Source organism: Chrysemys picta, chromosome 15 (genome assembly GCF_011386835.1).
Source record: "Chrysemys picta bellii isolate R12L10 chromosome 15, ASM1138683v2, whole genome shotgun sequence".
Lineage (NCBI taxonomy): Eukaryota > Metazoa > Chordata > Testudines > Emydidae > Chrysemys > Chrysemys picta.
Genome location: NC_088805.1, coordinates 28,739,110 through 29,310,172, shown reverse-complemented (window position 1 = coordinate 29,310,172; position 571,063 = coordinate 28,739,110). Strand labels below are relative to the sequence as shown.

The 571,063-nt window shown below is 44.6% G+C and overlaps 14 protein-coding genes, 1 long non-coding RNA gene and 1 pseudogene across 68 annotated transcripts in view; 7 read left to right on the top strand and 9 right to left on the bottom strand.

Moving 5' to 3' along the window:
* The window catches only part of HECTD4 (HECT domain E3 ubiquitin protein ligase 4), a 109,532-nt gene extending 17,771 nt beyond the window's left edge, over window positions 1-91,761 (top strand). Inside the window, exons 2-76 of one of the 7 annotated variants that reach the window (XM_065568796.1) lie at window positions 4,290-4,807; window positions 7,251-7,340; window positions 7,737-7,867; window positions 10,401-10,509; window positions 11,863-12,001; window positions 12,923-13,093; window positions 15,028-15,220; window positions 19,395-19,556; window positions 19,659-19,772; window positions 21,638-21,778; window positions 22,164-22,396; window positions 22,911-23,056; window positions 25,358-25,428; window positions 29,486-29,591; window positions 30,342-30,462; window positions 31,576-31,698; window positions 32,913-33,037; window positions 34,309-34,462; window positions 35,344-35,444; window positions 36,494-36,692; window positions 38,167-38,286; window positions 39,570-39,674; window positions 40,703-40,866; window positions 41,555-41,788; window positions 42,108-42,300; window positions 42,469-42,573; window positions 43,008-43,096; window positions 43,627-43,802; window positions 44,892-45,027; window positions 45,177-45,318; window positions 45,444-45,610; window positions 46,624-46,770; window positions 47,546-47,730; window positions 48,561-48,714; window positions 49,840-50,120; window positions 50,527-50,716; window positions 52,644-52,725; window positions 53,465-53,667; window positions 53,821-53,956; window positions 54,595-54,777; window positions 54,874-55,044; window positions 55,440-55,609; window positions 56,079-56,194; window positions 58,848-58,951; window positions 59,239-59,400; window positions 59,514-59,662; window positions 59,965-60,044; window positions 60,170-60,333; window positions 60,926-61,163; window positions 61,631-61,767; window positions 61,932-62,058; window positions 64,511-64,648; window positions 65,095-65,231; window positions 65,388-65,548; window positions 66,561-66,742; window positions 68,783-68,988; window positions 69,377-69,507; window positions 69,777-69,982; window positions 71,299-71,478; window positions 73,156-74,459; window positions 75,857-76,064; window positions 76,949-77,172; window positions 77,257-77,408; window positions 77,681-77,787; window positions 78,750-78,873; window positions 79,718-79,908; window positions 80,315-80,461; window positions 81,863-81,982; window positions 82,129-82,284; window positions 84,078-84,181; window positions 85,096-85,317; window positions 86,770-86,936; window positions 87,359-87,554; window positions 88,312-88,534; window positions 89,244-91,761. In XM_065568796.1, coding sequence (XP_065424868.1) covers window positions 4,290-4,807; window positions 7,251-7,340; window positions 7,737-7,867; window positions 10,401-10,509; window positions 11,863-12,001; window positions 12,923-13,093; window positions 15,028-15,220; window positions 19,395-19,556; window positions 19,659-19,772; window positions 21,638-21,778; window positions 22,164-22,396; window positions 22,911-23,056; window positions 25,358-25,428; window positions 29,486-29,591; window positions 30,342-30,462; window positions 31,576-31,698; window positions 32,913-33,037; window positions 34,309-34,462; window positions 35,344-35,444; window positions 36,494-36,692; window positions 38,167-38,286; window positions 39,570-39,674; window positions 40,703-40,866; window positions 41,555-41,788; window positions 42,108-42,300; window positions 42,469-42,573; window positions 43,008-43,096; window positions 43,627-43,802; window positions 44,892-45,027; window positions 45,177-45,318; window positions 45,444-45,610; window positions 46,624-46,770; window positions 47,546-47,730; window positions 48,561-48,714; window positions 49,840-50,120; window positions 50,527-50,716; window positions 52,644-52,725; window positions 53,465-53,667; window positions 53,821-53,956; window positions 54,595-54,777; window positions 54,874-55,044; window positions 55,440-55,609; window positions 56,079-56,194; window positions 58,848-58,951; window positions 59,239-59,400; window positions 59,514-59,662; window positions 59,965-60,044; window positions 60,170-60,333; window positions 60,926-61,163; window positions 61,631-61,767; window positions 61,932-62,058; window positions 64,511-64,648; window positions 65,095-65,231; window positions 65,388-65,548; window positions 66,561-66,742; window positions 68,783-68,988; window positions 69,377-69,507; window positions 69,777-69,982; window positions 71,299-71,478; window positions 73,156-74,459; window positions 75,857-76,064; window positions 76,949-77,172; window positions 77,257-77,408; window positions 77,681-77,787; window positions 78,750-78,873; window positions 79,718-79,908; window positions 80,315-80,461; window positions 81,863-81,982; window positions 82,129-82,284; window positions 84,078-84,181; window positions 85,096-85,317; window positions 86,770-86,936; window positions 87,359-87,554; window positions 88,312-88,534; window positions 89,244-89,380 — 13,080 coding nt within the window. In that variant the 3' untranslated portion in view covers window positions 89,381-91,761. Of the gene's footprint in view, window positions 1-4,289; window positions 4,808-7,250; window positions 7,341-7,736; window positions 7,868-10,400; window positions 10,510-11,862; window positions 12,002-12,922; window positions 13,094-15,027; window positions 15,221-19,394; window positions 19,557-19,658; window positions 19,773-21,637; window positions 21,779-22,163; window positions 22,397-22,910; window positions 23,057-25,357; window positions 25,429-29,485; window positions 29,592-30,341; window positions 30,463-31,575; window positions 31,705-32,912; window positions 33,038-34,308; window positions 34,463-35,343; window positions 35,445-36,493; window positions 36,693-38,166; window positions 38,287-39,569; window positions 39,675-40,702; window positions 40,867-41,554; window positions 41,789-42,107; window positions 42,301-42,468; window positions 42,574-43,007; window positions 43,097-43,626; window positions 43,803-44,891; window positions 45,028-45,176; window positions 45,319-45,443; window positions 45,611-46,623; window positions 46,771-47,545; window positions 47,731-48,560; window positions 48,715-49,839; window positions 50,121-50,526; window positions 50,717-52,643; window positions 52,726-53,464; window positions 53,668-53,820; window positions 53,957-54,594; window positions 54,778-54,873; window positions 55,045-55,439; window positions 55,610-56,078; window positions 56,195-58,847; window positions 58,952-59,238; window positions 59,401-59,513; window positions 59,663-59,964; window positions 60,045-60,169; window positions 60,334-60,925; window positions 61,164-61,630; window positions 61,768-61,931; window positions 62,059-64,510; window positions 64,649-65,094; window positions 65,232-65,387; window positions 65,549-66,560; window positions 66,743-68,782; window positions 68,989-69,376; window positions 69,508-69,776; window positions 69,983-71,298; window positions 71,479-73,155; window positions 74,460-75,856; window positions 76,065-76,948; window positions 77,173-77,256; window positions 77,409-77,680; window positions 77,881-78,749; window positions 78,874-79,717; window positions 79,909-80,314; window positions 80,462-81,862; window positions 81,983-82,128; window positions 82,285-84,077; window positions 84,182-85,095; window positions 85,318-86,769; window positions 86,937-87,358; window positions 87,555-88,311; window positions 88,535-89,243 lie in introns of those variants that run through there. The other 6 variants (XM_065568794.1, XM_065568795.1, XM_065568793.1 and 3 more) reach the window with 6 other exon arrangements.
* A 3,693-nt stretch (window positions 91,762-95,454) lies between these two features.
* On the bottom strand, window positions 95,455-114,305 carry TRAFD1 (TRAF-type zinc finger domain containing 1). 4 transcript variants are annotated; one of them, XM_065568800.1, is made up of 13 exons: window positions 114,167-114,305; window positions 113,482-113,573; window positions 112,877-112,977; window positions 111,335-111,470; window positions 111,209-111,262; window positions 109,670-110,084; window positions 105,009-105,275; window positions 104,031-104,104; window positions 103,146-103,373; window positions 100,293-100,422; window positions 98,844-99,156; window positions 96,861-96,933; window positions 95,455-96,450 (listed from the first exon to the last, which is right to left on the bottom strand). In XM_065568800.1, the coding sequence occupies exons 3-13, from the start codon at window positions 112,924-112,926 to the stop codon at window positions 96,406-96,408; spliced, it is 1,785 nt and encodes a 594-aa protein (XP_065424872.1). In that variant the 5' UTR covers window positions 112,927-112,977; window positions 113,482-113,573; window positions 114,167-114,305; the 3' UTR covers window positions 95,455-96,405. The 4 variants fall into 4 exon arrangements, with proteins under 4 accessions (XP_065424872.1, XP_065424870.1, XP_065424871.1 ...); XM_065568798.1 differs by having other exon boundaries at window positions 112,877-112,939; XM_065568799.1 differs by having other exon boundaries at window positions 112,877-112,939; window positions 113,482-113,641; window positions 114,167-114,249.
* On the bottom strand, window positions 106,930-109,067 carry LOC101950222 (N-acyl-phosphatidylethanolamine-hydrolyzing phospholipase D-like; annotated as a pseudogene).
* Window positions 114,306-120,849: 6,544 nt separating the features above from the next.
* On the top strand, window positions 120,850-167,082 carry NAA25 (N-alpha-acetyltransferase 25, NatB auxiliary subunit). Of its 3 annotated transcripts, none has more exons than XM_065568787.1 (24): window positions 120,850-120,868; window positions 126,588-126,673; window positions 127,492-127,630; window positions 129,717-129,835; window positions 133,195-133,269; window positions 134,130-134,237; window positions 135,691-135,769; window positions 136,911-137,022; window positions 138,408-138,497; window positions 139,312-139,481; window positions 141,491-141,603; window positions 143,425-143,632; window positions 144,172-144,261; window positions 145,837-146,017; window positions 147,319-147,418; window positions 152,267-152,418; window positions 153,163-153,288; window positions 153,615-153,858; window positions 154,073-154,196; window positions 154,585-154,650; window positions 158,308-158,405; window positions 158,949-159,059; window positions 160,132-160,278; window positions 163,832-167,082. In XM_065568787.1, exons 2-24 carry the CDS (start codon window positions 126,614-126,616, stop codon window positions 163,952-163,954), a joined length of 2,835 nt encoding a protein of 944 aa, XP_065424859.1. In that variant the 5' UTR covers window positions 120,850-120,868; window positions 126,588-126,613; the 3' UTR covers window positions 163,955-167,082. The 3 variants fall into 3 exon arrangements, with proteins under 3 accessions (XP_065424859.1, XP_005298645.2, XP_065424858.1); XM_005298588.4 differs by lacking the exon at window positions 120,850-120,868 and adding an exon at window positions 121,026-121,185; XM_065568786.1 differs by lacking the exon at window positions 120,850-120,868 and adding an exon at window positions 124,288-124,367.
* Window positions 167,083-169,693: 2,611 nt separating this feature from the next.
* Window positions 169,694-174,844, top strand: ERP29 (endoplasmic reticulum protein 29). The gene is made up of 3 exons (XM_005298590.4): window positions 169,694-169,952; window positions 172,809-172,947; window positions 174,214-174,844. Exons 1-3 carry the CDS (start codon window positions 169,824-169,826, stop codon window positions 174,714-174,716), a joined length of 771 nt encoding a protein of 256 aa, XP_005298647.1. The 5' UTR covers window positions 169,694-169,823; the 3' UTR covers window positions 174,717-174,844.
* A 3,036-nt stretch (window positions 174,845-177,880) lies between these two features.
* Window positions 177,881-212,508, top strand: TMEM116 (transmembrane protein 116). 9 transcript variants are annotated; one of them, XM_065568791.1, is made up of 11 exons: window positions 177,881-178,069; window positions 184,424-184,470; window positions 184,704-184,767; window positions 188,619-188,750; window positions 195,670-195,774; window positions 205,953-206,002; window positions 206,840-206,923; window positions 207,011-207,149; window positions 208,402-208,546; window positions 208,683-208,756; window positions 211,870-212,508. In XM_065568791.1, exons 1-11 carry the CDS (start codon window positions 178,067-178,069, stop codon window positions 212,068-212,070), a joined length of 1,044 nt encoding a protein of 347 aa, XP_065424863.1. In that variant the 5' UTR covers window positions 177,881-178,066; the 3' UTR covers window positions 212,071-212,508. The 9 variants fall into 9 exon arrangements, with proteins under 9 accessions (XP_065424863.1, XP_023957246.2, XP_042708378.2 ...); XM_024101478.3 differs by lacking the exon at window positions 177,881-178,069 and adding an exon at window positions 179,485-179,507; XM_042852444.2 differs by lacking the exon at window positions 177,881-178,069 and adding an exon at window positions 183,130-183,231.
* A 7,633-nt stretch (window positions 212,509-220,141) lies between these two features.
* LOC101941774 (disintegrin and metalloproteinase domain-containing protein 20-like) lies at window positions 220,142-222,514 on the bottom strand. The gene has a single exon (XM_005298747.3). The coding sequence runs from the start codon at window positions 222,512-222,514 to the stop codon at window positions 220,262-220,264; it is 2,253 nt and encodes a 750-aa protein (XP_005298804.2). The 3' UTR covers window positions 220,142-220,261.
* LOC101942032 (disintegrin and metalloproteinase domain-containing protein 9-like) lies at window positions 220,750-227,617 on the bottom strand. The gene has a single exon (XM_065568784.1). It carries the CDS (start codon window positions 227,497-227,499, stop codon window positions 225,304-225,306), a length of 2,196 nt encoding a protein of 731 aa, XP_065424856.1. The 5' UTR covers window positions 227,500-227,617; the 3' UTR covers window positions 220,750-225,303.
* A 6,437-nt stretch (window positions 227,618-234,054) lies between these two features.
* MAPKAPK5 (MAPK activated protein kinase 5) lies at window positions 234,055-262,176 on the bottom strand. 3 transcript variants are annotated; one of them, XM_005298592.5, is made up of 14 exons: window positions 261,492-262,176; window positions 256,724-256,797; window positions 254,609-254,684; window positions 253,059-253,156; window positions 251,744-251,852; window positions 248,521-248,610; window positions 247,217-247,312; window positions 245,687-245,767; window positions 242,238-242,425; window positions 239,446-239,566; window positions 238,599-238,729; window positions 235,618-235,733; window positions 234,635-234,739; window positions 234,055-234,248 (listed from the first exon to the last, which is right to left on the bottom strand). In XM_005298592.5, exons 1-14 carry the CDS (start codon window positions 261,525-261,527, stop codon window positions 234,154-234,156), a joined length of 1,416 nt encoding a protein of 471 aa, XP_005298649.1. In that variant the 5' UTR covers window positions 261,528-262,176; the 3' UTR covers window positions 234,055-234,153. The 3 variants fall into 3 exon arrangements, with proteins under 3 accessions (XP_005298649.1, XP_005298648.1, XP_065424857.1); XM_005298591.5 differs by having other exon boundaries at window positions 235,612-235,733; window positions 261,492-261,964; XM_065568785.1 differs by lacking the exon at window positions 253,059-253,156 and having other exon boundaries at window positions 261,492-262,074.
* Window positions 262,177-263,775: 1,599 nt separating this feature from the next.
* Window positions 263,776-283,560, bottom strand: ALDH2 (aldehyde dehydrogenase 2 family member). The gene is made up of 13 exons (XM_005298594.4): window positions 283,370-283,560; window positions 277,426-277,530; window positions 274,984-275,124; window positions 273,853-273,932; window positions 272,391-272,502; window positions 270,791-270,919; window positions 270,084-270,197; window positions 269,050-269,152; window positions 268,074-268,258; window positions 267,511-267,675; window positions 266,500-266,657; window positions 265,423-265,537; window positions 263,776-264,481 (listed from the first exon to the last, which is right to left on the bottom strand). Exons 1-13 carry the CDS (start codon window positions 283,526-283,528, stop codon window positions 264,449-264,451), a joined length of 1,599 nt encoding a protein of 532 aa, XP_005298651.2. The 5' UTR covers window positions 283,529-283,560; the 3' UTR covers window positions 263,776-264,448.
* Window positions 283,561-286,713: 3,153 nt separating this feature from the next.
* ACAD10 (acyl-CoA dehydrogenase family member 10) lies at window positions 286,714-320,457 on the bottom strand. Of its 14 annotated transcripts, none has more exons than XM_042852448.2 (22): window positions 320,318-320,457; window positions 317,288-317,485; window positions 316,054-316,202; window positions 314,804-314,998; window positions 314,133-314,240; window positions 312,094-312,252; window positions 311,177-311,336; window positions 308,208-308,349; window positions 306,236-306,304; window positions 304,665-304,846; window positions 303,596-303,746; window positions 301,585-301,730; window positions 300,050-300,223; window positions 297,792-298,180; window positions 296,404-296,544; window positions 293,269-293,406; window positions 292,523-292,613; window positions 291,282-291,440; window positions 289,879-290,051; window positions 288,503-288,646; window positions 287,994-288,071; window positions 286,714-287,580 (listed from the first exon to the last, which is right to left on the bottom strand). In XM_042852448.2, exons 2-22 carry the CDS (start codon window positions 317,472-317,474, stop codon window positions 287,446-287,448), a joined length of 3,270 nt encoding a protein of 1,089 aa, XP_042708382.2. In that variant the 5' UTR covers window positions 317,475-317,485; window positions 320,318-320,457; the 3' UTR covers window positions 286,714-287,445. The 14 variants fall into 14 exon arrangements, with proteins under 14 accessions (XP_042708382.2, XP_042708380.2, XP_042708381.2 ...); XM_042852446.2 differs by having other exon boundaries at window positions 320,229-320,345; XM_042852447.2 differs by lacking the exon at window positions 320,318-320,457 and adding an exon at window positions 317,778-317,893.
* Window positions 320,413-341,404, top strand: BRAP (BRCA1 associated protein). Its single transcript, XM_008163606.4, has 12 exons — window positions 320,413-320,546; window positions 321,737-321,898; window positions 322,746-322,950; window positions 323,870-324,059; window positions 325,721-325,834; window positions 326,707-326,855; window positions 329,659-329,734; window positions 330,322-330,460; window positions 330,972-331,081; window positions 332,496-332,585; window positions 334,572-334,675; window positions 338,030-341,404. The coding sequence occupies exons 1-12, from the start codon at window positions 320,465-320,467 to the stop codon at window positions 338,388-338,390; spliced, it is 1,782 nt and encodes a 593-aa protein (XP_008161828.1). The 5' UTR covers window positions 320,413-320,464; the 3' UTR covers window positions 338,391-341,404.
* A 6,723-nt stretch (window positions 341,405-348,127) lies between these two features.
* Window positions 348,128-440,413, top strand: ATXN2 (ataxin 2). 18 transcript variants are annotated; one of them, XM_065568762.1, is made up of 26 exons: window positions 348,128-348,182; window positions 382,065-382,101; window positions 384,288-384,347; window positions 385,129-385,200; window positions 385,512-385,662; window positions 393,108-393,122; window positions 395,404-395,528; window positions 396,601-396,692; window positions 402,426-402,623; window positions 403,161-403,339; window positions 405,046-405,255; window positions 406,711-406,893; window positions 408,539-408,736; window positions 409,877-409,984; window positions 411,891-411,961; window positions 413,608-413,915; window positions 414,487-414,550; window positions 415,883-416,035; window positions 419,904-419,970; window positions 421,657-421,841; window positions 422,494-422,626; window positions 427,151-427,204; window positions 434,562-434,707; window positions 435,543-435,770; window positions 439,192-439,360; window positions 440,173-440,413. In XM_065568762.1, the coding sequence occupies exons 1-26, from the start codon at window positions 348,172-348,174 to the stop codon at window positions 440,199-440,201; spliced, it is 3,246 nt and encodes a 1,081-aa protein (XP_065424834.1). In that variant the 5' UTR covers window positions 348,128-348,171; the 3' UTR covers window positions 440,202-440,413. The 18 variants fall into 18 exon arrangements, with proteins under 18 accessions (XP_065424834.1, XP_065424841.1, XP_065424843.1 ...); XM_065568761.1 differs by lacking the exon at window positions 348,128-348,182 and adding an exon at window positions 371,696-372,000 and having other exon boundaries at window positions 406,711-406,770; XM_065568755.1 differs by lacking the exon at window positions 348,128-348,182 and adding an exon at window positions 371,697-372,000 and having other exon boundaries at window positions 419,904-419,964.
* A 2,454-nt stretch (window positions 440,414-442,867) lies between these two features.
* Window positions 442,868-543,817, bottom strand: SH2B3 (SH2B adaptor protein 3). 3 transcript variants are annotated; one of them, XM_005298602.5, is made up of 8 exons: window positions 543,676-543,817; window positions 529,724-530,512; window positions 459,995-460,096; window positions 457,906-457,997; window positions 454,071-454,165; window positions 452,373-452,587; window positions 451,409-451,580; window positions 442,868-447,919 (listed from the first exon to the last, which is right to left on the bottom strand). In XM_005298602.5, the coding sequence occupies exons 2-8, from the start codon at window positions 530,483-530,485 to the stop codon at window positions 447,615-447,617; spliced, it is 1,743 nt and encodes a 580-aa protein (XP_005298659.2). In that variant the 5' UTR covers window positions 530,486-530,512; window positions 543,676-543,817; the 3' UTR covers window positions 442,868-447,614. The 3 variants fall into 3 exon arrangements, with proteins under 3 accessions (XP_005298659.2, XP_065424846.1, XP_065424844.1); XM_065568774.1 differs by lacking the exon at window positions 543,676-543,817 and adding an exon at window positions 542,890-543,029; XM_065568772.1 differs by lacking the exon at window positions 543,676-543,817 and adding an exon at window positions 534,764-537,102.
* A 7,065-nt stretch (window positions 543,818-550,882) lies between these two features.
* LOC122173941 (uncharacterized) lies at window positions 550,883-555,416 on the bottom strand. Its single transcript, XR_006175004.2, has 3 exons — window positions 555,277-555,416; window positions 552,748-553,004; window positions 550,883-550,999 (listed from the first exon to the last, which is right to left on the bottom strand). It is a non-coding gene; the product is annotated as an uncharacterized LOC122173941 (long non-coding RNA).
* A 92-nt stretch (window positions 555,417-555,508) lies between these two features.
* Window positions 555,509-564,116, top strand: PHETA1 (PH domain containing endocytic trafficking adaptor 1). The gene is made up of 2 exons (XM_024101456.3): window positions 555,509-555,645; window positions 559,025-564,116. Exon 2 carries the CDS (start codon window positions 559,036-559,038, stop codon window positions 559,894-559,896), a length of 861 nt encoding a protein of 286 aa, XP_023957224.2. The 5' UTR covers window positions 555,509-555,645; window positions 559,025-559,035; the 3' UTR covers window positions 559,897-564,116.
* Window positions 564,117-571,063: the final 6,947 nt, after the last annotated feature.

The following is a 571,063-nucleotide window of genomic DNA, read 5'->3' as shown; positions in this document are numbered from 1 at the left end:
TTTCACTTGAATAATCTTCTGACTTCCAATCTTTTAAGACTTGGACAGATCCTCAACAGGTATAAATCAGCATAGCTCCAATGATGTGAATTAGCATAGCTCTATTAACATCTGCTGAGAATCTGGACCATGATCGTTCGCATATAGGAATCCGAGGTAGATTATTGAATAATAACGCCAAAATAAACCATTCAAGCAATAATTAAAATTTTTCAAACTCCTGTTCCTCCTCTTGTTTCCTACACAGAGACCTTTTCCTGAAAACGGAGGGGAAGAACCTAGTTTTAGTCTTTGATTAGTTAGATTGGTCAAGTGACCAAGGCTTTTGCCATTTGTAATGACAAGTATAATTTTAATTGTTAGATTGATCTTTATTTCAGCTAAGTAGCGCATCCTGGAGATGTTCAGTTGGCTAGTTTGCCATTTGGATTCTTGATTAGTTGTGGAATGAAATGTTGTTTCAGATGCTGCCCAAAGATTACTGCTTTCATATTCATGCTCAAATACCAAAAATCTGTGTGGCTTTTCCTATGTGGATAAGAAACATGTCTTTGGAGTTTTTCAGGTTTGGCTCCACAGTTATGATTTCTTTGATATTTGTGTGCTATAATCATGTTTCAAAAGAAAATGGTAAACTTGATAAATTGAGGGTAAGTGCTCCTTCAACTTACCCTGTTACGTTGAATCTTGCACTGGAACAGTGAAAAAGCTGACCTATTGCAGAGATGATGAGGGTGATCTCTGTAGTCAGTTACTACTTATGCACCCTTCCCTCACCTGACTGATACACTAACAAAGTATTAATGTTTGTTTTCCCTGTAAAATGCTTATGACTTCCCTGGGTGGTTGCAATGACAAGGGAATGTATCTGAGCCCAGGTTGAAACTTATTTTGTAGCTTTAAATGTTGTCACAGGCCTTATATGCTTATTAAGCATGAGAATAGACTACAAAAAGAAAAGGTACTCAACATTTGCTGAGAAGAAAAAGTATGAAATAATTGTTAAAAAAATATTTAAGGCTGACCTTCTTACTCTAGAAATCAGTGTCTGAAGAACAACCTAGCTTTATTAATAAATGTTCTTCCTATTCCTTATAAGGAGCCATTTAAAATGGGCTAATTCTGAACAATCAAACAGATTTTATAAGCTCAGTAACCTGTGGGCACTGCTAAATCGATATATGTAGCAGTCACCTAAGTGTAGGCACCATAGGATGTCTATTTGGTTAATTATCTCCCAAATCTTTTCAGAATAATCTTTTTCGTTGTTTGTAGATAGTATATTAAAAATGTACCCTTACAAAAGATACACAAATAGCAAAACCAGGAATTTTCTAGAATAATGAAAATACTTAATTATGTTTGTTTTCTGTCTGCAAAACGATATTTAAAATAGGAATTTGATGTTTACTTGGAATTAAAGTTAAAAATACCCAGTCACAAGTGTCAGAATAGTTATGAAGAAATTTCAACTTAAATATTTGATCCTGATCATAAAAATAAATAGCAACAAAACTTGTTCTAATTCTTTGATCTTGCAAAAGCTTGTTTTTGATTTCTTCAGTGGTTTCTTTGTGTAACATGAGTTGATTAACATTTAATAAATTTAAAGCACAAAGTAATGTATGTGTCACACATATGCATGTTGTATCAGGTTTTATTAAAGCAGAAAAATTACAAAATGTATTATCAAAAACATTCTTCTGGGAAGGAAAAAGTTAAACTGTCTTCCAGCAGTTCAGACACAATTAGGACACTTTAGATTAGCGAGTGCATAATTTTTGCTTATTTTTCACAGGTTAGGAATGAAATGGAATTTAAGGCACATGGCTTTCTATTCAACAGCAGTCCAGAGAGCCCTTCCTACTGGCGTCCCAAATGTAACATTTGGGGGGAATTGTACTGTGACAGATTGTTGGACTGGTTGATCTGATGGTCCATGAGGAGATCTTTAGAGCCCTGCAGATCTGCAGATATTCACTTTATATCCACGGATCACGTTTGCAGATAGCGGATCGGATGCGGATACAATTTTTGTATCCGCGCAGGGCTCTCGAGATCTTTCCCCTCATAAAGTTGGTCTTCAGAATTAAAAAGTTGGAGAGCTTTTGCTATACAGTATATGGCTTGGTATCATTGAGCTACCCTACTGATCCCCCTTGTAAAGGTCTACGCTCAGAACTGTTCCCCTGTTGTTAAGGCTATCAGTGCTATATAATTTATTTGTCAGTGTATAACATTTTAACTGACCTAAGACAAGATGTTGAGTTTGGGCTGAAATTGAGCTTTGATTTCAAAGTTCCACTCAATCAGTTTGTCTTCTTTCACTTCCTTTCTTTTCTTCTTCCTCCTTGGTTTTCATTTCATATACATTAATAAGATAACGGAATAGTAATCTGTACTCCGGCATTCTCACTTTGAATCTCATGCTTTAGGTCCTCTAAGCGAGTAACTGTGTTTCAAATTAGATACAGACTTTGTTTATAGTCCAGAAAGGCTGGAGAGCGTTCTGAATCAATAGTTCTATACAGGAACTTATAGCTTAGCTAGGCACAATTAGGTGTTTAAACCTCATCTGGCACACACGTTGAAGACGCTATTATTTTTGTAGAGCAAAAAAGCAAAATATATTTGATCTAAAAAAATCAAACTAAATGATCTAGTGTTTGTCATAGTATCAAAGGAGAAGCCAAATAGCAAGCAGGTAATGATTATCTTTTGTGTTGCCTGTGACATTTGTCTAGCAAGTATTTAAAAAACAGACCAAAAAACAAACAAACAAACAAACAAACAAAAACAATATTTTAGGTGTTTAACCCTTAAGGGGAGCCACCTTTTCTTTGGAAGACCTACTGTTTAAAAATATTATGTTAGTTTTTAGAATTGACCTTTTTAATTGTTCTTCCTCTTTGCTGCTGCTGCTTGTTACTTTCCATTTGAGAATCCATCCTCATGAGTTACAAGTAGAGAGCCCTGTGTGGATACAAAATTTGTATCTGCATCCGATACATGATCTGCAAACATGGTCTGTGGATATAAAGTGGATATCCGCAGATTTGCAGGGCTCTAGTTACAAGCAACACATTTCCTGCATATAAAGTTTATAATGTTTTGTTCCAAAAAGTCAAAAGTATGACAACCTCTAATACAGATGAATAGAATATTCCGCCACAGGAGGCGAGAGAATACACAAAGCCTAGCACTTTAAAAGAACAATTTAATATAAACAGTATTTATTGTAAATGTATTATTTAGTGTAATGTATAGTTTAGTAACTAACATTCTTAGACTGGAAATATTGATCTACAAAATTTACTTGCTAATATTTAACCATTAAAAAAATATATCTTTGCTAATGTAAATTCTGTAAGAATTTCATTTTTTTTTAAACGTACCCTTTTATTAGTAAGGCTAAATCCTGCTCACTATACTCAGGTAAAGTAGTTTCACTGACTTCAGTAGGTTTACTCATGAAAATGATGAATATGACATGTCCTGAAGTGATTTATCTATTCTTGTTCATCACATTTATAAAATTTATCTTTATTTTCCTACTGTATACTCTGTATGCCTATCCTGTAAGTTAAAAAACACAAATATAGAAGGACTGCCTGTCAATATAATCACCCCAGCTCAAGTGACTCTGCTGATCTCAGATGTGGAACTGTGTAATATGGGGAAAAGAGATCTATCGTCTCTCACAGAAATAATGGTTTTCTGGCTTAGTACTTGGAAGAATTCTCCAAACATTGCTTTCCATTAGGGTTACTTGATTTTATTGTTTCCACTTTGTTTCCCATTTTATTTGGAAGTGCCAAGATAAAGACATTTTTCTCCTCATAGAAACATCTGATCATAAGGTGTGTGTTTGATGTGACAGCAGCTATCAGTAAAGAAGAGAACACGATATAACTGCAAACATTTGAAGCAGGTGTAACAGAGTAATGGGATAAAAGTGAGATGAATAGCAGGGAAAAAAACTTCACAGTGGGAGGGAGCTGTGAGGTTAGAAAATTGGGGGAAGCTCTATCACTTGAAATGTTCTAAAACTGGAGAAAGTACTACAAAATGTACTTCAGGGAATAATCGTGCACTTCTTGGGACATGGACTTAAGACTTGAGATGTTTTCTTTGTACAAATATTCTAACACTTTAGATTGGGATTATGTTTCAGTCTAATATTTAGAAGTTATGTTACGTGTATTATGTTGGACTTTGCTTTTTTTAAAGCATTTCTAATAAAAGCAGACATGTTTGCACTAGTAAACGTGACCTTGTTCTCCTCTTAGATTCTAACATTTGAGACTAAGAATCCAACAGAACTAGCTGAGCGTTTGCGTTCTGTATGTGGAAACCAGAGCAACGCCTATGCCCGTCTGCTTGAATACCGTTTAAATGCTTTGCGTGGACTCTGGAATGCCCAGCGCCAGCTAGCCTTGGAAGAACAACACGAACGGGAAAATTCTGGGGATGAAGAAACATTGGCCTTGCTCAAGCGTCAGGGTTTGTTACAGCAACCTGAGCAAGCACCATTTACTTCACGGATGGGACTTCTATTGGTCTTTCCTCTCATTCAGTCTCAAAGTAGAACAGACCCTTCTCTCTGTAACATAACTGCTGAGGTACTATTGAATTGCCTTCGAGATTGCCAGCCTTTGAGTTTGACTAAGGAACCAGCTGACTGTCTTAATGGAATTGAATCTTTGCTCTGCTCCTGGTTGGAGGAAACATCTGCCTCAGGCCAACAGATTCCATATAAACAAAAAGAGAATGCTGCTGCCGCCCTTGTTGCCTTGGCCTGTGCAAGGTAAGAAGAGTCTATATTAGACAGATGTCATGGTTGATGATGGTAGCATGTGTTTGTGCTAAAGAATGGCAGAAATTATAATGTGGTCATGCTGTGGAAAAGCTTTTCATTTTACACTAGCTAGTAGTCTCTTCATATTAAAAATTGGCTGGAAAAGGTGAAACCAATATGCAATATAAATGCTTAGCTCATGTGGAAGAGGAAAGATTTAGGCTAGGACTGACTCTTGTGCATGTGGTTTCCTTTGCTGTGTTGAACCCATCTGTAAGGATGGTTGACACAGGATACGAAACATTCTCTTCATTCTCTTTCTTTTAATAAATGGGGAAACGTTTGTCTGACGTCTCCCTGTGCTCTGTGACCCTGGTCCTGCAGCTTATTTTTCCTCAATGGCTTATATAGAGGTCAATGTACTTCAGTCTGTCATCTGCTGCAGGAGGTCTTTTTCATTCAATTGCCACTTTACATAGAGAAGCCCTCAGAGGAAGTAGATTGTGCTAATTCAGTTTGTCTTGGACAAAAAATGGTGTAGGCTAAGACTTTCAAAATTAACCATTTATTGATTGATTGATTTGTTTGTGTCCTACTTCACTTTAAAGGCTCCTGATTTTTAGAGGACTGGTGTTTAGCACTTTCTGAAAATCATGACCCTCTAATGTACACCAAATCTCTGGAATACTGTTTCCCATTCTGGTGTCTGCAATTCAAAAAGGATGCGATAAATTGGAGAGGTTTCAGAGAAGAGCCACGAGGGTGATTTAAGAGATTGGAAAACGTGTCTGATAGTGATAGACCCCAGAAGCTCAATCTGTTTTGCTTAACCAAGAGAAGGTTTGGGGGTGGGGAGGAAGAGATTTTATTCCAGTCTAGAAGTACCTATATGGGGGAACAAAACTTTGAGAATGGGTTCTTCAGTCTAGCAGACAAAGTTATAACAAGATCAAGTGCTGGGAGTTGAAGCTAGACAAATTCAGACTAGAAATAAAGCACAACTATTTAACAGTTAGTGTTATTAACCATTGGAACACCTTACCAAGGGTTGTGGTGGATTCTACATCAGTGGCAATTTTAAAATCAATATTGAATCTTTTTCTAAAAGATCTGCTGTAGTTGAAACACAAATCAATTCAGGGAATTCCTATGCAGGGTTATACATGAGGTCAGAGTAGATGACCACAGTAGTATCTTCAGGGTTTATAATCTATTAAATGCATTAAGTAAAATGTATGTGACAAATAACATTTGTTTTGTGCACCAGTTGGGGGACAATGGTTGCTATCTGGCATGTCTAAGTTATTATCAAAAGGCATGGATAATGTCTTTGTGAATTTAAATGGTTAAAAGAACCAAAATTAACTAAAGGCATTGAATTGAAAATCATCTTCTTAGCTTGTCTTTTCAAAATTATCTACATAATGCTACCTACAGTGTTATAGTATTTTGAGTTTTGTGTTTATCTACAAAAGCCATGCACTCCTCCATGCATTGGGCACCATTTATAAAGAAAGAAGCCTTTAAAAGAAGACTGCTATTGATCATCCTTTTTCAATCCTGGATGCTTCATTTTCCGAAGGATACAAAAGCAATGGGATGAATATTGTTTTAAAAAACTGATTAAAATTCTTGGGGGGAAATTGAAATTGAGCATTTCAAAGATGGGATGTCAAAGGACTGTCAACCATTAGAGGCTTTTTCCAGGGCGTAGCACTACTAAAGTTTGTACAAAACTAATGTACTGGTAATCTGCTTTCTTAGTTTCTATATGCACCTGCAAGTTAAACATTTTGTAGAAGCTCCTAAGGAGCCCCTTCAGTTGGGAAAGAACCCATTATAAGAAACATTTTGGTGGTGGCCTAAACAATTAAGAGATTTCTACCGGTCAACTTCTCTGACAAACACTTGCAAATGTATACCCCAAGTTCTATTTCTTAGGCTTGGGATTTTTAAATTCCTTTTAAGGATAATCAATTGCGCAAAGCACTTGACTATCCCTTTGAAGCCTTCATTTGCAACACTTATAAACCAAATATAGTCCTTCAAGCTGCATAGATGTCATTATTTTTCTGAAATGATGAATAAAAAGAATCTAAGATGCTCTAAAGGTGATTCCCAGTTGCCCTCCCTTGTATATTGTTTATGGAGCTGCCTGTGGCAGCTCATGCCCAAAATAAGAAGTGGGTTCAGGGCTGGCAGTTAGATAACATCCTTCCCTCTGCCCCCTCTTTGTTTGTGTTACCCCAGAGTTGGGTGGAAATAATCCAGAAGAAGGATGCAAACAGGAAAAGATGTTGGCTCGTTGAGAGAGAAATCATCCTTGAGGTTTTACAAAAAGTTGTCATTGGACATTGTCTTAAATATATGTTGTCCTTTGTTGCCTTGCATACAAATTAGTGTATTTTCCATGAACAAAGACTTCTAACTCTTATTTTAATTATTTTCCTAGGGGATCACTGAAAACTTTTGTTCACACAGTACATCTATTACAGAAACAGACAGACCTGGGATCCCTGCCTGTGGCTGATGTATTATACAGGTGGGTAATAACTTTTCTAATTGTAGTTCTTTTGCATCAACCTTGAAAATGTGTAAATATCAAAGATAAAAGATTAGTCGCAAAATGTGATCCACTGACAAATCCAAGACTTTATAGTTACTAAAATGAAAATTTGGAAGCCCTAGGAAAAATCCGGTTAATTGAGGAAGGATAATGATAAAAGGCTAATTCTCAATATGTGTTAATTTAAAAAAAATTAAATTCCTAAAGTTCCCTTAAAATGGCTTAATTATGAACTGTAACATAGAGATAAAAAATTTCCCATTTGAAAAATATCTTTAATCTTAATTTTCAAGCTGGTTAATTGTTGCTTTTATCATTACTCTGAAAACATTTTCTTTATGTATCTTACTCTGTACTCTTTTTGGTTTAAAGGTTGCTGCTTCTGGAAGGTGGGCCTGGATCTCCCTCCTGTTTGCTTGGGGGAAAACACATGGTATCTTGGGGATTTGAAGATATGTTACCTGCACCTGATGCCAACAGTGGCTCCAGCTCTGAAAACAAAGGTGAAGAGTTTGTTTTATGACTATATTAAAATCACTGAAGAGGATCAGATTTTTTTTGCATTGATTGTACAGAGTATTTTTTCCCCCTGTATCTAAAGCTTTAGAATTTGAGAAGTTCTTTTTCTTTTTGTTGGAAAGAGTATAAAAGCAGTCATGAGGCATAACAAAGAGCACACATGGGGCCATGTTTTTCAGACGATAGCGTACTTGGGCATCTGTAGGAACATGCAGGCACTTGTTATATCTGCAAAACCCCACATTTGCGCAAGAAGATGGCTATGTAGGGACCCAGTTTTTCAACTTGCACATTCAAAAACAGACTAATGGGCATGGACTTAATTTTACAGGCAGCTTGTTATTACTGGGTCATCTTTGTACTAGTACACAATCTTTGTAGTACACAATTGTGTAAACTTGATGGAGATGGGTACATGAGTGAATAGAGCTTCCTTTGGTTGCGCTTTTTTTTTTTTTTTTTTTTTGAGTAGGGGATTGACTGGAAGAAACGAGTCCACTTGTATTAAAATTAATAAAGTTTTAGCTGGCTAAAGGAAAGTTTTAAATCTCCATATTGATGCAGTACAATGGATTGTATCACTTGCTATTGGCTTCAATGCATGGGTACAACTCAGTTTACTGGTAAGGACTGAATGTCATTTTTATCATGGCTAGTGATCTGGGGTGTACGTTGGATTCTATCAAGCAATATGCATAGGAGAACTCATTGATTTCAATGGGAGTTTTGCACAAAGATTAAATTGAGAATAGTTTTTATAATGAAACTTTTGTTTTTTTTGTCTAATGCATTATTGTCATGTTAAGCATCCATTAGTGGGAAGACACTTAACTTTAGGACTGCCAGTGTTTCTGTCCTTTCTCTTCCTTACCCATCCTCCTCTGCTCTGACTTATCTCTTTCTGTGCCTCTCCTGTTCTTCACTCTGTATTTCCCTGCCTGCAGCAATTCCCAATTCTCACCACTTCCCTAATTCTATTGCTACAAAGGTAAGCAATGAAATAGTTATTGTTGGTGTTGAAGTGTCATCAGACTTGAGTTGACATCTCAGTGAGATCACTGGAGATGAAAGGAATTCACACCTCTGAGTCATTGTGTCAGCTTGCCTACAGACTCAGGAAGACAAATGTATTGGTTTACACTCTATGCATATTTGGAAGCTTATGTTTGCAACCATGAGAGCTAGGAAGTTACTTGTTCTGAAAAAAAATGAAAGCTTAGATTCTGTGATCTGAGTATGTAATGTGAACTACCAAAATACCTTAAGTGGGCTGGTTATTTGACATTCCTGCATTAATATTATATCTTGGGTGCCATACATATATCATTGCAGCCAGATTTTTCCATTCTCCCCCCACCCTCCATCTTTTTTTGCTTGCTTGTTAGTTTTCTACTTCTGATGTACATGAGTTAAAAGATTTGGTAGAGATCTCATCCCCCTTGATCAAAGATCTTTCTCTCAACTAACAAAGATCTGAGAAACAAACGGCTAGATGTACGAGCAATGCTGAGATCCACCAGCATTTACTGGCACCAACAATTATATCTTCAATGCACTGGGTTAGATTTTTTTTCACACAGTTACACACAGTATGTTAAGGTTACAGTGGTGGTCTTGAGCAGAAAAGCTTGCCATATTCATAAACCTTGGGTGTTATCTCCCCTTCCAGTATGCTGATGTGTGAGCAACCTCTTCTTGATGCCCTAGGAACAAGAGTTAAATCCTTCTATTCTTTTCAAGCAAAACAAAAGAAAATGGTCTTCTGTTCCATTACAACCTTTTGAAAGTATTTAATTGAAAATTATGTTTAAAATGTATTGTACGGAATAATTTTAGATTCTGGTAGTGAAGGTAAAGCATTTTCATCTGAAATGAGTCCTGTTGATCATGTCCTATTAAATGCAGCATTCTAACTTGCACCATAGTCCGACTTGAATAGTGTGCAGCCAAAAATGATCAGGGGCTCTCTGATTAGGTCCTGAACTCTGAATCAGAACATATGAGGAATTTAAGATTAGAACTTAAACTCTGAGCCATATTGCATAACAGATAAGAAAGCAATACAGAAATAGAGAACTTCTCAAATGTATATCATCCATATCTGAGAAAACAGTTTGTTACCTGATGCCATTTTGCATATTTGAATGAGCAGCTGGGTGCATGTTACACTGTTCTCATTCAAGTTGCTTGGAAGCACTTCACATTTTTTGTGTAATTTATTTCATATTTTAATATATGTACATTAGCAATGTGGGTAAATTGTAAATATACAGTTCTGCATAACTGGATACAGGAATGGTAGAGTGCCTACTAAAATGGGGCATTGGTCCTTGATTGGTCATCATAGAAGTGACTGTAATACAAATAGTAATTTATATATAAATATAAACTTCTGACCAGAGAAGAAGAGGAGCTCTCATTGGTTTTCAGTCACTGTCCTAACAGCAGCAGCGACATGATCATTGTAGCTTTGCTGTTCATAAAAGGTCTCCACTCAATGCTTCCTTCCTATTTCAGATGCAGACTTAGGGCGCTGTCTTGCAGCAGATGGACTTTATCTTTATACAACTAATTCAGTAGGCAGAGGAATAAGCAAATTAGGATCTGGATTACACGGTACTTTACGGTAAGCCACAGTATTGTGATATTTCTGCCTTTGCAGATCTATTATCCTATCTAGATAAATCTTTGTTGTCAGAGGACCTGATATGTATATGAAGCATCTAATATTTTTTTCACTAAATCATTTTTCAGTGATTCAGATTTAGTGATTTGATTTCCCCCCTTCTTATATTGAAAATTACTGCCATTAAATATCTTCCTCGTCTAACATGACCCATATTTTGAGATGTTTTCCTTTATAGACTATTGTAGGCATAAATTTATTCTTCCCTGGGAGCAGTTGATAATGGCAAGTGGGACAGCCTCTGTACCTAGGGAACGAGACTGTCACTGAGGGACACCGGGAAGCTTCCCCCCACATTGGAATCTCTGATATTCATTGGCCAGATGGAGCAAGGGGAGCTGATTGACCAGCATTCGCCAGCTCCCAGGATTTAACCTGAGTCAGGGGCCATGTGGAGCTCTTTTGACTCTGTTCCACTCTGAGCTAGGCATGGGAATCTGGCCTGACTCGTACGGCGAGACTAGCCAGTCATCCGTTTGGGGGGTCAGGAAGGAATTTTTTCTCCCATGAGCCAATTGGCAGAGGACCAAGGAATTTTTCACCTTTCCTCACAGCACCTTTAAGCCACAGTAGGCTGAGTAAGAATACTCAGTGCCTAAATGAGGTACTTGGTTGAGTTATGAATTCATTGCAACTTACGGCCCTTCTCCAGTGCAGTTGAAAGGATAAAATTAATGGTTCCCAGAGGTAAAAAACCTGGTATTTTGTTGGTGGCCTTGGGCTCATGGGAGAGGGTGAGTCCCTCGTGGGTCGAGGTCCTGTTCCTTCTGTACCCTCCATCCCCCTCATGGAGGGGTGGGTGGTTGGACTCGGAACGAGCTGAGCCCTGAGGAGAGCTTACCCCAAGTTACTGTTTGGATGGTGGGGTTTACAGGGCTCCTACATTGGAACCAATGAAATGCCTGGTATAGGAGAGTATTGATGATGGATGGGTAGTGCCACTTTCTTGTGTTTTAAGTTTAATAAAAGCCGTGGCCTGCTGCTTAAAATCCATCCATCTCATTTCACCACCATGTCCACATCAAACCTTGGTAGTTAGGAATGTATATCGCCTATGTTACAAATTTCAGCCCTGTGCAATTCACAATACAAATTATTAGCACCAAGATTGTTCTATCTCTTCATTCTTTCCTTGCTTATGATTCTTGAATCTTCAGAGTCTTCACATGCTTAAAACCAGTGTTACTACGTTAAATAGGAACATGGATTTGTAGCTAGGTTCAAACAAAACTCAAGAAATGTTTGAAAAGGTGCAGCATATTTAAAGGTTGTAATGTCCTGCTTTTTCCCCAGAGGCTTTGTATACTGTCGTAACGAGGAGTTGGAGACTGGATGGGTTGCTTTTGGCAATGGCAAACTTCTTCATCGGCCTGTCTCTTTTGATAATAAGCCTCACTCCCTTTTCCAGGTCATTGACCAGAATACCCTTCAGGTAAAAAAAACCACCAAAACCTTCATGCCTTTATTTCATAATCATAATATAGTAAGGAAATGTTCTTAAATTGTCAAAAATAATAATAATACTGATGTACTTGCAGCAAAATTTCTAATTCAAATTTAATTAGTTCTCTTGTGCTGGGAGTTTGCTTTTTCCCTCCATGAAACATCTTCTGCAGATTCTCACTGGTAGAGTTGCATGTCATGCCTCACAAACCATCTTACAAGTTACATTGTGTTACAGTGTTTGTGCACACACATCACAAATTAATAGTATTTTAAAACAAAGCAAACTGATATTTCTCTTTAAACCAAATAGATTTAGAGCCTACCTATCCCCGATGCCTCCATTTTTCTTAAGTACAAGAATAGTTGGCACCTTCACTTCTCGCTTTAATTGTGCTTTCAGACGAGCAACTATCCCTCCTGACAATGTTTTTCCATTGTGGTTTAAAGAAGTTTCACTGAAGAATAAGGAGTAAGGCTGTTTGTCTGTTTCCAGCCATATACAATATGTTTCCTCAAATTAAGTGTTTGGATTCCTCATTAAATGAGTTTCCTTCCAGAATTTTGAGCAGACGTTTCGGTGAAGTAGGATAAAGCAGAGAACTATATTAATATTTACATTTTGCTAATGGTACTATGTACATTTTTCAGCAATTTGAAACCATGATCTTTTGTCTATTTTTAGATGGATAACTGTCTTGCTAGCATGGAATTTGTTAGTACGTAATACATCTATTTGGTGAACTGTATTTGCCCTCAAATCATAGCAAATTATAACTAGATAAGTGAGCCTAATGAGTCTTGCTCTAGAATAACTAAAAACACGCACTTTTTAAATTAATAGTCTGAAGAACAGCTTCAAAATGTGAACTGGACTCTCCTTCTTTCTTGCTTTCCTACTGATCTCTAGGTATGTCACATACTCCCCATGCCAGTAAATCACTTCCCAGTTGGCAGTACTATGACCACAGTACATCTTTCTTCAGATGGTACCTATTTCTACTGGATCTGGTCTCCTGCAAGCCTGAATGAAAAAACACCAAAGGGACACTCTGTCTTTATGGATATTTTTGAACTTATAGTAAGTATATTTTCAATTAAATTAGCAATTTATTTGTTTATTTGTAGCAGACTTAGTTTAGTGACGTGAATAACACTTCTTAAAATAGTAACATTTAATAAAGTTACTGGACATGTTAATTGTTCATTTGAGCGCTAGTACATAACTTCAGGAATACAGTCAAAACATTACAAGCAGTTGACATAGTGTTTAATAGGATGAAAAGCCATACTATAAAATCTGCACTTCCAAAGGACATTCCAATATTGCAGTCTTGCTTATAACATGTGGTGTTAGTGTGAAATATATTCTAGCATCATTATTACTCTAAGTGCCATGTACTAAGTGGAGACTGCTTACTCTGTATTATTGTTTTAAAACGCAATAAGATCATTTTAATAGAAGTTGTCTATATAAGGCTAAAAAAGTGCACTTTATCAGTCAAGTCTACATTTTATGCTGATTTTTTAAAATTATTTATTTACATTTTGGATCTATACATGACAACGGTTTGGATTCCTTTCCTCTCAACAGCTCCTATACATCCTTGGTTGATACTCCTGAGGTGCAGAAGAAATGTTAAAAATGTAACACTCAGGTTTAAAGCTTGCACATAATTGCTGATATTTATTTAAATGGCACAGTCTCCAGCAGTTTAAACAACTTCAGTTCTATAGAAGCTGAAACCACATCAATTTATTAACTTTTTTGGCATTGGTACAACCCTTAGTATTGTCAGTACCAATAGATTTGTGCAGTGGTATATTGGAAACAGTATAAATGGTAGAATTGATGAGCAAAAATCAGAAAGGTAAGACTGAAAGGCACCTCAGTAGGTCATCTAGTCCAGTCCCCTGCACTTAGGCAGGACTTAGAATTATCTAGATATGATACAGCTGTAGGCAACAGTGCAGGTTCTGACTCCGTAACTTGCGGCAGACTCCCACTGTACTGACCCCCTGAACTACTATTCTCCAATTTGCATGGAATCTTGGGAATGAGTTGAGGACTTAAAAATAAATCTAATTTGGCAAACATATAAAGGGGAAGGGTCTTCCCGTTCTTAAGGTAAGAGATTCTCCAATTCATTTCCTTTGTATATTACTAGAAAAAATGAGTTTCAGTTTCCGAATGACCTCCAGTTGGTCCCTCCAGAATGTGAGCACTCTGGGCGGGTGGTTCTGGCCTTGGCGCTCTGTTAGGAAAGTCTTGTGCAGGGGAAGCACTTTAGAAAAAGCTTTCACTCATTCCTGTAGAGAACTCAGACACTGTCTGACTTTTTGTGGAGTTATTAGTTAAAATACTCAATTTATTAAATGTCTGATCTACACTAAATATGTTTAGCAGCATAGCTATGTTGATTAGGGGTGTGCTTTTTTAAAAAAAAATGACAGCTGTATCTGTGCTTATGCTAATGTAACTTATATCTGTTCTCTGAATACCAGTATATTAGTATAACTATACTGGTAAAATCTTCTTGGGTTAGACACGGCCTAGAACTTTCCCAGAACTGCATTATGTAGGGAAAATCTTCCATCCAGTTTTTCAGCTAATGTGTGACTTAGACTTTTACAAAACTTACTCAGAAAATAAAAATAATTTTTAGTATATTATATTTGTTATAGTTAAAAAATCATCTAAATACTGGGTTTTGTATAGTGTTAACTTCAACTTTATTTCTGGAAATTTATTTATGGCAACTGGACTATTACTGCTGTATTTTCCAAAGTAAGAAATGTCTAAAGATGATCAGTCATGATATGATTTTGGCCATGATATAATAATCTGTATTTCTAGGTATTTCAATCATACCAATCACCCTGGTATCAGACTTCCTTGCATACATCTGGATCTGGTTTTTGCTTCTCTTCTCATTTTGCGAGCACGGAGGAATAAAATCCTCAATCTCTTAGGGACTTAAATATCTAAGGATCTTTTTTTTTTCATTTGCATAGGTAGAAAATGATATATGTATAGCAAATCCTCTACAGGAGCGCATTATACTAATGAGAAAAGAGGGAGAATCTGCAAAGAGTATAAATGAGATGCTTCTGAGTAGGCTTTCAAGGTACAGAGCTTCCCCATCAGCAACACTGGCTGCTTTAACTGGCTCTACAATTTCCAATACATTGAAAGAGGACCAAGCAGGTCAGAAGAGTTCTCTTCTCCTTTACTATAATTTTTCACTTTTGTTTGGAGTGATGCATATTTACAAAATTATTTCTCTAACTGTAGAATTTGAAAATCCTACATACCTGTACATATAGTGTCTTTAAATTTAGGCTCTTTAAACTGCCATCAATATACATTACTGTTACGAATTTCTTAGAATTTATTAAAATTCTTTAAAGTTGTGTGAATTTCTTGTAAAGATGATTGCTTTTGGAATACTTCATGCAAATACATACTTCAGTGCAAGTGCTTAACATTCAAAGTTCTAATAGCAAAATAACAGTTCATATTCATGTAAAATACACTGCTGCAAGGAAAAAAATTGATCATGCAAAAACTGTAGCTGTCGTAAACACAGCGCCCTTTTGTTGCTCGTTTACGGCTCAATTGTGCCACCCTTACTCTGATTGATAGTCCCATTGAAAGCTATAGGACTATTTCAAGAGTTACTCCTGGAGGAATCCTGCACTACTGCATGTTTGCATAATTAACGAGCTGTGCATATTAATTTTTTGTACAGAAAAAAGCTTCTGCCAAAATGTTGCGGCAGTTCTGTCTTTTGCTTACCAGAGGGTACTGTGGCAATAGAACACAGCAGCAGCTCCCAGCTAGTGAGGGAAGAGAAAGAGCCTGCCTTCTTTGCAGCGCCTGTCAGGCCAGGCCAGGTCAGGAGACAGGGGCTATGGGAAGACAGACACTGCGGGAGGACAGACGGGCCAGGGGCTGAATGGGAGTGGAGGCACAGGGCCTTGGCGGGAGGGAGGTGCTGGGCTACATAGGGACAGGAGGTGGCTGAGTGGGGGCACAGAGACACATGGGGAGGGAGTGCAGAGGTAAATAGGGACGGGAGTGGCTGGGTGGGGGTACAGAGACCCATGGTGACAGGGGAGGTGTGCAGGACCACCTGGGGATGGGAGGAGTGGGTGTCTGAGTGGGGGTGGAGGGACACATGGGAGTGCAGGAACACAGGAACAGGAGCAGATGTGTCTGACTGAATGGGAGAGGCTAGGTGTCAGCCAGGGTCTGCATGGGGTATGCTCCCTAACAATACCTCCCCGCCCCTCCTCCCCAAAAACCTCTTCCATACTTTTCCCACCCAGACCCAACAACCCTCCAAGTTCACACCCAGGCTCCTTCCCAGCAATTTACTTCCATCTCCCTCAGCTCCTCCGTTACCCCTGACTTTCCCAAGTCTTTGCACTGCTTCTGAGGGGTGCTGGAAATATGGTTCTGTATTGTAGTTTAAATGAATTACTCAGAGTTCTGTATTAATATGCCTAGTAAGGAATCTATTTGTCAAAAAACATTTACTGAATCTTTTTTGTTGTCTGTATTGTTACAGACAAACTTGCTGAAAGGTATTTTGAAATAAATGACCAAAAATAATTGAAACTGGTGTGATTACATTGTGTTCTTTTGACAAGTAAAATATGCAGAATTTTGAAATATTGTGTGCAGAATTTTTTAATTTTTGTTGCAAATTTTTTAATTTTTTGGTGCAGAATTCCCCCAGGAGTAAAGAGTAAGGTATCACTCAGTATTTGTCACTGGCATAAAATATTAAGAATATGATATTCTCAGTAGACGTAGGAATTGTAGAAAAGTAGGGTAAAAAGCAAATTAATTTGTAGTGCAGATTGATCTTGAATTATTTTTACAGGCCATCTGGATCCCTCTGTCTCAATGTTATTATAAACTCCTTTAATTGGACTAAAAAGAAAAATTCATCAGCCATAACTTATAGAGCTTTCCTAGATTTTGGTGAAACTTATTTCACTGAAGATCTCATAATACTTTGATTTTAGTCAGGTAGCTCCTCTCTTCTATTTAATTCTACATTTCCAAAAGATCAATAGGAAAACTGAATGTCCAAGAATAAAACTAATGGCTAGACTATGGGACTGGTGTGTCAGACAAAACTGACTTGATTACCTTCCCAGAAAATTAATTTTATTGTCAACTCCATGGTTAAGTGATTATTTGTTGTTGTTGTTTATGTCCTTAAAGGACCAAGATATCATCTTTGATATGGGGATGGGGAGATACAGCCTGTGAAGGGATTTGAGGAGAAGCAGAAGGTGGTTGGAGTGGCAACCAAGAGGAATTTAGCAGATGTATTCTGAATTGATTTGAGGAGGATCATATGATTTTCATGGAGACCAAAGATGACGTTGGAGTAGTCATGTGTAAGATTATCAGGATTTAGGCCAGAGTTTTGGTAGGGGGTATAGAAAGGAAAGTTTAGATTCTGGAGATAATGTAAAAAGAAAGCTGACAGGTTTTCATGATAGATTTGATCTGGGGAGAAAATGAAGGAAGAGTAAAAATAACCCCAGGATTGTGAGCCTGTGTCGGGAGGGAGAGGTGGGAGTAATGGAATTGCCAATGAGATGAAGATAGGAGGAAAATGAGAGGCTAGATGCATAAGTGATTTCATAAGGATTTTAAAATGTCGTTAGTAGTACATTGAGGCAATACTTAGAGGCCTTAAAAATCTTCCAAGAAATCCAAAGGATCTTTTCCTTCAGAAGATGTTTCACTGTTAGGCTATAAATAAAGGCTTACAGGGAACCATTGACAAGCATAACAATAGCATGGTGAATTATTTTCTTCTGGCATTATTAATCCTTACTATGAATAGGATACTTCAGAAAATCCTAAATCAATTTCCAGTAAGTGTCCCAAGCTCTCAAAATGAACTTTAACATTTCTGTTGGCAGTAGAAATTGTTAATCATATTCTTAGTTTTTTATGCCAGTGACTGTGTGTGTTGTGAAATTTCATTATACGTGTGTAGACTCGTATTGAGGTGAGGGATACTCCAGTGGTGATACACCATATTGTTTGGGACATTAATAAACAAGTGGTCCAATTCCCATTCAAAGCACTCATCGAGTACTCTTTTCACGCTGGAGCACTGTTGGAATTGCTTTTTGGGCACTATTCTGCAGTACCTCTTCATTATTGATGAAATAGCAAATATGTGTGACATAGTTATTGGTATTCTGATTAATTGTTTATATATTACAGTATTACTGTTCTTTATTACCTTATTGAAACTACTATATTGGTTTCACTTTATTCAAACACCCTGTCTAAACTATTGTACTGATCACTTTCTTTGCATTCTGAGGATTTTTTTAAAGTTCCTTTTCAGGACAAACTTTCTACGTGTATGTCTTGAATAGTTCTCTTCCTTTTTTCAAATATGCATTAAACAACCTGGAACCCTGGGTTTACTGACTAATGGTGAGATTACTGTATGCATATGGATTTTAAAAATCTCGTGGATCCAGTTACATGTTGTTATAAGTTCCTCAGTTAAGAAAATGCTCGCTCTCTAACCAGTGGAATGTACATTTACACCACTGCAAATATTTTCCAAATGTTTTTGCACATCCCCATTAGATTATGACAGGGAGTGGAAAGAGGTATAATGGAGATCTTGTAAAAGCTGTATGTTGCCTAGTAGTGAATAGGAGTGCTTCAGAAAATAAAATATGGGTTCCTCTTGAACAGTATTCAGAGCAATGTTGATCAGCTTTGGCTGGAACTCCACCCTCACCTTCTTGGCTGGAAGTTAGATCACCATGCTTTACTGTATATGGGACCAGGGTAGGGGGATTTCAAGGGATTAAAAAGTGGTAGTGAATGCCTCTTGTCTTAAAACTTCCTTGGGCTTTAAAATGTTGCTCATGATATTTTACCATCTTAGACATCCCTAGGACAGATTTTTGTTTGCTTCTCTGTATATTATACCTTCTATTAGCTTTTAGGTTTCTATTTTTTTCCCGATGTTGTTTGTTGTTTGTTGTTGTCATCATCGTCATTATGGAAACTAGGGCTTATTATTTTTATTCATATTTAAAGATTGTTTTATTCAAATTATATTTTAAAATGCCACTGAAACCATGAATGCCCTCTGAGGAATTATCTCCTAATGAGTGGAGGGGATCTTTAGAGTCCACTGGCCAGCCCCACAAGTAACTTCCAAAGCCTGCAAAAATGTTAGATTTATCAGTATTTCTGATGGATTTATTTAAACTCCAAAACAGATTATATTTAGGACTCCTATCTTGCTTGCTCTCCATATCTTACTAATTGTTTAGAGAAATAATTGTTTGATTCATTGCTTTATTTAACATTTCAGCTGCTAACACTAGTTGTGGGCTACCACTAAAAATGTTACGAAAGACTCCAATGTACACATGTGGAACATATTTGGTGATGTTGGTCCCACCTCCAGGTGGGTCAGGCAGCTCTGCGACACGATCACTGTTTGGTGGGACAAGTGGTTTGTCATCTTTGAAAAGTAAGTTCTTTTTTTTGTTATCCTTACAGCAGATTTCAGAGATTCTCTTCTTTATCATATTTTAAACGTTTGAGAAATTAATTGGAGAATTTTTTTTTGAAGTTCTTGCTTCTAGCTTGGTATACAATATTTCGGATGGGCAGTTCACAAGCCGAGCGGATCTCATTGATGCCGCAGGAAGTTCACTTGGACGTGGTGCTCTAATACCAGGACTTGGTAAGAAATACATTTATTTTTAGGGACATTCAGTATTGGAGATAGTAATCTCTATTTTCTAAATTATTTCTTTCAATTTCCAGTAACTTCCACTTTTTTTTGGTAAAAATTAAATAAAATTACAACTTAGAAGATGTGATGTGAAAATTCTAAAGGAAAGCTTTTTTCCTGGTTTCTTATGCTTTGGTTTGCAAGTTTTGAAGGTGCACTCTGTCTTCTAGAGAGTGAGAAGAGGTATTGACCTTAGGTGGAGAGAACTTGGAAGTTTTTTTTAATATCTGTTGTATTACAGACTCTTAAAAGAAAGTCAGTGTTTAGAAGATTTGAACTTTCCTATCTTCACTTTAAAAAATAAATGTATTAACCAGGAAGATGTTCTGCTTATATTTTCTTATTTCCCTGTGACTTTGGTTTTCACGACTTCACTTGCATTTGCATTCTGGACTTGGATTGCTTCTGCCAGCTCAATAGTCAGAATGATACAAAATAGAATAGGAATAAATTGTTAAACACCGGCTATGCTAGATAGCTGGCGAGGGATAGCTCAGTGGTTTGAGCTTTGGCCTGCTAAACCCAGGGTTGTGAGTTCAATCCTTGAGGGGGCCATTTAGGGATTTGGGGCAAAAATCTGTCAGGGACAGTACTTGGTCCTGCTGTGAAGGCAGGGGACTGGACTCAATGACCTTCCAAGGTCCCTTCCAGTTCTATGTGATAACTATATCTCCATATAATAGATACCAACAGGTTTTAAACAATGCTTAATTAAAATGTTAACTAGGATCTGTATAGGACTCGCGTTAAGGATCAAAGGTATAATTTTTTTAAATGTTCGTTAAAACACTTTGGCCAACATGTTTTGAAACTCTAGCGCAGACAGGGCTAGGAGTATGTTAACATGTTAATCAATCAAGCTGAAGGTTCACCTCAATCCGCTTAACGTCTGTCACAATACAACTAGTCCAGTCTACCCTTGAGTTTTGAAATGTGCTTAAATATCTTCTATCCTAGTCTAGACAAGCCTACAGAAGAATTTTCTGCAATCTCATGCAGTGGGGATACTGCCAAGTTCATACTTTTCCTCTCTCTCCTTTATATAATTTCTAAAGATCCAGCTATGACGCTCTCTTGTTTTTTCGATGTATTGTGCCCACTTGGAAGCTCCTCAGGCCAGAGGTCTGTTTGCCCACCACTCTTCACCAGTTGCACAGCACCATACACGCCACCAGCTCTAAATAACCTGCAAAGTAGTAACAGCAAGGCTATTAAATTAAAAACAAATGCAATTAATTGTGAATAGAGAGAGCTAAAATATTTGAAACTGCTTTAGCTATTTTTCTTGAACAGCAGCATAAGCAAGGGTAAAAATTTTGAGGTCCATGGTAACTTTTAAAAAAAATTGAATGACATAACATTTTCCCCCCTCTCCCTCCATGTCCATCACTAAGTACGGTAATTTTGTCAAGTGTCTGTCGTGCAACATGGTGGTGCCGACCCCTGAGCATAAGATGCTAGCCCCAGCATTTCAGCCAGTTGACTAATTGGTAGCAGGCAATTTGAGTGATAAGGACACAGGAATTCGAAATATAGCACTTAAGGCGTTTATTTGTTGGTGCATGAGGGGTTTGCACTAACCATATTAGGAAATTTGCTTTAAAAGATCGTTATTCTTAACCCTTATATTTATGCAGCTTGATGTGTCACATAATGTAATTGAATTAACTTTAGAAAACACATTAAATCCACATCTGATATAGCAATGTTGGAATTTTTTTCTTGGAAAGCAATTCAAATAGAAAATACTATCAGCAGACAACTTTTTAATAAATAAAAACTATTTTGATTTTTTTTGTATATTCTCTCTTCAGGTGCATGTTATGATACTATGAATAACATGATATGGACGTGCTCTAATGACTATATTGATCAATGGTGTAATCCTGGAAACCAAGCATTCCATTATGTCTGTCAGAGACTGGGAGTTAGTCATATCATCACAGAGCCTAGAGGTGAGCATATAGTCAGCACTTTGTATAAGTGTAAGTAATATATGAGATTAACGTAATCTAAACTCACATAAAGCACTGAACATACTTTCTTCAGAAAGCCACAAGATTAGTTACAGCATATTACAAAATTACTTGATCTTTATTGAAGATAAGAAAAAAGCTTTTTTGTGCATGTTTATTAGTTTTCTGACTTCTGCTTTTAACACGTCTAAAAACTTGAACAGAAATCTCTTGCCTTGCAGATGATGGTTCTGAAGTGCTATTTCACAGAATTTCAGTGATGCTAATGATGGTTTCATCACATATTTTAAAAAGGAATGTAAACTTGATATATGCCCCTCTGTGTTCATAGAGAAAAGTATGGCCATTTATTTTTTTCTTTCAGGAGATGCTATAACCACAAATGAGGTTATCAACCAGTTACTGCACCATGTTGGTGCCATGTGCATACACCAACTAAATCTGCTTGCAGCCAGTAACAATCTCCCAATCACAAATTTTTTGGGCAAACAACATCCAATTGAAGCACACCATCTCAGCAGTATTTGCGACATCATGGAGAAAGCTATGGTGAATGGAGATACTTGCATTATACGCTGCATCCTTGTTGTCTTTCAGGTATAAACAAATCTTAAATATATTTTAAAATAAACTCTGGAAAGGAGACTTTAAGAATGCAGATCAACAAGTAAGCCTTTTTTTAAATGAATCATGACTTTGTATTGAGTAGAGAAGAGCTAATGGACATTAACCTAGAGATAACTTCTTATTTTGCATTTCTAGAATGTGTTATAGTCTAAAATTAGACCCCTATGAGTTCTTATCTATGTTTTACAAATTGGATAAGATCCAGAGAGGTTAAGTTATTTGCTCAAGGTGGTTTGTCTAGTTTTTGTTAAGGCACTGATCACAGACTCAGTAGATCTGGATTCAATTCCTGATTACCACCAACTTTGAGCAACTTTGGAGAAATTATTTAGAGTGTTGGCCATAAAAATCTTTAAAGTTGGCCTAACTCTGCTTCCATTTGAGCTACTATGTTATAGGGGCTTTCCTGTATGAAGCACTTTTCTTGAGTAGAGAAGAAATTTGTTTTTAATATTGCTGTATTTTCTAACTATCGTTTTTGTAGGTGGTTTTTAAATTTTTCTTCAGCCCCCAAACTGAGAGAAACAGAGACATTGTTAGAAGGTCTGGCCTTTTACTTTGGCAGTTATTGATGGCACCAAAGAGCCAGATTTGCCCTGAAATTCAGAAGGAGGTCTGTCTAGCAATCAGGTAAATACCAATGTTACTTTGTCAAAACAAAGTGAAACTAAGATCTTAATGATAGTTATGAAAAATCATAACCTGACTGTAGTTTCTTAGTTTACTGTTGTTTCTTAGTTCACCGAGCCATTCAAGTTAAAAATACAGCTAATCTGAACTTTATTATAAGAATCCAGGATTTTGTGTGTAAACTATGCCTGTGGCAAATTTTAGATAAATATGATCAGATCTTGCAAATTTGGTTGGTTTGGAGGGGAAGAAAAATGCAGGATGTTATATTAAGTGGCGATGGTGATGCAGTATGCAATAACTACATTATGCCTACTTTAAATTGTGTGGTTTATATATGCTCTGAGGTGAAAGAATCTGTGTAAATGATGGTGGTTAGAGCAATGTTTCAGAAAGCAGATTTGAGACTTTTTTGCGGGGGGTGACCAGGGGTGTGGAGACAAGTGGAGTGAGCGGGGTTTGGGGATGCTATAGGTTGAGGATGATTTTGGAAAAGTATGAAATGGGTTGCAAGGATGTCCAGGTGGCTTGGGGTGGCGGGAGACTTGTGTTTAGGGATGAGGAATGTGTGTTGTATAGACGTCCTGGGATGGGGTGAGCCCAATGTCTTTGTGTTGCGGCATCAGCACCTAACAGTAATATCCAAGCAGATGCTTCAGCTCCCCAGCACACTGGGCATTAGTGCTGAAGGAGCAGTGTCACGGAGCCTGAACGGCACTGCTGTCTCATTTGAGCTACAAGCTGTGAAACTTTTCTGTGGTTTGTCATGACAACAGAGTGACCAAGTTGAGGACAATAAAGTGGAAAAAATGCAATTGTGTATCAAGAGAATCCAAAAATGTGCAAAGAATGTTGTCTCAGGTGTCTTAATCACAGATTGTAAATCTGCTTTCAAGTGGGAAATCTTCCAAAGCTTGAGAACAAAATCTTCCAAAGATCAACCTGTGTGCCTTTCTTATAAACCACTAAGTTACAAAATGTAGACAGCCATTTAAATGTACTAGAGAATAGGAGTACCTCTTTGGTTTGAAGGCCGTCTTTTCAGGTTTTATATATGCTGCTGACTGTTTACACAGCGGATATTCATAGAACAGTTAAGTAGTTGTTACAGTATTTGACTAGATTCATTGTTTTTGGTCAGCAAATACATTAAAGCATTGTAGCTTATGTAAGCAAAGGAGCAGATCAGGAAGGATTTCTTCTTATTGTAGTAATAATAAATTCCAAGTTAACTTTGAGGTTCATATTTTCTGACTTAAATTCTGAATTAAATAAATTGTGTTGTAAAGTACTATGAAATATAGGCTCTGCAGGTGGTGATGGCTATTCTAAGGCTACATTTCTTGACTGTGATCAGTCTTGGAGTCAGTGACTGAGTTGGGAAAAAAATGCAGAAATCTTGGCTCTAGTTCACTCTTGTAAAATGAACAGTAGACCACACACTTATGTTTGGTATGAGACACATTTAATAAGGTAAAACATGTCCATATAGTAGCTCCTTTAACACTGTAAGCAATCAGGAGCACACGCCTGTGTACAAGGGTGATCTTTTACCCTTGATATGGTGAATATAATTTATGCAGAGGGGAAAAACTATTAAAGGGGGGGGGGAGACTAATTTTTTTTTTTTTTTGGAGGTGTATCTATAGCAGTGCAGTTCCAACATTACTGTACTTCTGGCTCCCCACTTAGTTTAAAGAAGGATTTCCATAATGGGTCAAAGGTTAATGAGGTTAAAGCTGTTAATAGCAGTAAAAGTTCTTGGCTACTGGCTTTCATTTCCTATAGCTCTTATTTCAGATATTTGATTTGCTGCTTTCTACCTCTCTCCACCACTGTTCTGCTTGGATTTGCAGTAAAGCCGTCATCCTGTGTTTGACATTGGTCTATTTGTTATAGAAATGACTGTGCTGTCATATGTTACAATGAAGACTTTACTGTAGGATTTGTCAGGAGGGAGCAGATGGCTCAGAGAGGGGGAAATCCTCTGCTTATACAACAAAACTTCTTTGATTAGCAGAACTCACAGAGGAAACATTTGCAATTATATGACAGATAAATTAATCTAAATGCTAAGATGTGTTGGACATCTCTCGTTAGTATAAAAATATCTCTTTATAAAAATTCAGGCAACCATATGGAATAATTCTAAGGGTGATAGCTATACAATTGTAAGCTCCAATTTTTAATGTTCTGTTTCCCATGTTTATAATGGAACTATTTACCTTTCACTCATTATAAACAAATGTTAAATTCGACTTTTGATTCTTCCCTCTCCCCACCTTTTTTTTTTCTTCTTAGCTCTGGCTTAAATATCCTATATCCTGGAGAAGTGGAAATTAATAACTTACTTAAGTTGGTCTTGACGGAAGGTGAGTTCTTATTGATACTCTGGAGAATAATTTTTTAAATTTAAAAACTAAGCAGAAAGAGGGCAGTTTTGTCTTTTTTCCTGTTAGTACTTTTTATTTCTGGAATTAAAGAAGTTCAGGAAAAAGGTTGAATGTTAGACTATCATAAACTAGCATCTCCTTGGAAGTTACAGAATGTTTTAAATTCTCAATGCTTTGCCTGGATGTGTGGGGAAGATGAAACACTGTATCAGAGTAATGGCAAGATCTAACTTAAAACTAGAAAGGTTTACAAATCTGTTTTGACATTATTCATAATGTACTTTGTCTAGCTTGAATATTGTACCTAGTAAGTACGCAGCAATTCCTCAGAAAGGGCCCTCGTCATACACACATCTCCATTGTATATCATTTGAAAAATTATTTTATGTATGTGTAGATGAGGGACGATGTGGAACTGTCAAGTGGTGTCGTAAATCTATAGGTGAGGTGAAACAATGAGACTCCAATTGAGTGTCATTTTTTCCGCAGTTCCAGAAACATTGCAACATCACTGACTACAGTTTTTACTGTTTAAGTTAATTTCAGTATCTTAATGTGGTGTTCAAAGCTACCAAACGACAATGTAGTAAAATATGTGTATTAGTTTTACATGGGCAAGTATTTATTTTCCCCAAAAATTATGAAGCTGTTTAGCATGTGGCAAAAATGGTGAATACCAACATTTTGCAATATGCTAACACGAATTGTTTTCACATTGCACATTCTTAATTGTCAAAATCTCTCATAAGTGATTTTAATAGTTCTCTATATTTTCAATTGAAATTTGCTGACCACATCAGTCTCACTGAAGGTTGTGTAGCAGTAGATTATGTGCCCATAGTTCATACTGTGTAGTGGGTAGATATAAATGTATGTGAATTCCTAATATAATGCTTTACCATTGGTAAGATTTTGTACATACAATGTAGCATCTAGTCTGCTTGATAGGTTTTAATTTGTAATTGCCTATGCGTGCAGTACTAGGCTTTGAAATATTCTAGAAATTGGCTTTTAATTCAGTTACACATATGCACAGGTCAGTATTAGAGTTAGAGATGACAGTACACAGCTTCATATTATGAATATGTAAAAGCTATGAGAGAAAGAAGTGACCTAACCAGAAGTAATGAAGACTAAGTCCACAAACAAGTCCTTGCCTCTGCACTAAAGAGGGATGAAGAGCATGTTATAGCTCTTACCAGCCATGTCATCAACAATATGACAAACCCATTTGACCCTGAAGCACATCCAGGGGTACTTATCAAAATATCTACTAAACTGCATGTAACATCAGTGTTACAGGAGCTCTACTGAAAATAGCAGATGTTGATGAAGAACAAATGGAGAGATTTGTGAGAAGTGCACTTGATTCTGAAGAGAGAGACAGCTTCTTCAGCCGCCCAATCAAGAAATCTGGCATCAAAATACTTGCTGACATGGCCAAGAAGAACAAATTTAAGTTTTCCACAGAGCCTTGTCCTTTGCAAGATGCAGTGATGATGTTTCAATGGGAATTGTTCTTAGTCAGCCTTTAAGACCTGTGCCTTTGTCCCGCTGATGGAACAATGAGAAGAACAGACAAAGCTAAATTAGGGTATCAGCTGTAAAATCAATCTGGAATAATTCATGAGCTAAGAGCATGCAACAAAGAAACCACAGTGTACATCCGAGATGCCGTAGCTGTCATACAAATGATGACTGAAGACAAATTCCACACGTTCGATGAATGGGCTGTCGAGGATATGAGGCAGGTCCAAAAGGATTTGACAAAGCTAATTCTGTAATCGAAGTCTGAAGACAAATATGACAACAGTAACTGTGAAAACTGCAGAAAGACAGTGCTGGACAGGATTTAAGGATGGATGCAAGAAATACCAGGCCATTGGTGGATATCCTGTGCCTCAGTGAAAAAAGTTTCTAAAGTTAGCATCCAGTAAGCAGTCACTTGTAAAATTCCTCTGTGAATTTATGGTTCAAAATCTACCTGACAGTGTAGGAGCACACCCAACACAAATACTCCTTGATTGAGTCTTTTCCAATGGTGAAGGAGCAAAGTCCATCACCAGTAGAGGTATTGCGGAAGCCCAGGACTTGCACAGCACTCAAGTGGAAGTGGACAGAAGAATGCTTCTGCATGATGTATATACCAGTATGGCATTTGAGTCTCTTTGTATCAAAGAAACTGTAGTAATTAGGTCACCTGATGCACGTTTTGATCCTTGCTGTTCTCTTCTTTCCAAGAATGGAACATACAGATAATGTGCGGATTGAAACAGGTACCATTACCAGCACAGATGACAAGCGTTGCTTCATACCCGTGCGTGCAATTTGTGATGCATGTACTTCCTGTGTACATATTAACAGGATGACTGTGTCATCCCGATTTGGTGCTCGGGAAAAAAATTATGTTGTCAAAACAAAGGGAACCTACCACTTAAGAGATCTTGCCAAATTGGAAGAGAGTGCTGGACAAGCCACAGTTTTTGCAGCAAGGAAGTTGGTAACAGTGCTGTGGTCAGACAAAAAAAGAAAAGACCCACAGAGACCTGAATTGCTTGTGCCTCAATCTAGCCATCAAAAAGGACAAGTCACTGGCCAAACTCTCACCATGTGAGGACAGTTTTGAAGAGCTTGTCAAAAGAGCATCTTGGCAAACAAAGATTTGGATGTCTTTGCACATAAGTAAACCAGATATTGGATCACCATTGCAACATGGGTGGAAAAATATGGATGATGAACTACTTCCTGTATTCTTCAAGGGCCCAATGGCATCTGAGTTTCTATAAGACCTTATTTGTACCAGTAGGGGTCGCTGCACAGTCAACTGTCTGTAGCCAGGACAGTCTTCCCTGCATAGACCTATGTACATGCCAAGGCAGTAAAGACTATGGTAACCCACTCACTCCCGACAGAGATCATAATGATGAACAAGATGATGATGATGATGATGTTAACTAAAAATGTCACCAGTGCTAAAAAAAAATTATATAGCACACAGGTTAAGAAGAGAGTGTCTGTACATCTGGGTATATTGCTTAGATTATCCACAATACAAAGTTTGTTTTAAAAAGTCATAAGATATATATAGTACATAATCAGGAATAACCCAAATTGAGGTGAATAAATTTAGCAATACAGTTTAAATATTAGAATCCGAATACTCGGGTACATCACTAATTAAAAGTTATACAGAGAGTTGGTTGTAGAAAGCAAATATAAGAATGTGTGTAGATTGTCCCTCAGTAATTGAGCATTTAGGGTAGATTGTGCAGTTGTAAAATACAATCCATGAAGAAAGTATTTCAGTTACTTTCCCCACTGCGCTTCTCATCAGCACTGCAGCTCATCCCTCCTGTTATTGCCGATATCCGGTGATGCGTTCTAGGTAGATGTCGCTTGACCACCTGATGGCGTCCAACACCATTAGTTGCCACATCAGCCGAGCGTAGCGCTGACCGATTCTGCATTCTCTCAACACTCGCTCATTACTGGGGTCCCATGTGCCCAGTGATACCTGTACAAGTTTATTATTAGATTTTGTTTTACCCTTTAGATTGTTGTGATGCATTGAGGTTACAAAGAAATTCAATGTTATGTCTTGAAATAATACATAGAGTCTTTAAATTAATAGAAATGAATGCAAATACTTCGAAGTGGTCATTTTAACGTGTTGATGGTGTCATTAGTTCTCCCCATTTCTGTGGAAACGGCACCAGTTGACAACTGCATATCATACTTCATCTTAAAATAGACACAATAAGCTTTGATATGCATGAGTGTAGAGCGCCTACATTGTCGACCACATTAGTGGTATCTTCCACTCAGCTAAAATCAGTGAGTCGTCTCAAAATTTAAAACAGTACTGCATATGTAGTAAGTCCCAAACTGCTTGTATGTCTTTGGGGAATCACAATAAATTGTAAGCATAGTTACTGTTAGTCTGTAGTGTATGTCCAGCAACATTCCTTATGAATTAATAAAAAATTGTATCTAAAAAAGGCTGTTTTACAATATTTTTCATGTTCTGCCATTGTAGGAGAGAGAAATAGTGGGCTCTCCCAACTTCGTGATGTGATCCTCACTAACTTAGCTGAACAGCTTCAGAACAACAGATTTGGAAGTGAAGATGACGATCATTACAGGTAAAGTGAAATAACACAATTGTCGCTCTTAATTTGTATTGAAGTGCATTTGGCTTGTCAGCATTATTGTAAACTGAGTTACTTTCTGTCTAAACAACTGATTCCCTTTGTTATTGCAGTTTGAGCTAATGCTAGCCTTGTGTACATACTGTACCGTTTGCTAAAAGCACTGAATTCCCCTGAGGGTTTGAGGTATTATGGAACTTTTGGAGATTTCTGTAGAACTACATAAGTGGTTTGGAGGAGATTTTTGTGAATTCCTCGATAGTTAAATGAGAGCAGATGACATTTTATAATCTAACATTGCGCTCCATATTACTGTGTTTTACGTGTCACTCTTCAGCACTAAGACTATCACCCTCAAGAAGCTCTAACGTTTACTTAAAGATTGAAGTTTGGAAGGGTTTTCTTTTTATTAAAAAAGAAGGCTTCACTTGATATGGACTCTCTGGAGGTACAGTGAGCAAAGTGAATGCAGAATGTACTGATATTTTAAACAAGCCAGAGCTATATCTATCTTGTATAATACTGTGGTAAGAGATATTTTATTTTTCAAACATCTTTGATATCAGAGTGCTTTGGTTGAGCATATTAGGGCTTGAGCATCTCTGATGCAGTCATTCAGTCAGTGTAACCTAATTTGTAATATGATTTGTCAAGACTTTTCAGGTGTGTTGAATGTATCGGTCATTAATTTTCTTTAATTATAAATCATCAACATCTCCTCATGTCTTTCCTGCATTTTTAAAGACTAAACGATGAGCTTTTGCACTACATTCTCAAGATTGTTGTTCGAGAATCTTGCATCTTAATCACCAAGTGCCAAATTGTATCTAAAGATGAATTTCAAAGACTTCTTTCAACTGTGCCTGTAAGTAAAATGTATTTGTCGAAAATATTCAATTTGCTTACGTTTTCTTTCTGTTTCTTGATTCCAGCCATCCATTCCCTTTTATGTACAAGTATACAATAACACAGTCTTGAAAAAGAATAGGGGAGGGAGTTTTTAAGTGCATATTGTTGCAAAAATAAAACCTGATTAATATTACTGAATTAAAATGCTCATGAATAGAAAGGGGGGCAGGACACTTTCATTATAAAGAGATCTTGTATAATAGTGTGAAAGCAGGTTTATATATTGATACATTTTCCCTGGTACCTTGCAAACTGTCTCAGTTTTAACATTTATTTTTGTATAAGGTCCTTCGAAGTTTCACAGAGTGATTTATAAAATGGATTAGAATATAGAGAAAACCTTTTAGAGTTGTGTTTAATTATGCATATAGGCAGAGAGGAATACTGTATGCTCAGAGTTGGGAGATGAGTAAAGAGCTGAAATTTTTAGTAGTAAAAATTCACATAGATATTTTTGCACAACCGTTAATGAGTAGGAGAACATGAGGTTGCAGTAATGGGGAAGTAATAAGTGGGATGAGGTTTGGGATCTGTTGTTTTCACATTTACTACAGTACTTTACTATGTTAGTAAAGTTACTAATTCTCATTTCAGTCTTGTTGACCTGCACACCTCGAATCTCATACCAGAGACTGTGCGTCTCCTTTCAGCAAAGATTTCATGGTTGAGCTCTGCAGTGAGGTCTCATGTTAAGACTTCATTACTTTTATTATATACACCGCAAAACATATACACATACACATTTAGTATTGAATTACGACTACGTTTTTGAAACAAATTTAGTGCTTTATGATGCTTCATTCTTTTTAAATGTTCCATCTACTTATTAGTTCACTAACTATTTTGGTCTCCCAGCCTTCAGTATGAATTGGTGAGATTCTGCTGATTTAACAAGAACCATGTAACTCAGCGACAATAATTTGTTCATTAGCAGTAATTTTGTATCTTTCTTGTACTTTTTCCCCCTACTTGTTTCCTTTTTCATACTTTAAAAAAGCACAAGGATTGCCTGTGCCAAGTCTGATTTAAAGAGTTCAGATAATGTAAAATGTGCTTATTTATATTAAAGGCTGCATCTTCATGCTTGCGGTATCTGATGGCTGTACAGAACCACCTTCTGAGTAATACTATTTTGATTAAACCTGATGAAAATGATGACAGTGACAGCTCCTTGCAGGGAGAGACATTGAAGGTACAGGTAAACACCGAGTTTTATTCTAGTACTGCTTTCTACAGCCAGTGTTCTTCTGACAGGTCTTATGTTTCAGGAGTGCAACTTACTGGTAGAATCTGTGTGTGTTGTCAGTTTTTGTTGTGTTGAAGAAGTTATATAGTGGAAGTCAATACTGTCCCATACTTCAGCTAGAATCTGTGATTGTTCTTTGTATAGATTCATTTGACACTATATTGTTAGAGTCTGCCAGCACTTTCCTTCTAAAATTTTGTGTGAAGGTGTTTCATTCTTGGCTGTTAAAGAATGTAAAGTGTCTTCTGGACTTCATGTATTTTTTTAATGTCATATTTAGACTAGCTTTGGAATACAATTTTAGAAAACATTAACTCTAGAGATTTTTATATATAAACTTACTGCTTTCAGAAGATGTTTTGGCCTCCTGTAACTATTGACTTCACTCATAAAATTTTTGCTGTTTTTTAACTAAAAATGGAACGGTGTTTCCCCTGGTCTCTATTAGCATGACTTTGCTAATCTTCAGAGCTTGCTGCAAGGCCCATCTTTTCTCCCTGTCCCACAGGGAGCTGGGGGAAAGGTGAAGTTGGGGGATTATGGTTGTTTCATTGATTTGAGGTTTACTAAATTGTGACTACATTTACACTGCTGCTGGAGTAGTGTTATCAGTAGATAATTCAGTTTTGTCCCAAAGCTCAGGTTGTTTTTGTAACTTATCTCATAATCTTACTAATTGTATTGCTAATGTCATTGGGCTGTTTCTGTCTGTTGCTTTTTATAGGCATTTGTATGCTTGTTATCTAATGCCATTTATGTTTAAGCTTATTGAGTAACTTCTAAATGTTTCCGTACTATTGTCTGTCTTTTTCACTATTCATCCATGTTCTCATTGTTCAGTTTCTCTCTACAGTTATCCTCATACCTTCTAGGACATTCTATCACCACTGCAGTACTCTGGCTGGCTACTTTCCTGTGCTGGATTGAGGATTCCTTCCCTCCCTAGAAACTGCGAGTGCATCCTGTAAAATGCACCTAGTTTCTCCCAGCACTTTAGGGCTTAGCATTACAAATCAAATTTAAGTCTTGGATGAATCCACTACCATAGACTTGCCAGGTCACATTATCATCATTTAATTTGGAAACCCATCATTTTGTTCAGTTGTCAGTTGTTTATTCTCTAGGAATTTAAGTATTATTGTATAACATTTTGTACCTAGGAGCTAAAGACCAGTATTTTGGCTCTTGCTACACAAATCCTGACTGGATGTGATGAAGTTTTAGAAATGCTGCAACAGGTCACTACAGCTCTTATAAACAGTGACATTTCTGACAGAGAGCAGAGGTAAGACAACCTGAATTCATACATTTAGCCTGAAATATATGAGCTGCTGCCCATTGTGTGAACCAGCTTGCTTAGTAAAGGGAAGCTAATACTATCAGAATTCTTACCTCCCTTTATTTTTGTTTTTAATTTAATGATCAAATTATTGAAGGGCTTGGAGCTATTTCTTAATATGAATTATCCTCTGGCATCCCTAAGGCAGTCTTCCTTTGGAGAGCTTTGAATCGGGCTTTCCGTAAATTGATTTCAGTCGTATTAACATAATATACAGATCAGCAGAGACACTCGAAAATCGTAAGCCTCTTTAGCTCTATAGTTAGTCCAATTACTTGGCTAAGTACTATAAACATTATAATAATTGGAAACAACCTTAATTGCCAACATCCTTTTGGAATCCATCCTGCTAGAAATTCTGTAGTTTAGGGTCTTTATCTCCTGAAGATCTCCTTGGCAGCAGCATTTGTATCAGTCACATTCCTTGGTGCTACTCTAATACCCTTCATATATCATCCAAGCAGCTCCCTCTGCCCTCTTCCTTCAGGCAGGAAGTGAAACCTGGGACTGGAAAACAAAAAACTCCCAAAATCTTATTGAGGGTTTTGAAAATGTCTCCATGTTGAAAAAAGAAGAGTTAGGCCTAAAAATAAGTAACTGAAAATATCCAGAATGAAGGAAGGCTTTTCTAGAAAAAAATCCTGTTTCAGACTCTAGGCTTTGAGCTGCATATTCTGTTTGCACCCATAGGGTCTGTATTGTGTTTTTGGAATACGTCCCTTTTTTTTGGACTGCTCTCTTATTGTCATACATACAGATTTGGATTTTTTGTGGGTTTTTTTCCTCATACGTAGTCTTGGAGACTCAGATGCCTTACAGCACTTTTATATTGTAAGGAGTTGTGGACTGGGTCCTGTGTCTACCTTTGTGTTGGTACAATGCATAGCACATTGGGGGCCTTGATCCCAACCAGAGACTCTGGGCAATACAGTAAATTAAGAATTTAATTATCATTCAGCAAACAGTCTTCTAGGACTGTCATTGCTTAACAGAAAAGATTGTGAACCTTATCATATATGTTATGAGATTCTGGAGTGTTCAGTAGACAATAAAATAGACAGATTTTTCTCAATACACTTGCCCATAAAAGTTTACTGCTGCACTTTGAATCATTTACTTACGCAATCTGATTTGGTATTAAACTCTTTTCTTTAAATAAAAATAGTAGTGGGTCTGTGAAAAGAATTGTTAGTGTGTACTTTTGACTCTTGTTGCAGGTTAAAAGGCCTGGAACAAGTTACCAAGGCTACTATGCTTGGTCACCTGCTTCCGGTATTACTGACATCTCTGATGCATCCAAATTTACAGACCCTCACCATGGCCGATGCACTGATGCCTCAGCTGGTACAGCTGGTACTTTATACCAGTCAGGTATGGCCTTTCTACAGTGGATTGAAATATACATATTTTTAAAACAAATTTAAACACATAAATATTTAACTTATCGATGGTGTTCTCATGAAGGATACCAGGGTAAAATATCAAGAGTAAGGAATAATGGTGAAAGGTTAGTTCTCCAAAATGAGCTGTGGTGTTGGTGGGGTTCTTCCACAATACCAACATTGATAAAAATGTAATAAGAACTAGTCACTTGTTGTTGTTTTGAATCAAAGCTGTCCTTGTGTTGTTCACATACAGGGAAACACATTTTAAGGTCTAGGGTGAAAAGACCAAGTCCTGATATGTTCCAGCTAGCAGCAAATTTCTCCAAACTATTAACACATGGAGAATTTTCTAATTTGTGATGGTGTTTACACAGCTACATTAACTAAAATAATTTTTTTCCTTAATTTGTTAGCTCAAGGGTTCTCAAACTTGCATGGTGAGGATCATATCCTACAAGAGATTTTCATATGCCCACTTCCCTTCGCATGGGCAATTTCACAATGTCCCTGTGGCAACTACAGCAGTTGTTTATCTGGAAAAGTAATAATAGGAAAGCATTTAATTTATTTTTAGCTTTTTAAAAAAATATGTGATTTAGCAACTAGAAACAATGAGGCGAGCTGGTGGCATGTTTCCAGCCAGCTCTCTACAAACCATCAGCAAGTGTTCCATGGATCACAGTTCAGGAACTGCTGCTTGGCAACTACTAGTAACAGAAACAGATGCTATCCATTGTGCCCCATCCAGTTTAAGTTACAGCATTAATAACTATGCAGCGTAATATTAACAAGCTTCAGAAACCTACATGGTTCTTACAGTGAAACATGGTGTTTATGTATTGTTAAAGTTGTTTGTGTTTGTTGCAGACGGCCTTGTTGCTTAAAACCCAGTCTCCAGTTTTCTCAGAGGTGGGCAGTTCCCCCAGTGGTACATCAGAGCAGAAGGGCAAGCTGTTCCCTGATGAGAGGTGATTGCCTCTTACTCCCAATATTCACGACTTTTATATTGAAAACACTCATTTTTTAATTATGTTGCTCCTGGTCTGACCATTGCTGAAAAGTGACTCATAGAACAAGGATCTTAAGGGGTCAGCATTACAGTAGTCTGAATCTACAAAGCAATTTTACAGAACAAGACTTTACAAAGTGCATTTAATTTTTTGAAAAGAAATAATTTCCCATAAAGAGTTGAAATATGGGTCTAATGGGAAGCTTAAATGAAGTATAGCATGCGTGTGTGCTCTCTCTAGCTTTGGGAAAGGATTTCTGCATGCTTGAGCCCTAGGTCAATGTGTAGAATCATAGAGAGCTTTATAACAAAATGTGGTTCACTATAGCAGCATAGAGTATATTAAATTCATTGTGATTTTTAAGTAGTAAAGGGCAAGATGTAATTTATCTTTAGTCCTGGTTTTAAATCTTAGGTCACAAATGAAAAGAATATAGCCTCAACGTAAATCCAGTTATCGTGTGCAAGTTTGGTTTAATGTCATATTTAGCTTTTCCTATTTGCACTGGTAGTTTTGAAAGCAGATTTTTTGAGATATGGTAAATGCAGCCACTTCCTTTCCACTCCAGACTTGCACAGACTTGAATGAAATGTTACGTATATATTCTTTTATGGTGATTTTATCTTTTATCAAGCATTATCCCAGGAGGGAAGATGGATTATGTATTAAAATTCAGAGACTGGAACCAGTTTATAGTACAATACATTACTTGTTAGATATAATTTTTCCAGGGATTTCTAGATTTCTAAAACTGTGACATATCCAAGTTTACTGGTTACAGCTTGACATATTTTATTTGTAATTTAAAGCGCTCAGGTTATTTAAGCTGCCATTGTACCCTCCACACAACTGCTTAAAGTGATTAGACAAATATTTTGTTTGCCATTAGTAACCCGAAGAGAATTTTTAGGCTTTTAAAAGCATCTTATGGTGGTGTTTGAATATACAATGCAAAACAATATATGTACATCGTCAGTACTACCTTTTAGCTTTTTCTGTGATTTCAGAATGCTAGAAGAGAAAGAGGAGCCAGGTTTTCTCACTGGCTTGAAAATCCCAGCTCCGTGGGCTGCCGGGAAAACTGTAGAAACCGTGCATCCTGTCAGGGACAACTATAAATTTAAAGAAACTGTACATATTCCAGGAGCTCGCTGTTTATACCTTAGATTTGATAGCAGATGTTCTTCACAGTACGATTATGATAAGGTAAGCAAGGGCCAGTACAGAAACTTCTTTATTATGTGTCTTTCATTAATGTTTCTCATTTTCATCTTTGCTGCTTCTCCTCATCCATGGCACCTTATTACTAGTAATGAGGATGATGTGGGAGGTTTTTACTAACAGCAGCACTAACATACTGTAATTCCACAAGGTCTGATTGTCCCTAGAATCCTAGAATTTAGAGATGAAAAGAAATTTAGGGTAGTAGGCAGCTGTGAATAACTTCTCAGGGGAAATGTCAGTCTCATCTCTTAGCACGTGTAAAACTAGGTTGCATTATAGACTAGAAAATATATGAGGGAGCTATCCTGAAATGGCAGAGAGATTGGACTGGATGATTTAATAGATCTTTTCCATCTCTGATTTTTGTGGGGGATAATTTCTATAATTTTATTAAGAAAAGGTCAAAAAGTATGGGCTAAACATTTACAAAGGACATTTTTGGAACATAACATCCAGTGAATGTCACTGTTGTCTAACAGGAAACTTAGTTGGTAGATCCTTAAAGAATTAGGTTCCGTACAGAACTTTTCTCCTAAGGTGCTGGAATGTGGTGATGGTAATTCAATGGAAGAAATGTAATAACCCTCAGAAAGGTTACCTCCCCTACAAACCCAGACCAACATTCCCTGTTGACATCCATTTCATGACTGCTTAGATTATTCCTCTTTATTGTAAAACATGTTGAGTTCATTCTCCTTTTTTTGGTCATCCAGTTTTCCTTATTTCTTTAACGTTAATTTAGTTGTCTCCTTTGTAGATCAGCACAGTTTGTTCAAACTGGGCAGAACTGGAAAGGATAACTTTCTGATTATAAATGGCTTGTTTACATGGATTAATATGAGTATGTCTTTTCAATTTCAAGAATATAGCTAATGAAATACCACCCTTATTTTCTGTGTACTCTAAGAGCCACTTACACTGCTTAGTAATTGTTGCTGTGTATTATCTAACATTGTAGTTTGAGTCCTGTGAAAGACTTACTGGTTTTGTCACCAGTAACTTTTCAGCACTTTAAAAAAAAAAAAAAAAAAAAAAAAAAACTTTGGGCCTCATCATGTCCCCATTGAAGTCATTTGCAAACTGTTAACTCCCATTAACTTCAAAAGGAGCAGGATCCAGCCCTTTATTTAGAGAGGCAGCATGTTCTTGTGGGTTGAACATGGGACTCTGAGAGCTAGGATTGAATTCCTGATTTCTATTCCAAATTCTGCCACTGACTTCCTGTGTGATGTTGGGCAAGTCACTTAGCCCTCTCTGCCTCAGTTTCCCCATCTGTAAAATGGGGATAATAATACTTACCTGGCTGCCTATCAACCTCACAAGGTTGTTGTGAGGATTTGTTTCTTAATGTTTGTGAAGCGCTTTGAAACTGTAAAGCGCTGTGTAAGTGCTAAGTATTATTATTAGATTTTTTGTTTTTCTTTTACAGTCTAACAGTGTATTTTATGTTTTGAAGTTGGTGATCTATGCTGGTCCTAACACAAACAGTAGGAAGGTTGCTGAGTATGGAGGCAATACACTGGGATATGGCAGCCGTAGTGTCTTAGGAACGGGTTGGCCGAAAGACTTAGTGAAGGTACAGTATTACAAAACAACAATATTTCACATAGAAAAGTCCCTTTTTGAAAACTGCATAGAGATTATTTTTAACTCTTATTTTTAGCAGTGGAGCCCAAATATTTTAGTGTAAGCTTATCTTTGAGAGCACTCGCTAAGATGGTGTTTATGTCCTTGGGGAAGGAACTCTTGTCCCATACAACATTACAGTTGCCCATATTTTATAGGAGCATGGTATTCATTTTGGCAGTAATGGCATTCCACAATCAACATCTTGTAGGGGAATCGGGAAAGAACTGCACTTCCAATCTCTGAGACTTTCAGGACACTACCATTCCCCATGAGTATATATAGCAAAAGTTCCTGCTGACCCTGAGGCTATGCAAATAGTCTCAAGGACCATAGGGGCATAGTTTTAGGACTGCACACAAGCCACTAAAAATATTAAATATAACAATTTCTGCTCTCCTACTCATTTGTCTGGGTTTTTTTTTAAATCAGTTAATATGCATTTTTTGGGAACATATATTTAACAAGAAATAGAAGTCTGAGATTCTCAAAAACCTATAGGAGCTCTATCAAGATTGGTGAACTTAGAATGTGTTCAGTATGTTCTCTCTGACTTATGTAAGATCACTTCCCTTATGTAGTTGTGGTGAAGCATAATCCTGAGTATTGTCCTATACTAAAATTGGATGTGTACTTGATAAAACATATGACATTGTCAAAGAGGAAAGCGAGAGGTGGTTGTTCAGTTAGACAGCAGTGCTTTGACTTTCAACTTGGAAGTTCTAGTCTTGGGAATACTCTGTTCCAGTGGCTCAAATTAGCAATGATAATGTTATTTTGTCAGAAATTACATCGTTTTGTTAGCAGCCCCTGCTGTTTACTTAAGTTATTTTACTAGCTTCCTCTACTTGAAGAGCTTGCCTGTCTGTTTGGCCACAGGAAAGGAGCTGGTGATTATTGCCTGTGCTCTCAAAAAAATAAAGAAAAGGTTTTAGTGGAAATTTGTCTGCCTGGGTTAGCTATCATAGTAGCCATATGGCGACACATTCTTTCCTTTGCCCCACTATAGACAGTAAGCAGCAAAACCTAACCAAGGTGTAATCAGAAATGGATATCTGCATGAAAAGGGGAAAAGCTTAATTAGCATACATAATTGGAAATAAAGAGAATTTTTAAAATAAAGCAACTGTCATTCTTTTTAAAATTAATCCATAAAATAAGCCAGTTTTATAAAAAAAAAAAGGTGTTTGCATTGTTTTAAGTGTCTTTTTTCCCCTCCCTTTAAAATTTAAGGTGGAAGGGGATACAGTCACCTTCTCCTTTGAAATGAGGAGTGGCCGTGAGCACAACACTCCAGACAAAGCTATGTGGGGCTTTGCTTGCACTGTTCGAGCACAGGTACTGTCAATATGACCAGTGTTGTCAGATAAGCTGAACTTAAATTTTTCTCTGATTTACATTATGTACATTATTTTAATTTTAAAAAACAAATGGTGGTTGTATTTATGAAACAGACCTAAATGTTGGGGTTTGGGTTAAAAAAAAACAACAGAACAGCTGTTTGGATGGCCATCACTTTACAGTGGAAGGGAACTACTGCCTTAGATCTCTCACTTCTTCATTGGCTAGATAGGGTTAGGCACACTTTGTAGTATGATTAGGCTTTGGAACAATGGATGACAGTTCTAAGTCCCCTCTGCTTATCTGTTATGAAGCATCAATGGTGCGGACTTGGAGGAGACCACTAGATATCCATCCAGGCTTGCAGGATATGAGTTCAGTGGGAGTGGGGGGGTTGAGTATCTGCTAGTAAGCTGGGCATCAAAGGTATAAATAATGGCTCTAGGACAGACTTGGGAGGAGAGGCAGGAAACTGGGATCAAGTACTATGAAGAAAAATTCATACCACTGTGCCCAGGAGATAAGACAAAAATCTGGTCTAAGAAAAGATAAAATGGAGTTTTCAGAGGTGATGGATTGCCTGCCCTCAGAAAAATAATTTAGTCCTTTTGGGTTATATGGCTTCCAGTTTTCTAAGCACATGAATTTCTTAGTACACCTCTACCCCAATATAACGCTGTCTTCGGGAGCCAAAAAAATCTTACCGCGTTATAGGTGAAACCACGTTATATTGAACTTGCTTTGATCCACCGGAGTGTGCAGCCCTGCCCCCCTGGAGCACTGCTTTACTGCATTATATCTGAATTCGTGTTCTATCGGGTCGCGTTATATCGGGGTAGAGGTGTATTCAAATTCAGTTCTTATACATTCTGATTTGTAGTGTTAAGTAAAAAATAAATAAAATTGCCAGAGTTTGTTTTATTGTGGCACTGTATGATATGCATGCCATATTTTGAAGTAGATTGCTTAGAGAGCCACTTTAAAGTTAATTGGATTGTTGTGGTTTATCCCTGTCAATACTGCAGGAGTCTTCAGAAGATGTGTCAGGAGGATTACCATTCTTGGTTGACCTGGCTTTAGGCCTTTCTGTGTTAGCTTGCTCCATGCTAAGGATATTATATAATGGACCAGAAATTACGAAAGACGAGGAAACATGCCAGGAACTCTTAAGATCTAAACTGTTACAGAGGTAAAAAATCTTGGTTTTAATCTGAATTTAATGTAATTGTGTGCAGTGTAATTGTAGCAGTGTTAGTCCCAGAATATTAGGGACACAGGGCAGACTTTGGGCTCGCCACTCTCCTATAGAATAATGGGTTTGCCCCGGCCTCCTTGATCCATCTTTGACCTCCAAGTTTTATTCACTGGTATTTTTAGTAAAAGTCATGGACAGGTCATGGGCCATGAATTTTTGTTTACTATCCATGACCTGTCCATGACTTCTACTAAAAATACCTGTGACTAAAATGTAGCCTTACTCATAATCCATGAGGTAGACTTTTTCTGCGCTGTGAGGCTTTGGATTCATGTTTTGTTCCAAACTTTGACATGTGACAATTCACTTGGGGTAAAAGGTTTGTCAAAATTTGACTCAATAAAGACTGCTTCGGGCTTCTGCATTATAAGACAGATCCTGTTCTCGTTTACGTCAGTGGCAAAATTTCCATTGGTTTCAATGGGTGTGGTATCCAACCCTTATGAAGCATGAACCTCATACTTTCTTCATGTTCTGAAGTAAAACCATATATACAATATTTTTAGGCAGGGTGTTGCACTATGCCTTTCTCAACCTGAAGAGTAAGAGCTAGAAAGAAACTAAAGGCTCTTTAATAGGTAACTTAAAGTTAATGGGTAACTGTTTATCTTTATTTTCTCAGATGCCAGTGGCAGGTGGAGGCCAATGGGGTAATATCTCCAGCCCTCACTCCAAGTCCTTCTCCACTGCCTCTTACTATAGATGAGGATCGAGAATTCACATATCCTTCTGATGTCCTAGTTCCTCCTGTAGGACATTACTTTGATCTGCCTAGGATCAGGTTGCCTCCAGGAATCATGATAAAACTCAGGGAAATATCTGGACGTGCTCGGCCTCAGTTTAGACCTAGTATAAAGTAAGTAACTGTTTCTTCACCACTATTTTGCTAATTTATGTTTTATTATTATTGAAATTGATACACAAAGTGCTGTCAAATGCACAAGGCAAGCAAACTAAATAAAAATATTCTCCAATCCCTCAGTAGTAGTAAATGTAGGATGATATTTGTAACAATAATATTAAGCACAGAAATATCAGATGGAAATAGATAATTCTCAACTTGGTGTGCATTCAATAGTTCCTAAAGCAAAATTTCTTGAATACTGTGGCTGGTGAACTGTAAATATAAATGATGTTGTATCCTTGCTAATCAGTTTGGTTTCCATCTGTAACAGAGAAGTGATTCAGCCAGATGTAATGGAGGAGATGGTAGTTTCATGTGTTATTAAACATTTGAACTTGGTTGATGCGCTCCAGTCCCTAATAAACTTCCAGTATCAAGAAGAACATGCTGAGGAATATGATTTGCTGTGTAAAATTATGGGAGAGACCTTTAAGAAGCTAAATGCCATGGAAAGACAATTGCAGGTAAGACTGCTAAAGAAATAACTTTTATTACTAACTACTAAGGATATTACTAACATAGAAATGTAAAAAAAAAAAAAACTCAAAATGCACTTGAAGACCCGTTTTCTCTTACTGAAGCTAAGATAAATGGATGCCTATGTATATTCAATATTTTTGTATCTTTACTAGAGTGTAGCTGAATTGGAACAGAGATGGCAGAATGAGGTAGATGATGCCATACATGGGAAGCTGGAAAACAATGTTCCATTCTTTTATGATTATCATTTCAATGAGGTAAGCATTGCATTTATCCCATTCATTTATAGAGATAAGTTTGTTCTCTTATTTTTGCATTTGTAGACTGCAGTATAATTACTCTTTTCTTTCATTTACTGCTAAGTTTTTCAGTGTGTAAGTTTATTAGTACTAAAAAATTATAGTGCATGCTTTCAAGTTGTCTAATGTATATGCTGACAATAGGAATTCATCATAAATGTCGATCACTATTGCTTTTTGGAGTAGTTTTTGTTAGGAATATAAAAAGAGTAAGATCTCCGAAAAATGTATTATGATTTCCCAGTGTCTGTATCTGCATTAAAAAGTTGGCAATTAGATATGAGTGATTAATATTCTTGGTTTGTAACCATGGACATTTTTAATGCATACGTGCAAAAAAAAATTCCATGATCCTACTGAATCGGATACATTTTTATCCTGTTCTTCTCTAGAGCAAAATGAAAGAATTGGAACTTCTATGTTCAATGAAAGAAATTTCCTTTGATGGAAGTGATCTTGAGAATATGGTCCTGTCATTGAGGTTAGTAGTTGGATCTGTTAGCTGAGCGTTCTAGGCCCTGATTCAGCCTAGGTTCTTAAGTATATGCATAACTTTAATCACATGCAGTCTTACTGAGTTAGGTAAGACTACCCACTGGTTTAAAGTTATGCATGTGGTAAACGTCTTTCCAAATCAAGACCTAAGTCTTGTATGAAACTTCTCGGTGATTTTTACCTACCAAACAGAAGCCTTGATTAGATTGTTGTTTTGAAAATAGAATTGAAAGGCCTCTTCAAATTGCTGCTTTGGGAAGATCAAAGTTCATCAAAATTTGAAATGCTGGAGACATAAATACAGTTAACTGTTTATGGATGTTATGTAACGGGGAGGGAGAAAAAAAAAACAATAGGATTATTCTGTTTTCTATTTGAATACATTTCTTAACTCAAAAACAGTAATTAAAGAGATTACAAGAGGGACATCTTTAAAATGTTACCAGTTAAGATATGTTATATCAGGAGGCATAAAGAACAACTAAGTTTACACTGTTTTTTCGTTCACCATTTTAGGGAGAAATTTTTTCAAGAAGTCAATTCTCTGATTCAGAAGCCCTCACATCCCTTGGCTAAAACAAAAACATTAGTAAAGAGCTTGATGAATAGAGCAGAGCTACTGTTGCATGTTACTATTGCAGCACAAGCTGGTATCACAAGAAGTATATCCGGTACCCCTGCTGAGACACCAGGTACCAATTTACAGTGCATCTGATTATTAGACCTGAATGTTTGCTAGTATTATTTGCTATGAATATAAATGACACCTGTAATTAATCATCTGTAATGCCCCTTAAGATCACATTTCTCTACCTATATGTCCTTTTCCATTTAACAAGCAGTGAATTTGTTTTTAGGGCTCTGTTTACTATTTGCCTACCAGTGTCACCATGTTACCAGCATAACTCTGTGAATAGTGTTAACTAATTTCAAAACCAATAAGTAGAATTTGCAACATTAATAACAATTATATTGCAAACATAGTCTGTTTAATCTTTTAAATTTCTCATTTATATAGCTTGATTTTAAAAATAAAATAATTAGGTCTTCTGATTACTATAATCTTGCACACCTCAATCGAATCGCCTCTGATTCCTCTCCTTTCCTATTGATAAATAATTCCAGGTTCTGCAATTTCACATTATAAGTAAATATTTCATTATCAGACTATTATTAGATGGTGTAAAGAGAGAGGATTAAGAAGGTGGTAGCCCGTCTACAATAACCTTTTTTATCAGAGGTTGCCTTAACTGGCTGTAAAAATGAAATGCAGAAACTTTAAGAATTACCCGTTAATTAGATGGTCTTGAAATGTTAAGATAAACATGGATGGAAGACAACTTCTAAGGGAAGTGACCCAGTGTTAATTAACATTTCTGGGTCTATAGAAACTATTTGTTCTTTTTCATCCAAAACTTATTAGGTACACTCTGAATTGCTGATGTAAAATAAAAGTGAAATTACATATTTTCCATTTTCCTTACCTAAAGCTGACTCAATGATACTGCAGTCTCCTAACATGTAAATACTACACACAGTAATAATAAAACACATAATCCAAATAAAACCAGGTACCTTGAAATAAAACTTAAAAATGTATGAGGTTGCCAGCAGAAGAGCCATTTAAGTGGAATTTCAGATTCTTGCGTGGGATTAGGGGAAATGCATTTGGTGTTTTGTGTAGGTTGTTGTTTGTGTTTTAATTTGTTTCCTAATTTGTTTAGAAATTGCTTTACACTGCAAGACCAGCAGTGACAGAACTTTGTTTTATAACATTGCAGCTTGTAAATCAGCATCTGAAACAAAAGTGATCTCTCATGCTGTCCGCCAGCCTGTCTTCCTTCGTAGCATGTCGGCACCTTCTGACCTAGAAATGATTGGAAATGAAGATTTGGAGTTCACTAGATCAAGTCAGAGGTATGCAGATGGTAGTCCACTGAATTGCTGTATGAAACACCTAAAAGTATATTCTGTAGTTCTGTTAATAATGTACCATGTTTTTAGAAGAAAATTTTTCATAGATAAGCCCATTCTTAAATTCTCTAATAAGTGCTGTTTTCCCATAGGCGGCGCCATGTTACTAGTCATAGAAGTAGCTCTTTTACTCTTCTTCAATCTTTGACCGTCGAAGATAGCAGAGATAAACCTACATACAGTGTCTTGTTAGGGCAGCTGTTTGCTTTCATTGGGACAAATCCTGACCAAGCGGTATGTCATGCTAAACATGCTAAATCCTTATATGCTCAAGCACAAATGTAACATCAGCTTTTAATCTAAATTGAAAGGTACAGATGTGAGGCTTATGTAGTAAAACAGAGACATTTCTTTATAAGGTATCCAGTAGCAGTTTTCTGTTAGCTGCTCAGACCAGGTGGCGTCGTGGGAACACAAGGAAACAGGCACTGGTGCATATGAGAGAGCTTCTAACAGCAGCAGTTCGGGTTGGTGGTGTTACACATCTTGTGGGTCCAGTGACTATGGTGCTTCAAGGAGGACCAAGGTAAGTTGTTCCTCAGAACTTTATTAAACTTTTGGTCCTAGATGGTGTGCTTTATGCAAGGAATGGTACTGCATTACACCAACAGCATTAAGGAGATAACTGGCTTTCCATGCCCAGGGCATGAGTTCTCAGACTTTGTTATGACCAGTCCTCTTGTGAGGCATCTTGGAATTCCTTTTAATGTTTCCCACAGTGCTTCAAAAGAATTGGTAGGTCCTATCACCTGTCAGAAGGTACAGGTATCACAGAGTCTTATGAGATACTGCTATTTGAGGACTAGCTGCAAGTGATTTTTAGCAAGTTCATCTCAGTGCATGACTAAAGACAGGGAAAGAAGTAGGAATTGTAACCCCACCACCAAGATACCTGCTGCTGCCTCTCAACCCCTTTAGGCCAATGACCCATTAGTTGAGAACTGCTGACTTAGGAGAATTGAGTGAGCGAAGACTTGGATTTGGTTTGTATTATGTTGTTGCGGCCTAGTGGCTGTGTGCAAAGCTAGGGAGGTAAAATGTTCAGGTGTTAACAATTATATAATACATTTCAACTAATGGCAAGAACACATAAAGCACGAAAGAGATTCTTTTATATTTGTGATTTAAATCTAAACACACACCAAATAAAATGAATTGATAAGATCTGAACTAGTGGGTTTTATGGCATGAGGTAACAAAATCGGATTTAGGCTCTTTTATAAAAACTTTTTAATGTAACTGTAAAAGTAAATTCAAATAGTTTGTTGGGCGTCTGGAACCAGTTTCTCAGTTAGGCAGTGTAGCCAGAATGGTGATTTAAGTCAGTATTTTGCATGCATTTTGGAGAGCAGAACAAGAATGCCGTATTTTGTAGCATTAAGCATTTCTTACATTTTATATAAATCGGGTATAGAATTTTGTCTTCAAATCTTTCATGAATTCTTTCAAATTGTGGCGATTTCCTGTAGCTTTGTTTTGGAAGCTTTTAATTTTACTTGGCACAAAAAGACATGATTTCAAATATATAACTTCCAACAGAATCGAAGAACTCACTTGTGGCGGGATGGTGGAACAAGTCCAAGAAGCCTTTGGAGAGACCATGACCTCGGTGGTTTCATTGTGTGCTCGTTACCCCATTGCTTGTGCAAATAGCATTGGCCTCTTGTGCACTATACCATATACAAGGTAGGAAAGGTTTTGCTTCAAGAAGGAGAGAGAAAAGAATGGTTAGATTCTTTTTATACAGTTGTGCCATATAGTTACGTGTTGCTTCAAAGGGAAGAATTATTATGTAGAGTGGAATGGACTTTGTTGTGGTTTTTTAAAATCATCCTGTAATATCTCCTGGCAGTGTATTCTGGTGGAATAAGCACAGGGGTGAGCATTGGGAGGGCCTGGGTCTTGGCTCTGCCACTGATTTGTTCTATAGCAATGGGCAAGACACTTCAGCTTTCTCGGTTTGCCTAAAGTAAGCATAGTACCTAGCCAACTATCTCTTGGGGTGTTGTGAGGATTAATGAACATTATGAGAGCATTTTGAACATATAAAGTTCTATATAAATATAAAATATTACTGTTGTTAATGGTGAGGCATGAAATAAAGATGATTGATATGTCTTCCATTTTTAGCAGGTGGCATAACTCAAAATGATGCTCTGTAGACTGCATATAGATTTAATAACCCTTTATATAGCACTTAAGCGTCTATTAGGAACAACTTGGCATCAAGACCATGACATTCAGAGATAATGCTGGATGACAAACTTGGAGAATATCCTGTTACATTTTGTCCCTTCTAAGGCTAAAGTAATGGATGAAACATTGAATTGTCCAATGCTACAATGAAAGATGTGATAAATAGATACAGTACATATGCTGAGAAATGTGGGATAGCTTGTGTATGTTGAAAACGATTGAGAAGTTATGCAGTACAACCTTAATTCTTTGTTCTTCCGAACAGGAGTGAAGAGAAGTGCTTGGTACGCAGTGGCCTGGTGCAGCTTATGGACAGGCTCTGTAGTTTAAGCAGCCAGACAGAATCCAGCTCAAATGAAAAGCAGACTAAAAAACAGAAGGTGGCTACTATGGCTTGGGCTGCCTTCCAGGTCCTAGCCAATCGCTGTGTTGAATGGGAAAAAGAAGAGGGTAGGAGCAGTGTTGATATTACATATTGTCTATTTTAAAATTGCTGCTAGACATTGAGTTTGTGTATGAGAGGAAACAGTATAGATATTTTTAAAATCTTGCATTGACCAGACACTGACATTTAGGAATAATTATTTTTATTAAATATAAAATATTTTATTATATATATTAAAAGTTATGAAGTGCTTTGAGATCTATTGATGAAAAGTGCTGTGTAAGAGCTAGGTAGTATTATTTATTATTATTTATTTACAAATAGTGTTGAGATGGGATTTTAAAATGAGTGGGAGGGGTGGTGTGTTTAAATGAAGAGGGGCTTGGGTGACTTAGTGTCAGGTTTAATCAACAGTATATGCAATGGCTCAAATTCTTCTTTGGTGTGACTCCAATGGAATAATTTTGTCATTTCAGTATTTTTTTTAATCTGATAGGCTGTTGGTGAACTTGAAAAAGTTCTGTTGACTCTCATATTCTTATATTTATAGAAAACCAGCATGTACGTTTAGATACCCATCTGAAATTTCTGGAGTCTGGGTTTTCTCTAAATTGTGTCTTTATGTGAAATTAGCAAAATTACTTTGGTGGGAAACTTACTCACTTAAATACTATTCTATTTATGTGGATAATATGTTCAACTACACTGTGTCATAAGACTGAATGTCCTTTTGTTACCTAGCAACTAGATGTTATTGCAGGTTTGACTTTAACTCAGAATGATTTTTTGTAAGCAATTACTGAACTGTAAATGAATGTGTCTAGGTTTTTCCAATATATCGCTTTTTTATCATGTATACGTTTAACAATTGTACATTCTTGCATTACCTTTGAAGGTGGTTCAACAGAGGCTGTTCATTCTGGTCTGGCTCGTCAAGTCTCCAGCCTTCTTACCAATCACCTGGCACGAGCGACAGAATGTTGTGGTAATCAGGCCGCTGGAAATGATGCACTGCAAGACGTACTTAGCCTTCTTAATGACCTGTCAAGGTACTAGAAGTACTTCAATAAAGTCTTTTTTTTTTTTTTTCTGGACTACTGTCCAGCGTTGGAAAGCACTTCATTTCCTCTAATGGAAATAGTAAAGATAATGACACCTCTTTCAATACCATTGCAAAAGCTTGAGGCTACTTTGAAATGTGGCCTGCAGCGTAATTTTAGGATTAATCCCTTGTTGATAGCAGGTGAGGGTGTCTAGACGTCCAGTAGTACTTTCTGAAATTGAAATCTATACTCTGTGTGGCAGAGTCAAGTGACTTGTTTGACAACATTAATGAGCTTATGTGTCACATGCCTGCATATTTTTAAGATATATGCTGTAACGGAGTAATAGTTTATTCATTAAGAATGAAACCACTCAGTATAATGCCATTGTAAACCTGACCCTTCTGTCCTTGGTATAGTTTTTATTAACCTCAATAGGAGTTGTACACTGGGAACAACTGCAAGATTGAATATGAAGACTGCAGTCTCACATACTGTTTTGGGCATCTTACTGTGTCTTTTTGTTGATGAAAAGTGACACACAGCTGCAGTAATACCATAGCTAAAGAACTTTTTTGTATTTGTTCTGGGCTGTGGAGTACGTACTGAAATAATACAGTACTTGTAGGTTACAAAGGAGATTAGTGGAGCGGAATATCACAGACTTCACAGTTGCGCTTATGTTTATAAGCTTTGGTGCCTAGGGAAGCTTTCTTGGATTTTTTGAGCCGGAGGGTTAATGGGACTAAATAGCAGCATTTAAACTGTTTTGCTCTAAAATCTGTCATGAAATCTCAAATAATGGAACTATCTTCAAGAGCTGTTTTATGAGAGATTATATGGGAAACAGGCAAACATTTTTTATGGGAGTTGTATAAGAGGCTCCAGACACCAAAGAGAAATAATGGGGTATCATTCATCTTGCATTTGAAATTGATTACTACTTAACTCTGATGGACCATTTTATGTGTTTAATTTTAAGTACGGGCTTTAATAATATAATCATGTATTGCCATAAAGATCCCTTTACCCGTGGCAGGATGTCATCTTATAGTTTGTATTTGATTACAGGAGTACGATTTAACTTTCCTGTTTTGCAGTCAGAGAGATGACTATGCTCTTTTCTCTCAGGAGTCACATAGGTAAAGCGATCCTGAGCCAGCCAGCCTGTGTGTCCAAACTTCTCTCACTGCTTCTGGACCAACGACCGTCTCCAAAACTCGTCCTTATAATCCTCCAGTTGTGTCGTGCTGCGCTTCCTCTCATGAGTGTAGAAGACTGTGGAAATGTTGAACTGCCCCCATGGAGTTACTCTGTGCCCTCCCTGAACAGTGAACAGGATGACCCCAGTGACCCAGCCTCCAAGATTGCATCACTACTCTTAGCAAAATTGGCAGATTATGTGGTGCCAGGTGCTAACCGTTTCTCATGTCTAAATGTTTGTTCTTATTATGGGTAATAAGTGTGCCACAAGCTTGAGAAATAATGCATTATTGTGCAAGAGGCGTGTGTTGACAAAAGGCACAGTTAGGATAAATGGGTATTAAATGTTCGTGTTCAGAAGGTTAACTTGCCAAAAATTTAACAGCAGGATGAGTTTGAATATCTAGTAGTAGGCATGTTTCTATAACTCTGGCATTCTGACCGTTCAGTGTAGTTCAATTTTCTGAATAGGGTGCTTATTGCAGACACATGAAAGAAAGCTCATATAAATCTAAAGGCAATACATTTAAAGCCAGGAAAGTTTGTTAAGGAAGCTGACTTCAAAACAATCCTTGAAAGTATCTGACTGTTGCTCTTTTTCTTTTCTGCTTGAAGGATGTCAGACAGTTCTGTCTCCAACTGCATCTGAACCAGATACCACTTTGGCAAAAACCAGCCCCAAAAATTCCATAAAAGGAGATAAAGATCCTGGAGAAGAGAGTGAGGCAGTGGATGGTAAACTTTCTATTTTTATTCACAAACGGGAAGATCAGTCATCCCATGAAGTCCTTCAGCCCTTACTGAGGTAACTTTTAACTCAATGGATGATTAGAATTAACAAAGCAATTGGGGGAGTTCCATCTTTATTTCTAGACAGTGCCAGAACTGTAGGAAGATTTTGTGTTGGAGATGATCATAACTGAGCAAAAGCAAAATGCTTCAAATTCTGTTTTCTGTTGCTCCTTGTAAACAGTGGGATTTTTATCCAAAAGTGAGTTTTGGTGATGATGTGCAGCTACATAAATAGAAATGCACACAGCTACATTGAAAGTTAAACCACAGTTCCCCAAACTTGGCCCATTGATGCACAGACACCATCAGCTCAAAAATCAAATTTCCATTTGTACTTTACTTATATATTAGCGGAAGAGAAATCTTTTCTTTTCACCTATTTGTTTTTGTGTATTTGACAGCACCTGGTGTATAGTCAGGTTCATTACTTTGTTGATGGTCAAATGCATTTCAAGTCTAATTCACTAACATAGTGACCTTGTCTGTGCACTAATCTAGGGGAAGTTTAATGTTCATATTCTTCCCCAGGACCTGCAAGAGTGTGTGAACCAGTGACCACAGCGACAAAGCTGAAACTTCAGAGGCAGATATGCAAAGAGGGAGGGAGAGGGTAGAGAAGTCACAGCCTGTTTGGGGAGTGTTGCTCTTTGATCTGCTCAGAAACCACAGCAGGGGAGCAGAAAAACCCTTTCAAATGTGTTTTTAAAAGAATTAAACACAGGACCCACTACTTAAATGGTACTCTGTCAGAAAATTTGAAGATCCTCCTGTTAATCCACAACACAAGGTGATATTACAAATAGTAGAATCACCAGAAGAAAAATTATTTTAAACATCACTCTCAGTAAGGCCCTCCATTAGAATAATTCCATTAGAACTTCAGAAGTGAACCTAGTTTTCAGTCATACCAACTCAGACTGTGATCTCTGTAAAACTCACAAGAGACCCCTCCAAAATAAAAGTAGGGTGCTGGAAGAAGTGATATTGGTAGTTCATTACATGCAGGGCCGGCTCTAGGCACCAGCAAAACAAGCTGGTGCTTGGGGCGGCACATTTTTAGGAGCGGCATGGCCGGCGCCAGAATGCCGCCCCTGCCGCCCCTAAAAATGTGTCCCGGCCGCCCTAGCTCACCTCCACTGCTGCCGCCGCTCACGCACCACGGCGTGCGAAACAGTTGATTCACGCGCTGCTGCTCGCCTTCCCTCCCAGGCTCTCAAACCTGGGAGGGAGGGGGAGATCCCGAGCGGCCGCGGCGCGCGAAACAGCTGATTTGCGCGCCGCTGCTCCCCCTGCCACCCAGGCTTGAGAGCCTGGGGGGAGGAGGCAGGGCTGGGGATTTGGGGAAGAGGCGGAGTTGAGGCGGGGCCGGGGGGGTGGGGTAAGAAAAAAACGGGGCAAAGGGGGGCGGCCAAAATTGATTTTGCTTGGGGCGGCAAAAATCCTAGAGCCGGCCCTGATTACATGACACCCCTGTCTCTGAGTCAGCCTTGAACCACTGCCTCAGTATAATGCTAACAGGCAGTGTTGTTAAACCGTTCCTGCCAGCAGTGCTCTCTTTCAGATGAAATATAAAACCAAGACTCTTAGGCACTCATGGCCACTAAAAAAACTCATGATACTTTTTTTTATAAAAATAGGAGAATTAACTGCAGTAGCATTGCCAAATTGCAATGTGAATAACTACATTCTATATACTTACATTTCTCCTGCAGTTTCAGTACAATGGTAATCTTCCCATCGTGTATCCTCAACTCATTAGAACTGCTGTGATATTAAGCAGCTCAACTGGAGAGAAATCTTTTCACTACAGAGCTGGTTGAGTTCTTCATGTAAATAAAGGCTTTAAAGTGCTTTGAGATCCATTAGAACAAAAGGATAGCTAGTTCACTAATTTTACATAGTAAAGCCACATTTAATAGGTTTTATTCTTACATTTGTAGTAGTTCAGAAGGTCGACCATTCCGACTTGGCACTGGAGCTAACATGGAGAAAGTAGTGAAGATGGATCGGGACATGACTAAAGTAAGGAAGTAATAAAGATAATTGTTTAACATATTAGAACTCATTAGACAGTTAACATTCTCACTACCCCAGTGTTCTTAAACCTTCTGTAAAAGAACCAGAAAACTAAATTTAATTCTCTTCCAAACAGATGAATTATTGGCTAATATTTATATTAAGTGAAATTCAAGAAAACTTGTCCATAAACTTTAGCATTATAATGATGTTATTGATATGCATATGTAAATCCTTGAAAAACAGGTGGTGTGTTACTGCAAAAATATTTCCACTAATGTTTTCTCGAACGTGTTTGTCATGGTTTTGTGTTCTTTCACAAGTATTTAAGGAGACAGAGTTTTACAAAAAGTAAATTTCAAAGATCATGTTAGAATATTTAAGGAAATTGGTTTTAAATTCATACTCATGAGTATTTGTGTCAGAAGTACTCATGCATTCTTCGATCAAAGAACAGAAACACCACAGTTTAGTCTGACCGACTAAACTAATAGTATTGAATCCACTCTTTGATCAAGTCATCGATTAAAAAAATGAAATCAAACAAAAAACTGTCCAATATGAATAATGAATACAGTTTGAGGAAGTGTTGATTTCTTTGTGGTTATACCACAACTGGGGTCAGGGGGAAGCAAAAATTTGTCAGATAAATGATTCCCTTAGCTCTGGCTACCTTGGGTTATGATTGGTCTGAATAGAGCTAATTAAATAGTCACTTTGAATATCTTCCATATTTCTTTTTCAGAGTGGCTGCTGTGAGGTTATTACAGAAGAGGCTGCTGCAGCTCTTCGGAAGGCTACCAAGTGGGCACAATCTGGCCTAATTGTCAGTGTCGGGCCACCTATTGAATCTATCAGTCCAGAGACCACTAGCGGGCTGTCAACTGGTGACAAAAAGAAAACTGCTCAGACCTCCATTTGCAGGGAGAGGAATTCTGAACTTGCCAGGTAGAAACTCACTGTGGAGTCCTCAAAATAACATGAATGTCTTTGTAGGAATGTAGAGAGTAACTATTAGTACCCTAATCTTGCATCACTTGTGTTGGGCAGGGGTAACGATTGAAGGGTTTATTGGGCAAGTGACATTTTTCTTCTCTACAGAACAGATCCTGTGCGCCCATTTATCAGTGGGCATGTAGCAAACAGTATGGCCGCAGAGGTGATTGCTCTGCTTCACAGCTTATTGATGGCACCAGAATCAAATGCAGCTCAAATATGGACAACAACGGCTGAAAAGGTCAGCAACGGAGGATTAGATATCTAAATGGGTGATGCACAGTACAACTTCGAACTGTTGGCATTCTTGAGCCAGTTCCTTCCTTTCCTGATTCCTTGTTTAAAATATATTTTTTTAATTGTCACTATCCAGGTAGATACTATCTGTCCTAATAGCCCTTCTTGGGCCCATCTGCCATTTCAGAGAATGTGGGTGGAGGATGGGGGAAAGAATTTGTCCAAACAGATCTGGAAACAAGGAATTGACTGCTGATAAATGGCAGTGTTACTTTTTTTTATACTTCATAAGACATAAGTCATCCTGCCTTGACAGACCAATCCTCTCTCACCCGGACCCCTAAGGGTCAAAATAATGGTTGGAGGACGAAGTCTTTGCTTCCAGATCGCTTAGCATACATTGTGGCTGGTCAGGCTGTGTGCTGGAGAGAAGATGACACATCATTGCCCTTCTAACAGTTATGTGGGAATCAGGAATGGAACCTGGCTTTGTTACTCACTGATCACAGAACTTATTTTAAAGTATGACCGTACACTTCTTCTTGAAAATTAAAATAGTTCCTCTGGTGTATTTCTAAAAAATTCATCTGTGCCCTAAGTGCCTACACTTTCCTGATCCATATTTCTGCTTTGAATATTTAGGTTCTGTCTCGGGCTCTGATGTACATTCCACAACTTGGGAAATACGCAGAGAGTATCTTGGAGAATGGGAGCAGCAGTGGCAGGAAACTTGCTAAACTTCAAAGAATTGCTCGACAGGCGGTGGCTGCACTGTGTGCTCTTGGTGGCTTTAAAGAGACAATTAAAATAGGTTCTGAAGTACAGGTAATTAACTTCTTTTCCTTTTATACTTCAAATGAGAGGTGATTCTTTTGATCATTTTACAATTTTAAAGTTATACTTCCTTGTTCATTTTTGTAGGTTTTGGGTAGAGGAATAGCAGGAAGCATTGGAGTGGTGGCTTCTATTAATGAACAGGAAGGTATAGCAACTGTCAAATTTCCACCTGCCAGTATAGACTGTAGAAAGACCTCACAAGCATCAGACACATTAACTATTCCATTATCTAGGCTCTGTGTTCCAAGATCTGAGGTAAGGTCATTTTAAAATCCAACATTAAGTGTAATAACAAATTGTAATTATACTGTGATTTAAAACAACAACGACAACAATCTGCAGCATGTAAAAGCCTAATTCGTGTTTGGTTAAAGATGACTTGTGACGTTTACATCATTGTTTTAAACATTTCATAGCAATGTTTATATGTAATTTCTCATCCAAATAACATATTATTCATCCTTCAGCACTTAAGGATGTTCCGTAGCATGTTGTGTTACCTTTCCTTTTGGCTTGTGATTTTTGTCTGGTGCTGTTTTTGTGATGGTACAAAATGAGAATTAACTCCAGGTGATGAAACGCCCTCATGTCTTAGAAACTAACTACTTGAATTTAACTTTTTACCGTGCCCCCACCACCACCACCATCAGGCATTGCCTCTTCATAAACTGTCCATTACTGAGAAGGTAGTACAGGCAGTCCAGTCCATGTTGCTTCCTCAGGAGGGAAGTCTATCTATTCATACCTCACTTCCTGCAACAGGAGATGGCTCAACTCCAGTAATGGCAGTGGTCCGGCTCCTTGGAGAAATAAGAACAAGGTGAGGTTTTGTTCATTATTTATAAATGGCTCTAAGTGTACAAGGTGCTGTACAAAATGTACATGCTCCAGCCAATCGAGGTCATCTTGAGGCTTGTTTTTCCTATGTAAATATTGGCATCTTGCTACATGGAACAATTGTGTGTTTAATAAAGAATTATATTAGTTTCCAAAAGGAAATAAAGTTAACTGACTTTGTTACAATGGCCTCACTGCTAATAAGGACCCCATAGCCAGGAGTGGACTTGGCAACCTGTTGAGCTGGGTGTTTTGTTAACATGAAGTTAGTCAAGTCATTTCTGCAGCAGTCCCAATGAACAACTAAACAGACAGAAGTAGACAAGAATACGCATTTTCTTGAGGCTAGTCCTGAAATTATTTTCACAAGTATTGACATCAAGTTCACCATATAATGTATATTTTTTGTTTTTTTATATATAATATACTTTTTTTTTATTTTTTACATTAAGAGCATGCCTGGTGATGGCCCAGCTATTAGAAGACAGTTTGTTTTGTGAAGAATTCATACAACAATGTCCAGCTGCTGTAGAAGTTCTTAACCTGGTGGCACAAGAGTGCAGCCCTGGTATGTATTTAACATGTCCATACAGTTTTACTGTTGTATTTTGTCAGTGCAGTGAGATAACGGATAAGTAAGGTTAATTTTAAACTTTAGATACTAGGCTGTATCCCACATAAAAGTGAACTATTTAAATACTAAGGAATGGAAGACAGTATTAATAGCACTTACTAATATAATACAATGTGGCTTATTACAGTTGCAGAGATCTCAATAAATTTATGGTGGCTAATAGCTTGACTTCTTAAAATTAGGTTTTAGGTATAAAGGCAGTGGATTTACACCTAGTGTGAATATGGCCGTCGAGTTTCTCCCCCTCCTCATAATACTCTGGTCTCATGGCTGGTTCACTGGTTTTGTGACTTGTTTTTGATAAAGAATATCAGAATTTTCCCAGGAAACCTCTCTTGTACTGATACATACATCAGGGTGCAGGTATACTCAGTTTTAGTCAATAGCAAAGTCAAGCCTGAATGAAATTGCGGGTGATTTACTCAAAACTGTGAGAAGTTATAATTTTATCAGTAATCTGTGATGGTGATTTATTTATAAGCTGTGGTATTTACATGAATATACCCATCCATACTAACGTACAAACTGAGATGAAGGGAAGTCTCTAAATCTTGGATGACTTTTTTTTTTTTTTTAATTTCTCCATAGTTTTTTGAGTGTAAGCTGCTGTTTTTTCTTCATTATTCTCTTTTATTCATTCTTTAGTGTATCAGTGCTCTTCTTGCCTATTTTAAAGACTACTCAGTCACTTTGGTGTTGATTTCTGCCTTTCTCTGTCTTGGGGAGAGAAAGACTTACAACTGTTGTTTAACCGTAATATAAAAGTAGTCAGCATTCAGGTTACTCCACTGCTGTCTTTGGAACTTTTATTCTTACAAATCTGTTGTTTTTAATCTTTCACTTAAAAATATATTGGCTTTGTAGAACTGTGTTATGACATATGATACTTTTCCCAGTAGCGAATATACTCAGTGTGATTAGTTTAAATAAAACACAAAAGAAATAATTCTTCCTGCCTGACAAAATTTGTCTTTTCTCCTTAAGGTTTCCCTTCCCCATGTCACTGACATGGTTCCCCTGCTTCCCAAAGCGGATGCTATCTTGGAGATATTGTTTTCATTGGCTTCTAATGTTCCAAATATAAATGTAATCAGAAATTAAGTTTAAACCTTTGAATCAATTACAGGTGACTTGAATAGGATAGCTTCTTTAACAAGAGTTTTAACCTACACTTTTTATCTGTATAGGGACTAGTGAAAACATGTTGATTTATGTATCAGACAAACCTACAGATAAAGTAACAATAGTTAATAGCCAGGAGAAATTGTTACTTTACACCTTCAGCTTTTCTTACTCATTTCAGTTTTTAAAAGGAATATTATGTAAATTTTAAAAGTATGATTTACTGTTCTGGATTCTAATTTAAATTTCAGTTTTAGAATGTTTGCTTCATTTGTAGTCATTTGAACATTAGGTTAAATCCCCTTTAGCACAACTCTTCTTCAAATGTAGTGTTTTCCTTGATCAGGAATTCCCTGGCTCCCAGAGTTAGGTCTGTGCACAGTATAGTACCTTCAGGGAAATGTTAGCTAGGCCCGGAAGAGCTCAAGCACTATCTGCACTCAGCTTCTAGGGGAGACATGCACTTCATGCCAGTCTTGTTCTTTCAGTGTCAGCTCAACCGCAGGCTAAATAATTTTAATAGGAGAGAAGGTTTATCTGTTCTCGTTCAGCCAAAGCTCCGTGGCCTAGTTTTTTAAATAACTAGTGATTTGGGGCATCTCAGCTTTTGGGCACCCAACTTGACACTTAACGCAGCTTGATTTTTCAGAAAATGTTGAACACCTTCCATATCTGTCTTGGTACCCCAAATCACTAGATACTTATGAACAATGCAGTACTGGACTTAACATTAATAGCAATCTATTCTATTCCTAGTGAGTATCTCCACTGGCCATTTTATTCCAATGGTCAAACTATAACTTAAAGGTTCCCTTTCCTGAAAGTATCCTAAGACGTCAGTGCATTGAAACATCTTGACTACCTAACAGCAAACAGGATAGTTTGATTTGATGGTGTCTTAGTCAGTTTCATTTGCAGCTGTAACAAGCTCATTGATTTTATTTTAAATAAATTTAACACAAACATGTATTGTCATAAGGAAAATTAAACAAATCAAGGACATTCTGAATAACGACGGTGGGGTGTAGGTATGAGGGTGTCTTTCCATAGTATGGATGTTAGGTGCTGTAGTGCTGTGTAGTACTTCTTTACCATTCATGCTAGGTAAAGATGGAGTGACAGCCCTTAATGCAGATCAACTGCTTTTGTTCACCTAAAAATTTCGCTGTTACTTGGAAATAATTTCCATGTAATTTTTAGATTTGTAATTCCTCTCATACATGAGGCTTTCGCTGAAATATAAGCCATTCTCAGGTGTACTTCTTAGGTTTTTCTCAGTTTGGGTTTTTTTGATTTTGGGATGGGGAGGGGGAAGAAGTGAGGGAAAGATTAATTCTGAAATGGACCTGATTGTGACATTTAGAGATTTTTAGCATAGGTGTAATCTTGAGATCTCAAATGACTGTCTCCAACTAAACTCATGTTCCCAGTATTAATGGTGTTGGTTTGGTTTGTATTGTTACAGGGGAGAGGCTTCTCGTTGTAGAAGTGCAATGTGAAAGGTTAAGAATGTTATATCGAGATTGTGCTCGTCCCCCACCTCCGCCACTCCAGGCAGACCGAAGACAGGTAAACATATCAACAAGGTGCTGCTTTTCTGGCTCTTTCTCTAATGGATTCAGTTTCTCATATGGTGGTCGAAGGATGACCGGAGTCAAACCATTACAGTGGTTTAAAGAAAAAGAAAAATTCATCACACTAAAACATTCTTGAATGCAACATATTGGTTACTTAATTATATCCTGGGTCGAGTATGCATTCCATAGCAGATCTTGGACACTGGATTTCAGTAGAATGAAGTCTAGCTTGTGACCTCAAATGCAGTCAGACTAAAACACTCTTTACCTGTTTTACAGCCCAAGGAGATTACTTGGAGCCCTTCTAGAGTGTTCCCACCTGTGCGAGCATGCATGTTCTCATCACATCTTACAGCTGTGACCTTTTTGGCTGACCCTAGTGCAGGCGGGGGACTGCCTCGTGGCACATTTATCTACGCTACCTCCCCAGTTCCAGTACAAGTAAGAAATGACAGTGATGAAGCAAATTTCTGTGTTGTTTTACCTCTCCCCCCCCCCCTTTTTTTTTTTTTTTTAAGATGACCAACACATTTTCTTCATGGCTGTTTCCTTAGGCCCCATCATTTTACTGGGAGATTGAAATAGTTTCCTATGGAGATACAGATGACGACACCGGTCCAATAGTTTCATTTGGGTTTGCCACTGAAGCAGAAAAGCGGGATGGCGCGTGGACAAATCCTGTTGGCACATGTCTCTTTCACAAGTATGTTGCAAATGTGTTCATTAAAAATTACAGCCTGGTGCACTGCATAAACTGAGTATAAGCACCTCTGGACTGGCACCAGGCTTGCTTTTTGTTCCTGAATGGTGCTGAATGGATCATTTCAGTGGAGGGATTAAAGTTTTGAAATATAGTAATTTCTTATCAAAATGAGGAGAGTTCCAGCTGCATTTTAGCAGTATATAGCAACCATCTGAATGCTAACTGATGGTCATTTACAATGATTTTTTACCCTAGAGGGCTGCTGTTTTATGTTTATCTTTCTTCTTCACATTTACTTTTAGTAATGGACGAGCTGTGCATTACAATGGCTCCAGCTTGCTACAGTGGAAGAGTGTTCGACTGGATGTGACCCTTTCTCCTGGTATGTCAGAATTCAGCTTATTTACTTAGCTGAAAGAGCCTGACACTTCTTAAATATAAACAAGGTAATGGATGAAAAACAGAAAAATCCTTGTTTCTTTTTGGTCATGTTTTATTTTCCTCTAGGTGATATAGCAGGAATTGGCTGGGAGAGAACAGAAGGCACTCCTCCCCCCCCAGGACAGCCAGCTAAAGGAAGAGTGTACTTCACGTATTGTGGACAGCGACTTGGGCCTTATCTGGAGGATGTCTCTGGTGGAATGTGGCCGGTGGTGCACATTCAGAAAAAGGCAGGTTTAACAATAAAACACCTACTTTGGGATGTATTTGACTTTCATCAACACTAGTCAATGTTCCTGTGTAGAAACCATAAAATATTTTTAATATCATTTTCACCTTTATTTATTAATTTGGGTTAAAACTTGTATTCTCTTTCTAATGGGCATATACCTTTACCTTTAATGGGAGCTAGTCTCACCCATCAAGACAATAAAGTAGAGCTGGTCTGATGAGGAGAATGAGCTAATCTTTATATACTAATAGGCCTTACTTGATTCTTACTTCACTTTAATTTTAACAATGACCTTGCTGCAAATTGCATTTGTCCAAATGACTGTATCTTGAAAGTACCAGGCTGAACAATTAAAGCTTAAAGATTGTATTGAGCAGGTTTATACTTTTCAGTTGTGTATTATCAGACTTATTTTTTAAACGTTGTGGTCAATAATGCAAGGAAACCATATCACTAGAGGATATGGTAATGACCAGTGGGGATCTCATCCTGTGGCCAAGGTTTAGACTAGGAAGCTCATATCAAAGGGTTAAACTAGTACTTTAAAACAAAAGCTTCTTCTCTTATGCTTTGTTTGAATGTTGTTACAGAATACAAAAGTCCGTGCTAACTTTGGATCTCGCCAGTTTGCCTATGCTGAGGGACAAGCTCACAGGAATGCGGCTGATCTGTGCATTGACCTAGCTGAAGAAATAAGTGCCAACTTTGAAGCACTGCCTTTTGCCATGGCTTCCGACAGTGATAATGATGCTGGTACCAGCATAGCTTCTGATCCTGGAACCCATGGACCTCCTTGTAGAATTGCTGCTGTTGCCACAGCTCAGCAACGTAAAGTGATCGTTAATAACATTTAAATTGCATGTTCAGTTTATTTCAGTAAAACAGTCTAAATCCAATTAAATGTTCTTGAATTGAAATTCTCAGGGTGCTTACCAGATAAAATACAGTAATAGTTACAGCAGCACACTAGACATTGGCAGATAAATGCTCACTTCATTTTAGACAAAGCATTCTAAAAATCAGTTATCTTTCCTTTACATTATATGGAATAAAGCATTCAAATTGTTCTGAGTACCCATAATGAAAAAATATTTTATTAGGGCTCTGAATGTAGTTAGATGCTTCACTTGATTGAATCATTCAATGTGCTACACTATGTCAAAATGCATTAAGTAACTTCCACCAAGTGATTGGAGAGAGACCACAGAATGCAGCATATCTGAAGAACTTCATGAAATGTTTTAGCATGTCTAGTGATGATTGGGAGTTTATTATTTCAATTTGGTTGGTTGCAGAGTATGACAGTGACACTTCTTGTCATTATAAAATGGAACTCAGCTATGAGAACTTCTTCACATCAGGCCCAGATCCACATCCCCCTGCTATTGCAGATGACGAAAGCGATGATGATGATGATGACGACATCCCCCGGGTAAGGAAGATGGGACACCTCACATGTTACAGAGCTGCTCTCTAACTATAAATCTTGTATTTAAAAAATGTGTTATGAACTGATTTTTTTTCTTTGAGAAACTAGTTTCCATTAAATCTCTTGTTCTAAATGCCATTTGTTTTTTGTTTGACTTCTCTTCCCAGGAGGATCACTATGCTCTCTTGGTTAAAGCCTGGGAGACTAAAGTTTTCCCCACAATTAGAAGACGGTTTCGCAATGAAGCTGAGAGGAAGTCTGGTCTAGACCAGATTAAAGGGGCTTTACAGCTAGGTATGACGGTCAAATGTTTATTTCTATGGTCGTAATTGTATGTGGCATATAACAGGTGCAGGAATGAAACTGTGGGAGCTGGATTGGTTTTGTTGCACCTGCTAGAGTCAAGGCTGCAAAATAGTTTGTCTTCTGTTTTTCACATGCTTGTAACTTACAGAAACATTCTTCTTTTGGGTGAATATTTTCTATGCTTGGTTTCTGCTCAAAAGTGAGCTATTTTGTGGGGGGTAGAGGATTGTTGAAAGTTTCTGCAAAATCTTTTCTGTTTTTTAGGTGATGAGCTACGAGTCTATGAGAACAGAAAAACATGTAGTAGTTTGGATTTTAAAAAGCCACCTGAACACACTTTTTAGACACAGCTATATCAATACTGACTGAAAATATGAAACTTGTGGGGAAGCGTTTTTAGAAAGAAGAAAGGTTATAGATTGAAAGGGTTGGTAGCTTTTTAGCATTTAGTAGAGCTTAATGACATTTCTACCCCCTTATGAGATAGTTGGGCAAGGAATAGAAAAAAGGTTCTACATTTTTCATTGCAAAGATCTAACCATTACAACATAAAGATACGGGCTGCTGACATGTTAACCTGGTTCTTCAGGGCTTAACTTGGCTCATTTTGAACACTAAAATTAATGTTATTGTGGGTACCTTAATTTCTCTGTTTTATGACAGAGTTTTTTTTAGTTGTATAATCTTGTATTATCAGAGATTTTTTCATTTACTTTTCTATAGAAGTTCTTTTAATCAAAATTACTTGGTTAAGGACCAAAAGATCTTGACAAAATGCTACATAGTTTTCATGAACTCCTGGTGGTGTATCTGCTTTTGATACTTGACTTTACTTGCTATTCAGGAGCTTTTGGCAAAGTGCATAGCTGTAACCTCTGTCAGACGTATGCTAATTCATTTCATTTTTATGGCTAGAAACCTTAGCTCTAGTGTTAGGGTTTTTTCCCAAGATGTGTCGTCTTCCATGTTAATAAACTAGTGATTTGGACACAGTGGAATGCTGCAGAAAGACTTTTCATTTCAGTACAAGTTTGGCAGCTCAGCCTCACGTGCAATTACTTGCTCAGCAGGAGAGCCAACAGCCTTCTCCTCAGCTTATGTACGGGGGACCAATCAGCCTGAATATTCCATGACACATGTGCTTTGTAAATAAGCCTTTCTCCTCTGTGCTTTAGAAGTCATTTTTTTTATTTCATTGCCACTCACAAGTTAATTGCACTTGGTAGGTCAGAGTTTATATAGCAGCTAGCATGTGAGTGACTGAGTATGTCTTTGTTCCTAGTCACTTGACACTGAGGTTCCTAGTCACTTCTTCATGCAGATTAAAATAAAACATTCCTTTAAAAAAAAAAAAAAGTCATGAACAATTAAGTAGATAAACATTTCTGTTCTGATAAAATCAAAACAAGCTCCTGTGCTGTGGTTTTCCCTTTATAATGCTCTTTCTTAGTTTGTTTCGTGATTATTCTAATCCATTGGCTCATTAATCTTAGTTTAATGTACCCTGGGTGGCAGAGGTTGAGGGCTCTAATGCAGGATATACCAGCTCATTGTTAAGAAAGCCTCACTTCAAATCAGCCTGATTGATAGAATTTAAATAATCAATAAAATCTCATGTACCTGTGATGCTGATGAGGTTGAGCAGTGGTCTTAGTATTTTGGAAAAATCTGTTTATTTCTCACTTCAGCTGGGTGGCAAGAGTAGAGCTCCTGCCACTTCTGTTTTCCTGTCCTCTACTCTTTTACTCTAGGGCCCTTGATAAGCCAAGTGCAACATTTCCAGATATGGAAGCCATTCCAGATCAGCAACCTTCGGCACGTGGCTCGCCAGGGTAAGCCTCCTGGTGGGCTGGGCTAGTTTGTTTACCTGCTGTGTCCGCAGGTTCGGCCAATCGTGGCTCCAACTGGCCGCGGTTCACCGTTCCAGGCCAATGGGGGCTGCGGGAAGCGGCGGCTAGCACATCCCTCGTCCCACACTACTTCCTGCAGCTCCCATTGGCCTGGAACGGTGAACCGCGGCCAGTTGGAGCCACGATCGGCTGAACCTGCGGACACGGCAGGTAAACAAACCGGCCTGGCCCACCCGGGGGCTTACCCTGGCGAGCTGCATGCCAAAGGTTGCCGATCCCTGGCTTATAGTCTGCAGGTAAACATTTAGTTTAACTATGAAATAGTTATCATCAGTAGTAAACAAACTTCTTTCCTGAAACAGATTAGCTCTGTAAATATTCTCCAGAAATCAGTATGATATTGCTTTAGACTTTTTGAGTGCTAGACATAAGGCCAGATTTTGCTATCTCTTATCCGAAGTGATGAGTGAGGTGGCAGAATCTGGCTTGTAATGAGTAGATGAGACTATGTTGTAATGTATTTGTTAGATTGTGTGGTTTGTTACAAGACCAAGGCCAGCGTCTAATCCAGATGCTATTCTGTTTATCAGGAATGGTCGATATAGCCCGACAAACAGTAGAATTCCTTTATGAGGAAAATGGTGGTATCCCAAGAGACCTCTATCTTCCTACCATTGAGGATATCAAAGACGAAGCAAATAAATTCACTATTGATAAAGTTCGGAAAGGTATGTCTATTTCAATCTTTATTTGCCAGTAGGAGTAAAGTTAGGACTGAATACCCTTTGGCCTTGGTGCACACAGGACAAAATCATTATTTGGTTGAATTAATGCTGCAACTTTTTCAGTTCAATAAATGGCTAGAACTGGAGGGGTTAAATCACTGCTTTTGTTTTGCCTTTTTAATAACTTTTTAAAAAAGTGAATCACTTGTCAATATATGTGCTGTGCACAAAGTGAAAATGTTAAACAACCCACCAAAGAGCAGAATTGGGTGTGCTAAGGCGACTACAACCTGTGCATTGTTAATGCAAACAGTCTACGTGCATTCTGAGCCAAAGATTAGTCTATCGGACTCTGGGTGGGAGGAGTCAGCTTGTATATACTGTTAATTTATTCAAGACCTTCTCATTGTAAATGATGTTTTGAAGACATGTTATTCCTTTATCTCCAGGCCTCACGGTGGTGACTCGCTTCCCAGACAGTAACAATGTGGCCAGCAATGCTGTGGGAACGGCTTTACCTAAATTTGCTATTCGTGGGATGCTGAAGACATTTGGGCTCCATGGTGTTGTTCTGGACGTTGATTCGGTGAGTAAAGCTATATTTAAGTTTTTTAATGGGTTTACAGCATTTTTCTCTGATCTACGTGGTAAAACATGCTAGTTCGTGTAAGATGCTGTTTTCTGCTCTTTGAGTACAGATGTGTCCAATGTATTGATGATGGCGTTGTGTTTGACATTTCAGGTAAATGAATTGGTGCAAGTAGAGACTTATCTCAGAAGTGAAGGTGTGTTGGTAAGATACTGGTATCCTATTGACATGTTAGAAAGGCCACCTGCTGGCTATAGGAGGACTGCAACAAATGGATTGGTTACTCTGGATAATACAAACATCCAAATTCACAGGTAAATAAGAAATTAATTTAATGTATTTAGAGTGCATATATCAGTATTTCCATGCTTAATACTTGGATGAACGTACAGTGTTTCATACAGTAAAATGAATTACTTACTGCAGCTTTGCATTAAATAGTAGATTTCAAGTAAACTTCTGAACACCTTCTTAGTACACTCACGAGGTTTAGACCTAAAAAAGAGGTCATTGGATCTCCACATAGTATTGGCTAGATCATCTTTTTATAAAAGGAGTTATGATGATCGTATTAGGGCATTATTAAAACAAGAATGATCTCTAAATTATTCATAAATATTTAGCTCTGGCTAGGGCAAAAACATCTTGTCTAGTATAGTCACTTATTGTGATGGTGGTAATTTCTGTTTATCATCTATGTGCTCAATCCAGTGTGATTCTGAACACTTCAAATTCCTACTGACTTCAGTGGGACCTCAGGGCACTTCACAGGATTGAACTCATAACTTGAAGGACCAAGTTGTAAAAGCAAAGACCACTAGTGGAAGATACCTAATGTATTTGAGGTCCCAACTGAAAGCAAAGGGAATTTTAGGTAGGAAGAATTTATACCTTTACCTTGCCAAAAAGGGCCATCAGATCATTAACTAAAACTGAGGCATTGATCACTTCATCTCTTTCTAGAGATGAGAAGAGTGTTGGTTCACTGCCCTTGTCTCAGAGTTACGAGTAAAGAGAGCTCTGTTCCTGTCATCAGATCCATACATGTGGGCCCCCACAACTATGAAGAGCACCATAGAGGTTTAAAACTTGTGGCCTGCTGGTGCCCAAACACTGGATAAGCAGTAGTGAGAAGTTTAGAGTTTCTCATATAGAACCTACCTATTCAGTCACTAATCATTTCCTTTCCAAAGTGAATAAGGAAGATTTGGCTCTACTTAATAAATTATTGCTGTTTTTAAGTTCGTACGTCTGTTTTGGGTCCAAAAATCAAGCTACTAGGTATAGTTCCTATTTTAATTAACTCTGTTTCTCGCTTTTTTATAGAGAACTTTTGCGATGTGAAGCCTCACTTGCACGGTTGTACTGCCGCATGGCTCTCCTCAATATTTTTGCCCCCAAATCTCCACATATGTTTACTCGTCTATTTCATATTCCTGCTATCCGTGACATCACCCTGGAGCACCTGCAGCTGCTGTCCAACCAACTTCTTGCACCACCCCTTCCTGGTAAAATAATACTTGAAAAATGCAGCAGCTCATTTGCTTTTGATCAGTAGTATAGCAATGTGTGTAAGACTGATTAAGTTTAGGAGTTTCTTGAAACTGACAATTTTCAATTTGTTTCATGAAGCCAAGTGCTATTGTTTTTAAATTAAGTTTTTCAAACTTGCATGAACATATGAAATAAGCAATCTCTTACTAGATTCATGAGCAGGTAGAAATAGGGCTAACCACCATGTAAAAGCAGTTAAGTCAATTCTGGGCTAAACTGAGGTGTGTTCATTGCAAATGTTTATTAATGATCTCGTGAAAAGTAAGCTGTAGGAAAGAATTTTCCCTCCTTTTTCCTCCCCCAAATATTATATTTAATATGTTGCTGTTCTTCTTTTCGTTTGTGGGTACTTGTGAGAAATTGAAAATGTTGTACAGTTTGAATTCAGTATAGGTATATAGCTGCCAGTTGGGTCACTTCATTTTCAAAATTCAACTCCTCTCCAGTTTTACAGAACAGTTCATCCTTTTCTTAACAGAGTCATGAATCTGATAAGTATTAGAGGGGGAGCCGTGTTAGTCTGGATCTGTAAAAAGTGACAGAGTCCTGTGGCACCTTATAAACTAACAGACGTATTGGAGCATAAGCTTTCGTGGGTATTAGTCTATAAGGTGCCACAGGACTCTTTGTCGCTTTTTATGAATCAGATAACTAATTCCTCATGAGTCTAAGAGAATGCATGTGGCCGAATTCTGGGAAAAGATCTTGGGTTAAATTAACTGTGTGTTAGTGGTGGAAATCAACCTGTCGAATGCCATTATGCATGCTAAGAGATTCACGCAACATGGCAGGGCACTTAGGAGGAACTAAAAAGTAGCTAAAAATAGGTTGTTAATACCCAAAGTTAATCTAAAGCACTTGAAGATCTTCCCTCCTCCAAATCATTCTGAGACTGGACTAGCTCTCACAGAGGCTGCATCATGTGTGACTCCTCTGCGGAGTACAGAGTATTTTGAGGAATTGCATGGCTTTGGGATCCTTTTCTAGATTACAAATTTAAATGCCCGTAATTAAGCGCACACCCTCCCTCCATACTTCCTTGCTTCTTCTGCCTTCTTAGCAATATTTTTTTTCCATTTCTGGCCTTGTTTAGCTAATCTGTGAGTAATTTTTATCATGTTAATGTGTATAATTGCACCTCTCTGAGCGGGATTTCTGCAAACAGGCTCTGTAGGAATTGCTTTGTCATGTGCCACCATTCACTGCAGAGCTCCTGCAGTAACTTAGTAGACAGCAGTAGTCTGTAAGGGAGGCAGTGATAGGGAGCCCTCTAAAAATCAGGGCCGCCCAAGGGGGACACAAGTGGGGCCCCCACGAGAAAATAGTATTCTATAGTATTGCAACTTTTTTTTTTATGGAAGGGGCCCCTGAAATTGCTTTGCCTCAGGCCCCCTGAATCCTCTGGGCGGCCCTCTAAAAATAGCTTGTTTGTGGGTGGGAGAAGCTTGAGGACAGGGACACCACTTCTCCCCACTTCATCTCATGGAATGAGCGGGGGGAAAACCTAAAGCACCATGGACTCATTGTACAGCCTCAAAGAACCCCTCAAGCTGGGGCTACTCGGCCCCTTCTGTCTCCCTGGCCATCATGCGGATGGGGACACGCCCCCACCCACATGGGCATGGGGGGAAGCAATGTCTGCGTATCTGACCAGTGGGGTGGGGAGCTAGCTGACTGCTTCCGGGGGGGGCACAGTTGGGTGGCCCCGGAGCCCTTCCACTGCTTTTGTTCCTGGGGGAATCCAGGTAAAGATTGGAATAATGCTGGGACAGAATGAGACCAGGCCTTCGACCCTCCATTCAGTTCTGTGTCAGCAATGTCAGGGACACAGGTTTGGCCCTGGAAGAATTCCTTATACTGCTAAGCCTTGAGAGGACTTGCACTTGGGCAGGAATGCAGATAGAAAGGCTTGTGATCTGAGTGTTTCTTTGACTGACTACTTTAAGTTCAGAGATCTTCCAAAATATGCAGTGTATTGCATTTGTTCTTTACAGATGGAACAATCAGTTCAAGTTCTATTCTTTTGGCCCAGTCCCTACAGCATTGTATCCATTCCCAGAACTGTTCTGCCACAGACCTTTTCTACCAGGGCAGTTCACAGCAAATCAGGGAGTGGCTGACTGTAGCCATCACCCGGACACTACATCAAGGAGAGGAGAGTCTGTTAGAACTAACTAAACAAATCTGTTCCTTCTTGCAGGTAATTGATATTTTTGATGCTTTCTGAATGTTTATAGTACTGTAAAGAAAATGTGAATTTATTAAAATATGTATTAATCTTTTTACTCTAGAGAGATTTTTTTCTTCTTGCCAGAATATTTTTACGTCAGTTATTGCTGTCCTTAAATTCATAATACTGTTAATCATAGTGCAGTGTTTCTGTGCACACACTGCAATGCTGTCTGGTCATACTATACACTTTGTGAACATGTGCAGGGGGATAGCCTGTGTAGTACTGAAATGAATGGTCTCACGTTATCTAACTACTTTGCAATACTATTTTTAGCTGTAAAATAAGGGGCAAGGAAGGGGTTTTGGCTTATTGCTTTGCTTCTCCGAGGCTTTCATTGTTAAATGTCATTTTACAGACTGCACCAGAACAATTCCCCGCTGAAGAGTTCCCTATTTCAGAGTCCAAAGTCAATATGGATGTTAATTTTCCTGGGGCTGCTTTTGTAGTTGTGTCCTGTAAGGAAAGTCAGTCTGGATTCCGCAAAGAGTAAGTTAATAAGGAAGGGGGAGAGCAACCAGTTCTAAAGAGACCCTGTGCAGGCTTGGGTTGTGATCTGCCTCTCTCTAAGACCTCTTTGGGAATTCTGTGTAATGCTTGTGTTAATTTTTCCACAAACCTTTCCAAGGATTTATCTGGGAGAGGTGGGGGATGATAGTGCAGAAGGATATGACGTACCCCTTGATTGTGTCCTTCTTAAGTTTGGGTTTTTATGAATTTTAATTAATTAATAAATTTGTTTTCTGGTTATTTTCTAGTTCCTCCCTGTATAAGGCTCCATGGGCTCGAGTGTTTGTCTATGGTCTTGGTCATAAAATAAAAAGGAACGGTCAGTTAAACCTAACAGAGGCAGTATGTTACCCTCGGGATGCCTCTCCAACCAACACAGGCTTGACACCACCCCCAACAACCAATCAGTATCCTTCAGTGATTATCTCCACTGACAAGGTCCACATCAAATTAGGTAAATGTTTTTAGTATTTTCAAAATGAGGACAGGCTAAATCACCTTATTTCTCAGACTTTCCTGAGGCAGCACCAAACCTACATTCTGTTCATGTGGGTACTATGCTGTGCCAGGTATCAGAAAATACCAGGCAATAGGACTATACCGTCACTAAGTAAACAGGCAAGGTTTGATATTGTCCAGGCAGTTCTAAACTTACACCACTTCACACTGCGATCTCATCAGTTCTCAGAAGTCAGTCAATACTTGGCATTTTCAGGGGGGTCTCCCCTCTGCATGCTGCAGGAATTGGGGCCGGTGACGGAGCAGGCAGGACTTGTTCTGCTAAGTTCAGTCCTGAACCATTGCCCCAGGTTGGTGCTTTGTTATTTGAGATCCCACATTTTAACCTAGTTTTATCTATGTAGATAGTTATATGGCTGGCCCTCATCACTGTACGATCAGGGCCCCTTGAGAATATTGCAGTAGAAATAACATTCCTTCGTCTCTCCAGCCTGGAGGAGAAATAGCTCGATTTGTTTATAATAAGGGGGCGAGGGGGGGGAGGCAAAAGAACAAGTTTTCTTTCAATAAATTCAAAGACTCACCACTCATGGTCACTGTGGTTCCTGTATTCCATTTTGCAGTAGCACTAGTGTCCTGCCAATATTTAGGAAACCATTGGCTACATCAGGGGTGGCCAACCTGTAGCTCCAGAGCCTCATGTGGCTCTTCAGAAGTTAATATGCAGCTCCTTGTATAGGCACCGACTCCGGGGCTGGAGCTACAGGCGCCAACTTTCCAATGTGCCAGGAGGTGCTCACTGCTCAACCCCTGGCTCTGCCACAGGCCCTGCCCCCACCCCTTCCTCTGAGCCTGCCATGCCCTCGTTCCTTCCCTCCCACCCACCCACCGAGCCTCCTGCACACCACGAAACAGCTGATCAGGAGGGAGGGGGAGGCGCTGATCGGCAGGGCTGTCAGTGGGCGGGAGGTGCTGGGATTGGGGAGGGCGGGGGTTGATGGAGGGCTGCTGACGTATTACTGTGGCTCTTTGGCAATGGACATTGGTAAATTCTGGCTCTTTCTCAGGCTCAGGTTGGCCACCCCTGGGCTACAGCATTCACTTAATATTTTCCTTTTCTGTCTTTTCATTTCTGTTTAATGAGAGGATTAGTCGATTTAATGAACTGCCTCACTTAACAAACACTTGAGCTTAGAAAAATGTAAAACAGTGTTTGAACCTGGCCTAAGAAGACATTGCTTTTTCTTGACACAGTTGTTGCCTTCTAGTTTATAGAATTGTAATGAGAATGCCTCTGTCATCTTGTTTAAGGAGTATCCCCCCCTCCTGGAGCTGTCTTAGTTTTGCACTCTCTTCCGCTTGAATTCCCTCTGGCTGTGGCGTTTACGGAACAGCTGTTAACTTGGAAATCAGAGGATGGTGATGTGAAATCAGAAGATGAACTGGATACTATCCCTGCTTCAGTTCTCTTGCAAATGGTGGAACTTTTAGGTGAGAGTACAGCATTTCTTGAGTATTTAATTACCAATGAAACAGCTGATCAACTGCAATGTTCAGAAAGAAAAAATTACAGTATTTAAGCTTTCTTTAGTAATTATGATGGAATTTATGGTTTTTAAACTCTAAAATAGTGTGCATTCGCATGGTTTAATAATGCCAAATTCTAAAATAAACTCAGTACTAAAAAAATCACATGATTTTTCAACTGATATCTATTAAGTACATTGGGTAAAAATTTTCAAGAGCACCTAAGTGCCTGAATCACTTTTGAAAATGAGACTTAGGAGTCACTTAAGCGCTTTTGAAATTTTTACCCCTTATCTCATCAGTGCAAGATGTTACTTAGTAACCAGGACCCTGTGTATTCTCCAGTACTGCAGCCAACTTTTTGCTACAGAAGCCTCCGTTCTGAGCTTTCATTTAAAAAAATCTAGCACTCACGGTTGTGAAAACAATTTTGTAAATCTCAGTAGAGTGTATATAGCGCTAAGTATCAGAGGGGTAGCCGTGTTAGTCTGAATCTGTAAACAGCAACAGAGGGTCCTGTGGCACCTTTGAGACTAACAGAAGTATTGGGAGCATAAGCTTTCGTGGGTAAGAACCTTACTTCCCTCCTAAGTCTCCCGATGGCTTAAAATCATGAATGTGGCAGTTTATACCACTCGTATTTATCTCCTTTTATTAACTATGAAACCTTAAAGATGGGAAATTCTATAAACACTAACTGCTTCTCTACTGATCATTTTAAGAAAACATCCAGGTCATGGGCTTATCCCAACATTAAATCTCTGATTTTGCCATTCAAATTTTTAGTCAATTTCATGGCAGAGGTGCAAGGGGGAAAAACCCAGAGTCATGAACAAATCAGAGAGACGTGGGGTTGTTGGAGCTTGAGCCCACCGCTCCCTCCTCCTGCAGTGGTAGCTCCTGTCCTGCTGGGCTGGACCGGGCCCTGCTTCCCACCCTGTGCACACTAGGTCACAGCGCCACTCAGGTTTGGCACATCCGCCCCTCCATCTCCAGCCGGGTGTACGCACCAAACCGGAGTGGCATCGTGACCCCATGGGCCAGGTCATAATGCCCAGAGCAGGGGGCCAGGCTCACAGGAGTCATCACACTTTATTAAAACTAACAATTACTGTGAACGCTGTGACCTCCATCCAAAATCGTAGCCTTGCCCATAATCACAAATGCTCTCCAATACTTCCCCAAATGCCACAAAGCTCCAGTTATCCCTACCCAGCTGCCAGTACATCTTGCTTCCCCTGACAACTTCCTGTGATGCAGTGATGTGTTGCGAATTGAACAATCCGGAGTATAACAAAAACTGGAAATGTGGAGACATCCCTCACAAGATAAACTGAATGCAGCATTACAGTAAACACAGGCCCATTGATCAGGTTGTATTCTTGCATTTTTTAATTTTAATGAAGGTGCTGCATTTAAAGCCTGCTGAACTTGAGAGATGCAAAATGTAGGTTTGTTTTGCCATAGGACCTTCTAGTATTATGTATTTGTTGGTTGCATGAAGATGTCTCTGTGGGAAGAATATCCCCGTGGGTTTGCTTGATTTTACACCCGTTGAATGGCGTTGTCATAATTAATGTAATAAAGCCAGTCACATTGGAATAAATCTAATTCCCAGGTCTGTCTGTCTTCCATTCATAGGGAACTTTCTCTGGACGACAGACATGGCAGCTTGTGTGAAGGAACTGATATTTCATCTCTTGGGAGAGTTGCTTCGCAAAATTCACAATCTGGAACAGAAAAAGAACCCAGCAGGGTTGTCCTCTTCCATTGCACTTCAGCTAAATCCCTGTCTAGCCATGCTTATGGCTCTTCAGTCAGAACTGCACAAACTATACGATGAAGAAACTCAGAACTGGGTGTCTGGAAATGCCTGTGGTGGCTCTGGTGTGGGAGTGGCTGACCAGGGAAGATTTTCAACCTACTTTCACGCTCTGATGGAAGGCTGTCTAGCTGTAGCAGAAGTGACTCTGCCAATAAACATGAGTGTAACAGCTAGTGTGATGTCATCAACAAATGCCCCAAATCTAAGTGATTCATCTTCCTCCTCCTCATCTTCTCCGGGGCAGACGCCCCAGAGCCCAAGCCTCCTGTCAAAGAGGAAAAAAGTCAAAATGAAGCGGGAAAAGACATCGTCTTCAGGTAAACGGTCTTCATCCCGAGCTGCTGAAACTGACACTGCAATTCTCAATATAGGAGGAAGCAAACCTGAGGATATGTTATGGTTTCATAGAGCACTGACCTTACTTATAATTCTCAGACACCTAACTAAAAAGGATCCACAAGGGCTAGGTGTGACAAATGATGCTGTCGCTGATGCTTGCCAGGCACTAGTGGGTGCAACAGCTCATAGTCGGTTACTTGTGATTTCTGGAATACCAACTCACTTAGAGGAGGGTATTGTCAGAAGTGCAATCCGGAAGGCGTGTAACGCACATGGTGGAGTCTTCAAAGATGAAATCTACATCCCTTTGCAGGAAGAGGACCCCAAAAAAATCAAGGACAAAGCAGGAGGAGGAGAATGTAGGACTGAATTGGAAAAAGCAACTGTATCTAGTAGTGCAGACAGTCTCGATATCAGCAGTTCTAGCAGCGTCACACCTGCCATGAGTGTTAGTGCCTCAGCCTCGACAAGCCAGGCCTCCCTCTGCAGCTCGCAGGGTATCTCTCGGACAATTAGCGATATTTCTGTAGACCAGTTTCAAGCTTCACTGGAGTTGGCTATTCCACCAGGACTGCTAGAGCCACATGTTGTTTCCAGCCAGGAGAGTTTAGATCTTTCACTTTGCAGCACTGGAAGCCTTGGCAGCCTTGGCAGCCTTGGGGAACCACTTGACAATGTAGAAACAGCGTCTGTATCTGATGTTGGATCAATGTACACTGTCACGTCACTGGACAACCAGCCACTGATGTCACGGCCAATCAAGGGTTTTGCAGTAGTGGAGGTAACAGCTTTCAGGCAGTGAAGGATTCATTTGTAGCTCCCCTTTCTTGCAGCAGTCAGGTCAGATTTTGTCCTAAATGAATGATGGAAATTCTAATAACCGTCTTCCCCCAAACTCAAAAACAAAACAAATCTTGTTTCTCACTTCTCTCTACACCATACTGTGGGGGTGACTCACAGGGCCAAAGAGGGTGTTTCCTTTCCATGTGACTGGTGTGGGGGTAAAACTACAACTTGAATAATTCACTTTTGTATGTTGGCTGAAGAGTTGCAGGTACTATAAACAAGCAATAGTTCAGCACAAATTATGTTATCTAACTAGGACACGCATAAAATGCATTCCAATTAGAATTTGATGGGTATGCTTTCTTGTACTAAATTATCTTCAGATTTGCCCCAGGGATCACAATGCAGTGACTCTAAACACTTTCTCTTGCCTTTATCAGAACCTTTAAAATCAACATCCTTTCTGAATGCAACAGTGTAAAGTCACTGCGGGTTTTTAGAGTCTATTACTTTAGTGACTTTAAGAATGTACTTGATTCCATCAGTATTATGGTTTGACATTGAATGGTTTTGAACTTTGTTGCCGAAAGGGTAGCATATGTGGGGTAACATCTGCTTGTTTAAAATTCTCCTTTCCAAAGGACTGCAAATGCTATTGAAAGTCTAGTGCTCCTAAATCCCACATTTGAAAAATCTCCCCCGGGCTTCCAGATGCTTTCGGTAACATCTGCCTCAAGTTTGTTGCAGCTTCAGAATTAGGCTTGTGTTTCAGCTCCTCTTACAGAAGAAAATATAGTTTACTCCAAAGGAATGTATTCAGCTGTCTTAATTTTTAATTGAGCCAAAGCTATTAACATTGAAACAAACAAGCAATAGACTCTGTACAAGGAAATTGGTAACATAATCATGTTGAACCCTACACCTGGTCTGTAGCTACTCCAATAATGATGCATTACTGATATTCACAGCTTCCAAGAAAGTTAGGGAGATGGAACAATAGCTCTGGTTTCAAGGGCCAATTTTATGTAGATATTTTCTAAATACTGCACAGTTGAGGAGAACTGCAGGTGACCCTGAAACCTTCAAGTTGATCTAGAACTAACATTTTCTTATCTCCAGGCTGCTGAGAGTTGCCTCCAAACTTAAGAAATGGAATAGTCATTTCTCAGAGGCCTGTGTAATTAACCCAGGGTATGGTGGTTTCAAAGAACCCACTTCCTAGAGTGGATGTATTGCCAGGTGAATCTGAATTCTGGTATCAGAGGATTAATGTCGCACATGTGTAATGTTAAACCTCTGCAAGAAAAGAGAATGCAAGACTTAACCAATATAAATGACAGATAATTTGTTCCCCATCAGAATTCCTTGTAACTACTTTCGTTATTTATGCAGATAAGGTCACGAGCTAAAATAGAGAAAATCCGAGCCAGTTTATTTAACAGTAGTGATCTGATTGGTTTGTCAAGTCTGGATGGTGAAGATGAACTAATGGAAATGTCAACTGAGGAGATTTTAACTGTATCTACTGTAAATCAGAGTTTATTTGATACGCAAGGGAGCCCAGTCCTAGAAGACTATTTTAATGATAAATCGATAAAAGGTGTGTATCTTTCATATTGGTAAATACCTTGTTTCCAGGTTTTATGCAGTGGTCACATTCTTCTCACTTACGCTGGTGTAAATGCAGAATAATTCATTGACAGACTGACTGACAATGGAAAAAATCGTTCTCGTATAAATTACTTGCCAATAGATTGGGGGGAGGGGATTTGTGACAATTAGAGTATTCAACAATCGCTAAAGCTGATCAGTCAGATAGTAAATACAATATTATTCATGATTAACTTATTTAATAGTCGACAGGAAAAAAAATTGTGATTTTTAACCCATTTACAAATATTAGACCAAACTATTCCTTGACTTGGACGGAGTTACGCTGGGGCAAATCCAGAGTAACTGAGCAGAATTTTACATCAATCAACGGTTAATTTTATTCTAACAATGTGATCAAAACCTCTTGAATCAAATCATAGAAAGATGTAGAAAATTATATCAGTTGGATGGGGCCTAAATTCTAAATGAGGGGGAGAAAAGATTAATCCGGGGCGAGGGGGGGGAGAGAATTGGCCTCAGAGAACAATTAATTCAATTATTGACATAAACACTGTTGTGTACCTATGCAAATTGTGATGTGCACCCCGGGATCTGCTGGATAACTAAATCAATTGTTGATGTCACTCAAAATTACACTAACGTAGTGGATCAAAATAAATGGAAGGCACTGTCTGCAGTACCATCCATTGAACTTTAAAAATGTCATGACTGCTTTGTTTTATTTTCTAAATTATTTGCTGTCTAGTATTTTAGAGCACAAGTTTTTTTTAAATAATATAGTGAATGAATAGAAACACATCTTCCCAGTGTCTTAATTCTAAACTCTCTTTTCATGTTGGATTTGTACTGTATTGCAATTTTTTGTATTAGGTGAGAAATTGGTCCCAGGTGCTCGAGAAGTCCTCTCGGAAATATTTAAGAGCTGTGGTCACTCTGAACAAATGCTGAGCCTGACTCCAGCGAAACCCATTAAAGTTGCTGATATTTATCTGAGCAAAGAGCAAATAAATTCCCAGACTCCTGGAAACCTTCTCCATGTCTTCTTCACAAATGTCCGCCCACCAAAGAAGGTGCTGGAGGACCAACTCACTCAGGTAGCTGTGTGTAAAACACCTCTTTAATTACTCTCCTGGGGTAATTTGAAAATATTGGCTCATCATTCATTTCTCTTTTGGAAGATTTTAAGGAAATACGGTGTGTCCAAGCCTAAGTTTGACAAGAGCAAGTATAACAAGGCAGGCAAAGAGCAACATCCAGTGAAAGTTGTGAGCTCCAAACGTCCGGTTACTAAACCACCTGCAAAAGAAAAGTCTGTGCTCAATAGTGTCAGGTTAGTGCCTTGAACTTTTCTGCAGTCCTAAAACAGCTGGCTTTTCTGCATGGAACTAGCTTTTTCTGGTCAGTGTTCTGACATACTGGTGTGCAGAAGATGATTTTAAAAGAAAATTTTTAAAAAATCAAGAGGCGACCTAAAATAACTCATGGCTTTGAGGGCATACATCATTTATTATGTTAAACAATATTTCATATTTTAGACTAATCCCACACTCAGTCATTTAAGGAAATGTGCGTTCTAACCAAAAAACTGTTTCTGTCCCATAGCAGAACAGCTTTAAGTGAGAAAAAACCTACTGTAAAGCCAAAATCTCCAGAGAAGGGCAAACCTGATGAGAAGGACCCAGAGAAGTCTCCTACAAAGAAACAAGAAGGTTGGGGCTGTCTAGAAATTCTTCTCATTCCTTTATCTCTGAAAACCTGTTATCTATCAAAGGGTAAAGATGTCAAACATGTAAAGTGGCCAGGTATTTCTAGACTAAAAATGAAAGACCACTTGTCTTTTTTTAAATGAGGTTAATTTACACGTTGTTGAAAAGATTAAACTAATGGCAAATGTTGGTCCAATTTCCACTCTCGCTTGTATCAGTGTGAATCTGGAGTCCCTGGGGTAAATGAGGGCAGAACTTGGCACGTGATTATTATAGCTCCAGCGGCGCACTTGGGGCAGGGAACTAGTCTTCCTCTACATCCAAAGAGCTTAGGGTATAAAGGCAATGTGTAATGGAGACAGAATGTGATTGAACAATGGGACTTGCCCTGTGTTTGTGTTCCTCCGTTTTAGTGTGGAATTGGTTTCTTTGTAGTAAGACGTTTGTAATCTATTAAGCTGAAATAAAAGCTTCAGAAATGCAGCGTAGCTGGCATGGCAATCTTGGGTCTGGCACCGCCAGGCAGGGGAATGGAGTGCAAGGCTCTCACTTGATATTCCACTCCCGGGCCAGTAAGACTTGAGAACAAGGGTTCGTTCTGTGGCTCCACCCTTCGGTTTTGGAAACACATGGTCAGGTTATAGGAGAGCTAGCATAGAGCTCCCTCTCAGGTAGAAATGCTCCGTGATGGAATTACAGGGATGGAGTCGTTAATAAGGGAGAAATTAACACTGAATTCAACCCTAGCAACCCTGATGTTTTCAGATTTTCTTCTGGGAAAGGCTGTCTTGGAGTTGTCCCTTGTGGAGAGGACAAGACCAGTGGGAAGCAGGCAGGGAGCTTGAGTTTCGGCTGTCAGTTGAGGGTAGCCAGACAAAAGCAAACACTCTGGAAATAAGCCTGCTTGATATACATTTTTTTCTGGTAAGTTACTAATTGCTTGATACTTGCATCTCTGCTGTCAGTTCCAGAAGAGAAGTATTTGACACTGGATGGATTTCACAGATTTGTTGTTGATCGAGCCAAACAGGACATCCGTAGTGTCTGGAGAGCTATTTTGTCCTGTGGATATGATCTTCATTTTGAAAGGTGCGATACATGTTTTGTAAAAGTGGTATAGAATTCAGTGCTTAATCTGAACGTGTTTGGAATGGATCAGTTCTACTCCAGCTAGTCTGATGCTTCTTAATGCTCAGTACACTTCTGGACATGGCTACAATGCCTCAACATAGAATTGTTAAATAGTTTCTTAGAATGTTACTTAAGGGACTCGATTCATATTCAGCTGCCAGGATGAGTGTTCCTGGCTCCCACATGCTAGCTAGGAGGATCACACCTGAATTGTGGAAACCTGATTTAAACAAAATTAATTCATTTTGTCCCTCTTACTTCCAAAATCCATAATAAACTGATCTGTCAAAAACTGCACTGCCAGCTGTTGCCTGAACTGGCCTTCTCTGGCTTCGTGCCACATCAAACCTGCATTCTGTGCCTCATGGTATTGAAACTGCTTCGGGAGATTTCTCCACTTGTTTTGAAGGAGCCAGTACAGAGTAGAATGTTTAGTCATCATGTTTCTTTCTTCCCTGTTACCATTTCAAAGCAGAGAAGTCCCTTAAATGGATTGATCCTCTTCCCTGGTATTGAGCTGCAAATTGCCTGCCTGCTATATCCCACTCCCTTGTCTGCTTAAGAGCTTAGAGTAGAGAGTGCCCAGGGCAGTAAGTAAGCCTAGTAAGCAGGTAATGAAAGTCAGGCAAGGGGGGATGATAATGATTCGTTCTCCCTCATATCTGAAGCATTCTAATCTCTAGGCTAAAGGAGTTGTACTTAGGGAAAGGGAAAAGGAGAGACCTAAAGCCACCTGGCTTCATGGTTAATACAGTCCAGGGGAGCATTTGCATGTAACAGTTCTAATCCCCTTGTTCTTCAGGTGTGCCTGCATTGACGCGAGACACGCTCAGAAAGCATCCCGGAAGTGGGCTTTGGAAATGGACGTAGCCCTTGTGCAGTACATCAACCGACTCTGCCGCCATCTTGCAATTACCCCGGCACGACTGCACCCACATGAAGTTTACTTGGATCCAGCTGACGCAGCTGATCCCAGAGTCTCTTGTCTGCTGAGTATGCACAGATTGGGGGGTTTCTAGTTATTACTTCATACGCTTGTATTCCTCTTCAGTTCCTGGTTATTGATTGCTTATGGATTCACTGTGAAACACGTAGTGAAGGGCTGTGAATTCAGCACTGGACTGACAGCCCTGGAAACTGAAGTCCTCTGGGTCACCACAGAAAAGGAACAGCATAAGCAATGGCAGTGCGGGCTTCCCCTACACAAAACCTTGTCAGTGTGTCTCTACCCTGGCCTGCAGGGGCTGCTGCTAATGGACATGAGGGTAGTTCGTTCTGCAGGGCCCACACAGTCTGTGGTCACTAGGTCACTATGCCAGAATGGGTGCCGGTGTGATGAGTTTGGGGACTCCTATCCTGTCCTTTACCTCTCTGTTTCTGAACTTTTCCCCCATCTTAGATGTTCCCATTGAAAGTCTACGTCTGCGTTTTGCACTGCTTCAGTCTCTGAACACCATGCTGGAGACCTTCTTCCTACCACTGGTGGAGCTGCGACAGACAGAAATGTACACTAATAGTATTGCTGCGTTATTGCAAGAGGCCAAAGGTCAGTGTCTCTAGGACTGCATGAGTTCTGTGACTGTTTGATGCTTGGGGGAAGTTAGCATGTTCTGGGGATTCTCTAATTGGTAATGGTTGGAGAAAATATTAATCGACACTTACCTCGGAAATCGGAGAACTTTGTGGGGAGATAAAGAGTTGATCACCATACTGACAAAAGCTCCTTGACTTCGCTTCTCAACCAGCTAACCCAGTATGCTGACTGAATGGGGTGACTGTATAAGAACAACGTGAGCACATGAGTAAGAGCTGTTGTTAGTGTTTTCCTGGATTAGAGAGAACCAACCAGAGCAGTGCTATGTTTCAAATGACCTTGCTGAAGTACGAGGAGGCTGCTGTGTCTCACTACAAACATCAATATTTAGATTGTATGGTTGGCGGATGGAGACCGGCTGTTCCGTTTGTGTAGAATACCTAGCACAAGGGACGTTTGTCCTGCTTGGGGATTCCATGTGCTACCGCAATCTAAATAACAATAAGGTATTTCAGTCACAGGAGCATACAATATAGTGAAGGGTTCCAGAACCGGGGAGCCTGCTAACTTCCACAGATGTGATAGGCTTACAAAGATAGACGCCTTCATGAGAATCTCCAGTAATTCTAAAATGAGTAAAAGGTTTAGGCTATCCTAGCCAGATCAATCACTTCATTTACTCTGGAGAAATAGCTGATGCTGGGTCTTTGCTTCTACCCAACCAGAAAAGAGCACTTGCAAACCAAAGGTATGAAAGTTGAGTGTTCGCAGTCTCTGTCTGTGCGTAGCGTATGGATTTGGGGTGCCATGCAACACACTTATTTATATCCTCATCATCACCCTCAGAGCATGCCAGATTTCAGAAAATGATTTAGAAATGTGCTTTTCTATCTTATTTGCACAGCTTATGGTTTGGCTGACAGGAAATACTCCTCTAATATAAGAAATCTGTTGTACAGAAATGTCATGATAAAGTACTTACTTGACATGTGTCTTCCAATAATATTAACTCTGAATACAAAAAGTGTCCAAAGGTTTGTTTGGGTTTGCCAGCTCTTAGACTGAGGCTTACAGAAGATTAAATCAGTCTCAAAATGTTGTTGTTCAGATGATTTCAGGAAGTAAAATGACAGAAGGACCAATAAAAAGCAACAGAGGGTCCTGTGGCACCTTTGAGACTAACAGAAGTACTGGGAGCATAAGCTTTCGTGGGTAAGAACCTCACTTCTTCAGATGCAAGACTTGCATCTGAAGAAGTGAGGTTCTTACCCACGAAAGCTTATGCTCCCAGTACTTCTGTTAGTCTCAAAGGTGCCACAGGACCCTCTGTTGCTTTTTACAGATTCAGACTAACACGGCTCCCCCTCTGAGAGAAGGACCAATGTAGACCTAACCATGTATTTCTTTATTTAGGTTTAATCTTTTATGACACAAAGGTGACTGTAATGAATCGAGTGCTGAATGCCACAGTGCAAAGAACAGCAGATCATGCAGCCCCAGAAATCACACTGGATCCCTTAGAAATCGTGGGAGGTATGTGCATTATTTATTCTCTCTACAATTCATTTTCATTTACTGCCTAGGATTTCAAATTGGTCTTAAAATAACCACGCTCGCTCTCTTATGAACACCAAATACTCAAAGTAGATTCAATTTTTAAAGATGTTTCTTTTAAACAGGGGAGATCCGTTCTTCAGAGAATTCCTACTTCTGCCAGGCAGCTAGGCAGCTAGCCTGTGTGCCATCCTCTCAGCTCTGTGTTAAACTAGCCAGTGGTGGGGATCCCACATATGCCTTTAACATTCGCTTCACTGGAGAGGAGGTTCATGGAACAAGTAAGTTACAGTCTGACAGAATAGTAGTGACACCTGTAGCATTGGGCACGTTGATCAGAATGTACCCAAAGAAGGCAGGGAGAACTAATGCTAGAGAGGACTTGAGCTTGTAGTGTCTACTAGGACCAGGTTCCATAAAAGTTAATGACTGTTTAGACTGAATAAGTAGTACAGGGGCAGATCCCTAGTGACACTACAGTGATGCTCTACTTAAAAGAACGTTTGTTAGGTAAGAACTTTTTTTGTTAAATAACGACTGACTGTGATATGTCTCCTTTTCTCCCAACACTTTGTGTTTGATTTTTGAGTGCAACTTGGCTGGGACAGTGAGAGTACACTGGTCAGTTTCACTTTTTGTTTTTGTCTTTATTAACCCCATGTTACAATAGCTGAGTTGCAGACACTTCAGGGGAAAGGTTTAAATTAAGCCAATTTAAAAAAAAAAAAAAAAAGGTTCATTTTCATAGTTTCCCTTTTTTGGAAGGGGAAAAACAAAAGCCTAAGTTTGGGGTCTAAGCTATCTGATAGTTGTTTGGTTTATCTGAGTAGACATTTATATTACAAATCTTTCTTTGGAGACATGAAATGCGAGTCCCTGGTATGCTTTATTCTTATGCTAGAAAGAAATTGGGAAAACATCATATCTGAGGCCAACTAGTTTTCTGAACATACTGACCTTAGGGAGAGGCTTATCTAAATGACTTCATCACTAAACTTTGGCTTAGAGACACTTTCCCCAGTGCTACATACTGTTGGGTGGCATCTCCAAGAGATACTGGTATAAGAGCCAGGAGAAAGTTTCCTTTTTACTGATTTGTTGCCATCCTCGGGGTACATGCAATTGCAAGGGAGGTTTAAAGAACAAACTATCTGAGAAAAGAAAATCAATTCCTGTTTGCTAGATTGATACAATCTCCGTGTACTGATTCTAATGGGTCGTCTTAGGAGGTTAATGACAGGATATAGCACGGGAGATGGAAAAATGGAAATTCTAGTTCACACTTTCCCCACTACTGACTACTCAGTTCTATCAAACTGCAGGAAGTTATTGGAGGTGCACAGAAATGTCATTAAAGAGCTGTTTGAAGTATCCCCTCAAAGTATTAGATCCAAGTTTTCTTTTTAAGATGCACAGTTATGATGAATAACAATACCTGTAAATAGATTAATGTGATGCATACTTAACTTGGTTTGCTTTAAGATTCTAGCAGTATTGCCTCATTGCATTTAACTATATTGTGAGCACACTGCCTGCATGTTCCGTCACTATGAAAATATGAAGTATCAGAGGGGTAGCCGTGTTAATCTGTATCCACAAAAACGAGGAGTGGGTTTTTTACCCACAAAAGCTTATGCTCAAATAAATCTGTTAGTCTTTAAGGTGCCACCGGACTCCTCGTTGTTTTTATGAAAATACATTCCATCTTAATAAGGTTATGACTTCTCCTTGAAGTCTAAGCAGGTATTGCACCTCTCCAGATAACCTTAAATAAACAACTAGCGGTTGAAGGCAAGACCATTACTTGAGAATGCAGTGGAAAGCAATCCACTGAATGGTCTCTTCTGCAGTTAAACAATGGCAGTGGAGACATGCACATGAACAGGTTAGGGATGGCTGCCATCTTCCCCACTCTTGGTTATCCACCTATACACAATGAAACATGTTTCACCTGTAGAAATTGGAGTTACATGTTGATTTCAGGGGGATAGTACACTGGACAAGAAGGCAACAGGAGCGAGGCCAGAGGCGGGGTGTGGTTTGTTCGAGTGAAAGCATTGCCTCTCTCTTTCAGGTGGTTCGTTTCGTCACTTCCTGTGGCAGGTCTGTAAGGAGTTACAGAGCTCCTCGCTTTCCCTCCTCTTGTTGTGCCCCAGCTCTGCAGTCAATAAGAATAAGGTACGAGATCCCCATGGGGAATTCATAGAAAAGTGCTTTCCTCGTACGAAGGACACTCGCGCTATCGGCGCTCAGTGACTAGGGCAGGATTAGAATGCTCTCAGTTGCTGACAACTGGGGGGGGTTCAAAGCGATGCATGTGGGAGTTAGCCATACAACTCCCATTAATGACTGGAGGGAATGTGTAGGTGAGTTCCCTGCATGGTGTTTAGAAAATGTCCACCAGAAGTAAGGTGCTTGTCTGTCTGCTCCATGCTGTAGTTCGCACCTTAGAACAAAGCTCATCTCCTCCAAAGCACCCTTTAAAGTGTTTGATTTCAAGATTGTCCCTTGTATTTCTTCATGAGAAGTTATTTATGGGCCAGATTCTGCCATTCTTACTCCACAAGTGTCCTCACTGAAATCAGTAGTGCTACTTGTGGAGTAAGACCCAACTCAGTGTGAGTAAGGGTATTGGAATTTGGCCCCTATTTTGTGTGCTAGACATTTTACAGAAACAAGTAAAGCCGTGGGCCCTGTCCCAGAGAGCTCAGTCACTGAGGCATGGTTCCTTTCCTGCAGTGCTGCTGACCTGGGGCAGAGCAGACCGCATAAACATAAACACAGTCCAGGTCTGTATGCAGACTACCGCAGGGCTGTTTAACACCTAGATGCTTTAGACCTTAAACTATTAAAACTAATACAAAAAAACTAGGCCAGCGTTTCCCAAACTTTTAAAAGCAGAGCCCCCTTCAACACCCCAATGTGTTGTTAAGGGCCAACATTTATATATCTTTGGGCCCCATGCTTTGAGAAACTCTGTTCTCGGCAACTAATGTGGCTGAAAACCTCTTACCTGCCAATTCTTACTTCCTGAAAATATTCACCTCTGGCGTTTTCTCTAATCATTAAACGTTTGTGTTTGTTTTATTAAGGGGAAGTATATTCTGACACCGAGTCCTATAACCTATGCGGAAGAGCAGTTGCTTCATTTCTTTGGACAGCTGCTGGGCATTGCAGTTAGAGCTGACGTTCCTCTTCCACTGGATCTCTTATCCTCATTCTGGAAGACCTTAGTAGGAGAACCACTGGATCCAGATGTTGATCTCCAGGAAGCTGACATCCTTACCTACAACTATGTCAAAAAATTTGAAAATGTAATTTTTTCCCTCTTTTCTGCTTTGTCTTCTTTACCCATAGCCCTTGTGCACTGGGCCTTAGCTGCTGATAGCAAACCCTGCCGTAATTGTACTGCCTGAGGGCCTGATCCTTCAAACTCCTGTTAAAGGCCAGCACGGCTCCATGTGGGTGCAAAGCTTTGTCATCATGCATGAAACTGCAGGATGAGACCCTGAGTTTGTCATTTTACATCCCGTTGGCATGGGAAAGCCGCTCAATCAGACATTGTCATCCCTCCCAGGATGGCCACACTCTGCTTAAATTGAGACTAGGAACTTTTAACTTTTACAATTTATCTGTAGGTGCCACGATCAACTGTGTCAGGGCTTCCACATTAGGTAGCAACAGGTTTTACTCATTAGCCAGCAATTCAGTAATCTGGAGAAACCTAATGCTGTGAATCAGTTACATAACTCAGCCCTTAGCTCTTAGTTTCGAACATTGCAGGCAGTAGGGGATCCCATGCACAAATGTTAGTACGGTGCACAGTTGTCAGCAGAACTATAAAACAGTAGTAGCTTTAAATTGTCTGTGAAATGCTCTTTAGTTTTTAAACTATTCTTTATAATATTCCCTTAAAAATGTGAAAACTAACATTGCTTTTCCTAATAACATGGTGTTCTGTTTGGCAAATGTTAATTTCCCATAACCCCCCGTTTCTAATAGACATTTTAATTGTCCTTATGCACAGCACAAAGTGGCTGTTAGCACAGTAAGGGAAATGCAGCAATGTCTGTTCATTGGGCGGGCTCAGCAGTGGCTGGCACTATCTTTAAAACATTCTGAGAGTCACAGGGATAGTTTTAGGGTTTTTGTAAGACCTCTAAGAGAGTCCCCAGCAGATCCTCACAGCTGGAATGCAGGTCAAATGACGTGCTCGTTATCCTTCTTAAATATTTTACTTTATGCAGCATGTGAAACTTAATACCACATTCGTAATCTGTACAGTGCTAAACTAGAATGCTGGCTTGCTCCTCGTACCCACGTGTGCTCGCTTACCCCGTGGACAGGTTGCCTTTCAGTGTCTGTGCCATTGTCATTGGCTGACGTAAAATGTAATGGGGCCCTTTCATAGGCGCCGACTCTTTGGGTGCTTCGAGGCTGGAGCACCCATCGGAAAAAAATAGTGGGTGCTCAGCACCCACCAGCAGCCCCACTGATCAGCTCCTCTCCCTCCCTCCCAACATCTCCTGCCTGGGGCGGATCAGCTGTTCACCGGTGTGCAGGAGGCGCTGGGGAGGGTGGGGCTTGTGGAAGGGGTGGAGTGGGAGGCGGGGCCTGTGGCAGGGCAGGGGTGAAGCACCCCTGGGGAAATGAGGAAGCCGGCGCCTGCCCTTTTACTCATTATGTTGGCATGATGTCTGAAGAGATTAACAAGAGCAAGGTACAGTAAAGTGCAAGTTACTAGATATTATCACGTGTTATTCTAGATAAACGATGAGACTGAACTGGAGGCCTTGTGTGCTGAAATTGCATCCCAGCACCTAGCCACAGAGAGCCCTGATTGTCCTAATAAACCGTGCTGCAAGTTCACCTACCTGAGCATGACCGGCGAGGAGGTGGAGCTGTGTCCTAGAGGCAGGCACATTCCCGTCATGTGAGTAACACCATTGTTGGGAGGGTGTTTCACGAGGATAAATGTGATGGCTTTTCAACCATCAGCTAAATGGTGATGCTGCTGTAACATGGTGAAAGCTGGGAATACCAGTACCTTTGACTGGCCGGAGCTGGGAACCTCCAGCATACGGCTGTTCATCTGTAAATAACGGAGGGTTGAGCCGTACTGCACAGTGACCACTTCCTAGTAGTCAGAGCTGCATGTTGTGTGCGTGTACTCACAGCTATGAAAGCAAGGGGCGTGCCCCAGGATCAGCTGCATGTGGGTTAAATTGGGAACAGATGGCATCAGAATGAATGACCAGAAGCCCCTGTTCGGGAACCCAGGAAATGGGATTGCAGCTTGTAATGGGGAGTAAGACTTTTCTTCTGACTCATTTCTTTCTGAATCCCTTATGTCAGCTGGGAGAATAAGGACATATATGCAACAGCAATCCGGAATCTGAGGCTGCATGAACTGCAGAATCCTGACTGCATGACGGCTGTGCGGGCTGGACTAGGGTCGATTATACCCCTGCAGCTTCTAACAACGCTGACTCCTCTAGAAATGGAGCTAAGGACATGTGGGTTACCTTACATTAACCTGGAGTTCCTGAAGGTATGTTGGGCTGAAGTCCCTTGGGAACGTATGTGTCTGAAGTTAGGGTAATGAATTGGTAAGCACCTTCTGGCATAGTTGCTTCTGTTTCAAGAAAAACTACAATTCTGTTTTTCAGGCAGGGCTTAAATTTGTTTAAAATCAGTATTTAAATGATCAAACTCTAAAAATGTCCATGTCACCAAACTCTATTCAATATCTGCCCCTTTGGCTAAGATTACATTAGCTGTTTAAAATTTCATAATGGGATATAGCAGGATAATTTCTGCAAACGTACTTTTTCAGAATTACTTGACCTTGGCCTTGAAGTATGTTAATATTCTGCTATAGGCAATGCACCACAAAGAGGGGTTGTTTTTTGGCTTCAGTTATCAAACACCTTTAACTCTTATTACAATATTGTGTGATCTCTTCACATGTGTTTGCCTTACAACAGCAGCCGCCTTGAGCTGGTATAGAACAGTGTATAAAACACAGCATGGAAGCGGGTCTGTGTAGCGGTCAGTCTGTTATAGAAGCAGTTGGGATAGAATGATATAAAATTCCAGGTACATCTCAATGCAACAGTTTGAGTGAATCGATTTCTAGTGGAATTTGTATTGGTAAAACTGATCGGTTAGGATACCCTGCTGTGTTTGATTTCCATTATCACTGGTGCTTTAAAATAAAAGTGATGGAAGACGTGAAAAGGAGAGTAATACACATCATGTTCTTCATCTGTATCTAATTTCACTGTCCTTCCCCTTCCCTCTGATAGGCACACACCATGTACCAGGTGGGGCTGATGGAAACAGACCAACATATTGAATTTTTCTGGGGTGCATTAGAAATGTTTACTCAAGAAGAACTCTGCAAATTCATCAAGTTTGCCTGCAACCAGGAACGAATCCCCTTTACATGTCCATGTAAAGATGGAGGGCCAGATACTGCACATGTCCCACCTTATCCCATGAAAATTGCACCCCCAGATGGAGCTGCAGGTATGTTGTTTACTGTACATTTGTATAAATAAAGTCAGCCTCTTGTACCTTGTGACCTTTTTTAGATTTGAAATCCTTACCGCCTTTTAAAACATTTTTTGTCAGACAGATTGAGGGCTTGTCCGCACAGTGGAGTAAAGTGCACTAACATGATACAGAGTGCTGTTTAACTTAGTGCACGCCAGCAGGGTCTGCACGGACCAGTTAACACACACATTAGTGTCTTTTAGAAATCACACCCCATCGTGCGCATTATCCCACTGTGTAGACAAGGCTGCAGAAGAAAGCACCTTGCAGTTAGGAACTGGTTGTAACTATGACAAGAGAGATAATGTGGCTGTTTTTAAGCCAGGCCCTAATAAGATGCTTCAAGCGAAAATAAATCTTCTCAAGACTCCAAATACCTGCCCTTTGGCCGTCTACGCAGAGGCAGGGACTGTGATGGAATTTCGTGATGTGGCTCCTGTGGAGCAGAATCTCTTTTCAAGTGACGATACTGTAGGCCACGTGCTGGCCCCACCAAACTTAACAGTATAAATTCCATTGGGCTTTTTGGTGGGTCTCCTGAACCTAGAATTTCCAGGATTCCATTACTTTGATACGTGTTAATATCAACAGTGTGTGAAAATTACCTTCTTGGAAAAGAAACTTAACTGGAACTTCCAAGTGCAGAGCCTGTTAACAAGTCCTTCATGTGGTTCCTTTACAGGTTCCCCAGATTCTCGGTATATCCGTGTTGAAACGTGTATGTTCATGATAAAGCTTCCTCAATATTCCTCTCTGGATATAATGCTAGAAAAGCTCCGGTATGCTGTTCACTACAGAGAGGATCCACTTAGCGGCTGAGTTGGGCAAGACCAAGACTAGGGATGCTTTTGGGAGGCTCGTTTCATGACTCTGCTCTGTTGGAACCCTGTGATTTACCTGCAAATACCTCCAGTGACAGTACATGAAGAATTGGAGACTAATTTATTTTCTGAACTTTTGTTCCCATTACAGTAATTACTGGAAGACTTACATTTTGTATTTGTAGATTTTGTGGTGGACTGGTTATTTTGCTGCCTTGTTTGTGGAATATTTGTAGGATAGTTTAGTACAGAACAGTTTGATGTGTATAATTTAATTTTAAAAGATCTTTGAACATGTACATTTCTAATTTTGTAATTTAAAATTGTGTTGCCCATCCAAACACAACAAACTTGGCTATTCTGAGGTTGAGAGCTCAGATCTAAATGATTAGAGCTCATTCTCCCTCTAAAACATTTCTGAGTACAAAAATGTGATTTTTTTTTTAAATTAATTTTCACATTTTCCATGAAATCAGAACAACATCCCTCTCATATGAAAGCTGAGAGTTTGTTTTCTGTACTCGATACACTGAACTTCCAGCGCGCGCGCACACACACACACGGGTTTTGTAACAGAAAATAGGTTTCCCAATTACAGGTGTTTACATATCCTGAAATGTTCTTGATTAACTATTTAAATACAAATCAGACACATTGGTAACTGCCACAGTAAATTTCAATGTTTTATTTTCAAACTTTCCTCTTCAGAGTTGGATAACTCTGAAAAACCCAGAACAGTGAAGAATATGATACAGTTAAGTCCTAATCAAGACATTCCTGGATTGATACTGAACCTACTAACAAAAATTCCTTCACTGATCTTTGATTTTTTGGAAGAAAGAGTGGGTTCTCTCTATGGTGTATAAAATACCACATTCCATGTTTAAAATATTAACCAGTAAGTGATTAAAGCACCTGTACTTTGTTTTTTGTACTCAAAAATGATTTATCTAAAAGGAAGCAAATTATCCTAAAAATGTGACACCTAGAAGGGGGACAAAGACACAGAGTTGCTGAATTGAAGATGTAGCTTCTATTTTATATAGAAAGATAATGGTGGAATACCGGGAGGTGACAATTCTGTATGTTAAACTGTTGTATGTTATGGAATGTGTTCTGCAGCGGTAAAACACACCACATCTATCTTCCTTCACTAATGCAAACAAGTGTTGCCCTCTATTGGGTGTATTTAAAGTGAGGCATCACTTCATAAACCATTTAGAACTGAACTCATATGAAAAACCTATTTGTGCTCAAGAACCGAAGAGAACACTGAAATTACTGCTGTACTACTTGGCTCAGTACTATATGTAAGTTAAGTGCCAGTACTGAGCTACAGATTAGTCATTTTCCTGCTGGTGCACATCTAACCACAGAAAGGTCTAGGACTCTGTGTGTGTGACTGTACTTTAAGGTTGGTATTACGTGTCTCTTTAGAAGACAGACACTAATTGTTTGGCTTGTCAGTTGTAATGGGAATTGAAAAGCTGTATTTTTTGTATATTATTGTGAATATTGGGAATTATTATGTGTGTGATATGTTTGGAGAACAGGATGTGTGAGAACAGAGAAAGCCACTAAGTGTGTAGGTCTGAGTGTGAATGGAAAGGTGTGTGTGTAACAGCTGTAGTAGTAGTAGTTGGCATACAATGGCTCCAAATCCTTTTGTTAGGAGAACTGTCACCATTCTATAGCATTCCCCTCCCCCTCTCCTCTGAGAAACATGTAGGAATAATATATATTCTTGAATCTTGTCCACTTTCTGGTAGAAGCATAGATGTAGATGAAATATCATTCCAAGTAAGGCAAACATGTGTAAAGTTTACCAAGACCAGAGGAAAACTAAGCACAATATGTTGCTTGAAATGCTTTAGTCCCATCTAAAAAGTGCATTCTCAAACAGCTGCTGAGCAAGGGGAACATGAAGAATGTCATCTGAGTTTCAGAGCAGAACTACTTTTCCTGACAATTAAATGCTTTGGTTTTCTTTCTGGGTTTGAATAGCATTTTTGTACTGTTTAAGTATCTCCTTTCAAACCCCTAACAACTTGAGTAGACTCAAAATTCAGTCAAATGCCTCCCTGGTAGGGGTTTGAGGACTGTGGTATGCCAATCCTTTCCTAGGATATGATTACAGCTGTGAGTAAGATAACTGCTGCTAATGTTTCTGCTTCTCCTTCCAGAAAGCACATGTGAGTAAAGCATCTCCACACCGTGGCCCTGAAATGTGTGCTGTAAAGTTACTTGATCTCTATTATTTATTATAGTTATTTATGGTTGCATTTAACAAACTTTTAGTCAATGCTGTTTACACCCTGCTGTGTAAATGAAGCTTCTTCCTACAGGAAAAATGTGTCAACAATAAATAACCTTCATCTACTTCTGCCTGAGTTGAAGAATGGTGTGGTCCCTTGGTAGGAAGAACAGGTTAAAGGAATGAAGTGCTGCTGTGGCTTCAGTGATAATGACCTTAAACTAAAGCTTTTCTAATCCTGGTTATTTCCTTGTGCTCAAAGTGAACCTAGCAGTCCCTGGAGTAAGCCTGTCTTTCTAAGCAAACCTTGGTTTGTGATTTTTTTTTTATTTTACTTGGATACTCATTCAGAATGTAAAATTACACAGCAGTGGGAAACAGTCAGGTATTTATTCTAGTAAGGTGTCCAGCTTGGTACCATACACAGCATTAATGAGTCTAAACATCCATCTCTAGATGTATTTTGTGTGATTACTTGAGGCTGGATATAGAAAACCTGCCTGTGAAGTTGCATCTTCTGAGAGAATTAAAACTACTAGAAATTCTTCTTTAAACCCCACTTCTATGGGCTAATATTCTTTATATTTCTTTGCAGCTGGGCTGTAAGTATTTTTTACAATAGGGAAAGGCAAGTCCAGACACTGGTAATGTTTCTCTTGAACAGGAAGAATGCAGTGCATCTCCTGCAGAGAAAACTTATGTGGCAGCTCAGTTTGTTAATTTATTCCATGTTTTCACCCTACAATTTCCCCATGAATAAGGTATCCTATTAGACCTCATCATCTAGAGAACAAGAGAGATGCAGCCTAGTATTCTGCCCCAGAAACTACCATTGCCAGGTTGATTGCCACTTTTTAATTCCTTTAGTTGGCTTCTCTTGTATTTAATAAATGCTTACTTTGGGTGGAAGCATCCCGACAGTGTCTTTATTTGTAAAGAGATGTGAGTTCTCTGCTTCTTCAGGCTTCAGTTACATTGCTTGCTGCTGGCAGAAGCAACTTACTTAATATCAAGGATGTTATGGGACTTTTCTAAGGAAAAACCTTTGACACAACTACCTCCCTGACACTGACTGAGCCCTCCTTCTCAGGGAGAACATTGAATGGCACCAGTACAGACTTGTCCCCGGGCAAGCCCTTGTGTGTCTGTAGAGTAACATCCGGTATGGACAATGGTGCCTTGCAGTGAAAGTCCTGCAGCAACAGCTGCCAGAGGGGATGTTACTGAGCAATAAGCAGCTCATCTGCTGTACATTCCACTCAGCAGTTTGGCTGTGGGGCTTGTCTACACAGCACTGGTTGGCACCAGGTCCCATTCCATTACTGAACTACAACTGCTTTAAGAAAGCAGGCTTCCCTGCAACCATTGAAACATGTGACTACTTTTACTTTTTACAAAGTATTGTTCCTTCATTAACAATTCCTAATCTGAGATGGGCTTATAAAAAACTAGTTTACATTTTAGAACACTTAACTTAGGGTTTAGATTTATTAGGAACTGGGGAAACTTTTGGGAAAGGGGGAGCCTGTACAGATTGCTGGCACTTAAAATTAAAAAGGTTATTGAGCAGTTTTTAAACTAAGGGCTGGGGGAAAGCTGAGAGGAGAGAGACTATTAATGGAGATTCTCTATGCCCTAGGAAGGAGGAGAGGGTGGAAGATTCTATAAAACTGGAAAGAACCTTGAGAGGTCTCTAGTTCAATCCCCTGCACTCATGGCAGGATTAAGTATTATCTAGACCATCCCTGCCAGGTGGCTGGAGATTAAGAGCAGGTTAGACAATGCTGGAGATTCCACCACCTCCCTAAGCAATTTATTCCAGTGCTTAACCACCCTGACGGTTCAAAAGTTTTTTCCAAAGGTCCAACCTAAACCTCCCTTGCTGCAATTTAAGACCATTGCTTCTTGTCCTATCCTCAGAGGTTAAGAAAAAAAATTTCCTCCTCTTTGTAACAAGTTTTCAAGTATGTAAAAGGTTCTCCCCCTGTCTTCTTTTCCAGACTAAACAAACCCAGTTTTTTTTCTAGTCTTCCCTCATAAGTCATGTTTTCTAGACTTCAAATCATTTTTGTTGCTCTTCTCTGCATTTTCTCCACATCTTCCTGAAATGTGGTGCCCAGACCTGGACACAATACTCTAGTTGAGGCCTAATCAGTGCAGAAGAATTACTTATGTCTTGCTTACAACACTCCTGCTAATACATCCCAGAAGGAGGTTTGTGGTCCACTATGACCCCCAGGTCCCTTTCCACAGTCATAGTACTCCTTCTTAAGCAGTTTTCCCATTTTATAGGGTGCAACTTCCTTCCTAAATGGAGTACTTTGCATTTGTCCTTATTTAATTTCAACCTATTTACTTCAGACCATTTCAAATTTTAATCCTATCCTTCAAAGTACTTGCAACCCCTCCTAGCTTGGTATTGTCCACAAACTTTAGAAGTGTACTCTATGCCTTTATCTAAATCATTGAAGATATTGAACAGAACTGGAACTGATCCCTGCAGGACTCCACTTATTATGCCCTTCCAGCATGACTGAACCACTAGTAACTACTCTCTGGGAAACTCTCTTATCAGATCCTCAAGATGGGATGCATAGATAAACAGTCAAATGAAAAAAGTCCCATTCAATTACATCATGTAATGGCAGACAGCTAAAACATGACAGGCTTTTAAAGTGCTTATATACCAGTGCTAGCAGTCTAAATAATAAGATTGGTGAACTAGAGTGCCTTGTATTAAATTAGGATAGTGATAGAATAGGCATCACAAATTTGGTAGAATGAGGATAATCAATGGGACACCATAATACTAGGGTACAAAATATATCTGAAGGATAGAACAGGTTGTGCTGGTGGGGGAGTGGCACTATATGTAAAAAAGCATAGAATCAAATGAAGTAAAAATTTTAAATTAACCAAACTGTAGCATAGAATCTCTATGGTCTGACAGGAATATAGCAGTAGGGATAGAGTACAGACCAGGATGGTGAAAGTGATTGTGAAATGCTCAGGGAGATTAGGCTATTAAAATAAAAAACTGAATAATAATGGGGGATTTCAACTATCCCCCATATTGGCTGGGTACATGTCACCTCAGGAAGGGATGCAGAGATAAAGTTTAACACCTTAAATGACTGCTTCTTGGAGCAGCTACTCCTGGAACCCACAAGAGGTGAGGCAATTCTTGATTTAGTCTTAAGTGGAGCACAGGATCTGGTCCAAGAGGTGAATATAGCTGCACCACTTGGCAATAGTGACCATAATATAATTAAACATGCCTGTGGCAGGGAAAACACCACAGCAGCCCAACACTAGCATTTCATTTCAGAAAGGGGAACTACACAAAAATGAGGAGGTTAGTGAAAGATTAAAAGGCACAGCACCAAAAGTAAAATCCCTGCAAGCTGCTGGAAACTTTTAAAGACACCATAATAGAGGCTCAACTTAGATGTATCCCCCACATTAACACACATAGTAAGAGAACCAAAAAAGAGCCACCGTGGCTAACCAGAGCCCAACTGTCTACACTGCAATTAAAGACAGCCCCCTTCACCCAGGCCCCAGGCAGCTGGCATGGGCCAGTTGCAGTGTAGATGTACCCTCAGAGCCCAGAGAGTACACCACAATCACAGTTATGGCTAAACTGAAGAATAAGCTGGAAATTTTGAAACCAAAGATGGCTAATGAAAAAAAATGTGTAAAGTTTCTCCCCAGAAGAGTAGTTCTCCAATCCATTCTGCTCAGCATAATTTTCAGTCAGTCAGTCACTTTCTAGTGTCTGCCTAGACTTTGTTTCAGTTTACAGAACAAAAGACAGATCGGTAAATACAAATTTTATTACAAGTAATTTAAAAAGTAAGGGCTCCAGTACAGCAAAAGAGCAGTTTTGAGAGAACGGAAGCCCGTAGGACTGAAGCTCCCACACTGTGGATCACAATCCCATCTGTAGATGCCTTTAGGAATACTGGGCACGTCTGGTATTTAATAGACTTATAGGAAGACAGAACCACCATAAGTTACAATATGTATGACTTTCCCCACCTGATTCCCAGGCCAGGTCTGACAAGATAGAAGGCTTAGGGCAAGTCTTGACTGTAGAAATAGATAGTTAATGCAGCATTACTGCCAACAGCAGCAAGCTAAATGGCTGAAGGGGGAATAGGTTTAAAGCCAAGCAACTAAACTCATCCCCTGCTCCCAAACCTCAGTGAAGTTAATTAAGATCAACTGCTCATTACAGAGACGTATGTTCTGCAACCGACCTCTGAACAAGTATTGAACTCTACTGTAACTTACTATGGCAGGTTCTTCATCCAGAGTAATTCTGGCTGATTGTTTTGGGTTTGATTAACAGGGTTGCTGCTCAGACATCTATTCATTTACTTCAATGATGAAGCAATGGATTACTTCTGCTGCACACTGCAGAGCCAAGGCCTAGCACATTAAAAGGAAACCCCTCTCCAAACACAAACAAGCAGATGAGATAAAAACAGATTGGTCCTCTGATACTGCCACTTTAGACCACCCAAATAGCAGCAATATAAAATTTACACTTTGACATTTCTGTACAGCGGCTATAGTATGCGTTACTCCCACAAACTTTTAAAAACAAACAATTATAGAAAAATCACTGCCTAAAAAATTTAAAGTTAATAGAAAGTCCCCATTGATGGTGGCAATATAGCAAGTACTTGCGCTGGGATAAATAAGTACTATAGTGCATAGTAAGAGAGCTTCAAGTGCTAAATATGCGCTTCATAAAGGATCGATTATTCTTCCTCAAGATGGCCAGACTCTGGTTTCTGGGATTTTGCCTGTGTAAGGAGGAAACAGTAAGTGAAACATGCATGTCATTTTCACAGACAAGTTGAATCACAACATGCTCTCTCAGACTTGATCAAGGAGCAAAGGACACCGCCTCAAGTCCTATAAGGAAGTAGAATAGTTCAGACTCTTGCAAACACCAAGCAATAGTATATTACCAGAAAGGGCAGTTCTTTGCCACTCCAGAGGAGATTGAGGACAACAGACAGTCAGCGTGAGCTCTCTCTAGTAGCAGCGAGCGAGTCATTAGCAACTACCTGTGAGTTCCACAGAGAGGCAAGCTCATGCTTGATGTGGGCTGCTCAAAAGACAGTAGTAAAAATAAACTAAACCCTTTAGTCGGCCATTGAAACGCAGAAAAAGGGGCCATCCAGCACCCGGGAAGAGCTCTGAAACTTACCTTTGTGCTCCTGTTTCTGAAATTGACAGGAACATTTGCAGTCCTAGGACTCCTGCCTGCTTCGTTTCGCACACTGCACAGGAGAGAAGTTGACACCATTAGACAAAGCAGCTCTGCAAATTCAATCCTCTTACAGGAACTGGTTTAATAAAAGAGCACGGTCCTCCTGATAAATGAGCAAGAGTTCCATCATAAGCCCCCAAAACTCTCCCCCTCGGCCTGTATCCCAAACGGCTGAATCTTGGGATCAGAGAACAAGATGTCTCCCTAGTTCACCTTGGTACTTGGATACGAAATGTGGGGCAGAATTCACAGAGCTTTTGGCCATGCATACTGGAGGCTGGACCCAATAGCAAGGCAAGTAGGTGTTAAAGAGAACTATTTCTAACCAGTGGCATCCCAATAGCAAGAATGCTACTGAAATATTAGGGGGCGGGGGGGGAACACAAGATTAGACTCCTTTCCATAAAAAAGGAGAGTGCATGTAAAAGATGTACCCAAATACATAGGGTACTACCAAATTCAGTCCATTTCACGGTCAGATTTTAAAAACTTGTAAATTTCATGATTTCAGCTATTTAAATCTGAAGTGTCATGGTGTCGTGACTGAAGGGGTCCTGACCCAAAAAAGGAGTTATGGGGGAGGGTTGTGGTTCTGCTACCCTTACTTGTGTTGCTGCTGGAGGGGCACTGCCTTCAGAGCTGCACGCCCAGCCAACGGCTGCTGCCCTCCTGCTGCCAAGCTCTGAAGGCAGCAATACCACGACCTCCCTACAATAACGACTTGTAAACCCACCCTGCATCTTCCTTTGAGGCAGGACTCCCAATCTGAGAAATGCTGGTCTCTCCCGTGAAATCTGTATAGTTAAGGCTACGTTTTAGTCACAGGTATTTTTATTTAGCAAAAAAGTCATGGACAGGTCACAGGCAGTAAACAAAACTTCATGGCCCATGATCTGTCCAGGACTTGTACTATATACCCCTGACTAAATATATTTTTTTTTTTGGGGGGGGGGGGGGTTGGGAGAGAGGAGGGACACAGCCCAGTGGTGCCACGGGTGCTCGCAGGGGACACCACAGGTGCTTGGGGGGCTGGCAGTCTCCCTAGGCGGCTCACCAGAAGTGGCGACATGTTCCTCCCTCAGCTCCTAGCTCCACATGCTGCCTCCACCCCTGCAGCTCCCATTGGCCAGAAACTGTGGCCAATGGGAGCTGTGGGGGCAGTACCTGCAGGCGGAGACAGTGAGTGGAGCTAGGAACTGAGGGAGGGACATGTGGCCACTTCCGGGAAGCCTGCCAAGGTAAGCGCTGCCAAGCCCTCACCCCCTGCCATGCCCCAACCCCTGGCCCTCTCCCACACCCCAAACTCCTGCTGAGGAGGGGACGGGGCGGTGGCCTGAGACTGCTCCAGCAGCAGCCGGTGCGGCTGGCCAACGTGCTACCTGAGCTCCTCAGGCGGCTCACAGGCCAGCTGCACTGGATATTGCCAAAGTCACGGAATCCGTGACCTCCATGACAAACTCGCAGCCTTAACATAAAATATGCAGATGACCAGATTTCATGGGGGAAGACAAGATTTCATGGTCTGTGATGCATTTTTCATGGCCATGAATTTGGTAGAGCCCTAGAAATAGGTGCCATAAAACACAGTTTCCTAGAAAACCTGTTTTCCTCTTAAACTTATTACTACAAACCCAAAAAGACACCAGCTAGTCAAACTGAGTGCTGCCTACCCCAGTCATAGGCAAAATGTACAAGGATCTGTGGTGGGGTGATGAGAGGACCAGTGGACGCAGAATTCTCCTCCTCCTGTCAAGTTTTGATGTCTGCACTAGCAGAAACAAGCCCTGAAGCACTGCCTCACCCTCACCATAGCAGAACTAGATCGGAATGGACTAGTTGTCCATTCATAAGGATGCATCCCCAGGAATAGCTTAGAGCTAAAAATTCTCTGTCCACCACCACGTTGAGCAGAGAAGCTACCTTGGTCGTGTTGGAGACATCCTTGGGAAACTGGGTACGTAGCTTTCAGGGTGGATGTTTTGCGTGGATCGCACAACCGGCCTGGGGCCTGTTCCAGATTCAGTTGTGCCTCTGCTTCTCAGTCTTCGGTCATTACCATCTAAGTTGCTGGACTTCCCTTTTTGAGTCAGAGCATCATTAGCTCTTACAGCACTAAAAGAGGTCAATGGTACACTTCTGGCAACTGCCAAGTTGCTTAGTGATCGGCTCTCTCGTACAGCATGGGCAAGGCTCTGCTGCCTGAAGTCTTCTAGATACCGAGGTGAAATTTCCCCTAAAGGAAAGTCGGATAAAATAAAACATGCTAGGAACAGCAATGAAATAAACTGACCAAAGCAAGGAACAAGGAGCAGAACAAGAGGCAAAAAACAAACACCTTGATAAAAGCTTCTGGATTTCAAAGCAATAACCTAGATTTTTAATGCAATACCATATAGTCTGAAAACAGACCTGCACCATAGAAATATTGTCTTCATTGACTACTACAATCCCCCCAAAATTCTAAGCAGCTTTGGAGAACTTCCCTTAGTAGTACCTTTTTAAAAGGGTACACAGAGTATGGTTCCGTGATGGCGTTTAGGTCAGTGCTATAGTACTTTTTTAAAAAGCAGAGTTTTGTCTACACTGAAGGACGTAAATTACACATTTTACCAGCTTCACATGGAGGCTGAACTTCTTTAGAACAAACTTACGGGCATCTGTTCATTAAGGGACGCTAGTATAAAAAGTTGTTTTGCTTGCATTTTAAAAAACTGGCTTATGGGGAAAGTCACCACCGGCCATAACAGTTAAATTTACATACTAACTTCAACCAACACACTGGATGACCCCATACACAAGTTAAGTAAACTAGTCCATTTCCTTTTGGCAATTTAAGGTAATACATATGTTCTGGAGTTTCTATTCTGTGATTTGTTGGGGTTTTTTAATTTAGTAAACATTCAGGATCAACTTCTATCCTCTGATATCCATGTACGATTTCTATTGTCACTTAAACCTCTCTACATGCAACTAACTACATAATTTGACCCTAAGGGTGCAAGAAAAACTGATGATGAGGCAAGAAATTCAAAGTTCACCCCATCATTAGTTATGGATGGAGCTAGCAACATACGCAGACTATAATCAGACTTGTCAGTTTCTACTTGCTGCACAGGGCTGAGTAATTTCAAGTTTCTCTTTGGTTGTTTGTGTGGGGCTCCATGCTTATGATTTAGTAGCATTTTTAATGTATGTTGCAAGTTATGCCATGTGAAACAGAACAATGATATAAGGGTGGAGTTAGGAAGTTCTAGTCCTTATCTAGATTAAACGTGCCATTGTTTTTGTTCTGTTTTGCAGTTGGAGAAAATGATCTTAAAAGCATGAATAGAAAGCAGCCCAGGCTGGAAATCTGTACTTTGTCAATACCTTGATGCCGGATGCGTCTTCTAGATTCTGGCGATTCTGATCTCTCCAAGTTGTCTTTGGGAGGCAACGGTTGTGAGGATGGCAATCCCACCCCTGGGCTGGCAGTGGCTGGGCGTAAATCACACTGGTCCTAGTGCAAGAGAGATTTTGATCATTTCTGGACACTTAGAGAACACTTAATTCCTGTGAAAGCTTTGAAGGATACATCTTCCCTCAAATGCCAAAGTAAGGAGTGGTTTTGAGAAAAGAATGAGAGACAGGCTTGATAAAAGCATGCTCACAGCCTCACTTCTAGGTCACCTGTTGAAGTACAGCCCAGAAATAGTAACTAGTTGACATGTGGTCTATGTAAGATGGAGTTGATGATCTCAGTCTACTTCCTATAGTAGAAGTCACCACACCATAATTGGTGTCATGCTTTATGTCCAGTTGATGCTTAGCCTGTCATCCTTAGAGATGATCCCTCCAAGCCAAGCTGAAGCACGTGAGCAGGCAATCTGCATTGCTGCTATAGTGACAATGCAACCTGGCACCCATCAGCAGGAAAGTCAGAAGGAATATTGTCACCCTGCGATCAATGTAGCTTAAAAAGCCAAGAGAGAAGTATCTTCAAGTGCTATTCCCACCCCAGAGCATTCATGCCAGTTTCCCTAAGTTTTACAATTTATTTTTTGTAAATAAATATAGTTTCTCTCCCTCTGTTGCTGTGTGAAAGAGCGTCACTAAAGAGGGGAAACTGACTGCACTAGGTGCTGTCAAATGCACAAACTGAAAACAGAACATATTTGCCATCTTTCAGTTACACATATTAGGGATTACCTATAGCACGAGAGGGTTAAAAACAAACGTGAGGATTGTAAATAGAAGGGTGTCCCTTTTAAATCTGATGACCACAGGCCAAGATGACGGTAAGAAAGTTGTACCCAACAGCAGCTCAATCCCAGTCACTCAAGATACTCTGAAGGAGCCCCAAACTGCATATTAGGATCAGATGTACAAAGGCACTTTATCCAAATGTCTTTCTACTTTCAAAAGGCAGAAATCAACCTGATGTGGAAAGCTTCAGCCCTCAACTATGATCCAAGATGCACTGAAACTCCCCCTACTATGGAGCACATGCTATAAAGCAAAGAGGTAAGCTAGGCAAGTTTATCAAATTAACTTCGAAAGATTACTACCAAGGTCAAGGGTGTAAAATTACAACTTCTGTGTTCCTAGAAAAATAAATGCATAACTAATCTACACAGGGCACAGTTTTCATCATACTTGGACACTACAAAACCATCCAATTTGGATGTTGGTTCATTTTCCAGTTCACTTCAATTCCTTTCAATATCCTCCCTTCTCTATCACCTGAGACATCTCCATTACCTTCTGTCTCCCAGGCTTGTAATCTATATGTGGGAATGAGAAGGTAGAAGATACAAAGACTGCAGGTTTGGTCTCATCTTCTCTTACTTTCCCTTCGTTCCTTCTCAGTTTCACACCTTGCAGGTTGGTTTACCCCTTCTGGCTGGGTCCATTCCACCTGAATGGTAACTGGCCACTCAGCCCAGTCTTACGTCTACCAGGGCCTCATACCTGCCTGCCCCTAACTCCTACTCCATGCTTGATCTTGTCTGTGTTAAGCTAAGCACTTCACAGTGGAGACTATGACTTATTCCGTGAAGATGACGTTTTGTATATTTGTAGCACTAATTTAAATATAGTTCATAGGAATATAAATCATCCCTTCATACTGATGGCAGTGGCCTTTCTTCAGGAGATTGCCGGAGTGAATTAGTGGGCCTAGTGCCTCTCTCACACACAAACACGATGGTACTGGTTTCCCCTCCTGATTTAAACAAGCAGAAGCCATGCTGCAGCAATGTTGGCAGACTCTTGAGCCAAGTAGCAGAACAATTCTCGTATAAACTCTGCGATACATTTCGGGACAGGGTTTCACTTGACAAAAAAAAGCAGAGGAAGGTTTAAATAAGTTTGCAAAATAGATCCTTTTTGTCACACCTCACAGTCTACAACTCATTAGATCTGAACATGCTATGATAGGAAAGTTTGCAAAAAAGTGTCTGATTATGGCAAAATGTCATCTGTTTGGCAGCTTTTCACTGAACAGTAGTTAAACCCAAATACATCATGAAGCCAGAACACATCAGCCAACAGTATCTGAATTTAGGTCAGACTCTAGTCTCAGATGACCTGTCTGCATGTCATCTTCCCTTTCAAGAAGTTCTGCATCAGAGAATTGAATCTGTTCATTCATGTGCATTAATTCAACAGGTGCATGAGCAAGAGGCCAAGATAATGAAAATGTAAGACAATTAAAATAGGAGTTCAGGTTTGGATAGGGAAATAAAATAGGTCTCTTGTGAATACTTCAGAAGAACCCAATGGGAGAAAGATTCAAGAACTTAGACATTATGGTTCTCTCTGCGGAATTATTTGCCCTCACTGTTAAGAGATGGAAGGTGGTCATGCAGAGGAAGGTATTATAGTGAAGGAGTGAGAAGGTGGCAGTCAGGCGCTCCTAAAATGTGAGGATTTATGCTGTATTGCTTGAATGCTTTTTGCTCAGACTCCATTATTTGAAAAACAAGAAAAAAGAAAAACATTTGAAAAAAAAATTTCCACAACTGTTCCTTTAACATGAGCCCCAGTATGCGCCAACATCTTGGGGTACAGATCATAACCCCTGTGTTGAGAGAGGACAGATTCAAATGACAAGTATGTGAATCCCTGGCCTCTGCAATCCCAATTGCAGCCTCTGAGCATTACCATGATTTCAATATTTACTACTAAGGAGTCAGATTTGCTAGGTCTTGTAGAATTCCATCCTACAAATAGCATTTGTACCTGGTGGTGGAAGAGTATTTCCTCTTCTAACTGAATGCCACAGAATTCACATGGAATGATGACGCTCCCTTCGGTCTGTACCGCTTCTTGCTGCTGTGGATATGTAGATCTGCTGCTGTGCAGTTGGTCTAAGAAATCTTTAACATGTCTGTTGTATTCTTGTCGCTGACTTGGGGAGGAACCTCTTTTACTGAACGACGCAAAGGCGCTTGCTGGGTTACAGCCTGTCTGTTACGTGGGCAACGTTGGAAAGAAGGAATTAGTTATACTTACAAAGCCTTCGTGTGCCAAGTAATATCTGAACACTGAGAGTAAAACAGATCCACCCTCTATTTCCAGTACATACTCTTAGTATTATAACCACCCAAAATTATATTCCACTTCAGATATCCAGTTAATGGGACAAGAAGATTAAAAGTAAGTTGCTATGCATGGTGAAATTCAAAAATGAACATCAGTAGTTAACTTATTTATTTTTCACAATGTATGTGGTTTACTATTGGCATTTCACTTCACAGGAACAAGAAAGTTAAATTGGTTTCTAGTGCTAATCCAAGGAACAGCACAGTGAATGTGTTTTGATGAAAGTTTTGCATTAGTATTTTTAGTTTACTAAGACATTTCTACTGAATATTAGGCTTTGTAAGGTTCTACGCAGATGTAGCATCCTGTAAGCAGTGTTGGAGTGTGTTCCCACTAAGTATGCTAAACTGCTCCAACAAAATTCAGTTTCTAAATAGAAATTGTACTCAGAAGTGCTAGCATCCATTTCAGTAAGCCTCCTGCATATACACCTATAAAATGGGGATAATGATGCTTACCTCCTTTGACAAAAAGCACTTTAAGAGTTAAGTATTATTGTTATATAATACAGAAATACCAAACCTGATGGAGAATCAGGTCTTCTTCAGGGTAGAGTGCCTCACAAAATTCACATGGCAACATGATATCATCATCATCTGTGAGGTAAGTAAAAGGATTAAAACCCCCTACCATTAAAAGGGGTAACAATCAGACTAACCAACCTGTCTTCAGAATTTCTAATCCATGAGATCATTCTGTTCTGGACCACAGAGGAGGGATTATAGCAAGTCTCAGGGCAGTAGTCATTCTACTTTCACATTTATGAGTTTTACGGGGGGGTGGGGGGGGGGAAGAGAGGTCACTTTTTCTAAAAAAGTTTGAAAAGGATTTTTTTTCCTCCAAAACCTCAGTTCTTTAGTCCAATACAAAAAACTTGTTATCTGCCTGCCTATGGATGTTACACAGTACACACAAAATTTCTTTTTTAAATAATCTGGCACTTGGATAATACAGGAGAGTTCCTCTTTAGCATGTTTAATCTTAAATGTAACATCACCTGCTCAGTTGTTACATCTCAGTACAAGCAGGAATAAGGGGGGTTTTGTTTTATTTTGTAAAGACATGGCAGAACTACAGCAAGTTAAATCTGCTAGTATACGGTTTTCAAAACAAGTCACTTTTACCTTCCCATATTAATATGCTGTACTCCTCTTTTGGGATAGACGGATACCAATATCAAATTTCACTAGTTAACAAATCTTAAGAGACTATTGTCTATACATAGAAATGTTGCTGTTTTAGCAGGCAGCAGTCAAAAATTTAGGGAGCTGAAGATACAGTTCCAGAAAGGAAGGAAAGACTCCAAGAATAGGGGAGGCTTTTCTGCACATTCAGAGAATTTCTACATCAGATGCCGGGGATATCTAAAGCAATTTCGAAAGTCTCAAAGTGCTACTGTTCTGGCACTGAAAGTCAGAATATCTCCAAGGAGCTAGGCATGAGAGTCCCCCTGATCATCAACTAAAAAAAGTTTTTAAGGAAAGCTTTTAAAGAACTTACTTTTTAGCTGATCCGAAGTGTTAATAGACGAAAGATCATGGGAGAAAGTATCTGATTTGTTTATTTCATTAAGCTGCTCAGATGGCTTGGACTCTTTGGAGTAGAAGTTCTTCCAGAAGTCACTGTGAATTTCAGCTGCAATATTGTTGTGGGGATTATTCTCACGTTGCAGGCTAAGGGCTAACATATAGTCTAAATTGGAATTCTGTTCTCCATACAGAGAGGACTCCGTGTTTTTATTCCTCTCCAGCCGTTCCAGCTCATCCTCTTAAACAAAGATATCAGAAGCTGTAAGTATCAACTACATAGTTTAACAGTAATTATGATTTTAAGAACAGACCAAGTAAATAAAACAGAAGTTCACATATGCAAACGAGGGCAGAATTGCCCCCCCCCCCCGCACTCTTGTTTTACAACAGATAGCCAAAGCCTCAGAAAGACACTTCATGACTTATATTTTGGAATGAATTAAGGGAAGCTAATCCTTACCCTTTCCTGTATTTTTCCCCCCATCTAGCCTGAGAGGAGGGGAACTTTGTTTCCTTTACTAGCCATACAATTGGGGGGGGGGGGAAGGATAGCTCAGTGGTTTGAGCATTGGTCTGCTAAACCCAGGGTTGTGAGTTCAATCCTTGAGGGGGCCATTTAGGGCACTGGGGTAAAAGTCTGTCTGGAGATTGGTCCTGCTTTGAGCAGGGGGTTGGACTAGATGACCTCCTGAGGTCTCTTCCAACCCTAATCTTCTATGATTCTAATTCTTAAATTTAAACAACTTACTAAAGGACATCTTTTTTTTCCATCCCTTGCAATCTTTAAATCACAATTAGACACTTAAGAAATAAGCTCTAGTTCAACCAGAAGTTGTAGCTTGATGCAGGGACTACTGGAAGAGCTTCTGACATGTGTCATGCAGGAGGTCACAGTAGTTCAGCATTATTTCTTCTAGTCATAAAGATCTATGAACCCGTAACAAGTCTTGTGTTTCCAGTCCATCACTGAGCAAAGTCCATTCACCTACTGATGCAAGCATCTGACTCAGATACAGATTAGTGGGATTATGGCTGTACAAAGCGAGGCCTCTAAAAACATTTCAGGAAGGAGTATTCAGACTCTAAATGCCTGCAATGACATTTACATGCACTGATCTCTTCACCCACATGGGGATTTCAGCACACTGAAATCAGTGGGGTTCTAATAGGCTTTATTTTGTACGTTAGTATGGCAATTTGATACAGTACGTTTTAGCATGCAAGCTGTGAAAACTTTTCTGCACCCCTGTGGCTTGAGACAATTCCTTCAGTGACTCACTTTAAAAAAAAAAAAAAAAACACCACGCAAGTTTTTTTAATATACAAGATATGGCTGATCACAACTTTAGAGACCTATATTTATGCATTGAAGATGAAATCTTAAATTGTACATCTCTTAAAAGGCACATTTGTTTATACCATTTTTAAACTCAGGTTTCTTAGTTTCTCATTAAAATGAAGATACAGGTGTTCAGTAAGATTAGGACTTTAAACATGCTTTAGCAACACATCTGTGTTGGAAGACCCCACTAAACCATGTATTTACAAGGTACAGGACACTTCCAGGTGATGAATGAAAAAAAAAAATGGGAGAGGATATTCTGAAGACCATTAAACACAAATCAGTCATTAACTCCCAGGAAATGCACATGCCAAGGCTGTTACTGCTGTTAGACAAGCTGAATAGGAGATCAAAATAAAAAAGGCCTATTTGATCTTTTTATGGGTGATGTACATAGTTGAAATTACAAGACCTTTCTTGTACATTAGCCAGTGTTTAAATCAACTCAATATTCCATTCAGACTAATAGCAAGTTTATGATTAAGCAGATATGCAAGCTTTTAACCTATGAAATTAAACCTGGAGTCTTTAAAAAAAAGCCAGTCCCTTTAAAAAAAAAAAAAAAAAAAAAGTAATAACCCTATAGTGAAATTAGACAATCTTTTAATGATTTTCTAATTCAAACCAAAACACTCAGGAGTTGCCATTTTTTTTATTATTATTTATTGCTGTTCAAATCCATCATTGCTGGTCTTCAAGTCTCATGACTCTGCATGGTTCAAAACAAAAATCTTCAGTTTTCAAGCTATATCTTCCAAAGGGCTTTATTCAGTTTAACTAGAGGATCAAAGTAATAGTCATTTGCTAAAGCAACAGTTCCCCAGTGAATCCCTACGCTACACAATTCTTTCTTTGAACATGAATAGGAATTCTTACTGCTTCTTCAGGATTCACACATTGGTATTTCATAAGCCACCTTAGCTCACGAGCTTCAATGGGAATAACTGCAAGATAAGGTCCAAATCTTTCCCCTATCTGTTCAAAAGCAACCCAGTAACCAGTATCTCCTTCAAAGAAAAACCTATTCCAGGGCCCCAAGACAGACCAGCTGCCCCATTATCTGTTGGCATCCTCTTCCACCAGTGTTAAGAAAGGGTAAAAACAAGAAGTAACTGCATCATGACCAGGGACACAGGTCTCTTCCCACTAGTCCAGCTCAATCACTCACAGCCACATTTCTGCATCCAGTTTAGGAGACCCAGAAGAACAAGTCATCTCCGCTCACTGCCAAAGTACTCATTTGAACTCACTACACTACAGTAGTCCAAATGCTCATAGTGGGTGTGGCTGATCATCATTGCACCTATTTTGGGGAACTAGTGTGCACAGAGGCTTTGGAAACATTTTGGACCCATGAACTGTGCGGGGGAAGCCCACTGCCTGAAGACAGGGTAAGAAAGAATTACAAGTTCACCCATGTCCCAACCATCTAACTTGCATGCCAGCTTCATTCTTTCCAACTAGCTCAGGGCTTGGAATGAAGTAAGGTTTTAACACTGGAAACTCTTCATCAAGTTCCTGTTTTGAACATGGGATGTAGCTGTTATTCCCCCACCCCCCCTCCCATGAGGGCCCATTGCAAAATATTGAAGGCACAGATGGGCAACCTCCATGTTGGCCAAAGGATGACAAGTGGTCCATCTTTACCTCTCCTTGATTTAGTTACCTCTTCTGTAATCCAGTCTGAAGCTTTTCCTGAGTGTCCTGGAAAAGTTGCTCTCCAGAAACTGGACTGGAATTTTGGCATTCCCTTACTGCTTAAGAACGTAAGAATGACTATACTGGGTCAGATCAATGGTCCATCTAGCCCAGTAACCCGTCTTCCAACAGTGGCCGGTGCCAGGTGCTTCAGAGGGAACAAACGGAACAGGGCAATTTATCAAGTGATCCATCCCCTGTTGTCCCGGCCCAGCTTCTGGCCGCTTCCTTCTAGTACTGGTTACATGCAGTAAAAGGCTGCTCTTCAAGGGTCTGTGTCTGCCTTCTCCGTGTTTTTTTGGGTGAAGAGCTTGTGGGTTGCTGCTTGGGGGGAAGTGTCTCATCTTTGTCTTCTCCTCCATGGGGCGGCTGCTGCTCCTCCTCCCTCTTGGTTGCCCTGCAGCTCCCTAGATATTAAGCAGCAGCTGCTGCTGCCGCCGCCACCTCCAACAAAATCATTAAGGGCAGCGAAGAGAGATCCAGGCAGCAGCTCCACCGCACCCTGCTGCTCATCATGGTGGCAGCTATTCCTGCTCAACAGTTCCCGCACACCCCCTCCCAGACGCCATCTACTCCCCCAGCACAGAAAGCTTGTCAGAACCCCAGCGCTCCATCACCCTGCAGGACGGGGACCCAAACTCCTCCACGCTGCCGCAGTTAGAAAATTGAACAAGTATTCAATCTGAACTCACCATATGATCCAGACATTTTTTTTTTTGCACTGAAATCTACATAAAGGAGGAGGGGAGAATTCAGTTCCTTCCAAAATGTTCAGTATTAAGCAGCCCAATTCTAGAGGTTCTCTTTCCAATTTGGAAATTAAGTCATTTATCTTCTCAGTTTTAATAACTAAATCTGATGAGTTATTTCACAAGCAGGTGAATCTTAAAGCAAAGGCCATCCATTCAGTCTTCAGCAATGCTACATACTTTGAATACCTCTGAACATAAAGCAGAGCATGTGTTCATGGAAAGGGTGTCTTCTAGGCATGGTGATTTGGGATATTAGAACTTAAGTGGAAAGAGGCATTTATAGCACCTATGTCCATACAGGCTGCTGCTGCAAAAATGCTCACCATCAAATATGAAAGACTGCAGAAACTCTAGCCACACTTCATTAGAGGTTTTCTAATTATCTGACATTTCCATACAGCAGTGTTTCCCAAACTTGGGACACCACTTGTGTAGGGAAAGCCCCTGGCGGGCCGGGCCGGTTTGTTTACCTGCCGCGTCCGCAAGTCCGGCCGATTGCGGCTCCCACTGGCCTCGGTTCATTGCTCCAGGCCAATTGGAGCTGCTGGAAGCAGCTGTCAGTACGTCCCTCGGCCCGCACCACTTCCAGCAGCTCCTATTGGCCTGGAGCAGCGAACCGTGGCCAATACACAAACCGGCCCGGCCCGCCAGGGGCTTTCCCTACACAAGTGGCGTCCCAAACTTGGGAAACACTGCCATACAGTGCACAGGTATAGAGCTTTCACTCCACTTAGAATCATAGACTTTATGGTCAGAAGGGACCATTATTAGTTACCTAACTTTAATTTAAAGGTAAAAATAAAACTTATTAATGTATTATTGCCCTTGTCCACACTTTACCTCGATTCTGATCTCTCTGCATTGCTGATGCATTTCTTCTGTTAATATTCTTAGAAGCCTGGTCTCCTCCAAAACTGCTATAAAATCGGCCTTCCAGTGGCCCAGACATCCTCTGCAGAGACCCAGCATAGCCATCTGAACTCAGAAGGTTTCTGATGGTTTGAAAGGTACACAGGTTTGCAGCCTCATCTTTATAGTTATAACGTGACATTGCTTGGCTAACTCTTTTTTCTTCCACCTCCTTCCCACAAACTTCAGGGTGCTCTTTCAGATCTTTCACCATTACATTGCGACCGCACTCGCTACATGTTTCAGTCCTCGTTCCACAGTAATCCTCATGGTCCTGAAGTTTATTGAATGCAAGCTCTATCTCACAATGTTGGCAGATTGCAGGACGCAGAGGGCATGCTGATGCCTAAAATATAAAATTGAATAACTCGATACATGCACAGTCTTATAGTTATGCTATGCTTACTTACTACCCAAAGAAGGTACCTAGTTCACTGTTTTATTACTGAGAGATGCATTCCAAATTGCTTTAGAGATTAATTGTGTCTTCAACTAGAAGCCAACCAGCCCATAAAAGAAGACTTACAACTTAAGTTACTATTTAAAGACAGGGAGTACAAACTCCTGAGTAGTTATACACAGTATGTCTCACTGGAAGTTCAGTATTTTATACAGGAAAAAGGAAGCATGTATTTACTAGACATTATACTTAAAAATAACATCCCTAAACAACTAATCTAAACACTCAAAGTGGATTTTTTTTATTGTGTTTTCTACTTAACTGTCCCGATTGCCACTGTTCATGTTGCTTCATTAATAGTTATAGTGCATGAAGTGCTTTGAGTAAGTTACTGCAACAGGAAATCAGAGGATCAAAACTGCATGCTTTAAAATAAGCCACGTGGTCCAACTCCCTTCGCATCCCTCCCCATGCCATAGCTTTGCATTTGATGCTTATGCTGAAGCAGAATCCCATTTTTCCGTGACACGCTTTTGTTCCACTGACAACGGTAATTCCAGTGACAATTTGTAAATAAGAAAATCATAGCAAGTAAGTGTTTATTGTTCCATGATTTTTAAAAACTGTTTAGACAAGACAAATCCTTAGGTCCTGCATAAAGGTCAGGGTGGGGGGGGGGGGGGGGGGAAACACCTGAAATAAAGACGACACTGAGAAATGAAGTTGCCAAGCTCAATGCAACTATAGCCACAGGCAGAATTTTTAGCCTTAACCATTACTTAGGGACAAACCTAGGCCACCAACCTAAGCTACCAATGTACATAGACTCCCTCCTGTTGGGGAGCTTGGAGCTGCTTATTAGGCATGTGAGTACTACCACTTCAAACTAATACAGCTAGCCTCTTACAAGAGTATCACTGATTAGCATGGATTTAGAAAGCAGATTAAACATGGGCAGAGCAGACCGAAGATCAGTTAGCACGGTAGCTATAATCTGAACAGTAAGGCTCTAGTGTCAGTACTGGAAATACACTAGAGTATTATCAAGAGCAAAAACCAAATATACCAACCTCATGATCCTCTAAGTGGCATTTTTCCATCTTCATATTACACTTACAAGTAACCTAGGAGAAACAGAAACAATTACTAAATGCACTTCATGAAGATCAGCTATTTTAAAGTAGAATTTATTTTACCTGCACATGTTCAGATTCAATGTGGTTTTTTATTTCAGATTTAGGGACAGACTCCTTGCAGAAACGACACACTCCAATATTTCTACTACAGTGGATTTCATGGATGGTGAAATTAGCTACAGGTATAGCCTTTTTGCTACAAGGAGGATACAAAAAAGTTACTCTTCACAAATTACACTGAAAACAAACAAGTTTAGGATTCAAGAGAGCTGCCTGAAAGGAAGAACCAATGGTAAAAGCAAATAAACCCTTCAGGAATTCATCGTTTCCATGTATTCAGGTTTGTAAAAGAAAAAAGCCTATCTAGGACTACATGTTGTGTACAGTCAGAACACACACACTTACCAAGTTAGACACCCAAAGTCTCCCAATTCATCAAATTAAGTCAAAACTCTGTTCAGCTCCTTGCTGACAAGCCTTGCAGCATACTCAGGCAGTCACCAGATCCAGGCTGTCAGACCAGGAGTAACAGTTACAGACTCTGCAAAGAGCACTCCGCCATAGTGTAAGAGTCAGGCAATCCTCCACTGGGCAAAGCTAGAGAACAGATTCTTCAGCTACGCTGCAATATTGGTCAATGGTTCAACCAACAAAAGATGCAATATCCCTGCTGTTCTGAAGTGAGGAATCCCTACCTTACTGTACTTTGGAGAAATCTATTGCTCTATCCTGAGCTATGTGCAGACAGACTTACAGGTGGGACAAATCCATTCAGCCATTTGAAAAGTATGTAACAAGGTAGCACTGGCCCTTTAAGAGGGAAGAGTACAATGCACCTGAGACTGGTCAGCTGACCCCAAACTGGGCTTAAGAGAAAGAGCCTGGGCCCTAGAGGGGAGGGAGACGAGAAAAATCAGGTAGGAAAGGAACAGAGAAAACAGAGGTGGAGCTCTGATGGGCTGAAGCAGAAAACTCTGCAGGTTCTAGAGAGACAAGTCAGAAACCAGGAGGCCTGGATTGTGGGAGGAGGCGTCTCTAGAGCAGCAGTTCTCAAACTGTGGGTCAGGACCCCAAAGTGGGTCACCAGAGCTGGCTTAGACTTGCTGGGGCCCAGGTCTGAAGCTTGAGCCCCATCACATGTTCCTAAGACCCCAACAGGCTGGGACATCAGCAAAATGCTATTCTGTATGTCTGACAAACACACAGCTATAATAAGCCACAAAAATCAAATCCTGTGTATTTCAGCTTTCTTGAAACTAATTTTAAAGAAACATTTTAAAAGAGTTATCTGAAGGAGAACCAATAGCTTTAGTTGATTTCTGCTTCTTCTAGGGTGAAGTAGGGGAGGAGACCCCTACCAACAGGTTCCATTAGTATTATTTGGCTGTTCTCAAGGTGACACAGCAAGTTCTGAATACCGGTGAAGTGCCTACCGGAATATTTTCTATTCTTTTATGTTCATTAGAATTTTATATACCACTTGCTGCTTCCATATCTGAAGACATCTGCCAGCAATACAGCATGTTTCTATGAGTTTATGTAGGGACATTGTAATAACGTGCAATACATTTGTGCCAATAGTGCCGGACATTTGTTTCTTACCAATTGCTGCACAGCTGGGTTTCTTGTTCATTAACTGCAGCCATATCCATGTTCTTTTGAAAGCTGGAGCAAGGGACAATTAAACATTTTCAGTTTCATTTCTGTTCATAAGAACAAATACAGTTATTCATTCTGCTATTTCCTGTTTCTTCAGATCCTCTGGCATTAAATCACATATTCCATTATTATAAAGTGTTGCTTTCTCAAGCAGTCAGCAAGACTCCCCCACCATTTAGAAACAATTGTATTATTATTAAACATGGTTTCAAGCAGCTCTTAAGAGTGTAAGGAACCCTAGCTGGCTAGTGAGGATAATCTCCTGCAGATTTTTTTCCCTGAGATGTGGATGTAATATAGACAGACAAGTAAAATATTAACTCTGCAAAACTATGAACTGTTTATGGACAGTAAAGCATAATTTATGCAATAAAATTTATACAGCAAGACCTAGAATTAAGATACCACTCAACAGATCAACAAAAACATCTTAAGGAAGACAAGTCTTCATAAAGATAGCTGAACATTTTACTTAGAAAAGCCTTAACTCCTGCCCCAGGTGATCATATCTGATACCAAAAACAATATTTAAAACAAAAAACACTAACGTAGAATAGGTGACGTTTCTTTCAAAGAACAGATTTTTTCCAGTGTAGAAAAGCCACTTCTAGCCAAACGCTGCTCAGGACTTCCAGTTACCCTACAGACAGGCGAAAGAGGTAGGAGTTTGGTCTCCATAATCACGGTCTGGTGTTTCTAGTATAAAAACTGGAAGGAATAAAGCAGCCCATAGACCTATGCAAGGTAGGGGCAGGGTCTTCTGTGTACGAGCTGCATGTGTACTCCGCGGCATCTACTGGGCCTTAGAGTCAGCTGGGGGGATACGGGGAGGGGCAGGGGCCCGAGCGGGGGGGAGGGATGGGGGGGGGGGACCGAGGACTGAGCGCCCCCAGGGGCCCGAGCGGGGGGAGGAATGGGGGGGTAATGCGGGGGCCCGAGCGGGGGGGAAGCGGGTGGAGGATGCGGGGGGGACCGAGCCCCCAGGGGCCCGAGCGGGGGAGGGATGCGGGGGGGACCGAGCCCCCAGGGGCCCGAGCGGGGGAGGGATGCGGGGGCCGAGTGGGGAAGATGGGGGGGGGTCCGAGCGCCCCCGCGGGGAATGCGGGGGGTGAGCACTCCCGGTCCGCGGGGCCATTGAGGGGGCCAGGCCCCCCCACGGCTAAGGGCGTGCCTAGCAGTTCGCTGCCCCCCGCCCCATTTCATTCTCCCCTGGCGGCCCGTTCCCCGACTCACCGGCTCCTCAGAAACCAAACACCGGGCCCAGCCTAGCGTTCTGCTTCCTACCCGCCGGCGACACCCGCTCCCCGCCTCCCTATTGGCCAACTGAGACTCGGCTAACGAGCTGATTGGCCGTAGCAGCCGTCGTTTACGGCTATGCTAAGCCCCGCCCGCACCATGGCTGGATTGGGTAATATAGAGGTCACTGGAGTTAGGCTCCGCCCCCTCATGATTGCCCCTCCCTCCTCTTATCAATAGGTGCCTGGGATTGACCAGGACTCAGGGTGAGCAGTTTAGTGAGTGGAGTGGAGTGGAGTGGAGTGGGTGTTAGGAGTCCAGGCAATTAAAGTAAATTAATTTCCTGGACAGACCTCCAAGCTGTAGGGGAACGAACCTGAGGGAAGCTATGTATAACTAGACAGACAATATTACACAGGTGCCAGACACTGGCCTCTGAAATGCAGTAGGGAAGGGAATCTCTGTTAGCAACTTTGAAAAACTAAACTCGAAATTGTCTCTTCTTTGTTAGAGCCCTTACTTTTTCCTGTTGATGGGGCAGAAAAGGGGATCATCCCTTTTTTTACTTTTGGGCAGGATGGCTGGGTGTTGGGGTTTGTTTGTTTTCTGGCTGTGTGAGTTTTCTTTGTAAATTGTTGGTTTCAGAGTAGCAGCCGTGTTAGTCTGTATCCACAAAAAGGACTCCTGTTCTTTTTGTAAATTGTGTTACACTACAGAATTCTAACTTTCTTTGATTGAAGCTGGTTTAAGATTGTGTTCTAATACAACATCCCCTTCAAGTATGTTCTGAGAAGGAGCCCATATACCTACGTGTCTAACTCCACTTGAGGTACAGAGAGGTGTTTGAAATATAGCACAGAAATACCCCGGTCTCATTTCAAGTAGTCACAGATTGCACTACAGAGGTGAAAACGTTTGTGTGCTTTGAAGCTTTATGTTTATATGGGCAAGAGTTGAATGGACCTAATAGGAAGGCATCTGGGAGAACAGTATGTTATCCTACCAAACAAACTTTCTAGGAAAATCTGTCACTCCCATTTGCTGCATATACAATATTGTACAGTACGATAAAATTAGAGTGCCACCTGGTGGCTCTATTTCAGTGACACAGGAGCATGAGCAACTCTCCCATAAATTCTTTTGAGAGCAGGAAACGAGGCATGATGTCATGAGGAAGGGAGTAGCATGGGAGTAACCCAGCACCAGGAAGAGTTAATCTCCTCTAGCAGACTTGAGGCATCTCTAAAAGTAGAGTACAGCAACTTGACTTTCAATCAGCTACAACTTATAATTTTCAAAAATCATTTCAGTGCTGATGAAAGTTGGCAGATTGTCAGCCCTGGAGAATGAAGTCTTCTGCTTCTCCAAAGAACAGGGACAACATAGTCAAGCTTCCCCTGCATCAGTTGCAGCTCCAGTCTGATGAGACGTCATCCTCTAAAATGAGAGGGTAGTTCAGGTTCTGTTACTGCTCTGCAATGAGGATACTAGCTGTAGAAGTGTTTTTGTAATGAGGACATCTGCTTACTGAAAACTGGATTATGATGACTACCACATTCATGTTAGATTCCACCAAAAATAGTGTCAACTAGTCTGGACTGGATTTGTTCTGATGACCAAATAGTGAAACACTCTGCTTCCAATTATCAGTCCCTGAACCAAACAGTACCCCTTCTCTAAATCTAACCTGGAGGGGTTTTGGTAGCTATTTAGAACACTTCTTATGTGACAGCTTTTTTCTTCTGTGATTATGGCCTCAGAGCCATGCAGACTCCTGAAGTCTGAAAGCTTTTTTGAGAGTATAAATAATAATAATTAATACATACTTAGCACTGATTGTAACTTGGGCCTCGATGTGAGGTTGAATTTATGGTATTGGACAATACTTATCTACAGAGTTGCAGTGGACAAGACTGTCCGTTGTTATTATTATGTTACACGGTTATTTACAAACTTCAGATTCAAATGATGAATGAAAATCTGAGGCAATCTTTGAACTGTCCTACATGCCAGGGGTGGAGGATCTTGCAGCAACTGTGTAAAGTGTGATGAGCGAGCTGCGTTGAATTTGGTGACAACAGTGTGATTTGATTTTGGCATTTGGCGAGGACTGAAGACAAAGGCAAACTTCACTGCTAACATAAGGAGAGGCAACTCAACTTACACCACTGCTGAATTAGGCCAGGAAGCTGTTCCCTCTGTGATGCTTCATCCTAATCTTGTAATTCTTCCTTACTTTTTATTTTCTTCATATTAATTTTTATTCTTCATAGACTAATTTGTATGGAGGAGTAAATAATATACATGCATTACTAATTTACTGTACCTGAAAGGTGCCAGCTTGATAGCCCCAGAGGCTGAAATCCTCCCTATAACCTCCTACCAGATACAGCCTGGGAGTAGCAGTGGAAGCTCCCCCATGCTGCTTCAATCTTAACGTGAAAGGACCATCTCTAGGAGTGAGAAGGCGGGAGTTCAGATTCTGAACCATTCAGTCCTTGGCCTCTCTGCTGAGAATGTCAACAAGCTAGCCAATCAGTGTCAATTATTTTTGCCACCCTGAAGCTAGAGGGAGCTCTAGAAGGGATTGTGCCTCGACTACTGCTTCAGCAGAGCCCTGCAGAACACAGGAAATGCATGCCTGCTGGGAAATTTATGACTGTGCATCGTGCTCTCTCCACATTGCAACTAGCCACTTCTTAATTGGTGTGGCATGGGGGGCACTGCCCTGGCCTCACCTCCTCACTGTTCCTTTTGAAAGCCTAGGGTGCACTAGCAAGGAACCATGGTGGCACAGAGACTGCAGTTGTTCCTTGCCCCTCCACAGGAGACAGGAGAACCAAGCCACATTGCTACCTTTCTCCCGTGTGGAGAAGGCCAAGAGGACCCACTTCAGAGGAAGAAACTAAGGCAGGGATGTTGCAGGGCTACCTCATGCTATGAAGGGATGCTGTTACAAGGTACAATACAGAATAAGAGTAACACATAGCTATTATTGTTAGAATGCTTGACAGAAAATGTCTCTTACGAAATCACTTAAACTTTGGACATCATACTTGTATTAAATGCTGATCTTGTATTCAGTTTCATCAAATGTAGATCCTGTTTGGTGATTTGTTTTTCCCTACAAATGTTAGTAATAACTTCTTTTCTACCTATTCTATATTTCTTTTTCCTGGATCCACAAGTATTGCCAGATCAGGACAGACGTGGCCCATTTAACTCAATATTCTGTCTCAGGCACTGGACCAAGTTTTAATTAGTGAAAAAGAAAAGATGACCTTATTGATGCTCTTAATGTTTAGAGGCCCATGCTCCAGAGTGAATAAAATACATGTAACTATAGAGTTGTAACATTCAAGATGCTGGCAGCATCTAACTGATTTTTATTTATTTTTTTGGTCAGCTCTTACACTGTAAACATTTATATGGGGTATTTAGCTGCATACCTTACTGGGCATCCAAGTTATAGATCCTGTGACATTCATAGTGGGTTTTGTTTTGTTTTTTCCCCCAGCTCCAGTCAATACCTAGTCACTTCCTTTCTGCAAGCATTGGTCAGACACATACCTTACAAAACATTAGATTATTATTATGGCCTTGATTTACAGGAAAATTGTGTCCTTTTAATGTTAGCTGTGGAGTCAATAACATTTTGCCTGGAAAGATGCTATAAGCCTCTTATTCTGCACTGCTGGCAATCCAGTAAGTGAGAATTTAGAACTTGCATTCTGTTGACCGCTACAGAACCATTATTATAAATGGTTGTGAATAAGAAAGTGGTATTACTTCAGACTTCTTTATAATTCGGTATTAAACTACTTACCAACACTGCTGTCTCTGATCAGCAAAGATGCTCTTAAGTATGACTGAATCTGTGTTATTTGAAAGGGCCTCAAGGATATCTGAAAAGCAGTTTAAAGCAATTACTGTCTCTTCCCAGACCATGCAGGCTAACACAGACTGAACTGCTGCAGAAAAGTAGATTCTACACATATTAATATCAAACTCTGCCACTGATTTTGTTGAGAATCAGAACTTATGTTTAAATTAGTTTCATCAAGTGAAAGTGGTTTCTAATGACAAAGTCACTAACCGTTTATGTTTACCAAATTAATTTAAATTTATACACAGCACCTTTCATTCTGAAGGATCCTTGTGCATTAAATAAATATACTTTATATGCACTTTACACAAACTATAATAAAGAGCATTATTAAGCTTGCAAACCCAATCACTCCAAAGTTTGGAAATTACAGAAGTAATGTTGCCTGTGATGGATTTGCTGTGGGGATGAATCAGAGTAGTGCAGTGAAGGAGACTCTTGTCTGCTTTATTCATTACAGAAGTTGGAAGATGTGTGCCTCTTGTGGGTACTGGGGGGATGGGTGAGCCTAGGCCTTCCCAAAACTAAAGGCTCCCTCCCCCCATGATAGGGAGGAACCACATCTCCCAGATACCAAGTGATTATGGGGACAAGAAATGGAAAAAACAGGAATGGAAGTGCAGGTCAAAGGTTGAAAATCAGTGTTCTGGATGGGGATTGGATGAGGCAGGGGATTGCAGGAGGAAAGAATGGTCATGTGATTAAGGCAATTTAATGCTGTGCTGCCCCAGAAAACTGCATTCTACCTGTGTCTTTGCCAGGGTGGAGTTCTTGTGTGAATGATGCTAGTCAAGTTTTTAAATCAGACTCAACAGCTGGTCTCTAATTGTGTTTCTAACTTTCTAGGTACCTGACTTCAGCTTCTGGGCTCTGATATGCAGGAGTGCAAGTCAAGGGGAGCTGTACTTCGAACATCTAATGTATTGTGTTAACGTAAACATGTCCTAGATGTCTCAAACTGGGTAAAATTAGTGGATGCTTTTGACCTTAATCTCTCTGTGCTCCCATATCCTACCTGAAAAATGGGGCTAATACTCCTCATCTCACAGAGATGTGGGAAAATTCATTAATATTTTTGAAGCACTCAGATACTATAGTGGTGAGTACATAGAAAAGCCCTTGAGGAAACTAATGATTGTCTTCAGAGTAGGGTTTGAGTAGTGTGCAGTAAATGTGGCATGGAGCCACACAGCAAACAACAAGGGGAAAACAAAGCATTGTATTCCTGCTTGTTAAGCAGCAAAATAAGTGTGTTCTAGCAAACAGAGCACTGGACTAGGATGCTGAAGACCGGTGTTCTATTCCGAGCTCTACCAGTGGCCTGCTCAGTGACCTTGAGCAAATCATTTCCCCTCTTCGTGCCTCAGTTTCTCCAGCTGTTAAATGAGGATAATGATGCTGACCTCCCTTAAAAAGTGCTTTAAGATCTGCTGATGAAAAGGGCTATATAAGAGCTAAGTATTAAGTAATCACTGAATGAAGCAGGAGTCCTTTGGAAAAAATAGTATGTGATCATGTCATTAAGCTGTATTATAATTTGACCTCTTTGAATTCATGCATTAAGGCTGCACAGGCAACCTTTAATTCTGGCATTTCCTAACTTTTGAGTGCTTGACCTTAATTTTTTAATGTAATTTTTATGTATGTAACTTCGTAGCTTTTTAAAAAAGCAAACTGAAAAAACAAAGTCTATCACCTGGTATTATATTGGCAGCCCTTTGAGTCCTAGGTTGGAACCTTTAGTTATACTATGGTATAACAGGTAACCTCTGCTCATCAGGCTTCTTATCCCAGTGTCCCTGCCTTCAGCTCCCTGACCCTGTACTCCTTGCCAAGTCAGTCCTAGGCCCTCATACAATTTCTCTCCCCTACCTGTCTCTCATGTCCTCCACATACACTGTCCCCACTGTCTCCTATTCCCACCCTTTCTCCGTGTGTTCCTTGTCCAATATCAGTGTCCCCCTAACTCCTTGTCCCAGTCTCTTTATCAAACATTCCCAATTCTCAGCCCAAACATAATTTTGCCAAACTTTACTAAGCAACTGAGAACAGGGTCTTACAGACACACAATGTAAGAATAGCCATGCTGGGTCAGACCAATGGTCCATCTAGGCCAGTATCCTGTCTTCTGATGGTGGTCTATGCCAGGTGCTTGACAGGGAATGAACAATTATCAAGTGATCCATCGCATTGTCCACCCCCGGCCTCTGCACAGGACTCAAGCGTGAATGACAGTAGAAATGCAGCTCTCTGTGAACTGCACCATGCAGCTGGCTGGCAGCTGAAAAACCCTTTATGCAACTCAAACAGAAGGAAGTGAGATAGGGGGAGCATGATTAATAAGACTTTGCCTTTTTCTACGCTTATCCTCCAAAACCCTCAAAGTGCTTTGCAAGGAGTAGATAAAACTCACAACTCCCTTTTGAAGTACTAGACTGATGATGTGTGGATGTGCACCCAGGCCACAGCTTACCAGTGGGTGGAAGGAGAGCATCGCACCTGTTGGACATGGCCATAGGCCTCACAGTTACCCTAGGGCCAGGCGGGGGCAAGCAGGGGGCTGGGTGGTAGCCCCGGGGCTGCTGTGAAGCTCTGGGCAGGCCGCAGGGCCATGAAGGGGGGTCACTGCCCTGCTGTGTTTTACGGCCCGGCTGGACGCTGGGGCCCTGTGTCCCGCACGGTGCGCGGGTGAGGGGGGGACCTCGCAGCAGGCCCTGGGCGGCACTGTGCAAGGGCGGGACTAGGGGACCGGAGAGCCCGGCCACGCGAGCCGGGGGGAGTATCGCGGAAGGCCCAACCCCGGCAGCCAGGAGGTGAGCCGGGGCGGGGGCTGCTACCCCCGGCTGGCGCTGTCCCCACAGACCGCGGGCTCTCCCTTGGCCAGGCATATCGCGACAGGCCCTATCGCGGGGGGGGAGTCCGGGCCCGGCTGGGGCGGAGGCCGCGGCCCGGGAACGTGAGGCCGGGCAGCGCCCGCCCGACCCGGCCTCTTTACCCTCCCCCGCCCCCCGGGCCGAGCCTGGCCGGTCCCGCCGGCGCGGCGGCTGCGCACTGCGGTTCTGCGCTCTCATCATGGCGGCGCGGGGCCATGTGCAGGACCCCAACGACCGGCGCCTCCGGCCTATCTACGGTACCGACCCCCCCGCCCCCTCAGCGGGGCTGCCCCCGCACCGCGGCTGGCACCCGGCACCTCCCCCCCTCCCCGACCAGGCCGCGCCGCGGCCACGGCCTCGCGTGGTTCCCGCCGCCCGGGGAGCCCCGCTGGGCCGGGAAGGGCTAACCCTCCTCGCCCCCGAGCTCCTGCAGGGGAGCGGGGCTCAGACCCCGGGCGGAGCCCCTTGCGGGAGGGGGAGGCGCCCCTCTCCACCTCCTTCCCTCGGGCGCCCTTCACCCCCTAGCCTGCCCCTCTGTGCCACCCAGCGCTGCCCCCACAGGGGCCCCTCACCCCGTCCCAGCCGCTGCCCCCACAGGGCCCCTCACCCCTCCTCGGGGGCCCCCGACCCCCATGTCTCCCCACAAGCCCTGGAGGCGGGGTGTGTCCCCTTGATTTCCCTCCTCACTTCGCGTGGCCAGGTGCCCCAGTGTTGGGGGTTTGTCTTATATCGGCAACTATCCCCCCCCCCCCCCCAAAAAAAAAAAAAAGTGTCCCAATGTTTCACACTTGCTATCTGGTCACCCTATCCCCATTATAAGCTCTGTTGGGCTGGTTTGCATCTGATATTGGAAATAACATGTGAAGGGACTGATCACGATTAAGCTTCCCTCCCTGAAGCACGTGGGGCCACCATGGGGTAAAGAGGCTTTACATAGTGTAGACCCTCTGCTTGGGCTAGGGAGGAGAGAATTTCCCTGCTTCTCCTCGCCCCTTACAAATCTGTGATTAATCATTACTGGTATTTTGAAGTGCTCAGCCCAGGATTGCTAAAGGAGCTATTACTGCAAATTGTCAGTAATTGTGTTTACATGGTGAGAAACTGAGGGATTGGCCCTTTCTTCCTCTACCCGGTTGGTTTTTGGCCCTATGTTACTGTTTAGCCCTCAACACCAAGTTGGTAGTGTTCAAGGCAAAATGTAAAGAGCGTCCCTGCCCCAATTAGCTCGCGGTCCGTTAGGGTTGTATAGTGGTTTATATCTACAATTGGGAGCTGAGGAAGCTATTAATTATTTGCATGATAATAGCACCCACAGTATACTAAGTGCTGGACACCATCCCTGCCACAAATAACTTCTTTCTCCTGCGTCCCCCATCCAAAAACGGATCCCTGTCTTTAAATATGAATTTCTCACCAGCATTAGAGAATGTATTTGTCCTATTCCACTTCTGTATATTTTTCTGTAGGTTACATTACCCCATGCTAAATATATTACCCCATGCTTTAACTTGCTGTGCAGCTTTGATATCCTTCCTTGTCTTCCCACACTTGGAAACCTCCCAATTCTCTAACTCTTGGGGTGAGAGAAGGGAATGGTATAATTTCTTAATGCAAAACATCCTTGGACAATTGCCATGTTAATTTCTTTTCCTCCTGGTTAAGAGAATTGTGTTCCCAGTTTATTTTGTTTTGCACAAAAGATTGAGAGACTTGTAAGAGTGGATGCATATTTTTTAATGCAGAATTGAGCTTTCTTTCCCCATCTGCCTTTGCAAACAAACATCAAATCTTCCCCATGCAAAACTGATTTTTAAGTTAAAAACTCATTTATCTGTGCGTCTAAAAGGAGCGAGAGAAGCCACACACTCTTTAAAGCTGTGGATTGAAATATTGGGGCACCTAGATATCATAGCGATGGCTATACAAAAATCAATAGAGAGAAAAAGCAGTGAAACTTTACAAGAGAGTAGTCTTGTTCAGCAACCTCCTGTCTTAAAAGTCTGCCCCAAAATATCTTTAAGTATTGCATGCAGTCCTTCTCAAGCTTTATTAGGAGGCACATTGGTTAAGAAAGTAGTTGAAAAATGTTGCTCTATATTTGTGCATGTGCCGCACTGGGATGTTGTTAAACTTCTAGAATCCCAGAACAGATAATTTAGAGAGTGCAGAAAATGTACTTGACTTCCCATATGCAAATAAATCACTGATTAGAAACACAAGGGGAATTGCATTTGGTTAGGGATGAACTTGTTTTTTTAAGTGCACCATTCATGTTTTAAGTACTTGTCTCACAAAGAAAACTTTGCAGGTAGACCCCTGCATCCCAGGTTGAATTCTGGTGAAGTCAGTGGAGGCCGTTCTTTATGGGATTGGGGCCATAGCTACTTCTACTTGGTGTTAGTTAAAATACTGTAAAGAATAAAAATATAAAGACATGGTTATATTAAAGAAAAATAAACATTCCTTACAGAAATTGTAATTGTAGCTTTCTAGTTTGGTTCAATGTGATGAACTGAGTTTTTCTGAATTTTCTATGGCATGCCCTGGAATTGCTGGCTTTGTAGGTAGTGATACATTTGCAAGTAGCTTCTTAAACTAGAGAAAATTCAAATTTAACTGTTAGAAAAACTGTAACTTAAAAAAATTAAGCCAGAAGACACTGAAATATACTGACATTTTAACTGAGATGTATTTTGGTGTTTCAGCCCTAGTAGCTGTCAGAGAGAGTGTAATGCCTTTTAAAATGCAATGTGCTGAGTGCATAGTGTTGGCTCTAGAAAGCATCACTGGGAACCTAAGGTATTGTAGTTAATATTTGGTATTTATAGTCCTTAATAAATGAAGCATGGCTTCTTAAACATGTAATTGTGTAGCTTTTATTAAAGGCCAAAAAGTAAACAGATTTTGTGTGGGGTGAAGGTTCTAGTTACTTTGCTTGTAACATCACTTTTCTGTTTGTACTGTGTACTTGATTACTCAGGTTGCCTTGACAGTTATGTCCATCTTTTATCTTAATTTGTTGTACATTAATCAGGAAGTTAATTATGTTGGGCATTTCCATTCATTTAAAATCTCCACCCATAGACTTGCTATTAATAATCTGTACTTTAATATTTTTCTTTAGTTTAAGTTCTTTTGTGATAAATGGAAGATGCCAGTTCTTTTGGTTCCCGAGAAACTTGTTCATGTTGTTGACAATACATAGTCCTTATTCTGCTACTATTTAGAAAGCCTTGTGACTTGTGTGTTACACTGCTACCTATAGCAGAGATCTTATCAGTGCAGCTAGATAAGTTTAACAACCCCAAGACAGTCAGTGCAAACTGGATAAGAACATAAGAACGGTCGTACTGGGTCAGACCAAAGGTCCATCTAGCCCAGTATCCTGTCTACTGACAGTGGCCAGTGCCAGGTGCCCCAGAGGGAGTGAACCTAACAGGTAATGATCAAGTGATCTCTCTCCTGCCATCCATCTCCACTCTCTGACAAAGAAAGGCTAGGGACACCATTCCTTACCCATCCTGGCTAATAGCCATTAATGGGCTTAACCTCCATGAATTTATCTAGTTCTCTTTTAAACCCTGTGATAGTCCTAGCCTTCACAACCTCCTCTGACAAGGAGTTCCACAGATTGACTGTGCAGAGTGTGCGTGTACCATGAAATATAAATCCGTGAACCAAAAAACCCATCAATTTATAATGAGGTTACCAGCTTGTTCAATTTCATAATTTTTAAAACGTCTGTATTCGGCAAATCTGTAAGGTCTAACAAGCCTGGAAGGGCATTGGAGAGAGGTTGCTGTGCATCCTTTTCAGCCACCTCTTATAAAGTCATAATATCATTTTACCCTGTTAGTTGAAATACTTGAAAGTTTTGTTTTAGTTAGTATGGATAGACTGCACAATATGTAAATCTCAGTAATATGGATATGAATTTTGTAGAATATGGCAGGAAATTACTAAGGGTCACCTTCTTAACTCAGTGGAATCCGTCCTCATAAGAAATGCAGTCCTAGCAAGAAAGTGTATAATTTAATTTCAGTTAGCTAGTGTTAGCTCCTTACCAGGAATTTAGAAGAAAATTAGGAACACTTCACTTATGCTTTTTGGCTCATTGGATACATCCCAGTTGTTTTACGCTAGGTTTAGGTTAACAAGTCTCAAAAAGTCTGACGTGGTGCAAAGATTGAGTGGGTTTATTGTTCTCTTCTCAGATTAATCTCTTATTCTGATTTCAGTAATTTTCAAATAATCTGAGTGTATCCCATTGGAGTTAGAACTGAGAATAATGATATGAAATGAGAAAAGAAACTTTTAAACTGTATAGCCACATTTTTCTAAAGGTATGTCGACACTGCAAAAAAAAAAAAAAATCCACTGTGGCAGTAGGTCGTAGAGCCCAGGTCAACTGACTCAGGTTCACAGGGTTTGCGCTATGAGACTAAAAGTAATAGTGTAGATGTTCCTGCTCAGGCTGGAGCCCAGGCTCTGAGACCCTCCCCCCTCACTGGGTTTCAGAGCCTGAGCGGGAATGTCTGCATTGCTATTTTTAGCCGTGTAGTGTGAACCCGAGTTAGTTGACCCAGGGTTTTGTGCAGTGTTAGACAAACCCTAAGAGATGAGAATAATAGAATCTTGTTCCATGACTTGGGGGAAGTCTACCTACAGTATTAAGTCTACCTAAGTTATGATGACGTACAGCCACCCACAGTAACTAAATAACTTTTGCATGTCCACACCGTGCTCCTTGAATTGGTGATGCATGTCCTCACCTGGAGTGCTTGCACTGATTTAACTGTCAGTGTGGGGCATTGTGGGATGGCTTCTGAATGGCAGCAAGGCAGTGTCTACGCTGACAGTGCGTCGACCTAACTACATTGACCTAAGCACTACACCGCTCACAGAAGTGGAGTTATTAAGTCAATGTAGGGGGCGAGTTACATTGGCGGGAGCAACATTTTAGTGTAGACGCTTACAGATTTAGGTTGATGTAAGCTGCATTACGTCAAACTAACTCTGTAGTGTAGACCAGGCCATGGGCTCTTGCATGCTACAGTAATAGAAAACAATAAATACTAATTGTGGAATAGTCTCCATAGAGCCAATGAAAGCCTCATTATTTGAGTGCTTTAAAACTTGACTAAACATAGCATCATGGAATATTAGTAGGGTGCGAACCTGCACTGATTGAGGAATGGATCATATAACCTAATAGGTCTTTCCATGTAGTGATAGATTGCAAATGTCTTTTCGGGTCTGATCCACCTACACTTAAATCCATGGAAAGACTCCTATTAGCCTATCAAATTCACTTCTACTTGTAACTAGAGCAAAGGATGTCAGCCTAGTCTTTAGTGGAGAGAGGCTCGTATCTGAAGCCATTGTGCCTTGTCATATTATTATGTATCCTGAGCTTTTATCAGGAAAGACCAAAAGAGTCTCTTACTGTACTTTGTGTTGGGATGACTGAAACTAGAACAAATGAGATATGTTTCTAAGATGCACTGTGGAAATGGTCACTGAACAGGCATTCAGTAGTTGTGAACTGAACATTAATTATCACTCTTACAGCACAGACCTTCCCCCCTCCTTGAGATTAGGGAATAGATATCCATCTTTTCTTTGCTGTCAGTTGTAATCACTGTGTGTTTTTATGTAGATTATCTTGATAATGGCAATAATAAAATGGCAATCCAGCAGGCAGATAAACTGCTAAAAAAACACAAAGATCTTCACTGCGCTAAGGTAAGTTTGATTGCTCTTCATTATGTTATTTTACTGAACAAACACAGTTCTGAAATTTGGAGAAATTCTGCTGTCCCATTCAAGCTTCCAGTAATCTGTGATATTTTTTTTTTAACAGAAGCCACAGTGTTTCTTAAAATCTTTCAGAAGGTTAATAGAACACTTTAAATCATGTAATATCATGTTTGTTTGAAAATGTGTTAAGAAATGTTACTTTCTAAACTGCCAAATTCTGCCCTTTGGCTACTATGATGTTACCAGGGCTTCTGGCTACTGATGCAGCTGCGACTTGTCAGAGCTTTCCCAAGCTGCTGGAAAGTGAAACAGATGTGAATATTGTTAGTTTCTCTTTTGACCCCATAGTTCTGAACAGCAGTAGTGAAAACTGGTGAGACTGCTTGGTTTTCACTCTGCTACAGGTAGGGAAAATTGAGCAGCAGCAAAAGCACTGAAACTGGCAGTCTACACAGACTGAGGAAGGCAGCACTGCATCATTTTACATCACTGGTTTTCAACCTTTTTTCATTTGCGGGCCCCTAAAAAATTTTGAGTGGAGGTGCAGACCCCATTAGAAATCTGAGACACAGGTTGAAAACAACAGTTTTACACTATTCACATTTGGAAGTTTTTCTTCGCAACACCTCCCCCTCCTTTTTATTTTTATTTTATTAAATTGATGGCACTCACTTAGACAAGTCCCTTTCTCACCATGGGCAAGTGGATTTTTCTCTAATAATGATCCTTTGTTTCAAAATAAGTTTTTCTTCTGTAGATGTTGGCAATGTTTTTCAATAGCTGCTTCTTTATTACATGTGTAGGTTTTAAAGGCAATCGGCTTGCAGAGAACTGGGAAACAAGATGAAGCGTTTGCTCTCGCACAAGAAGTAACAGCACTCGAACCTACAGATGACAACTCTTTGCAAGCACTAACTATCCTTTACCGGGAAATGCATAGACGTAGGTTTTTTTTATTTTACTTTTCTCCTGCAAATTTCAGTTTCTTGATCATAATTATGCAACCTTTCCTTGGGCCTTTCTTTAAAATGAATTATTGCCCAAAATTCAAAGGGAAATGTACAAAGTCCAGTTTTCACACATGGGCACTTTAATAGGTGGTTCAGACATGGGATTCAGATGCCCAGTTTGGCACAGAACTGCGTAAATGCCCCTTTGACATGCAAGTTTCTATTTGATCATCTTAAAGCAAGATGTTCTGGTTAGGCTCCTATTATTGAAAATTGGGTCCAGAGTAATTTTAACATTGTATGTTAGTCATAATATCAAACAAATTCATTCAAATTTATTCCAGCAAAAAACATGTGATGTTGTTGTTGTTACTTTAAATAGGAATAATGTAAATCATAAACGGCTAATACTGTATATGAATTTTGAAGAAGCAATTTAAAATAATGTATATAAACACAATCGAGGAATTTAGCCCCTCAAAATGGCTTTAGAAGTTGTGTTGCAGACTTAGAGGGGAAATCCCGACCCCTCCCTTTCCTGTTACTCTTTTGAAAACAATTCATCTGAATCATAACTTCTTGGGTCATTCAGTAAACAAAGTTGTGCATGCTTTCTATGAAAGAGAAAGCATATGTGGTTTGGTTAGTCTGCAGCACAAGGAGATACCTTATCACTATCCTGAGGAGGTGTCAGTAATGTTCATTATCAGGTTTATTGCAGAAATGATTGTAGACTGAAAAACTGGATTTTTTTTTACATGAGAAGGTGTAACTATCCAGGGCCATTTCTTGACATATAGCAACCTCTTGTGTCCTTTACTAGTTAATTTCCAGTACATAATCTTTGCTTTGTTAAAGCACTTTTATTGTAATAATATGAAATCTCTTCATATCTGCCTTTAAATCTTTATTTCTACAATTCTCAACTTAAAAACCAGAAAAATATAAACATAAATAGAACTGACTGTAGTACACGTAGAAATTAATTATTCAAGAATTTATAAAATCATACTAAACCTTATTAACAATAATACCTTGCATGTATATAGTGCTTTTATGTGAAGAATAATTTGAATTTTTAAGAAAAGTACATTCAATAATGATTGTGTGGGTAAGTACAAATAATTTTTGGGTGCGAGGGGGAGAAGGGATGTTAAAATCAAATACAAATAGTGTTTAGGTCTCCTAAATATCTAATCATAAGAGACCTATATTAATAGGTTTATCTTTTAATAAATTATCTTTGTATTAAATTATTAAAAGAGATAGAAAGCATAAAAGTCACTTGGGAAAGATCAGGGCTTCTTAATGCATAGCATAGTCGCTCCTAATACGTTAGGCAGTGGTTCTCAAACTGTATGTCGGAACCCCAAAGTTGGTCATGACCCCATTTTAATGGGGTTGCCAGGGCTGGCGTTAAACTTGCTGGGGCCTGGGGCCAAAGTGTCCCACAAACCTCTCTGCCTGGGGCCGGAGCCTTCAGTCCTAGGTGGCAGAGCTCAGGTTATAGGCCCCCCGCCCAGGGCTGAAGCCCTTTGGTTTTGCAGTCCCCCCCCCCAGGGCGGCAGGCCTCAGGCTCGGTCCCCCATCCTGAATTGTGTAGTGATTTTTGTTGTCAGAAGGGGGTCGCGGGGCAATGAAGTTTGAGAACTGCTGCATTAGAGAAGTTTCCTTAAAACGATTTAAACTTGAGGAATTCATTCTGTGTCTTAATAAATCATGTATTTAAAGTAGACAGTCTCCATGTGACCCAAGTATAAATCTTGAATTGGTGTAATGCCCCCAGATGGGTGAATTTGGAAGTTTTTTAACCCCAACACATGACGTATCTGAAAGCATTCAGTACGTTTCTGAACGTTTTAGTCTTTTTTTTTTTTCTATTTTTTTACACACACTCTTTTTCTAAACATTTCTCTTTCTTGCCTACTGTGTGTTTGTGGGAGAGATAGACCAGTTCCTATAGGTGTTGAGTGTAATTTAATTACTCTGCAAAGTATCCCAGATGTTATCTTGAGGTAGCTGCTTTATAACTTTATATTCCAAATGTGTGAGAACTGAAACATCTGTTTTTGGTTTAGCGGAGTTGGTAACAAAACTTTACGAGGCAGCTGTAAAGAAGGTTCCCAACAGTGAGGAGTATCATTCTCATCTCTTCATGGCCTATGCCAGGGTCGGGGAATACAAGAAAATGCAACAGGTACCTTCATCCATTTCAGTTATAGTAATCGTAGGTGTCGCATTTAACAATAGTGGGGACAAAGTTCTTAGAAGTGTGGTTTTTGTTTTGTTTTTTCCTCCAATGAAACAAAGTAACTAATAAATCTAACATTTCCCTAAGGCTCTTTTCTGTATCAGACTGTACTAGTGACCAACACCTTTTAAAATTATATTTAATTTTCTAGAAAGCTGAGCTGAATCAATACTAAAATTCTACGTCATGATTATATATTTGATACAGGGTTGGTTAGACAGAACTATTACTCAGATTTGTGTTTTTTATATAAAAGACAATTGCTTCCTTTCCCCTTAAAAAGAGAAGAATAACTTTATGAACTGTAGTCTGTACTGATGCAGTATTGTTGGATGGCCTTCTTGGCATAGTAGCTTCCTATTGATATCTATATCAGAGAGTACTAAGTTTACACATAAGGGAGTGTATTAGGCAGGAATATTTAGATTTACTGAGAGCTCCTGAGGGCCACAATTTCAAAAAATGTACAAACTTGTAAAGTTTTCTTTCTTTCTTTTTTTTGCCCGCACTCTTATCTCTAGAAACCAGTGTGGAGTTAAATTGTGCAGCTTGTATTTTGATAGAAGAAAAGCTTAGTTGTTTTTTCTTTACATGCATCTTGGTTTTCAGTTGGCAAGACAATCTCATGCCTGTTAGTTTTGTTTTTCATTCTTTCCAAATTAGGTGCCTGGAGAATGCCTATAAATGGAAGTCTCTTTTCAAATCGTACACACACTCCCTTTTTTATGTATAAAAAGCACAGGGAAGCAGGCAAATTGATTTCAGTCTCTCTTTTCCCACTGTATTAAGGTGACTCGAATCTCTGTACAAAGACCCTGTCTCCTCAACCAAAAAATAGTTGAATAATGGTGATGAATCTCTGTGTGGCCCAGCTGTAAGTGGCTTAATTCGACTGGGCACTGAATCATTAGTATATATGGTGCCTTAGAGAATGATTAACTTTTTATCAAATGACTCTTCATAAAAGGCTTAAATCTGCAATATCATTGTAAAATCATTGTCTCATTTCAGATCTGTCCTGAATTGGTAGGCTAATTTAGACTGCTACTTAAAAATAGTTCTTATTGTACTAATCGCTTCTCGGCTCTCTATGAGCTGAGGGGTGAAAACATTAGTACTTTCAGTATTTATTTAAAAATAGCTGTAGATTTGACCACAACACCAAGGAATGTATCTGGTTTGCTAATCCCTAAATTTGCTACGACTGTGCTTGTTACCCGCTTGTTACCCACTTGATCCATGTCAGTGAGACTGAAGTCTCAGAAAAGCCAACTACACCAATCTCTTGCAAGCTGTGACATTGCACTGATATATGCATATCACCAAGTTACAGCTTTATTAATCAGAGGGAAATATATATTTCTGCAAAGTGCTAAATACCAATATAGAGAGATCTGGTTTATTCTTGTTTGACATACCTGCATCTGAATATCAAAACAATTTTGGATTTACAATTTTTCCATACTAAAAGGGCTAGATTCTAGTCTGACTTGCAATGTATCATGCAATACATGATATTGCAGTTGTGCAGAAAGAGAACTTTTGAGATATGCTATGATAGTTGTGAGTTGGATATTAATCTAATCTTAACATTTTGCTTGTTTTAATGGATTTTTTTTGTTTGCATAGATAGAGGCTTCAAATAATTCTTGATTGGCCTTGACTTTGATTTAATGTCTTAAATAAGGATTATATTTATACTGATATTTGGGAACACAGAATTAGTTTGCTTCATGCTTGCTTATGTTAAAAATGATTATGCATGTCATTTTTATTTTGGGTTTTACAAAAAAAAAATCCATTACTGCCATCATTTTTATATACGATACTCTTTATATATAATTCTAGACAGCCCTCTGTGTGTTTTCCATTTAAAGAACTTGTTGATTTCAAAAGAAACAGGCATAAACATGCATTTACATTTCAGGGTTCAAAATCAGTAGGATCCTGAGATCTCTAATAATGTCAGGCCATCTAAAAATGAAGTATGTTGCTCTCCCAGATTAGCAGTGCTAAGGAGGTAAAAGGTCTAGAAAATGAAGAATTCGTCTATAGGTGAAGTGTGCTTAATTTATGGCTGAATTAAGCAAAGTCCTTTTTTGCTGCTCTGACAACTGCGTTGATTGTATAGAACTCTGACCAGAATCTTAAAAAAAAGCTTTTTGCATAGATTTGCAGTGATGCAAACATCCTTCAGTAAGAAACCTCGTTGTTTACTCTAGGCCAGTATATAATGCTACTTTACTAGTTGTATATGAAATCTGAAATTCAGACATTTCACCTTCTAATAATTGTACTCTTAGCTGGAATAATGAATGGAAAATACCAGTCTTATATGGATACAAAATGTTACATAAATGCGAAATATTCTGTTCAGACCATTGTACAAACATGTATCTGATTAAATTATCTAGATTGGTAATGCTCGTAAATGGCAAATATAAGGTGTTTTTGAATGGGTATCTAATACACCTCTACCTCGATAAAACGCTGTCCTCGGGAGCCAAAAAATCTTACTGTGTTATAGGTGAAACCGCGTTATATCGAACTTGCTTTGATCCACCAGAGTGCGCAGCCCCGCCCTCCCGGAGCGCTGCTTTACTACGTTATGTCCGAATTCGTGTTATATTGGGTCGCATTATATCGGGGTAGAGGTGTAAATGTAGGAAAGTTAAGTCTTCGTTTATATAGAGACATAATGCTTGTGTGAGGAATGTGTGAATAAGAATAACTTCCATTCTAAGTTAAGTGACTGAAGACTTGGCTGTATGTTGATATTTAGGGCCATATTTTCAACTGGGCGTCTCTTGTGCCACATGCCTTCAAAATCTGAACACATGCATGTGCAAGTTAAAAATGTTCAAGTGCAGGTGTTTACATTGAAAAGCGTGCGCTTGGTTGTATGTATACAATGAACATGTGCAAAAATGGAGACCAGAGCTGAAACCTTCCTTTAATCTGCAGAAGTAGGTAGTGTGTGTACACATGCGTGCACCCTGTATCTAAAGCTATAGGCTCTTCAAATAATCACTCTTCTAGAAATGCCTTTCCAGGCCAGCTGAAGCTATAATACACTTTAAAAAGTAGCAGCAGATGCAGGGAGAGAAACTGCATCACTACCAGTATAGATCTCGGTGGAGGGTGTTTGCTAGGGAGTATATCCAGTTGGGGTTAATAAATTCTTATCTGGTCGCTAATCCTCAGGAATTGTTTGTCACTGTTGTTATCACTCTTTCACTTTCTATAATGCACCTTATAAATTGAAGCATTTTTGAAATGATGGATACATGTCTTATATTTTTCAGGCTGGAATGGCACTTTATAAGATTGTCCCCAAAAACCCTTACTACTTTTGGTCTGTGATGAGCCTAATTATGCAGGTGAATACAGCATTTTGATTGAATTAAAGACTTTAACAATGGGTGTAATGTTCACATTGAGATGTTGTGGGTGTTTTCACATTATGAAAAATACCCAATAGCTGTCTTAAATAAGCTGGCTGGCTGCCTGCTAGCATTGTAGGGTGCTACTATTTCTGTATAAAGTCAGTGTAAACACTGAACCCTCCTCAAATCTATATTTTTTGTGTGGTCCAGAAACTTCCTGACAGACCTCCTTTAGGGTATGTCTATGCTATGGACTTACAGCAGTACTGCTGCAGCTGCGCGACTGTAAAGTCTCCCATGTAGCTGCTCTGTGCCAACAGGAGAGAGCTGTCCCGTCAGCATAATTAAACCACCCCCAACGAGCGCAGTAGCTATGTTGGCGGGAGAGTGACTCCCACCAACATAGCACTGTCCACACCGGCACTTTTGTCAGTGAAATGTATTTCAGTCAGGAGGGAAGGTTCACACCCCTGACGACAGAAATGCTAGTATAGATATAGCCTTAGTCAGGCAAAAAATAAACATGGAAATAATAATTGTATGCGTTGAAATAATTTGATTGTAGAAGAAATGAATTCAGTAAGTGACTTGTATTTTTATTGATAACACGTTGTCTGTGACGTTGTTCTGAGACTCAAGTTGTGAAGAGTGAGCACTTCATTGTACCATCAGTTGCTTCCCCAGCAGCATGTTTTACAAAACGCTGTGTCCACCCATGTTGCTGATGGTAGCCCGATGGGTATTTCGTGGGTTGTTGCGTGTGTCATGTTTCCCGCCTGATGAAAAAATTAATTTTGAGCTGGACAATAGGAAAGGCTGATAAATTGCTACAGTAATTCTTCTCTCTCCCCTAGTCTATTTCAGCACAAGATGAAAACCTCTCCAAAACAATGTTTTTGCCCCTAGCTGAAAGAATGGTGGAAAAAATGGTGAAGGAGGATAAGATTGAAGCTGAGGCTGAAGTAAGTTTTGCAAATGTGTTTTCTACTTGATGTGAGCATGGTTAATACATTGTATGAGCTTTATGTTGTGCTAACAATATAGCTTAATGTCTTTGTATAGCATACCTAATACTGAGTCTGGTTCCCATTATAGTGCTCTGTAATCTTTTTTATTATTAAGTACACAAAGTAGAAGGCTTGCTGGTGATCCAGGGGAGCTGGCTGGTCAATGCTGGCTCTCCATTTCCAGCTGGTAACTCTCAATAAAAACAGCTCCAAATATTACTCTCCTAATATTCCTGTTCAAGGGAAGGAATTGCTGTTGTTGCCACAGGGATGTTATATGATTGCTAGTGTGAAGGAAGGTGGCCTATGCAGACATGACTAGAGAGAACATGGTCCGTGAGACAAACTATTGAAGTGTGACCCACTCTATGGATGTTTAAGAACCCCGAAGATAGAAAACAAGTTCTGTGTCTCAGAAGAACTCACAAACTTAATACAAGTACATTGCAGCCAGGGATTCTAATTTTCAGTTTAAACCGAAAACAGTAGCTGTTGAGACAAATGCACTAGTAACTTCAAAAGCTGACTTTGAGAAATCATAGAATGGTCAGATTCTTTCAAAGGGACTGTTAGTGAAATACATGTCCTGTTCACTTTTTCTGCTGGTACACATCCAGTCCGTGCTCTCTGGGCTTCTCCTCTTGGTCAAACAAAGCAGTATGGTCAGCAGCTTTTCTTATGTGGTTACACACAGGGAGACAAAAGAAATGTTGATATTCACATTTGTTTAAAAAATGGATTTTCATTGCTAATTAAACAGACTTCTTCAGTCAAGTGAACCTATATAACAATTTTCTGGGAAGTCACAAGGTGCAAAAGTAACCAATAACACGATGAAAGTGAGTAAAAATCAGAACTGAAAACTGAAATTTAGTTGAACAGGACAGCAATGTAGATGCAAAGAGGGGGAGGGGAATCTTAGCAATGCATTTATAAGCATAGGGGCCCCATGGCCAAAGGGAGTTTTGAGAAGAGAAACTGAGAAAGGAGAAGGTGGTTGGTGTACAGAAAGTAGGAGACTACTGCATGAAATAAGGTGTGAAGCAGGGAGCGAGAGCAGGAAGACAAAGGGAGCAGTGTGGAGAGAGGATATAGAGGAGCATAAGGAATGAAAGGGTGTTGGAAGGAAGTGAGGGCAGAGGTTGTTAGGTGGTGTAAAATTGTGAAGAGTTCATTGCTAGATGAAGTGATTTCTTTGTAGTGTTTGTAAAGCCCAGGGGATCCTTTGGGATTAGAGGGCGTTAAATTAAATTCTTGAATTTTCCTTTCTGGTGGCTATTAGACAGTTTTACAGACAGCGTTGACTTTCTCCTCTTCCTAATGACAGAAGCACAAACTGTTTTTATTTCCAGACACTTTTCACTTGTTTTACTTCCAAATGTCAGTGTATACAAATCTTTCTTCTAAGGTTGAACTTTACTACATGATACTGGAACGTTTGGAGAAGTATCAGGAAGCCTTGGATGTTGTTAGAGGAAAACTAGGAGGTAACTTATCTTTCAACGCTTTCGATCAATTAACAACCCCAGCTGTGTGGAGGTTTGCCGGTATTCTTGCTTTTTCCCCAGGTCTTTTGCTGGGAACTTGTATGATGTGAATTTAATTGTTCTGCACATGTACTCGTTTAAAGATAGCTGTAAATTAACTTAACTCCTACCAGTAACATACCTTGAGCCCAATTCTGCAGATTTTCTTACTGGTTTCATTAGACTGCTTGTGGTATTACTACACGCAGGAGTGTTTGCAGCATCAATTCCATTATCTGTGTTAAAGTAGCAGCATGTTGTACAAAGGGCAATTATCAGATTAACATAACTGAACCCACAAAATCCCATCATGTCAGCTCACAACTACCAGTGCTGCTAGGGGTGGCATTATGCCCCTTCCTCCTGGATGATTTTAGAGCTTTATTTTTCTACCACAAAAGTGAATTTGTAACGTAAGAGCAGCCAGAATATCAAGGTTCCAGTCAGACTCTACAGTTCTGCACCCAGTCCTGTGTAGTTTTCAAGGGAAGGTTTTGCACCCGGGTCCAGCAGCTTCTGAGCCATGCTTCTAACAGAAAAAGGAGGGTAGTGATGTGTTATTGAGACGATTGTTTTAATAGAGTTTCTGTCCCTCCTTATGTCATATGTTGGCCAATAATTAGGCATAAAATGTTTTCTTTCTAATCGCAGGTTCAGCACTTTCCTCAGTTGGAAAATAGGTGCTGATCCAGCAAAGAGTTTCTAGTGCTGATGCAGAACATAAGAACAGTCATATCGGGTCAGACCAAAGGTCCATCTAGTCCAGTATCCTGTCTACCGACAGTGGCCAGTGCCAGGTGCCCCAGTAAATTGAGGTACCAGGTCTTAAAAATAATTAAATGTTAGGACTCCCAGCTTTTCAATAACAAAGCACTCATTTCTAGCACCATTGACCTGCAAGATATAGGACCTTAAATCTGTTACTGACCTCTTGGTTTAGCAGTGCTTTTTGGCATTGATCCTGGACTTCAGTCCTGGCCCTCCAGTCTTGGAGAAGAATGTGTTTTCTCTCTTGCATCCTGTGTAGGATAAAATACTTTGTTCTGAAAGTTGTTAAAGAAAAATGATTGAGGAAATAAATTCACAACTGTTTCTGATTTAGAGAAGTTGACTAGTGAGCTCCAGAGTCGAGAGAATAAGTGTATGGCGATGTATAAGAAGCTGTGCAAGTGGCCAGAATGCAACGCACTGTCCAGGAGGTTGCTACTGAAAAAGTAAGTTGTGTTCACATCTATGCTACTGACTCACTCTGTGACCTTGGACAAGTCACGTCACCACAGTACCTCAGCTGCTTGTCTCTCCAGGTTTGAGCCTGAATGCTTGAAAAGTGTTGGAGAGCCTCTGATGAGAGCAGCTAAGACTGCAAATTATCATTCGTTCACATGGAAGCTCCGCTAACTGTCACAGTGAACAAATGAGTTGTGCAACGTGTGCTTTCCTGAAATAAACTAATCTATTTCCAGAGGGCCATACTTTGCTATCCAACATTCTAATTTTCAGAAAAAATGCAAACTTGTACTTGAATGTCATTTCCTACAACTATTTCCTACAATCTAGTTCTCTTAATCTGCCAGGCTTCCTTCTGGTGGCTGATTTACACTACCACTTAAGTCAATGTAACTTGTCACTCAGGGGTGTGAAAACAACACCCCTTGAGCGACATAAGTTACATCGACTTAAAGCGGTGTCTATACCGCGCTGTATCGGTAGGAGACTCTCCCACCCACACAGCTTCCGCCTCTTGCAGAGACAGAGTAATTATGCTGACGGGAGAGTGCTCTCCTATCGGCATAGCGTCGGTTCACAGCAGTGTAGACTTGCCCTAGGAAATACACTGACATGTTCAAAGCAGCAGATGCATCAGAACAGAGCAAATCAGGATGATCAGATCTGCCTCTGAGACAGTCATGAGGGTTTGTTGTAAGGACTAGGACACAGTTAATGGGATTATAGTGAATCCTGTCTGAAACTGCCATCCAAGTGATCAAAAACATCTTACTTAGAAGAACTGTTCTTTAACAAAAGGTTGAACGTAACTATAGTGGAAATCCTGGGGAGATTTTAAAGCCTAGAGTCTTGGGGGGGTAGGGGGAGGACCGGAGGGAATGACAACAGCTAAGGTTACTACAATTGAAACATTAGATATAGAGAGAAAAGTTTTCAGTTTACTTCGTGCATTCTGTAGCACTTTGTATATAGTCAGTTTCACTTGTTTGTTGATGGTCAGATGCATTTCCCAGCTCCTACATTAGCAATTTGGTGGTGCTACTCTTGAACCTGCTCATTCCCTTGTTGGAAAGGCCTTTATAAATGTTAATGGGAGCCAAAATCCCTTTTAAAAAATTGTAAAAGAACTTCAAATATAAATCTGGACTTGAGTTTCTTGAAATATGTTGGTTTTAGAAACCTCTGCTTAACAGTGCCCCTTTAAGATGGGAAATTTTCTAGTGGAAATGATTCTTGGTGTGTTTTTTCCCTATGTTTTTTAATTGTTCTGTGACTTGCAAGATCTGACAATGTTTTTATAAAGGACTAGACTTGCATGTATGAGTAACGTTATTTGCACTTTCCTTAATTTTGCTCCTTGCCTGTTTTTTAGCTCGGATGATTGGCAGTTCTATATAATTTACTTTGATTCAGTCTTTCAACTCATTGACAAATCCTGGACTCCTCCAGCAGAAGGAGAGCAGTAAGTCAACTACTATCCCTGAGGGTTTTTTCCTCTTCATACAGTAGATGTCAAAATCCTAGTTTGTCCCTTGATAGTTTTACTTTAATGAAGGGATGGGCAATTTTAAGGTAGTTGAGGGCCACAAAACCCACTAAAACCATTGATGGGCTGGGGTTTGAGACTTGGAGGTTGGGTCCTGCCCCTGAAGGGAGTGTTGGGAGTGAGCTTACCTTGTGGCAACAGCTCCTGTCCTTCAGAGTTGAGCTCGGCTCCCTGCTCTGGCACCTTGGCTCTTGCCACAGTGTCACGTAACACATGAGTAGGCGGGACCCTCCCCCTGCAATCTGATGCCCTGTCTCTGACCTGACCCTGGGACTGCCAGGTTGCCTACCCAATCTGGGCTGCGGTGGGAAAAATAGAACAATTTGGCAGGCCAGATGCAGACCCCAAGCCGCTAGTTTCCCATCCTTGCTTTAGTGTATCCAGTATCGGTAAATAGTTAGTGTAAGTGCATGCTAATGTAGAGCTCTCTATCTCAAGAGTTATCATGGCTGCTGGCACATAATGTGCCCAAGCTACTTAGCTGCGGAAGCTAGTCCCTGTTCCAAGAGGGCACTGACCCCCTCTGGAGGCATGCATATAATGCTAGTTTTGACTTTACTAGAGCTTCCTTAACCTGCTCCCTTCACAGAGTCTGGGTCAGAGAATCAGTCGAACCTGATTGCTTTGAGGGAGTGATGTTAAGGCATGCTTACCACTTACTGCCAGTGCCTCAGAAATGGGAATGATAGAAGAATACTTGAAATCAATACTCATATCTTTAACTGCACAGCTCTCTGGAAGGAGAAGTGCATTATTCTACGGAGCAAGCTGTGAAATTTATAGAGGAGAGGATAACAGAAGAAGCTAAGAGCTCTCGGCCACTTCGGGGACCCTACCTAGCCGAACTGGAGCTGATTAGACGTTTGCGACACAGGGGTTGTAAGGATGAATATAAACTAGGTAAGAGCCACTAATTGGATGATAAATTAAACCTTAAGGGAAAGAACACCAACCTAGAACAAGCTCTTTGTACTGGGATCATCAATTTAGTAGTGCCTGATGTAAAGTGTGTGCAGGGATTGCATGCATAAAGCATCTTCAGATGAAAGGTGTTATAGAAGGTCAAATATTATTCCGATAACAATTCTAGAGTGTTTTAGACCTTTTAAAACTAGGTCTTTGGGGGAGATTTCAAAGGCACCTAATCAGTTTAGGAGCACAAACCCAGTGACTTTCAGTGGGAGTTGTTCTTTGATAAATCCCTTAATAATTTTGAAAATCCTCTCCCTTTGTCATCCTTAGTGTAATCACCGGCTGATATTTCTTTGGGCTCTTTGGCAGACTTGTAAATGAGAACAATAATGCTTGTTAAATGCACTTATTGGGGGTTTCATGAGTTTAAAAAAAAAAAACACTTTGGGGAGTGGAGTAAGGAAGAGAATGTGGCTTAATATTAGCAGGGTTTCTGCAGACCCTATTTAAATTAACTCATTTTGCACTTAGATGCAGGAAAATAAATATCATCAGATAAATTGTGCGTGGGTAGCTTGAAATATTCTGTTTTTTTTCCCCCTCTCTCATTCTTTATCAGATGGGTTAAGCTTTCTGATTGACTGTAAGATCTGAAATGAAACTATCATGATTTGTAAATCACTGTTCAACTTTGAACGTAAGAAACTGCTATGAATACGTTCATTTGCAGGACTGAAAATTCCTCATAGTTATATTTAGGCTTGGCAGAACTCTACTTTTTCTTTAAATAATTTTGACAGAGAATATCTGTTTTTAAGCATTTTTTTTCTATTTTCATTGGTTTAAATTTTCACAAGTCCTGGAAATTATGGGTGGGAGGATCAGTCAGTCATTATTTAATGACCGTCTAATACAGTGGTTCTCAACCAGGGGTCCGGAGCCCTCTGCGGGCGCCCCAAGCATAGAATCATAGACTTTAAGGTCAGAAGCGACCATTATGATCATCTAGCCCAGGGGTCGGCAACCTTTCAGAAGTGGTGTGCCGAGTCTTCATTTATTCACTTGAATTTAAGGTTTCGCGTGCCAGTCATACATTTTAACGTTTTTAGAAGGTCACTTTCTATAAGTCTATAATATATAACCAAATTATTGATGTATGTAAAGTAAATAAGGTTTTTGAAATGTTTAAGAAGCTTCATTGAAAATTAAATTAAAATGCAGAGCCCCCTGGACTGGTGGCCAGGACCCGGGCAGTGTGAGTGCCACTGAAAATCAGCTCGTGTGCCGCCTTCAGCACGCGTGCCATAGGTTGCCTACCCCTGATCTAGTCTGACCTCCTGCACAACGCAGGCCACAGAATCTCACTCACCCACTCCTGTATCAAACCTGTGTCTGAGCCATTGAAGTCCTCAAATCATGGTTTAAAAAGGAGGTTTCAGGGGGTCTGCCAAGCAGGGCTGGCATTAGACTTGCTGTGGCCCAGGGCAGAAAGCCGAAGCCCCATTGCATGGGGCTGAAGCCTGGAGTTCCAAGCCCCCCCGACCAGGGCTGAAGCAAAAGACTGAGCAACTTAACTTCACAGGACAACCTGTGGTTTGGGGCCCCAGGCAGTTCCCCTGCTTGCTATCCCCTAATACTGGCCCTGCCTTTTATATGCAGAAAAACAGTTGTTTTGGCACAGGTGGGCTTTTGAGTTTTTATAGAATGTTGGGGGAGCCTCAGAAAGAAAAAGGTTGAGAACCCCTGGTCTAATGTTCTCAAGCAGCTTTTTTCTTACTTTGCCTAATTGCAAATTTTTGTTATCAATGGAAATATTTTTTTTTTCGTGTGTGTGTGTGTGTGTGTGTGTGTGTGTGCTGAAACTGATGCTCACCAAAATTTACCAATAAAAATCTAATCCTTCCAAGCCTCGTTATATTATTGACTTTGCTTCTAAGTGAGCATTTAAAAAAAAAAAAGATTGAACTGGCTTCTTTATAACTGAGTTTCTTTGTTAGGTGACCCAGAAGAACTAATGTTCCAATACTTCAAAAAGTTTGGGGACAAACCCTGCTGTTTCACTGATCTCAAGGTATTTGTGGACCTCCTCCCACCTAGCCAGTGTACAAAGGTAAGAACAATAGCATTGGGTGAAGTAAAGGGAGGGGTGCTGGAGACTGCTGAGTGCACCGGCTGTCAGCTGAATGCAGCTTTTGACAGTGGTGATATCAAAAGGAAACTCCCTTTCAGGGAGAGAGGGAATCAGTTTTTTAGAAAATCAAATTGCTGATAATGTAGAACTGGTTAATTTTATTCAAAATTCTGCTCTAACCAGAAGAAATAGTGTTTCTTAAAAAGCAAAAATGTCAAAGTTCTGAATAACTTCAATGGGAGACTGTGTCTGTGTCTGTGTCTGTGTCTGTGTCTGTGTCTGTGTCTGTGTCTGTGTCTGTGTCTGTGTCTGTGTCTGTGTCTGTCTGTTCCTGCAACGTGACTCCCAGCATAGAGCATGCATGAAGTAATTCAGTAACTATTTGTACGACTGAGCCTTCTTCTTGCAGTTCTGTGGTGTCCCATAACTTCTCTTGATTTTAGTGGCATAACCTCTCCTCACTCTTGTTCACGTTGTCACAGTCTGAGATATACAGTAGAGCCCAACATATCTATCACCATAAAGAGGTTTATTCTCCCTGTATAAACATGCACAGCTACCATTGAAGCAATGTGAGTTAAACATGAGCGTCAAGGGAAGATAAACCTTCATGGAATGAACTTTAGTTTCTATCTAAAATATCAGAATGAATAAGATTGGCTTGTTAGATAATAGGACTTGTGTTACTGTTGTGTTAAACATTACCCTTCTTTCCTTCTCCCCTTGTCTGTCCTTGTTCATGCTCTGTGTCTAATTGTAAATACTCTCTGGGAAGATCTTTCTCTTAATCTGTGCCAAGCACCAGGAATAGTTAGGGGACTAAGTAATAACACTGTAGCAGATGTAAGTGACAGAATGGACACATCAGCATCAATTGAGAGAGATGTCTGAGACACTATTTGTATTTCTTCCAGAATCTTTCTGACCCCTACCTTATTTAAACTTAAATTGAGAGAGGATTTCAGCAGAGTCATGCGCAGCTTGGTAGATGACTTCAGCCTCTGGGAATCCTGCCACTCACCCCCTTGTTCTTCTAAGCCATTGTGGTATATTTCTCAGGGATGGGAGTTAAATAAAAAGTCCTGGATCAGTCAAAGGCTGTTAACAAAATCTATGTAAACTACATACGGGCATTGTCCATATTAGGGATCCTTCTGTTGCTAACATCGGCTCAGCTCCCCCAATGGTGGTAATGTTGGGAGCCCTGCTATAGACAGACTGCTGCCAACACTTTAAGCCCCATGTTATCTAACTTGTTCAGAGCAGGTATAATCATTGTGGTGTTAAAGCCATTTTTAGCTAGGAGAAAATGATGGTAACATTGCAAGTGTAATTTTAAAAATTACTCATTTTAATTCCTAAAGTACTGAACAGGTTTAATTCTAACTTACCCTGTCTTTAGAGAGTTAATTCCTTGGAAAGAGTTGTATGGTTGGTACTGATAAATATGATTTTTAATAAATAACAATAGAATTTAATTTCTACAAAGTTAGCAAGGCGTGGAGCATTCTGGCCACAATCCAGCAAAGCACTTGAAGACATAGTTAACTTTAAGCCTGTGTGTAATCCCATTGACTTTTTTGGTACTTCCTGCATTCTTAGGCTCAGGATCCGAATATGTACCATTTTGAGGAGTGAGCCCTCTAACTTCAAATTTCAGTGCCGTTTTAATTATGGAGTTGGTACCAACACCTCCATAATCTCATTTTGTCCCAGTTTCTGAACATAAATATAAGACTTGCTGTTTTCTTGAGGTGACTAAGTGCATTGCAAAATTTAACACTTGTGTTTCCTTCCCAGTTCATCAGTCAGTTGCTGGGAATCATTCCTTTGTCAGTACCAGCAGAGGGTAAACTTGCACTACCAGCTGACATCAGAGCTTTGCAACAACACTTGTGTGTGGTTCAGCTAACAAGATTGCTTGGTCTCTATCACACCATTGACAAAAAACAAAAGCTGAGTGTAGTCCGGGAGTTAATGTTAAGATACCAGCATGGATTGGAGTTTGGTAAGAAAATTTTGAAACTAGTGCATTGCAGTTAATTCATATTTAGACTTTCTTATGGGCCAAATTTCCAAAAGCTTGTCACTTTTTGTAACATTTTTCAATTTTACCAGAAAGAAAGTAGTGGTTGTATTTGTATCTGGTTGCTTTAAACAATCCTCTGTGGAGTCTGTAACCCCAGACCCTGCAGTACTTAGTATAGAAGGGCCTGGAAGTGAAACTCACTAGAAACAAAAGTGAAATGGATCCGTTCCCTGTCCACTTTGGGGGAACTGCAAAAAGCATAAATGAGGAAATGCAATACATTGACAATTCATTCACTTTTTATAATCTGACATTAGTAACAGATGTAAGGAAATTTGGGATTTCAAAAATAATTAACCTGACAGTGTCCCTTTAAAAATGTCATCTGGTGGGCTGAAAGGCTGCCAATTTACCTCAATTTACATAGCTATGTGAGAAATGATTGGCCCTATTTATTGAATGTAATGATTTTGATAATACATCTACTATGTGAGGTGACACTTTTTTTTCCTCTATAGGGAAATCTTGTTTGAAAACTGAATTGCAGTTTTCAGATTATTACTGTCTGCTTGCAGTTCACCTGCTTCTGGATATGTGGCTAGAGGCAGGTAAGTCCCTTCAGTCTTATTTTTCTTAAAACCTATATGAATAATTTTCTGTTTCTACATGTGTGTTTTTCATCCCTTGAACAGGAGGGTTGAACCTTGCTTCCTTCAAATCTCAGTTGTAGTTGCTACTTGTTGGGCAGAAGGTGTCACTGTTGAGTCACTCAGCATTAGTCTGTTGTTTCTGAGCGTAGCCGGGGTCCATCTCCTTGAGGCTTAACTCCCTTCTTGTCCAAAACTTATTTTACAAACAGTGCTTAAATTGCTCAACTTAGACATTAGTTATTTAAGGCTATAACAGAGATGTGTATCGAACTATTACTACTGATTATTTGTATTACATTAGCTCAGTGCTGTTCTGATCTATAGGAAGATACAGTTCCTGCCCAAAGACTTTACAATCTAAAAACAAAAAACAAAGTTTGGGGGGCAAGGATACAACATTACAAGTGAAGGGCTGAGTGGTATGGGGGTGTGACTGAATGGTCAGCATGTGGCTTGTTAGTTCTGTAGGTTTGGGATTTTGTCTGCATAAACTATCCCCAGCTGTTTAAACTATCCTCTTCTGAGCTGGTGTTTCCTTACCCAAACCTCGTTTGAAACCTGACATTTTTTAAGAATTTAAATTTTTAAGTCCCAGTAAAATCCTTAGAACTCTGCATCCTTGCTTAGGACTCCTCCCCCCCTCCCCCATCCTTCCTCAGTCCAGCCTCTCTCTGCATCCTTCTGCAGAGAATCTGCCCCCTCCCTTCTGCACAGCCGCCTTTTCACTGAAGAGAAATTCAAAAGTCTCTCCTGACATCAGACTGTTGGCATTGCTTTGGTATTCACCCTTTGATATTACTGATTGAGGGACCATGGCCATGGAAATTTCCCCAAAGTCCTGGCTCCATAGTGGTTGAGGGTTAGGGAGCTCCTCCTACCCCTGGTGGTATGACAGCTACTGCCTCTCCTTTCTGGAGAAGGCTTGGTCCTTCACCCTGGGAAATCTCATGGAGAGCTCCAGCCCACAAAGTTCTCCAGGGAGGATGGCAGGTGGAGCCACGTGCCCCGAAATTCCTGGCTCTGTTGGGGGCAGGGAGTACCCAGTTAACCCCCTCTCCATGGTGCTTAAAGGCACCCTTAATCTTCTGATGTGGTTACAGTCTACAAACCCTAAAAGGTCCAGGAGTCGTTTACCAGAGGGTCATTCTCTCACTGTCATACACTGCTGGTGTGTGGGGTCTGCACTCTGTGGTGGATGGTAGCAGAGTGTTCCCAGTGGAAGAGCCAGGCACCTGGAACTAGCTCCTTCTAGCAGGTGCCTGTTGCATCCAGATTGAATTGTAATAATGTATTTTTAAGGTACCTACATGCCTTGCTTTGGTGCTGAGCGTAATACAATTTATTTAGACATTCGTATCATTCAAAGTAGCTTTAAGAGAGGAGAGTAACATGCAGGCAGCCTGGGAAATGTGTTTGAGGAGCAATGAGAGAGGTTTTTCAACCCAGTGTAGTTGTGCCAGTTTCAAACCCTGCTCTCTATTAAACACCCTGTTCACGCCTAATGTCTGTGTGTGCTTGTCTCCTCATCACCAGGTGAAGAGATGGCCGTGTGGCAGTCCTTGACTTTATTAGAAGAAGGATTAACCCACAGTCCTTCTAATGCTCAGTTCAAATTGCTGCTCATTCGAATTTACTGCATGCTTGGTGCATTTGAACCTGTTGTGGAGCTTTATTCCAGCCTTGATGCTAAGCACATCCAGCACGACACCATCGGGTGGGTAGTAGATACTCAGAATAACTGGTCACACTGGCTCTCTGCTAACCCTGCTCAACATTTTTAAATGTTCTATTTTCAGTTTTCTTTAGAATTACAAACCCCAGTAATATGTTGTTAAAAGGATCACTCCATTCTGGTAGGATCAGCTCAGCCCTTCCACCTTATGAAATGGATAAAATGAGTACCATGCAGTTCACACTGGGGAGGGGAAGAGAGGTCTGTTAGATGAGATCTTAAAAACCAAGATCTTGTCTTTTGGTGGACAGTGAAGATCCCATGGAGTTTTTAATAAGGTGGGGGATTTATCCTGGTGCCCTTGAATCAGATTTCCCCTACTGTCCCTATGGTTTTGCAGCGTGCTTTGCCACTTAGGTGCTGCCTTCAGCCCCAGAGGGAGCCACGTTTCTGTGAGGCTTTATCAAAATAGCATGTGGGATTAAAGGTGCTTATGTAAATGTGAGTTAGTATTGCATGTAAAACACAGACCTCAAATCTTTTTCAGCGCCACCATAATGTCCCTCAATCCATTTCTAGTTCTGCCATTTGTTTCTTATGTGGTTTTATATTGGTTACTTTTAAATCTTGGTACCTCTGAGTGAAGTACTTATTGATTTCCTTCTTTGAAAATGCCTTTTGAATTTGTATGCCTGGTATGGAGGCAAAACTTAGCTCTGACATACAGTGTTGGTCATGCAATCTCAAGACTATGCTGTGGTAAAACACAGGTCTGGTCTACATTACAGACCTATATTGGTATAACTACATTGCCCGAGCAACATCATTATACCGACTTAACACACAGACACAGACAGACAGCACTATGTTGGCAAGAGAGGTTCTCCCACCAACATAGCTACTGCCTCTCAGGGAGGTGGAATAACTAAGCCAATAGGCTTAGAGCATCTTCATTAAAGCAGTGTAGCTGCACCTGTGCATTTTAAATGTAGACTTGCCCACAGATCACAAGTGCATGGAAGGGTCTTGAAGCTTTTTTTGTGGATATCAACTTAAAAAAGCTTTTGCCCCTTGGATCAGATAGAAAGAGGAGCTCTGTGTCCTGCTGATTGTGGTTAGGCAAAATTAGAATTTAATAATAATAAAAAGGAACCTTTACATTTAAAAAAAAAAATTTGAAATGAACATTGTCAAATTCCCATTACCTTGTAACTCCCTTGAGACTTGTATATGAAGACAGAAGCTGTGCTGTGATTCTCTGGTCAATGAGACTCTTGATGACATTCATCTTCTCAGGGCATTGTGTGACAGTGTATAATTCAAATTATTGTGTTATATTTCAGTTACCTTCTGACACGCTATGCAGAGTCCCTGGGTCAATATGCTGCTGCATCCCAATCCTGCAATTTTGCACTCAGGTTTTTCCACTCCAACCAGAAAGATGTAAGTCACACTAATTTCTCTCATGACTCCTAACAAAGCAGTTGTGTCCAAGTTACTGCGAAAAGAACATGCGTGTGATAGAAAGATTTATATAGGATTTGCTGTGGGTGGATCACAATAGAAAAATTGGATCTATAACATAGCAGCTTGTTGTGGCTATAGTAAAGGTTTGCCTCGGCTTTTTGTTTTCTGTTCAGAAAGGTTTATAATTCCACCACAAAACTTCATTGCTTGCTGGAATTCTGCTTTTGACCTTTCATTTTCTTAAAGCCAATATATTAGACATTCATTTCAAAAGTACTGCTGTGGCCATTTTAGATCTAATGGCTAAAGAATAGTGATTTCTGTGTGACTGTAAATAAAAAATAACATGGCAAGTGACGGGTCCATGATGGCATAAATTCATATTTAGCATTTTGGAAAGTTCCGTGGCAGCACAGGTTGATAACAAAGATCCTGGTGGCATGAACCGGTGGTCCTGAAGCCTCGCAGTAGACTGGTTGAAGCAGGATAATTTATGTATGGTTAGTCACAGTGGTGCAGGTTGTCATAATAGTGCAGTAACTATGTAGGGAATAGGGTGAGGGTATGAAGAGAGGAAAAATTAAACTAACTTTATTGAAAACTGGCTTCAATAAGGCAGAACAGAAATAAAAATTAGCTGCAATACTTTGAAACAGTAACTAAAGATGAGGATTTGGGATTCCGCCGTGCTAATGGAAACGCATTTCAACTGCCGCCACCAGGCCGCAGAGTGAAAGGTGGCGTGACTTGCAGGAAAGTCTTCCGGATTTAAAGATGAGTCTCTCAACTGTAATGGGGTTCTCTGGAGTGGGGCTGATGAAAGAGCAACAGAACTCTCTGAAGAGCATTTGATATTTCTTAAAACGTGCATGCCCATGGCTAGGCCTCCCAAAAAATTCAGTTGCTTGCTTGTGACTCTTAACACATTTTAATTATTATTGTCATGACACTCTTATTTGTGAAATACGTTTCCTGGAAGAATCTTGGTGTAGCCGTAGGAAAAATATCAGTGGTGTTCCACAATTGCATTGTCAGTTTTTTATGTGTGTGTTTGTTTTAAACATAACTAGATATAGAAGTACTGATATTTAGGCTCATTTCTTTAGTCTTGGGGTGAGTATTTATTAGGCAATTAGGAATAGAAGAAATTGCTCTAATCTATAACAGTTGTTACATGATTGTATATAAGTGTTGCTCCCCACGATGAATTCAGGAGGTACATTTTGTACCACGGAATGAATTTTAATACCTAGCACTTACATGGTAATCCTTTACAAACGTTGATCATCACAACATCCCTGAGAGGTAGGTAATAGAAAATTATCCCCATTTTACTGATGTGAGGAAGCTGAGATACAAAATGACTGACTTTGCCACACTTTGAGTCATTGTCTGAGCTGGGATTAGAATTTAGGAATTCTTGGCTCCCAGTGGGTGTTTTAAAACTCACTTTGTCCTTCTAACATCAAATACAAATGTAAGGGTTATCTGTACTGTGTAGAAATGCATATATGATGCATATAATGCAGTCATTGCATAGAAGAATCTCCTTGGTCTGTCAATAGCTAAATTCTTTCAATGTGTAAGGTTTCTGTAATGCTTTAACTGTCTTCTAAGGGTGGAAATAGAAGTGGTGATCTTAGTTGCAAAATGTGGCTGCAACTGATATGGAAATGATCTTGTGACAATGGGGCAGAGAACCCCAGTTGTGCAACAGACATGCTGGATAGGTGACATCTTAGCTTTCTCTTGTGTTAATTTCCTCTGATGAACTTATTTGTCAAGATCATTGGGACTGTGTCTGATGGGTGTGCACTCATTATACTGAAATAAAATTCTGGATGGAAAAATTAATTTTTTTGATAGCTGAGTCTTGGATTTATCAACATAGTGGCTTTTCTTTGTTTCATTGAGAAGTTACTCTTGCTTTTGTTAAGCCATGTTTGATCTGTTTCCAAGTAATTCAGTGGAAGAGACTGCAATTCAGGACAAAGTGACTTTCATTGATAAAAAGTTTGACAGCAACATGCCAAGAAGGAAAAATAAAGATTTGAAGAAAACACCTAATGGACATAATTCTCTTGACTGAGCGCACTAAAGACTGTAAAGCAGCAAGAAATCATATTGATTGGGAAAACAGCTCAGCTTCAACTAACGTCAGGCTGCATTACTGCCTCTAGGCACCAATTTAAGCTAAGGTTATTCTGATCAGTATGACTTAGAAAAATGCTTGGGATGGAGAAGATTCAGTTGCCCTTTTCAGTAGCTCAGGGCACATATCCATATAAAGATCTATTGAATCGCATTCCATGTGGTATTGGGACACTCTTGGCAGGAGGCACGCTATTCAGAATCTGGTGTGTCAGTTCAGTTTTCAGAATTCGTGGAATACTTCTTACCTGGATTAATGTATTGGTTTACTCGCGTCTCAAAGAATTGGAATCAAAGTGGAAAAAGATGCATTTGGAGTATCCACTTCTTCCTACTATTAGTCTGAAGACACAGTTTTGAAGACCTACACACGTCCTTTTTCTTCTCATGGATACAGCATTCCAGACAAGTCATTAAAGGCGGCTGACTAATAGCGTCCTTAAGTGTCTTTCTGAAAGACAAGCATTGATTTACTCTATCGTCTGACCTGAGGAGTTTTAGATTTGTTTAATGGAAACGACACTACTGTAAGCATTACCCGCTTGCCTGTAGTATTTATCTTTAAATCCTGTCTGTTTTGCAAATTGCAAGAGACAGAGGTTCATTTCCAGAGTTTTGTTTGAATAGGACGATGTCATGTCAACAATGGAAAAATAGGGCTTCTAATAGAGGTCGCACCTCAACTGTCATTAGTTCAAAATCTGCCTGCAGTTTTCATTCCCTCCTGCTGTTCAGTTAGGGGGTTGCCTCTTCATCCTACTAACAGTTCTGACATCAGCTTCCCGGATCCCCTTCTAGTTCCACAGCAACATCTAACTGCAATGTTAAAGGAGGACTGTTCTTTAAAAGTTACCTTTTTAGCTGGGTTAAGATACTGCCGGATGCTTGTTCCTTGCTTTTTAGATTCTTGTTTAGAAGGCTTGAAATTTCACCAAAACATGTGTCTCCACCATACTATCCAAATACAGAACACACTAAACATGCCCTGTAGTGTTTTGTTCTTCGGACTTTGCCTGAAACAGTATATTTGGGGTTTTAAATTGAGTGATCTCACATAAAAGTGCAGTTGTTCTTAGTGAACAGTACTGATCACCTTAAACTAATGCATTTTTCAGCTTGCTTGCTGAATGTATGCCCCATGGTAAGGTGAATTAAACCCCTGACAAGGTGACCAACGTTAAGGAATCCTGTGGGGTGCACTGTTCGACAGTCTTGAATATTCCTGTTCTGAGAGAGACCAGGAGGAAAAGAGGCAGTATTGCTGTACTTGACCAAAACTAAAAAGGCAACTTCATCCTTTTCAAGAGAGTCCTTCTTTAAATCTGCAGAATCACAAGTAATCTCTTTAATTTTCTTGTGTCCGTCCGTCTTTAATTTCTCCAGATACTGCAGGCAAACAGAGCACCGAGGTGTCCCATGGGGATTTAAAAGCCGCGTCGATGCAGTTGAATTAGCGCCCATGGCGCAATCCCGCGGCCTGAAATGAATTCTGCAAGGCTGTTTATCGGAGGGTATGTTGTTGAATATTGGCATATTTTTCATATTATGCAAATAACCAAATTGCTTGGTAAAAAGACAGGGAGAGAACTGGCTAAACGGACATTCCCTGTTTTTGGCAAACATACGGTGACATTTGGCTGTGTTAAGTACAGTCTCTCAAACTCTTCAGACCAGGTTCAATCCGTTGGTATAGCATATTATAGACACACACTGGTGACTTGATCCGGTGTATGTCAGGTGTGAGTTCATCCCATAATCTTTCATTTGTGGTTTTCGTTCTGATTTTCCAGAATTTCTCATTGATAGAGTAATTCTGGTAAAGTATCTATCTTGTCTTGGTGCATGAATTGCTTCCTATGTCTTTATATTTTGATATTTACATCAAAATAAGTGCTCGTTTTGGGCTCCCTACTCATATAGATCTCTTCATGGGGAACACTTGGATGGGCCTGAAATCTTGGTTTAAAGTTTTTATTGTTGCATTTCGTTGGAGAGGGGAGGCAAACTAATGCATGGATTCTGATGTTTCCTTTGGGATTTAGATTGTATTGAGATGTAATGTGTACACGCCGCATGGTGTTATCCTGTGATGCTGTATTCAAAACCTAATAAAAATGAGAAGCAAAAGTGTAGCATGAGTAATTTTTTAAACCTATGTGAAAGTAACACACAATGGTACATGCCCAAGTCAGACGCAGGAAAATCTGGGGTAGATTTATTTTGGTTATAATGGATTTTCTCAAAGAAATGGTTGCATTTTGTTCGAGATGCCCCCACTTTCTATAGCATGCATAACAAGATCTCAAGAAAAGAGGACGCTTCCACAATTCAAAAAAAGTTGCCTTTCAGTTTTAGGAGTGGCACCAGCTTGAGGTTTCTTAGTGTTGGCTCATTTATTTAATAAAGAAATTGGGAGCTTGCTAGACACACTATCCCCAGGGTACAGTCTGCTTTTGCTAAAGGAAAGCAGCGAAGCTTATACCACTATCTGTGTCTGGGAGGCTTGGGCAAGCAGAACTGCACATTTCTCCCAGGTGATAAGTGCTTGCTAGACTCTACACCTTCAGATACATGGCAGTCACAAATTTGATTTGGCTATAACCCTGTTAAGACTCTAGTTGTTTTTACTTTATCATGGCAACTAATACAGAGATGATGTGTGTTCCTTCCTAGACCTCAGAATATATTATTCAAGCCTACAAGTATGGTGCATTTGAGAAGATCCCAGAATTCATTGCTTTTAGGAACAGGCTGAATGCCTCACTTCACTTTGCACAAGTCCGCACTGAACGGATGTTGTTAGACCTCTTACTTGAAGCAAATATGTAAGTATGGCAGAGACAAAAGTAAAGTAACTCAAACAGTAAACCAGGCAGGGGTTCTGCAAGGGAAGGGCAGCCTTTCCTGAACGGGTGCTTCTTGTCTACCTGGTACGGGTCATCAGAGTAGCTTTCCTGGTAAGCCTTAGGCCTGGTCTACACTAGAAAATTAGGCTGTCTTAACTGCATCACTCAGGTGTGTGAAAAATCCACACCCTTGAGCTGCATAGTTAAGCCATCCTAAGTCCCTGCATAGGCAGGGCTAGGTGGACAGAAGAATTCTTCCATTAACCTAGCTACCGCTTCTCGGGGAGGCGGGTTGCACTATAGTTGTGTTGCTGCAGCATTATAAGCGTAGACAAGCCCTTAGTTTCTCCATCTGTAAAATGTGTTCTACTACTAGGGTACCTCAGAGGGATGTTGGGAGGTTTAACGTTTGAGGTGCTCTGATGGAATGTGCTATTGAAGTACAACATAGACTCATTTATTATAATAAAAACTTTATCCAATACTTCTAATCCCTCCAATAACATTTACTACCTTCAGTACAAGCTCTAGTTAGTCCATGTTAGTTGCTAGTTTGCTGTCCCCACCAGCGTTCTCTCTTTAACGCTAGTAGGTAGGTTTGACTTTTATATATGGTAGCTAACAGTTATGTGGTCTGTAGAGAATATAGACTATATCAGTGGGTTGGGCTTTCACCTCAACTATTAAACATTTGGTTTAACGATACTAATATTTATGTACTAGATCAACCAGTTTAGAAGAAAGTATAAAGTCCATGAGTCTGAGTCCAGAGGAAGATGATATTCCATGGAAAGATTTGCATGACAACAGAGACCTAACCGTCTTATTTAACTGGGATCCAAAAGACAGGTGAGTACAAAGGCCTGCAGGGATCAGTCTCTCAGAAATGTGTTTTAGGGAGAAAATCATTTCAAGGTAAATTCCAAGTGTCACTTAAATATTTTCTAGGCTGGCTAACTGTGCACATTTAACAAGAGCATCATTTACAATTTCTAACAATGCTCTCATCTTACTTATTAACATTAATACCGTTCCCTGAATTTCCAGTCATTCCCACCTTTCCACATGGGGATTCCAAAGCTTTGCACCAGAGTAGGATAAAGGATGTTCATGGAAGCTTGCTACTGTTATGAATATAAAACATTTGTCTAAAAACCTTTGGTGCCTTTCTATAGGGACATTTCTGAGGAGCATAGGAAACTGTCATTGGAGGAAGAAACCATCTGGTTGCAAATCCGATCTTTAACTTTAAGGCTAGTAAGCGGACTCCCAACTCTTAGTCATACTGTTCACCCAAAGAACTCTGAAAAGACTGCTGAGAATGGTGTCTCATCCAAAATTGATACGATACGGTCTCTGCTTCAACAACTGGAAACGGCAGTGGATTCAGGGAAGCAGTTTCTTGAGCAGAAAATTCAGGTACCTGTTAAGGAAAAGTGATCCCAGAATCTTTAATGCCCATGAATGCAAGCACAACAACTCAGTGCATCTTGTAACGTTCTGCAGGCTGCAAAATTCACTTAACTGATCCTGAGTTTGTAGCTTTTGAAATCTGAGATGTGCCAAAGAACAACACTGTTTTCTGTTTAAGGAAAAGCTGCAACATCTTTCTTTTTCTTTCCTTCTTGCCTAGTATCCTGTCCTTGGCCCTCCTCCTACCCGAATGGCTGGCTTCTTCAGTAATGGCAGCTGTCAGTGCCAGACTAGCTTGTTTTATCTTGTTAGTGATATTTATGAACTAGATACCAATGGCTTAGGTAAGTGTTTGGGTTACAGGGAGGTTAAACCAATTTGTGAGGGGTGTTGCATGGGGTGTAGGTGTATCTATACAGTTTCAAAATGGCTTTGCATTTAGTTAATAAATTATATTAATGGGTTGGAAACAAATTGATAAACCAACCATGTGTAGGTTATTTGAGTGACACTTTAGGTTATGAAGAAAATCACAGCTTTATTTAATCTTATGTGCCTATGTGTTTAAGTCTTCCTGAATTTTCTTACAATTATATTAATGTACCAGTCATTCACACTTGAAGCATTCCATTCAGTGCATATTTTTGTGGGGGTTTTTTAATTGTTTTGCATTTTGAAGCAGAAAAAACATTATTTAAAAAAAGATTTATTTGTAACATTTTTTTATTTCAGAAGATTCAACAGAAATCCAAGAGAGGATAGGGAATAGTTTTAAATCTTTACTAGAACAATTAACAGGTAAGTAATAGTTTGGGAATAAACATTTACAGCCAAGGTGACATTCAAACCGTGATTTTAAAATGACTCACTTAGGCTTTTTGATAATGTCATCCTTAAATTGCTGGAGGCTGAGAATGGTATTATGTCCTATTGTTTCACTGCCATTCCCTCCCCCACCCCCCACCCCCCCAAAAAAAACCAAAACAAAAATAAGAGTTGTGGTTTTATACCAGTCACACACTGGAATTCTAGTTTGTTGGTTGTGATGGTATAAGAATAATCCAAATGATTTATCTGCTGCTTAGAAATATTCTTTCCTCATTCCAGACATTAAGGTAGTTTTGAAGTGAAAAGTCAGTCATTACCGATCTAGATTGCATTTTTAAATACAGAATCGTTTTGTTATACTACCCAGCACCCTGTACAGAAGCAAAGCCAAATGCTGTGGCACTTCTGTGTGTGTGGTTATAATCTAACATTTGTTTAAAGAGGAAGAGAAAACCCTAAAAGGATTTTAATGAAATTTGTCAATTTGTAATGGCCAAAAGTTTTCATAGATTCTAGGACTGGAAGGGACCTCGAGAGGTCATTGAGTCCAGTCCCCTGCCTGCATGGCAGGACCAAATACTGTCTAGACCATCCCTGATAGACATTTATCTAACCTACTCTTAAATATCTCCAGAGATGGAGATTCCACAACTTCCCTAGGCAATTTATTCCAGTGTTTAACCACCCTGATAGTTAGGAACTTTTTCCTAATGTCCAACCTAGACCTCCCTTGCTGCAGTTTAAGCCCATTGCTTCTTGTTCTATCCTTAGAGGCTAAGGTGAACAAGTTTTCTCCCTCCTCCTTATGACACCCTTTTAGATACCTGAAAACTGCTATCATGTCCCCTCTCAGTCTTCTCTTTTCCAAACTAAACAAACCCAATTCTTTCAGCCTTCCTTCATAGGTCATGTTCTCAAGACCTTTAATCATTCTTGTTGCTCTTCTCTGGACCCTTTCCAATTTCTCCACATCTTTCTTGAAATGCGGTACCCAGAACTGGACACAATACTCCAGCGGAGGCCTAACCAGAGCAGAGTAGAGCGGAAGAATGACTTCTCGTGTCTTGCTCACAACACACCTGTTAATACATCCCAGAATCACGTTTGCTTTTTTTGCAACAGCATCACACTGTTGACTCATATTTAGCTTGTGGTCCACTATAACCACTAGATCCCTTTCTGCCGTACTCCTTCCTAGACAGTCTCTTCCCATTCTGTATGTGTGAAACTGATTTTTTTTCTTCCTAAGTGGAGCACTTTGCATTTGTCTTTGTTAAACTTCATCCTGTTTAACTCAGACCATTTCTCCAATTTCTCCAGATCATTTTGAATTATGACCCTGTCCTCCAAAGCAGTTGCAATTCCTCACGGTTTGGTATCACCCGCAAACTTAATAAGCGTACTTTCTATGCCAATATCTAAGTCGTTAATGAAGATTTTGAACAGAGCCGGTCCCAAAACAGACCCCTGCAGAACCCCACTCGTTACGCCTTTCCAGCAGGATTGGGAACCATTAATAACAACTCTCTGAGTATGGTTATCCAGCCAGTTATGTACCTACCTTATAGTAGCCCCATCTAAATTGTATTTGCCTAGTTTATCGATAAGAATATCATGCAAGACCGTATCAAATGCCTTACTAAAGTCTAGGTATACCACATCCACAGCTTCTCCCTTATCCACAAGACTCGTTATCCTATCAAAGAAAGCTATCAGATTGGTTTGACATGATTTGTTCTTTACAAATCCATGCTGGCTGTTCCCTATCACCTTACCACCTTCCAAGTGTTTGCAGATGATTTCCTTAATTACTTGCTCCATTATCTTCCCTGGCACAGAAGTTAAACTAACTGGTCTGTAGTTTCCTGGGTTGTTTTTATTTCCCTTTTTATAGATGGGCACTATATTTGCCCTTTTCCAGTCTTCTGGAATCTCTCCCGTCTCCCATGATTTTCCAAAGATAATAGCTAGAGGCTCGGATACCTCCTCTATTAGCTCCTTGAGTATTCTAGGATGCATTTCATCAGGCCCTGGTGACTTGCAGGCATCTAACTTTTCTAAGTGATTTTTAACTTGTTCTTTTTTTATTTTATCTGCTAAACCTACCCCCTTTCCATTAACATATTCACTATGTTAGGCATTCCTTCAGACTTCTCGGTGAAGACCGAAACAAAGAAGTCATTAAGCATCTCTGCCATTTCCAAGTTTCCTGTTACTGTTTCTCCCTCTTCACTAAGCAGTGGGCCTACCCTGTCTTTGGTCTTCCTCTTGCTTCTAATGTATTGATAAAAAGTCTTCTTGTTTCCCTTTATTCCTGTAGCTAGTTTGAGCTCATTTTGTGCCTTTGCCTTTCTAATCTTGCCCCTGCATTCCTGTGTTGTTTGCCTATATTCATCCTTTGTAATCTGTCCTAGTTTCCATTTTTTATATGACTCCTTTTTATTTTTTAGATCATGCAAGATCTCGTGGTTAAGCCAAGGTGGTCTTTTGCCACATTTTCTATCTTTCCTAACCAGCGGAATAGCTTGCTTTTGGGCCCTTAATAGTGTCCCTTTGAAAAACTGCTAACTCTCCTCAGTTGTTTTTCCCCTCAGTCTTGATTCCCATGGGACCTTACCTATCAGCTCTCTGAACTTACCAAACGTATGATTCGTTACCAACGTATGATTGCTGCCTGGTATTGTGTGAAATGGGTTAGAACGGAGTCTAGTTCCAAGCATACAGGGGTCTGTATATCTCACAAACCACCACCAAGGCACTAACTGGCAACCTTGTTGGCAGCCCTAGCAGAGGGAGCAAGGAGTGAATGAACCTTCCCTTCAGGTCAAGGTTAAGGCATTCTGGTGAGATGCGGTTGGAAAGTTGGTACTGCCTCTGCTGTATCAGGTTTGTGCATAACAGGGAGCTGTGTTCCCCGGGTCTGTCAGTCCAGCACCCTTCACAAGCACTAATCCTGTAACTGAGTAAAAGCACTTAGCAAGTTTAAAGGTAAACTTCTGTATATAAAGAGAACTGCCTGCATGATAAAAGGAAAAACACCAAGCCACCAGAATATCAGTAAGTGGAAGAGAGCTGGATTTATCTCACTGACGTTAGTGAGAATGCTGTGAAAATGCAGTAAGATTCTTAATCAGTCAGAAAAGGACAGTCATGTAAAACTGGCCTTTTACTGTTCTTAACCTTCCTTATAGTCTCCTTCATCTCCACCTGTAGCTATCTTTCTTTCTGTAAGCAGACCGCCTGGGTTTTGATTTAAACCAGTTTATTATTAAAAACCTGCAGGTGAACCTGTTTGCTGGTAAATGTTGGGTTATCTGACTTCCTACTCCATTTCTGGCTGTACCGATGTGAAAGGTGCACGTAATTACAAATGCACAAGACAATAGAAAAAAATTGCATATCAAGTTTTTGACAAAGGCTTTGCATTACAGATTCATTCAGAAATGATTTTAAAACTGTATCCACTCTAGAAGTAGTCTTTAGTTAACTGTATCCTGTCATACACTAGTTTGAAATCAGTCTTTTTGTAGCTTCATGTAGTATATTAAGATATGTACCACATCAAAAATATGTAAGCCTCTGTGTTGATCCTTATTCTGAACATAAGAATTGTCTTCCTTTTTTCAGACTTGTTCAATAAATGTAAAAGTGACTTGATGGAAGTCAGAGATGGCATCTTGAAAACTCATCCTAACATTTTAGAAAACTTAGTCTTCTTTGTTGAGGTAAGCATTTTTCATTTACTGCAGTTCTTGGTCACTTTGGAAATTCCTGCTGTTCTCATTTAATTGTTCTATTTTACAACAATCCAATTACAAGATGAAATCTGTATCTGCTTTCTTCTGAGTTCTGCCTTGTGGCTCCCTGAACCCTGCCTCTTCACATTGAGCTTTATACAGATAATCATGATGAAGATGCAAAAATAAAACCTGACTTCCAGACTTGGAATTAAGTCAGGAGAATGTGTAGATTCCTAAAGTTTTGTTTCTTGAAGGGGCCTGGTGTAATTTTTGGGAAATGAGATGCAGATGAAGATAATGGTAAAATATTTTAGAATTGACTGTGCTCAGGACTTTAGCATAATAAATAAAGTGCACAGATCCCAATTTTTTATGGACAACTATGAAAACCATCTCTCCATTCCGTTCATATCCCAATTACTGTATTTTAAGTCTTTAATAAAGGACGTAATTTTGAACTTAAAAATGGCTCCAGTAGTATTAATTCTATTTGTACCATACTTGTACATCTGTTTTTCTTCCTTTCAGACAATGTCCATCACCCTATGGGTGTCAAGTTACTGTGATAGTGTCCTGCGACCCTTCAAATCAAGCTTACAGAAAAAGAAAAAGAAAAAAAAAGAAACCAGTGTAGTTATGGTAGGCAATTCAATGGAGACGTGGGTTCTAATCTTATGATGCTTCCCTAAAGGGAGTGGGTGCAATTTTCAAAAGCACCGAAGTCCTACTTTCAAAAGTGACTAAGAGCTTAGCCTCCTTTAAGGAGCTCTCCTAAGCCACTTTTGAAAGTGGGACTTGTAAGTCGCTTATGTGCTTTTGAAAATTAATGGGAAAATGCAACATTATGGAATATATCATAACCAACACTGCTGAGTATATGCATTAGCCTGTTGGATAGAGTTAGTATGATTTCTATTTTGTATATAACCATCTTAAGTCCAAGGTTGATGTGGTTTCCAACCTGTTCCCACAAAAAAAGTTTTTCAAGATAAAGGCTTCTAAAATGAGGATGCTCTCAAGTTACATAATATTTTTCATCTTCAGAGGGGTTTTTTGTTTGTTTGTTTTACGAACATTAACTACTCAATGAAATGTAATTTTGAACAGTGCTAGTTGGGAATTTTTCAATGATTTTCTTTTTTGTTGGAAAATGCCAGTTGGTCTAAACTGAAACCTGTCATGGAAACAGATCTGTTTCGATGAAACTTTCATCAAGAATGTTTCTTAGATTCAGGCTGGAATCCGGCTGAGCAGCGATTTGACCCTGGCTTCCCACATCCCAGGGGCATGCCCCACCCATTGGGCAATAGAGTCAGACTCTCTCTGACCTAGTGAATGTTTAATTATTTATACCAAATGGAACAGCTCCAACAGGAGTGATTGAGCTACTGACTGGCTCTATAGCCTGGTGGTTAGGGCATCTAGGCCCAAACCCAAGTCTCCCAGGTACATGCCTTAACTACTGGGCTTATAGAGTCAGTTTCATTACATAGCATAATCAAAACAAAATTCAAAGAGCTCAGTTTTTCACAAAATGGAAATGCTTGCCAGCCAGCCAGCACTACTTTTTAAGCTATATTTGAATAGCACATTTGTAATTTTGGACACAAATGAATCATTTTATTTTAAAATAGTAACTACAGTGTCATATACAAAAATATTTAAAATGGGTGGAAAAGTGTTTTAATATCACTTCTGACTGTTTCCGTAGCCTCCTGTATTTACCAGTTTTTTGGATTATGTTACTGAGCTACAGACGTTAACTTCCAATGTTATAGACCATATCAAAGGGCTCGAAATCATTCTGACTGCACTTAAACTTGAAGAACTGTCCATAGATGACACTTTCCTTTCACAGGTAAGAAACTACCTTATTTTATGTGATTTCTTTTAAAAACAAAAAAATAAACCTAGAGAATATCTCTTGGCTAACTTCACCTTTTTCTTTAAATGGTACCTATTGAAAAAGCTGTATAACCACTGATGTGACTGACTCAGTTGTTTGCTATTAGCTAAAAAGAATAGTGTCACAGTTGATTGAAACTGACCCAGAGTGGTAGAGTTCTAGTTATAAAGTTCCTACCATGTGGAGTCCAGCATAGTAACTTTCCCTAAACTGATCATTTCTTGCTTATTTCCACAAATTGATTAATTTAAAAAATGTTACTGGAACCTGAGAATTGTAAACCTATGTATCTATTTTTTTTTTAAAGTGAGTTGAGTATGTGAACAACAAAATGCTGTGCGTGACGTTAATTTGGTGCCATGAAAATGAATGTTCTTATTTTCAGTCTAGAAAGACATGACAACATCAAATAATAAAGGCCAGCACAGTTGTGACAGGAAATCCTTTTGGTTCAATTATTTCTGACTAATAAAAGTTGCCAGGGAAACTACTGAATCCATATGAAAGAAAATGGCTCTCCCTTCTAACTCTTAGCGGTTTAGAGGGGATCAAGAACAGGAATCTATAGGTGCCAGACACGTCAGGCACAATACGTGTTAAGATGTATATGAAAATTATTCCCAGTGAAGAGATCTTTTTGAAGCAGTGAATGCTGCTCTAATTAAATGAGGGAGAAGATGCCCTGAAGGACCAAGATATTATGACACCAGGAAATAAGCACATTATCCTCCAACAGGACGTACTCACTGTCCACTTGTTAAATCTGTCCTTCAATGAAATAATGGCCTGCCTCTCTTCAGCGCCTCAAAATATCATTGGTGTTGAGTGGTGGAGGATCGAGTTCAGATGTACAGATCTGATTTAGCAAATAACGCACAGAACTAGCCATTTCTTTATATTTAAATGTGTTCTGAGAGTCTTTTCTAAAGTGCAAGACTCAAAAGAAGATTGGTGTTCTTGCCTCATCTTAGGTTATGAAAGTTGGCCACAAGTTGCAAGTCATAGCATAATTCAAGTGAGGTGGGTTTTTTGAGACCCATGATTTTGTGCTATTGCCAAATAGGAATGAGTATAAGAATTGCTCTCTGTTGGGAAATTATGCTCTCCTCACCTAAAATATCTGGGGGCTGTTAAAATTTTTAATTATAAGAATTGTATGAACTGATATAAACATGTTTCCAATGGGACTGAAGAGAAAAACCCAACTCTGTAGAACAATGCTGTGTAGCTGCTCAAAACACTGACTGGGCAGTGTCTGTAGCCACAAAACTCTCATTGACTCTGGAAAATAGATGCATAGCACAGTTATAGAATCAGATCTGTGGGGCTGTTGTTTTCAGACAAACTGTTATCAGCTTGTCTATCCCTCCATAACTTTACATTCTTTTAGGAGCTTTACAGACTAACGTGAAAACAAGATTCCCTGTATTGTAACTACGGGGTTTATTTAAAAGATACATCCTGCCACTTAAAAATCACACTTCTGGGCTTGCGTTCAAGTTTGCTTTTACAGTCATCTGAGGTCTGACTTGTAACTGAAAGATTAGAAAAATAAATTGTATTTTTCATTGTTGACCGTATGCATTTGATTGCAGTTTGTGTACAATTTCCCCCATTTCTGTTGGTCTTTCTTCTCTACTGTTGCTGTGTGAAATTTTATATCTTAAATATGAAAATTTCGCTGTACATTTACAAAAACTGGTAGGGGCAAATGAAACTCCTTAGATTTATTTTTTCTTTATTCACTAGACTTCAAATTGTCCTATCCCTTTACATTTTCTTTGAAGTGTTTTCTAGAATTGCCTTAGCACTTCAAACCTTATTGTTTTTCTGGTTCTTTAATGATCTAGGAGTGGCACAAGTAAACTTTCTGCTAACTCATTCAGTCAGCAAATTCTACACATTTCCTTTATGTTCTGCCAAGCATTGAAAGAATTTGGAAATCAGAAATGCAAAGGCCTAAAGAAAACATACGTTTCATATGTATTGATTTTTCTGGTACCCTGAAGAATGCATTGGCTGGGAGTTTTGTGGGGTTTTCCTACCTGCATACTATGTTTGTTATGCTATTAATTATTTATACTTTACTGGGAGAGTGTCAAACAGTGTGCATAAGCTGTATAACCTTACTTGGGGCCAGAGTTTCAAAGGGGTGGGTGGGTGTGTGTACGCATGCACGCCAGAGAATTGTGAATGCACGCAATTGCTGGTGCTTTTGAAAAGGTCATTGAAGTTTGTGTCAGCTGAATCAGACAAGAATTTGCTCTTTATGGAACATAACTAGTGATGCACTAGCTGAGATGTAGCAACAACCCTTTAAATATGCACAAATATCATTGTACTCGGCATAGGAAAGTCAGTGTCCGTCTCATATTTTACCTTGGGGAATAATGCCAAGGAATGTTGTTCATAGGTGGGAATCGAAGCTCTGAGAAGACAAAACTGCTCTCTGCCATTTAACTCATACATGTTTGAAGAATTTGGAAAATAGGGGTTGTGAGGGTGTCTAGCATAGTAGACACTAATGGTACGTCTACACTGCACGCTTCTTTCGGCAGCGTATGGAGTGCGTACGTGGCATGGGTATAAATAGCAGTGTAGCTGGTGAGGCACAGCTTAGGCAAGTAAAGACATTCCTGAAGGGTGTGGGCATGTATGAGCCTACACAGCTCTCTGCTTGGCCTTCCCATCTACACTGCTATTTTTTTCAGTGTATTATCCCACTGCCTTCCTGCAGCTGGAGCCTTTCCCCTCCACAGGAAAAGACTCCAGTACTGGGAAGGCAGTAGAGACAGAGTCTCATTGCTGGAGCCTTTCCCCGCAGCAAGAAAAGACTCTGGGAGGGAGATTTCCCTCCTGCCAGAGTCTTTCCTCACTTCAGTGAAAGGCTCTGGCAGTGTGGAGCTGCCGAAGCCTTTTTCCGCTGCCAGAGTCTATCCCTGACATGTGTAGCTACACACTACAGCATGGACACAGCTTGCTTTTCACTGCAGTATCTAGCTACACATGCCCTACACACCACCACCAGTGGAGTATTTTGTAGACGTAGCCTTAGTCTTATGAAAACTTCGATTTCAGCAATTTGTTTTGTATTTAAGAGGCTTCCTACTTTAATACATTATTTCTGGATTAAAATGTCTGTCTTGCAACTGACTTGGGGTTAAGGGAAGCCATCTTTTGGCATTAAATTAATTATACAAGGATGTTTACTGCAAGTGCCAAGAAATTTTGATGTGCTAATAATCCTGTGATAGGTAAAATTAACATTAAGTTTAAAAAAAATTACTGCTTGTGGGGTTTTATTCTGGATTGACGAGCTTTCCGATCTTTTTAATAAATTCAAACTATTACCACAACCCCCTTATGATGTATTGAGACTTCAAACTGGACTTTTTTCACCATTTCAATATTTGCAAAGAGGGTGTGGGGAATTTTACAGAGGAATTTAAAATACAAAATGGTCTTTAGCCTGCAGCGTGAATGATTGTGTTTTCTTGATTTGCAGGAAGAAAAAAAGTTTACAAAGACTGTGCAAGGAAAGGTGCAGAGCAGTTACCAGCACTCAATTCAGGAAATTGGGGAGCTGCTGAAAAAGAGACTTGATACCATAAAAAAACTAAAGATTTAAGAAATGCACCCCAGGCATAAAGACTTCACAACAGAGTGACACCATAATCCCAGGCAGAAGCAACATCCAACATACCATCACTTTAATCCAGAACTTCCTCATAAATGCATGAAGGACTTTAATCATAAATATTTTTTTTAGGTATTAAAGATATATTCAGCTGATTAAATTATTGTACATAAACCAGAAGCAGGGACCCTCCATCAGGGTTTGACCACTTTTTATACATGTTCATAAGCATATTGCAACAGGAAAAATTGAATTTTCTTCCCTTTTGGTCTCCAGAGACAACTGGAGATAATCTTTAGAAGCAGCAATAGAAATCCAGTCTAAAGCATATATCTCAAAGGAGTTGTATTTTCATCTACCATACAGTGTTTATAGGTTTTATATGGTCCTTGCCTTAGAAAAGCAGAAATTGTAGATGCCCACATTCAGCCTTGGAGCATATTATGTGGCCTCTTCCACTGAAGCAGGTTAGTTCTGGAGCTGTCTATTCTATTGACAAGCCATGTGGCCCTGCTGAAAAAAAGAATTGATATCATGTGGGTCCAGCAGAGACAGATGACGTTATATTGGAAGCACATCTTTTATTTAGGCATATACTGCCTTCCGGTGATGCTCATCATTAACTGAAGAGGGTCAGAGTAAGTCATGCTTAGCACCGATGCAGTTTCCTCTAAGATTGAACCCCAGCGATTGTTGGAGGAAGGGAGTGGTGTTAGTTTACATACAGATTGTTTCTAGTGGAAAGGTGGTTCAAAAAATTACAAGCCTGATCACTGTTTCAGCAAAAAGCTGGAGGCAATGTACATAATATCTGCAGTGAAGTCTGACACCACTGACTCTGATCTCGTGTCAGTTTCCCATAAAACAGTAATCATTGTGACTTTAAAAGGGGCTTGAAATTTTAAGACTAAGTACTTAAATAATTTGTAATGGAATTGAGTCCTGTCAACTTTCTATGGCTGTAAGTTGGCAGAAGTAATTTTTGCTTCCAGTGTGGTATGAAGCTGAGAATGTTACTCTTTTGTTTGTAACTGTTTCCTTTCGCAACTGATCTTTTATGATTATCCAAGTATAGACACATTAGTAATTCTGTTAGAGAAATGTAATTGCATCATCTGATCCCATAAAATCTGCATTTCTGCTATTTTAATTTAAAGAGTAATACAGACACACTATAAAACAAATAGGCACAAATACGAACATGTTGCACCTAGGATGTGAGGGACACTTGAGACTCTTACAGATTTCTTATCTTCTAATTAAAGAAAAGCAAGTATAATCTGAAATCTATATTTAAAGTTTTAAGAGAGCTGACAATCCTAGTGTTGTTATCTCTTCTGAATACATTTTGTTAGAAATGCTAGAATGTTGATGAGAGTATTTTTTTAAAAGCCCTGTGTAAAATTTCAAGTTGCTGCTCTTGCTGGATTTAGTTTTACTTTGCCCCTTCCTAAAAGAGAGAGAGGACTTCCTACAAGGTGTTTAAATTGTGATGGATGTGCTTATGATGTAGATGCAGTGTCTGGTAAGTGCTTTGGGCCGGGGGAAAACAATACCAAAATGTATTAACTCTGTTTTATAGTGAAACATCTTTCCTGAGCAAACTATCGTATATGTTTGTATGGAAATACTTTTGGAAAGACAAGTGTGCTATTTACATTAAAACAAGACTCATGACTGAAGTTGATCATTTGAAATGCATAGCTTAAGTGAAAACAGTCCCATCACGAAGATTGCACAGTGGCACTGAGGTGAAGTCTGCACTAGGCTTTTGGGCTAAAATAGTCACACCTTGCAAACATCAGTAGGACTGGCTAGTGTAGACAGGGCTCCAGGCAAACACTGACACTTTTAAGTACCAGGTTGCAGAGAGCTCTGAACAAGACCAGACAGTGCAGTAGTCTATGCTGGAGCTCCTGTCCATCGTTGCTACTACCAGCGGAGCTGAACAGTAGAAAAGTTTAGTGAAGTAAGTTTAGACTACAAGCCTTAAAGCCTTGTGTACATGAGAAAGCAGAACTTGCTAAACATGTTTTTCAGCATCAGTTCCCTTTGAACAAGATTGAAACCAGTGGGTTATACATCTGGCTGTGTTAATTTTAGTCAGCTGGATTGAGTTCTGAGAGTGGGTGGAACCAAGCATCAGTCACGCTTTCAGAAATGGCATTGAACATGCTTGTGTTCAGTCTGCACTAGCATTTAAACCTTGCTCAATACCAGTTCAGGAGGAATGTTCCGTTTTTCCCAGGGTACAGCTGTTTTCCCATTTCCACTTGCAGCCACCCAATTGACCCTAAGCCTAATGTCAAACAGTATGATTCTTTTGTTACACAGTAGATGTTTCTATACTAATTCTCTAGCATGAAAATCAGATGCTCTTAAAACTCCAGGGTTTCTCTATAACAGAGGCAACTAGATGGGTATGCAGAAATGGTTAACTAATTACTGAGCCTTTGGGAATCTTCTCAATCCTTATAAATTGTGTACAGTTAAATATATATTTCTTACTAAAGTAAAGAGCATTTTCCCCCTCCAGCACATACACCTTCACTGGGATTTGATAGGAAATCCAGGGTATAACCCATTGCTGCTGTTATCCTTTTTGTGGTTAACTGAACCGTGTGTTTAGAAAGCTACCAAGACTACTGTTTACAGACTGAAAATTATTGCTTTTATACTACTGGGATCATGAGCCAAGATCCTTCTACAGATTTCCTCCTCAACCGATTTCTTTGCTTTAAATCATTTGTCTGATGTGGATAAAGGGGAAGAATTCTCCATCTGCCTTTCTCTGCATAAAGAAAAATTTGCAATGCCTCCCTGTATTGCCCATTGTTTTTGTGTCTTTTTAGCAGTTTTAACTATTCAAAAATTGCATTTATATTTTGCAATCATTATGTTAAATCGTGATTTATTTTAACCTTCATTAATATCAAAGGGTTCTTTTGTTACATCTGCAGCCTTATCTGAACTTTCTCTTCCTGATTATTTGTTGTAATTTATGACTGTGGAAGTTATGTATGCTTCAGCCTTCTACGGAATTAAGTGACACAACCACAAGCAATCTGCTTTAAACTGGATGGGTTTATAATTTATATAAAAGTCAGTTTCGTTATAAATTAGTTTTGCTGCCTTTCATTTTCTGTCTGGATCTTTGGAAATAGTTGAAGTCCTTCTCTTCACCGTTTTTGCTTTATAATGCTAATCTCCCATCAAACTCCGAGCCAGATGCTCCCTTTATTGCATGAAGGGAAGTAAAAGTTGCCTGAAAACAGAACAGTGGGGAAGGAAAACAAGCGTTGGGCAAAATAAGGGAATGGTTTGCTGGCAGGAGTGGAATTGGGAAGCAGATGTTCTGTGGCATGTTCATATGGCAGTGTGTTGAAGAAACTTCCATTGTCAGTTTATGCATCATTCGCACCCCTCCCAAGTTTTTAAAGACAAATAAAGGGAAAAGTAGGAACTCGCAGTATGTTTGGATGCAGCCAGTGAAATTATGATAGAGTAGCCCTGGCAGTCAGCAATATGTGGCATCTGGGAGTCTGTATCACTGCCCCTCTTTTGGCTGGCAGTACCCTGTCCACTCCAGATCCCAATACACTGATAGAAACAAAATGTCCTTGTTTCCTCAAGCCATGTCTTGTGCTGCTTTCTCTCTTTCCTTACAGAGATCTGACCCTGGCACACTCAAAACTTAATCTTGAGTTTACTATCTCCGTTTACTCTCTTAAATGTTATGTGAACATAGTGATGTTGAAAGTTGCCAGACTCTAATTACTGTACCAGCAGCAGCATGACCAGTTTCCCCTAAACCCCATGCCTCTGGATGCAAGTCAACCCTGATGTGGAGGGGATCAGGTATGGTTAATTAGTTACTATCCTCTGGTGAACCATTTGCTCTGCTAAAAGGACATATTTGAGGTGACAGTTACGCTTGTTAAACTTTTCTCCTCACTCATGTTTATAAATGTACCACGTGAAACGGAAACCCGTTTAACAGAAATTTCTGCACATTAATTCCTTGCTGACCTGCTGCCACTTCTTTTTGTTTTAAATGCTACAGTATTTGTGGATTAAGAACACAGAAATCCATTAACAATATGCTTCCCTTTATCTCCCCCCCCCTCCTTTTTTGTGTGTGTGTAGTGACTGTAAAGCTGCACTACCAAAGGGTTAGAAAAGTTTAACTGGGTCGTGCAAAGAAAGGTACCTGAATTATGTACACAGAGGGTGACCAGATGGCCTGATATTAGGATCCTCCCGATATTAAGGGCTTTGTCTTACATACGCAACTATACCCACCTGTGTAAATAAAAAAAAACAACTCTCACTTGCTATCTGGTCACTTTATGCACACAGAACAGAACAACCCTAATTAGCTAAGTAGCTCAAGGGCCATTTCTGAAATGTGGCTCAACTTAAATAAGGCTAGGTATAGATCACCTGTGGTGGCATTACATTGTGTGTGCATGTCAGTTAAGTACTCTTCACCCCACACTCTAAGCATCAGGTGCAGGCAAAGGTTCTCAAATTTCTCAGTGTAGACCTCCCATCTTAACAAGAGTGGTCTTATAGTGTTCTCCTATTCGCCACTACACAGACCCACTCTTCCATTCACAATTGTTTCATGATCCTGTGGCAACTACTGCAATTGCTTATATAGAAAAGCAATACATTATTTGTTTTAGCTATTTATAATACAATGTACTAGCTGGAAACTAGGAGAGGAGCCTGCACCAGGTAACCAGACCGCTCTCCACCCGTCAGCAAGCACTCTCCCTATGCTGGTCTCAGTACCATAATTTAGGAATGGCTGTTCTAAGGTTTTGGTTGTTTTTTTTTTTTTTTTTTTTTGTACACCAGAGAATGTTAGCAAAAAAATTCTCACTGGTCCTGATCCCCAGCTCAGCTGCACAGGTGGGGAGCCTGGGTCTAGACAAAATTCTGACACGATGCTGTTTGTTTTTATCATGTCAGCTAAGGCACCGCTTTAATTAACATCATAAAAATGCCCAAAGACGGTGCAGCCCAACCAGTGGTAGGGCAAGCACTGGGTGAGGGTGGGTTTATTGTTTGTTTTAGTGCATGGGAGGGGGGTGTCTTGCTAAAATTCCCTACCAGGGAGCCAGCCCTGCCCGCACTTATAATTAAGCTATAACCACTGTTTGAGTTAGAGCTGGGTGGCAGGTGATATCACACACACAGTTTTGTTGCAGCGCTTTCTACTGTGCTCTGTGGAACGCCTTCTCCTGGAGTGGAATGGATCCCAGAGCGGTGTGGTCCTTTAATTACCCAACCAATAACTCAGAACTACTCTGGATTGATGGGGGGCCGGTGCAAAGCTATTCAGTGAGAGAGAGATTTCAAGGGACCAAGCAGATCGTCCACAAACGTAATGAAGAGATTTTGCAGCTGGCTAAACCGCTGTTCCCCTTGAATAGCCCCTGCTCTGGGACTGAGCATGCCCTCGCACGTGTCCAGCTGGACGACAAAGATTAGGCTTACGAATTAATTTTGAACAAAGGGGACGGGGTGGCTTCATGGAGCTGGTTGTGCCCTTAGCCCGCCAGAAAGGGCCAACGACCAATGGAGCAAAGCAGAAAGGGGAAGGACACCTAGGACCTGGGTTGTGCAATGGAGGGGCTGGCTTTTCAGAACAGCGTGTAATGAGGAGTTTGCTCTGCGGTGCATTGGCAGCCCCAGCCCGCCCCTTTTCTCAGTTGCTCCGTCCCCCGGGGGCTGGGGGGCTGAGCGTTAGCTCTTCCGACGCTTCCCTTCTCCTTTGGGGGGAGCCAGTGACAACGGATCAGGTCACGTGAACCGCGCAAAGCAAGTCCTCTCCATCTAGAGCCTTCTCGACATGGCTTTCGGGAGCAGGGCTGGGTCGGTCTCCTCCCTGCTGCTTTGCTGGCTTTCCTTCGCCTGGGAGAGCAGCAGCGCTTTGCATACCAAGGGCTCGCTGCCCCTGGATGTCATCACCTTCTACAAGGTAAGGGGGGGCGCTGCTGGTTGCATGTGTCTGCCTGCATGGTGCGGCGGCACCTGCGCTGGGGCGCTCCGGGACACGGGCTGTTGGCGCGGGGAAGGACCTTAAAGCTACGGGTCGCTGTATTGAAAATACCGTTCAGCTCCAGCGCAGGGCTCGGGCGGCTGCAGCCGGAACGTGCCCTGAACGCTGCGCTTTTCAGGAGGATTTTTGGAAAGGGCTGGTGGGGAGGTAAAAGAGAGAGTGTGTGTCTCTTCCCTCCCGCCCCCCGCTCTGAGATGGGGCAGCCTCCGGCCCGTGGCGGGTGAAATAGCGCGGCGGCGCGCTCAGCCCTGCAAGAGCACAGCTAACGCCTGCCTCTTTCAGGGGCGCAAGGGCCATTTTCAGCCGCTGCAGGCTGGCCGCCACTGGGGAACGGCTCAAGAGTTCGCCCCGGGCCACGGTGGCCAATGGGGAAAGGACAGAGGAGAGGCGGCCTCCGCAGCTGGCCAATCACAGGAGTCCAAGTGTCTCCATTGCGCCGCGAACGTGGTTGGACGTTTTTGCCAAGGCTGCGGTGCAGCGTGATCACCTGTGGGCGCAGGGGCATCGCTCCTGGCCGAGCAGGCAGTGTCCTGAGCACCTCGGAGCTCTGCTGTCTTTGTCTGCAGCAGGTGTCCGATTGCCGCATCCGTCAGGTTTCCTGCCAGCCACAAGCTACTGCCCCCTCACACTCCTGCTGGTGCAGCACAACGCCTAGCCTACACCAAGCACTTCTGTCCAGCCCCAGCCGGGCTCCTAGCATTTCATGGGCATGGGCGACATTCCCGCAAGAAAGACCATCCAGAAACACCCTCCTCTATACCCGTATATAACAGCCTCACTAGGTGTTATTTGCTCACATGTCGGTGAGCCTCTCACTCTTACCTGATGCTTCTTAGCAGCCTGCGGATGGGCTATGCAATCTGCCCCTGAGTTCCCTAGACAAAGCAGTACAGAATCCGATTATTTTTTCCAAGTAAGGAAAGGCAAGTAGTTTAAGCACCAAAATTAAGTTTGTAGAAAAGCATTTTTCCAGAACCAAGTAGAAATGGAAATACCTTCCTGATTTTTTTTTTATTTCATTAACAGGGTGTACTTTTGTTATTTAAAGATTTAGGTTTCTAGCACTGCAAGACGATGTTTAAGCACAAGAGCCAGGTTTTAGAAATAGGAAGGAAAATTGATCAGAAATAGAAATTGAAGTGAGAGTGAAGAACACCAGCTGAATAGAGTCAGCTGTCACGGGTCAGGCTTCTAATCCACACTGGAGAAGGGGTACTAGGCACCTATTCCAGGTCCATGCAGTAATAACACTGAATCAATATCAGCTTATTTAACTTGTTCCTCAAAGTATGTAGGGAAACATTCACCCTAAGCAAGTAACTGTGGAGGTTTTCTTTTCTTATGACAAAAACGAGGAGTCCTTGTGGCATCTTAGAGACTAACAAATTTATTTGGGCATATAGTTTGTAAGGTGCCACAAGGACTCCTCGTTGTTTTTGCTGATACAGACTAACACGGCTACACTCTGAAACCTTTTCTTATGACAGTTCATCTCATCCACTTGAAATGAATCTCCACTTTGACAGACCAGTTTTTCTTATGACAGTTCATCTCATCCACTTGAAATGAATCTCCACTTTGACAGACCAGTTTTGGTGTATTTGCATTCTGGGACCCCTTAAGCACTTGTTCCATAGCATCTTTTGCTAGGACCAAGGACTTTGGGGTAATTTCCAGATGTGAAGCACTACATTGTGGGATGGAACTAAAAAGACTGGCTGACAGGGTGGAGCTACAGTATTTGCGATTTTCAGCCATACTGAGGAGTGGGAGGAGAATAACTGCCAACTACACTGGTCATCAGGACCAGAATTAAAGACTTTGTTCCAGGTATTGCATATGTTACTACGAATGCTTATAAAATGCCTGGGATGGCCTTTGGGGGGGGGGGGGGGAGCAGTTACTGCAATCTCAGAACATTCCTAGCAAGATTTTGCTGCACTATCTTCCCACTTAGCATAGAAAGGGACAAGATGTGCCAGGTGTAGACACAAACCAAGTTTTGACTGAAAGCAAACAAGTCCATTTCCAAGCTGACCTCAAAGAGCCAGTGTGTTTGGTGCCAACCTGACAAGGCCAGTTTCACTGTCCAAACAGGGAAACTAAAAGCCAATAGCACAAATGATGGCAAGTTAATAAGATTTTTTTTCAAAAACTTTCACTTTAGCAATCTAAGGTGCTTCTATTTGCTGAGCAACACTTTTTACTTCACTTCCAAATTTCTCACTTATTTAAAATGTTAGTCCTACTGCTGAATTGGGAGGAGGAGGGATAGCTCAGTGGTTTGACCATTAGCCTACTAAACCCAGGGTTATGAGTTCAGTCCTTGAGGGGGCCACTTAGGGATCTGGGGCAAAATCAATACTTGTTCCTGCTAGTGAAGGCAGGGGGCTGGACTTGATGACCTTTCAAGGTCCCTTCCAGTTCTAGGAGATGGGATATCTCCATTAATCTAATCTAGCAGTCACATTTTATTTGGCCTAAAATCCTACTTGTATTACTCACTTGAGATGTCCCCCTGAGGTCAGCTGGGGCTGATTCTACTCTCTAGGTCAATGGAGCTCCCTACCAGTAAGGTGAGCAGAATTTGGTCCATTATGTCAATCAGAATTTGACTTCAGAAAAGCAAAATGAAAGTACCATTTTTCAGGGTATAATTACAAGCCATTTTAACAAAATACTGAAGTATACAATTTAGAATTCCTGTAATTGTTTATTGCATGTTTATGAAGTATTCAATAATTTCTCCATTCATCTTTGTTTTTCTTGTACTAGGTGATTCCAAAGAATAAGTTTGTCCTGGTGAAATTTGACACCCAGTATCCTTATGGTGAGAAGCAAGATGAATTCAAAAAGCTAGCAGAAAGCTCAGCTTCCAGTGAAGATCTGCTCATAGCTGAAGTGGGAATATCAGGTGAGCTGTAAAAAGACTAATGTAATATCATCAGGGGGGGGGGGGGGGGGACAAAATATTGGCACAACTCGACCTCTTAAGCACTGTGAAATGTCACCTAGCTCTCTGCTTTAGCTGGGTTTTGGGTGTAGCTGGCATGCTGAGAGGTCATAGAGGAATTAGGATGGCCCAGCATGACGCTGGGGGGGAACCTAAGAATAAATGATTGAAAAGTTCATTTTTAGTTATTGAAATATTGAATGCTCCCTTAGCCTGGTTGGTAGTGGAGCTGGCTGCCCTCGCAGCCTCATGCGAGGTGGGAGTAGGAGTGCTGGATATCCCCAACCCCCATGGGCCAGTTAGTGAAGTCTCTCAGCACAGTTATGGAATTAAAGTTGATTTGCAGTTCCTCTTGACCAGAGGGAAATCTGGCTTTTTCTTAGCCTCTTGGCCCACTTCTCTGGAATATGCCTTATGAGGCATAATTGTGGTCACAGGAAACAAGTGTTACATTGTTGATTCACTCTAGGGAGCATTGCCATTCATTGCTGAGGTTATGAGAGGTGTCGGCATCACAATTGGCACTCATTGACATCGCTATGGTAGTCTCAAGAGAAGAGCCAAGGCTTGTATAAGCAATGAAGACTGAATTGCCATCACCCCTGCTGCTGCCTGTTCTGTAAACAAAGGATTTAAACCTCTACAGACTGCCCAGGTGGCATACATCACTAGGCATTGAAGTCTACCTAAACACAAACCCTTTATACCTTAGTAGAATATCTGAAATCCGTATATTCATATTCTAGCTTCAGGAATTCACATGGGATTTCTGTTTCTTCAGATGTCATTTTACAGATTTGCTTGGCATATAGCATATTCTTAGTAAGAACGGTGTCTGCAGGGACATCAGCTAGAAATTATAATGAGTATTATCAGTCTGTATGCTTCAGGCTACAAGCTAATCTGATGGGGATCAGGAAGGAATCATTCCATCCCACCCCAAATTCAAGAGACAAAATCAGTGATAGAGTAAAGCAAGGTTAAATACATACATTATGGGGGATTTGCACCTTCCTCTGAAGCAGTCGATAATGGTTACTCTTGCAAGTGAACTTGCTGGACATTTGGGTTGTTCCATCCTATGGCAATTCCTGGTAGAGAGAGGGTGCTAGCAGAGTTGTAATTACAAACATAAACATGAATTGCGTTGGAGAGGAAAGGATCCAACTGACTGATTTTGCTCTGATTAATGCACTGATCCTTTTCATGTTTCGTTTCTGTTCCCAGATTATGGTGATAAACTGAACACAGAGTTGGGTGAGAAATACAAGCTGGATAAGGATAGCTATCCTATTTTTTACTTGTTCCAGGATGGGGACTTTGACAGTCCCTTACCTTACAGTGGCCAAATAAAAGCCAGTGCTATTCAGCGTTGGCTGAAGAGTAAAGGCATCTATCTGGGAATGCCAGGCTGCCTACAAGAATATGACATCCTGGCAAGCAAATTTGTGAGCACCACGAAAGAGTTAGAGCGTCAAGCTCTTCTCAAACAGGGGCAGGACAGTTTAGCAAAAGCCAAGGAAACAGAGAAGAAACGGGCTGAGCAGTACTTGAAAATCATGAGTAAAATCCTGGAGCAAGGAGAGGAGTTTGCTGCTAATGAAGTTGTCCGGATCACAAAACTGCTTGAGAAGAACAAAATGAGTGATGGGAAGAAGGAGGAGCTCCAGAAAAGCCTAAACATCCTCGCCTCTTTTCAAAAGAAGAAGAATGAAAAAGAAGAGCTTTAACTGGCTGGAGAACTTTGTACAAGCTTCAGGGGGTAGCTGTGTTAGTCTGTATCTACAAAAACAACAAGGAGTCTGGTGGCACCTTAAAGACTAACAGATTTATTTGGGCATAAGCTTTCGTGAGTAAAAACCTCACTTCCAAGTGAGGAAGTGAGGTTTTTACTCACGAAAGCTTATGCCCAAACAAATCTGTTAGTCTTTAAGGTGCCACCAGACTCCTTGTTGTTTTTGTACAAGCTGTGAATTACTGGCACAAGGTCCCATCCAGTTCTCTTTATGCAAGCAAACTTCCCTTTGACCTCCAGGGAGCAGCAAAATTCCTTCTAGTGTGCTTGGTGCTTTAGAAAACTCAGAGGAAGGCATGTCGTCTTTGAAAAATGACAGTATTCTGTAGTAGGGATTCAAACAATCACCTCTTAAAGTGAAACTGATGTGTATTAGTTGATAAATACTATTACACACAGAAATACATTAAAAACAGATTTCAGGTTGCAAAGTCAAGCACTCAAAAATTTAGGAAATAATATAATTAAGTTTGCCTCTGCAGAATTATTCCTCCAATGCACTGAGTGGGAGTAGGAGTCCTGTGGAAAAAATGTGATCACGTGATTAAAGACTATCATAATGCACATGCACAATGGGGGTGAACTGAGGTTGTATAGTATCAGAGGGGTAGCCGTGTTAGTCTGGATCTATAAAAAGGGTATTTCCTAACTTTTGAGTATTTGGCTTTGCAATCTTAATAATCTTTTAATGTAGTTTTTGTGTATGTAATTTCCTAGATTTTTTTTTTTTTTAAAGCAAACTGAACAAGCAGAAATCCTACCATGTAGTGTTATATTGTCATACACATGGTTCAGCAGCAGGGTTGAAACCATTAAATCCACCACAGACCTAGTAAGTGATAGCAATTTGTGGGTTGTCATCCTCTATGTGACCAGCATTAGAGGTGGAAGATACTCTTTGCCAGTGAGTTTCATAGATATTTGTTGACAGCAAAGGATGCTGAGTGAGATTCAGGAATCTTGGGTTCTATCCTAGGCTCTGGAGGGAAGTACGGTCTAGTGGGCACAGAACTTTTCTCCCCAAATTTACCCCTTTCTGCCCCACCCCTGGCTGTTTGTTACAGTCTCTGCTCTTCAGGCATCTCATCCCCATCTCAGTCCTTCCCCAGCAAGTTCTAGTTTTCTCCTACACCCTAGCTCTTTCTCAGATCTGTTTCTTCTCCCCCGTTTTCCCCCACCCCCTCTACATTGGTTCCTAGATCCAGTTTCCACAAGCTCCTTGTCTGGTCTCAGTATCCCTCTGCTCCCTCACCCCCACCCCCAGCCAACTGGCTTCTACTCATCAGCTCTCAAACTCAGCCTACCCTCCTCCTCCAATTCCCATTCCCATCCTGGTGGCAGACTCTCAGTAGCGTAGCTAGGGGGAAGCAGGGGGAGCAGCCGCTCCCCCATTGAGCACAAGTGGCGCCTTTTTAATTTTTACTCTGAACGGGGGGTGAGGGGGGACATAAAAAAAGGCACCACCCCCTGCGGCGCTAGTACTCACCGGGCGGCGCTCCGGGTCTTCGGTGGCGGGTCCTTCAGTGCCGCCGAAGGACCAGAGTGAGTGAAGGACCCACTGCTGAAGTGCCGCCGAAGACCCGGAGCGCCGCCCGGTGAGTACAAGCACCGCAGCGGGTGGCGCCTTTTTTTATGTCCGCCCCCACTGTTTGCACCACCTGGCTACGCCACTGCAGACTCTTGGGGCAAGTCACATAAATGGTCTCAGAAACTTAACATGGGCCAAACAACATTGTTTTGCAAGACTTGTTCCGAAAAATGACAAACTGTTTTGGGTGAATTTTTCCAAAAGTCAGCCTGGAGGAGATGCCACCGTGGAAAAGTTCAGCCCAAATGGTGAATTATCAGTGTACCCAAGGTCTTATAAGGGAAACAGTTGGGCAACCAGCGTAACAGGCAGTGCTACTAGCCCTCCCTCTATTTTTTTTTAAATAATACCTTCTCCAGAGATCATTTTGTTCTCTGCGAACAAGCAGATTCTGCTGCCCTAGCAAGTGTTCCTGCATGTGCTGTTCCCATGTGACTCTCAGGTAGCTGCCCTCAGACACTAGATGCCTTTGTAGGAAGGGTTCAACACAGGGTCTGCAGAGGCCTAGGCCTGGTCTGGGCACTGCACCACGCTGCGTAGCGGGCTATCGGACTGCAGTGGAGGCTTTGCTGCCTTTGGAGTGCCGGGGTGGGTGCGAAGGGTGAGTGTTGCTGCAAATAAAGGCTGTGCGTTACTACTGCTCCGTTAAACCTGTCTCCGTCCACTCGCGCCAGCGGCCTCCTCCCAGTCCCTGCGCTGCAGCCGTAGGATGGCCGGGAGCAGGCGCGCGACTCAGCAAACGCCCGGGGGTCGCGAGCCCGGGGGGGGGGGGGGAGTAACTCCATCCCAGACTCCGCCCAGCGCCTCCCTCCCTGGGGCGGGAGACCCCTTGGCTGATCCCGGGGGGCGGGGCTCGGGGCCTGACCGGGACCCGCTTCCCGAGGGTTCGGGTCCGCCCGGGAGCCCCCCCTGGGACAGCCCCCTGCCGCGCTCCGGGGAGACTCGCCCGGGCCCACGGGAGCTGAGCCGCACCCACGAACCTCCTCGGTCCGCCCAGGCTGAGGCGCCGGCACCGACGGCTCCGCCCGCGCGCTAGTCGCACCCCACCCACCCTGGGGCTGCCGGGCGCACGCGCGTCTGCGAGACCTTCCCAGCGCGTGACGCCAGTGAGGGCGGGGCTAACGAGGCGGGAACGTACCCTGGAGGGGAGGGGTTTGCCTGGGGGCGCAGTAGCGCGTGGGGAAGCTAAGCAGGGGCTGTTGGGTGTAGCCCTGTAATGGGTGACCTGGGCTATCGGGGCTCAAGGAGGCTGGAAATCAGGCCGGTTGTGCAGCCCCCGGCTGTAACTGCTCAGGGATTTAAGATTGAAACTCCCCTTTGCCGGGCTCTAAAAGAACCCACTCAACCCTGCAGAGAGGGGCATGGTTGTGTTGTTTCCCAGCTTAGCGTACACATCACTGGTGCTAGGGGGATTGTCACTAGCCACTAGGGTTACCATCCGTCCGTATTTCCCCGGACATGTCCGGCTTTTGCGTCTCTAAATAGCCGTCCGGGAGGAATTGGTAACAAGGTTAAAATGTCCGGGGTTTTTTTCTCCCTCGCCTCCCTCCCTTCCATGCAGAGTGTGGCTGCTGATTGGGCGGCTAGGCCGATTGACCCACTCCCATTGGCCTCCAGCATCCAGAGCCCTCCCCTGCTCCCCCCTCCCTCTCTCTGTAGTCCTCTGTAACACACAAACAGACCCACGTGGAGCCAGAATGGTAAGAGGAGTGGGGGGGGGCAGTCAGGGAGTGGGGGAGTGTTGGATGGGTCCCCAGCCTCCACCTGCCACCCCCCATCCGTGCATCCCCCCCTTGGTGGGTCCCCCCCCTCCCTGTCTGTCTCTCCCTTGTCTGCTGTGCTGGCTCTGGCAGTACATGCAGACAACTGCTGTCTGCTGCCCCCGGGTCCTAGTGCCCCCATCCACTAATGGGAAGACAGGCTGCCCTTACCCTGCCCTTCCACCCTAGCCCTGAGCCTCTCCAACACCCCAAACCCCCCAGCCCCAGCCCTCATCCCCACACACCCTAATCCTCTGCTCCATCCCTGAGCCCCCTCCTGCATCATGAACCCCTCATCCCCAGACCCACAGCCCTCACCCCTGCATCCCCTCCTATCCCCAAACTCCCTCCCAATCCCCCTCCCTCTTCCCACACACCCCCTCCTGCCCTCAAACTTCCTCCTAAAGCCTGCACCCCCTCCCTTTGCACCGCCTCTCACCCCCAAACTCCATCCCAGAGCCTGCACCCCTCACCCCCTCCTGCACACCCACCCCCTGCCCCAGCCCGGAGCCTGCACCCAGCACCCAAACTCTATCCCAGAACCTGCACCCCTCCTGCACCCTAATCCCCAGCCCAGGACCTGTACCCCAGACCTCCTCCCCCCACCCAACCCCCCTCCCAGAGCCTTAGGCAGGTGGGGTGGGGGGTTCTGGGCACCACCAAAATTTCTACAACCCTGCCACCCATGCGAGTGGATAAGGGTCAGGGCAGTCAGGGGACAGGTAGGGTCCTGGGGGGGGGGGGGGGCAGTTAGGGTAGGGGGTTCTCAGCAGGGGACAGTCAGGGGACAAGAAGCAGGGGGGGTTGGGGTTCTGAGGGGAGCAGTCAGGGGGTGGGAAGTGGGAGGGAGTGGATGGGGCGGGGCTAGGGCGGGACCTCCCCCCCCCCCCCAGTGTCCTCTTTTTTGTTTGTGGAAATATGGTAACCCTACTAGCCACAGCACGCAGGGGATTTGAGGTTGCATACCCCCTGGGAAGCTTTTGATGAAAATACCAATTGGTTAAGTGCTTTTGGTTCCATGGGGGTGAGGGAGGCTCCGGTGGCCCAGAGCCTCCAAGGATTTCAGTGGAAGTTAGGAGGGTTGTGGGTCTGGGCCTATGCCCGTGGTAGATCATTCTCACTGTCACTACACAACGAAGGCACAAGGGGCAGAGCCGTACGAAGAGTGAATATTGTAAAAGGAGCCTAAACTGCTAAGGCCCAATTTGTTTTACAATAACAGTTAAAAACAGGCCCAGGAGTGGACAGTCAAAGGAAATGCATGGAATTGAATGAAACACGTGGAATCGAGAGGCATGAGAGTGAGGATCAAGGCCCTGGGAATCATGGAATTTGAAGGCCAGAAGCAGGGGTGAAAGTGGGCTGGTACGGCATACCGGTAAGAAGTCGGTACCGGCCCGTACGCAGCGACGTTAAAGCGCTGCCGCGGCAGCACTTTTAGGAGGGTCCTTTGCGGTGGCAGCGTTTTAACGTTGCTGCCCCTTTTGCCGGCCCCCCGGACTGCCGACGGGGGCGGGGGGGGCAAAAGGGGCAGCTGCCCCGGGGCTGGCGATTTAAAGGGCCCAGGGATCCGTGCCGTTGCTGCTACTGCAGCAGTGGTCGGAGCCCCAGGTGGCACAGGCCAGGCAGTGCAAATGGGCTGGCTGGAGGAGGCTGACTCCCAGCTCCACCCCTTCTTCCTGAAGCCCCACCCCTTCCGGGGGCCCACTCCGGGCCCCCGTACCGGTAAGAATTTTATATTACTTTCACCCCTGCCAGAAGGGATCACTAGATCAAATAGTCTGACCTCCTGTATTTCACAGGCCAGCACCCAGACACTAACTAAACCCAACAACCGAAATCAGACCAATTATGGCCACCTGTCCAATTTGCATTCTTTTCATGTTATTTTGATTCCATGGTATCACCCCCGAAAACTCTACTTATGTAATGAACAATAATGGAGACAAAGGACACTCCTGTCTAGCAACTCTCCATAATACAAAGGGCCAAGAAAAATAAGTCACTTGAACTTTCACCAAAGGAATAAAGTAAAAGGTTTTATTAACTGTTTAAATTGTCCCAGAGCTCAAACTGAATGAGTACAAATGACAGATAGCCCCGTTTCCCTCTAGTGGCTTTTCCGCCTCTAATGATAGGGCAGACACTGGTTCATTAATTTCCTGTGAATCCCACAAGACATGTATTCATCTCCATAAGCCAACTGTAGTTGGTCTCCAGCATAAACCCACAGTGACCATCAGGTGTATAGTGAACACTCTGCTAGTGCATTAAGCCTAGACATCATCCTTTCTATTGCCTTTTATAAACTATATTGACCAGGAGTACTGCCCCAATAGTTTGTGCATTATTTAAATAAAATGGATTATTGCATTGGTGAATTGAATCAAAATTTCACTACTCTCAAGAGGAGCATATCTATCTGCTTATCTCTGTGCACTCATCACCATGGTATCCCAGCCAATGATTGCGTGTATGAGTGTCGGCGTGTATCTGACTCTAGGTGTGTTTAAATATGTGTTTGTCAGTGGTATTTGCAAATTCTAAAGACTTCTAGTAAATGGCCCCTCCATAACCATGCTTACCTTACTGGAGAGTCCTCATTTTTCTCTATAAAAAGGATTTGAAATTTTAAAAGTATTTGTTTTGGATTTCAACATCCTCTTGCAGTGTTTGCAGCCCAAACACTGCAGCACTCTGTTAGGGCATGAAAGCCACTAACTAAAACTGACTATTGAGTGAAATACAAAAATTGATCAAACAGCATAAACAGTGAAAAGTAAATGGTATTTTAAATGTTATTTCAGCATTAGTAACATTCAACATGGTTGGGAACATAGATCATGATTTGTTTAAAGGTTTTGCGGTGACTCGCTTGTGGAACATTAATCATAACTTTCCACAAGCGCAATAAAGCATTATCATTCTTGAGTTCTGACTTATATAAACACCGCATGGTCAACACAAAAAAATGAAAACTGGTCCAATAAATATGATCTGATGTTATTGATTATGTTATCATTGTATGATAGAATCTGGTAAACTCAGATTGCTAAATGTAGTGGAAAGATGACTCAGAATATTGGTAATGGGATCTGGAATCTTTCTATTGGTAATTTTATGGTCGCCCTCCATCCTCGTTCATCATCATGTTTACTACGGTTGGGCTGACTATTCCTTCCTAGTCTCACTAGGTACAACTCACTCCTGTGCAGAGAAACAGCACAAGGCCTGTGCACTGTTTATAGGGTGACCAGATGTCCCGATTTTATAGGGACTGTCCCGATATTTGGGGCTTTTTCTTATATAGGTGCCAATTGCCCCCCATTCCCGGTCCTGATTTTTCACACTTACTATCTGGTCACCCTAATTGTTTATATCCCATGGAAGCACTAAAGAATTTAAATGGGGCACAGGGCCTTGTGCTGGCCTTCTGCCCAGGGTGAATGTCACTCTCAGTCTTTTCCATAGCTCCATATTCATTATGAAAAATCATTCTGTTTGCTGTGCCTTGTACCTTTATTCTTCCATTATACAGATTAGGTGAGGAAACTTTTGGGAATTTCAGTTATGGATGAGCTCTTTTGTACCTCTTCTCTATCCCATGAAAGCATCCACCTAAATCCATGTGATAATGCACTGCTCTTCCCCATCTTAGGTGCTTTTGATCCAGGTTCTTACTAATTAAACAAGCCTGACAGCTGACCAATGGCAGGCAAAGCTAGGAGTCCACTGAGTGACTCTACATATTATATACATATTTTGTAAACACGGCCAGGTCTACACTACCACTCACTTTGGTATAACTTATGTCGCTCAAGGGTGTGAATAAGCCACTCCCCCCCCCGACCCACGAAAATTACATCCAACTAAGCGCCGGTGTGGACAGTGCTATATCGGCGGGAGAGCGTCTCCCGCCAACCTAGCTACCGCCTCTCATGGAAATGGATTTATCATGCCGATGGGAGAACAGAATGCACTACAGCGGTGCAACTGTGCCGATGTACCACTTCTGGTAGACTAGCCCTTAGTAACTACTGCCCAGCTCTCTTGCAGTGCTGACTTGTGAGCACAGCAGTCCTATAAAGAAGGTGTAAAATGTAAACAGCCCTGGAAATGGTCAGAAATGCCGCTTGTCCTGTGGTAGAAGGAGGATTTAAACCAAGTGAGACAAAATATAATTCATGTTTTGGGGGAAGTGCTGGCCAGGTCAGCCTTGCTTCAGATTGACCCAGGCTGCCGTAAAGGAAATTGGGAGCTGTGGAAGCACTGAGGCCCGGATCCTCAAAGGTAGTTAGTTGCCTTATTCCCAGTGGCAGTTATCCTGAGTTGGGCCTACACCACCACCCCGATGACCAGGGGTGTCCTGATGTCCTGAGTCATCGCTATTATTTACTATTCATATCTCAGGAATGCCAGGAGATTCCAGTCAAGCTCGGAGCCCATTGTGCTAGACACACAGGAAAATACAGCGCTTACAATTTAAGGAGCCCAATTAGATGTATTTCTAGCAAGCCCCCTCATCTCCCAGTTCAGAGGAATTTCCACAAGCTGAAGCTCGCATCATTTCCAATTCCTTATGGGAACTTTCCACCCCATTATCGTCATTCCTTTTACTCAGCTGAGTAAAGCAACCTGCTTGGATGTTAACCTCTTCTTTTCCCCAGAGCTCTCAACATTCATGCTGCTCCCAGAGTAGATTCAATTCCAGTAGCATTTTCCCACAAGACAGTATGCTCTGTTTTGGTTTCTCCCCTAGTGCAGTTTCTAGAGCCTGCCAATGACATCTCCTGGCTTCCCATCAACTTGAACTGCACTGAAGGGCTCAGTTTGCTTAGTGACTTCTGTGCTTCTGTGACGTGATGGTCCTGATCCTGCCCATTTTCAGAGCAAGGTGCAGGAAGCCACCTTTTCCCAAAGCCTTCCTTGAAGAATGGAGGCTGAAGAACAACGGGCGTCATCAGTGCCCCCAGAGAGTTGAGGGCGGGGAGGGAAATGGACAAAATAAGATGCAAAGGAAGGAATAGCCACCTAGAAGAGGAAAGGAGAAGGGGGGAGTTTATACAGACACATCCAAAGTGCCCTGGCTACTGCAGTGACAGGTGCATGAGCAATACAACAGAGGGCGGCTGCGTTTGTTAAAAGGCGATTCCCCTTCTCTCCTCCTCAGTTAGCAACCCCGCTCCCTGCTCCCCCGGGGCTGTGCACACCGCTCGGCCAGACCCATGATGTGACGCGGAGTTTTCCGGGGCGCTGGGTTCAGCGGGAGTTTTGCCAGAGGCAGGAGCGAGGTGTAGGGTCCCTGCGAAGCAGACGGGGGCAGGGTAAAGTCGGAGCGGCTCCTGCTTCTGCCCCGTCTCTTCTCCGCCCTCCCTCCCTTTGGCATCCCCCCTTCCTCTGTCCTCTCCCCCCCCACCCCACCGCATCCCTGCCCGGGGGGCTCTAGCCCCGGCCGGGTCCCTGGCTGGCAGGGGGTGGCCGTGCCCAGCGGCCCCGGGGCGGGGGCAGGACCAGCCGGGCCGGGAGGAGGAGCCGGGCAGTGGCTCCCGGCAGGAGCGCAGAGCTCAGTGCCCCGGGGAAGGGGCTGCCGGCGCCCGATGGCCCTCGCAGCGCAGGCGGCCGGGCTCAATGTCACCCGGCTGGACGGGGACTGGCAGGTGAGTGAGCGGGCGAGTCCCGGCCGGGGACCGCGGGTCGGGAGCCCCCAGGGAGCAGGGCCAGCTCCCGCGGCCCCGTCCGTTCTCCTCTCCCTAGCTAGCCACGGGATCTCACCATCTCCCCAGCCAGCCTCTGCCCCCATCCGCACACTGAGCGCTCCTGCTGTCTCGATCCAATCCGCCTCCCCCTCGGTCACCTCTTCGCTCCCTCTCTGTCCAGCTCTGGCTTCACCTCCGCTCTAGCAGAGCTTCCTCCTCTCTGCTCTCAATGATAGCCTATCCTTCTTCTTTCTCGTCCCTGAGCCTCTCTCCATCTTCTCCAGTCTTCCAGCTGCTCTCTCGGTCTCTATCCATTCAGCTAACCTCGCCTCTCCGCGATGCCCGGGCACCTCACATAACCTAAACTCTCAGTAAAGGGAACCTGCTTACGAGAAAGCTTGGGTAAATGCTGGCTCGCTCAGCTTTAACGTGGCTTGGAGTTTTCTCCTAGGCATCTCAGAGTTTGCCCTGCCCCGCGGTACGTATCTGTGATCGCGTTTAGACAACTATTTAGCCATTTTCATTACAGATAGAAAATGAGATCGCAGAGTACGTTTACAGCTGCACTTACCACCTGCATTTTTTTAATTCCCCCCAGGTTTACTCTGCTATAAAATGGATACAGTTTGTCATGGCCACTTTCAGGTACAGTATATTGTTTTAAACTTGTAAGCAAATGTCAGGAATGACAGTCTTCCCTGCAGATTGCTTGCAGGTTTAGTACTCCCTTTAAAAATCTCTTGCATTGGAACTCAAGAAAGTAATGTGTTATTCATGATTGTTTTCTTATTAATAAGGGTCTAAAAAGAGACTAGCAACCCAATATACACCGATCAAGTGAAACAAGATCCAAACCAACCCGCTCTTTATTTTCTCAGTGTTATAGGTTCCAGCTCCATTATTGCCTATGCTGTCTTTCAAAATGTAGTGAGATCCCCCGAGGTAAGGATTCTGCCTTTCAGTTTTTCAGTTTGAATGTTTGTTACCCTGAGGATAAATCATATTTTATGTAACAAAACAGATGTGTGGGCATGAGTTTTCCACTAGGAAGGCTTCGAATTTTTAGGCACATTCTCTTTTTATTATTAACAGAGTAAACCAACGGTTTAATGCTGCGGGGCAGATGAATAAACAAGTCATGGGCATGTTTTGCTGTAATTATATACTGCTTCGTGAAGTGCATATGCCTTCAGTGTTTTTTAATCCTTCCCCATTACATGTATGTAAGTTAAATTGTGCCCATGTGGTCTGAGTCAAGAACTCCTTAGTTCCAATCTTGCTCTGACACTGCTCTCCCTGGGCCTTGGGACAGTCACTTCACCTCTCAGACTGAGTGTTCCAGTCTGTTAAATGGAAACAAGAATAAAACGACTTCACCAGATGGAGGAAAAGGGGTTGTGAAGATTAACAGCTTATAGATGCACCGCAAAGGTTATAAGGGCTGAGTATTATTGAGTCAAATTCTGCATTCAGATATCCACATTCAACTCCCGTTGACTTTAGTGGGGACCATGCAACTATGTTTGAGAGCACAAATTGACCAAATATAATTACATGTAAAGCTATAAGCATTATCCTAACTGCAGCTGAACAAATGATTCACAACAAATAATTTTTTCATTGAATTTCATCTCTTTTTCTGGTGATTAGCAGAAACCCTTAGATTTATTCATGATTCCAAAAGATGCATTAAATTAAGGCTTAGCATTTCTCCCAAATATGAATGGCCCCCAAGTATTTACTGCAAATATTTGAGATTCACATGGTTGATTATGTATGTCACATGGTGTCTCTTTTCCCTGACTGGATGAGTGGAACTAACCAATAAAATGTAAATAGCAAATGTTCCAATCAGAAATAATTTAAAATTCACTTACAATCAAAATGTTTGAATAACATTTGCTTTTCACAAGACTGTGCACTAATAAGACTCAAGAACTTCAGTGTTTATGGAAAGGTGAGGGAGGCTGAATACACCCCTACCCCGATATAACGCTGTCCTCGGGAGCCAAAAAATCATACCGCCTTATAGGTGAAACTGCGTTATATCGAACTTGCTTTGATCCGCTGGAGCGCGCAGCCCGCCCCCCGGAGCGCTGCTTTACCACGTTATATCCAAATTCGTGTTATATTGGGTCGCGTTATATCGGGGTAGAGGTGTAGTAATTTTCTGTCATAAATTAGGTGAGCAGTACTTCTAAACTTGTATTCTGTTATAATTATATCAAAGTTTCTATTTCTGTATCTTCCTTAGCTCCAAAGCATGTCAAGTGTTATGGGACCCACACACCCAAAACTCCCATGGAACACAGTGTGTGTGGGCCAAGGAGTCCATTGCAAACTTAGAGGACTTATTCTGACAAAATGGGGGACTTTTATCCACAGAGAGAAGACAGGGCCTCAGTGTTTAAGATCTCATAGAAAGAGCCCACCCAATACACAGAGTAAACTGCCTGGAACTCCATTGATTTACCTTGGAAGAATGAGGGCTGGGTCACCCCTGCTAGGATTTGAAGAAGTGGCTCTAGGGAGCCCAGGTATTTCAACCCGGATGTCTAGAGGTGATTAGACCATCCCATCTGTGCCAGAAAGTGTCTTATTTCAAGAACTGTGATGGAGCTAGTTTGGTTACATAAGAACACAGCACTGGTAACTGTGTCTTAGGCTTTGAGACTTGCATTCTGCCTAGAGAGGTAGTTGATTCCTGACGCTTCAGAGGAAGCTGAGTACTCCCACTCCTACTCACGCCCACCATGCACCTGACCAGTTATGCAACTCTGTCAATGAAGGGCATAGGCTGAATCCTTCCTGATGCGTGCTATGATCAGATTATTCCGATTCATGATATTTAAAGAGTAACATTTTTAAAAGAAAGGTTTATTTCCCAGTTATTGAGAAGTATGGGAATCATAGATACTTATCTTTCCACACTAGAACTTGCAGCTAAATGCCTAATTGTTGAAACATATTTTCTGGATCTACAGAATCCAGAAAACTCTCAGCATTAACTAAACCATGTTTAAAGGCATGACATGTTAACGAAAGGATTTCCCATTTTGTGATAAAGAAAAAACAGTGTGACTCAAAAATATAAACAGGGTCTAACCCTGGAGCACTTCTGGATGCACCATTGAAGATACAAGGATTTCTTATGCAAGCAGATGTGCTTCAAAGAGTCCCCAGCCCAGTCTGAACATATGTAATAACGGCTACGCATTTTGTGCAGCTAACCAGCAGTTCTAAACCATTACATTGCTTTACATTCCCTTCCTCCAATTTATAAACAATTTGGCTTTTCTTTCTGAAAGAACTGGCTTGCCTTTCACTTTAACAACAGTGTTACCTACTTCTCCAACTTCCTTATATATGTCTGTACCTAAATAATCCACTAGATAAACAGTTGGGTTTCGCTACACTTGCACAGACCTGCGTCACTTGTTCACTCATTACAATTTGTCATCTACCTTCTTCCAGGGTTGTTTGTTTTTAATATACTCATAGTAACAACCATGCAGAGAATTCTAGTCTGCTGTATACCCACTGCTTGGTTCTGCATGGAGAAATGTGTGCAAGTGTTTTAAAAAATGTTTTAAGAGGGATTAATAAATACAATGAACCTGATGATGGAAACTAGCTCAAGATATTTAGTTAGCAATAAAAGGCTTGATTCACTGATTTACTGGGGTGACAGGTAATGTATGGTGCTAATAAAAATAAAGATCTTGAGATAGACGTTTGGTTTCTCAGACACTGTATAAAATGGAGGTGCTTAAGTGCCCCCTGAAGGAAAAATCTGCCCTAGAAAGAGCTTAAACAGAATCCACGCCCACTCTCTATCTGTAACTACAGAGTAAGGACAAAACAACTTGCTGGCAGATTTTTATTGTTGCTGAACTAACTAAATCAACAAGCCATTACTCTTCATCTCTCAGGAAAGAGAAAAGTTCAAGCAAATATTTTGATAATGCACATTTATTTTTCATTAAAGGATAATGTCTGGTCAAATTCAGCCCACAATGTAGGTTCTATAAAATAAATAATGTTTCCCAAAGCTAAGACCTATATAAATGTTTACATGTTTTGTTTAGTTTTAAAAATTCCTATAGAAAAAAAGGCAAAATTTTTCACTCCTGGATGCTGAAAGTTAGGCACTGAAATCCACATTTAGACACCTAGATAACTGGCCTGGTTTTCAGAGTGGCTGACCACCCACAGCTCCCACTGTCAATGAAAACGTGGTCATCATTTTAAACAAGTAAATCTTTTCCTGCAGTGTTTACAACTCAAATGCAGTGGTCTTGTGCCAGTGCATGAGAACTTGAAATTGGCTAGAAACTGACCACAAGCTAACTAAAGTGGTATTCCATTTTCCAAGCTGTGCTATGTACTAGGGAAACAGACACACCCATAGACAGAAAAATGTAGGATTTTCCAAAATACTTCAGCATTTGTCACCACGGATGTTATAATAACACAGCAAAGGAAATCTATTTTATTAAATCATAGGATTTTGAATCTTCAGAGCCAGATTTGGTGCAGCTCTCAGATTCTTGGGCAGTTGCTAACGTGGCCCTAGCCCATGATCATTAAATCTTGGTACTTCTGGTGTAAACGTCTCCCGAGTGCACAAATCAGTCCAGTTTCCTTGTGTAGGAGTAGCAGCATTCTTAGGCTGGCTTGGCATGAAAGTATATCAGGAAAAGGAGGGTGAAAATTAAACCCTTGTTGTAGCTGACCACTGTGGGACTATGTACAATATTCACCAAGCCAAATGATCAATTCAACTTTTCTAGGTGCGCCCTCTGTTCTACCTGAGCTTCTCTGACCTGTTTCTGGGGATGTGCTGGCTCATTGGGGCTCTTCTCTCTACCACACCAACCACAAATCAAGATGTTGTCTGCTATAATCTTCAAACAACTGGTCAGGTGAGTAACTCTGCGTTATCAGCTTGTGATGTGAGGTTGCTTTGCACAGAACTATGTCATGAGCTGGTCTAGCGGTTAGAGCACAGGACTGGGAGTTAGGCGGCCCTGGGCTCTGATCCTGGCTCTGACACTGACTTGCTGATTGACCTTAATAGGTAAGATCTCTGTGTCTTATCTGTAAAATAAGGATAATTGTACAGACCTACCTTACAAAGGTAAAGTCTATTAGAGACAGAGTGTAACTTTAGGGTTGCTATGGGGAGTGTTCAGTTGTCTATGTTAAATGAGTTGGTCTCGTCTCTTGTTGAGCAGGTACCCAAGGCTATCTCTGTGACTAATGTACTGCTGTATTTCCACACTCCTCCTTCCTGTAAAAGAACAAACAAATTCTGGTATTCCCATTGGGACCAGCCCTGTAACTCTTACTCCCATGAGTAGCCCCCATGGGATCCGCTCCTGTAACCCGTATACCAATAGTCTCCCAAGCAGTCCCATTGGATTACTCGGTCTGTGGGCTGCTGGGCTCATGGTAAGCTCAGCCTGATGCCCTGAAGGTCAGCTGTGTGTCCTGTTCTGTGCTGAATTCATGTGCAGGGGCCTCAGTGAAGTGGAATCATTTTCCTGACAGTTCTTTTTGTCTCGTTGGGTTGCCGCTGCATCATTAGGGTTCCTCCTGTCAGAGTCGATTTGTAGACGTCTGAAGCACGGCAGGTAATGACTGCAGGGAGAGGAAATGTGTGAGGGGCTGCAAGCGGGACACTGTGGCAGTAGCAAAAGCTCAGTGCAGAAACCCATTACCCTCCAATGGCTATAGGGCTTTGGAATGCCTTGTGCTGGAAGGAGGGGAGAGTATTTAGGAAGCTATTTGCATTTAGGACTTTGGGGCTATTTAAAAGCAGGCCAAATTGAAGATGAACTGTATTCTGGGCCGAAGGAGCTTAGCTGGGAAATACAGTGAAGCCTCTTAGCATGACAAACCCTGCCTCTGCCTTCATGGCCAGGGAAGTCCCCAGATGCAGAGGAGCTGATGTGCTTCCACTCCATGATGCGGGGGGGATGCAAAGATTTGGGTAGCTGCACATGGGGTGCTCACGCCTATGTGCCAGAGACCCCATTCTATGGGAGCCACCAGCACACTGGATTTGGGGCTGGGGAAGGGGAAGGACTGGTTGATCTGTCACTTCATAGATCCAAGGCCATTCACCCAGTGGAGAGGGAGGATGCTGGTTGTGAAGGCCACTGTACTCGACAGGCAGGAGTGGTGGTCATGAAGTTCTTCATTGCCTGGGATTGATAAATCCTTCCTCTCTGCCCCCTGAGGAGCTCCCAGTTCACAGCCTGGCTTGCATCAGCATTAAGCCAAAGAATTTCACATACAATAACTAAGTCTCACACTGGCCCAGGAATCTCTACATTGTGTGCCAATTCCATCAGTAATTGATGGAAATCAATTTACCCATCACTCCAATGTGGTGGAATATGGCAGCTGGTTCACAGCACATAGCCATGCATGGCCACAGCGGTAAGGTGAGAAGTGAAGAGGACTGATATCCCATTGAAACTACAGGCAGAATTTAGAGAGGCAGCTTTTAATTACTTGAACTTCAGCTTGGCCAAGGCTCAGCTATTACCACCACTGCTCTTACAGGTAATGTCATGGGCTCTCTGGCCACAAGCAGCCAGGAGCTTTATGTCTAATTTGGAATATTGACTCAAGTTTAAAAAAACAACCTACAAAGACTGAAAACTCTAAAGCTACTGTTTTGTCATCCCCAGCAGTGTCCATTCGAGTGAGGTCCCCCTCTGGGCGTGCACCCTCGAACAGGACAAGGCAATGTACCGAAGAGCACACTGTAGGGAGCAGTGTTACGTTGGCCCCTGGGGTGGTGGAGAAAATTACCTAATAGGTTTTCTCTTCTTTAATTCCTATATTGCAGTCCAGACTTGAATCAGGTTTGTTCTGGTGCGTAGGCCACACATTTTCCATGTAGGCTACCAGGAAACCTCCCACCCCACTCCGTCAAGCCGAGCTGGAAATGGCTTTTTGCATGTTGTAGAGAGGGCAGGACGGTAACTTAATGTACAGCAGGTGAGAGCGCTCACATTGTTTCGTATTTGGTTGTCGGGTTACTGTGGCATAGTTTTGCATCGTTTTTTTTTAAACGTCCGTACACATGGGTAATTCCTATTACTCATGACACCAAGTACTGTACTTAGGTAGCAGCTATTCCACTTGGAGCTTATCTCTGATCTCTCTACCTCCTCTTATGCTGCTGTAAAAACAATGATATACATTCACCTTGAGCCTGGAGGTAAGGAACAAAAGGTTTGTATGCAATTCGGCCATTAGGGAAGGCATGGCGACGACCCCTCGCCAATGAGGATATAGTCTACTTGGGGGTTATACAAGGATAATGAGCTGGGGCAGAGAAGTGACTATATGGGAAGATTCACTAGGCGTGTGGCTGCAGGGAGCTTGCAGGACAGAAGTCACTTCACAGGCCACATATGCAAGTTTGCCATCGGAACACTATCATGAGGCCATGTTTCTTATTGGTCAGACATGGCTCAAAGAGGTCAGGGGATTAGGTTGTCATGGCACATACTTCTCCGGGGAGTGACAAAGTCTGCCATTTGTCTGGTTCTGTTTACTCCAGACTACTTTGGGAAAGGTTGGAATGCATGTTGGCCTGGCGTCAGAGCGCGGTATTGCGTCACAGGAGATGCGGGTTTGGCAATGACTTCAGAGACGCCTCCCTTCTTGGCCAAAGTGCAGTGAAGGAGACTGTGTGCTCGAGGCAATGCTCTGTCACCACTGCATTCCGGGGATGGCACACTCTGCCTCCTTGGTTTGTGGCAAAGCAGCTTGGGGGCATCTGCAAGAGGTTGGAGGAAACAGAGCCTAAAAGGGTAGCTGCAAAATGAGGGAACTTGACGTTCCTTTGGAGCATAAAGTCTTGGCCACTGCTGGAGGCAGGACACTGGACTCCACGGACCTGCAAGGTACAGCGTGTCCTGTGTCCCTATGAGAGAGACCCATCAGCACCTGCCTTTGTCCCAACCTGAGATAAGTGAGCTCCTGCTGAGATGTTTATGCTACCGCTGCCAGCTCCTGAATGCAGTGAGTGTGAGTGAATCCATTAGCCTGATCTCTCATGGTTACCCAAGTACATATAGCCAGTGAAGGGGACTACAGGGGACTCATTAGCCCCTTAGACTGTTCCCAGGTAAGGACAAAGGCAGTCCCTCTCTGATGTGAGGGTGCTAGGTCTGGCAGATCCAACTCGCACTCTGGCAAGATCCTTTTCTGCTATTTACTCTAGGACAGAATTAAAACAACTTGAGTGCTTACCATAGCAACCCCTGCCTCACTTGGGTCTTGTGATAAGATACAGGGCAGGGAGGAGGCAGGATGAGAACTCAGGCAGGTGTGAGACAGGTTGAGCAGCACCTCAGCAGGCCACACGTGAGCTGTAAACTAATTAAATGAATAAACCTCCCCCCTTCCCTGTCCTGGGCTCAAGAAACTCACAGATGCTGCATTTCATAGACGTGCAGCAAATAACAATGACATTCCTTCTGTCAGAATGTTCCTTTGGGCACTGATTAATGTTTGTAAAGTGCCACGAGGGGCTGGAGATGGGCAAGAGACTGTTATTTATTAGTGTTCTTAGATTAAGTGCAAAGGGAAAGCAGTGCAAGGTCCCGTCTGCTGCCCCACCATGTGACACGGAGGGACGACCTCAAGAGGAAAGAAGGCAGTTTAGACTGCCTGGCGCATTCAGTCTTTGGCATCTCTGCTGAGAACCAGGAGCTCAATTAGTGCCAGTTGTGGTGGTGGTTTGTGCTGTGTGGGCACTATAGCCAGACGGAGACCGCACACACTTCATCATATCAACCACTGAACCGTTGTCAGATGGTAACAACATTTTCAGTCATGACTAACCTGTACTGGATTATTCATTTTTCAGTGGTACTCATCATTCTGAGGCCCTGACCCTCAAATGTGTTTAGCCACTCAACTCCCGTGGATTTCAGTGGGAGATAGGTGCTTAAATACCTTTGAGGTTTTAGGCCTGAGCTCCTCAAACAGTAATAGTTTTCCCTCACAACATTCCATGAGATAGAGACGTATTATCCCCATTGTCCCTGTTTATGTTTTCAGGCAAAGACAAGCATCATAATTCCACTCAGCTTTACCAGTGGGGCCCATAGAATTTCTACTACTTTCTTAAATGGAAGACAATACAAATCATGGCTCCTTTCCTCAAATGCAGGGCCAAGTTCATCCCTGGCATAACTCCACTGCAGTCCGTGGAGTTACAATTGGGGTCAATGGATGATTCACCAGAGATGAGTTTGGCCCAGGCTTTTTGTTTTATTTCCTCTTCCTTGACAATTTCCTCCACTTCAGTCCCCAGCACTTAGCTGAACAAATGAAATTAAAAAGTGACATATTTTCTCCTCTGCTGTCCCTTTCCGGTCGTAACTCTTGATTCCATGCTACAAAACACAGAGAGGATGACATGCTGTAATTACGCACTTCATCTACAGTTTCCCCAATTAAATTCTAATGACCTAATAACATTCTGGTAGATTCCACTCTGTTTGGCTCGCACAATGGAAAATCGCAAAATGATTATAAGTAGCGACTGAAGAGGGATAAACAAAGGGCTCCTGCTTTCTCCTACGCTCCAGCTTTATTTCTGTATGCCAGGCTCTGATGGGGACCATGGCCTTAGGCCTGCAGGATTATCCCCAGGGCCAGAAGCTGAAGATAGAAAGCTGGGAGAGCAGGGCTGTTTTCGTGGTTCTACCAATGACTCAATGAGAGGCCTTGGCTAAGAGTGTGCGCCTTAGCGCCCTCATCTGTACGATGGGGGTAATAACATTTACCTAGCTCTCGGGGGCTGGGAGGCAGATAAGAAGTCAAATGAGTTATGTTTGGCAGAGTGCTTTGAGAGCCTCCCATGGAAGGCACCGAGAAGGGCAATGGTTCCTTATTAAAAATCCTATCATGAGCCGGAGAGTCATTGCAACATACTTTACTGCAAAGCAATCGTCACTTCTCCTGACCTTCTTAGCAATGGCTAAGAACACTGGTGGCCTCAGTGAGTATGTCTACACAGCAAATCAAAAACCATGGCTGGCCCATGCCCGCTGACTCTGGTTCGTGGGGCTCAGGCTGCGGGGCTGTTTTATTGCGGTGTAGACTTCCAGGTTCAGGCTGGATCCCGAGCTCTGGGGCCCTGCCACCCCATAGGGTCCTAGAGCCTGGGCCACAGTCCAAGCTTAGACATCTACACAGCAATGAAACAGCCCTAAATCCAGAGCCCCACACGCCTGAGTCGACTGGGCCAGCTGTGGGTGACTAGTTGCCGTGTAGACATATCCAGTGAAGCAAGAAACCCAGTGTCTCTTACCTCATCAGTAGTCTCCCATGATGAGGTGACATGAAGATTGCCAATGGGTGACACCAGGATTGACACTGAGTCCTTTTCACCTCAGTCAAGCAGGAGGTAGCCAATCCAGATGAAGGATTTTCTCATCCAGTTCCTCCTCCCACTCTGCCATGCATGCTCATGCTTCCCTAGTTGAGAACTTCCAGGAAAAAAAATGGTGGTTCGCCTACACTAGCTAGACACCCAGTCACTTGTCTGAACCTGGTTGCCACTGGGGTGTCCTGAATGGGCACCCATCCAGACATTGCCATGATGTCACAGCAAACAATGTAAGAGAAATTTCTTTTTCCAGTTGCCCAGAACTTCCTCAAACAAATTCTTTTTGTGTTCAGATTTTCTATGCTTGGTCTCAGTCCAAAGGTGATTCTCAGAGCTGGCGGGGCAGGAAAACACCTCAGACCAAATAGCTCTAGATTTCTTATTTCTCTCGCGCACATTCTCCATTGCTGCTGTCTTCCTTAAATGCACTCTGGTTTGTTATTCTCACCAATTCAAGGGAAGCTGACAGTGTGGCCAGATCAGCATAATGGAAGCAAATTTAGCCGCAGAGTCTGTGTTGTCTCCTGAGAGAGACAGCACAGAGGGCACAGCCTAGGGGGATGAGGACCAAGATAGCTTTAAGCCATCTTTGGACCGTCTCAATTTTGGACTGCTGTGGGGGTCAGACTGGTCCCTGACGTAAGCGCTGGGGGCTGCTCTAATTTAAGGCAGCGTTCCCACAGTTGCCTATGAGCTGTGTCATGGTGCTGGATGCTATGGGCATGCTCCCTTCTGATCCCAGCTCCATCCCCAGCCATATTTGCCGATTCCATGGGTGCTCCGGGGCTGGAGCACCCACAGAAAAAATATGGTGGGTGTTCAGCATGATCAGTTGTTCAGCTGTGTTCAGAAGGTGCTGGGGGGAGGGGGAGGAGCAGGAGAAGGAAGAGGCGGGGTGAGGGCTTGGGGGAAGGGGTGGAGTGGGGGCAGGGTGGGAAGAGGCGAGGCCTGGGGAAGAGTGGGGTCGAACACCCCCTGGGAACGGAGGAAGTTGATGTCTATGCCCCCAGCTTAGCCCCTTCGCTGGGGCCTGTGAAGGAGGCAGTGCTGGGTTGCCTACTTCAGCCCTGTGCTGCTCCAGGAAATTCTCCCCCAGCCGTTTGTGTCTCCTTTACTGCCGTTGGAGCAGCATACGAGTTCAGGAGACGGGCCAGAATCAGCCTCTTAATTTTTGGCATGTCCTGATTTCTGTATCTAGCTCGCCAGGCATTTCTGCCATGCTCAGCAGTATGATAGCTGAGTACCTATTGAGTGCTTTTATATTTCACCTTGAACTCTCTCAGGTCTCGTTTTTATAGCTTGTCCAGTGTAGTTTTGTCACGTGCTCTGGGTTCATTGGAGATGAAAGGAGCTAAGCTGCTATAGAAAGCGCAAATGATTACTGATGGAATAAAATACGGCCTGTTTTTATTTTTCAGATCTTTTATGTAGCCTCTTTTCTGTACACTGTCAACTATACCTGGCATCTGTACGTGGATTTAAAGGTGAAATACAATCAGAACCTGTACAGCATGTCCCCTCTGGTGAGTGCCATCTTGGCAGTTTTTCATATTATTATATGTTAAGAACTAACACTGTGCTCGGTGCTGTACAAGCATAAACATAACGGCAATTCTCGCCATAAGGAGCTCACAATCTAAGGCCCTGATCCTGCAGCTGATTCTGTGTGGGTTGGTGCCTGTGCCCATGCAGAGCCATTGAAGTCAACAGGGGCTACTCGTAGATCTGCTTTTGTGTTCTGATTGTAGGCCTAGGCCTGAAAGTCCAAAACAGAGAAGACAAGTTGCACAGTAAGTCTCAGGAGGAAAGAATAACTGGGAGGGCCAGATCTCTTAAAGTCAGTGGACCTCCACTATTGACACCACCTGAGCATCTGGCCCTGAGTGGTTTATTATTGTCACTAACCCACTTCTGGTGGACATTGCAGAAGAAACAAATCTCAAGGAGGGATTTGCAAGAAAAGGATGTGGCTTGACAAGCCAGAATTGTGGGGAGGCAGTCCGGGCATGAGCAGCATGGAAAAAGGCTCAAAGATGGACCTTAGTGCCTTTGTGTTTCAGTTTCCACAGCTCTAAAATGGGGATAATACTTACTGAGTATCTCACAGGAGTGTGGTCAAGCTCCATTCATGAATGTCTGTGAAGTGCTTTAAGAGTGTCAGGTGAGCGGTGCGATGGAAGTGAGCTGGCATTTAAAGTACTATTCATACTTGGAGCAGGACAGATTAGCTCTGTGGAGAAGGGGTCCCTACTATCGTCATTAGCCTTTAAAAATGGCTCTTCAAGATCAAGTGTAATCTTTGGGAGCGAAGGAACAAGGACGCAGTCCTCAGAAAAACACACTTTGAGTACAGGCTAAACAAACACTTCACACACCCTGTGACCAAACTCAATCTTTTCAGAGCAGTTTCCTTGTTGGTCACACCTGACTAAACTCTGAGCAGCTTCTATCTCTCTGAGAATTCCTCTTGACGTATTGCTGCAGAACAACAGGCTCTTTATACACGTATACAGCTCATCCCAATGAACACACTGGCTAAATTTCTGCATATCATTCCTCTTCCCAATCGAGACGTCACAAAGACGTCACCCTGCACATCATAGAGTTAAATTTCTCAGATGGCTCCCGTTCTGCATGTCTGTTGGGGAGCAGCAGACTTGACAGATTAAAATGCACTTTTGAGAACTTCCATTCTTAGATTTTAGATCAGCTCCCGAGGGCGATATTTTCCTTTCTTCACTAGTCCCTACTTTCAGATCCACATTTCTTTTCAGATTTTTTATTTCTAATAATGAGCCGCCCAAACTCTGGGGTGTGTGAAACTTAGTTCTGAGTGTTGTGACTTGAGACCATCTCTAGTCCTTCTGTGCTTAGCTGTCACATCTCTCTTTATTTCAGATTTAGGGCTCAATCCACGTGGACAACTCTGACCTCACTAATACTAATAAACCATCTTAACCTAAGGGCCTCTTTTGCCTAAAAACCCCAAGAGCTCCATCTTGTCCCTTCTTCCCTGTCTACATGCATCTGGAAAAGACAGACTCAGAGGATGTGACATATCCAGCGCACAATCTGGACTGATGAACAGCTGTGTCACCTCAGCTCTCTGACCTGGGGTGCCTTTTGCACTACTTTGCTGTGGTAGCTACCACTCCTGGTCTGCTCACACGGCCTCCAGGATGTAAATTATTCCCAGTGATATTGTGAGTGCTGCAGCCAGCCACTCTTGATTTACAGTGCAGAGCGATGCAAGTGAATTCCCAGTCCCAGGCTTTCCCCAGAAATGTACGTCTGGTAGTGCCCAGCTCCCTCCTGGACATTATTAATAGAAAATGATATGCACAAACCCTGTTATCCCAAATGGAGTTTCCCAAACACTTCAGTTCAAACACACTGGTTTAAATAAAACAGTAAAACAAGTTTATTAACAGCAAAAAGAGAGATTTTTAAGTGAATACAAGTAATGAGGCATAAAAGTCAGAATTGGTTACAGGAAAAATAAAAGTGAAACGCAGCTAATGCCTAACTTAACAAATAAGAATGAATTCAAAGCGAAGTCTCCCCCAGCACACGTTTCAGCAGTCCTACTGGCTGAACTTCCTTCAGTCAGGATCCCTCCCCCAGTCCAATGCTGCTTCCTTTGTTCGTCGGCTGGTGTGGATGCCCTGGGCAGAGAGAAAGGGAGACACCATTTGACCTTTTTACACCTGGCTGAGGCGTCATCTTGTCCTTTGTCTCTGGGGAGCTGGTTTGGCTGCTTTCTTAGTAACACCGTACAGTGAAATCCTATAACTTTACATACAGTGTGCCACGCATACTTTATCAGGACAATATTGGCCAGCAAGTTACGAGTTTTCCAGTAATACCTCACAGGGCACACTTGCACAAATATAATTATAATAGGGTGCAAGGGGTGAATACAGGGGTACAGACAGTCACACCTCCCCCCTAACAAAGCTGCAAGAGGGTTAGCCCCTGGAGGCAGCAGGTCAGGGGCATCTTTCCTGGACAGGGCATCTGCCACCATGTTTTCCTTAACCTTTATATGCACAATTTCCATATCAAATTCTTGCTGTATAAGGCTTCAGCGTAGATGCTTGGAATTTGAGCCTTTAGTTTTGTTTAACCAGATTAATAGTGAATAATCTGTTAGGACCCTGAACTTTCTGTTAAAAAAGATAGGGCCTTAATTGCTTGACTGCCCACAGTATGGCATAGCATTCCTTTTCTAAGACAGAATAATTCTGCTCAGTGGGTGTCAATTTTTTGCTTAAGAAGGCAACTGGGTGCTTCTTATTCTTCCGTTTACATCAGCACAGCACCTAGACCAGTGGTCACCAACAGGTCGATTGTGATCTCCAGCGGCAGTGCAGTGTGGCTGCCTAAGGCTACCCTGCCCCCCACACCGCTCCCAGAAGTGGCCACTGCAGCCCCGTGGCCCCAGGGGTGTGGGGGGAAAGGGGTCGCCCCCCGCATGCGCTGCTCCTGCCTGCAAGCACCGCACCTGCAGCTCCCATTGGCTGGGAGAGCTGTGGGGGCGGTGCTTGCAGAGAGGGGCAGCGCGTGGAGCCACATGCCCCCCGCTCTCCCCATCCCAAGGACCTCAGGGGTGTGTTGGCCCCCTCCGGGAGTGGTGTGGGGGCGGGGTAGGCAGGGAGCCTGCCTTAGCCTCGCTGCACCCATTGCCGACCGGGAGCCACTGGAGGTAAGTGCTGCCCCATGGGAGGCTGCACCCCAACCCCCATCTCTGAGCCCCCTTCCGGAGCCATTACCCCATACCCCCTCCTGCACCCCAAGCCCTGAATCCCCTCCCAGAACCAGCACCCCATATGCCCTCCTACACCCCAACACTCTGCCCCAGCCCGGAGTCCCCTCTTGCACCTAAACTCCCTCCTAGAGCTTGCACCCCAGCAAGCAGGTGCTTGGGGCGGCCAATGGAGAGAAGCGGCATGTCCGGCTCTTCTGCGGCTCCCTCTGGGAGCAAAGGACCCGCCGCCGAATTGCCGCCGAAGACTGAAGTGGCGGCGGTAGAGCAGATCGCGATCGCGGCTTTTTCCCCCCCACACACACTTTTTTTCTTTTTGCTGCTTGGGGCGGCAAAAATCCTGGAGCTGGCCCTGACCCCAACCCCCTGCCCCAGGCTCAGCCCAGAGCTCCCTCTCAAACTGCGAACCCCTCAGCCCCTCCCAAACCCCAACCCCTTGCCCCAGCCCAGTGAAAGTGAATGAGGGTAGGGGAGAGTGAGCAATGGAGATGGGGGGGATGGAGTGAGCAGGACAGGGCTTTGGGGAAAGGGCGGGGCCTCAGGGAAGGGGTGGGGTAGATCCTGAGTTGTCCTTAGATTCAAAAAGTGATCTTGGACGTAAAAAAGTCGGAGACCACTGACCTAGACAAATGCCTAATGCATCTGCACATGGTTCAAACATTTTGTCAAAATCTGGACTAGCTAGAACAGACTTTTCAGACCAGCTTTTCTTTACCTTATCAAATCCTTCCTGGCATGCCTTCGTCCAAATGACCTTGTTGGGTTTAGTCTTTTTACATAGATCAGTGCTTGCAGATACAAAGTCATTGAACCTGCACACAAACCTTCTGTAATAGTTTACTAGACCTATGAAAGATTGGCCCTGTTTCTTGGTAGAGACACAGGGCCTATTTACAATGGCTTCAACTTTTAAGGGATCCGGATATTTGACCTCCCTTTTCCCAGCATCTCAAAAAAGGGACTTTGGCTGCTCCAATTTTACACGTGGAGGCTTTTATGGGTAGGCCTGCCTCTTTGAGTTTTGACAGCACAATTTCCAAGTGTTTTTTGTGATCAGCCCAAGGGTTGCTAAACTGCGGTGTTATCCAGCTATGCCCTTGCAAAGTTCTGTAAACCGTTTAACACATGGTTGATCAGCCTCAGACAGGTGGTTCCAGCATTAATTGAACCAAACGGTAACATTGTGAACTCATAGACTCCTATATCAGTGATGAAAGCAGATTTTTTTTCTGTGCATCCGTATCTAAAGGAATCTGCCAATAATCATGAGTCAGCTATTTAGCTTTGCTTAAAATGTCCAGCATATCATCAGTTCTAGGCGTGGGATATTCATCCGGTACTGTGACCGCATTGTTACAGTGCTGCTTTTCTTAAGGAGGAAGATCACAGGTGATGCTCAAGAGCTGTCAGACTCTTTAATTACTCTTAGGTCTAACATGCTTTATATTTCTGCACAACTTTGTTCTTGCATCTTGCCAGTGGCCCTATAGGGTCTGCTGCGAGGTGGCTGTGGTCCTTCGGTGATGATCTTGTGAGTTAGCAAGTGTGTCTTCCCTGGCTTGTTAGAAAACACTTCTTTTTGTTTTTCAGCACTGCCAACACCTCTGCCTTTTCAACTGGTGTTAATGCACTGCAGATATCAATGCTTTCCAGATCTGAGTCAGTTTGGCAGTCAGTCATCAGATTAATGAGGTTGCCTCAGTTTCCCCTACTCTGCAGCAGATCATGTTTACCATGGCTTCCATATTGTGATAGGCTTTAAGTCTGTTTACATGTACTAGTTGTAGGACAGCATCACCATGAGGCTTTTTAACATATGAATCTTCATTTACCACTTCTGTCACCTCAAAGGGTCCTTCCCAAGAATTTTGCATTTTGTACTTTTTCACAAGACTTAATACCAACACAAAGTCTCCTATATCAAAGGAGTGTTTACAAGTATTTTTATCATAACACACTTTTTGTTGGATTGCCTGTCGTTGAGGTTAGTTTGAATAATACTCATCACGCCTTTTAACTCCTTTCTGAGCCTTTGTACATATTCAGTTACTGTCTCTTCCTTTACCTCAGTGTCCCCTTCCCAGGAGTCTCTGATGAGATCTAGGGGTCCCCTCACCTTCCTTCCATATCGGAGATCAAATAGGGAGAACCCCTTTGATTCTTGAGGTATCTCCCTATCAGCAAACAGCAAAAATGGTAATAATTCATCCTAATTTTGAACCCATTTGTATACATTCCCAGCATGGATTTTAGGGTCCCACTGGTTTCTGGGTGATATGAGGCAGCTTTTAGTTGTTTCATCCCACATCATTTCCATAGCTCACTGAATAACTGAGACATGAAATATGTCCCATGGTCAGATAAAATCTCTTTAGGGAAACCCACTCTGCTAAGGATAATGAAAAGGGCTCTTGCTACAGATTCTGCCTCAGTGTTAGACAGAGCTACTGCTTCAGGATATCTAGTGGCAAAATCCACCATCACCAAGATATATTTATTCCCTCTGCAGATAGGACATGGCATAGGGCTAGGGTTGCTATCCCTCCAGGATTGTCCTGGAGTCTCCAGGAATTAAAGATTAACTTTAAATTAAAGATTATGTCATGTGATGAAATCTCCAGGAATTCGTCCAACCAAAGTTGGCAACCCTACATAGGGCCCACAATGTCCATTGCTATCCTCAGAAATGCCTCTTGTATTACAGGCAAGGCGTATAGAGGAAATTTCTTGGGTCCTGCAGGTCTTTACCTTTTTTGACTTAATTCACAAGACCTGCAGTAATTCCTCACATCATTCTGTATTCCTGGCCAGAACAATTTTTTCTTTAACCTGTCATAGGTTCTCTGTGCCCCAAAGTGACCAGAAAAAGGATAGTAATGTGCTAACAACATTAATTCCTCATGGTACTGGGTGTGCACAGTCAACAGGGATACTACCCAGTACTCCTACAGTCAAATCACCTTCTAAACCTTCCCATTCCACATGCACCTTAGCTAAAGGTGCAGGAATCTTATGTCCACCCAGTGCCAGAAGCTCCACCTTTTGGTTATGTAACATGTCTGTCTTTTGGAGCATGCTTTCCTTGACCAGAGCAATCTGTGCACCAGTGTTTCTCCACCCTATGCACTCTATAAAAAGCAACAGAGGGTCCTGTGGCACCTTTAAAACTAACAGAAGTATTGGGAGCATAAGCTTTCGTGGGTAAGAACCTCACTTCTTCAGATGCAAGACTCTTGCATCTGAAGAAGTGAGGTTCTTACCCAGGAAAGCTTATGCTCCCAATACTTCTGTTAGTTTTAAAGGTGCCACATAGGGTGACCAGATGTCCTGATTTTAAAGGGACAGTCCCGATTTTTGGGTCTTTTTCTTATATAGGCTCCTATTACCCCCCCACCCCCGTCCCGATTTTTCACATTTGCTGTCTGGTCACCCTAGTGCCACAGGACCCTCTGTTGCTTTTTACAGATTCAGACTAACATGCTGGCTACCCCTCTGATACTATGCACTCTATGTTATTCACGCTGGCAACCTTGATAAATTCCATATCTACTCCTCTGGGTCAGCCCTCACAAAACTCATTGTATAACCTGGGAGTGCCTCTGGCACTCCTGTGTTAAGAACAGCTGCATTAACATGGGTTGGATGGGGCTTAGTGTCTTTTAGCTCAGGGCACTGATTTCTCAGGTGCTCAGTGGAGTTACACTGGAAACACCTTTTTGGACCCTCCCACTTCACAGGAGTTTTGTGATGAGGATTTGCAGGGGAGCAACAATTCTGGGGGGAGTGGGAGGGAGGGAGGCTGAGGGCGTAGGCCCCCAACCACCCTCCTTTTTCCCAGGGGTAAAACAGGATCCCCCTTTACACTGGATTTGGACCCCTCCTTCTGTGGCTTGTGCTCATTGGATATCTAGGTTCATACAAATGCATCAGCCACATTAGCCATTTCTAAGGGTACGTCTTCACTACCCGCCATATCGGCGGGTAGCAATCAATTTATCTGGGATTGATATATCGCGTCTCGTTAAGACGCGATATATTGATCCCCGAACGCGCTCACCGTCGACTCCGGAACTCCACCAGAGCGAGCGGCGGTAGCACAGTCAACGGGGGAGCCGCGGCCGTCGATCCCACGCCTTCTGGACCCCAGGTAATTCGATCCAAAGATACTTGGACTTCAGCTACGCGAATAGCGTAGCTGAAGTTGCGTACCTTGGATCGATTCCCCCCCCCCCGCCCCAGTGTAGACCAGCCCTAATACAGATTTTAAAGGTTTGTTACATCTTCATTGCATATACTTAAGAAATGTTCTTGAGCAAAGAGATCAGCTAATTGGCCATAATCCTCAGCCCCTTTTCCCTTTTCTCATTTTCTCACTAGGTCACACAGCTTATAAGCAAATTCACTATGCTTTTTTTCACTATGCCCTTTTTCAGATTTCTAAAATTCAACCTATACACTTCAGGAGTGATTTGAAATCTATGCAAAACAGCTTTCCTAAATTCAGAGTATTTCGAAGCTTGCTGAATTGGCATTTCATTAAAGACATTTAAAGCTTTACCAGAAGTTTTGCAATCAGTGTGGGGACTTTCTTGTCCTCAGGAATATTATGAACCTCGCATAGCATTTCAAAAGTGGTGAGATAACCTGAGGGTCTCTTTTGCCCACAGACCCCAACAGCTCCATCTTGTCCCTTTTTCCCTGCCTACATGCGTCTGGAAAAGACAGACTCAGGGGATGTGACATTCCCAGGGCACAGTCTGGATGGATGAACAGCTGAGTCACCTCAGCTCTCTAATCTGTGGTGCCTGGTACACTGCTAGTGTAGACAAAGCCTCAGTAACACCATACAGTGAAATCTTATAACTTTACATACAATGTTGCCACACATATTTTATCAGGATGTTATAGACCAGTGAGTTATGAGTTTTCCAATGATAACGTACAAGGCATACTTGCACAAAGATTATTATAATAGTGTGCAAGGGGTGAATACAGGGACACAGACTGTCACGGGGGAAGAGGAAGGAGTGATACCAGTTAAATTCCTGGTCTTAAAGGGGAGAGCACGCTGTGTGCTAATGTATTCATGGCTATGTGCCTCAGTTTTCCCAGCTATAACATGGGAATGATGAGCCATGACTGCAGCACAGGATTGTGTTGTATTTTTGCAGAGTGGGATAATTCTACCCTTTCCTAAAGGCAAATTGGTGCCAGCGCCCACAATACATCTCCCAGCCAGCAGAGTCTCCAACAGGCAGAATGGCTTGTGCTTCTCTTCAGAGCTTCATTACACTTCTGCAGGACTGGGCCAAGTTATGCTGCACAAAATAAATAAGCTACATGCAAAGATCTCATCAAAAGTCTGTTACTTTTCCAGTTTGCTTCTGAAAACCGGAATCCTCTCGCTTTGGAGGAGAAGCCAATCAATAAATTGGTGGAAGAAACAGCTGCACAATCCCCCAGGTTAATTTCCATTGCATCGTGCACTCCCCCGTGCATTGTGCACCCTTCAGTTTGACTCAGTAAAAAGTTCTTTGCCATGAGCCCACACTGGAAAAATACCTCCACATCTTGTAAGTGTGGCCAAAGAAAGGTGTGACCTAGTGATCTGAACACAGTTCTGAGAGCCAGGAGCGGCTGATTTCAAATAGTTACCTACCTCTGGTATGGTCGGATATGGAGATTAATGAATGTTTAAAGCATTTTGATCTTATAAAATTCTCTAAGTCTTATTATTTATAACTCCCTTCTGTTTTGGGCAAGTACCCAGTCATGGAAATAAAGGGGAATTTGGTTCAGAGTATGTTGAGTACTAAAAATTGACTCATTTCCCAAAGGAGGAAAATGTTAGTCCACATACAATGAGCAGCTCTAATTTGTTTTCTGGCCCTTTTCATGGATTCTCACACTAATATTTATTACAGCATCTGGTAAACATACACTCATAGCTGTCTCTGGAACACCAGAGTCTCATAGGCTTCCCAAGGAAGAGAGCATCAAGACTAAACATGCATCCATGTTTCTTGTCCTTTCCTTAATGTGACATGATAAATTGACAAATGAGGGACAAATCTTCAGGTGGCAGGAAAGTCACATGTTGGTAAGTCGGTGAAAGTTGGTCGAGCAAAATTCCCGTTGATTTCACTGGGGCCATGATGTAGTTCAGGGAATGAGTATTTGATGATGTGGTTTACATGCCAGCAGGATGAAAGGCTGGGCCTGTAGCAGGAGAAAACAACTAAGACAGGAGATGTAGGAAGCTTTAAAATAAAGCACCCCTGAGCTCTGTCATACACGCACCTGATTGTGGTTTTTCCTGGTGCAATCCTGCCTTCCATTTCTCCCCTTCAATTTACACTCACTGGTACAATTGATGCCCATTTACAGCTGTGTAATTTAACCCATTATTTATGTCACTGACCTCAGAATTTGGCCCATTTTCTCTGTAACAGTTTTCAGAGCAGTCAGAGTTCTCTGACAGCCACACAGTCGTATCCCCCTCCTCGGGTGGCTTTTCTGGAGGAAAATGACTACATGAGAATCATTCCTGGAGAGGAGTGCAGGAGTTTCTGTGAGGGACTAGTGCTCTCAGCAAGCCAAAATTTTGACCTTTGAATTTACACTAGTAATCTGGGTACTTTCCCTCCAGTATTCCCTCAAGACTAGGGTTGCTAACCCTCCAGGATTGTCCTGGAGTCTCCAAGAATTATAGATTAATCTTTAATTAAAGATTATGTCATGTGATGAAACATCCAGGAATATGTCCATATAAAATTGGCAACCTTACTCAAGACTGGCATTGTATCCCTACTGAGAATTTGTGCACTGAGCTATTCAGAATTCCTGTTTTGATGAGCCTGGCTGAAATGTAACTAAATGATGGTTGCACTGAAATATAAGGCATGATCATTTAACTAAGCGTTTTCATCTTTACAGGTTTTAGATCATGCAAATCGCATTGGCCGAATAGCAACAATTTTGTCCAGGTAGGCCTTAGTTCTCTCTGACAGTGTTAGATGTTTATCATAAACTTGAGTGTTTTAGACCCAAACTATTCTTTATTTAGAAACTAATTTTATTCAGACTTGACTGTGTTTCCTGTAACTTGGTAATCATGGTATTCTGGGCTTATAAAACTCAAAGAGCCAGATTCTCAGCTATAAATTGTTTGATCTCCATTCATGTTAGCTATAATGACTCAGACTGCAATGAGCCAACTTTTACGAGCACATGAGAGAGTGTGTGCGTGGGTATATATATATATACACATCTTCTCTCCAGTGCATGGAATCAGGACTTTGCTCACCAGTGTGTCATTGGCCTCATGCTGCCAACAGCTAATGGAGATTCCCCCTTCGGAGGATCAAGGTCATATTTTCACTGTCACCATGAAGTTCAAGTGGCCATGATATGCGACATGGTGTCAGTCACTAAACCTGGGGTTGCCACGAATTTGTTACTGTTGTCCCTTACCTATCTAACAAGGATTAATTAATGGTTCTAAAGTTCTTTGAGGACATAAAGCATTATTGATACTAACAGTAGTATGTTGAGATGATAATGTTCTTTTGAGATGGTCAATAGAATCTGAAAACCCATTGAGACCAATTCTGCGCTCAGCTAACCAGGTACAATTCCTTCCATTACCCGTGGCCCATTCTTTATGCCACACAGAAGCTATAGGCTATAACACTCGAGTGCTAGAAAAATACTGTTTCAGGCTGTTCTCCATAAAAAGCAAAACGACCTCTCAATAGAGACAGAAGAGAGGGCAAGTATAGGAGGGCAGTTGTAACTGAGCTATTGTCCTTTTTTTCCCTCAGCGTCATCCCTTTCTTATTAATGGTTCCTGTGTTTTGTCTGGGCAACAGCAATGATTGCTACCAGAACTTCAGCCAGAACAACGGGTAAGCTGCAACCCACCTCTGAGAGCGCCCTGCTTCCTCTGAGACTGATGAAAGTAAACACTCAGGCTGTCCCCTTTCTGACTGCAGGTGTCTCCTGATGCACACAGAAACGGTCATGCTCACTGGCCAACTGCAAACCCATGGTGTCTCTGTTTGTTCTGTGATATATTTCTATGGCGTTGGAGTCTTCCTGGTCTCCTTCCTGATCAGCTTCATAGCCATTATGGTAAGAAATATTGTCCTTGTCCATCAAACAGTGAGTTGCAAGGATGATAGTGACTGACATTTATACAGAGATGGTCCCTAAGCCACTTTAAAATCACTGATGGACCATATCAGTAGTCCCTAGATTCACCCCCTTGAATAGAGGAACCTGGGCACTGCCACTTTGCCTCTCTGTGCCTCAGTTTCTCCATCTATAAAATGGGATAGTGATACTGACCTCCTTTATAAAGCGCTTTGAGATCTGCTGGTGAAAGGCTCTATATAAGAACTAGCCATTGTTGTTTTTATTATTTTGGGCCAGGCCTTTGCTTCACCAGGTCCGAATTATAAAGGCATTTTCTTTTCCTTTCTCCTGTTCTCCTCTGAGGCTGGGTAGTATTGCTTCCCTCTCTGGGTAGTTATAAACTAATGTTGGTTTTTGTGTGTGATGTGCCTAGATGCCAGGGCGAGGGGCAGAATATAAATTATTTAAATAAATGCATGTTTTATTTAGTTTGTGTGTGACTGTCCCTTTCCCACTGAATATCTGTAGAAGTTCCACCCAAAAAAACATAGCCCTCTGTGAGCACATGAATTTTCCACCCACCTTTGAAATGCCCCTTCCTCTGAAGTGGAACGCAGCAACTATTTAACAGCACACAACAACATTATACAACAGTATAAGGCAGGAAGTGAAGAAGAATATTGAATCCAACTGATAATACAGGCAGAATGTATGATTTAGAATTGGGTCAGGATACCAGGGTTAACACATGTCCCAGAGGATATTTAATGACTGCAAGTGGTCAGGACTTCAATCTTGCATCTCATACAAAAGAGGGATAATTTGTTTTAAAACATGTTAAGAGTGATTCATTGTTTCCTGGAGTCCAGCTATCTTATCTGCTGCTACACTAGCTAGAATACAAATCATAATTGGAATCAACTCTCATGCATTAAAACATAAATCAACCACAACTTCTCTCATAGATGAGTTATGACGTTAATTGTCCATTATACTGTCTTCAGAAGTGTGTTCCTGGCCACTGCTGATGGCAGGACACCAGATTAAATGGACCCTTGCTCTGATCTGGCACTGCAGGGTCTATTTTCCAGATATTTCTTAGATTAAATAAGTACCACATGAAGAACAACCAATGAACAGTATACTAGTGCTTTGAGGCACTAGATGAATACTTCTTAAATCAGCCAGTACATGAGACACAATGAATCATACAGTTGCATTTAAGTAATCAATGCATTTTCTTTTCTAGGTTCTTCTCATCCAAGCCCGAGCTTTGTACAAAAGGTTCATAAACTCAACAGGATTCCTGGGTGATCAACAGTGGGCAATGATAAAGATAGTGGAACAACAAGTGGTTTTCTACCCTATCGCTTTCTTCTGTTGTTGGGGCCCAGGTTAGTAGAGAGCTAGGTTACTTCTGCCAGGTTCTAAACCTCGTGTTCTGGCCACTAGGCATAGGGAGAGAGGTAGTAATAGTAACTGGAAAGAATGAAGGCTAAAGCAATATCATTTTATCAATCCCTTTCACAGCCGTCCTCCTTGGAATAGTGAAGTTGACTGTTTCAGTGAACAGCAGAATCTGCATGGCTCTTTATATTCTACAGGTAAAACCCTCCAGGCTGAAATCTCTTATTAGAACTTGTCTTCTCTTCTTTGTCAGTCATCAGGGCCGGCTCTAGGCACCAGCAAAGCAAGCAGTTGCTTGGGGCGGCAGATTTGCAAGGGGCGCAAGAATCCAGCATGGGAGCTAAGAACCAACAGGGGCCCCTGGGAGCTGTAGTTCCTTGGTTAGCTCCCTGCCTATAGACCCTGCCCTGGAGCAGGGAAAGAACTACATTTCCCAGCATTCCCTTGGCCACTAGCAACAGGAAGGGATGTGGGAAAGGTGTATGGAACTGAAATCTGCAGCTTGCTGTGAATGGTAGGAACAGAGCCAGCTCTAGGTTTTTTGCTGCCCCCCCCCCACCCCTGCCGCCCCAGCCCTGGCCCCCACCTGCACTCCCCTGCTGCCCCAGCCCTGGGCTCTTCCCTCCCCCCCACACCTCCTGCCGCCCCAGCTCTGGGCTCTTTCCCCCACATCCCAGCCGCCCCAGCTCTGGCCCCAATCCGCACCTCCTGCCATCCCAGCCCTGGGCTCTCCCCGACCCCACACCTCCTACAGCCCCAGCTCTGGCCCCCACCTGCACTCCCCTGCTCCCCGAGCCTTGGGCTCTTCCCCCCCCACCCGCACCACCTGCCACCCCAACTCTGGGCTCTTCCCCAAAGAAGGAATTGGGGGGACTAAATGGATGGTGCACCTCTCTATCTGAAGCCTAGCAAGGGAGGTATGTGGATCTCACTAGAATTTAAAATGAAAAGTAAGGGAGGGGAGGCTCTGGACCTGGGCAGCTTTAGATACAGCACCAGGCACGTAGGAGGATTTCCACTTCTGAGCCATGGAAGCAGAAATTAACTTTTCCTCTCCAGATATAGCTAATATTCAGAAAGGGAATCTAGCACCTGCCTTCCAGATTTGAACACCCTCAAAATTCAGGAGTGCTCACGCTCAATTTGGGCAGCTGTTACTTCATTTCCCCCAAATCAAATATACTGATCCACCGTAACTTGCTGTAGAAAAAGTAGGATAAAATTGAGCAAGAAATGCTTCCCAGTGGTTATTAGGACTGGAATTGGTATTTTCAACAGCCATTGCCTTTTTTTTTTTTTTTAGTTTTATTTGTTTAAAAGGAAGACCATGATAGTGCATTCCCCATAGAAACAAAGAATGGAACAAAAGAATAATAAAGGCACCTCAACTTTTCCTCATTTATGTAGGACAGTCTTATAATGTGCATCCAGATATCCTCCAGTCACACAAGCTGAAAATTGTTCCACTTTACTGCAGTTCTGTAACCATATGGGAACCAATCCTGTCTGTGTTCTGTGCGCATCCAAAATTCCTGATGAATGACCCACCCTGGGAGCGAGTTACCAGTGACCGAGGGCTGGGGCAGCAGGAGGGTGCAGTTGGGAGGGGGAGAGCCCAGTGCTGGGGTGGGGGGCAGCCAAAACATTTTTTGCTTGAGGCAGCAAAAAACCTAGAGCCGGCCCTGTCAGTCATGTGAGCTTTTGGTTGGTTCTGTACTCCAACAGGAAACGTACAGTCTGCTTCCACCCACACAGACAGTGCCCAGATGAGCTTGTGTCTGATTTATGGATGGAATTGAGGAAGGCTCTTCGTAGTTGTCCTTATGTTTGTTTTCTACATGCTTTTTAAGGTCAGAAGAACGAAAATAAGTAAGAGCTAGTCTCCTCTATTAGGAGCCCTATTAGGGCTTCTAGGTGCTGGAAACACTGTGAGAAGATCAGATCTTATGTTATTCTGGTCCATAAATGGAGTCCTAAGGCATTAAAAACCCAGGGAAAATAGGTCAAATGCAGACCCTGAGATAAAGAACTTTATTTGGGTCCCCTTAAATACTGCTGTTTGGGTTTCTGCAGAACCTGAATGCATAACCTTGGTTTGTGACACTATTAACCAGGAGTTTTCTCTTGATGCCACTGAAGCTGCAGTTAGCAGTGGGCACTAAAAGATTCCTAAATTCATCTGTCACACTGGGATGTAGACAGATCCAAAACTCAAAGGAAAACGGAGGCACAGTTTTATGAACAGACAAAGATGCAAACTGTTGAATCTCTTAGGGCCAGATATTGATTAGCTTACATTTCTGTAGTGCTTTTCTTCCCCTTAGGACTCCCCAAAGCATTTTGCAAACTTCACTCCGATACACAAACTATACCCAGGGATCATTTCCCCTCCCACTGAATGGCAGCTGCCCCTGAGGTAGAACCCAGCAGCTGTTTCCTAGCCCAGAACATCACCAAACTGCAGTTGAGGCCAGGAAGACATGAAGAATCCTGTGTCCAACTGAAAGAGCAGAGAAAATGCAGCGAGACAAAATGATTACCCTGACATTTGGCCAGGACATCAGACACATTTAACAATCATCCTTTTGTGAAAAGAACCAGTGGGGGTTTTATAACCATGAGTGGTCAGGGCCTTGGTTTGGCATCTCACTCAAAAGATAGCAACTCCAGCAGCACAGCATTCCCCTCGCACCACACAGGGGTCAATATTGCTTCAGAGGGCAGAGGGCCAGCTCCTGAATCATAAATATCATTTTCTGCAGCAGCCTGTGGTTTCCTCATCTAAGCACCGAACAAACTCGATTCCACGGAGTTTGGTGAGAGCTCAAAGTGGAACGGCTACAGACAGATTTTGAAACTGGCCTCGACCATGGCACATAAACTCCAGGGTGGCTGCCAACAAGCATCTGCTGTGGAATGGAGCTTCTGCCTACCTGTTTGTGCCCACACAGGTTGTGGGCACAGTCTTTGAGGGCACTTTGAAAACAGGACAGGTGGAAGGATCCTGCACAGATTCCAAAAGGTCGTGTCCGTGTGCTGAAGCACACTTAAAGCTTGATCCGAAGCCCGCTCAAGTCAGTGGGAGTTCTGATTCATTCCAATTTCAAGGAAATACTGCTTTCCCTTGGAAATGTATCCTTCTATGGGTTAACTGAATCCAGTAACAGAACTGCAGCTCTGAGTCTAGTACAGACCCTGGCCCAGTGGGCCTGGTGAAACCTAGGGATTAGATGTGCAGGAAGCTGCATAGGGCAGGGTTATATCCTATGCTGTGTGGAAAGGGAGATTTACGCTCTGGGTTCTCTCCTAGGCTCTAACAGCAGCTTCCCAGGGGCTCCTAAACTGCATCGTTTATGGGTGGACCCAGCACATGTTCCGCTGCATGAAACGCAATGCTTGCCGTGACATCGACACGCAGACGCCTCTCTTACGTTCCCAGAAGAAGTCCTATGCCAGCATGTTCCCCACCAGCACCCAGGCAGCAGCTGTAGCCACATCCACGGTGTTGTGAGAATTCTCTGCCCAGAAGGAATGGGCAGCATGTTGCCTTGCAACCCTGGCCCGGTCCCGTCTGTGAGACGTCAGCCAGAGCTATTCTGCTGATTTTCTTGTTCGGAACTGTTTTGTCAGTAACACCTGCAGAGTTAGGCTGGGAAAGCCTGAGCACATCTAGCTGGAGATCAGCTGTTTCACGGAAGATCATTATTTATTTTATAGTTTTTTATGACTTTGTAATGGATTATTTTACCTTTGTAAGCCATTTAGTGCAGTCTTTTCCTTATGGAAACATCTCCAGGATTTGCTGGGAATTGTACATCAGAGATCCTTTACAGCTCCTTAAAGACCTTTCTCATAAGGGTAGATGACCAGGGGATGTTTGTCTTTCCTCAGTGATGATCAGATATTTGTAATTACAATTGAACAATAAAGCCAAGGTGACTATTTATAACTCATGCTCTTCTACCTCCAGGCAATAATGCAAACAAGTCCAACACTGGCAGCTACATGCCAGTCACACTTTCAGGTTAAAAATCACTGTGCCCTGTAAACCCACTGAAGTTACATCATGTTTTTATAAACTAAATTTCTTTGCTTTAAAATTAACACAGACATTACTCGGAAAACAGAATTTAATTTTCATCATTGATGCTGTTTGTTTGCTTTTTGTGCTTCACTCGGCTTTGAGAATGAACAAACTAAATTGTTTAATTTCTGCTCCAAAGACCAAATCATGCTCAGCTGACAGTGCTTAAATGAGGAACCCCATTTAAGTCAAGAGGGCTCTTCGCATGAGTAAGGTGAGCAGGATTTGGCCTGTAGTCCATTTGTAATAGTGACATGTAGCACTTCTACAGAGCATCATGTCTTCAAACATCTTACAGACATTAGCTAATTATTCCCAAAACACCCCGGGAGCAGGGCGGCTGGAACAATTTGTACACTGGGGGAACTGGGAGCCATTGAACCAAACTGTAAACCCTGGATATGATGGAAACCCCTTCAAGCCAGGGGATGCTACAGCACCCCTAGTTCCTGCACCTGTGAGGTAAGTTCTATTATCTCCATTTTACAGATGGTGACCTGAGGACAAGCATGTTTAGGGGATAGGGATGTGGGACTGGGTAGAGACCCTCCCTTCCAGGGAAAACTGGCATAGACAATTGTGGGAGTGAGGTGGCTGTGAGTGATTGGCTATCAAATGCCCGACTCCTACTGCATTAGGCAAACGCCACTCTGGAACAGGAACAGACTATTGGCCACAGAAGTCTCAAGCCTCATTGGCTGAGGGAAGCACCATCACTCCAAACCAAGGCCAAGGGGTTGGCTACAGACCACCTGGGAGACTCTGGACAAATGAGCAGACAGGGCAGGGCTGGAAAGCAGGACTGCATGCAGCTGGAGGGGATTTTGGTTTTGGAGAGAGAAATCAAGAGCTGCCATGGCCATCGCAGAGAGGGAGCAATGTAGACCGCACAGCCTGGAGCCAACAGGACAGCTGAGACCAGTTGGCAGGACCCCACCATTCTGAGTGTACAGCGCACCCCAGCTCCAGAGTGCCAGGCAGGTAGGACTGACTGAAGGGGGCCATGGATCAGTTCAAAACAGGGAGCAAGTGCTTACCTAGGAGGGTATAGGGGGGATGTATGATATGTGCTGTACCAAGGGGAAAAGGAGCTTGTGTAACTCCTGCTGGAGATCTTTCCCTGGGGTTATTCCTGGCACTGTCTGAGCTAGATACAAGGATTGTTCTGTAGTTAAGTGGAGTACTTGGTCCAGAGGTCTAACAATCCTCTAGGGAAAAGGGTTGGTACTTGTGCAGAGGTATGTGGATGGGGACCCGGGACCGCCTTCCCCAACTGTGAGAACTTCCCTCCCAACAGTACTATTGTTCCCATTTTATAGATGGTGAAACTGAGTCACAGAGACGTTTAAGGGACTTGCATTAACACAAAGCTCCAGCGTTGAGGCTTAGAATGCTGCAGGGAAAATTTAAAAAAAAGTTCATGGATTTATAAGAAAAAATCCAAATTTTTTTTTAGATTAGATATTTTAAATCCATTTATTCTCAGAGCCGTTCTATTCGTTCTGACAGTGTGCCTGTAGAGCTGGGGACAAGCTTCATTAGTTATGGATCAGTCCTGCAGGGAGTACAGACTTCGAACCAAAGGGAGAGAGAAATTTAAGACTCAGTTAAACAGGTCACAGTAGGAGTTTCACAGAAACCTTTCCACCAGAACACTAGTTGAGTTGAGGCTACCTTCTGCCAAGGTGCTCACAACTAAGAAGAATGGGAGCAGATTATGGCACAGACAGAACATGCTACTGATCTATAGTAGCTGCTCTGTCTCTCATAAACCAAGATCCAACCTGTACTTTCAATCCTGATGACTTTATTAAGGAAAATGAGAGAGAAAGAACACATGTAAGCTCCATCACAAACGAAGTACTCTCAGCCTGGAGATGCAGGCTAGAGAGACTTAGCAAACAAAACTGCCACATCGCCTTACAATGACATAGCTGCAGATGCCACGGGAATGAAAGCTGACTTCTCTGTTTTCATTAGCAGTGAGGTTAAATAGATCTGGGCAGCTACAAGGGGCAAACCTCCAAAATCACGCATGCCCCTGGCCTGTGTTGTCTCTTGCAGTTGTATCCCATGTCTTGTCTCACTAAGTTCTATAACAAATACATTGATGTAGAGTCTGGTTCCTTTGGTGACTGTAATGTGATCATTCATTATACAGCCCCAGGGGTGCACATGGTGCTTTACAGACAGATAAGTTAGCCCCTACTTTCAGAAGCTCTTAGTCTAGAAGCTAAATTCTTAGGTTCCCACTGAGGCGGTGGGAATTCTATTCCCTGGGAGCTTTTCCCAAGTAAGGACCTCAGGATTTGGCCCCAGGTTACCTAGGATGTAGATTCTCAGAAAACTCTGAGCTAGGCTCAGTTCTGTTTGCAGGATTCACCACTGGAGTAAGGCCGGTTGTTAGGAGGACACGAATGACAGTCAGTGCCAGTGCTGACAGGTCTTCACGCTCCCCCAAATGCCGTCATTGGCACTCACTGTCTGTCCTTCTCAGCATCTGTGCTCGGGTCTGGAGCTGGACGTCAGACTTTGACTCATTTTAACCACAGGAGAAAAGCCATCATTGAACTGGACCATTTCCAGACCAAGAAACTCCAAACCTTCCTGCATGTAGTAATGCTAACCACTGGATGGCTGGCATTTGCCACGTTATCATCCTAATAAATGTTTAGCAGGAGGTGCATTAAAACAGTGGATAGAAGCTAACAGGAATCAGTAAGTACACATATAAGGCTAACATTTCATCCCTAATTTGTACTATCCCTTAAGAGGGAGAAAAGACTTTTGAGAACTGTGAATTTCTTGTTTTCCCCCCCCCCCCCCGCCCCAAAATCTGTAGTAAATCCAGAGTTAACTATGACTTCATAGTTCTGTTAGTCTTAAAGGTGCCACAGGACCCTCTGTTGCTTTTTACAGATTCAGACTAACACGGCTACCCCTCTGATACTAAAACTTCACTGTTATCCCTATGCTGAACTTTACTGCAACAGTGGGATATGTAGCTAGGTTCTTACGCTGTCCCATCATTGTTACCTTAGCACCTCTTTTTCCTACACATTTCACTTCCACACTCACAGGCCCCTTCTATTTGGGCTAAAGGAGAATCACCCTTCACTGGCAGCAATATAGCACCAATGACACACAGGTGAGCAGTTCTGATTCTATCCAGTATGGGGCAGTGCAGCACAAACATACACACACACAAGCTATGTCATTGCTGTGTTATTTATATAGTAGCAGGACTTTTTACATTCAAAACACTGTACAAGCTAACTAATATGTCCTCATAACATCCTGAAGGGTAGGGAAGTCTAGTCTCCACTTTATAGATGTGGAAACTGAGGCACAGAGTAGCTAAGAGACGTGTCCAAGGCAATGCCGCAAGTCAATGTCAGGATTAGAGCACGGGCGCTCTTGGCTCCAGGTCTGTGCTCTATGCACTAGACCGCACCAGCTCCAATGGTTAGTCTAGGGGTGGAAGGTTTCTGACTTTCTTTTAACTGTGTGGTAGTTAACTGGCACTGGCAATTCATAAAGATGCAAATAGACAGACAATGCTTGGTTCCAAGCCAAATTTCCACAAATTATAGCGGAGAAAACATGGTTTTAGTTAAAGCAAATGCCTGACTTGTCAGATCCAAATGACCTTGAGTCAACTTTCTTGGCTTTTTCACTATACCCAGAATCCACTGTTCTTCGGCAGTCACTCCAGCTACTCTTCCTGCCCAAGAGGAAATTCCAGTGGGCTCCATTAGAATCCTTCAGCTGATTTCTGCTGGTTACTGTCAAAAGGCAAGTAGCCCCCAAACCAAGACCCCTATCTAGCAACTGGGTGCACATTGGCAGGCAACTGCACATCCACAGGTTATTCTGCTGCAGCATTGGAGCCTTAGTTGCCAGCTGGAGAAAGCTGAAAAAAAATTCAACTGCTCACCTAGTATATTTGGTGGGAGCAGAAGCTTTGGAGCATCCTCCAAAACAAAGCATTGCATTGTGGGACGGAGTTAGGACCAGCTGAACGCATGCAGCTGTAGCACTTGAATGACCATATTGCTGAGGTACTAGTTCAACCTAGACTTCAGCTAAAGGCCTTGTCTTTGGTGCTATTCCCAACCATTATTGCTAATGCTTGTAAAACACCCCGGATGGCTATTGGATAAGGTTACAAGAAATTTTGAAGGGTGCTATCACATAGCACAAAGCCAGGGGCCAGCTAAAGGCCCCGCTTTGCTCGATTCTGGAGCACTGAAATACTGACAGACCTCTGTAGTATGATAGGAAATTCAGGCTCCTAAACTGGGAAGAAGAAAAGTGTTTTGGCCTTTGCCTCTGAAACACCTGCTGCAATGGAATGTTTCAAACAGCATTTTTTCTTCTTCTTCCATGTCTGGTTGAAGGTGAACAGTCTACAACATGTGACTGAGGATAAAGAGTGCCTGAGATTATAGCTTCATGAGTCCCCTGTAGGGAAGGACATTAGGGTTTGCAGACTCTTTCACGTATCTACAAAAGTTTTATCAGTTGCAGTGTGTAAATAGAGACTGGTCTCCCTTAAAGAGATGGCAGCATCACCTTGAGTTGTTGAAACTGGAATAAACTAGGCAGTGGAGAAATATACTGTAGGATTCAATCCTGTACTGATTGGGATTGGCCTAGATGGGACATCAGATGGATTTTATTATTGTTAGAAATTATTTTATGGCACCCACTAGCATAAAGGGTGCTTCCCAGAAAGTCAGATTCCCTGCCCCAAGGAGTTTATAATCTAATTGATGGACAAACCAGATTCTAGTAACTTGCTTACGTCTAACTGGAGAGATGAGTGATGGGTTTTCTGTCATTAACATCTATGATTCTCTGATAATCGTTTTGGATCTCTTCTGATTTTGCTGGTTCATTCGTTTCATGCTCTAGGCTTGTGGGCTGGATGGCTCTTTTGTATTAAAACTTGTTTTAATACTATCTTCACCAGAGAGCTGTATGTTGTGAAGTGCACATTCTACAACACATCATTGTTAATTAATACTAAAAGAGTATTCTACAAGACATTGTTAATTAATACTAAAAAAGAGTATTTTGGGTACCCCCACATTCTGTGTTAGAAACGTATCACCCCCACGTTCTGTGTTAGAAATGTATCACACCATCAGTCACGGGGCAGTCAAGAATCATTCTGAATACAATACCTTCCACACATCAAAAAGGTCTTACATTTAATTGGGTAATGTATTGCTAATATATCATTACTCTTTATTCAGTGGAGTTACTCTGGGTTTGAGCACTACTGTAATAGTTACACCATTGTTCCGTGCACGCTAGTTAAGTAGTTCTCTTTGAATGGTTTCAAAGCTTCAGTCACTGAGGGCCAGGTTTTCAAAGGTATTTAGGAGCCTAAAGCTACATATAGATGCCTAATGAAATATGCAAAGGCACCTGAACAGGTTAGGTGTCTGGGGCGGAATGCTACGTTCAGCCACTAGGTGGCGCAGTATGTAACAATCTCTGCAATCGGGCACTGTCATCTCCTCCTTGTACAGGGCAAACTCCTGTCAAATGTTATTGATGTCTCAGATTTCATTGCTAGCAAACATTTAATATTCAGAGTGGATGCATCCTTTTTTGGGTGGGCTTGTGTGAGGGGTTTTCCTCCCCCCATCTCTTCAATCAGAAATGAATCATTCCCACTGTGATATCACATAGCTATGCATGGTGCTAGCCCTAGGATTTCGGTGAGGAAGAGCATGATGATTCTTTGGGGGTAGTCCCAGAACATAGGTTCCCTTGTATATGAAAAGGGGTTGAGGGTACCTTCATGCCGTGACCAGCCTCCCACTGAAGGAGATGCACAGCGCAGCTGTTAAGGCTGGAGGAAATGGATAGATGACAAAATTTAAAAGGGATTTCAAGGATACTTCTCCAAATAAGTTAGGGGCCTGAGGGCAGGAGCCATTGGAGGGTTTCTGTATGTGTGGGTGAATTTTACCATTTACACAGTAGAGCTCTTTACCAAGAGTGATACGAGGTCTGAAAAACCTGCCATACAGTGAGACGAAAGCAGCTCAGTTTATTTAGTTTATCCAAGAGAAGGTTAATAGGTGACTTGATCATGGACTATACGAAATTGCAAAGGGAGAAGGTTTCTGCGAGTAGAAAGCACTTAAGCAGACAATGTTAAAAGAAGATCAAATGGCTGGAAGTTGAAGAGAGACAAGTGCAGAGAAATAACTGCACTGTTATATTTTGCATCTTAATTAACCATTGGAATAACTTATCTAGGGATGTCACTATTTCCACATCACTTGACGCCTATAAATCTTAACTGGATGTCTTTTTAAAAGGCACTCTGTAGCTCAAACAAGTTAGGACTTTATGCAGAATCATTTGGAGAAATTCACTGGCCTGGGTTATGCAGCAGGTCAGAGTATATGATCACAGTGGCCTTAACATCAATTAACTAATTTATCACCATACCCTCCACTCTTGTGTTGTAGGCATGTCAATATCATTGTTCCCATTTTACAGACAGAGCTACTGAAAGAGAGTGAGGCAGAGATGGTCAGTGACTTTCCAAAGCCACAGAAGGCATCAGAGAAAGGACTAGGATGCAGGAGTACTTCGCTCTCAGGGGATTTATCTACACTGGGAAAACAGGTGTTTAAAACTTGCTAATAACACTACTGATTTTCCCACTGTCAACAAACCTAGCATGTTTAGTCCACTAGAACAAATTGCCTCTCATGCTATTCAGCTGCCCCCTCTTGTACCCAGAAGCCACTCTGGTAACTTGCCAGAGAAGTCAGCTCATCTGCAGGATGGTGGCACATGGCCGGGAGGAAGCTTTAATGATTGGGTTACACCAGTTACATCCACCAGGCTGATTTGAAAAGAAAAAGGTTTCTAGTCCTTTCCCTTGTCACAAATGCTGAGATCAGCCTTGACATGTCCAGATCCATAAAATCAGAGGTTGCCAAAGCACAGTACTCTCTGTGAGGCAGCAGCTTTGACTGTTAGCAGTGTTTGTTTGCTTACTCGCTACTTTACATTCTCCATGAAGGTACCTAAAACTTTGGAACTAGCTCTAGTCCTAACTAGGTCCTGTGTAAGTTGAGCATCATGGCATGCTAAATGGTGCATCTCTCTATCGGGCTTTTGCAGACTGATAGGATTGATAGGGCTGTAGTTTTGTAGAGCTAGGGAGTTTTGTTGGCTCTCATGGAGTCAGCTATCTTGTAATTTATGTCAGAGTCCAGAGCCTCAGCTGGGTCTCTTAAAAACCTTTCATGAATTTAAATAAATAATTTGCAATATGATCTTCCAGCCACTCAGTTTAATTAGTAAGAACTTACTTTATTATTTTTTCAAATTCGGTGCTGAGCTGAAAATTGTAAAACTTTCATGTTTATTTGGTAAGTTTTACTTGTCTTTATTTATATCCAAACCAAACGTATTGAAGTTTCTGTCTTCCTTAACAGAAGATCTAATGCTAATGCTAAGAATTTATAACTTTAAACGAACCCCCTGAACTAGTAAATTGGATCCACTGATGCTCCAGGACCACCAGCCTTCCTAAGGCAGCAATGAGAAACCCTAAATGATGGATTTTCCATTGTGCATTTCACTTATGTGGTTTCCTTCCTTCCGACTTCTTTGAATCCTTCTCTGCTGGATGACCTTTTGGTTGCGGCTTCTTGAGGAATGCACGACGCAGACATGATAGGATAGACTCTTTGAATCTTCTTACAGCAAGAATAAGAGCAATGAGGATGAGGAGAGCAAGGCCAAGTATTGCCCAAAAAACCCACCAGATTTTGCCACTCACTATTTGTGGGGGAGGGCCACTGTCAATGCTTCCTCCAAAGCCATGGAACTGACAGTTTGGAGGGGCCCAGCCCATGATACAGTGACAGTTTTTATTATTGTTGCAAACTCCTCTCTCGCTGCACTTTTTGTCTTCATCACAAGCTCTTTTAATCACTGAAGCAGCCATACATGTCCGGTTCATACAAACCTGTGTGTTGCCACACGTTGTGCCATCTGCCACTACTCCGATGTCAACAATATCTACCCCTGGATGATAGTCTGTGCCCCAGCACCACCCATTGCCCATAGGGGTTTGAATTATGGTTGCATATTCCTCCAAGACAGGTACGGTTTTTACGTTCACACACTGCACTCTCCCACACAAAATGTTGCTATGGTTGCATTTCTCAAACGCAGTTTCTTTCCCGTCACCCCCACAGTTGCCAAACCGATCAGCTTTTACATTCAGTTCGTTGAAGCAAATTTCTGGAGCAGCTTTAGCTCCTTTTCCAAAGATACTTTCACACTGTAAATTATGGGTGGCGCATTTCCCCTTATAACAGTAGCCTTTGTCACTGCATGCCTTTCCATCCTGCTTATACACATCTTCAGGACACCACTCAGAAATCCCGTCACAATACTCGGGCAGGTCACACTCGTCTGTAATTGCTCTGCATGTTCTTCCTGGTGGAAGAAACTTACATTTTCTACAGCACTGTCCAACAGAACAAACCGCTCCTGGCTTCAGTGTGCAATTGTGATGGCAACAAGGATCTCTTCTACATTCTCGTAGGTTCCCACAATCACAGTCTTCTCCATGGTCCACTACTTTGTTACCACAGCGCTGAAGGGTAAAAAGTGTGTGAGGTTCAGGGATGTTAAACAAACAGTTTCCTTTTCCTTTATCCATTAGGTCTAAAAAATAATTTTTACTGCAGTTACTGAATAGACTGGTTCTTGAACTCGCTTCATTCATGATGCAGCTGGTGTGTTTGCCACACATACAGCCTGTGTGATCATGCTCCATGCCAAGATTATGACCCAGTTCATGAGAGAGAACCTTTGAAAAGAGTACTGGAGAATCATAAATGTATGCTTCAACTCCTGCTCCATAATAGCCTTCACAGATCCCACTGACATATGCCCTCCCAACTAGAGCTCCAAAATTTTTATAAATAAATAGGTGTGCAGCATCATGTTTCACCCGTGGAGAAATATTAAGTCTTCTCCAGTCATTAAAACTCTGAAGAAGCAACCTAATGTCTTCAGGAATGTTAATGGGGTTGCTTTGCGTCCAGATCAATAGCCCAACCAGAAGTATACGTAACTTTAGAGATTGAAAATGAGAATCTGCCATGTTGACTGTGTCAACAACGAGATATGTCACATTGGTTTCATTTTTCCCATGATAGTCAAACATTTTTTTGTCCACCACTATAAAGAGCTCGAGATACCTGGTGTGTCTGAATCTTATAGACAGGTCTTTACCTATTAAGTCCTTCCTAGTCTCCATTACTGTTGCTGGACGTTTTCTTTCTCCATCAGTTACTTCACACGTCACAGCCTTGGGTTCCATCTCCTCTGTTCGATAAAGACGGTGCTGGAACGTAAAGGAAGTCTTCACGGGTTCAATGCCATAGTTTAAGCTCCCAATCTGGAGAAACCCTTTGAGTCCAGAGCAGGTGCTGAGGGCCACGTGAGACTCTGGGGTATTTTCCACATACCCATGATAGTAGCAATCATCTGGAATATGGGGTTGATCTACTCTCAGTTGCCCTCTAGCATCATAAGTGAAGACCGGGAAATTTTTTACTAGGAATCCTTTCTTCTGCTTTAGGTGAACTACATGGATCTTTCCTTCCACCTTGATGGCATAGGACATCTCGTCCTTGGTGGCTTTGCCTTCTTTTGGTGCTAGCTTCCTCGGAACTATCACTTCATAGGAAGCAAACCGTGGAGGTGGATGAGGACTAGCGCCTGTGCTGGGAAGGAGAGACCCCAGCAACACCATGGAGACGCCCAGTTTGAGGAGCAGCAGTCTGTCCCTTGCCATCAGACTCCTCGGCATTAACGCTAATCCTCTCTGGGTCTGGTTTATGGTCGCTGCTTTCCAAACTGGAGCAGAGAAGGGAAATTGTGGGGTGTGTTAACTCAGCAGCACGGTCGTTAATTCAATCACCGAGTGGCTCCTTCTCATCTTAAGAAGCAGCAGGTAATGCCTCTCTCTCGCCACTCCCAACTGCTGCCCATGCCCGCTGCCAACTGCCTCTCTGAGCTTTAGTGAGTAGACCCAGTAAAACTTGTCCCCTTACATTTCACGCTCCAGATCAGCATCAAGTAATGCACAAAGGGGCCGGCCCTCTTTCACACCCGCATTTCTGTGGGCTCCTTCCTCGCCCATCTCGCTTTTGTAACATCAATGGATTGTGCTCACCATTTGTGTGATACCAAGTACCACAGCGCAACAGACCGTCTCACTATATAATAAAGCACAGCTCCACTAACAAACCGCTGTATGCAAGGAAATCCAGGCTTCTAAATGGGCAAAACAAAAAAAAACGGGTTATGTTTAACCCCTGAAATTCCTGCTGCCATGGAATGGCCGGGATGGCGGTTGATTGTTTTGTTGCCTCTTTAAACGTGAACATTCTACGGCATGTGGCTCGGGTTGGAGAGGGGCTTAGAACGTAGCCATGTGTGGTTTGTGCCGAGACAGACTTTAGGGCTTTCCAGGAGAGAGAGAGAGAGTGTGTGAGTGTGTGTGTGTGTGTGTGTGTAAAACTAGCACGTTTCCAAGCTATGCCAGAACCCAGCGCCGTGAAAGCCCAGCTACGCCCCGTTCCTTGAGTCAGTTCTCACAAGAGCTGGTGCAGCTATTCAAGCTACAATTCACAAAAGTCCTGGTTGTGACGCAATTAAAATAGTGCTGCACGTGGGACCTGTGCCACGACTGCACGACAGAAATGAAATGGTATCTAGCATTTAGCACTGCCCCGATTCCTGTACACCACAGAGCACCCATCCCGGCCCTCAGCCATGTCAGTCTTCCACTACCTCCTTTTCCAACGCCGCCCAGTGTTAAGATAATGAGTTGTGTGTGCCTGGAGAAATCCTTTGATGTGTTGGAAGGGGACAATTTGGTGAATGGGGCGCTGGATGGCTGTCAGCAGCTACTATGCTGAGGCTTGGGGACAGGGGCTTGTGAAGGGGGAAAATGCAGGAGGGCCATAGGCTGTGTTGCCAAAAACAAGCATTTAAAAATCATGACTCAGCTCCCCACGTAGCAGGAGATTATTTTAAACAGCGAGGGACTTCTTTTTTGTTTTGTTTTGTTTTGTTAAACTGTTTTTTTTTTCCTGGTCTGCGTTCTGACCTTTGAGCCTACAGGGGTGAGGCTGCCCGACCCTGATTTTCTGTGAGCTTCAAAATTCAACCTGAACTGCTAAAAACCACAAAAAGGGGTCATCCCCCCGCCCCTTGCTGGCTGCTTGGAGGGGATTCCACTTGCCCTCTCCTACGCCCTGGGGTGGGGTAAGGCGGGAGTGGCTGCCATTGATCCCACTCTAGCCTTTGCCCTTACCGATAACCCACCTCCCTCCTGACCCTCTCTGGGAAGCCTCCACGGCTTCTTCCTTCACTCATCTGTATTTGCCCATGCTAGTGTGCTTCCCTTGGGGACAACGGCCCTTTCTCACTCCGCCCTCCTGTTCTTCACAGTGCCCCTCTCTGCCTCCTCAGAGAATATGAGGCCACCCTCCTCCCTCAGGGCACCAGTACTTTAGCCCCATGGGTAACAATGGGGGACATGGACAGTGTCCATTTCTTTTAAGAGCTGCCTAAAGCCCTCCTCCACAGGCTGTAGGGAAGTGGCAGCCATCTTAACTGAGGGCTGCCTGTGGCTTCTGTCTCACTGAGAACAAGGAGAGATGACGGCCATTTGGAAAGCTGACTTTTACTGAAGGGGACAATATTAGGTGCTACCAGTCTCTGCTGAGGGAAAAAACTGTGGGTTGTGAAGAAAAAAAATGGCAAAAAATAGGAACCTTAGCCCTACATATTACGTTTTTAAAACTCCCAATTGGGTCTCGCCCCTCTTCTGCCAGCTTGTGTGCCACTTCACCAGTATCCTAAAAAAACACATTGGGGATGAACGGGGAAGCAAGGCTGCCGGATTCCAGTCAGACCCCAGTTACAAACCCTGGCACAGACAAGCTGTGAATTGCTTAGGGCTGATGGGGGGGCGGGGGGATGATCAATAGATTTAAATCCATCCGTTTTTTAATTCGCTGACCGTTTTGCTATTTGATTCCAAGACCAAATTTATTTAAATATTTTTAAAAACAGAACAAACTGCCAAAAGTGTGTGTGCGTATGTATAAAGTAAATTTACATGAGTCCTATTGAAACTAGTCATCCGGACCCATCGATTCTCTGGCAGGGTTCCCCAGGCATTTCCACAACTGCTCTGAGAAACCCTAAACCAGGGGTCGGCAACGTTTGGCACGCGGCTCGCTAGGGTAAGCGCCTGGCGGGCCAGGCCAGTTTATTTACCTGCTGACGTGGCAGGTTCGGCCGATCGCGGCCCCCACTTGCCGCGGTTTGCCGTCCCGGGCCAAAGGGAGCGGCAGGAAGCGGCACGGGCGAGGGATGTGCTGGCCGCGGCTTCCCGCCGCCCCCATTGGTCCGGGACGGGGGGCCGCGATCGGCCGAACCTGCCGCGTCAACAGATAAATAAACTGGCCCGGCCTGCTAGGGTGCTTACCCTGGCGAGCCACATGCCAAACGTTGCCGACCCCTGCCCTAAACCATGGACTTGCCACTCTGCACTGGCTTTTTGAAGCTAATGCTGCCTTATTTTTACATGCTCCTGCGAGAGAGATTTATTTGCGCAACGCTTTCAGATGCGCTACGAATCACTTTTGTTACAGGCTTTTTAAGTAAGAGAGCAATAGCTGCAGCGACTATAGCGGCAGCAATGGTTATGCCCACAATAGTCCCGACAAAACTAAAGAGTCCAATTTTGGAAAGTGGTGGGGGCCCACTGTCAATGCTTCCTCCAAAGCCGGCGAACTGACAGTTCGGAGGGGCCCAACCGTCATTACAGTGGCAGTTCCCATTACTGTTGCAAACCCCTCTGCCGCCGCACTTCTTTACAGTACAGTTGGATGTCAGCACTGTTGTCTCATTGACACATGTATGGTTAATACAAATCTTATTTGTACCACACTTTGCGCCATCGTCTACTATACCAGTATCAGAAAGCTCCATCCCCACGTGAAAGTCTGTACCCCAGCACCACATATTATCCACTGGAGTTTGAATTATGGTCGTATGATCCTCTCCCCGCGGTATTCTTTTTACATTCACACACTGCACCCTTCCGCACAAGATGTTTTCCAATTTACATGCCTCAAACTTTACATCTCCCCCATCCCCTCCACAGTTGCCAAACCGATCCCCTTTTGAGTTCACTTCTTTGAAGCAACTTTCTGGAGCTGCCATGGCTGCTTTGCCAAAGAGGTATTGACATTGTAAATTGTGAGTAGAGCAAAACCCATGAAAACAGTAGCCATTGTCACTGCATAAAGTCCCGTCTTGCATATACACATTCTCTTGGCACCACGGAGAAGTCCCATTGCAATACTCAGGCAGGTCACATTCACTTGTCTTCTTTCTGCATGTTCTTCCTTCTGGAAGAAACTGACATTTGTGACAGCACTGTCCCAAATCACAAATAGCCCCTGGCTTCAACTGGCAAGTGTGATCACAACAAGGGTCTTTTTTACATTGCTTTTTGGAGCCACAATCGCACTGTTCTCCTGGGTCAACTATGAAGTTGCCACAATGCTGCACGTGAAATAGTTTTTCAATTTCTGGGATGTTATTCAGACAGCGTCCTTGCCCTGACACTGTTAGGTCAAAATAGTCTCTAGAACTGCAGTTACTGAATTGATGGACTTGTATATGATGCGCATTCATGATGCAGGTACTGTCATTGGCACATACGCACTCTTTTCCATCATGTTTCATGCCAATATTATGTCCCAACTCATGAGCAACAAGCACAGCAAACTCCTTTGAAGGGCCATGCATGAATGCTTCGACACCCGATGCACGTTTCTTATCACAGACACTTCTCAGGTACGCTTTTCCAATGTTTGCTCCAAAGTTCATATACACAAACAGGTGTCCTACATCATGTGGCGCCCGTGGATAAATGTGACGTTTTCTCCAAAGGTTAAAATTGGAAAGAACCTCACTTATATTGTGTGTAATTTTGATGGGGTTGCTTTCTGTCCAAATCTCTAGTCCAGTTAGTAGTACGCGAAGACGAAGAGGATAAAAAAGCTCATCCACCATACTGACTACATCAACAACTTGCATTGAAACATTAGTTATATTTCTGCCTGAATATTCAAACCGCAGTTTGTCCACCACTATAAGAAGCTCCATATACTTAGTGTGCGTCCAGGGATGAAATTCCTGTGCTTTGGGAACCTGCCTCCTCTCTGTTTCAGAAGCTTGATATTTGATCTCTTTGGCGGTTAATCCACACGTCACAGCCTTGGGTTCCATCTCCTCTGTCCGATAAAGACGGTGCTGGAATGTAAAGGAAGTCTCCACAGGTTCAATGCCATAGTTTAAGCTCCCAATCTGGAGAAACCCTCTGAGTCCAGAGCAGGTGCTGAGGGCCACGTGAGACTCTGGGGTATCTTCCACGTACCCATGATAGTAACAATCGTCTGGAATATGGGGCAGATCTACTCTCAGTTGACCTCTAGCATCGTAAGTGAAGACTGGGAAATTTTTTACTAGGAATCCTTTCTTCTGCTTTAGGTGAACAATGTGGTTCTTTCCTTCTGCCTTGATGACATAGGACACCTCATCATTGGTGGCTTTGCCTTCCTTCGGTGCTAGCTTCCTTGGAACTATCACTTCATAGGAAGCAAACCGTGGAGGTGGATGAGGACTAGCGCCTGTGCTGGGAAGGAGAGACCCCAGCAGCACCATGGAGATGCCCAGTTTGAGGAGCAGCACTCTGTCCCTTGCCATCAGACTCCTCGGTATTAACGCTGGATTAAACTGAATGCTCTCTGGCTCTGACTTATGGTTGCTGATGCCCAAACTGCAGCAGAGAAGGGAAATCTTGGGGTGTGTTAACGCAGCAGTACTGCCCTTAATTCAATCACAGAGCAGCTCCTTCACCCAGTACAGCCCAGCATCTTAAAAAGACAAAGGTAATGCCCCTTTCTCCATTGCTAGTTGCTGCCCATACCCCCAGCTAACTGCCTCCCTCTCTGACTCTGAACATTTTAATGACCAAGTTATATTCCCCACACCCTCCTTACATATCACCAGCTAGATCCACCTGGAGTATCAAAGCTGCCTGCCACCTTTCACATACATTTTTATGGGCACCCTCCCCATCTGTGTCTTTTGTATTTTCAGGGGTGCTCTCTCTGTCTGGCAGGGCAATACTACGTCCAACAAAGCAGCAGGTCAGCCAGAGAGCCCAACTCCGCTGTATTATACAGCACAGAAACACTAACAAATCTGTCTGTGAAAGGAAATGTAGGCGCCTAAACTAGGAAGAGGATAACACTTATAAAATGTTACTCCGGAAACTTTTGCGGCAATGGAATGGCCCAGATCGTGTCTGTTTCTCTTCGTGCCTCTTTGAATGTGAACATTCTACGGCATGAAGCTCAGAATGCAGCCATGTGTTCCCCCATGCAGGGATGGGCATGAAATGGAGATTTGGATCCCTGGGATTCTACTCGATATAAATTTGGAATGAATAAGGCAATGGAAAGATAAAGGGTGGTGAATAATGCCTCAGTCACTCATTGGGCCCTAATATAGCAACAAGACACACCTTGGGTTATTAATGAATGCTTTTTGGCACACTGGCTAGCGGATTGCCCTTTTCTAAACACCCTATTGCTGCTCATAAGCTGACATTTTATATATATATTTTTAATTGTTTTTTTGGAAAGTGGGTTGCATGCACTGAGCAATGCAGCCTTCTGCTCTGGGAGATATTCTCACAGTAGGGTGAGAAAATGAAGAGGCTTGAAAGCTTCCTGCCCGCTACAATTTTACGTCTACACAGCTTGTTGGGGGTTTTGTAATCTCTCTTTTTAAGTTACCGGGACTTTTTAGGCCTGTTCTTTCCTCCTTTCTCCAGCAACATGGATGCTATGTCCCAGCGATGCTTTACAGATCAAATAGCCACTCACTTTCTATTATGCTAATGATTAAAAATAGTTTTACTGAACAGTTAGGTTATTTACAATTGAAAGTGGGTTGGAGAGGCAGCAATGCCCCAAAATTGCTGTTACCGTGTCCTCCCCATCTCCCTCCAGCCCCAGCCTGCCTATCTTCAGCACGTCTCCCCTCCATTCCCTGTCAACTTTAGGAGTGCAGAGATTTCTTAAGCATTTTTCACTGATGAGCTCCTCATTGGGTTGGTGTCACGGTGTAGCATCAATCAGAACGTGCCTTTGGACAGTCAGTCTTTTCCCGTCTTCCTGCCATATTCTAACCGGGCTCTGAAGATATCTGACTGATATCAAATGCAGACTGTAATACAGTGAAGTATGAGTTAACTAACTACCCAAGAAGCAAGAAAAAACATCAGTCTCCTAGTAGAGGGTGTTCTTTACTGAAAGGTTGAACAAAATTCTACGGGAAATCTTGGGACAGTTCCCATTTGTGTAAAGTTCTTATGAAAGCAACATCATTCCAGATAGAAATCGCAACATAGTGAACTCAAAACCTTGCAATGCCTTCCTTTGCTTCAGCTTCATTTTCTTTAATGCAGTGCCTTGTGAGAGTTTTCCCTTTATGCAACTCATTAAGGAAATAAGAATAACTAGTTTCTGCTTCCAGGAATACCCTTACAGCGTGGGGTCACCAAATGTAAAACGAGACATCAGATTTAAAACATTAAATTGAGTCTTAGCTACCATAGTAGATTTAAAACATTAAATTGAGTCTTAGCTACCATCAACTTTATCTCCGCAACTCAAACATTACAGCTACAGTAAGTTATACAGTAGAACCTCAGAGTTACAAATACCAGAGTTACCAACTGACCAGTCAACCACACACCTCCTTTGGAACCGGAAGTACGCAAACAGGCAGCAGCAGAGACAAAAAAGAAAAAAAGCCACTACAGTACAGTACTGTTTAAATGTAAACTATGAAAAAAATAAAGGGAAAGCAGCATTTTTCTTCTGCATAGTAATCTTTCAAAACTGTATTAAGTCAATGTTCAGTTGTTTATGTAAACTTTTGAAAGAACAACTGTAACTCTTTGAAATGTTTGTAACCCTGAACAGAGTTACCAACAAGCTCCATTCCTGATGTGTTTGTAACTCTGAGGTTCTACTGTATATACTCTGACAGAATGGGGCTAAACTGTATTCTTATTGAGTGTATAATGCTGCCATCTACAGGGAGGCATCATAGTTACTAAAGAAGAGATGACAGGTTATCTTGCCCCACCTATAATTATCAGTGTGAGATTGTCACCTACCTTTATTTTCTGGTACTTTGTCTAGCCCAGTTTTGTAGTTTGCCCTTAAACACAGCACATTTTATCTCAAAGCACTTTACAAATATGAATAAGTTAGGCCACCCAGCACTCTTGTGAGGTACAAAGGAATGTGACTATTCCATTCTACTACAGGCAGGTAAAACTGAAGCAGAGAGGTCAGATGACATAGTGAGAGAAACAGAGCCCAGTTGTCCTGGGTGTGGACCACACGACTGTCCCTTTCTCCCTTTTGAGCTACAAAGATTTAAATTCAGCCTTGATCCAAACAAAAAAGCCAGATACCTTTTAAGTTTAGTAAAATCACTTTTTATGTACACTGATGAATAATATTTACAATCTAATACTGATCCAAAATAAACTAATATTACAGATAACACTGAAAAGGAGAAATGAAAATATTCTTAATACACAGAAGTTAAACATGGCATATGAAGAGTTCCAAGAGAGATTTCCAAAGGAAAAACACGTGGTAATGATATCATTTAACAACTTCCTATTTCCAAGCCAACACATTCTCTTTCTAGACAAGTTCTTCTAATCTTTTCTTTTTTAAATAGCCCCAAACAGTCAAATCATAAGATAAGCCAGATATATATTTAAAAAAATATATAAAAAGGTCAAATGATTTCAGGCAAAGATTTATTTAGAGTTTTATTTAAAAACAAAAGAACCCCTCGCATAGTAGCTTCCTTTATCCTTTGTGTTTTTATAAAGAAAGGTTCTTTTATGGGGTACCATCCATCAGACCCTTTCAATTCAAGATATTTAAAATATTACAGTCTGCTAAGGAGAACTGGTGGAGTTTATTACCAAACAAAAATATGCACAATCAAGACAAAATACCTGGCAGTTTCATCCACTGAAAAATAAAGATATAGGGCAGAAAAAATAAAATGTACTTAAATATTTAAATGAAATCCATTAGTGTATTTAATTTTGAATTCAAAAATTTAACTAATTTTTAAAAAGTAAAATAAATCATTTTCTCATTTTATAAAGCCATTTGACCTTCAGTTTCAACTGTGTCACCTTAATCTCTTCCTTCCGACGCATTTCAGATTAATCTAGTCTCAATTAGTATATGGACAATATCAAAGTAAACTTACAAAAGGCAGTTTTTCCACCAGAGACTTGGAAATTTGACTTCTCCCCCTCCAAACCTGCACTGTTAAAATACTGAAACCGTTCTAAGTCAGGCCTGAATTTACCCATCTTGCAATTACTAACGGCACAAAGTCATCCTGTCATTTAAATAAATTAAAACCGATAAATGGAGGAGGGACTCGGTCACAACGCTGAGTAACTAGCCAGCCAGTTGTAGGTCTTCCTTCCCATTTTCTAGCCCTGGTTTGGATTTCTCCTAGAAGTAGTTGCCATAATACTCTAAGGTTTTCTACAAAATGGATATTTTGTATTGTGGAAACAGTTTGAAGCTATTTCTTACAGGTGATTACAAAATAGCAGCACCAAAGGGGTTTTGGGGAATCCCATCTTGGCTTCGCTTCCAAAGCAAAGCCATATGGAAATACCAGGTCACTGGTTAAGGCAGTAGTGCCCAAAGTTTGGCCTGTGGAATTCTATAAGGCAAGCCTTGTCATGATCCCCTTTAATACTGGAGGCAACCTGCATGAGAGAACAGGTCCCTGCATGCTATACTCCATCTTGCTCACAAAGCAGAAATTGGTTGGATCACAAGAGAGCATGGCATTCTGGGACCAGTATTTTTTGTTGCCCAGCATTCCATATTAAAGATGAGGATAACTACAATCCGATCCATTTTATATGCGAGCTACAGGTGGCCTTATGCTCCTGGGAAGATGCCAGTGCGGTGCTCAGTTGGGCAAAGTTTGGGCCTCCTGGTTTACAGGATAAAGCTTCAAAGCCGTTTGTGGGGAATTAGCTACACAATCCCTATTAAAATGATGTGACTGCCTTGTTTAATTCTCCATACACCATGCTTAAAAGTTGACAATTAAGATGTCCCAGGAAAAACAGACGTCGAGTGAAAGTTTAAAACAATCTCAAATATTTAAAGACTTTATGGATGTTGACATGAGCGAGAGATTAGTGCAAAGGAAAGGTGTACCAGCCTGAAGCCTTGCAGCTGCTACTACAGAGAAGTGAAGAATGCTCATTTCTGCTAACGGATTGTACCTATGCCTTAATCTGGAGAGGGCATCTCTTTTATGGAGGAGGACAGTTAAAGTATCCATGTTCCATTTGTCCTATGGACCACAGCCTTGGAAGTTATTCCCATCTCATATAGTTTTATGGGGCAGGACCGTTACTAACCAGAACTAGCCAGACATCAAGTTCACTTTACCAAAAAATTAGGTTTCCAGCAAGGAAATATAAAACCATTATTCATTGCCTGCTAGTTCACTACCTTTCTCATTAGTATGTATCGGTGCACAAGTATTCCATGTAGTGTTTAAGGGTGTTATTCTTATTGGGCAAAAATCTCCCATTGTAGTCAGGAAAGGTGCTAGCTAAGTAAGGACTGTGTCCTAAAATTGCAATAATCAGGCCGTTTAAAGCTTTAAGCAGTGGGGGTACTGCTGGAAGGGATCAAAACAGCCGACACACAGACAATGTATGCATTGGAAAAGAATGCAAACGGAAACATCTCCTTTATGTAGGAAAAACCAAGTAATTGTTTACAAAATCCTACAAAAAGTATCAGATGCAGCTTTGCCAGCCAAAGCAAACAGGTAAGAGGAAGTCTGATTTAGAAAAAGATAGAATGTGGCCCAACTGCCACACTGAGTACACTGGGAGATTTATGGCTCAGGTTGTTAAATGTAAACCCAAGAGTAATGAGCTATGAAATGTAACAAAGTTCAAGAGTAATTACTCCTAATAGCCCTGAATTGGCACTTCAGGCTGCAGACCATACGTTCTCTGTCTGCACAGGTATGGTACCAAAATATCTCTATAAAAAGCCTTCAACGAGTCTCAAAAGAAAGGAAAGTATCAGAAAATAGAAAACTAGAAATATTTACAGATTTTATTTTTTAAATTATAAAAAAAAGCAGATTTTTTTTTTTTTTTTTTTTTTGAGCCAAAGTTTCAGACTAAGGATTTGCCCTTGGTGGCCTTCACAGTATGCTGCTGCATAGGGACTTGAGTCGGGGGCAGCTCTGGGTCAATCTCTCCCCAGGCAGATGAAGCTCAAGAAAATCACAGAGCGGATGTGCTTGGACTCCAGTGAGGGACATAGATGGATGACCACTAGCCATCTCGCACAGCAGCACTGTGATTATACACAGGATGATCCCTTCCAGCCAGGAGGACAAGCTTGATTCTGTGCTTCAACAGGGTTATATATTCCAGAAGGAAAATGGTGGAGTGGTGGAAAAAGAAACAAAACTCAGGCTCAACTATTCATCTGGGGAAAAGGCAAACAAATCCACCCACATGTTGCTGCCTGAGGGAGAGATCACTATTAAAATAAAAACAATAAGCACAAGTTACTGAAGTTCTCCCCTACTATTTTAAAATGAAGACAAGGCATCTGATGCTGAATAGCCACTCAAGTCCTGGTGAAGCCAGGAGCAAAATGTGGAGCTGGAGAAGAGAGGTACAGAATTACCAATCAGAACTGAAAATTATAGCAAGAGTATGGACTTGAGTACGTGTCTCCTTAGCAATGCTAAGAGTGGCTCTTGGGTTATCTGGCAGAGGAGAAAGTTATTCTGCTGTCACTACAATGCTGCAGATTTTAGGTAAAAAGGATGCCTATGAAGTTTGTTCCATGGCACTTGCTTCAAATATTTACTGAGCAAAATGCTAAGAAACTGTAGTTGTCTCATTCATATACTTAGTCATTGCAGCTGTCAGTATAGCAGATGGAAGGCTGCTTCTGCATCTGGTTATTAAGAAAACAAACGGTCTTTAACAATATAATTTGTCCCATTCAAGGGACTCATGAATTAACAGTACATGAGTAATCATATATACCTTGAGGAACTGAGTTTTAAAAAAATATTACAGTACCAATGATTTTTGTATCTACAACTATACAGGATTTTCAAGCAGTGTGGAAATTTAATGAAATAATTATGATTTATTAATTTACATAAAAAATATTTTACAGTTAAAGAACAGCTTTCAAATGGTAAAAAAAAAATAGTAAGAAGCTCTAGCTATTGTGAATCATGGGAGTTTGTCTGCTCTTCAATAACTTGTTTCACTATTTCTGCCAGCTTTAGCCGGTCCACCTTATCTGTGAATCCTCTGCCTGAAATTAAAGAAAAAGCAAGTCAGCTTCAGTGTGGTGCAGGGAGGAAAGCAGACAGTCATAACTGGTTGAATACAAACTGATGCTTTGATCCCGGACAGTAATGCTTAGGGTAACCTTTTGAAAAGCCCCCAAGTGACTCAGAGGCCTAACCCACATTCAAAAATCAATGGGACTTAGGTGCTTTTTGAAAAGGTTACCTGAGCCTCAAACATAAAATTTAAACAGGTTTTAAAAAACCATTTAATTCATGCTCTGTGCTGGCAAAACTGACACCATTGGGGCCATCTAAGCCTGAATGGATTTAAAACAGGTTTGTTAAAACGGTTTCAAAACATACCCTGCAGACAAGAGCAGTCTCTGTCTTAGGAGAAGGCGCCACTTACCATTCCAGCTGAAGCTCTGTAGAGTGTCTCGCAATAACTTACACTCCCTATTATATTTCCATGCTTCCTGCATCACTTCATTCAGTTTCTCATCTTCATTCTCTCCTATTTAAAAGAAAGACCAGATAAAACAGATTTGTCATATAAATTCTCAGCAAAGGATGCACCCTTCTTTTTCTCCTGCATACTGGTTTGGGGAGCAGAGGCTTTGTTTAGAAAGCCAGTTTAATAGCACCACATGCCACTGTTAAAGCAAGGTGTGAACACTTTATTACACAGGTAATTTACAATCCACATGCCGTTACAAAGAGCAATCCTATTCTTGTAATTGGAAAGTTTTGCAGTGACCTTGCCCACATCTCAATCCCTCCTTCTCCCAGGTCTCTGTTGGGCCGTACCAAGAAGAATCCATGTAACTGATTTGAACAGCAACTCATTGCCCAGGCTCTGTAGATCTGCCTTCTATCCTCTCCTGCCTCTTGACTAACAGGGTGCTGATTTCCTTCAAAAGGCTGCATAACTGACAATATGCACCTCCACAGATCCCCTACAGTGGCATGTGTGACTCCCAAGCACTGGAAGGCTCTTCTAGCTAGACATCACATCACACATAAATCAGCAAAGGGTTGCACCAAAGTTATGTATATGAATCAATCTTTTGCAATGAAATTTCCTGTATAAGGTGTCCTAGAGATACACATTCTAGGGCAAAAGGACATTGATTCATGTGTGTGTTAGCTTTGCCTTCAGGGCTGGTAAAAAGGGACAATTCCAAAGATGCTGGGCTTTCCTGCAAGGAAACTATTGTCCTATAGCTATAAAACAAGCCCCTTTAGGACTCTGTGTCAGGCAATCTGCTCCCTATTTCCTGAGACTGACTATTGCAATAGGAACGCTGGGCATACTCCTTCATTGCTGACACAGGGGCTAAACTGGCACCACAGTATACATGCATTAGCTTTCTTAAAAGCGGTGACCTTTACCAGCCTGTGGTAGAATACACTGTGCAATGACATCTCTGAGTTTTTCCAGAGCCACATTGGAATCATCGCTTCCGTTCTCAGGATCATGGATATAGACACCATCCTTCGGTTTAGTGCTGTAACAGATGGGAGTGAGAAGGAAACACTATGACAGTCTGAGCACAACACAGCCATGTAACCAAAAGCCAAATCTAAGAAGAAAATAACTGCTAATAGCAGAAGTTTGAAAGAAGTCTGATCATATCCATTACTCAATACACAATTCTGAACCCATGTATATTTCTCTTATGGGATCTGGAAACCTGTAAAAGAAAGTAGATTTATCAAAAGTTCTGACATAGTATTCTGCCTTTTGATGGCACCTTAGATCAGAAGATTAAGACTTTTACTAATATCATAAGAACGGCCATACTGGGTCAGACCAAAGGTCCATCTAGCCCAGTATCCTGTCCTCTGACAGTGGCCAATGGCAGGTGCCCCAAAGGGAATGAACAGACAGGTTATCATCAAGTGATCCATGCCCTTTCACCCAATCCCAGTTTCTGGCAAACAGAGGCTAGGGACACCATTCCTGCCCATCCTGGCTAATAGCCACTGATGGACCTACCCTCCATGCAAGGCCGGCTCCAGGCACCAGCATAGCAAGCAGGTGCTTGGGGCGCCCAATTCAAAGGGGCAGCACTCCGTCTGGTATCAGGGCAGCACGTTCGGGTCTTCGGCGGAAATTCGGCAGCGGGTCCCCCATTCCCTCTCTTCCTCTTTGAGCTGCTGCCGAATTGAGAGGGAGGATCCGCTGCCGAAGTGCCGCAGAAGAAGCGGCGCGATTGAGCTGCCGCTGAAGTGCCGCCGCTCTTTTTTTTTTTTTTTTTTTTTTTTTTTTTTGCCGCTTGTGGCGGCAGAAAAGCTGGAGCCGGCCCTGCCTCCATGAATCTAGTAACATGCTCAATACTCCTAGCAGGTAAGTTAATATCCTAATTGTCAGAGGAGTAAACTGCAGCAGAGCGAGATGAAGTGGTTTGCCCAGTGAATCAGTGGCAGAACCTGGAACAAATCTTGACGTCCTGAGTCCCAAGCTGTCCTGCTCTAACCGCTTTCTTATAGCTAGGTCTGCTCCATTCTAACTATAAATGATATAGAATCGTAGGATTGTTAGTCTCTAAGGTGCCACAAGTACCCCTGTTCTTTTTGCAGATACAGACTAACACGGCTGCTACTCTGAAACCTGTCATATTTAGCTTGTGATCCACTATGACCCTCAGATCCCTTTCCGCAGTACTCCTTCCTTGGCAGTCATTTCCCATTTTGTCTGTGTGCAACTGATTGTTCCTTCCTAAGTGGAGTACTTTGCATTTGTCCTTAATGAATTTCATCCTATTTACTTCAGACCATTTCTCCAGTTTGTCCAGATAATTCTGAATTTTAATTCTATCTTCCAAAGTACTTGCAACCCCTCCCAGCTTGGTATTGTCTGCAAACTTTATAAGTGTACTCTCTCTGTCATTATCTATATAATTGATGAAGATATTGAACAGAACTGGACCTGTAACTGATTCCTTCGGGGCCCCTCTTGAGATGCCCTTCCATACATTTAAAACTAGAGATTTAAAAAAAAAAATTCAACTATTTTTCCAAACAAAATGCCATAATACAATGTAATAAAAGATTCCAACTACCTGAATACAAACAGTATTTGGGGAAAAAACAAGAAGAGTAGCTACTCTGCTTCTAACTACAGCAGAAAAAAAAAAATTATACTCAATGTACTGTACTTGTAAGAACTATATACTTATACTCCATCTGCTTATTACTCAAATGGAAAGTTACTCTATCCAAAATACCATTACAAGTTATAGTTAGTCTGCTGCTTCCAATTTTTGAATTTTACGTGTATTACCTGCTCTGAAGTTCACATACTGTTTGATTGTTAGCCTTAATTTGAACCTTTGTCATTTTAAGTGGTGTCAGATGTGTCAAAAGAATTTTTTTTCTTGTTAAGCTTAAATTTTAGCTCTTTGGTAGGTAGATTGCGAAGTGCCTCTTAAGTCCTGTCCATAAATTCCTAATACAATATACCAAACTTATAAATAAAAAAATAGATAACAAATGGAAGAAAACAGAAGCTGACAGTAATGAATATAAAAGAAAAGTTATGAAGTGTAGAAAATTGATAAAGGAAGCTAAGGAACACAGGGCAACATCTATGGCCAACAGTGTTAAGGATAATAAGGAGTTTTAAAAATATATTGGAAACAAAAAGTATTCTGGCAATGGTAATTTGCTAGAATAAATGGTTGAATTATCAATAATAATGCAGAAATGGCAGAAGTGTTCAATAAATATTTTTGTGGTATATTTGGGGAGAAAAATATGATCTAGTTTCATCATACAGTGATGATTACACTTTGCCTTGCACTAGTATCTCTGTGGGATGCTAAACAGAAGCTAGTAAAATAAGACATTTTAAGATCAACAGGTCCAACTTGCATCCAAGAGTTTTAAAAGAGCTGGTTGAGGAGCTCACTGGATCATTAATTTTGCTTTTCAATAAGTCTGAGAGCATTGGGGAAGTTCTGGAAGAAAGCTAATGTTGTGCTAATTTTTAAAAAGGGTAAACAGGATGAACTGGGTAATTATAGGCCTGACAGCCTAACAGCGGCACCCTGGGCAAGATAATGGAGAGGCTGATAAGGGACTCTATTAATCATGAATTAGGGGTGGATAATGTAATTAATTAAATCAACATGAGTTGTTGATGAGCTGTGAAGATGCTATACATGTATTATGGTTACTAGGTTTGACTCCGGCTGTTTCAGCACAGGAAGTAGGAACTAGCCAACCAACCAGCTAGACATTTTAGGAATTTCAGTCAAACAAACCTTAACAGAGGTTTAAGTGTTAAACAACAATTGAAGCATCCTGGCTTCTGACATTTAGGAATTATTAGATTGTAAAACATTAGAAATTTTTTTTTAGAAAGTTACCCTAGCAATTTTCTCTTGCGTAGAATTGGATTGTTGACAGAGTGGAGGGGTTTGAGGCTGACTTTGAGGTCTTGGATTCTCATGTTAGCAAGCTGTTCTGCGTGAGCCTGTTGTATCCCAGCAACCATTGCCTGGAATGGAAAAAGTTACACATAGTCTTTTAATTAGTTCCTTTGTGTATAAAAGGCCAATATAAGCCAGTACAAAAACATTTCATAAAAATCCTGCACACATTTCAGGGATGCACAATAAAATCATGCTTGTGCTACACAAGACCAGCTCAGTACTGAGCAGTGACCCTGTGCTGGATAATATCCTGACCTTACAAGGGCCTGGACTCAGTCTAATGGGTCTTCTCCATGTCTAACTTCCATGATCTTAGAGACCTGAGTGTGCGGCCACCTTTGTGCAAATGAGTTTTCCACTTAGTCATTTAAAGGGGGTGATACAGACCACACAGCTGAACCCCTGACTGCCAACCAATGGACTCATAGCTGCAGAACCAAGGTAAACGAAGGAGAAAAAGGATGCAATACTGAAGTGAGCAAAGCACCTAGAGACAGAAGAGCCCTAATAGGTCACATTTACTATAACTGTCCATCTCCTCCTGAGTCTCACTAGGTCAGGATTGCTCTTTACAGCCGATCTTCAAGCATTTTCTTTCTAGCCCAGTTTTAAATGAAACTTTTTGGTTTCAGGAACAAAGATTCTCCTTCTCTTTCTGAAGGTCATCAACATCTGAGCTCTTAATCTGCAGGACATAGTTTTAAAACAAAATGCTTAACAAACATCAATGTGGCCCGTTTCCAGACTTGACCTTTTTGAAATAATAAAACGTTATCTAAACCTTGTCCATCATCATTTGGGAAGAGGGCAAAATGTTATCGAGAGCTTCAGTGGAGTTTAGCCAGGGATGGTCCAGGACTCCTTCTATAGTCAGCCGTTCCTCGGGCTTTACCTTCAGCAGCCTGAGAGAGAAAACAAATCGGTCCTTAAAGATGCTCCGTTCTTTCTAAGCAACAACCTTCTGTTCTGCCTAGAATCAGAGTGCTTTTAATTTTGCAGTTACCATCCCCAGAGATGAGAGTTCTTCTTTGACTAGAATGCCAACAAAACCTCTCACAAACGATTTGCTCCTCATCAGTCATTTTATTCCAATGACTCTTTCTGGAGATCTATTTAAGCACTGCAGAGTCACAGTGGGTATCTTCAGTGACACAAAGTGAGAAAGGGATCCTGTAATGACTGCACTCAGCTAACGTGTATCTTCAGATCCTGTGGTAGAAAAAGTTCTCCTCCTTTAAGAAATACCCAACACAAAAAGGATCAACATTCTCTGGAAATGCACTTCTACAGATTTGCCAGCTAGTGGGACTTACTTAATCAAGGATTTTGTGCATGCGGAGTAAGGCAGAATTTCAAAGCTAGGTATTTGTTTACTGAACAGACTCTGCCCCTATAATGCAACTTCTTTGCACTGTTTCCTCAGCAGAAGGATGGACAAGTGGACACCTTTACAACTGAGACAACCTCTATCTCTGGTGAATTAGCAGCACTTAATATAAAGAACTCTCCAGTGACCTACTGATTTAGGCAACTATTTAATGGCTGTGCTTGCAACAGGTGGATGGCCTCCTTTCCCTTCCGTCCCTGACACTGATTGCACAGCCTCCAGAATACTCCGCTCTCCCATGATAACTGGATAAATTAGCTATTTCCACCTAACTTTCTATACTGCCAGATAGCTGTTTCTTATACCAACACTCAAAGCACAATTTTACTCTAATGTAACAACTGTAGAGTCCCAGATAGGATTGTAAAGAAGAGTTGCATTGTGAGATTCTGTGAAAACCTTATGGATTGTTATGGAGAGAATGTTTACAGTAGCAATGGGAGAAAGACAAATCACTCGACATTCACTAGAAAGAGCAGTCTGGAAAAGATTCTGCAGGAAAATTAAAGCTCCCACTATTAAGCACAACTGTTTAATATAAAATAAGATGTCAGTATTATGGCTGATATATTATTGGTATTGCTGATTGGTCAAAGATAAAGGTCAAGTTGGAAATAGACAAAACAATACGGTCTATTTAAGCCACAATTAACTTTCTTGCACAACTATACAGTAAACTGATTATCTGATTGTATAGCAGAATTGTTCAATATAGAAAGAAAAAGTAGGTGACTTTTACAGAAGTGTCAGCAGTGCCCCAGGCTAGTCCATAGATTTAGGTACAAGGCACAGGTGGCAAACAAGTCTCCATTTCAGTTTTGATTCAAGACCCCAAGCCATATGTATTTTTTCCTTTAGATTTAAAAGGGATAATTTATATTCTTATTCTTAAGTAAAGATCAAGGCCACATATCAGCTAAACATGCTCCAAAGCAAGCAGCCACTTGAAGGCAGAATGTGACCTCCAGAGCCAAGGCTCATGTGAATAACAATCTATTTTTTTAAAACCCCAAAATAAACAGAAAACAGCGCACATACAGGCTAAGAACCTCTCTCAAACAAGGGAATCCTATATACAGACTTAAATATCTTACTGCACATCAAGCCATAGACAGGTTCTGACACATTTGCTGGAGAAGGACAAAGAGGAAAAGTAGTTTTGAAAGTTTATTAAAGAGAATGAAAGAAAACTGACTTTATCCAAATTAGTGACAGTCTGTGGAATCCAATATCGTGGCCATTTTGAAATACAGGGGAACCTTCTTAGAGTGAAGCTGCTGTATGAAAAAAGCTGATTTCCCTCTAAGTGAAGGTTTCAGTGAAACCATAACTGCAATTTGTATGTCAAAGCCCTTCTGGACTTTCTCTATACCATTAAAAACAGGTTCCTCCAATATTTACAAAAGTATGCTCCTGGAGTTTTTACAGTTCCTTAAAGGGGACAGTGTCAGGTTAAAATAATTAAATAGATTTGATTTTCACTATTTATGTTGCTTTTAATTTTTTTTTTTTCATTTCTCTGATTGAACAGTGAAAATGCAACTAGTCAATTTCACTTTTAAAAATGCGGTTGGCTTCTGATCAGTTCCATTTTCTGGTTATCATGCAATAGCAGAGTGCTGCAATGTTTGAGCTGCAAACACTTCAGGGAATATTTATTTGCTTTTAAAAAAAATGTACAGAAATACTTATTTGGGGGTCTTAGGATTTAACAGATTTTAACGCTCAAATTTTAGGCCAAACGTGACCTGACAGTGTCCCTTTGATAAAATACATACCAGAAAAACTTTAGCTCTGTGCTCAAAAACCATTTCTGATCAGCTGCTTGTTTTAGACTGGGTACACGTGCACTACGCACTCAACACCTGTACTTTTCCAGAAGTGTTGCATGAGGATATAACCGTACTGCTCCCCGTTAAAGGCTAAATCTCCATGCAACTCTAAATAATTTAGTGGTAAGAGCCGATAAAATGTGAAGACCGTGGTTTGGAAAGAGAGAAACAAGGGAAAACATTTACCAACCTTTGTTCATGCTGAATATGAAATACAATGTTCCAGTTTTATACACGGTAGACAATTTTTTTCCTTTTGAAAACGGAGCCTTTAGTGACAAAATATTTAGTGATTTTCCAATGTCTTGATATAAATAATAAAGAGTAATATAACATTTTCCTCAACTGACTCACTTTCTCACAATGTCTTTTGCCATTTCTGAGATCTGGCTCCATTCTTCCTCTGGAAATTCAAAACTTCCTGTCATGATCTTTTTCCGCATGTCCTTTGGAATTGTCCGACTGTGGTGTTTGGAGTAAAAAGGAGGGTATCCGCACAGCATCACATAAATAATGACACCCAGGGACCACAAGTCACAGCTCTGAAAGCAAGGAAATTATCACTTTTGGGGCACAACTTACGGCAAAGCACTGTGTAGCCATGTTAAAAGATCTACACGACTTCTTATGAAATGCTGAAATACCTTTTGGTCTCTATCTAGTGGTCTGGTCTGAATTAGTTTATTGGAGAGGGAAAAACAAAATCAATGAAAAAAGTGTCCAAACTCTATAAGAATTTAGATTTCAAAAGTTTTTTTTCCCCTCCCATTAGCTGCTTAATACTTTACCTTTTTCTTAAATAGAAAGATTAAATTTTAAGTATTTTTGCCAGCTAAATTAGTTGTGTATTTTTTTTTTAATCTTTTTTTTTAAATGAGTAATTTCCCAGTGTACTTAGTAATGTTCTGATAGTCACATGCTAAGATTCAAGTATCCTTGTATATAGATCAGTCAAAAACAAATTGTACAACACTTCACAAGTTTGCCCAGTATACCTGCATGTGCCTCTGACTTACTGAAGGGCCTTCTGACACCCAGATCCTCAGGGTGGATTTGGAAAGTAGATACCCAACATGTTTTACTTCTACAAAAAGTCAGTTGTTTAAAAAAAAAAAAAAAAAATTCAAACAAACTCCTATGTGGTTTCACCAGATACCTTTCATGGTCAAAATTTTCCCCAGGTTTCCAGTGATTTCAATGGAAGATAGAAGCTTAACCTCTTTTGAGCATTCCACCCTTAGAGTCTACATTTTAACAGCCAATTCTGTACTTACAAAAAAAACCCCAAAATATTACACACACACACACACACACACACTCTCTCTCTCTTCTGATCCAGTACACAAAAAAAAAAAAAAAAAAAAAAAACACACTCAAAGGCTCAAGGGAAGGGCTTTTCCTCCAATTTAACTTTGTAGCAAAATGACATAAGCAGCATTTATTACTCATGAAGGTGGATCATTAAACATTTGCAATCAGAGTGGCCCTGAATTACTATGTAAAGACAGTTTACGTGGGAGTTTATCACAGTCTATTTCAGAGAGCAGGGCATATGCTAGGTGCTGTTTTTACAGTGAGTCACATTTGGCCGGAGGATACTGGTAAGAACATTTTATACACCACTCCTAGCTAGTTAATGAAGCTATGACTGAAAGCTGTTCAAGAATGAGCTGGAACAGTTCATTAAGTGATCTCCGTCACATGCAAACAAGGCTGCTTATCACAGTATAATTCCACGGGACAAGACGAAAACTAAACAGGGTGAAAAGGGATAACACATTGGCAACAAACTGGTTAATCTTGTCAATACAGGTACGCACTGTGGAGTTCATTCCTATTCTTCTGACTCTTTCCTTTATGCTAAAATATAATTCATACTTTGATAATGTACAGATTTAATTCACCGAAGGAACAAAACTGCCTTCAAGCTCTGTATCAACATGACAGTGAAAAAATATTTTTTTTTTAGGACTTGCAAGAGTTGCATTTGACACTTCTGTACTGAAAGGGAGAGAAATTACTTATCCGCTATTGGGTAGTCTACCTGTTGCAGTCCACAAAAGTGCACCCCATGTCCCCCCGTTGTGACTTTTAAGAGCTTATCAAAAAGCACTTGGACCACTTTCCCTATCCCTGAGGCTCAATGGCAAATGGATGAGAGAGGGTGTGAGAGTGCCAGGGTATGTGAATCACTATACTGAAAGAAACTCCTGTCGGAGACCTGTTCTGTCCGTTCCATTATTTATGTAAGTGTCTGGAAAGTACTGGTTTCTTCCCGCTCAACTCTAACCAAGCTACTTTTCAGGGATTCCTCCTGAAAAGGAAGAAGCAAGCAAGACATATGGGGTAATGCAGTAGAGATCACCTCTGTGTACTACCATTTGGATTTCTGATATAGTCTACTCAAATGTACCTCTGTATACCAAAGACTCAGTGTATGCTGAGCTGAAGAATTACCCTTGAGAGTGATGTCAGTGCAAACATTTTCCTTTGCAATCAGAGAACTCTAGGCTTTCTTCAATCAAAGCTGAAAACCTCACAGGAAAACCCTAAGTGCCCAAAACACCACTAATTATGGAGGGAAAGATGCTGGTAAGCAGACTCAGTTTTTAGGAGAAGCCAAAAAGGAATACGACCTTCCTGGTTAGCCTTGAGAGTGCTCATAAAAGAAATCTCAGGACAAATTCTATCACAACCTTTGCCAAGACAATCCTAGCATCAGCTGTGATACCTATGCCTTTACTGGTACAGACACTAAAGTAGTTTCCCATTGTATAATAAAACTATTTCTCATCTTCAAAAAAGACAACAGTATGAATAAGAGAGCTCAAGTTAGCAGGCTCTGCTATCGTGCTATCAGGAGCCCCTAATATCAACAAAAGAGAGGATTATTTTGCAAGAGCCTTTGACAGTGGTGAAATAATTTCTTCCCAAGCAGGTATATCCCAATGGAATCATTTTCCTTGCAGTTTTTAATACCGTTACTGTTACTAATACTGTGCTATTGCTAACAGCGCTGGCATATTTCTCGTTTGATCGTGCTATTATGAAGGAGTTCATACTTCAGACCAAGAGATCACTTCCATCAGAAAGAAGAACTCAAAGCCAGAATCACAGTTAAGCATGTCATGCATCTCTAGACCTGGGACAGCTAATCTGTGCAGCCCAGTTAACAAGCAGAAACCAATCATAGTACCTCTGAAATCGATTAACCCTAAAATAATAACTGATTATTGAAAAAAGCAACTATGAACAACAGGGACATATGTATTTTGAACTATTAAGCTAAGTTGCAATTAAATGCATTTTTGTGGCAATATTTTACCTTCCTCCATATCATAATACTCACCTGCACACAATTCTCCAAGCCCACTTAATGAAACCAGACCAACCATATACCCAGGAAAGAGTACTGACAGTAGTGCCAATGCACCACCTGCTCGTTTTTAAAATTTTTATTTTCCAACACTTGCTACATTGTAAAGTAGCCAAATCAAAAACTCTATCCCTGAGGTTATTCCATTCCTGCTAAAGAAAGGGTCATTTGGCAAAGTGACATTTCCCTAAGGTTCGTTATCGTTCCTGCTTTTCACTGGGAAACTCTGTGAGGTATAATCTGGTTAGTTTTATGTATTAGAAAGCCTAGAGTCTGAACCTTTTTACTGTTCCTGGTCACAAATGCCCCACTTCATGGTAGTGTGATAAGCAGCTATTACAGTTACTTCTATGGTTGCATCTACCTGCAGAAGGAAAAAGCCCTTTCCTTAAAAGATGTCAACACCCAGATTCTTTGAAAACTTTACCTTGTTGTAAGTGTAGGGTGTTGGTGAGGTAGGGATAATACCAGATTTCTCTTTCTGATGTCGTCTTTGTGCCTCCAGTACCTGTTGCAGGGAGACAAAAACAAGAATCCACATTAGAAATTCCAGTACAAATCTAAATCACATGCCTATAGTTAAAGCTGCCTGACCCTTTCCATTGTATGACCCTATTTTCAGCTGCTTAAAACTTTGCCAAACGAACAGTTCAGGCTGAAATTTTCCTTGTCAGGTATCTGCCTGAGGCTGATTTTTTGGGGGAAAGTTTCAGCTAAAATGATTTGACCACTTCTGAGAATGAGGTTAGCAAAGAAATGAAGTTAGAGAATGAAGGTTAGATGTTTAGCTAATGTACAAAAAAAAAATCCTTCCAACTCTTTTGTTGGGAAGCTCTAGTACCTCCAGCAGCGGGTGTTGTCCTGGAGTCAGAGATGTGCCTTTTTTTGGTGTCCCCGTGAAAATTTGCCCAATTTGGATCAAGTTATAAGCCTCCAAAAAAATCTGCTCCTTAGAGACTGGGCAGAGTTGAACAGCTAAATTTTCCAAAGAGTCCATCTTCACTAAGCATGCTCCAGCCCCTCATACGTCTATATGCTGAGGGGAATACGCATGCACCATCCCATCGAATGAGTGAACATGCTCCCTCGTGGGGCTGCAGGGGCTCTCCAGGACTTTCCCTACAGTTCCTGCTCCTGGCTTTCAGAGGCTGCTGTGATGCCAGGCCCCACAACAGAGCAGGGAGACTGCCTCTGCTGTGCTCTCAACGTTCACCCTACTGGTACCCAGGCAGCAAGGAGGAGGAGGAATTAATCTGACTTGGCTGCAGAGGATTGAGGAAAGGAGCGGGGAGGGATCATATAATTAAAGACAGCGTATGTGCACCCAGGGGCCATATGAAGGATGCATGGAGAACTTGATTTCTGGCATTTCCTAACTTCTGAGCACTTGACTTTGCAACTTACTGTTCTTGTAATGTAGCTTTTTAAAATGTAATTTAATATAAGCTTGCACCGGGGCAAGGAGTACAACAGACATCCCTAGATCACCTGTGTTAACACAGCCAGAGCTCAGTTTGAGACCCTAAGTCTCAACACAGATGCAACAATAGGTTTCTGCCCAATTTACAGATGACCCTCCCCTCGAGGGAGATCAGAATTCAAGATTTATCTCCATTTTTACTAATACATACGAATACCATTTTACTTGGAAAACTACAACCCAGAAAGGCTAACTGATGTAACCAAGGGCAGGCAGCAACGCAGAGTCCACGCTAGAAACAGCCTCTAGACCCTCGTCTCACAGTCCCCTGCTGTAACCAGTAGATTGCAGTGGTGTAAAGCAACAGGCACTTCGTTTTGAAAGGCTAGCCACACTATCCATTTATTCATGACTCCCACACAAGAGTCCCTTAGTAGTCTCTAGAAAGGGGTATTAGACTGGCATGTGTACAAAGGCGTGGCCAATAAATACTGCATGCGTTATTTCTCTATAACTGAAAGGACAATCATTCATTACCTGAGGTGCTACATAGTATGGAGTGAACTGGGGTGTCATCAAGTCACCTTGGTCTATCTTGGCAAATCCAAAGTCGCACAACTTAACTGGAGCGTCCTGAAACAAGCAGCAGGAGGGATTTTATTATGGAATCTTGTTGTATTTGAATTTCTTTTACTTTACAATATAGCGTTCTTCCTTCTCTCTTACATTCGACTCTCATCGCATTCCTGCCGTAGCTTACTCCTCTTTTTCAGCTATTTCCTTCCCACTGCCACAAGGCTGCTATCCTGGTGTCATGGATTGATTTACTTGAGCAATGAATACCCTTTGTGCTCCAGGCTGCTCTCAGAAACACAAAGTATATCCCACCCCCTTGTCTGCAAAGTCCTACTCACAAACTGTGGTGGTTCCATTGTATATGCAGAGTGGTGGGGAGTAGGGAGGGATGTGATGGGCCATAAACAGTGGTTCCACACTATATGGATCCTCTAGTCCAGGGGTGGCCAAACTTACTGGCCCTCTGAGCCACATACAATAATCTTCATAACCTTGAGAGCCGGGTGCGCCTGTCGGGGCTCGGAGCTTCAGCCCTGTGGGGCTCACCGGTCGGGGCTCGGGGCTTCTGCCCTGCAGCAGGATGGAGGGACTTGAGGCTTCTGCCCCGTGGGAGGTGTCTGCCAAGGCTCAGGGCCCCAGCAGGCATGCCCCATGGGCCAGACGCCCTGAGCTCCCCTCCCCGCCAATCTGTGAGGGGGAGTAGGGGGATTGGGGGTGGGGGCCTCCAGGAGCTGCACTTTAACTGTAAAAGAGCCACGTGTGGCTCCCGAGCCAGTTTGGCCACCCCTGCCCTAGTCAAAACACCCGTACGGTGTATATTTGCAAGTGTGTGTTGGGGGTGGGAGAGGTGGAGATGCAGTGACTACGGTAATAAAAACAGAGTAGGAAGGATTCTGTCCCATCCAAACCCTTGAAAAGATCCCTTATGTAAGGTCCATTTATCGCGTTTTCGTGCCTAGGCACAGGATTTGGCCCGAGGTAAGATCTCATAGGTGCGGACGTGTTCTGGTCTGAGGAAATCACAATCTGATTTCATTGGGGCACTGAGAAGGAGCACATGACTGACTCCTTTGGATTCCTATCACCAAAAGATTGGGCTGATCTCACTGCACAATGACCTCTCTTTGTAAAGCACGTTGAGAACTACGGATGAAAACCACTATATAGGAACTAGTATTATTAGTATTTTCCACTTTTCTGAGCATCATCTTTGATCATGTTATAAAATTCACCAAGAAAGAAAGAAAACTAAGTCCCCATCTTACCAAAGAGTTATCCTTGAAGAGGAGATTCTCAGGCTTGAGGTCTCTGTGTGCAATGTTTAACGTGTGACAGTACTGCAAAGCCAAAGCTATCTGAAAAAGGGCACAATAAATCAACTACAGTTATAGAACTTCTCCCTTTGCCTGGACAGTATTTTTGCACTTTAAAGAGACACTGTAACATAGTTTAGGCCCCAAATGTTTTCAGAGAGAAGTTAAATATTTAATGAAAGCCAATTTTAGATTCAGACATTCCTGTGCAGCGCTGGAAACCCAAACAGTGCACTGCACTAATGCATGGAAATCAGGAAGTGAAACTGCCTAGAAGTAGACCCACTGACCAGTCTATTCAATTTACATTTCATTAAGCTTAGACAAAAGGAAAACAAACAGCATAAATTGTGATTTTCTTTTCATTACGTTAATACGCCAGAGCAGTACAATATTACTAACCCAGGTCTGTAATGCATTTTCAATACTGAGGTTTTATCATGACAGTGTCCCTTTCTTTGCTGTACTTGGTCAGCAGTGTCACGAACATGCTTGCAGGTACTCAAGCGATTACATTCTGCTTAACTTTCAACAGTGAAGTTCTTATTTCAGGACTTCAGCTATGAAGGTTGATTTCAGCCAAAATTTTCTCTCTTTCATTACTTAAGAGCTAACATTCAGGCAACTTTATTCTTTAACACATTAATGGACTGTCTACATTTCACCTGTTCTGTGTGACACAGAAAACTACTAGTAGTCCTTCCAAGGTACGAGGATGATAGTTTTACACTGCTGCAATTGTTTAGAAACTTGTTACCTAGTCCTAAGACTCCACAGATTGTACACGTGAAGGTGTAATTCATTTAAACAATGAAAGGAAATAAAATGTTTACATAACATCATTGACACAAAACAAAATTAAGGCCCAGTCAAGCAGTCCTTATTGGGGAGAATTCATTGATTTCAGTGGGACTTCTGCCCAAGCAGGGTCTCAGGATAGGGTGATGAATGCTTTAAGAAATAGTGCAATGAGAGCTTTAATGCTAACTTAACCCAGAAGCAAATACAAAAGTGTAAATATGAGTTCTCAGGTAAGCTGTGTGTCAAGGCTTCATTAACTGGGCACACAGGGGTAAAATGCTCTAAATGCAGATATTATTCAGGAAACACCAGACATACGAATAACATTTTAAAATAGTTTCTAAAACCCCAGTCTTACAAACACTAATGCACTCATAAGTAACTTTATGCATGTGTGTGGTCTCATTGAAATCAATGGACTTCACACATGCATGGTTGTAGGACTGGGACCTAAATGAACTGAATTATGTCCATGTGCTTAAAAAAAAAAAAAAAAAGGAAAAAAGAGTTAAATAAACAAAGATTCTTTTGACGAGTTCTTCCTGGAGACTCTCTTGTTCAGAAAGTGTGCTGTCTTTTAAAACCAAACTTCATAAACCACTAGTAAATTTACTGCGGAGAACAATCCTGCACTTCTCATCTAATTTCTATGCTGGTCCATTGCACAGAACGGAAAATCAGAAAGGTAAATGCAATGAACACTTCATGAGAAGCAACTTACAAAACGTAAGACAGTGGTTTTCAACCTGTGGTCCGTGGATCCCTGGGGGTCTGCAGACTATGTTTAAGGTTTCCAAAGGGCTCCAACATCTCCATTTGAAATGTTTTAGGGGTCCGCAAATTGAAAAAAGGCTGAAAGCCACTGACATAAGGTATTTTATAGAAAATTAAATTGGAAAGAACAGAATTTGCTCCATCCCCTCCAAATCTCCCCTCTGCCCCCCCCCTCAAAAAACAGCCAGCATAGTCTCCCTAATACACTGAAAGCACAATCATGACATCAAGATATCGCTATGCAACCATCTCAACAGCTTAAAGAGCCAAACACACTGTGGAAACCGTAAAAAGAATTCTATTTAGAAACAATGATGTTGTATCCCTGTCTGCTTTTTCTTTTTAAATCCACTATGGTCATTTTCAGGGGACCAGGATATTTGTAGCTTAGAGTTTTCATTGAATCTTGCTCCGTTTATCTCCCATCTCAATTCATGCATCTTCATTTTGGGCTGTCATAATCCTCTCTGCAAGGACTAAGTGAGGGGGACTGTGTTCCCTATATCCACACGCAGAGGAAGGGCTCAAACACTTTTGCAGCAATATTCTCCTTCTGTGGCTCCTGGTAGAGGCCTTTCCTGTCCCACAGTGGTTCTCTGGAGAAACCACAGCCTAAGGCTATATTATTTTTTCTGCAGCCCTCTCATGAATCTGGGCTTTTCTGCGTGGTCCCCACAGCTCACCCAGAAGGGTGGGAGGAAGAAAGAACAATTCCCCCCTCACCCTCAAAGAATGATGTGGGGAATCTCCCAAGGGGATCCTTGCAGAAATGCCATCCCACTGAGCCCCTGCTTCAAGCTTGACCACATCTGGCCCCTCTGATGGGAGATGAGCAGATGAACGGATAAGCAACAAAGCATTTGATGGATGCAAAAGTCCTTAGTAATACAAGCTGGAGAGATGCCAAGATACCACAGTGCTGAGTGTGTTATCGTTGGCTAGAGAGAGAAAAGAAACACAGAAGACATGTGCTATACATACTGGTAGACTTATCTTGGAATTCAATGGATTTTTAGGTCTTCCATGAGACATTAGCAGATCCTTAATACTTAGAGAGAACACTGGTATTTTCTAGACTTCGAGAAAAATGAATGCTTAGGGCATATATACGGGGTATGGTATATCTGCTGTCTCCCATGGGCCAAGAGAAACACTACTAATTAGTAATTATATCTGATATTTAGCAGTGGTTCCCAAACAGTAGTCCTGCGACCATTTGTTCCCCATGAAGACCCTTCCTGGTGGTCTCCTGAATGTAACACTTTGAGAACTGCAAAGCCAGGGACAGGGCAGGGAGACTATCCAGGAGGGGATTTCTCTCTTGTGAAGTGCTCAGGAGAATGAAGAAGTTGGAGAACCACTACTAAGAAGGACTTCAAATGTATAAAGATCTCAACCCAGGAAGACTAGCAAAAAAAAGTACAATTCTTCAGTTCTATCAAAACTTTGGTATTGTCAGATTATAACAAAGCAGGCAATGATCATTGGATCAGAACTGAGGGTTATTTTAGCTTCCTTTTTCCTTCCCCGCCCCCATGAAATTGTAACTATTTTAACCATTATTGTTCATGGTTTTGCTTATACATGGGAGTTAACTTGCCTGCTTTGTTACTTGGCTTGCTTGCTTCTCAGTAAAGTGCCGGTGCTGGCTGATTCTGTGAAATAGCTCTCCCCCTTCCATCATCTCCATAACAATTAGAAGCCGAGCCCTGTTTAAAAGCATTTCATTTCATTACATTAAAAAAATTGTCAAAATATAACAAAATTGCTAATCTAGTAATGCACATTTCACAGCTGGTGATGCAGGCCAAAGGAGAGACAGTGTAATCGTCTCATACTGTTGTTCTGTCTACATTAGTTTAATAATTTTGGCTTTTACAGTGTCAAATACTGTATCTTCTGGTCTCCTGCATAATCTGACTCACTGAATAGTGCATTGTACTATCACATGGGAGACTACAGTTTGCTTTCCAACTGAAGCGAATGCATTTAGGGATTATTTATGTACTGCTGTAGGTGTTCACAGCAATTTACAAATGTGAAGTTGACAGCCATCTTTAAAGCTTTAGAGGCAGGATACCATATTGTGCCTCCCAGTTTTAATGTCAACCCCCCCTGAGACCAAAAAGACAGAGGATGTCAGTCCTTTATGTTATATTAAAACACAACTCTACCCACTCTTAAATTCTTTACACTTAACACCCAATTAGAAGGTAATATCAGTATTTTCCCCTATGTCATATCAATAGTTGACAGTAGCCCAGGTTCATGTTTTTTCTGCATCTATTTTAGGCTTGGCAACATTTTGACTGTTTGCAAGGCCAGAAATGTTATTTTTCAAATGCAATTCAATATACAGATATTATTATTATTAACACTGGCATTTCTGAACCTGCTGCTGGCCAGAAGTCACCAATCTCTTGCAAGGGATCTCATTTGTGAGCCTGCATGTAAAGGGAAAGTATCAGTGTCAGAGAGATAAAACTACAACTCCTACCCTGTTTTAATACAGGCTTGAAAATGGAAAGCTCCTCAAAGAATGCTGACTCTGAAGCTCTTATGTGCCAAACTAGTATTAAAGCAGGACAGAAGCCTGTTTACTCTCAGACAATGTATGTGTCCCAAATTATGGTATTTTTCAACAAGATGATGGCTGGAAATATGCAGCAAAGAAATCAAACTTTAATCAAAAAATGAAATTCAATGCATACAGTATCTGTCTATAAAGCCAGGGCACTGTGATGAGAAAAATGGGTGTCGCTTACTGTGCAGTGTAATATCTTGCCTGGAAGCCCCAGTTGGGGGCTCCTTTCAGGTTCATTATTAATTATTTATGATTAAAAAAAGTCTCCACAATACCTGGGCCTAAATATGGAAAGCAAGCTGTGGGAATCAATCACCCTATGTAATCTTACCTTGGACTGGATTCATGAGGGAACTGCACACTGTTAGCATAAACTTCAATTATTTGAACAATATTTGGATGTGTTGCACACATCATGTGCAGACGTACCTTAAAGAGAAGGTAAGAAACGTTACTGTATACATTGGCATCAAACAGCTCCATTCCTCCCCATATCCCCAAGATTACAGGAGCCCATAAGTCAAAATGACTTAACTGCTTCAATGTAAATTACACACAGGCTAAAAATTACATAGCCCACTCACTTATTTCAAAACAATGCCTAAAAGAATTTGTATAATCAATCAAGGAGACATTACACTCAAATAAATAAAACAAAAAGACAATATTATCAGTTTATTTACCTGTCAAGAATTGTTACAGTTTATGGCATCAACTCTAATAAACCACTCAAAGTTCAATCTTCATAAGATTTTTTTTAAATGATCTTATTGTAACAATAAGGATATGGCTTACAGTGACAAAAATCTGGAAGTTCACCAATAAAAGCTGAAACTCTATTCCCTGCCTTTTATGACCAGATGAAATAGTACTCATGATACGTAAAGTCACCTTCTATTCAGATATTCTGCCATACTGGAAGCTGACAAGTTTCAACCAGTTTTAAACCTCTTAGTTTGGAGGATCAAGCCAGGCCCTTGATGTTATTTTCATGTAGTTTTTCCAGGCAATTTAATGAGAATTTGCTTTGTAGCAGGAAATGGAATTTGCATAAATCTTAAGCACAATTTCTTTCTCTCTGTTTTTCCTTTTTAGAGTGGGGAGTGCTAACATTTTAAACTATTGCTTGTAATTTTATGTAGTTTGATACACTTTTTAATGTGAGGCGAAGGGAGAAGGAAACCGATGCTAGATGTGTAAAGAATGTGTGATTTTTTTTTGTTTTAATTTAAGAATAAATGACATTTTAATGTACACTGATGAAATGTTGCCTGAAACACCACATCGATTTTCATTCAACAACAAAAATTCAAAAGAACATAAACAGTATGCAAAAATCATATAAACCTGCAATAGCCATCTTAAAGATCATACATTCCACATGGCTATTCCCATGTTCTTGTCACTCACACTAATGTAATCACAAATTAAGCTAGTCTGCTTATCTAAGATCGCCTACATCAAATCAACCCTAAATCATTTAGAGTGCAACTTGAAGCATGTCTGACAGTTCTTACTTTAGTAATGCTGGGAGTGAGATGTATGGAAGCTAAATTACCTCTAAACTATTCATATTATGTTACATAATGGAGGGCGAGGAGGGCCCTGTAAACTCACGCACCTTTCTGAATGAAACCTTCTGTGCATAAACAGCAGGTATCCATTGTGAATACAGCATGTCTAGCAAGAGCACAGAGCACTGCCTAGCAAGCGGTATTGCAAAAAGCAAACCCTTCTTAACATATCTTAATGGAATCTGCCAATGGCTGACCGACTTTCTATCTTAGCTAATTCTTTTTAATACAAGTGGAATAATTTGAAAAACGGGAGAGATCTTGTACATTTCAATAATTATACAGGTTTTTAAAAAATGGACTATACCTCATTTCTAGCTTTTGGACGATCAAGAAGAATTTTCAGTGCAAACCGTTCTTGAGTAGATTTTTTCACGCAGACTCTGGTATTATAGCAATAAAATCATTCAATCAGCAGGATTGTGAAAAAGATATTTTAATTAACTGATTTATAATTACTGGTATTAGCTCATGAAATGGGAGCTAAGATTAACATAGGCTATTTGTAATGTACAGGGTGCTTGTTGAGAAACTAGACTAGAAAGCCTCAAAGAAATGACAAGTCATCACCATATTCTACAACAATCACAAGACATACTTGAAATATGGACATTTTACACAGAATTTATTCTCCCAGCAATACACAGCACATCTTGATTCAAGAGAAGGCAAGGACTGAAATTGGTAAATAGCTTTGCAGATTAGAAACAATATATTGTACATGTTAATAATTAAGTGAGTAGCTTTTGATTAAAAACTCAGTGATAAATTAAACATCTGGAATGTAGAGTCTAATCAGCAATAATACATACAATGTTTCCAATGCAAAGCCCATTGTTCTGACAGGGCCCCTGACCATGCTGAAAACAAGCACTTGTGCAATGTATATTTAATATTAATGATTGGACTGCTTCAGAGGGAAGGGTCTTAGGCCTATTTGGCAGCCATCAAATATAAACAAATAAAGAACAAAGGGACATTTCAAACTAGATGGGACAGAGTGATAGAAAATGTAAGAAATCACCCTTCCTGGACAGGGAAATAGATGAGATGGTCCAATTGGTCTTCTCCCTCTCAGTCTCCCAGTGATGGAGGCAGTGAAGTTTGTTTTCCAGGATTGTAATGAAGTATATTCTCCATACTGGCACTAAATGGGTTAACTGGAGCTAGAACAGCTCAATTAAGAAACCTGGTTGCACCTGGAGGCGGGGCTAGGTCCAACAAGATGAAGCCCAGCTGGGTGGTGAGTATAAAGGGAGGAAGGGTGATTTTTCAGTCCATCTCTGGTTGTTAGAGAGTGAAGAATGGCCTAGAGAGAGGCAGGGGGAACACTAGGGGAAAGGGCCTGAAGAAAAGCCAAGGTAGAGAGAATTCCAGAAAGCAGCAAGAGTCAAAGGGAACAAACCTTAGCTGCTCACCATGGAGTCTCTAAATTGGCACTAAAAGGAGAGGGAGGCCCTGGGTTCCCCAACCCACCCCTGGGAAAGGTGGTACGGGAACATCCTGACACAATGCAGGGAGGACTGTTGCATTTGGAGCTAGACCTTCAGGTTAAAGAATCTGTAGAGGAGGGAGTCAGGCTAGGGGCAAAGGGTTATGTCTGAGTTTAGTTTATTGGACTTGGGAGTGGGGACTAAATGTAACCTTGCCAGGCAGCTGAGCCATGAGAAGAAGCAAGCAGGACAAGAACGACTGTCAGCGGGGGGCAGTAGATGAGACCCAGCCCTGAGGGGACACTCCAGCGGTGAGTCAAAAGGACAGAAGCACAAATGTCTGTTCTGGGGTTTCAGGTGGACAGAGACTCTTCATGGTGCTTCACAGGCAGGGCCCAGTTCTTGCATGTCAGTGATAAGACTGTTAATGACCGTTAGTTCTGGTAACAGATACTGGACTAGTTACAGTAGCTGAATTGGCGTCACATAAGCTGGAAAAAGAGCTGGTAAAATTAGCTAAAAGGCATCTAGTGCTGAATAACCAACTGACAATACTATAGATGGGCGTGGTGCCTTCTGCATTGTATGGACAGCGTTTTAGAAAGAGAAATAGATACTGGAACAGGGCTTTCTAAGAGCATCTTGCCCAAGCACATAACTATTCCTAGTTTGTTTTACAAATAGAATGGTGGGCGATGGGGCAAAATGAGAGAGCTGAGATGAAGGATTTTTACTTTTATTTCAAACATTCCCAATAGTGGCAGAGTACCCGAGTCACATATACGCGCCATGTACACGGCACCTTACATCAGAGTCAAGAACTTGTTACTACACACAAACTCTTCCTATTTCCTTATAACTAAACGAGAGGAACTTTTCAAGAGTTACACATCTTTCTACTATTAACACAGTTAAAATATATACTCCCTCCTTTGCGACTAACATGACAATTTGATGGCCTACACAAATCAGCTGGTATACTGTCTTACCTAACTGGACCACTGATTCCAGCTCCCAGCTTCTGAGTCCAGTTAATGCTGTACTCCTCTAAAATGGAGGTTTCCTATGCAAAAAGGAAAAAACAATTACTGCAACCTTTCTGAAAAGCACATATCTGCAGACCAGATTTGAGAGAGACAAATCAATGGAAAAATGTGCTTTTATTTCACTTTCCCAAGGAAAGTTACACACCCAGACAAACACTAGCATAACAACATGGTGCGATAGTGTAACATTTTCTGTGCTGCTGTGGCAGTTGGCTAAAGCTGGTCATGCTAGCATTCTGAATGGGGTAACCATCAACTGATAGAAGAAGGGGCCTGGGAAATACTAGTATGCAAGACTATCTTGCTTCTGAGTTCTGCCTTACCCCTTCTCCCTCCCAAAAAATAAACTGGGGCTGAATATTTTTTAATTTGAATTTACCTTTTGGTTCTGTCCACATTAGCATCTTGCTAAAGAACTGAGGTTTCCAGTCTTTGGATCCTTCCATTGCAAATTAAGCACAGCAGAGGCCAGTGCTAAAAACTGGTTTGATCTTGTTTGTAAAGGAACCACACTCATAATCACCATTTTTTCCTCCAATCTGCACAACAAGCCCAAACTGTACTATTTGCCTCAGGAACTATCCTATTTAAACATATTTCTTCAACATTACATCATTTGTTGTATATGTGGGGGGCCTTAACATAGACAGTGTTGTGGCTAAAACTTCTACCACTGCTGTTAAAGACAGTCATCTAACAATACCACCGGAGAAGCGTATAGATTTATACATGCTAGCTGTTAATATAGTTCCAGGGAAATCTATATTCTATATTGTTCCTGATGCTGTTCCTCCCAGGAAGTAATTTATATAAGTTTGTTTTCTGGCTTGCTATAAGGAACAGAGCAAGTAGGGATCGACAATGCAGGGGAAACATTAAACAGGAGAAAAATGTTAAGAGGATGCAGCGAACAGAATAAACTGTTTGCCAAGTGACTATTTTGACTAGGCTTTCCTATATATTTTCTGTCAGACTAAGTAGTACAATAGTGACCAAAGCCAGGGTCTGAGTTCTCTTTCTGCTCCTCATCCTTCCCTCACCCCGCAAGATCTGTACTGGTCATTTTCTGGAATGTGTGACAACTAATTGCATATTTAAGCACCTGTGTGCTCAGAGCTGTAAACAGAGGAAGTCATCCTCTAGATAAAGAAGTGGATCATCAAAGTAAAATATAGATGTTCAGATATATTACTGACAGGCTGAAGAGGCAAAACTCAAATGGCCAGTCTTTTTAAATTAAATTAATTTAAAAGACCTCCAGTATACACTGCAGTTGGTGGGTTAATGTTGAACAGCCTCCCAGAACATGTGGTATTTTAAGCAGGATTTGAAAAGAACTGAATCACATGTAAGGATAAGGGAACACTTCCCAGGGTAAAGGGGAGACATGAATTTAAAATTATATTGTAAGCTGTCTAGGACAGGGAGCTTGCCTCTCTAGATGACCTGCAGAGTGCTTAGTAAAGTTGGGTGCTAATAATAAACGAGTGGCATGAACAAAGGTACAAAGGCAAAATTTCAAGCATCTTTCACGTCCCAGTTATACCCCCTTTAGAGGCAATAAGAGAAAATTAGAGCAGGTGCCTACTACTTGGCTTACTGTTTTCAAGTAATAACACTGACAAAGTGTAGTTCTCTTATCAATTTATCAGTTGCAATGATCTTAGAATATCATATAAAGGAACAGATTTATCCCAGTGTTTTATTCTTTGATCAGTTATTTGTATAATGAGAGTGCAGGCTGTTAGAACAAATTGCCTTTTCATTCTAAAAAGATATTGAAGTATAGACAGGGTCTCTTTGAACAATGGCTCACACATCACTCTACACCACCTCAGCATGTTCCCTGCCCAAACAGAATGGCAAACAATATTCATGGCATCTATAAGACCATCCAAGGAATAACTTGGAATTTCCTTGATGCAAGGAGGAATTAAAAACCCTCCCTCAGAGAAGCCCAGCAAGACAACTGTTTCTTCCTGCCTTATATAGGACAAAGAGACCACGAGAGGAGAAAGGTACAGGCTAAAGCCATGAGCTCAGACAAGACTAAATGCCATTTTAAAACTTCTGAAATGAACCTATAGATTCTCTAACAAAACTGAAGAAAGTTGTTGTTTTTTTGGGGGGGAGAGATGGAGGAAATTGCTTCTGAAGGGCTGAGACAGCACCTATGGATGCAGGTAGCATCCAGCTGGAAAGGCCTGGCAACTTGGAGTAGCAGTGTAGTGAAGCAGTGAACTTGTAAATTGACTGGCAGGTCAGCTGGAACTAATTTGCAGATGATCAGAAAGAAAGTGCTTCAGCTGCTACTAGTGAAGGGATTTTAAATGTGCTAAATTGTACCTTAAAATTGCTTCAAACACTCATGCCTGTTATGCAAAGAGGGTGCATGGAACATTCTGCTGAAGTTAAAAGTTCTCACCTATATTGGTGGGGTTTTTATGCCTTTTATTGTTTTGGGCTTAAGGATGAACTAAGCCTGCTTCCTGGGGTTCACACTCATTGCCATATATTTCCTGCAACCTCCCTCCATCAGTTACAGTTCCACTGTGGTAAGGAGTTCAACTTCCATTCAATAAGCAGAGGGCACTTAAAAACAATGGTGTGGGCACTCATGCCACACATCTCCTATCCAGGCTCCAACAGCCCGGCAAGTGAGTGGCAGGGTCTCAGCTAACCAACTAAGCTCTTCTCGGGCAGAAGGTGAGGGCATGTATCAACTATTTGGGGGAAAGTCTTGCAAATTTGTTTTCCCAACACTTTCCACCTAGACCCAGTGAAAAATTGTAGAGAAGGATTTTAAAAAGAACCATTCATATTTAACATCAAAATCAATTAAACATTTTATTTGGAGTAATTAATGCCTGATCTTCAAACACAAGTGGATTTGTATTGCTCAAATGTACTTTCCAATGTCTGCTAGTTCATGCTGGCACAGTGATCTACACTCTCCCAACTTTTGTTAGGGAACTTGAACCAATGGGCATGAAAACAAACTTTAATAATCATGTTTGATCAATGATAAATAGAAAGGTCAACCTCATGCTTTAATGAAGGATTAAATTATATTTTGAATTGATATAATGCCTTTTATCCCAAAGGATCATACAGTATCCATTGCTAACTAGCTATCCTGAGAATAGCAGCCAGGTAGATGGCTGGCAGATACCACAATACACATCAGGGGGTTGTGGATTTTAAACCAAGGACATCGAGGCCAACACTTACTCTTATAAACTGCGCCACAGGATTGTAGTGCCTACTCAGTGTACTGAGCACTGTACTCAGACTATTACCTCAGGAATGATGTATCCTGTTGGTATTTGACTGTGTTGTTTCAGAGATGGATGGGTATTCCCAACCTGATGCTCAGACCAAAGTGCCATGCTAGCATTGTTAAAAAGCAAGATCCATCATCACATTTTCAAATAAATCTAGACTCCAAACTTATAAGATTATACAGAAACTTAAATAGCTCATATTTTCTTATATTGCCCTATAAGAAACCCCTCAGGTCTTGAAAGGATGGTGGGAGGTTGAGGAGAGGAGACTCAAAATGCTTTTTCTCCTCGGTTCCACTTGTATTTAATTTTGGTGCCTTTCTGGAATTTGTCGGTTTTATCTTTGTGGCTTCATTAGCAAAAGTAGTACTTATCTAGGATTATGAAGTGCTAATGATATGAGTCAGAAAGGGATTCTAACACATTTATGAAGGCCTTACAGCTGGCAGTAGTGAACTTTTGGTGCAAGACCAAAAAGTTGCAGAAATCCTCTAGTACATTTTTATTGTTGTTTTGTCTCACTGACTTTCACTATTTTCCTCAGGAAATCAACTCATGCAGGTGACAACTTCCTATTGAACCTTAAGTTCTTACAATAATTCTTGTTGTGCAAACCTAAGTCTGTTTTGTGCCCTCCCCTCTCTCCCAAAAACCAGACATCACACATGCCAAGTTTGTTTTCATAAAGAGCAGCATTTTCTTTTAAAGCAGACAAATTTCCTGCATATCAATTTGAGGAGTGAGACTACAAAACTGTCTGGGTAGATTTGGTCCACTACAAGGCAAAAGACTTCAGGGTGGTGCTCCTGCAATCAGTGGGATGTGGGTGCAAGTTTTTATACTCAACGTAGTATCAGAGTTCCTACATATTTATTACCCTAACAGCACTCAAACCAATGATCAGCCAATAACCATAGCACAGAGCTATTCTGCCAGCTGGTTAAATTTCCATTGCCAAATTTAACAGCACTGTAATTAAAGTAACTAATATTTAAATATTTTAGCTCTTTATTCCCAGCATCAAAGGACACAGATGGCTGAAGTTTGTTTTCAGAGAGACAGCATGTGCGAAAGAATATGTTGGTGGAAGGAATAAGAACAAGGAATAAGATTTGTAAGAGGGAGCTCAGATTTATCATCCCCAAGACATGTAAGACATCTGAGTGAAACAAGATGAGCCAGGTTCTCTCCCCCGCTCCCAAAAGAACAACGATGTGTGGCCCCTGCAGAGATTGCACCCAGCACTATGGGTGACACTCCCACCACACAACCCCCAAGAGATTTTGGGGGTGGGGTCCAAGCCCCCAAAGCGAAAGGAGTGAGCTGTTTTAGGGGGATGAAGACCCCGAACGGAAAGGCATGGGGGAGGGGAAGAGGGATTTGCTGGGGGGTGGGGGAGTACCCGAACTCCGGCGCCTCCTTCCTACCTTAATCATTTTATCCATTTCGTGATCCTCCGACATCCTCCCCCACGGGGCCCCGAGCTGAGCGGGGAGGGGAGGCGGGGGATCCCGCCTGCCGGTCCCCAGGGAGAGAGGAAAGGAGGCCGTGGGAGCAGGGCAGGGACCCGGGACCGCTGCGTAGTGGGGGAGCTTGGAGGACACGGGAAAGGGGTGAGCCGGTGACGGGGGAGCCAGAGGGACGCCGGCCAGCTGGAGGAGGGGAGGTGGAGCCGGGCCGCGCCCGCACTAGGCAACGGGCAGCCCCCGAGGAGCCTTTGTGCCGCTGCGCCGCCTCATCCCCGCGCGGCCGGGTCGGGGGCTCGGGAGGGGGCGCTGGGAGGGGTCTCTGAGCGGGCACAGGAGGCCCCGGAGGCTGGCGCTTAACCCGGTAATCGCCGCAGCCGACACTCCGCTACGGCCAGCGCTGCCTGGGAGCCAGACATTGCCGGGGTCCTGGTGCGGGACAGCCCCGCCGGGCTGCGCAACGCACGGAGTCACCCGGTGCGATACCCGCTTTAACGCAGCTCGGGGGCCCGCACCCGCCGCTAACTCCCCACGCCACTAGGAGGATTTTAGAAGCCACCTCCGCGGCGATTATATAATCAACAGGCGCCCGCATTCCCCCTCTAAGAAGACGCCGCCGCTACCAAGGACCCCGTAGAGGGCCTTCGACCTTTGAGGCGCTCACTGATGACGTAAGAGATATGGGGCAGATTAGGCCAAACAAGAGGGGGAAGGGGCGGAGCGAGAAACCAGATCCGCCCCCCCTCCGTAGCTCCGCCCTAGAGCCAGCTAGGACCCGCCCACTGCGCGAAAATGTCCCGAAAGAGCCTGCACCAGCGAGATGGGTCATAGCGGGACAGTCCCGCCCGAGATCTCGCGAGATTTCCGGTCAATGAAATTCGGGCCGGGCCGAGCCTAGCCTGAAGCGCCATTTTGCGCTGGGGCCGCGTCGGGAGGGAGGCGGTGTCAGCCTACGGGCCTGTAGCCGCCGTGACGGCTCGTCTGTGGGGGTGGGGTCGTAGCCGGCTCCCTGGGGCTCGGCCCGCTCCGTGTGAGGCCCGAGGGGCGGAGGCGAGACTCCCCGAGCCTGTGTCGTTGGAGGGTAGCACGGGGGGGGGACTGGCGGGGCCGGGGCCTTGTTCAGTGAAGTCCCGCGCTGAGGCAGGGCGCCGGGGACGTGAACTGGAGAGACCCGGGTCCCGGCTCTGCCCCAGCCCGGCGGAGAGGCCAGGCCGCGCTTCCCTATGCCCAGGGGGGAAAGTGCCTCGCTCGCTGCGGCGGCGTGGGGCGCTCAGCGCCGAGGCTAACGGGGGCCTGGCGGTTCCTGCGGTAGAGAAGCCCGGAGCCCTTTCCCCGGGCGAAAGCCTGGCCGTGGTGATGTTATTTGTGCCTTGTCACCTTCTGGTAGCGAGCGGGGTTCTGCACCCTGGCAGCTGCTGAAAAACCTGAGCTCGCTGCAGGGGCCTTGGGCTCGGGCCCTTCCAACACTGCAGCATGTGTCAGCAGTTACTACTGAGACTGGTAATGTGGGCAAACAAATGGTGTCTAGTGTAAACATGGCCACATCATCCAAAGCCAAAAGCGTAATTGGCACGTAGGTACCCTCAGTGAAAGGGGGGGAAAGTGCATCTATAGTCTACCGAGAATAAGCTTCAGTTAAACAGCAACAGCTGTTGCGGTTATAGGCATAGGTGTAAACTTCCACAATCATGGAAAAGCTTAGTGTCCTATAGATGGCAACCTAATGCCATTCACCTGCAGTGTCTCCTCCCCCCCAGCCATTTTAAAAGGGAAAAAAATCTCATCCATTTGGCTCAGGTAAGAAGCTACATCACAGAGGTTATATTGTTACATCCAGTTTGAAGTATTTGCCTTTTTCTGGGGGCAGAGAAGATTATCTGGGTAATGAAATTCTTTAGTTTTTCTCTTTTAGAGCACCGATTAATGCAAGGATAGGGATATGTTACCCATACAAAGTAAAGGTAATATTGCTGCTAGGGAACTCTTAATTCTTCAGCTTTTTTTGCACAAAACTGAAGCTGAACATTAAAGGTGGTAGACTGTTTTTTCTGAAGCTAGCTTTGTTTTTCATAGACTTTATCCAAGGCATAATTCCTGAAATTAGTATCAAAATTGGTAGTACTTGTTCAGTATCTGATGTGTATGAAAACATTAGCTTCTGCATGCACTTTAATTTGGGTTAACAGTTTTGGAATATAACAATCCCTAAACTCAACCAAAATAAAGGATTAACTTTCCCATAGTCTGGCAGGTTAAACACCAGTATGTTTATTATGAAAGGGCAAATAGTACAAGAAGATATTTCACAGATGACAGGGTAGGAAAGAAAAAGCTTAGAGTTTACCTAGATTCAGAGTAATTCAGATTATCAAAAAAGTCATACATTCAGAGTAGCTATAGTTTGTGTAACACAGTATCTTTCTGATCTCTGCTGCTAGGTTAGAGGGCCAAATTCTGCTCATGCATGTCAGTGGCAAGTACTCTCATAAATCAGGCAAATAGATTTATTCCTCAAAAAAAAAATATCAAGCCAATTATAAGCAATTAATTGGTAGTCTCTAGTACTGGTATTTTCATAAAGCACTCAAATGATTTCAAAAGAGCACATTAGATTCTTCAGACAAATGCAAACAAGGTTACCCAAATATGTGTAACGCTAGTGCACAGAGAATTATGTTTGGTATAAAAAAAGTTAAAGCTAAATGAAGTTTCAGGCAAGCAGAAAACAAGAAATTGCCTCAGGCACTTTAAACAAAACAAAACAAAAATCTTTAGAAACGTTAAAAAAAAGTTACATGTACTTTGCACTTATGGACTTCAGGTTTTGCTTGCTTTAAGAAGGGTTTCCCCATGTTCTTATCCCATTAAACTTCAATTCCATAGAAGGGTTCAGATGCATGGAGCAACTAGCATGTTCCTTAAGAGTTCTTCTGTGGAACTTTTATTGTTACCTAGAAAGAATAATATGGGTTAGTTTCCTATATTTGAAGTGTTATTTATAAGATTCACTTTGTTCCCTTCCCATTACTCAAGTATAAATACCACAGAAATTAGAACTGGAAGAGACATTAGGTCATCCCTGTTACTGATTATTCCCTGTGGCTAACTCATCCTCTATACTCTAGTTTTAAGTGCACCACGTGGTGGGTTTTTACCACAATTTTACAGTTCAACAGAGCTCACTTTTCTGGACTTTCAGTTTAGTAGTTTCCTTTCTTCTAATATCACACATGTGAAGGCATGGATTCAATCTTGATTTGGATGGAAGAGTGGCACTTAAATAGTCAGCACTTGGAGGTCTCCCATTCCAAGAACAAACTACACTCCAACTATTAAGTGACTGATATTCAAGTTTCTAGGCAGCACATGTTCTTCAGAAATGCAGGCTTAATTTCTTTCCCAAATGAGTTCATTACTAGCCCACTCATTCTTTACAAATCAAATGCACTTAAAACAGGGGGATTCTAAGAGGTTTCTTGAAGATAGTGTTCAGTGGGGCAATAAACTGGAAGTTAGAATAGAACCCAGGATGCCTCAGTTCTACCACTGCCTCACTGAGATTTTGAGCAAGTCACGCATCCTCATTTTACAGGTGAGGAAACCTGAGGCAGAGGTTAGCTGTCCTACCTCACAGAGGTATGTGAAGTTTATTTACCATTTGTGAAGTGCTCGGGCATTCTCTAATGAAACATGCTAAGCAAGTGCCACATGTTGTGTTATTTTAGAAGCATAAAATTCAGAGCTACAAGAATTAAAACAAAGTGATAAATGAAAAGAGGACGGTTCGTGACACTGAATGCTGAGGGCCAACTTCATTCTTCTGGCAGGCTTGTGTCAAAAGGTACAAAGCCCAGACCTCTAGTGTTTTCCTCTGGCGCGCTTTGATACTCACAGTTTTCACTTCTGTATATGCCTCCAGGCCATATTCCCCCAACTCTCGCCCATTTCCAGATGCTTTGTACCCACCAAATGGGGCCTGAGCTCCAAACACATCATAACAGTTTATCCTGGAATGGAAATCAAACCTTAGAAGCAGTTTGTCGCTCCAGAGCATCTACAGTACCAAGGCCTTTCCATGAAAGTCTCCATGATTAAGAGATGAACATTTCCTCAGATTCAGTTACAGCAAGTAGTCCACATCTACAAAGATTCTCTCCCACATACCACCCTTTTGGTCAAGCAGATCCAGAAGAAGCACAATTCAGCATCCATCAGAGAGTCAGGCGGGAAGGGTGTGTGTCTGGGGAAGGGGCGGGGGGTGGAAATAAGGTACAACGATCACTCCTCTGCTGGTTGAGTACTAACCTCATCCCCACTGACCCAGACATCAAGACAGGGTCAGGTATTCACTTCAGGTCTCCTGTCAGCACACCAAGCATTGAGGCTGCCCCTATCTGGCCACCTTTAAATACTGACTACCTGCTTACTCCATGCCATTTCTAGAAGGGAAAGCGAGATGCTGGTGTTCCAGAATTTTCACGAGATTCCAGTTTGTTTCTACAATACAGTTCAAGACGTTTTGACTTTTACACTAAAAGCCCTGACTACCTTAGCCACACCGCTCTTTTTGTATTTGTGCTGCAGCAGCCAAGACAGCACAAACCGCTCTGCTTACCTAACAGCTTCTAAATTCAAGTGGTAGAGGGCTGGGAGTTGGCAAGGTCCCGCCCCGCCCTTGTATCTTCTGACCTAATCCTGTTCTTCCATCCCACCCACCAAGCCTCCGTCTACTCTTCAAGGCTCATCTGTTTGCACAGATTTTGCCAGAGGAAGGTTGGGGATTTTATTAGTGTTTGAGACTTTTGACATTTGGTTTGGTTTTTAGTTTTGTACCTGCACCGAGGTGTGTAATAAAACACAGTTTATACATTTAATGAAGGAGGCAGCTTGAATGAGAAAGCCACAGCTTTTAAAAAAAACTCAGGGGAAGGATTTGGCAATAGAGATCCTGTGTGTAGAAGACTCTTACCAGACAGTTCCAGCCCGCAATGCCTGGGACATGTAGTTTGCTTTGTCAAGATCTTTCGTGAAGACTGCTGCTGCCAGACCATACTTGGAGTTATTTGCTCTCTCAATGACTTCCTCAATGGTTTTGAACTTCAAGAGCTGCATAACTGGCCCAAATATCTGTGAAATCAAAACAGCATATTAAAAAACAAACAAACAAACAAAAATACATGGTCTAGCCCGGGGTAGGCATAAGATGACCAGATGGGATGAAGAAAATATCGGGACACCTGGGGGGGAAAGAGTCCCACCGGCGGAAGAAAAAAAAAAATAGCGGGACAAATTGCGTCCTGACCAAACATCGGTCAGGACACAGGACAAATGCCTAAATATCGGGACAGTCCCAATTTTATCGGAACGTCTGGTCACCCTAGGTAGGCAACCTATGGCACGCGAGCTGATTTTCTGTGGCACTCACACTGCCCGGGTCCTGGCCACCGGTCCGAGGAGCTCTGCATTTTAATTTAATTTTAAATGAAGCTTCTTAAACATTTTAAAAACCTTATTTATTTTACATACAACAATAGTTTAGTTATATATTATAGACTTATAGAAAGAGACCTTCTAAAAACGTTAAAATGTATTCCTGGCACGCAAAACCTTAAATTAAAGTGAATAAATGAAGACTCAGCACACCACTTCTGAAAGGTTGCCAACCCCTGGTCTAGCCTATAGCTGCAACAAAAGTTACAGTCTTGATGCAGAAACTACTAGGTGAGGTTCTCTGGCCTGTATTATGCAGGAAGTCAGACTAAATTATCACACTGGTCCCTTCTAGCCTTAAAAATCTAAATGAAAAACATTTCTGGATGATGGTTTGTCCATTTTTCTTCTGATTCTAGCAAGAGTTAGAGTTCAGATAACAATTTATGGAATAGTGTTACTTGTAGTCCCTAGCATCAAGAGATAAAAAAGAAAGACGACACTTGGCAGAAAGTTAGAGAAAAGAGATTTACAAATCAGTTGTTCTGACCTCCTCTATAGCAATGGTCATGTTGTCCTGCACATCTCCAAAGATAGTCGGCTGGATGAAATAGCCCCGGTCTGCAGCAGGATTGCCACCACAAAGCAGTTTGGCTCCTTCCTGCTTCCCAGTGCTGATGTAGCCAAGGATCTTCTTAAACTGCTCTTCATCTACCTAAGATCAAAAAGAATAGCGATAGGTCAGTTTGATCCTTATGGAGAGAGAAAAGGATTCCACCACATTCTGGTCTATATACACCAGTTCTTTATATGGAATTAGGAAGGCGTGAATAGAACAACAATGCTGCATTTAGACAGATTCCTAAGCCAGTCTGCAAGGGCAGAAATTGCTGTATCTAATAGTTTCAGATGGAGTATTTTGAGGTCAAAGTGATTATCTAAGCCAGTTCATTCATCCCCATTTCATTTAGATAACGGGCAACAGTTAACGCAAGTTAGGCCTATGAGTGCCAAGTACCTTCTAGCCTACTGGTTCATGGATACAGTGTCAAGTTTCAATGCACAATCAAGTAGCATCTCAAGAGAAGGAAAACTGAAGCTTCATGCTCTCACCTGAGGTCCCTGTTCAGTTTGAGAGTCAAACGGGTTTCCAACCACCCTGGACTTGGCTCTCTCAATGCTTCTCTCTACGAACTCATGATATACATCTTCTTGGACATACGTCCGGGATCCAGCACAGCAGCATTGGCCTTGGTTGAAGAATAGGGCAAAGTGGGCTTGCTCAACAGCCCAGTCCACTAGGAAAGAGATGGCAAAAATTCAACAAATGGCTTAGGGGAGAATCTTCCTCATGCCAACAGCAAGAACGTCGGGGTTATGAACTCCCGTCCACTCAAGTCACTTCATATGGAAGGTTCTACTGCTCTTATAGCAAGGGTGTGAATGTGGATCTACATGCTGAACAAGTCTTTATTTAAATCAAATTCTACTCAAACTGCAGTGTCTATTAGAAATTAAACAAATCGGAAAAGTTGTTTCGGATCCAGCAAAATTTCCTTCCCCCACCACCACTTACAGAGCATGCCAGTTTCTTGGCTCAAGTGAGAGGTGCACGCACACACGCAAATCCACATGGAAGAGAAATAGGAGAGAGAACTAAGAAAAAATGCAAGAGGTTAGAAAGAGGCAGGCACAGCAGTGAAGCAAAACCTAATGGAGGAAAGAATGGGAGGAAACACTACCCAAAAGAATGAGTAAAAGATGTGAGAGGTCTGCAGGAAAACAACAAAGAAGTGTAATTTGTGGGTAAATTAGTTCCCCCATCCCCACCCACGCCCTCTATTGTTTTGTGAGGAAATGCTGATACACCATTTTGGCTGCCTCGTGTGTAAGATACTCCTCCCAAGATGCACTGTGTACTCTGTAAGACACTAGCCAGGTGGCGCCGTCAACAGGAATCCAGAGTGTCCCTCGGTATAAGAGCTTATGTGGGAAACACTGTTAGAACCTTCCAGCCTTTCCCAAATCCTGGCTGCAAAAAGCCATCCCGAGAGCTACAATTCAAACACTGCACTGAGCCGGTGCTTACTGTCAGCATCAGACATGATGATATTTGGGCTCTTCCCGCCAAGCTCCAGCGTCACTCTCTTCAGGTTACTCTCTGCTGCAGCCTTCTGGATCAGATGCCCAACCTGTATCGGAAGGAGCAGAATCAAGATTAGGAAATAAACACCTCTCAGCTAGGGTTTCCCAAATGATTAGTGGATGGAAAGTTCCATGTGGGTTGTGGAGGCACTGGGAGATGGGGGGTTAGAGAGCAAGCCTGCTCTGCACTCACCCCAAAGCAGCAACTCCTGTCACGATGGAGGGGGTGGCTGGGCCAAATTTGAGTGAATGGCACTTCAACCCGTGCACCACAACGCCCAGAGCAAGGAGCTGGGCCCAGCCCCGTGGGGTTAAATGCGGGGCCAGCTCACTCTCCAAACCAAACGCGCCCCCTCCCCCCTCCACTTCAGGGCCTTCCCTCTGGCCTGGGATTAGGGTTGTGGTGCCAGGACAGAAGGTGCTGCTGTGGGAGATCGGAACCTCCTTGGTGGGGCAAGGAGGAGGCGGTGGCAGTGGTGAAGGATGTTGGCCTATGATTTCCCCCCCAAAATTTGGACCCTGGGGGTCACACACACAAAAAAGAGAGACAAAATACAGTTGGTGGGTCACCTTACTAAAAAGTTTATGAACCACTGTACTAAGCAACTCTTATAGCTGCTCTGTGTTACTCTGATGCTCTCGGGCATTGCAGTGAAGGGTCTGATTTTGTCCTAATGCTTTTCAAGCAGCTAGTGCAAGGACATACACTACAAGAGCCATGTTGTTGTACTCCACTCTGATTACTTCACCTACAAAGAAGCAGCCCAAAGGCAAACTTCTTTAAGAAGAACCATTCCAAAAAGACCATCTGAACAGAGTAAGGCTTAGTTTGGTTACAAATCACTCATGGTGCTTAAAGACAGCTGTGTTTTTAAAACTAAGGCAAAACAGTTTTTTAGTGTTTGATACAGAACATAAATTTTACACAGGCCACCTACACGAGACTGGTGACAGAGATGCAGACCTGCCGCGTCTTACCTCAGTGGAGCCAGTGAAGGCCACTTTATCTACTTCCATGTGGGAGGCAATGGCAGCCCCTGCAGTGGGCCCATAGCCGGGAACAATATTAACCACCCCTGGTGGGAATCCAGCCTGTAAGTTCACCAGCCAAAGAAAACTGATGTTACTTTATTATTCCCTTTACAAATCAAGAGGATCCGTAGCCTTGTCAGTCCCACCAACCTCCAATACCCTGCCCCCCCAAAAACAAAGCTCCTCTCCACTTCACTCACATCCTCCAGGCTGCAGCCTTTTAAGGACTTTGCTAGACCACAGACACCTGCCTCCAGTAGCTTAAAGCCAGATTGCCAGTTTAGGTGACCCCCGGCTAACTTAAAGGGACAGCATTCATTTAAGTTTGTTTTGGTTAGTTAGCCCACTGAAGTCCATTGAAAACTCCATCCCAATTCTAAAGCAGCATCTCCTGTATCTGCCAGGGAGAAGGGCAGGGACAGAAATGACATCTGGTTAGTCTCGGTGCTGGAATTTGTTTAAAAAACCCAAAACACGTTTTTCCTCTTCAGCCATGGCAACTTTTTGCTCTGGCTGTTCCTCCACCACCATGGCCCCTGCCTTATATAGGTTCCTGTAACCCACTCTGTGTTGCTGTGTGGTCATAGCATATTGCACAACCACAGATGGAAGTATAAGTGGAAGGTTAAGTCAGAACCAGCTTTTTCTCTCACCTCTTTGATCAGACTGGCCACATAAAGAGCTGTCAGGGGTGTTTGCTCAGCCACTTTCATCACAACCACATTCCCAGTGGCCAAGGCGGGCCCGATTTTCCACGCCTGCATCAGAAGTGGGAAATTCCACTGCAAGACACAAGGAAACCTTCTTGACTACATATGAAAATACTGACTCTCTATTTGAATTCATTGGAGAGATGAATAAGGGTCTGACAGATCCCCAGCTTCTGTAGTTGGTTCATCTCCACTGAAGTCACTTTCACCAGCTGTGGATCCAACCCTGTATTTGTCTCCCTTTCCATCTCTGCCTTACTAACACCCTGGATTATAAATGTGTGGTTCCTTTCACTATCTCTGCCCTTGGTTCATGCGCTGGTAAGAGGGAACTGCAGAAGTTTAAGTTTTGATACAAAAAAAGTTAAAGCCTTTTCATTGACACTTAAAACAACTTCCTGAAAACTTACTTAAATGATTCTACATTATGGGCCTGACCTCTGGCCTTGTCTCTTAGAAGTTTTTATTCATTTCATTACTTATTAATATGTAAATCACACACCCCATCACAGGATCCAAGCATCTCAAAAATGGATGAGTTTAGTCTTAACACCCCAGTGAGGTATTATTCCCATGTTACAGATGTGGAATGGAGCCACAGAGATTAAGCAAGTTGTCCCAGGTCACACTGTCTGTAGCAGAGCTAAGAACAGACCCCAAAACTCCACATCCCAGTCAAGTGCAGAAACCTCAAGGCCGTCCTTCCTGGGATATACTAGACATGGGTGCAGCATTAACTGCAAATACCTGCATGGCTCATCCGATGGGGGCCAAGAAGTAGAAGATTAAGTTAAATTCCCATAGCTAGAGTTGACTGAACAGGAGAGCTGTTCACTCACTTCTGGAGACTATCAAATAGTTAGGAACAAAAACAGAGGAGATTAGTAGATAGAGTGAAGAGCTGGGTCTCTGCCTCTCCAGATATGCTATTTTTAAATGAGTGACGTATTTTGGGGGATGTCTATTTACAAAAGTTATGTCTAACTTGAAAGTTGTAATCTTAACTGTTGGAAACCAGGCCTCTTCTAATCGCCCATGAGTTGGTTTGAAACATTGATAGTGGAGTGTCTGCAAGAGCTTGATTATGAAAAAGTTCATGCTAAACTCGCTAACAGATTAAGATTCCAGAATTAAAGGTTTACATCCAATTCCTGCTCATTAGTAGACACACAAGCACAGTGCATCACAACCATGTCTGATCTCTAGCAAGGTAATAGTTACACACTATTTTATGTCCACAGCAATTCATAGAAATAAGATTAAATACAAATGAAGTTGCATCAGATCTGAGCTATAAGTGTAAATGAGGTACTTGCAGTAAAGAGGGTTTGAATTCTCTCATTCACAGCTGGATGCACAGAGTCGGATTGACAATTACATCAAGTCTGCTTCATCACTGCCAGAGCAACGTAAAGGGCTACTAAGCGTAATTTCCCTCAGTATTAAAGCGAAATCGTGCCTCGCAGAGGCCAGAAACTTGCATTTTAATGTTACTCTCTATGCCAAGGTACATTTCTGTAGGCCCATGATACATTTTACTTACCGGGATGATCTGTCCACAGACCCCTACTGGCTCATGTCTTGTGTAACTGAAGAAGTCTCCATCTAGGGGAATGGTTTTTCCATGACATTTGTCAGCCCAGCCAGCGTAGTACCTGACAATCACATTGTTTTAGTCATTGGTTTAGGACAACAAGTCTCCCACTTAGGAATAAGAGTGAACTTTTTTTGACATCTCAGGCAGGGATTCAGACTCTGACCCTGTGGCAATAAGAGGGAACTACAGAGGCGTCGCCCCGCATGACCTAATATAACCGTGCCTGAGACACGAGTTGACACATGACGCACATGTGGGTCAACAGACTCTGCTACAAAAAATCTCCTGGCTCCAGCACATGGCACGCATGTGCACCCATATTTGGAATACACATAGGGACCACGACTCAAAGAAGAATGTTTCTCAAACACTGATTTTAAAAGGGACCTGAATGGAAAGCCACAACATTGCTAAGAGCCTCAGGTCACCTGAAATCACTTTTTTTTTTTTTTTAAATATACGGCGCATTAGGGTTGAGCGAGAGCCCCTTCAAAGCAGTCTAAGCTCAGTACTCACTGCAAGCTTTACAGGGTACAGGCCTTATTTCGCTCCCAGAGTGGGCATGCCCACCTATGTGACTATGTAAACCCATTAGTCCAGCATGGGTTTTTTTTTGATAGGCAAGTCAAATATCACTGACATTCCTTGGTTCCTTATCACTTGGTTCCTTATCACTTGGCAGAGCAGGTTGTGTGTTCCTCAGCTAATGATTTCATGAGCATCTGGCAAGGCTACATTTAGCAACATGCATTCCGCTGAGCTATGCCACTGAGCTAAGTTCAGCTCAAAACTGGACAAGCCCCAAGGACAGGATTCTGCCAGTGTAAAATACTCATCACAGGAAGCCTCCACCCAGCCTCTAGCCAGCACCTGAACATTGGCACATCTTCAGACGCCGGACTCACAGGTTAGTATTTTCCTTGCTTTATAGACAGCAAGTTGAATACAAACAGCAGAAACAGATTGTTTGGGTCTAGCCAGGACTCACAGCGGCCCATTACTCTTTATGATGCGTTTAACAAGTTCAGAGGTCTCAGATTTGCCAATAGCATCTTTCAGGGTTGGTATGTGGCTTTAGGAAGGCAGGATTTGGAGATGCGCGTTCCAGAGCCATACTGAGGAAGCAGCTGACTGCATTAACCTGGCTGAACTGATTAAAAGTGAGAGTCACTGGCTTGGGGTGCATTTCACCCTGCCTCAGGCCAACAGAACGGGACACAGGATGCCATCGGGTCAGATCAAGTCTAACCAGCTAGCATGCTCAAATTACAGCAGCACCCAGACAGGAATTCCCACCACACAGCAACATTTGCAGATCTCCAGCTACCACAGATCAGCTGAATGCCAGACTTCATAGCACTTCACATGGACTTGCTCTCGTCGTTGCATGAAGAAAACAAACTCCTACCTGATACATTTGGTTACCATGTCCAGATCCACTAAGTAGGCGATGGAGTACGGTTTGCCATTATCCAGAGTTTCCAGCTCCTACAAAGAGAGTTACAAACTCCTATTTGAATAGTCCCAGCCCAAGGTGAGACGGACTCTGGGTTTGCTCTTTGACAGGTTCTGCATTTAGCTCTTCCTACCTAGCCCCAAATGCCCAACACTGTGAAGACTCCCTCCCTCTCCTTCCTTGCATGGGCTATGGCTCTTTTGAAGGGTAGAAGGGACTGATCCAAGGTCCTCTTCTCCCCTCTCCTAGGGCAGAGTATACTGACCCCACAGCTATTCCAAACTCCAGGCTGAAGACCTGAGCTGGATCACCCCATGCTGCAGCACACGGAGCTGTCAGACCATCAGACACCCCAAAAGACAGCCGAAGGTAGAGTCTGGACAGTCAGTTATTCCTTTCCCCACTAACGAGACAGAGCAGTTTAGTCGTGATCACTATCATCGTGCTTACGAGCGGTAGGGGAAGCAATGAGGCTGCAGGCCCTTGGCTAGGCCAGATGGGTTTGTTTCAGCAGTGTGCCGCGAGGCTTCGGTCAGTGAGATTCTTGGGATGAAAGTCTGCTCTCAGTAAAACCAGGCTAGCTCCCCCGTCTTTGACAGTGCAAGATTCAGAGCAGTGCAAGAGCAGGACTGGCCGAGAGGCTGCAAGGCCCTTCTAGCAGAGGTCACACCTGCTGCATGCTCAGAGCACTCAGTCCTGATGGCGAAAGAGCCTCTAGCGTCTGCCAGTTCAGAGGGTTCCAAGCCTGGGCCAGAGCCGCTGCAGACAGGAACAAGCAGTCGGGTCCCTCCTTTGCTCTGACTGCAGGAATGGGTTGCCGGACATGATGAGTGGCTTGTTTACCCTTCGTACCCCACAGAGCTGCCGTTAGTGCATGAGCTGCAACAGCCAGCTCCTCCCGCATGCAGCCAAGCGCACAAGCGAGCTCCCCTCCCCCGAGACGGCCGTATCCACCTCTGGCGACACTGCCAGAATCCTTCCCATACCCAGCTGAACCAGACCGGCAGTGCCCAGCAGACAGCTTTACTAGACTGCACCACCCCGGGGAGGACAGACAGTACATCCAGGGAGCACGATACGCACGGCCAGGTAAGCCCGATCTCTCTCAATCAGGTCAGCGAGGCGGTACAGCAACTTCCCCCGGTGAGAGGCGTCCATCCGTCTCCAAGGCGAGCCCAGCTGGAAGGCTGCCTTGGCCGCCTGCACGGCCTTGTCCACATCTGCCTGAGGAGGAAACCAGACAGAGAGGCTGAGTGGACAGTGCTCCCCTCCCCCACCGCCTAATCTGAGGTTGTATGGAAGAGGCCGCACTCAGAGGGAAAAATAAATTAGAGAGGCTGGCAAGAAGTGGCCCAGGAGAAAGACCGAGGAAGCTGAAATGCAGCCTGCACTAGGAGTCAGGACTTTCTGGGTCCCCGGCGCATTCTCTAAACTGTACACTTAGTTTCTACACTAGGTCCCTGTGCCAGGTTAGTCCCCTGCTGTTTGCCTTGGGGTTAATACTGACCTGTCTCCCAGGGCGGTGGGAGGCTGAGTACTGTGTGTAGCAGCGCTGTACTCCGAGTCATGGCATAGGCAGGGGGACAAAACCTTGTGTGTCTCATCACATACGTATGTTAGACGGGAAAATGGGATCCGTCCTCTGCCCTAATGCAGAGAGATGCTGGGCAAGGCCTCGCTGGTGGAAGGGCTGACACTCAGGAGCCAGCAGCCATGCAGTCTGGCCACCTTTCCCCTCGCCGGAAGGAGAGACGGTCTCCTGTGTCAATGTCTTGGACGACAGGATGGTAGGTGCCAGCCTGTTCTGATTCTCTCCCCCCCCCCCCCCTTTGGCTCAGTTGAAGGGAGTGGTGGAGAGGCTGCAAAAGTCCCATCCTCAGGCGCTGGATAATCCCACATCAGCACTGCCAAACACTGGCGTTACAGTGGATAAGTCAAAGCCAATGATTTATTCATGAACTTCATGCAACTAAAAGAAACCCTCCCCCTTCAAAATACAGCTGCCAGCCACTGGCTAAGAAGGTCGCTGGATTGTGGGAGGGAACAGAACGTCCATCCCAGTGACACCAGAGAGCTCCTGTTATCGCCTTGATAAGATCAGGTGGCATCTTTCATACACGGAAAACCCAGCCCTGCTGTCAGCCGAGCCTCTGCAGGCTGATTCCAGCTTGTGTGCGTTTCGCAGAGTCACTGTTTGTCAACCCAGCTGTAGCCTGCCCAGCACTGCATGCTACATCCGGAGAGAACGTTATGAAATTATATTTGAAAAGAATGGGTGTATAGGGCTGAGCAAACATCCCCACATAAAGACGACTATCCTGGGGAAAGCCAAGCATGTTTACACAAGGCATATTTCAGCGGCAGTATCTGCTGAGCTAATATTTACTTTAGATCCTCTGGCGACACAGGACAAGGGCGGGGGGTGTGACTTCTGAACTCTCTAGTTGGATTTGTTTAGGTTTAGCATGGCTGATTCAATTTAGAATCCAGTATCTCTCTATTTTATGGTGTTTATTGTTTCTAGTCAGTTCCCATTTTTGGCGTATGAAGCTGATTACCAGGGAATGCAGAAATCCCAGTGATTTCCTCCCCCTCCTCCGACAACAGCATAAATCGACCAGTTGAGAGAGGAAGGTTTGCCTTGTAGTTAAGGCACTGAATAGGGACTCAGGAGATCTGAGTTCAATCCTTGGCACTGCCTGGACTCCAAGCAACCTTGGGTGAGTCACTTCATCTGTCTGTGCCTCGATTCCCCGCTTGTAAAAAATCGAGAGAATTCTTCTCGTGTATTTCTGGACTATAAGCTCTTTGGAAGAGTTTCTGTTCCCGTATGCGTATGTGGAGCACGTAGTACATCAGGGTCCTTAGGCACTACTGCAATACGAGGTGCTCAGCATGATCAGGTCCCTTTTGTTCTGCTGATAAAACAACCATCCCTTCCATTTCACTGGAACCCCTCCAAGCCTCCAGTCCTGTTTTACAGCACCTAGGTCACGTACCCAGCCCTCTGGCACCCGCCAATGCTGGCTTCTGTCCTTTCCTGGGGCAGGAACATTCTGCAAAGACTGATCCCAACATTGGGAGCTCAGCCTGTTCTTCACCACCCCTCCGCAGTTCTAATCCAGGCGCCGATGCTTACTCATTGGTGGCCTTGAGTTACTTCATCTTTCTGCGGCAGTCTCCCAAGGTTCAAAATGGGGGAAACTAGCCATCTTTCTGGGATAGGGCAGAGAATAGTAAAGCACCATATAACAGCTAAGTATCCTCACTGCCTGTTTGGCTTCCTGCCTTTGATTAGGAGCAGAGCAAAGCTAGATAGGAAAGCAACACTGACACTTCTTTATATACAGTAAATGTAGTAGTTTCCCATAACATGGCGTTCAGGCACTTGCAGGATAAAGGATAGAGAGCAAACATGTTTCTGGACAGGGGTTATAAAGAGACATGTACACGATCTCTTTTTATGCCATGATTTTGTAAGTCAATACCTATCAGTCTCTGAGATCTTATAAGGACAGCAGTTACCTTGTCTCCCTCAGCAACCTGGCAGATAACTTCCCCCGTTGCTGGGTTGACGGAAGGGAAGGTTTTCTTGCTGACTGCATCATGCCATTCATTGTTTATGAAAATCTGTAATTCAAAAAAAGAGAGAGAGACTTACGTATTCAGGCCCGAGAGTCATCTAATCTGGAAGCTCTATTGTTTGGTGCAGGAAGCTGGAAGCACAGCTCTGCACCTGAAGCAGTTCAAATTAAATGTGTGTGGCTCTGCACATAATTTTTAACATGCAAAACACTAGAGAGTCATCGAAAAGCTACGTCCCACCAGGGCTTTCAAAAAGAAAAACCCTCAGACATGTGCCATGTGCAAAAGGTTTCTGAGGAGCAGTCATTAAGCCGTACACAGCTAATCTCACAGCATTTTGGATCAGGCAAAATTGCATGGGAAGGGAGGAATCCATAGTCAAGCGTTGAGTCAGGACAGCATCAAAACCCCTCATTCTAGGGAGATAAACTGACCAGTGCATGATCCACAAGAGACACAGCTGCAGCCACTGGGACCCCATAACACCAGACTCCCTGTGCTAGACTCTGCCGTGGTAGGGTAGCCATTTGTGCAACTGTCCCATTTTGTAGACATCCCAGCCCACACATATCCCTTTGGGAGTGAGGCAGAGAACCCCTCCAGGTCCCTGGATACCAGAACAATGAGTGTGGTATCTAGACTAGATCAATGGACAGACCTCACCCAGCCACCTCTGCCAGAGACCCCAGGGCATGCTTAGCCACTCCTCCTGTCCAGACAAGCTAGCGAGCAGAGGGAACAGCACCCACCGGAAAGACCTTCTGCTTATTGACAAAGGGCATCTTCCTTCCCTCCCCCCAGTTCTAAATATTTTGTGAAACTAGAGTAAATAGGGGCAGAGTGGGGCAGGCGACAAACAGAGCAAGACATAAGCCACCAGGAAAGACAACAAAATATGCCCTTATTGACCCTGTTGTGCTTATTTGTGTGCCTTCCAGTCCTACAATTCTATGCCCAGGCTAGGGCTACAAGATATACACAAGGCAGCGCCTTAGGTTGTGTGTGTCCTCCTCCATCCTGGCCACTGTGACATTCAGATCAACCCCTCCAGTCCAAAACGCAGCTACCAAGTTTTGCAACAGCTACCTATTCAACGGCATGATCTTACTCTTGCCCTGCGTACTGTATAGAAATAGGGCGTATCCCTTTCAATAGGGAGTGCGCCCTCAGTGTTTCAGAAACCACCAGCCCTCTGCCAGAGCTGCAGCATTTACACGTAGCTTGCACATTGCGTCCAGTGAGTAGACACGGATATTTGGACCTCACTTGCCCATGTGGGTTCTTCGTATTATGTATGTTGTGTAACAAGCAAGAGACAACTCCTTCACTCTCCTGTTTGCCACACTCACTTGTTCTATCTTGTCTCAAATTAGACTAAGCTCCAGAGAGCAAGAACTGTGTCTACTCTGCTCGTCAGGGTGGATAAAAATCAAATTAAAAAAAAAACACCAGATTTTTTTGATAAAATGCTTTTTGAGGGAAAAACCTGTCTAAAGAGAGTTTTAATTAAGATACATTAGAGCTTAAAGATATCTCATCATGGACTAGGGATTATAAATTCTAATTCTATAGTATGAGACAATATATTCATGTCATGTTTAAGAAAAGTTTTGTAAATGAGTTCCAATAGTTCATGGATTAGGGACCCAATCTTATGGGGTTCCACAGGCTTCTGTATAGATTATTTAGGTTAATCTTTCTATTTACCCAATGGGACTCAATGCTCAATCTAGAAGATACCATCAGAGATGCTTAGTTTTGCAGTTCTCAGACTGTGGATTTGTGTCTCCAGAGGTAACATACTTGTTAACAGCAAACATATTTTTAAATAAATAAATAAATAATTGAGATGAGAAATAACAGACCTAAACTCTATTGTCCCTCTGCAAATTTGTGTACACAGAGTCAATCCCTTACCTCTCTCTAACAGTGCAAAGTTTCAAAAAGTTCAATGAATAGAAGATTGTTGGGGGCGGAATAGATCTGGACTAGAAGAAGAAGTCTGGAGATAAATGTGAGAAGTGAGGAACATATGCTTGTTTTGTTAAAATATTATATATTTGCTGTTGAAGAAAAAAAATCCAGACTCATTTAAATTGTTTTATTTAACTAAAACAACAATGTTATAGTCTGTCTGGTGATGTTCTCCTCCTGATACAGCATGGCAAGAAAATCCGCCAAATATTAATGATTAACCTGTTGAATTGGAGATATTTATGAAGTCATTGGGAAGTGAACTATCTGCTTCAATTACCTTTGGTAAATGAAATAACCAAACAATCATTCATTTTCTGATATAGCTGTAAAACTAATCTGAAAAGTTTTCAAAATAAATCACTGTTTAAAAATGTATAGTGTAGGTTTCATTTTTAGAAGGTACACATCTATCTCGGAGTTGTGAAGAATATGTATTAAGGTTATAACAACCAAGAATGCGCTTTTGTGTAGAAAACCATGATTAAATCGAGTCTTCCTGATTTAAATCAAATCCACCCTGCTGCTCATACAGGAGGTAAAATAAACACAGGTAACACAATAGAACACCGCTCCTTATCAGGACTTTTTACACGTGACTGCAATACACGCTCTAGTCGCAGCTGTCTAGTTTGTTTAGATGCTTAACATCAGAGTTTGGCAGCTGATGCGGTTTTAAGCAAGGATACAACACTCCTCCCACTCCATTGCATTTCCCACACTTGCCAGTTTGCAGTGCGCTTCAGAGCTCGTTCCTTGGATCTCGATCTGCAGACTCAGTGTCATTTAGGCTTTAGTTTATAAACAATTTTTCCATACAAATTCCCCCTCCCCCCCATGATTCCCATCAGAACTACAGAAGAAAAGGGCTACACTACGGGAGGGAGGGGGGTCGACCTAAGATACGCAACTTCAGCTACGTGAATAGCGTAGCTGAAGTTGCGTATTTTAGGTCGACTTACCTGGCTGTGAGGACGGCGGCGAGTCGACCGCTGCCGCGCCACGGTCGACTCCACTTCCGCCTCTTGCCCCGGTGGATTTCCGGAGTCGACGGCAGAGCCATCGGGGATCGATTTTATCGCGTCTTCACTAGACGCGATAAGTCGATCCCCAATAGATCGATTGCTACCTGCCAATCCGGTGGGTAGTGAAGACGTGCCCTAAACACAGACTCAGTTTGCATTTAGCCAGTGAGGACAGATTAATGCAACTCCTAATGACATTATAAAGCAAACTGGCACCTGGGTGCTTCAGTAGATTGCCAGATTCAGGAATTACAGCCTTCATTTAGGAAGGTTTCAAGATGTGTTTACTAGCGTACATCACTGAAGTCTCTCGATTCCCCCTCACTGCTCAGTTAGCAATGGCTACTGCTGTCCCTTCACACAATCTCCCCACCACTAGGGCAAGATTTTTCTCTGCAGCTCCTGCCATCTGGAACAACCAAGTATGGCTAAGGACCCACTGTGGTCAGTTTCTGCCTCTTCCACTCTATCGTCATGTCTTTTCTAGACATTGTTTTGCTATTCTGATGGGAGCATTACACAAAAGCCCCACTCAGGAGCCCGGCTGCACTGTGCTAGGCACTAGGGCCACAAACTATTCCAGACAGTCCCTGAGCTGAGGAGCTGTAAACATTTTTTTAAAAGGACAAAAATAAGTCCAGTTTCTCTCTGCTGTTACTGTAGCTTTGTCAGAGCGACATGGGATATAGTTTGCATGAAATACTCAACGCTAGCATAGCTGTCACATTAACGGAGGTGAGAGGTCTTTCAGAAGCCAAACGCAGGCACCCAAAGCAAAGTCTCAGTGCAAAGACCACAGCACTTTTATCAGAGTGATGTTGCACAATAAGCGAAAGCAAGCAAATTCCCCTATAGAAGCAACTGATTCATATACAGTTGTTACTCAAAGGCAGTGACGCAGCAGTTGTAAGCTTGTATTTGTCCTGGGTTTCGTCACATTTCATTTTTCATTGTTAGAGCTGACCAAACAGCATTCCCTGAGATAACAGTGAAGGAAGAGTAGAAGATAGTCTAGGCAAAACAACATACCCGGGATGCATGCTAAATCCTAGACAATGGATCGACTTGTTTTCGCTCTATTCATTTGCAATGGTGACAGCAATTGAGCTAAGAAGTGTAGAACCCAGTGACAGTCGTGACTCAGCTTGAATTTACACACACACACACACACACACATACACAGGACAACTTGCTTTATTGGCCAGATGCAGGAATTGACTGCATTGCTTGCGAAGGCCAATAGACTCTACATTACTTGCATTAAGAACAGTTGCGATGGGTTCTTTTTGTTTTTTAAAAGAATGTCTTGCAACAAAAGACACAGCATTTAATGCTCTGCAGGCCTGTTCTGTTCGGCTTCCTGCTCACCACCAATAAAGAAGATGGTATTATTCGGACTGTATTTATATTTGCCTTGTAGCATTTACATGGAAAAAAAAGAAACTTCAGCATTAATGTAGTTTAACCTAATCTCAGGTGTTATGAAAGCAGGTAAGGAAGCTTTTAAAATGAGGTTTGGCAGTGCCCGTTTATGTGACCAAATACAGATGCCTTGGTAAACAACATTAATCCATGAAAAATAAGCCATTTTGGAGGGCGGTTAATCCAGAGTGCTGTGTGCTGTCATCTAGTTTTGTGGGGCAGAGTCTTTCCAGCACCATGCAAAGAGATTATTTTGGAGTTTGTCTTCGCCACAGGAGGCAGGTTTCAGTTTGCTTTGCACTTGGTATTTGCACAACCCTTTGTGGCGGACAGATTACAGAGACAAGCAAAGTCCTATGTAACCCTCCACTTGCAGCACTTTGGGAACTGACAGCACTTAGGGACTTGCAAATTCGTTCCACCCTCCGCACACCAGGACGCAGGTTGCAAATGCCAGGCCAGGACCATGGCCTTGTTTTTACTTTAAAAACAACCCCCACAATAAAGCAGCCGCTGCAGCCCAGAACAAAATGCAGTGAGTCCTTTGCTTGCAGAGCGGACAGACAGCCTGACCGTGAAGAGGGAACATTGCTGAGGGTTCTTTTTATTAGAGGGTTGGTCCTATAGTAACTCAGTTTATTAGCAACTTTGGGTACACCATTTACTGCTGCAACAGAGGATTCTGCAGAGACAACTGTCTTAGCTGTAGGTGCGTGACACAGCTGGAGAGGCTGACGCCCCCTGACCAAGGAGATGAACCCTGGACCCTCCCATTAAATGTCTGATGCTCTACCAACGGAGCTAGGTCAATCTGCTTTGCCGTAAGGCCCAGGTCACAAGGAGGGCAAACAACTTTTCAGGCCGTTTGATGCTCGTCTAGGGGCTGCGCTTTGAGCAGGAGACCCAGCGCTGTCCTGTCCGCGCTCAGCATTGCGCTGGGGCCCTGGGAGGGAGGCAAGGAGAAGAGAGAGGCCTCCAGGGGCGGTTGCTGAGGCCAAGCCTCCCTGGGGGAGACGGGGGTGGAAACGCCACTGCCCCCGCTCAGGCTGCGATGCCCGGCGGGGCCCCGCTGCTCGGCCAGCCCCAAGCCCGACCTCTGGCAGGGAGCCGTAGGGCCGGGCCCGGCTCCGCTCTCGCCAGGCATTACCCAGCAGCAGCCCCAGGGCAAAGGGGAGCAGCGGGCAGGGATCCCCCCGGGCCCGGGGCCCTGCCCGTGCCAAGCTCGCTTCTGGGAGGGGGCGCTGGCTGCAGCCCAGCCCCGGCCGCTCGCGGCTGCAGGGCTCCCGTCCGGCCGCTCACAAGCCGCCCAGGCCGAGAGCGGGAGGGAGGGTCGGTGACAGCCCCGCGGGCTGCCGAGAAGCCGGGCCCCGCAGCCACCCCCTGCGCCGCGCTGCCGCGCCCGCGGGCCGGGACTCGAACCCCCCGGGCCGGGACTCGAACCCCCCGGCCGGCCCGCTCCCTACCTTGTTGTAGGCGATCTCCGGGCGGGGGTTGGGGGCGGGGATGGCGGGGGCCGCGGCCGAGAAGGGGCTGGCGAGCTGGGCCGGAGCCGCCCGGCCCCACAGCCGGGAGCCCAGTGCGGCCGCACGCAGCATCCTGGCACTGGGGAGACGCAGGGCCATGGGGCGAGCCGCGGATGCAGCCACGGGGGGGGGGGGGCGCGGCCGAGCGGCCCGGGGGCGGGTCCGGGCCCCGGAGCACGTGGGCGCGGGGAGCTGGCTGGACCGGCTCGGTAGCGGTAGCTCGGGCTTGGCGGGCTCCAGCGAGCTCCGTCCTGCCGCTCCCCGGCCCCGCTTTAGCCGCAGCAGCGCCAAGCTCGCCTGGCGAAGGGCGAACGGCCCCGGCCGGGCTCGCCTCTGCTGGCCCGCAGGCTAGCGCGGGGCTAAGGGGGCTGCTGCCCGTCCAAGCGCTTTGGACGCGTCGCCTCCGCTCATCCCCCCGCGGAGGGTCTGTCTGACCCAGGCAGGTCGGTGCCAGGTGGGCACCGTCCACGTACTAGGTGACCAGAGAGCAAGTGTGAAAAATCCTGGGGGAATTAGGCGCCTATGTAAGAGAGAGCCCTGAAGATTGGGACTGCTGCCCCTCTAAAATCAGGACATCTGGACCCCCTAAGCCCAGGGGGCTGTGGCAGGAACCAGGGCTTCATCTAATGCATCCCCTTATGGTCCGTGTCTGTCTCTATATTAGTTACTTGTATGGTCCCCTCATCACTATAGCACCTGGGCACCCCACATCCTTTCATGTGTTAACACCCTTCTGAGTTGGGCAGTGCTCTTACGGTCCTACAGATGGGGAAACTGAGGCACGGAGCGGCCAACTGCCCGGTTTGCCCAAGGTCACATAGGGAGGCTGGGGTGGAGCAGGGAATTTAACCTACATCTCCCAAGTCTCAGGCTAGTGCCCTACCCCCTGGACCATCCTTCCTCCTGTGCGTCTCTTGCACAATATTAATAGGTAGGACCTAATCCTGCTAGTTGTGTCCCACGGATGGACTCGCCTCCTCCCAAGCCCTGTTGACTGCAACAAGGATCCCCGCCCAGGGGTCTGCCCAGGCCGAACAGCTCCACTCCTGAGCCCCTGCCCAGGCGTCCTAGCCCAAGCCTCAACTTCAAAGCGCTGTCTACACAGCTACTTTTGAAGCACTGGCTGAGCCCCACTAACCCAGGGCTGTGGAACAGGGACTGGGAAGCTCGTTCTAAACTGCATCGACACTCTTCAAAGCCTCCAGGTTTAAGCCAAGCCCCGTGCCACTGCTCCCTGATTTCAGCATGTGCTAGTCCAACCCGAACTCCCCCTTCGCTATGGGAAGCACACGCGGAGCTGCTGTGTGTGCGGCCTGGACAGAACGGGGCAGGTTACCCATGTCTGGGCACCAGATTATTCGGATGGCTGCACTACAGCATCGAGTCGCGAATTAATGGCAGACGCTCCTGAGTGCTGTTCGCATGTTTCCCCTAGCTGCTGATCAGTGGAGGTGGAGGTACGTGTTCAGAGACTGATCTCTGGGAAGGCACGAGCTGTGTGCTTTGCCTATCCAGCATATGGTGCCCTTCCGCTGCTTTTGGAAATGCAGCAAGAGGTGGTGTCAGGCTGGCATCTTTTGTGGGGGGCTGGGATTCTTTGTTCCTCTTAGCCAGGGCCTGGTTGGGGGCTTTCTCCGTTCCCTTTCCCTGAGGATTCAGAACGTCTCTCTCAGCAGCACTAAATTCACACACACCCATTGTTGGGAGCCTGACTCGCTGGCCAAAGTAGTCTCCCTCAGGGAATGGGGCGGTGTGACAGAATATACCTGTGTTCACACCCACTGGAATAATGTTTGTACAAGGTTTGCCTTGGGAGGTATTTAAAAACTCATAATTTGCTGGTCTGCACCGTACCCCGGTCAATCACAGATGGCCACTCGGGATCGAATCCCTCCAAAGCCCCAAGGAAGATGGTAGGGTCGGGGAAGGGATGAGTTCAGCATGACGCTCGCAGGGTCGCTGCAGAGCCTAGCGTTCTCCAGAGCAGTCGGCCAGGTTGGCTGTGCACATGGGCTCTGGGCCAAGAGACTCGGTTCTGTCAAGTGGAGAATATAAAGCCAACTGCATGTAAGACGGGTGGAATTCCATCCTCGGAGTCCGTGAGAAATACGAGCTGAGCCAAGGCAAAGCAATTTGCTGCCGGCCCCACAGTCCCCAGCTAGAATTGTCTCTCTCCGTGCCCTCGTAGTTGTTTAATACAGGATAGGTACCCTGTCCCCCGATACAGCTGCCCGGGGCGCTGCTTTTTTTGGCCCCACTGGCAGCGGGGAGCGTGCTCGTTCTGCACACATCCACCGATGTCCAACACGCAGCCTGAGGGCTCATCTGCTCAACCGTGCCAGCTGCACTCTGCTTCCAACGACACCACCGTAAATCCGCTCTAGGCACTGGAGTCACTCTGGAGTTACAATGGCCCCTGGAGTGTATTTTGCCCTCAACGCCCACCCTGCCTGTGCAAAACAGGCTATGCTGCCGCACCCCTAATAGAGGGGCTCGTCTCCCACACTCACCGCATTGCTCCTCCGTGTTTCTAGCCAGGGAACCATGGGGCCTTGTTCTCAGGGCCTGCCACTGTTTGTTTTACAGAATCCCCGGTTCTCACAAACCCGGCAGAATGGCCCCCTGCAGGAGCTGGGGACAGGAACTGCACAGCCGGCTGGAGGAGCACATATGCACATCAGGGGCTGCCCCGCACCTCTCCTGCAATACTGTAGCCTCCCTGCCCCCTCCATGAGGCCTATCACTGAGCTCCTGCCTCCGTCCCACACTTCCCCTCAGAGCTCCTTTCGCATACTGAAATGACCTGGTGCCAAGCACGCGTTGGCTGCAAGTTCAGCACCGTTTCAGAAACCCTGGTTTGAAGCGGCTCTGACCAGGTTTCCTTTATACTCCTCAGTGACCGGATGGGGGCGTTTGTGATGCTCTGGGATCCTTGTCAGCACATTTCAGACCAGAGCTGTATGCGAGCTGCGATGAGCCCTTTGGGTAGGTCTGTACTGCAGCTGGGAGTGAGGCTCTGGCTAGCCACCCAAGTCCAAAGCCCATCTGACCAACCCGCTGGGCCCAAGTCACCACCACGCTGCAACGCGCTCGCCCAGCTGCAGCACGCACAGACGCTTTGTCTCTTCATGATCATTCAAGACCACCCAAAAGGGAAACCAACCATGCTTACGTGCATCTCTCCATTGGTCAGAACTGATCATTCCTGGGGAGGGGAGAAGGTATAAAACATTCTGGAAAAACAATTAAACGATTGCAGCATCAGGTGAGGCACACACAAGGAACCGGGTCCATTGTTTTTATTCTGATTTGATCCGACGTTACTAACGAATGGCACAGAAATCAGCGCAATTCCTTCCATGATTCTTTTCTCTCCGCAGAGCGACGTGAATTACAGAAGTGTGATCAAGTGTATCCGGGTGGCAAATGGCAACCCCCACGCCCCAAACACAGCAAATCACAGAACTAGAGCTCGCGTCCTTGGCAGAGTTCTCAGGAGCCACCCAATTCCCCTCCTCACTTCACCCCAGCCTGGGCCTCCGTCCCTTCCGAGGAGCAGGGTTCCCTTCGAACCAGTCAGCACCTCAGCCAACTGGGGCCTGATCTAATGCCCACTAAAGTCAATGAGTCTTTCCAGAGCAGGCCCTTGGAGGGGCTGCTGCTAGGTGACAAGACTCTTTCCTCTCCATCCCTGAAGGCTGACCACTTGCTAGCCCAGGAAGCCTGAGAGCAAGGCCGCGACTTGCTGCCTGGAGCAAGGCCACTCTGAGTGGCTCAAGGACATATTTTCTGCTTTTTGTTCCACCACCAAATGAGCCCAGCATTAAAGCCAACTGGGAAGCACGTTGCCTCAAGGGGTCTGGCAATCTGCAAGGACATTGAAATGAAAGCGCTATCACCACCCACAAACACCCTGTGTTCATCAGAGTCCCCCCCTCACATTTACACATCCCAAGGCTGCAGCTGGGAAATTCCTCTTCCGCTTCCTAGTGGTTGTTTTTCACAGCGGGCCAGGGCTAGCGTTTCAGCTCCAATTTAGCGACGGCTGTCCTGTGAACTTCATCGGGTCCATCGGCGAGACGCAGGGCTCGCGCCCAGGCGAAGAACTGTGCCAGTGGGTAATCGTTACTGAGACCTGCTGCTCCAAAGGCCTGCAACAAGCCCATGAGACGTGTGAAAAGGGCAGGACAATGCCATGATGGGAGCAGCAGAGCAAAGCAGGGACACTTAGAACTGTAGAAGCAGGAAGGCAATTTAGTGCTAGAAGAAGGTTCTGCATAGAATAGGAACAATGTATAGGCAACAGCAGGACAAGTTTGTCCCACACCAGCCCCTGCTAATGTGCCTAAGTCCTGACCCACAGGGATCACGTCTAGGAGGAAGAGATCTGGCAGCAGTTTCCTCAGCCCAGGAGGCGAGGATAGGACTAACTCGTGAGTTGCAGGAGTTGGCTGAAAGCAGAAGAACCTTGGGGCTCCAAGCAACTGCTTGCTTTGTTTGGGCTAAACCCTAACCTTCTGGAATGGGAGAGAAATGAATGACAAGTGCACCATTCCCCGCTCACCTGGATAGCACGATCAATGACCCGCAGAGCCATCAATGGAGCCACCATTTTGATCATGGCGATCTCTAGAGCAGCTGCCTGTATAGAAACAGGATCAAACGCATCAGATCCATCCAGCTTGGTCAACCCTCCTCAGTCCTGGCTTGCAGCCCCTGCTATTCCCGTTCTGGTCTCCCCAAAACAATAGTACCAATGTACGGCAGGCTGGGCCTGCAGCCCCACCGCTCTCCCAGCCCTGGGCCTCTCCGGAACACAGACTGCCCGTCATGCTGAGCTCCGTGCGATAATGCTGATGGGCACGAACATCCAAGGAGGAAATGCCCAAGCTCACTTTTAATTGGGAACCTCAGTAATATTTTTGCTCAGGCCTCCAGGGAGGAAAAGATCAAGCATTAGAGCTCCCCCATAGCGACCGGACAAGCTAAGCACACTAGGCCGAGCGCTGCAATCCTCACTGTTCACTTACTCAGGCTGGTATTGTTAGCCCCCGGAGGGCCCCAGCCACGCACCTTGTTGCCAGCTGTATCCATGAGGAGGGCAGCCTTCAGGACAAGAAGCCGGACCTGCTCAATCTCAGCACGGGACTTGGCGATGTCTTCCAGGATAGTGCCCTGTTCGGCTAGGGGTTTCCCAAAGGCCACACGAGACGTCACCTGCAATAGGCGCACACAGGGCTAAAGGCCTCTGAGCTTAAAGAGAGCTATTTTTGCTGGTGATAATATCTTACATCTGCAGAGAAGCTTTCATCCCGACTGCCCCTGCAAACTAGACAGGGACCCACTTCATCCATTGCTGGGATGCAGCCACCTCTGGGGTGCTATGTGGCTGCTGTCTGACAGGCACAGTGACACTACATGGCAGTTTGGGATAGGAAGTGAAGAATGCTGTATCAGATTGCCTGGGGAATTGTTTAGAAGGGTAACTGACACCCTGCCTAAAATGGAATTAGCCAGGACTCAGGATTCAAGTCCTTCCAAGAGTGCAATAGCCGTCAGAATCTCAAGTTTCCAGATCCCCAAAAAGCAGCTACCTCTCCTCCCTGTGCAATACTGATGCAGCATGGGGTGTAACAGAGGGACGGAATAGTGGAGAGCCTGAGAATGTGTTTAAAAAGGAAGATTTGGGTGACCACAAAGGGTCTGGTGCCAGGGTCGGGATCCGAGGCTGTTGCTGGGCTTCAGCCCAGGGATATGAATTGCCTGGTTAGTTGCTGTTATGCGCACACTCTGAACTGACATGGGAAGGGCCCAGACGTTGGAGACAACTAAGAAGGGAAGCAGAGCTAGGGAGAGCAGAGGAGTTCAACCCTTCTGAGGAAATGGAAGGAGGAAGATTCAGAGCGTACTGGGGGCCTTATTTGGCTGAACAGAGCTGCAAACAGGGGCAGTTGATTTCTCTAATCACGAGAGAAACTCCCCACCCATAAGAAAAAGGGAAGCAATGGAGTGAAACAGCCCTTTGTCCAGGGAGTACTCAGTCAGGCGGGGAAACCCATTTGCTCAGGTGTGTTGCTCTTGTGAGGCTGTTCTTGTGAAATATTTATTTGATCTGAACTCTCACCCCTGCTAGAGATCGAAGGACTCCACTAATAACTAACTGTAGTTTGGCTTCCAACATCCACTGATACGGGCTGAATTCACAGGGGTGGGGATTTGATGTTGGATGCAAGGCTGGATAAGTGGATTGTTTTCCGCTACCCATGGCGCTGTGGGTGTCAGGAAGGTATGCAGCTAAAATGGATTAAAGGTGTTTACACGCTACAGCGACAGTCTGCTGAGAAATATGATGCTAGATCGAATCAGACTGAAATGCAGATAAGGCAGCACTTGGAATGCAGTTGCAGAAGATAATGGAGTAGAGGACAGGAACCTGCAGCCATACTCACTCGCTTCTTCATGAGCGCCAGCGCCCTTTCGGAATAGCCAATGAGCCTCATGCAATGGTGGATCCGTCCGGGGCCTAGTCTCCCTTGTGCAATTTCAAAGCCTCGGCCAGGTCCCAGCAGTATATTTTCTTTGGGCACTCGCACATTTTCAAATAAGATCTCTCCATGGCCAGCTGCAAAGGGAGGGACAGAATGCACAGAGCTCAGCGGCATCACTCACTGGACACATCCCCGCATGCAGGAAGTTTGAATTCCTTCCCATTCCTCTCTTCCTGGCTCTTCCAGAGCCCACGCAGCTGTGAAATGGTCTCTCACCCGCCAGGAGCAGGCAAGTGATCTAATAACTCGGGTTCTCGTCAGGATTAACAAACATTGAGCTTTGCTGGTTTCTTTCCAGTGCTCGAACAAAAAACAAAAAAATCAAAGCCAAGGCAGAAAGGTTGGTGGGAAGCTTTTCCCAGTTCTGCTATCAGCACTTTCCAGCTCCCCTCATCAGAACCAGCCAATTCCTTGTTATTCCCAGCCCCCCGCCACCACAGCCACTTCCTGTAATTTCGCCTGCACAGATTGTGGACAAGAAAGCGTGTCCAATGTTAAATGGACTGAAATACAGGTTTTGCTGTGGTTTCTCTTTGTCAAAGAGCCAGGAAACGTCACTTAAAGACTCAACAGCTCAAAAGATCATCTATAGGGTTTTTTGGCTGAAAAAACTAATGAAGTAATTAAATACAACGTGATGTTAATGTCACTAGGATGTTTTAACAATGTGCTACAGGCTGTAGCGGGGAATGTAGCCCCAGGATTCCAGTATTTGCTTTAAAAGGAAGTAGCATCATAACATACTCCATGAATGATTATTTCTAATACCACTCATCTGCCTGTTTCTCTACACCTTTCACCCCCGAGCCTTACACAATCAGTAAACTGCACTGACGCCTTGGGAGGCCGGGGTTATTGAACTGAGGCACAAAGAAGTCATGTGATTTGCCCACTGTGAGTTGGTGGCAGAACTGGGAAGAGGACCCAGGAGTCCTGACTCCCAGTCTCTGCTCTGGATAACAGACAACCCTGCTGGACTATGTACCAGGGACAACGGAAGAGTGTGTGAGTGACGTAAAGAACTTGGGAGTCAGGAGACTTAGGTTCTAGTCCCAGCTCTGCCACCACCCCATGTGACCTCAGGCAAGTTATTTCCCTGCTCTGGGCCCCAGTTCCCTGATCCACAGGACAGTAATGCCCAAGTCATAGGATACAGAGAGGCAAGGCACAATGGGGTCCCACAGAAGCTAGGGCCAGCATATCAGAGGTGCCCACAACATGTGCCCTTTCAAAACCAGAATAATTCAGTGGACAAAGCGGAGCTGTCAAGGCATGTTACAAACTGAGCTAGCTCCTTGCCTCACCTGGGGGATCTTCTTCGCCAAATACACTGAGAGGCCTGGTGACGGTTATGCCCGGAGTGTCCATGGGAACCAAGAGCATTGACTGCTGTTTGTGGCGCTGGGCTTCAGGGTCGGTCTTCCCCATAAACACACAGAGCTGGCACCGAGGATCCAGGGCCCCTGCCGGGAAATGACACAATGAGAACTAGACTGACTGGTGCTGAAAACCTCAGGCCCAATCAATCCGCCGGGAACATGACTGATTGCAGCGAAGGCACATCGGGGTGAATTTGGTGCCTGTGTCTCATTCTGACTTAGCCCTTTCAGAGAGCAGAGCAAATCCAGCCATCTTAGCTGTAGCTAATTCAGGACATGGTTATTTGGTTTGATAGTTTGTTTCAAGAGTTAACAGAAGAGATGAGAGCTGGCGTGAGAACTCCAGGCTCTGATAAAGGCTCTGAAGTCCTTTACCCACAATTACTGTGGAATTATCAGGCAAATTCAAGCTTTCCCACATCATCCCACCCATCCCTGTGACGGAGGGACCACCTGGAGGGGGGAAGGCTCTTCAAGGCTCATTCAGACCTTGGCCTCTCTTCTGGAACTGCCAACATAGGTGCTCATTACTGCCTACTGGGAACTGAACCGAGACCACCCGACTCATTTCACAACCAGTGGATGGTAACAGCTCGCAGGCATTACTGACCCAGGTGGGATTCGAACTGGCTGCCTAGAGGGGAAAGCCTCACTAGCCCATTAGCAACCCCATGTGCCACCAGACGCCCGGTAGTGTATGTTTAACTCGTCCAAAAAGGGGATGTTTTCTTAACGATTAACATAAAGCTGAAGACTGCAGCAAAAGCATTTCCCAGAGGGGCTATTGGGGGGTCACGGCAGCATCTAATGCCCAAATGCCTGTAACAGTCACAACTGTACGTGAAACAGAACAGTGCTGTTTGAACTCTGCAGTCCCGGTTGGCTTAGCATATAGCAATTCTGCTCTCCATTACTCAGGGGTAAATCCACAGTATCTCCATTCAAGACAGTGGAATTACGCTGGATTTACACTGGTGTAGCTGAGATCAGAATCTGACCCTCCGTAAGCGAGGGCTGAGTGCAAGTCAGGGCCCAGGGCCCCTTTCAAGAACCGTTTTAGATCAGCACACTGGAGAAAAGGTCCAACAGGACAGCTTCACGCCACAGCAGGCAGCCATGGGAGCACGTGGCTCTGTGACGCAGACCGTGTGCGTATTGGAATGTACCTGAAATCCACCATTTATGCCCATTTAGAATGTAGAAACCCTTTTCTTCTACGACTGAAGCTTCGATGTTGGTGGCATCAGATGAAGCAACCTAAGTAGAAACACTTTCAGTTCCGAATCTGCCAGCTCCTCTCAGCCTCAGAGGGGCCGGAGAGAAGTTTCAGACATTCTCATCGGGTGGCTTGGGAGGCGAGAAGTCACGGCCTGAAGCTGGCAGAGCTCAGCACAGCACTGCTGATGCACCCCAAAGGCTGGGGATCCCAGCTCAGCTGAACAACCGAGTGAGCAAACAGCTCTAAAAGCAAAGCTGGGGAGTCACACAATGGACTTCAGGCCTGATGCTTGGAAAGGCCTAGAAAGGGGTGCCCAGCCCCTCTGCCAATCAGGCCGTCAGTTGGTTGAGTCTGACAGCTAGACAGTAGTTTAATTAAAACACTTTGTTACACTTCATAATTACCACTAACTGCACAAGAGCACAGCTTAAGAAACATGGTGGCCACGATTACTGGAAAGTGACTGGTGATTTTGAGTGCCTCCAACAGACACTTTAAACCAATGTGATTTTCTGAAATTGCTGAGCACCCCCCCTTCGAAGGGCCTCAGGTTGGGCTCCCAAAATCACAAGCCTCTTTTGAAAACCTTGGCCAGTGAGTAGAACAACTGCCAGCACTGAGAACAGGGCGAGCCGCTGTATGGTGTGGATCTACTCTACTCCATGGTGTGGTTGACTGGACAGCGATACTGACCTGCGGCTCAGTCATAGCAAAGCACGAGCGTATCTTCCCGTCCAACAGAGGCTGCAGCCAGCGTTCCTTCTGCTCTTCCGTCCCATAGCGAACCAGCACCTCCATGTTCCCAGTGTCAGGGGCAGAGCAGTTGAATATCTGGAGGGGGGAACGCCAAGCACCAGTCAGCAAAGGAGAGGCATGTTTGTTGGGAAAGGGAGTTTGGAGGTCAACCTCAAACGGCACAGCTGCTCCTGACTGCCGAACGCCCATTCCAAAGCATCAGGGAATTCAGACCACACAAGCTCCTGCTGCTTTCAAAAGGCCAGAGCTAAGGGCAGGGTGGAAGCTGCATTGCAGAGACAGGTCCCCGAGCCCGCTCACAGCAGAACATGGAGGGGGAGCAGCATGCACCTGGGGCTAGCGCACACTGTAGCTATACAGATGATATGTTCTTATGGTACATAGAAATGTAAGTGGACCCAAAAATCTATTTCCTAAAAATGGCTTGACAATCACCAAGTCAAATACGAGTGAAGTGAAGGGAGCCAATTCAGAAGCCAGTTAGAGATGAGTTACGGCAGAACCCCAGGTCATGTTGTAAACACAGTTTGATCCTAACTGGTTTTTACAAGTGTTTTACATCAAATGTTAATGTTTTGAAAAATGCGCTCTCTATAGCAGGGGTCTCAAGCTCCCGGCCCACGGGCCATCTGCGGCCTGAGAACCTCCCCACTGCAGCCCGCGGAGGAGAGACCCATGTAGCCACACTGCAGCTCTGTCTGCTACAGGTGCCGCCCCCCACAGCTCCCATTGGCTGGGAGAGAGGGATAGAGATACCATCACTAGTCACCGGGCAGAGTCAGCCATGGAGGCAGCATCATTAGTTGCTGGGCAGAGTCAGCCATGGAGGCGGTGTCACTTTTTTCCACAATGAACATAAACAAGTCATCCGAAGAAGTGGGCTGTAGTCCACGAAAGCTTATGCTCTAATAAATTTGTTAGTCTCTAAGGTGCCACAAGTACTCCTGTTCTTTTTGCGGATACAGACTAACACGGCTGCTACTCTGAAATAAACAAGTCAAAATACCGAACACAACTCTCTGATGCACACCTGGCTGCAATCCTGAAGGTTTCCACTGCTCAGTCACTGAGGCCAAACATCAACAAACTGACAGAACTGAAGCGTTGCCAGGTATCTGGCAAACACTAGAAACTCTCGGGCAGGCGAAGAATTGTATCAAGTTGTATAAAGAACAGGAGTACTTGTGGCACCTTAGAGACTAACAAATTTATTTCAGCATAAGCTTTCGTGGGCTACATCCCACTTCTTCAGATGCATAGAGTGGAACACAGACAGAAGATATTTATACATACAGAGAACATGAAAAGGTGGAAGTACGCATACCAATTGTAAGAGGCCAATGAATTGAGATGAGCTATCAGTAGCAGCAGAAGAAAAACCTTTGAAGTGATAATCAAGATGACCCATAGAAGGTGTGAGGAGAACTTAACATGGGGGGGGGGGGAATTCAATTAGTGTAATGACCCCCAACCATTCCCAGTCTCTGTTTAGGCCTAAATTAGTTGTGTCTAATTTGAGTTCAGCAGTCTCTCTTTAGAGTCTGTTTTTGAAGTTTTTTTGTTGCAAAACTGACACCTTCAAGTCTGTCACTGAGTGATTAGAGAGGTTGAAGTGTTCTCCCACTGGTTTTTGAATGTTAGGATTCCTGATGTCAGATTTGTGTCCATTTATTCTTTTGCGTAGAGACTGTCCAGTTTGGCCAATGTACATGGCAGAGCGGCATTGCTGGCACATGATGGCATATACCACATTGGTAGATGTGCTGTTACTTTGTAACCTATCAAGTTGTATGACAGTTTTATTATTTCTAAGAAATTCAAAATAAAAAATACAATATACAAATACAATTCTGAACACCATCTTCAGTGACATTATTGGCCCACTGGGAGGATTTGAGGACTGGAACTGGCCCTAAGGTAAATTGAGTTTGAGACCCCTGATTTATAGTAAAAAGAAGAACAGGAGTACTTGTGGCACCTTAGAGACTAACAAATTTATTAGAGCATAAGCTTTCGTGGACTACAGCCCACTTCTTGTTAGTCTCTAAGGTGCCACAAATGCTACTCTGAAATCTGATTTATAGTGATTGATTTGGCATTTACACACGTTAATTGAGATGATGCCTAATGTTAAACAGTCAGTGAGAAAGTAGAAAATCTTTAATTATAGTAACAAGGTGGATTATTATTTAAGGGCCATTATTATCACTGATTATAAAAAGGGTAGTGAGCTGCTGTCAGATAGGTGTGCCCATCCACTATCCAGATACTCTTAGAGAAAGGGTTAACCCCATTCTTCCCGCCAGGGACTGATCACCTTGGCTTCATCATTCCATCCTAGAATGCGAGGGCCAGTGCAGAGCGTGGTTAAGTGTAAGGCCTGTTGGCTTTAAATAACTATAAATAAAGTTTTTAATTTTAATCACCCATTGTGTCATTCACGCTCCTCCACTCAATTAAATGATCTGCAACTGCCCCGGAGGCTCGAACCTTAAAATTCAGCTGGTTTTATTTCTTATCTTTTGAAGTACTAAGTGGGAACACACAAATCGAAGGACTGCACACTTACTGGCAACCCCCTTGGGTGCGATGTGTGCTGCAGACAACTCTCCCTTAAGTATTTGGTGAGATCCTCCCCTGTTGCTGCCTGGGTGCACTGGAGCAGGGAAAAGGCTCCTCACCACACCCCAGGCAATGCAGGGCAGGGTGAAACCCTTTGTAGGAGCCTGGCTAGAATGGCTCCAGGCTATACTGAAAACCCACACACGTGGTTCCATCAGGGGCTGGTGCTGGGCTGACTAGCATAGCGCACAACGGGCCACATTCTGGCCAGCACTGGCCCTCCCCAAATAGCACAACTACACACTGCAAAAGCAGCATTACCAGTCAGGTTCAAAGCAGCCAGGTGCCGAGGTAGGAGCAATTGGGAGGGGAGGGAGGAAATGTGTGCAGGGGGCACTAGTAGGGCAGGTGATAATTCCAGCAACGGAGGGCTAGCTAAGAATCCCTTACCCAGCCTGCGTGTTTCCCCTCCGCCACCCAGATGACTTAGTAAAGGCTTAAAGCAGGTACCTCAGGTGCAAACAGTGATGTTCCCATGAGCTCACACAAATGGGAAAACTCTTGGTTTGTGAGGCCTGCTCCATATTTCACTTCTGGATCATTCTCCACAGGTAAGAAAAGGTTCCACAGTCCTTCAGCCTTTGCCTTGTCCTTAAAGAATGGAACAGCATGAGACTTCGGGCCCAATTCTGTTCTCAGGTGTAAGGGGCCAGTTCCCTGCCCATAGAGACCCCCAACGGGCATGGCTGCGGGAAGGACAACCCGACAAGGCTGGGATCTGCTGAGCAGAGCTGAGGCCTGAATTCTGCCTTTCCCGCTCATCAACAGACAAACACCCAAAGCTGTGGGGAAGAAACGAGCTAAAGACAGACAGTGCGTCAGACTCAGCTTGGGGTTGGCCTATTGAAGTCAATGGTGTTACACCAGGGGTGAGTTTAGTCCAGTGGGTCTATGGAAACATCACTTGCAGCCTATAAGAGGGACAAATGCTAGAGTGATAGTAGAGAGATGGCTTTGGACTGGAGAATGATTTGGATCTGAAGAGCTTGATTCTGGCTCTTGGACCTGAAGAGCTTGATTACAGCAGTGTAAATCAGGAGTAAGTCCTTTAAAGTCAATGGGGACATAGCGGTGTGAGATCAGACTCAGGCCCCAAGGACAAATCTCCTAATGCCCAGGCCCTCTTGTATAAAAATGAAGATCACAGTTGCACTGTACTTGTAGAAGTCCCTCCCTCAATCCTCCTTCCACAGCTCCAGAGATCAAATTCAAGAGACAGCCAGCGTGACATGTAATGGAAGACCGCGCCCGTTAGGTCAGGAACTGTGTTGGGACACGGGCAGGTTAATACACAAGACAGGATTTTGAGTGAGCAAGTCACTGAGCTAATGCAGCCCAGACAACTTGGGCAGAAGTTGGGGCTGGCTCGTATCCACGAGATGGGAGACACACTAGAGGGGCTACACCTACCAGAAGATGCCCAGGACAAATGTTTCCCTGAAAAATGCAACTGTAGTCAGTCAGTTTACATGATGATGTGGGCTCTGTATTTACTGCCTCCCTCCATGACTTCATTCCCAGCCCTGTAAACTTTCCCTAGGCTCTGGGAGTCAAGCTGGTTCCCCACTTAAGTCACTGCCACCCATAATAAAAATTCTGCAGTCAGAATTGAGCTGATGGTGTGCAAGCCAGATGAGACTCCAGCTCCCCCCTCTTACTGTATTGGAGCTGTGGAGTTGATACAGGACAGGAGCAGATACGTGATTTGCTCAGGAGCAGATACGAGAGTGCACAGCTCTGGCTCAGAGGTGTCCTGGGCACTGAGCTTTGCAGTCAATGTGCCATCTTACAGACCCAGGCTTGGAGGCATTGTTACTTTACGCAGACGTATGACTTACCTTCAGCTCTTCTATAAGAGGATGTGGAGTCCATCTAGACTGTGAAACCTGATGATCTCTCAGAACCTGCTCAGCAGGATAGACATGGATTTCCATGAATCTCCTCAGCTTGCCGTAAAGATCCTGGGCTCTCCCGGGAAGGCCGTCAGGAGAAAGAATAAGATGAGCTTTGGAAGTGTGAGCTGGTGAGGAAGGTGCCACGGTGACATAGTTTCTCCTGGAGAATGCCCCATTCCTGGTCCAGGTACTGTAAGGTCTTGCGAAAGGTTTTGCAGCTGGACATTCTTTAAACACTCGAAATCCTTCTTTTGTAGCAAAGTCCCACGCTAAGTTGGCCATGAGCTCCACCTGCTTTCCGCCACTTTCAGCTGTAGCTGAACTTGCTTGACCTGCGTGAAATGGAAGTGATCAATAATCACCATCTGCTTAGAGAGTCCGCATGACAAAGGTCCAAAACACCAGCACACACTAGCACTCAGCGCTGGCGCTGCAGGATGCAGGATTATTTTATAAGGGATATGACAACGATGTCACAGTTTCTCTGATTAAACACCAAGTCTATCAGCACCCTGGCAAGTTGCCAACAGAGTCCCTAGTAGGTTAAAGTTTGAGCCGCCCCAGCTTGGGAGGACAAAGTGCCCAGAGTCAGCCCTGAATACCCCAGTGGATGAGTCTGCAATGAGCAAAGCAAGGGACACATTCTACAGCAGTGGGAAGAGCTGAGCCCAGGCAGAGGGACGCATTGTGCTGCAGTGAAGGGGGAAAGAACACTATATAGGGCCCAGGGTGATTACGGATTCCTCTCTCAGCTTAACAGACTTGGCTGCACATTATTTTTAATCACGTCCATCCCATCCCATCCCATTCCATGGTTTCCTTGTGCTAGTGAACCAGCAAGAGTACCAAGTACTGGTACCAAGCTTTTCGCATATGTACCAACGGCCTGGGCTTTGCTTCTGTGATCTCATGCAAAGCCATCAAAAATTTCTCCTCTTGTTCAAAGATCCATCATCTGCAATAGCAGTCACCCCACCTCCTTTCCTCCAAGGCACAGCAGGTCAGACTTTGAGCTGCGTTTCCTGGTCTTCGACTTGGCATGTGATAAAAGCAGGCCAGGTGCTGGGTATGGTTAATATTGCTCCCAAAGCCCTTCACAATATACATGCAGCCCGGCTGAAAAGTGGCCAGCTCTGGGGTAGAGGGCAGCAATCAGGCAGATACTAGTGCTCACCTACAGCAGCCCCGCCCAGTAACCACATCAGACCTTGCAATGCAGCAAAAAGCAACAGCTAGTAAAACACATTGTTCTTGCCATCTCTGTGTTTGTTTGCAGAAACCACTCCTTTATTACAGATGGCTGTCTGAGCGAATGCAGCGCTGCTTGGCATTCCAACTAGCCTCCATGCCAAAGCCTCCCAAGGCCTATGCAAGGGAGGATTTGTTCTGTAATTGTTGTGAGCCCTTAACTATTTCTCTTTGAATAATAACCCTTTGCCCCTCTCCCACACCTCACAAACATTAAGGAATGAAGTCCCCCATCACTCCTCCGAGGAAGGGGAAGGGTACATTTTCAGGATGGCACCTTTGGGGCCTGAAACTGAAATGCAAGTGCCAATCAGAGTATCATCATCAAGGCAAATCCCAAAGGAACACCGCCTCACAGACTGAGTGCCAAATCCGAGTGTGTGCCCCTCCAATTATATTCTTTTTACAGGTGTAGGCTCTATGGGCACGGACTTTGTCTATAAAAAGTGGGGGCAGTGCTCAGTCTGACTGTAAACGTACCCCTGAGCGACTTGCCCGTCATCACAAAGAGATTCGGACGCTGAGCTGGGACTCGAACCCAGATCTCCTAATGTCCAGCTTCGTGCTGCAGCCACAAGCCATCTTAGCCCTTCTAGAAAAACTTAGAGAATTTTTCACTTGACCAGAGCTCAAAGAGCCGGGCATTTGTCCCTCGATCCTACCACACTGTGTAAGTCACTATTGCCTTCTACTGGCCGGAACTTCAGAGCCGCTCAAAATGTATAGTTATGATGCCCTCCAGAGGTGCAATACTGCTACACAAGCTACTGTACAGACATTTGTAACTGAAGTCACTTCCCTGCTAGTGGTTAAACACTGGTACAGCACTGACATCTCTTCAGTGTGGTTGTGGGTGGACCGTGTGTGTGTGCAGCATATAGAGGATAGATAAGCCTCCATCCTAATACATGTGGCCTCAATTGAACATTCAGGGGCTGGCTTCATTTTCTCACCTGTGAGCGAGCGTTTGTACACACCCTGCAAGATGGCGGCCACTCTGAAAAAGGAAAAGGCCATGTAGAAATTCCAGTTCTCAATGGGTGGAATTCCCATGTGCTCACAATACATCTGAAAATACTCCTCTGCTGTGGGAATTCCCAACTGCGTTACATCACAGCCCTTCAAACCTGAAAGAGAATCCGGCATAACAATGACTAGGCAGGTGGTGTTCTCAAAGAGAGTCAGACAGTTCTACGGATTCGGTTAGTTTCATGACTGGCACACATGCTCAGTGGATAAAGCTCTCAGGTCCAAACTCTGGTGTGTCTGAATCGTAAGCCCACCTATAACCAGGGACAAATTAGCTTCGGAGAGGCTCAGGACTAAGAGAAAATGAAGTGAAATGACCCTCTGTCTCTAACAGATACTTGAATTTACATCAGCAGCAGAAGACTGACAAGTCTCTATAGGAATTTGGCCTTTACTGAGGCAGGCAGCATGTGATTGCAATATCTTTATCCCAAACCACCCTTCTTATAAAAGAACAAAACCACTGCCCATCATGGTGGTTTCTACTGAATCTGAGTACAAACAGAACTTCCTGCACTAATCACTAACTATTCTGAATGTGTCCTGGGCAGTTTTGAATTTAATCGGGCCATTTTTCCCCTGTTAATCTTCTTCCTACTTGACGCAGCAGTAAATTTCTCATCTTTCTAAGCTCTGGCTTTGCAATACCACTACTGGTGCCACTATTTTTTATAAGCCTCTAATTTCATGGAGTTTATAAATGGGACAAAAATCCTTTCGGTCTGAAGCGTGGCTCATAGAATTTCAGCCTGAAAGAAAAGATATTTGCTTCAATCCATTTCTGCAGAAAATGACTTCCAGAGTTTTAAAATGACTTTGGTTTTGATAAAGACAGGGCAGCGAGGGGGGGGGGAAGAGGGGAAATCAAAACCTTTTTTATTTTAAGTGGCATTTACAATCTGCAAACCAAGGTTTTCCTCAAACCCTCCATGCCACTGGCCCCAACACCTGTATTTTCTAGTCCTATGTTGCTTTGGGGCTAAATACACAGAGACATCACATCACAAAGCTGAGTGGTGACAGTTGCTCTCTCAATGGTTCCACAACCAGAACAATGACAGGAACACCATGTTCACTTCTGGGCACCTTCATAGTAAAAGGATATTGACAAACAGGAGGAAGTTCAAAGGACAGTAACAAAAAAAGTTAGGGGGCTGGAGGGATTGAGTCCTGAGAAGATTAGAAGGGCTAAATATTTTCAGGGAGGCTAAGCAATTGGACACAAGAATCAACTACATATATCTGAAGATGGCAACACCAAGGAGAGAAGAGGATTCTTTAGGGAGGTGAGAAAAGGTAGAGGTGGTGATGGGATGAGATAAGAAAGGGAGCCCTTGTCCCAGCTGAGCACCCTTCACAACAGTCCTGACAGTTTCTAACCAATGTTTCCCAGCTCTTTATTTGTAAAACGTTCAAAATAGGAAGCAATGTGTGCCTTCCCCAAGAGGACACACTGTACCTTTCAACATATCAAAGTGAGAAGGCACATAGTGGGCCATGCAGTTGTACGCCACATCAGAGATGGGATCTCCTAAGGTAGAAAGTTCCCAGTCGAGGACAGCAAGGACTTCTGGCCCCTCTGGATGAAAAATCAGGTTATCCAGCCTGGATCAGAAAGGGGAAGGGTTTAGAGAAGTCCTAAGAGAAAAAACACTCACAGACGGAGAAGCATTCCTGACAATCGTTTAGTTTCAGTTAAACAAGTGACCTGGAACTCTGTGCTAGTTGGGGGATTGATTCCATATCACTAGCTCCTTTGGGAGGGCTGTGGAAGCAGAGAGCTCAGCTCTGGGAAGTGATGGACAGAAGAGGCTTAAGTTGTTCAACCTTCTGGCTGGTTAATTGTGAACTGACATGGTTTAAAGACAGTTTAGGATGTCAGATCACTAACAGAAACTATGGCATGTGCCAACTGGAAAATGACAGACTTCAGGTCAATTTCAAAATGGATTTATTGGTCATTTTAAGCCAACACTTATAATTTGTTAGTGATTCAAGATTCCAAACTGTTTTCTGCTGACTTTTTGTGTGGTGTAGACTAGAGGCTTCCAAGAGTTTTCACAGAGGTTGGCTGTGATAATGGGGTGTGAAAGGCTCCTGCTGAGATGCAAAGAACCCACTCACTCCACTCACACATAGGAGTTTTATCGGTGAAGGAAACTGTAATGCTTTATGTCTGGATGAGTTAGTGATCCGCCATATGGATCCACCATGCAGCATCAGAAATGCAAAGGAAGGGCCAGGAGCTCCCCTAACCCAGGTCCTTGCAAGGCAAGTGAATGAGAGCTGTCTGCAAGGCGGGACGGGAACATCCGAGAGGTATAATTAGGCACAATGGGATGATATTAAGACGGGGGAGAGTGAGACAGATTAGTTTACTCTCCTTGAGGGGAAAGGTGGGAGCAGAGCAGTCAGGTCATTGCTTATTATTTATTTATAGACTGCATGCCACTTCCCAGGCACTGAGAACTAGAAATGATTTATAGGGGCCGATCCTGCCCTGGCTCCCAGGGCACAGACTACATGGGAGATAACAGGTCCTTTCCCGCTCTAATTTCTACAGGTTAGAGGAGCAGCTCCTATATTTGGATTGTAAGGTCTTTGGGACAGGGACCCACACTTTGTTCTGAGTTTGTACAGAGTCGAGCACAATGGGGTTCTCCTAGGCACTACAGTAATACAAATAATAAATAATAATAATAGTTCAGCCAGTAGATTGAAGTGTTACAGAGAGGTAGCTGTGTCATGCTCCAACAGACCGCAGCGGGGCACAGATCTGCAAGCCAGCCTACCACCATAAGGAGACAAATGCAGTTCTTGCTCCAGGCAAATTTTTTAGCTCATGATAAAAGTAGTTCTCACCAGTCAGCATGTTGACCTCCCCATGTGCAGCCATCGTATTACTGAAGGGTGACCTCCTTTGTAATACTGGCAGCAGGTGAGCTAATGCCACAGTCAAGCAGGGCTCCGTCAAAACCACGGATCTAGTTAAACTCTCACTACTTTAAACTTCACGTCGCAAGGTTCCTTCTCTGACTGCTAAGAGCGAGGCAGAAAATATCGTATAATCCCCCAGGTTATGTCTCAATTCAGCTGAGATCAGCAATGGTGCCGCTTTGCAGTGGCTGTGCCCGAAAGAGAATCCAAACTGCTGCTCCAAAAGCAAAGCTGGGACTAGAACCCAGGCGTGCTGACTTCTAGTTCCCTACTCCAACTACTAGATTAAACTCCTCTGCCCCCAAGTGCCACTGGTTTAAATGGCTACAAATGCACTAGGCAGATGAAATGGGGAGTGAAATGCTGCATGTACCTCTTGTGAGCTCCCAGGGTGCTGAACAGAGCAGTGATGCAGCTTCCTTTTCAAATAGCTTTGGAACATAGTGCTGGGGGGTTCTCGGAGATCCCCCTTTCTTCCTCCCTAGGTAACACATAGTGCCTTTTCCAAATGGGTGCCGGCAGACAGCTAGTACCTGAAATCTCCATGCACAACTGTGGTCTTCTGGTTCCCTGGGAGATGCAACGGGAGCCACTCAATGAGTCTCTCCATGGCAGGAATAGCGTGGGTTTCTGTGGCTCGATACTGCTTCGTCCAGGTTTGAACTTGCCGTTGAACATAGTTACCTAAAGCCAAGGGAATTAAGTCTCTGGGGTATAGTTCCAAATACAAGGAGGCCTTTGAAAATAACCACAGAAGAGCTGCATCTGGAAACAGTCTAACAGCCAAAAACAAAGCCAGTCTCCGTCCAACCAGACAAATGTACACTTCTCCAAGAGAGCGTTTTGCTGCAGCCATGGGCCACAAGCAGCCCCAGAATATTTGGGCAGAACTCCCAGCAGCCCAGGAGATTTGCCTGCTTCTGCTCAGGCTGCCTTTGGTCCTGTAAGTCTGGTGAAGCAGAAATATCCGTCACCTTTTTTACACTTGGCAGCTTTAAGGAGCAGGATAGGTAGAGCATCACGCATAGTGGCTGGCTTACGGCAAGATGGTCACCCAAGTCATGTTTTGTTGCTGCCTCAAGAAGGGAGTCTCCTCCTGTAATACTGCAACTCCTGTGGTTTGGGTTAAGAACCCAGTATGTTCTCTATCTGGGCACTGTATCGGTTCCTGGCAGGGGAATGGCTTAGCTATTCCAACTGGTTACAAATAACTGGGGTCCTAAACAAAAAATATAATTCCAACAAAGGCCAAATCCTGGCACAGCTGTTCAGCAGGAGCCCTTTGCCCCCGGAGGCGGCTCTGCAGGGGGTACTGTTGAACCTCTGGGGGCAGGATCTGAGGGAGCCCAGTCATTATGATAGCAAACAAATGATTGGCAGGCAGAGCCAATGGGAGGAAGCTCTGGAAACTAATTCCAAAAACCACTGACTCCTGGAGGATCCCAAGCAGCTGTTCCATGCACCCTTGACTGGCCTGAGGATCTGTCATGCTGCTGGACAGCTCCCCTTCCCCACCATTGCCCTAAGGATTTGGCCTTATGTGACCATACCCCTTTAAAAACTAACACATAGGAAGAGCATGACAGCAGATTTCCTTCTCACCATGCTTCCCATAATCCTCCAGTCCAGCCGCTTTGAGGTCTACTCTATGGATTTTACAGAGGACTTTGTTCATAACCGTGTAAATAGCCCTCCGCTGGCCAGGGTCTAGGCCAGGAAGAGAGTGGTCCTTGTAGATGTGGCCGGTGCAGTATTCCATCAGGTAGAATGGGGTGCCAATGATACTAAAATGACAGAATTGAAACAACCGTCTTTCAGTGACAGGCCTCAGAGATGAGTCGAATATTCCTGCATCTATTGCGTCAGGGTAGAGAAGTTATTGCCAAGTCTGAACATGCTCTTTAATTCTAGGGTTTGTTCTGTGCTGAGCGCAGCGTTTATGCCTAACGAACAAAAATCAGAATAGTTCTAATAATAAATAACGACAGAACCCAGTTAACCATTATAACCATCTGCTGTAAATATCAGTACAAAACAAAAGTGCAGTTAAGGTTAGAAACACGATTATGTAAAAATAATGCCTTTCTCAACAGAGGGGCTGACTTTAGGATCAGGGGCCAGTTTGTGCTACTGTTTATACCTATTAGTCTTGTACAATCAGCACAGCAATGGGAGAGGGAGATGGATTCTATTCCTTCTCATGCAAAAGCCTGTAAGAATTGTTCACCAAGTTTCAGTTACTGCTGCTGATGATGATGCAAAAGCCAGAAAGAACTCAGATTTAGCTCTCAGGGTGAGTTTGCAGGGCCGGCAGGTAGAAAAATCATCTTGTTACTTGGAACTTGAGCATATTTGATCTAGAACCATACAGGGAGTGCCATTATGCCATTTTTGCAGTCTCTTTTCAGAGCATAAGAGCGATTTTAATTAATTGCAAAAATAAAATACTAAAGACACACCCAAAACAAGCTGAATAATATGTTATGGTGCTTTGCACTTCTACAGCCTCTTTCATCTGGAGAATTCAAAGTGCTTCACAATAGTTATTAGTTAAGCCACAAAAGCCCTTTGTGAGGTATGGACAAGGGACACATAGGTGAAGCGTCATCCACCCTGAATTACAGCAACTTCTGGGGTAGATCATGGCAGCTGTTTAACTGCACCTAGCAATGCTATAGAATAGTTTAGAGTGGGAAACAAAATTCATATACCCAACTGGTAGGCAGAATGGAATTATCTGAGTGGAAATTTGGTCAGAACACCTAGGTTAACACCATTATTTTTGCAAAAAGTGCCAGGAGATCATTAGAGGCCACAATCAGCCAGGACCATCCAAAACACAAATGCCCAATATTTCAGCATATCTGCAGTAAGACCAAACATTCTCCACTGGCCACACACACTGTGCCTTTTACACATCTCTTCCACAGACAGCCAAGACAGGGCTCCTTCCTCCTGGGTTGATTTCAACACTTCTTCACAGGTCTGACAGTCACTGAAGTTACTGCACCTTTCCACCTGAACAGTTCTATCTGTCTAACTGGGTTTTTCTACAGCTTCTGTCACCTTTGAGTCTGACAGCGGCCTCCTTCTCTGCTCTGCTATAAACTGGGAGTGGAAGTTTCTGGCTACAACTGTCACTTACTTTTGATGAAAATTGGAAAAAAAATCACCTTGAATCTTCACAGAGTGCAAGCACTTTAGGAACAGGAACTCCGGCCTCAGCAAGAGCCTTCAATACCCTGCCAGGACAAGCAACCCGGAGAGACTTTGTCAGGAGAGAAAGAATTGATCGTTTTTTGCCTGCCGTATTGGTGATGTTAAAAAAGGTGCTGTCTTTTAAATACGAAGGTAACATGCTAGATCAGGGGCTCCCAAACTTTTGTACTGGTGACTCCTTTCACACAGCAAGCCTCTGAGTGTGACCCCCCCTTTATAAATTAAAAACACTATTTTTATATTTAACACTATTAAATGCTGGAGGTGAAGGCTGACAGCTCGTGACCCCCCACATAATAACCTTGTGACCACCTGAGGGGTCACGACTCCCAGTTTGAGAACCCCTGCGCTAGATGGACATACAGAAATGGAATCATGCTATTAATGTAATATTTAGCATTCATCCCCACTTTATTACTGGCTTACATGTATACAGCACCTTTCACCTAGCAGGAACTCAAAGCATTTTAACATACACACACAGAGGAATCACTTCATCCCCCATTGAAATGCAGCCATCTCTGGGGTGGAGCATGACTGTTTAAAAGCACACAACATTACCTAACCCATACACTACAATTCCCTGTCTAAATTGTTAAGTGTATACATGTGCCACTGCCCCTCTGCTGGACAGAATGTCAGACTTGCCAAGTATGTCACCCTTTAGAGGCCAGAGGCTATAAGTCTTAATACTATTATGGCTAAAGGAGATTCTCCTTCAAGCAGGGGTGGGGAGAGACCTGTGGTCTATTCCTGATGATGACTGTGAAATCTAGACAGCCACAGAATCGTCATAAAGTGGAGGCATCTTGTGTCCTACTGAAGCTGCAGCGTGAGTTTAACAAGACAGTCTACTTCCATCCAGGGTAATCACATTCTAAGTCAAAGAGGCTACCACCCCCCACCGCTTGCAATATTCACTCTTAGAGCTCTAATCAGCAGGAGCTCAGTTTTATGTAGGGTTACCATACGTCCTCTTTTTCCCGGACATGTCCGGCTTTTCAGCACTCAATCCCCTGTCCAGGGGGAATTGCCAAAAAGCCGAACATGTCCGGGAAAATGGCAGCTCTGCTCCTCCCCGACTCTTCGGCTCTGTTTAAGAGCCGGGCTGCCCGAGCGCTACCGGCTTTGGGCAGCCCCCGTGCCTCCAGACCCTGCGCCGCCGGAGCCCGGGAGGGGAAGTGCCCGGCTGGGGGCGCAGGGTCCGGAGGCATAGGGGCTGCCCAAAGCCCGAGCGCTACCGGCTTCACGGTTTGCTGGGCAGCCTCCAGACCCTGCGCCCCCGGCTGGGCGCTTCCCCTCCCGGGCTCCAGCTGCGCTGGGGAAGCGCCGGCTGGGGGCGCAGGGTCTGGGGGCTGCCCGGCAAACCCTGAAGCCGGTATCACTGGGGCAGCCCTTTCCCCCTGGCTGGGAGTGGAAGGGAGGAAGGGGCGGAGTTAGGGTGGGAAGGGGCGGGGTTGGGGCGGGGCTAGGGGTGGGGGAATGGGCGGGGCCAGGGCCCGTGGAGGGTCCTCTTTTTTTATTTTTGAGATATGGTAACCCTAGTTTTATGCATCATCCTAAAGGAGGCAATGCCGGCAGCACAGTAACTCATAATGCTATGCTGCGTCTCTGGTGCAGTATTAACGCAGATTCAACCAGGTCACCTCTTGAATCGCAAACAGCACTTCCTTAAATGTGCTAAGAGGAATATGCCTGTCACTTATACTACAAAAAAGGATCTCTTGCCTTTATATGTCCTAAGTCTGCCAGTTTCCTACTGACAGCTACTCTCATGGAGCAGGGCTTGGAATAGAAAAGGTGAGACTGGAAACCAGCACTGTGTACAGGATGTGCACATTTGGAATTGTGTTACAATAATCAGAGAGCACCTATGCTGGCCAGCCAGAATTGGGAGCGGTTCAGTAGCGCACTGTGCTTTTTCACCTGTACTCCCTCTCCACAGCATGAGCAGTCGGAAGTAGGTTGCCAGGAGGTTTCTTCCTCAGGACTAAGTGACGATCCCCAAACTTGATATAGTAAGTGGGGTTCGATTGTCCATGACTGAACTGTCGTAATATCAGAGGACCTGAAGGTTTGAAAAGGGATGATCAATGAAAAGTACAGGAACTGAAATTATTTCTCATCTCTTTTCCATGTTTTATTTTACTCCAAAATGGACAAAGCTAGAGACTGTCAACTTGCATCAGCAGAAGGCTGAGCACCGCCCCTTTGTTACGGAATCAGTATGGGCCCCTTTTGAGTGACCATGATCACTCTTGGATGGCAAGAAATCTGCTTGACCTTTGCTCTGTATTTTTTGCCCAGTGTTCCTTCCCCCGCTCCCCAATCAGGAAGTTCTAGGCACGGGTTGTTTCTCAGAGAAAGGGAAAGGACCTATTACTCTGCATTAACAAGAGCTGAAGGCCGCAAAGTGTAGAGCTCACTACAGTCATTTGGGCCTTTGTCACCGGAGACTGGATCACTGCACTGAGTTCTGAATGGGCGGGACGACATCTGAAGACCATTTGGAAACTGCAGTTAGTACAGAATGCAGCTGTTGGCTTGAGGCTTAAAGCCCTCTACCTTGTATCCAGCAAAGCAAGCTAGAGGCTCCTTTCACGTGCCATTCCTGCTCTAAGGGCTATCCTGAAAAGTACTGAGCACACTGGCCCTGATCCAGCAAAACACACACATATAAATAACTTCGAGTAGGTGCATGGTTTCAATGAAGGCAGTAGGATTACTCACGTGCTCAAAGTTAAGCACAAGCTTACTGGATTGGGGACCGAGTGCTCTGCACCTTGCAGGTTCCCTTGTTCAGGGATTTCCATACTTTGTCATTCCATTTAGCCATATTCCCCTTACAGTCTCAGCCCTCCCTTCCTCTCTAGCCATCTCTAGTAGTACCAGCTCTAGTCCGACACCAAAAGGGACAATCAGACATTTCTATGGCTACTCCAGACCCAGTCTTTAGCGATACGAGGGTGAGGACCACATAGCTCTGCACTCCTCCTGGCCCAGAACAGACAGGGTCAGCTCCTCAGCACAGAGGTGTGAGCTTGCTTGTGAACTTTGATCCTCTCACTGGGCAGCACATTTGGCTCCCAGCCTTAATTCACTAACATACTCCCCTAGTATTTCAACTATTAATTGGTCGTCATCTGATCAGTCTGAACTGGTCATCTGCAGTAATTGCTGACAGCATGAATTCTTCTCCAATTTAAAATACAGTCAGCTAGAAAAGTGACTGTAAAAATGATCCCTTCTAGCTCAGCAGATCTGCTCCTTGTGCATTTTGAGAGTCAGAGCTGCTGATTTTAATGATGAAAATCATTTTTTACTGAATTTTATTCCTGCAGAGCTGACACATAAGAGGGATTCTCTTCTATCTCCGTCATCAGCAGAATTGTTCACTAATGTCTATTTTCAAAATCTTTATTATGGGTGATAATATATGAGCTGAAAAGACCTCAGTTTGGCACTTTGATCGCTGGGTCTGATTGCAGTTAGAAAATCATCCTTTTTTCTTGTAAACTGTGCACATATGATCTGCAGTCTTTGACAGTCATGTTTCAGAATACCATATAAATGCACTTCAATATCATTTACATAACACTGGCGTCTTTGTTTGACTAATTCAGCATATTACATATTATACATAGTGTGACCCACAAGGGCATAGCGTCTAAGTCAATGGTGCAATTTCTTTAATAATACAGCCCTCTCCTGGCTTGAAATAGAGGTGAGATTCTGGAAATCTAATGGCAGAAGGAAGAAGCAAAGCTGAATATTGGTTTTGCACCAGTTACCACTAGATCCAAGGAATTGGGACTATCTTAAGGTTTTAAAAATACTGCTTTTTAAAATCCAAACCAATACAGAGCATAAAAAAAAGATCAGCTTTGGTTCAGACATGCAAATGCTAGGGATTCTGGATTTCTGTAAACCGATCCTCCAAGCCCTACTCAAAAGGATATTGTCAAGCAGCAGAAATTCAACATATAAAGTTCTTCAAGCCTAATGTCAAAAGAAACATTTTCATGATTTGTTTTTAAATCTAAATTTAAAGGAGTTTTTTTTTTATTTAGTTAAACATTGCCCATGCAATGCTTGCCATCCAAAAGTTGCACAACTGTGCTAATGCAAGAAAACACAGAAATGAAACTGACTAGAAACCAAAGCAAAGTTAACTGATCTATTTTTATTATCCAAGCAGAACGAAGTATGCAAGTAAACAAATAGCACGAATAATGAAAAAGAAATTAGATGTGTTGAATTCTCTCTCTTTAAATAATCTTAGTAGTTATTAATAGTCCAGCTATGGTACTTGCTTGTATTGAAACATGACTTTGAAATCTGACATCGTTGCTTTAAAACTTGACCTAATCCAAATTAAACTACAGACTTGCTAGATGATGGGGTGTTTACATTGTGGTCCTAAATGGCAATGTAATACCTGTGTGCCTGAGGCAGCAGCTGGAATCCCCTGGCAGAGAAGTGACCTCCTGCCAGGGAGTATCATTCACTGGCTATTACCAATTTTACAAGTGTTGGAGAAGAACCACTATAAACAACAAATGCCTTTTAAGAAAGATGCAATATCTAGAAGCTTTTGGTCAGAGAGCACAATGCTACACAGTACAGATACTCACTGTACAGGCAGACAGTACGTCGGACATCGAATTCAGCATAGTCACAAAGTAGGTTTTCCTTCTAACTATCCAGGTAAATACCAATAACAATGTTTTAACCAGCCTAGCATTTCACAAAGAGCTTGGAAAGGTACCTAAACCATGAGAGTGGCTTTGCAGTAGTTGATACTATTAATATTTTTTAAAATCTATTTGTCTTATGCTGGAAAGAGCCAACAGACCCAGAATATGTGACCTTTAAAGTTGTAAAGTATAAAATACCTGTTGTCCGGCCACCTAGGACCTCTTCAAGGTACTTCTGTAGGGGATCTTTTGGGATTTCCATTGTTGGTCTCACTAAGCGAGTTTGTGGAACAAATCCCCACAAAGGGAAGCCCAAGTAGGTTTCTAACTCTTTGAGAGCTGCTTCTGGGTCATCAACCTGATACCGGCGAGAAAAATTTGTATGATAAATAGCTAATAAGATTCTGATCTCTTGGCAAAGACAGGGTTCTGCATTCTTGTGACTGCTCTGTAGCATCTGCCATAACACTACACCAAAGGTAGCACCAATACTGCCTTCCCTCTCCTGATCTAAGCACCTACATTTTGCCTGGTTTCTGTCCTAGGAGAAAGGGGAAGCAATTCCAATGGGGAGAGGATGATCATATTGCAAGCACAGGCTAGGATAACAGTGGGAGTTCCCAGTGGGACAGGCAGAAGGAGGTCAGAACTCAGTCCACCAATGAGTCTTATCCTTACCCTTTCACCTCCTCACCATGGTTTGGAAGTTAGCCAACCCCCAGGTGACATGTACATGAGGCTTATCTAGCTTCCACAGGGCTAGTTAATTACGCCTCACAACCCCATGTTTGGCACATGTCATTACTGCTGTTTAACAGATGGAGAACTGAGGTGCACAGGGAGGGAGGAGTGACTTGCCCAAGGCCCACAGGGAGTTGGTGGCAGAGCTGGACATGGAACCCTGCAATCTTGGCATCCACAGTTAACCCTGTGGTTACTGGTGTCATACAGGACAATGGACATGTTCAATCTGTATCTAATGCCGTTGTGTGAAAATACTAGCACATTCACATCAAATGCAGAATTTGGATTTAGAAACCAAGCCAAAATATTTAAGACAATAAACGTTCTACAAACAACTGTCCCCATGCAGCCCTGAGGGTGCTACTTTGTACCTTCACTGTCTTAATGCCAAGCTGGGCGGCTGCTTTCAAGTTCTGCCCAATATCATCAAGAAAGATGGATTCCTTTGGCTGAACACCCAAGCGCTCCAAGCATAACGTATAGATACGAGGGTCTGGTTTGCATATCCCTTCCCGGCAAGATTCAATTACCTATGACAACATACGATCGAGACAGGTATACACAAAGCCATTGTAATTCTCGTTCATGAATATCAGGACAGTTCTGGACATGGAGGATACAAGTATGAATGAGTGTGTGACTGACACGCAGTGCAATAAATGAAACACAGGACCGTGAGACTGCTGCACATGCCTAAACAGTGGGAGATCTGCCCTGGTAGAGAGGCTATGACCTAATCTGATGAATCATTGTTCTGCAGACATATTGCCTCAGCTGTGATCTTGTCAGATCAACCAAGCCAAGCACGGTCAAGTCAGTACTTGGATGGGAGGCCTTCAAGGAATACTCATGGTGCAGGTGGCTCCATAGGTGGCACTCTTTCACCAGTCAGTACTAAACCAACAGTTTGATATTGTGCTAAAGGCGGGCTGAACTGCTGGGGGTGTCATCTTGCAGCTGAAACGCAAAACTGAGGTCTTGACTGTTATGCTCATCAGCAATCCCTAATCAACTTTCACAACAGTAGAGATGTTAACCCCAATGTCCTGTCCAAATTCCAATTTCACGAAGTACATACTGTCTCCATAAATACTGCACTTACAACCGGATACAATATTAGCTTAGATACCACATTGATGGGCACTTTAAAAAGAGAACTATCTAAGATACAGACATTTTCCTTCATTTCCCATCCTAAATTATTGCGCAATCTTGCTGTGCGTTGTTAAACAGCAACCACATTCCAGAGGGGATGATATTTCACTGCTAGGCGTGTCCTATATCCAGGGTATGCAGCTATTAGAATGCTTTGAGATGAAAGGCACTTTAGAAACATACCTCTATTATTATTATAATATATTATCTTAATAGATACTGGTTTTTCTAGTAAAGCACATACAAGGAAAGGTGAATAGAAAATGATCTAACATCCAGATGTTAACAAGATGACGTTAAACAGCCATGACTTTTAAAAACATGGATCTGATTTTCTTCATGTCTGAATTGTTTTTCCTTCAGTGAGGGCTATAAAACAAGCCTAACTTATGAGTGAACTTCTGGAGTTCTGTCAGTGCAAAAATGGGAGTTGGCATATATAGGAAAAGTGTATTGTTAAAAAAAAGATTTAAAAAAAGAAATTCCTTCCTTACAAAACAACATCCTAGAGGACTGAAATCCACAGAATTGGACAGTTTCGATTTCCTTTTCCCCTATGCTATTTGCTTCAGTGTTGCACGTCACTCAGCCAGGCCCATGACACTATACTTACCTGTTTATGAAGTCAGTTTCACAGTCTGGGTCTCCTTATGTACTGTAGTTGGGATTCAACACATACATAGAAAGAGTTCTACTCATGGTAGATTTTGTGAAATCTTGTCATATAAAACTTAAATTGTGTCCAGACTATAAACGGATATTGTCTCTAAATCTAGGTGCAGCCATGACTGTTCCACACTTAATATGCAAAACGAACGGACACCTGGTGACTAAAGCAAATGCAAGGAAACTGGAAGTATACAGCTTCCTGTCTAGTTTCGAATGTGCTGAAAACTCAGCCAGATTTAAGATAACCGATCAGCAAAAAAAAAGATTATGAACTTAGGTAAAATGTATATTTACTTTGGGGCTTTTTCTTTTTAAACATATCTATTAAATGAACATGTACACAACTAGCTATTTGAGAGTTGAAGATGAAGCTATTGTGTCTGGAGCATTCAATGACTGAATATTCTACCACCCACTGAACAGTAGAGGAAAGGTTAATCATTTCATATAGAACAGACTTAACATCTGAACATCAAAGGTTTCAGACTTCACAATGCTGTCCACATTCCTTGCTCACGCTTCGCATCTGTGTTCGTTTACAGCACAGGAGAGAGAACATTCACCGAAGACAGCCAAAATACTTTACTTTAAAATCGATCCCTCTTGATGAGTCCATGGCAGAGCGAGACGCTCTCCCAACTAGATTTAAGCTTAGATTCTGGAGGCCAAGGTGGCAGCATTCCAAAATAAATAACTAAATACAATAAATATATATATAAATAGCTTGTTAAATCAGCACCAGCTTGCTTAGTTGAACCTCTGATAAGACCAAAGACGTGTCCCTATGTCCCTGGCCAAAATTTTCCCTCCTCTCTCCAACTGTTGAGATGGCTATTTGCCTGGCTGCTGTCCACTTCCCCAGATATGACAGCATTTTAGTGGGGCTGTGTGTGAAGTGCTCTCTGGGACCCTTTCAGATGAATGGAGCTTTGGAACTGTTAATAATAACTTATATAGAGCATTCCATCTTCTAAATCTTTTACAGGCATTATTAGACATGTAATACGCTAGCTAATTGTGGTCCACTTTGTAATGAATCCACTAAATGCACAGGTGGCTAGAACTCACTCTACCCCTTGCTATGGGCTAGTCACTGGAGGGAGATGCAGCTGAAGACACGCCATGTGTTATACTAACACACAGTATATTTATTACTGTTCTACTATCTTTAATTTGGACCTGCACTTAGAGAATTCTGCTGAATGCTTTTTATAAATCTAGCTACATAAATGCATTTTTTAATCTGTTCAGGCTTACCACGTCAAACTGGTTTCGGTCTAGGGGCAAAAAGCTCACCCCACTGTGAAGGTAGAAGTTATTGCTTAGAACAGCTGTCTTAAGACCTTCTGCCCGGATACACTCTAAAGCTTCAGTCATAATGGGGAGCTGTTTTGACATCTGACTACTGGTTAGATCAGAGAGAAAGGAGTCCACTGGAACAGAGAAGTTTGCCTAAGAAACAAGAGAAACCCCAACAATGATCATCATCAGCAAATGGAAGAAAATGTGAAACTTTGTGCATAGCCTGAGATTGGCTGATCATTTTAGCTTATTGCCCCACTTCCTCCTGTAACAGGAGGCAGTCAGCCTAGCTCTCTGGCTAAACTGCTCAAACACAATAAATAAAAGTTCCTTAGATTCCTAATTCTACAAAGGAAGGAGATGAAGAGTTAAGCATTAAAGGGATGAAGCTGGGGAAGAGAAACAACTAGAGACCCCTTATTTATTTATAGTGCGCTTCCACCACGGCATCAGGGCAGATCACAAATAAAACCATTCATTACAACTGATCAATCAAAAAACGAGCCTTCTTTGTAGACTGATCTGTTTGACAAAGGCTTGGTTGGAAAGCTGAGCCTTGCTTTACGACAGATTGAGTATGTTGGCTTCTGGAGCATGGTGCAAGTTCCACTGAAACTACAGACACTCCACCAAGCATGTTGCTTCTAGCCATTAAACGTCGATCTAGGAACTGTCGGCAAAATTCAGTCTCTGCCACCTGGATGATGCCTAAGGAAGGATATGATCTCTTTGCTGACGAGCCTCTGCTTCTCCTCTCTCCCTGCTAACCCTTCATCAGAGGTGGATATCACACATCTACAATAGCTCTCTTGGCACTGGAAGTGGAAAAACTAAGAAAAAAAGCTATGAAGCAAGGAAGGCAGACGGGAGGGGACCAGATTAAGGCAGCCTCTGCTGAAGTACCAGAATAATGACTGCAGTGTAAAAATCTAGATAGGCAGATAGAGTAGACAGCTGTGTCTCTTAAATGCATGAGAAGATGCTTTAGGAAATTGCATTGCAGACAGAAAAGTCCACACCTGCCCGTGCTATACATGAAGCAACAGTGGAAGCAGCAGCAGAACTTTCTACAGACAGGACTCTTTTTAAAAATGCTCTTTTGTTAGCTCTCTGATTTCTATACAGTTTGATGAATCTGCACGAAACCCCATTCTCCTGTGAGGAGTCAGCAAGAATCAAGCAGGAAAGCTGGGAGCTTGGCTTACAATCTCAGAGCACTGCTGTCCAAATTCTTGCAAAAACGCCGCTGATGTCAGCTCCCCTCTCATGTACCTCATCCAGGGCCTGTTCTCCCCTCCAGATATTAAGGCTTGTTTGATAGTGCCAGGTGGAATACGGTGCCGCACCTCCCATTCTAAATAAAGGAAGGTAGCAGAGTGAGGAGACAGCACACCGACGTTGTCAGGAATGGGAAAGCCCTGTGGAGAAGGCTGTGATTCTGTCACGGAGGTTGCGGAAGTCACGGATTCTGGGACCTCAGGCTGGCCCCAGGGAGCACCGAAGCAGTGGTCCCGGGGCAAGCTGCAACAGCTGCTGCTCAGGCGACCCCGGGCAGCTGGCCCCAGGGATGCCCAAGCAATGGTCCCAGGGAATGCCCCAGGGCCAGCTGCACCAGCTGCTGCTCAGATGGCCCCAGGCGGCTGGCCCCAGGGAGTGCCAGGGCAGCAGTCCCCGGGGCCTCGGAGCAGCGGGTGGCTGGGGGTAGCTAGCCCCCGCAGCCAATGCAGGGGCTAGCCATCAGCCCCTGGGGCCCCCCACAGCAATGGCACCCTGGGGCCCCAGAAGCTGCTATGTTTTAGTCAGAGGTATTTATATTGTAAAAGTCACGGACAGGTTACGGACTGTCAGTTTTCATTTATGTCCTGTGACCTGTCCATGACTTTTACTAAAAATACCCTGTGACTAAATCTTAGCCTTACTAATGGAACTGAAATCCCTCAACACTAGTTGGCATTACAATGAAGTCTAGCACAAAAAAGGCAATATTAGCATTCATGACAGCCCAGGTGACTGATGTCCTCTATACACCCACAGAAGAAATACAGTAACAGTTCTCCCCAAGCCATCCTGCCAATGTGCCTCAGTCCTGTACTAGAGAGAGAGAAAGGATTAGTTCATGTTCATATAATAGTCAGAAGTACTACAGGACAGTTTAATCTTCACCCCCCATTCAACCCTTGACCTCCCACCTGCAAATGCCAACAAGATTGCCAACTATGTCAATTCTAATAGATTTGATGATGTGTATGAGTGTTCACTGGGAATTGGAATCACCACCACCATGTCATGTAAGTCCCCAAAGAGGAAGTAAAGTTGACCATCACTGTATTGGAAACAGCAATGAGAGTTATAAATAAATGTGAAATATACTTGTATTAAATGCACAAAAAGGTCACTAGTCAGCTACTCCAGTTAACATGTCCAGTCAAAAATACTCACCTACAGCCACCCGGTAAGGGGAAGGGAGAAGAACTCCCCCCATGTCAAAGATTACAGCTTTATAGACACTTGAACCAGAATGCCTCCACTGTACCAAACTTGGAGGTTTGTATCGTACATGCTTTAGGATTCCTGATGTTCTGGCACATTGGAAATAAGAGGCTTGGATAAATCTCCTAAGGCCCATTCTGCAAAACTCTGTGTGGAGAAGGGAATGTTTTAGAGATATATATTTAGGATTCTCTGGCTTTTTCTTTAGATTATAAGTATTTGCACTGAGCTCTTTATATAACACCACTTATACCTTGGACTACGTTCAAGTGTAATATCAATTTTATTAGTAGCACAGTTTTATTACACAGTGTTCTAAGATGCCCATCAGAACACTATCTGAGCATGTCTAACATACAGGCTCTGGATAGGTGATCATGTTGCCCTCCAGCTGCTGGTCCATGGGAAAGATAAGGGAGACAGTGTGAAGGAATCTCACCCAAGCAGGTGGCTCTGTGTCAACGTGATACAGCCACTTCGCATGGCAGTAGGTACAATTACACAATTACCCCTATGCTGCGCCATCCCAGATCTCACAAACCCTTGTTCATGCTGCTCAATTCTACCCTCACCACACCTTAGCTGGGGGGGGAAATTTACCTTGTGCGCCTTCCTTAAGCAAGGCCCCACTCTATTCTAGGGTTACCATATTTTAATACTCCAAAAAGAGGACACTCCATGGGGCCCCGGCCCCGCTCCAACTGCACCCTTTTCCCACCCCCAGCCCCACCCCAACTCTGCCCTTTCCCCGCCCTGGCCCCAACTCCGCCCCTTCCCCAAAGTCCCTGCCCCAACTCCGCCCCCTCCCCTGAACGCTCCACCCCCTGTCCCTCCCCCTCCCCTGCTTCCCGCGAATCAAATGTTCACGGGAAGCCTGAAACATGCAGGCAGGCAGCAGGTAAGCTGGGGCGGTGGGGACACGAGGAGGCGCGGCCCAGTCCAGCCCCCCCGGCCGAGCGGCTCCCTCCGGCGGCTGGCCCCTGCCAAGAGGCTCTGGCCCCAGCATCTCTGGCCCGGCCCGGCTCGGGCCCTGGGGCGCCGGCCCTGATTCCGGCCGAGCACACCGGCCCTGGCCGAGCGGCTCCGGCCTGCCCCGGCCCTGGCGACTCCAGCTCGGCTTGGACCCCGGGGCACCAGCCCCGGTCGAGCAGTGCCGGCCAGCGGCCAAGCACCCCCAGCGCCGGTCCCAGCAGCTCCGGCCCGGGCCCCGGTCGAGCGGCTCCAGCCCAGCGCCGGTCAGCGGCTGAGCACGGCCAGCCCCAGCGGCTCCGGGTCCGACCCCAGCAGCTCCAGCCCGGGCCCAAGCCCCATGACCCCTCCCTATTTTCCCGGACATGTCCGGCTTTTTGGAATTTCCTCCCGGACGGGGATTTGAGGACCAAAAAGCCGGACATGTCCGGGAAAATCCAGACGTATGGATCCCTACTCTATTCCCCCAAGTCCCTTCCCCAACTCGCACCCAGCCTCCCCCCACAAAGCCCAAGGCCCACCCCCCTCTGTCCCCAACCTCCCCTCTTCCCCCAAGGCCCACCCCCCTCTGTCCCCAACCTCCCCTCTTCCCCCAAGGCCCATCCCCCTCTGCCCCCAGCCTCCCTCTTCCCCCAAGGTCCACTCCCCTCTGCCCCCAGCCTCCCCAAAGGTCCACCCCCCTCTGCCCCCAACCTCCCCTCTTCCCCCAAGGCCCATCCCCCTCTGCCCCCAGCCTCCCTCTTCCCCCAAGGTCCACTCCCCTCTGCCCCTAGCCTCCCCAAAGGTCCACCCCCCTCTGTCCCCAACCTCCCCTCTTCCCCCAAGGCCCATCCCCCCTCTGCTCCCAGCCTCCCTCTTCCCCCAAGGTCCACTCCCCTCTGCCCCGAGCCTCCCCCAAGGTCCACCCCGCTCTGCCCCCAACCTCCCCTCTTCCCCCAAGGTCCACCCTCCTCTGCCCCCCGCCTCCCCCTTCCCCCAAGGTCCACCCTCCTCTGCCCCCCGCCTCCCCCTTCCCCCAAGGTCCACCCTCCTCTGCCCCCCGCCTCCCCCTTCCCCTAAGGTCCACCCCCCTCTGCCCCCAACCTCCCCTCTTCCCCCAAGGCCCATCCCCCTCTGCCCCCAGCCTCCCTCTTCCCACAAGGTCCACTCCCCTCTGCCCCTAGCCTCCCCAAAGGTCCACCCCCCTCTGTCCCCAACCTCCCCTCTTCCCCCAAGGCCCATCCCCCCTCTGCTCCCAGCCTCCCTCTTCCCCCAAGGTCCACTCCCCTCTGCCCCGAGCCTCCCCCAAGGTCCACCCCGCTCTGCCCCCAACCTCCCCTCTTCCCCCAAGGTCCACCCTCCTCTGCCCCCCGCCTCCCCCTTCCCCCAAGGTCCACCCTCCTCTGCCCCCCGCCTCCCCCTTCCCCCAAGGTCCACCCCCCTCTGCCCCCAACCTCCCCCTTCCCCCAAGGTCCACCCTCCTCTGCCCCCCGCCTCCCCCTTCCCCCTTCCCCCAAGGTCCACCCTCCTCTGCCCCCCGCCTCCCCCTTCCCCCAAGGTCCACCCCCCTCTGCCCCCAACCTCCCCCTTCCCCCAAGGTCCACCCTCCTCTGCCCCCCGCCTCCCCCTTCCCCCAAGGTCCACCCTCCTCTGCCCCCCGCCTCCCCCTTCCCCCAAGGTCCACCCTCCTCTGCCCCCCGCCTCCCCCTTCCCCCAAGGTCCACCCCCCTCTGCCCCCAACCTCCCCCTTCCCCCAAGGTCCACCCTCCTCTGCCCCCCGCCTCCCCCTTCCCCCAAGGTCCACCCTCCTCTGCCCCCCGCCTCCCCCTTCCCCCAAGGTCTGCCCCCAGCCTCTCCAAGCCCATCTCCAGCCCAGGGCCACCCCGCTCCACACGCCTAGGCCCCAGGGGAGTTCGTACAACAACAGCTGGTGACCTCTGACCTTCAGCGGAACGAGGCTGTGGCCCTAGAGGGGGGAGCCCTCTCCTAGCAACAACCCCCGTAGGTATAGGTAAATGAATCTCACGTGACCAGGGCCCGGCGCAGCGCCTGCGTGACCCCGGCGGGTCAGAGGGCAAAGGTCTCGGGGGTGGAAGCAAGCGGCTCACAATCCCCGGCGTTGTGCTGTGTCCGGCCCGTTCCCGCTCGGGCCCCGCCGGCCCGGGATCCCCGGGCCCTATGAGCGTGTCACTCGTCGTGATCCGCCTGGAGCTGGCCGAGCGCTCCCCGCTGCCCGCCGGCTTCCCCTACAGCGCGGCCGGTGAGTCCCGGGGAGCCGAGGCGGGCGGTGGGTCTCCCTCCGCTGGGGCTGGCGAGTCGCTCCCCTCTCCCCGTCTGATCGAAGGGGGTGAGCGGGAAGGTGACCCCCGATGGAGCTGGGGGAGCAGGGTATCCTCCCCCCGCGAGTGCAGGGGTAGGGGGCTGGTGGGGGAGGGGGAGCAAGGTGTCTGCCCCCCCCCGTTCAGGGGTGGGGAGTCCTCTCCCCCCTCCCCGAGCAGGGGCGGGGGGCTAGTGTATGGGGGGGGGCAGAGTTTTCTGTTCCTCCTTCTGTGTAGTGGAAGGGAACTGATGGGAGGGGGGGTCAGGGTGTCTGTCTTTTTCTGGGGGTGGGGGGTGCTGGGGAAGCAGCGTGTCTGTCTGCAGATCTCTGAAGGGGGTTGAGGTGTGGAAGCAGGTGCCCCCCTGCCCTTTGAAGGGGGAGGGTTAACGTGTTTTTTTTATTGTTGTTGGGTTGGGGTTTTTTTTTAAGCTTTCATTTTGTTTTGCAGTTTCTAAAAGAAAACAACCTTGCTCGGGGCAAACTAAAACTTGTGGCAGCAGCAAATGGGTGTGACGGGGGGGATGTCCCCTCATCAAAGGCTCTTAGACTAAACACCTAGTACAGTTATTAAAAGTGTTTTCCAAAGTGCATCGGGGTATAGGCAGATAAATGAGGTCAAATTTGACAGGCATGACTAAAAAGGAACCACTCTCCTGTATAAAGGATAATAACTCAAGACTCCCTTTGTTACCAGATAAAAACCCTATGAAATCTGACCTGGCTATAGCTGCCACTGATATATATGCAGTGATGATGCTTATATGACTCCTCAGAGTTTAAGTGCACTGTTTGGAGGGATGATTAACTCGTCCTAATATCTGACCACATTTTGCCCTTTTTTTAGCTTCACAGCTGTTGAATATAAAAGAGATGTACGTTATTTTAAAGAGTGACAGACCACATGTTTGTTGTAGCGGAAATAAAATATATTCTCAGAATAGTGCTCTTCTGATTCATGTTTTTGCTGGCCGGAAGAAGGAATAAAAGCAGTTTCAAGAATTAATTTAATAAGCTAGTAATGGCCTAATTGCTGTTATTACACAGGTCTGCTCTGCCCTTGCTTGAGTAGAGTTGTTTGTTTCTGCTTCTGGGTTGCTATTGTAATGACATTAATCATCGTTTCTACTTAGCCACTGAAATGTCTGATGAGGAAATCAAAGAAAAGTCATTAGCTTCAGCTACAGCCTGTCTAGAAGGAAAGGCACCTATGGAAAAAGCAGCTATTATTCACCAGCATATTGGTCGCAGAGAGATGACAGATATGATCATAGAGACCATAAAGTCCAATCCAGGTACCCATTCCAAAAGTTTGAAAAGGGTGGTTTTGGTCCTGTTAATTTCTCTGGTACATTTGTATGGCTATGCAACAAATTGTAGCATAAGTTGTCTCTTAGAAGTATTTAAAATTGGGCTGATTTTCCAAGGTGCTGGGCATGCAGGAGTGCCCAGTGACCAAAATCTATTGTGTTACAAACGTAAGGGCATGAAAATGCCAGGTTTTTTTTAAGAATTATTTTTTGGGAACGGGTAGGCGAATCCACTTGGCCAGGCAAAGCACTACCCAGCAGGGACAGCCTCTTGCCAGTAAACGCAAAGTGTACACTTGTTTATTTGTGCATGCACATCAGAGTACCCTATCCTTGTGATTAGCAGGCAGGTTTCGAAACTCTCAATTGTTTAATGTAAAATTCTATAACTTGTGGAAAACTAACTTCAGAATGGAGAAAAAAATGCAAAACTAGATGATATTAAATTCTATAGCCAAACAAATCCCAAGGAAAATTGTCCTGACAACATTGTTTGCTTTCATATTTAATTCAATAAAATCTGTTTTTTAACTGTAGAAAAGTCAGGGTGCTACAGAACTTAGCATGGCACCCTTCAGAGCTTGTCTAGCTGGCTTCACAGCACCCCGGGGCCTTGCCAATAGCTCTCTAATACTGGTGACTAAAGATGCTTAGTAGTTATGTTGATAATTATTGTATGTCCGGACCCCATAGATTAGAACTGTTTGTAATTCTGTTTTCAAAGGGAATTATTTGACTTATCTGGCTCTATTGTACATTAAGATGACAATTAAAGTGCAGTTGAAGTTTCTAATGTGTGGCGTGTAATCAGAAAGCTTTTGATTTGTAAAAGATGAGACAAAAGCTGCAATGGAAGGAAGAAAATCTTCAGAGGCTTCATCTGTTGACGATAAAAGTAAACGTGATGGTCCAACTAAAGAATGTGTTGAGGCTGCTCCAGACTCGCCATCTAAGCAACTTCCTGACCAGATTTCCTTCTTCAGTGGGAATCCATCAGTTGAAATAGTTCATGGCATTATGCACCTGTACAAAACAAAGTAAGAACATGATTAACTAATTATAGATTTAGTGTGAACAATGCCATAGAATTATGCTGCCATCCAGAAGGGTGAGTCAGTAACCATTGGGGCTGCTACTCCTTGGACTGGCAGAGCAGTGACACACTGGCAGTGCGATATATTGGCATCCAGAAAGGATTACAGTGCCATCTGAATTGTATCGCTGCAGTAATGGTAGAACCTGAAGCAGGTCCAGGCCTTCCAGCCATGGGTAAGGTCACTTCTGGTAGTGCGTGCTTGTGCCAGGGTTAGAAGTGACGAGACAAGTAAAAATAGTGGCTGCAGACAAACTGGTTTTGAGCAGACTCTGTTGAAGGATATCCCTGCATTCAAATTCCTACAGCAGAAATAGGGTGAGAACCTGCACTTTCCAAATGTGTTGGGTTTTTCTTTTATTATTTATTTTTATGATAGCACAATTGTGTACTTTGGGGAGCTGAATGAGAATTTCAGTCTCTGATATTCATCGTGAAAGTTACCAGGACACGATGACATGTTGTATGCATACTCCATTTTTCATGATAACCGTTGCAAACTACAAATGCTCAAAATATTCCTAGAACAAATGAGCAAGTTCCAACTGCTTTTCTAAAACTACAGATCTCAGTTTGAAGGGGATGATCTGTCTCTTCCAGTGCTGCACATATCGTCAGCAAACGGTTCATGACAAAATTTCTATGGGCATTTTTAGACTTGTTATCACAACCTCTTGTTAAATCTTAAATGCTTACAAATAGGTAAAGAGCTTTGAGGTTGGTGTTTAAAAGAATGTTAATAGCTAACCATTTGAACTATGAAGCATCAAGTTTTCTTTGTCTTCTATGTAAAATGGCATTGTCTTATAATAGGATGTCTAACTCGACCTCAGTTTAAGACCGTCTAATTATTGTCTTGTTAGTAAGATGACCTCCTTAAAAGAAGACGTAAGGCGCAGCGCCATGCTGTGTATTCTCACAGTCCCTGCTACAATGACCAGTCATGACCTTATGAAGTTTGTGGCCTCATTCTATGAAGTAATTGAACATATGAAAATCATCAGAGATTCCACTCCAAACCAGTATATGGTGCTGATAAAGTTTAGTACACAGGTAAAACCTAAAGATATTAGACTCCTTTGCCGTAGGAACTGTTTTAGAAATGGCTTGTGTATTGCTCCATAGATGCTATTTGACGGTGCTATCCAACTGCAGCAGTCTGCTGTGTTACCTGAGATCACACACCTTATCCTCTTGCTGTGTAAAGCGAAATGTCTTTCTCACGCTTTCCTTAAAGCGACACTGAGCCTGGTAGGCCTGGAATTAAGCCTGCATCTTGAATGGCTGCTATGGAAGCAAGTACCTCTCTATCGTACTTCGTACTTTGTCACAGCTGACGGGGTGTTGAAATCTAGAAAATCCTGCTCTCGGGTGCTTCAGAAATGACTGTGCTTCTAGTAAGTAGACGAGGACGGAATAAAAGCACAGCATGCTCCTAAACATACTCCGATATCTTCACGAGCGCGTGGTGCAGAGCGCAAAGCAGAAAGAGCCTGGTCAGCGTGGCAGCATTAGTTTGAATAGAAATTAAGGATTGAGAAGACCCATTACCCATCTAGTCCACTGCTCTGCGGAGAGTGGGGCATTTGTCAAGATCAGCAGGACCACTACACATACCCGGTGTAATAAGCTTCCTTTCTCTCAAAAGTGGGTGAGGTGGACTAGATGACCGAATACTGTAGTTCTCATCCATGGCTGTCAGAAGGCTAATATTCCTATGGGTTGTGTACATGTATATGCACCCAGAAATGCAGAAAAACCCACTCGATATCAACTTGCTTTATTTGCACTAGACGTTTTCCGAGCAATCTTGCACTAATTCAGCAGAACTGTCTAGAGTTAATTGACTTGGCAACTTCTCATTTGTCTATCAAAAATTGCTGATTTCTGCTCCAGTAGGCCCTCAAAGGCAATTGCTGCATGCAGCAAAAGGCCGTTTGAATTACATTACATCATTATTTGTTTTGTGGAGCTGTATGGCTTGTGTGTATATGAAGCGACTTGAAACAACGACATGGACAGACTGGAATCACTTCATATTTTACTATTAAAGGATGGGGGGGAAAGGAAGAGATAATGCCCTGAAATCTAGCTTGCTTCACTTGCTGGTAGGATCACTTACTGGAATATCCCAGCATGTTAAAACGTTGCCACCCAGTGATGTTGCCACTGAGTGGGTGGCTTGGCTAGTCATTCTGAGGCAGGTAAAATTTTGGGCCTGATGTCTGAGAGTGTCCCTTCCTAAGTCATACTCTGTTATTGGTGGCTCAACAAATATCTGAGATGTTTTAAGTGAAATGGATTCTCTCCTGTAGTTAAATTTTATATGCCATCCTTTTCACCTACATGAACGTCAATGTTTTTGAATAGGGCCCTCTGCAGCAATCTTTTTACTCCAGGTTTTTGCAAAGAGACAATATTTGCTTCCCACCCATGCTGAAATTGCTGACTAGGGACAAAACTAAAGAGAGAGATTGGCTATTGCTGTTGAATATTAAGATCATAATAGCTATCCTCATTGTGCACGTCAGTTCTTCCTGCCAATTCAAGTAAACTATTCTGCTGAAACCAATGTGGAAATGAAGGGATCCTGACTAGCAGGAGCGCTCAAGAGATTAACCTATGAAATACCTTTATTTTTGGTAATATCATGGTACTTGGAGGTCTCATTTGCCTTACTCCTCTTCAACTGGCTCCCTTTGGTTTGTGCACAGGCTGATGCTGATAGCTTTTATATGGCCTGCAACGGTCGACAGTTCAACTCCATAGAGGAAGATGTGTGCCAGCTGGTGTATGTGGAGAGAGCTGAAGTCTTCAAATCGGAAGATGTAAGTTTCCTTTTCTGATATTTTACAAGTGGTTTAATAGGATTATCTGGGAGTGGGCAGGGCAGGCCTGTCTGTGGGGCTGGAGGATACTTAACTGCAACAAGCCCGACTCGGCCTTTGATTGTTGCAATACTTCCCTAGGGGAGAATGACTTATTCGCTGAACTGATGGGGCTCAGCCCTAATAAGTGATCCCTGAAAATTCTCCAGGTCCAAATTTCTTCCTCTTACAGTAGATCTTAGCGATTCCCGAAATCTGAATTGGGCCTGGTGCAGATAAACTTACCATATCATGTCTGTGCTTTTGAGAGGCAGTTGTATGTTCTGAATCAGTAATGCTGGGGCTAGGATAGCGAAGCAAAGCATTCCCCCCCAAACAAATGGATTATTTTCCTTTCAGATTTATCCGCTGGTATATTAACCCACAGTAATTCTTCACCCTCACCCTTGCAACACCTCGGTGCGGTGGAATAAATGACCCCTATGGGGAAGCTAAAGCAGAACAATCAAGTGACTTGCGCATGGTCACAGAGAATGTACCGGAGCTGGGAATAGAACCTGAGGCCTGGCTCCTACTCACGTCTCTGGCATAGCTCCTCTCAGATGTTTAGGAAAAATCACTGAAATGTTTTGCCATGTATACAGTTGAGTATTAGTTGTGCACTGTCAATGGTTAGACCAATAATCAAAATAGCTAACAAGGTCAGCCACTGTTGTGGTTGAATTTTTTGTCTGCATTTAAACAATTCATTTACTCCCTAGCCCCCGCAGGTACGAAGCAGTAGGGTAAGAGGTTGTGTAGCTAAACGTACATAACTTACCCATAGCATATGGTGTGTGCAGCGATAAGCTTGTGTTCCTCTTCTTGTGAAGGGAGCCAGCCTTCCCGTAATGGATCTGACGGAGCTGCCAAAGTGCACGGTGTGCCTGGAAAGAATGGATGAGTCTGTGAACGGGATCCTTACCACGGTGTGTAACCACAGCTTTCATAGCCAGTGTTTGCAGCGCTGGGAAGACACCACGTAAGAGGCTTTTTATTCTCCTGATTCAAAACGGTGTGTTTAAGGTGTGGTGGAGCTCTTCCTTGCCTACATTGACAGGACCAGCTCTTCATCGCTAATGCGGGGATGGGAGCTGCTCCAAGCCCTAGTGATCTTTGCCTTCCTTGTTAGGAGGCACAAAAGATAAATCTCCTAGACAAGGATAGTTGGACAAAGCTCCCTCTGGCTCTTCACGGCCATGAGCTGTTTGCAGAGTAACACACAGAATTTTAAAATGCTGTAGGATAGAGATGTCAGCTGTCACTGTTTCAGACACAGAGACCCCATCGTCTATGTCCAGTCTTGCACGGCTCAGCTTCTCCTTGTCTACATTGGGTCAGTGTCCTCTCCAGTGACATGTGGATAACTGAGACTGTATGGGAGGTGTAATGCAATAGGTGTCTGTTTTAGATGTTTCCAAAGCTACACAAAGTCTCTGCTCTGAGGCATTTTCAATCTAACTTAGACATTACAATAACGACAAGGAATTGGGCCTGATTGCTAGACCAGCCTCTGTCCAAGGGGAGATCTTCGCTACAATGCAAAGCGGAAGGGAAGGGATCAAAAGCCAACAAGGTTACTTGGCAAATGGGAAACGGGAGGCTGCTTCAGTCATAGAGCGCAGCAGGAAAAAACATGGTCCAGACTGAGACCAAGGGGATAAGCGCTCATGTTTCTAGCCAGGGAGCACAGGGCCAGGCTTCAGACTCAGACTGATCCCTTGCCCGCGGCGCTGCTAGCTGCCATCACCATTTCATTACAGCCACTGCTGGGTTTTTCCAGAGGCTTTGTATTTTAACTAAAGTTGTACCCAGCTGCCCGTACCTGACCCCTTACTCAAAAGTTTTTAGAAATAAAAGTCGGGGGGGGGGGGGGGGGGGAGAGTAGGACCTACGTATAGAAGCACAAAATCCTGGTCTGAGTCTTAGCCTCCACTGGATTGAGGAGAAAGGGAGAGGCCGAGTGTACTGAAGCTGTGATATGCCCAGGCAGTAATCTGGGGGGAGTCAGCCTTGTATTGCTTTACAGTGACCTCTTCTGGAGTAGCATTAGCTGGGCTTTGCAAGGAATCTGGCACCAAAAACTACATGGAAAGTCCAATATAAATTTCCACTGAAGAGTGAAGTAGTGCGTAACTGCCACTTAACATTACAAATGTGTGTTGCTGAAGCGTTCGAGAGATCTTATCCTTAAAACGTGTGCATTCTTGCCTTTAATTACTTAACCTTAATCCTTTAGAGTATTTTTGCTCTTATTAGTTCTACGCATTCCGTTTAGATAGTGCAGTCAGATTTGAACATGTCTGAGTCCTTCACAGAATCTCCCAATGAGAACAAAGTCCTTTTATCTATCATTCATATTTTGCATTCCTCCTGGTAATTAGTTGCCATTTGTTGCAGTAACTCGGATTGCCTGATGTTACAGAAAAGTAAATATCAGAGCTGATCTCAAATTCTTCATTGCTTTCCTGTCTATAGTGGCATCATTCCTTTGTTGTTACAGTTAACATTTCACTATATACCCTCTTTTGCATGCCGTGTTTCAGTAGAGCTAATTGGTCTTGTCCCAAAGTATACTCCGTACAAAATGTCAGCAGGATTGAATTAATAACTTGTCGGTAAAAATAGCTTGGTGCCTCATAAATCAAAAACAGTTTAAATTTAAAGAAATGAGATTTTGCCAGTGACTGACTAATCCAGATCCCTCCTGGCTCATTTTTAACCAAAAACTGGCACAATATCAAAGCTTAAAACATGTGTATTGCACAAGGCTACATCTCCTCACTAAAATTAAATCTCTTGCATGACAATTTTTTTCTAATTAACGTTGTTTTGCTAGACTAGAATATTTTCAATAGTGCATATTTGCAGCATCCTCCCACGAGAATGCAACAGGATCCCGTGGAGCGTTACACAGATAGTAAGGAAATCTGGGTTCTGTTGTCTCAAATTTGAGACCATCTAAGTAACAAGGAAGTGGCTGTAGAGAGAAGGGTGCCTTTTTCTTTCCTTTGAATGAAAACTCTACATCTAACCAACCAGATGATTCTGACACAGCCCACCAACCGGGAGATTGCTCCTCAATCTATATCTACACAGCTCTTACTTCTCACAAGAGCCAAACGCGTGACACAGATCCAAACCAAGATGCATTCAAAATTATCCATGAAATGTGAGATGGTTAATGATCTAGGGGGCTAGCCCCACTCCTGGTGAGCAAAGGGGCCAACCTTGTTTTTCCAGCTTTCTTCTTCTAAGATCAAAATCATCATGGTGATCAATTGAAGGAAGTACTAATAGAGGCGGTCCAAAATAATCAGATTGTTCACTATCCAGAAGAGTTTTACTGGGTGCTTTTTCTTTTAATGTTGAGGACAAGTAATGTTTCATGGCATCAGTTGACTTGCATTGCATTCTCCATGGAAAAGACTGGGTGCATTGCCAATCTCGTCTCCCGGCTTTATCCCAGCTGTTCAACTCTTGGATCACAGTTAAAACTAAGATTATTGCAAGACACTTCATCTGGTTTAAGAAATGGCATTCATCAGTTTTACAGGAATAACTAGTGAGAGAACAGATGGTTTGAGCAGGAGGGAGGCAAATTTTGGGTCAAACTAGTGAGGAAAAAGCTGAAAGACGGGTGGGGGCAGGGAGTGTCCCACAAAAAACCCCAGGATGCAACATCTGCCTTAAACTTCCTGGATAGGATCAGTTTCTCCCCATCTCAGCAGTAATCATCGGGTTCCATGTATCTAACTGTATCTGCTTGATTGTTACGGTTATAGGTGTCCTGTCTGCAGGTACTGCCAAACACCTGAGCCAGTGGAAGAGAATAAATGCTTTGAGTGTGGAGTTCAAGAAGTAAGTAGGTGGGGTGGGAGATGAGTGAGACTTACTAGTTTTGATCCCACTGGTGCTTTTTGTCATTTTAGTTTCCAAAACCTATAATGCACTGGGCTGCTGTTGGCCCATCTTTCTTCTGGCTAGATTAGTGCACCCATTTTCCATTGGGGTTGGTCCACTGGGAGGGGATGCTGTTGCACAAAAAAAAAGATGTCCTGCTGTATGAAAAATCTTCCCAGGGCCTTTGAGAAGCATAGCAGATGTTCAGAGCTTGCTTTCAGTGTTCCTTTGGGATGCCTCACTTTGGGAAGGTTGCTCTTTGGGCTGCCCTTGCATCTGGTGCACTGAGACCTCTTTCAGTAGACTTATACTGTACTTCTGCTGTCTTGCCTTTAGTCTTCATGGGGGTGCACAACAAGCAAACCCTGTGCCTTGCCTAGGAAGGTGATTGGAAATACGAGCAGCAGTGCGTGCTGTCAGTGGAGGATGCTACAGTTGTCCTTACTGGATGCTTTCTCAAACCTCTAAAACCACACAAGCACCTTTTTCACATTAAAAAGTGTTACTCTTATATGTGTGCAAAATCTCTCTCCTTCTGTTGACAGAACCTTTGGATTTGTTTGATATGTGGGCACATTGGATGCGGCCGTTACGTGAGCCGGCACGCTTACAAACACTTTGAGGAAACTCAGCACACTTATGCAATGCAGTTAACCAATCACAGGGTTTGGGACTATGCTGGAGGTAAACCTCTCCCTTCTGCTCTTAACGGTAACCTTGCTCGCTTGGACATAGTTCTCAGAATTTTTCTGCGGTGGCATTTTTAACACAGTCCTAGTAATAAAGTTAACATGAAGATTTGAAGGGAGTTTTTGCTGTGTTAATATCCCATCTTCTGGGGCCATCTGTTTTCTCTAGTAAAGCCATTCCAGATGCTTCAGGGGGAGGCCATAAACCCATAATGCCACGGGGCAGCCCTGTAGCATTGGTGGAATGGAGAGGCCTGTCTCCTGATCAATTTGCCCTGAAGCATGACTGAGCTTTTGTAACTATCTTAGCTAGTGTCAATGCAGATGCTGTTAAACGTGGACTACATTAAGTAATTACTAACCTCTTTGCCTCAGTATTACTCTGTGGCATCAAGCTGCATGATTAACTGCTGTGTAAAGTATTTCCCATAGTTCCAGCCAAGTTATAACACCTGGGTTTTCTCAAATTGAAACTACCCTTAGTTTGGTTGCTTTTCTCTCTTTAGATAATTATGTCCATCGACTGGTTGCAAGTAAAACTGATGGGAAGATAGTTCAGTATGAGTGTGAGGGGGATTTGTGTCAGGACGAAAAAATCGATTCCTTACAGTTAGAGGTAAATATTTAGCTTTCTTCAGCTACGACTTTGTGCTGCTATATATAAACGTGCATCCACGCTAAATGTGACTAAAAATGGCATATGTTTTACTGCTTCTTTTGGCTCTGCAGAGCCAACACAGCGAAGAGTTAGCGGGATTCTGTTCCTTCCTGTGCATCATCAACCAGAAGTTCATAAATTTCAGTCAGTTACAGCTGTGCAAACTCAGTGGAGTTGCAGAGGTGTTACTGATGGCCAATTCTGGCCAGTGGAACGTTCCTTACTAGTGATGATACATAAGAAGGGACAACTCCTAGTTTGACTTCAGGAACGCAGGGTGAGTTTGTGGGGCAGACAGAAGTAAACTGAGCATGCTTGATCTAGAATCTAAGCTCTAGGACCCCATGGTGGCATTTTTTACAGTTATACTTTCAGTGTGAAACCTTACTTGATGGCTAAATCACTATAACCTTATTTTTTCTGAGAACTTGAATTCTGCCATCTTAATTGGCCTTGGGTTCAAATTCAGCATACAAACCATCAACAGAACTTAATGTAGGATTTTTAAATGGATACTTCACTGGTAGAGCAAACTAGATCAAACTTTTGTAGAAAGAATTTACTTGACTAGCTATTTGGAGTCTCTACTGAAAATGTTTAAGGGCTTTGTCTTCCTGCTTAAACCTGCATTGAAGTCCTAATCTGGTATTTGTTAGTGTGCAGCTAAGCAAATGATCATATTTTCCCAAATCCTCATTATAAATTTACTAGAAGATCAAACAGGAAAAGATGGGATGTAAAGCAATAAGTCCTTGTTTAAACACAAAAATAGCATTGGTAATGAGCATTTCTCGCCAGAAGAAAGCACAAAATACTGAGGATCGTTATTCACAGCTGAAGATCAGTTATTTCTCCCCAGGTGCAGATCACATGAGATTTGCACCTAACCCCTCTTCTTAAGGATTTTAGAAGCCTGTTCAGTTGTAGAGTAAAACCACCTGAAAATGGAAAACAAAGTGCTGGCTCGGAGATCCTTCAATAGATCAAATGCAGATAGCAGGTGTGACTGGTAACTTCATGTTCTCATTGAAGGTAAAAGCTAAGGGGACTTACCACTTTTTCTAGGGTGCTTTTATTGTCCTTTCCCCTCATTATGAAGCACTTACTATTGTGAGGCTAGCGATGGTCCATTTAAAACTCACAGGGGGAACCCCACGAGCATGCAGTAAAGATTTTGCAATTAATTTGATTTTTTTTTTCATTGTCTGTGCACTACATCTGCAGTTTGTACCCATCTGTGAAAAGTTTAGCGTGCTGCTTCTGCACAGTTCAATTGTATTAGATATCTGGAGCCCTTTGGGTTTATTGGCATCTGTGAAACAGTGGTAACCTGCCCTAACTATATATTTCTGCATGTCTTGTATGATTGTAGTACTCATATTTGCTTACAAGCCAGCTGGAATCTCAGCGCATCTACTGGGAAAACAAGATAGTCCGAATAGAAAAGGATACAGCGGAAGAAGTAAGCTTTTTTTCTTCCCTAGTCTTGTTAATTGAACACTTGGCCTGATTCTCAATGTGCTGAACACCCCCAGATCCCATTGGCTCTAATGGGAGTTGCGGTTGCTCAGCACCTCTGACAATCATGCCATTACTGTGCAGTTTTCGTGTCAGGGAATTACGCTGCCGTATGAAAGAGAGCTCCTTTTCTTCTTTCGAGGGGAATTAGCTTGGAGATCCCTCCCCTGTCTTGTGCACAGACTCCGAACATTGCTGATGAGCCGTGCAGAAGGAGGCAAAGCGCCACCCAGATTGAAGCCTGATTTAAATTTGGTGGCTCTGAAACCTATGGAACTAGTGGAAATGTTAGGAAGCCCTGAAATGAAAATCTGGGAAATGTCACTCTATGCTACACTAGCCCTCGCTAGTCTTTTGTGACATTAACTTGCTCCACTGAAGAAAGCAGAAATAATCTCTGCTCCGCACATCCCCCAAAAGATGTGTTGGTTTAGAGTTCTATGATTTTGTGGAGTGTTTTATGGGCAGGACTGATCCAAAATGTCTTGGGCAGAAAGGTACAGAAAAGCTTTAGTGAAATTGGAGAACATAAAAAATATCCGTAATCTGTGCAGATCCGATTGGTGTTTATGCTTTAAGTGAGTCAAAGCTCTTGGCTAAATCCTCAACTGAACCTTGGCTGCATGCTGTATAAGATTACATAAACTTTGTGGCTTCCAATTAATCATGCACTGTATCTGCAGTTAAGCCACTCCATAAACATATGAAGAATTCATGTAAAATTAGCTACATGTATTGGGTCCCGAAAACTTCATTTTCAGTAAGAAATGGCTGAAGAACCTTATCTGTGTTTCTGTAAAAGAAAAAGTTTTATAGTTAAAATCCTCTTGGAAATAGCTGAAAACACAGAAGCTACAACTCTAGTTTTAAACTAAAATAACTAGGCCATATATTCTGAAGATGCCTCCTTATTCTAAAGATCCCTGTAATTGTTCATGGACCTCTGTCCTTAGAAGGGCCTTTTGAATTAACTGTACAAAATATTCCACTATCCATTGGCAAGTGTGCCTCCCAAAATTAACCAGAAGTTGCATAAACATTAAACTATAAGTCTGAAAAGCATAAAACCTGACCTGGTTTCACAGTGGCTCCATTGAAATCCGTGTGTGTGGTGGCTTTTAAACTTGTCAAGGGTGCTGCTTCAAAAAAGCAGTGTCCATTTCAGTCCATGTTGCCAGTATGTGAAAGGGTTTTTTTATTAGCTATTGAATGACATCTCTCTTTCCCCACTTTGAGCCATCATTCTGTTCACTGGGTTAGGATACAAAGACATTCCTTGTTTAGTTTTTTTTGGTTTTTCATACATCATATTTAGTCCCCAGATCACGTATTGGACTGTGGCTCTCTTTAAGCAAAGCAATGGTGCCTGGTTGTATATTACAGTGGAACAGGACACATACCCAGACATATGCAACTTTTTTGGTTTGAATTATGCATGACTGAGAGATAATGTCAGTAGGTTCACTGTCCTATGACAGAGGTCGGCTGCTGCTTAGTAAACACTGAAGTGGAGCCAGCATCTGAGTGTGAACTGCTAAAGTAACTCTCTTTAAATTTAAACCTCAGAAAAAGAGGGCAGCAACGTAGGGATTTGCTGTAGGCTTATTTAGTGTCCCCCAAGGTCTGCCCCACACCATCTTTACAAGCTTAGGTGCGGTTCTCTAGAAGCAGATTCCATAACAATTAGCCTCTTGTCAGTGTGTCTGTTAATTCTTCTTCTTTTTTGGCTAGCAGCATTTATAGGGATTTCTTCTTTTTTTTTTTTTTAAAAAGGGGGAGGGATTTTTTTCTGCTGCTTTCAATCTTTTGAACACTTGCTCACCTCATTCAGCAATTGGTCAAAGTCTAGAAAATGCTCCTGAAAACGTGACCGTCCTAATGAAAGTGCACAGGACTTTGACCTGTTTGAAATGTCTGTTTGTTTTTACAGATTAACAACATGAAGACTAAATTTAAAGAGACCATTGAGAAATGTGACAATTTGGAGCACAGGCTGAACAACTTACTTAAAGAGAAACAATCTGTGGAAAGGAAGTATGTTTCTGTCTCTAAAAGTAGATTTTTAACAAGTCTCCTAGCTCTGGTGTTTATACACGCTACTTTAAGACTCAAATTGGATCTGACTTTTTAAAACCCTCTTCATCAAGTTCTCAATACTTCTTGAATATGAATATTTTTAATACCCTCAACTGGTGTGGTAAGGACCCTGACTTTAAAAATCCGATGTCCCACCTCTGTGGGTGTCTTATGTATTTAAAGTGGCTGTAGCATGGAATGCAGCTTTTGATCTGCTGCTCTTTCCACATAGATTGCTTGGTTAGCATTCATTAAATCTTTCTCCTTCCATGCCCACTCAGAAGTGGAAGCCAGTCAGCTGTGTAGTCAGAAGGAATACAACCTGCAAAGGAAGGAAAGCAGCTGGGAGGAGGAATTCCCCATGAATAATGCATTATTAAAACAAACTTTGAAGCATCTAAATTAAAGATGCCTAACATAGTGTCTGTCTTTGTAACAATCCCTAGCACTCTTGTACAGTCCCTGTCATCCTTGGTGCTTTACACACTTTCCTGGAAATTCGGCAAGCATTATCCCTGTCATACGCACTGATTAAATTGGGGCACAAAGGTGGTGACTATCCCATGATCATCCAGAAAGTCCGTAGTAAAGCTGGAGTCTGCTCAAGGCACCGCACCATACTGCGTGTGGAACATGTGTTTGTAGGCAGACGGATGAGACACAATTGCCAGTAAACCATAGGCTGGATTGGAAAACCTGTGTGGTAAGGGATGACTGTTAACATGTGATGGTTCTTTGTCTTTCTGCACTGTAGCTTGTTGTCCTCGCATCTTGGTGGTACCAGTTGATTCTAACATCTAGCCAATGCCTAGATCTCTGTTTTTCATAGATTCTAGGACTGGAAGGGACCTCGAGAGGTCATCGAGTCCAGTCCCCTGCCCACATGGCAGGACCAAATACTGTCTAGACCATCCCTGATAGACATTTATCTAACCTACTCTTAAATATCTCCAGAGATGGAGATTCCACAACCTCCCTAGGCAATTTATTCCAGTGTTTAACCACCCTGACAGTTAGGAACTTTTTCCTAATGTCCAACCTAGACCTCCCTTGCTGCAGTTTAAGCCCATTGCTTCTTGTTCTATCCTTAGCCTCTAAGGTGAACAAGTTTTCTCCCTCCTCCTTATGACACCCTTTTAGATACCTGAAAACTGCTATCATGTCCCCTCTCAGTCTTCTCTTTTCCAAACTAAACAAACCCAATTCTTTCAGCCTTCCTTCATAGGTCATGTTCTCAAGACCTTTAATCATTCTTGTTGCTCTTCTCTGGACCCTTTCCAATTTCTCCACATCTTTCTTGAAATGCGGTGCCCAGAACTGGACACAATACTCCAGCTGAGGCCTAACCAGAGCAGAGTAGAGCGGAAGAATGACTTCTCGTGTCTTGCTCACAACACACCTGTTAATACATCCCAGAATCACATTTGCTTTTTTTTTTTTGCAACAGCATCACACTGTTGACTCATATTTAGCTTGTGGTCCACTATAACCACTAGATCCCTTTCTGCCGTACTCCTTCCTAGACAGTCTCTTCCCATTCTGTATGTGTGAAACTGATTTTTCTTTTCCTAAGTGGAGCACTTTGCATTTGTCTTTGTTAAACTTCATCCTGTTTAACTCAGACCATTTCTCCAATTTGTCCAGATCATTTTGAATTATGACCCTGTCCTCCAAAGCAGTTGCAATTCCTCCCAGTTTGGTATCATTCGCAAACTTAATAAGTGTACTTTCTATGCCAATATCTAAGTCGTTAATGAAGATATTGAACAGAGCCGGTCCCAAAACAGATCCCTGCAGAACCCCACTTGTTATGCCTTTCCAGCAGGATTGGGAACCATTAATAACAATTCTCTGAGTACAGTTATCCAGCCAGTTATGCACCCACCTTCTAGTAGCCCCAAAAGCTAAAATAGTTTTAACCCAAAAGAGTATAATCCTGACACATTAATCCTCCTGCTGCATTGCTGTTCAATATTGTCATTAATGACTTAGATAATGGCATGGAGAGTACACTTATAAAACTTGCAGATGACATCAAGCTGGGAGAGGTTGCAAGCACTTCAAGGGACAGGATTAGAATTCAAAATGATCTTGATACATTGGAGTATTAGTCTGAAATCAACAAGATGAAATACAATAAAAACAAGTGCAAAGTGCTTCACTTAGGAAGGAAGACTCAAATCCACAACTGCAGAATGGGGACTAACTGGCTAGGCAGTAGCACTGCTGAACAGGATGTGGGGGTTATAGTGGACCAGAGATGGAATGAGAGGCAATAAGGGGTTGCAGCTGCGAAAAAGGCAAATATCGTTCTGGAGTGTATTGACGAGAGTACCGTATGTAAGACATGGGAGGCAATTGCCCTGTTCCCCTCAGCACTCGTGAGGGACGCTCAGCTGGAATTCTGTGTCCAGTTTTGAACACTTTAGGAAAGATGTGGACAAATTGGAAAGTGCCCAGAGAAGAGCAACAAAAATGAGAAAAGGTTTAGCAAGCCCGACCTGTGAGGAAAGGTTAAACAGGGGTTGGCAACCTTTCAGAAGTGGTGTGCTGAGTCTTCATTTATTCACTCTGATTTAAGGTTTCGCGTGCCAGTAATACATTTTAACATTTTTAGAAGGTCTCTTTCTATAAGTCTATTATATAACTATTGTTTTATGTAAAGTAAATAAGGTTTCAAAATGTTTAAGAAGCTTCATTTAAAATTAAATTAAAATGCAGAGCCCCCCGGACTGGTGGCCAGGACCTGGGCAGTGTGAGTGCCACTGAAAATCAGCTCACGTGCCGCCTTCGGCACCCGTGCCATAGGTTGCCTACCCCTGGGTTAAACAAATGGCACGTTTAGTTGTGAGAAAAGACTGAAGGGGGACTGATTACTGTGTCTTCAAATCTGTTAAGGACTGTTATAAAGAGGACAGTGATCAGTTGTTTTCTGTGTCCACTGAGTGTAGGACAAGAAGTAATCGGCTTTATTTGTAGCAAGGGAGATTTCGGTTAGATAGTAGGAAGAAACTCTCTAAGGGTAATTAAGCTCTGGAACAGGCGTCCAAGGGACATTGTGGAAACCCCATCATTGGAGGTTTTTAAGAACAGATTGGACAAACCCCTGTCAGGAATGGTTTAGGTTTATTTGGTCTTGCCTCAGCCCAGGGGGCTGGACTTGACCTCTTGGGGTCTCTTCCAGCCGTACCCTTCTGTGATTCTATAAACTTTGTCTGACTTAACACCCCTGATCGCTTAACTCCTCTGCTAATCAGGCCACTGTGGCTGCAATGTCTCATTTGCTTTTTCCTTCTTTCTGTTGTGTGTCAGGTGCATTCAGCTGAATAACAAGGTGGCCAAACTCTCCAATGAGCTAAAGGAGGAACAGGAAATGAACAAATGTTTGCGAGCCAATCAGGTCTTACTGCAGAACAAACTAAAGGAAGAAGAGAAGGTTCTAAAGGAAACTTGTGAGCAGAAGGACCTGCAGATCACAGAGATACAGGAGCAGCTGCGGGATGTCATGTTCTACTTAGAAACACAACAGAAAATCAACCACCTCCCAGCTGAGACCAGGCAGGAAATCCAGGAAGGACAGATCAACATTGCAGTGGCATCTTCTGCAAGCTCACCAGCGGGGGGCATGGGAAAGCCGCCTTCTAGGAGAGGCCGTAGCAAAAGGGGCAAGTGAGGATTGGGACAAGTGGATCGACCTCGCTTCTGAATGACCAGGCCCAAGTGTCAGGATTCAAGCTGAATGTTACGTTCAACACTAAATACCACGTCCAAATAAGGCTCAGCTAGAAGTTGTTTTCAGAGCTTTTCATAAAGCTGGCTGCCAGCTAATGGGGAATCTACAGTATTTAAAAGCATTTCACTGCATTAGCTAGCTAATCATAGGCAGATTTTAATCACCATTTTGCCTTCCTACCTTATCTAAGTCCCACTTCATACATTATTTTCTCCTTGGAGATTGTGTTCAGTTTTAGACGTGTCTGAAACACAAAACAAATCTTGGATCCCCTTAAAAGGACATGACAGGGTAGTTCAGCCCAAAGTTTTAAAGGTTTTTTGTTTTTTAAAAGCCTCTTCCTACTAACCAAGATCAGAAATGCTCATATAAATAAAAACTTTTAATTGAAAACCTGATTCAGTCCCCATCCCACTTAGTGTGTGCAACCCAAACACCGCAGCATTGTGCTAGTGCAGAATTAGGATAGGACTAGATGAGTTAGCATGGACAATGAAACGGAGTGATGTGTTTAAAAATAATAACACCATTACCATGGTTTGAGAATTAATGTGATACTCACTGCTGTAAGGGAGTCCATTTTAAACAATTAACCAGCTGTCCCCTTTGAAGGTGGTCTGGTGCAGTGCTAACAGCTTTAAAGTACAAGGGATTGTGAAATGAGTATGCTATGGAAATAATTGAACACAATTATTTATATGCAGTGTTGTAGCTGTGTTGGTCCCAGGTTATTAGAGAGACAATGTGGGGGCGGGGGGGTAATATCTTTTATTGGACCAACTTCTGTTGGTGAGAGAGACAAGCTTTTGAGCTTACGCGGAGCTTTTCCTCAGGTCTTGGTAAGCTTGAAAGCTTGTCTCCCCAACAGAAGTTAATCCAATGAAAGACATTACCTCACCCAACTTGTCTCCATAATTATTTATAGGCATTCCTACTAATTAAATAGGAACCATATATGCAAAGACTGGTACCTGTTGCAGACTAACATTGTTACACTGTTCTGCTCTCTGAAGTATACTTCTTGGAATAAGATGCCTTATACATTTGTCTTCTGCATATTTAAATTGTGCCAGTGTGAGGTATCTGCATACTCTCGAGTGCTGTCCTCTGAGTGAGGCTGGAATGATACGTGTAGTGTGAAAACCACACGTTCACTTTCCCCTCTCTGAATCCGTCACCTTTCAGATATGGCCCAAATACTCTGGGCTTTCACACTAGTCACGAGCTTGCTACCGTTCCAGGCTGCCATACACTTGAGGAACTGCTCACACTCCGTCTGCAGTCTGCGCAGCCAGCTGCCAGGATAATGTAACCTCTTCATACTGGGCGCTGTGACTAGCTGGGTGTATTGGCTGTACCTAATTTCTGTGGTAGCTGAACACACACTGCAAGCCCAGGTCCTGAAAGTTATTAGGAGCCCAAATAGCTTTTAGGATCTGGACCTCAGGGGCTCCCTTATTTTCCTTTAACACCCCTCTCGTTTTTCCAGTTGAGAGGTGGAGACTGAAGCCACCCATTCAGTTTGCCCTACAGCCATCTGTGGGCATGCAGCCTTCTTAGGGAGAAAACTCTGGTTCAAGTCTGGCTCTTCATCCTAGAACCCATGTTAAACTTGGTATGTTACAGTGTCTCCCTTCACTGAAGGCCTGCATGTGTGCGATGACATGTGCTCAGTGTTTAAAGGATGCAGACATACCCCTTCTTACAAACGTGTGGGAGAACTTGTGACTGTGTCCTCTCCATGGGAGAAGCTGTTCAACATTCAACTGCAGCGGTTTCCTCAATTTAGGCCAAAACCAATGCAACTGAAGCTGTGACTTATCCAGTTGCTAAGCTGGACCAACAAGTGAAAGTAGCTTTAGTTTTTGATGGGTGAGTTACAGGAGCAAGGCTAGAATTGCATTGCGTTAAATCTGCTTCTTGCCTTAACCGATTGGCTGGCTGTTTAGGAAGGTTACGTCTTCTTACACTTAAAGTACATGACTTTTGTTCATGCACCGAATGCATCCAGTTCTTTGCTTTGTAGACTTGCCCTCATCTGCTGAAGCATGACTGTACATGAACTTTTTTTTAGGGTGTAGACTGTACAACCGGGCCTCTGGCTGCTGTAAAATATTCTAAAGAATTAGAAATGTACAACATAGCTTGCTCTCCTATAGAAACTCTATTTTATTTAAAATATATTTTTACACCAGCTGGGATCCTCTTACCTTTTGCTGAAAGCTTGCTGTGTGTAGAACACTGTATCCTAGAATTCCTTTTCAGAAAATGAGACCTAAAATTAAAAGTGTACAGTATTTTTGTTTCGTAGCTGATCACACGATTGAGGGGGGAAATCTCTAATCGAGGAAGACAGGCTTGTGGGGGGGAGGGGGAGAGACTAAAACCCGAGCAAAAGGAGAACTGTGAAACAGAATGGTGTTGAAGGTAAAGAAATGGCGTTAGTAAAGTAAAAGATAGTCAGCTTAATTCCAGCCTGTCTGAGAGCTATTCAGGGGCCTATGTGAAATTAGTTGATATTACTGGTTAGGTATCTATTTCAGACAAGCACCTCTCTGCAAGTCTAAGTCGCAAGGCCAGCAGTTGAATTAACACCTCCCTATGCGATATGGGGGCTAAACTACTCTCTGTCCTAACCATGTTCCATCCAGCTATACGCACGCTGGCAGGGCAATGGGAGCGGGGGAGCTTGCATGTTACTGCTCACTCTATACCTCTGCTGTAGCTAACAAGGACTTCTGTCCTGAGCTGTCACAGCAGCACCTTACACAGGCACTCAGTCATTTTAAGGTAGTTTGCCACGTGTTTGCACAGAATGAGATCAGCATTTGTAGATTAGAATCCCTCTTATTTACATTTTAACAGTTGTGTGAGACAGCCTTTCATGTAGTTCTTACTGACTGACACTGTCCAGTAACATCTGAAACAAAGGATATTAAAAGTGCTGAAACTTGGGTGAATGGTCTCTCTGCATTTGTGTGAAATGTAAGTGCGTGGGGGTGTCTAGCTAATGTACCAGGAAAACATCTTTTAATGCCGCCTAAAGGAGATGAATGGATTTCAAAGGGGAAGAGAATCTCCTCCTCAGTTTATTTAACCTGGAAGAAGAGTCCAGATTTATCCCACTCAACTTGCTCTGTCTTTACAAGAATTGTTTGTTGTAGCCAGAGGTGGTGATACTCACTAGGATAATTGTTTGCCACAGTTACTGGCCTAACTGTCCCTTCCTGGCCTCTTATAGTGCTGCCCACTGCCCACCATGGCCTGTCTTGGCCCATAATCTCTCGGGGTGGAATCATGCAATTTTCCCACTCTCAGACTGGGCCTCAGGCTGCAGTCCTCAGGTACTAAGGGTGATTACCTCAGCAGGCCTGAAGTTCATTTCCTATGACTATAGTATCTAGTAACTAAAAACTCTTTTTAAAGCAAAGTATTATTTATTTAGAACCAAAGAAATTCAGTGGAAATAGGTCTTAAAACTAGAACCATGTGTAACTGCCTCAAAGCTTACCAGCCCCTGGAAACTGCTTCAGACATTTTTGTGTCTGGTTCTCAGTATGTTCTCCCCAGAAACAGCACACTCCTAACTTTCCCTCCAGAGTCCCTTTAGCTGTTGTGTCCCTTTGGCCTCTAGGCTCCCATCCTTGCCAAAACACCTGGCCCTAGGCCTCTCTCCTGTAATTTCCCCCCAAGAGTTTGTTGGAAGGTTACTTATCTATAGCCCGTGTGTTTGTGTTTATCCAGCAGCCTCCCTGTTAAGCTAGATCAGAATATTCATGTAGGAAAGTGTAATAACCCATCATATACACTTCATCTCACTGAGCAGGTCCCATATAGTATTCATAAAACTATTACACATCACTATTCTTATCTGCTCCACATCTGCCACATTTTGTCATAATGCAGAACTACAAAACCGTGGACAGATAATGTTCTTTGCCCTAAAGAATTTAAACTCTTCTTCCCTCTAACCCATTTTCTTTAACATGATCTGAAAGGGAGAAAATGAACAGGTTTAGGCCGTGTGTGCTGATGTATAAGGAAGGCCAGAACTGGGGTCATTTTTTTTCCCCACTAGAAATTGTCTTAGGTGCTTTTTCAAAGGGTATTTATGCTCCTAAGTCATTTAGGTGCCTCCTGGGAAATCTTATCCCTTCTCTACGTTGTCTTTCCTGGAAGATGTGATCAAGCACCAGGAGTATTACATCATAGATATTAAGTACATAGACAATGACTGAGAGAGGAAGTGACTCTTATTCAGACTGCCCAAACTCCTGGGTGGTGGTTGATATTGACCCGCTTAAAAGCCCTATAGATAGAGATCTGTTGCTAAACATCCAACACCTCTCCCCCTTCTATTAAGGGCTAAGATAGTATCCATGGACATAAACTCTCCCAGAAAAAATTGGGAAGATGAGACTGGAGAGCCCTGTTCTTGCTAAGGTAAAAAAAAATCAGCCAGAACTCCTAACTTTTCATGCCTCATGCCTCCTGTCTGCATCATGAAGTAAAACTCCCCCCACCCCTTTTACAGTTCCTTGTTATGAGCCCTCCACTGATGATTTGTTGGGCCCCTGATGTGGAGCTAAGTTCAGCCCTTGCACTGGGGTCGGTTAAAGCTGGGTACACAGTTGAGGATAAAAGTTGGCTCGTCAGTTGCACTTGTCCTGTAGCCTTTGTTGTACTAACTTATTTTTCATCCCAAAGTGCTTCATACATGCTGTTCATTCAGCATTTTCAGACTTCATGTGCTTTATACATTAAATGGCCACAAGGGCTCAAAATCTTTTCCCAGAGAAAGAAACCTGAGTAAACCTACCTTCAACACCACAACTCGTCGGGACACTATCAGGGTGTTGTCCATAACTGTTCACGCATTTTTACATTGAGTTTTGTTTCCTATGGGTGGATAGCGCTGGTTACTGAGCAGGGACATGCTGCGCCCACAAAGGAGTAAAACCCAACTTCTGGTTCTTTTTGTAAACGTCATGCTAGTCTGATTGCCCTGGATGTTGAATTGCACAAGCTGGGTCAGCATGACATGTGACAGCACCAGCATTCCCCTGTACCCCCTTAAACTGGAGCTGGTGGGAAGTTGAGTTTAGTCTCCAGGTCTGTTCAGCTCTTGGGCTAGCCTAGCAAGGGATTAAATCCAACACTGGATTTCACACGGGCCACCAAAGAGCCAGCAGATTGCCACAACTATCAGTCACTGTGAATGGGGCTGTGATTTGAAGTGATGTTCTAGATGTGAAAGGTTCTCTAGCCCACTAGCAATCCCCTTTGCCAGCCAGTTCCCCCAAAACTTAACTTTATCTATCTTACATCATTCTGGGGAGGGAAAAGAGACCTAGCCGATTTCCCTTGTTCCTAATAAAACTAATATTTCCCCCGATAGATCTTGTGTTGTTTCAATTTGTGCCTTCCAACATCAGTGGGAGACAGAGAAAGAAAAGAGGATCTAATGGTTTTTAAGATAGAAAATCCAAAAGATGAGATTTCTCTGTATCATGTTTGTCATGACCGATGGGTCATATTCAACAATTAACATCATCCCCAAAGGGCTCCCAAAAGTGTCCCCATTTTCTTGAAAACTCTTTTTGATGCTCATTAATAGTTGCATCATAATCTGTTCCTCCTGCTTGGGTGTTGATTCAATTTCCAGTATCTCAGTAAAATATTTCCTTAGCAATCAGGATAGTTATCCAATTCGTATCCTCTCTGGAAACATGCAAGCTGGAGGAATCATTAAGCAAACAAAGAGCCCGGATGGCAGACGCTTTTTCCATAAATAACTGAGCAAGCTTCAGAGCTTGCTATTTCCTAGCAAGGTCGAATGCTCAGCCATCTTCAAACTGGGCTTGGAGTAGGGTGACCAGATGTCCTGATTTTATAGGGACAGTCCCAATATTTGGGGCTTTTTCTTATATAGGCTCCTATTACCTCCCAGCCCCTGTCCCGATTTTTCACACTTGCTATCTGGTCACCCTAGCTTGGAGCCTCTTTGAGAAAGAAAGTTCTGCCACTATGCCTCTCCTCTCAACACAGCTGAGATCAGGGCCATGCTGAACAAGTAGTCAGGTGAGGTTGGTTAGTTCTTATGCTGTCACAAGGACAGAGTAGAGACCACCAAATACATTGTGAGCCAAAGAGTGCTGGCCAATTGTTTGAGAGACCAGGACCTGTTTAATTAGACAATGGAGCTCTTAATTCGACTTGACTTCGTACTATTTGATGTTTTTGATCATTCAGAGATTCTTCAACTGAATGGTGTCCATCTTCTTTTCAATCTTGACAGTGAGCGGTCAAGTTTCAGTCCCAAAGATCAGCTTACTGACTACTGACACAGTGTATATCCTCTGCCTAATCTCTCTGCCTATCTCTACTGATTGCGAAAGATGCTTTTGAGGAGGTGCCCCATTACTGATGATGCTTTTGCAGGCTGGGCTTCAATTTCTCTCTGAATGCCACCTATGTTTTCATCAACAGAGCAAAGGAAGGTGAAATACCTGACTCTCTCGACCAGGTGGTTGCCCACTAAGCTGCTAGAGCCTGAAACATGGTCAAAATCACTGACTGGAAGAATTTTGGTTTTAGCCCAATTAATTTTCAAGCCAACTTTTGCTGCTAAGCTTTCCAGGGCTTTAAATGCTGTAACTAGCTCATCCACTGATTCAACCACTAGCAGTATGTCAGCAGCAAAATGAACAATGGTGAGGTTCTTCTCATTAAGGCCTGTGTCTAAAATGCATTTACTTAGTGTCGGGCCAAACACATCATCTGATGCCATTGAAGAGTTCTGGGGTGGCAGCTCATCCTGGTTGAACGCCTGAATTAATTTGTAAGAAGGTGGTTCTTTCCCCATATACAAGAACACAGCTTGAAGAATCATCGGAGATGGAGCATGCTACAAAGCTGGTCGGAGATGCCGTAAATTTCAAGATCAGCCAAAGCAATTCCCTGTCAAGAGAGTCAAATGCAGTCTTGAGATCCACCGATGCAATGTGAACTGGATGCTCCTGCCTTTTCAATAAGCTGGCGCACTGTGAAGTTTTGCTCCACTGTGGGAGTGAAGCCAGCTTGTTGTTATCTTCTCTTGATCCTTAAGATATCAGCGGTTTGGGCCTATAAGGTAGAAGAAAAAACTTTCCCCATGACAGACAGAAGAGCACTGCTGCAATAATTAGACTCATAGAATCATAGACTTTAAGGTCAGAAGGGACCATTATGATCATCTAGTCTGACCTCCTGCACAACGCAGGCTAGTAGCTACAGAATCTCACCCACCCACTCCTATATCAAACCTGTGTCTGAGCCATTGAAGTCCTCAGATCATGGTTTAAAGACTTCAAGGTGCAGAGAATCTTCCATCTCCTGAGCGCTGAAGGCATGACTAGAGCAGGGAAGGGGTTGAAGTCCCTTGATCCCCCAAAGCCTCTGTGTCTGAAGGTGTTCTCAAACTATTTCTTATGGAAAGTCAAAGCTTTGATTCTCTATCTTTATGTGCATTTATTAAAAGCCTTGCAGCTTTGCTGTTAACGGACTGTCCCCGAGACAGTATAAACACATATCTCGTCCATCGTACAGAGCTATCGTTCTTTTACATAATGGAAAAGACTTGAAGCTGGGGGAGCAAGACAGACAAATGGCGGGCAGTCCAGTGAAACTGACAAATACAACTGACCTAGCCTTAAGCTGCATTTTTTTTTTATTGCACCAGGGGGTCAAAAAGAAATAAAGTATATATGAAAAAAACCTAAACCATTTACTACAGACACAAGCAAACTCTGTATCCTAATCCAAAACTAATTAAGGGAGATGGAGAAACACTGAGAGGTTCTGACTCTTTGAAAAGGGTGGTCAGAAAGAACTAGTGTGCAGTTGGAGTCACTCAGCCCTTTATGCTGTTGGGAGGGGAAGCACGAGGGAACCCTTATAGGACACTGTTACAGAAAAATTCCCAACTCCTGTGCAGGGCATCAGTACCCCATGAGTGAGATCCACATGCACAGGAGCTTGAAGGAGAATGCTTCTCCACCCTCATGGAAGTTGGCTGAACAGTGGCTGAGGTTTGCCAGAGGGCTTTGGCTGGTTTCAATATATCCTCATTGGTGGGCAGGGTGATTTTGGTAGGATCTGACCTGCCAAAGAGTTTCGTGACTTTTCCTGAATGACTATCATTTCATGTGTTGGCTCTGGGGACGGCTTTGCCATTTCCAAGGTGGTTATTGAAACTGGCTCCATCAACAGTCCTGATGCTGGGGGGACTGGCACCAATGTAGTCAGTGCCAATTTTGGTGTTTGTTTCCCTGCCCACCCCCCCACAGACACACACTTCTCACTGCCCAGAGTGTGGTGTCTACTTGGAGAGGCACTCGCTGAGCAGAACCTCTCTTTGGTTCCTTGGGGGTGGATATCTCCTCCAGGTCTGAGGCAATGCTACTTGATTACTCAAGTAAGTGAAGTTTGGTAATGAATCCCTTGACTTGCATATCCTAGAACAGTCTCATTTTCTGCCTTTACATTTCCAAAGTGGTAAATTAATGCCTTTTTGCCAGTCAGATGGGACCGCCTCTGTTCTCCAGATGATATTGAACAGCATCCGCAGCCTCAAAAGAACAGTAGATGGGGCAGTCACAATAAGAACACTGCTCCAATGGATCAGTTAGTTTCTGCAGAATTTAAGTTTTGAGTTTTATAAAATATTCCAGACCAGAGATTGTGAAGAAACCTTCCAAATGTGACCTGATGCAGTGCTATATTCCTGAGCCTGCAGAAAGACAAACAATAGCATGAATTGCCACTGTACAGATCAATTTGGGTTAACTCTGAAACCTAATGATAAAAATTAAACATCCTTAACTATTTCACTACAGATCATTTTTAGTATTAACATACAGTTGATAAGGACAGAGCTGGGAACATGGGTAGATCGGGAGTAGCTATCCCAATTTTCTAATCTGACACCTGGCTTGAGAACACATCCAGTATATTGTAATTTAAAATAATGTGCTTCTCTAACTATACTCCAGTTTGGCTTAAAGGGCTATAGATAAGAAATGTTTTCTGTATTCTTATTGTACTTAACTTCTGGGCAGAATATCATTGTCCTCTACTGTTCAACTGTATACCATAAGCCTACATTGCTGATAAATGACAGATGTTCTCCTTTAGCTCAAATGGAAGGGGCTTGTGTTTGCAGAGCAAGAGGTTCTGAGACCCTATCACCATGAAGTTCTGAGCAGCCCTAGTGTTGAGAATGGTGACAACAGTGAAACTCTAAGTGATTGTGGTTTTGCTAAAACATCCCTATTTTCCTCTCCAGGCAAATCAAGCTATAGTTTTACATTTCAGACACCCTTCCCAGCCACCTTCTGCTTTCAGTTAAGCACAGCTGCACCTGCACGTCTACTGACAGAATAGGGAAGCTTTTATAGCTTTGTTCCCTGCTGACCTGGAAGTGATTGATTGATAAGGTGATTAGAAAACAAACACAAAAGGCATTTATTGTTACCAGGAGTTTTACCACTATCTTTTGGGCAATTCATGGGACAATGGAATTTCTTCCACACCCAATCAGTTAAAATAGCCAAACCCATGAAGGGAAAGAATGTTGATACAGGAAGTTAATTCTTGTTGAACTTGTCCCAGGGACAATAGCTCCTATAAAGCTGCAACAGGTGACTGAATTGTTGCCTTAATGAAGTAGAGGTGGTGTTTGATGTGGAGCAGGTAAAGATTTGTTCCTGTGAGCTGGTGTTTTTTCCTAACTGTGGTAGGATTAGTGCACAGTAATGATTTTACTTGTATTTTGTCTTGTAATGTGGTTAGTTGGCAAGTGGGTAGACTTGCATGTGTTGAGTAATTTGAGGGTTTGTTTTGGTATCTTGCATAGGTTCAGTGGTGTAATGGTTTTGTTACTGTTATGGGTCACTACTGTACTAGAGATTGTATGGATTCCTGACTCCAGAATGGGATAGGTAAGTGATGGGGAAAGTACTTATTTGTTTGTAACTGTTCATGTTAAATCAGGTACCTCTTGTGCTTTATCTGGGGATCGTGAATGCAACACTAATCTCTTTTTCATGCTGGTTACTACTTCTAGTACTGCTGAGCTCACTTAATTGGGAAGCTCTTCTGGCTGACTTTTTTCAGTCCTCATTAAGTGGACTGACTAAAGATGCTATTTTAATAGGAATATGTCCCTCTGGAATGCTACCGAACCTGTTATGTTAATGGCTAGACCCCTGATGCTGGGAGGTGGTATAGTCTGCCCAAGGAAAGGGTTTGACTCTACTATTTGTGGAAGAGGTAGTTCGAAGATGCCTAGCATAGGAGCCCAGTACATGGATGGAGATGATGTGGAGGGAGGGATCTGATCTAATACTGGAGACCAGTGCTAGGGAAGTACTCCACTCAATCACTATATGGAAGTGAGCCAACAATGTGACGCTGTTGCGGGGGGGGGGGGGAGGAAGCTCTTATTCTGGGGTGTATTAACAGGACTATTGTATGTGAGACATGAGATATAGTTGTCCCATGCTGCTTGGCACTGGTGAGACCTCAGCTGGAGTGCAGTGTCCAATTTTGGGGGCCACACTTTAGGAAAGATGTGGACAAATTGGAGAGAGTCCAGAGGAGAGCAACAAAAATATCAGAGGTTTAGAAACCCTGATTTATGAGGAAAAGTTAAACAAACTTAGTCTTGAGGAAAAAAATTGAGGGAGAACCTGATAAGTCTTCCAAAATGTCAAAGGCTGTTATAAAGAGGATGGTGATCAGTTGTTCTGTGTCCACTGAAGGTGGGACAAAAAATGATTGACTTAATCTGCAACAAGGGAGGTTTAGGTTAGCTATTCAGGAAAACTTTCCAATGATAAGAATAGTTAAGCACTGGAATGGGCTTTTAAGGGAGGTTGTAGAAACCCTATCACTGAAGATTTTTAAGAACAGGCTGGACAAACACTTGTCAGGGATGGTCTAAGTATACTTGGTCCTGCCTCAGAACAGGGGGCTGGACTAGATGACCTCTCATGGTCCCTTCCAGCCTGACATTTTTATGATTCTATAAATCCTCTGAAGCTGTCCCTATTAAGCAGAATTAACATCCCTGTTAAATATCAGTCATTGCTAATATTGGGCATAAACTGCTTCCCTAAGAATCATCCTAAATAAGTGGCTTTCCCTACTAAATGTGTCCTGTATTTGTCACTAGAGACATGACATGTCAGTGTCTCCTGCACATGAACTGTCTGGATCCATAACGTTCAGTGGTAGGGCTGTCCCTGCATGTTCATTGTGTTATTGCTTTGGAAAGTATCCAGTCTAGCAACTGGGCTCTCCTGCTGTGGACGCCCCTACACGCACAGGCAATGCTTTGTATTTCTGAATAGTCCTTGGTAATCTACACACAACCCTGTGCTGTTTGTCTGTGAGGCTACCAAACCGCCGAACATGATCTATCACTGAGTGAAACTACAGGGTTGTAGGATCGAGATAAACCCATATGTGTTTGAGAAATCATCTAGTCTCTAGTCTGAGACACTGGAAAAAGGACACCTGGGAGTCTTGGACTAAATGTGGGATTTCTGCACATTGTTCACAGCCTCTGTTCTTCCTTCCATTCCTCATTCCCAAACCAATGTAAAATAGAAATTTGCAGATGCAGTATCTAATCTGCCACAGAATCTTTACAGTGAGGGTAAAATACAACAAAACCCATATTTCACCCTTACAAGAATGTGTTGTGGATACAAATCTGCACTGGTTAAGGGGGATAGATAGACTGAGCTGACTAAAGGCAGCCGAGAAGCAATACAACCTGGGATTGTCAAGCGCCAGTAGAATCCTCATGTTTTGGTGAAGAAGATAGACAAATATTTTTTACAGCAAGCCTCAAAGGGCCCAGTCTGGATCAGGATGCTGCTGTGCTAGGTGCTGGATGAACATAGGTTTAAAAAAGTACCTGCCCCAAAGAGCTTGAAGTCTGAGGCCCTGCCACTGCAAAACTTAGGTACATGCTTAACTTTAAGCACATGAGGAGTCGCATTGAATCCATGGGGGAATATGCACAATCTTACTTAAGCATGTGGATAAGTGTCTGCAGGACTGGGGATTAATTTAAGATGAGATGCACCAAGCTTGTAACAACAGAAAGGAATCCAATAAGGAGATATTCATCCTATAACAGTTGACTAACTGATGGGGTCTAGAAAATAAAACTGGTCAGTTCGGATTCTTTTGCCAAGATGAGTAAAAAGTAACTAATTCAATCCTTCCCAGGGCCGGTGCAAGGAAGTTTTGCGCCCTAGGTGAAACTTCCACCTTGTGCCCCCCCTCCCCAGCCCTGCGGCAGCTCCCCGCCCCCCCCTCTGCCCTGAGGCACCCCCCCACCCCCGTGGCAGCTACCCCCTCGCCCTCCCCCGCAGCAGCTCTTCCCCCTCCCCCCCCCCGGGGAGCTGTGCGGCAGCTCCTCACCTCTGCTCCGCCTCCTCCCCGAGCACAACACCCCTGCTCTAATTCTCCTCCCCTCCCAGGCTTGTGGTGCCAAACAGCTGATTGGCGCTGCAAGCCTGGGAGGTGGGAGAAGTGGAGCAGCGACTGCTCGGGGAGGGGGCGTAGGAACCCTGTTTAAAAAAAAAAAAAAAAAAAAAAAAAAAAAAATTGGGGGCACCACTTTTTGGCACCCCCAAATCTGGGTGCCCTAGGCAACCGCCTAGTTTGCCTAAATGGTACCACCGGCCCTGATCCTTCCCGTAGTAGTAACCTAGGCAAAGGAATCTTAAACCGGACTTGAGGATGCTCTTTAAGACAGCATGGCAAAGAGTTCCATAAATGGAAGACAAAATGTGGCAAATAAGCCTTGTGCGTTAAATGTGATCAGATCGATTTTTAGAATGCCACGGCATATGTTGTTTGACATTTCAGTACAGGTGAAATCCAAGAATATTGAAGTCTGGGTTAAAGTGTGTGTGTGTGTGTGTGTGTGTGTGTGTGTGTGTGTGTGAGAATCGCCTATTGAGGAAGTCACTTGTAAGAGCAGTAATAGTCCATTTGAGATGTAATAGGTAGGACTGTTGACATGGTAACAAACTAGTGTGAACAGCCTCCCTGACTGATTGTTAAAGTGAAGTCTAATCTCACCAAGGGTTTTCACTCTGCAAATGGAATTAAACAGTATAGGATTGTCTGTAACCAGGAGACCTCCAAATGACTTTGACTGCTTCCCTGTCAAAAGCACTTTCGTTTACCACCACTTAATGAGGTCATGCTGAGAAATCCCAAATGGGCCTAGGCTGCTCAGTGAGGCAGCATGATCTGGTGAACTGACTACAATTCTGGAAGCAGAAATTCCTGCCTTCTAATCTCGATTTCTTGGGCAAAGCATAACCTAGCTGTACAGGGGTACAGCATTTACCTGCCTTGAAGTTATGATGATTGATTGATATCGAACAGTGCCCTGAAGAAGAGGTAAAGCCCTAGATAAATATTCTATCTTTAGAATACCCAGATGGGAATATACAAGGTAAATTTAAATGTGGCACTCTATAGAGCAGGGGTGGCCAACCTGAGCCTGAGAAGGAGCCAGAATTTACCAATGTACATTGCCAAAGAGCCACAGTAAGGTCCCGATCAGCTCCTCCCACAGCCCTGCTGATCAGCAGCTCCCCCTCCCTGCACCTCCCGATCAGCTGTTTTGTGGTGTGCAGGAGGCTCTGAGGGGGAGGAATGAGGGTATGGTAGGCTCGGGAGGGGGTGTTGAAAGGAACATGCAGCTGGGCTCTGCATAGACTCACAGAATATCAGGGTTGGAAGGGACCTCAGGAGGTATCTAGTCCAACCCCCTGCTCAAAGCAGGACCAATCCCCAGACAGATTTGTACCCCAATTCCCTAAATGGCCCTGGGTTTAGCAGGCCAATGCTCAAACCACTGAGCTATCCCTCCCACCCTGGAGGTGGAGTGGGGGCAGGGCCTATGGCAGAGCCAGGGGTTGAGCAGTGAGCACCTCCGGCACATTGGAAGTTGGCACCCATAGCTTCAGCCCTGGAGTTGGTGCCTATACAAGGAGCTGCATGGGGCTCCGGAGCCACAGGTTGGCAACCCCTGATATAGAGATCCATGGGTCAAATGGTTAGCAGGAGTTCAGAGGATTAGATAATTACGATCCTAGTTTTATCTAGCACCACTGCAAATAATAGAAAGGAACTCAAAACAAAGACTTTAAGGTGGGTCGTGATTGTAGGAGGATGTACAGGAGTTCTCCCTTGTGGCATAGCATTTTCTGGTTAGGTGGGTGCACTCTGGTAGGTGTGCTTGGGGACCCTGATCTTTTTTTTTTGGACATGCTAAATACCCATAGTTCCCCTTGACTCTAAGTGGAGTTGTGGGTGCTCAGCACTTCTGAAAATCAGGTCCTATGCCTCTTTCACTTCTGTGAAGCCCTATTAGCTGAGATTGGATGCATGATTCCAGACTGCACGGAGCAGTGGTGTCCTTGAATGTGTCAAACCTCATGACTTGGAGGGTTACCTATAGTGAGGGTATAGCGAAGTCCATAGAGAGCATATTAAAGGCGCACTGCCAGGTTAAAATTCAGATATTAAAAGAAAACCCTTATCTGATACCAGTAAGAGAACTGCACAAATTCACTTCACCATTTATGCAGGTTTAGCTTTGCTTAGCTTGGATAATGAAATGAGACTTAGTTGCACAGCACTTTGGTTTGTGGTCACTTTCACCATATAGTTCTCATGCACTAGTGCAATGTTCACATCCAAACAAAGCTACTTGACAATCCTCTTTGAAGCTCAAACCACCATAGACACTAGTGATGTGCTGCCAACATTTTAACAAGGGGCTCACCACATTCCCCCAGACCCTGTGACAAGGCCAGTTCCCCAAATATTATGGGCCTGCAGGCAGGATAGGGTGAGTGCACATGGAATCTATTAATCTGTTTCCCTAGGTTGGGGTGTGTGTGTGTGAAGTGCTCTGGTAACCAAGGAAGAAGTCCTCATCATAATTTGGCAAATAAGCCCTCTTGCTCAAAATGTACCTCAGTTCCTGAAGGTGGCACAGAGTATATTGCTAGCACAGCGTAGTGTGCAGCATGGATAACATGCATTAGGAGTTGGTATAACTCTGTGTAAGGCACTTGGAGTCTTCTTATTTGTGAAAAAAATTCTGAAAATACTATCCAGTTGATCCCATCTGATCCATTCCAAAGACCGGTATCTTGAGGTCCAGAAATATTTGTGTGAGCCTCAGGGATATCATCTCTTGCAGGGCTGACCTTGTGTTTAGGGTTTGACTCCATCAGAGATGGAAATCACCTCAAACCTCTTCAGTTTGGCTGCATATGTTTGCTAAGAGGTTATGGGAGCACCCAAGAGCTCCCTCCAGCACATCAGACAGAAACAGAAGAGTAAATGCCAGGGGTAGCGAAGCTTTAGTAACATAATGTATTGAAGCAGCTGAGAGCAGTTCCAGTAGCGGAGTTTAGCGATCTCTCTAAATACTGTAGCATCCATCTGCCAAGAGATGTAACACATGCAGCAAAGATTATGGCCCTGAATTGATGGTGCTTGTCTGCCTGTTATGTAGCAGTTTAAGTTTCTCTCTAGCCACTAGTGGCAAAGACAAAACCCATTGAAACTTCTCAGCCAGAGGTCTAGGGCACCAGCTAGATTCAGCCTCGGTCAGGTGTGACTGAAAGCTGTTACAAGCTGCTGGCAGCCTACGTGAAGTGAGTTTGGTGCTGAATCAGTTTCTAATGGACAGGTATCTGATGAAGAAATCACATTTTAAAATTGCTATTTTAGCTGATGTCCTCTTGGGTGTGGCTGTTTCAGCAGAGGGACATGGAGTGTAAAGAAACTTCTCTCTGCCAGTGGGGCAGTGTTGGAAACCTTCAATGCTGTCGCCCATCGCCAGAAGTGTCAATTTTGTACCAAATTTAGCTTAGCATATCCCTGAGCCTGAATTCCAAGAGTACACCATAGTCCCCTTTCATTCCCATCCATGTTTGTAGTGTCACTGCTGGTAGGAATGTCTCAATACGGGGATTAAATGTCAGAAAAGTCTCCTTTTCTGACTTGACTGGGTGGAAAAGGCTATAATGGGAGCAGTTGGGACTGCACTGTCTCTGCAAGGAGGGGAGGATTTCTTGTGACACTTCATTCTTTAGCACTATATTCTATATAGAAACATTCAGGTTTCCTAGTGGAATCAGCAGAGCAAATCCTACAGGAGAGATCAAGCCTATCTAATCAATAAGCCTTGGGTGGAAGGGAGGTGATTTCTCTTTCCTATGAGCCCCAGGGTATGGATGGTCAGTCATCTTGCACCTGTTCTGCGTGCAAGTCAGAACAATTGACCATGTGGCTTGGCTAATGGCGCAATCCAGCCTAACCTTTGTGAACTGGCCTTCAAGGCCATTGAAACCACAAAAACTACCCAGAGCAAAATGCAGCCTGCTGTGCAAGGGGGGATAAGGAAAACCCCTGTGGCTCTTCCCTTTCTCCATCTGCACTAGTGACTGGGGCTTGGAGGGAGAACCTAGGGCTCTGGTATCTGTTAATGGAAAGAACTTTTGCTTTGGGAGTGGGAGAAGAGGTGACCAGGCAAAGGTAGGACACCTGCCATCTCCATTTTGAGGACTCCATGAGTGCCAGCTCCATTTTTGCCTGTTCTGGGGAGGAGAAGGCTGTGCCTGAGACAAACGTCCTTAAGACAAGGTGGATGAGGTAATATCTTTTATTAGACTTACTTCTGCTGGTGAGAGAGACAACTTTTCCATCTTATGCAGAACTCTTCTTCGGGCCCGGTGTAGTTCAAAAGTTTGTCTCACCAACAGAAGTAGGTCCAAAAAAATACAGTACCTCACCCAACTTGTCTTTCTCATATCCTGGGATCAACGTGGCTACACCACCACTGCATAAACAAATATTTTTGATGTTTTTCTGAAATTTGACTGCATGGGAGAAGAGCAAGAAGATACCCCCAGGAAATACAGGGGGAACCTTGCATTCTGAACCGGAGAGACTGTGTTCGAAGCCTAAAGGAAATGAGAACTTGCAGATGAGGCAGGGATGAAAGGACTCTTCCCAAAGAGACGGTCTGCAGGAGGGAATGGAAAAAGTGCTTGTATGGCATGAGACTGTTTCCCTGTATATAGAGCAGAGCCTTCCCTTTTGGTCTGAGGACTTTTATTTTAAATTAAGGAAAAGGACAGGAATGAACAAGAGAGAGCATGGTGTGTGTTACTCTGTACCAGGCTGCAGCAGCTGAGAACAAAGTGGCTGCTGAAACCCATTCATGGAAAACTTTCAGAATGTAAAGCGGTGGAACAAAGAAAACAAGGCACCACAAAGTTCCTAGCTACATACACCACCATATCCTTTCTCGTCTCCACTTCAAACAGTGAGCAGCATGTCAAGGGATGGAATGTGGGACCCTAAAGTATCTGTGGCAGTTGGAGCATGGGTTGGAAGAAAGGCCATCAGGAAACCCCCTTCAGGACGAGAGAGAAACAGTTAGCAAGGGAACTTTAATAGGGAAACCAGGGGAACTGTCAGAGAGGAAATTGAGATGAAACCAACAGACCCAGAAAGAGTATCAAAGAAAACCAGATTGCCATCCACCTGCTAAGTGAAGATCCTGTCCTGAATGTCCTCCCCCTGAATTGCTGGTATGAGGGGTTTGACCTATCACCTGTTTAAATGCAACCCTTTTTCTCCATTGCGTGAACTCCTTGTTTCTAAGGCAGCAATTTGGTTCTGACAATGATAAACTGCAGGGATGGAAGAGGGGTACACTGAAGTATCTATGGCCTGGCCTACACTTAAAATTTAGATTGACATAGCTATGTCAGTCAGGGGTGTGAAAAATACACCTCCTTGAAAGCTGCAACTACGACAACCTAATCCCCAGGATAGAGGCAGCTCTGTCAACAGAAAAATGCTTCCATCAACTCCAGAAGGTGGAGTTCCTACACCAACAGAAACTTCTGCAGCGAGTGTAGGCTGCTTCCATATGCTACGGGCTCACACCAGCGTAGCTATGAGGATGAATAGGGTATAGTCCCTATAGAGTAGACATACACTATGTAACTGCTTTCGGGGGTGTGGGATTGCAGTCATGACTAGGTTAGGAGGCTCTGTCATCTACATTGAGATGCACACGTGCTCTGTAGAAGTGTTGAGATCATGATGCCTATAGAACTATACTGGAGATAAGCTTTGCAATAATTGTTGCTTTACCTACTGCTACCTTCTAGTAATAATACTTGAGATTTTTTTTTATCTGTAGCTAATCAAAACGCTTTTATGAAGAAGGGTTAGTAATGATGGTGAAGTGACATGCCCAAGGGTGAACAGTGAATTGCTTGGCAGAGTTGGGAGTAGTCCCAAGATCTTCTGATTTGTAGTCCTATGCCCAATTCAATTTGCACTAAAATTAATGGAAGTCTTTCCACCTTTTTTTCTAATGACAATCGGATCAGACTCCTAGTGCTCTCCCTGCTGGACCACAATCACCTCCTAGAAAACATGCTCCTTTAAATGGTCCATTCCTGAGATTAACTTTAATTAAAAAACAAAAAAAAAAAGGGGGGGGGAGGTTGTAGCTGGCAAAATAAGCTTGTCACTCTGTAGCTTTTGTTCAAGGCCTTATCTACATTAACATTTTTCTTAAAATCGCCCACTGGTGGCAGCAACAGTTAAAATGCTAGTTTAGACTAGGCACTGGCATTTTAATCTTTGTCACCTACATCTCCTTTGAGCTGGAGGACATCATGGTGGTTTTAAACGCTGGTGGCTGGTCCACATGAGTACTTCCGCCATTTCCAATGATTAGTGGAACTGCACTGATGGTAGTTCAACCATAAGAAAGAATTACAAAAATGATAGTGTAGACATACCTCAAGAAATGTACACTGTGGGAGTTAGTAAACCACTTACGGAATTCCAAGCAATGAGATACTATATGGCAATGGGGGGGTGGGAGGGGGAGGAAAGAGAATGAAGGAGTCAAAGATATGTATGCAGTGCAGCTGTAGCTGCCTCAGTCCCAGGATATTAGAGACAAGGTGGGTGAGATAACCTTTATTGGACCAACTTCTGTTGGTGAGAGAGACAAGCTTTCAAGCCTCACAGCTCTTCAGCTCTAGGAGTACCTTTCCCAGACCTGAAGAGCTGTGTGTGGCTGGAAAGCTTTTCTCTCTCACCCACAGGAGTCAAAGATAGAAGTTTCTCACCTGCCAATTCTAAAACATAGCTTTGTTTTTGTTCATTGTTGTGTAGGTATCTTATTCAGGTTTGGGAGGGATGTTCCTCATGTAAAATAAACACTAGATTCACTGGCTAGTCTTCTTGCTGGATATACACCTCTACCCCGATAGAACGCTATCCTCGGGAGCCAAAAAATCTTACCGCGTGTGACGTTATTGATATACTCTGGGACCATATAGATCATTGTCGCAACCAAGGTCCTGTAGTGGCACCCAGATCTTGTGTAAAGGGGGTCAAATGGGGTGTCTAAGACAAGGTTATGGTTTACTGGTTATAATTATGCGGTCTATATGTATGTATCAATTTTGTAGTTGAAGTTAGGAATATTGGCTCTATACTGTCTGTATTTCAAACTTAGGCTGGCTCTATACTGTCTGTATTTCAAACTTAGGCTATGCTGCTGGGTGACATCCCAGACAACATGGTGTTAGCTCTGCCTAGCCTGCTTGATGGCCCATTAAAGGACCATCAGCTATACAATGGACCCATTGAGAGAAGGCAGATACGCCTTGTAACTCAGCAAAGTATGCAGGGACTGGCCCATGTGACTCCAGACTCCATTTGCTGTTCTTACACCTGGAAAAGACTATATAAGGCTGATGCCTCATCTCCATCTTGTCTTCAATCCTGCTTCTTACCTCTGGAGGGACTTTGCTACAGGCTGAAGCTTTGAACAAAGGACTGAGGACCCATCCCAGCGGGGGATGTTCCAGAGACTTGATTTGAACCTGCAGTTTATTCCATCGCTGCTGCAAGCCTGAACCAAGAACTTTGCCATTACTGTATGTAATTGATTCCATTTAACCAATTCTAACTCTCGTCTCTATCTTTTTCCTTTTATGAATAAACCTTTAGATTTTAGATTCTAAAGGATTGGCAACAGCGTGATTTGTGGGTAAGATCTAACTTGTATATTGACCTGGGTCTGGGGCTTGGTCCTTTGGGATCAGGAGAACCTTTTTCTTACTGGGGTATTGGTTTTCATAACCATTTGTCCCCATAACGAGTGGCACTGGTGGTATACTGGGAAACTGGGGTGTCTAAGGAGATTGCTTGTGAGACTTGCGGTTAGCCAGGGGGTGAGACCGAAGTCCTCCTAGTCTGGCTGGTTTGGTTTGCCTTAGAGGTGGAAGAAACCCCAGCCTTGGGCTGTAACTGCCCTGTTTGAGCAATTTGTCCTGAGTTGGCACTCTCAGTTGGGTTCCGCCAGATCCGCATTGTCACAGTGGCGTAGTCGTGCTTGGATCCACAGAACCAGGTCAATTAAGCTTTGGGTCAGAACCCCGCGCTGTCCAAATTTGAATTTTGGGATTGAGAGTTTTGTTGGTTAAAGAGCTGCTGCAATGGCTGAGCAAAGAGCATATGAGGGACTTGGCAAAAAAGCCCTGGAAAATTTGTGTTCAGAAAAGAGGATAAGCTTTAGAAAGAAAGCTACAAATCAGGAACTGAGAAATCTGTTAATAGCCAGTGATCAGGGGGCAAGAGCACAGCCCTTACCTGAGGCTGCAGAAGAGGCAGAAAAAATTAGAATGCAAAGGGTGACAAGTCAACTGCAATTTGAGCATGAACAGAAGCTAGCAGATCTTCGATTGCTGGAGAAGCAAAAAATAGCAGAATTGGAAAGTGAGAGAGAAGAGAGAGCTCGTAAGGGACGTCTAGAGCTGCTCGCTGCTGAGCAGGAGACTCACAGGATGGAGCAGGAGACTCACAAGATGGAACAGGAGACGGCCAGACTTCAGCTCCAAGTACTGGAAGAGCGGAGAAAGTCATCCCCACCTGGTACTCCACTTCCCCCACGCCATGAGAAAAACTGGGAAAGGATGTGTCCCATTTACAACGATACTGAGGATATAGAGGAGTTTTTGTCTACCTTTGAACGCCTCTGCAACCTGTACCAGATCCCTGAGGGTCAGCGAATGCCTGTCCTGCTGACCAGACTGACTGGAAAAGCCAGGGAGGTATTTAATGACTTGGGGGAACAAGAAGCCTTGGATTATGGGCAGTTTAAAGATTCTGTGTTAAGGCGATTCAAGGTTACTCCTGAATCTTACAGAGTTAAGTTTAGAGAGTTTAAAATGCCTAAGGATTGTACTTTTGTAGAATGTGCTCATAAGCTGATGGGTTTTGTTAAAAAGTGGGTTGTGGGAGCCAAGGTTCATGGGAGTTTTGAAAAACTGCTGGATTTAATAACTTTGGAACAGTTCTTAGATATTGTGCCTGACCATGTGAGAGCAGCTGTGTGTGACAGGGACCCTGAGTCAGTCCTACGGGCAGCAGAGATTGCGGATGCCCATACCCAAAACAGGGCTCGAGAAGGGTGTAAAACCCCGGGGAAAACTAATCACCATTCTCCCCAGTTCAAGAGGAGGGAGGGATTTAAAAGTAAATCTGTCCCTGACTCTTCTAGAGGAGTTCAAGGGGGCCCGGAGGGTAGGAACTCTCATCCCAGGACGGAACAGATTACATGCTATCACTGTGGTATGCTGGGCCACATGAGACCAGATTGCCCGACCCTGAAGGGCAGCCCAAAGCCAGCAACCCCAAATGCCACGATAAACGCCAACTCCATTACCCTGAGCACTCAGGCTGAACCAAGCCACAACAGCTCCACCTTAAGTTCAGGTGCAAGCACAGCAGTAGCTAATGTTAACCCCATCGTCTCCAGTGGCATGGGAGGAGGTGATAAGCTCACCAGTTATGTCAGGACTGAGGCATGGCAGGGGAGTGAGAGGTTTATCATGGAGGCAAAGGTCAATGATGTTGAATGCACGGGATGGCGAGACACTGGCTCGGATGTAACTATAGTCAAGGGACATCTGGTGAAGCCGGAGGACATGCTGCCGGGGGAGTATGTGACGGTAGTGGCGTTATCCGAGTATTCGGTGAACCTGCCGATGGCTAGAATCCACCTGGAGTGGGATGGCTTTAAAGGGGATGTGAAGGCTGCTGTCCGGGATTTGATTCCGGCTGATGTGTTGGTAGGAAATAACATATTGGCGGTGCCTGGCCAAGTTAATGTAGTGACCAGGTCACAGAAAGAATTTGGGGCTGTGGCAGATACCCGGACTGATGGCAGTGAGGGGGGCAGCAACCAGACAGAGAGTGCCTCTCAAGATGGATCAGGTGAGGGTTTATCTGAAATATCAGAGATGATTCTGAATCCAAACAAAACCCAGAGTGAATTCATTGTGGCTCAGCAGAGTGATGTATCTCTAGAGAGGGCCAGGAATGATGCTCAGAATCAGGTCCCAGCCTGTGAAGAGAGAGGCAGGTTTTTTATGCAGGATGGGCTGTTGTATAGGGAACCACCTAGGGGAAGGAAGAATTCCCAAGCAACAGCTCGCAAACAGCTTGTGGTACCTGAGAGTTACCGCAATGATTTGTTGAAGTTGGCTCATGATAGTCCCTTTGCAGGACATCTGGGTGTAGGCAAAACGTGTGACAGGCTAGAGCAGAATTTCTACTGGCCTCACCTTTTTGGGTCGGTGAGAGATTACTGCAGGAGCTGTGAGCTGTGCCAGAAGCGTAAGGGGTTAAGGGGGCCTAGCAAGGTGCCCCTCCAGCCTCTGCCCATTATTGGGGAAGCTTTTGCCAGAGTAGCTGTGGATATTGTGGGGCCACTCCCTAAACCTTCCAGAAATGGGAAGAAATACATCCTGGTGTTGGTAGATTTTGCTACCAGATATCCGGAGGCTATAGCCTTGGCTAATATCGAGGCAGAGACAGTGGCAGTGGCCTTGTTCTCTATTTTCAGCAGAGTGGGTTTTCCCAAGGAAATATTGTCTGACCGTGGATCTAACTTTATGTCTGTGGTTTTCAAACAGTTGTGGGAGTTATGTGGGGTGAAGCACCTGAAAGCTGCTCCCTACCACCCCCAGACTAATGGTCTAGTGGAGAGGTTCAATGGAACCCTGAAGTCTATGTTGAAAATGTATGTGGATAGACGCCAGAATGACTGGGATGTTATGCTGCCGTATCTATTGTATGCATACAGGAGTGTGCCCCAAGAGTCTACAGGGTTTGCTCCCTTTGAACTGCTCTATGGGAGGCAGGTCCGGGGGCCCCTAGATTTGGTTCGTGACTCGTGGGAAGGTAATGTGGAGGAGGCAGAGCAGCCGGTGGCCGAGTATGTGGCTCAATTCAAGGAGAGTTTGCAGGAGATGATGAAGTTGGTTGAGCAGAATCTGAAAGAGAGCCAGGATACGCAGAAAGCCTGGTATGACAGAGATGCTAAAGAGAGAGCGTTTGAAATAGGGGACATGGTGTTGGTGCTAGATCCTGTCAGGAAGAACAAAATGAAAGATGTTTGGTCTGGACCCATGGAGGTAGTGGAAAGGATTAATGAGGTTACCTATGATGTGAGGAAGCCCCAGGTCCAGGGAAGTGTGCAGACAGTGCATGTGAACAGAATGAAGGCCTACCATGCAAGGGAGGTAAATGTGAACACAATCTGTTATGCTGAGGAAGAGGCAGGATCTGCCCCTTTAATTGACATGGTTGCTGAAAGCCAGGAGGAGACGCCTCTTGAGAGCATTGAGATGGGGGAGGATTTAACCCCCCCTCAAAGAAAGGAACTGCTGAGGCTGTTAAAACACCACAAGCAAACATTCTCCAATAGGCCAGGGCTCACAGATAGGATGACACACTCCATTCAGACGGTGGGTCCCCGCCCAGCCCCTAGCAGAGCTTACAGGGCCAAGGGAGAGATGCAAAGACAGATCCAGGAAGAGGTGGAGAGCATGTTGACAATGGGAATAATCACCAGATCCCAGAGCCCCTGGGCCTCTCCCATTGTGATGGTGCCAAAAAAGGATAAGACCATGAGGTTTTGTGTGGATTACAGGAAGCTAAATGCTATCACCCAGCCTGACCCTTACCCCACACCCAGAATAGAGGATCTACTGGATACGCTGGGAGGGGCAAGGTTTATAAGCACCCTGGACCTGACTAAGGGGTACTGGCAAATACCCCTAGATGCCGAGGCACAAGGAAAATCCGCTTTCATAGTGGAATCGGGCCTATATGAGTTCAAAGTGCTGCCCTTTGTGATGCGAAATTCAGGGGCTACGTTCATGAGACTTATAAATGAGGTCCTACGGGGATTAGAATCTTTTGCGAGGGCCTATATAGACGACCTGGCCGTATTCAGCAGTTCGTGGCAAGATCACCTGAACCACATAGGGATTGTGCTGCACCGGCTCAGGGAGGCCAATCTAACGGTTAAGGTTTCTAAATGCAGAATGGGAGCTGCTGAGGTGACCTACCTGGGGCACAGGGTGGGCAATGGGCAACTGCGCCCAGAGCCTGTAAAGGTAGAGGCCATTAAAAACTGGCCAACCCCTAGAACTAAAAAGCAGGTCCAATCCTTCATTGGTCTGGCCAACTATTACAGGAGATTTGTGCAGGGATTCAGCGACATTGTTGCTCCCATCACAGACCTGACGAAAAAGGAAAAACCAGACCGGGTGCTATGGACGGAGGCCTGTGAGCAGGGTTTTCAAAGCATAAAGAGCGCTTTGGCCAAGGAGCCTGTTTTGGCCAGCCCAGATTTTGAAAAGCCCTTTTTATTATGTACAGACGCTTCCAATATTGGGCTGGGGGCGGTGCTAATGCAAGAGGGGGAAGGAGGGAAGAGACATCCCGTGGCATATCTAAGTAAGAAATTGTCCCCCACTGAGCAAAATTACGCTACCATTGAAAAGGAATGTTACGCCATTGTCTGGGCTGTCAAGCAACTTAAGCCCTATTTGTACAATAAAAAATTCACTGTGTTGAGTGATCATGCCCCTCTGGTCTGGCTGCACAGGGCCAAGGGCAACAACTCCAGGTTGCTGCGTTGGAGTTTAGCCCTTCAGGAGTATGAAATGGATATAGTCCACATAAGGGGAAAGGAAAATATTGTAGCTGATGCATTGTCCAGAGTGGAGAGCTCTTAGGATGCAGTCAGTGGTGTTTGTGACATCCCTTCCTGCATCAATTTTGCGTTGGGGGTGTGACGTTATTGATATACTCTGGGACCATATAGATCATTGTTGCAACCAAGGTCCTGTAGTGGCACCCAGATCTTGTGTAAAGGGGGTCAAATGGGGTGTCTAAGACAAGGTTATGGTTTACTGGTTATAATTATGCGGTCTATATGTATGTATCAATTTTGTAGTTGAAGTTAGGAATATTGGCTCTATACTGTCTGTATTTCAAACTTAGGCTGGCTCTATACTGTCTGTATTTCAAACTTAGGCTATGCTGCTGGGTGACATCCCAGACAACATGGTGTTAGCTCTGCCTAGCCTGCTTGATGGCCCATTAAAGGACCATCAGCTATACAATGGACCCATTGAGAGAAGGCAGATACGCCTTGTAACTCAGCAAAGTATGCAGGGACTGGCCCATGTGACTCCAGACTCCATTTGCTGTTCTTACACCTGGAAAAGACTATATAAGGCTGATGCCTCATCTCCATCTTGTCTTCAATCCTGCTTCTTACCTCTGGAGGGACTTTGCTACAGGCTGAAGCTTTGAACAAAGGACTGAGGACCCATCCCAGCGGGGGATGTTCCAGAGACTTGATTTGAACCTGCAGTTTATTCCATCGCTGCTGCAAGCCTGAACCAAGAACTTTGCCATTACTGTATGTAATTGATTCCATTTAACCAATTCTAACTCTCGTCTCTATCTTTTTCCTTTTATGAATAAACCTTTAGATTTTAGATTCTAAAGGATTGGCAACAGCGTGATTTGTGGGTAAGATCTAACTTGTATATTGACCTGGGTCTGGGGCTTGGTCCTTTGGGATCAGGAGAACCTTTTTCTTACTGGGGTATTGGTTTTCATAACCATTTGTCCCCATAACGAGTGGCACTGGTGGTATACTGGGAAACTGGGGTGTCTAAGGAGATTGCTTGTGAGACTTGCGGTTAGCCAGGGGGTGAGACCGAAGTCCTCCTAGTCTGGCTGGTTTGGTTTGCCTTAGAGGTGGAAGAAACCCCAGCCTTGGGCTGTAACTGCCCTGTTTGAGCAATTTGTCCTGAGTTGGCACTCTCAGTTGGGTTCCGCCAGATCCGCATTGTCACACCGCGTTATATCAAACTTGCTTTGATCCACCGGAGTGCGCAGCCCTGCCCCCCCGGAGCGCTGCTTTACCGCATTATATCCAAATTCGTGTTGTATCAGGTCACATTATATCGGGGTAGAGGTGTACTTTTCTCTTTGTTTGCTAGAGGGACTTATATGCTTGAACAGAGAATTAAAATGTTTGTGTCCAAAAGTAGGACTATGACTATGGGAAAGAAATTACTTAGTCTTTTTCTGAATATTTTTGTTAAAGATCAACTACTATTATAATTAGGGATTTAAGCTGTTAGCATTTTTTTATATAAAAGCAGAGTGTTACTGTCAGCTGCGTCATCACAGGCATGTGTGCATCACCTTGTTAAATATGGTCCCCATCCTTAATGGTTCCAGCAAGAGAACAATGCCATGTAAAGAATGATCAGAGATTGAATTAATGAGAGCCTCAGACCCATCAATTGCTGTAAAATAAGATAATTCTTTATCAAAAATAGTTGTTCTTTGAAAACTTCTTGAATCCTGATCCTTCCCCTTGCTAAACCTGTAGATAAATCAGTCATGCTGGATTGTCTAGTTTATAAGGTGCCTGCTGAAGGTATCCAAAGGCAAAGTATTAAAAACCCACCTAGATACAAACAACTGAACTACACAGTTGGGATAATGCCAGCTGCATTTGGCACAAAGGCAAACCCAATAACCATCAGCAGACCACCCCACCAACAAAAGAGAACACTTCGTTTGCTGGTGCAAAGATTAGCGTGGAAAGGGAAAAACAAGTCAAGGGAAGGCCGACAAAAATAAAAGGGATTTGTAGTATGCCCTGAAAACAATGGTTCTTAAACTGCATTCTATAGAAAACATCCAGGTGATAAACATTAGATGCTGTGTAGCGTGTGCCCTTTTTTAATCCTAGTTGGTCTGAATTTGGCCATGAAGATTTATAGAAACTTTTTTGATTAAACTAATTGGCTGTCTCCTCTCTCTTGACGTAAGTGCTGCTTTGGCACACGTTCACTTGTGATTAAACTTGCAGATGTCACTAGAAAGAGTAGAGGCAAAACTCCTAGATCAACAGAGCCAAACTGCAAAGTGACTAGAGAGATGAGTATGCAAGGGAGAGGAAACAAACATCACAGAAGCGGGATAGGCAGAACATAAAAAAAATGATGTACTAAGCACTAGAAGTTGGCAGAAAGGTGTGGGATTGAGAGAGTGTATATCTCTCTCCTAAGTGGTTTTTAGCTTTTCTATTATGGGCCCAATGTCCTTAAAGGCAGTCACTGAGGAACTGTAGTAGACATCAATCACTTAACACCCAGTTTGCTATACCAGGCATTAACAAGAGACTGTTTTTATACAAATGTTAAAGAAAACTTGTTTAAATGTGTGTTCATACTACATCTCTTGGAAGCAGCCTATGGCAATGCATCCCAAGTGTACTCATTCCAGCGTTTCTGAACTGCAAGGACTATCATTCTGTCAATCTTATGCATGCCAGATCACGCTACTGACATTTTGTTTCTGGATCCGATAGTAACTCTTTAGTACCTGCATATCAAACTGATAGTATCTTCTTATTTAAAATATTTTTCTAGAATTAAAATTTAATATGCAAAAAACTATTGAATAATCATTGTATGTTGTCAGTTTTACTTGCTTTAATTGTATCTTGTCATTTCCTTTAAATTTGGGGCACATTGGTACATGTCACTAGACACAATCCTTTCCAGCTCCAACTACTTTGAAAGATCCCAAATATGCCTTGAAACAAGCTTGAAAAGAAGAAGTGGGACCACTTAAGACTGTAGATGGACTGGAGATTAAGGATAATCGAGGCATGGCACAATATCTAAATGAATATTTTGCATTGGTATTTAATGAGGCTAATGAAGGGTTGAGGAATAGTGGAAGCGAGATGGATGGGAATAAAGGAGGGGGGGTTGACATTACCGTATCGGAGGTAGAAGCCAAACTCGAACAGCTTAACGGGACTAAATCGGGCGGACCGGATGATCTTCATCTGAGAATATTAAAGGAACTGGCACGAGAAATTGCAAGCCCGTTAGCGATAATTTTTAATGAATCTGTAAACTCGGTGGTGGTACCGTTTGACTGGAGAATAGCTAATGTGGTTCCTATTTCCAAGAAGGGGGAAAAAAGTGACCAGGGTAACTACAGGCCTGTTAGTTTAACATCTGTAATATGCAAGGTCTTGGAAAAAATTTTGAAGGAGAAAGTAAGTTAAGGACCTTGAGGTCAATGCCAATTGGGACAAATTACCACACGGTTTTACAAAAGGTAGATCGTGCCAAACCAACCTGATCGCCTTCTTTGAGAAAGTAACAGATTTTTTTAGATAAAGGAAATGTGGTGGATCTAATATACCTCAATTTCAGTAAAGCGTTTGATACGGTACCACATGAGGAATTATTGGTTAAATTGGAAAAGATGGGGATAGATATGAAAATCCAGAGGTGGATAAAGAACTGGTTAAAGGGGAGAGTGCAGTGGGTCGTACTGAAAGGTGAACTGTCTGATTGGAGGGAGGTTACCAGTGGAGTTCCTCAAGGTTCGATTTTGGGTCCAATTTTATTTAATCTATTTATTATTGACCTCGGAACCAAATGTAGGAGTGGGCTGATAAAGTTTGCAGATGACACAAAGTTGGGAGGTATTGCCAATTCGGAGAAGGATCGGGATATCCTGCAGGGAGATTTGTATGACCTTGTAAACTGGAGTAATAGTAATATTATGAAATTTAATAATGAGAAGTGTAAGGTTATGCATTTAGGGATGACTAACAAGAATTTTAGTTAAGCTGGGGACGCATCAGTTGGAGGTAACGGAAGAGGAGAAGGACCTCTGAGTCCTGGTTGATCGCAGGATGACTGAGTCGGCAATGTGACATGGCCGTGAAAAAAGCTAATGCGGTCTTGGGATGCATTAGGCGAGGTATTTCTAGTAGGGATAAGGAGGTGCTGGTTCCATTATACAAGGCACTGGTGAGACCTCATTTGGAGTACTGTGTGCAGTTCTGGTCTCCCATGTTTAAAAAGGATGAAATTAAACTGGAACAGGTACAAAGAAGGACCACTAGGATGATCCGAGGAATGGAAAATCTGTAGCATGAAAGGAGACTCTGAGCTCAGTTTGTTTACCTTAACCAAACGAAGGCTGAGGGGGGATATGATTGCTCTCTTTAAATATATCAGAGGGATAAATACCAGGGAGGGAGAGGAATTATTTCAACTCAGTACTAATGTGGACACGAGAACAAATGGATATAAACTGGCCGTCGGGAAGTTTAGGCTTGAAATTAGACAAAGGTTTCTAACCATCAGAGGGGTGAAGTTTTGGAACAGCCTTCCGAGGGAAACAGTGGGGGCGAAAGATCTCTCTGGCTTTAAGATTAAGCTTGACCAGTTTATGGAGGGGATGGTTTGATGGGATAAAGTGATTTTAGTCAATAGGTCAATGACGTGCCATCGCTGGTAATTAGTAACAATGGTCAATGATGGGATATTAAAAGTTACTATAGAGAACTTTTTCCAGAGGGTCTGGCTAGAGAATCTTGCCCGCATGCTCGGGGTTCAGCTGATGGCCATATTTGGGGTCGGGAAGGAATTTTCCTCCAGGGTAGATTGGCAGAGGCCCTGGAGGTTTTTCGCCTTCCTCGGCAGCATGGAGCAGGGGTTGCTTGCTGGAGGATTCTCTGCAATTTGAAGTCTCTAAATCATGATTTGGGGACTTCAACAGCTGAGTCAAGGGAGGGAATTATTCCAGGAGTGGGTGGGTCAGCTTTTGTGGCCCGCATCATGCGGGAGGTCAGACTAGATGATCATAATGGTCCCTTCTGACCTTAGAATCTGAGTCTTAACTGCTACATTATTTGTATTGTAGTAGCATGTTGAGGTCCCTGTCGTGATTAAAGCACCATATTACTAGGAACTGTACATATGATCTCTTCAGCCAATGGCCTGAAGAGCTTAGTCTAATTTAGGTGTTCAGGATACTTGCTTCATTTTATAAAAATATGCAGGTTGCCTTTTAAAGGAAAAAATTTCTTTTTCATTATTTAAGGCTCAAGATCATCTCTAGCAGCAGGCACCAGGTGGGTTACAGCATTTTGGCATAAGACTAATTTTCCTGCAAATATCATTGAAACCTGTGCCAGGGGTAACTTTAGCGGTCTCCAACTCTGTGCACACAGAAGTCTCTTCCACGAACTGCATGAATACTTGATGTCCATGGCTTTCAATTCCTGTGGTTATGAAATCACTAGTTGGCCACAAAATTTACTAAAAAGGGGAGAAAAAAGAGAGCTTTACATTTCTGGCTCCTCACAGTGCAAGCATTTCCAATTAAATATAAAGAATTCTTTCTTCTGTGTCCACTTCAGTTGGCATCTACTGTCACCCAGCCAATAATGTGTCACCACATCATTATTCAGGCCTGTAAGATAAAACAAAACAAGAAACTTAGCAGCCAAAAGTGCACAAATGTGGGGGAAATGCTAATTTAAGAAACTGTTAAATATTGCTGTTTCTTACCATTGTGTTTTACCACCCACAACTCCGCTAAACCTATGGGAAAACTTGCTTTACAAGCAAGGTGTATAAATAATGCCTGCCTACCAGCATCATTTGTTTTTATTACACTTACATTCTCTGGGATTCCTAGAGAGTTTCTATGAATAGACTAGCCTCAAGAATTTTGAGTAACCATGGTTATAAATCAATTTATTCTCCTGGTTTTGAAATTCCATCTGCTCATGCTAATTATGTACATGACAGACTTTTAGCAGGCCAGTCCAGATTTTATTTTTACATATTAGAATGAATTGGTTGCACTTTGGTCCCTCTGGAAATGACAAGTAGAATAAAGTAACAGGTACAAGGAACACCTCAAAGAGCGCTAAAGTTAAAACTCAGTGCTTAAAATTGGATGATATTCAACACTATACATTAATAAAATATCTTGCAACCAGGGTTTGTTGGCATTTCAGCACTTACAGTATGTTCTGGCTTCTGCCAATTACGGCAATCCAACATTAATTGTGTAAAGTTTTTCTTTGAATGTCTTAAATTGCATTTTTAAGAAATTAGGAATCTTAAGTACTGAGGGAGTTGGCAAAACAATGTGATAACCCTGTGGGATCCATTTCAGCTGTTTAAATTCAAAACTAATGCTGTAATCAGTTACTGATGTTATGTGATAAATCTACATTTAAAGGGCCACTGATTCCTCAGAAAATTCTCAACTACTTGTTTAGAAGTTTGCATATATGATTTGAGGTTGTTTTTTTGTTTGGTCGCTAGGGCAATTTGGTTAAGTGGACTGAAATTAAAAAACTCAGTGTAGCCTTGGATAAGTCTTTTTAAAGGTGAAATGCAAAGCCAAACTTTATCCGATTTGTTCCTTTACTACTTTTCTGTGATGCAGACAGGCTTGAGGTTTTTTTTTTTTTTTAAATGTCTTTTATATAAATGTTAGATCCTTATTTCCTTCTCTGGTGGAGGATCTGAAGAGTGATGTCATACACAACTGAGCTGCCTCACTTCCTCCTCCAGAGGAAGGAAATGGTTTTCTAAACTTTAGAGAGATTAGGGAATGTTACAGCTCTGGGGTCAACTGCATGCCTATGTTCTCCAACAAAGAGGGAAGCAAAGATTTTTAAATTTCAAATGTAAAAAATGTTAACTGAGGTCAATTATGTATCTAGAACTAGTAAAAGGCTTAACCTCCGTCTCAGTTTTCCTTGGGTAAAACAGGAATATTTATCTTCCTCACAGGAGTGTTAAGAATGTTTGCAAAGGTGATTTGAAGATGTAAAGCACAATACAATTGTTAACCACCAGTTCCCATAATTTTTGATCTATTAGCAGTCCTTTAACATTTGTTAATTTATGGGAGGAGGGGCATATCATTTTCATAAACTTGAAATAACACACAGCCCCCTCTGCACACTGTGCATTACAAACCTGGAGGTCTGTGCCCCACAACTTTTTTTTTTTTTTACAATCTAATGCCCTAAGCCTACAATCAGGGGCCTGCTCTGCCTCAGTGAAGTCTGCCAGGTCCCAGGAGCGTGCAGAAGTCGCTGCTAGCGGATCCTGTTGTGGGAGTGGGCCCCAAACAGCTACAACCCAAAAAGTTACCCAGAGCGGCAGCAGACAGCAGCGGAGAGGAGTGGACAGTAAGCTGGGGAGCAGGGGAGGTAACTTGGCAGAGAGCAGCTTTGTGGTGCCAGGCTCCCGGGTAACTCCCAGGGGGCTCCACTGAGCGCTCAGCTGCCCTGAAGCAGGGTTTGTCCCTGGAGCAGGGAGAGCTGTTGGGGGCCCAGCGCCCCACCGCAGAGCGGTGGTAGGAGCCCGTGCAGCTGCCTCCACTTGCCCGGCGCAGCTGGAGGTCGGGCCGGGCCGAGCTCCCCTCCAGCGGCGCGGAAGAGCGCTGGGGCTGGGCCGGCCGCACCGCCCGGCAGGGAAGGAGCCAGCGCAGCCAGGCGGGACGCAGCATCTCCCAGGCCGGGAGCCCGCCCTGTGGCGTTGGTGCCGGCGCGGCCGTGCGGCGCCACCTCCCCGCAGAGGGTGGGGTGAGGCCGGTGTCCCTGGGCCCGTCCCCGGCCGCCTCACGTGTCCCGGCCGGCGCTCGCTCCCCGGCCGCCCCTTCACCTGCCGCATCCCCGCTCAGACCCTTCCGACTTCCCGTAAAGAGTCCGGCCGCGGAGAGGCTCCCGGCGGCGGAGCGGAGCGGAGCCGGGCTCCCGAACGCCCCCGGCCGGGTCCCGCGGGCCGCGGGGCTGGGCGCGGCCGCCCGGCGGGGCGCTGTCAGGCGGCGGGCAGGGCTGGGCGGGCAGGTACGCAGCGCGCCTCCCCTCCCCCCGCCGGATCCCTCCGCGCCCCGCTGCCCGCGCGCTCCCCCTCCCTCCCCGGCCCGGCTCACACTGTTTGGGAGCAACCGGCCGAGACAGCGGCGGCTCCGGAGCAGCGAGCGAGCGAGCGCAGCAGGCCCCGGCGCGCACCCGGCCCGGCCCCTTCGCCATGTCCCTCAAGCAGCAGCAGCAGCAGCAGGCGGCGGCCCAGGCCGCCGGCAACAACCGCAAACCCCCCGGCGGCGGCGGCAGCGGCGGCCCCGGCATCCCGGCAGCAGCGGGGGGAGGAGGCGGCGGCGGCGGCCGGCAGAACATGGGCAGGTGGGTCTGGGGCGCGGGGAGACCGGGCCTCAGAGCAGCGCTGCCGCGCGGGCCTTCAGCGGCCCCCGGGCCTGGGGGGAGGGGGGGCGACAGAGGACGCGGCGCGGGCCGGGCGCTGATTCCCTTTCCCTGCTAGGCCGCTCCGGCCTATGGCAGGCTGCGGAGCGGAGCGATTGGGTGGGTCTAGTCCGCGGGAGATGCCGAGCAGGGTGAAGGGGCACCCGGCCCGGGGGGGCTGGGCCTGGCATCGCGGGGGGGGGGGTGAAGGGCCACCCGGTCCTGGAGGGGGGGCTGGGCCTGGCATCGCGGGGGGGTGAAGGGCCACCCGGTCCTGGAGGGGGGCTGGGCCTGGCATCGCGGGGGGGGAGGGTGAAGGGGCACCGGCCCTGCGGGGGGCTGGGCCTGGCATCGCGGTGGGGGTTGGGGGGAGGGTGAAGGGGCACCGGCCCTGCGGGGGGCTGGGCCTGGCATCGCGGTGGGGGGAGGGTGAAGGGGCACCGGCCCTGCGGGGGGCTGGGCCTGGCATCGCGGGGGGGAGGGTGAAGGGGCACCGGCCCTGCGGGGGGCTGGGGCTGGCATCGCGGGGGGGGGTGAAGGGGCACTGGCCCTGCGGGGGGCTGGGCCTGGCATCGCGGGGGGGTGAAGGGGCACCGGCCCTGCGGGGGGGCTGGGCCTGGCATCGCGGGGGGGGAGGGTGAAGGGGCACCGGCCCTGCGGGGGGCTGGGGCTGGCATCGCGGGGGGGGAGGGTGAAGGGGCACTGGCCCTGCGGGGGGCTGGGGCTGGTATCGCGGGGGGGGGGGTGAAGGGGCACCGGCCCTGCGGGGGGCTGGGCCTGGCATCGCGGGGGGGGGTGAAGGGGCACCGGCCCTGTGGGGGGCTGGGCCTGGCATCGCGGGGGGGGAGGGTGAGGGGGCACCGGCCCTGCGGGGGGGCTGGGGCTGGCATCGCGGGGGGGGAGGGTGAAGGGGCACCGGCCCTGCGGGGGGCTGGGCCTGGCATCGCGGGGGGGGGGGTGAAGGGGCCCCGGGGAGGGGCAGCCGACTCGGGGGCTGGTGGCTCCGCAGAGGAGCAGCCGCTGCTAGGCCTCGGTTTCCCAGGCCGAGGCTGCAGCAGAGCCAAGGCCGGCTCGCGAAGGACGCTCGTGGGGCCGGGGGCGGGCTCCAGGCGTGCGGCCTAGGGCCGGAGGGTGCCGGGTGGGGGCTCGGGGATCGCTTTGCCGGCGGGCGGGTCCCGATTGCGGGAGGAGGGGACTAAACCCCCACCTGCGGGGGTGGGGGAAGGAGGCCCCGGCCCAGCGAATGGGCGCCCTGCCCGCAGCCGGCACAGAGGTGACCATTTTATTTTCGAAATAGGCGTTTTATTGAGACCCGCGTGGTGAGTCTGCTCCAGCCCCGGGGCTGGCACCGCAGTAGGCGGCTCGTCCCCGCCGGGTCGCCTGCTAGGGGCACGGCCTAAAGTATCCAAGGCAGTCAATGCAGGTGAAGATGATTAACGTTAAGCCAGGCAGAGGAGATGAGGTTTTTGAGCACACTTGCTCATGTCGTGAAATGCCATCCAAGTTCGTAATGTAAAGCCGTTTCTCACTGGTGGGAGGTGTCAGGTGTTCTCAGTGCCCACTGATGGTACTGAGACTCTCCCTGCAGTAAGCTCCCTACTCCTGACCCTATATCAGAGCTGCCATCCTTTGCTTCATGATTGGGTATGATTCTCAGGGCAAAGAGATGCTCCCAGTTCTTCATCGTTCAAACGGGTTCCACTCTTTAGTTGTGCTTGCCCCTGTCACCTGCTCCTCCCCCTCATGCAGGCTTTCTGGTATCCTGGATCTCCTGACACCTTGAGGGATCATGCATAATGTTTCCATTTTGGAGTTCCTGGTCTCTCAGGGCACTTGCTATTTAAGTTTTCCTTCTTGCATTGCATTCCAGTTTGGCAGTTCTACTCTTATTCAAGTTCTGTGTACTAGCAGTAAAACAAAATATACTAGACAACTGGTGTGGGACACATCTGAAAGCAGGATTTCATTTTATTACCAGTCAACAGAACAAAGTGGGGGGAAAGATCTAAGGTGAAAAGAACAATGCAAACTAAAAATGTATTGACACTAACACTTTTATTACTTATCACTCCATAATGTTTACATGCATAATACATTCTTGAGATGCACATGCTGTTGCTTTGCATGGGTAGTCAGATTTTAGGAGTTGAAATTTGTCCATAAAGCTCATTTGAGTTATTGGAGGCATAACATTTATAATTGTAGAAATTAGTAAGGACAAGCACCTGCTTCTCTTTTGACAGTGGGGTGGAATGCTTCCTTGCTTTGCTTGCTTAATGATTGCCATAACTACCCTTATATAAGAAAGATTTGTGTGTGTTTTGGGTGGGGGATTAGCAGCCTCTCGGTAAGAATATTTAAAAAACAAAACCTCTCAAAAAGGTGCATTACAAGAAGCAGATGTGTCTCTTACAAATGGGCAAATGTGTTAAATGCCATACTCATTTAGGGTCTGTATATGTGGAATATGGCATATATGGACATAGCATGCTGTTGGTATCCTCCATCCAACCGCTTAAAAAACTATTACAAAAAATACAGACACTGTATACAGACCTGACAAACTACAGCATGCTAGCCAAACATTCTCGAATTGTATTTTGATGTTCGGTTCAGTTTTATCCAAATATAAATTTAGTTATTCTGCATCTCTCCTGTAATCATAAACAGCTGCATCAATCTCATCAGGAGGCACCATCCAAAGGAAAATTTTGTTGTGAGGAAATATCAATATTTTTGTCCTCAGATAAAGTTATTTAAAACAGTCTTTTAAATCAGGGTCTACTTTGAGAGGTAGCCGTGTTAGTTTGTATCAGCAAAAAGAACGAGGAGTACTTGTGGCACCTTAGAGACTAAGAAATTAATTTGGGCATAAGCTTTCATGGGCTACTGTATACTCATGCATCCGATGAAGTGGGTTTTAGCGCAGAAAAGCTTATGCCCAAATTAATTTGTTAGTCTCTAAGGTGCCACAAGTACTCCTCGTTCTTTTTGCAGTCTACTTTGAGTAGTTGAGTTACAATTGTAGAAGACTCTTTGTCTGTACTTTAGCATCTTGATCAGTTGCCTAACTGTGCTGAATATTCAGTTTTAAAGGGATGCAAATTAAAAGTATTTTAAAAATTCCTTGCTTATGAACAGATTAAAGCTGAAATGATTGAAAACTCCCCTTTCACCATTAATGCCAATTGTTCTCTATCAGGTTTCATTGTAAGCAATGAAGTAGGTTAGTCATTTTCACTTTTCAGTAGTTTCATGAAAATGTGTAAACCAAGAGCAGGGAGAAGAATGGTTGTCCCACCTGGACAGAACTAGTTGAGAATATTAAGTGTATGCTAACTCCTAGATATTATTGTGGTGGCTTGTTTTGAAATGCAGACTGGTTGTGCCAGAGTCAACGTTAAACCACCACTTTCTCTACCCTAAAGAGCTTACTTACTGTCCTCTGTGCTTGTGTGCATGCACACGTTTAGTAGTGACCTCAGTTGACTAGAAGCCTTCACCTCTGTCATAGTAACCATTTCATGATATAGTAATCATTCCCTGGATGTCATTGAATACCTGTAACTTTTTCATTTTTGTACATCGTGTTAGTAACTGTTTTAGGGAAAGGTGGGCTGTCTTGTGTGTAAAGTGCCTGACAGAGTTGATTTGTGTGATATAAGGTAAGTTACTAAATTTCTCTGTTCCTCACTTTTCTCAACTGCAAAATTAGGATAATTTCCTATTTTATCTCTCAGTGCTACTTCAAGGTTTAACTTATCGTTTTAAAGCAGTTGGAAGTCCTTGGTTGGAGGGCACTATATGTGTAAAATATTTTCCAGGATTACATAATCCTTTGTGGTGTCCAAGTTTATAATAAAATCTACATCAAATTAGTTTTGCCTTAATGTAACACTGTTAAATTATCAAACAGACTAACTTGTAACCTACAGGTAACTCTTAATTGTAGATTGCTACTAATGTTCATAAACAGTTATCAGTGTGATGTTTGTTTCATACTTTCTAGAAAGTGCAGTTGACAACATAAATGGTTGTGATTTGCAACAATTATGTGAAGAAGGCTCTTCAGTGCCTCTTATATCAACTGTTCTACTTTATATAAGAGGTGTATAAAAAAGACACTGATATAAGTTACTGAGCTGTAACTTTGACCTCATGTTCACTGTATATTTACAGGATGGAGTGTACTTTAAAAGGATAGGAGTTTAGCATTAAGTAGACCGAGGTGGCAAACTTTTTGGCCCGAGGGCCACATCGGGGTTGCAAAATGGTATGGAGGGCTGGGCAGGGAAGGCTATGCCTCTCCAAACAGCCTGGCCCCCGCTCCCTATCCGCCCCCTCACACTTCCTGCCCCCTGACTGCCCCCCTTAGAGCCCCCAACCCATCAAACCCCCCTGCTCCTTGTCCCCTGACCACCACCTATCCAACCCCCTCCCCTGCTCCCTGTCCAGATCCCCGCCCTCTGACTCCCACACCTATCCAACCCCCTGTCCCCTGACTGCCCCCCAGGACCTCCTACCCCTTATCCAACTCCACTGCTCCCCGCCCCCTTACCATGCCTCTCAGAGTGGCAGGACTGGATTATTGGAAAGCCTGGGAGATGGGTGGGTGCAAGCTGCGCAGCCTGGCAGGAGCAGCGCAGCATGGCTGCGGGGGAGGGGGAACAGCAGGGGAGGAGCCGGGGGCTAGCCCCCCGGGCTGGGCAGGACGATCCCGTGGGCTGTAGTTTGCCCACCTCTGAAGTAGACCGTATTGTAGAAAATCTACTGAAAATCTTGTTTTAATACTTCATGTGGGATTTTTAACTTTGCATCTGTGGTATACAAACATTTTTATAAAAACAGTCTGCTTTTGGAAGATGCCGAACTGAACTGAGGTAGATAAACTTTTGTAGAGGTTCTCAGAAGATGCAGGCAGTTACGCATGCACGAATAGGTCGAAACAAGCTGACTATGTCGACCTGACTTTGTAGTGTAGACCAAGCCTGAGAGAATCTGTTGGAAAAAAGTATAGTTGTCTGTTAAGGTATTTCTCCAATACAAGAAACTGGTTTACAGTTTCTAGGCAATTTATTTTGTAGGGAAAGCGTTCTGGAGCCAACTCATCCCATATATCGTCTTCGAAGCCTTAGTAATAATAATTGATGCCTCCAAAAGTCTTCTCTTTGCTCTGTTGAACTGTAGTTTTCAGTTGCTTGTTTTAAACTGTCCGCACTAGCTATTTCCATTAAATGCAGCGTATATGTGGAGCTTTTTCTTATATTCAGTCTTGTATAGCAAAATCAATGTAACCAACAAAAATATTCCATTTGGAGAAGAATCATGAGACTTTATGTATATTGTTGGAAAACTAAGTTCCCTTTCTTTAAACATTCTTGTGTTCTTTGTATGTTTGTCTTTTTAACTAGAAAAATATATAAAAGTTGACACTTCTTTAAATAGTTTAAAGGAATGGCATTCTGCTTGTCTTTTGTATTAATACTGTATTTGATGCTTAGGTGATAATAACTGAAGTATAATTGTGTAGCATTTATAAATAGTATGACTTAGCTTTTATCAACCTCGAAAACTTCCTTACCAAGAAAACTTACTTACCATTTCACACATGGGATAATACCCTTTTGTAACAGTCTGAATTTTCAATGCGAATTCTGAGCACAACAGACCCATAATGTAAATATCGGCCTGATATGAGAAGTTTGCTATTTTGGCGCTCTTCCTACAAAATAATGGCTTAAACTGTTTCTTTTGTGAGACGTACTCTAACAGACAACGTCTGTGCCTTTATCTGTGATTTTGCTCCCCCACCATGCACGGAATGGTTTCCAAGTTTGGTCTGCCAGCTGCTACCCTCTTATTCAAATCCCTCCTTAACCTCACTTCTGCAGTGCCCACAAGAAGTGAGTAATAATCTATTACATTAGAAACTTAGCTGAACAGTCAGGACGTGCACTGCTTAGACAGTCTGCGTGGTGATTGCTGTGATTGTTTTCCCTTCTCACCACCTCCTGTCCTTACTGATTGTTACGTTCCTTTAGGTTATGTCTCAGTTCCTGACACAAAGAGTTTACCATTAATCTATATCTCTCTGTTTAGTTAAAATCTAGTATGCTCTTGGGTGTTATGAACATAATCAATTAAATGGCTCAGAATATTCTTTATTGTACTTCTGCAAGGATGTTTTGAGGTTGAGCCTTTTAGAAACATCAAGTTGATTGGCCTCTATCAGAAGGCATGTACCACTCTGGTTGCATTGCAAAATATAAGCAGAATGATATTAAAAATTTTGGTGATTTTCTCCCCCTCTATTCTGTAGGGCTTAAGATGTAGCTTGAAAACAAGAAGTAAGATTCAGAAAGATATCTAGTAACTCATAATGCAGAAGGTGAAAACCCCAAAGTTAACCTAACTCTTGGACCAATTTAGAATTTGAGACGTTATTGCTAGTGAGGACAAGGAGAATTGTTGCAGAGGGCCATTGCTACAGAAACAAAGGAAAAAACAGTCACTTTGTTAATGGAATGGAAGTGCTGCAGCAGATGTGGAATTTATAACTTTGCACACACTGAAAATGTTAAAGAAAAACTGCAACCATTTTGCTCAGTCCAGCAGTCTAAAAGCTTATAGGCTAAGAAGCGCTTCTCACTAGAATAAAACTGGGATTTCGTAATCTTTTTATTTGTGATGGTCACTTTTAAATCTAATGTTGGAGGCATGTAGGTTATTGAAATGACTTTTGACACCAACAAAAAAGAGTCCAGTGAAGAATCTCCAAGCTAATTTCTAGGCTGGTTGAGTCAGCTGTCTGACTTCTGTAATGTTTAAAAGTGCGATGTTTTGAACATTTGTGTAATAGAGCACAATGGAAACTCAACTACAGCTTCTTTCATGGAGCTCTTACCTCTGATTACATCACTTTTTTGCCTTCTGCATGAGTGGCTCAGATGGATGTTCCTATGTTCCAGGAACATGAAGGGCTCCCCATGCTATAGCATGTAGTTTGACAAGTGATTAACCTAGTCAGCTACTTGTAACCAAAGCTCAAAGTGAAGTGTGTGGCACTATTTTGCAGAAAGCTGTGATGCTAATGGAGAGGCAGAGAACTCATGCAAATAAACTTCTATTTATTTCCCTGGTTTATGATGTTTCACTAGACTTCTGAAAACGAATTGGGCAGCTTGACTTCTGAATGACCTGTATTTTATTACTAATTATGGGGCATCATCAGTATGCATGAGGCTGTGTAAAGAAAGGTGGATGAAGTCATGCTTCAAGAACAGTGGTTCTCAACCTATTTACCACTGTGGGCCGCATATGGAGCTCTCTGTGCTATGTGGGCTGCATCCACACAATAGATATATTACCTGTATGGTCCTGAGGATGTCACATGGGCTGCAGCTGTGTGCTGATTGGGCCACAGCAGGCCGTGGGTTGAGAACCACTGCTCAAGAAGCTTATATTTTAAACAGGACAGCCGACAGTTCAGAGTCTTCCTGTTCCCCTTCTTCTTGTTAATACAAAGAGAAGTCTTGGACAGATGGAAAAAAACTGAATCTGTGACATTTTATCACCGTGATGAACCTGTAGGGCTACTCATGAGCAGTTACCATTCCATTTAGTATATCACTTACTTGTAGGATCACCAGTATTTGTGCTTTTTGTGTGGTTATATGTGCAATTGATCTAACATAGACTTCAAGGCCAGAAGGGACTATTAATATAATTCAGAAAGATATATTTATACAACTTACACAATATATTCCGATGCAGAAGATCTCATTCTTCAAATGTTAAAATATGCCAAATATGGAATACATAAGACAGTTGGAAAATTATTTGTATGCTGGTACCTCTAAATTGGCACTAGGAATTTAAGATTTGTCTACATGGGGAAGTTATTCTGGAAGAAGACAGGGTTTGAATTTTAAAGTGCCACAGCTATTCTGGAATAACTCCCTGCATGGACACCCTTATTCTAGAATAAGGCCTGGTCTACACTTAAATTTAGATTGGCATAGCTACATCACTCAGATGTGAAAAATTCATACTCCTGAGTGCTATAGCTATGGTGACCTAACCCCTGGTGTAGATGCAACTAGATTGATAGAAGAATTCTTCCATCAGCCTTGCTACCACCACTCGGGGAGGTGGATACCTAAAGCAATGGAAAACCCTTCTGTCACTGTAGGCTGCATCTATACTATGGGGTTATGGTGGCATAATAGCAGTGCTATAGGCCACTGTAGTCCCTGTAGCATAGACAAGCTTTAGGAGTGTCAACATGAGGAGTTATTGCAGAATAGCTATTCCAGCCAGATTCCCTATGTAGACAAGTCCTTATTCAGATAGTTGCAAATTCTTTCCCATTTTTTTATGCAGCTCTATAAAAGGTAAACACGTGGACTCAGAAGTGCTAATATTTAGTCAACTATTTTCTTAATGTTGGAAATGTAGATCTCTTCCTACATATGAACATCTTTTGCTTTATAGCACTTTGTAAAGTAATTTGAGTGTAATTCAAAAGCACTATAGAGGTGCTTATTACTGCTGTGCAGGTCTAAAGCAACACAGATTCTCTCTTACAGCAGGTGCCTGGCAGTGTACGCTACAGATATGAGACCCTTCCAGAATCCCTTGTTTTGAGTTGCTTAAGCTTTAGTTTTGGGCCTGACATTTTCTGTAGCTGACGTTGGCCTTTTTTTTTTTTTTTTTTTTTTTTTTTTGTAGTAAATGTTTGAAGAAAAAATGGTCAGCTGTTCTGGATTTTGTTTTAGTTTTGGAAGGGTGAAAAAGTCTCTAATTTTTAAGTATATCAAATTGCTTTCTGACGCTTATACAATGAACTGCCCAATATTGAGGTACCAGATTTTCAGAATGGCTATTCAGATCCTTTTTTATTTATGGAAAAACAAATGCTAACATTTTAGAAACTCGTATTTTGCACTATTAATGTTAGGCGTACCAGTTTATTTTACTACTGACAGTGTCTTCATAGTTTATATCTCACCTCATACAGTTTTCAGTGCAGAAATAGATTCAGGATTGAAAGCTGTATGTACTTGAGAACGAAGAACCCTTTTTGAGTTTGGGATTGCCACAGAAAGAAGGTGCCTTTCAAATTCCTCTAATCTAAATCGCGCCCAGAATTTTTCTTTGGGAAGGGAGGAGACAAGATGATCAAATTAAAATGCAAAAAATCATATATTATGTAACCTTAAGTTTATGAAATTAAGTCTGAAGTCAGAAATGCGAAAGTTATGGCTTAACATGAAACCAGAACATATGCATTTTGCGATCATACTGTTTCAAAATAAAATTTATTAAATACGAAAACTTTTTTACAATTTTAGATATATTTGTAATATCTGTAATATTGATATGCTTTATTCTAAAGTACTATGGTATCAGCACCTTTTAGTAGAATAAAGATGCTATAATTCACACTTATTTGCTTATAAAGTTGCCACTTCTCTTTCTGGACATACACATTAGTGTTCTCAGTTATGACTCTGCAGTGGTACTTGACTCTATAACTTGAAACATCAGGTAATTACCTTCGTGACACATAGCACTTGGTCATAAATACATGATAACTTTAGTATGAAAAGGGCTAGTATTTAAGAGGTAACACATCTTTAAAGTGAAATTGCTTTAGAAGTGTTCCTTGGCTATGTTCCTTGGCCTGTTGTAGATGTAGAAATGGTATCTTTTTAAGATTAGTAAAATGATTCTAAATTTGGTTTCCTCTTGATAGAGGAAAATGTTACAGGAGCTTTAACATTTATCTCTGCTTTTGTTCTTTTTAAAAAAGATGTAAGGGAAACTTTATTGGGATAAAACGCTTCTTGCTTTTTGAGATTGGTTTTTCTCTTCAGCACCAGTAATCTGGGTAGGTTTTCTGTACTCAACCAGTTTCCCTGAATACTTGAGTTCAAGAGATGTCTAATTTCAGCAATCTTATTGTCTCATTTTTATTGAATCTGATACATATTTAATAATTTCAGAGGTCGCAGCAGTGGCAAAGGGCCGCCTCCGCCTGCAGTAAGTACATATTTCATTGTTTCTCATAGTACTGTCTTGATTTGCATGGAAATTTAATATCTAATAACTTGAAAATTTCAATTCTTGTTTCAGGGAAATAAACTTAAATCTCTAATTTCGGTTCAGTGTAGATAGGTAATTTGAGAATAGCAGACAGTAAACTGTCTTAATTATCAAAGCTCTCTTGGTTTTAATACCTTTTTTGATATTCTAGCCATTTTCACAGACACTGTTAGGAAACACTTGGTCAAACATTGAGTGACTCTCTTGAAATTCAGGGCCTTGCATTCATTTAATACTAGTAGTCTCCCAAACACAGCACTTACCTACAAAATATAGAACTGTGTCTGTGTAAATCAATTTTCTATATATTCTTGGCAACTGTACCATACACGTGCATAGTAGTACATATATAGGTGTTACTCGTGGCAATGGCTACATATTTGTTCCTATTTGAGGCCTGTAATATTAGTCCTTCCCTTAAGTAGAGAAGTCTAAAGCTAGTATAAGACATCACTGACTTGAACAAAAGCAACAAATGTTTTAGCACTATTGATAAGGTTGGGCTAATTGTCTCTTAAACTGGCAGTTTAGTTTTGGTTATTTCAAATTCCATATAGCTCTGAAAAATGTTCTACAAATTAGCATAGTTATATAGTTTTACACATTTGGAGTTCTAGCGAAACAAAAATGATGTTAAACCTTGCTTCAGACACCTTTGATAAGCCCTTCCCTAAAAGCATGTATGTGTGTAACCTTGATATGGTGCTAGTTTTTAAGGGCAATTAAAATGTTTAATTTTTTTTGTAGGGGGAGAGGGTGACTTGAAATTGCTATACCTGGTGCATCATTTTTACAGATAGAAAAGTGTCTTTATAATAACAGTAAAGCACACAATTTTCCCTTGTCCCTTCAAATGTCATATACTTTATCTGAGAGGCTAAAGCTAAACAAAATATTTTGTTTGTCTTTAAATCACCCACACTAACAAATATTGAAGTATGTACCTCTAAAGACGGTTTCTAAGAACAATGGGTGATGTCACAAAACATGTACTTCAATACATAAGCATAACTGGACTAAGCTAAACAGTTTGACACAGCCTAAAAGAGATGCTGTCAATTGACAGGCTCAAAATATGATGGGGTATTCATCTGTTTCAGCATCCGTTGGCTCACAAGAATGAAGCTGGCAGGGAGAGAGGAGAGATGTCGCACCATGCGCACATTCTCATCACTTAATGTATGCAAGTGCAAATCCAACAAATCTAGCATCATGCTTGATATTTGGTGGGGTTGCCTAGCCTAGGATCTTAGATTTTGATATGATTGTAAATCTAGTCTTGGTTTATTTAGAATATGTTCTGTGGTTGTCTTGGCAATTTGTAATTTTGATACTTTTAACTGCTGCTAATATGACTGGGGTAGGGTGACCAGATATCCTGATTTTATAGGGACAGTCCTGATATTCGGGGCTTTTACTTGTATAGGAGCCTATTACGCCCCATCCCCATCCTGATTTTTCACACTTTCTATCTGGTCACCCTAAACCTGGGTCTGTTAGTTAGTCCCTGAAATGGGGGTGAAGGGGGAGGGGGGGGAGAGAAGATTTATCAACAGGCTTTTAGCTAAAGCAGCTCTCTTTCTTGGGTGGCCGTTGAGGTATTTGCACCAACAGCCTGTAGTCTTAAACTGGAGGGCAATGATAGTAGGGCATGTTTGGGAGGATTTGAGTTTTTTTGGATGGCTTAATTCCTTTGTTGGCATTGAGTCAACTAGTGACCTGTGAATTAATGAATTTTGTGTTTTACCCTTGTCTACAGGAGTATGTAGTTCGCATGAAGCTGAGGTGTAAATCTGCCCCATGCTAGCCTGCCACACACTAACAGTTCCTTAGTGCACTTTGACCTACCCTGCTTTGGAACAGGAGTAGATCAGAGTGCACTGAGGAACTGTTAGTGCATGTCAGCAGTGTGCAGCAGGCTAGTAGATTCACACTCCAGGTTGATGCTAACTAAATTTATGTTGGCAAGCCCTGAGGAAGGTATTTGAACCACACGCTCTTACAAACTGGTATGTTCAATGTTGTAATATTTGAAGCTGGCAGTTCTTCCATTATCTCATTTGAATTGTTGTGGTGAATAGTTCTGCTTTTTTGCTTTCTGATACAAGCTTTTTATCTTTCAGATTTCTTTTGATGGCATCTATGCAAACATGAGAATGGTTCACATACTTACATCAGTTGTTGTAAGTCGTCATATGACGGGAGAGTAAACATCTCTAGAGATGTTGATACAGAATTAATTATAATATTAAACTAACCACAGCGTAATTGAGAGCCTTGAAATTAGAACAAGGGATATCTTGTACCAAGATTTAACCATGAGGAACCACAGTGGTGACTGTTCTGTTTTTCTTAGTTTAGAAAGTTGCAAGTTGCTTGTGATGGGTATGGTATGTTTCTTCCCACAACCCTACTTCTTTTGACATTGCCATCTTAGGATAGATTTTGAATGAGTGAAACAAATGGAAGTTTAAAAATCATTAAGTTTGAATACAGCACACCAAAAAAGTTATGTTTTAAGGAAAATGCTGGCACGGTGAAAGTAAGAAGTGAATCACCCAGGCAATCCCACATTCTTGCTGCTAGATACTTTGGGTAAGCTTTTAGCCTCCACCCTCCCCTTGCATGCATGTATATGTGCGCACACTTTGCTCTTGCAAAAACTTGCATGTGCACTTGAACAATTGTAACACTTGTGTGCCATAAATGTTTGAATTGACAACTTCAAACCCCATTAAGACAAACTCTTGAGTGCACACAGGTGTTTGCATCTGCAAAGCATAGGCGCATGTTTGTGAACGTATGGAAATGGTGATTGGGTAGAGGCCTGGCTAAAAATTGAGCCCTTCACATTAAATACATAAAGACACAAGTGTAGAAGAAAGCATTCAAATGTAACTTGACAGTCTTTATGCCAGAGTGAGAGAGCATCTTTGATTTTTTTTTTTTTGCCTTACATTTTAGGGATCCAAATGTGAAGTACAAGTGAAAAACGGAGGTGTATATGAAGGAGTTTTTAAAACCTACAGTCCTAAGGTAACTTTTTTTTGCTTGTTTTTTTTTTTTTCTGATCAGTTTTCTGCAAAGCTCCACTGATTTTACTACTCAGTAGTAGAGTAAAGCAAATAATTCTTAATAAGTTCATTCAGATCTAGACTCTTTCTGTTTGGGAATTGCCCACAAACAGCTTCATTTTCATGAAGTTATTCACTATTTGAAATATGCCTAATACTTGTGGCAAATCTTGTTGTGTAGGTTGTTAACAAGTAGTTAATTGTTCAATAGTCAGAATATTTATTATTAAATTAAATATTTAGAATCAAACTCACTTGTATTTTTAATGTTAGTGTGATTTAGTGCTTGATGCTGCTCATCGAAAACCTGCAGAATCCAGTCTGGGGCCAAAACGGGAAGACATATTAGAGAGTATCTTGTTCAAGTCTTCAGATTTTGTTATGGTGCAGTTTAAAGATATGGACACCAATTATGCAAGGAGAGGTATGTTTCTGTATTTTAAATGGCTTTTTAAAATTGGGTATAGCTTTACATCATAAAGGTAAACATTTTAAATCTTGATGCTTTGGGTTAGGCTCTGAAAACCAAATGTAAGCACCTGAATAAGACTCTTCAGAAATGCTGAGTACCTGAAGATCTCATTAAAGTCAATAGGAGGTGCAGATGCTCTGCACCGTTTTGAAATCAGTCTACTTTTATTTAGGTGCTTAAATATATATATGTTGAAGCCTAACTTTAGGCACTCAGATTTAAAAATTTGGCTAAACATTGCCTGTAATTTTATGTTGTCTGAAAAGTTAACTTCCGGAAGTATTAACAAATGTGATGTTACTAGTTCTCTAGAAAATGAGGTAATTTATTCACAGAAATTGCTAAATTTTCTTACAAATGTGGATGGTTTGTTTGCATTTGTTTTAGGCACTTTAATGTTACATGAGAATCCATAAATTCATAAATACTTTTAAATGTATTGCATTCTTCCAAAAGTAATGTGGTATGTGAAGTCCCCTTAGTCAAAAATTAGGATTTGTCTCTGAACATGCTTGCTTAGAAAGAAGTCTCTTTTCAAAATCCTAAAAACTATTGCAAAAAAGGTGGAGAGTAAAAAGCTCAAATTATGAGTTTCTCTTAGGAAGGACCCACCTCTTTATATAAATAACTCACTTTTATTTCTTATCAACTGCATACAGCTTTATAGTTCAGACTTTAAAAAATATAAAAGAATCCAGTGGGACCTGAGACAAAAATGACCTTAATATTTCAAGCCATGGTTTGGTTTGTAACTGCCAGAAAGGGTTAATAATTTTATAGCATATCAGGCATCTGACAGCCAGTCACATAGACTTTTTGAGTCTTTTTTCTTTCTTCTCTTTCTACTGTGCAGCCTCCAAGACTGTAGTTATTTTTTGGTGTCTAAGATGTTCACAGGTCAGGCAGCTCTGCTTCTTTTGAAGGGTTTTTCTCTGTTTATAGCAAATCTCTATGGTCTCCTTTGTTTGCTTAACAAGTCCCCACTTTGCTGGACCACGAAAGAAGAAAGACAATCTATTCCTTTTTGTGCAGTGAAACAAAACCAAAAGTGCACCACCTGCGGAGCTTATACATTGGCAGGCCTCAACAAGTACCACTGGTAGGTTAGATGTTTGTGCCACAACAGCCTGGGATTTATTGCTGAAGAGACCATCCAGACATGGGATTTCTACACATCTGTGATGTAGAAGAAACATAACAGGAGGATCTGCTTTAATGCCCTCTGACCTGCCATGCGGGGAGGGATAGCTCAGTGGTTTGAGCATTGGCCTGCTAAACCCAGGGTTGTGAGTTCAAGCCTTGAGGGGGCCATTTAGGGATTTGGGGCAAAAATCTGTCAGGGACAGTACTTGGTCCTGCTGTGAAGGCAGGGGACTGGACTCGATGACCTTTCAAGGTCCCTTCCAGTTCTATGAGATAGGTATATCTCCATATTAATGTTAATCCTGAAAATAGAGCCTTGCTGATTCCAGGCTTTTGAAAGACCCTACCTTTTTAGGGGAAGGTACACAGTCCAAGCACAAGGGGCAGTGAAGTACAGAACTTAAGTGCAAATTCTTCCAGATCAGTTTAAAATGGCCTTAGCATAAATGAGAGTTGGGCTAATAATCCAGACCCTTGCAGTAAGCAGAGAGGTGTAGATTCTGTTACTTCTCTCCCACCCGATCTCCTTCCAGGTATCTTTCATTGATAGGAAGTATTCTAGGAGGAGCAGCTGCCTCAGACTAAAACGTCACCTGCTACATGTGGTTATTGGATGGAATCTCTTTGAGAATAAAGAAACTTTGGAAATACTAGATTCAGCTACTTGGAGATCAAAGTTTACCTCTGAGAACTTTGATGAACCTATAGAGATTTGGAGCAGGGTAGATCAGAGATGGCTGCAATGCATGATGATCTGTAGTGGAATATTCATATCCTCTCAATGGTGTCTCAGAAGGAATAGTACCAGGATGGTATTTGTAGGAGTAAGTGAACCTTCTGATCACACTTGAAAATTTAAAAGAAATAGGAGACTCCTTTGAGAAATAAGTAGATGAATAATAAATATAGACTCCCAGGGAGTAATGCATGCTTATGAACATACAGGAATTATGGGCCATCTGTTTTTTAAAAATAACTTCAGGTTTTTCTTGGTTTATAGTGTCAGACAGGCACTTTCCTTTCATAGTGAAAGCTAACGGTTCATGTTATAAGAGTTTCTTGGTGGAGCTATGTTCTCCTTCAGTATTTGTACTGGAAATTGATACATTGTAGTGCCTAGTTAATTTTGACAACACTATGTGTGATGTAAAATACAGCCAACTAAATTCTGTAGATTTCAAAAGAACGTGTCCAGAAGCCAACAAAGTTTGTAAAGCTCTGCCTGGCTCTTGAGAGCTCTGCTGTGAAGTAATTAGTCAGTGGACAGTCTGGCCAGAGTAGCATGTGAAAGGCAGCTCAGTTTTTAAAGAAATGGCCCTTTCATTCAGGTGACATCTCTGCTATGTTGCAGGACAGGCTCAGCTGGAAGCCTTTGCATGTAGCAGAGTAGTGTCTAAAAAAATGCTCAGGGTCAAATAGCTTTCTGGGGAGTGCTTCAGACAAATGTTCCCGTCATGGGGTATTAGTTCTAAAATTCTGTAGCCGTATCCTGATTCAGTAAAAGCCAGTCTCCTCTTCAATCCTGTGGATTTTTCTCTCTGTACATGCATATTCTGTTTTGCTGCTGTGGAGTTTTGTGATCTGGAAGTGCAGTTAAACAATGGTTTTGAGCCTGGGAGTAGCCTGGAAGACCATGGTCCACAGATCTCAGAATGGTGAAGAGACTTTTGCTATTATCCCTAAATCTGCTATGTCATAAACCAGTCATCCAACAGAAGATTCTTCCTGTCAAAGTGGATAGGACAGAAACTAACTCAACTCCAAGCTGATATTGGAGGTGGAAGAATGGGACAGCTCAGTTCATTTCCGGTCCTGTTCAAGGCTTTCTGCAGGAGCCATGCAAGTTTCTTGCCTGGAAATGGGGAATCCTTAGTGAAAGAGCCACCTGAAACTGTCACCTTGGCTGAATGCTTTGCCATTGGCAGATGTGGTGTTTGATAAGTGGAGTCTTTAAGGCCTAGACAAGTAGCAAAAGCTAGAGTCCGAGTAGACTTACCATATTCTCTTTTTCCATCTACAGGGTTCTCTCCAATTTATCTGGTAAAAGCCCATCTGCTCCACTGGCAAATAACAATTTCCTTTCCCTACTGACTTTCCCTGTGATGCCAGTAGATCACTTGTTAAAATAACTCTTTTCTAGTACACTACTAGTGCCCAATAATTCTAGTATCCTGCATCTTCTAATAGACCATGGCAGCTAGGGGAAAAATGATTGAGTCTTAGACTGTGCAGTGGAGAGGAATGCCTGCAGATTACAGAAATTTGAAGTGGGGAAGAAAGGCAAGAGGTTGGTTGCAGTGGGCTCATTACCAGTTTATTTTTAAAAAGGCTGTATGGGCCTTAACCTGTGTCTGTATGAGCTTGTGTGGTCTTCTGTGTCTATGCGGACTCCTGTTGGCTACAGTAGAACTCCATAGGTGAAAGGGCTGGGGCTAGGGCATCCCATTGCAGGATTAGGGCCTTACTCTGTGGGCTGCTTGATGAATAAAGCTAAATGGGCAGCTCAAGGCAATGAGGCTGCTTCCCTTTTTAGCTTCTGTAAATGAATATGCACTAGGAAATAAATATGAAGCTATTTGTACTTATTCATAGCCTTTGTCACAAGTACACCTCTACCTTGATATAACGCTGTCCTCGGGAGCCAAAAAATCTTACCGCATTATACGTGAAACCGCGTCATATTGAACTTGCTTTGATCCACCGGAGTGTGCAGCCCCCCCCCCCCCCCCCCGGAGCACTGCTTTACCGCGTTCTATCCGAATTCGTGTTCTATAGGGTCGCATTATATCGAGGTAGCAGTGTACCTGCCGAGTATGGGTACAAACTGTGCTTGTAGAATCAAAAGGCTGCAAATCCAGCCGTTGATATGCGAAACAGAACTTCAGTAATAGGTGACAATTAAGCAACTTTCTATTCCTAAATGCTTAAAGATAGAAGACTTCAGAGTACTTCGATTCAGACCAGGCTCATGTACACTCTTCAGCAGCTGCCCACTACCTTGCATGTATGGCTCAGCAGTGTGAGTCTCTTCCAGCATTTCCTGTAATCCTAAAAGCTGTCTTGATTTAAAATGCCAGCAATGCCAGCTCTCATGTAGTTTAAATTGGCTCAGATGTGGCTGATTGGCTCCCCTCTTAAGAGAAGGTAATTCAAGAGGGTGGGTTCTGCTAGTCCAACCGCAGTATTCTGAAGTGTTTTGTTCACAGTACTTTGACAGTAAATCCGAGCTAGTACCACCAGGCTAAAATATAAAAAAGCAAAGGGAAATAGCTATCAAGTTCTTTTGGGGGGTTGTAATGGTGGAGGTGGCATCCTTCCAGACCAACTGTGTCAGCAGGGGAATGGTAGTAGGCAGAATGTGAACAAAGGAAAGAAATGTAACTGTGCAGTGGTGGTAGCTTGTTTTAATGCTTTCAAGTCAGTAGTAGGCAGGGACAATACACATCAGAGTTGTTACTCTTAAAACATTTAAGCTAAAACCACAATTTACTTCAAGCAAAAGTAAACTTGGTTTCAGTTTGACAAGTAATTTGAACATCATTGGTCTATAAAGCACACTGGCTTAGTAAAATCTGAACCTCCCAGTCATGCTTATGGGGCAATAATTAGAATATGCATCTAACAACTTAGAACCTACTTACTCATGAAAACAAGAGCAAATGAAACATTTTGTGCTAATCTCCCTAGTCACTCTCTAGCTCTGACAAGCTCTAGCTCTAACTTGTTCAAGAACATATTAATCTGAAGCTTCTCAGAACATGTGTATCTATATCTCTCACCTTTGCATACCATGCAATTTTGCCATGTAGAGAAAGAAATGCCATTGAGATTCTTCGCTGCTCAATTACAGGATTCAAAACAGGAAAGAAAAGGATTTGAATGCTAAAACTTTAGCCTCCTGGTGAGGATTCTGTGTCCTCATCCGGTCAGAGAGGCAGCATGAGACTAGCCAGGAACTGTTACATCTCCAGCTGTTACTGGCTTCATTTGCCTAAGTCCACTCATTACTTAATCTCTTTGCCTCGGTTTTACCAGGTATAAAATGGGACTGATTGTGGACTTGACTATCTCTCAAAGTGTCATGGGAATAGTTCATGACGTGCTTTGGTGATATGAAGTGCCATATACAATAGATGCTAAGCATGTTTCACAGTCCTGTCTGTTACCATGCTGCAGAATAACATTTGTAGCCGCACTCCATGTATTGGACTGTCTTCCATGTTAACACTCATCAAAAATAAGAGCACTTTTTTATTTTAGGAACTCTTGCAGAATTCTTTGCTTTTCTCTGGTTTTCCAGAATGTTCAGTTGTTCATTAACTTTGCTAACTCACTTCTTGTTTGTTTTGCCTCTTATTTTTTTTATTTTATTTATCTCAGTGCCCTGTGTATACTTATTTAGCTTTTAGATTACTGCTTCATGTTCTCCGTGTGGCTTTCTGAATTAACCTAGGCTATCAAAGATCTCAGATCGCCTTCAGTGAAGTAAGGGAACATGGCATATTATTGGGATTCTTCTGCAAGGAGTCACATGAGCATCAATTGATCTCTGTCGGTCTGTCTCAAAACATAACATAAGGGAATATGCTCCTGATACATTTAAAGTTTGTTCGGAGGCTGCGCATGAGATTGGAGTCATGTGACTAGAAGTCAGTTTTTTCCCCAGTATATATTTGCCTTAAGGGTAACTGTATTTTTCACATTTGAGATCCGTCCTGATGGTTAAGCTTGTGGAGCTATGCTCTATAACTTCATGAAAATGTGTCCAACGTGAGGCATAGGTGAAAACAGTGCCTCTGCATTGCTTCATAATAGTACTGGATTCTGATATTAATCATCTTGATAAGGATGACTGTACACCACTATATGTTACTGCAGGGGTCGGCAACCTTTCAGAAGCGGTGTGCTGAGTCTTCGTTTATTCACTCTAATTTAAGGTTTTGCATGCCAGTAATACGTTTTAACATTTTTAAAAGGTCTCTTTTTGTAAGTCTCTTTAATATATAACTAAACTATTGTATGTAAAGTAAATAAGGTTTTAAAAATGTTTAAGAAGCTTCATTTAAAATTAAATTAAAATGTAGAGCCCCCTGGACCAGTGGCCAGGACCTGGGCAGTGTGAGTGCCACTGAAAATAAGCTCACGTGCTGCCTTTGGCACGTGTGCCATAGGTTGCCTACCCCTGTGTTGCTGTTCTTAAACACTTACAAATTATGTGCTTTGTAGATTATAGACGCTGCTGTTAGTTCTGTAAACTTCATAAAGCAGCATATTTTTTCCCTTTAACCTTTGTGGCTTTTTATAGAGCTCCATTGAATGTTTTTTGTCTCCCTCCACCCCCAATATGTAAGACAAGGTGTGGGGGGCAAGATAGATAAAATACCATTCAGGTAGTATTTATTCATGCTCCATCTACGTGGCATACTTCAGCATTGTGTTGTGACGCCACTTCATGGAAACTAGAAGTCTCAATAACATGCAAAAAGTTGTAAATCCCTCTCTACCTGGATACTGTATTACCTGATACTTGCTGTATTCTGTTGGGAATGACTTTTCCAGTTGCTGCTATGGTGCAGTTTGAAATTGGGTTTCCCTCTTGGATAAACAGTGACTCCAAGAGTGAGTTTGGAGACCACTCAATATCTTGATCTGAGAAGATACATTTTGTACTTCATACAAATGTAGGAGGAGGCCATTGAGTTCATTAAGTTGCTGCTTTGTTCCTGTGCCTATAAAAATGCCATATAGGTAAATATAGCGATTCCAAGAGACTATTGTGCCTTTTTAAAAACAGACATGTTCTCTTGTTACTATTTAACTTTGGCTTGATGCAACACTTACATTTTATTTTGTATTTAACTAATAGCGATAAACATTGAAAGTTATTTTTTTACATATTCTACAAGTAGGAAGTAATGGAGACTTCTTTTTTTCTTTGTGCTGTTTAGATGCTTTCTAAGAATTCCTCACCCTGAAGATTTGTAGAATAGATTGAGATGCTTTTAGAAGGCAGAATGGGGGGGGGGATAGAGGGAGCTGTGAATGGAGGGACATATTTATTAAAATTTGAATGAGACGTATGGCTGTCATTTTTCAAAGATGAAGGATTCATAAAGATTTGTGATCATGACTTCAAAATAAATGAAGTTTAACTGTGTCTGAATTTAACCATGTAATGTGAAACATCTGAAAAATTGAATGTGTATTTTTATCTGATTTTCAATTTTTTTTTTCTCTTTCCATATCTGTTGTAGTTCCTTCAGAAACAGGTAACTTTTTTTGGCGGTCACTCTGTGTTTCTGCATCTTGCCTTTTCATAATGTTCTTGTTTCCATAATATGTAATGGAAATTTAATACCTCTGCTCGCACATTTATGGCACTATAAAACATGCATGCATAATTTCACAGAATCAGTTTTAGAAAATTGTACTTTTTGTTTTGTTTTGTTCTGAGCCTTGTAGAAAATTGATTTTTAGCTATTGCATTTTAATTGCTTGCAGTATGCGAAATATTATATCAAAACTATAAAGTGGTATGGTACTAAATAAATTACTCTTGCTTCAGAACAGCTTACAAGTAGCCCAAGTGCCTTTACAGCCACAACCTATGTGGCAGTAAGAGGTTAAAGTATAACCTCACTAAAAAGTGCCAACCTTCAAGGAGGAAGGTGCTATCACTGCTTTCATTGGCAGACTCTGCAATAATATTTTACAAGCTGACTTGATATTAATTTTTCACACAACAAGCCCTAAAAGTGACGTGGCCCCATTAGGGTATCTTCCTCTCATGTGGTTCCTTTTCTTTAATGGGTCTTTCATGTTCGGGGAAACTTTCATATTAAGCTAATATAATTCAGTTGTCTTATCTTTATACACATTCCTTAATTTTTATACTGTATTTGCTAATTAATGAAGCTGTTTATGCTTAAATGCTTAATCCTTCACAAGTATCCTATTTGGTCTTGCTATGCCATATATGAGCTGAGTATGTATTTTATAAGACATAATGCTGAATGTTGTTACAGAATAATTGCTGCAACAAATTGTGGCGATATAAGCGCAGAATTTACTGTGAAACTGGATAAAGCAGGAATAATAGTTAGGCTGTGTTGACAGCCTTAATTAAAACATGTCTTTAGTGATTGCAGATGAAATGTAACAGATTAGTGGCCAAGTAAATCTCTTATATAAATGTAAACTCTTCTCACAATGGCTTCAGTGTGCGTTCCTCTTCAATACAATTTCAGACACTGCCAAAATAAATTAAAGCTGCCTCCTTCCACTTCTGGCACAGTCTGTTGGCTTGGTCCCTACCTTTTCCTAAAATTTTAGGAGAAACCCTGATTTTTCTGTCAAAATGACTGCTTATTTCCATCTGTATGTTTGTAATGAAAAGTGTATAGTTCTGATTCAAAACTAGACTGAAAGCCACTTACAAAATGAAAAAATGGGTTTATAAAGTAATTCCCTTTAAAAAAAACAACATTTAAGAATCTGCAGGCAGCTTTGAGCTTGTTTAGTTGATAAATATTTAAGCTTGACTTCCTTAATTCTGAATGGCATCATTTTTTTAATAAAGTATTTAAATAGTCTAGTATGCCTTCAGTTGTACTCTTGCAGTCTGGTTTGAATAGAACATAAATGAGCCTGCAAATAAAAGTTCATGATCCAGTAACTGATTGGAGTAGCTTAGTACACCTGCCTATTGGTATGTTCATAATACCGTTTCATGTTTCTAGTTCTCTAGTTTTATAGTTGTGTTGAATGTGAGTAGAGAGTTTTTGAATTTTATGTAATTTGGGTAAGTTGCCACTTAAAGAAGCTTCTTCTAGAAAAATGTGTTTTCAGCAACTTCACACTGTAAAACTGGTATATTAAGCTAATGGATAATTCCAAGCATTGCAGGGCTCTTTTATGGAGAGACTGTAAAGGTGTGAACGCGGGTGTCAAGGAATCATTGAAATGGAAGAATCTGGGATTGAGTCAAAGAGGGGAGGTATAATTTAAGACACAGCTTAGACATTCTGGGCATAGGGGTGAGTAAATCTGCATAATGTTTTTTGGTGTCTGTAATATGTTAGAGTATAGTTGTATTCAACAGCATTTTTGTTTCAAATGTTTTGTTAAAAACATCAGTGAATGTTTTCTCTCTTAGAACAATGATGTTACTCTCTTGAAGCAATACTGTATATGATTAAAGGCTTAGTGCTAGTTAATGTTAATGCTCTTTGATTTTTCTTAAATCAAAGGCAATGACAACTATTTCCTGATGCCTGTCTTTCAGTTCTCAGTGTTAGCTGGCACTTAGCTGAAACTAAGTAATTGCATCATAACTAAAACATATTTTGTATACACTTTGTACACTATTCAAAAACAGAAGTATTAACACATCCTAGTTTCGAATTTTATTCTCAATTAATGTATTAACTCTGATGGTTGTGGGTCATGCTAGTGTTCTTTACTTATAATGCATTTACATTTGGTTATTCCTCAAATACCTGTGTGTATTGTGTTTTTCTTTGTTTAACCAAACGTGAATCTCCATTGTAGATGCTTTTACTGATTCAGCCATTGGTGTTAAAGTAAATGGTGAACACAAAGAGAAGGACCTTGAACCATGGGATGGGGGCGAGACCACTACCACTGAGGAGCTTGAGGCTTTAGAGACAGATGTTGTAAGTAAACTTATTTATCGTACATTGAAAACTTTCTAGAAAACAAGTTGTTTTGCCCCATGGTGTCCCTTAATTTCAATCTAGAATGGAATTTTAGTTGAAACTAAACTGTTTAAATAACATGGCTGTGTAGTGTAAACGTGTATTGTCATGAAAATTCATCATTTGCCAATGGATATCACAGTTTCCCCTACAATTTTAAAAGGAATAACGGAATCTCGGACACCACTGTGATGGTGTTTAGTTGAAGTGCCGAAACGCCCTCTCTGAGGGTCCTGAATTACTTGGAGACTGGTCTTGAATGAGTTTCTACCTCTATTACATTGTCTTGATTTGCTGTGTGTGGTATAGCGACTAGTTTTATGCTACAGTGCAGCCTTTTTACCAAAGGACACAGTTTGTAATATGTAAGAATAAGAAAAAATTAGTATTGTAGATTAGAGGAGACTAACAATATGGTTCAAGAAATCTTTGTTCTGTAATGTTGCTGAGATCACTTACCTTATGAATAGTAATATTTAAATAGGTCATGTTCTTTCTCTATATACACCTTATTGGGTCATCAACTATTACATATTTATAAAAGTATTGTAGTAAACATTCTGTATGTTTTGTAAAAATAACAAAATCTTAGTAATGCTGTTACTGTGGCACACAACACTTCACTAAGAAGTGGGGAGATAAAGTTGCTTTTGTGTGAGATCAAGGAGGGTCTCCCATTAGATACTTGTGTTGGTAGTGCATTTGAAAAGTTCCAGTACTTGCCACAGGGAGGAACACTGCATCCATTTCTGAAATATGGAATATCTGATTACCATTTTCTGCAAAGGAATCAAAGCTTTTGGCCAATGTAAGCCAGTTCATCATATAGTGCCGAATGAGAAGATACTAGCAGCAATACTGGATTTTGAGGGTAAAATATATGTTAGAGACTGTTTTGGGTTTGTAATTTCACTGTCTGATTGGTAAATCCAGGAGTAAAGGCAAAAGTTTAAACTTTCTGGCAACAGCCATAAATTTTAGGGAAATGTTTCCAGTGTCATTTTGAAAAATAAACCTCATTTTCTTCTAGTCTAATGGATGGGATCCTAATGACATGTTTCGTTACAATGAAGAAAATTATGGCATAGTATCAACTTATGACAGCAGTTTATCTTCGTATACGTAAGTTCCAAAATATTTTGTTCTTAGATTTGTATTAATATTCTCCATAGCTCATCTTCAGGTTATAAATTTAGATGCAGAATTTTTACCTACTTTCTGGAGTGATAAATACAAATGATACACACTGCAACTTTGTACTATTGCGGCTAATTTCAGTGGCGTTGTGATCCCCACTTGCCAGGTCGCAATGTCGCTCACTCAAATTTGGCCTGGGTGCCCCTCCATCATGGCGGAGGGCTAGGTGGGCCAAATTTTAATGAGTGGTGTTGCGATGTGGCACCCAGGGTTGCAGTGCTACTCAAATTTGGTTTTTGGCATGCATGTGTGTTTGTGTGGTTTGTTTTTTTTTAATGGTACTTTAACTGACCGCAACTTCTAAGAAACTGTCCTCTCAATCTTTGAACCAAAAAACTCATAACTTTCTTAGCCTTACTTAACAAAACTTTGGCCCTGCTGCTGTAACTCCTCTATACTTTTTTGAACTGTAAATATCTCTCTTGTGTCTGTGTCCTCTGATAGCTATGGGAGCAGACTAAAAATGTAAAGATGACTTTAAATCTCAAGGGAAAAATTCACTGTTTCCCAATCATTGCAAGAGCAACACAAGCAAAATTGGTTCTGTATTTTTCCCACTAAATTGTGGGAGATTGTAGTTGGAGGAGGGGGAAGAAGGCTGGCTTTCTTTGAACATGCTAAATTCCTGTTGTTTGAATGTGTTTAAAAAAAAAAAAAAAAAAAGTCTCTGGCAAAGGATTCATTGTCCGATTCTGTTGTTCCTGAGTTTGAATACTTATTTTACATTTGCAGCTGTGCTTCAACAACTTCATAAACTAGATACTTACACGCCAACAAGCATATTTGATTAATTCTTGTGCTGATAAACTGTTGTATATCAAGGTGGTAGGCACCTTAGTAATGCCTAACATAGGTAGACAATCGTGTGTTGGCTCTCACCTTCATTTCACTTTTTCTTGTCCTCTCCTTGATACAGACTGTGAAAACGCATTTTCTCTACCACTTTTCAGGTTGCCATCAATACTGCTGCGTGGATAGGCATTTTTTCATATAAAAGTTCTGTTCATATTTTTAAAATGTATTCTGGACTTCCATATCCATTTGACAAGCTGCTTTTGTCTAGAGCAGAGGTTCCCAAACTTTTTTTTATTGCGTACCCACTTCCAGACCGACCAGCTGACCAAATACCCCATCCCTTCTCATCACTGATACTTTGTGTATTCTTCTTAACACTACCTGTCTTTAGCCATCTGTCCATATTTCACTGTTACGAACAGATATAGTTATAGTGTGACATATACAACTGACAAAGTTCTGAGCTCAGTTAGAATGGACAGTTGCTGGGCAACTGAACCCGTCCTGAATGGTGATTGGAAGTGAGGGCTCTGTACATCAGTGTATCTCTGTTCTCATTCGTACATCTTGATGTAAATTAACTACCGTATTTTATATAATAAATTCCCATAGTTTTAAAGCTCTGAGTAGCCTATTATGAAAATGCAATAAATAAAATAATTAATAGATAAAATCCAGCATTACACAATATCTCCCATGTACCCCCAAATATGTCTGTTGTACCCCCATGGGTACGCGTACCATAGTTTGGGAATCCCTGCTCTAGAGAAAGTGCCAAGATATTTGAAAGCTGAAATTATCTGATGGGAGGACCAATCCCTTGTGCTCTAGGTGTTTAAGTCTTACTCCATTGTCAAGAATTTAAAAAAAGTTGTTGTGGCCTAAAGGTAGTATTGTGTTCTGTTTGTAGCAGCAGCTCCATTTGAGCTCTGTCATTGATGGTCCTTGGGTTAAGTGCTGTGTGAGCTGTCATGTTAATCTTATCCCTGCGTGAAGTTGGAAAGCAGGATTTCACTCAGCATTTTAGTGACTGGAAGGAGAAAGATGTTAAATGATTTCGTGTCTGCTGCAGAAGTGTCAAGCTCTTCTTAGAGCAGTGTCCCTGTGGGTGCTCCACTTCAGGGGCACCTGCACCTTTGATGGAAATTTTTGGTAGCTGTGCCTGTCTGGCCTGTGAATGCGCAAAGGCTATATGGGGCTGTGCGGGCAAACCACCCTCAGTTCCTTCTCAACCACCGTTGGCCTGAGATGGAGTCAAGTGTGTGCCTGTTCTGTAATATTTAGCTTTTTCTCAGATAGATACTTACCTTACAGTGTTACGGTTGGTGAAACAATTGTTCATTTTGTTTTCTTTTCTTAAAAAAAACAAACAACCCCACCCCCTTTTTAGTCATAGAGGTAGTTGTATAGTTAAGAGATTTACCCTTTTTAGGGGTTAAATATTTGCCAGTTTTGCTCAGGAATGCTGGGCTCCCTGTGATTTAAAAGGTGCCTCTCTTGTCCTGAGGCTATTCTGATGAAGCTGCCATGCCTCCCCCACCTCCTATGGCAGATGACTTCAGTCAGTTTCAGAACCTGATGATGTGGATTGCTGACATGCAGACTCTCTTGGAGGAGGTTCAGGAGTCCCACCATAAACTCCTAGATATTTCACATACTTTCACATCTATGAAGATTGCCATTTTAGTCAATGACGTTCTTGTGGAGCCCGCTCACATGGTTTGGCAAAACCCTGCTACCACACTGCATATCTTCAAGAGGGAGGATAAAAATATGTTCCAGTTAAAGAATCGGACTTTCTGTTTTTTCACCCAGCTCTGAAGTCTCTAGTAGTGGAGGCTGTTAATGAACAAGGCAGACAGCATAACTTGAAGTCCACCCTGTACAGTAGGGACCCACCACAGGCTTGAGCTTTTTGGTTGTAAATCTTATGCTTCAGCCACACTTCAGGATAACAAACCGTCAGGCACTCATGGGAATATACAACTGTTTCACTAATATAATTAAATGTGTTATGAGTTAGCATCTACCAGATGAATTGGGACCAGTTTAAATCCATTATACAAGGTCAGTTCCTGGCAAAGATATCACTCCAGGCCTCCTTGGATGCGGCAGATACTGCAGCATGGTCCCTCTCCACTGCAGGGGTCATGAGAAGAGTGTCTTGGGTACAGCTGCCGGGCTTTACAAGAGAGGTTGAGTATTCTCGAAGGCTTACCCTTTGATGCTTGCAAGCTCTTTGTGGACTTGACTAATACATCTCTTCACGCTTTAAAGGACTCAAGAGCCATGCTGTGATCCCTAGGGATTTACATTCTTGTAAAGAAAAAAGAGATTTAGTAGGTCTCAGGCAGTCCAAAGAACACGCCCAGACCCATATTCAAAGTATTGTAGACCCTCTGAACCCCCAGCAAAGAAACTAAGATACTCAAGAAACCTCCTTCAGCTACATTTTCTCAGCCTTCTGTGTCCTCCAAGCGACAGTTTTGGTGGAGTGGTAGAAAGTCTTAACCATTCAACTGACAAGTTCTTATAGCTGCAGCATCTTGCCTCCCTCCCTCCTTTCAGATGCCTCCTTTCTCATTTTCAGGGTGCATGGGAGCATATAATGTTGGACAAATGGGCCCTGGAAGTTTATAACCTATGGTTACACTGTTTCAAATCTGTCTCTCCCCTCTTCAGGGACTTCTCTCATGACCAGTTGCTAGAGCCGCAGGTGACCTCTCTTCTACATTTAGGAACACACAGAACCAGTTCCTGTGCAACACAGGGGAAGAGTATTCAATTCAGAGTACTTCCTGATTCCAAAAAAGAATGGAGGGTGGAGGCAAATTTTAGACCTCCGGTCTCTAAACAAATATGTAAAAGCAACAGAAATTGCAACAATAATTCCTTCATTAGAAGTAGGAGATTGGTTTGCAACTCTAGACCTACAAGATGCATATTTCATGTCACTAATTACCCTTCACACAAGTGGTTTGTTTTCTAAAAAACAAGAGCTATGAATACACGATGCGCCCTTTTGGCCTATCTTCAGCACTGAGGGTATTTTCAAGGATTCTGGCAGTGATTGCCAGTCACCTACGTTGTTTGGGTATAATAGTTTTCCCATTCATGGGTGATTGGTTGATCAGGGCAGATTGTGTTGAGAAGTGTTGACATCAGTAAAGATCATGTGTTCCCTGTTTCCCAGCCTGTGCCTTCAAATCAACCTAGAAAAGTCAGTTTTGACTCTACTACAGAGTATAGATTTTGTAGGAGCTTCCCTGGATGCAGTGAGAAGCAGTGCTTACCCACTGCCAGTACTAGCCCATTGGGGGCCCTAAACAGGAATATTTTTGGGCCCTCCCAAACACACATTAATAATTAATAGGGGCTCCCTTGAGCGGCTTGGGGCTCTCAGCAATTGCGTAGTCTGCTTGTGCCTAGTGCCGGCTCTCAGCTTACCTACTATCCAGCAGATTTCTCTCCCTGTCCATCTCATCTCAAAGATTCAGGGCAGTGCTAGGTAGCAGGAAGAGATATGTCAGTATGCATCTTTGTACTGCAGCATGCCAGACTACACCTCCGAGATCTACAGGCATGGCTTTGAACAATTTACAAACCAAGGGAACACAGTCTAGACCTCTCACCGTCTGTTCCACTGTGGGTTCTACAATCACTCCACCAGTGTAAGGACCAAAACCTGCACAGGTGTTCCATGCTTGCAGATTCCCTCTACCGTAGTGATAACATCAGATGCTTCACTTTTGGGTTGGAGGGGCACATCTGGGATCTCACAAGGTACAGGGAAAGTGGTCACGACAAGAATAGCTTCTCCATATCAATCTTTTGGAATTGAGAACCATCAAAAATGCTTGTCTACACTGTCTACTACTAATCAAATTGAAATCAGTAAAGATCATGCCAGAAAACGTAGTATGTATGTATTATATCAACCATCAGGGAGGCACATGTTCCTCCATCTCTCTGTGCCAAAGTGATAAAACTCTGGAATTGGTACATAGCCAACCATATAGTCATCTGAGCTTCTTACAGGCCAGGTATTCAGAACACCACGGCAGACAACCTCACCAGATGTTTCTTCCTAAATTACAAGTTCTCCACATAATATTCATAGCCTAGGAGTTCCCGGAGGTTGATCTGTTTGCTATGGCAACCAGTGCAAAATGCATCAGGTATTGCTCTGGAGGGAGGCTTGATCCCCAATCCATCAGAGACATGTTCCTCATCTCATGGGTGAAAGCACTTCTGTATGAACACTGCTACTGTTAAAGGTACTCAACAAGATCAAACAAGATTGATCCAGAGCCTCATTGATTGCACCAATGTGGCTAAGAAGGGTCTGGTATCCCTACTGATCACATCTCGCCCTTTTTGGAAACTTCTGATCAGTCTTCGCCTACTGATGATTACTTCCACTGAATTTCAAAAGGACTTGGACACCTTATTTCCTTGGGCTCCTCTGGAAATTCCAGTTATAGAACTTCAGCTTTAGAGTTGAACTGAAAGGAGAAACAACCTTAACTTTAGTTCTTGATAGCTAATTCTCCTACCTTTAACAGTGTTGAAAACTGGAGTCTCACTTGGCATTAGTGATGAGGGACATCTTTAGTCCTGGGGGGAATGCTGCACCTTGAACTCGGACTTTGGTCAGCAAGGAAATAACTTAGAATTTGGTCAATTTCTAAAATTAGAAATAACGTGTAAATAAAAAACAACCTTTCATTTCATCTTGAACTGTTTTCTTGCTCTTGTGGGTTTGTTAAACTTAGCTTTATGTAAATGTATTTTTTTGTGGATTATCTGTACACTTATACATTTCAAATATATTTTTCTCTACCTTCCCATTGTGTCTTTTAGGGTGCCCTTAGAGAGGGATAATTCAGAAGAATTTTTAAAACGGGAAGCAAGAGCAGCTCAATTAGCGGAAGAAATTGAATCAAGTGCCCAGTACAAAGCTCGGGTTGCCTTGGAAAACGATGACCGGACAGAAGAAGAAAAATATACTGCTGTTCAGAGAAATTCAAGTGAACGAGAAGGACATGGTGTGAACACTAGGTATTTAAAGGGAAAAATACTACTCATAGTTTGTTAAAGATAAATGTAGTACAGTAGTAATTTACTCATTGAGACTTATTTGTCTTTGCCAGTTATTATGGCTGTTTTTAAAAAAGAAAAGACAAATTGTCTTGAGAGTAGGGAAGAAACCGTGTAATCAGTGTATTGAATTCACACAAACTTCAGGAAATAGCAATGTAGGCTCTGCATGTCACATATCAAAGCATCTAAAATGCCCCAAAAAACCTTGAAAATTCAGCATTAAATTATCCAGCGTCCTGCAGGATTATAGAAACCACACTGTGAGGGCTTACATGCAGTGCGTAGCTGTCGATACTATATGTAAGTATTCTTTTTGTTCTGAAATTGAACCATTAAAAGAGTACAAAATTTGAACTAAGAGGTGTAGGATTTACCTTCATTTTGATTGGAGTGGGGAAGGTACATACAAGTAAAGTTTGTTCGTTCTTTGACTGGTCAGATAATTGCTTATTTTCCATCTCTGGCTATAACACTGAAAGGAATTTTCTGTTCCAGGGAAAGCAAGTATGTTCCAACTGGACAACGAAATAGAGATGTTCTGTCCTGGGGAGGAGGCAGACAAAATTCACCAAGGATGGGCCAGTCTGGATCGGGCCCCTCAATTTCAAGATCTGGATCCCATACTTCAGACTTTAGTCCTAATTCTGGAGCAGACCAAAGAGTAGTTAATGGAGGCAAGTATCTCAGTTAAATCAATGAGTCTTAATTGAGTGACTTGTTTCTAAAAATGTGGCAACTATGAAGTTATGTGAAATACTGATCACAAAACCATCATACAACTAAAATAGCAAAAACTGATGTTCCTTTTTCCAAGGATAAGTCAGACTAGTATATAGAGTTCATGGTTTTCACTTTGGTTTAACCTTTTATTGCTATCTGATAATGAACCCTTAAATATTTACTCAACTACATTGTGGGTAGTTTCATGCAGCTGAGAACTTAATTTGTTTACCTTCTGCTAAAACACCTTAAACTTGAAGGTGAAGATGGACCTTTTAGATGACTGATATACGTTTCCGTAGTGTTACATGAAGTCTTGTACGTATTAAATTAGTGTCTATCAGCTTTGTGTTGTGGGTGGGTGTGAGAAGAGTTGAAGTACTGATCTCCAGATGTCAAACTAGTCTCTGGTGTGACTTGGGAAAGAGGCAGCAGTATAAGAAGAAATAGCACTTGGCGCTCTTGTATGAGGACCCAATCCAACTTCCTCTGAAAGCAGTGTAAAGGATCCCATTGATTTCAGTGTGAGTTAGTGTGGCGTGATTAAGATATGCAGTAGGAAGGAAAAACAACTGGGTAGAGAGGGAAGGTCTCCAGAAGTTTTCTCTCCAGATAAATACTCTTGAGTATCTTCGGCTGTGTGTACGTTTGTGTACCTATATATATATCTGTAACTGAGCAAAGTGCAGCACTATTTCCTTTAACAGAGCTAATTGAGTCCTATATGCTGCGAACTGGACGTTCAGTTGTTGGCATGTGTTGCTTATTGAGTTCAGTAATACGCCAGCCTCGTTGGAATACTTTGATTTTTTTTAAAAAAACCTAACATTTAAAGATGTGGAGAAATAAAACAGCACATAATACTCAAGTGTGGCGCTCTGGGGAGGAGACCTGGGCAATACCTAGATAAAGGTAAGTGATGTTTACTACTTAAATATTTTTCCTTTAAACGTTCTGATCTGCAGCACTCAACTACTGCCCAAACAGTATAAATTTTGTTTGAAATCTACATTTCGTGCCTGTATTGTTCATTGTATTAGTTTATTGAATGTACATCAGTCAGAAGTTTATGCATTATGTTCTTAAATTATGAAGTTGGTTGCTTTGTTTCAAAAACAAATTTTAAATAAGCCCTCTACAGAAGTGGTAGGGGCACAAATGTCAGACTTCAGACACTGAACACCGCTGTTTTTTGTAAAGATATACTTTCTATAGTTGGTATCGCTCATTGTCATTAAGTTTGATAAGTAATAGCTTGCATAGTCAATACTGTATGTGAATCATTGTATGAGATCCTTTAGTAGCTATTTATGCATCTTATCTAGAGAAATGTGTCCTGAGAAACATGTATATAAACAGGCTAACAGATTAAGCTTTAAGCTTTAACTATCTATTCCTCAGTAGTATTTGTAGATCCTAAATTAACCCTTTGGGGAGCTCACGAGCCATTCAGATATTAAATTTGACCAATCTCGAAGAGGGGAAAACAACCTAACAGGGATTATTCTACCACTTGTAGAAATGAATGAATTTGTCCCCAAAGGGTTAATCATATGAAAAATCATTTTGTCATATTTTACTTTTTTTTTCTGTTTACCTTTTTCCCCCCATAATTTTTCTTTAGTTTTTATACTTTCCTTCATATCATTTGTTCTGTCAGGTGTTCCCTGGCCATCGCCTTGCCCATCTCCTTCCTCTCGCCCACCTTCTCGCTACCAGTCAGGTCCCAACTCTCTTCCACCTCGGGCAGCCACCCCTACAAGGCCGCCCTCCAGGCCCCCCTCGCGGCCGTCCAGGCCCCCGTCTCACCCCTCTGCTCATGGTTCTCCAGCTCCTGTCTCTACTATGCCTAAACGCATGTCTGCAGAAGGTACAATACCACAATTTGTTCATGTTTTTGTTTGTCTTTGTTTAACTCCTTTGTGAGTTTAATTACAAAATTGTTTTTCCTCTTCATTACTTAACCTATAATTTGTGTTTAACTTTAGTTTATCAGACTATTTCTATTAACCTTTTTATTTAAAGAAACTTTACAAAAACAAAATATAAAGCTGTGAAATTTCCCGAGTTGGTATGAAATAAACTCAGCTTTGTAACGCTGCTCAGTGTCTTAACCTAGCAAACGGCAACACACAGGGCCTGGCAGTTTTTTAGAAGACTTTCTTAGGAATGTTATTTTTAGGATTGCTCTAAAAATCTCAAGCATTTTGTCATGTTGTACCACATACAACAGTTAACCAGACTCATTCCAACTGCTTACTCACAGATCCCCAAATCCTGTTTTTGATAAAAGTGCACTGTGAAAAGAGATTAGAATGAGTTACTTTAAAAATGAACCTGTAGAAAATATTGACATAATTGACGCTTACATCAGTGGGGCAGCAGCGTGGCATACCTTTGGTAGCTAACAGTACATATAAAGGATCACATTCTTCAATCTCCTAGTTATACGTGAAGAAGTGTTTGAACTAAATTTATATATGGTGCACTCCAGTATTATGGTGATAGGCACCTCATGAATGTGTGATTCATAGTCAAATCATGTAAAGAAATAGACAGTACTGCATACCAGTGCATTAACTGGAAAGTTGATGGCCCCTCAAAATAGATATTTCAGCAGAAACTTCAGTAAGGGACACAGCAATCTCCGATCAGCTGAATCCATTACTAATATGCCGTGACTTCCCTGCTAAAATCTCAAGATCATATCTTTCAAAGATGATGGTAATAGACATACCCGCAGGAGTTTCCTTCATTGCTTTTGGCTATCATTGCTAGCCTTAGTGACTAAATAAAATCTTGAGAATCCAGCATGCAAGTTCCACTGTTTATTTATTTTTTTTTTTAATCTGCTCTGATTCAACAAGTGTGGAATGAAGCATGTTAGATGGTTCAGGTTTCAACACTCCTCCAGAGGAAGCTAGTAGACTAGTTTGTTTGGCTCAGGTCACAGTAAACAATATTAAAATGCACATAATTCTTGAATTTAAAATTTCTCAGGAAGTAAATTGGTGCTGCAAAATTTTTTTTGTTAAAGGCTAATGAAGCTTGTAACTGCTAGTGAATTCATGCTCCGATACCAAGATGATTGGCAAGTTAGGATTCCTAGATTGATTGGACCAGTAATATTCACCCATGTGTCCAATTGCCCTGAACCCATGGAACCCCGGTTATGGTCAACACCTATTGTTACTTTATTGTCCTACTAGAGCTTACTGGAATTGCAGCTTAGATCCAGTTGTAAAAATGGATAGTAAACTTAGCTACACTTGCAGTAAGAGAGATATTAGGTATTCATAGTGTGGGGATGTGTTCTTCTTCCCAGGGCCACCACGGATGTCTCCTAAGGCACAACGGCACCCTCGAGGTCACAGAGTCTCTACTGGTAGGGGTACAATTTCAAGTGGCTTAGAATTTGTATCTCATAATGCACCAGGGGAAGCATCTACTTCTACAGTGGCACGAGGCAGCCCATCAGGTGGGACGTGGTCATCAGTTGTCAGTGGGGGTAGGTATAGCTTGGCTTATTGCAGATGGTTTTCCAGGGATGTTTTTAGAATATTAATGTTAAGCAGAATCTTAAACTTCCAGGCAGTTCAGCCTTTGAATAAACATCAGATCTGCTAAATGATTGTATTATTGCCTTAACTTGAAAGGGGTTGTTCCGTCAACTGTTTGCTGCAATTAAACATAATTGAAAGGAAGGAAAATGCCTAGGAGTTAGCTGAAAGGAAGTGTAGTCCTAAGAAAGCTATTGGAAGAGGCGAGTAACAGTGTATAGGCCCCATTCCCACAACTATACCTCAGTAACTGCTGTGTGACTAAATTCATGTGCAGTTGTATATGAACAAGAACCTTGGGTAGAGAGGAAAGTAAGAGTGATAGACCAAGAAAAGTTGGAATTCTACTTAAGGTGAAGCCTTTATAAGGGAATTCAAAATTACATGTTTCTCTTAAAACTGTCCTACGTTTTAAATTGCTTCCTTTCCATTCTTATAAATCAGGATTACTGTGTACAGTCAGTACAAATAGGTCTGTCTCGTTCTGTTCTAGCTCTGAATTCTTTCAATCAGAATTTTCAGTTAACAGCCTCTTAATTGAAGGCCTAGTATTTAAAGCTTATTTTTATGACACAGAATGTCTACTCTAGAGGCTTTTAAACTCTTTTATACTGTGGACTGTGTCTTAGTGAGTTAGCAACAGTCAGCCCCCAACAAGTGAGATACAGTCTGGAACTTGAAGCTTAGCACTGCTAGACCTCTATAAGATTGTGCAATGGAGACACTGTTTTAATGAAAGAATATGTGAATAGATTGTCATTTTGTAATGCATAGCCACATTTTGATAGACTAAGACTATTTCTTAGACCTGCTGCCTTAAGCTTTCTATTTCAGTACAATTCTGTCACTCTCCTTGGTGATTTTTCTTCTTTCTTTTATTAACTTACAATAGGGCTATTAACATGAAAACAGGATATTTTTTTAGTCCTTTTTCTTTTGTCTCTTGAAGTCATAATCTTCTGGCATCACAGCTAGTTGCTTTCAAGATAATCAATGTCAAAGTAGATTATAATATATGGCGAGGAATAGGCTGGAGGAGCAGGTGGTCTCCTAAAGAATATTTATTCTGTATGCATATATTTCTTCTTAGTTATAGAACTTGTGGGGTGGCAGCAAATTTCATATAGAAGTATCTGTCTCAGTGGAATACTTCAGTTTCCCAGTAGGCATTAATCTCTAAAGAGGAGCATATAAAGCAAGTCATGTGTAAGATACTCATATCCTTCAGTCACTTTTAAAAAAGTGTTTTACATTTGTTTGTATAGCGGGCCACCTCTTTTGCTGTGCCTGAAACTGTGTGTTAATCTGAGCTGTTATGGTTGGACCGATTTGGAATTGCAGCTTCGTTGTAGGACTGCAGGGCAGTGATTGTGTATTGAGGGAATCTTTCTGCAGACAAATCCTACATGTAATCTGAAATGCTGCATTATAAAGAACTAAGAAATGTACCTGAAAGGTAAACAGGTTTTCAATAATTGTATTATGTTGCACTAACTATTTTTAAAGCATGTTCTTAGGCTTCATTTTTCTTTTAAGCACTTAACAGCTATAGGGGCTCAACTATCCTATAACTATTGTTTCTATTTATTCTAGTTCCAAGATTATCCCCTAAAACACACAGGCCTAGGTCACCAAGACAGAGCAGTGTTGGAAGTACTCCAGCTGGGCCAGCTCTGTCCTCTCCGCAAGCTGGTACTATTCCTACTGAATCAGTTGCCATGCCTGTCCCAGCTGCATCTCCCACACCTGCCAGTCCTGCATCCAATAGAGCAGTTACCCCATCCAGTGAAGGTAAACTGTCCTGATACTTTAAATTCTTCAGTTTTAGTCTTAAGTGAAGGGAAAGGATATACTGACCCAACTACACTTCTTTCCTATTAGAAACAAAATTTTTCTTCTGTTTTGTGCATTTGATTACATTGTGTTCCACTGTATATAGTCAGTTGAGTGTGGGGGTGGGTATCTGACACAGCAACACTGCTGAAAAACATTTTGATAGGCTAAGGCTATGTCTACACTACAGAGCCTGTGTTCGCATACCTAGTGTGGCATAGCCCTTACTGTAGATGCAACATACAGCGCCAGAAGGAATTTTTTCTGCTGGTGTAGGAACATCACATCTGGATAACGTTAGCTATGCCAGCAGAAGCACTCTTCTGTCTGCATCTGTGCTGGGGGGGTTTGTTGGCATAGCTGTGTCAGTCACGGTTGTGAGGTGGTTGTTGGTTTTTTTTTTTTTTCATGTCTCTGACTGATATAGCTATGCTAACGCATATTTTAAATGTAGACCAAGCCTAATAAACTTCTCCCCATTCCTCTGTACTTCTCTTAACAGAATGTGTAGCATACAGTTATTGTCATACTTAGTTAAAGGTGACCGGAAAAGATTTTTTTAAAAACTGAATTTGCAGCCTTTTCTTGTGCCCAAAATATCAGCAATATAAAATCAATTTTTTGTTAGCAGAATGCTTGAAGGTCTCAGAACTCCCAAACATCTGTAAAACCTTAATTGAAGAGCCCACGCGGTTCATTTTTCTAACAGTCGCTTTCTTTATCCAAACTGTTTAAATCTTTCACTTGACTGTTGTGAGTTCTTTTCACTAGTTCTCAAGTCACCATAGTCCTTCAGCCCAGGCAGGCCCTGAATTTCTAATGTAAAATGCAATTTTTTTTTCCAGGTTCTCATTAAACATCATAAAGCATTTAAAAAAATTAAGCCTATATTTTTTCCTTTGCAGCTTACCTTTAACAGAATTTTCATAAATGTAAAATGGTTCTTAGCTTCCTCTTCTTCCTCTTATGTTCTCTTCTGGCCTAAAGTTTTCCCTCAAATATTTCTTCCCCTGCAGTTCTTACCATCTTCTTTGAGGTGTGTGTCTATAAATAATATATATATTTGAAAGTAACTTTGAATTGAAATTATATTTCTAGCTAAAGATTCCAGGCTTCAGGACCAGAGGCAGAACTCTGCAGCTGGAAACAAGGAAAATGCTAAGCCAAGTGAGATTTCTCCTAGCTTTCCTAAATCTGAAAACAAAGGTTTGTATCTAAAAGTTCCCTTAAATATTTTTAGCGTAATTTAGGGAATTGTAAACACACATCCCAGTATCAACTAGTGAAGTTAACATCTTATTAGAGTGACTTTTAGGCAGTTGCTTCAGCTTTCTATAGGTAAGAATTTTTGTTCATGCAGCTGTGAAAGTGAACTTTGCAGAGGGATTATTATTCTTTAACCATTCCATCAAAATTAAAATAAAATATGGAAACACTTCTGTTGACTAGTTTTGTAAAGACTTGTTTTTAACCAAGCTTAAATGGACCAGAGTTTCCCTTTTAAGTATTATGTTCATGATACATAAGATTTTTGCTTCTTGGATATTATAGTTCTCATAGTAACAAAAAATAAATGTATGGTTTTGATTCAGGTTTCTTTATAACCTGCTCCGTAGTTGCTCATAGGTCTCAAAAAATTTTCTATGGGGGGAGGGATAGCTCAGTGGTTTGAGCATTGGCCTGCTAAACCCAGGGTTGTGAGTTCGATCCTTGAGGGGGCCATTTAGGGCTCTGGGGCAAAAATCTGTCTCGGGATTAGTCCTGCTTTGAGCAGGGCGTTGGACTAGATGACCTCCTGAGGTCCCTTCCAACCCTGATATTCTGTGATTATTAATTTTTTTCAGTTTAGTCTCTAGTCTTAACATTTTAATATTTATGGCCATATGCAATGTAAACTTTAGGGTTATATTATTGCATTGGCGTCTGACAGAGTGCATTGCAGAGTTCCTTAGCTCTACATCTAGGTTTTCCTGTATCTAGAGTGTGGTGTAGCAAAAACGTTTGGATCTGCCAAAAAATAACCCTGGTTTCAGGGGTAAGGATTTTTGTGTGTTTAAGAATGCAGTTTGTGGAGTTGTGTAAAACTGTATAGCTACAATGAACCAGCAGGTTTTTTTTCTTTTTTTTTTTTTTAAAGAAAATAAGCACAAAGATCTACATTAATGTTGCAAATTTAAAATATGAAATGCAGAAGTTATGTTTCCTAGAAATGGCTGAATAATGTGAGTGGAAAAATTAACAACTAATGGTTATTCAGAAAAATTCATTGACCTAGTCAATTATTCAGTCAGCTCTAGTTTTTGTAGTTAACTTGCACACAGGTTGTACTTTGAATTACTAATTAGGCCAAATTGTTTTGTATTAAAGTTAGAACACTTGCATTTCCTTGTTTATTTTAAATTTGTAACTTGATGTTGTATTACGTGTGTGTATGTGTGTTCCTTATTGTGAATTATGGCCTGCTGTCATTCTGTTGTAGGGTTCTAGTAATATAAAGCACAGAACCTGGGTTTTTTGTGTGGTCTCCATAAAAAGATTAACAGTCCTGTACTTCAAATGGTTTAAAAGCCATGGCGCTCTCACAACTAATTTGAGAGTGGGAAAAGCAGAATTGAACAAGACTGCTTCAGTTTGGGGAAACAGGAGTGAGTGGCTGCAGTTTCTTGAGATACAGAGCTGCTTCTACTTCTCTCTCTGCTTTGTTTAGAAACATGGGTAGGAGGTTGATACGTTACTGGATCTTTCCTCTTTAGTACAGCTCAAGTTTCTGAAGGCTGCATTGTAACTAAATTTAAGGATCTCTGCAGATAAAGCACAAAATTTAACTTAAAATCCCCAAAGTGTAATGTATTTAAGGGAGCACTTAGATAACTGATCAATCAGTTCAGCCCTTAGGGCTTTTCAATTTCTCTTATGCAGTGATTTGGATTAGAATTGCCACTGAATGTTTGCTCCCGTTGGAGTAACAACAACTTTCCAAATCAAAGGCATTATCTTTCTTTCATTCTTGGAAACATGATATTTGTGTTACTGACATGACTCCAGTTACTATAAGTTTTGTTTTATGTGGAGTAGGAGTTTGGGTTTTTCATGGGTATATTATGTTCGGCAGGTGTATCTTCAGCTGCTTCAGAACACAGAAAACAGATTGATGATTTAAAGAAATTTAAGAATGACTTTAGGGTAAGTGTCTTTCATGTGGGTGTTGACTAAAAAGAGTTTTATACCGTCCTTTTCCTTTGATGTGCATCTATGTTTTCAATTAAGGAGTTGAGCATATTTATCAATAGGAAAATAGGCCCTTAAATTAATGAGTACATATTAGAATGTCATTCAAACAAACATATTCATATAAGATCATGACACAAGCCAATATAAACAAAGTCAGTGCTGACTCTCCTTTAATCTGTATGTGGTACTTAAGTGACTCAGACTATTGCGCATATGTAAAATGCAGATTATACCATATATGCTTGATCATAAGCCGGTTCGTTTATAAGCCGACCCCCCCCCCCCAATAGATAAGTAAAAATGGAAAATTTTTATAACCCGTTCATAAGCCAACCCTATAATTCAGGGGGTCAGCAAAATTTGGCTCCCGGGCCATCAGGTGGTCCGAGATGGTTTGTTTACCTCGAGCGTCCACAGGCACAGAGGTAAACCTAAGTAAACAAAGTGTCCCGGCGCGCCAGCTGCTTACCCTGACGGGCTGGGACAGCAACTGGGGGGAGAAGCTGGGAGTCAGGGGAGTAACCCATGTGACCACCCCCCACATGACCCCATCCCTAGCCTGGGACCCCCACACTCTCTCCATCCCATCCCTTCCCACCTTATCTGGGGAGGGCTAGGGGAGGATGTCTTTGACCTGGCTGGAGTTGATCTGGCAGGCCAGGTGGCGTGGCCGCAGTGTGCTCTGGTGCCAGGGCGGCGCAGCCACAGCCTGCTCTGGGGGGCGAGGCCGAGCGGCACGGCTGCAGCCTGCCAGCCCCGGAGCTGTAGCTGCTTTGGAGGCTGGGGGGAGAGCAGCGTGGCCAGAAGTGGAGAGACTCTGGCCCCACCTCTTCCATTCTGTCTCTGCTGGCTGCGCTGCCTCTCCTTGCTCCCTCTGTTGCGGGAGGGGCTGTGTCCCACCTCTCCCTCTCTATACCCGTTCCCCTAAGCCAACCCCCGTCTCTGGTGCTTCCTTTTTTTCCTAAAAAAAATTGGACTTATGAACGAGTATATACGGTAATTTAGATACTGTCTATTGGAACACTCGTTGGAACCCTTTTGTGTCTCACTGTAAATCGCTAGAGCACTTGGGGCCTGTATAATTAACTGTGATGTAGCTATGGTGCACATCTTCCCTCCCAGAGAGCCTCTAAATCCCCAAAGCAGCTATGCCGTAATATATCTAATAGTTTGCCTAACTTAAAACATTTAATTGAACCTTTTAGCTATCTGGGGGCAAAAATGGCTTCTTAAATTGCTATCTCATCATTAAGTGTTACTGTTACATTGCATTGAATAGTGTCTAGTACTACTTAGGTGTTGCTGTGATTTGTACCTTCATTAGAAAATGAAAAGGAAACTTCTTCAATCCCATCAAGTTCGTTCTTTCATCTAAGCCTCCTTAAGTTTATAGATCCATCACATATGTGTGCTTATTTCTGTTTTTAGTGATGAAACCTGCATCTTCTGTTAAAATAACTTCAGGTTCCTACAGCTGAACAGTTTATGGAAATTTTCCTTTTTGATTGCATAAGTATTGTTGGTAGTAATTCATGTGTTTTCTGTATCCCTGCATAGGGATGATATTTATCAAAAGTGTTAACTATTGGTGCTTTCAGTTACAGCCAAGTTCCACCCCAGAGACTGTGGATCAACTGCTAAACAAAAATCGAGAAGGTGAAAAATCCAGAGATGCGATTAAAGAGAAAACAGAATCAAACTCTAAAGAATCTGTCATTGAAACCAGCAGTAATGCGAACTCTAACAGTGGCAGTAGCAAATCGAATAGTCCCAGTATTTCTCCATCAACTAGTAGTAGCTCTGAGCAGAAGCGAGGGCCAGAGGTAACCTCTCAGGGTGTACAGACATCTGGACCTGGAAGTAAACAAGATAAAGAGGATAAAGAAGAGAAGAAAGATACCTCTGAGTAAGTAATTGTGTTCTTAATAAGCAAATCAGGTGTGTTCTGTTTTTAAAATCCCCTGCAAAGGGGAGAGCTACTGTTTGAAAAAATTAACTCTTAGTATTTATATAGGACTTTACATTAATGAATTAATCTTCACAACGCCTCTGAGTTAGGTGGGTAAACATCTGCGTTTTACAAATGGGGAAATTGAGGCAGAAGTTAAATGACTTGGCCAAAGACACGCTGCAGGTTGGTGGCCGAGCTAGAACTCTGGTCCTCCTGCTACCTAATCCTGCACTCATTTGTCTAAACGCTGTCCCTTTGTCAATCAGACTAAGCACCATCAAAAATGTGCTTTGTAGAAATAAGTGTAGTAGATGACTTTTTCCTTTTTCTTTCCATATAGTGTGATTAGCCATGTGCCCCTTAGTTTCCCATAAGTCTTCTCAGTTGTAAACCTAATCTGACAATATTTTTATGTTGTGATGGGATTTTAATAACTCTAACAGTTGAACTGTGGAAGACTTCAGGGGAAATGTTTGTGAAGGAATATCTCTGAACTTTAAATCCTTTTGTGTGTTTTTGTGTGTAGGCAAGTTAGGAAATCAACACTTAATCCCAATGCAAAGGAGTTCAACCCTCGATCTTTTGCTCAAGTAAGTTGATAGTTGTATTAAGCGATATTGCATGTGGTGACATACAACCTCTCAAGTAATTGCACAGTAATATCGTTTTTCTTTGTACACGTGGGTCAAGTACGCTGTATTCTGCTAGTTGAGTCTGAGGGCTGGTCTACACTGGGAATTGACATTGACATAGCTACGTTTTTCAGGGCTGTTTTAAAAAAAAAAAAAAAAAAAAAAAAAAAAATCCACACACCTGAGAGATGTAGCTGTGCTAACCCAACCCCTGGTGTAGAAGACAGTGCTACTGTCTCTCAAGGAGATAGATTACCTATGCCGATGGGAGAGCCCCTCCCATTGGTGTAAGTAGTGTCTACGCTGAAGCGCTAAAGCAGTGCTGCTCTAGCATTTGAAGTGTAGACATACCCTTTGTGTCTCTGACCAATTCTCCTTCATAATTTAACAGTGTACCAGATTAATTCTCAGGGTTTTTAAGAACGGCAATTCGGTACATCAAACCATAACACATTTTGAAAGGGGTTCACTATATTTCAGTAAACAACAGACTACACCAAATGTGGAGTACTATTTTATTTAATAAAAAAGGCTGTCTTAGATACCAGGTCTGAGTGACCATTTGGGAGGCCATATTATATTTCCTTCAGATCTTCACCACATATCCTCACATCCCCTCCCTCCCCTGTTGTCTAAACTGGTTCTTAATTACATTCTTCTGAACTCTGATGACCGTATTTAACTTAATGGAACTTATTTACAGATAGTCACAAGCCCTCTAGGAAGGTTTTCAAGATTTTGGTCTTGACTGACAACAATATTCTACCTGGAGCTGTTGCCAGCGGGTCCAAAGCCAGTCCACCTTTCCCTTGAAAAGTTGCCTCCTCCTAGTGAGGAAACAGCAGCTGTGAATGTTACATCCAGTCTACCACAAGGAGGGTCTGCTGCATCTTTGAAAACTGATGCTGCTAGGAAATGTGCTCTTAACCCTTGCCCTTGCCTTCCCCTTCCCCACCAGCAGTGTGCCATTTCTGTAGTGCTCTCCTCCTCTGCTCAAGGAGCAAGCCTTTCTGCTTTGAAGTACTTTGAGTCAGAAAACACTAACTCTAGCACTAGCCTTCAGAGTCTTCAAATCTTGCTAAACTTTTCTTCTTTGTCTTTTTAACTTCACCATGCAATCAGGTGAAAAGAATTTACATGTTTTAAATGCCTGTCTTTAAAGAAGCACAACCTGTTCCATTCCTATCTGACTGCCATGAGCAAACTCTGAGCATAGGTAAAACTGGCATATATGGCATACATGAGTGAACTGTGCACTGACACAGAGTGAACTGTTTCATTTATTTGTAGCCCAAGCCTTCTACTACACCAACCTCACCTCGTCCACAAGCTCAGCCTAGCCCTTCTATGGTGGGTCATCAACAGCCAACTCCTGTGTATACTCAGCCTGTTTGTTTTGCACCAAATATGATGTACCCGGTCCCAGTGAGCCCAGGCGTGCAGGTAAAATAGATTTGTCTAACAGCTTAACTAAATATAATATTCTTGGCACATTTAAGATGATGATTAATAGGAGGTGGGACTTAAAATCAGAAGTAAGCTATTAGTGCCCTGTTGTGCCAGGTGCTGTACAGGGATAGATGTGCTCTGTGATCAATATTTACACCATTATTCAGATGTATGTTTAATATTTATGTAAGCAACTAAAAATTAGAAAACTTCCCCAATTGCCTCTCAGCGTAACTGATATATTGCTTGATTTCTTATAGGTGTTATTGCAGAAGTGGGTTTTGAAGGGACTTCAGTTCATATATACAGGCCTACCCTCATGCTTTCACTTGCCCAAATACTAGTGAAGATAGTGCTGAGTTTTGTGCCTTAGGCTACCAAATATATAGTTGTCTAGCACTCTAAATTCCAGCCTCCCTCATTGTAGAGGCTACATCCTATATGATAGAAAGCTTGAAGTGCTGCATTTGACCGTAAATACGATCCATAAACTTTCTATTGTAGATGTTGTTCAGAGTAGCACATCCAATCACTACTATCCTCAAGAGTGGATTATTGGACATTTTTAAGAGCAGGTTAGACAAACCATCTGTCATGGATGGTCTAGATAATATTTAGTCCTGCCATGAGTGCAGAGGACTGGACCAGATGACCTCTCGAGGTACCTTCCAATCCTACAATTCTGTGATTTCTACCATGTGGTCTGTAGATGTTTGGACATGCAAACTTAATAATAGTAGCTATAATAGAATGCTATGTATTAGGCAATTGGAAACTTGAGCTGTGCTTACAAGCCTAGAACATTTATTAATCTTCTGGTCCCTTGCCAAAATTTAGTGTTTTTAGTCACAATATAAAGACTCAACTAATAGTCTTTCCAATGAAATATTTTTGGGGAGAATGAGAGAAAAAAGAATTACTGCAGTAATGTTGAAGCTATCCTTCTGAAATGTTAAACGAAGGGTGCCTATACTGTATCTGGTAGCTTCCCAAATGCAAGTTAGATCCCACTGTTTTGAATCTACACAAATTCCTGGCTGACAAATAGCTTGTAGTAGGTAAGTCTGTGAGCTTTTCAAATATTCATACCATGAAACGCTAGTCTAGGACAAAAAACCATCAAACATGCAAAATGTTGCAGCACGTTTTCTCTTAGTTTTCTCCTGTAACTAGAATGTGATAGGGTTATTTTTGGTAACTACTAAATAATATACACTATTACCCTTTGAATGGTAATAGCTTTTCAGTGATGTCACATAAAAGAAAATTAAAATGCTAATATTTTAGCATGAAGTTTTAAATTCAAATTAATTATGCAATAGCTTTCCAACCAGTCTTTAAGATCTTTTTTTACTGAGACTCAAGTGAGGTACAACATTCTAATCACTAAAACAATCTATTTTACTGTGTCATCTTAAAATTGAATGTACTTCACTGCTCCTTTCCTATGTCCTTTTTTTCTTTTTTGTATCAGTTGCCTATGTAGTGTCTGCAGTGATTTATTGTTTAAGTATGCAAATATAAAACTTAAAATTCACAGGTAATAAATAAATTAATATGGTCTCAGACAAATCCTAAATAATTAATCTCAGATGCTGGAAAAAGTTACTTGTACAGTTTAAAAAAGGCTCCAAATAGTCATTGGAAACCTCTCTAAATCTAGTAACTTCATAGTTCAGTCTAGTAGCTTCTTTAATATTCATTCCGCATAAGCTAAAATTACAGTTGTAGTCTGCAGTGGCTGAGGAAATGGCAATGAGAGGTTCCCTGGACAAAGCTTTCTAACTTGAGTGCTGAAAGTTAGGTACCTATTGTAAACCACTCTGGGCAGGGATGGTGTATTGTTTTCCCATATGTCTGGAAACACGTGCCTGATTGGGGAATATGGTCTCTGCTGCATTGCAAACAATACATGATTTGTAGTGTTGGTCCCAGGATATGAGAGACACAAGGTGGATGAGGAGTTCTGTGGAGCTGAAAAACTTGTCTCTTACCAACAGAAGTTGGCCCAATAAAAGATACTACCTCACCCAACTTGTCTGTCTTTTAAATCACATGTAGGCATTCAAGTGGGGTTCTGCAGGGATCAGTACTAGGCCTGGGCCCGATGCTGTTCCAGATCATTAATAAAAATATTGGAGTAAATATAAAATCTGTGCTGATGATAAAACTTGCATACGACACAGATTGGCAGAGTGGTAAATGAGGAATGAGTCCAGGGCACATATGATGCAGTTTGGACTGATTGGTAAGATGGGCCCATGTAGACAATGCAATTTAATATAGCCAAATGCATGGTCATACATCTAGGAACAAAGAATGCAGGCCCTACTTGCAGAATAGGGGACTGTATCTTGGAAAGCTGTGACTCTGAAAAGGACTTGGGGGTCATAATGGACAAGCAACTGAACATGAGCTCCTAGTGTGGTGATGTGGCAAAAAGGGCTAATATGATCCTTAATATGTTGAAAAATTAGCACGGGTACAGAAAAGAGCCCCACAAACTTTTTGAGTGATGGAGAAAATGCTTTTACAGTGAGAGACTTAAAGCACAATCTGTTAAATTTATTTAAAAAAAAAAAAATTGAGAAGTGACTTGATTGCAATGTATAAGGATCTCCATAAGGAGACAATAACAGGTACTAGATGGCTCTTCAGTCTAGCAGAGAAAGGTGGAACAAGAGCCAATGGTTGGAAGCTAAAGCCAGACAAATTCAAATTAAAAATAAGGCAGACATTTTTAACCATTGGAACAAACTACCAACGAAGTGGTGGATTCTCCATCTCTTGATATTTCCAAATCAAAAGTGGTAGATGCCTTTCTGGAAGAATACTTTAGCTACATGCGGATTAGTGGGCTTAATGCAGAGGGTGTCTATGTGAAATTCTCTGGCGTTTGTTATATAGAAGTTTAGACTAGATGATCTAATGGTCTCTTCTGGCCTTAAAATTTATACATTTAAACAGCTGGTAAAACAATTGGTTTTCAGAGGTGTAAAATACCACCCACTTACACTAAAAGAAGCTCTGAAAAATCAGGCAGCACTTGGGTGCCTAAAGTTAGGCTCCTAGACTTCAAAACTTGGGCCTATATTGCGTGTCCTTGACTCCAGAGGAAATGTTTTTGGTCCACAAGTATAAAGAGATTTTTCCAATCATCTGTCCTGCAAACTCAACCTGGAATATGGAAATGAAGCTGGGTTCTTTCTGGCTCATGCCTCATCACCATTGCTAAACCACTTCAGACATGGAACAGTGCAGAATCTGGTTCTGTATGTGAAATTGTTACAACTTGAGTCATCAGTGAGACAGAATAGGATCCAGCTCACTCTTCAGCACCTGTGTTGGCTCTGCTGTAGTAACAAGTAAAAGACAGCGAGAAAAATAAGCCTGTACTAAAATCAGCAGATCCAGATGTACTCTGGATACATGCAGGGACTAGTTCTGAGTAAGAAGGTGCTATTTACAAGTCGTCCTTGGCATCTTCATACTCTTCTGTGTTGGGTAGGTGAGTGTAGTATAGATAACAGTGATCACCTACCTGTAGTCTCTTAACAAGTTTATAAATAGAGCTGGAAAACTAGGGTATGCTAGCTTTTATTTCAGGGTTGACATCGCAATGGAGACCTACATATTAGGGAAGCACTGTCCTTTCCAGGCTGTTAATATAATCATTTGTCTTATACCATTATGGGAATAAAAACTGTACAGTTGCTCTTAGGAAAAAAACTAAGAACATTTCTAATTTCAGGGTGGTTCTGAACAGTACTGTTAGATTCAGGAGTGAAAATTCTAAAGCTCATATATTTAAAAACCTGTCCAAAAACATACCGTAACTTCACTGAGTTCTCTTTTGTTTCAGCCTTTGTATCCTATTCCCATGACTCCCATGCCAGTGAACCAAGCCAAGACCTATAGAGCAGGTAAAGGTGAGAATAATACTGCCTGTTTGGTTTTAGACTGCATGTAGCATGAATAGGATAACAGACATGCACATTTTTATCCAGTTCATGTTAATTTATGTCCTTTAATATCAATGTATTTTAAATTGGTACAAATACTTGAAAATCACAATGCAAAAGATAAATACATTGCTTTTGTGTTTAAAAAAAATGCTGTAAGCTTGATCACAGGAGAATTGCTTGTCTTTAAATTCAGTACAGGATAACCAAATTTAAAAATGTTTACAAATATTTTGAATTCTTTAATAGCTGACTGTTTCAATCACTAATGTTGTCCTAAATGTTGTTAGTTGACATTGTTAAAGAGGGATTCTTTCTAGCAATTTGCAGCAGAGCACTGAGCTACACCTTAGTAGAATATTTTCTGTATATGGTACTCTTTCCACTAAGTTCTACACTGCTCTGGTGGAAAGGGTTTATTTTCTTACCTCCTTGTTCTACTGGAGCACTATTTAGAATGGTTTGCTGCTAGTCCTTGTATCTCACTGTCCCTTTTCATCCCTCTTGCACCAATAACAGAAGTGATTTAACATAATACTTTTATGGCTAGATACTGTTCTCCAATGAGTGAAAGCTGTTGCTAGATAAACTGGAAAATTTGGTGTGCATGTATGGCTAAGTGCATTATCTGCATTAATACACATCAAGTGAACAGAAAGCAGGAACTGTCTTTTTTGTTATAGCTATGTTTTAGATAATACTCTAATTCTACAATGTTGACAACTCTTGGAAATTTGGTGGCGCTCTTAAAGTCCCAGCTCCTGGAGGCAGTTGATCACGTGAGCATCTCTGCTTTGATTAAAAAAATCAAAGTTTATTGCCCTAATGATTGTGGAGAAAAGCCTGAAAATGAAACAAACAAAAACCCCAGAAGCTAAATCAAAACACAAAATGTGTTTTGTTTATTAAGTATGATTTCTGACCAGTTGGGGTTGGTAATACTGATGTTACCAAACATATATTTGAGGTTTTTTTTAAGTCAACCATGCTCCTATTTCTAAGAGATCCAAGGCTATGTAGAGTGAGAGTGTGTGTGTTCAAGCTCTTACAGTGCATATTTAGACTAGATGCAGTCTCTGCTTGTAGCAGTCAGGACTTCTTTGCAGTGCTAGGTAAGAGTTTAGCTCCACTAATGAAAAATTGTGCACGTGCCTTCACTAAGGTTCAGTGGCCACTAGTGTAGCCATTTTCTTTGCTGCTCTTGTTTGACAGATGAGGTGGTCGCTTCATAATATGCAAGTGTTTTCTTGTATGTGTTAAGAGTTACTTTCCTCTATAAAACAGTGCTTCTGTTCTGAACAGCTTCCTTTAGAGTCCCTTTGGTAGTTTTGTGAACCTGGAGCCATACACATTTCTCTTCAACAATCAGGTTCATGAAGAGCTGCTTGTATTTAAATCCCCTGCACTGAAAGCTCCATTTTGTACTGATGAAACTACCTTTTTGTATTTAGAAAGATTTTTAAATTAATTTACAAACTCAGCTTATCTTTCCTCTTCAGAATCATACCCGTGTAATGTACTTCTACAGACCATGGTTAAAGTTGATAGTGAGGATATTCTAGTTGGGCTCAGTAATTTTGAATTAAAACTTTCAGGAAAGACCTGGTTACTTTAGATCTTCCTTCCTAATGTGAAATATTCCTTGCTTTGTAGTACCAAATATGCCACAACAACGCCAAGACCAGCATCATCAGAGCACCATGATGCATCCTGCCTCAGCCGCAGGCCCCCCTATTGTAGCTACACCACCAGCCTATTCAACACAGTATGTTACCTATAGTCCTCAACAGTTCCCTAATCAGCCTCTTGTGCAACATGTGCCACATTATCAGTCTCAGGTAAGACTCCTTCAGTGTGTGGTTGCCTCTTGCTGCATTCGTATTGGAACAGATGTATTATTAAGACTTAATTCTGGAATTCTATGTACTGTATCTTCTGTTACATCATGTAATTGCTACAATTAGTATTCAAATACTGCAGAAATATTGATAATTTGCACTTCACATCATAGCCCTCCACAAACATTAATTTTCACTTAATAGTAAATACAAATCTTAAATACAGAATATCTGTACCTCATCATTAACTACATCCCATGGTGGAACATCTCTTTCAAATGATTTAATTGGATGTAGATTTAAAAGATGCAGTTGCTAAAATAGTTGGTGTGATAAGATGGATGGGATATGGTATAGTTTAAAACGTCTTTTGTTCAATTTAAAGAGACCCTTTGTCAATGTAAGATCGGCAGAGTAGTTCCTTTTGTGGGAGGTATTTCTCATTTTAGGTTTGCAGGAGTTATCTGGATAATGGTGACAGGTATATTTTGAAAAATTCTTGTAGCTAGTGCAAAGCAAGCTGTAGCTTTTCAAATGATCATGAAGTGCCTTTAAGCATGCACTGTACGAGCTTGATTCAAGGGTGTATTTAACTTTTGTACAGACATGGTTTTTAACTAATTGATTTGTCTTCTATTTTTATTGGACACAGCATCCTCATGTTTATAGCCCTGTAATACAGGGTAACACTAGAATGATGGCACCACCAACACATGCACAGCCTGGTTTAGTATCTTCTTCAGCAACACAGTATGGTGCGCATGAGCAGACGCATGCTATGTATGGTAGGAAACGTTTTGTGTTATTTGTAACTTTTTACGTTGTTACATTGTGCAGGGATATATTTACTATTTCAGGCTTCAACCGTTGGCATCACAGCCAAAGCTATAACCATAGACCCAGAATGTGGTTCATAAAACTAATAAGCAAGGTATTGCAAACCTGAGTTATTTGATTAGAGTGAAAATAGATCCAAGTATGCTAATTTTAATAAGACACTAGTGTTGGAGATGATGTGCCAGCATGAGAGGCTGCTAAGGAATACCAGCTTAAGCAAGTCTGTCACAGGCTTTTCTTGATGCTGTTAACACTACGTCCTTGACTGTTTCTTCATTATAACAAGGAATGTAGTGTTGTCACAAAACTGACTTCCGTTGCAAAACTTGACTTCTAGTTCTCACAACATTAGCATGATAAAACCAAACCACTGCTTTAATAATGCTAGTAATATACATTAACAGTATACAAAGATTTGTCATCTGAGGAAAATATAATTTCTGTGTGGGCGATCCTCCTTTTCTTGGCAAACCCAAGAATATAAATCCTGTTTTGAACATTTCATGTATAAGTGCTTGCTATATGATTTCAATAACAAATAGAAGTCTCCAAAGTTGTCAGTCTGGCATTTTTCACTAGCACTAACCTCACTGAAATATTTAAGTTAAAACATGAAGTGAGATACCGGTTGAGAAATACAATGCAAAGAATCTCTAAAGCCACATAAACCTGCACTAAAACAATATGTCGTCCAAAGGAAAAATTGGCTGCAAGAACTTGTCACTGAAGACTCAGTCCATGATCTTTAAGGGGGTTTAGGATTTGACACAGATATCAAAACAGAAGGATCATCTCTTGAAAATATGATCATTCAACAGTTTTTGGCTGAGTATTTGATGAAGAAATTTTGTTAGATCAATCATAATGTTGACCTAGCGTCTGCTAAAGGGTGTCATGTAACTTTAGACACCTTTGCATGTTTTTTTTGGTGACAAAGTTTTGCATTTTTCTCCTTATGGATGAATACTGTCTATTATGAAAACTTGCAAGCCCAAAAATCTAAAGCTTAATCCAGAGTTAAGATTCTGATAACAGAATCTATCATGCCTGTCTTGAAATATCATACCGAAGTCTGATCTTTGCTCGTGTGTGTTAATTCAGGAAAAAATGATGCAGATGCAGACAGCATCACAGTAAAAAGTTCTGATGCTGGATTTGGAGGAAAAATATTTCAGCTGAAGTTTCATGTGATACTTTCTTTTCAATTCAGCTATAACTTGTAAAATTTAAGTAATAGGTCTTTACGCTTACTGGCCCTTGTTGACGTTTGTTAAAGTATTCTGCTCTTTCATGTGCATCTTTAGTTTTTTGAAACATTCATGTAAATGGAGCTTTTATTGTGTGTTTTATGGGATTACTGTCTTGATCGAGTGACTGTTTGAAGACTTTCAGACTTCCTGGTGAAAAGGCAGTCCTCAAAAAATCCTATCTTAAATAAAACTAGATATGAAATAGTCTCTGGAATTTGGTTGTTGATTGCAACTTTCCCCAGCAACTTTATGTTGTATGTCATTCTTACCTGTTACAATTTGGCAGGTCTTTGAAATCATGGTATAGGAGCAATTTTCTAATCAAATATATCAAATTATTTTTCTCTCATGTTCCAACATACCATAGAACTCTAGTTTTTATATTGTTGGTTTTTCAGCTTCAGTCCATCATCGGTATATATTTCAGACAATCTAATGACACATTTTGGTGGTGTGACAAGAAACCTGAAAACTCTAGATTTTTGTGGTGGTGTGTCCTTCTACCTAAATCCAAGCAGCATTTCTCTTCCAGAACTTGGTCTTGCCAGAAGCTAAATGTTTTCCTGAACTCTTCTGGGTGGTTATCAGTTTGCTTTTCTGAACTGCTGACCCTCTCTTCTTTTTATATCTGAATGCTTGAAATGCTTGCCACAGAAATCTGCCTCAGCCCAGTCTGATGCCAGTGCTACATCATAGGTGGCTTGTAAGGAAGCACTTCTGTTTGGATGATAGCATGTTCTTACCATCTTCAGGCATGTCATCTTTTGCCTGCCTTAACATAAATCAGCTAAACTGTATCTTTAGCCTTCTGGGCTTGCCATCAGGTATTTAGTAGATGACTCCTAATGCTGTAGCTCAAATATAGGCTATTCTTAAATCAAATGTGGCATTTAGTTTGGTTACTTTTCCCACAAATAACTACCTTTGTTTCTGGATAATAAAACTTCTGCTTCCATTTATCAATATGTGGCTGTTTGCTTGAGTATCTATTTGTAGCATTTAATAGCTGTGCGGCATGTGGAGTAAATTGCTATAGGGCAACTTGCTGGATGTGTTAACAGTCACTTACATTAGGAGGCGCTAGATATTTTAAGCTTCCCCCAGTCACTTTGGACAGTACTGTAAGCAGATATCTAGAACCACTTGCGTTATAGCACAGTTTTTTTTTCTCCACATTTTATTAATCTCAAGTGTATGCATAGCATCCATATAGTGAATACACCAACATATCCTGGAAATAAACTTCTGATTTGGGTATGTTACTTAATTCTTCAGGAATATTTAGTGATGAATAACTTCCATATGACTATACCATTCCCAGTTAGAAATAACAGCCGCTGCTTTTAATTTCTAGAATAAATTTGCCCAAGTGAGTTCTCAGATTTTACTTCTGGCTTTTTCATTTACACTGTTGGATTTCGCATTGCTATTAAGATGATCTATATTAAGGTCCCCGTGACCTTGAAGCTAATGGGTGCTTTCTTTGTGTTATCAAGTGACTCCCTGCATGAATCACTCCCTTTAATATCAGACTGTTGTTCTACCTGAGTGCTTGTGTTGCAGAATGAAGAAGTCTGAAAGGACAACTGCATTGGGGGGGTGAGGGGGAAGTTAATTGCTTTTAAAGCAGTCTCCTAACATTTTCTTAATCAGTGAGTAAAATCTCTGAAAGCTTCACCTTCCTGATTAGTTTGAGGCAAGTAAAAATCATGACAAACAGTAGTCACTGTTCAGTGAAGAAAATTGCATTATTTGCTGAAAGTTACTTTTTTCCTTCATGGCAGAGGAATCTGAATCCTGAAATGCACGTAACATTCTATACCTGTTAAATCTTTTGGATAGCGAAGGCTAGGATGATGCAAGTTTTCAAGATCCCATTTAGCTAATGCTGTGTAATTGAATGTTTCTGCTAGATGTCTACAATAACAGGCAATTCAGGAGATCTGATTCGTGTCTTTGTCACTGCTCTTGAGTGCCACAATTTTGTCACCATTTCAGTTCCTGAAGTTGAATGTTCTTCAACAGATGGAAAGTAGCTAAACTATATGGGCACCATAAATTAGTTTTACTTCTAAACATATGATGGAGCAACACCCAAATCTGTGTTTTTTCTTAAATCATTGAGAGAATGTTAAACAACTTTCTTTCCTCTTGCTCCTACAAATAAACCCTAAAACTGGACATCATTAACACAAAGACTCTGATATTCACTTGATCTGTCTCTAGGTTTGAAATGTTGGCTCCTTTAAACCGTATATAAATTTTTAGTGTGAAAAGTTTGAAACAGACACTTAGCACTGAAACAAAGCAACAATATATGTATGATTGGCACGTCTACAGAACGAATTCGTTTACTGGTTCTAAAGAGCAATGGCTCAAGCTTTGTACTTTCTGGTAGGTATGGGCTGTCTCTTCTCTCCAGAATCCAGTGATGGGTAATCATGAATTATCAAGTTTTCTATTGACAATTCAAGCTGTGAGGACAAATATATTCCTGTAACAATTAACTCCCACTAGTTTATTGTTTGGATAAATTGTATATGTTTTAGGTAATTGCTGTCCTCTGTAAAACTTCCTTTGTGTGTGTGAAAGATCTGTGTAAAACAAAATTTTGATTTTACACAGATACATTATTTATTCTTTTGCTAGTTCTTGGACCTCTCCCTCTCTCTTCTGCACATGTTTTATTGGTCTGGTGTTCTCTCTAACCTTATCTGTTTTTCTGTCCTAGCAGTAAGTTCTAATATCCTAAATAGTACAATGGTGGGTATGTTATAAATTTCAAAGAGTCTCCAGGGATTAAGAGTGAACCATCTCCAAAGGTGTCTTTTGGAACTGTTAAGACCTCACTGATACAGCTGAAAAAACAAAAGCCTATTTATTTGTTTACTTTATTGTAACTCTCTTTTAACTCGACCTCTGAGGTTATTGTTGGAGTGTAATAGACGCTCAATATCTGTTCATCTTTATTTTTGTATTAAAGTAAGTAGTGGAGCCCTCAGTGTGACAGTTCAAAAGGAGAGCTTATTGGGGCTGACTTTATTTCAACTTCACTCAGTTGTAAAATTAAGTAAAAATATCCAGCCCTATTAACTAAACAAACAAAAATGATATCTGCATGAACGTACAATCTTCAAAAATAAATGAATGTCGACCTTTCCAGAAGATTGGAAGTATACACATGGCAAGAGGCTAATTTATCTTTCTATCTCCCAAATTCAGCATGTCCCAAAATACCATACAGCAAGGAGACAGGTCCTTCTTTCTACTTTGCCAGTGAGTTGGGTTTTTTGTACTAATTTTGATTGTACAGAAAATAATTTTTAAAGAGTAGATGTTAAAGGAATAGACATGCTGAGGGAACACTTTTTCTTTGCACCAGGCCAAAATATAGAAAATGTAGGAAAACTCTTTTCAAGCAACAAAGTTGAATGAATGAATGAATTTATTTACAGGGCACCAAAAGCTAAAGTACAATGTACGTGTGACTTGTCTAGAGAATAGATTTGTGTAAATACATTTATGCGTGCCAAGTTGCGTTTCATTTTGTGCAATGAAGTCTTGCATCTAACTAGCCTCTACTGTATCTTGAACTGATGAAGACTTAAAGCTGCTTCTTCCTAGTCTACCACCAAAAAATAGGCATCGCCCTCCTTAAGATCTCCATGAACTCCACTCCTCCCCCATCCCTGCCCAAAATAGGATTTCCAGTTTTCTCAAGGTTGGTCAAATTCCTGAAGGCAAAAAACTCCAGCACTTTACTAGCAATAAAACTCTATTTTGAGTCCTGTCGGGGGGAGAGCACCTTCTGCATCCCCGCAGTAGTCATGGGAGAGATCACTCGGGAATTCTTATTCTGGGGCCTCTGAAGGAGCATGGCAAGCAGCACATCTTGTCATTCCTGTAAAAGTGTAGCTTAGTCTCAGCCCTGTGTCCTTTCATGGGATATGGTGGAGATGGGTTCCCGCTGGCCGGGTAAGCACTACCAGTTACATTAACAGGTCCTTGTGCTTCAGTGTGCTGCCATCCATGTGGTCCTGCAGTGATGTGCTGAGTGGGGGAGTTTCTCTGCACCCTCTTTCTCCAGTGTGTGTGAGCGGGGCCAAATATAACGTGGTTCTGTATACTTAATAAAAAAGGCTAGCAGTCATTGTGGTTAACTGATAAGCTGCATCAGCAGTCTCTAACTGCCAAACAGAGGTGTCAGATAATCCAGGTACTGAACAAAGACATCATAGATTAAGCAAAACGAGTTGAAGAGGAGAATATTGGACTCACAACTTAATTATATGTCAGATAACCTCTGTGTTTCTCTCCTGATAATAGATCCCAGTAACCATACACAGCACATTCCAAAATGGAGTATGTTTTATTCTCTTAGAAATAAATTACAATCTGCTGAGTGAGGTTAAATTTCTATTTGAAGGCTTTACAAAACTTGAGGAAGAAGCTTCAGAAAGAAACCCATGGTGTGCCGGGGTAGGGTCCCTAGTGGAATGGCCATAGAATAATCTCTGGTCATCCCTCCAGAGACCCTAGCCCTCCACAGATAGGCGAGGTGCAATTCCTGGGCCTCTCAACTTGCTCCTGTATTGCAGCAAGCTTGTTAGTGTCTCTATATCTGTTCATAGAAGCAATCTGTTTCATACACCCTCTGTCCTGCGAGTCAGTTCATTCAAGAGAGTATGAAGAACAATATAAATCCTGTAATTTGTGTTCTCTAACAGATTTTGGTTTTAAAAGGCTTCGTAGCTTTCATTTTGGCATGCAGAAAATGTGTTTTACAGAATGACTTCCTATGATCGTATTTTGAAAACTAACTTTGAGCACCTAAGGGTGTTCGCATATCTTGGTTTGGTGCACTGAAATTCCTTTAACAAGTTTCTTCCTTTAATAGATATTCTTTTAAGTGGAGTCCACTGTAAATGTGTAAAAATGATTTTGTATGTGTTTATAACATGAAAAAGACATGCTATATCTCTGCTTCCTACCATTCAAACTGAGGTCTTTAAATGTAGTTATCCTCACCATCTTACTGGGTCTGGCAACAGTCTGGAATCACTTCACTGGTCAGCACCCTGAAGCTATCTAGTAGGTTCTGAGTATCCGTGCATTACTCCTCTGACAGATCCCACTGCATCCATTGTCAGGTTTCCGTTTTTCCCCACAAGAGAATTTTGAACGTCAGAAGTTCAGGGATTGACTTCAGTCTAGGCTAGTGGTTGGTAATGCTGTCTCTGATCTGTGCTGCTCTGATTTTTAATGTCGGACATTTCTGTGGGTTTACAATAGCTGCCTTTCGCCTTTCTTGCTTTGCTCTTGTCAGCAACCTTGACTGTTACTCTTTCCTTCTTGTTTTAGTTGGAATTCAATTCAGTAATTAAAATCCTGCCTGGTATAGTATCTTTGTCCAATCCAATATGGAATTGCTTGTCCTAACTGTGCATCAATATCAAAATGATGGTGTAGTTATAAATAATATAGCCCATATCAAGAAACCACCTGTTTAGAAAGTGATGTAAGTGAAGTGCTCCTAGGAAAGAAGAGAGAGAAGGTGTGTGAGGTAAATTTTTTTTTTAATTGGACCAACTTCTGTCGGTGAAAGAAGAAAGCTTTCGTGCTGCAGAGCTCTTCTTAAGGAAAGAAGGCATTTCTGACTTAGGCTATGTCTATACTACAGTCAGGATCGAGGCTCTGAGATCGATCCACCGGCGGTTGATTTAGCGGGTCTAGTGAAGACCCGCCAAATTGACAGCAGATCGCTCTCCAGTTGACCCCTGTACTCTACCCTCCACAAGAAGCGCAAGGTAAGTCGATGGGAGAGTTTCTCCTGTTGACCACCCACGGTGTCGACCAGTTATTCATGTAGCTGGAGTTGCGTAGTGTAGGTTGACTTACCGTGGTAGTGTAGACATAGCCTTAGACTTCTGCTGGAGGCAAACCATGATTATCAGCAGTCCTCAGATGAGCAGAGGTTGCAACACTCTCTTTGTTAGTTATATGCTTCCATAGAGCTTTTTCAGCATTGTTTCCTGTATTAGTACGACAGCTGGAAAACCATGGCACTGCTGACATGTCAAGGACAACGTAATATGATTTCTGATTACTCTTATAAGTGGTTTTTTTTCTTCCCATGTTTATTATAGAAATAAGCATGGAAATATTCACCTAGGGTGATTGATTCTGTGGATGAGCATGTAAAACATTGTTTATAATCAGTTGTCATAATGAAGGTGAGTAGATTGTATCTGGGTTGGTAAATTTTCATGACTATTTTGAATGGGTTCGTGCATCTTACTCATCTGAATTAATCATGTAACACCACAATTTAAATCTCTGTGGAATCTGATTGTGATGTTAAAGACCTGACTTTAGGTGAGAGCACACAGTTACAGCACATAAAACTCAGACTTTTCCTCTCACACATTCTTAGTAATAAAGGGAAGGAAAGGCCTTTAGAAAGTGAAACACTGTATCAGAATCTCTCTTGAATTGATGAGGTATCAGCAGCTCTGTAGAAACTGAGATTCTGTAGAAATAAGTGGGGGGAAAAAAACTCCTAAAGTTAATTTTCCTGAGATCAAGTTGAACTTCTACTATAAATTGGAAAAGGTGGATACATTTGTTTTTAAATGATCCGCTCCATTATTCCTGAAGCCTTCTTGAGTAAGATGTTTATGGAATCTGGTAAAGCCTCAAGAAAAATAACAGGTGCGTGTTTTTCTTAAATGTTACTATTAAAATATTTGCAGCAGCAGTTGAGTGAGCATTTTAGTACATAATAGTACAGTAACTCCTCACTTAACGTTGCAGTTATGTTCCTGAAAACATTGTTTCACTTAAAGTTGCATTTAAGTGAATCCAATTTCCCCAAAAAAAGAATGTAAGGGGGGGGGGTAGGTTCCAGGGAAATTTTTTTTGCCATATAGTACAGTACTATAGTTGGGAGGTGCCCCCCGCCTTACCCCACACAGGCACAGCCCACTGGCACTGGAGACAGTGAGGCAGGCAAGGAGGCTGAAGGTGCTGTAGGCTAGGAGAAGCACGTTGCGCAGCAGCAGCGACAGCTTCTCCTACTCTGCAAGCACCAGGGGCGGGGGGGCTCAACCCTCGGCCCGCCCACACAACCCCTTTTCCCCAAGCCCCCACCCTTAACCCGCCTCTTCCCTCCCCCTCCTCCCCCTATACTCTGCACCCGGTGTCCTCGCTCCTCCCCTGCCTCCTGCCCGTGGCAATCCGCTGGCTTGCAGCATTCAGGAGGCGGGGGCAGGAGTGAGGACACAGCGCGCAGGCTCCCCCTCCCTCCCCTGCCTCCTGAACAGCGCAAGCCAGCTGATTGCCACGGGGGAAAGGAGGGAGGAGGTGATGGGGGGGCTGCCAGCTGAGGACAAAGCAGGCAGCCAAACGATGTTAGAGCAAAGCATTTCACAATTTTCAATGGAGCATGTTCTGTAATTGAGCAGGGACGTAAGATCGAAACAGTGTTAAGCTAGAGGACGTTAAGTGGGGAGTTACAGTATATAAACTGACTAGAATAGGTTCTGAAAACAAATACACAGCTGGGAAAATGTAAATACTAGATTTTAAACAAACAAAACTCTCTCAGTGCTCTGCCAAGCTGTGGACATATTGCTTTAGGAGAAGTTACTGAAAACTGGTGTTTTGCTCTTCTCCCACTTCCTTCTGCATGTGAAAATGTTCTAGTAAGTTCTGGACTTGCATAACAAGTTCTTTTCAACATGAAGCCTTCTTGCATAATATAGATACCTGCTTCAGAATACCTCGTATTTGGGTCTTCTCTCAAGCTATGAAACAATAAAAGATGAAGCACAGTAATAGTTTTAGGGAATAATAATTAAATTATTTCAAGGCCTCCAATGAATAAAGAATAGATGTGGGAAACCTTGAATACCCTACAACTTCCAGTACATGCTTATAACAAATCTCCTCAAGAACGGAATGGAACTTGAATAAGGAGGAAGGAAAGAAGTTCTTGGGGCTGAGGCACTAGAATCCGACTTGGGAGAGGTAGGTTAGATTTGGAAAGCCATTTAATCCCTCTGTGCCTCAGTCCCTTATGGTTAAAGTAGAGATACTGTGTCCCTTTTTTGTAGGGATTACTCAGACTAGAGAGAGGCCATATAAATATTGGCTCAAGACTAATTGCATAAGGAGATGAAATGGAGAAACTTGAAATTGTAACAGTAAGTTGAGTTTTAATTCTAATGTGTGAATAGGTCAGTTTTCGTACAAGCTTGCAGGCAGTGAAAATACAGAAAAAAAATTAGATGGAAATTTGCTGCTGCTGTAAATGGAATTTAAGTGGTAACATTAAATATGAAGTCACTATTTTTCTGCTTGAAAGCATAACAGGATACCATGGCACTGGAGACTAACTCCTGTTTAGGTGCATAGAAACTTCAGAACTTCCAAAAACCCAACTCCTGACTAAAATCACTAATGGTATGTAAAGACTTAATATTGTAACAAGTATGTCATGGTCAAAGTAGCCCTTGGAATACTTTGCAAATTGAAAGCCTTATAGTGTAGTTCGCAAGATTCATCTGTCCATTGAGATCAGAATGCTGTTGTACTGTGTGCTGGAAACACAGGGTCCATGAAGAGTTAATGACACTTTCATGTGAGGTGAGTTCTTGAAGGGTTGAGTGGGCTTCAGGAGGTGGATTATTTATACTGAAGCGAGCTCACCGCTAGCTGAATAAAGTCACTGTTTAGGGTTTTGTAAAGTATTGAGCAAACGTAAGGCAACAGAAGTAATAGCAAACTGGACTGGGAAAGGGTGGGACAGTGGGTGTTTGCTTAGAAGTAATTGGAGGATGTCTGAGGCACTTGATGGAGTGGCAAATTTCTGTGCAGGCCTTGTGGCAGACAGTGCTGCACTTTTATCAAATGGCAGTATGTTTGGTATGTTCTCGCTTTCAATCCCCTGCTTTTTAGGATGAACAGATCAAAGGCCATTCTTTTGTGTGTGTTGTGCGGAGAAGTTCTACATTTCAGAAACCGTAACGGGTTTTGATATAGAAGTTAGAGCAATTAAATCTATTTGCTCTCGGAGCTGGGATTTCCTAGTATAAAAAGAATTGCTGGCAATGAATATATGGATGGTTGTGGCCTTAACTGTAGTCTAACCTAAAACTATATCCCAGATGGGAGCCCCTTTTTTCTTTTTTTCCAATGAACTGCTTCATAAATCTAGAAAGGTGCAGGAGAGGTACATGTAATGTGGCCCTCAGATTCTCCTAATGTTGGCTTTCTTAGCACTTCGGTACAGAACTTTACATGTGTAGCTCTCTGATTTAGCAGGTAATTATAGCTCTGTTTGTTCCTCAAAGCAATCGCTTGTTAAATTAGGATACAGGCAGGAGCTGGGTTCAGGACCCAAGTGATAGGTTGCTTTGGACACGCCATTTCTAGCACTGTGGGAAGCAAAGCTAGTCTCCACTTCAGTGCAATGTAGTATTGGACCGAGATGAATGTGAGCTTGAATTAGTAATAGCTTTCCAAGCCACATACACAAGCGGTTGGTAGGTTGTGCATGAGCTTAAACATGTAAGCTCTAAAAGCTACAGATGTAGAGGAAGCATGTAGTCATTTTTTTGGAGACTATTGCTTCATTTAAACTCATTGCTTAGTGCTCTAGTAAAAACCTTTTAGAAGCAATTTAGCGTGGCTTCTCATGCTGTCTACTCTTAAAAATTATTGTTCCTTTCACAAAAGGGCGGGAGCAAACTCTGCATGGCCCATTTTGTAGCCCGATGTGATAGGAATGGCCAAGCAGGGACTTCTTGTTACATTTCACTTTGCGGTAGAAGGATTTCCCTAAGCCTGTGGTGCTGCAGTTAATGAATGCTGCTGCTTGACACGTGTGGTCAGTTTCCTTGCCGTGGAATTCAGAGTCCAGGATTTCCAGCAATGAAGGGTTCTAGAGCAACATCAAACAGTCAATGGGAATGGTGGTAATGCAAGGGGGCGTCTCGACGTGGGCGCTAGATGTAAGGCTCCAACGAAAGCTGGTTGGCTCTCGGAGAGCCGGAGTTTCCCGGCTCTTCTGGCTGCTGTGTTTGTGTAACTTACAGGCAATCACAGCGTGTATACATGTGCTGACTGTACTCCAGAAGAGTAGCATGGTGAGGTTAGCCAGGTAAAAGGCCAAAGACTTTGTGGATGGATGGTGGAAATAGAATAAATATTCATGTTTGTGAATTATTTAACTCTGTACAATAGAGAATTTACTTTTTCCAGAACTATAAAATGTAAGAAACTGATTACAAATCCCTTGTAGACTTATCGGTTTGACTAAAATTGCAGATTAAATACTGCTTTAGTGGGTTGATGTATACGGTATCTTTGATTAAATCAAGCTAGGAAAGCTGAACTATTTTATCATGGTTATTTATTGACTTTCCTGCAAAACCATGTAAACTACATGAAAGCAAATATGGATTTTTAGATCCAAGGTAAGATGTGCAGGTAACTACAAGATAAAGTATTTGTAGGGGAAAAAAGACCAATTCACAGTATCCCTGATGTGCTGTAAAATCCTCATATGCAATGTGAATTTGGTGAGATGTATATTCTTTGTCACTTGTCAATTTCCTCCTTTTCCTTCTAGTTTCTACTGGTTCACTTGCTCAGCAATATGCCCACCCGAATGCTACCCTGCATCCACACCCTCCTCATCCGCAGCCTTCTGCTACGCCAACAGGACAGCAGCAAAGTCAACATGCTGGAAGCCACCCTGCTCCCAGTCCAGTGCAGGTAACAGCAAAACTCTAGAGAGAAAACATTTTGGAATATGTCTTGTAGCCCATTGTTTTAGAAAACACTGTACCAGTCTATTACTTCAGCATCAGTTTGCTCTTCATGCAGCTCCAAAGGTATTCTTCTCGACAAATAATCTTTTCTAGTAGTTATGTTCATACTCCCTTGTTCCAGAAATAATGTGGCTTGGAAATATCATTTCCTTATGATTTGCATGTGAATCCAAAGTGAAGTGCAGTCAGCCTGCCTTTATACCAATGTGTGATGATAGCAATAAGGGTAAAGGATAGTGAACAATGGCTTAAAAACATTTGTGTAAACAGCAGGGGGTGGTTCTTCCCCCACCCCTGTGCACACAGAAGTCCAGTAATTGGAAGTTACTCATTTGACCCTTTTTGATAAGGAATGGGGGGCAGGTGGCTCAGCAGTGATTTGCGATTCATTAAGGACTGTCACTCCCCTGGTATACCTGGCTGCAAGTTCGGTAGGTGTGGATTTATGGTGTAGAAGTTAGTCACAGACAGAAGTGCTGAAAGATGGCTTTTGGTTTTTACACGATAGCCTCAATTCTGGAGAACACATCAGGTCTGCAGGCTCTAGTGACTTTTTCCCCCCTGTGCAACAGAGTTGGATAATAAGACCTACAGGATCAGAATGTGGCACTTTATTTTGTGTTATTTGTGCAGTGTAGATAGGAAGATCCTTCTAAAATGTTTGATATTAAGTGGAATTTTAATAATTCATTATTATTTCCATGGAATAAAGATTTTTGATTTCTCCCCTGGAACCAAAACCTGAAACTCACTAATTCTTCCTCCTGTTTGCTTTGCAGCATCACCAGCACCAGGCTGCTCAGGCACTCCACCTGGCAAACCCACAGCAGCAGTCAGCAATGTACCATGCTGGTCTTGCTCCAACCCCCCCTTCCATGACACCAGGCTCCAATACGCAGTCTCCACAAAATAGTTTTCCAACAGCACAACAAACAGTCTTCACTATTCATCCTTCCCATGTTCAGCCTGCATATACCAATCCGCCACACATGGCCCATGTACCCCAGGTAAACAAACTTTAACAACCTTCCAAAGACTGAATGTCCTGTTGCCTCAGAGATCTCGCCTTCGCATGGGGCAGTGGCCTCTTTTTACATCATTTCTCTTGGCCGACTATTTTCTGTGTTGCTTAGGTTTCTGTTTGCACGGTGCCGTTAATTTAGCAGTCTGGCGGCGCCACAGGTACTCAAGAATCTTGCTGCACCCACTTAGTCTAAAATAGCTACTGTGGGGCTCCACTTAGAGCTTTGGAAAAGGTATTTTGTTAAAACACATTTGAATGCAAAGCCAAATCTTTATAAAAAGTCTATTCAATGAGAAATACTCAGGGGTGCTTGGAAACTCCTGAGAGGATTATGAAGAACTTCAGGAGAGGTTAAAATGAGGTGGGAAGGAAAGAGAGTAACCATGTACATTGATGGGTTGTCAATTAAATTGCCATTGAGGATATGGGGGACAGCTCAGTGGGCTGCAGTGGGCTGATCTTGAATACTGTTTTCAGTTCTGGTCACCCCCCTTCAAAACCTATATGGCAAAAATAGAAAAAGGTCCAGGGAAGGGCAGTGAATGTGATTAGAAGTGTGGAGAGACCTGCAACAGAGATTGGCACTATGTAATTTAGAAAACACAGATTAGTGGAAACATAAGGGTACATCAAAGAATGGACACTTAAGCAGGATCATTCCTGTGGAGGATATTTCTTCCTAACCCCAGGCAGTTAGTGGTTGCTTTATGTCTTAAATCAGAAGGGTTGATACTCCCTTTGAATGTTACCCTGGCTAGTGTAACTCAAGATCTTGTTAATCCAATAGGAGTCTGATCCTTTTCTGAATTCTGCTAAAATCTTTCACTCAATCTCTGGGACAGTCTCTGTTCAAGTTAATTAGGAGATGTGGAAAAAAAAGTTGCTTTTACCATACTTCCTTTTACCCATTCTAAATGTATAGCTTTTTAATTTCAGAGTCTCCCATTGCCTTGCTCTTGTGTTGTGAAGGAACCCCCCAACTGACTTTCTTTAGCCAACTTGTTACAAGGCCTTTTATCTTCCTCCGAAGCATCTGGCCATTGCCTCAAACAGGATATTGGTGTAGGTGGGATATTGATCTGTCTTAGCTTGGTAGTTCTGTATCTGACTAGATTTTGTAGTTCCTTTGGGTCCCCGTAAAGTCCTGCATTTGGACCCTCAGATGTGCCTAATTGCAAGTGACTGCTATATAGACACCTAGAGCACCAAACCTCAAAAGCAAAGGTAATCATTTCACTTCCATGATGGAAAGGACTAGGTGAACTGTACTGAAGTGTAACTGACAATTGCATACCTGTGTGCCAGCACGCTTTCCGTAAATGGCAGTTAATTGTCTAATCTTACTGGCTCCTTTTTTGCTTTGTTGGCTTCACAAAAAACTACTAAAGTAAATAAGAAGCTGCTTATAGTGCAGAATTAACTAAATGACTGTTAAAGTCTCTGATATTTTTAATGAGCACAATCAGTCTTCTATATCTCTGATCTTGGCTTGTGGAATTCTGTGCTGTTGGTTTCACAGACATAAAAACAACAGGCCTGGACATCTCAAAAGATGTACAAAGTTCCAGATGGCTTCTCAGGGTGGGGCAGTGCCCCATAAGCCTCTAGTGAAGGAATGATAGCTTCATCTATCTAAAAATCTCTTATGAAATGGCTACCTCAACTGCTTACAGGAAAAACAAATAATAATCCCGAAGCACCAGAGATAGGGATTTCCCAATGCTCAATTCTATCATGAAATTCATTATCACTTTATAGTGGGAATTCCAGACGTGCTCACACCAAGGGATTAAATTAATTTCATTTTAAAGACAATCAGTAACTCAATGCTAATTGAATCCCTGACTCACGAAACTCTGAGCATGTTACAAAAATCAGCACCTAAGCATCAAGTTTTGCAAAGCATCATTACCGTGGCAAAAAAATCGTATATGCATGTCTGTATTGAGCATGGCTGCTATGGTTATAATAGCATTGCTTGGTCAAAGCAAAAATGCTGGTGTTCATGAGGGATGTAATGCATGAGGTTTGGAAGGCATGGCTGTTGAGCACAAACAGGGTCCTTAGTATGATTTGGGAGTTAGTTCTCATGCCTTCAGGGGCTTCTTGGAAGCTATATTGCAACTTGAGGAGTTCTGTTAATCAAAGGCCAGTCTGATTAAGGCTGACAGTGATACAGTAAAAGTAGTGCTTATGGAAAGAGTCGCAGGGTTTAGCCACATGGGAACTTTGCCCTTTCTGCACATCTAACTTGAATGAGTCTGAAGTCCTAGCCAGTGCCTGCTACTGTCTGGAGTGGTGTCTGGCATCCGAGTTTCCTCTGCCAGCTCACTTAAAACACACCCACGACTAAAATGGGCAAAACCAATTTTCTTTTGAAAACTTGTTTGAATCTAAACCTGGACAGTGTTAAATGCTGTCTGGTTTTTGAGGGTCATCTTGTAATTGAGAAATTACTGCTCGAGATTGATAGGGCTTTCACCTAGGAAATATAGATCGTCCCTCTGACTGCCTCCTGTCAGGAAGCATGACTAATAAGTGACAGGAGTTTCCCCACCAACTGAGGAGATACATTACTTGCTTATAAGGTGCTAAGCAGGTGAGACACATGCAGCTCACTTTTCCTTTGGGGATTAATTATGAATGCTTTCAGTACACAAGAACTGTGATATTGTGAGCTTAACTGAAAATAGAACAGATCTGAACTAGCTGCATTACATAGTGGAATGAAGGGGGATATTACAAATTTTCAACTGTTTATGTGGGAGTGAATATAGCTATAGAGAGAGACTGGACATTAGAAAGACTATGGGCATCTAAGACAGGTGAACGTGATGAAATTGGGAATTGTAGACAGGGGAGAAACCAAGTTAATTTCATTGAGGTGTGAAGTTTTTGTTGGAGACTTTTGCTGGGGAAAAATGTAGAAATCTTTGCCTTTGCTTCATGCTTTTCCTTCCTCCTTACAACCATCCGTTCATTTGAGGTACTGAGAAGGGGATGGTGGATCTTCTCATGTATGTAAAGGCCTATATAAGGGCCTATTATTTGTGTGCAGTGTCCAATTCATTCTCTGCATAGGAAATGCTTCTCAATTCTTAACAAAATGTCTAAAGATTTTTTTAAAAATAATATTCCAAAAGTATCCTTTACCAGTGCTCTTAGTCAGCCATGAGCTCCTGCCCAAACTGAGGAGATGTCAGCAAAGCCAAGAATAAGGATTTGACACCTTGTGTTTTAAAATCTGAAACTTACTCCCTATGTGCACATTCTAGCCAATTGACTTAAAATGGAGTAAATCTCCGGATTTACTATACTATTACAGTTGGAGGAATCTTTGCTAGTCATGTGGCCAGGAGTGTTGCCTCCTTGTGACCATTATACTAAAGAGCTCTTTGTTTCAGGCTCATGTACAGTCAGGAATGGTTCCTTCTCACCCAACTGCCCATGCTCCAATGATGCTAATGACGACACAGCCACCTGGTGGTCCCCAAGCCGCCATCGCTCAAAGTGCACTACAGCCCATTCCAGTCTCGACAACAACACATTTCCCCTATATGACGCACCCTTCAGGTGAGGAGTGTGTGCGTGTGAGACCTGCACCTTAACTGAGCCAGGTCAAATTAGTGAGCAAAACAGTTATGAGCCAGGTTTGGGTTAGAAACAAAAAACCATAAGATGTCCTTTTACAGAGGCAAACTGCTGAAGGCGGCAGACAGTATTTCTGCAGTTAGTATTTATATTTTGCTGCTTCAAATGTGAACTTAGTATGCATACAAGATGAACTAAGTTAGCAAAGACTTTATTTCTGTATGGCTGAACCATATTATGCAGACTTCAGTGTGTGTAGGACAATATCCGCCTGCCCTTGTCTTGGGGGATAGAATATCTAGGTGGCTTATGGTGTAAGGATCCAAATTTTGTACATGTAAAATATATAAAGTGTCTTGAGGATAGTTGTAAAAAGATTGCTCCAGGGATACGAGTATTCCTGGCAATTAATGGCTGAAGGCAGATGGCATTTTGAAGTTGACTTTTTATCCCAAGAGCGACAGTTTGCAGTACTGTTGCTTGGGAAAACCAGGCCCTACTTGTTTTGTTGCTCTTTAAATGTAACTCTTACCTAGGTGTCTCAAATACTGTTTTTTCCCCAAGCAGGGTGTGAACTTGTACAGTGAACTAATACCTGGGTTTGTGTGGTGCGGAATGGGTGGGGAAAATAAACATTGCTTTTTTAGGGTTTAGGTAGAAAAACAGCCAAAGGACATCTTAATGCAGGTTTTTTACAGACTTGAGCTAAATAGTTATCCTGTGATTTGATTAAGTAGCACATTGTTGTATGGCTTCTCAATCTGCTATTTACACCTGCACTCTCTTTTTTGCAGTACAAGCCCACCACCAACAGCAGTTGTAAGGCTGATCTGGAGTAACAAAGGCTGGACACCTTTTGTAGGCCAAATACCTTCCTTCCACTGCTTCTGCCAACTGGAAGCACAGAAAACTAGAATTTCATTTATTTTGTTTAAAAAAAAAAAATTGATTTCTTGTAACATCCAATAGGAATGCTAACAGTTCATCTTGCAGTGGGAGAGATTCGGACTGAGTAGAGGCATGTGGGAACTTGTGGGTTATTCCATAATTCCATACACTGTATCAGAGTCCTGCAGGTGCCCAAACTCTGCTTGCTGAAAACTGGAAGTTATTTATTTTTTAATGACCCTTCAAAGTTATGAACTCATCAGCTAGCAAAAGAAGTAACACAAGTGATTCTTGCTGCTATTATCACTAAAAATCAAGACTCGGAGATCCCTTTTACGTCTAATAAACTTGAAACAGGTTCAGTAAAAAAAAATTCTAATCGTCAAACTGATGGATTATTATTTATAAATCACGTTTGATGAAATGATCACTATTGCAAGACAGTGATGTAACTTTTAAGTTAAGAAAACTTTTACTTTGTAGATAATATAAAATAAAAACTTTAAAAAAAATTAAAAAATAAAAAAAGTTTTAAAAACTGATCAATCTGGTGTGTGTATGTTACTCTTGCCATACTTGCTTCTCTAGCTTTAAGATTCTGTCCAATTTAATGTCAGGTAAAATTGATTTGGCATTATGAAATTTAAATAGTATTTGACGTCAAACCTTTGACATGTTTTTCTATGCAAGACAGTTTGGTATAACCTGTCTTGGTATAACTATACCAAACCTCCTTTGTTTGGTATAGTTATAATCATACATATTATTTCAGTCAAAGTATCCTACTTTAAATGCCTGTTTACCAGAAGCTGGGAATGGGTGACCGGGGATGGATCACTTGATGATTACCTGTTCTGTTCACTCCCTCTGGGGCACCTGGCATTGGCCACTGTCGAAAGACAGGATACTGGGCTAGATGGACCTTTGGTCTGACCCACTATGGCCGTTCTTATGGTCTTAGCGCTCTAGATTCAACTGCGGTAGCTTCGGTCCACAATGTAGCATCTTCTGAAAGAAGCAGAATGGGAAGTCTTGATGCTTGGGACACAAGAGATGATGCAAAGGTCAGTCATGTTATTTGGTGTTTGGGGAAGCTACTTGCCAGGCTGAGCAAGAAAAAGCTGCAGTAGTGATGGGCAAAATATGAGAGAGAATTATAGAAAAAGACTAGAAGAAAAGTACGTGAATTTCATGTGTTTAGTACTTCACTTGAATGTGAGCTATCTCAGCCCATGTCCATAACATGTACTGTGGTCTTCACCGCTGTTCCTTATGGAGCACATTTGCATCTGCTAACCAAAAGTTAATGGATAGGAGGAAAAAAACAGTGACCTATTAAGGTACAAACCAGTTGTTGCATTTCAAAGGTGAGTTAATAATGTTTGTGTAAATATGTACATATTAAATATAGCTGGCAAAGTATACCAGGGCTCAGTGCAAGATGAGGCTAAATAGTATAGTTAGTCTTGTAAGTCAATCCACTATGTGGACACAGGACAATGAAAATGTCACTGCTCTACAGAAGTAATTTTGACAGGCAGTAGGGGGCATAAAACCATTAAATACGAATGGTGTATCTTACTCAACCAAGTGAGTCAATATACCTTGTACGTCTGTTCATCAAATGCTCTATTAATAAAGAACACAGCATAGCTTGTTGAAGTAGATTATCAAACATTCATGTAACTGTGAGACAAGGTGGGGGAGATACAAACTTTTGTTGGCCCAACTTCTGTTGGCAAGAGAGACAAGCTTTCGAGCTTACACAGAGCTCTTCTTCAGGTCTGGGCAACTTACCTGCAGTATCACAGCTAAATACAAAATGAAACAGATTGTTTAGCATGAGTAGTTAACATATTTCAAGGGACCATTCAAGGCAATGTGGCTCCTCCACTTATAGGGAAGAAAGGAAGGGAGAGGAAGTAGCTGGGGGATGGTTAGCAGGTTACAGATTGTTGTAATAAGCTATAAATCCAGTGTCTCTTTTCAGTCCATGATTTTTAGTGTCTAGCAAAGATCTGAATTTAAGCTCCCAGGCTCATCTTTAGAAAGCGTTGTGCAGGTTTCCTTTGAGGAGGAAGACTGATAGGTCAGATACAGAAGGATCATTTTGTGAAAAGTGTTCACTCACAGGTGATGAGATGTTTTTGTCTTTTATCATTTTCCTGTGTGAGTTCATTCAAGAGCGTAATGATTGGTTTCAGCCACATAGTTGTCGTTGGGGCATTTAGTGCACTGGATGAGGTATGCTCGAAAGCTTGTCTCTAGAGACCTGCAAAAATGCAGATATCCGTGTATCTGCGGCTATCTGTGGACCATGTATCTGCATCCGATCTGCCAACAAATTTTGTATCCACACATGGCTCTACTTGTCTGGCTCACCAACAGAAGTTGGTTCTATAAAAAATAAGACCTCTCCCACCTTGGCGCTCTCATATCCTGGGACCAACATGGCTACAACACCACCATACATTCATGTAACTTTCATTTCTAAAAGTGGGGAGTGAGGGCTCTTGTACTCTAGCAGCTATTAGTCCAATATCTAGCAAGTCAGTGAGAGCTTCTGGAGAAAATTAGGCTAAAAGTATTAATATAAGAACAAACATTCTAAAAACAATTTATTTAAGAGCTGATTTATACATTATAGCAAAATTGCATTATTCAGGAATAAGTTACTTGTACAGTACATACAGAAATAATACATAGAAAATCTACTATACAAGAATTCTTCTGTTGGTGAAAAGTAGAGCTTTGAAATAAATGCACTTGATTCCAACAAAACCCTTGTTGGCCTTAATTTGCCTATGGGATAAAAAGGCAGTGAACAATAGAATGCACTCTCAACTCTTACACTGTGGGCATGTGCTGGCTAAGATAACATCCTGTTCTCATACAAGCTTTTACGTTGAAATATGGAATATTGTACTCAAACTTGTCAGTCAAGACTGAAAGGCCTTATCTGCAGAGTAAAGTAAAACCACATCGGCTCTAAAGGGACCGTTTTCTGTGGTCCAAGGAATAGCAACAGTCAGTCAATATTGCGTCACTGGGGCATAGACTAGGCTGCCTTTTGGATGATGTTGGCTTTGATGCTGGACCTGGACCTTTTCCTCAAAGCTTCGCTGTGGAACGCAGCCTTGAAGGAAAAGGATCAAGGAGGTTGCTGTCGGTGTTTTAGGTACCCTGTTCTTAAATGCTGGGTTAGTCTTTCCCTGTCGGGTTAGCCTATTCAGGGGGCTAGACCGGAATGGTACTTCATATTGATAACACAAACGTCTCCTGCACGGCCTGTCTACCAGGAGGACATGCAAGAGTTGCCTGTAGGCAGTGCCTGTTTGTCAGCAAATAGCAAGTAAGGCTTTTCATAAGAATAAGGGGGGGTAGAGTTGGGGGCAGGAGGGCTCTGTTTCTCTTTTGGCACAGCCAGTAGGCTCTATCACAGTTACCTGCTAAACCAGGCTTCTGCCTGGCACTCGGCTAAGCTCGTTGAGGCACTACCTACTGTTATGTCTTCAGTGTGGAGCGCAGCCCTAACTTGCTGCTAGGAAAAGAGAAACGTTTCATTAGCCCAGCCACCTGTTCTTGCTGTGGAAGACCAGAAATGCTGGTCTCCTTTCTGGTGCTAGCCCTTCGACAAGCTGTTTTCAATCCGTCAGCCTCAGAGGTAAGACTTTGGAACCAATCAGATTTAATTTTGTGTGCTCCTTCTCTGGACCCTGACACTCAAGCAGGGGCTGAGAACTTAGCCCAAAGCAGGCAGCTTGCTGGCAGTGTTCCCCGGTATCCGGTAGTCCAGGGGTGAAGGCAACTGTGCTCAGCTGCTAAGGGGAGACATGCGGAAGTTCAGTGCCCCCCTTTGCCTTTTCATACTGCTAAGGCTGTGACTATTGAAAGCAACTGTCTTGCGAACGCTTCATAAATGCAGCTAATTCCTTGGCTTACAAGATGTTATTAATGTGCTTTTAAATATAAAAAAAATCTTACAATAAAAGTCTACGTTGATACATGCCACTCACCTTCACTAGTTTCTTAGCAAAAAGATCTTCAAGAAGTCCATAAAATTACTTTGAAGTCGCTTATATTTCAAGGGCTTAACATTTTGTCCCCAGGTTTCTACTAGAGCATTGTGTGTCCTGAGTTAGTTATGAAATAGTTTCCCTTCCTCTTCTGTACGGCCAGGACTAAGTCAGACTTGGAAATGGATCACAAGCCAACTACTTTCTAAGCAGGGATGGAATGCTGAGAAGTTCAGCCTCCCACGACCTGGGAAAATAGATTAAAGAACTGACCCTGCAATTATCATTGGTTTTAGGACCCCAACACCAAAGTGAGGGGAAGATGAGAGGCTCTGTTGGCGCAACAGAGGGAAGGACTGGAAGAATATTTGCCCAGTTGGGGAAAGTAGACCTTTGGCTGGAGAAGGAAAGGAATGAGATGGGTCAAACACTGCAGGTGTACAATTCTTCAGATTCCATACACAATCCCCTTCAGCGGTGAACTGGAGTGGTCTGCCAGACTTTCATTCTGGATTATCAAGCTTCTTCCTAGCTTTGGCTAACTTGACAGTGAAATTCTAGAAGGAAACAACTGTGACTTTGGTGAAAAATCAGAGCAACTTTCCAACTAGGTACCAGGAGAAGGAACTTATAGTCACATGCTTGGATTTGTTTGCACAGGAGCACTGAATGAATGACAACAAACTTGGTGTATATTGTATTAAATAAGAAAAGCAAGTTCCATTTAGTCCAAAAAGGCGCCTCTGGCAATTAAACATAATACCAAATGTGTGTACGTTTGGTTGCTGGCACTTAAGACTCAGGCCAAAAATCTCAACCCAGAAGCAGCATGGGTGCTTTGTTTACCAACAGGCATGAGAGCTGTGATGAGCATTCCGCCTTCACCCCGCTTTCTGTCACAGCCGCTCTCGTGCCTTGCTCTGATCATGGAATGAGGTGGGCCAAGGCTGCCTTGTCTATGGTTGAATGAATACTCTGAGCATACTTGCCAAAAGTGTGGGTTGGTTAGGGGTCAGTAGGACATGATGGCTTTGAAGCAAGGTTTAGCCTACAAAACAAGCACTTCCTAAGAGCTGCAGAGAGAAGTTGAGACTGTCTTGGTTTTCCTGTCCCTTGCAGTCTGCTTGTGCATTAGAAATGTGTTTGGTGAGGATAAGGGCACTGGCCACTTGAATTGTTTATAAAAAACAGAGATTGCAGAATTCCAGTTTCTGATAGTGCAGAAATCCTGGTCCCATTTATGTATATAGAACTTAATTCTAAGGCCAGAATTTTTAAGGGCCTTTCCATGAAGGGAGACAGTGACTTGACAGAGTGCTGTCAAATGCACAAAAGTGAGCTAGAGGGAACAGCATCTTTTGCGAACTTCCAGTAATTGTAAGACATGTACTGGGGGTACAAAATTCAGACACTAGAGGTGCTTTTTTTTTTTTTTTAAGACATTCAACTTAAAGCGTTGCTCCCTTAAGCCATATTCCAGAGAGTCTCCTCTACCATCAAGCCCCTTCTGGTGTGGCTCAACTCTGGCGTAACTGAAATGCTTTACCTCAAAAAGAGGTTGGGTCTAGTGACGATTTTACTAATAAACTAGAAGGTACAAAAATTCTTAATTACAAACACAAACATTGTGGGTTAAAGGTTGAATTTTCAAATGCATCGAAGTGAATTAAGGGCACACATTTCTGTTGACTTGCAGATCGACCTGAGCTCCAGTTATTTAGGAGCTTTAACAAAAACCTCACTTCAATCTTGAACTAACTGTGAGAAGAACAAATTGCCTCTGTGTACCATAAAATATTATGGGGAGTGATATCAAAGTATATAAATGTAACTTGGTTTGAATTCTAGAAGCTGATATTATGGGAAGGAGATGGCCTCTCTGATTGCAAATGGACATGAAGGCACTAAGTGTCAGACCATCAGGGGGAGGGGAGAAGACAGCTGAGAAACTTTTCCCTGTTCTATAGGGGTTAGTGAAATTCTCTGTTTACTGCTTGTGACTCTATAAATCTTAACTCATAACACACAGCTCTGCACAGACCCATCTCAGTAAAGCAGCACAAAGGCAAATATGTCACATCTCCTCCTGTAACTGTAATTCTAACTGAGGAAATGCCAAAGTCTAACCCTAGTCCCAATAAGGTACGAGAAGAAGGGTCATTAGTGCACCCTCCCCTTTGTTCCACTGAAGGGGCTCATGTTGCTTCTCCATAAATAGCAAAAGCATTGTCAAAAACCCAACAGTCAAAGTGATTTTCCTGAGACCTATTGGTGAGGGGAATATTGGAGAGAAAAGGTTACACCCCATCCGCCTGGAAAACCATGACACACAGGGGAGTTGTATTTGCATAGCTTTACTTATCAAAATATGATCTAGTACTTAAAGGGTTGGTTTTTTTTAAATGCATGCAACAGGGGCTGGTTATCAACACCTCTCCTGCTTTGGAGAACCAACCTGAGGTAACATATTTGGAAAAAAAAACTTTTGCTGAACTCTAGACTTGTGCCTAAAAGATTTCCACAACAGAAAGGAAGTTTTACTCCAAGGCTATGACAAGATGTCAGTCTTCTCTTTTGTCCGCTGATCAGTAACATTAAGCCTATATTAATAGGAGGAAGTTAGTGTTCACTTTTTAATGGTGACTAAGAGATGGAAGCATTTCCTTTGCCCGTGGCTGTAGCAGTGACTTCATGGCTCCATTTTTTTTTTTTTTTTAAATGCTAACGTGATTTAAGTTAAAGCCCGTACTCTCCATATCCAAAAGTAATGAACAAACTCTTAGGTTAGCGATAAGGCTACTGCTCTGTTAGAAATATGGAACTATGACTTACGCAACTGCAGCACATTCCCTGGCCCTCAGGAAGTGACTTTTCTTTGTTTATGCACAGCCCAGCTCGGTAACTTGTCACAAAGAACTTCAAATCCATTTTTGTCCAATTAGGTGGCTGTAATGGAACCTTCTGGTTTCTTTTCTGGGCTGTGTCATGTGAAAAAGGGGCACTGAAGACCACAAGCATCTGTAACACAGTCTCTGTACCAATGACGAAGGGCAGATATTAGCCTACAGGGCACAGAGCCTGGCATGTTAACAGGAACGACGTGTAAACAGTCATAAGAAAGCTTTAATAGGTAAAACGGGCCCTTTAACAGGCCTAATAGAGGGATCACACCCATGTTGGAGTGAACAATTTATAAATCTTACCCCCTCCCTTACCAAAAAAATAAATCCCAAATTACATTCTTTTCATAGGCTTCCCAAAATCTCTAGCAGAAGTTCTCTACCAGGGCTCCAAGCCAAAGTGCGTGGTTTGCACCCCTCCCCCCCATCTTGTCAGAGTGGTGTGTATTGATTGTCAATAGCCCGAATGTGGCCCCTGCCAGGGGAATCCAGCTCGTAGTCAGAGTCCCGCTGCCGGCTGGAGTGCGTGCCGGCCACGTCGGTGTCTCGGAGGCTGTTGGCCAGTTCTTCTGGAGAGGGCACCAGGTGGAAGATCTGTTCTGGCTGAGAACTGTGGTGAATGTTGTCTGTCATGTGTAGCCGGGGGCAGCTGGAGGGACTGAGGGGGGTAAAGTTGAGTTCGGAGCTCCAATTAGGGATGGAGAACGGGAGCAAGATGGTGTTGCTTGAGCCCAAACCTACAGGGAGAGGGGAGAAATCCAAGCATTAGATAACTGGCCAGGGTCTGGGCAGGCTCCTAAGAGAAACCCAAGCCATGTTGGGTAAGTTTCCTCAGCTGCAGATCTTAATCTTTCTCCAGAGTCCTTCCTCAGCACCTAGCCCTTGATCCAGCATGTACCCTGGCCAGTTATCTAATGCCGGGGGAGGGGTGGGGGGGCATCACAGGGAGGGTGACAGCACTAAGGCGCACAGAACTAGAGAAGGTCTGGGGTTACCCTGTCCACCCTCTCTCTGGCTCACTCTGTCCTAAAGAGCTGGCTGCAGGGGCAGAGGCACCATCAAACTGGCTCTCCTTAGAAAGGTGGAGTAAACCTCTCCTTGGTGCAATCTACCGCAGGGGGTGCTTCCCCCTAAGGGGTCCGTGCCACCAAAAGCATCCTGGGCTGCTGCTCAGCCCATGCTGGTTGGCAGAGGAGTTGAAGCTGCCGCCTATGGCTCCAAAGCCCGGAGGTGGTGTTGCTGCGCTCCACCTCGAGTGACCCGTTCCACGCAAAGGATTTTGTCAGAACTCCTAGAACAGCCTGTTCTGAATCAGATCTCCCTGAGCCAGCAATGGGAAACGGGCTAAGCCGCCCCTGTGGTCAGTGGTTAGGGCAGCTTCTCTTTTAGAAAGAGGAAACACACACAGGGTGACTTTCAAGCGCTTTGTCTCTGCAGAGGTGCTTCCTGCTCTGAATGCAGGCGCCCCGGCCTGTGGCCTTGCTGCACCTGTCTGCTCCAAGAAGCCAGTGCGATCACTTAGCTAACAGGCTGTTGCCATTCACTCCTGCTGACTGCAGGAGGGAACGGGGATTGTTTAGTCTCCAGAAGAGAAGAACGAGGGGGGATTTGATAGCAGCCTTCAACTACGTGAAGGGGGGGGGTTCCAAAGAGGCTGGAGCTCAGCTGTTCTCAGTGGTGGCAGATGACAGAACAAGGAACAATGGTCTCACGTTGCAGTGGGGGAGGTCTAGGTTGGATATTAGGAAAAACCTTTTTCACTAGGAGGGTGGTGAAGCACTGGAATGGGTTACCAAGGGAGGTGGTGGAATCTTCCATCCTTAGAGGTTTTTAAGGCCTGGCTTGACAAAGCCCTGGATGAGGTCTCTTCCAACCCTCCTCTTCTATGATTCGCCCTCCTCTTGCTACCCCCTCAGTGACTAGCTACCAGCACCAGCTCTAGGAATGCAGGGGCAGCTTTGCTCATGTTTGATGGCAGAGCCCATAGCTGCCACACAGAGGGAGTGAACTCTTCAGGGGAGAGCTCCCTCTAGCACCCTAGGACCTACTATTTTCAGCAAGCCTCTTGGGGCCTGGCCCTTACTCCTCCCCTTACCTCTTGAGGCCTGAATTACCTCCTGCTTCAGTTCTATCTACTCTTTCCCTATCAATTCATATTCCCTTTGCCAGAGCTAGAGGCTCCACCGTCTGCAAGATCTGTGCTCATTTAAGTTGGCTTCACCCTAGCATGGTAAAGAGCACAGTGGTCAATTGTTCTCCATGTCCACTGAAGACAGAACAAGAGGTAACTGGCTTAGACACGAGGAAAAACTTTCTACGGATAAAGCTAGTTAAGTCCTGGAGCAGGTTACCAGGGTGACGGTAGGATCCATATCACTGCAGGCTTTTCAGAACAGGCTGGACAAACACCTGTCAGGGATGGTCTAGGGTTACTTAGTCCTGCCTCAGCCCAGGGGGCTGGACTCCATGATCTCTCAAGACCCCTTCCAGCCCATTTCTGTGACTCTAGGGACTTAAGATTTCAGCCACACCGTATTACCTGACCGTGGTTTTAAAATGTAGAGAGAGGACATGAGTTCAGGACACAGTGCTAAACTGAGCTCCTACCCCTTTCCTTTCATGGCAGGGTGCAGTTCTGCTTTCCGCCCTCCCCTCCCCGATCCTCTGGCTCTCCAGCTCTTGATCACAAGGCATCTGAATGAAAGTGCCGGGGGCTCTTGGGAGTTTTGTTTTATCCAATCGAAAACCATTCGAGCAGGAACATGCCTCTCTAACCACTTGGGGGTCACAAGGCAGCACTCCAGGCTCGGTCAGGACTGCAGTCTACCCACCTCCACTGAACCACCAGGGGGAAGTTAGCTAGAGCTACCCCCTTTGAACTGCGCTCAGTGGAACTCTTAAAATCACAGCACCTGCACTAGGGCAGCGTAACCCCACTGACCTCACGGCCCAGGGGCGAAGAGGGCCGTGTCTGCCACGGCACAAAGCTGTGCAAGCCGAGCGGGTTGGCCTGGGGCCCGCTGCAGGCTGCACAGAGGCAGGCCATTGCCTGCATTTCCTCCATAAACTGAGTGCAGCAGCAGTACTGAAGTTTAAATAACCCGGCATGTCATTAGTCTATAGTGACCACAGCAATGCAGTTAAAATGTAGAACTGAAAGGCTCTGCCCCCCCTCTAAACACCACCTAGCCCCTTTCACAGGGGGAGGGGAGGGAGAGGAAAAAGCATCTTTCACAAGTTGCTGAAGTCAAGCGAGGGCAGAAGCAGCCAGACGCTGCACCTGACACCTGACCCTCCTACGTTCAAGCCTGTGCTGAACGGCTTCTGCCATTGCAGGGTGACCCCCACGGCTGGTTCTGGAATCCCGCTGGCTTGGCCTGGTGTCACACCAGAGATGTGGGGGAGAGACGAGGTGGTTGGCACAGATTTTTGCTATTAGGACGAAGAGGAAAAGCACTGCTGATACACACTATGCTGGGAAACTAAAGGGTCGACATAGAGGCGCCTGTAAACAGAGGCTCTACCATTGACACTTGGGATAAAAAACTAACTGGCGTAATCAGCTCTCTCCTCATTCGAGGACAGCGGGTGAGCTCCTGGCAGAATCTCTTCCCTCCTGGCTAAGCGTGTCCAGCACAGCGCACGTATGACAGCAGCGGCACCAGCTGCTGAACGCTGGGGGAAAGGGAGGGCAGTGGCAGGATAGGCCTGTGGTTTAGCAAACCGTCCTACAGGCCCACAGCCCTGGCCAACGGGGGCCAGGATCCACCTTTGACGCCTGCAAGCCAGCCACTGAGCACCTGGCTGCCGGCTCTGCTGAGGCACTAAGGTAGCGGCGGGGGGGTCAGCCTGATCATTATGGGCCATGTTGAACTCTCACCCTGTGGTATTACCACGGCCGCAGGCGGGCTCCAGCAGCTACTCTAGGCCAGGCTTGTGATTAATTAAATAATGAATTAAGCCAAGGTCTAATGCTTTGGCTCAATTAACAGAACGGACAGTTCGAGCAGCGTTGGCTGGTTGGAACATGGGTAAGGCCGGCCGGCCAGCCCCAGGGGCGTGCGGCGGTGGGGGAGGGGGGGCTGGCAGCTTCTCAAAGCAGGGGGCGCAGCTGCAACTGCAGCCGCACCTGGAGCCAGGGATGGGGCGGGGGGGGGAGCAGCTGCTCTCCAGTGGGGTGATGGGGGTGGGGAGACGTGCACACGTAACCCCCCGCCCCCTCCTACCTTGGGACGACGGGATGACCACCACATAGCTGGAGAGCTTGACGTCACAGGCCGCGCCGCACTCCAGGGGGATGGGGCACCGCTGGAAGTGGTGCAGCATGTCCAGGATGGAGGGGAAGCGCAGGTGCTGCACCCGGCACTGCCCCCGGTCGGTCAGCGAGAGCCGCAGGTGCTGCGAGGGAGACGGGCGCGTTACAAAGCTGCTGACTCGGCTGGGAGGGGGGAGTGGCAGCGAGCTGGGGCCAGAGGCTGGTGGCTGGGCACGGGCAGCAGAACTGAGCCCCATCTGTGTCACCGGGAGCAGGTCCCTTGAGTCAAATACAACCGGTTTGCAACCCCTGGGTTTAACTTTCCTTGGCAGAGGCGCATTCTTCCCTCACCCCAAGAGTCGGACCAGCCTGGCCTTCGTCAGGTTACATCCTATGCTGGGAGGGGTGGGATTGTCTCCTGCCATGAGGGGATGGCAGGGCAGGGGCGGGAGAAGCCATGTATCCCCAGGGGCTCCAAGCCAGCCCCTAGTGGGGAAGGCTTCTGAAGGCAGGCCGATGGGCCAAGGACCCGGTCTTCTGTTCAGAGCCTTCCGTGAGGGACAAGGGCCTCCAAAGGCCGAACACTGGAGCTCAGGAGAGACCTGAAAATTGCCCTGCCTCTGGGTCTTGGCTCTCAGCCCTCAGACCATGGGCCAGGGGTGTTGGAGTCAGACACACCCAGGGTAGAACAGCCCAAAGACAAGCGGGAGCCTCGACTCAGGGCACTTTAGAAACAAGGCTGCCCAAATCACCACCAGTGGTGCTCTCCGGAGCAATGATGGCTCAGCAGGAAGAGGGGGCTGGCTGTGCCGGGGGGTCCGGTCCCCTCTCTGACTGGTAGCGCTCTGACGTCCGTCCAGTCAACCAGAGGGAGGAAGCCCTGAGCAGAAAAGCAGGGCTGGCGCCTCTCGCACCTCCCCCCGCACAGGCCCTACCTTCGCTCTTCCTTGGAAATTGAAGGTGAGGACGTATTCGCCCCTGCGGGTTTCGCTCTGTCGAACAAGGAAAACCCCGTGGCCATCCAGCCCCCGCAGCTGCACGAGCTGGGCGGCTTTGACGCGCGAAATGGGGCCATGGAACCAGGGGTAGGACAAGAGGAACTGGTCGGTTTTCTGGCAGGATGGCTCCGGCTGCCCACAGTGCATAGCGCCTGGGGAGGGAGAACAGCATTAGAGGCACGGCCGTGAGGACAGGCCTAGCAGGAGAAATGCTGCAACCCCATAGGCCAAACCCTGAGCAGGGCTGAGGGGCTCTGGGAAAGCTGAAGCCTTGGCTACAGCCCAAGTGGGCCCAGCTGTGCCATCCCCACCCCGTGGGAGCAGCGCCTTGAAATCCCCACTCAGGAGGGCAGGGCTCCTACTTTGTCGCTCTCTGGAAAGCACCTGGCACAGCTTGGGCAGGACTTGGAGCCAATAAACCATCCTGAGCCGGTCAAACAGCAACAGCCCAATTGGTGACAATGAGCAGCCCGGAACCCACGGATCTGGCTGGCGCTCGGCCCAGGACTGCCCGACACCCCGTCCCCCTCGCCACACTAGAGCCACATCCCTGCTTAGCTGCTGTCTCACATCATAACTGTGCATCATGTGCCTTAGTGAGAGAAACCGGTGCCCCCCCCCCCGGCATGCCATGCGATGGGTTCCCCCCAGCACCCTTTAGCTTTGAATCAGTCACTGGCCACTTCTGCTTTAGCCAGAGCCGGATTTACTCCAGGTCCTTCGCCTTGCAGTACCTGCATTCGCCAACAGCACCATGGGAGCTGCGTGACACAAACTTAGCGTTCAAACTATCAGTAAAACCCTTGTTTCCTGTCAACTCAACCTGAGACCCAGGCAACCCTAGTTCCTCTTTCCAGGAAACACAGGCACCAGCCTGACGTTTCAGGGTTGAGCAGGAGAGAATCTCAAGCTCTCCCTTCGCTTGCCCCCCACCTCCCAAAGCAGCTGCCGTCAGCTCCAGAACGGTTCTGGAGGCCATGGTTCATATTTAATCTCTTGGCTGGAAAGAAGGCAAAAGCAGTGTGCTAATCGGCCCCTCCCGCCTCCCCTTAGGGGAGGAGAACGCCACTGGCACGGTGTTGGGAATCAGCTGTGTGTGTCAGCGCCTGAGAAGTGGTTTCTTGGCAGAGGACTGGGAGCACGTGTCTTGCAGTGACAGGTGAGCAGAGCGGGAAGCTCTCAACATCCTGCTCTGCAGGGTCCCGAGGGTGCTCAGCTCCCTCCCAGATCCAGGGGTGTTTAAGGGTGCCGAATCCTTCGCAGGATCAAGCCCCACATAAGCAGTTCTACCTGCCCCCGTAGCTGTGTAATTCTTCTCTAGGTTAGTGCTCCAGGTGCTGCCCTGGGCTGGTTATTCCTCATTCGCTCTCCAACCAGAGACCTTGGCTAGTTTCCTGGGGCTTCTCGCTGGGCTTCAGCACCAGCTCTCTCAGGCAGGAGCCCCCTCCGCCCAGACCCACCGGAGACACTCCGCACTAGACACCCCTGCAAGTGGTGTCCCCTGGAGCCGTTCGCGCCAGCAGTGACGCATGGCTGGGAGCCCCATGAATGCTGTAGGCTGGTAAAGGTCCAGCCGCTCCCTGTCTGCTCCGTTAGCCCTTAGCCATCAGGGACTCTCCCATGCAGGGCACTCACCTTGGGTAAGGGAGTCGGTGCTGCCAGTGGCGGGGCTGGATGCCACGGTGTCAGAGTGCTGGCCTGAGAGCAGCTCTACATCGGCTCCCCCGGACCTGCCAGGACGACACAGGAAGGATGTCACGGCTTCCGCCACCGAACCCAGGTGGAGAACCGGCTGCTCCGCTCGGCAAAGCACCAGGGCGAACAGGAGAAACACAGCTCCCTTTGTGCAAACGTGCCAGGCAGAGAGACTGCCTGGACGGGAACGTGACAGCTCAGCCGCTGCCCAGAATTCAGGGCTCGTAAGGACACCAAATGCTGGGAAATTCCAAGTGTTTTTATGAATTAAAAAAAATAAAATAAAAATCCGAGGGAAACAAGTTTCTAAACGCTGCGGCGCTGCAGCACCCTGGGGTCCTACTGCAGGCGCGTTCCCAAAGCCATTCTGAGCAACACCCCCAACCGGCTGCAGGGCCTGGGCCATCGGCCAGCCTGCCCAAAGGAAAAACACAGCAGAGCTGGAGCCGCCCTGCTAGAGTTGCAGGCCTCACTAGTAACACAGGAGGGAGAGCGAGAGATGTGTGAATTTAATCGCACACCCACACACGCTGGCTCTACAGAAATGTCCTCTGACCGGGGGCAGGTCACAGCCCCGCTTGCTGCCTCAGTTTCCCCATCTGTCTCCACCTGTATGAAGTGCCTTCAGGCAGTGGGGACACTCCTGGGGAGGAGAGAAAGGACGGCGTGATTCATCTCACTGCCGTACTGGGGGGTAGAGGGGGGGCTGCCTGGCCAATCAGGGCTGAGTATACTGCTGGCCTGCATAACTGGAGAAATACAGTGCTGAGCTCCTTGGGGCTAACGAGACTCGGCTGCCAGCCCTGGAGCTGCCCAGGGGTCGACTCAGTGCACTGGAGCAGCCTGACAGGCCCCCTCGGCTTGCAGCAGATGCTGTATTCAGCCCCCACCCTCTCCCTGTGTTTGAGGTAGGGGCAGGTTTCCCTGCTTCGGATTGGGCCTCAGCTCCCCCTTGGGTCCCGCTGCACCGTCCCTGCCACTGAACAGCCTGGGAGCTCTCGGGACGGGGCTGGGGTGAGCACTCAGCTCCTCTGGGCACAGCTGCGGTGCAAACAGGAACCAGAGGAAAAAGGCACCTGCTGCCCTGGAAATGCATCAAGTATCCCCCAAATACACGGGGGCGGGGAGAAGACCTCAGGGACCCCTGGAATGGTGCTGTGCCCTCTAAAAGCTACTCGAGCTGACCCCTGCCCAGACCCCACTATAGGGGGTGGTTACAGCCCCTCCCCAACTCCCCCATAGGGACCATCCCCACATGCAGCAGACTGCACAGCTCCCCCAGCCCCTCTCTCCCCGGCCCAGACAGCCCCAGGTGTCTGGGCCTAGATCTAGGAGCCCCACTGTCCCCAGCCTGCGAGACCAGCCCGAGGGCACTGATGTCTCTGTGCAGTCAGGACCTAGGTTCTGACCAGCGCTAGGCCCTAGCGAGCGAGGGGGAATCCAGGGCCAAGGGCTGAAGCAATCCGCGGGGCGTCAGTAGGGCCGGAGTCAAACCGAGGCACGCTGGGTTCCCAGAGGCCAGGCCGGAAGCAGGCCCTAAGTCATGGGAACAAGGAGCACAGCAGGGACCGGGGAAGCAGAGCGCTCCGTAAATCACAACAGGGCTCGGCCCTGACACACCACAGGGTATTTCAATAACAGGAAGCGCCTCGCTCGCAGGACCGGGCGATAGCCGGGCCAGCCGGGGCTTCCGGCACTTCCTCCCCAGGGGGCGGCACAGCCACCTCGCTGCGCCAGCCCAGCGCCCCTCAGAGCCAGGCCCCCCTTCTCCCCTTCCAAGCCGGGATTTGGGAATCACGTCAGCCGGCCCCTTCCGGGCGCTTTGGGAACATAGGCCGACAGCTCCCCACCACGAGCCAGGGAACCACAGTCCCGGAGCTCGAGGCCCAGAAAGGGGCAGCACAACCCAGGCTTCGGGGCTCCCCGCCAGGCCCTGCTGATTCCTTCCATCTCGCTCAGGGCTAGGGCCAAATTACTCCCCAGTATAGCTCCCGCGCCCAGGTGAGTCATACCAGGGATGTGTCTGGCCCAGCATGGCTGGGCTGGCTCACCACTAGCCCAAGGGAGCCCGGCCGTCACCTGGAGAGCCCAATTCTCATGCAGTGGGTGGGCAGGGGGTCAGGACGGGGTGAAGCCCGTGCCCCGGCCCTCAATCCACAGGGGTGAGCTCGGCCTGGGAAACCGCCAGCCACACATGCAGAGCAGACCCTGGCAGCCTGAGGGGTAAGTGTATCCATGGGAGGAACAGCCTATGAGGGGAGATGGCGGGAGAGGAGAGCAGTCCAGCTGGGAGGTGTGATGTTCGGGGTAGCAGCTTGTGTCAACGCAGCCCTGCTTGCAGGGCTCCAGCTCGCTGGCCCTTCACCTCCCTCCCTGGAAGCACCTGCAGCGTCTCCCCCAGACTCCCACTTGCAGAATGCTCCGGGTGGCGCAGACTGGTGCCAGTGGGCACAGGGGCCTGCCCTCCGCCCAGGGAAGGGAGCCACTTGCTCTGCCCTCCCCTCGCTGCCAGCCCAGCAGCAGAGTGCCGGGGGTGAGGAATCCCAGTCCCTAGACAGCCCGGCTCCTGGCAGGTGTGCAGAACATCTGGCTCTGGCCACGTGTTAGCAGTGCTTCAAGTGCTCCCCCAGCCGGCTGGGGGCTTGGGCAAGCTCCTTTAACGACACTAACTCTGCGACAGGCATTTACAGCAGCACTGGGCGGCTGTATTTCCAGATAGTGCCCGAGCCGGGCGGCTCTGCCAAGTGTGCCAACATCCCAGTCTCTGCCCCCAGTGGGAGCTTCACGCCAGGATGCCAGATCCCGAGGACCCCGCCCTCCACGGGCACTGACCCCGGGAGCAAGTTCCCCCTCCCTGTTGTGCTGGATTTGAAAGCCGACATTTGCAGCACAGAGAGGGGAGGGGGCAAGTGGCCCGGGGAAAAGCCTGGGCAGGTTTCCCGGGGAGCCGCATGGCAACGGGCTAGTCTCACATGCCCCCACTGGCTGCAGGAGAAGCCAGGCCAGCCATGCTGCATCCTCGTAAAGGGCCTTGGACTGTGGCTTGTAGCACCTGTGTCTTGATGCAGCCTCTTCCTAGAGCCAAGATTTGGGCACATGGAGCCCTGGGGCCTAGCAAAACTGTGGGCAGACTGGCCTGGAGGGACTCACTCACCCAGCTCGGCTTTGCCAGCTGCAGGCTCTGCCAGTGACTCCCCGCAGCCCTCGCTCAGGGTGTCTGGAAATCCCAGGCCAGAGACTCCCCTTCTCACCAGGCCCCCGCCTGGCTCAGGCAATGGGACAGTTCCATCTTGGGATTCCCAGAGCACAGCTCTGCCCGGACCTGAGCCCCTTCCCTTCCCTTGGACTCCAATGGGAGCCAAAGGCCCGGAGCACTCAGCAGGACTGGGCCCTACATGGGCAATGTTTTCAGGAGCTCAGCTGACCTGTCCCGTGCACTCGAAGGGGCTCAACGCCGCCCACTCACTGAGAAGCAAAAAGAGTCAAAGGTCCATGTCCTGACGGGGGGGAGGGAGGTGGAGTTTGGACCGGGGGAGCAGGGGGAGGGTAACAAGGGGCAGCTCCTCCACGTTCTGGCCTGGGCATCCCTTCAGCTCTGCGTGGGGAACGTGTGCACAGGCGAGGCCCGCTGGAGTCCCAGGCTGGGGCCCAGCCCCCACGGAGGGAATCGCACCCATCGAGTGTAAGTGTCAAGAGCCGACTGTTCCCAGTGTCACATGAACTAGGGGTCAACCAAAGCAAGCGCCCGAGCAACAGGCCCTAGCGCGCTCCTTACCCTCGGGTCATACATTCTTTGATTTCGGCTGTCCAGGAACTCAGCTGCTGCTCGTCCCCAGCCTCGAATACAACGTCTGTGCAGTTATTCACCTAGACAGGAGAGAAGGCGAGTGTTGGACGGACTCCTCGTGGCACGAAAATACAGCTACCTTGTCCCGCCCGGGTGTCCACGGCCCACCCCACAGGAGCGGGGATTTCCGCTTGGGTCCTGAGAACCAGCTACAGTATCACTTCCTTCACAGCCTCTCCCACCAGCCCCTGGGAGTTCCCTCTCTGTTCTTCCCTCTGGCTCTCTGCTCCCCGGCCCCGCTCTCCCTCCCACCCCGGCTGGGCAGCCGTCTCCAGTGGAAATGATTCATGGCCTCTGCAGCGGAAAGGAAGGGGAGGAAGGAAACTTGTGTGGGGAAGGCTCTGGCCCCAGGGCGGGGAGATCTGGGCCACTTACTTCCTAGAGGAACTTGGCCACTGATGGCCTCATATTCCACCTGCCCCTCACAGGGCCCACATGTCTGAGCGGCACAAGTGACTGTGGTCAGAATGTTGTGCCTGCAGTCAGGAACCGCACTATGGCCCCTGGAACCAGTGGTTCTCAAACTGCAGTGGCCCCCCAGAGTCCTGGCTAGCTCTGCGACTTGTACCCAACTGTTCTGAGGCCCTGAGGCAGGACGTGCCAGCCCCTGGAGGGAGAAGACTGCTCGGGGAGAAGGAGGTCAGGCAGCAGAGTGGCACCAGGAGCAGAGCAGATGGGAGGGGGAGACGTGTGCTTCGCACAGGGCAACCTCAGCACAGACAGGGGCCAGAAGCCACAACTCTGGGAGCCTTGGTTCCCAGGCTAAGGATGGGAAACCTCTAGCAGAAGAACAGGGGCAACTAGGAGTGACGGCTGCCTCACCAGGTGCCCACAGCAGCCTGGGCGCAGCTCTGGTGCCAAGAGGAGAGGATACATGGTGACAGACCGTTCTCCCAGCTCTGGGATTGGCAGCAGGCAGAGAAGGGGATGACGGTCTGGGGAGGGGCTGGTGCCAGCTCAGTTGTCCCCTCTTGGGGAAGGAATGGACAAGCGCTGCTATCAAGAATCTGGTCACTGCAGCGTCTACAGAGCAGCAGTGGGGGCGGGCACCAAGGAGGGGGTGACAGATGACAAACCGGCTCCTGGAAGCCCCCAGCCCAGATGCTGCCAATGACACGGGGAGCATCTACCATCCTTCTGCTGGTCTCCAGGGGGCCAGATCCCCCCCAGCCCAGTGCATTATCCACACAAGGAAATACCCTGCATCTAACCAGGGTAATCTCTAATCTTACGAGCTGAGAGAAAGCTACCAGGGAAGGCAGCGGCCGTGGCCTGAAGGAAACACCCAGCCCAAGCAACAGCACCCGCTCCCCCCACTCTACCGCAAGCAGAAGAGGAACTGAAATTTGGCATCACAGCTCCAGCAGACACGTGCTGCGAGGGGAGAAAGAAACCCCAGAGCCTGGGATGTGCCCTGAGGCCGCTGCTGAGCCGTGCAAGGAGGCTGCTCGCCCAGGCAGGAGCCTGGCTCTGCCCCACTGCACACTCGGCCTGCAGGCCCCGGGGCTGTTTGAACAGCACCTCCGGCTCCCATCTGGAGGCTGCGCCCGCAGGGAGAGCCACAGAGCCCACGCTCGCTGTCCTGTACACGCCCCAGAGCCGTCTCTAGTGACAGGGCCTCTGGGCTCCCCACCCCAGACTCAGGAGTCTCTGCCGGGCCCCTCGGTGCTGGCAGGACTAGAGCTGGGGATGTGGGCAAGGCTCTGTCAGAGGGCACCGCTGTATGACAAGCGGCAGGCACTGGCTGGCACAGCATGGGTGTTAGCCCTGTCAAGTGCCCTCACTGCCCCAACAGCTGGGAACTGCTGGCCTGTTTGAACTCAGATCACTGACAGGGGCAGAGAAAAAGACACAGATTGAGGTCACATGTTGGGCCGGCCCTGGAGTTTCACAGAGCATTCGCTCCCTGCTGCAGGACTCTGTCCGGGGCTCAGAGCCAGGCAGTAGATCTCTCCCGCCTCCATCCCAGGGGTCCCTGCCTGTAGAACCCTACTGTCAGGGGAGATGCGGGCCCTACCTTGAGTACAAAGGTGTTCAGGTTGTCTGGCATCTCAAGGCGGGTGCATCTCCGGATCTCTTGGACAGCGGAGGAGGTCGTGAGCAGCTTGGGTTTGGAGCACTGGAGAGAGAAGGGAGAGAGATCGCTGAGTGCACATAACCAGAACCCTGGCACCCGGAATGACATGGAGCCCACCCGGAGACTCTTAAGGCTGGGCCTCATCCTTCGCGACGCTGAGCACCCTCAGCTCCCACCACCCGGCATGGGAACGGAGGGTGCCCGCATGTGGCAAGAAGTGCGCTGCAGGGAAAGCACCAAGACCTGCTCCTAATGGTTGGGGACGGGGACGGGGGGGGACGGGGGGGGGAAAATCACAGACTTCGGCTCTCTGCTGACCTAGCTGAATTGATACTAGCAACCTTGTGGTGAAAGGCTCTGGGTCCTGCTTCCTGTCTCCAGGGCCATCCAGCATATCACCCAGCAGAGAAGTATGTTGCGTGCCAAGATAGTAATATTCTATGGAGGAAGGTTAAACTAGTAAACAGTTCTCATCTGCTCTGCAGCACTGCAGCTTGGCTGCTGTTCGTGACCCCTGCTGGAGCCCATTTTGGCTTCAGTTAAATGAGACAAACTTCAGAACAACTTCTGAGGCAGCCCCTGGCATTGCATTTTAACCTCTACTGTCCAGATCTGCAGAAACACAAACCAGTCCTTTGTGCTTAAGCAAATAACTGGCACAAGCTCCCAAAACAAGGCAGCGGCTCTGCAAGGAATCACAAATCAATATATTGCACAACATCTGGCCCTGGCACCCTCCTCTCAGACACGCGGCGAAGTCAGCTTCCTTGCAACCTCCTAATGGGATCAAAACAACAGACACGGCCTGAGGCAGCCGATCTCGAACACGAGCTGTGCTCTTGCTCCGAAGCTTGCAGATCTGGGCTCCTTGCTTTACCTCAGAGCCTCATTGTTTACCCCTCTCAAGATCTACATGTGCAAGCAATTGCTTTTCAATCAACAATCACTATGGGAAAGTACTGCAAAAGTAAACTCCATTACCGCATAATCTGGTTCCCAGATGCAGGCTACGTTTCCTCTCACAAGTCAGGGCTGCCAAGCTGCACGGCCCTGCTGCCATACGTTCTCTAGGCCTCCTAACCTTTCGTCTCCGGCGTTCTCGGAGAACTAAACCATCAGCCGGATTTTCAAATCCCTATTTATAGGCCAGACTGCACAGAGCGCAAGTGGAAAAGGCACCAACGTTTCCAGGGCTGTTCTCAATTAGGCCTTTTGTCGTAGTTTGAAACACTGCAGTTTTGATGCCGCAAATCAGGACCCAGTGCTCAGCCAGCATGAAAGGTCTGCATGCCTCCCTGTACCCACGGGCAGGATGCTGCAAACAGCTGTCGAAAACAGAAATTCTCTGCGGCGGGCGGGACTTCAGTGGCGTTACACCAGGGGAACGCTGGGCCTATGGACTTGAAAATGTGACATGGGATGCAGCTCGTTAAGCTTAAAAGGCATGATCAAGGTTTTCCAAAGTGGCTAGTGATGCCCAACTAGACACACCTTAAAGGGGCCTGGTTTTCCGGGCAAGGATGATCAGTGTTACAAGCGTGCTCTCTGTCTGTGTACATGTAAAGACAGTTAACAGATAAGGTGCCAGTAGAAAACACACTGCGTCGCATAGGTTTGCTGCGATGAGAATGTCGTTGTGCCCTGCAAATGTCTCCCTCTGGGCAGCTCTTTCCATCAGCTCTGAAGATGGGGTTGGACGCACTGGGAGACCCCTTTAAGGTGCCGGGGTTGGGCACCCAAACTCAGTAACCCCTTTGTAAAATCTTGGCCCATGTGTTTTTCAACCCCCACCCTCACCCCCCCGTTTCGTTAGCCAAGTGACTAATACACAGGAGAAGATTAAAACTCCATGAATCCTAAACAGCGAGTTTACTTGTCACTGTGTTGCCGTTTGTTTAAACCCAGATTTGGCCCCAGACAAACAGACTGGAGAAGAACTTAGGCCTTCCACTTAGCACAACGCGAACTCTCTGAGCCAGTTCCTAGCTGGCCAGAATTCCCACTGACAGCATCAGCAGCACATCCTCACATTTTCCTATTCCCGGACATCTAACGAGAACGCGCCTGAGTCCGATCTATCCTGGCAGCCTTGGATACATTCCTGACTCTTGCGTGGGCTGCTGCGCTGGCCTCTAACTGAAACATCTGTCTGATGACACTGAAAATCCTTGAAGGCGTCAAAAGGATCCCAGGAACTGCTGCTCGGCTGGGCTGCTCAGCTGTGGTTTAAAAGAACGAGCATTTCTTCCCTCTCCCCCGGAGAAGTTTCCCCGAGCTCCAGGCTCCGGACACCCTTTCAATCCTAGTAATACCTATAGGTTTTATAGGGTGCTCAAGGCCTTTGTCGGCCCGCTCCAGGGAGGGGGAATTCCACCCTCTGAAAGCTACGCAGAGTGCACAGAACTGGTTTAAATAGGCAGAGGTGGAAGGAGCCAGTCGACCTGACTTCAGTAAAAGGGCAGAGGCCCAGACAGCCCTGTTGCAGGAACATCATTGGTCAACCCTTAGAAAAGGGAGGGACCAGAAGGAACAAGGCCAACCAGTCAGGGGGGGGACGGGGTAAATCACACAGTGGTAAGAAACGGGAAGTGCCAGTCTGTTGGAATCCTGGGACGGTGGGTGGTCTCCCAAAGCAACAAAAGGCCTGCCCCCGCTGATGAGGGAGAGCCACAGGGGTCTCTACAGAGCAGGTATAGCCCGGGCAATGGCAGGGCAAACATTCCCCACCCTTTCCCACCATCACCTGCTTCATTCCAGCCTTTGCTTCCAGCAAGGGGGCCAGTTAATACTAACTCGACAGGTGGTTTCTATGCTGTGAACACCCATCCACTAAAAACCCTCATGCTTCATGGCATGAGCCAGCCCCTGTGATGGGGTCAGGAAGGAACTCACCCTAGGGGCAGGTCACTCCATACATGGCAGCTAGGGGGGTTTCTTGCACCTTCCTCTGAAGCAGCCTTGTCAGACAGAGGACCTGGACATCAGCTGAAGGAGCACTGCTGTGATCCAGTTGTATTGACATCAGTAGGACTAGTCACTGGGGAGGAACCTGGATGCTCTCTCTGGGGCAGGAAGAAACAGACTCAAGGGGAAAAACCCAGCGGGGATCAATTTCCATTTGTCAGAATAATGTGGCTTTTCAGATGGGCCCGTTTGTGTGAAAATACTAGCGTCATTATTACTTCGTCTTTAAACTAATGAGCCATTTTGAAATCCAGGTGAGCAAAGCTAGTTAAGGAAGGAAACTGAGGCAGCAAGACCCCTTAATATTTTTACCAGAAACCCTTCGCTTAGAATCATAGAATATCAGGGTTGGAAGGGACCTCAGGAGGTCATCTAGTCCAACCCCCTGCTCAAAGCAGGACCAATTCCCAACTAAATCATCCCAGCCAGGGCTTTGTCAAGCCGGGCCTTAAAAACCTCTAAGGAAGGAGATTCCACCACCTCCCTAGGTAATGCATTCCAGTGCTTCACCACCCTCCTAGTGAAAAAGTTTTCCTAATATCCGACCTAGACCTCCCCCCACTGCAACTTGAGACTATTGCTCCTTGTTCTGGGAGCAGTTACTAGCCTCAGCCAATGACCTGGGCTTTTCCACCGGGATCTGAGTTAACATCTTTGGTTGGCACGAGCTGCATGATTCATTGGTGTCCAACAGAGCAGCAAGGAAGTAATCCCTGCAAAGCTGCTAACAGATGGTGCCTTAGTGGCCAGCGCAGAAAGTGGCCCTACGCCAGATCGTCCAGCCCTTGAGAATCGGGGCAACTATCGCCTCAAAGACTGTCCAGCCCCACGCGGAGACACTGTGTGTCACGAAGTCACCGGGCAATTCTCTGGAACTACTCCATACGAAGCCAGTCAGGACTCTGGGGGAGCATGTAAGCACACTGTCTCCAGGGCAAGAAGCTTACACAGCTTCAACCTTCCTGGGCCTGACCTTGGAGCATTCAGCAGCCCCTTCTCACACCATGCGCTTCCCACAGCGAGTCCGCACAGGCGGGGTCCTGGGGAAGCCAGAGGGCCCTGCACCCCAACTCCGCAGTCAGACGTGACTCTCAGGCAGACAGTAAAACAGAAGGTTTTTTAGATGACAGGAACACAGTCCAAAACAGAGCTTGTAGGTACAGAGAACAGGACCCCTCAGTCAGGTCCATCTTGGAGCCAGGGAGGCCAGAGCCCCGTCTGGGCCACCTCCATTTCTCCAGCCAGCTCCCAACTGAAACTCTCTCCAGCCCCTCCTCTGGCCTGTGTCTCTTTCCTGGGGCCAGGAGGCCACCTGATCTCTTTGTTCTCCAACACATTCAGTTGGCACCTTTGCAGAAGAGGGGCCCAGGCCATCAGTTGCCAAGAGACAGGGCGTCGGCCATTCTCTGTGAAGACACCATTGCCCTGGCTTTCTAGGGCTCTGCAACAATCACACCCCCTTATCCCACCACCTAGATACTTAAGAACTGCATAGGGGAAACCGAGGCACCCACACAGTATTCAGAGAAAACTGTAAGAACATTCCCACTTCACCACACTGTGTCAACGGGGTATTTAGTGAAGGGAAACCATGCTGAACAAGTGCAATTCTAAATTAACAGTGGCAAAGCTGGCTTGGTTCAGCGTCTGCAAAACCTCTCACTCAGACAAACACAGAGATTCAGTCTGAGGCCCTGAACTCGGAGCAGGCGGACGCTGGGGTCTCAAACCAAGGGAGTGGGGAATTATGCTTGTCAGTTTCACCCCCAGATTGCTCAGCCAGCCTCATCCAAGCGCGTGGAGCTCACTGCCAGGAGAAGAACGAGGCGCAAGGGCAAAACCTGCCCCGTTCGAGGGCTTGGGGGTGGGGGGAAATGCTGCAGGGTAGTTCCCTGGTGGCTTGGATTGAGCCGGTGTTAGCCTGAGCAGCAAAGTGCTGCCTAGGTCTGAGAGACACTGAACTCCGCACCCCACTGATCGCTGCCCTACCCCATCCGCCCAGCTCCAGGGCTGTCCCCTGCCGCGCCACCGTTCGCCCAGCCCCAGGCAGGGAAAGCTCCTCTCCTATCTGGCACTGCCAGACCATCCCACGGAGTCACTGAGCAACGTCCTAGAGCGTGCCCACTATTACCATGCCGGGACAGGACACACACAGGAGGCCATGCTGACGAGAGGCCCTGAACTGGCCATTTCCCGCCCGTCACTGTCCACCAGCTTTTACCCCCACCCACCTCCAGCTCAGCAACAAGGCAGAGACAACAGGTGCACTTTGAGCTACGGCCCACAGGTCACCAGCGTTCACCTGGCTTGAGATGGTGCATTCCACGGACCTCGCCAGAGCAGCTCTGGATTTACGCCCGCGTGACTGAGGGCAGAATCTGCCCCCGGGCTTCTCAGTCAACCCACAAGAGTGAACTACTGAGCTGACGGCGATGGGCCGCTGCTCCCCCCGAGCACAGTGCTGGGGGCAGCCCACGAGAACATCCTGAAGGCAGGCCACAGGTGAGATGGAGGGGACAGGTGGCCACGGAGCCAGCTGGGCCTCACTAGGGAGAGGAAGTCAGTGCTTTGAATAGCACCCGAAGCAGCTGGGACGATTTCACTCTGACGTCACAGACGCCACGCGTGGGACACAGACTCACCACCGGGGCCTGGCAGGGACTCCTGTCCTCCCAGCCCCCCGTGGGCCGCACTGCACAGCCAGTATGGGGATTTCACAGCTTCCTCTGGGAGTCAGGATCTGGGGCAGGAAGGAACGCTGGCCGGCTCTGCTGCAGCTACTCCTATGTTCCTGTCATCCACCGAGATGGACCTCAGCCCAAGCCCAGATCCAAACCCCTCAGGTTCTGGGGAGTTCTGCTCTGCATCCAGGCCCTGCCCTCTGCCACTTGGGCCCCTCTTTGGCTCTTGCACTGCACGGCTGGGGGCAGGAATCGCGAATGGAAAGCGGAAGGGCAGTCACTGAAGTCGCAGAGAGGCCGCCCGGTCTGACTCCGACATGAGAACAACCCACACGCAGAATGTTGCGCTTTCTTCGTACCCTCCGGGAACCGAACCCCATCAGGGCACCATCACAGCAGCCCTGGGAAGGCTTCATCCCTCTGCGTTCCGGCAGGCGGACAGTTCGTTTCCCGTCCAAGGGCCCAGTCCTGCTCCCATTGAGGGCACTGGGTGTTCTGCTGCCGAGGCGGGACTGGGCCTTGGAGAGTTATTTTTCAGCCCACCATTCCAAACTCAGACAGAGGCTTTGGCTTCTTGGGGTTTGTTTTCAGTCAGTTTTTCCTATGCCCCCAACAACGGGAAAAGTCTCGGATGTTGGGTTTCCCATTCTTCTGTGCACATCTGGGAGCTGGGCCATCTGCAGGGCAGAGTCTGAGGATAGATTGGACGAGCTTTCGGGGAGAGGAAGCAGCAAAATGTGCCCGGACAGAGTTCTGCTGGGGAGAGACAGGGGTTCTGCTCATTGCTTGGGAGACATGCGTGAGAACTGGATCGACCCGAAGGCCTGGAACCGGGGTCTGCGATCCCTTACTGTGGGAGGTAACACTTGCTCACGGAAGTGGCTCTGTGGAAGCTGGGAGAGGGGGCTGCTTTTGGGAATCAGAGCCACTCATGCAAGTAATGCTTTTCCACCAGGCACCAAGAGCAAACAACAGCCAGAATCGCCTCCCCTGAGATTAACTGGACAAGAGGAAAAAGAAGAAAGGTAAAGTCTACAAGAGCACGCCCAAGGCACATGCTTGTGCTAAACAAAAAATGGCTGCCGAGGGTCCTTTGAGATTTAAAGACGCAGTACACAGCAAGCAGAGGTGTCACTATTACATAGCAAGGGAAGCCACAGGCCAGATTGGGTTTGTAGGATCTCCCCAACCCACTCTGCTGTCCCAAAGGGAGGGGGCCTCAGAAGGAGCAAGCAGTGGGGACAGGAGGAAGGGGAAGCAAGAGTTATAAGCGACAATATCCCATTGTCATGCAAATCGCTAGTGGCAGTGATGAGCCTGGTGATCCAGAGGGATAAAGACCAGGAAAGAGCGACAGAAAATCTGCAAGAGAGAGAGAGAGAGAGAGAGAGGCACCTGCACTTAACAGTGACTAATTAACCCCTCCAACTCCCGTATCGGGTCAACAGCATCAGCATCTCTGTTCCAGGAGGAGAAACTGAGGCACAGAGAGGCGTTTAAATGACTCTCCCAACGTCACCCAGTGTTCCAATGTCAGAGCTGTGATTCGGACTCTGGAGAGCCTGGCTCCCAGCTCTGTGCTATACCCAGAGCGGCCATCGCTCCAGGCTGCCCTGTGTCCGTGAGCTGGCCCGGCAGGCCCATACGTGGATGCTGCTGGAGGATGTTGATTTTATGCCTAAGCCTTGCGGCTGACCTTTCCAAAGCCAGCTTGGGGATTCCTAGTGGAGATGCAGCATGAAGGAAGAGGCTGGGGCGTGTGAAAAGCTGGCTCGGCGGGGTCAGTGGAAATACAAGATCCTGGAATAGCCTCTACCCCTGCCGGTAGAAATGAACTCCCCCACGGCTGAGAGCTGGAGCCATTTCCTGAGGCTAAGCCGTGCCACGGCACATTCCGCTTTCCCTGGGATGCTGCCTGTGGGCGTGCAGTCGGCAAACGGCCCAGCACAGGGGATTTACGGTCCCTCGGTGGCTGGCCGGGCCAGGCCTCACCCCCAACACCACAGGGGGATGGGTGTGACGCAGAACAAAACCAGTGACAGAACTGAAGTCAGAGGCTACGGCGCGGTACCAGGGCAGGTACTGGGGAGTGCGGAGATGTTCTGGGAGCTCGGCTCACTGCTCCAGCCTCTCGCCCCCCAGCCTGGCTGATCACATGTGCCGACTGCCCAGCACGCTTCTCAAACCATTGGGAAAATGTCCCTGTTTGGGTGCTCAGAGCAGGCCCAAACTCCCCAGCACTGACCCCTCTGCTCCCTGCATGGCTTCCTACCTATCCCAGGAGTCCCATGGCATGAAACACCCTGGGCCGGCGTCCCCACTTGGATGCACCAGAGTAACTCCATTGACTAGGGCAGGCTGTTACAGAGATGAGGTGGGTGAGAATATCTTTTCTTGGACCAGCTTCTGCTGGGGAGAAAGACGAGTCTCTGGAGTGAGCTAAAACATTTCAGTCTAGTAAATTGGGACTTGTTAAAAAGGAAAAAAACAAGAACACAATTATCATCCAGCTCCCTGTGAAGTCTGACAAAATACAGATGTGACAAGCGACTCCACCCTGCAGTTCTCACCAGGCAATCTGCATCCGATCAGGAGAGTTCAGCGTTGGCTGGTTTTAAAGGCTTCTTGTCTGCTTGGGTTTTGGACATCAGGTCTTTGGCTCTCAATTCCCATTGGAAATCACAGAATGGAATGGTCAACAGAATTGGGCTCCCAAATCCCATCTGTGCCTTTCAAAATCACCCCCCTTATCTACACTAGCAGACTCCATGGACAATTGAAAGGATGAAGGCATCCCAAGTGCCACAGACGCGAACCCCAGTTAACAGATAGGGGAGGTGATTTTGATTCAGACTGATCACAACTCTTCACTCCTGGCTTATTTTTCTCAGCAGCTGTTTAGGAAAAAAGCCTCCTTGTTAAGGCTTCAACACCTCCAACCTCTTCAGCTGAGGACAGAGAAAGTTCCCTAGAGACATCTCCGAGTCATCCAAACAGTTCTTCAGCAAAAAAAGAGGGAGCTAAGTCAGACCACAAACAGAATCTCCCTTCTCTGTCTAGGAGGGCGGAGGGCATAGTAGACCCTTATCACAACATACAAGACAGGAAGAAAGGGCACAAGGCACTGATCTCTCCCTTGCATCTCATCTTCCAGCATCAGAGGCTTCATACAGCTGGGGATGAATACAAATATTCCAGATCTCCAGGAGTCCGTGCCAGCCTCAGAGCTTTAACATGACTCACTTGGCTCCTGGGAGAAAACATGGTGTGGATTTCAAGTTTGGACAAAACCCAGAGCAAGGAAGCATTTGTCATGTGGTTGGAGTTTTGCAATTCAAGTTCTCCCCAGGTTGGGTGGTGTGTAATTTTAACAGGGTAGCTTGAGCTCATCACAGGACCTGTGGGCAGAGGACATGGGAGGTGGGGAGCTCCTAGACCTCATCTGATCACTCTATAGGTCTGTAGGTGATTTAAAAACAAACAAACAAACAAACCCACAAGTTGCATTTTTAGTTAGTAGTAAATGTTCAAAGCAGGCCAGCCAGATGCACTGGCCAGTCAATCCTGCCTGAACAGTTTCCCTGACATACCGAGAACAGGACTGTGGATTCATTGCCATTTAAGGTATAGAACAGGTCCTTGATCATTAGAACAACAGGAACAGGGTTTAAATGGTGCCTAGACCTTGCTGGCCCAAATGTATGTCACCCACTGATAGTAGGTTAAAATCCACTTTTATTTAATCATTTTGTGCGGCTTGCTTGCTTTTTGGCTTTTCACTGAGCAGAAAACAGGCCAACCAGTTTCAGTTCCTGGTTCTCAGGCATTCGCACAAGGTTGCAAGGATGTTGTTGCAAACACCACAGTCACATTTACAGCTGTGCAAACAAACCCTGGTTTCACACAGAATTGAAAAAAAAAATCACGGAAACTTTTACAGTGACCTGACGTTTTCTAAAAGCCTCGTTATTACGAAATCGGTACCTGGGACATGCACTAACCCGGTGCTGTCCCTTTAAAAGCCGCCCTCTTCTATAAACAGCACAGGGGCCCGACAGGAACAGCTCGAAACAGCTGGCGTCACAGGAACTGCCGTGCAATGTACAGCTCCACAAAGGGTGGAATTAACAAAGTGACCGGAAAGTAACAATAATAGAAAAGGGAGCTAATGCATTTCGGTTAGAGAGACAAGGAATACAATAGGCAATGGAAGGAGGCCATGGACACCTTTATTTAACAAAAACCTGCACTCCAGTATTCTCAGCAGCAGTCCTCAACCACTGCACCAGTGCTCATGTGTTTTCAGCGGTCACCAAGAGAACGCTGGGGACAAAAGACACCCTAAATACGCCCTACCTAGGAGGTTAGCTGATCCACCCGGCTTTAGGGATAAAGTAGGAGAAACAGCAGGAAAATGAAGCCATCTAAAAACCGAAGGTTGAAGGCCAGACATAATGCATGACGAACACCAGTGTTCTACAGTACGGGCCAACTACACTGAGGATTCAGAAAACCGCTACAGCCTAAATACGAATCCAATGACTGCAGTAATGGCTCAACCCCCTGCAGCAATGACAGGGGACCCAGAGGCCAGCAGAGTACATCCTTATAGGGGACCTGCTGCAATTGTGACAGAGTCTGAAATCTTCAGCTTTACACCCCACTAGGGAAATGAGAAAACGAAAGAAGAGCCCCAGACTGGCAGAGCAGATTTGTCTCTGATCTTTGGGCCGCTGGAGACATGGGCATCAACTCTGAATTGGGTCACCTGGGTCCCAGCTCAGTGCAATCTGCGGGTCTGTCAGCTGAGACAATCTAGGAGGCTAACAGACCTGGGGGTGGATTGTTTTTTTTAAAGCTGTGGTTCTGTCCTCAGGGAGCGCCCAGCATTGCAAGGCACACAAGACTGAAGTGCTAGAGGAGCTTAAAAGCAGTTTTGGTTGAGGAAGGACTTCCCCAGAGCGCCAGAGGTGTTATTGAGGGAGATTCCTTCAGAAGAGCTGGACTGAGCCAGCACACCTCTGCCCCGCACTGGCCATACAGTCACTGAAAGGCAGCTACCTCTAGAGTGGCGCTGGGCAGCTATTGAACAGCTGACAGCAACACTGTACAGCATGTGTTAGGATGAGAAGAGATGTTTCACTACCTGGACCAGGGGGAATGCAGGTAAAATGTAATGAGGCCTGGACACTGGACAAGACCCTACTCCCCCTTAGTCTCTTCCAAACACAGGCATTGTTTATTACGGTTCTCCTGCTTGGACAATGCTTCTTTCCAGACCCCAGCGCTAGCCTTTGAATCCCTCCTTTCAGTCAGCTGCTCCATGAAAGCACAAAGGCTATGAAGAGCGCAGAGGATATAGCAGCTGACAAATCAATAGGTGTTGTGTTGCAGGACTAGATAAAAGCGGGAATACAGCCTCCGGATTTCGTTCCATTGTGTGGAAACAAACAATTCTGACCCATCAGAAATGGGATCTCCGAAGCTGTGCAGGCATTCAAAGCAAAATGGCCGTGGCTGAGCGGGGAGGCTGGCTTATCCCAGTTCTCGTACAACGTCCTGGATTTTAATCAGGGCTGTTTGTCCTTCTCCCCAGATCAGTTGGGAGAGTATGAACCACAGGGCTAGTCACTCCCGCCCCCCGCAGCATAACTGTTACAAACCACAGCAGCTGTTTCCTAATATCTTGCATGTGACCAGCAAGGCCTGTAGATTGGTCAGCACAGCATCTGCATGGGTGACACGTAGGAGGACTGTGTTCTGGGCTCAAAGGGGTAGTGTCACAAATCAGCACATTTCCAGAAATGTTCTCAGGATGGCAGGGGACACATGCACAAACAAACTCTCATGCACTCTCTCTCTCTCTCTCACACACACACACCAACGTGCATGCCCACACACAATCTCAACACACACACAAATATACTCAATGCAGTAATATGTGCACACCATATTTTGAATGCCCTTTACCGGTTATTCTAAGGATGGTGCTTCTAGATACAAGAAATGCCTGTTTTGGACTACATTACCCATAACCCTTAACAAGAAATGGGGAGGGAGGAGTCGGGGTTCAAAGAGCCAACTGGATCGTTGTCAACAAACCTCAAGGGCTCTGTCTTTCTTCCTGAAGAACCCACAACCCCAATGTGCACAATACACCACACTGGAGAGGGCACAAGGTTGGCACCTCTCAACACAGTAGGGGTCGCATTCTGCCTGCCTCCCATGTCCGGTTAGTGAAACCCTGCTTCTCATCCTAACAAACGCTGCGCAGCGTTGTTCTCAGCTGTGAAATAGCTGCCAGGCTCCACTCTAGAGGCAGCTGCATTTGAGTGACTGCACAGTTGGGACCATTCTGGGTGAATCAGCAGTATTAGAGCATAAGCTCTTTGGGGCACAGACTGTTATGTGTTTGTACAGCACCTAGCACAGTTGTGGCGTTTTGGTGCCATCACAGGATACATGTTCAATAATAAGAGATTCCTGCAGACTGTCCCCCCAGAGCTGCTCTCTGAAGATTAACTGCCCTTCGGTTTCACTGAATGAGACCAACCAGGAAAGCCAGCCCTGTTTGGGGCCATGCAGCACTGCTGGGCCAGCGAGCTGCCCATCCTTGGGATCCAAGAATACTCTAAGTATGGTACTTATACAGCTCCCAGCACCACAGTATCTGGGCACCTCACAATCTTTACCGGATTTATGAGTAGCTGAAAGTTTGTGCTGTCACACGGGTGAGGCAGCGGGCCGAGTAATCCACAATCTGTGCGTCTCCCTCAAATAAGCCGTGAAACCATTGCATGCAAATTAGCTGCCCAGTAGGGTCGATGACTGGTTGAGTGAGATAAAGATGTGGCACACAGGAAGGCTGGAAACAAACTGCCCTTTGTATCCTGGCCTGTCCCACGGGAACAAAAGGGATCGCTCTCAAGTGACTCCTGTTACAAGTGCCCCGCTGAGCAATTTGGATGGATGCTGGGGATGCCAGCAAGCAGCGGGGGCTAGATTAGCCTCCACGCCCCTGGAGCCCGTGCAGTGCAGCAGAACAGGGGTTGAGAAACTCCTCTTGACCAGACTCCGGGAGAGCCAGCATTTTCCAAGTGACTGTTTACCAAGAAATCAGCCTCCCCTCCCACCCCCACCCTGCACGCGTACACACATGGGACACATGGATGCACTTGTGTTTCTATTTACTTTCTCCGAGCAAAGGAAGTTATTCTCAGTGCTGCTTCACAGAAGCTGTTTACAGGAACCATCCCTACCTAAACACTGACAGGATGTACGGCCAGCACAGGAAACCAGCTCCGCTGAATCTTTGGAGTTTACTCTGGGAGCTTTTAGGGTATTCTAGGAAACAGCAAAAATACACAGTTTACATGGAGCTGGTGGGTCGGCTTCCTAAAAGTGCCTCCAAACCAAGGTTCGTCCCCACAGAGGGCTGTGGGCTGGAGGTGAACGCACCACTCGCAGATACAGCCAACCCCTTTTGTTTATTGGTCACGAGGCCTGCTTTAAACTACCAGGGATCTGGAAGGGCATTTGGCTCTCAGCACACCCATAATTAATTTACTGTGCATAGCACTTGCTTGCAGGATGAAGGTTTATCGATAGCAGATTAGTTCCTATTATCTCATTAATAGCTTCTAACATATCCGGGCTGGCTCTTTGTGCTGGACCATCTCATTTCCCCACAACCCACCCCTTTGAGTCATTCCCTCTCTCTAATTCTCACCTCCCCGGTTTTCCCTTTAGTGTATGATCACCTCTCGGCCTTTGAGAAGTTTTATGATGCTGCACATCATAGCTAGTATATATAGAAACAGAATACATCGCAATTAACTGGCATATGTATAGAGAGACAAACAGAGACAGGAAACAGACAGAGCTACCACTCCTCTGTACTGAATGGAATCAGAATTGCTGAACTGTGTGTCATAGGCCCTATACTGCCAACAGTTGAGAGATTCTCTTCTAGCTCAAGTGGTCAGGGCTTCTGTTTTTGGAGCAGGAAGCTCTGCCCTTTATTGCTGCTTGGTCCACAACTTTGCAAATAACCACAGCAAGCAGCACATGGACAGAGTCCCTGGGAGCGCTACACTGCAAAAAAAGACCCACAGCAGTCAGTCTCAGAGACCAGGTCAACTGACTCAGGCTCGCACTAGGGGGCTACAAGTAGCAATGTAGACATTTGGGCTCGGACTGGATCCCGGGCTCTGAGACCCAGGGAGGGCGGAGGGTCCCAGAGCCCAGGTTCCATTCGGAGCCGGAACGTCTACACGACTGTTTTTAGCCCCGAGTCAGTTGACCTGGGCTATGAGTCGCTGCCATCTGACCTCCCATCCAGCACAGGCTACCACCACCACCTGCATACTGCACCCACCATACATCAAGCCCGACGGTTTCCCACACTGCTGTCTTGTTGAGCTCTCTGGCAAGTGTTATCTGCTGCCGGCAATTAGCAACAGGAAATAATAATTCTCAGCCCTGATGTGGGCAGTTCTCTCTCAAAACCAGAGCCCCAAGGCAGGGAAAAGACATGCAAGTGGATCCTGGATCCACTGAAGTCAATGGTAAAACTCTCACTGATTCCAGCAGGGCCAGGATTCCACCCCACGGCACAGAGAACGCAGGAAAAACGGGCTGACAAAATCGATTTCAGCAAAGCACAAGGCCACATTTTCAAAGACGCACACAAAAACTCTCGGCGTGCGCACATGTACAAGTGCAGGTGTGCAATCACAATCTACGTGTGTGTGTGTGTGTATGCGTACGAACAGGTGTAGTTACAATCCACCTGCCAGTGTCAACTCCTCCACGTGGAACTGACCAACGTTTGGAATATGTTGGCCTAGGATTTCTACTCTCCTTGTACATGTAACTGGGACAACTAAACACATCTGGTTACTCATTTTTGTGCTTGGCAAAATTAGATTTATGACTTCCTCTGGCTTAAAGGAAAAGCTGTGCTCTCCTCAGGCGGAGATCTGGACAGACGAGTTATCCTATTTTCCCTCCACTCTGAATGTTTTGTTACATTGCTGCCAACTCTCACAATACTTAGGGTGTTTCTTAAAGCCCCAGCTTCTGGAGTCAGGTGATTACTGAGAGTCTTTTTTTTTTTTTTTTTTTTTAAGAAAAGTTTTTAGGACTCCTGATTGCAGAGAAAAGCTTGAAAATGAGCCACGGAGTGCACTCTAAGGCTCAGAAACCGGGGAGGGGGACAAAAAACCCACACATTCATTTTTACACCTCATGATTTTTAAGCCATTCATGGGTTTGGGGCCCGGATCATGATTTCGGAACTTTTGGGGCTGGCCATGCTGCTGTTACCTTGTCCTTCCATCCACCCGTGCTCAGTTCATCTGTCTAATCTCCGTTGTGATACCCAGGCTTCAATCTCTCCAGGGCATGGCCAGTCCATACAGTGCCTAGCACAAAGGGTGAGCTGATTCTTGACTGGCTTCCTGGGCACCACCATGATACAAGTAAATATGAGTGACAACAGCACACCATCCTGTGGATCCATGTCGATGCAACCCTCCACAAGGAGGGGCAATTCAACACAGCCAGCGCATTACTGGAGATCAACACGGCACATCATGTGCACTCAGGGTCTTGTCTGTTTTAGAGGCTGCATGCTGTTGCAGCGTTGAGAGAGGAAACCTCCCAGCAGGCCTCACTGAAATCCACAGGCTCAGAACGGAGCATCAGGGCAGCCGCTGCCTTTCCATCAGCCCCCTCTGCCTTTGCCAGCCTCTCCCAAACACCACGGGAGCAGCCAGAACGCCAGCACTCAGACCCCCACTGGCAGCAGTTCAGCTAATTATGTGCCTCTGAAACAAAGCTCTCCAGAAAAAGCTCTTGCTTCAGAGCTGCAGTTCAGCACTTACAGAGGTACTGGTCTGACCAGGGCTGCCCCGGCCAGACAAACACACGGCCCTCAGCTCTTCGTTCAGCATGTGCTCTGTCAAAAACACACCCACACAGGACCTCTGTGGAAACGCACCCCTCATCGCTCTGGGCCATTTCAGATCCCGAACCAGAATCAGTGGGGTCCTGCAGTATTACACTGAGGTATCCAGCAACAGGGCCAGAGCCAGCCTGCGGTTTATGGAAAGAGTCTCTCCCCTTCCTCTCAGCCTGGGTAGCCCCACAGCAGTGAGGCAGGACCCCTGCCTCATGCACCCAAGAGCATTAGGAGAGGACGACCGAGCTGCCACACCAGCCCCTCTTTCCCAGGGTATCTGTCACTTGGTTTTTTCCAGCTTGGAAAAGAGACGACTAACGGGGAATATGATAGAGGTCTATAAAATCATGACTGGTGTGGAGAAAGTAAATAAGGAAGTGTTATTTACTCCTTCACATAACACAAGAACTAGGGGGTCACCAAATGAAATTAATAGGCAGCAGGTTTAAAACAAACAAAAGGAAGTATTTTTTTCACACCACACACAGTCAACCTGTGGAACTCCTCGCCAGAGGATGCCGTGAAGGCCAAGACTATAACAGGATTCAAAAAAGAACTAGATAAGTTCATGGAGGATAGGTCCAATGGTCAATGGCTATTAGCCAGGATGGGCAGGGATGGTGTCCCTAGCCTGTTTGCCAGAAGCTGGGAACAGGTGACAGAGGATGGATCACTCAAGGATTCCCTGTTCTGTTCATTCCCTCTGGGGCACCTGGCATTGGCCACTGTCAGAAGACAGGACACTGGGCTAGAGGGACCTTTGGTCTGACCGAGTCTGGCCATTCTTATGTTTCCCCCCCAATCTGTCCTGCCCTGGTGGGCCTGGGCTCCGTTTTGGCTCCAGGCCTAGCCCCTGGGTTGGTGCAGCACCTCCCCTGAATGCTCGATGGGAGGAGGTGAGAGAGACAGAGGCAATGTGCTGAGATGGCAGCCAGGAATCAGTTCTCAGGAGATTGGGCTCCTGAGTGTCACTGAAACACAGGCCTGATTTCCAGTGGAGTCAGGTAGTGTCTTAAATAAACCCCTGCGTGACCCCTGCAGCTCTGCCCACAGAATCCAGCACTGAAGATCCGCCCTCTCTCCCTCCACACACGCCTGGTTATGGTTTGATGGCAGATTGGTGGCCTACATGACACAAGTCTGGTTCCCTCAGCCTCCACATCCTAACATGCATTCCTACTCCCACCGGCTCTCGCGGCACCCCTGCTGCCAGTCCCAGTAGAGCGGCAGAGGATGGTACGCGCCTCCAAAGCTCCGCTCTCCTCTCACCCCTGGAGGCGAGGTGCGGCACAGGGGCAAAGCCACGGGCAGGTTAGCGCGGCTACCGGCGATGCTGGACCTGTTTCGCCAATGCACAAAGGATCTTCAGCTGCCACCCTGTAGCAGGCTGGGAGTCAGGAGGCCCACAGTACCTGAGCACCGGACAACCGTTAATGCCTTGATTCTCCCAGCATCCCTGTGAAGCTATAACCCGACTCTGCTGATGGGGAACTGAGGCACAGAGACAAAGTGACTTCCTCAAGGTCAAACAGGGAATCTGTGTCAGAGCAGGAAATTGAGCTTGGGTCACCCAGGCTAGCCCCTAACCACTGGACCTCCTTCCTCTCTGAAGCGACCTAGCTGCTAGTCCCTGTCACTCTGTCTCGCCCACCCACTGCCTTTGAACAGGGCTTTGGGACGCAGGGCTAGAGCTGGCGATCTGAGGGCCAGCTGTGAAAGGCGATGGACTTGCACTATGTGAAGAGCGAGGCAGGCTGATGTTTGGTGCAAGTTTCTGCACAGCGCGTCTGGGGAGTCCCTGGAGGCTCGAACCCCCTGTGATGCAATGGGACGTTGGCGCTCATCCCAGCATAACGTGCCAAGACTTACCCAAGCCAAGAGAGTTTCCTTGGGGCTCTCTCTGCGGCTGTCTCCACTCAGGAGGCTGCAGGGAGGGTGTGGGGCTCTCCTATTAATGATCCTTTTGCCTTCCACACAGCAGGGCTCCTGTTTCTGGGATGAGGGGGAGGAATTTTTCAGGAAGGGCCTGGAGGGGCTGCCAAGTTAACTGTTTCCAGGCTGCCAACTCACCCTCCCGCCCCAGCCCCAGCCCAGCTAGGTATAAGGGGACAGCACTGCTCTTAGAGGCCACGGTGGGTGCCTCTTTAAGGCAGCAGAGATGCTGGGACTCCGGTCCTCACCCCCAGCCTCCTGCTGTCAGCATGGGTGGCAGCATAAGGAACGCTGGTGCGGCTTACATACAGGGGGAGGGGGGAGAAGCTAAGAAAGCCCCGAGGAGGCGCTCCAGGGCTGGAGCACCCACAGAAAAAATTAGTGGGTGTTTAGCACCCACCGACAGCCAGCTTCCCCCCCCCCCCCCCAACCTCCTGTCTGTCACGATCAGCGGTTCCGCAGCATGCAGGAGGCGCGGGGGGGAGGGGGGGGGAGTGGGAATGGGACATGCTCGAGGGAGGGGGATGGTGGAGCAGGGGTGGTAAGAGGCAGGGTGGGGGGGTTGGGAGAAGGGGTAGGGTGGGGCCTGGGGACGAGCAGGGGCGGGGAGTTGTGGGAAGCAGGCAGGTGGGGGTGGGGCCTGGGACAGAGCAGGGGGTTTAGCACCCCTGGGGCCCAGAGGAAGCCAGCACCTGTGGGTGCCAGATGCATCAGGGGGAATGAATCAAACAGGACAGTTCTCGAGTGATCCATTCCCAGCGGCATCAGGCAGAGGACGCAGGCTGTTGGGACGTCCCAGTGACAGCTATGGCTCTGTCCGAGAGGGTCAGAGTGTGCCAGGCGTGGCCAAGGAGCAGGGCTTGGAGGGAGCCTCCCCTTGATTTCAACACAGTTTAAATCAGGCCCTAATTCAAACACTCCGAGTCACAGCAACCAGGCCTCCCAAGACCCTCTTGGCTTTAGATTCCTTTAGACCAGTGTTTCTCAAACTGGGGTCGCCGCTTGTGTAGGGAAAGCCCCTGGTGCCGGGCCGGTTTGTTTTCCTGCCGCGTCCGGAGGGCTCCCACTGCGGCTGGAAGCAGCGGCCAGTACTTCCCTCGGCCCGCGCCACTTCCAGCAGCTCCCATTGGCCTGGAGCAGCGAACCGCGGCCAGCGGGAGCCACGATCGGCCGGACCTGCGGACGCAGCAGGTAAACAAACAGGCCCGCCAGGGGCTTTCCCTACACAAGCGGCAGCCCCAGTTTGAGAAACACTGCTTTAGACTTTCCTAGCATCTTCCCCGTCCCTTTCTGACCCGGCCTAAGCTCAGGTTAGGACAGTATCACAAGGAGTTCAGGGTCTAGTGTGTCCCCCCTCCGCTCCCCAGTCCTGGACGACAAGCCTGTAACTTGAGCCCATCAGGGCTTCAGCTTCAGGTGGTGGGGCTCGGGCTTCGGGCCCAGCAAATCTAACGCCAGCCCTGGCAACCCCATTAAAATGAGGTCCTGACCCACAGTTTGCGAACTGCTGGTGTAGGGGATAGCATCCCATCTGCTGGGAAGCAAGCAAGAGAGACCAGTCTATAAAGTGCTACTGAACCCTATGTCCTGAGAGCGTACACGTCCTCCAGAGCGCCCCGGCTCCTCAAGGAGAAAGCCATGGCTGGGCCTGTGTGAGCATTTAACACACAGACAAAATGAAACACACCAGCCTTTCCACGCAATCACCCCTCCTCCGTGTGCTCCAGACAATCTTGGTCATCGGTTTTCCTTGGAAGCTTGCTCTAGCCGGGCTGTCAGATTCCTGGCACCAACAAGAGCCAGGGTTTATTTAACAAGAATAGTTTTATATCCCTGGGTAACTTTTATATTATTACTACTTGGAGAAAATGAACCATCCTGCATATTTCTTTTGTCTAGGAAATCAATGAGTGGGATTCTTCAGGGCTGGCGTCTCCCTCCGGACGGCCCTTCCGCCTACACACTGCGCACCACTTCCAGGAAAGTTTGGCTTCTGTTGTTTTCTCTTCGGGGGCCGACCCAGAGATGATCTGAATTATTAGCACTGAGTTGCACTCACAGAAACAGGAGTCCTGTCTGAGAGATATTTGTAACCTAATTTTAGCTCGGGGGAGGGAGGGAGGAGGGGGACAGGAAATAGACTCGTTAGTTGCAGATTAACCAATATTTCTAGGCCAAGAGGAACATAAGAACTGCCCCAGGGGAGCAGAGCAGTGGCTCATCTAACCTAGTATCCGGTCTCTGACAGCATCCAGATGCTTCAGAGGAAGATGCAGGAACCCTCAGCCATGGAATATACTGCCCGGAGGGATGGGTTCATTCTAACCACATGCCCTCAGCTTATATCCTGAAGCCACAGGCTTTGCGCCCCCATGTTAGTATATCATCTTGCTTTATTAACAATGTCTTATTATCCACAGAAACAGCCACACCTTCTCTAAATCTCTTGGCCTCGATAATACCTTGTGGCAATGAGTTCCACAGGTGAACTCGATAATAAGCAAATTGGGTTAACAACAAAGCCTAATTACAAATGCCAACCTATTGCACTGATGACCATTGAAGCACAAACATCAACTAATTGGGGAGTGTAGGTGGAGCTTGGGGGTGTGGGTGGAGTTTGGGTAGAGCACCACCTCCTCCCCGCTCCCCTACCAAATCTGATCCCCCAGGGGCAAAGACCAGAGCAGTATCAGAAACCTGGAAGGGACAGAGAAAGGTAGCCCCATCCCAGTCAATACTGTCCAACAGAATCAGGCTGGAGCAGGGGGAAATGCATGCTGCACCCCAGGGGAACATGTTCACAGACACATTCACTCCCATGTCTCCCCGATGGGTAACATGTCCCCAGGAGCAGATGGGCCTTAGCCTCTGCCCCAAACAGGCCAGGGCTGAAACCCACAGCCCTAGGTGCCGACTCCATGGGTGTTCCAGGGCTCAAGGACCCAAAGAAAAAAATATAGGGGGTGTTCAGACTCCACCAGCCACAGCTGTTCAGTGGGGCCTGGAAGAGGCAGAGTGGGGGTGGGGCCTGGGGCGAAGCACCCACCGGGAAAAATAAAAGTCCGCGCCGGGGCCCACAGCTGCCCCCTAACCAGGCCCGCACACAGTGCAGGAGGCTCAAGGAGCCGTGATGAACATGCGGTTAGCACACACGCCGCAGCTCAGTTAGCTCCGGTACAAGCCCAGGATGAGAGAAGGAGCCTCCACAGCAGGGCTGTGAGTCTCCCGTCTCCACTAGAGGGCGCACGCCCTGGCTCCGCCTGAAACGGGACTAGTGGAGGACCTGATTCTGCAGCCTCTCCTCATGCTGAGTAGCTCTTCTGCCAGCCTAGCTGGCTTCACCCGCGACGCCCACGGAGGGGAAAGCCGCTCCGCATGGGGGAGGGTGGCAGAAGCAGCTCCTCGAGCAATGACACCGAGGTCACCGGGACTGCTCATAGAACGGCGGGAACGGCCCTCGAGAAGTCATCAGGTCCAGCCCCCTGTGCTGAAACAGGACCAAGCACACCTAGACCATCTCCAACGGGCGTTTGTCCAACCAGTCCTTAAAACCCTCCAAAGACGGGGCTTCCAACCCTCCCCTGGAAGCCCGTTCCAGAGCTTTGCTCCCCGTAGAGTTAAAAAGCTTTTCCTAACAGCTAACCAAAAGTCTCCCTGACTCCAGGTTAAGCACATTACTTCTTGTCCTACTTCCACTGGCTGTGGAGAACAACAGATCACAGTCATGTGACTAAAGTGAGCAGGACTGGGCCCCACCCCAGGCTTTGCACCCAGCACTAACCCCAGCCTGGCTCCCCTAGGGTAAAGCTCTCCTCATTGCTCAATCCTCGAATCTGCGGGAATCCACATGGGCCGAGCCCGTCTCTGCACCCGCTTTCCTCACCTAGCAGGGCTCCGCTCCGTATGCTGAGCGCGCCGCTGACACGCAAGCTGGGATTGAGTATCCAAGCCAAGTTAGTTTCACTCTGACAAACCATTGAAGAGGCACATGACAAAATGCTGAGCAAACGCTTCTATAAACTCTAATAATACCCACTGACGTCAGCTTTCGGTTCCTCTATCACAGAAGGAAACCGGTGCAAGGTTTGACTCTCAGCAATACTGGCTGAGGAGCTGTTCATTAATGATGGCTGGTCCAATGGCTGAGCAACGGAGCTTAGCCTCACAGATGATATAGGTGCAGTAGGATTACTCCAGAACACGACCAATGGCCAATGGACCAATGGCAGCTGGGTGCAGCTTGGACACGGCACGAAATGTATGGAAGAGGTTTCCCAAACTGGGTACATCTGTATTATTTGACTATTGGGCATGTTAAAAGGAAGCGGATTATGACTTGTGGTTGCAAGTACTGATCCCATTTATGCTCTACACCCTCGTCCTCCTCCAGCCCACCCGGGTCAGCCTGAGGCAGGGTGCTGCCAGGAGGAAGGACAGTCCAGTGGTTAGAGCATTAGCTTGGGACTCAGACCAGCTGTGCCCAAGACTCCCTGTGTGACCTGAGACAACTCACTGAGTCTCTCAGCTCCCTTCTGTACAATGGGGTAATAGCACTGCCCTGCCTCCTGGGTGTGTGAGGAGACTGCCAGGTGCTCAGATACTACAGGGATGGTGGCGGGGCAAGTACATCAGTGTCAGGGACCGTGGATCTGGCCCACAGGGCTCTTAGGAGATGGCATGTTCTGACCTGCCACCCAGTGACCGGCTGAGAGCGGCCAGAACAGCAGCTGACCCCTGCCAGAGGACTCCAGTCCCGGGCTCGGACTGGTTCCCTGCTTCTATCTGAACCAAGCACAGGAACAGGAAGTTGTCCCAGCAATTGGGTTCCCCCTGCTTAGGACAGTCTCCCTTGCGCGACCTGCTCCTACTGCCCGACTCTGATCTTCTGGCAAGCTGACCCTGCCTCCAGCCACCTGAGGCCCAGCCTGCCCTCGGCCTGCCTCGGATGCTGACTCCTGCTCTGACCACTAGGTCAGCCTGCCCATGTCCCAGTCATGATACCTAGGTAGAGGGCACATTCGGGAACCACAGCAGTGGGCCAGCAGCGCTCCATGGCCCCATGGAGTTCCGGCCTGGCAGGTTAGAGGCATGGCCAGGACTCCAAGCCCCTTGCTCAGCTACCCAGAGGACGTCCCATGCTATGCCTTGGCTGAGGGGGTCCTGCCCGTGTGCTTTGTCCTTGCATCTCAGGGCGGGGGAGGCTGCTCCATGGCTGTCCTGAGACCACGCTGCAGCCTGGCTCTCGCAGGAGGAGGGACGATTCCTTGCAGAGTAGATTGTGGTTTAAGGCAGCTCAGACTCGGTCAATCCTAAACCTCGTCTGAGGTCTGATCTCCCCTGGAGAGCCTCTCCCCTTCCCGGATTGCTTAGGGCCACAACTGCAAAGCAGCCCCCCGGGGAGCGGGCAGGTGCGGCTCCATCCCCACACTCTCGCCGGGCTTGTCACCTCCACTGCCCGGGGAGGCCGCTCTTTTCTTCTGGTCACAGAGCTCCCTCTAGCACTGGGGGATCTGCAGTCAGTCTAGCAGCCCACACGCCAGGGGAATTCTCCATCAGGATTGGGTCCTAACAGCTGTCTGTGTTTTTCCACTTTGGCTCTGTCCACACTTAAAACACTACAGCACTTCAGCTGAGACGCCCTCTCCAGCCCGCGAGGGGTTCGCCCGTCGTCGAAGAGGAGGTAGCTAGGTTGGAAGAAGACCTCGCACAGTCTACACCAGGGGTTAGAGGTCAGCATAGCTACCTCTCTCGGATTTTTCACACTCCTGCGAGACGCAGCGATGCTGACATAAATGTTCAGTGTAGACCAGACCTCCTTCTAGGTAACACTCTTGGTTCTTCTTCTAATCTCATCTCCTTACTTCCTGTAGGTGCATGGCTGGGGAGCTGGTGAAGTCAGCCACCGAGCCGTTCCTACTCAGCTAACGCAGAGGGTACACACAGAAGCAGCACTGGGGTTGTGGGCTTTCATATTTTAATACAAGTATTATATTGAATGACAGGTTCAGTCTGTAGGGAGGGAAAGCCTGAAGGGAGAGAGCGTGAACGGAGTTCCCATGAGGTGATATGGGCCCTGATGATTGCAAAGAAGGGTGGCTTTAACCTGCCCCAGGGAGACTGCTAGTGTTCAACCACATCTTTCTCCCGCAGGGATCCAAACAGATCGTCCTCAAAATCCTAACAGGTGGCACTCTGCCTTCGCTCAGTGCTGGCCGCCCGGGCTGGGGTGGCGTTTGCAAGGAGATTGCCAGCTCTTTGGGGCACAGCCTTTTGTTCTGTGTTTGTTCAGCATTTAGCACAATGCACCCCCACAATACAAATAAACCATAGTAATAATTAACTTTACCACAGTATCTGGGGCATTCGCTATGCTGAGTGTGGGCGACACTGCGGTCATGAAATCAGTCAGAACGGAAAACTCTAAGAATTCTGATAACGACTCCCCCCCACCTGGCTGTTTAACACAAGATAGGACCTTGCACAGCAACACACACACACACACACACACACACACACACACACACACACACACACACACACTTTAAAATGTCACAACAAGCTCTGCAGAAGCCAGTGGTCACTGCCTGAATGGTTGGATTCCTCTAGAATTTGGTCTTTAAAATGTATACCAGAGTCATTCAGAAAGGAGAGAGACCCGTGACCTTGTCCCACCCCACCTCCTGCCCCAGCAGCACTGTTCCCCAAGCCATATTTACCAGAGCTTTTCCTGGTCTAGTGTGAAAGGCCCCAAGTGATGAGGCTTTCAGCAGGTTTATAACATTCTGCTCTGTATGACCGACGGCACCGATCCCCAAGATGAACATTTTACAGCCACTTTCAGCAATTTAAATTTTAAATTTGCTCCGGTGTTTTTAAATTCTCTCTGATGACAATCACCTGGAAGGGTTTGGGACGGTGGCAGGTTTTTTGGGCTTCTGCAGCGAGATCTTTAGGTGGGGACAGTTTAAATACAGTGCACCCGAGAACAGTCCCTCAAGACTTTGTTTCTTTGGGACTGGTGGAGTGGGTCCTACCCAGGGCTTTGGAGAGGAGCATAAAGGAATTTTAGGCAGAACAGAAGGTATAAAATTCATAGGACACACAGAGGTCTTTGAGCGTGGGATAGTCTCCCAAGGAAGTGGTGGGAACCTCATCCTTTGGATTTTAAAACTAGACTAGACAAAACTCAGTGGGCTAGAAACCATCCCACAGGGAGCAATCCTCCATTGAAAAAGGAATGGGATAGACTCACAGCGCATCTTTTCCATCTTTGATTTATAGGCTCCATGAGGAGAGAGAGAAAAATCAAACCCAGTTTGCCCCTTCTGTGCGGGAAGGAGAATCTGCACAGAGTGACTGAAAGACGCGGCGTTACGGAGGAATTCGGCTAAAGGAGCTCAGAAGAGAAGTAATGTAGGGAAACAGAGCTTCTACCAGAAACACTGGAAACCTTGATGGTTGCTTGTTGTTTTTTTTCCTTTCTACTGAGGACAAAACGTACTCTGAGGCCGGAAATGCAACATGAAAGAAACCAACCCTTATCAGCTTGGAGCTCCGCTGAAAGAAAGTTCTTAGAAGTTTCACACGGAGCAGATCGTGCAAAGGGGTCAGAGCGGTGCTCAGAAACTGCATGATCACATCCACAAATCAGTGTAGTCAAAGAAATGTGTGAAAAAGACAACAACGCCAGGTGCTGGGGACTTCCTGAGCCTGCCAGAGACCTGCTGCAGCACTCGCAGCCTTTACACAGTGACTGTACGGCAATTAAAGGCCATCGCTGCTAAACCCGCTGCTGGGCTGTCCCGGGGTACGGCAGCAGCAGGCGCTAACCCAGGTAAACAGCTCGTTCGTTCGCTCCCTGCCCTAGTCCATTCCGTGGCAACTGGAGCTTGATTTACCATGGGGCTTTGCAGGAAAGTGTCTCACGTAGGGCTAGCGGATCAGGGAGGGACTTGGTGGAGGAGAGGGTGGAGTCATGGTGAGCTAAGGGAGGGAGAGGGGAGCTGCATGGTGGAAAGGATTCACATGCCATGCCAGCGGCTTATAGAAAAGGGCCCTATCCTCGGAGCTCCAACAGGCACGGACTTAGGAGGACTGAGGACACGTAGCACGTTACATAGATCAGGCCTGCTACGTGTACAGTGAGAGGGGTCCGTACTGTGCTAATCTGAGCGCAAACCTGCCCCCTAACCTCAGCTCTGACACTAAAGCACCGTGTAGCCATAGGCAAATCACATCACCCTTGTGTGTTCCCGTCTGTAGAATGGGGATATTACTCCAGGACTGATCCGTGCTGCCAGAGAACAGCGAGGGTTCGTTAGTTAACTTCCGCAAAGCGCTGCGGGGATGTCGAGTGTTATCACACAGGCCTCTAAGCCTTGTACAGCTCCAAACACCTGTGGAATGCTCCCCTGTTCTTCTGGGATCCGCGCTTCCGCTGCAGCCCTGCACCTGCTTTCCTGGCACTGGGTCTGAACCAGTTCCCCGAAACGCACGTTTGCAGCGCGAAGGCTGGAGCTGAAGCTCATCATTGCTCAGAACTAACATTAGGTTCCTCCTCAGAACAGATAGAGGGGAAAAAAAAAGACAGACAGAGAAAAAAAAGTATTTCAAAAGGAAATGATGCAGCACAGCGATAGGGTGACCAATGCAAGCTCAGGCTTCGGAGAACTGCCTAGCCACAGCCTGCATACATACCCACCCCACCCCTGAAACGGGGCACCTGATCGCAAGATACATGGGTGAGATGGGAAATCATACCGAGAAAGGGATTTCTGAGTAACCAGAACTGCACACTCAACACTCTGCATCCAGACGGCACTCAGGAACCACAAGCTCATGCTTCAGAACAGGGTGGCAAAGGCACTCGCATGAGTCATTCTTGAACATTTCTAGCATGTGGCCGGCAGCCTTATCGACTCGAGGCATACGCGCAGCAGCTCCTGTGAGCTTCGCTCTGAGGGACCTGGCCACCAGCTGGCTGGGAGCCCAGCGAGGGAAACCTGGGATCTGCAGGAAGAAGGGTTGGTGTTTCTCTGGGGTGCTCCTGCCCCATCTCTGTACTGCTGTGTGGTCGGGGTGTCGCCGAGCCACTGCGGGGCAACATTTGAAGTCAGACACCTGCCACCTACGCTCATTAAAGACCTCCAGGCACAAGAAGAAAGCTCACTGAACCCTGGCATCCTGGCCAAGCTCCCTAAACAGGGCCGCCCGGGAAGGGGGGGGAGGGCGCAAGTGGGGCAATTTGCCCCAGGCCCTACAGGGGCCCCCACGAGAATATAGTATTGCAACTTTTTTTTATGGAAGGGGCCCCCGAAATTGCTTTGCCCCAGGCCCCCTGAATCCTCTGGGCGGCCCCTGTCCCTAAACACATGGCCTTGGGATTTGCCAGGTGGAGATTGTTTCTTCCCCTCTGCATACGCACCCTAGAATCTCTACAGTGCCCCGGAGGGGAAGGGGGGGCCACATGGGGCATCACAGACAAATACAAGGAGATGGGGTCCTTGCCTAGCAAAGGGCTTGTGAACTCTGGGCCTTATCCGGCTGCCCTTATTCTGACAAGACATCCACAAGTGTGAAAGCGCAATGGGATCACGTGCCTGAGGGACAGGCCTACAGCTTCCCTAAACAATACCAGTCACTCCCAGCGCCAGACCGGGGCCAGCACAGAGCAAAGGCAGAGTGCCACCACTCTCAGACGGGTCTCCGCCCATCTACAAACCTCTGACAATGCCACGCTCTCGGAACAGCGGCATTAGCACCCAGCAAAGGGAACCCACCTCCAGGACGTGTTGATCTGCTGCCTCAAGACAGCATTAGCAGGGTGACCATATTTCCCTCTGCTGAATACGGGACACCTCGGAAAATTACTCGTAGTCAAGAGAGTTCAATGGTAATCAGTCAGAACTATGCAGGACAAACATTCAAATTATCATCATCAACTTGACTGAGCCCCTGTTAAAAAGAAATACTGTGTAGTTGGATTTTTTTTTTTTTATTTACCTGCTTTTCTTGAAGGCTTTAGGGTTCACAGAGGAAGGGATGACAGACCCCCAACCCCCCTCCACATACACACTTCCGTACCCCTCTCTCACACGGGGGGGTGACCAACCTGACCCTCCCTGCCCAGTGCTCTCTGCCCTCCATGCCTGGCTGGGCTGCCAGGTCAGACCCGCCTCATGAGGGGGGGGGGGGACGAAACAGGGTCGCATGTCCCACCTCCCCAGATTTCTGCCGGGGTTCACACCAGAACGTGGCCAGTAGCAACCCCTTCGGCACTGTGCAGGAGGGAAGGGACGGGAGCGGCTTCCAGCCACAGGGGAAGGGTGGGGAGGGATGACTTTGCAGAGCTCATCTCTTCCCTCGCCATCCCCTGCAGCTGGGAGCAGCTTGTCCCTTCCTGCCCGCACAGTGTCGAAAAGCAGCTAACACCCCCGGGCTGCTTCTGGCCACCAACATAACCCAGCCGCTTCCTGTCCCCTGGCTACAGCGTGGGCAGGAAGGGATTAAGCCCCAAGGATGCCTTGTGCACCAGGGCCCAGGGACCCTGCAGGGTCTTCAGCGAACCCCCCCAGAGAGGTGGCTCAGCAGAGGAGGGTGCCTAGGGGACAGCACTCCATGGGGGCAGAGGGGGTGAAGAAGTTGCTAAGCCCAAGCAGGGTCAGGGCGCAAACAGGGTGGAAATTGCTCCCCCCGCCACGCACTCCAGGGCTTAGCTGAGGGGTGAAGAGGCTTCCCCGTGCCAGGGTTGTGCGGGGCTTTGGCACACGCAGGGCTCGGCGCCTCCTGGCCAGCGCCCCGGGCTGGAGGGTCTTGGGCTTGTCCGGGGCGCCGGCCCAGCCAGAGGCAGTGGGGGAAGAAGGAGCCGAGCACTCCGACCAGGGGCTGGTTCTCCGCACAGCGCTGGGAGCAGGACGCGCCCCACCAGGGGGGATATGGAGGAGCAGCGGGGCGGGGGGAGGGGTGAAGGGGCAAAGCAGGGAGAGGATAGCGAGAGGGAGAAACGTAAAGGGCAGATGGGTGGGCAGCAGAGGTGACATGTAACTGGACACTGCCTGGCGCCTGCCCGCACTCACCAACCATCGCCAGCCGGAAACGGGACAGGGCCCTGCTGGCCGAGAGTCAGCAAGCAGTGGGACCTGCCAGTAGGGCGGGGGGGGGGGAGGGGGGACAGACACCTGCAGGAGGGCTTAAATACGGGACTGTCCCTTTAAAAATGGGACGTCTGGTCACCCTAGCATTAGCTTACTTAGCAGCAGCATTTGGCTCACGCTCTGCCAGTTCCACACTTGTTCTTTACACCAGCATGAGCCATCTCAAGACATCCCACAGGGCCCAGAGCCCTTTCCAGCTGCCTTCTGTGAAACCTACTCCACAGAACTAGGAGGAGGTTGAGAAATGGGAGAGTTCAGAGAAGAGCCACAAGACTGATTATAGGATTGCCTAACAGTGAGACTCCAGGAGCTCTATCTACTTAGATTAACACAGAGAAGGTTAAAAGGTGACCGGATGCAGTTGATAAGTACCTGGGGAGGGGGAAGGGGAAGAAAGTGGGCTCTCTGACCTAGCAGACAAAGGTATGACACGATCCAACGGCTGGAAGTTGAAGCTAGACAAATTCAGACTGGAAACAAGGCGTCAATTTTTAACCACGAGAATAATTAACCCTTGGAACAACTGACTGGTCATGGTAGATTCGCCACCGACTCTTAAATCGAGAGTGGATATTTTTCTTTAAAAAATATATATAATCTGCTCTGGGAATTATTTTGGGGACATTCTATAGCCTGTGTTATACAGGAGGTCAGGCTATATGATCACACTGGTCCCTTCTGATCTTGGAATCTATGAATTCAAGGAGCCCAGAGAAGGTTTGGTTTGTCTAGAGAAACCCCAGCCCTCCCATGCCCTTGGCACAGCAACAAGGTCATGACTGTCCCCGTGTGCAGAGGGGAGCTCCTGGATTTCAGCCACACACGTAATTGCTCATGAAGCAAGAAAGCCACGGGCCATAAAGCTTGCACCAGCCTGCGAAGTGGAACCATCTGCTAACGTGATGGATCGGTCTGTTTGATGAGCTGAGCAGGGGGAGGTCTGGAGCTGCTCATCCTTGCCATTCTTCCTAGTGGGGGGCTGCCCAAGGTGCTCCGAGTAACAGGGAAGGGTTCCAGGGCTCACAGGAAGGAAGGGACGTTAAAGCAAATCAAACACATCAAGAAAATTTCCAGTGGCTCAGCTGATGAAGTCCTGCTAGTACATAAAAAGAACAGGAGTACTTGTGGCACCTTAGAGACGAATACATTTATTTCAGCATAAACGATCGTGGGCTGTAGCCCACGAAAGCTTATGCTGAAATGAATTTGTTAGTCTGTAAGGTGCCACAAGTACTCCTGTTCTTTTTGCGGATACAGACTAACACGGCTGCTACTTTGAAACCTGCTAGCACATGAAATTCACTACAGCAAGGTGTCAATTCTCCCTACCTGGCCAGTCAGTGGCACCTAGTTACTAGGCTAGAAATTTGCAACACTGAACAAAATTAAAGAAAGGGGGTGTGGGGGGAACGGGGGGCTCTGAAAGAAAGGACTGGTTTGAACGAACCAAACGTAAGTGCTCCATAAACCAATGCATCACAGTTTCATCCGCCGCTCAGGTTCTTTGGGGAGCGCTCTCCGGCTGGGGCAGTGCGCAGACAGTAAAGGAAGGGGTAGGGAAATCAAGCGCGTGTGAATGCAACTCCACTTTACCAAAGAATGACGACAATGGTAAGACGGCCACTGCTGCCCGGCCTCTGCAACTGCTTTTTCTATAGTCTGAAGCGGCTCTCTCCCAGTCAGTTGCTTTGCAATGGCTCTTTTTTCCAAGCCTCATAATACTGGCAAAAAGAGACTGAAGTCTCAGCTGTTCAGCTCCATCGCCCCACCTCACATGCCCTGGCATGCGACCGCCCTTCCAGTGATGTTTCTTAGAAAACAGACCCTGCACGGGGCTAAAGTTAAGAACGGTTCTGAAGTGAGGACAAAGGTGAAACTATGGTGTAGAGAGACTTCATCTCCCCAGCAATCAGTGGCTGCAGCAGTGGAAAACGGAGTTAAAAGGTGTAGGATTACTATTTGTATTATTTGAATGTCTAGGAGCCCAGTCAGACCACGACACTATGTGCTAGGTGCAGTACAAATGCAGAACAAAAAGACGAGACAACATGTAGCTAGACAGAGAGACCGAGACAGAGCTGTACAAGGAGATGAGACAGTACTGGGGAGCCTGATGGGCATGAACGATGCACTGAGACATGAACAGATATTCTTTTGCTGGAGTTTCAAATGTGGCATTGGTAAATATTTCAACTCTGCAATTTTTACCAAGAGCTGGTTACAGGGGTAGAGAAGAGCCAAGTGAAGATCTGCACAGCACCTGGGGCTAAATGCTTGGGAATGGGCACGTCTGAAGAAGGGGGAAAAGGAAGAAATGAGATTTTTTTTGCCTGCACCTACCAAATATAGAAATGAGAAACATGACAGTTCACACTAAGTGGCAGATCTGTGGTTGCACTGGATAGAAGCCCTTAAGGTCAAGTCAAGGTCACAGCTGCACTGCCCGCTTTGAAGACTTAGCTTCTCCAGTGAGAGCACAGGGTAACTGCTGAATTTCCGGCTTGAAAAATCTCCAGTACCAAACATTACCACAGCTTCTTTTCAGTTTACTTTCTTTAATACTTATGTTTACTGAAGACTGTAGGCATGGAAACTACTCTGCCCTTGAAGTTGCAGAGGGGAGGGAGTTCTTAATAGCACAATGGAGGTTCCCCCTGCAGAAGTACTAAAGCAAAGCTCCTAGGTTAGGAGATAAGCCCATGCTATTTGCTCTGAAAGAGCACTAATCTAGAATAGATTTTGTTCCCATTCCGAGAGATCTGCCAGCAAAATGCAGAAACGCATCTATGTTTAAAAACAAACAAACCAAAGAAAGTACAATAAATATATTTTGATCAAAGTCACTCATGGAGAATTAGTTGATGCAACCTTGGTGGTTCAGCTACATCATCCTAAAACACTAGATTCTGTCTCCACACCCTGGCATGCTTCCAACGCTAATTAACTCACGGGTTTGCTTCATTTGTTATTAAATAAAACGTCTTCCAACACACACATATGCCCAAAAGGTTAAAAAAACCAAAAACCTTTCCACCCTTCAAATCTTTCCTGTCACCTCAGGCAACTGACACTATCTGGTGTAAAAGGAAATATGGAGACAATAAATATTGGGGCATTATTATCGGCTTGTTTAAAGCTATTGTAAAGGGTGACCACTGTATCAAAGATTTAACGTCCCACCATCCCACTGTGAGCATCTCAGAGAGGAAGGACACCGTAAACTCACAAGAGCCTAAAACGCAGACATGGAGTAGGAAGTGTGTACGCATCCGCGCACCCTGGTACTGATATGGCCATCATCATGATATGATCGCAGGCAGATTCAGATACTAAGAGAAAGCAGCATCCTGGATTTATCTCTGTAAGATCACCACAAATAGCATCACTGTAATGTCAACACCTTTTGCAGTATTCTTTTTCCCTTCAGGGCAGGGAGGAATGGAGCGATCTTGGGGTGACCTGGAAATTCCCAGCAGAGAGATGCTCCCAGCTGTTTGTTAAGTTTGTTTTGAAGCTTACAAAGCTCGCAATTTAAAACTTTCCAGGTGCACTCGCCTACACACAGAGTCTGACCCAACGCGCCTGGAAGTCAACAGAGAGACTGCCACTGATTTCCACGGGCGCTGGAAAGAGTTCATGGAGAGCGGATGATACGGAGGCTCTCTGGGCTCTCACAGCCACTGATGGATTCCACGCAGTCCCCGTGCTAGAGAAATACCAAGGACCTGGACTTGGCCTTGACAAGTGGCCTTGCATCCAGATGTGCTGCAGGATCCCACTACGCACAACGAATCACAGGGGCGGGCGAGAGAGCAGCGGGGGATTTGTTGAGCAACAGAATGAGAAATGGCAAGTAACTCCGATTGCTGATCCTGAACGCCGCAGTCACTCAGGCTGGGGATTTCCCTGATTTCTTCTTTCGGTTCCACTCTTAATCACGACAAGGCCACCGAGAGAAAAGAACTTCATGTAAATGGCAGGTCACAGCCGAGGCCTGCGGGCCGTTATGCAACAGGACAAACCTCACCCGTAATGACCAATCATGGCCCAATCAGGACACCCTGCATGGCAGGTGGGTCCATGGGGGAGGCACTGCTTCCCCCACGACGGACAGTTAGAAGAACCACTGGGAGGAACAGATGACACCATCCGAGAACCAAGCCCTGCACTCCTCACTCAGGGCAGGGGTTTCTAAAGGGAGTTGGGAACACCAGCCCCATTGAGCTTGGATGGGATTTGTGCTCCTAAATCACTTGGGTGCTTTTCACCTTACCCCAACCCCTATCCCAGCAAATCTCCCATTGACTCACTCCTGACGTGTCGGCTCTGGCCCTTACCCGACCATTTCCTTCATTTGTACAATGGGGGGAAAGAACTAAGCAGCGCCTGCTATTCCAACACACACCCCCACAGCCGAGGACAAGCCTCAGCCGTTAGCTGATCAGGACACAGTAACCAGGTCACGTCTCCTCGGAGGGGAGTCCCGGGCCGAACGAGAGAGAAACGGATGTGCCGTGTCACGTTGGGGCTCCAGTTTGTTGGCAGAACTGTGGCTCGGTAAGTAAGAGACGCCACCACTCATCCAAACAGACTTTTCAGGCCCTGATCAATGATGGTAGAGGCCCATTATAGGCCACGTAAGTAATCGCCTCCAGGAGTCCAGTAAGTGCCATCCTGGGCTCTCAAGCCGGATCCGCTGCCCACAGGCTTTTCTGTTTTCTTTTTTTTTGGACTGGAGAATGGGGACCAAGGACTATGTCCCCAGCATCTGCAAATGGGGACCCCTTGGAAGAGGGAGCCTGAGCCTCATCTCTGTCCATCTCCGGCTGCAGAGTTCTAGGTCCCCCACAAATGACCCCATAGGGTTTATGGGTGAAGACCCCTCAATTTCCAAAAGGCATAGAGGTCCGTTCCCTTCGCTTTTTCTCGCGCGGTTTCCCCTTTGCTTGTTATTTTCCTTGCTTCTCACTCCTCTCCCCCCCCCCCCCCCCCGGGATCCTTTTGCTCCTTTGAATGGCTGTTTGACTTCGGCCGCTTAAGGAGGCTTGTTAGACCCAGCCCTGGGGGATTCCCCAAGGGTTACACAAAGTTTTGCCAAAGCTAACACGGAGTCTTGTTTTTTCATTCAGTTACAGTTTTTATGAACAGATATTTTTATTCTCCATCTGCCCCTTCCCCCTGCTCCCATCTCTCCTCCCTTAAATCATCACCACGCCTCTTGTTGCTCACTTGTCTCTCCCCCCAAATCTCTCTCCGTCCCAGTTTCTTTAATAAAGGCTTCAGCAGGTCTCTGTCCAAAGGGGAAATCCCTGGAAGAGGGTTCCGCTGATGTACTTAATCCACCTTGCCGAGAGGGGTAGCTAGGTGGACGGACAAATCCTTCCATTAACCTAGCCGCATCGAAATGGGGGGGGTTTCAAAGATTTAACGTCCCACTGTGATCATCTCAGAGAGGAAGGACACCGTAAACTCACAAGAGCCTAAAACGCAGACATGGAGTAGGAAGTGTGTACGCATCCGCGCACCCTGGTACTGATACGGCCATCCCTGAATCTCACTGGTGGGTTCTTTGGAAGCAGCCTAGAAGTGTGGGCCCCACCCTTTCCCCCATGGCCCCACCCCCACTCGCTCCTCTCCACCACCTCTTCCCCCATCGCTCACCCTTAAGACAGGTAAAAAGTGATAGAGCCATGGCCCCCTGTTCCGTCGCCCCTGGATTGATCTAATTTTTAAGTGTAAACCAGGCCACAGTACCATCTTGCACCCTACCCATCCCCCACACCGCTCCCTATCCTCCTCCTCTCTGCTCCCGGTTGCACTGGAATAAGTCCATTGATTTTGCTGGAGTGACTCTGGATTTACAACTACGTAACCGAGAGCCGAGTCCAACCCATGTCCTCCTAAGAGAGGATCGTGAACAGGACTCGCTTAGCCACTGCCTGAGCCTTTGCTCGCAGATTGTTTGCACGGGGTAAGTCCCTTCAGAGCCCAGAAATGAGAGGGTCTTGCAGAAGGCAGGAGAAACAGCCTTCGCTGGCTCCTCGGATCCCCCTACTACTGGCGTCTCAGATTGCTTAAGATACTGAACGGGCCCTGGACTCTCCAGATTTCCTTCCTCTGCTCCCAAGTAAAACCCTGAACAGACCCAACGTTAGGCCCAGAAGCAGGGTCTTCTTCAAAGCTGATCTCCCAAGTGCTGGAGGGGCAGAGAGCCAGCGGACAATCTCCACTGCACCCTAGCCTTTATGTCAACGGCTGCATAGTTACAGGGGTCCCAGAGCCAGACAATGAGGCCAGGCGCTAGCTACCTGCCGCCCCCGCAGCCTGTGCGCACAAGCAGCACCAAAGGGGGTTAATTCAGATGGTCAAGGGACCATTCTGAGAGGTGAGTGGGAAACGCTTAACATCCAGGTGTCAAGTCTCAGTGAGGAGCTACCTGTGAGGTGTTTGCCCCACACAGCATCTCAGAACCCAAGCACCTGACCATGGCTGCCCTGCGGGAGTCTCTTCACAGCACAAACTAACCCCCCAGAAGTGCTTTCCCAGAGCACACCAAGCTCTGTGTAGACCAAGCTCTGGGCTGGGGCCTGTCTCTTCTCTGGCCACTGCCAAGCCCTTGCAGGAATCTAGAGGGGTTGCCCTGAGGGTAAAACAGATACAAACCCAATAAAGGGGGGGGGGGGCAGAGAGGGATAGCTCGGTGGTTTGAGCATTGGCCTGCAAAACCCAGGGTTGTGAGTTCAATCCTTGAGGGGGCCACTTAGGGATCTGGGGCAAAATCAGTACTTGCTTCTGCTAGTGAAGGCAGGGGCCTGGACTCAATTACCCTTCAGGGTCCCTTCCAGTTCTAGGAGATAATAATAAATGGAGATATACCGATTATATTATAAACCAGTGGCTTAAGACAGGGCTGTAAGGAACAAACCTCTGTACCATTTACTGCCTCTGCCGCATTAGCAACATCTGCAAAAATACAGCAGTATCAGGTCCCCTATGAAAGACCCACTTGCTCTTGTCAGCTAGCTACCTAGCCAGTGACGCCTGCACTTACGCCCACATGCAATCAGTAGCGTCCTGACTGAAGTAGTCGTTTTATTGCTTTAAAGGCTTCCAGTCCAGTTGTCTTCATCCCTCAGGTAAAGACCAACCTCTAAATAGGCAACTGATTTTGACATCCCTTGGGTGGTCCTTTCAGACCGGCTCCATTGCATACACTTCTCTGCGCGTCACACTCTTATCTCACGTTTTCTCCGCCCCACGGCGTCCCCTTGCAGAGCCTGACAGGGTTCAGGTGCACTCAGAATACTTGGTCGGGGGTCTAAAGGGCTAGACTGGTACTGGCCAGCACAGCTCACCCCCTCATTTGCAGCTTCTCTGATTGCAAAGGAAGCCCTCCCCCCCCCGTGACTCAGTGCAGGGCTGCCCGTCTCTGTCGGCAGACAGACAAGCTACCAATTGCCCCCATCTATCCCAGTGGCGTCTTCACTCTGGCGTCTACTGATGGAAGTGCTAAACGACGCTGATTTTTCTTACCCAGAAATACCAATCTGCTCTGGGTTTGTGCTGGAATACAAGGCTTTGGAGGTGTGGGGGGAGCCTGGGTTAGGAGCCCCCCCACTCCAGCCCTGAGTCTCACTGGTGAGTTCATTGGCGCATGAGGGGGATGAGCCAAAGTTGCAGCCTGGCTGATGTGAGGGAAGCCGCGCTCTGCTCCGACTTCACACCAGCTCGGTTACACAGCACTGGGCTTCCTAAAAACACACCGCCCCCGACAGGACTTCCCATCTGCATCCTGGGGCAGAGTCTGCTCCCACTGCAATCAGTGGGGCACAATCCCATTGGATTCAGCAGGAGCACGCGGAGACCTGCCCTCAGTACACACCCCACATGTTCCAGGCACAGACATAATCTTAGATTGGAGGGGAGAAAAGCCAAGCTGAGCGGGCAAATGCTGGGTCTCGCCAGGGCTTAGCTGATACCACGTGGGAAGAGGCAGGGAAAGCCTGTGCAGTAGACACCTGCCCAACAAGTTGTGTTAACCATGCAAGAGACTAGCCCACGTGTGTGTCCTCTGATCCCAGCGTGGGACTGCATCACATGTGAGACGAATCAGGCGGTCTCAGACGAGTTCCCTCCACCCAGGGCAGACCAGCTGGCGTCTGAGAAAAACAGAGGGGATGGCAGGGCTTCCCCGCTATGCTGGGCTCTAGTCTCAGCATTGGTGCTTGATTTGCAGCACTGAAGTGCACACTGTGTCTTACAAACGGTTATGGGCTTGATGCAGAAACCACTCAACGAAGTTCTGTGGCTCGGGCCACACGCGAGCTCAGACTAGAGCAGGGGTGGGTAAACTTTTTGGCCTGAGGGCCGCATCAGGTTTCGGAAATTGTATGGAGGGCGGGTTAGGGGCCCCCCGCCCCTGCTTCTCGCCCCCAACAGCCCCCACCCCCCAGGATCCCTGCCCCATCTACCCCTCCTGTTTCCTATCCCTCTGACCGCCCCTGGAACCCCCATCCGACTGCCCCCCGCCGCCCCATCCAACCCCTCCTCTCATTCCTGACGTCTCCCACCCCCCCAAGGACTCCTACCCCATCCAACCACCCCTTCTCCCTGACGGCCCCTGGAGCCCCCACCCCTGACTGCCCCCCGCCGCCCCATCCAACCCTCCTCTTGGGGGGGGGGGGGCGCGTCAGGAATGAGAGGAGGGGTTGGATGGGGCGGCGGGAGGCAGTCGGATGGGGGTTCCAGGGGCGGTCAGAGGGATAGGAAACAGGAGGGGTAGATGGGGCAGGGATCCCTGCGGTGGGGGTTCCGGGGGCAGTCAGGGAGAAGGGGTGGTTGGATGGGGCAAGAGTCCTTGGGGGGGCCATCAGGAATCAGGCCTCCTGCCCCATCCAACCACCCCTTCTCCCTGACTGCCCCCGCAACCCCTGCCCCTGACTGCCCCCCACCGCCCCTTCCAAACCCCCCCTTCCTAACTGCTCCCCCTGAACCCATTCAACCCCCCCATTCCCCATCTTCTGACCACCCCGACCCCATCCACACCCCCACCCCAAACTCCCCCGCCCTCTATCCAACCCCCCCACTCCCTGCCCCCTTACCGCGCTGCCTGGAGCACTGAGGCAGCCACGCCACTGCGCAGCACAGAGACTGGGTCAGGCCGCGGCTCTGCAGCTGTGCTGGGGCTGCGGGGGAGGGGCCGGGGGCGAGCCTCCCAGGGCAGGAGCTCAGGGGCCGGGCAGGAGGGTCCCACAGGCCGGATGTGTCCCGTGGGCCATAGTTTGCCCACCTCTGGACTAAAGGGTCAAAATGGTCCCTTCTGACCTTAGAATCCTGCACTTGGTTATGAATTTCCAGTCATTTAAATGTCCTATGCAAAGATCTATCCCATCTTCCGCTGATCTAGACACTATAGGAGCTAGATAGTAGCTTCCCGGCTCTTTGAGCTGTGGTCAAGTGAAAAATTTCTCCAACAAGTGATCATATTCTGCTGACAGTCTTGAAGGCCCTTTTATACATGTGCATTCCTGATCCAGCACCCTGTCGCAATTCAAGAGGAAGTAGAGATCCTTCTGAATTCCCCTCTCGTACTTTCCAAACTACGACAACCCCACCCAGCTCCTGGAGGCTTCCCTACAGAACGACATTCTAGACTGTTTGATGCAGAAACTTCATGCAAAGAATGGCTTTTTGTTTTGCTTCTTAAAAATGTTTAAACTGTATCTTAGCCATTTTGAAATAGGTCTCTCTTTTTAGGATTCAAATGAAAACCTGTTTTTCTAGGTTAAAATACAGGCATTCCTCATTACACACAAGCCTTCATACTCTTGGGGTTAGTGGTGTTTGTCACCTTTAACAGCTTTCCTTTAGCCTAACTGCACTGCCCAATCACACCACAATAATATCCTACGGGCTAGGAAGTGACGTAATGTTGTCTAATAGTTAGATGACTGAATATGGGAGTCAGGATTCCTGGGTTCTGTTCTCAGCGCTGTCACGGACACTATAGAGCCCTGAGCAAATCCAAACTTCTCCAAGCCTTTTACCTATTTGTAAAATGTAGCTAAAAGTTAGTCTTGATCAGCTGTTACCAGAGGAAAAAATAAGCCGGCTTTTGTAAAGAAAAACCTACCTGAAAGAAACAAAGCAATGTGCCTGCAGACTAGTCAGAAGGGACCGCCCCACAGAAATGGACTCTCCTAGTTTTGAACAGATACCGCAGTTCCAATCTGAAAGGCTGACTTATAAACAGAACACTCACCAAGCTCTGCTATTCAAATTACAAACAGCTGCTAAATAAGAAATTAATTAAAACAAAAAACAGACTCCAAACCACATCAACCAGCCAAACACGTTTTTCTCATTAACGAAAGCACGGCGTGCTGAAAGGAAACAGCCTTTAAAGGGCCGTGGCTGGAAATTAAAATGGCACTGGTGAGAACTAACTCCTGAGCAAATTAGAGAAGCTCTTTTGCATCACTTGCATATGACTAACCCTCTTTGTCCATTGATAAAAATGTCAATAAATAAGGCAGAGGTTGGCCTGTTTCCTAAGCAGGGTATGAATATTTACTCATTCACTACTGAAAGTCTCAAAAACCACAGGTACTTTCAGTCTGATCGAGATTGAATGTCAGCTATTCAGCTGGTTAGCTTTCAACTGGAGTCTGAGGCTGCGATTCTTCGCAGTTTTTCAAACAGAGTTCAGCGAGCACAGCTAACCTCAAGAGGAGTTATACAGTCCAGGAGGGGAAGACAGATCAGACCGGCACAGGGAAAAGCGGCTGGAACACTAGCATTGGTGAACAGAAGGTAGAGGGCACAGGAGCGAAAACGATCCTGCAATGATGCCGTCTCACGCATTTCATCTGGGGTCACTGCAAACTAGAGAGAAAGGATTCGCTTCCCTCCCTCCCCCCAGGGGGGAAATGCAGGAAATCAAGTCAATGGGAGTTTTGCAATGGACTTCAATGGAGGTATGGTCCGTTGGTGAGCGTGTGACAGATGGCAGCAACGCTGCAGGATCCTGCCTCCAGCTGAAACTGCTGATCACGGCGAAGTCGGATTTGGGCTAGGAGACCGGGGTTGGCACTGGTACTCTTGCAAAAGAATTTAGGAATCACAAATGCCTGGCCAGCTCCAACACAACTGCAGCAGGTCACATGAGTGCTGATATTTCCCACTTGGGAGTGTCAGGCATTACACATGACAGTTTCCTCAATAGAACGGAGACATGGCGTATACCAAGAACCACAGGAGCCCCAGGCTAGCTTGGCTCCAACCAAAAACTACACACGATACTTGGATATTTTGTTAGCCTGTGGCTCTCCATCACAAATTCATACACCGTGAAAAACCCAGACTCCCACCATATTTCAGTTTTGCGTTCCATCCAATGAATACATTCACTAGTGTTTTCACTATCCACTATACACTGTGGTGTTAAGAGATTCCACGGTTAGGCCCAGCGTCTAGCCCCCTGGTCCAAATGCCCAGCCCTCTGTGACTCAAAGAAAGTTTCCATTAACTTCTTTAGTGGTATAGAGCATATCAAACAGCTGAGCAGTTCTGATTCCTTCCAACAGGGGGCGGTGATGTGCATGCAAACACACTAGCCAGTCCAATGCATTATTTATCCAGATCTTGCATTAATGGAACTGGTTTCTTTTCATTGCTGTTTTTTATCTTGGCAACATCTAATAACCAGTGAGAAGGGAAATAGCAGAATAATATTCAGTTTTGTCATTGGCTGCACTGCCTGACCAGAGTTTTAAATGACTGCGGGACACATGGCAGGATGTTACAGAAGATAATACCCCAGGTCGTCTTTCTGGGGCTTAGACGCCATAGAACACACCTATGTATGTGCTATGCACATGAAAACTATGCTAAAAGAACATTATTAAAGCTGCAAAGTGAAGCACTCAAAAAGTTAGGAGGTGCCAGAATAAGGCTGCAAGTTGCCATCATTATGGCACTCTAATGACACAATGATGTAATATTTCTTCCAGAGGACCCCCGCAGCACGCTCTGTGCAGACAAACCTTCAGCAAATACACCTGCTAAAATCTAAGCAGTCTCTCCCTCATTGGCTTTATGCAGTTGACTTCACGTCAATGTCCGAGGCAGAAACATTCTGAGGTGCTTGTGAACAGGGTGATGGAGTACACCCCCCGCCACCCCCAAACTGCATGTGGGTCCTGATGGAGCACTGCATCCTGGGCCCGTCGTCTCTGTAGACCTCATCTCTATATTAGAGAGGAACCCAGCTGCCGAAAACTAGGGGCACCTCTGAGTCGGGCAGAGGCTACAGGACCCCTTGCTGGAGAGCTGCTGAGAATGCTGTTCTCAGGTCAAACCCTGCATAAACACCATGTGGCGCTGCTGAAGGCCGATATCCTCCGGTGGAGGTGGCAGGCTGACCTGCTGAGGAAAGGACGGCTGCAGCCATGAGAAAGCATCAACAGACACCACCACACTGTAAGAGGAGTGTTGGGAAAGAAAATTGTACAGAAGGAAGGAGAATCCACCCCGGCCAATGAGAAGCTGTTCTCAGCCTTCTAGTACTTTGAGATTTAGTGGGGAAAAATGTGTAGGTATTATTAGTATTTCCACACATCTCCATCAGAGCTGGCCCTAGAGAAAACTTATCTCCTCTCTCCAGATCATCTAATGACAGACGGATGTGCTCCAAGGAGCCTTTGTTATCACCTTTAAAAGACTTCTCCAGACAGGGCATTTAGCTCTACAGCCCCAACCCACCATCTTATTTTGCTTGTTCTCATCACTTATCAGCTACTTCACATGTTATTATTTTTATGGTTTCTTTCTTCTTTCCTCTTAAAAGGAGGGTGAGTGGGAGAAATAAACCAGCTGCCTTTGACCCACATTACCCACAGCAACAAAGCATTTCACATTCTGGATGCTGTTTTTGAAGATCAGGGCTATAAACAGATTCTTTAAACAGACTATTTTTGCCAGCGGTTTTATTCTTCTTTTAAGCCAAAGTCATTCTAATTGTGGGCAGTTTTAATAACTTCCTGGAATAAATAAAGAGCACAGAAGGTAAACACAATATCCGCATGCATCTGCAACAACTTCATTCAGTCCATGTATTGAAGTTTCCAGAAATTATAGTGTGGGGAAGGATTGTGAACTGGCTGAGTGAATACACTAGATGTTACCCAGCAAGGCTTTAAGGGTTCTCAAAGAACATAAGAACGGCCATACTGGGTCAGAACAAAGGTCCATCTAGTCCAGTATCCTGTCTGCTGACAGTGGCCAATGCCAGGTGCCCCAGAGGGAATGAACAGAACAGGTAATCATCAAGTGATCCATCCCCTGTTGCCCATTCCCAGCTTCTGGCAAACAGAGGCTACGAACACCATCCCTGCCCATCCTGGCTAATAGCCATTGATGGACCTATCCTTCATGAATTTATCTAGTTATTTTTTTAACCGTTATAGTCTTGACCTTCACTACATCCTCTGGCAAGGAGTTCCACAGGTTGACTGTGTGTTGTGTGGGAGAAAAAAAAATATCAACTTCCTTTTGTTTGTTTTAAACCTGCCGTCTATTAATTTTATTTGATAGCTCCTAGTTCCTGTGTTATGAGAAGGAGTAAATAACACTTCCTTATTTACTTTCTCCACACCAGTCGTGATTTTATAGACCCGTATCATATCCCACCTTAATCATCTCTTTTCCAAGCTGAAAAGTCCCAGTCTTATTAATCGCTCCTCATACGGCAGCCGTTCCATACCCCTAATCATTTTTGTTGCTCTTTTCTGAGCCTTTTCCAAATCCAATATAACTTTGTTGAGAGGGGCGACCACATCTGCACATAGTATTCAAAGATTCACAGTATTTATATAGAGGCAATATGATATTTTCTCTTATCTATCCCTCCCTTTCTTAATGATTCCCAACATTGTTTGCTTTTTTGACTGCCGCTGCACACTGAGTGGATGTTTTCAGAGAACTATTCACAATGACTCCAAAATCTCTTTCTTGAGAGGTAGCAGCTAATTTAGACCCCATCATTTTATATGTATAGTTGGGATTATATTTTCCAATGTGCATTACTTTGCATTTATCAACACTGAATTTCATCTGCCATTTTGTTGCCCAGTCACCCAGTTTTGAGAGATCCTTTTGTAGCTCTTCGCAGTCTGCCTGGGACTTAACTATCTTGAATAGTTTTGGATCATCTGTCAATTTTGCCACCGCACTGTTTACCCATTTAAATGCCTTAAGGCAAACTGCTAGAATTTAAATCGGAATGCTTATTATCATCTACAAGCTACAGAAATCAGGGAGGTTTTTCAATTTTATATTATATCTAGGGTTGTCAAACTATTAAAAAATTAATCGCGATTAATCACGCTGTTAAACAATAACAGAATACCATTTATGTAAATATTTTTGGATGTTTTCTACGTTTTCAAATACACTGATTTCAATTACAACACAGAACACAAAGTGTACAGTGCTCACTTTATTTTTTATTACAAATATTTGCACTGTAAAAAACAATCGTATTTTTCAATTCACCTCATACAAGTACTGTAGTGCAATCGCTTTATTATGAAAGTTGAAGTTACAAATGTAGAGTTATGTACAAAAAATAACTGCATTCAAAAAATAAAAAAATGTAAAGCTTCAAAGCCTACAAGTCCACTCAGTCCTACTTCTTGTTCAGCCAATCGCTAAGACAAACAAGTTTGTTTACATTTGCAGGAGATAATGCTTCTTGTTTATATTTGCGTGCCAGATGTGCTAAAGATTCATACGTCCCTTCATGCTTAAACCTCCATTCCAGAGGACATGCATCTATGCTGATAACAGATTCTGCTCGATAACAATTCAAAGCAGTGCGGACCGACACATGTTCATTTTCATCATCTGAGTCAGATCCCACCAGCAGAAGGTTGATTTTCTTTTTTGGTAGTTTGAGTTCTGTAGTTTCCACATCAGAGTGTTGCTCTATTAAGACTTCTGAAAGCATGCTCCACACCTCATCCCTCTCAGATTTTGGAAGGCACTTCAGATTCTTAAATCTTGGGTCGAGTGCTGTAGCTATCTTTAGAAATTTCACATCGGTATCTTCTTTGCATTTTGTCAGATTTGCCGTGAAAGGAACAATGGCCGAAGCGACTCTGGCTACAAGAGTGCCATGCGAACGCCTGTTCTCACTTTCAGGTGGCGTTGTAATTAAGAAGCGGGCAGCATTATCTCCGGTAAATAGATTCATAGATTCATAGATTCTAGGACTGGAAGGATCCTACAAGAGGTCATCGAGTCCAGTCCCCTGCCCGCATGGCAGGGCCAAATACTGTCTAGATGTAAATGTAAACAAACTTGTTTCTCTTAGCGATTGGCTGAACAAGAAGTAGGACTGAGTGGACTTGTAGGCTCTGAAGTTTTGCATTGTTTAGTTTTTGAGTGCAGTTATGTAACAAAAAACCCTACATTTGTAAGTTGCACTTTCATGATAAAGAGATTGCACTACAGTACTTGTATGAGGTGAATTGAAAAATACTATTTCTTTTATCATTTTTACAGTGCAAATATTTGTAATCAGAAATATAAATTGAGCACTTTACACTTTGTATTCTGCGTTGTAATTTAAATCAATATATTTGAAAATGTAGAAAAACATCCACAAATATTTAATATATTTCAATTGGTATTCTATTGTTTAACAGTGTGATTAATCATGATTAAATGTTTTTGAGTTAATCGCGTGAGTTAACTGCAATTGACAGCCCTAATTATAGCTAAAATTATTTCATCTCTCACTAAAATGCAGCCACTTCTGGGGTGACTCACAGCCACTGTTTAAGTGCATGGCAACTTCAGATAAGAGCTGCACCCGATTGAAACCACAGGAGGAATTTAGGTTGACAGGATGCAATTACCCACACTGAAGCCGGGGCAGGACGTCAACCTGTTACGACACTTGCGTTAAACCAGGGTTAACACCTCGACTGCTGTGAGATGCACCATGGATCTGTGAAAGAGGTTCAGTGACATGACAAGGTTGCACTGCGAGCGAGTGGCACAGCTGGGAATGGGAACCCAGGAGTCCTGATGCTCAGTCTCCCAGTGTAGCCAATAAACCTGCTCCATTGCATAAATAAATACATACAGATTTGTATAAGTCTCCTCCCTCCCCCTGAAATGGGATAAGGGAAGAAATGTTTAACACCAGATGTTTAAATTACTGCTGCTATTAAACTCGCACAGTTTGGCTTAAAGGAGGAGACACATTTTCAAGGGAGGGAGTGTGGGGCGGTGGGTCTGGCCAGATACAAGCACCTGCATAACCAGCCTCCCTCTCTCCCCTCTTCTAATCACCACTCATGTTTTCTTCTTGGATGTCTCTCATTGGACACGTGATTGTAATTCAGCACATGAGAATGTAGGAAACAGGGTGATAAGGGCCAGAGCTGGCAGCCTCCAACTCTGCAGACAAACCCAGTGCTGATACAGCCTGCAGGAAATAAAGATAGAACCACAGAGGAGATTGTTACTGCAGCCTAAGATCTAGCGGGTGACCGGCCAGCAGCACAAGCGGAAAAGTAACTCGGGTTTTACCAGATGAGAAACTGCTGAGCCAAGAACAAGGCAAAACCCGGCGGGAGATAGAGGGAACGATGTTTGGAAACCCAAGCAGAAGGTTCAGGAGCGTCAGAGAAATGCAAGAATGAGGTTTTCCTGATTCCCACGCAGGAAGTTTCGGACGCTCACACTGTTTTGTCAGAATTCTCCTGCCAATCAATTGCTTCCTTGGGTTGCACATTAAAGGGGAAGTTCGGGAACAAAGAAACGTTAGGGAAGTAAAGAGATCATAGGCTAAGCGGTGTGCATTCTTCAGCAAATCCACTATTACCCCGAGTACACCTCTGATACACAGCCACACAGTGCCCTGCAGAGAGGGAACTGCTCTCTTGATGTGCTTGTAACACAGCCCTGCCCCAAGCCAGCCTCCAGGGTTTATCTTCCCCTTTTCCAAAATTGGTGGGGTGGGAATCCTTTTCTAACTTAATCTATCAAAGAGAGACTTCCCCTCCCAGGAGCGTTTTCCTGAGACTACAATCAAACTCAAGGAGAATTATTTTATCTTTTTCCATCTCGTGTTTCATTAAAACTAGAAGCAGCTGATAAAGAAGGAACAAAAACTAAAGACACTGCTGAAATACAGGGGAAGCAGCTACCAGATAGCAAAGGGTCGTTCTCCCAGCACATTTCACTGAGGAGTCAAAAGGCCCAAGGGTAAAGCCTGAAAGTCTCTGGCCAGGGCCAGCAGATATGTCTGGTGGGAACGTGCCTTGGAGGATTGGTGAGGTTTTGCTCACTTCAGGACACAGGGTAATTCCAAAACTAGGGCAGAGACCTGAAGCAATGTTCTGCCTTCTCTTACACTGGTGCAAATCTGGAGTGAAGCCATGTCTACACAACGGGAGCTGCAGCCGCACAGCTACCACGCTGCAGCAGTGCGGATGCTTCCTTTGACCGACAGAGTTTTTCCGTTGCCGTAGGTAATCCACCTCTCTGAACAGCAGTGCCTACGTCAACAGAACTCTTCTGTCAACCTGGCCCCATCTAAACCGTCCCTCCGTCGTTTCTCTAATCATGCCCTCCAACACCCTAATCTTGCGGAGAAGATTGTGATGTTTATTATGGGAGGGAGGGAGGATGGTGGTGGTTCGGGGGGTTAGATTTCCCCCCCAATCTGCTCTTTAAAAGGGCCAGACTGAATTCATCCCATTGATTTTGGTGGTTACCCAAGGTTTTAACCACCTCTCTTATTGCTGTGAAAGGTTCTGTTGCTTTCCGCTAAAGGTGCGTTCGTAGCAGGGAACACGGGCACCTGCCTTTTAAGTCCATCAGAAGAGATGAATCGTCGGATTCCTGTGGGTGCCAGTGAAACACATTGAACATTTCCAAATTCTTTATTTTCCAGCAAAAAGAGCTGTGGTAAGAGCAGGACATTTCCTTGCTATGTCCAGCCCAGCTCAGTTTCTGCTGGCAGTGGATTTGGTGCAAAGTTAAGTAGAAAAAGGGGCTGGCTATCAGGGTTCTCCATGTATGCCAGGGTCTTGCCAGATGAGGCTGGGACCAGGGTTGGTGCTACAATTTGGGGGGCGGCCACTGCGGCGGTATTTCAGCGGTGGGACCTTCCGCCGCCTCTGTGAGGGGTGGCATTTTGGGGTGGGACCTTCCGCCCCCTAGGGCAGCAGAAAAGCTGGTGGCGCTCCTGGCTGGGACCAGCAGGCCACGTGGATTACTAGTTGGATGTACACGAGCTGCTTGCTTGCGCAAATGGTGCCTGGGGGGTGGTAGATCATTGTGCTCAGAGAGACAGTCGGTGTTTGCCTCAGTTCAGTTCGTGGAGGCCAGATCAGCGAAACCACAGATGGCAGCATCAACAGAGAGACCAGAGTGAACGAGCCTTGGAAACTGAGCTGCCAGTTCATCCGTCCCTCCAGGACAGGCCTGAAGTGCAGTCCGTTGTCAGGAAAAGGGGCGGGCAGGTTGTATTGTTGCCGGCCGTACCATACATGGTTTGTGCCGGGACGGCCATCACACTTCCCCCTTCTACTAGCTTCCAAGCATTCTTAGAAGCCTCTCAAGAGCCATTTTGAGTGAAATAGGTTTGAAAACTGGAGGCGAATATTTGCTTTTGTGTATTAGTGGGTGAGGGGGGCCCCTGGGACCAGGACGGGCTCTGCAGCGATATGCTGAACGTGGGCAGCTTCAGACCTGGAAAGCGACGTACCATGCCTCCTCGTTGTGTAATATTTTTTTTGTTCTGGTTCAGGATGTGGTTGGTTCAAGGCTGAGTGCTTATTTCAGAGGTAAATATTTATGAGCTTCTGTAGAGACCGCGTAGGATGCAAAAGGAGGCCTCATGTCTGCACCTGATCGCAGACCCCAGGCCCAGCCCTGCCAGCGTTGAGGTGCTCTGCACCTCATGAGGCTGGCTCCATAGTTGGGAGGACAGTACCTCCAAACTCAAGTGTTCAGGATTCAGGCTTTAAGAAAAAAGTCATGGGATTGGCTTAAAAATCCTGCTGCTTGGGGCAAGGGTGTCTTCATTTTTATTCTGTTTCTACACCCCTAGCACAATGCCCACCACTACAGCTCCTAGGCACTAATACCATACAAGTAATAAATAAAATAATAATAATCATGAGAATTCAGGGGGGAAAAGTGGGGTTTTTTTTATTGCCTTCTGGCTTTAGGGTCACATTTTCAAGCTTGTCTCTGCAGCCATGAGAGGTAGAAACTTACTCTTCTTTAAAAATAAATCAATCAATCCTCTTTCAAAGTCTCCTGACTCTGGGAGCTGGGACTTTAAGGAAAAACCAACTAGCAGGAGACTTGCGATAACATCCCAAGAGTTGGCAAGTACAGAGCCTCTGTAAGCAAAACCAAATGAGGGAGCATAGAGCTGGCCCTGGGGAGAGGATTACAAATCCTGCATGTCATGTGGTTTAATTTCCCTACTAGAAAGTCACAGGGCCCTGTTCTGTGGAGTGCACCCTGAGTTAGTGGGAGCTGAGGGCACCGATTCTCAGGTCATCAGTGTGACCTCCCACAGAATACAGGCCAGAATTTCCCCCAAATAACTCCCAAGTGACCTAGAACGGATCTTTTAGGCAAACATCCAATCTCGATTTCAAATTGCCAGCGATGGAGAATCCACCACCACGACCCTTGGTACAATTCAGACACGTTTCTGCCGAGTTTCCCGTGTGAAGTGAGTGCAGTAATCACTACACTATATAAACCAGTTATGCGGAGCTGGTCTAAGTGACAGCCCAAGGGACAGGGTGAGCGATGCACGTCTGCAGGTAACTGAAGGGTGTGGAAACCAAGGATGGAAAGGAATTGTTCAGCATGATACAAACAGAACCAGTTTGCTGGGGGTCAGGGAAAGCTTCCCGACAAACACCACCACCTAGCTCTCATATATGGCAAGATGCATTAGGCAGAGAAATTCCCCATGGGAAATTGAGGAAACTCCCTCACTGGAGACATTTAAATTCAGTCTAGATAAAACATTAGGAAATTAACTAGAGGGAACAACCCAGCAGGGGCAGTGAAATGAGCTAGAGAACGTCAAGTTTCCTCCACCTCCAGGCTTCTAGGACTGGTCACTCGGAGCCATGGGAACACAGAGCAGTGAACTGTTCTCAGCTGCTGTGCTCGAAGCTGAACATGGTGAAGCTGTCTCTACCCAGGCAGGTTGGGGATTTTTTTTCCTGTGACCTTCCCTTCATAAGCCAATCAAACACAAGCTAAGTTCATCCCAGCAACACAGTTTCCAAAATAAGAAACTCCGTTCTTCAGCGATTAACGCTGGGGCTGTGGTTACACTGCTAAAAGTGTTTTTTCCGTGCATGACCAAGGATGGAAAAAGTTGTGGTTAATAAATGACAAATAACCTTTTGTCACATCTTCCTCCCCTTCACCCCCCCATCACTATTCCCCCTCCCCCCCCCCGACTTGCTCACCAAAATGAAAAAAGTCACCGCTGAAATCTCAAAAAGCCCCAAACACCCAGCCCCGTTTGCCTTCGAAGAATGACGATCGAAAGAGAGAGCTGAAAGTGAAGCGCCGAGGGGCCTGCCAAGGAGGCAGCCGCGGCGATCGGCAGCAAAAGCCACTGTGGACAGGTTTATACAGCCCCACTCCATACCAATGGGTTTGTACTGGATTGTATCGCTCCTGGAGAAACCACCCGGGCCAGGAGCGCAGTACAGCGCGTCTGTTCCCTATTAGTATCTTGAGCCTGTAACTCCTCCCTCCGTAAGGGCTGGATCCAGCCAAAGCCCTTGTAATGCCAAGGGGCTAGTTCTGCTCTCACTTACATCCACTGAGCCCCATTTGGGGGCCAAAATCCCTCTCTGAACTCCCACACCTCACCTCCCGTTGCCCTAACATTTGGGAAGATTCTTCCCCCCCGCAGCAGCACCCACACACAGGTCAAGGGTTCAGGCAGGAATCCCAGGTGGAGACTCAGGAAATCAGGCTAGAGCAGCAGCTCTCAAACTTTTGTACTGGTGACCCCTTTCAGACAGCAAGCCTCTTAGTGCGACACCCTCCCCCCCCCCCCGCCCTTACAAATTAAAAACACTTTTTTACATATTTAACACCATTATAAATGCTGGAGGCAAAGCGGAGTTTGGGGCGAAGGCTGACAGCTCGCAACCCCGTGTAATAAACTTGCGACCCTCTGAAGGGTCCCGACCCCCAGTTTGAGACCCCCAAAGCTCTAGGGGGTTGTACTGGTCCCTTGTGGCCGTAAGATCAGTGACCCAGCTCCCATCTGTGCGGGATTTGCTCTCTCCTAGGATTTGAAAATCCTTATTTAACTTTTTATTGTGACCAAAAACATTTTCTATGTGAAAATCTGTCAGTACAAGCAGCCAGTCCAAATCCAAGAGCTACCCAGGGTCCTGCGTTTCTCCAAAGACACAGCACAGAAGCTGGCTTGACAGGCTGCCAAACTGCCGGGTTTTTTGCTTTTTATGATTCCAGCTGTTTAAACTCCTTAAAACAGGCAATTAAGATTGGATTGAAAAATTAAAGATTTTCTAAAAGCATCTAGGGAGAGATTTGCAAAAGCACCTTGAGGAGCACTGGTGTCCCTTGGTTTTCAATCCAAACCTCTCCCCTAAGTACTGCACTCCCTCGCTCCTCTCTGGTCTGTGCAGAGCCCATGTAAAACGGTGCTAATTCCAATGGGGAGTCTCTCACACCTGTTTGGCATGGGGGACGGGGGCATACAGTGGGGAACTAGGCGCCAAGCTGTCAAAGCCCGTCCTCAAGCAGCTGAGATGCCCACAGACTTCAAGAGGAGTGGGAGCAGGCTCAAAGCATGCCAGCAAGTGCATTAGCCATTTTATTTACACCAGGCAGGATCCTCCAGGCATGTGGTTTGAGGGGGGAGGGGTTATTAGCTTGACTGACAGCCTCCTCTTTGGTTCTGGCATCTGTACACGTTGAAGGGACGGGCCTGAAGTGCCTTGGTGATACACAATCACACCCACTTGCCCAACGGTGAGCACAAGATGCAGTTTTTCAAACAGCAAAGCGATAGTTGGCACCCAGAGCGGTGCTGGCGGAGATTCTGTTGCTTAGCTTTGGATCTGCCCTGCGGCTGGTTAGGGCCCCATCCCGTAGGGTTACAGCCACGCACACGGGGTCTGAGCTCCTGCAGCTACCACGGACGTCAGCTGGTGGAGGTGCGAGTGCTCAGAGCCCCTGAACGTCAGGTCCGATCCTGCAAGGAGCTGCGCGTTGGACAGGTGGCAAGTGCCCTCATGCCCTCAGCAGCACTGGTGGGGTGTCAAACCTCGCCACTGAAGTTGAAGGCAAGCACTGAGGTCTAAGTCCTACCAGCCCCTTCAAAGAATACTTCCCAAATCTGCAGAAATTAGGGCTTCAGTTCAGATTTTGCTTTCTTCAGTCCCCGCTTCAGTTTTAACCGAACACCCCCCAGCTCCCCCAAGGGTCTGTGTTCCCGCTGGGGCAGGAGCAGCTCACGAAGCAGACCTCCAGTGGGCCCTTCCTGCCTATGAATGAAAGAAAGACCTTTTTCCATTCACAAAGACACCAGGGTGGGGATTTCCAGCGTATACATAAAGCTGAGCTTGCGGTTAAGTCCACATCAGCTTGTTTTTTAAGTAACCACCACAACATCTGAAATAATCAGACTGGTAACTGCACAGTGAGACGCGATTCAGCCGGATTGACATGACAAGTCAAAGCAGAAGGTAGACGTGCTCAGATGCCAGCGACGAGACACAGCCCTGTTTCTGACAGAGGGATATATTGCCAAGACTGTCCATGCCAAAGCGGTACCTGGAAAAATGTGCCCTGCTGACATTCTATGCAGGACCAGTAACACACAGAGGAAAAACAGATTGTAAGCAAACATTTCTAATCAAGGTGATAACTCATCACATTGCTCCCTCTTGACTGCCCGCCACACTGGCCCCTCCCCGTGCTAATGACCAAGCATCCTCTTTCTCCTGCCAAGCCACTGGTAGGAGAAGGGCAGACTCCTGGCTAATGCACAGGACAAGTCAGGCCAGCCAGGTACCGTTTCACAGCCTCCCTGGGTGAGGGGTCTTTTGCCTCTCTGTGCTGCGGTTTCCCCCTCTGTGAAACGGGGGTAACAACCAGGCGGTTACAAGGCGTCTCATGGCTGTGAGCTGCTCTCAGGTGCTGGGTGGAAGGGGCTCCGATACAACCGTGACCAATGTGGGATGAGAACATACACAGCAAAGAATCTATGGTTAACCAACTTCTTTTGCAAAGCTGTGTCACGGAGTATTGGGGAACTCAGGGCCCTGCACCCCCGGCTTCCTGCGATTCACCATGACTCTCAGCCAGCCAGTAAAGCAGAAGGTTTATTTGGATGACAGGAACACAGTCCAAGACAGGTCTTGCAGGCACAGACAACAGGGCCCCCCTCAGTTAGGTCCAGCTTGGGGTCCCAGGGCATCCCAGCCCCCCCCCTTTGGGGGGTCAGAGCCATCTCTGCCTCCCAGCCATCTCTCCAGCCTCCTTCCAGCCTGCTTCCAGCACTCTGCCTTCAGCGACCCCTCCCACAGCCTTTGTTCAGTTTCCCGGGCCCCGGAGTCATCTGACCTCCAACCCCCTCCTGGGTTCTCATGTTACAAGCTCAGGTATGTTCCCTTGGGCCGGCTCCCATCCCCCGATGCAGACCATCCTAGTCACACTCCCCTGTCAGCATTTACACACCCCAGCAAGAACAGTCCCAGTTCGTCACATCTCTCCCCCCTTCGAGACCGAACTGAGCAGGGTCACTTTAGCCAGTGACCCGGGGAAGTTCGAACCTACCCCCGTTCCCATGGATGCCCCCGCATCCCTCCAGTTCCTTGGTGGGAGTTACACCAGGCCCCTTCCGTTCCACGCCCCCCCTTAGGTCGGGGGTGCTTGATGGCACTCGCAGTTCGCATGTGGGAAGGTTTATGCGGCCTGTGCCCTTTTCCCACCCCCATACCTCTGGGGTTCCAACTGGGCTGTGGTCTTCTCCCAGCGCTCCAGTCTGGAGGTCTGTGCTTTGGGCTCTCTTGGTTTAGAGCCGCCCTTTTAACCTTGGCCACCCTCTGGAAAGGATCCTCTATGCTGGGCAAGGGTCCTAAAGCTGTTTTCCCCTTGTCCCAGGCCTTCCTGCCCCTCTGACAGGGGTCACAGGATCCGCAGTACTGTCGGACAGTAACAAAGACCCCAGGCCAGTAAAAGCTCCGTAGCAGCCTCTGCTGGGTACGCCAGGTTCCCTGGTGCCCTGAGAGGGGAATGTCATGGGCCCGGCACAGCAGCTGGCGGCGATACTTCTGGGGTACCACCAGCTGCCTCCTGATCCCCCCTGACTCCATTTTCCCTGGGGGAGCCCATTCTCGGTACAGGAACCCCTTCTCCCACAGGAACCTTTTCCGGCCACCTCGTTCCATGGTCTGTACCGCATTGAGGTCGGCCAGGTCCCTTATCTTCCGCAAGGAGGGGTCTCTCTGTAACTCGGCCTGGAACTCAGCAGCTGGGACAGGGATGGCCACCTGCTCTTTCTCGCCCGCTGGGTCCGAAGCTGCAGCCTCCCTGAGCCGCGTCCCTGGGCGTTCCCTCCCCACCAGGTTAGGGTCCTGCGCCTCAGGCAAGGCACCCCCCCCAACGCCAGGGCGCAGGGCCCCTCGCCGGCTCTGACTGCGGGTCACAACCAGTGCCTTTTGGGGGTTGCTTGGCCAGTTCTCCAGGTCCCCCCCCATCAATACCTCAGTGGGCAAATACGGGTGTACCCCCACATCCTTGGGGCCCTCCTTGGCCCCCCACTTCAGGTGTACCCTTGCCACGGGCACTTTGACTGGTGTTCCGCCCACCCCCGTCAGGGTCAGGTAGGAGTTGGGCACCACCTGATCTGGGGCCACCACCTCGGGCCGGGCCAGCGTCACCTCTGCGCCCGTATCCCAGTATCCATTGACCTTCCTCCCATCCACCTCCAGGGGAACAAGGTACTCTCTCCGGAGGGACAGCCCCGCGCCCACCGTATAAACCAAAAACCCTGAGTCTGGGGCATCCAGCCCCCTAGAGGAGCTGGCCTGGGGCCCTTCTCTCTCTTGAGCAGTTGATAAGCTGCCAGCCCCTCTTGCGTGAGAAGCCTGCCCCTCGTCCGTCTGGGCCTCTACCAAGTTAACCCTATGCGGGTTCGGTCTGCTCAGTCTGTCCTTGAGCTTGGGGCACTGGGCCCGAACGTGGCCTCTTCGGCCGCAGTAATAGCAGCTCATGTCCTGTGGGTCCCCTCGAGCCGGTCGGTTGTCCCTGATGCTGGGCATTTCCCGGGGGAGGGGATTCCCAATATTCCCCCTTTGGGAGGTCCCAGGGTGACTCTCTCTCTGCATCGCGGCGGGCCTGTTCCTTTGGGGCTCCTCCCTGCCACCCCCTGACCGGCTCTTTACAAACTCATCAGCCAGCTGCCCGGCGTGTCGCGGGTTCTCTGGCTTTCTGTCCACCAACCACAGCCTCAGGTCGGATGGGCACCGCTCATACAGTTGCTCCAGTACCAGCAGTTTAATCAGGTCCTCCTTCGTCTGGGCCCCACCAGCCCACTTGCTGGCGTATCTTTCCATGCGGACGGCTAGTTGCAGATATGAGATCTCAGGGGCTTTATCTTGACTCCGGAACCTTTCCCGGTACATCTCAGGAGTCAGCCCAAACTCACGTAGCAGGGCCTTTTTGAATAGTTCGTAGTCCCCTTTCTCTGCCTCTCCCAGTTGGCGGTACAATGCCACGGATTTGGGGTCCAGTAAGGGGGTAAGGACCCGGAGTCTGTCCGCGGGATCAACCCGGTGCAGCTCGCAGGCCGTCTCAAAGGCCTCCAGGAAGTCGTCCATGTCCTCCCCCTCCTTGTATGGGGCCATGATGCACTTATCAAAGCTCCGTGCAGTCCTGGGTCCCCCCTCACTCACCGCAGCCGGGGGTTCGCTGCCCCTCAGTCTCGCCAGTTCCAGTTCATGCTGTCTTTGTCTCTCATTCTCCTCCCGTTCACGCTGATGCTGTCTCTCTTTCTCCTCCCGTTCACGCTGATGCTGTCTCTCTTTCTCCTCCCGTTCATGCTGTCTCTGTCGTTCACGCTCCTCCAGCTCTCTCAGTTTTAGCTCTTTCTCCCATTCCAGCCAATTCCGCTCCCCGGATGCCGAACGTCGCCGGGAGGCTCCTCTGCTGGCCGGCGGGCTTCGCCGGGGGGACCCCCTGCTGGCCGGGGGAATCACGGCGCCTTCGGTATTTGCTGGGCTCCTCCCCACCCTTCCCCTAGGCATAGGAAGGAGGGGTCTCGGGAAGCCCTCAGCAGCCGGCTGACCACTCCCAGCTGGGACAGACACTGGTGCCTGCGCTGCATTTGCCAGGCTGCTTCCCTGAGACACAGGGATCAGTTCATTCGCGCGATCTTCCGCCTCCAGCTGGGCAATGAGCTGTTCTTTGGTGAGCTTCCCAATGCGCAGCCGCCTCTGCTTGCACAGCTCCACCAGGTCGCTCTTAAGCCGCTTGGCATACATCTTCCTGCTGGCCACTCACCGGCCTGTGTGCTCACAGCTCCCCACAGTTCCCAGGGGGACCCCTAGTGTGCCAGCCCTTCTCGAGGTCACCGCCTCTCTGCCAGGGTCGAGCTGCAGACTCCTCCGCCCCTGGGACCACTCGCTGCGATCCCCCCGGGGGACCCTGTTACTGCAAAAGTCCTTCTCGCTGGTCACACACTCCCAGGGGTAATAACCGTCTCTCTCCCACTCTTCAGCAGGCCTGGTCCCCGTCAATCCCCCTTCGTTTTACTGCTCCCCAGTCACTTACTGCAGGAAGCGCCGTCCACGGGGTGCAGTAGATCCCGCCGCTGCCACCAGTTGTCACGGAGTATTGGGGAACTCAGGGCCCTGCACCCCCGGCTTCCTGCGATTCACCATGACTCTCAGCCAGCCAGTAAAGCAGAAGGTTTATTTGGATGACAGGAACACAGTCCAAGACAGGTCTTGCAGGCACAGACAACAGGGCCCCCCTCAGTTAGGTCCAGCTTGGGGTCCCAGGGCATCCCAGCCCCCCCCCTTTGGGGGGTCAGAGCCATCTCTGCCTCCCAGCCATCTCTCCAGCCTCCTTCCAGCCTGCTTCCAGCACTCTGCCTTCAGCGACCCCTCCCACAGCCTTTGTTCAGTTTCCCGGGCCCCGGAGTCATCTGACCTCCAACCCCCTCCTGGGTTCTCATGTTACAAGCTCAGGTATGTTCCCTTGGGCCGGCTCCCATCCCCCGATGCAGACCATCCTAGTCACACTCCCCTGTCAGCATTTACACACCCCAGCAAGAACAGTCCCAGTTCGTCACAAGCTGATATCCATGTCTCTGCACGAACCCGGTCTCTGCACCTCCTCGCACCTGGCCTGATGCCCTGGGCGTTGTAGATCTGGAGTCAGACCATAAGGGTGTGGATGGGAGCGAACCTCCTGGCCCAAGTGGACAAACTTGCACTAGCAATAGCTGTGTGGACCTTGCAGCCCTGGGAGAGTCAGGCTAGGCACCCAAGCTCAGACTCAGGGGGTCGGGATGGGCCCAAGCCACCATGTCCACACTGCTATTTTTAGCACACTAGCTCACGTCTGCCCACCCAGACTAGGAGACTCGCTTCCAGCTGCAGTGCAAACAGACCCTACGTTTCCAGAACACGGAGCCTGGCTTCCCCCGTGCTCTCTGAAGTGCCGTCAGACCTAAGGCGCCATATAGTGGGGTAACACTAACACCTCGCGTTCTAACTTCATGGGATGCATTCACTGACCTGCATCACCCTCCGCCAACTCCACTAGCTCTCAGCTGGAGTTCCCCTACTGCAGGAGGCAGGCCTTTGCAGGCCAGGCCACCTGTATTTTGTGCCAGCCATGAATCCCCCAACCAAACCAACTGCAAAGAAGTTCCTACAATCTGCTACCAGTTAAGATTTGTGTATTACTGACAAAGGGCCAAATGGTGTCCCTGCATCTCCCCCCCCCATCCCCCACGCACAGCCTGAGTGAATGAGACAGACATTATCCACTGTTTAAACGGCCTGCTTCCCCCCATCCCCTTTGTTACAACCACAGCGGCCACTGAAGATACTATCTGCTTCACCCTGGGGAGGTTCAAAGCCCCTGCATAAAGCCTGCTTGCGTCGTCTACTTCTGGTACTCATAGGCCCCCTCTAATTAGCTTAGCACCAAAGGGCCTTTAATATACAGACCCTCAATACCGAGAAGTAGGGCCGGAGCTGAAGTGCACAAAGACATCAGCGCTTTGCCGAAGTCACAGCAGGGAACTGAACCCAGGTATCCAGAGTCCCAGACCAGCATGATAACCACTGGGCCACCCTTCCTCCAGATGGCTGAAGTCTACGCGCGTAACAGGGTAGGAAAGCTGCTGGCTCAATCAGCGAGACGTTTGAAAAACATACTTCGGCGGGTAGCCAAGGAAGCTGAAAATAGCCTTGCTCAGAACACAACTGAGAGAAGATTGAGCCTCACCCCACCTTAAGCAGAAGGCCTGGCTCGGGCAGCACGGCTTGCCCACTGGCAGGGATCATTTTGGCTCATCTCAGAGCATGATCGTTACAAATGCCATAACGAAACCTGCGGAAATGAAAACCCCCTTTCCCCCTCCCTTCCCTTCTGTAACAACACCCGTGGACGTTTCCATTCGAAATCCCAATTTTCATGGGCTTTAGGACTTGGCTGCAAAAATTTACTCAGAGCTGGAAACTGGCAAACACACGTGTCAGCCTCCGAGAAAGCGTTGCTACAGCTATTTATTTCTGCACGCCCTTTGGGCATCTTTAAGTCCCCTGAGTCCCTCTGATGCCATGTGGTGACTCCAGGACAACACACGGGAGTGATGTCAATGCAAGTGAAGCAAAACGTGCATTTACACCAATGAAACAATCATGATTTGGGGAAAAACAACATCTATTTATATCTATACAAACCAAAAGCAAGGGAATCAGCAGTCTGAATTGGGTAAGCAGGTAAACAAGGAATTATAAACATCTACTGAACCTACAGCACTAAGACTAATGACCCAGGACAAGATTTGGAAAGGTGCCTAAATCTCTTCTCTCCAGTGACTGAAAAGTTATCTGTTTAGGGGTTGATCCTGCAGGTGTCTTGGAAGGGGCTGACCCCCATGACTTTGATGTTTAACTCCTTACAGGATCGAGCCTTGAGATCATCTTTGACCAAATAATCTTAAAAACACGTTATAAGCAATAGTTTGTTATTAATCAGTTCTTCTTAACCCCAGTGAGCTCTGGAGAAAACGGAGGTTCAAGGAGGTTAAGTGACTTGCCCAGGGGAAGTCTACGCAGTGAGTCAGAAACAGGGCTGGGAAACGAATTCAAGTGAACTGCGCTGTAGTTTTCCAAACACTTCCCTGGAACATTACGCTCACAGAACCTACGTCATTTTCCTCGCTTGAGGGAGTGATCCTGGATCAGCAGACAGCGCGTTCCCAGCCCAGAACATCTCCCTAGCCAACATTACCAGGAAGAGAGGGTAAAACAAGTCAAACCTCACATTCATGTTTATTTTATTTTTGCCCATGTTCATGTCCCTGGAGGCCGGCAATAAAAGCTGCATTCCCAGCAATGCTCAGAAGAGCACCCTAGCTCTCGGTTAAAGATCTCCGATCGATAAATTTCTCATATAAAGCTGATTGGTACCTTGGGTCCCACCTATGCTAAAAAACACAAGAGCTCTTGTCAATGCAAGTAAGGCTCTTTCTGTGAACCCACTGAATGCTGGGATCCCTAGAGGAAAACTGTATTTCCACGGACCTCATGCTGCAATCAACTTCGGAGGGGCTCTCACCAGCTCCCTGATTAAGTTCCGCAGAGCTGGCCTCAGAGAGCATTTTGGAGGCTGTTCTAAACCTCACTAGCTGGTAATGATCCCCAAGGGACAAGCCATCCCCATCCCCTGGGGTTTGCTGGAGCAAAGCAGGCTCCAGCCATGCTCCAACACCCCCCTTCCCACCTCCTGTGCCAGGGATTGTACAGAAGCAAGGGTGAAGGAGCCAGCTACACTGACTCTACATCCACTGGGAACTCCCCATGCCAGGGGGAACCCCACTCTGCACTCTCTATGCATCTCCGAAGTAGAGTAAGCCACAGAACTGGGCTCAATATGTTTCCCAACAGGAGAGTAGCTAATTAAAGTAGCTATGCATCCGAAGAAGTGAGGTTTTTACTCACAAAAGCTTATGCCCAAATCAATCTGTTAGTCTTTAAGGTGCCACCAGACTCCTTGTTGTTTTTGTAGATGCAGACTAACACGGCTACCCCCGATACTTTCCCAACAGGAGAGTAGCTAATTAAATATCTGTATTTTAATGTTCTCTTTTGAGTGATGCAAGGTCAGGGTTTACACCAGCCAGGCTGATATGAATCTGGAGTAACCCTCCAGTGATTTCAGTGTGTGAGATCAGGATTCAGCCTGCAGCGTTTTCACCGCTTTACAAGAAAAGAGGGAGCAAAATTTGCATTTGCAGCTTTGCCTCTGCACAGAAAAATGTGTTTAAGGTGTATGTATTCGCAAACCTCAGAACAGGTGTGTGTCACTAACCACAACCAGCTAGGCCAAATGGCACAGAACTCTTCCCTTCTGTGTGTGTGCTCTCTATTTCAAACACCAAACCCAAATCCTGCGTGATCGGAGCATGGCAGCGTTTAAAGGAGAAGGCTCACAGCAAATACAGACCCATTGATCTATTTATAGCTCACGAGGGAAAAAAAACATGCAGCTGGCAACTCAGACTGAGTTTAAATCCAATTCCTATCTCGTGGTCTTCTATTAAGTCTAGGTTTGTATACACAAGCTGAATGGATTCCTAGTCTGTGTCCCTGGAAACTTTCGAGACATGAAATATTTTTTAGATAATTATTTTTAATCTTCTTTAAATCCCACGTTCCAATACCTGTGTGTGTGTGTGTGTGTGTGTGTGTGTGTGTGTGTGTGTGGTGGTGGTGGTGGTGGTGAGGGGGGGACGGACGACACGGACGACAAACACCTACCTACACATGAAATAAGGCTGGCTGCATGTTTCAAGGGCCCAATCCTCCCCTATTAAACCACATGGAAGTTTTGCATTTGACGTGTATGGGCCCAGCATCCAGCCCTCTGTGCCTCCAGGCTACCACCGAGGAAAGCAGCCCGTGAGATGTCAGAGAGCATTTGAGAGGCTGGCTGATCAGATCTTGGCACTGCATCCTGGCTTTCACTGGGTGGCGGGCCAAGTGCTGCAGCCACCCTGCAGCCAGAGGCAATGCCAGCCCCAGCCATCCAACCCACCCCAGGAGGAAATGAGATCTGAGCTCTTCAAAGCAACCCCAGTCTATTTGATGCTGTGCACAGCGGGCTTTACAGGATTAGGCCTCTTTCGAGTTTACTGGGGGAGAAGGTGGGGAGGGGAAAAACGTTTCTCCAGAGGAGAAAGAGCTGAAAAAGAATAATCCTAAAGATCATCTGGCATCTCTCCGAGGAGAGCAGCTCTCTAGCAAACAGCTTGGTCTGCCAAAGTTCAGCTGGAATGCTCTAGTCCGCCAAGGCTAGCCTACCAGAGCCCTCTGACTGACTGACTGGACTGACACACACACCATTCGTACAGCTTCAACTCCTGGAGGCATGAGATTAGGTGAGAATCTCAGCTTTCAATTAAAAAACAAACAAACAAACACCACAGTAAGTTTCTAGTCCTTGGGTGGGAGAAAAAAGCTTGAAAATGGGACCCAAGTGTGACCCCAGTGGCTTGGAAACCCAAGGCAAATGACCAAGAACCCAAAGGTGCATCTGTTTGTTTTACATCTCATGATTTTTGAGAGCCGGAGATTCATCATACTGGGATGCTGATAAGAGAAGAATCACGAGGGCCAAACTTGAACTCCTCCCTCAGCCAAAACTGTCTCTGTTACGAATGACAACTTCAGTTACTGTAACAGGGGAAACATTCAAAAGCTAATTTACTTTCCTCCATTTTTCCTGTTTGTTTTCTTTTTGCATTTCATTCAGCCTGGCTGAGAAACTAGACTGATCAGTTTCACTTTCTGTTTACAATCAGTTTCATTTTCTGGTATTAATAAACTAAGACCAGATAACTGCATTTAGGTTTCTGAGGCTGCTACCTGAAGTTTAAGTTTTAAAGATGTTTTCCATTGTTTTAACACCAATTAAGCATTTCAATTCATAACCAATTGTTAACCACCATCTTTTTCTTACTTAAAACAATAAAAAACAAAAACCCAACTTAAATTTGAAGCCAAAATTATTTGTGTTTGGACCACATTCTGATTCTCCACATGGAAAGCAATTCAACTGAAGTCACTGGGAATTACTCCAGATTTATACTGATGTAAATCATATCAGAGCATTTCCCTTAATTTAGGCATGAAGGGCCAAATTTAGGATCCCATCCCTGAAAACGTTTATGTACAAGTCATTTTACTCATGTCATTCCCACTGAACTAAATAGGGCTACTCATGAAAAGTTACTCATGTGTGTAAGTGCTTGCAGGACTGATCCTTTAGTAGTGATGTAAACAGAAGAATAAATGTCACATTGGGCACAAACAGGTTAGAAATGGATGTGATAACTGGTAGCTTGCACTGATTTAGCATTCAGTGAATGTAACATGCATGGAGAGATCATGGCCAGAAGGTGTACACAGGTTTGAGTATATGTGCCAGGCCCCTTGTTACTTAGAAATGTTCATAGAATATCAGGATTGGAAGGGACCTCAGGAGGTCATCTAGTCCAACCCCCTGCTCAAAGCAGGACCAATCCCCAGACAGATTTTTACCGCAGTTCCCTAAATGGCCGCCTCAAGGATTGAACTCACAGCCCTGGGTTTAGCAGGCCAATGCTCAAACCACTGAGCTATCCCTCCCCCCACTTATACCAGTTTCCTGACTAATCTGCACCTAGCATGCCTGATTTTCCTCTCTTTTACCTTAGTGTAATTCTACTGACTTCTCCAGGGTTACTCCTGATTTACACTAGTTTAGCGTAATAGGATCAGACTCAGGCCTGATGTGTAACACCAGCATCTGTGCCACCACCACTGACTTTAGCTCTAAATATAGAAGAAGAAAAAAACCTAACAAATAATACTCCAGAAATGTAAATAAACTGGTTAAATTCCCAATTTTCTGTACACACTTGAATATTATTATTTACTATTTGTTTTACTGTAGCCCCTGGGAGCCTCCTCATGGACCAGGACCCAGAGACACAAGGGTCTGCACACAGGAGCTCAAAGGAGGAGCCGGCATTATTCTGTTGAGGATACCCCTACTTGTTTGTGTTTACTGTTTTATCCACCTCCACGGGCGTTTGCAGTTTGTGGCTTTTCCTTGGCAATTATTTCCTTCAATACAAAGACATCAAGTACAAAACCAAAAATGGCATTTAAGATTAAACTGGGTCAGGGATTGCTAAGGCAGGAAAAATGCATGCGGTTACTACAGTTGCTTTCAGACTGCGAGCCAGGCTGCACTTTGCTTTGAAAAGACAAATAGGTTAATTAGAGCCACTGGCCACAGGTAGGACTGAAAAGTATAAACGGGTAGAAAGAAGCATGAGAAAAAAGTACCTGGGTGCCCTGTCTGGACTAATTTCACATTCCCCTTGAACGTGGTGGTATTCTTCAGTTCTGATTCCAAACAATTGTGCAGCATTGCCATGTGCAGCTAAACATCTGCCGTGAGCCACCCCAGAGGTGGCTGCACTTCAGTGGGTGGGTGAAGCGATTCCTGTGTTTGTAAAACCAGAAAGACTCAGGTCAGCTTTGGGATCAGGGCCGGGTCCAGGCACCAGCTTAACAAGCAGGTGCTTGGGGCGGCCAAGAGAGAGGAGCGGCACCTGCGGCAATTCGGGGGTGGCAGGTCCCTCACTCCCTCTAGTAGTGAAGGACCTGCCACTGAACTGCTGCCACCAATCGCGCCTATTTTTTTTTTTTTGGGGGGGGGGGGGGAAAAGGGGAATGCTGGAGCCGGCCCTGTTTGGGATGAAAGGTCCTGTTGAAATGATTGTCCTCAATCCCACCCAAGAATGCAGCTGACTTCAGCTGCTCTTTAACAAAACAGGGAAGGCCATTCTCTTGGCTGCAACCAAGTTGCGCCCACTTGCCCTAGCAATGAATTTACCCCAGAGACCTCTAAAAACTGACCAGAGATATACAGCCTGGTATCCCAGAGCTCATTTGCCTTGCCCAACTGCTTCCCGGACACGTCACTGCAGCTGTACAGTTTAGCAGATGGATCCTGCTTCACCAACTAGCACAAGTTGATGGTTGTGTAGCGCCGACAGCAAACACAAACCAAGTATTGAGAGCTCGCAATTTGCCTGCCCCTAGATCTGATTTTTGAGCTTATCACCACATCCTCGTGCCAGGTCACGTGCTGCTCCGCAAGTTGGCTGCAATGACTAACAGCGAAGAGGGAGAACTCCCCTTTGGGGGAAATTGTGAAATCCCCCTTTCTCTTCAGACACAGACGCTGGTCGCAAAGACGCCGGCGTGGGCTTGGGTGGAGCGTCTTCCCCTATCTGCACCACTGAGAGTGAGCAGAAAAAGGAGGGAACTGGAGGCGATGTCGGTTTGCTTCTTCTTTCCATCTGACTCTTTCGGGAGCTGGAACTCAGTGCTGCTGCCCAGTTAAAATAACTAACCATGCTGCAGGTCAGAAGGCCCTATTCGTGTGGCTTACACGAGCCGAGTTCCCTCTCCTCCCAGCTCCACTGAGGGTCGCTGCCGCGGCTGCATTTCCCCAAGCCCAGAGTTTCCTTCCGAGTCTGGCCCCGCAGGTGAACCTGGATTGGCGTGAGATGTTCTGCACAGAGCTCAGCTGTAACAACACTTCGTGAAGTGTTTTGGCAGAGCACTGCGCGTAGGGGTCTCAGTGCCAGCCTGCGGCTCTGGGAACACTGCCTAATATGAGGCCTGCTCTGATTGCTGGGAAGAGGGGGGCGTCACTAAAATTAGTCTCCAAATCAAATCTTATTGGGCCAGATTCTGCTTCTGTTGCAGTCAGTGGTCAAATTCGTTACTGGGGTAATTCCGCTGTAGTGCAGGGAGTTACGCCCAGGGTGAATTTGGCCCAATGGGAGCAGGACCGAGCTCTGTCTGAGGACAGAGTCTGTGTGAGGACGATCTCCGGATAAGGAGTGGAGCTAGACAGCCCATACAGAAGACATTTCAGTTTCTTTGTGAGCGTGCGCATGTGCAGAAAGACTCAATGGAAACTGCAAGGTGGTGTAAATCTGGTGCAAATTTTATCCGTTACTGAAACTGATTTCATGGGGAACTGTGAAAAGTGAAACCAATACGTGTAACCCAGACGCCACCACAAACATGCAAGGGTGCAAACTGCTCTCTTTTCATTTGTGGTCTATGTGGTACCACGAGTAGACCTGAAACACTGCTCATTTCCACACGGACTGGATGAAACGGACAGCGGGCAGTTCCAGGGACATGAGGAGGGTGCTCATTTCAAGTGACCAGCAGCCATTTATAAAAGCAACACAGAAGGCAAACTGGAAAGCTTTTTTTAATTGAGCTTGTGTCCTTTTTTTTTGATTGCACTTCTCAGCGATACAAAGAGGTAGCCTGATTTTTAATTTGTAAAGGGTTTTTTAGGAGGTGGAGTTTGCCTGCTATTTAATTTAGAAATATCAGGAATTTCAAGTCTACTCTTCTCTGGTTTTGCTGGAGGACTTCGTGGATCTGTATAGATGCACTGTGAGCTAGGGAACCATTCGGAGACAAGGTTCTGGAACCTTTAGCCAAGACTCCCCTTTTCCAGAATGTTAATTAGTCTTTGAAGTTAAATGGGAGATTAGCCGCCCCCCTCCCCCCCAAAAAACCCCACCACAGAACTTTAGTCTTAAACAGTCTGACTAAAAATCCCCCCACATCTCCCCCCCAAAAAATTACTCAGCTTTCCACTAGTTCTCTAATCATAGACTCTTCCAGAGTAGACTAGACCTGAAATTCTAATGCAGGGGTAGGCAACCTATGGCACGCGTGCCGAAGGCGGCACACGAGCTGATTTTCAGTGGCACTCACACTGCCCAGGTCCTGGCCACCGGTCCGGGGGGTTCTGCATTTGAATTTAAATTTAAATGAAGCTTCTTAAACATTTTACAAACCTTATTTACTTTACATACAACAATAGTTTAATTATATATTATAGACTTATAGAAAGAGACCTTCTAAAAACGTTAAAATGTATGACTGGCACGCGAAACCTTAAATCAGAGTGAATAAATGAAGACTCGGCACACCACTTCTGGAAGGTTGCTGACCCCGTTCTAATGTAAACACCTCATTAAAATAAAGAAAGACACTTACCCCTACCAGGCCCTCTGCCCCCATCATAAAGTCTTCAGAAAAGGCCTTTTCTCTTTGCTGGTCACCTTTAAAGGCACAAGCAGATTCTCTCTTTCTCCCATGCCATCCTGGCACCATCCCTAGGGTGATTTCTTAAAGTAAAAACGGGACGGCCCAGGGCTCAGCAGGGCCGCTCTCCCCACACTGCCTGGGGCTGGGACGGGACTGACCCCTCTGAGCCCCGTGCCGCCCGGGGCCGGGGCTGACCTCCTGAGCTCTGAGGGGGGTCAGCTCTGAAGGCAAATTTCTCCATTGTTGCTGGCAGACAGCACTGCCTTCAGCGGACGCCAGAGCAGCAGCCACCACTCTGCCTTGCAGCCGGGACAAATGCCCAGTTTGGGCGAAAAAGTAGGGACAGCCGGGACAGAACTGAAAAAGGGGACTGTCCCGGCCAAGTGGGATGTATGGTCACCCTATTCCTAACTCTGACCTGAAGCAGCTGCATCTAGAACCCAAGGGAGTTTATTTCTCTCTTCCGAGGCTGCCAACAACAGGGGCAGTTGGGAGGGGCGTTAGGGGCCGCAGACCCATTTCCCCCCCGACAGACTGGAGCTCGTTGGTCATGGGCTGTCAGCTTTTATTAACCTGACCAACTTTCCAGCAGACTAGACCCAATTCCCCCCAAAGCCAGTGGAGTTACACAGGGGAACGTGGCCCACAGTCTGGATATTAAGTGCTTCAAGCAGACAAGCCAACCATGGATGCCTCCATTGGCCAATATCAAATCCTACACCAGCTACCCCTACACAGGGGGTTTCCTGGGGACCTTTTCGCCCAGGCTTCTTAGAATCAATCTTTACACGGCCACCTCTCCCCAAACCGGACTGTCCAGACCCATCAAACCCTCCAACCGCTCTAGTCAAGGATCAAAGTCCTCCCCTCCGAGGCAGAAGCCAGCCCTGCAGAGCCATCAGTCCATTGTGCAGGCATCTGTCCCACGTTCACCTTTCCAGCGACATTCGATGATCCGATTTCTCTGCTGGACACAGCTTCTCTTGGGCTCACCCTTCATGGTCAATCAGCCCTTCCCACTAAGGTTTGCATTTCCCAGCCAGCACCAGCAGAGTCACCAGCCTTCATGTCCCTTCACTTCCCTCCTCTGTATCACAGGTGTGCGCTGGGCAGGTACCCAAACCTCGACCCTCCCCCCAGGCCAGGCCCTCCTACAAACTCCCTTCTCCCAAGACATGTACGAGAACCAACACTGGAAACCAAGGAGATGCACCCAGTCAGTACCCAAGTGATACTATGAATTATCTGTATTGTGGGGGCACCTAAAGGCCCTGAGCTGGGATCAGGGCTCCCGGCGCTATGTGCTGTACATTTCTGAAACCCTTCTCCAACCCTCCACCTTCTCTGCGTTTCTCCGTTGGTGCGGTGTTGTATCTAAGTTCTAGCCTTCCCGCTCTTCAATAGAAGCATCTGATGCTCTTATTTTGACAGCACCCCAAAGTGTAACAACCAGCACTTTCAACATGAGGAACTAGACAAGGCCGTGGTCAAAGACCCAACAGGGAAATCAGAAGGTAATAAAATAGCCCTGAGATTCAGCCCAGAGAAGGGGCTCTCAAGGAATCGGAGACAGAGAGAGGTTTTACTTTCTCTGACATAGTTAGCAGTGGTTAGTCAACCTATGTATCATAACAGCCCTGCTGGGGAATAAAGGAGCCCACGTGGGTATAGAGATACAGGGTTGTGTCAAGCGTCTCTACTAAGCTAAACACAAAGACTCCAGGGGACTTGCTCCCGCAGTTCTGGCCCAGGCAGAAAGCCCACTGACCCATGTCAACAAAGGTTGAATTTGGCCCATTCCTGTCGGACTCCTGCAAGAAAAGCTCCCCGTCACTTCAGGAGGTGACCTGCCTGCGTGGGAACGGCCAATTCAGGTCCTGGATACAGAGCAGTCTGTGCCCTTCCACCCAGGAAGCAGTATAGGTTCTCCCAGTCACCACGGGGCACCTCTCGCTCGACTGCCCAGCCAGGGCCGGACTGCGCACTTAGGTGCTGCACGTCTGGCTGTGCTGATTCAGGGTGGGCACGTCCCAGGACAGGCTGGGCCTTGTGAACATGTAACCTCGCAGCTAGGCTTGAAAGGGAGCATAATTCTCTCCCTCCCCAGAGCAGGGCAGGGGCCTACGTGCGAACGCTCGTGCAGCCCCTTTGTTACAGAGGAGCACTCCTACCTCCTGGCCAAAGCGGGGCCCACACCTTATAGCACCATATACCCAACAAGGACAGACCCAGTCTAGCAGATGGGGGGGAGGGGGGGAAAGAAGGGGGGCCAGGAGGAAAGAATCCACTCTCGGTTATTACAGTGATAAGGACCACATAAGAACCCAGGCAGGTGGACTCTCAGGGCTCAATTCACCAATCACACCAGTCAGTCACTTCTTGAAGTTAATGGGGTCTCCCCAGGATAAGAGCAGAACCAGCCCCTGGGCTCTGTTTCTGGCTCGGCCACCGATTCCCTGCATAATCTTGGGCACATCACCTAACCCCTCCATGCTTCAGTCCCATTGGAAAAGCAGGGCTCATAACGCTCACCCAGCTTTGGAGGCTCTGAATGAGATGCAAAGGACGTCTAGTAACAGAGCCAAGAATTTCCTGCTAGCTCTTTCTTCCCACTCCCTGCCTTTTCCCCAGGGTGCTAGCGCTCTAGTGCCTCATCAGAACAGAATCCGGGACAGCCCAGACACCTAACAGCTTAGATCTCAAACCATTCTGAGCACCAGGAGTTCACAAATCACAGGGCACGAGAAGCAGGTTTCACAACCAAGCTAATCTTGCCAGACATCAGGCCCTAAGGCCTGAAGCAGAAGCGAAAGGGAAACTCTCTGACTGGAATCCATCTGCCTCTCACCTAGTCATCAAAGCTGCAAAGGGTAGTTCTGAATAGGTAGGGCCCAAAGTCTAAGTGTGGTAAAGTTTCACCTTCAGAGCAGAGCCAAGGGCCCAATCCAGCTCCCATGGAGGTCCCTGGAGGGAGGATCAGACCCTGGACAAGATTTAAACATGAAGGCTGTACTCCTCCGGTAAGAAAATCCATCAATTGAAGTGTAGCCTTCACCTCTTGTAATCAAGTAATAAAACATTCACGCACAAGGCTCCTTCGCTTATTTCCAAAGTCCCTTTCTGCCATAGCTGGAAACTAATTTCAACTCCATATTTTTGCACAGAGGTTGACAACTCCTCCCCGCATCTGAATCCACTGGCAGTTCAGTCCCCACTCCGAGAATGCTCATAATGGGAAAGGGATGAATACTTCTGCCCAAGGGACATATGCCAAGGAATTCCTGGAACGAACACCCAAGTCACTCTCTCAGAGCCAATCACTAGAAACGTTTATAACTTGAAGCTGATTCACTTTTTTTTTTAAAAAATAAAACCACTATGCAAGTAACAACGGCCAGGCAGATTTAGGCCATCTGGAGATCCCAGCCTGAACTTGTAGAGGAAAAGAAACATCAGAGAAATGTAGAGGTCCCTTCTAGCCCAGGAGGTCACCTAGTCCAGTGTTTCTATACCAGGGATTGGTTTGCTGCCTTCTCAAACAATGTCAGGGAGATCTCACGGACCAGTGGTTGAGAAACACAGATTTAGTCCAATCCTACCGCAGGTAAACCTAGACCACCCCGACAAGATCCCCCCACCTCCCTAGGTCACCTGTTCCTTGCCTCCATTGTGGGATTCTTTCAGTAACAGCTGCGTAAGGGAGGAGCCGCAGCTTTCTGTGCAGGGGAATTCCACCCTACACTTTACGGGATATAGGCACCAAGAAGCAAAGGCCACTTCCTCAAATCAGACCTACTCTGGCTCCTCCAGTGGGGCAAAAGTGGAGCCATGGCTCACAAAGGAGCTCTGGAGTTCTAAAAGAAAGGCTAGGGACACGTCAGGCCATGCAAATCCAGACCAATCCAAGCAGCCAGGGACCATTCTCTTGCCCAGTGGCTCTCAACCTTTCCTGACGACTGTCCCCCGTTCAGGAGTCGGATTTGTCTTGCGTACCCCCAGTTTCACCTCACTTAAAAAACGACTTGCTTACAAAACCAGACAACAATACAGAAGTGTCTCAGCACACGACTACTGAAAAGTTGCTGACTTTCTTATTTGTACCATATAATTATAAAATAAATTAATTGGAATATAAATATGGTACTTACATTTCAGTGTGTAGTACATAGAGCCATATAAACGAGCCATTGTCTATAGAAAATGTTAGTTTGTACTGACTTTGCTAGAGCTTTTTATGGAGCCTGTTGTAAAACTAGGCACATATCTAGATGAGTTGATGTACCCGCTGAAGACCTCTACCTACCGCCAGAGGTACGCGTATCCCTGGTTGAGAACCACTGCTCTAGCTCTCCCCAGCCCTGGGCCGCACCTCCTTGTTAAAGCGGAACAGCGCATTGAACAGTACAGTAATGCATGAGGCAATGAAGAGACGTGGCCAGCAGCAAACAGGGGAGGGATTTGAGAGACCTCAGGCTGCTTACCTTGGGGGGATCAAACAGCTCCAAGACATACTCTTCATTGTCTGACGTCCCTGCCTTCCGTAGAACCAATCGGCACCGCTGCCAGCGTGTCCCACTGTCCATGGTGGTTTCATCTACCATGCCGTATTTTAAGAGACCCTCCTTGCACACCTCGTGAGCCTGATCTCGGGACAGGGTCCACGGCAGGATCTTTTTGGCCAGCCCAGGCTTGAGAGCAGGCTCTGGCACCTCCCCCTCGCCTGGGATGGCCTCGGAGGATCTCCGGCGCAAGAACTTGCGCCAGCTCCTCCGCAGCTGGGTGAGGGAGAAGTGTCTCCTGGCGGCCAGAGGGGAGGCTGCCCCCATCAGCTCCTCAGAACTCCACGACTTGGGCAGGCCCCGCGGGTTAGTGTCAGCAGCTCTGTCGGCCTCAGAGTGGGCAGTCAGCTCCGCCTCCAACTTCGCCGCGACCGGCCCCGAAGAGGCATCCGCGTGCCTCTTGCTGGTCTCCCTATAGTCCCGCACCCTGCTGAAGGGCAGGACCCTGAACTGGTTCATGGCGAAGCCTTCCTTCACCTCGTTGCAGAAGTACTGCTGAAAGAGGTCTGTGAACTGCACCGAGAAGTTCTCGGCTGCCAGGAGGTCATGGTGGGGGTTCTCGGTGGCAAACAGCAGGTACTTCTTGGCGAGCTCCTTGGCCGTGGTGATCGCGTGCAGCTCGCAGAACTCATTCCAGCCCTGGGAACGCCCGGGAGTGCTTGCTGGGATAGTCTGGCCATTCATTGCAGTGACTGGAGCGATTCAGGTGCGCTGCAAAGACAAAGGAAGAAAGGCTGCATGAGGGATTTTCTTGGGGCCGGTGGGGGGGCTCTGTCTGCTTGACAGGCCAGCAGAGGGTGGTTCAGAGATGCAAATGTCAGGCCTGGAAAGCCCAGACCTTGTCAACACAGGGACTTCAGGCACCAGTGGAGTGCACCAGATCAAACCCCCAGTGCAGCCACACCTGGCCCCCGTGCACTACAGTTTGCACCAGTGCAAGTCACAAGGGTTTGCGCTGGAGCAGCTGTATGACAGAGCATTGGAGTCCCTGGAAGAACAGGTTCAAATCATCAAGTACCATGCAGGTCACTGGCGAGGGGGTGCTCTGGGATGACACGTCATAAAAGCCAAGGTTCCACCCACTCTCTACACATTACAGATCCTATGACACTTCCCCTCTTGTGACTGCTGTGTGATGTGCTGCCTCCCACCCCAGAAGTGGCTGCATTTCAGTGAGGCTGTACAACATGTACACAGGGCCAAATCCTGAAGTCCTCATTCAGGACCCAGTTCTGATCTCACTCACAATAGTTCTATGCTGACTGAACCGCACTGATATCAGTCCAATAACTCCACGTTTACACCCGTGAGAGAGCTGGGGTCTTTCCAGTCCTTATTCAGACAAACTCTCATTAATTCAGGGTGGGATTTCCCCAAGTACTTCGCTGCACACAAGCAGTGGGAATCAATTTTAAAAAGGACTTGAATCTGCTCTTACTCTCCCTAAGATGAGTAATGCCAAGCAGGCTGTTTGTCCAGTTTTATACTAGAGTGTCCTCGAACTATGGCTTTGTCCCCTGTCCGGTACCGAGACAAAACAGGACATGGTTTTGTCCCGTATCAAGAATGGATGGCCCCATTATGAGAGTACACCCCTCTGCAAGGTCACGCTGGGAGGGGAGGTCCCGTGCCATTCGTTCCCGGAAGCACAGGAACGTCCAGTATTCCAGGGATGCAGCAGTGGCCACCCTAGGTAAAAAGGGGAGAGACCAGAACCAGGCCCTACACCATCAAGTAACAATAGACCACGATTTTCTGCTACAGGCAGCAAGTCAATTCGAGCCCACGTTATGTACTGTTTAAGCACACGGTTGGGACTGAATTGAGAAATAGCCCCGCAGGAAATAGCGTGTTTGAGACCCCTGCACTAAACCATCTTTTCCACCTTGCATTTAGCTGTGACACTCAGAGTACTTTTCCAAGCCCCAAAGAAGAGCTCTGTGTAGCTCGAAAGCTTTTCTCTTCCACCACCAGCTGGTGCAATGAAAGGCATTATCTCACCCACCTTGTCTCTCAAAGGAAAGCTTTGTTTTTTAAACACCAGGAGCAAGGCACCCATCAGCTCGAGGTTAGTAAAGGGATCGGGAATCAGGATTCCTGGGTTTGATTCTTGGCTCTGCCATAATTGTGTGTGGCCTTGGGTGGGTTCCTTAGCCACACTGTGCCTCAGTTTCCCCATCTGTAAGATGGGGCAAAAAATACGAGTCCCAATGGAGTGCTGCGAAGCTAAATTAGTCAGTGTTTTACAAGCATGTTGAGCATTCCAGGGGTCCTTGTTCACACAGCTGCTTTCAATTCCTTTCTGTGCATCCCTCCCTTCCACTGCCCACCCTTCACTGCCCTACGCATGCACAGTTTCATTTTACCCCTGTGTAACAGCCTGGCAGGGTTTCACTTTAGTTTAAGATGTTCGTTCTCAAGAGGAGGAGCCAATAAAGCCGGGGGGGGGGCGGGGGGAGGATCAGTAACTTTCTGCAGAAGTCCAGGTAAAGAACAAACACTTGGCTTGCTGTTTGGCAGGCTGACAGGGGAGCGTAAAAGGGAAGTAATTACACTGACACCACAACTAAACCCACTTGCACCAGCCCCCTCCCTTCCCCCCAAAACAAGAGCAAGTTTCTTACGCTGCATGACTCTCCATGGACAGACACGTTTTCCTGCAGGTACAGCTGCCAACGCCAAGCTTCCCACAGACATGCCTGTTATCTGAAACTCTGCTCTTCTAAGCATATTACCTAGAAAGATGCACCTCTGCCAGCTCATCTCCGCGAGAGACGGATTCACTGGTGCACCCATTCTAGACAGCATGCTCATAACCCAGCCATAGGAATCGGATTGACAGAGGATTCTCGACACGCAGAACTGAGCTTAACCACCCAACACTTAACCCCTGTGGTTTTCCTGGTGCGTCGTGTTTGTTTAAATAACCACTTTAATGCTCGCAAACCTAATTCTCACAAGCACAGGCCTGAATGCCACAAGTGGATGGGAAGTGATGCAGAAAGGAGTTTTCGCCTCGCAGTCTCAGCTGGGATTTACCCTATGGATTTTATAGGCAGGCAGCCTTTACATAGGGAGGCTTCAACAAGAGGCGGGATTGTTTCAGAGCTTTGGGTATTTGAACTGACTCCAACATAAACAAGAAGGCTTGCAGTTATTGTTTTGCAAAGCCAAACCTGGGTGGCTTGAACATGTGTCGATATTTGAACCAGAACAGCAGCATCGCGGCATTTCCCCTGCCCGTGCAGCAACCAGCATCCTCATTCCCCTAAAGCAGCAACAGCAACCACTCTCCCTCTAGGTAACGGTCAGGGTGGTTAAACACTGGAATAAATTGCCTAGGGAGGTTGTGGAATCTCCATCTCTGGAGATATTTCAGAGTAGGTTAGATAAATGTCTAGCAGGGATGGTCTGGCAGTATTTGGTCCTGCCATGCGGGCAGGGGACTGGACTCTCGAGGTTCCTTCCAGTCCTAGAATCTATGAATCCTCCCGTTACCTGGACCAGAGACAATTCCCACCTCCGGAGGATGCAGTCCTGGTTGAGGCAAAGCTGGCAGCCGCTTGCACTGCCTGATCCCGGATTGCTTCCCTTCCTTGGGAGCCAAGACCAGCCCTTATTGCCTGAACGAACAGGTCTGCTAGAAGCGACACTACGTCGAACTCAGTTGCCCCCGCCGTGCATTAGCCCACCAGCCCGATGACAGCCATCTGGGCCCAGCTACGCTGTATGAACCAGGGGTCTCGTCGTAGTAACGCGGAACAGTGGTGTTGGGGACGGTTTCATTTCTTCCCAGCGTCTGTGTGGCTGCAGCTTTGTGAACTCCACAGAAAGAGAGCCCTCCACGAGCCATCCGTTAGCCACACGCTGAAGGGAACTGCTGCATGCTCCTAAACCAGTCAGTCTCACCTTCATTAGCTTCCCGCTAAACCCACAGGACCCCTTCATCTCCAAAGAGCTCCCTCTTTAGAGCTGATGACTGAAGGAATCCATAATAATAAAAAGACATCAGCTGGCTGGCTCAGACCGCAGGGGTCACCAGAAAAGGGACGGGGGAGGAGGGGAGGAAGAAAGGCTCCTTCTTCGCCATGCTCCCAGGGTTGACTCTCCTCTCACCTACATACGTGTCAAACAAGAATAATTCCACTGACATCGACAGTCACAGCTCTGTAAAAATGGCTAAAGGCAGATCAGAATCAGGCCCACCATGCGTCTCCAGAGTCATAGAATCCAACCTTAGTGACAAAGTGTGTGTTTTTTACCTCTTGTTGGCCCTGCACAACCCAGGTAGCAATGGAAGAGTGAGCTGGATTTTGTTTTGGCACATGCATCACATGGTTTGTTAACTCAGACCCAGATTTTGCCTCTCACTCATACTGGTTCCAACGAGACTACTCATGGACTACGGTGCTACTCTGCATGAGAAAGAGCAGCATCATTGGACCCTCAATTCCAGTTGCTGGGTCCAATTTTGCCTTCAACCACACATGGGCAACCTCACTGAGGACAGCAGAATTTCACGGATGTAACTAAGGACAGATGTTGGCTCTGATAACCTCTATTACAAGTAAGTGTGAGCCTGAAAGAACCCAGCTTGACTCTCAGATCCCACACGGAGATTACAGGGCTGGCAATTAGAAAAGCCACCCTTACACTAAACAGATTTGCTCTGGAGACAAAGACAAAGGACAATGCCTTGTGACTCTGACAATGCTGTCCTTCTAATGGCTTTCTAGAGCCTACCTACCCTTTAAGTACTGTCTCACTCACCTGCAGAATGCCACAGATGTGTGAAGATTAGAGGACTAATTCCCTAGCCTCTACTCCTGGGTACAGATTGTAGGATTTGACCTTGAATTTACAGACACAAACATTCCACACTAGATTTGTAACTACCTGCTAACTTGTCCTTAACCACCACATTCTCCAGCTTGGCTCTGTGGAGCCTGCTTATTCCTGTACCTTTTGCTTGCCTGAAGCATTTATCACAGTCGTACATTCTGTTCAAACAGGAAACGTCCTTCGCTTGCACTTAGCCAAATATCCTGCCGTTCCAGGGACGTGTGGCTTAGTGCTCCTCTGGTAAGCCTCCCTGTGATTAAGGCTGATAATCAGTGACGTCGTTTGGGAAGCCCTTTCTAAAAGGGATCGATTACATTTTTCTAGAAAATCCAAGGAGTTTAATAACTTGGATGGAAAGAGCAAGGAGATTTGGAGCACGTCCAAGCAGAGAATGCGCCACTTCTTGTTTACATCCAGCGTCCCCCAGGACGATAAACACTTTAACCTGTTCAGAAAGTGGACCAATATCTATGCAGACCCACTGTGCTTCCTATTACGTCTTTCGAATGTTCGAGGCCAGGGAGAGATTGTATCTGTCGAGAGCCATCCAAGCCTTGCCCAATATTCTCAGAATAACAGAGTGTGTTTGGAAATAACTGGAATTGATGGGACATGAAACAACACAGGAAGAAACAGCTCCAAAGCCAGAACCAGGCAGAGTGGGGACGTGCGTCGTTGGGACTGTCCCAGCCATTCACCCCCGTTTGGGCCCCTGAGTTTCTCCTTCTATCAGCTCTGCCAGCCTGCGAATGACTCAGCATCCTCGGGCATAGCTCTGGCTTCCTCCCGCAGACAACACGAGTGCTCGGCCCATGGAATTTCAATGGCTGCTGAAATGGGGATAGACAGCAGGGCTGTTAAAGCAGCCTTCTGCAACTGCACTTGCCCTCCAGGGGCAGAAAACAAATCCAAGCGCCCCCCCACACACTTCTATGAAGGAGACGACTTGTCTTGTTTCCCTGGCAGACTAACAGAGTAGCCAAGAAAGCAGGTTTAACCAATGGATTCTTGCAACACTCTCTTATTTAACACACCATAACATGCTCCTTGCACACACCTATGTATCGGATGACCCCCTTCCCATGCACACCACCATATACATACATGGAACAATTCAGTTCAAAATAGGTGCCTTCAATACGCTGATAAATGACAGAAAGTTATGAGGTTTTGCTCACAGGAACTAGCAGCTCTTCCCCTGGCCTCCATGAACCGGTTAACGAGCGAGGTTGCTTGCACACGCTCCATGGTACATGCCCAAATCCAGCGTTTGATATGTGCCAATGGATTGCTGGGAGCAGTAATGGCAAGCGATTGAAAATACATTTCAAAATGCATTGTATTTTTCTAGTCAGGACTATAATCGGAAATACACTCCCAGAGTTTCCTCGATTTCAAAAGTGGACGGAAGATATTATATTGCTGGGAATTCTGACTGCATGCAGATGCAAATGTCTCCTAAATTACATGGGAGCTGAAGGACGGGCCCTGTTTCACCCAGAAAGTCTCAGATTTGGCCAGCCAATAGGATTTAATTAGGCAGCCCTGTGAATACATGTCTGTATACCATGAGAATATACTAGTAGCGAGTTTGCATGCCTTCTGGTAATGGAACACTTCTAGGTCTGCCCAGGGGAGTTGGTAACAGGATACAAAACCTTCCACCTACAGATCAGGGGTCAAACACGACCTGCGTCAAGGATCCAAAATCACTATCTGGAGACTGGAGGCCTGCCTGCAACGAATATAGTGGTCTCAGCCTAGCTCCAAAAGGAAGAGTCCTCCTCAGAAAAATCCCCTTCACAGTTAGCACCTTTGTTGGTTTAGCCCATGCCAGGACGTGGCTGCCTCAGGGCCTGACGTGGGGTCAGCCCATGCCAGGAAACAGTAGCCCGGGGCTCTGGCATGCCCTGACTGAAACAGATTAGCATGCAGCTCGGCAGGAACCATGCTCCAATAAGGTTTCAAATGAACATTGCTTTGGGTCAGCGTTTTGGAGACTCTGGTCTCTAGGAGGTGCAAGCACGTGAAATGTTTCCCCTTCCTGTTTATCAGGGTCTTTCAGCGCCCAGCAGAGGCTGGGCTGCCCTTGTGTGCAGAACAGAGCGGGGGCGTCTCTGTTTGTGCGGAGTGGGAACAAGCCGCCGAGAGCCCAGCGTCTCAGAAACGCTGACCCCAAGCAATGCCGCCTGCCCTGCCGGAGGATCCCACTAGCACACCGGAGTCCCACATCTGCGTTGCATCAGCACTGGTTGGCCTCGTCTGTGTAAATGGGTCCAACCTGCTCTGCAATTGAGTCACCAAGCTGGGCTGCAGCCCTGTAAAGGACCATGTCCTAGTGAGGTAGCACTGGCAGCCATCCTCAGTGGGCTGCTCATACTGTAGGGAGAGGTTAATTAAATGCTTTGGCCCAGAACTTGCCATGCAGACAGCCCCCGAAACATGCCCTAAGGGTGATCTGGGGGGGGGGGGGGGGGGAATGTGACCTTGGGGCAGCTTCTTTTTTTGGGCACGTTTTTATGATGGTAAAAGTTGTTGCTGCTTGTTTGGGGGGGGGGGTGATTGTTTTTTAATTTAAAACCCAAACTTGCTTTCTATTTGTTTCATTACCTTAGAAATTCAAGTCTCAGCGACCAATGGGGAACCGGGGCGATTGTGACGTCACACAAAGCAAGGCTATTAAAGCTGGTTTGTTGAGAGGCAGCGGGATATTTATTCAGACTTGTAAAATTCACGGGGTTTTGCTAACCCCGGGGAGAAAGTCCCTTCGGGGAGGATTTCCCAGCCCTGCTCTACGAGGACGGACAGTTTCTGCATCAGCCTACCAGACCAACACAAAAAGGGAAGACTTGACCTACCTGATATTTCTAAAGGAAAAATAAACAGGCAAGAGGCTTCTTTTACACCCTAAAGCAGCAAAGAGAGGCACAACTCCAATAGGTCACCTGGCGTAGGTCACCCTTTCAAAGAAGCGATCTACCACGAGCTTCCATTTTCCCACATGCTCATTTGAGTGCTTCTGACAACAGCCATGAGCTCGGCTTTACTCAAAGGAAGTAAGCTACAGCAGAATAGAGACTCTCTCTCCTCGTTGAGGAGTGCTGAAGCTTTTACAAGAGTCCGAACAGCAACTGGCCCCAGAACTACCGATAGCATCAGCCCAACCACATGATCTACTTGGCATTCACGGTCCTGTGCCTGATGCGGATTCCCAGTGAAACCAACTGGAGTTTTGCCATTGACTATAGTAGGAACAAGGCGAGGGGGTCACACTGGGCCAGGTACTCGGCTCGGTTGGCGCTAACATTGACCATCTGGCCTATTCCCCCTGTGCAGTTTACTAACACTGTAGTCACAGATCAAACGGAGTCCCTTTTGTACCGACGTCAGGACACAATCTAGTGCAGTAGTTCTCAACTCGCTGCCCAATCAGCACACAACTGCAGCCCATGTGACATCCTCAGGGGCATAACTAGGGCGGGGTGGGAGGGGCACCTGCCTGGGGCCCAGAGCCGGCAGGGTGAGTGCAAAAATGGGGTAGCACAGGATCAGGCCCAGCATCAGCACTCCCAGCAGGATCAGGTCCCGCAGCATCAACCCCCTTCTCCCCCTCCCAGCAAGAGCAGCATTGGCAGTAGGCCAGGGTGCTCAGCACCCCCCCACCCCACAGGTTTGCAGCTCCAGTGACCCCAGTTGCAGCAGGTTCCCTGGCACTAGGACTGCAGCAGCAGGTGGGCAGAGCGGGCAGCATGGCTGAGCTATGTGCAGCCGAGGTAGGAGTCCAGCAGGCATGGGGAAGGGGATGCAGGGGCCTAGGGCAGCGCAGGAAGGGGTGAGCGCAGAGGGCTAGGGCTGTAGGGAAGGGGATGCAGCTGGAGCATGGGGGACAGACTAGGTGGGGGGACTGGTGGCTGGGGGCAGTCCCTGGATGGAGGGCTATGGGGCACAGTCCCTGGATAGGGGGAGTTGGGTGCATGGGGGACAGTCCCTGGCTAGGGCATGCCCTGCACCAGGCAGAGCTCCCCATCTTTGGGAGTAAGCTCTGCAGCCACACTCCCCGGGCACTCCGCCAGCAGCAAGACAGCAGGGAGGGTGGCAACAAACCATGCCATGCCACCTTTACAGTAAATTAATTAATTTTAACAGTTAATGTTTTGAGTTATTTTCTAATTTAAAAGCTCCTGGCAGACTTTTGCCAGTGTTGAATTGACAGGTACTATTATTGATTTCAATCATATTGCTGTCATATAACAAATACAAAACCTTATTTTTTTGTAAGTGTACAGGTAGGATAGCTATTGTGTGGATACAGCCCACATAATACACAGAGTGCTGCATACGTGACCCACAATGGTAAACAGGTTGAGAACCATTGCTCCAGCAAGGGGTCCTAATGATAAATGCAAGAGCTGTAGAAGAATCAGGCCCACCATCTATCACACAAGAGACACACACGAACACACACGCCCACACATGCAAAAAGAGGCTATTTTAAAAGGACACTAAAATGAAATATGGCCCCACCCTGAGGATTTTGTAAAATTCACCTTTTACAAAACCCAAGAACAAACTCTTCTTTTGCCATTACAGTGGAAAGTGTTAGAGCATAATAAAATAAAACAAACCAAACCACCCCCACACCCCAAAACGCAACATCCCCAGGGAGCATTTGCAACCCAGCCACAGCAAAAACTGAGCTAGGGCAAGGCGAGCGGAAAATGAAACTGATGGCTCTGTTTCCATTCTTGGGGCCAAAAGAAATGTACACAATTGATGTAAACCCTGAAAAGTAAATTGGATGTTTAAAAAATACTTTCAGTTTTAACATTATCAGCTGAACATAAAAACACACACAAGGAAATGAGAGTTTTCCAGACTCATGAATTTTAAGCTGACAGCCCCCCTTTAAATTCAAGGACTATTTAACATTCCTTCTGTATATACTTACCCTCTTGCCCTGCTTACGACTCACTTCTCAAACAAAACAGAAAGTTCCCAGAACTAAATTCTACGAACAAAATCACTGTTTCTCTCCGGGATTACATGCATTAAAGGAACCATTGTACGCCAGGCAGTTGCCTAGCAGGGTTGAGGCTGCTCTGTCTAGCACGCTGCCAGCCCGATCATACATGAACCGTGCTTTAGAATCTGACACAGTAACCAACTTGATTAAAGTAAATGTAGCGCTGCAACTGGGGAAACTGAAATCCTCTGCATCTGCAGAGTGGGAACAACATGGGCGGGAGCAGCAGAAGCTACTCTGTAGTCTTGACCTGAAGGGACAATCCTTTGGGGATGAAAAGATGCTTAAGTCCCATGCCCCATTCATTCACTCCTCATCCTCTCTAACAAGACCATGCCTACAAGATCCCACTTCCCCCAGGGGAGGGCAGCTTTACCCTCTTTCCCGCAGATCCCCCACCAATGAATCCCACTTTCCCCCCGATCCCCCATCAATGAAAGTGACCTGGGGAATGCACCGGATCAGCAGATCACCTGGCTAACCCTGGTCCTGCAGCCTGGCAAGAACTTGCACTATTGTTCCCCACACCTCTGGGTGAACTCAGATATGCTCTACTCCCCTGCAGCCATGGTTACTTTCCATGTGGCTGCTATTCCCCTTCCCTTTCCCAGCCTTAGAGGAACTGGGACACTACTTGACATCCCTCTGATTGCTACATTTCCATTAGATTTTCCAGCTCTGATCAGTGTTTTATTTCAAGCCAAGTACTGTTAACAGTTAACATTTTGCAATGTTACAGAACTTCAAGGGGCTTTTTCTTTATAATTAAACATACACCCCTGCAAGTAATAGAGGAAAATCAGGTTAGCATCATGCCACTGACTTTGGTGGAGTTATTCCGGATTTACACCAGCATGGGAAGAGATATCAAAGCCAAACTATATTTGTACAACATAATACGGTCATAACTGGCCACATTCTGATCTCACTTGAGTGACTGACTTTTCAATAGTGAAATATAATGTATAAAGAAATCTTAAGTGTTCTCCCAAAAAAATTGTTTTAAAGGTCACTGGAATCTCACACACACGACAGTACTTGCACATCTTAAAAACTACCCAGTTATTTCACACCTGCATGAAAAGCCAGCAGGCATCCCAGTGATTGACAGGTTATTGCCACCATACCAGGCTGTGACCTGCTCATGAACTGACCTTTGCAAGCGTTAGCCACCCTCTGCTTGAAGGCTGAACAGCTTGCTACCGGCAATCCTGACAATAAAACGTGTGTTCCAATCACTCAGGCAAATTAAAGTGAGTGTAGGGTCCCTGAGAAACAGACTCCGGACGAATAATGACCTAGCACACCATTAGAGGTATTACAGGAGCTCCAAACTCCTCGAATAATGAGAGACAGTGAAATAAATGCACTAAGTAGGCAAGGGATGTGGAAAATACTTCTGGGAATTTTTTTCTACTGATCTCTAAAGATCCAGAAATATTAAAAAGCCCAACAACCAAGGGAAAGATAGAAAACTATGATGTGTGTGTGCGCAACACAGCGAGACTGAAGCTCAGAGAGCAGGTGCCCTTGATAACAAAAGAAAACATCCCTTGCAACAAACAAAGGTAAACTATAGTACCCTCTCGCCACGGTGGGCAAAGAAACTGGCGCATATGAGCGGGAGGAGGGGCGACAAAGGCATGTGCCTGGTGAGTGCATGCTGGTTTGCTCTCCTTCCCCTCCCCCCCAAATCAGCATGTTTTTTATTTTTAAATATCAACATTCGGAAAGATCAACGGGTTGCTGGAGGCCTTGTCCATACACAGAGCTGTGTTTAACTCAAAGAGTGATTTTATATCAATTTAGTTAAACCCGTGCAACTTGTGCGTTTTCGCAATCTTCTATCAGTTTAAAGCGAGCGTATCTCGGTTTAATTCGCATTGATAAATGTATAGGTGCAAGCTAAACCAACAGAACCAGTCTTGAACAGCCCACGCACAAAAGCTGCACTGGTTTAACGAAGCCAAGACAAGTTAAACCAGTGCAACTTCTGTGTCTAGACAAGGTCCCTTTAACTCCGATACAACAGTGATATAAATATCAAGGCAGCCTCATGCACCCACTGGGATCAAACCACATTCTAATGGACTTATGGTCTAAGTTACGTATCAGCACATTGGCGCTGAAGCAGTACCTAACAGAAGGGGTTAAAAAGCAGACTCCCCCTACTTAGTCAAACACCTTCTCACACCGCTCCCTTCTCTCGGGACCTACTTACCCAGCTTTATAAACGTATAGTCTATCTAGTCGATTTGGCCCTTTATAGGTTTGCAGTGGCGACACTAGTGTGTTATAACGTGATCCTTCTAACACAACAGGCTATTTAAACAGCTTAGACTGTGTCTTATGCCTACACACTCTGTAGGATTTGTGCCAATCCTGTCATCCTGCCGAGGTTTTTCCACAACAGAACCAGGAGCTCAACAAAACAAGACTCGAAAGTAAAAGCCATTGATTTCCTTGACTAGACACAATGCAAAGCCACAGAGCTCTCATTATAAACAAATCTCCACGGAACAATTCGGGATGCCAGCAGGGTGGCCACTCCTATGGCTCCAATTAAAAAAAGAAAAGGGTCCTTCCTGAGATTTTATCATCACAAACAAGAAATTGTAACTGCCAGAAATGCCAAGTTGTGTAAATTACAAAGAAAAGTGATGGGGTGGGGTTTTTTTTTTTGGGGGGGGGGGGGGGAGAAGGGGAAAGAAGTAATTTACAAGGAAATATTAGGATTTGATCTGCTTTCAATGAAGCCAAGGGCAAAAACCTCCCTTTGAGTAAAGGGCCTGTGAAATCAATCAAATAACCTGCTGGTAAAACTCCAGTTCCACCGGAGGTGCCTCAGAAAAAGGCTTCTCCGAGCATGTTGTCAGTTCCTCTCTTCCCCCACTTGTTTAATTATTTTTTGCAAGAAGGTAACTGGAGTCCCCAGCAGGCCACCTAACACCTCCCTTCCCCAGTCCATCTGGTAACAACAACTCCTCCTGGGTTTCCTGGCTGACAGTAAATCCCAGGTCAGGTGGCGGTGATTATTCGACCCCCCTGCCTGAGCCAAACCCCCTCAGCAAACGGCCGCAGGCTTGGGAACTTCGCTGCTCCTAGCGCCCGGGCTGGAGGGAAAGGAGCCCGGCCTGGCTCCCACGGGCAGCAGCAGGACCGGTCCAAGGAACGATCATCCCCAGCACCTAGGGCTGGCTCTGCCCGTGGGCGATGCACCAACCTCGGCGGTCGGGCTGCTCTGCCCGGGGGCAGCCCCGGCTCTCGGTGCCCCCGCTGTGAATGCAGCGGGCAGCCTGGCCTCTGCCTCACCGGACTCAGACTGGGGCTGTCCCAGGGAAACCCTGCCCGGGAGATCAGGCCGGAGAGCCGGGGCGCTCTCCATCCATCACCCGCACCAAGTCCCAGGGCCGGGGCTTGTCAGCCTGCAGCTGGAAAAGGGGCCCGGACGCGTAGGGGGCGCCCCATGAGCAGGACACAGAGCCGGGTCCCCCGCCCCGGACCGGGACAGCTTGACGCTGGAGCCTCCGGCCGCCCCGCTTAGGCTCCTGCTTGGAGGGGCCTGAACCCCCCCCCCGGGCTCCGGGGGAGCGGCTGGGGGGCTCCGAGCCCCTGTGCCCCGCAGCTCCCGGGGGGCTCGGGAGGACCTGGCCGCCCCCCACCGCCGCGCGGCCCCTCCCTACGCAGCAGGAATAGGAGCCGCGGCCGCCGCTACTTTCACTTTCCAGGGCAGCCCGGCGGGAGGGGCCCCGGCCCCCCGACCCCGGCCGGGCGAGCCCCGCACCTGTCCCGGCCTCGGGCGGATGGAGTCGGCGGCGCTCGGCGCGCACGTGGTGGTGCTGCCGAGTCTGGGCGGGGGGGGATCGGGCCCCTTCCCACCGCCGGGCTGCGGTCCGGGCCAGCGCCAGGGAACCGAAGCCACATCCCCCCGGGGGCACCCGGGAGGCGGGCTCCGGGCAGAGGGGTCCCCCCGGGCCAGGCGGCGAGGGGGCGCGGGCGGGGGCCGTACCTGCAGGAGAAGCCGTCCGTGTGGCGCTCGCCCATGGTGCTGGCCGCGGGGCCAGGTGCCGCTGCCCGGCCTCGGGCAGGAAACCCGGGCGCGGAGAGGGGTCGGCGGCGGCTCCGCTCCGCGGCACTTGCCTGGAGCGCGGGACCCCCCCGCTGCTGGGTCCCGGGTCCCAGCCCCCTTCCCCGGCTGGTCGGCAAAGAGCGGCGGGGGGGGGCAGGCTAGCTGGCCTGAAGCGGCCTTGGGTGCACACGGGGGGGGCAGCCGGGTGCTCCGGGCTGCCGCGCCCAGCGCCTGTTCCCCGGCGCCCACGTGCGCCGCACTCCGGTCTCCCCGGGCGCCGCAAAAGTTGCTGTCCCGCTGCTGCGCGGGTCTCTTCCCCGGGCGATCCGCCCGCCCCCTGCGCGCCTCGCAAAGGGGCTGCGCGTTTCCAGCCCTTCGGTTAAAAGGCAACTTTCGGACCAATAAGGAGAGAGGGAGTCGGAGTCCGGCCGCAAACGATACCGAAAGTAGCCGGCTGCTCAGTGCTGCCTTGCGCCCCGCCGGGGCGGATGGGGGAGGGGAGACTGAACGGCAAAGAAGGGGCCCCCACCCCCGGCTTATCTACGGCTTGAAAGGCGGAGAAATAACCCCCGCCTGCGCTTGTAATCCAGCGCCTGTCGCCAGCCTCTGCCGCGGCCAGGAAGCCACCGCCACACGCGGGGAGGAGAAATCCGTCTTGATTGGTTTGGTTTTCCAGCGACTGGGGGGGGGATTGCAACCTGACATTAACCTGCTGCCTCTAGTTCCCTTCGGCACGAGGCTTCTTGTCCGGTCAGCCTGTTCTGCGCTTCCATTACTCTGCAGCGGGCGCCCCCTGCAGGGGCGGTTGTGTCAGCATTTTAAATGGGGGGGCGCTTTTGGGGTGATTTAAAGTTGTATTTGATTTCATTCTTCATTTTCTTTGGCTCGTCTTTAACTTAAAAGCGGCTGACTTTTAAGTTGAGGGGAGGGATAGCTCAGTGGTTTGAGCATTGGCCTGCTAAACCCGGGGTTATGAGCTCAATCCTTGAGGGGGCCACTTACCACTTAGGGATCTGGGGCAAAAAATCGGTACTTGGTCCTGCTAAAAGAACAGGAGTACTTGTGGCACCTTAGAGACTAACCAATTTATTAGAGCATAAGCTTTCGTGAAGTGGGCTGTAGTCCACGAAAGCTTATGCTCTAATAAATTGGTTAGTCTCTAAGGTGCCACAAGTACTCCTGTTCTTTTTGCGGATACAGACTAACACGGCTGAAACTTGGTCCTGCTAGTGAAGGCAGGGGACTGGACTCAATGGTCTAGGAGATAGGATATCTCCATTAATTTATTTTATTTTGTCAGGGTTGGAAGGGACCTCAGGAGGTCATCTAGTCCAACCCCCCTGCTCAAAGCAGGACCAATCCCCAGACAGATTTTTACCCCAGTTCCTTAAATGGCCCACTGAAGGATTGAACTCACAATGCTGGGTTTAGTAGGCCGATGCTCAGAGTATTGAGCTACCCCTCCACCCAGCTTAAAAGTCAGCTGCTTTTAAGTTAAAGAAGAGCCAAAGAAAAAGACATGAGCTCGCAGGCTTTGCATTTTCCAACTGGAATTCGGTGTAAAAGTGCCATTTACACACTCCCCAGGATAGAAAGGCTTGGGAGGAGGGTTCACTCTGAGACCTTGGCTGGAAGGTGCTGTTTAAGTGCAGAGTATTGGTATATTATAGATTTTCTGTACTCTTCCACCCACCCACTTTTTTTATTACCAGGGATGTTTTCAGAAAATGGGTCTTTGTTCCTTAAAAGCCAGTCCCATCCTGCGGCTGGTGTTCTAGCACAAGGGAGTCTGTCATGCTTCCAGGAAAGCTATTTATGCACTTGGGAATTCTCGGAGATCTTTTCTTCTTGTTTTTATCCTTCCATCGTTGTTAAATGACGTAATCCCTCTGCAAGAGGCAAGCTGAGGGGCTTTAGCCAAGCCCAAAGAATATTGATCATAGTAGAGAGCGGTGCCTTGATTTTCCCTTAGCTGTGTTTGAAAAGGGGATCAGGATAAAAAGCGCCGTCACAATGCCTTTCTCTATGATCAAGCCAGTCCTAGCGAGGAGGGATGGACTCCACCAGCAGCAGTCTTTGCTGTCTTGGCAGCAAAGAGAAGAAGCATTGGGTGTAACTCCAGTTTGAGACTGGTCAATGGGATGATTGTACTGTCCCAGAGAATTAAGGGCTGCATGACTGGCCCTCAGACCCACAATCTACTGAGCCATCCAAAATGGCAGGATGATGCTGATTTGCCTGTAGAGTGAAACTTGGTTGGTCTGTGCAGTCACTTCTCCCACTGGCTTTGCTGCAAGGCCTGTGTGTGCAAAAAATCCAGAATAGGGCCCTTTCTTTGGTGTTTTACACTCCTACCTAGGCTGTGAAGAATCAGAAACGTTGGGGGAACGAATGGTTTTCCCTTCTTCTTGAGCAGAAATGCATATGCAGTGGCTGGTGCCCTCACTGACCATAGACAACCTGACGCACAAAAGACTTTGAAGCTTCCTTTAAAACGTGCCTGGGTAGAAAACACCTGCTCACCTACCACAGTACCTAACCCTACAGGCAACCACAGCTAACCCTGCTGACCACCAGCCTCTGCCTGTCTGCTGGTGTATTGTAATTCCACACTAAATAGCTGAGTACCTTCCTATGTACAGCTGATAACACTCCTATGTCTTGGGAAGCTGAAGGTGTAATGCTGGGATCCTGGGTTCGATTCCTGTCTCTGCCACAGACTTCCTGGATGACCTTAGGCAAATCTCTTAATCTCATTGTGCTTCAACTCCCCAGCTGTAAAAAAAGAGATGACAATCCTTTCTTTGTTGGTTGTGTCTAGTTAGATACAAGCTCAGCAGGCAGGGCCTGTCTCTTACTGGGGAGATGTACAGTTCTTAGCACGGTAGGACCCCAGTGCAACCATAAGACAATACTGCACCAAATCCCTCCACTGTCACCTGTATATAATACCACCCCTAAAACCTGAGTATATAACAGATCTTTACCTCCAGACATACCATCTCTATAAAACACAGACTAAGAGTTCTTTTAATTGCCTTTTTCCTGTTGCAGGGGAACTCGTTATCCACACCAACTCAGCACTAAATATAGAGCAAAGCTCCCATTGCCGTCGCTGGGACTGTTGGGTCTGCAGCCAGATACAGGATCAGGCCGACTGCAGGTAGCAGAAGTGTCTGACGGTCTCTGAGTTCATGTTCTAGCCCCGCGGAGCAGGCCATATATGGTATCCTCTCACTATTGTTATTGCGTCATGTCAGTTGGAGTTGGAGTCACAACGTGTCCCATATGTGCCCGATCACTCCACACAGGCAGCACAACCATTCCGTTAGCGGGTTAAGCCGATGTTTATTTTTAGCTAAGATTCTTTTTGTTTCCTCTGGTGCTCTTGGGAAGTGATTTCCTGTAAGGAATGTTAAACATCACTGGGACTGGCCCTGCGGCTGGGCCAGGTCCATGCTGCTCCGGAGTGCACCAGGAAAACCTCTGTAAAATGCCTCCATCTAGGATTTGTCTAAGGATAAAGGGCAATGCACTCCCAGCCCAGGTGCCAGGGCGTCCCGTCCGATTGTTGCCTCATTCTCTGAAAGTTTTCTAAAGACTTCAGTGCTGCTCTTGTAACGAGGGAGACTGGTTCCTAAAGAAATTATAAGGCATCTCAGTGAACTCATGGCTATCTGGCTTAAAAGATTTGGAGAGCTACTGATGCATGCTGTTTAATGATTAATTAGTTATTAATGCAGTACACTCAGCCCTTTACATCACCCAGAACAAAGACAGTCTCTGCCCCAAAGAACCTGGTATCTCAGAGTAGCCAGGATGCACCGAAGAGCAAATGGCTGGCATTCTATATAAATCATCCTTAGTATTATTGAATCACTTCTTGTGGGATGTCTAGACTGCAGCGAGTCTGCAGGAGCCACTGGGATACAAGGAGAGTGGGGTTTGCTGGACTGAAATAGGGAGGGCGTGGCAAGCACACGGGGCAGTATGCAAAAAGGCACAGATGGCTGTGGGAGACACAGGGCAAGGAGGCAGAGTGGGGGAAGGGTAGCGGTTGCAAACTGCTTTGAACCAGGAGAGCACTGTGTAAGTTTGGTAATATCTTATTTAGTTTTAGGGGGGTGAGTGTCATGGTTACTGCAGGGTTCTGGGAGTCTGGGCTTGTCTTCTGGACCTGCCGCTGACTTGCTGTGTGATCTCAGGCAAGTCACGTCAGTGCTCTGTGCCTCAGTTTCCCCATCTGGAAAATGGAGAGATTCACACTCACTGGCCGCACAAAGGGTACTGTGGAACCTAATCACCATGGGTAAAGCACGTTGAAATCCTTGGCTCCGAAGATTAATTTAAAGAGCATCTGGTGCCAAAATGGGAACGCCAGACTAGAACAGCAGGGGAGATGGCACAGGCCAGAATGGAGGAATTACCTAAAATTCCTGCATGTAAGAAAGGAATGCTGCCACAAACCTAAAAGTGAGTTTCTCATACCATCTAGTGGACATTTTTAGTATTGTGCTGGAAAATAAAGGAGAATTTGTTTTCTAATAAATGTACAGTAACTCCTCACTTAAAGCCGTCCCTGTTAATATTGCTTTGTTATATATGCATCCGAAGAAGTGGGCTGTAGTCCACGAAAGCTTATGCTCTAATAAATTTGTTAGTCTCTAAGGTGCCACAAGTACTCCTGTTCTTTTTGCGGATACAGACTAACACGGCTGCTACTCTGAAACCTGTCATTGCTTCGTTGCTGATCAATTAGGGAACATGCTCGTTTAAAGTTGCGCAATGCTCCCTTCTAACGTCTTTTGGCAGCCGCCTGCTTTGTCCACTGCTTGCAGGAAGAGCAGCCCGTTGCAGCTAGCTGGTGGGGGCTTGGAACCAGGGTGGACCGGCCGCCCCCCTATCAGCTCCCCGCTCCCCTAAGTTCCCTGTGCAGCAGCTGCCCAGCAGGCTAGCAATTGAAGCTGTCCCTCCCCCCACTGCCATGTGCTGCTCCTGCCCTCTGCCTTGGAGCTGCTCCCCAAGCGTCCTGTTGCTGTGCGGGGGGGGGGGGGGGGGGGGGGGGAGAAGGGGGCTAATGTCAGGGTGTCCCCTCCCCCCTGTTCCTGCCCCTGTTTACCCCTTCTTCGCCATATAGAGCAGGGTGGGGCACGGACGGGGCAGTGTGCATTTCTCTCTCTCTCTCCCACACACAAGGTGTGTGTCTGTCTCTGTCTGCTATGCTGTCTCCCCTCCCCTCCATTCCGGCTGCCTTGTAGAGTGAGAGGCTACATTAACAACAATGTGTTAACCCTCGAGGGCTCAGCCGAGTGCTAGTTCATCATTTAGCACCGGGGTTCTCAAATTGGGGGTTGGGACCCCTCAGGGGGTCATGAGGTTATTACATGGGGGGTCACAAGCTGTCAGCCTCCATCCCACACCCTGCTTTTCCTCCAGCATTTAGAATGGTGTTAAATATATTAAAAAGTATTTTTAATTTATAAGGGGGGGTTGCACTCAGAGGCTTGCTATGTGAAAGGGGTCACCCGTACAAAAGTTTGAGAACCACTGATTTAGCAGCAAGGCATTCCCTGGGAAATATCCCACCCTCTTCCACCCTCTGACTTCACCACCTCAACCAAGCTTCACAATCATCATAGCTGTGAACAGTATTAAATTGTTTGTTTAAAACATATACTGTGTGTGTGTGTGTACACATAATATATAGTTTTTTGTCTGGTGAAAAAAATTTCCCTGGAACCTACCCCTCCATATTTACATTCATTCTTATCGGGAAAGTGGATTCGCTCAACATCGTTTCAATTAAAGTTGCATTTTTCAGGACCATAACTACAACGTTAAGCAAGGAGCAACAGAGGGTCCTGTGGCACTTTTAAGACTAACAGAAGTATTGGGAGCATAAGCTTTCATGGGTAAGAACCTCACTTCTTCAGATGCAAGATGTCACCTGTATGTAATACCACCCCTAAGCAAGGAGTTACTGTATATCAGCGTTTGACAGAAGTTTTATATCAGCTTTGAAATTCTAGCCCTTTGTTTACCTGTCTGTCACCAGGCTGGGTAACAAATTCACACTCAGTCTCCGCACATTAAAAAATCCCAGTACACACAGCAGAAGGGTTTTCACAATATACTACTGAAGAGGGCCTTGTCTTGCATTCTGTCCACATTCCTAACGCCCACTGAGGCTATGGGGGGTTTGGAGATCATGCCAGAGAGCAGTAGCAGTTGTGGTACCGTCACTGCGGGCCAAATGGCTGAAATGTGGAACCCCTGGATTTTGTGGCCCCCTCACGCCACCATTGACAGATAATGGTTTCTAGCTAGAAACCTGGTGTTTAGGAAATTCTCCCCTGTTGTATTATTCCAAGTGGTATGATTCAAACACCATTACAAAAATAAAACTGCGGGGGAAAAACAACAATGAAGTCCAGCAAGTGCATTCTCCCCTGGGTCATAAGAAGGGTTTGAACTTTGGCCCAGATCCAAAGGTATTTAGGCACCTAATGCTCATTAATTTCAATAGGCACCTAACTCCCATTGAGGAGCTAGGCCACTGGTCCTTTAGCTCCACAGAACAGAGCTCCACCATGTGATTGTTAGCTCTCTATACGGGCCAGCCACTAGAAGATCCTGTGGCACATTCTTTGCCAGTGGGTTGCATGACTATTTGCAAGACAGCAGTAGAATATTAGGGATCAGGACTTCTGGACTCTACTGCTGTCTCGGAAGGCAGTGTTACCTAGTGGTTACAGCCAGGCTCGCCAACCATATAGATTTGGCACATTCCGCCTGAATGAGACCTCAGTCAGGCATATTAAAAGCCTGGTTTCTATTCCCAGTGACAGTGCAGTTAACTTCTCTGTAATATGAGGGAGGAATTATATTTGCCTGCTTCCTAAGGGCCAGGTCAGAGGCCTTGCTCCAGAATAAGGGCCGTGAAGGGCTCAGAACTATAAACAGCAGTGGGCAGAAGAGGTGAGCCTCGAACTCTTGGTCCCCCGGCTCCTAGATTTCCCCCGTGGACTAGAGACTATTTCATCAGGTGGGGTTCTCACTCATCTGTGCAGTGTTGACTGTCCACTGGAATAGGGAGCCCACAAGTCAAAATTTGGGGTCTGAACTACTTGCAATACTAATAAGAGTCCTGGTTTGGAAAGAGCGTGCGGGTGGACAGTTTGGTCCCAAAGAATGAATGCGTCTCACTCAGAGATTGCTGTACTGGTGAGGTTTTCCCTTAGCTTCTTGAGCAGTCTTGTGTTTCCTGTAAGAAATGGATGCAGACATGGTAAGTGGGGGGTTAGCTCAGCAAACACAGAAAGGCCCCGATGCGCACGGGCACCCACAGAAGTTCTATGTGCAGCGTTAGAGATTCCCCTGGTTCTGTTCTCCGTCATGCCAGTTTTACCCTAGGTTAACTACTGGTTCCACTGGAGTCACGCCTGAGGTGTGAATCAGATCAGAGGAGCCCCATTCAGGCCAGATGTAACTCAGGGATTGTCACAACCTTCCAGGGGGCCGAGGAAGCAGGACAAATGGGGTGCTGTAACAAACAAGTGCTGAGTGAAATTTCCTTCCCTACACAGCTCCAGCTGGAGGAGGGTGATGGGAAGCCATCAGAATAAGAATAATAGGTAAATCCAGATTAAAGAAGAGACCCTCTTAACTAACTAGCCAGCAGGACAGCAGCTGGCTGCCTTTAATTACTTCACAGAGGGATCTGCCGGATTGTTTACCTACCTTGGTGTCAGGTTTTTCCCTGTTCCATTGAGACTGCCCTGGCCGCAGTGACAACAGGGCACAGTTCAGTTTCCAACCCACACAGCTGCCTACACTAATGAACTGCGCATGTTTAGATGGCTCATGCCACCCTGTCCTGGGGAAGGAAGGTTTATAGTGCCTGGCTCTGCTGTGGGTGTGGCTCTCAACGCTAACCAAGGCAATTAAGCAACACTGGATTCCGGCTAAGGCCTCATCTACATACACACATGTTGGCCCAGACCTGATTTAGCACACAGCCCTGAGCAGAGATGCTTAAACTGGTTTCAAACAGCGCCAATACGCTGGTTTCAAACAGCGCCAATACGTTTACACCTTTAGTTCAACTGTGTGTTTAGCTCAGGCCTCTGGGCCCAATGCCGCATCCTGTGGGCCACTGGGCAGAGCCCCCTTGTTCCCCTCAGCTCTTTGCAGGATCAGGCCCTTAGGGATTAGGCCAAACACTGCACTACTCCCCTTCTGACAGCATGTGGAGTAGGGGGCTGCATTCTCTGGCCACAAGCAGCCCTTTGCCAAGTGAGATGGAGGCTACCCACCTCATGTGCTCATGCAGTCAGCTGGACGGGGGCCTGATCCACCTCCTTTTAAACCCTGTGGTTGACTTCAACTGCTTCCCCCCACCCACCCGCCCGGTAACTCTTTCCTTGGGGGCTCGCAGCACCTCATTTTCCCCTCTCCATGGCTCTCTTCTATTCTGCAAATTCTGCGGAGCAGGGACTGCCTTGATCGTTGCAGCTCGTACCGTGCCTAGCCTGGCATTAGTGCGTAAGAAATAAGCAGCAACAATAATTTTTGGAGTGGCTTAGACTTGGCATGCAACACACGTGCCTGAGTCTGCACACACGCTTTAGCAACTTTACACTCGGCCCTTAGCAGTCAATGCATTGAAGGTGCCTGTTTGCAGGTCTACAAGGCGGGTACAATCAGTTTGCGTTGCAGGGCTAATCTGGTGAGCAATTGAACTCCCATGAAAGGGATTTTGAAAGCATCCTCCAGTGGCTCTCTACTAGCCGAGGCCTCTCTGTGCAGAACTGGAAAATGTGATCTCTGTTTTCATTCCAAATTAGAACGACAAGCCAAAATTAATTAGCGTAAAAAGCCAACATTTCCCACAGAATGAAAATTCCAAAAAATTCCCATTCAAGACCATCAAAACATGAATATATTGCATATTAAAACACATATTTTAATATGAAAGTCAAACCAAAATTAATCAAGATGAAACATTTTTACCTTATCAAAATGTTTTGCCATTATTGAAACAAAATCCAAAAGTCCAGAAGCTGGGACTGGATGACCGGGGATGGATCACTCGATAATTGCCCTGTTCGGTTCATTCCCTCTGAAGCATCTGGCACTGACTACTGGCAGCAAAGAGGATACTAGACTTGAGGGACCAGTGGTCTGACCTAGAATGGCCATTCTGACGTTCTTTCACGATTCGCTTCGATTTTCCTCCCATCAAAATTTTCAGCCAAAGCGACACGTTCCTGCCAAAGATTTAGATTTTGACAAAATTGCAGTTTTTGACAGAAAACTGGGTCAACCAACTCTCCTGAGCAAACACTGTCCTTCTACAAAGAAAAACCTACACACAAGGTTACATGCACTTGTCTACAGGGGACCTTTGATTCCTATACACTTGCATAACTTTAATACTATCCTGGACCAAATTCACCCTTGGCTCAGTGGCCACCTCTTGACTTCAGTCATGTGTATTATAGCATACATCATCATAGTGGTTTGTGCATTTCCTTTTTATGTGGGCGAGGAGGAAGGCTTAATTTTCATGTTATTAATTGTTTGATTGCAAATTATGTCCTGGTGTTGGGCCCACAAAAGGATTCTGGTCTTGTGAAAGAAGCAATAATGTCTACATACTGTAAGTGATGCTGTCCTAAGAAGGATAATGCAGTCACTAGATTTGTCAGGCTATTGTGCAATGTATAACATCACTCAATGAATGCCCCATATAAGGAATCAAGCCACAATTAAATACTGATGGCACCAGTACATTCAAAGGGTGGGCACTGGCTGTGTCCTCTTGAAAGCATGGACCAGGAGATACACCCAATCTGCGGAGTGCACTGGTAGAGCCAGGCCCTGAGCTTGCAAACACTGAAACATGTGCTTAGCTTCAAACCACCAACTATTCCCACTGTCTTCAATGGACCAACTCTTGTTAGACTGGAGACTCTTTGGGGCAAGGGCCAGGTCTTTATGTGCGTTTATACAGCACCTACCATGATCAGATTTGAAGCCTCTGTGCTAGCTGCTGCAATATAAACATTTAACAATAATAATTCCCAAATTCATCTCCTGTACTCAGGCCTGTCAGTGACCGGCGATGTATTTGTGAAACTCTGCACAGGGACATGGGGAGATCTGGGTTCTAGTCCCAGTTTTGTCATGGACTCCCTGCGTGACCTTGGGCAAGTCATTGTGTAAAATAGGGATAATAAATCTAGTCTTTCTAGACTGCTAACTTTTTGGGGTGGGGACTGTCTCTTACACAGAGCTAAGACAATGGGGCACCAATCGCAGCTGGGCCTGTAAGTGCAGCTGCTAGTACGCTGATACCACTGGCTACCATGCTGACCAATATTCTATTCTATACAGGCCCGTACACCAGGCTGACCATAGTATCTGGGCCTAGCACCTGTCGTATGTTCTTTGTCTTTTCATCCTTTTCCCAGGGGGAGAAGTCTGTGCAGTGGAACGGCTTGTTTTGACAGGTATGTTTTGATACACACGTTGCTCGGTATCTGCGTCGGAGAAGGCAGGCGAAAGGAGGGCACCTCAAATAGAGCAATTAGCCTTGTTGTAAAGCTTTTCACGGAGCCCCAGGAGTGGAGCTGTCACCCCTCGGCTTTATCCAGAGCCCTAGTTATCTTTGGGCTCAGCACCTTGAAGTTAAGGCCCAAGAGTGGAACTCACTGAATATTGTCTTGCTGTTTCCTCGTCCTGGCCAGTCCATAGCCATCTGTCGTCTCTTGTATTACACTTGGATTGGAAGCTCTTTGGGGCAGGGACTCTGTTCCGTGTTTGTACAGTCCCCGGCACAACAGGGTCCGTGGCTGGCACTCCAGTAATATGACTAATAATAATACCCTGCAATAGCAGTTTCTCCCAGAAGCATTAATGTTCTGACCTGTATCACATGGCCGTCCGGATCGTCTCTAATCCCTTAGCCCAGTGGCTCTCAACCTTTCCAGACGACTGTCCCCCGTTCAGGAGGCTGATTTGTCTTGCCTACCCCCAAGATACACCTCACTTAAAAACGATTTGCTTACAAAACCAGACATCAAAATACAAGTGGCACAGCGCCCTCTTACTGAAAAACCGCTGTCGTTCTCATTTCTACCATAGCATCATAAAATAAATGGACTGGACTATCTTGTACTTACCTTTCAGTGGGATACTGGAGCCTGTGTTTCACTTGTGAGCCTTGTCTAAACCCCAGCCACCGAACTTAGCTTAACGAGCCCCCAGGCAATTGCCCAGTTTGCCACCCCTAACGCCGGCCCTGCACTTGCAATCCCCCTAAACCCATCCTGCAACCCCCATGGGGTTCGCGACTGGCAGGTTGAGACCCACTGATTTAGAGGCTATGAGTGCCCCCTGGAACACCTCAGCGTACCCACATACCCCTGGCTGAGAACCTCTGCCTTAGGGTATGTCCCTACTGCATGGTCAACCTGGGCTTAGGGCTGGCCCCAGGTCTCCCCGCCTGCTAAGGGGCCCTTCCCCCGCTGCACAGACCTTCTGACTGGGCTTTGGGGCTTGAGCTGCGTCCACACTGCACAACGACGGGGCTTGGCCCCCAGTCTTCGCAGGACTCAGGGTGCCCGGGACTTGCAGACCGGGATCAGGCACCTTTGCGTGTGGCCGGTAGGGGGTTGGGCTCCCAGCGGGGTGAGTCCAGGTTTCCGAGGCCGTGTAGACACACCCATCCGCGCTCTGCACCCCCCGGGCTGGCTCGGGAGGCGGGTGCGAGGGCCGGGCTGGCTCTTTAAGAGCGGCCGGTGGCCGGGAGCCACAGCCCGCAGAGGAGGAGCCAGCCCCAGCCGGGGAAGGCAGGAGCGGCGCGGAGGGAACAAAGGAGCGGAGCGCAGCCAGCGGCGCGCAGAAGTAAGACCGGGGGGCCCGAGCTGGGAGCCGGGGCTGGGGCGCGGGCAGAGCCCGGCGAGGCTGGAGGCGGCAGGGGACAGGCCGGTCTCCGTCCCTGGGGCCGAGCTAGAGCGGGGCTGGAGGCCACGGGGATGGGCCCGCTCCGAGAAGCTGCCTGGCGCAGCCCTGCTGGGCTGGGCTCCGCGGGGTGGGCTTGAGCCCCAGGGTCGTTCTCCTGCCCAGCATCCCCGCTGGCTGCCTTCCTGCGCTGACCAGGCGGGGGCCCAGCAGGAGACACGACCCCCCTGGCTGGCCTGGAGCGCAGCCCCTTCCCCACTCCAGTGTCTGACTCCAGCACCCCCTAGAGAGCTAACCCACTTTCCGGGGGGCTGGTGCTAGCTAACTCGCCCCCTGCCTAGCAGGCTCTGGGGGGGAACAGCCCAATTCCCCCACGAGTCCACAGAAAGCAGGGACCCTGGCTGACATGCAGGAAACACGCCTGCTGAAAGACCCCCTGCAAGGTGCAGTGGGTGCTGCTCTCAGTGTCACTTAAAAAAAAAAAAAAACTCATACAGCTAAACCCCCCCACACTGAGCGAATGGTCTTCTGCTGTGTTAAAGACTCGAATTTCATTTTCATCCCTTAAGCCATGCTAGGTGGGCCGGCCTCCTGCTAGCTGCGGAATCAAACAGTCACTTTTTTAATAAGTTAAACAAAAAAAAAAGTCACTTCATGAATGAAATGGCGGAGGTTGTGAAGCTTGCACCATTCCCTGTTATTTCTTACATGGCTTCTAGGCGGGATGAGGCTCCAGTGTGATTATAAAAATAACCTTCTGGTAAAGGGAAAAGCTCAATTAATCTTGAACCTTGTTATATGACTTGTCCATGTCCAAGGGTTTTGTTGTGGTCGTATGTTTAAAAAAATTACTAGATTAGGACTAGAGTTAAACAGCAATGGTCTTTCAGGGAGGAGTGTTGTCTAGTGGTCAGAGCAAAGGCCTGGGACTCGGGACTCCTGGATTCTAGTCCCAGTTCTGAAACCGCCTCACTGTGTTTCCTTGGGGCTAGTCACTCAGCCTCTGGGTGTCAAGTTTGGGTGCCACATTTGACACGCTACACTCTGCTTCTTCCGTCTGCTGAGCACCAGTAGCGCCCGTTGCTTTTTAACCGTAGCCGCAGTTGCTCAGGCCCTTGGAGAAGCCAACCTCCAGCTGCTCCCACCTGGGCACCCAAAATTCCTGGGCCGCTTTGGAAAACTTGGGCCTTCATCTTTGTGTGCTGGTTTCCCCAGCTGTAAAACGGTTACTGATAGTTATCAGCCTCAAAGGCTTTGAGTGCCTTGCACTGGAGATGCTGTCACTAGTGTTAAGGAAGCAAAAGCTAGCAGCGGTGTTATATTTATAGATCCCATAGGCTGTGGCTGCTGTGGCGCTGAACAGAGGCTGCATTTCAGAAAAATTGTGGGGGGGAAGGGGAAAGTTTTATGTCCGCATACGCAACATTATTCATGATTTTATTTTACCCTGCAAACGCTGGGTGTGGAGGGAAGTGGAAGGGAGCGTGGAGCATATGGACCTATTAAAAGGCAGGGGGCAAACCAAGATCTGGGGGACAAATGCTGCCCTTTCCTCACAGCAAGTGACACGCCTGCTGCCGAGGACAATGACAGCAGCCTGACAGAGTGAAAATCTCTCTTATTGGTGGCTCGGTCGCCAGCAACAGCTGTTGTTAGTAACAAAGGTTGTAAGACCACTTACTTCCTCGATCAGAACCAAGTCACTGTAAACAGAAAGGAAACCACTGGGAAAGGGCTGTCCCAGAGGCGAGTGGCAGGTCTTTGTCGCCCACCCCATGGTGGGGGCTGTTTGGAGTTCCAGTTTAGCCATCCATCGGGGGCCACTGGCATCTTGGCAGCTCTGGCAACCCTTCATCTTTGCATTGCTCTGGCTGCAGTGAAGCGCTTAAGTTTACGATAACCATTAAAGCATGGGCATGTTCCCACTGAAATCAATGCAACCACCCCCATGCTCAGCATGGCGCTGCCTGACTCATGGCTGGTCCTTGCACTGCTCTAGCTCTCAAAGCAGGGTAGGTGACCCAGTCAGATGGGGACACGGGTACAGAACAGCACGAGTCGCACATTCCGTTAGTGATAGAGGTGGGAAAAGAACCTGGGTCGTCTGACTCCCAGTTCTTCCCCCACAGAGGAGGAGCCAGGGCAGCTAAACAAGCAGCGCTAGCAAGGCCAACGTCCGTGGCAGCTGCGAATGTGCGCGGGCAGCTGGGTGGCTAGATAAGCTGCTAGGGACTAACTTCACCCAGCTTGCAAAACAGCAGCATCGAGGATGCTCTGATTAGCACCGATAGGACTTGAAGCAACGGACTATGGGTGACGGGGAGTAACCAGTGCCGGCAGTGTTTGCAGCACCCTGAGTACTCCTGGTCCCTGCTAATCAGGGCAGCAATAGACTGGTGCTAGGAACCCAATTAGCAGTGCCGGGCCAGCTGCACACTGCATTGTTCAAGTGCATTTATGGGGGGGAGGGGGAAGTGTACTCTAGGACTGGCTCTTCAGCCATGCCTGATAAATAGCATTAGATTGGGCATGATCCCAATGAGGGGAGAGGGAAAAGGGCATCAGCTTCACCCAGAAAATTGTTGGTTTTGTAAAAGTCAGCTTTGAACAAAAAGCAGAGATCAATGGGACTCTCTTTTAAATTGGAAGTACATCTCTATCCCGATATAACACGAATTCGGATAGAACGCGGTAAAGCAGTGCTCCAGAGGGGCGGGGCTGCGCACTCCGGTGGATCAAAGCAAGTTTGATACAATGCGGTTTCACCTATAACCCGGTAAGATTTTTTTGGCTCCCGAGGACAGCGTTCTATCGAAGTAGAGGTGTATGTTTTAAACAGTGGTTCCCCTCCCCCTCTTTGCTCCCCCAAAGGGCCCAAGAACCAGAAAGGAAACTGACAGTAAACAAAGTGAAACTGATCCAATGGGCTCTCCCTGGAAAGACAAACGGCCAGGAGTAGAAATAGGGCCAGGTGACCTGGATGGCAAGCCGGGGAGTTGACAAAGAAAGGAGAAGCCCGTTGCAGTGAGCGGGGTCTCTCCCTCAAGCATAGAAAATCGCTTTCCTTTCTGGTAAGTTAAAGCCTCCATGACTCCATCTCTTCCCAGAGGCATTCTCTCCCTGGGCTCCCGAAGCAGCCAATTTAAGCAGATTGCCCCGGTGCCCCGCTGTTAGGGGTTTGCTACCTGCTGTCCGTTTCCAGTCAGTACCTCACTCTAGCTGTTGGGATGGGACTGCCTGGGCTCCCTGGTCTTTACTCGTAGCTCAGAGAACCCGGCAGATCCTTACCCCGATCCCATATGAATCTCTTTTCCCCCTCTAGGCCTTGGCGCCATGAAGCTGAACGAGCGTAGCCTGGCATTCTACGCCACCTGCGACTCCCCCGCCGACAACACTGGCTTCCTCTTCAAGAAAGGCGAGCGGAACACGGCCTACCACCGCCGCTGGTTTGTGCTTAAAGGCAACATGCTCTTCTACTTCGAGGAGCGGGAGAGCCGGGAGCCGGTGGGCGTGATCATCTTGGAGGGCTGCACCGTGGAGCTCTGCGAGGCCGCCGAAGACTTCACCTTCGCCATCAAGTTTGACTGCGCCAAGTCCCGAACCTACGTCCTGGCGGCCGAGAGCCAGGCTGCCATGGAGTCCTGGGTCAAGTCCCTATCGCGCGCCAGCTTCGACTACTTGCGGCTGGTGGTGAAGGAGCTGGAGAAGCAGCTGGAGGAGATGCAGTCGGGCCTGGCTGGCAGCCGAAGCATCCAAAGGAGGTCACCGATTTACCGGAAAACCAAGTCAGCTCTCTGCTTGGACACCATGTCTCCAGCTCTGGAGCTGCCACCTCCCCGGGAGAGACCCATGGTGCCGCCTTGCGCCCCCCTGAAAGAGAATGGCTGTGCGGTGTGGAATAACGTTCCGTGCATGGACAGCCTGCCAGCTGGGGATGTCCCCGGGGGCCTTGCTGACTCGGGGAGCGTGAGGACGTCTGCGGGGGGCAGCCATGAGGGAAGCGTGAAGCCGCCTCCTCTGCCACCTCGCAGACGTGCATCGTCAGGCAATACCTGTGGCCCCGGGGCCCTGGTGGCGGACAGCCCGGTGTGCCCAGGCACGGTGTGTTTCTCTAAGCTCCACGACTGGTACGGCAGAGAGATCACTGAGCTGAGGAGAGAGTGGTTGGAGAGCCAGGAGAGCCACAAACTGTGATGGAGGCTCTGGTGGGGGCGGGGACGAGTGCAACGAGATGAGGCTGTGGGGGGCTCATTTGGAAACACTAAGCCTGAAGTCGGCCTGGCTGCGAGTGCCGCCTGAGACACGGTCACATGCTGCCGATCTGTCAGCGGGATGGGGAACTCCGGCATGATGCTGGGAACTTTGCCTGCCTGGTGTCACATGCCCGGCTCCAGCAGTAATCCCGTGGGTCGCTGAGTCTTGTCTTTCCATTGCCAGCAGCGTCTTTAATGTGGAAGTGGAGACAGTTGGTTTTGAACTCTGCCCCTGGGTTTAGGTACCTGACCTGCTGCATCCAAGCCTGACCCACCCATTGCTGGCAATGGACTTCACAGCACCTTGGAGACTATGAGCTCTTCTGAGCCAAAGTGGCAGTGTCCAAACCCCTCAGGCCGGTGTCGATCAGGGAAAGTCATTTCCTGCACTAACACAGGGCTCAGACGCTTGCTGGTCCAGCACCACAGCTCAGGAGGGACACGCGTGGGGTTCTGAAAGCGTGTGTCGTTGCTTGCAGACCGTCTCTGTAACGGTAGGGTCACCAGATAGCAACTGGGAAAAAACAGGACAGAGGGTGGGAGGTAATAGGCCCAAAAAACGGGACTGTCTCTTTAAAAACGGGATATCTGGTCACCCTATGTAACGGTCTTCCTGCAATTATTCTAGTGTCTGACATCCCGTGAGTTGCTGGAGTCCGAAAAGAATGTGCTAGAGCACCCAGGCAGCTAGAATCGCTGCTTCCAGGTGGGATTTCTCGGCCTCTCGGTTTTGGAGACAGCAGCTGCTGAAATCACATCAGTGTGGAAGTGGGAGAAGCAAGAAAGTGACCCCAATACTGTGATTTTTATCAGTCTGATACCTTGTGACCTGTTGCCACTTTCCATGATGCCACCGGAAAGCTGGGACCCCATTTAACATTGGCCTAAATAATTCTTTCCAGCCCTCCTGGTTTTGTGGTACAGGACCTTTCAAAATATGGGCCTGCATTAATTCCTTTGGCCTATCAGTGCTATTCTTGGCACTGATCCAGGATGGATTATAGATGGGTAATTCTGAGTTCCTGGTTTGTGCCTAGTTCATTCTTGGCCAGTGGTTTTCAGCCTGTGGTCTGCAGACCCCGGGGAGCCCACAGACTATGTCTAAGGGGTCCGGGAAAGGTGTCATTACCATAGAACAGTGGTTTTCAACCTGTGATCCGTGCTGCAGACCCCCTAAGATTTCCAAAAGCGTCTGCATCTCCAGGCAACATTTTTTAGGGGTCCTCAAATAAAAAAAAAAGGTTGAAAACTACTTGTCTAGGCCACAGAGAAGCACAAGCCTTGGTGTGAATTTGTTCTAGGTCTGTTTTTGTTCAGGGTTTTAATATTTTTGGTCTGGGCAGAAAGAAGGTCAAACAATGCCATCGTTCTTTGGTTTTCCAGGTGAAAATCAGCAGAGCCGGATAAAAGCATTTGTTCCTTAAAGAAGGATCATTTTCCTTTTTGAAATGATATCAAGCAACACAGCCAGGAGAGAAGGTGCTTTGCTAGAATCGGAGTTTGTTTTTCCCTTAAGAAAAAGGTCTTCACCTAGCGCTCCTGTTCTGGCAGCGGTCGCTCTGGGCCTGGGGGCTGACCCGGCTTTGACCGCTGCTCCTGCAGCACTAACGGCTCACCCAGCATTGGCCGTGCTCTGGGGGCTCACCCAGCCCCGGTCTGTGGCCCCTGACCTGAAGCTGCTGCTGCTCCTGGAGTGGGGGCTGACTGCTGCTCCAGCCCTGCCGCTGTGGCGAGCTGAACCCAACGATGTCCCAGAGATTCCCTTGAAGTCATGGAATCCGTGACCGAATCAGATCCTTAGTGATTGCTGAACATCCTACCCAGAGAGTGACATGGGAAGACTTCCGGGAAGTGAGTTATTTTCAGGCATAAATGGCTGCAGCACCAGGGCTTTGGTTTGGAGCACAACCACACTGCTTGGGCAGAGTGTGGCTTGCTCTGTTTTTTACATAGCTGACCATGTAAAGCAGACTTCCTTACTCCCAGGGGGGTCCTAGTCCAGGACTCGGATTCCTAGGCACTACGGCAATAGAATGAGTATTAATAAGAAGTGTCTGGTTGTCTGAAGGGGTTGTAGCAATGAACACTGCAGGGCTATGCCGAGGGAAGCGCAACACGAATTTCAATGTAAATCTTCACCTTTTCCAAGCTAATTTCAAACCAGCTTCTGTAATTTATAGAGGAAATGCTCAGCAGCTCAGTGATTCAGTACCCAGAAAGGCACTTGCTCATGGATATAAATTTAGCTTGCAAAGAACTGAAAAATCCGGTGCATTTTAGCACAGTGAGGAACTGAAGGCTTCTGATGTTTCCTTTTTTTTTTAAATGTTTCTTTTATTGCTGAAATATCTTGAGTTTGGACATTTTTAATGTTTACTCTCTCCTGTCAGTTACATTGTGGGACACCGTCTCCATGGAAGAGATGCATATATTATTGCAGTTCCTGGCTTGTTGAGTGATGTCCAGTTCTTGGGAATATTTCATACTTCTAAGACTGCCTAAATAGAAAATGACCTCCCTGAGCATAAGTTCTGAGGTCATTTCTGTGCACCTTGTTTTGTGTTCCTTGTATGTACTATATAACATGCCGCAGACTCACTGCTGGGTGTGTGTGTGTGTGTGTGTGTGTGTGTGTGTGTTTTATTTATTTGTAATACTGAAAAGTTGTTTAAGATTTCTTTAAAAAATATATATTTTTTCCTCTCCAGCCTGTCATGTGGGTGCATTTTAAATCTGTTCTCCCAGGGAAGAAATGCTAGCATTTGTATGCTTGTCTTACCAATGGCACATGCCCCTACAGTACTTAACACCGAGTTCTCCTGGGCACAGAATCGACCCTCGTGAGGAATTCATTGACAGTCCCAGCAAGCAACGCTGGCTGAGCTCTGCATTTGACCTCACCATCTTTGACTGCAGTTAGGTAGGCGAGTGCAATGGAAAATACCTTATTCACGGGGAGGGAAGCCAGGCTGACCTTGGAATAGGTCAGAAAAATCAACCCTGGTTGTGTCAGTCTCTGTGCTGACAACTCCGACTACTCCAGCATACAAACTGCTTTGTAGGAAATCTGCCTCTTCCTAATGTTCTCAGTTTCCAGGGACATTAAAAATAGAAGAAAGGAGCCAGACTCTTGCACTAGATAAATGGGGTTTCTTAGGACTTGACAACTGCATCTGGACAGCAAATCACCATTAACTTTACACAGCAGGAGGGAAATTCTTTCCCAGTTACCTGGAGCAACCTGGTAGAACTGCCGAAGAGCTTAACTGATCATTTTGCAATCTACCGTGGTTGGCATTGTGTGTACAGCCTCTGCTCATTAGGAGGCCTTAAACTCATGGGGGCAACTTCATCCCTGCAGGAACGCCAGGGAAGGCAGTGGAGTTACCCCCAGGATGAACTTGGCCCTGTGGATGCACATATTGTAGTGTAAGAGGTGAGCTCGCCTGTACTCTGAGCAAGGGTTTAAGGAAGACATGATCGTTCCAGCATTACAGCCCGGCTCGGTTGCCAAAGGCTTCTGCATACTGGAAAATACTGCATGGAATCGAACTCCTATGACACTTGACTGCCTTGGCGTAACGACCGAGGGCAGGAAATGAAAATGCAGTGGTTTGGGTTTTTTCTCACTGCATGTGGAGAAAATACCTGGCTAGGCAGAAACAGCTGAGCGCTACAGGCGTCAAAACCTCTGACCGTGTTAAGCTGTCAGTTGTCTTTAAGGGGAAGTGTCCCTGAAACACGAGGGGGGGGAGGGGGAATTCTCTTGCGTATTGAACAGGAACACATCAGACAGAATGATACCATCAGCAAGACGTTGAATGGGGGTGTGTGTGTGAGAGAGAGAGACTCTTATTTATCTTACACACATTTTATAAACACTAAGACAACCCAGCCATGGTTTAGTGGATTATCTCCTCCTCATTCTCCAGTTGGATTGTGTTGCATTTTATATATATATGTAGGCCTGGCCTTTCCATTTTATGTTTCATGTTATTGTACTTTAATTTTAATTTACTGGTATCTTTATTTATGTTAGGGCCTGACTGTCAAAGAATGTGTGTTTTTATTCCAAAGGGAGAGCTGTTTTGTAACTTGCAAAGTGTAACATTTTGCAAAGAAATGTCATTAAAATTTGGGAGCATTCATTTTCTTTCAGAAGGGACGTGTGCATGTTCCCTCTCCCAGAACGTATTTGCTTCCTTACTCAAAGAAAAGTTATTTTAGAAATGCTGCTTGGGTGAGTTTTCAACATGTAGTTCAAGGTTTGCCTTGTTAGTCTAAACACCCTGGATGTTTTAATTCCAAATCCTGGTCCCACCTGAGTCAATGGGCGTTTTGATATTGACTTTAGTATAACTAAAGTTTAACCCCTAGCAATCTTACACAACAGGTCCTGAGAACACTGTACCATGTGTCACCCACGCTGGCAGGATGTGGGACTGTGTACCCCCTCACCGAACAGGACAAGAATTTACTACTGCTACCGGGTAATGGAATTACTGCCTTAGCTCAAGTGGTGGAGGCACATGCTTTTAATAGTGAAAGTCTCAGGATCAAACCTGCTGATAGTATTTAAGGAAGCAGAACAGCTCCCACACTATCACACAGACCTAATCTGACCTAGGTCAAAGGTCCATTTATCATGCTGTGCCTAGGAGGAAGCAAATTCAAGTAGAATGTGATGGGGGAGGGAGAGTTTATGCCTAATGGAATAATTAAAGAATCCTCCAAGGTTACAGTTTGAAATCCACTCCTTACAGCCTGGAAAATGCTGTGAGATCCAAATGCTAGAGCAGTACAAGGCACCAAGGGTTTGTTTTCCATTTGCTAATTGGTATTTTAGTACTGGGAAATCCACAAAGAGAAACTGATCCCAAATTGTTTCCAGCCCTTGCTCTATAAACTACCTGTCATCTCTCGGTAGAAGCATGAATAGTTTATTTTTTTTTTAACTAAAATAATGGAAAATTGCAAGTCAGACCGAAATTCATACTTTTTTGCAAGATATGAATGACAACAGCGAGCCGAGACGATCATAAACAATCTCCGAACGGGAGATTTTTGTGGGTGTGAAAGTGTAGGAAGTGGAACTATTCATAGAGATTTTGCATGTAGTACTTGCATATATAAAATCATTCCAAGAATTGCCAGCTTGGGCACCAGCAGCAATGTCATCTGAGGGAAGACAGAGTGTCTGCAAACACGCTGCTAAGTTTGATTTAGTCTTGGACGACTGAAGAAAAATAGATATTTCCATGAGGCCCTTTCTTCATCCAGGATTGTGCAAAGCCTATAACATACCCTATAACTTTACAGTCTCAGAAGTCAAGTCATTTAAAAAAAAAATGCCCACAACAAGCCGGCTTCCAAGCCCCTTCCATGGTGGAGAAAACTGATTATCCCTCACGCTGTAGCATGGAACCCCTAGTTGTACACCTTCCGAGCCCCTAGCTCTGAGCAACAGCCACCCCTTCGCAGAGCCAGAGCCAGAAACCCGGTGCATGACTGATACCTGCAAAGTGCAACGGTCAGACAAGATGCTGCTCCCACTGATGGGCCGGGCAAGTTGCTCAGTGACTTGAGCAGTACCGATCTAGCACCTGCTGCTGAGACCTGTCAGCACTTGTCTGTCCCATTGGAGTCCATGGGAACGGAAGGGGCTCAGTGCCTCTCCAAACCAGCCGCTCCGGCTCAGGCCCACTGTTAGAAAACATAACTGACCTTGGCCCAGGGTCTAGCGCACAAGTGGTACAGTAGCTATCTGTGCAAATACAGGTGTGAGTGATGTAGCTTAACTATGGTGATGAGGGGGATACAAAGGGTGCATGTGAGGAGGAGAACAGACATACAAGTGGAAATACTGCAGTTCAGAGGCCGTTCAGAGATAGGGTACCCTCCAGGGCCAGCTCCAACTCCTGTTGGTCAGCCCCCTAGCTCAGTAGCAGCTGCCGATAGCAAAGGATGGGGATGAAGGTTACAAAGGCCACATGCCAGGGAATACTGAATGAGCTTTGAGCGGCTCAGAGGGCTGCATCATGCGGTCAGTTTAAAGGCAGAGGAAATTGATGCCAACGGGCACCTGAGCTTGTGAGCGGCCAGATGGCGCTAGCCCTAAAGGGTGGGCTGGGGCTCAGAAGGGAGGGAAAAGCAAATGTGGATTTGATGACGGGCAGGGAGACGGGATGGGCTGGATCTCCTGGTCCCTGGACAATGAAGTTGGATCAACAGGAGGCTAGCAGGCCAGGACCAGCGTGACTCTTATCCATCAAGGGCACTTCAATCAACTCGAGCACTGGCCATAAACTGGCTTCTGGGCCCCTCGCCCGACGCTGTGGGGGAACGTGAATCCAAACCAGCCCAACGCCCCCACAATGAAAGAACCCTTCACTAAAACATTTAAGATGGAAACTCAAAGCTAGTTGCCAGCATCTCTTTAAAACAGCTGTTTGTCACAATCAGAAGTCGCCACTTGCAATAACAGGGCTCCTGTGAGTCACTCCAGGGTCTTTCTATTCTTCTCAGAGAATTATTTTGCTGGGGCTATAATTAGGGTCCTACCAAGTTCACAGCTATGAAAAACGGACCATGAAAACTGGTCTCCCCCTTTAAATCTGGTCTTGTGGGTGCTTTTACCCTATACTACACCGATTTCATGGGGAGACCAGTGTTTCTCAAACTGGGGGTCCTGACCAAAAAGGGCGTTGCGGTGGTGGGTGTCACAGTATTGCCCCCCTTACTTCTGCACTGCCTTTAGAGCTGGGTGGCTGGAGAGCAGCAGCTGTTGGGTGGGCGCCCAGCTCTGAAGGCAGCACCACCACCAGCAGCAGTGCAGAAGAGCAGCAGGACCGCAACCCCCCACCCCCTATAATAACCTTGTGACCCCCACAACTCCTTTTTGGGTCAGGACACCTACACTTACAACACCGTGAAATTTCAAATTTAAATAGCTGAAATCATGAAATTTACGATTTTTAAAACCCTACGACTGTGAAATTGACCGTGAATTTGGTAGGGCCCTAGCTATAATATACCAGGTTAACCTTTAGCTATGGGGTGTGCCATGGGGGTCCTGACCCAACAGCTGGGGTTGGATTTTCAGGAGCACTGAGGTCCTACAGCACCCCCTGGAGTTACTCCAGTTTTACACCTGGAGCATGTCAAAATTTTTCAAAACCACTTTTTCCCCCCCAAAAATTTCAACATATTTCATGAAAAATGGCTGCAGCTTTCCAACCTGAGGGGCCAGAGCATCTCAAATAGTCACACTTGCAACAATTTTTTGAAAAGCATTTCCAAAAATGTTCATTGCCTTTTTCCCCCCCCTGCATTTTTCAGCCAGATTCATTTTATGTCTGTCTAGCTTAGCTCAGAATCAGACCCCTTATGTAACACCACTTTACTGGGTGCAAAATAGGGAAGTAGTTTCAAAGCTATTGCCTATAGACAGGACTAATCTACGCTCCACTGAAGTCAACAACTTCCAGAGACTGTTGGTTTTGGATGAGGACCCAGAACAGCGCTCAAAACTCTCTTTTGTGGAAATGCAATTGTAGTGTTCAAAAAAAATTAGTCGTCACCTCATTGCCCTAAACCAGGACATTGGGCTAAATTTCTTGCAACTCCATTTTCCTGGCATCTGGGGTGCCTTGTTCTATCTGCCCTTCCCAGCACTGAGCCGCAGCCCTGCAATCAGAAGGGGACTATGCATCATGGCCAGTTCATTTCCTCTGGTGTTTCTAACCTCTGTCTATTTCCACCATGCATAGCACTAGTCCACTGGGGCAAGGCCCACTTTGAAAGCTGGACAGGCTCCCGCCGCTAATCTGGTGAGCGCCAGGGGCATTTTGTCCCATTTGCAGTTTGTTCTGAGCCCTTTTGACATAGCTGTTAGCACCTAACAAAATAAAAACAGCACGTCTACAGTTAGCAGAAGCAAACAGCTGCCCTGTGGCTGCCATGTCACTCCCCGAGAGACAATATTTGGGTGCAGGATTTTTAAAATCACCTAGGAGAGTGAGGTGCCCAACTCCCATTGAGTTTCATTCCTAGCCTTAAAATATACACCCAAGCTCTATGATGTGCTTCCCCACCTGCTTTTCCTTCAGCTTATGCCCTGACCCTGCAATTGCCTTTGGTTCAGTGGGGCACACGCGACTGCCAATAGCAGGAGAGGGATCGTTGGGGCAGAGATCATGGAGGCTGGTGGATTCGATCGCCAGTCTGGGGAAAGCAACTGGCCACGCTTTGGTCAGTTCATAGCCTTTACTTCTGGGCCCGGTTTAGTCTCCAATACAAAAGAAAGGAAACAAGGCAAAGGGGATGGATCACTTGATGATTCCCTGTTCTGTTCATTCCCTCTGGGGCCCCTGGTATTGGCCACTGTCGGAAGACAGGACACTGGGCTAGGTGGACCTTTGAGCTGACCCAGTCTGGATGTTCTTATGTTCACATCATCAAGTAATATCAAGTGCCCCACCTAGCCCATGGGGCCCTGAGGCCTCCATCAGTTTACTGGGCAGGTAATTTCCCAGCCTGGGGTGTCCACAAGGCCTGCTTGCTCTCTCCCAGTCCTCATCACAGCCCCCGGAGAGCATCCTCCAGCCCTCTCTTGGGCCCAGGCTCAGGTTGCTGGAGCCCTTGTTTATATCTCCTAGCTAGCTTAGATCCAATCACTTGATGCTATCCAGCTGGGACAGGCGATTCCCAGCACCTGCCTGCTGGGCTCCTCTTCAGAACGGGGCTGGCTGCTTTCCCGCCCTTCCAGGGGGCAGCCCGCCCCGTTCCAGAGCATCTTCCATTGTGCAGTTGTAAAGCATCTAGCAGCCAATCCACGACTGGGCCTCTGGGGGCGACCTGTAACTGACAGGGCAATCGCCTTGAAAGCCCTGGTCCTATGAAGGTTATGGATGATTGTGGGAGCCGGCAGCCTGAAGCCAGGTGCTGTTGGTGGCCCACGAAGGGGGAAATGCAGCTGCAGTGGCCTTGGCGCTGTGCCTGAGAGGGTGGCAGCGCGTGTGGGAGCTATGCCAGCGTGAACAGCAGCATCCACATCAGGCGGGTAAGGCCCAGAGGCGAGCGGTGAGCCAGAGCAGAAAGGCCGCTCCATGCTGAGGGGCAGACGCAGGTGGGGCTGACTCGCTGCAGGGAGGCGGGAAAGAAGCCGACCTAGGCTGCAGCCGTGCTCCAGGGAGCTTGAATGTGCCTCTGCAGCAGGAATTGCTTTGTCTCTCAGACGGCGGCGCTAGAGATGCTGCTCACTCTTCCTCCGGGGCTGTGCGTCTCCCGCTACCTCACCGCTGCGGTCTCCTGGGCGGCCAGTGTTAGTTTCCGGGTATGCTGGGGGCAGGGGGAGAATGGGGAACGAATGACCAAAGCCCCACACAAGAGAATGGCTACGCCTGCTAATCCAAAGCCTCTGGACCTCGCTTCGTCGCTTCCTTTGGGCCTCCGGCACGCATAGCGTGAGCATGGCTGGGATTTGGCGTTGCCTGACCCTGCCCTGCCGGCTGGCCAGCAGCTGGAACATCCCGGGGCAAAACAAAGCGTGGACGTTGAAGTATAAAGATCCCCTTTGGATTCTGAATGCTGCTTTGGGTTATACGTGGGGCTCACAGCGCACCACCCAGCTGGCCCCAAAGCAGTGTGGGCCTCGCTCAGGTCTGGGTGTTCCTGCTAACTCCAAACTCATTGCATTTGACCTCTCCTACAGGTGTAATGGTAGATTCAGCTTCCGGCAGCCTGTCTGGGGCCCAGGCTCACAAGTCTCTTCCCTAATATTGAATTGTCCAGCTCCCAACATGGGGCCTGGCCCTTGTCTCAAAGTCCTTTCTGCATCAACCAGCCTCTCCTTGCCTCCGCTATCCGCTGCAGGAGCATCACTGGTAATTAGCTGCCTCATAAAACAGGGAACAGGCTGGCCCCGGCATGGCTACATTAAAATAAAAAGGGCAGGGAGACAGTCTTGCAAATATTGATCTGCTGGGCTCAGCGCTGGGCGTGAGCCTGCGACTACTCACCCGCCACGGCAGGACGGTCCCTTGCCAAGGAGAAGGGGGAATGACTTCAACAGAATCAGAGCTGGGCCAAACCAAAATCCTGGATCCAAACCACTGAAAAACTTTATGGCTATAAAAGCCCAGAGCAAAACCGTGCCTGGATCCACACCCTTCAGAGGTTTGGAGCTGGGCTTTGCTTAGCCCGAAGTGCAAGAAAGTTTTCCAGTAACTCGGCCACACCCTGGTACCATGCCCAGCCCCAGTCTCACTCATAGTGGTAACGTCCCTACTGCTTTACCCATGACCACGCTGGGGTAGACGGGAGACAGGCCCCAGCTCGGAATGGGCACTGAGAAGGGGAGGAAGAAGAATTGTGTCAATCCATCCAGCTTGCACTATAAGCAAACCTAGCCCCGATTTCAGACGTGGATTTAGTGTTGCTTTTCCCGCAACCCCCTCCCCCGAGTGATGCTGTAATGCTGTTCACCGCTACCCCCAAATCTGTTTTGATTGTGTAGCTACACATTTGTCCAGCAGAAAGAACCAGCCTATATTTTGTGGCGAGCGCTGCTTCAGTCTGAGGATCTCACGTTGCCAACACGAATTGTTGCAACAACCCAGGGAGACGATTTATCACTCCTAGGGAAACTGAGGCACACGGGGGTGACCTGACTTTCCCAATGTCACTCAGGTCGCATGGAGCAAAGCCAGTAACTGAGCCTAGGTCTCCTGGCTACCTTACAGGCCTTTCAATATTTATCTTGCTTTGCTAGATAGATGCTGCTTTATTTCTTTTTTTAAACAAAGTGCTACAGCAGAACCAGCTCAGATCTACTGTCTAACACCGCAGCCGGAGTGTAGGGAACCCTCCCTCCCCACTGGCATCCGAAGGGTTAACTTGGTAACATTCAATTGTCCACAAAGACAGAAAAGCGGTTGCCATGGCAGCAGGGTGAGCTTTCTTGAGAAGTTGCAGATTTTCATTAAAAATAAATCCTCCCCACCACGTTAGCAGCCGAACGCGCTCAAACAGCTCCACAACATATGGATTTATTAATTCATCAAAGGCAACACCCTGTCTCCTGTCGGAAGCTACAAAACAGTCGAGCG

What these genes read in the sequence shown, in the direction of transcription:
- TMEM116 (XM_005298589.4), top strand. Translation starts at nt 183,727, where the DNA reads ATGGCCCTCGCAGCGCAGGCGGCCGGGCTCAATGTCACCCGGCTGGAC. An exon ending in TTTGTCATGGCCACTTTCAG is followed by an intron (nt 184,471 to 184,703) that starts GTACAGTATATT and finishes TTATTTTCTCAG; the next exon opens with TGTTATAGGTTCCAGCTCCA. An exon ending in TCAGCTTCATAGCCATTATG is followed by an intron (nt 207,150 to 208,401) that starts GTAAGAAATATT and finishes TTTCTTTTCTAG; the next exon opens with GTTCTTCTCATCCAAGCCCG.
- LOC101942032 (XM_065568784.1), bottom strand. Translation starts at nt 227,499, where the DNA reads ATGGCAAGGGACAGAGTGCTGCTCCTCAAACTGGGCATCTCCATGGTG.
- BRAP (XM_008163606.4), top strand. Translation starts at nt 320,465, where the DNA reads ATGAGCGTGTCACTCGTCGTGATCCGCCTGGAGCTGGCCGAGCGCTCC. An exon ending in ATGCACCTGTACAAAACAAA is followed by an intron (nt 322,951 to 323,869) that starts GTAAGAACATGA and finishes TTGTCTTGTTAG; the next exon opens with TAAGATGACCTCCTTAAAAG. An exon ending in CAGCGCTGGGAAGACACCAC is followed by an intron (nt 326,856 to 329,658) that starts GTAAGAGGCTTT and finishes TTACGGTTATAG; the next exon opens with GTGTCCTGTCTGCAGGTACT.
- ACAD10 (XM_042852448.2), bottom strand. Translation starts at nt 317,474, where the DNA reads ATGGGCCTTAGGAGATTTATCCAAGCCTCTTATTTCCAATGTGCCAGA. An exon ending in TCACTTTGATATGTTGAAAG is followed by an intron (nt 300,224 to 301,584) that starts GTACAGTGTGTC and finishes ATTCTCTTTCAG; the next exon opens with GTTTGAAGGGCTGTGATGTA. An exon ending in GCATAAATGGTGGATTTCAG is followed by an intron (nt 291,441 to 292,522) that starts GTACATTCCAAT and finishes ATTTCCCGGCAG; the next exon opens with GGGCCCTGGATCCTCGGTGC.
- PHETA1 (XM_024101456.3), top strand. Translation starts at nt 559,036, where the DNA reads ATGAAGCTGAACGAGCGTAGCCTGGCATTCTACGCCACCTGCGACTCC.
- LOC101941774 (XM_005298747.3), bottom strand. Translation starts at nt 222,514, where the DNA reads ATGCCGAGGAGTCTGATGGCAAGGGACAGACTGCTGCTCCTCAAACTG.
- ALDH2 (XM_005298594.4), bottom strand. Translation starts at nt 283,528, where the DNA reads ATGGCCCTGCGTCTCCCCAGTGCCAGGATGCTGCGTGCGGCCGCACTG. An exon ending in ATGGTAACCAAATGTATCAG is followed by an intron (nt 272,503 to 273,852) that starts GTAGGAGTTTGT and finishes TGTGATTGTCAG; the next exon opens with GTACTACGCTGGCTGGGCTG. An exon ending in TCTGTGGACAGATCATCCCG is followed by an intron (nt 270,920 to 272,390) that starts GTAAGTAAAATG and finishes TGTGTCTTGCAG; the next exon opens with TGGAATTTCCCACTTCTGAT.
- NAA25 (XM_005298588.4), top strand. Translation starts at nt 121,128, where the DNA reads ATGGCGGCGCGGGGCCATGTGCAGGACCCCAACGACCGGCGCCTCCGG. An exon ending in AGGAGGTTGCTACTGAAAAA is followed by an intron (nt 137,023 to 138,407) that starts GTAAGTTGTGTT and finishes CCTGTTTTTTAG; the next exon opens with CTCGGATGATTGGCAGTTCT. An exon ending in CTCTTACTTGAAGCAAATAT is followed by an intron (nt 152,419 to 153,162) that starts GTAAGTATGGCA and finishes TTTATGTACTAG; the next exon opens with ATCAACCAGTTTAGAAGAAA.
- TRAFD1 (XM_065568800.1), bottom strand. Translation starts at nt 112,926, where the DNA reads ATGGATATGGCTGCAGTTAATGAACAAGAAACCCAGCTGTGCAGCAAT. An exon ending in GCAGAGAGATCAGAATCGAG is followed by an intron (nt 105,276 to 109,669) that starts GTAAAGTGTGGA and finishes TCTTTGTTTAAG; the next exon opens with AGGATGAGCTGGAACGGCTG. An exon ending in ATGTCTCCAACACGACCAAG is followed by an intron (nt 96,934 to 98,843) that starts GTAGCTTCTCTG and finishes TCTCCTGTGCAG; the next exon opens with TGTGCGAAACGAAGCAGGCA.
- ATXN2 (XM_065568753.1), top strand. Translation starts at nt 371,849, where the DNA reads ATGTCCCTCAAGCAGCAGCAGCAGCAGCAGGCGGCGGCCCAGGCCGCC. An exon ending in TCCTAAATCTGAAAACAAAG is followed by an intron (nt 409,985 to 411,890) that starts GTTTGTATCTAA and finishes TATGTTCGGCAG; the next exon opens with GTGTATCTTCAGCTGCTTCA. An exon ending in AATTTAAGAATGACTTTAGG is followed by an intron (nt 411,962 to 413,607) that starts GTAAGTGTCTTT and finishes TGGTGCTTTCAG; the next exon opens with TTACAGCCAAGTTCCACCCC.
- ERP29 (XM_005298590.4), top strand. Translation starts at nt 169,824, where the DNA reads ATGGCTTTCGGGAGCAGGGCTGGGTCGGTCTCCTCCCTGCTGCTTTGC. An exon ending in ATGTCATCACCTTCTACAAG is followed by an intron (nt 169,953 to 172,808) that starts GTAAGGGGGGGC and finishes TTCTTGTACTAG; the next exon opens with GTGATTCCAAAGAATAAGTT. An exon ending in AGCTGAAGTGGGAATATCAG is followed by an intron (nt 172,948 to 174,213) that starts GTGAGCTGTAAA and finishes TTCTGTTCCCAG; the next exon opens with ATTATGGTGATAAACTGAAC.
- SH2B3 (XM_005298602.5), bottom strand. Translation starts at nt 530,485, where the DNA reads ATGAATGGCCAGACTATCCCAGCAAGCACTCCCGGGCGTTCCCAGGGC. An exon ending in CACCGACTCCCTTACCCAAG is followed by an intron (nt 452,588 to 454,070) that starts GTGAGTGCCCTG and finishes CTCCCTCCCCAG; the next exon opens with GCGCTATGCACTGTGGGCAG. An exon ending in GGTCATCCCGTCGTCCCAAG is followed by an intron (nt 447,920 to 451,408) that starts GTAGGAGGGGGC and finishes CTCTCCCTGTAG; the next exon opens with GTTTGGGCTCAAGCAACACC.
- MAPKAPK5 (XM_005298591.5), bottom strand. Translation starts at nt 261,527, where the DNA reads ATGTCGGAGGATCACGAAATGGATAAAATGATTAAG. An exon ending in CAAGCCAAGTAACAAAGCAG is followed by an intron (nt 248,611 to 251,743) that starts GCAAGTTAACTC and finishes GCCCTTTTTCAG; the next exon opens with ATAGCTTTGGCTTTGCAGTA. An exon ending in ACAGAGCTTCAGCTGGAATG is followed by an intron (nt 234,249 to 234,634) that starts GTAAGTGGCGCC and finishes CTTTAATTTCAG; the next exon opens with GCAGAGGATTCACAGATAAG.